General features: G+C 37.8%; 7 protein-coding genes and 2 pseudogenes across 13 annotated transcripts; 5 read left to right on the plus strand and 4 right to left on the minus strand.

Annotated features, from left to right (window-relative positions):
• Nucleotides 1–186,996: 186,996 nt before the first annotated feature.
• On the minus strand, nucleotides 186,997–188,034 carry LOC117032325 (olfactory receptor 2K2). The gene has a single exon (XM_033123751.1). The coding sequence runs from the start codon at nucleotides 187,945–187,947 to the stop codon at nucleotides 186,997–186,999; it is 951 nt and encodes a 316-aa protein (XP_032979642.1). The 5' UTR covers nucleotides 187,948–188,034.
• Nucleotides 188,035–192,478: 4,444 nt separating this feature from the next.
• LOC117032183 (ornithine aminotransferase, mitochondrial-like) lies at nucleotides 192,479–193,959 on the plus strand (annotated as a pseudogene).
• Nucleotides 193,960–194,506: 547 nt separating this feature from the next.
• LOC117031555 (tricarboxylate transport protein, mitochondrial-like) lies at nucleotides 194,507–195,630 on the plus strand (annotated as a pseudogene).
• A 6,163-nt stretch (nucleotides 195,631–201,793) lies between these two features.
• On the minus strand, nucleotides 201,794–303,639 carry ECPAS (Ecm29 proteasome adaptor and scaffold). 6 transcript variants are annotated; one of them, XM_033122599.1, is made up of 50 exons: nucleotides 302,437–302,700; nucleotides 293,884–293,987; nucleotides 276,911–277,041; nucleotides 272,236–272,352; nucleotides 270,625–270,743; nucleotides 269,331–269,480; nucleotides 266,615–266,783; nucleotides 263,687–263,826; nucleotides 260,465–260,546; nucleotides 258,226–258,345; nucleotides 255,218–255,303; nucleotides 254,905–254,983; nucleotides 253,022–253,071; nucleotides 251,962–252,028; nucleotides 251,748–251,870; nucleotides 248,886–248,989; nucleotides 248,358–248,481; nucleotides 247,205–247,285; nucleotides 245,624–245,846; nucleotides 245,100–245,191; nucleotides 243,294–243,428; nucleotides 241,109–241,271; nucleotides 240,509–240,681; nucleotides 238,074–238,175; nucleotides 234,801–234,924; nucleotides 229,640–229,785; nucleotides 229,170–229,224; nucleotides 228,365–228,479; nucleotides 227,617–227,685; nucleotides 226,118–226,235; nucleotides 225,657–225,824; nucleotides 223,481–223,560; nucleotides 222,822–222,927; nucleotides 222,019–222,066; nucleotides 221,303–221,424; nucleotides 219,704–219,854; nucleotides 217,494–217,559; nucleotides 216,248–216,337; nucleotides 215,142–215,208; nucleotides 214,474–214,565; nucleotides 214,315–214,381; nucleotides 213,891–214,082; nucleotides 213,096–213,304; nucleotides 212,222–212,265; nucleotides 211,933–212,125; nucleotides 210,509–210,647; nucleotides 208,225–208,330; nucleotides 207,927–208,015; nucleotides 205,486–205,557; nucleotides 201,794–202,080 (listed from the first exon to the last, which is right to left on the minus strand). In XM_033122599.1, exons 2-50 carry the CDS (start codon nucleotides 293,903–293,905, stop codon nucleotides 201,941–201,943), a joined length of 5,520 nt encoding a protein of 1,839 aa, XP_032978490.1. In that variant the 5' UTR covers nucleotides 293,906–293,987; nucleotides 302,437–302,700; the 3' UTR covers nucleotides 201,794–201,940. The 6 variants fall into 6 exon arrangements, with proteins under 6 accessions (XP_032978490.1, XP_032978489.1, XP_032978488.1 ...); XM_033122598.1 differs by lacking the exon at nucleotides 302,437–302,700 and adding an exon at nucleotides 301,798–302,297; XM_033122600.1 differs by having other exon boundaries at nucleotides 201,806–202,080; nucleotides 293,884–293,974; nucleotides 302,437–303,639.
• Nucleotides 303,640–315,748: 12,109 nt separating this feature from the next.
• On the plus strand, nucleotides 315,749–326,671 carry ZNF483 (zinc finger protein 483). Of its 2 annotated transcripts, none has more exons than XM_033122207.1 (6): nucleotides 315,749–315,869; nucleotides 317,513–318,054; nucleotides 319,719–319,807; nucleotides 321,409–321,535; nucleotides 321,924–322,019; nucleotides 324,867–326,671. In XM_033122207.1, exons 2-6 carry the CDS (start codon nucleotides 317,664–317,666, stop codon nucleotides 326,432–326,434), a joined length of 2,271 nt encoding a protein of 756 aa, XP_032978098.1. In that variant the 5' UTR covers nucleotides 315,749–315,869; nucleotides 317,513–317,663; the 3' UTR covers nucleotides 326,435–326,671. The 2 variants fall into 2 exon arrangements, with proteins under 2 accessions (XP_032978098.1, XP_032978099.1); XM_033122208.1 differs by lacking the exon at nucleotides 315,749–315,869 and adding an exon at nucleotides 316,015–316,074.
• A 15,183-nt stretch (nucleotides 326,672–341,854) lies between these two features.
• Nucleotides 341,855–367,697, minus strand: PTGR1 (prostaglandin reductase 1). Its single transcript, XM_033123126.1, has 10 exons — nucleotides 367,529–367,697; nucleotides 366,045–366,160; nucleotides 364,112–364,157; nucleotides 362,401–362,457; nucleotides 357,284–357,451; nucleotides 353,821–353,938; nucleotides 350,568–350,723; nucleotides 348,149–348,257; nucleotides 344,819–344,937; nucleotides 341,855–342,139 (listed from the first exon to the last, which is right to left on the minus strand). The coding sequence occupies exons 2-10, from the start codon at nucleotides 366,148–366,150 to the stop codon at nucleotides 342,029–342,031; spliced, it is 990 nt and encodes a 329-aa protein (XP_032979017.1). The 5' UTR covers nucleotides 366,151–366,160; nucleotides 367,529–367,697; the 3' UTR covers nucleotides 341,855–342,028.
• Nucleotides 367,698–388,942: 21,245 nt separating this feature from the next.
• On the plus strand, nucleotides 388,943–415,367 carry DNAJC25 (DnaJ heat shock protein family (Hsp40) member C25). The gene is made up of 4 exons (XM_033123258.1): nucleotides 388,943–389,355; nucleotides 408,923–409,075; nucleotides 410,658–411,128; nucleotides 414,927–415,367. The coding sequence occupies exons 1-4, from the start codon at nucleotides 389,023–389,025 to the stop codon at nucleotides 415,047–415,049; spliced, it is 1,080 nt and encodes a 359-aa protein (XP_032979149.1). The 5' UTR covers nucleotides 388,943–389,022; the 3' UTR covers nucleotides 415,050–415,367.
• Nucleotides 415,368–423,661: 8,294 nt separating this feature from the next.
• GNG10 (G protein subunit gamma 10) lies at nucleotides 423,662–430,297 on the plus strand. Its single transcript, XM_033123259.1, has 3 exons — nucleotides 423,662–423,803; nucleotides 428,211–428,342; nucleotides 429,332–430,297. The coding sequence occupies exons 1-2, from the start codon at nucleotides 423,723–423,725 to the stop codon at nucleotides 428,334–428,336; spliced, it is 207 nt and encodes a 68-aa protein (XP_032979150.1). The 5' UTR covers nucleotides 423,662–423,722; the 3' UTR covers nucleotides 428,337–428,342; nucleotides 429,332–430,297.
• A 7,434-nt stretch (nucleotides 430,298–437,731) lies between these two features.
• Nucleotides 437,732–495,579, minus strand: SHOC1 (shortage in chiasmata 1). The gene is made up of 27 exons (XM_033123740.1): nucleotides 495,535–495,579; nucleotides 493,097–493,220; nucleotides 489,059–489,146; nucleotides 485,430–485,614; nucleotides 479,691–479,838; nucleotides 479,375–479,486; nucleotides 477,411–477,558; nucleotides 476,326–476,436; nucleotides 475,164–475,275; nucleotides 473,348–473,430; nucleotides 472,382–472,624; nucleotides 468,508–468,924; nucleotides 466,561–466,680; nucleotides 465,426–465,602; nucleotides 462,491–462,595; nucleotides 458,745–458,923; nucleotides 457,612–457,684; nucleotides 453,753–453,822; nucleotides 452,469–452,647; nucleotides 451,685–451,802; nucleotides 450,539–450,650; nucleotides 449,124–449,245; nucleotides 448,348–448,441; nucleotides 443,723–443,854; nucleotides 441,913–442,062; nucleotides 440,292–441,252; nucleotides 437,732–437,832 (listed from the first exon to the last, which is right to left on the minus strand). The coding sequence occupies exons 1-27, from the start codon at nucleotides 495,577–495,579 to the stop codon at nucleotides 437,732–437,734; spliced, it is 4,509 nt and encodes a 1,502-aa protein (XP_032979631.1).
• Nucleotides 495,580–551,933: the final 56,354 nt, after the last annotated feature.

A 551,933-nucleotide genomic window follows, 5' to 3' on the forward strand; every position in this document is an offset into this window, starting at 1 on the left:
ACGGCAGGGAACCGGGCAGGGCTGATACAACTGCATCTAAGCAAGGCAGAACAGCGAGGGAGGGCTGCACTGGGGGAGGTCACTCGGTCAATTTGGGCTTCACAAAAAGGAAAGGTCGCTGTAAACTGCAGTGGGCAGGAGGGGAAACCTTGGAGGAGATGGAAACTTCAGGCTTCCGGGGAGAGGAGTATGCTTCATTCAGAGCGAACAGAATCGTCTCCTGCCGGTGACTACTGAGAACCTTGACTGAGGGCGCCTTGTGGTTTTCTCAGGATGATCATGGCTAAACCCTGGCGGCTAGTCAATTACTATCTGAAGCTGTTTCCTTTTGAAAACGACCAAATCCCCCTTTTTCCCCTTTTTAAAAAATTAACTTTAAACGACGCTGCTCTCTCTCCTTTCCTACCAACTTATAGTCTATTTTACAATAATCCACTTAAAATGTGAAAAAAATAGAAATTTTAATGTATGCACAGTACTAATATGGTCATATACAACATGCAGAGATGAGTATAAATACTCTTATCTCACAATAATGAGGTGATCTTACACTCTAAACAACGTTATATCAGGACTTATAGGAAAATGTCCACTATAAAATCTAAGTGTAATAAAAACTATACATTGGTAAGGAAAGAATATAAAAGGGGCTTTCATTTCAACAATAGCTCTACTCAGCTCAGAAAAATCACTTAGCTGATTTTCCTGTCTCTTTCTTCCTACACGCACTTTTTATTGACTATTAGGTTTCTCAATACCAAAACTGCTACATCAAGTGAAAAAAAATAGTTTAAATTTTTATTTTAAACAATTAAGTTATTATTATATGAATAATTATACAGTAAGTATTAGTAAATAACTATTCAATTAATTTAATAGTTGATTGTCTTAATGTTTAGTCCTTCCTCATAAATCAAAGGTAAAGTGAAAATGAGTTTCTTGCCTACCACACAGCTATTTTTCCAACATATTGATTTTATCTCTGATTGTCTTAAGGAATATGGCTGCTTCTGCTTTGACTGCATATTAATTGCCTTAATTACTCTGTGGTCCTCTCTAACATCAAAGTTCTGTCCACACAAGACATGTGTATTACCGTGTTTCCCAAAAAATAAGACCGGGTCTTATATTAATTTTTGTTCCATTAGGGCTTATTTTCAGGGGATGTTTTATTTTTTCATGCACAACAATTTACATTTATTCGATTACAGTCATGTCATCTTCTTCTGGAACATCGTCATAACGTACTAAATGCGTCCATCTGGCTGAGATCTTAACTGGGGCTTATTTTCAGGGTAGGTCTTATTTTCAGGGAAACGCAGCAAAGAGTTCTAAGATACTTGCTGTAAAACACTTTATTTCCTCTTTATTTGGTCTACTGTGGCCTAAAATGAAATGGAGAACAAAATACAAGGTCAGTCTAGACAGACTGTCTTCCTGACAGATATGCATCTGTCTGAATGCAAGTGCTCTATAGCCAGCTTTAGGTCAGTAACTTTAAAATCAAATCCTGTTCAGCACAAAGATTAATTCATCCAAATTAGTACTGTGTTCCAAATGGGACAGTTTTGTCATCTATGAAATGGGCTAATAATACTAGCACAGTCTATTTAATTGGGTTCCAAGTTGTCTTTATCAAAGTAACATAATATATTTGAACAGCCTTCTTAAAACACTGAAGTGGATGATGTTGTTTCAACAGAGATGGAGGATACCTTGATATACTTTCCTTAATGTTTTTATCTGTCTGTGGCCCTCTTGCCATTAAGACTATTCCCTTTCTTGGATAGTCATCTTAAAGCTCTGTCCTAACCTTCCTCTCTTATCCTCTGCCAAGCAATGTTTCTCTACATTTGTTTCTTCAAATGACTTCAGCAGAGCCAAATCCTTGGACAACTGGTGCCATCAAAAGTGAGAAAAAATACATTCTGCAAAACGAAGAGAATTTTAATGAGGGATATTTCAAGCAGAGTTTGCATTAATATCTTAAGGATACTGTAGACTTTGTCAGATTATTGACATTATCTAGTGGCCCAAGGACTACAATTTGCGAAGCATTTAGGATTGAAAACCTGGTTGTCACTGCTTTGGGCTGTTTGTTCAGAAGGGTTTGCAGGTCATGCCAGTTCTCCTTCTCCCCCCACTCCATGTTCCCTTCCGTCTGGCAAAAAGCCTTTGAAATTTTCTACTAGAGAGTAATCAAAACTATCAGCAAAAGGATCTGTTGGAAACTTTCCCTCCAGTCTATTTATGTAGAGACTGAATCAAAGAATATATTCTGGTGAAACAATACCCTGAGAGAATTCAGCCTGCTTGGGAAAGTTTTTCAGATGGCCCCAGGCATAGGTGTCTTCCTTTTTTAAATGTGGGTATTTGTGCCTGGCCAGTGTTTTCCCCTTGGCTAGAAAAAAAAACATTCTCCTTACAAAACCTTTCTATTTTAAAAGGCCAGTGGCAGAGGTGGGTGAGGCAGCCCAATTTAGTAAAAAAAAATAACACTCTTCAGGGTAGAAGTGGCTGAGGAGACTCCAGGAATGGGAACTGTGGGGATTGTATGTACAGCAGCCTTGTATGAGGACTAGACTACAATGAAAATGAAAACCCTAAAGACAGTGACTCTGCTCACTTTTTCCTTACCGCATATTTCTGCATGAATTATCTGGGTAATGTCTGAAGTAGATCAAGAACAAGTAAAACCTGTAGTCTCCCTCACCCAAATAAAAAGGCTTCCATCTAACACAAAGGGGCGGGGAGAACTGAAGAAGATGAAAAAAATTATGAAAATGAAGGGAAAAAAATGAAGAACAAAAAAAAATGTGCGTCATATATATAATTTTAGAGCTAAAAATAGGGCTAGAAACAAAGAAATCATAGAAAGAGTTACAAAACAAAAAATTCATTCTATAAAACAATAATAAAATAGGAAATTTCCTAGTAAGACTGATAGTGGAAAAAAAGAGAAAAGAAAAAAGATTATGAATGAGATTTTAATTATGATGGTTTCAGTAGAGTTTTTTAAATACTAAGAGAATATTGGAAACAATTAAAAACAGCTAAAAGAGATACTTTTTAGTAAGATGTAAATTAAGAACTTATTGATTCAAAACATTTAAAACATGAGTATATTTATAACCATTAAATAAACTGAATTTGTATTTCTAAATCTACCTACAAAAACAGTCAAAGATTTGATCAGAAAGACTTACCAAATCTTCATAGACAGATAAAATCTATTCAAATAATTTCAAAGAACAGAAAAAGAAGGAAAGCACCCTATTTTGTAAGCTAAGAAAATCTTGATACCAAATTCACACAAAAACATATAGGCCAATCTCAAAAAGACTGAAAATTTTATACATACAATATTATCAAACCAAGTTCAGCAATGTGTTTTTTAAAAAATACATCATAAGCACATTGGGCTGATACCATAATGTAAGAATGCTTTAATATTAGAAAATATAAAGTAATTTGCCACTCATTTATATATTTTTTTAATCATAGCAAACTACGAAAGGGAGGAATTTCCTGAACAACCTACAAGCATTATCCTTAATGTTAATTCATTAAACATTTTCCTTTAAAAGTTAGGAACAAAGCAAAGATAGTTTTTCCATTTCTATTTCGCATTGTACTGATGCCCCTTGCCAAGGTCACACACAAAGAAATTAGAAGACGTAAGGGTTAGAAAACAAGAAAATATAACATATATGATACAGTTGTCTACTAAGAAATCCAAGCAAATCTATTAAAGTATTAGCACAAATAAGAGTTTAGCAACATTGTAGAATAAAAGATCAATATTCAAAGAAGCCACAGCCCATTAGAGATAATAAATTGTGAAAGGTATCACTCATAATAGCAACCAATCTTTACTATAACTTGGATAAAAACTAATAGAAAGATATAGTACCTGTATAAAAAAACCCTATAAAACGTTATTGAAATACATAAAAAGGCCTAAATAAATGAATAGATAGATCATGTTCATGAAGGAGAAGATTCCATCAACACAATACAATCTACTCCAAATTGTATTAGGGGTTTTCCCAAACGTTGGCCATGTAATTCTGAAATTCACATGGAAGTGGAAGAAGCCAAGAATAACCAAGATAGTTCTGTTGAATCATAAGGAGGGAAAAAATTTCCCCTCCAGATGTCAAAACATCCTAAAGCTTTACCAACTGAAATAATGTGGTATTGGTGCAGTGGTGGGCAAATAATCTAATGAAAGAGAACAACAGGTTCAGAAATAGAACTACATATAAATGACAGATAAGTCAAATTAAATTAGTGCCTCAAAGATGTTCTCTTTAGTAAATGATGCTGAAATAACTAACACTCTCTCTATATACTGTATATTTAAAAAAAAAATCAACATGGGATTCCTCCCTACCCCATGCTGTAAACAAAAGTCAGTTCTTAATGCTGTGAAGATCTAAATTTGTAAAAAAAAAAAAAAAAAAAAAAACCCTAAATTTTCCATAAATCCTGACACCTAAGTGTCCATGTGAAAGGAGCCTTCCGACTGATGTGAACACCCACTCTGGACTTTTATGTGAAAACGAAATTTCTTGTTCTTTGAGCCACTAAATTTTGGGTATCTATCAGTTACTTTGGCTTAAACTAATATATATATTCACATACATTTTGACTGTAATCTTGGAGGTTCAATGACACCATGTAGCCTAGATTATGAATTCACATGAGAAAAGGAGATTCTGCTCTACTACCCTCTGGAGTGGGCACTCACCAAAAGTGAGCAAGGTAGAGATGTTACACCTTTGCACCAACTCTGCCTGATTAAGCACTGATTACATTTAACTGAATGGCTCTGCCACCCCTCAGCCCCCATCCCCCCACCCCACTTCTTTGCTAACATATACTCTGCCAGAAGGAGAGGCAGAGTAAATTCCAAAACTTAAAAAAAAAAAAAAATGGACATGAATGGAAGAGTAATCAGCAACATCAGGAACAAACTCCCGATATGTACAACAATATGGATGAATCACAAAAACATGCTGGACAAAAGACAGACACCAAACTGTGCATACTATATGATTTCATTTTTATCAAGTTCTAGAACAGGCAACATTAATCTTTGATGGTAGAAAAGAACAATGATTGCCTAGGGAGTAGGGACTGACTAAAAAGGCACTCAAGAAAACTTCCTGGGGTGAAGCAAGTGTCCTATATATTGCTTTGTGTGGTGGTAACACAGATGTATATAAGTGTTGAAACTCATTTGACTGAACATTTATGATTGGTGCAATTTATTGTTTGTAAATTACAACTAAATAATACATTTTAAGTGCAAGTGAAATTATTTGGATCTATCCACACAATAATATTTCTATTATGGAATAATGATCAGCCATCACATACATCCCTTCGGGGCTGCTGTTGTGATTAAACACATATAAACACTACAACACCTAAGAACAGAAAATGATTGTATTCTTATGCAAAACCAAGATACACTATAAACATGTCCTAAGAAAAATTAACTTTATAATAAACAAGTCAATAGTTTATTCCTATGTATAAAGCCTGTGATTTTCCACAGCTAGTATCCTAATTCTATATAATTATAAAATATATTTCTATCATCAATAGTGTATAGTTTCTTCTGTCTTTAGTGGAATGTAATAATTATATGACAGGATTATATTTTGAGATTATTCCACATTCTCTTCTCCCTGTATTTCCACTTGATTCTCATTGTTGAATAGTCATATGTTCTGTGCGCATTGCTTAGGAAAATATGTGGCAAAAATGAAGAACCAAAAATCTTTACAGAAAGCCCAAGCTCTTGGGAGAAGGGGATTTATAGGCATAGAGTGGTAGGTATACACCTGAAGGAAAAACAATGCTCTTGAAGTGGGAGAGCAAAAAAGAGAGGTCTGTGTATCCCAAGAACAGAGGGTACCTCTGCCCTGCTTCCTGTCAATGCTGTTGCAGAGACAGCAAGACCCTTGAGAAGAAAAGACTATAGGAGTGTTTAGGTAGATGGAACCTAGAATAGTTTAGTAACAGATGCTCATGTCCCATGGTGGCATAGTAGCAGTGAACTTGAACAAAGGAAGTCTCAGAGGCAACCTCTAAGGATCAATGTTAGATGGGCTTCTCCAACAGGTTGACATTATATAAAACTCTGAAATGGTGACTGATCCAGATAGGTGTGTGTAACTACTTCCCTAAGAACAGAAGAAGGAAAAAGAAAAAAAAAAACCTCGAAAATAAGTAAGCTCATGTTTCCCACCACCCTGAGGAATGGGAGATCCAGATAAAAATTTAATCTGAAATACAGAAAAAAACTTCTTGAATATCTAAGTTTATTGATTGAGATTCATACCCAATATCTAGGGCTGTCATAGCAAAGTATTACATACTGAGCAGTTTAAACAACAGAAATGTATTTGTCCACTGTTCTAGAGTCCAAGATCAAGGTGTTGGCATGGTTATTGCTTCTGAGGTCTTTCACCTTGGCTTGCACATGGTGGTTTTCTCCATGTGTCTTCACTTGTTCTTCCCTCAGGCTACGTATTTCTGTGTCCTAATCTCCTCCTCTTATAAAGACACTAGTCCTATTGGATTAGGGCCTGCCTATATTACCTCATTTTACCTTACTTACCTATTTAAAGGCCCTATCTTCAGATATAGTCACATTCTGATGTACTGGAGGTTAGTATATGAACACATGAATTTTGGAGAGAAACAATTCAGCCCAGCATATCCACTAAGTGTGGAGTTCTCATCCATGATTACTAACAACCCTTGGCCACCTCTTGTGTGTACCATGGAAATATTACAAATCCTAGAATAGGAACCAATTTGGTATGTGATATGGCCACAATGTCGGGAGAATTACTATGCAGACAAGAGGTGACCTCACAGAAGTCACTGCTAATTTACAGAATACAGATGGACTGTAAGGACTTTGAAACAGTAACACAGGACACTTGAAAACCACTAGGAAGATGCAGTATGATCAAAGGAATGAAATGATAGCAATTGCCTTAATAGAATTTGCCGATGAGGTTAATTTATCTCCAATTTCTGGGGAAATATCTCTAAAAGTTATCTTTAAAACACACTTCTGGGGCTTTAAGTTTCTGAAAGAGTAACAGCAATAACAATAACTGGACTTCTTCCCAGAGAGAGATCTGCACTGACTTGTAGAAATTTAGACTTAGAGAGCATGGATCTGACCCATTAGGTATAGGTTTTGGCAAGTGTAAATTACATTGAGTATCATAATCTATTCCAAGATGAACTTGAATGAACATGATCCTCCCCATTCCATAATTCTTCCAACTGGTAAAGGAGAGAGAAGAGATCTAGCATTCTTGCTCATCTCCACAGGCAGGAACACTGAGGCAGCCTTTGTAGGCAGTACAATGGATACATGGATGAAGTGGCCACCATGGCAGAGAGGGAGGCTATGCACGGGGCCGAAGAATATAGACTCCCACTTACCATAGCTGATACATCTAATGCTGTTTCCGAATGTCCAAACTGCAGTCAACAGAGACCAATTCAAAGCCAAAATTGTGGACATAAACATGGACCAACTCTGAACTCCTAGTATGGACTATTTCTTGAGGAGACCAACTGGCAACTTGGTGGCAAGTTGACTAGGTTGGGCATCTTCCATCCTAGAAGGACTTGTGGTTCATTTCCACAGGAATAGACACCTATTCTAGATATGGAGGGCATTGCCTTTCATGCCCTCAGGGTCTCAGCCAGCATCACTATCCAGGTCTGATGGAATGTCTGATCCATAGGCATGGAATCCCATACGACATTCCACCAAGGCATTTACTCATAGTTTACAGTGAAGAACATGCAAGAATAAATCATGTGGTCTCATCACATATTGCCTCATCCAGAAGCTTCCTGTGGAGGGATAGAATGTCTTGCTGAAGACACGTATGAAGCACCAACTTAGAGACAGTGCCCTGCAAGGATGGGGGACTATCTTTCAGGATGCAGCATATGCATTAGATCAGAGAAACCTTGATGTGGTACTTTGTCACCAATAGGAAAAATACATGGGTCCATGAAGTTAGAGGGTGGAAGCAGAAGTGACCTCACTTACCATCACTCTCGAAACTCACTGTGGGACTTAGTGCTTCTCTCTGCACAACTCTGGGATCTGCAATGTAGAGATTCTACACTCTTTCCAGGGTCAAAAGTCTTATAGCAGAAGTCCCATTAAACTACAAGCTATGATTGCTCCCTGGGCAGTTTGGGGTCCATGTGTCTAGAGACTGGCAGACAATAACTACAGTCCCCATCCTCTCAGAGATAATTCACCCTGACAATTAGCCGGAAGAGACAGGACTACTGTTATTAAATGGGGGCATGGAGGATTACGTGTGGAACCCACATGGCTCAAGTGCGTGCCTCTTGCTACTCCCCTGTCCAACTGTGACTGTGAATGGACAAATAAAGCAACTAAAGAAGAGTATGGTCACCAAGGACACAGACCCCTGAGGCATGAGTTTGGGTCACACCAAGACATAAGTTACCAAGACTGGTGAGGTGTGAGGGAAACTTAGAATGTATAATGGGGGGAAAGAGGTGAAGGGAGAAGGTAAGTACTAGTTGTGGACTTGAGACTAACTATAGTGATGAAGGCTGTAGTTAATCCTACCAAACTACCTTTTCTAAGATTTTCCTCAGGATGAGAGACCCACCAGATACCTGCGAGGTACTGCTACCTCAACAAGTTTGGAGAAATAGACCCATGTGGAGCAAGGAGTGGGCTATGGAAGACTATGGGGATGTGCCATTCAAATCCATTTCGAGAAAGAACTCACTGACCAGCTGCAAAGAGTGTGGTTAGCAGATTGTCCATGGCTTTTAGCACTTTTAGGGCCCTCTGTAGCTTTTGAGATGAGACCACATTCTTCTTAGGGTATCCTTTTAGCCAATGAATGAACAAAGTGAGAGATTCGAGGTGGACCATGGCCAATGACTGAGCCAGCATGTGGTACAAGGGCCTCGCCATTTCTGTCCAATGACAGACTTCTCTAATGGTTCATATTTACTCCCAAGATCCTATTGAGCAAGTAAAGATTTTATTGGGCCTGTATCATGGTCCGATGGCTCCCCCTGACCTATCCTGCTTCTCCACCCTTTCCTTTCATAGATTTTACTCCCCAAGAAACCCTGCTTCCCAGAGAACCCAACTTGTAACAAGTATCTTTCATGGTTACCATCCTATTTAAGTTATCTTACTACTTAACCTTTAAATAATTTTCATGTAAAAGTCATTTCATTGAGATTTTCAAATTATTTGAACTAGAATTGTACAGTGTTTACCCCTTTGTTTATCGTAGTACTGTATATTAAATTTTTTAATGGTTTTGCTAAAGATCTTTTTTTTACCCTTTACGAAAAAAAATAGATTTAGGATATATTTATCAATGCAGTCATTTTATGCTGTGTATCTCATTAATTGGTCTGTTTATAGTCAAATCCTTCCTACTGATTTCCCTGGGTTTCTTTTGTAATTCCCTTTAGTTTCTGGTGCTGAATGCTTAATTATTTTACTATTTTTTAATAATAATTTTTAAATGCCTTCAATCAGATACACAACTCGGTCACTTGGACTAATTTGTACGTTTCTCAACGATACTTTATGGATGGTATATATTGTAGTCTTTGCATATCTTTGAATATTTTCTATTCTCGTCACAAAAAGCTATGTTGTAACTTAGAAATCCCTTCAAATCTACAAAAGTAGGTCTTTATATAATAGGCTTATAAATAGAGTTTTTAAACTTCTATAAAATAGGTTCAGAAAAATTTTCTTATACTATATAGTTAGTTGTTGCCTTTGCTTCATTTGTTCTTTCTCCTTTAGGAAGAGCCTTAGCCATATATTGGCTCTTTGTTCTCTGTTCTTCACCCAGTTACTCTCTTGTCATTTTCACCTCTTCGCCTTTTCCCCCTGCATCCTAGGAGAGTTTATAAAGTGTGAAATCCACATTATTGATTCTGTTATCCATAGCATCTTTGTTTTTATTTATTCCAACGCAGATTTATTTACAATGAATTTTAAAATCTTGCATATCTCCTTTTGTCTTCCATCTTCTTTCTCATCTTATCCAATTATCTTTTTTAATCTCTCGTGCTGTTAACATTTTAGATCAATCTGCCCTTTTTATAACACTCCTGTTTCCACTTCTTAAAAATCTGTGTTTTTACGCTCTTATTAAATAGGTATGCCTAAGTCAGTATCTAGCATTTAGTAGAGGTTTAGTAAACACTTGTTGGTTTAATTAATTTTTAAGTGAATGAATGAACCTTTGACTGTAGGTCGAGTTCCACAGTAAAGGAAAAAGATAGTATGCTAACAAAATTGACAGTTCACTCAAAGAAAATGAAATCTATTACTTTCTGTGTTCCTAGTTTTATTCAAAATCAATTTTTAAGCCATAATAATTTAATTGTCCAATATTTAATTTAAATCTATTTAGAAGAAATAACTGATTATCATCAAGACTGTACCCAGCTAATGTAATAAGGCACTTCTTTTTTAAAAATTACCTTGAAGAAAAAATTTATTTCTGAGATATTGAAATCTGCCCACTCTCTTGCACTCTAAAAATGTATTTGAAGCTCCTTCTTTTTGTGTTCTCTTGAAAAACCTCTAATATTAACCAGCTACAAATGGCAGGGTAAACTTCCCTCATGAAGCTTCTTGCCTAGAGGTGGGATTGGGTCATTATGTCTGTACAATAACCGCCCCTGCAAACAACATATGAATGCCAGATGGTTGGAACTGTTCCATTAAGAAACTGATGTTTTCATTGTTTGGAATTTGATTTTGTAACTTTCTCCATATAGTGATTTGATTGCAGCATTTAGAAGCCTTAAGAGCTTTCCCATAAATTATTCCACCCCTTGAATGTGAAACTAGGGTAGGCTTATTAGCCTGTTTTTCCATTAGTATGTCATTCCCACTTTCTTACTCAGATGTGGATAATTTAGGCAGGATTCATAAAAAGAAAATACGGGTTTTGTGCTTTGGTTTTTCTTCAAGGAACTTGCTACTGAATAATACTTCTCTCACTTTGTTCATTCACTATTTATATATGAATATTCATGAAAAACTAAATAATAATAGCTAACAAAGTTCTTACTATGTAGTTATATGGCTCTTACATTACTTTCATAGTTCTTACACTATATTAAACATTCTACACACATTAACTCATATAAGCATCAATTCTGTAAGGTCAATACTATTATTTCCATTTTATAGATGAAGAAACTAAGAAAAAGTTAAGTCAAGCAGCTTACCTCACGTCAAAAAAACAATGAGTGGTAGAAGTAGTATTTCAACCCGGGGGGGACGGTTTCAGAGTTTGTGTTCTAACCACCTCACTCCACAGTTTGTTGTTTAAGTCCCAAATAATCTAGCTTGTTCCAAGACAACAATGATAAAACTAGATTCCCCGTTTAATCTCGTTAATGTAAAAAGGGTCTAGCTATTATTGTGTCAAATGTTTTACCTATTCCAAGCCTTAGCTAATACATCAGAGGTATCGATTGTAGGCGCTGAGTCCTCATCTATAACACTGAGCTGCTAATAACATTTATTATTATTAGCCAATTATTATAATATATTATATCCAATAATATATTATAATCCAATTATTATTGGATTTCCATGAGAATTAAATGAGGTAATTTATGCAAAACCTAAATGTCTGACACATAAAATACTTAAATGTTAGCTATTGTAATTAATACCAAGCAAAAAGCAAAGAGGTGAATTTTTTTAACAGAGAAGATAAAGAAGATGGAGGAGAGATATGAGAGGTCAAATTCTATATGTACCTAATAGGGTGTTGAGCAAAACGTTTCAAGATTTACAAAAATGGGTAACTAAGACTGGCAGTTGAAACTAAAGGGATTCCAAGTACATGTTTTCTAAAGACAGACACTAACAAGCCAGGATGGACTTGCGTGGCATAATGAGATTGCACATGTCCCTAGCCATTCACAGCGTCCTTTCCTAACCCCAGCCTGTAACAGGGGAAAGGAGGAAGGGGAAGATTTTCAGGAGGTGTACATAACTGACTATCTGTGATTCTCACCAATTACACATAGTGTCTAGTGAAACCACTGTTAAGCTATGTACGTAGCAGAAACTACGGGGACGGATAACCCGTTGCACGTGACTCAGTCCTGCATATTGATGAAGCCTGGGAAACATTAAATAAGTACGAGGGTACCGGTGAGGAATATGATTCATTGTCAACTCCAAGGGCCCTCTCCTGAAACTCAACTTGAGACAGTTTTAAGTGAGGGATTTGACTATAGGGTAGAGGAATAAGTAAAAGAACACAGAGTTAGAGGTGGAACTTTAGATGATAGGGAAATTAAGACACATACTGACCAATTGCAATGTATGAACATTAGTTGGATCCCTATTCAAACAAATAAATTACACTTTTAAAATGAGACAATGGGGAAATTTAAGTTTTGACTGGATATGTGATGATATTAAGGAACTATTATTAATTTTTAGGTGTGATAATAGTATTGTGGTTATATTTTAAAGAAGTTCGTTTCTTTTGGAGAAGTACATTGAAATATATAAATATAAAATGACATGTCTGAGAATTGTTTCTAAATAATCAAAGAATGTATGTGGGTACAAGTGTTGATGGAAAACATTTTAAAAGTTTTTTTAAAGGTTGAGTCTTTGACTAAAATAACAATGATATGCTGTTCAAAAGAAGCAGACCTAAAAGAAAAAGAAAATCAAAGTTTGAAAGTAAACAAAATAGGAAAATACTAGTTTAAAAATTCATGGATGGCCTTATTAAGATCACAATAACTGATATTCAAGGGAAAATTTAAATGAGATAAAGATACATAGTTCATATGAATAGATGGTATAATTTCTCAAAAAGATATAGTAACAAATCTTTGTGTATAAAATGATATTGCATTCACTATATAAAGTAAAAATTATCAAAAATGCAAGGAAATTTTAACACAGTAAAAGAAAGTACAAGTCAATTTGACATAAATATAGATTAAAATATTCTAAAAGCAACATAATAGAACAGGTGGCAATGTTTTAAGATATCAAAGTAACTACATAAAATTATTTCTAACTGTTCAAAAATGACTTGTCATTTCATTCACAAGTCATCCCAAAATGAAGTTAAAAGATAAAAAAAAAATTACACCTTAATAAATGTAGAAAAGTCCTGTTTACACTTAGGGAAACAACAGTTAACAAAATACAATACAGCTCTCCCTGAAGGAGCTGGCATTCCAGTGGAGGAGACAGAAAATCGACCAATAAGCAAATAATACATCAGGTAGCAGAAAGTGCTATGGAGAAGATTAGGGGAAAGTGAATGCAGAGTTTTTAGGGGAGCACTTATTTTAGATAGAATGGTCAGGAATGACCTTTTGTAAAGGTGGCATTTGAACAGAGACCTGAGGAAAGTAGATAAGGGGATAAGAAAGAGGTGGGGGTGAGCATTCGGGATAGAAGGGAATGTAAATGCAACACTCCTGAGATGACAGTTTGCTCCCCTTGTTCAGTAAGGGAATCCCATAACAATTCAAAATGTCTATAAATAAAAACAAGCAATATTTTAAAATGACAAACTGGGGAAATATTTGTGTAAGGTGGATAATATTTTTTGAAATATTTCACTGTGGTTTTCCTTTTTTGAGTATCTGTCTAACTTGGGTGATGTTCGGGGTAATTAAAACTGTCAACACCAGGAATGCAAGAGAAAGAAAGCGGTCAGTGTTCAGCTTCCGACTGTCAAATGGCTTTGCTCAGGAGAGAAAAGGATATTCTAAAATTTTTGAGCGCTCACTTATGTAATTGCGACCTTAATCATAGAATTCCTCTATAAGTATAAAGAAGAGAGAACCGAGTAAGCAAGGGCCCTGCCACACCTGAAAGGAACAAAAATCTGTCCTTTCTTTTTCTAGTGGAGTTTGGGGGGAAAAGAATAGATAGGATGAAGTCAGATCCCTTTCCTCCTCTCAGCATAGAGATTAATAAAAAACATCTAGAAAAGGTGTCAGGGAAACTGAAGACCCTGGAGCTAGTGGACTGCTTCCCTGGGTCTAGGGAAGTCCTCCTCCACTTGCTCAATGCGATGTTCCACAATGTGTGGTAAGTATAAAGCAGCACTGGCGGGGGAAGTGGCTGGAGAGCCTCCTGCATCTGTGTGTGCCATGCAGGGGAAGCAGACATTCCCACGTGCCTTCATGTGGATGACCCAAGGGCGCTGAGTGGATTGGCAGACCAGTGAGTGTCTGCCGTTGAAACAAAGAGGCTGCAGTGGTGGAGACTTCTGACCTCTGTGCTTCATTTCGGGAGGCTGGGAGTACGTAGGTTATTTCAAGGTCTTTGTAATCAGCCGAGTCCTTTCCAGGATGTAGGCAATAGTTTGTCAGTCTGTTTAAGACTTGTATGTGCATTTTCTCTGTGGTTTTATAGATAATTTAGTGAGACCTATGTGAGTCTGGTTCAGGGCGTTGTAGCCTCACTGTGGGCTCACCAAAAGAGGGACTGGGACGGCTTTAGTCACCCCTCCCCTTCCACCAATAATCTCCATCACCCCTTATTCTTTCAGATGAACAGCTGACTTCCTCAAATTTATGTAGAATGCTACGCAAACCCAACCTTGGGCTTCCTTCCAATCCTATTGCTGCCTCCAAGTCCCTCATACATAGAAATTTTATAATCAGTGGCTAACCAGATACCATTTTGAACTCTAAACTCTTAAAATGGGCATTTGAACTTTGAAGTTTTCTTTTCTGAGGTAGAGAATAACAGGCAGAGAATAATCTTTCTAACTGGCAATTTTAGATCTTATCTCTTCTGTATCTGATTTTCTTTCAGCTACTTTAAAATTCCATCTTGCTCTCTAACAAAAGGGAGGCACCTCAGTGGAACTTCTGGGATTGAGGGCAACGAATTCAATTAGTCATTTATTTCTGATAGTACTTTCTTATGATTTCCCTATTGTGCAATAAGAATCTCAAAGAGAAATGTTGGGACATACGACTGACGAAGTGAGCAAAGGATTGAGCCACAAGTTTTGACTAATTTAATTAATGCCTTAACAGCAACTCGGTTATCCTCTATTTCTTCTCCTTTTCCTGTCTTCTATTTCATCTCAACAGGCAAATCTGGGTACTGTAAGCTAAAAATAAATCTCTGTAACCAGTCACTTTCTCTTTTCAGCCCCTTTCTCCCACCTCTCATAGTGTCCCTTTTCTTTCGCTCATTATGCGTTTCTCTGACCATGTTCCCCTCAGTCCCCCCTGAAATGGTCATTCTTCTTTCTGCATGTGTGACTTCATTATGGCACATCACCCATCTACAGACAACTTCTACCCGCCCCAGGACCTGGGAGGAGCTGCCCTTCGACATGATCATGACTATTCAGTTGTTTCTTGTTAAAATGCAGATTCCTGGGCCCCAGACAAATCAAAAACTGTCAACATGTCTTGGGATTCTTCGTTTCACAAGATTTCCAGATGATTATGAGATGCAGACTTAAACTTAGGAGCTAAAATAAATAAATAAATAAATAAATAAATAAATAAGCCTTTAGTTCTCAATTCTTGATTCTTTGGTTCCTCCCTTCCTTTTATCCCCTCCTTTTCCCCCTCTTTTGGAACTTAATGGAATACTCTGGACTCACTTTCTAGTTTCTAGTCTTCCTTCCTTCCATTCTTTCTCCATTTCCCCCCTCTCTCTCTCTCTTCTCTCCCTTCCTCCCTCCCTCCCCCCTCCCTGCCTTGGCCTGGCATTTAAGTGCATCATGGCATTATGTGGAACATTACAAGTATCTGATGCTCTTTACTAAAAAAAAAAAAGCAAACTAACTTGGGCAAGAGCTGCTATGAAATCTCCCTTGAGCTTTGGACACGTAGACTACAAACTACAAAATAGTAAAGAGCCAGGAAACCCGAAAGTAAGCACAGCTGGGATCCATAAAGTCCCCTCCCTCTTTGATTCAGGGAGAAACATTAAAACAGCTGACCTATTGCTCCAGCATTTCTTTCCATCATCTGGAAAGTTTGATAAAGGGATATTTAAAAGTTGACATTGTCCTGCCTCCTTTATCCTTCACCACAATTTCACTAATTATTTTTCAAGAAAACTTCCATCCCATAGCCCTTATGTAAAAAGGCTTAATTCTTCCATGTGGTTTTAGAGTTCTGTGTTAGTAGAATATGAAGAAATCTCTTCGAAACCTGTTGGCTGCAGAAGTGGGTAATGCAGGCAAAGTCTGTGGTGGTTGTTTTACTAAAAAACAAAAAGCTAAAAGAAACTTTTTAGAAATGGAATGTTTTTTATTGCAGTTGATGTTACTGAGAAGTTGCATATCGATTAAATTATGGTTAATAAAAGTATCTTTAAACTGTATTCCTAGAGTCTGTAATTTAAACGAATTTTGTAGAATTTTTGGTCAAATAATAAATTCTTTTTGATGTGCAAATGTTCATCCTACTGTGTCTTATTTTGCAAATTAATATTGAACAAAAATCTATTTTGCCTAAAGTGGAGGCATTTCTGTTTCGTGGAGTGTTGTGCTTTAAATGTTGGGAGAAACACAAATTCTATAATCATTTTTACCTGTATAAGAAACAATGCTAATTATATGTAAGAATATCACAGTTTATTTTTTTAAAAAAAAAAAAACAACAACAACTGGAAAGTGGACTAAAAAAACTAGTTTGCTATATAACTCTTGGATGACTAGGCTTGTGTCCAGGAACTGGATAACTTCTTTCACTTGAAAGAAGATCTATTTTATCATCATTGGTAGGTTTTTAAAATAACAAATTCATTTTATTTGCAAAAGTTCAAAAAGAGACCTAATTTGATTGCTGAATTTAAATAATTTAGAGACAGCTAGCTTTCCTAGAGATAGGAAGGCGGGGGAGTAACAGCAGCACCCACTGAGAGTTATCTTCCAAATACCGCCTCTGAGTCTGGACTTCCCATCAAGACGTGGCAAACAGAACAGAAATAATCAGAGCCCGCTGTCAGTTAGAAGTTTTGCAATTGAATTAATGCACACTTCTCCTTTACACAGCAATCCCCCTTTAATTCTTATTCTTCTCACTTTCGTAATTACTTCATTAATTGCCACCTATACCTCCGTCAGATGTACAAACTCACAGCAGTAAATATAGTCAAGGCACCAAGGCTGGTAAGGGAAAAAAGGCGGGGGGGCGGGGCGGGTAATGAGAAAAAGAAGAGATGGGGAAAGAAAACTCAGATCCATGAATAGCTTCAATATGCCCATCCCAAGTCTGATAAACATCTCTTTCATATTAAATATTGGCTGGAAGTACTTTTACATAAAGGAAAAAGAAGACCTTTTTTATGGCTTTGAAAGGTGAGCACAAGATCAAAGCAGCCAGGATCGAAATTCCTTGACTGGAATTCCACCAACACAGATGGAAAACCCATTTTTTAAAAACTCTAATCTGTTCACAAATAAAAATAAGCCACTAAGTTTTAAGAGCTCTGGCCTGTGTTATGTGGAACATCAGGAACCAATTAAGTTGCTCTCCCCTTCTTGTTTATCCTAAATAATATGGTCTTTTCCCTCCTCTGATTATACCAGCTTCATGTCCCTGTGGCAAGGGTCTGTTATTTCACTCCCTATTAAAACTCTTTCTCCATAGCACGTAAGAGTTGGTAAAAGATTGAACGTCTGCATTTTGTCATGCTAAGGAAAAATAACTAAATATCTATTTTATATCATGTAGTGTTTTCTTTTGACCCCCAAAACAGTTGGCAGTTGGTTAATGGCTGGGTGCATTTGTATGTTGAACCACAATATCCAACAGTTGACAATGGTTCTGTTTTTCATTTGCTTAAACTTTTCACCTCCCTCCTGAGCTTATAATGGAACATATTCTTCATGTTCTGCTTTTAGTTTTCCTTTTTTAGGCTTGTGCACATGGTTCAGTTCTGAGAGGATAGAGAGCTAGGCCTCGCTCCTTATTGTGAAATATGGACTATGAAATGACATCAATCTTTCCAGTTACTATCTGAGAACACACGACTGAGCGTGTCTGTTTCCCGTCTGCCCATCAGGACCACAGCCTCAGTATAGGGTACTATGTCTCATGTCTGCACATCAGCAAATCTGCATATCTGCTCCTAGGGTGTATTCCTAGGAACAGGGTGGGTATTACACATTGGAAAGAGCTACCAGTTCAGTGCAGAAAACCACAAGTCACGTGGCTCTTGACTTGTATAATACACAGACGCGATCATCCTTGTAGATGTTGCCACAGAAAACAAATGGGGAAAGAGAAGGAGCTTGGGGCAATGCCCTTTTAAATATATCCAGAGTGACTAAGACAGCACTGGAGCCTCAGAATGCTTAGGTAAGAGCATACGCCCACCCCACGGACTTTTTGGAGCTTCTGCTCCCTGTGAATCTCAACCAGTGAGTTCAAAGTTCAGTCATGTGTCTTGTTAATGTCCAGATAACTATGCCCGGAAATGACAGAGGAAATTTTATCTCAAAGCTAAAATATAGCTTTCATCTTATATCTACAATAACCCAAAAGCTTAGCTTTATCATCCCAGTGGCTCATCAAGAAACACTTTTGCCTTAATAAATGCTTCCACTGTTCCACTCAGACCTGCTGAGTGCCTGCCATTGACTACTGTAGAGTCAATGGCACGATTCCTTGCTCTCTAACTAAGCCACTGGGTTAAATTATGTACCTTCAGGGACAGTTCATTGGCCATTTGCCTTGCTGTCTCCACAATAGCGCTACTTTTTGTGCTTTTCTAGGAAACAGAAAGGAGTAGTTGCCTTCCTAGAAACTGCCTAGTGACCTGGTGTCATCCAATGTGTCCAGGTTGCTTAGTAATGGTCATTCAAACTCAAGTGGTGACAAACTTTAATGGTGGAGAGCTAAAGATCAGACCAGGGCAAAGGAAACCTAAATTTGGCCAAATCTCTTTATCAAAGATGACATCTAACCTCCATACCTCAGTGTTGTAAACTGTTACAGGGATAGCAGAGAGTTAATATGCTCAGAGTAGCTACAATATCTATGCACTTCAGAGAACTTTCTTATTTGTATTCACACATTACCCTTACAAAGGAAGACTTTCTCTCCCCATGTTATACAAGAGGAAACTAGAGCTCAGAAAGGTTAATTAACTTGCTCAGGCTCACAGAACAAAAGAGTAGAAGAGCCAAGATTTGAATCAGTGTCTAAATAGCTTCAGAGCCATTGCCTCCCCTGAAAACACATGCATGAAAGCATTGTGCTTGGCACAGAATTGAGAAACATTTGATAAACATTCTTTACCTTCCAACGTCCCTTCTAGCTTCAAAATACAGATTCTATTATAAATTCTAAGCTTCAGACCTATTCATTTATGCAAATCACATAGATCACTGCACACATACAGCCCAGCACTATCTGCTGAATTTCCCACTTTTAATTCTTCCCAGGCCACACTCTCTCTCTTAAAACATCTTCATTTCTTTCAGTCTAAATTTCTTGCTACCCTTTTGTTTTAATGTTCCCACGTTCCCATCTTTGACATCTCCCAGGTTATGCCTTACCCTCCAATACCATTTGCCAGGTTCTGACCCTTTTTTGTATGCTAAGAACTCTTGAAAGAAATTTCAGCCTTCATTAGAGGCCTTTTGAGAAAAAATTAAAATAGGCTTAGTAATTCCCTGACCCCTCACTGGCCTAATTGACAACTGATTTTCACTAAATAAATTGGATTTATATATATATGTGTATATATAATGTATAACATATAGTCATATATAACAATATCTGTAACATATACTCTATATAAAACAATATATAAAATATATATTATAACATGCTATGCATATATAGCCTGTGGATAACTGTGAAAACGTACACACACATACCTCATAAGAATAACAAACATTTTTCAATAACGGCGTAGTCTAAGTCATATTTAGAAAAGCAGCATTTTCCTAAAGGAAATGAAATCTGCAAAGATCCAACTCTGCCCACAATGAAGTCAACCTTTTATAGGAATAGCAGAGGTCTTTGGTTCCTGGAAACCACACGATCTCCCTCCCTCCTCTCTGATCCAACATAAGGTCATTGTGGTGGTCTTCCCATAACAAAAGAATGTTCCCCCACCACACATACACAATACAAAGAACTGCTGAAAGCTTTGAACTAACAATGTTCCAGTTAGAACTCAAGCTTCAGAACTGTGGGATCCCCTTCCCTCAGCAGCCTTTCAGCGAGAAATACGTTTAGCTAAGCACTGTTTAGCTAAGCACTTGGCCTGGGAAGGGGAGCCAGACCCTGAGATGAAGACAGCAGATGACTTCCCTCTCCTTAGGTTGCAAATCCCAAAGGTCGTCACCTTTTTTCCCTATTAAATTTAGTCTCATACCAAGACATATAGTTCTCCACAGTTTTATATTCCTATTTTTTTAAAAACCCATAGAATATGTGAGAAAAGTAACTTTCTCAAATTTGACTTTGCCTATGCTGCTATGCTATTTTTGTTTTTGTATTTGAACAATTTTACTTTGAAGCTTGACACTTAATACAATGTGAGTTAAAGGAATTCGCAGGTGCCGGAGAAGGCAAAGAAAGAATACTTCATGTAGGATGGAAAAGAAATCTTACAATTACTGTGTTTCCCCGAAAATAAGACCTAGCCGGACAATCAGCTGTAATGTGTCTTTTGGAGCAAAAATTAATATTAGACCTGGTCTTATATTAATTTTTGCTCCAAAAGATGCATTCGAGCTGATTGTCCGGCTAGGTCTTATTTTCGCGGAAACATGGTATCTCTGAACTTCCCATGAACTGGAATTCCCCAAAAGGTGTCTACTGTAGGTATTTTTACTTATTTTTAAATATTCTATCTCTATTGCCCTAACATAATAACACTTGTAGACTTTTAAAATTATTATTATTATTATCTTCTTCCCACCCTGAGCTGAAGAAAGAAAAGGAAAGAAAAACAAATGAAATCTGGAAACTGTCACCATTTCTCTCTCCTCATCAGCTTTTTCTCCTCCTCACTTCCTCCTCTTGCTCACCAGGGATCGCAGTCCAAACTCTGCCCACAGGGACTAGTCACTAACTAAAAGAAACCACCTCAGCATGATTCACACTCACAATCTCAGTACTGGAGTCTCATTAAACTTTAAGAGCTAGTTACATAAGCTAAAAACTCTTCTTAATACAAAGGCATCTTATTTCCTGGAAAAAAAATGCTAACTCACACAGGAGAGTGAACATATTCTAAATATATCCTCAACATGCTTCCACAAGGCTCCTTTGCTGTAGGGAATAAGATCGATTCCAATGTTCTCCTCACCGATTCTATTCTCTTAGTTGCAGACCACAGGGAAATACAAAAGACACTACTTTGCTCAAGTGGAAAATCAGGACACCCCAAACCCTACTGGTGGGAGACTTTGGTGGGGTAAGCTGATTCTCTGGAAATTTTCCAGCTTCAGATGAGTTAAGTATGAGGGAAAAAGTTATTGAAGAATGTGATCAATAATATCCCAGTAGGAGGGAAAACTATAACACTCTTTCTACTCCATACTTCCCCTTGCACTAGCATTCTGAAATATTGTGATAATTAATAACCTCATGCAAGGAAGAAGAACTGCAGATCATTCCCAGTGCTACAAATAATGAGAAAACCCTATTTGGGGATGGCGGGTAGAAAAGGATAACTGAGAAAAGGATTGTCCATCCTGACATAAATGGTGTGGTGTGAAACCCATCTCTCTGAGGAAAATGTCTAAGAGAGCAGTTAGTTACCCACTGGTTTAAGCATTTATGGAGAGACATGGAAAAGCTAACAAAATATCTGATTTCATTAGAGAATGGTTGGGGAAACTGATCCAAGAAAAGGACAGATGCTATAGAAATGGAAAATCCGAATTTGGATGTAGGGGCAGGGTAGTTTTCAAAAGACAGCTGACAATACATTGCCTGTGGCTTCTAAGATATTAAAGAGGCAAAGTTGATCTCATTAATAAGAATTTTGTGAGATCAGATAAAAAATGCCTGCTTCAGGATTCTCCAGAAATACTCAGAAGGATCAGTGTGGCCTCTTTTCAGAGGGTGAGACTTACAGGGCTGAATCCTACTCTTGGGAGGATATTCTGCTGGCTCCAGGCCAATTCTGAGGTCACTTGGTCAGACCAACAACTATTTAGAGAAGAAACCTGTTAAAAGAAAAGTCTTATGTGTAAAGGATCTCCCCCAATCTTCTACAGCATATGGAGGCAGGGAACCTGAAAGCCTCATATCTCTCACTGGGCTGGATTTGTTGAGGCAGGACTTGAGTACAACATGAGCCAAATATCTGGATGGGTTTTTAAAATTGGTAAACACCTTTGGCCTACATTTGATTAAAATGAAGGGAAGAAATTAAGCTCAGAGTGGCCACCATATGTGATCAGCAGGAACTCCTTGGGGTTTGATGGGAAATTCTGGGAAGTGCTCCTTGAACCATATGGTTTCCTTAAGAGTTCTAGAAACAGCTCCTTAAGCCTAGATTCCTAAGAATCCAGATATGGCAGGGAGTACTCTCATGTTGGGGGGTAGGGAGTGGAGAAGGGTAAACTTTATATTAAAACTATTTCAATCTACGTATTCCTCATTCAAACAATCAAATAATTTTGGATTGTTTCCAAGTTTGCATTTACAATACATATGATTCCCAGCTTATCGATAATTCCTCTCATTATACCAAATTTACTTTCTCCATTTCTCTTCGTCAGCTGCATTTAGTCTCTAAGTGACCTAGTATTCAGTAATAATGCATATACCGAATTTGTGATTATATAAGTTTGTTGCCATTTTCACTGAAATTATTTCCCAATTTTAGAAGGCAAAGTTAACTACGCTGAACTGAATCATATCGGATGGCTACTTCTAACTTTTACTAGTCATGTGACCTTGAGAAAGTTACTGAACGTCTATTCAAAATGGATCTGATAATAGTACCTGCCCCACAGAGTTGCTGTGAGGATTCAAGGAGGTGACATATATGTGACGCTAACTAGCCTGTAAGAGCTGCTCAATGAATGGAGGTTCCTTCTGAGTTGGCTGGGTGGTGGACCCTTTGTGACTCTTCTGTTTCCCACTTGGCATCCCTTTGGGCTGCCACTAGCTGAGTGTATTATCTGACCTCCTAAAGTCCCTTTACCCATTTTACCATTCTCAGACCTAGAAATATGCTGTTGCTCGTCCCCTAAATCCCATGGTTACTCTCAGTTTTCTCAAACCTTTGCTCCCCACCGTTGCACTGAGCACCATTTCCCCAAGTTCCTCCTGGCCTTCACTCCATGCCTCTCAGCCTCCTCTGTGGGCAGTATGTATATATATATTTTGTTAAGATTTTACTGGTGAAGGGGAACAGGACTTTATGGGGGAATAGTGTGTATTTCCAGGACTTTTTATTGGGGAACAGTAGTGTGTTTTCATCAGGATTCATCTGCTCCATCCAAGTCAAGTTGTTGTCCTTTCAATCTTAGTTGTGGAGGGCGCAGCTCAGCTCCAGGTCTAATCGCCGTTGTTAGTTGCAGGGGGCACAGCCCACCATCCCTTGAGGGAGTCAAACCGGCAACCTTGTGGTTGAGAGGACGTGCTCCAACCAACTGAGCCATCTCGCCACCCGGGAGCTCAGCGGCAGCTCATTGACTTCATTCTAGTTGCAGAGGGCACAGCTGGCTGGCCTATGTGGGAATCAAACCGGCAGCTCTGCTGCCCAGAGCTTATGTTCTAACCAACTGAGCCACCCATCCGCCCCACCTGTGAGCAGCATCTTCTAACTCAGCAACTTTTCTCTTCCTCTTTTGGGGGAATCAGAGCCTCTGTCCAGAATCAATCTGCTCTACATAGCACTTACCTATTATGATTTCAGTGGCCTTCTCTATAGTTCAGTTTCCAGAGGGAGACAGTCCAGCTCTTGAGAGATTTTAAAAAATCAATAAAAAAAAGATAAAAAGGAAAGATGGTATAGGCATTCAAGGGAAGCTACTAAGTAGCTCACTGTGGTTGGGAAACCCTACATATTAGGAGTTACATGCAGAGTTCATAAAAAACCAAGAAGTTGTCTCCATCTTCCACTTCACTCCAGGTCCTTCTTCAACTTGAGCAATAGAAAACAACATTTTTGAGTTCTACTAGTTGTTAGTCACTGAGTGTTTTACATAGATTATCTTTCTTCGTTTTTAACTAATTCTGTAAGCACATACATTTATTATCACCACCCTCATTTTACAAATGTTGAAATTGAACGTTAGGAGATGTTCAAGGCCACGTCGCCAAGGAGTAAGTCACATTCTGTCTCTACTACCTGTCCCCTTAATCACTGCTCTACAGGCAAGGGTTCAAAGCTACTATGGTTTTCAAGCTAAGAGAAAGTAACCATCTCAGTTTAACCAGCTTTTCTAAGACTCTGGACCCCGAGTCTCTTCCTGATGCATTTTAATGAGTCTAAGAGAAAGGATCTGACAAAGAGAAAAATGTTAGAACGTTGCTCTTAGAGCATCAGAATTCTACATAGTATTAAAGTAATAATAATAATAAACTACGTGATGTTGCTACACTAGAACATTCTTTATGTTATTTCATTTAATTCTTAGAATGACCCAAGTATTTATTATCCCTATTTTATAAAAGAAAATACTGAGCCTAAAAATAATTAAGTGACTAAGTAACTGAGGTGGGATTTAGTTCAGGCCTCCCAGACTCCAAAGCCCTTGTTCTTTCCAAGAGACTGTCTTCTAATTTTTTTTCACTTTTAGAAAAAGCATTTATTGCAACCTTCTCGCCTAATGTCTCTAACCTATGACCATCTTTAATTCTGCATAAAGATTAAAATGATGAAGAGATTTAAATGATTTAAGTAATCAATTTCTGATGATCTCAAGTTGCCAAACAAAGCTAACTTATCCCATGAGCCAAGACCTTTCACCAAGAAAAGGAATAAAACAAACATTTTATTTTATCTTTGTTATGTGGTTTGCGATTCCTAGTGAAAGGAACTCAGCTGTAAAATTAAGAAATGAAAACCAAATGGTTCACAATAAAGTTCTAAAATCTATTGTCTTTAACAGGTAAGAGAAAGGAAAAAAACAAGTACCTGGGCTAAATAACTAAAGGAATATTGGAATAATCACGTTCCATGAAAAGAACACGAGGGTTTGGGTTCTAGTCCGAGTTCTACACAAGCCAGGTATTCCTTTTTCCTTTTCTTTTTTCTTTTTTTTTTTTTTTTAGTTTCAGATGTACGAAACAATGTAATAGTTAGATATTTATCATTTATATCCCTCACACGGTGATAACGGCCCTTCCCCCACCTACTATCCCTCTGACATCTCATACAGTCATTACATTTCCACTGTCTCTATTCCCAATACTGTACTTCACTTCTTGTAAATATATATAATTGTAGTTGACATTCATTATTGCTCAGCTTCAGCTTCAGGTGTACAGTGCAGTGATCAGGCATCTACATCATCCCTGAGGTGGTCTCCCTAATGAGACAAGTGTCCATCGGATACCCTACAAAGTCTTTACAACATTATTGATTACATTCCCCAAATTGACTTTCGTATCCCCGTAAGCCATGTATTCTTGAACCACTTTATTAACCTGAGATACAGTTTCCTCATCTGTAAAATGGGGCCAATATATATCTTGCTTAAACCTGTTGAATTGCTGAAAGAATTAAAATAAGAGAAGGTTTATGAAAATATTTTGTAATTTATAAAATCTATTTAAATATACTGGTCCATTATCATCCTTGCCTTTGGAGTCAAATGGATCAGGGTTTTTATTACTAACTTAGTCACAAATTATACTTCAGATATTGGTCAGGTCACCTAATCTCTCTGTCCATCCACTTATCATCTATAGGATGAATGGAGTAAATATTTGCTAGTTACCTACCCCAGAATCCAATCCCCCTTTCTGTCATCCTAATATTATCCATCATTTTTATTCAGGAAACCACCCCTCCCCCAGGAAGTTCAAACACTTTAGGTCACTTAACTCCACCTTTCAGTTTCAAGGGTGAGTCTTAACTGGTCTAAGCAAATCACAGACTACAACCCACCTTGCCATAGTAATTGATTTAAACTTAGCACAATGTGATAACCAAAGAGATTGGCTGAGAAATAAACAAATTCATTACCTGACTCTGACCAGAGAAAGGTATTGTAGTTTGCAGATGAACTGAATTTTGAAAAAGAAGTTTTCTAGCTTTTATGAGATAATACCTTTAAAATTTTTTATATTTCCAATTCTGGCCATGTTGAAATAACTGATCCCAAACTAATCTTTCAGCCATAAATAACTAGAAAACTGGACAAAATTTATAAAACAACTATTTCTAAACAGCATACACTTATCAGCACAAGATTCTGACCCCTAAAAGAAGGGAAACAAATGAATGGAGTCCAATAATTACCCAAGCTTTCTGCATGAAGGCATTTCCCAGGCACTGACACAAGGAGGAAGAATCCAAGAAGAACACAGCAGTCTTAATAAGCAGAGGATATAGACAGCAGAGTTCAGAGAGGCCAAAGTGGCTAGAATTCGTATGGAGTATCAGAAAAGAATACGGTGCCTAGATTAAATCGCTCCATAAATCTGCGTAGGGATCACCTTCAATGTTTGACCAAATAATAAACTGTGTATTTATAGGGTGAGAGTATACAAGAACAACTACTAGGGAAAGAAAACTTACGTGAAGCTGTAAGTTGAATTACTACCAGAAATGTTAAGAAACATGTCAGTTTAACCAACCAAAATGAAGGAACATCAGTGAACACTCAGGACATTCATTAGAATCTACAGAAGGCTACACTTTAGAAATAGGGCTTAGCCCTGGAGTAAAGGCTACCTTAAATACACTCTAACAGAGCTTTAGAAATTCCTTGAAAGGATCAAGAATATTTAGAAGTAAATTGACTTCCAGAATAAAATCCAACACTGATTTATGGAAGGCAACAAAATCCAGATACTCAACAAAGTAGTCATCTCAATGTCCAACATCCAACAGAAATTATTATACATGCTCAATGTCATTAGTCTTAAATAAATGCAAACCAAAACTGCAATGAGGTACCATTTCACACTCACTAGAGTGGCTACAATAAAAGATCTGGGAAAAAACAAGTGTTGGCAAGGATGTAGAGAAATTCCCACACTGCTGATGGAAATGTAAAATGGTGCAGACACTGTGAAAAACAGTTTGGTGGTTTTTCAATAAGTTAAACATAGAATTACTATATGACCCAGAAATTCCACTGCTAGACATATACACAAAATAACTGAAAACAGGTGTTCAAACAAAAACTTGCACATGAATGTTCATAGCAACACTATTCATAATAGCCAAAGAGTGGAAGTAACCCAAATGTCCATTAACTGATGAATGGATAAACAAATAAATGAACTATGCCCATACAATGGAATACTATTCAGCCATAAGGAATGAAGTACTGATATATGCTACAACTCGAAAACGTTGTGCTAAGTGTAGGAAGCCAGACACAAAAAATCACATATTGTATGATTCCATTTATATGAAATACTCAGAAAAGGCCGATCTATAGAAACAAAAAGCAAATTAATGGTGGCCAGGGAGTGGGGGAAGGAAATAATCAGGAATGACTACTTAATGGCTATTGGTTCCCTTTTGGGTGAAAAAATGTTCTGAAACTAGATAGAGGTGATGGTTGCACAACACTGTGAATATACTTAATGCCACTGAGTTGTATACTATAAAATGTTTAAAATGGTAAATTTCATGTTATGTATATTTCACCAGATTTTAAAAATTATTATTATATGTGTCAAGAAGTAGGAAAATTCTTGTGGTTATTTTTTTTTTCTTGTTCCAAATGTGTTATAAAACAAGGAGAAAAATCAGACAATAGAAACAGACCCAGGAATGAAAGAAATGGGATAAGCACACAAGGACTTTAAAACAGAGATTATAACTATGTTAAAATATTTTATTAGTTATCTGTTGTTGTGTAACAAATTAACCCACAATTTAGCAAAGTAAATAGCAAACATTTATTATTTCACATTTTCCAAGAATCAGAAGTTCAGATGTACATTAGCTGGTGGTTCTAGCTTAGAACCTAATAATTCCTTAAGCATTTAATGAGATAAATTTGGCAGTAAATACAAACAACAATAAAATATAAAGGGCAGTAGAAGTAAACGCGGTAAACTTAGCAGTAAAATAACAAATGTGGCAGACTTTTTTTTTATAATACTTTTTTTTTTTTTTAAGATTTTATTGGGGAAGGGACACAGGACTTTATTGGGGGGCAGTGTGTACTTCCAGGACTTTTTTCCAAGTCTAGTTGTTGTCCTTTCAATCTTAGTTGTGGAGGGTGCTGTTCAGCTTCAAGTTGGCCTTTCAGTCTTAGCTGTGGAGGGCACAGCTCAGCTCCAGGTCCAGTTGCCGTTGCTAGTTGCAGGGGGCCCAGCCCACCATCCCTTGGGGGAGTCGAACTGGCAACCTTGTGGTTGAGAGGACGCGCTCCAACCAACTGAGCCATCCGGGAGCTCAGCAGCAGCTCAGCTGAAGGTGCCATGTTCAATTTTAGTTGTAGGGGGTGCTGCCCACCATCCCTTGTGGGACTCGAAGAGTTGAACCGGCAATCTTGTGGTTGAGAGCCCACTGGCCCATGTGGGAATCGAACCGGCAGCCTTCGGAGTTAGGAGCAGGGAGCTCCCACCGCCTGAGCCACAGGGTCAGCCCCTGACTTTTTAATATCTTTAAATGATCATTGAAGGGATTTTTTCTGTTTGTAACAGACTAAGTCCCTATTGAATGACCCCTCCCATCTGCAAAAAAAAAAAAAAAAAAAAAGCAACCATAAAACTTAAATAAGAACATAGTGCTGAAAACTTTATCCCAAGACACAACCCAGGCAAAGAAGGAACAAGCTTGTGTGTCACATCCTACAGGTTACACAAAAATCACTAGGTAAGGCTTGTCTGATTGTATCATATGCTAAAATAACCTCAGGAGAAAAGCAATAGGGTTCACATAAAGAAAGAACTTAGATGAGAGCTATGTTAGCCCACACTGGGAAAAATTGAAAGTTAAACCAAATAGCAAGGGTATATGAATTTATTTTTAGGAACTTCTTATTTGCAAATCAAAATTCTCTATTAGATCACTGGAAAAAAGTGAAACATCTGTCCTTATGGAGTGAAACATGGAGTGAAATTCAAAAATTCTCCATCTAATAGTTTCTTACATGTCATCAAACTGATGTACTTCTAGCCAGTTGGGATGCTCCCAACAACTGATAACCAAGAGCCATTTGAGAGCTGTGGGAAGTCCTTGCAGACAGCTTTCTTAGACAATGTCATTAAGCTTCTTGTTTCCATGAGCACCAAATTATTTGTTTTAAAAATATTTCCTATGACCTCACATGTTTTTTAAATTTTGGACTGCATGTCTTATTTAGAAAGTCAGCACAGCCCATGTCTGAGAAAGGAACATGATATGACATAATAACTGGGCATAAAATTCACCCCAGTCAAGCTCAGGACCACAAAATTCCACAAGCACATGAGTACTGACCATGAGGGTTGTGACAAGGAAGGTGTGTGTGGCAGGAGAATCTTAAGGGAATGTAATTTTCCTCATCAACCAAGTGAAAAACCTTAAAATTTAAAAATTCAGTGATGCAAAAATGGAAACAAACAAAAACCTTGGGTAGTAATACTTACTTATACCAGATAAAATAGACTTTAAAACAAAGTCTATAACAAGAGACAAAGGACCCGGTAATCCCACTTCTGGGTCTGAAGAAACCCAAAACACTACTTCGAAGGGACATGTGCATCTATCTGTTCATTGCAGCATTGTTTACAATAGCCAAGATGTGGTGGCAACTTGGTGTCCATCAATGGATGAATGGATAAAGAAGAGGTGGTACATATATAGGGTGGAACATCACTCAGCCATAAAAAAGAATGAAATCTTATCATCTGCAACAACATGGATGGACCTAGAGGGTGTTGTGCTGAGTGGAGTAAGTCAGACAGAGAAAGACAAATGCCATATGATTTTTTACTTGTATGTGGAATCTAAAGAACAAAATAAACAAGCAAAACAAACTCATAGATACAGAGAACATTTTGATGGTTGCTAGATGGAAGAGGGGTTAGGGGGATGTGTGAAAAAGGGGAAGGGATTAAGAAGTATAAATTGGTAGTTACAAAATCATCATGAGGATATAAAGTACAGCATAGGAAATATGGTCAATAATATTGTAATAACTATGTATAGTGTCAGATGGGTACTAGATTTATCAGGGTGATCACTTCATAAGTTAAATAAATGTCTAATCACTGTGTTGTACACCTGAAACTAATATAATATTGTATGTCAACTGTGATTGAAAAATAAAAAATAATTTTAAAAAAATGAAAATAAAATAAAATAAAGTTTATATGGAGAAGAAAAAGACCCAGAATAGCCAACACGATATTGAAGAAGAATAAAGTTAGAGAACTGACACTATCCAGCCTCAAGATTTGCTATAAAGCTAGTCATCAAGACAGTCTAGTGTGGGAGAAAGACTAAACAAATAGATCAAATTATATTTTAAAAGAAGAAGGAGGAGGAGAAGAAGAGGAAGAAGAAGAAACAAAAATTCAGTGATACTAGATTTTGACATCATCAATTAAGGGATCAACCTCTTCTGCTCTTTGGAGTTTCAACATGGTTAAAAAAGCTCCTGTCCTCTTTGGGATTTAGAAGAATTCACTAACCATCTCCTGCACTGCCTCCTAACCCTTGCTGTACAATGGAATCACCAGGGAAGCTTAAAAAAACAACTCATACCTGGGTCCCATTCTGATTTAATTGGTTCAGAGTGCAGCCTGTGCATCAACTTATTGTAAAATCTCCCTGCTGATTCTAATGTGCAGTAGAATTAGAGAAAGAGGTCTTTATTGATTTATTATTCAAAGTGTGGTCTGAGACCTGGGAGCTTGTTAGAAATGCAAATCTCAGGCAGCATCCAGACCCACAGAACCAAAATCTCCACTTGAACAAAACACTCAGGTGACTCCTTGAGAAGCATTGCTCTACTTTCCTGTATCCTCCTTCCATTCTGTAGAGCAGTACATAAGAATCCATAAGAATCACCTGAGAGCCTTTAAAAACTTCTGACGTCTGAATCCTCCCTCCAGAAATTCTGATAGAGTGTGGCCCAGGCATAGTTTTTTTTCATGATTTTTAAAGCTCTCCAGGGGGTTTTAAAATAAACTCAGGGCTGAGAGACACTACTATTGAAAGGTATCTTTCTTCTTTTAATTTAATAGCCTTTGGTATAAAGTGACCATTCCTGTTAAAAATGTAGGTTTTGTCAAGAGATAACACTTTAGTCCATTTTTCTAAATTGGTTATCAAATGTCAATTTCCAAAGGCAACAAATGACTTGCTTATTAAAAATTCAGATTCCTAGTGTCTCACCTTCAGAGAGTTTCTTTTGGTCTGACATGGGGCCAAGAATCCACACTTTGCACAAGCTCCATTTGGAATTCTGCTGTGCATGGTCCTTGTATCACATTTTTAAAACCTCTGCTGTGACAGAAGAATCTGAGAGTAGACTTTAATGGAGATAATGAGAGAAAGGAGAGCACGCAAGGGCCAGGGTACAGGGTGAGGGGGCAGAAAGAAGTGATGTAGACAAAGCAAAAGGTGGAGCTGCAAAGGTCACTGAGAGAAAGATGAAACCATATGGCACAATTCTCAGAAGCAAGCCATGAGGATCAAGCTCTGTCTGTACCAGGCTACTTTCTGCCCGATCAACTCCAAGTCGCCCAAGGAAAAGCAGCATGCCTAACCTCAGTTAGCACCATCTTGAAAGTCCTGAGAAAGAGAAATTTAGGCTTTTTATGAAATCCATTCATAAAAAAAAAAAAAAAAGGAAATCCTATGTTTGCAACAACATAGATGAAGCTGGAGGACATTACGTAAGTGAAATAAATCAGACACAGAAAGACAAATACTGTATGATCTCACTTATATGTGGAATCTAAAAAAGTGGCACTCATAGGAGCAGAGACTAAAATGGTGGTTGCCCAGGGCTGAGGAGCGGGGGAAATGAGGAGATGTTGGTCAAAGGGTACAAACTTCCTTCCATATGGTACAGTTGAAATTTGCTCAGAGACTAGATCTTACATGTTCTCACCACAAGAAAAAAATGAAAACTATGCGAGGTGATGGATGTGTTCATTAGCTTGATTGTGGCAATCATTTCACAATGTGTATGTGTATCAAATCATTACATTGTACACCTTAAATATATACAATTTGTCAATTATAATTTGTCAATTAATTATAGCTCAATAAACCTGGAGGGAAATCACTACAGCAGGGGAAAGAGTTAAAAGAATCCCCTGATACTTTCTGCATATATGATTTTCTTTTTTTTTTTAAACCCCAATCTTTTTTTTTTATCATTGGGGAAGGAGAACATGACTTTATTGGGGAACAGTGTGTACTTCCAGGACTTTTTTTTTTCCAAGTCAAGTTGTTGTCCTTTCGATCTTAGTTGTGGAGGGTGCCATTCAGCTTCGAGTTGTTGTCCTTTCAGTCTTAGTTGTGGAGGGCGCAGCTCAGCTCCAGATCCAGTTGCCATTGCTAGTTGCAGGGGGGCACAGTCCACCATCCCTCGCAGGAGTCGAACCGGCAACTTTGTGGTTGAGAGGATGTGCTCCAACCAACTGAGCCATTCGGGAGTTCAGAGGCAGCTCAGCTCAAGGTGCTGTGTTCAATCTTAGTTGCAGGGGGCGCTGCCCACCATCCCTTGTGGGACTCGAGGAATTGAACTGGCAATGTTGTGGTTGAGAGCCCACTGGCCCATGTGGGAATCGAACCAGCAGCCTTCGGAGTTAGGAGCATGGAGCTCCAACCACCTGAGCCACCAGGCCAGCCCTCTGACTTTCTTGATGAAGGACATACTTACATTTACTATGACAGTTCATTAGGGTCATTATTGGGTTAAATGAGAAAATGCCTTTAACATTAGGACAGTCCCTAGCACATAGTAATATTCAAAAAGTTAGATATTTTGATGATGATGATGATGGAATCTGTGTAACCTATACTTCAGAAGACCTATCTATACCTTCCCAACTCAGGGGTCATAACTAGTCCTAGGATCCTTAAGGAGATCTGTTATACAAGGGTGTGCAGACAGGAACATTGCCCGGCAAAGTCAGAATCTGTCAATGCTTGACTGAATGACAATGCCCTAGAGAAGGTCAGAGTGATTAGAACAGGGAAATCCAGTCCCCAGTGTCCAGCAATGGTCAGGAGCAGCACTGATTCTTTCTTCCCTGACAAATCCATTCATAAACCATTTAGCTTCATTCAGTGAGGGTTTACAAGTCAAGACACAGGTTAAAATCTCATTTAATCCTCAGTTGTTATTAGTTCCATTTTACAGATGGGAGAAGGTCTAGAAAGTGACAAAGCAACTAAGATTTGAGTCTGTCTGTACCCCTATGCCAGGTTGTAACCACTCTATATGTTCCTCTTCCTCAGTAATTATTGTCCCAACAAATGTTCACTTTGCCACACTATCAAAATAAGCAAAGATTAGTCATTTGTAAGGTGACACTCAATCGTGCTAAAATGAGACCTCAACAGCTTGAAACAATCTCAAATCACAGGATGCTCAGCTCTTTGTCTTTAAAGGACGGGTTCCAAACAGGAAGTTGGGACGACATGGAGTATTTACTCAGGAACTCAGGAGACCTCTCAATTCACATGAGTCTGATTTAACTCTGTCCATGAGGTAACACTGTTATGATGATTTGGAATGTCAGGCAGAGCTAGAAGACAATCAGCCGCTGGAGGCCTCCATTAAGAGTCCGAGCCAGTCCTACCAGCTTGAACTCACACGTGAGCCCTGCCTGCCTCCATCCTTAGCACAGCAGGCCGGTCTGCAGAACCAAGTCCTAAGATTTTGTCCTAATGCTTCCTCTCGGAAGGGCACAAGTATGCATTAGAAAATGGTCACCATAATCAAGCTAATTAACACATTTATCATCTCACATAGTTACCATTTTATGTGTGTGCCTGTGCGAGTGTGCGTGTGTGTCTGGAGAGAACACTTCAGATCTAATCTCTTAGCAAATTTCAACTATACAATACAGTGGTACTAACTATGCCCAACATGTTGTGCATTAAATCCCCAGAATTTACGCATGTTTGTACCCTTTGATCAGCGTCCTCTCATTTCTCCCACTCCCCAGCTCCTGGAAACTGTCATTCTAGTCTCTGCTTACGTGAGTTGCCTTTTTCAGAACCCACATATAAGTGGGATCACAGGGTCCCTCCCTTCACTCTTAGTCCTGCTACTCTATTTCTGCGGTCTCAAGTCTCAGGCTGAAGGTCTCATTGCACTAGCTGTCCCATTGAGAGTTCTCAAGTGCCAGGGGCTGACATTAGGTGGGGATTCGCACTTAGAGTAGGACCACAAGATGACGTGAGCAGAGCCAGGTAAACCAGCCTTTGATTGTCTAGAGCACTTAAGGAAATGAAATCCCAGCAGGATTCTGATTTTCTTCCTTAATTAACTTCCTCCATTCCCTTAGGCATTTGTTCCCTTAGCAGGATCCTATCTCATAAACTTTCCTTTGTCCTGGCTCAAGGGTGTTAAGTAAATACCTGGGAGCAATTGCTCTTAGAGGGCTTTTTGCAGTCCACAGCAGGTCCCCGTCCTGACAGCTTCTGCGAATGCTAATTGGAGTGTTTGTGTCACTCTTTCTGTCTGGAGGAGAGGATTTCAACAGCCCTGCTCTGCCTGCCTAGACCTCTGCATGCCTAAGGAGTCCTACAGTTCCTGCTCAAAGAACTTTTATAAATGTCTATGTATTCCTAGCAAGTCTTGTGAGGGGTCACAGGTGTTTATTTTATACACGTTAAAGGACTTGTTTTTCCAAGATCTCTAGGTGTTCTAATATGGAGAGGTCAAAGGACAGACAGAATAAATCCGTAAGTATAATAATATGAATCCCAGTTTTGAAACTCAGATTAAGGCAATTCAAATTGCTGATCAAATGCAGCAAATGTTAATTCTGCAGATAAATGTTATAAATCTCATCACCAGGTTAAAGTTAAAAATCACACATGCTAAGAAAATACCACCGAAGCCTGCTGATTGGTGGGGTCTCTCTGCTTCTATCACAATAGCCTCTCCCTCTCCTTAACCTCGAGGGCTCCATCGACCTGCAGGCCTGGTCACCGTTCATTTTGTAAAGAAGAAGATTGGCAAAGTTAAGAGAAAGGAGAAGAGAACTGGGGACAGAAAAGGACTCTTTTTACTTCTTCTATGTTAGGAAACCTGAATCTTTATTTCTATGACTGAATGATGCTTCCAGGCCCAACCACTGCTGAAAAATGTCATGCAGAACAAATGCTACATTGAAACACTTACCTTAATTCCCTCCTGATAGTCACTCAATATGCACTGAGGCTGGGACGGACACACAATTTATCAGCCAAACAGGGATAGGTTAGAGAATGAAAGGGCTGCTTTATCAATTCCACCAGGCCAAAAGGACACACCAGAGCTGTTCCAAACAAAACGAGAGGGAAGGTCGCCCTAATTATTAAGCACTTTCTATATACCTTGTGTAAAAACAGAAAATGTCTGTGGGGGAAGGTAGAGTCGCTGTTCTTCATTTCTAGATCCAAAACGAGCGCTAACTCCCACCTGCTCCCAAAATACCAAGAGGCTCTGGTAAAACCTATTGGTTCTTTCAGGTAAAATAAAAATATGTGCTCAGGTCATTTAATCATTGATTTTTCTGGCTTGGAATAATTCTTTCTACCCAAATAGCATCCAGTTTTTTCCCTGTTTTTTGTTTTTTTTTTTTTTTTTTGAGAACTGGTTGAATTGGATAGACAATTGTATATTTAATTGTATTAATGTATGATGAGCAGGTCACTGAAATCTAATCTTACGAAAAAATACTGCTCTCTTTCAAAAATGAGGAAATCACTGTCCATCATTCAAGGGATTACACAGATAGTGAAGATCTATTTTAAATAGTCAAGCAAGATAAAGTACAAAAAAATCATGTGTAGATAGATGATATAAATATAAATATAGATATACATGTATACAAATAATGTATGTTTGTCCCTGGGTATAAGGAACTGGAAATCTAATGTATAAGACAGACAAGGAAACTGGTCCAGTTCAGTTGATCAGTGAAATGAAGGACGTGCACAATGTGCCGTATATTCAGTTTTAGAAAGATTGGAGCACAGCCGATGTTAACTCATGTTTTCACAGAACAATATTTATAGTTTAGAAATAAATTCTGCCCACATTGTTGCAGTTGATTCCCACAAGAACTGGTTTAGATATATCATTATCCCCATTTTATAGTCAAGGAAATTACTGTAGCTAGATGTAGACTGGCACCTGAAGTTTCTAACTCTGATTCCATTCTTCTTCTTACAATAAAACAATAGCTCATTTTAGATGTTTAAGGGATGACGTTTGTTAAAAAAAAAAAAAAAAAAAAAAAAAAAATTCCTTAGACTTCCATCAGATTTAAAACTTCTTAAAGCATTTTCACATTTATTTGTTCAATATACTTAAAGGGACTACTATGTGGTATGCACTGGCTAGATATGGGAGGCACAAAAGTGAAGAAAAGTGTCCCTGGGTATAAGGAACTGGAAATCTAATGTATAAGACAGAGAAGGAAACTGGTCCAGTTTAGCTGATTAGTGAATGAAGGACGTGTACAATATGCTACGAGAAAAGGGCACCACGTCCAGGCTGTGGGAACCAAAGAAGGCATCCCAAGGGTGTAATGCTTGCAAGAGAAGTAGGAAGTTTGCCAGAAAGACAAACTGTGAGTGAGCTCATGACCTTGAGTTCAGGGAACATCAGGCTGCACGAAAGCGACACTAGTTGTTTGTAAATATGTAGCAAAGGATGGTTTCAGGACAGGATGTTGGATAAGTGGCCAGGCCCAGGATGGGAGCCTGGAATGTTGGGCTAAGGAAGTTGAAATTTACCTATCGATTAAGGGTGCCAATGGAAGGAGAAGGAAGTGAGACAGGACAGACTTGGGGAATCAAAGGCAATAGGCTTGGTGAAAGATGATTGGGATCTAAATGTAAGAGAACGAAGAGGAAAGCATAGCCAGGACATGTATTTAAGATACAGAGTTAGTAGGATTTGGGGTCTAGACATGGAAGATGAGGGATGAGAAGAAAACAAGTACAACTCTAAGTTCCTTGTTTGAGGAACTGAGTGACGAAGTTTCATGAACCAAGACAGGGCGTGTAGCGGATGGAAGATGAACAGATTTCTGAGGGACGGTAAGAAGTTCAGTTTTGTACATATTGAGTGTAAGGGTCCTATAGAGCAGTCAAGTGGCAAGACCTGGTAATACGCAAGAGAAAATTCTAGGCAGTAGATACAGATTTGAGATACTTTACTGTGAGGCCATAGGTGAGGCAAAATATCAAGGCCACTCATTGAAGAGGGGAGCAGAAAAACATTTCCACTGGGGAGAGGGGGAAGAATTTTTAAACAATAGAAGGTGTTACAGTATTCTGTTTTATTAGAAAGCTAATTAGTGGGAAGTGTGTTTTAATCTACCAAAATGCAGCAAAAAAATTTCTCCCTCACTCTGTTTTTATTAGACATTATACATGTACTCCACAGTATTTTCCCCTAATGAATGGACTTTGAATCATATATAAGTATAAGGAAAAACAAGATTAGAGGAAACTTTTCTTCCATGATGTCAAATTGGTAAATGGGTGGTAGCCTTTCGTAGGCAGAGCTATTCCAAGGAAAAAGGGGTATAGTTCTAGAAGCCCAATAAGACTGACCTTCAATGTTTCCTGCCAGTTCAAATTACACCCTCTGAGATCACACCATTTCATTCATCCTCCCCATGCACTTGTAGCTAAACAAATAGTTTCAATTTCCACCCCACCCATGTTCTCATCCCTTTCAAATACGATATGTAGATGTCCCCGTGGCCAGCCATGAAGCCAAAGAATGACTGAAATTTCTCTTTAACCCTGGGAAACAGGCCACATAACAAGGAAGAAGGAGGTAACTGTTCTACGTGTCCAGCCGTGAAGTCACTTTTGGCTCTGTTTTAATTGTACAAATGGCTTGAGCAATTGGAGCTCTTCATCTCAAGAAATGGGCTACTACAGTGTGAATATGGTTCCGATCTTTGTGACCTTGGGCTACGTTGTAGGCTGAATTGCTCCCCCCGCCCCAATCCTTATGTTGAATTCCTAACCCCCAGTACTTCAGAATGTATCACAGTCGGAGATCAGGTCTTAGAGAGGTACTTAAGTTAAAATGAGGTCTTTAGGGTGGGCCCTAACCCAATAGGACTGGCGTCCTTACAAGAAGAGGAGATTTGGACACAGTCACACAGAGGAAGTACCGTGTAAGGCCACAACAGGAAGGTGGTCACCTGCAAGCCAAGGAGAGAGGCCTAAGAAGAAACCAAACCTGCTGACACCTTGATCTTGGATTTTCAGCCTCCAGAACTGTGAGTAAGTAGGTTTCTGTTGTTTAAGCCACCCAGTCTATGCAGCCCTAGCAAACCAATACAGGCAATTATTAAATGTGGCATAAAATATGTGCCAGGGATTTCCCAAAATGAAGTTAAATGGGGAAAAAAATCAGATTTGTTTTGCAATTAAGGGTATTGATAATGCTCAACTGTATTTGTGTAAAATGTGTTACTCTATAAGTTTTATAAAAGTCTAACCATCTAGAAGGGACACGAGCGTGTGGTTCCTCAAGTTTTTATCATCTTTGCTACATAATTCCTTGATGATTAGGGTTTCATAGAATGACATCCATTCTGTGGCTCAGATGGGATTTGGCCTTTCTTGTACCTCGAGAGATAAGTGAACTGCTTTAGGCAGATTGTATTGAATTGATTCTGCAAAACTCTTAATGTTGGAAACACAAAATTCTGAATAACGTGACATATGATATTCCAAAGAAGAGAGAGAAAATAATTTGAATGATGTCTCGGCTTCTTTCCCAAGTTATTTTTTCCCCTCTCCATTCCCCACTGAATTTGTCACCTATCGTTTTGAAATCCCCCTTCTGCAAACTGACAGCAACTGCCTTCATTCAAACCCTCATAATTTCTGGGCAATTCTGTTATACCCCTAACTAAACCTTTCAGAGGGAATGCAATATTGCGTAATAGTTGAGCACAGACATTTGAGTTAGAGTCTCAGCTCTGCCACTTACTAACTGTATGATCTCATCCAAATCTAAGCCTCACATTTTCACGATTAAAACAGCGGTAATAACAGTACTTTCCTCACAGGGCTGTTGGAGAATTAAGTGAAATAAGTAAAAAACATTTGGCATAGTACACAGTGAAATACTCCGAAAATATTAGGTGTACTATTATTAACCTTTTAAAATCCATCACCTTACAATGTTTTGTCATGCTCTCTTGCATAATTCCACCAGCCAAGATTTTCTCATGCTTAGATTTCTTGTAACTTATATTAAGAAAACAAAAGTCATGTTGAATTTTCTGTTTCAAACATCACGGGCTTCTCCTGCCCAAGTCTCCTCAACGAGGGGCCAGTGGTCCTAACTGACATTTCTCAAAACCCCACTACCCCGTGCTCTTGAGTTCTTTTTCTAAAGCACAGAATTCACCTTTGCAATATTTCACTGGCCTATTCAGGGTCATGAGAGGAAGCTCGCATGCTTTAACACAGCCCTCCGTGCCTTTGTCAAGCTGTCCCTACCTCCACTTTCTTATCTCCAGGGTAAGATGAGGGCGAGCACAGGGCCTCACAATTAGCAGGTGCTCAGCAAATGTTTGTTTGATGAGAAGAGTGCCTGAGAAACACCAGCTCTCCTTCTCCTCCATCAGTATCGGCACATTGTATCAGTTTCCTAGGGCCACCATAATAAATTACCACAAATCCTGAGGCTTCCAACAACAGTAGTTTATTCTCTCACATATCCGAAGCCCAGAAGTCTGAAATCAAGGTGTCAGCAGAGCCATGCTCCCCCTAAAAGGTCTAGGGGAGAATCTTCCTGGCCTCTTTCAGCTTCTGGTGGCACCTGGGGTTCCTTGGCTTGTGGCTGCATCACTCCAATCTTTGCCTCAGTCTTCATGTGGCTTTCTCCCTTGTGTCTCTTCTGTGTCTGTGTGTCTGAAATTTCCCTCCCTTTCCTCTTACAAGGACACCAGACATTGAAATTAGGACCCACTCTAAAACCAGGATGACCTCATCTTGAGATCCTTAACTTAATAAAATCTGCAAAGTTCCTATTTCTAAATAAAGTCACATTCACAAGTAACTGGGGTTAAGACTTGGACAGCTCTTTTTGGGAAACACAATTCAACCCACCACAACTGTCAAGAATAAGGGAGGTCATGGGGTGGGGAATAGTTAGAACACAGAGAGCTGTGGCCATGCTCTGGAAGGAAATGGGGTTTTTGTTTGCCAAAGGAAATGGGGTTTTTGTTTGCAGTTCAGAGATCAGACTTATGTGGGTACTGAGCACACCCTCTGACGAGAGCCCAGGGAAGCAAGGGAACTACATTTTCTGCCCCTCTCTTGTTTGAGATCCACTTGTTAATGGTTTTTGGTCCTGTCCTAGGAAAAATTCTTAAGAAGGCAAATTAGAGAAAGGAAATCATATAAATGCCACCATCCTTACATCTTTTTCCCCATATTTAGGTTTTAATTTGGGTTTTTTTAAATGGGTGATTCAAAATTAAACCTGCACATAACTTAAAGTTTATATGGTGTGTTACAAAATAAAAATAAAGCATAAAAAAGCCAAAAAAAAAAAAAAAAAAACCAAAGAGCAAACCTTTGCACTATAGCTCCCTCCCATTCCTGCTACCCAAAGACAACCACTTTCGAATCTTTTAGATGATTCTTTAAGTATTTACTTCCACATAACTAATACCATGTTTATAGTAATGTTTTTTGACTTGTCAGTTTTAGATGTTGTTTCTTAGCTGGTTGACACCTCTGTCTAGGCTGCTTTTTAACTCTCCCCCACTTCCACCATCGCCACAACCATTCCACACACACACACACACACACACACACACACTCACTCACACACATACGCATGCACACGCACACCACACATACACACACAATCACACACTTCCCACTTCCTATCCACTTGTACTCTCGCTATGTTTATACATTCATTTTAGTTAGATCAATAGTCAGTGTTCACACCATCCATAGTTGAGACAGGAAGTATGCCATTTATTGCTTTGTTTTCTATATATTTATCACTAAAACATTTAAAAATTTTTCTCCATTGCCTAAATCTCCTTTCCATATTCTGTTAATTTCTTTTTCTGGAGCCCCGTCTCCTTGAGCTAGCTGACCTGTTTTCACTGGTTCGGTTTCTCCCTATGCCTGCTATACAACTGCTGTCCTGGGATACTCCTGACCCTCACCTTGAGGATCCCCATATCACCTGTCTCCCATGAGATCTCTTCTTTCCCAGGTCCCATGTCTTTCTTTTTATTTGTTTACTCTTTCATTGTGGTGGAGCAGTTCCTCCAGTAGCCTCCATAAAAAGGTTGTGTGCATGGTAAATTCCTTCAGGCCCTGACTGTCTGAAAAAAGCTTCCATATTTAACTGATATTCTGACTGGGAATAGAATTTTAGTTTGCAAATAATTTTCTTTCATAATTTGTAAGAAATTGTTCCTTTGATTTCTATCCTCCTCTGCTGTTGTTGAAAAATCCAAAATCATTCTCTGCCAACATCTTCCCCCAACTGCCCCCCTTTATCTCCAGGCTTATAGGATTTTCTCTTTGTCCCCATGGTTCTGTAATTTCATGATGACATGAGTAACAGCCAAAGGCAGGAAACGGACTATACTCCCAGGTGGAATTTTTAAAGACTTTTTAATAAAAGAACTAGTTACACAGGCCATGATGAAAGGAACCCAGGGATTTGGTGGCACCTCAAGATTAGCAAGTGCAGAAAGCTAATCATAATACCCTTTGATGTGAGGGGCAGGGCGAAGGAAAGAGATATCTGTACTGGAGTCTGCAATCGTGCTGCCACTCTGAACGAAGGGGTTGCCCACCAGGTACTGTAGCAGCAGCAGCAGCAGCGGACCGCTAGGACTGTGCGTGACCTTGTCATAGCCAGGGCCGTCTGCTTGTGATGAGAGCAAAACCATATTTGTATCCTCACTCCCATGGTCGCCCCAGTAGGGCCTTGGTGCTTGCTGGCATGTATTGGTCTCTGGCTTATCAGATACTCATTCCTATATTCACACGGAACGAGGGCCTTCTTTTTTGCTGATGAAGAGGGCACGTGTTAGATGTGGATACAGGAAGAGGCTGAGTTGGTAGAAGAATATAGTCGTTTGTAACTTAGTTGACAGGAGGAGGATAGTCCAGCTGTCTAGCAGGAAGAAAGTAGAGCTCTTGGCCCACTCCTCTATGACCCTGCGTACGGACCAGTTTGGGCAAGAAGGAAACAGACACTTGGATTTGCACCTGGAAGGCCTTAAAGACAGCCCTTCTAAGGACACAAACGGGCAGACCATGCAAGAAAACATCAAGACATTATCCAAAGGACCCAGGATGGGCCAACAGAGGTCCTGCCAGCGTTTACAGAAGCAATTTTGTATAGCTAGAGAACGGTACACCATCTGTGGAGACAGAAAAAGATTCCTATTCTGGAAGCACAGTTTGGTGAGCAGAGCAGGACTGGGTGCCAGGACCCATTCACTGCCTGAGTCAGGCACCTTTGTCAAACAGACAAATTTTACAGGTATCTAAAGTGTCCCTGAGTCCTCTTTTAGGGATTAAATATGATAAATTTGTCAAGGTATGGACCATTGTGATGCCAGGGAAAAAGAGGTCTACTGTCATCATCCCAGAGCTAACTCAGAGTAAAATAATAACAAATTTTGGGAAGCTAAAACTGCAGGAAGATGAATGATAACCAACTTATCAGACTTAAGAAAGATGAATCCTAAACCAGCAACTGGGAAAGCCAAGATGCCATCAGAATTCCCCCCCAAAGCAGCTCAGACACAGCCTCTCCCATTTCCCTAGTATGTCCTTTACTTTGAAACAAGCTTCACTTACAATCATAAGAGTGTTGTTCTATAAGTGAGGCAAGCAGAAGCCTGGAAGGGACCCTGCTAACCCTCTGGAGTAGTCGCTGCAGAGCTGACTATAAAGATACAGGAAGAGCACCCTGCATTTAGCTCCCTGATACCTTGAGCAGAGATGAGATGAAGGAGTTATTTTGTAGGACTACCAGATAGAGGGATGGATTTGTAATCTCCAAATGGTGCTGCAGAAGCTACAAAGTTCTGGGTGGAAAACTTCCAAGGCAATGTAACCGCAGGCATCCCTTGTTATCCAACTCTTCAGAAACACTGGAACAGGGTCCATTATGCTTCCCAGGAAACTTGTGGTTGCAGGTACTTTGGCAAACCACCTGTACATGCCTCTTGCTGCTCCTACCCCATCCTCCTAGGCCCTGAAAAAATGTTTTACAAGGAGCTCACTTTTGCCTTCCTGACAATTGAGCTCAGCTAGGACTAAAGAATACCCAGAAAGGCAGATCATAAGCCTAGTTTCTGTGGGTAGCCCCCTCTGTGGCACTGCATTTAAGTTGTTGCAACTCCATATGGACACTGGAGAAATTTCCAAGAACATGAAGGCCTTTACCTTCCCCAATATTGCAGCATTGGAATCCCTCAGACCCTTTCAGGAGGTCCATAAGACAAAACTTTTTTTCATAATAATACTAAGATATCAAGACTTTTCCCCTGCATTGATAGATGGACTGCTGGTACAAAAGCGAGGGAAGGCAAAACTGCTGGCAGAGACGCCAAAATGTACTAGTAGACTCATAGTCGCTGTATTTTTTATTGCCACACATTCACATTCACAAGGAGAAAAGCCAGTTTAACTTCAAAATATCTTTGATAAAGCAGTAAAAGTATGAATTTCATTAACTCTTGATTCTTTGTAGTATTCTCTGGGATGAATTTGGCAGTAGGCATTAAGCTTGATGCTTACCAAGGTAACCCACGGTAACATAATGGTCTCAAAGAAAAGCACTTGTGCAGTTCTGAGTTCCAGGCGGAACTAGCTACTTTTTTTTTCACGGAATATGAATTTTATTTGAAAGACTAGCTGAAAGATAAATATTCTTATTTAGATTTGGGTATTTGACAGATATGTTTTTGAAAATCAAAAAGGCAAACCTGCCACTTCAAGAAAAACAACTGACAGTATTTGTTGCCAATTACAAAATTTGAACTTTCAAGCACAAATTACAAGTTTGGAAAATTTATACCTTTGCTATGAACTTGACAGCTTTCCAGTACTTGAAGACATTTCTGTCGTAAGTTACTTAAATTATTTTTCTGAGATTGGTGCTGATATGAACGGTTGGGATGTTTTCATGTGGTTTAATAAAATGTGTCAACATTTGTAAGATCTACATAACTCAGTGACTCAATATTGTAACATCGTGAATGGATAAAAGATCCATTCAAAGTGCAAAAGAGACAAATAGATTTTTCACATAATTGAGTGTGCAAGTTACTTGATATAGCTTCACATTTCACATTGCAACTAACCTTTAAGAAAGTATCGTTTGTTATTTAGTGTAGTATCAAAGAATAAAATTTTCTGAAATGGCTACTAAAACAATCCTCCCTTTTCCAATTCCTTATCTGTGCGAGGCTTTCCTCATGTACTTCAACAAAAGAACATACCACAACCAATTGAATGCAGAAGCATATGTGAGAATCCAGCTGTCTTCTATTAAGCCAGACATTAGGAGCTTTGCAAAAACATAAAACAATTTCCCTCTTCTCACTAAATTTTTTGGTGTTGGAAAATACAGTTATTTTTAATTAAAATGTTGCTTATATTAACATGTATGAGGTTTATTACAATTATTTTAAATGAATTAATGTATAATTTAGAATTTTTAATGGGGTGAGTTTTCATAAAAATGTACTATTTGTGTTAATATGTAATAGGTTTATTATAGTTTTTTAAAGTGATTTAATAAGTAATAAAATTCTCTTAGTTCCACCTTCTAAGTATGATACGTTTACCCACAGAAACAAAAGTTAGTTGAGGTCCTCAATAATTTTTTAAGAGTTTGAAGAGGTCTTGAGACCAAAAAATTTGAGAATCCCTGTGCTACAGTATGATCAAAGTTAGCTAGCAGGCCTAGGAAGACGGCATAGAACAAGCAGGGTAAAAGTGACTTTCTTAAACAAAGCCCATCCAGAAGGCGCATGCGCTATTCCTGCTAACACCCTATTGGCCAACACTGAGTCAAATGATGACGACCAGCTACCAGAAAAGCTGGGAAGCGCGGTCTCCACCTCTGCAGCCAAAAGGGAAGAATTAGAGGTCTCTGACATACTCCCAAATCTGCACTTTGTTGGCTTTGGAAGATAGACTTCTCTGAGTTGGCCAGCACTGTGCCTGAGGTTCACGTAGACGATGTTTTGGCAACAGGAGACTGTGAGCTAATAGTGTGCAATCCTGTGATCCGATAGGCGCAGCCGAGGCTGCCTTGAAAAGTGGCATTTATAATGTGCACTAGAGCATATGCTCACTCGGAGATCCCCTTATATAACAGCTGGACGTGAGGGCTCGAGGAGCAGACAAGGACAAATAGATACAAAAACTGACACTATACAGTCAAAGCACTCAACCTCCCATTATCCACCGTGGCCCACGTTACTTTCTTAAAAGCATCAAGGGAATATGAGTAGAGAATGGACCTTCACCACTGATTGCAACGCTCTACCATCAAATAGGAGACTAACTGCTTTAGAGGATGATGGCCCTGAGAGAGGACAGTTTTGCCATCCCTGAGAGAAAACTCTCTCTTCTGTTTGCTCCAAAATGAATCATGTTGGACCAGTCACCAGAGCCCCAGTGGGAAGTGAGTGCAGAGTGGCGTCCTCTGAGCCAAAAGGGTGGGACCAGTCACCATGAGATTGTGTGCCCGGTCACATGGTTCACACAGCACAGCTGAACACCAACCTCAGCAGCTCAGCCAGGGGATCCCCAGCTCAACTCACACAAACAAATCAGTTCACTTCTTTTCATCTTAGTCTCTTGGCCTTTACAATGGAGGGTTAAAAAATGTGTTAAGCCAGATATAATTTGCACCAAAAAGGAAAAGGACAAGTGTAAGCAACCAGTTGCCATGGCTGTTACCTCCACGTGGCACGGTTGAGGGATCTTTAGGTCACTTATGATTTCTTGTGTTCATATGTCCTCTTCCTTGGCCACTCAAATTTGATTTTATAATTTTTATTTTTAATTGTGGTGAAATACACAAAACATAAAATTTACCAACTTAACCATTTTTAAGTGTACAGTTTGGTAGCATTAAGTACATTCACATTGTTATGAAACCAATCTCCAGAACTTTTTCATCTTGCAAAACTGAAACTCTATACATTAAATAAGAACTCCCCATTCATCTCAAAATCAGTCCAGAAGTAACCCTTCCTCCCAAGCTTCCAGAGCCATGATCAGCTAAGCTGATGTGCCACATAGTGGTGTTCCCAGGACTTTTCTTCATCTTCCCATTATTTAGCCAGGAAAAATTGTTACGTTAAGCCTACCAGAAGACAGGCTCTTTGCAATGCTTTGAAGCCAAAAAAAAAAAAAATTAAGTTATTATTCTCAGTACATTTTACAAGTATGTCAGTAATCAAGTGTGATTCGATGGTCATAAGTGATATAGTTAAGCTCTGTGGAAGGTGTAGAGGTCGCACGAATGAAGAAGCCATCAATCTGGCAGGGAGAGGGCTACAAAGGAAACATGTGAAGGATGTTATTAAAGGTTTCATGGAGAAGAAGTTCCCCAAGTTGGGATTTTAAGAATGAGGAGGCAAGATCACTAGATAACATCATGCGGTAACAGTGAAAACGTTCCGAAATACAGTTCAGTCTAGTCTGAGGTATTTTTAGTTTAATGTTTTCTCATCAATTGTATAATTCACCAAAAAGCTTTTAAGAGATGATAATTTCAGGCAGGAAGTTTAACAGAGCTGGGGAGGGTGATTATGACAATGGCAGACCAATGAAGGAGATGATTTTTGCAGAGAGACATGGATATCCTATCTCTGTAGGGGACACTTATCCCTAAAATGCAAATAGTACCTCTAGGTAGGTACTAATATTCAGGATAAAAATTTAAATTATTTGCAAAATTTGAGTTTTTTAAATCACGTTTAAAATTTCTTCCTCTCATGATCTTTCCTTTCTTTGTTTCTCTCTCATGATATAGAATTTGAAAATCAGTAATTCTTGTTCTGATATAGTTTTAGTTTTCATGCTTGATTTCAAAGTTTGAGTTCTGTTTGTATTGCTAAAAAGCCAACCAAGTATGCAGGGAGAATTTTTTTTAAAAAAAAAAAACACACTATTCTTTCATTGTTCATTGTTTCATTGTGCCATTTTTAAAAATTAATCTTTTAGGAACAATTCCTAAAATCATATTTTACTGACAGTGCTTTCAAACATATCTGTTGGACATTTCCCAATTTAACTATTAAATTAACTAAGAATTTAACTTGATTTACTTTCCTTTTTTTGGATAAATATTCTAAAATGGCTATAGGATTGCTCTAAATTATTTCAAACACAAGATATTTGAAAGTCAGTACATTGTGGTTTACGTATAAGGGAGTTAGTTATTTCTAGTACAAATGTTATGGATTTTTTAAATGAAGAACCAAATTATTTACAGACTTGTAAATGTTAAGATCCCTTGTGTCTTGCAATTGTAATAGTTTCCATCTCACTTCAAAACAAGGGACCGACAAGGTAAAGAGAAGGATGGAAGGCATTCTGGGACCCATCTTGGTTTGAGAAGCACTCTCTCAGCTTCAGAAGGCTAACAGCTCAGAGATGTCTCAATTTCTGAGACAGAACTCACCTAAGTTTCATCCTTCTCTGTCCTGCCTCCCAGGAGTTATAATTCAGAGGCTGCCTTCCACAAAAGAATCCTCAACCTAAGTGAAATAACCCTGAAATGCCATGTACTTAGCATAGACCTGAGGCCAAAAAAAACATATAGCCCAGGGAAATATACAAGAATTGTAGGCAAGCTTAAACTATGTCTCCCTTCACCTTGACTAAATTTTGCTGTGTCTATAACATAATTGGGGCAACAAATTAAAATTCAACAAAATGTTGAATAAGGGAAAATTTGAAATCTACCTGGGAGACTAGAGGTATTTGCTTTTATGTGTATATACACTTTGGGGGGGGGGGCAAAGATGGAAATTTCCCAGATGTTGTGGACCAGGGGCAAACATCCAGTTGCTTTCAATTACTTTCAAAGTCTGTTTGGACAGCGCATCTCCACCTATAATTTAAATTCCATGATTCAGGAAGTTTAATTAGACAAAGGAGAAATGTCCTGTACTAATGTGTTTCATCAGCAATCTCTCGTATTATAGTCTTCAGTATGCCAGGAAATATTACAGTCCTCAGGATGCAAAGTGTATAAAAGTCTCATTGGGTTTCTTTTTATTCCATTTCCTCCTCGAGTATCAGTTTTTCCACACTTGATGAGTTTTAACAAAAGTACATATTTTAACATATCTCGCTCCTGCAATATAAAGCAACACAAATGTTTTTTAAAAGTGAGCATTTTTCCTGTTTCATTCTGTGATTTAAATTTTTGTTTTCTTTGAATCAGTGCAGATACTAGTGTATCTGTTATAAATATAATGCTTTTGGTATATTTTTCTCCTACATTTTTGTTAAGCGATACATCTGCTTATTGGTTCATCTTGAATTGGTCCATCTTGAAATAATGTCTAATTCTTTTAAATATGAAAACATATATGAGGAAATGGCTATATTATTCATATTTACAACACTACATTTATGGATATACACATTTGTGATAAAAGATTTAAAACATGCGTGAGAACATCAAAATACTGGCTAGTTCCCAGCAGGGAGGGAAAAGAGAAGATGGCTTTCCACTGTATCAGTAACATTTTATTTCTTTAATAGAAAAAATATCTGAAGCAACTAAGACATATTATTAACATCTATTAAATCTGGTATTGGGTGTAGAGGCAATTTGCAGCTGCCACAAGAACAGCCACAAAAACCTCGGGAATAAAGCTAATGCTGAATTTGCATGAACTATAAAGGTATAAAACATGAAAACGATGAGCAGCGTTAAGATAGAAGTATCACAGTATAATGGGAAAAGACGTGGCTTTGAATCGCAGCTCTGTCACTGTCTAGGTACAATCTAGGACAAACTACTGAGTTCCTCTGAGCTTCAATTTCTCCATTTGTAAAAGCAATACAATAATGTTTACTTTGTGGGTTATGAAGAACCTTGTAACTATACATGGAAAATGCAAAACTATTATCAGACCGTTGCATAATCTATATAGACTGATGATCAATTTATCAATAGATAGGTAAAGCCTTACATTGACTTCCAAATTGATTTCTAGATTTATTGAATTTTTTTAAAGTTTCCAACAAAACAAATTTCAGTATTCCTCATTGAAATACTTTATAAGGTGATCAAAGCAGTAAGGTGCTAGTGTGAAAATGGATTCTATAACAAGGGGTCTGAATACAGAGAAGAATTAAAATACAGAAAAGTCAAACAAATAATATATTGAAATGGTGTTCGTGAGCACAACTTTCGTTAAAATTTTGTTTTAATTTTGGGGGGAAAAGTTAGAGGAGATCGATGAAGCTATCTGACTACCCAAAGGGGAGAGAAAAAGGAAAATTAATTATTACTTTTACCGACGTTACTGCATTTAATACTCTTAATAAAGTTCAGAGAGAGGTTACTTTCTCAATGTTATACAGCTAATAAGTGGGAGAACAAGACATCAAAGCTCGGTATGACTTCATTCTCAATTCCATATATTTTCATTATTCTACAAAAGTATTCCCTTTCTGAACCTAATTCTGATCAACACAGAGGAATCTGTTGGCTAATATTAATTACATACCAAGCTACAGAGCGAATCTATTGATGAAATCTCTAAATCACTACATCTTTGAAATTTGGAAACTGTTAAGTTTGCAAAAAATGTAGTTCCAGTATTGAAAAAGATAGTTTCTGAGGGCCCTAGACTAAGGAATTTTATTATCAGCCCTTATTAAAAGGACAGCTTGTAACCACTGAAAAACAAATCAGCGATCATTAAAACCACTATGGTTACATAAAAAATTAGTTGTGGCAAACTATTCTCATTTCCTTTTAAGAGATTCATCAGACAGAATGATCAGAAAGGCGGTAGAAAATATTTATCTACATTTTAGCAGGGCACCTGACAAAATCTCTCATTCATTACTCAATAAACAATTACTGAACACTATATTTGGCAGATGCCCACCTTGACATTTAAACAGCCTTGGCCCATCCATGTTTCTCTCCCCAGGATCTATTCATATATTTCCAATAGTGCCCCTCAATGAGTTTCTTCTATTCACTTCTTTGGTTAACTGACTCCTGCTCATCCTTCAAGATTGAGGAGTCCCTGGCTCCAGGAAGCCTTCCCTGATGCCTCATCCCCTGAAACAGTCCCTTCTGTCTTCAACCAAAGCTTCTTGTGCACGTCTTTATTCAAGCACCTATCCAACTGATTTGCATTTTTTGGTTACTTGCTTGTCTCACTCTCTGGATTGTAATCATGTTACAGACAGGAACTCTGTTCTAGCTCTGTCCCTGCCAGGAAGTAAGTGTCTATAAACAATGCTTGAATGAAAAATGTATAAAGCAGTATTGGAAGTGGTGCCAGACATGACATGTTAAACATACATAAGCCTTCCTCCATTTCAGTGGTCACCTTCCACATTTATTCAAGAGTTCTTCTGTGCTCGTCTTGATGTGACCATCAGACAATTTCTCACTTTTGGGTGCTCCTTACCAGTTCCCCTTCAAGGTCGCCTTACTGACATTAGTTACAAACAGATGTCTTTCTTCTTCAGAATGCCCAATAATTAACAGATGAATCAGAACAAACACAGAGAGCAGCCACACACATTTCCATGAAAAAAAAAATAGTAAAGTTTCATCCATAGGAATCAATTTCCTAATTGCTCCCAGAATTAGCTAAGAGAATCCTCACCCCGAGTGTTTATCATGAGCTTGAAGTGAAGAAGGGGTTCTAATTACATTTATTGAGCACCTATTAGGCTAAGCATTGTATTTGCTTTACCCTTTACATTAATCTTTATAGCAATCACGCTCAGCCATTTTGTTTTAGAGATTAGGAAACAGGCAAAGAAAGAAGTGAATCAGTACACGCAGCTACTTGGACCCAGGTGTTCTGTCCAGGTGTTACCAGGACAGAGTACATTCCATAACTCATTGCCTTTGAGCCACAGTTCCTTTCCTAGGGCAGCATCCCAGCAGGGTTTGCAAGGGATTCTTATCTCCCCCAGGTTGTACCTTACTGTTTGACACTCAAACTATTTTCAAGTATGAAAGCTTTGTAGGAAGGCATAATAAAATGTAAATCCCTTCCCAACCACAATATGTTCCCCGGCCACCACTCAATGTGACTTGTTTACGAAAAGGTACACAGAGATGAGGTAGCCTAGAGGGCTGAGATAGTTTTTTTATTTGTTTTCTTGTTTTTGCTAGAAAGAGGTTGTTTTCTCCAAGTCCCTGATGATGAGTAGTATTTGCTGCAGCCAAATCACTGCAAACCAGGCTTACTGGTCAGAAGACACAGTTCCCATCCAATGAATAACACTTCAAATTCAGAAGAACACGACTGTTTCAAGAGATACTCAGAACCCCAGGCCCTGTGAAGGCTAAGACTTTTAAGACTGTTCACCTATGACTTGTATACCAAGCTGCCTTAAATACAAAATACTTCCGGCAACAGTTTGACCAAGATGCATAACACCAATTCAAGCTGGTATGTCCAAACTCATACGAGAATTAGGGAAATTACATAAAAAGCAGATTTTTTTTTTTCCATCCTCCTTGTTTATAGCGGATTGGTCAACACTGTAAATAGAGTTTGAGTCTCATCCAATTGGAGTTCACTGCCCTACACTATTAATTTCAATTTGGAATCTCTGTAATGAAACAAGTACAAGCCACAGGAGAGTTTGAGACAGCAAAAGGGCACCAACATCATTTGTTGGTCAGTAATGTCCAATTACAAGGAGTAATGGCCGTATCTTAGATAGTCAGTAGAGTTCAAAATAACTAAACCTGCCCTAGTTTTTAAAAATTTGGTAACACACTTCTGTATTATAATGGCATCTAGCTAGGAGTTCCCCATTTAGCTTGTCCACTTCTTACTAAAAAGACTATGAAGACACTGAGGAAAAGATTAAAACTGATCACAAATCAAAACTAAATCAGGTTAAGTACCTTCCAATTTAGATTGCTTCATTTATCTGCCTAGAAATATGCAGGACTTTTGTCTTTATCCTTATCATTAAAAAATGTTTCTAGGATGTGTTTGTGGATTTTTTAAAATTAGTTTTGCTCAGGAACATTTTTCGATCTTGCAATTTAATTGTTCCTACTTGTTCTGCATCCAGTTTCTCTGTGAGGAAGCTTTGAATCTGTCTTTCACAGCTATCATTTTCTTTTGCATCATCACCCTTTTCTCGTGCATTCTGAAGGAACATGTCCATTTTGTATTCTACTTTATTAGATTTTCCACGTTGCCAATTCTCCCCCTTTCACCTGATATCTAGAATTTAAGTACCATGTTTTTGATTCTTTGTAGTCATTCTTTATTTTATCTGATAACTTCATGTATGCCCACTGACCATTAAAATGCCAGAAGACAATCAGTGATTACATCCAAATTATTATAGCCAAACTCACTGTCAAGAGTGAAGGCAAGAAATTCACTTCCAACTATATTATGTATCATCTATATACACTTTTCAGAAAAATTCAAATTAATGCCTCCATATTATTTTTATATAAGCAGCTAACATGAGAAAGAAAAAACAAAATAATGAGAGGGGGGGACACTGCTTCATACTCAACTCTCTGATAGCCAGAGAAATAGAAGATAAAGGATGCCTTTGAAAAATGTCAAAGTTATCATTAATAAAAATTCCAAAGCATTGCAGAGATAAAAGCAAAGAAAACATAGTCCATAGAGGAAAAGACAGAAAACATAGAAAATGAAAAAAGATAAACAGGAAAGTATTGAAAATGCCAGAAATAAGAAAAAATAAATCAACTATAATAAATATAAATTGAAACACTTTCCCCTAGGATATGTCTCTCAGATGTTCATATATTTCATATATTTGTTTCAGAGAACAGAATCCAGCCATATTCCATCTATACGAAATAAATTCAAAGTAAAAACCATACAAAATAGCTACAATAAAGATATGGTCAAAGATATCAAGCTAATACTAGCAAGAATAAAGGAATGGTCACAATACTAATGTCAGATAAATTTGAATTAAAGACAAAAAAGCATCAATTGGGTCTAAGAAGGTAATTCACATTAATAAAAGTTCTATTTAAAAATGAATAAATAATATTCATGAGTGTTTATACACATTTCAGTGAAACATAAAAAGAAATAGACACTAACAATAGCACAACAGTATTGAGAAATGTTAGCATTGTTTTGGTCAAACTACTAAACACTGTTAACAAGTTTTTGCTATTGATTTTGACCAACATATGACATTTGAGGTACTTTAGACATATGATTTTTGTGTCTATATGAATGAGAGTTGCTGAAGAATGCTCAAATAAGCATAAGGGGTGGCCTAGAAAAAGCTAAGTCTTATAGTTCTGAGAGAAAGAGTGACCAAATGTTTTAAAAAGCCTAAAGAATCATGACACAAGATATTAATGCTGATTTAAAGCATATGCTGTATCCTGCAGGGTAATGTCCTAATTTGCAGGATTTTGTCTCCCAACTCCCTCAACGGGTCCTTCACCACTTTTAGAGATGAGATACATGGTAATACCAGTGAATTTCTTGGGAGCATATCCTTTGACATATTTCTTTCACCATTTTTTAGTCAGAAGAAATATTGTATGGTATACCATGACAATGGATAGGATAGTCTATAAACCCACAGGGTGCTATCAGGGGGAGGCACATCTGTGCCAGAACTTTGTATGTATTTCTTTGAAGATAAACTGCTAAAAATGGATCACTGTAATATGTACATGAAATTTTGTGTGGAAGGTAGATAATCTCTTGAAGATATTTTTTTTAATTAAAGTTTACTGGGGTGACAATTGTTAGTAAAGTTATATAGGTTTCAGCATTACAATTCTGTAAAGCATCATCTATATATCACATTGTGTGTTCACCACCCAGAGTCAGTTCTTCCATCACCACATATTTGATCCCTTTTACCCTCTTCTACCGCGCCCCCCCTTACCCTATGGTAACCACTAAACTATTGTCTGTGTCTATGAGTTTTTGTTTCTTCATTTGTTTGTCTTGTTCCTTTTATTGTTTTCAGTTTTATATACCGCATATCAGTGAAATCATATGGTTCTCCACTTTTTCTGTCTGACTTATTTCACTTAGCGTAATAATCTCAAGATTCATCCATGTTGTCGCAAAAAAGTGGCATTATTTCATCTTTTCTTATGCCAGAATAGTATTTCATTTTGTATATATACCACATCTTCTTTATCCAATCATCTATCGAAGGACACTTTGATTGTAGCTATCATTAACAAGACAAATAATAAGTGTTGGAGAGGCTATGGAGAAAAAGGAACCCACATACACTGTTGGTAGGAATGCAGTTTGGTGCAGCCTCTATGGAAGGCAGTATGGAGGTTCCTCAAAAAATTAAGAATAGAATTACCATGTGACCCAGCAATCCCTCTCCTGGGTATCTACCCAAAAAAATCTGAAAACATTTATCCATAAAGATATATGTGCTCCTATGTTCATTGCAGCTTTATTTACGGTGGCCAGGACATGGAAACAACCAAAGTGTCCTTTGATAGATGACTGGATAAAGAAGATATTTTTGTGGTAGGATGTTCAGCTCATAACCAGTTTGATTTCACTTTGCCAATATACTCACATTTCAGAAATTACCAGAGGCCTCTTCCCTTCTTAAAATCTCATGAAGACCAGTGATTTATGAAAGTCTCTGTACTCACCTCTGAGGGAACACAAATAAAACAGATATTCTCAGGAAAAAAAGGATTTTGAGAAAATGACTTTTCAAAGGAGTTTGAGTCCACAAGCTTCCCTAAAGTTCCCAATCTCAATTTCTATTCAAGATCTTAATTTAAAATGCATTTTTTAGAATAAATATCTTCAAGAAAATATCATTCTAATGTTCTCTCATAAATCCAAGCTTATCTCATGAAAGTAAATTTAATTTAATTGTTGGAATTGGTCAAAGAAATTCAGTTTGGGTATATGTTGGAAAACATTATTGTACTCCAATCTTGGTTAAAATAATTTTGTTTGGTTGGTTGTATTTAGTTAGTAGGGGAATGTTTGTTCTCCCTCTGTATTGCTATCATAAAACACATGATCATTGTCTGCAGTCATTTGGGTTTATTGTTTATATTTGAGATATGTTGCAATATTGAGCAGGGAAAATTATTTAGATCATAAATGGTTATTTACAAATAAAGCCAGCTTATTCATCTGTGTTTTGTTTATGTTACTAATTATCAGCACTAAATGAGTCTTTTCATTTAGGCGTCTCCTGATTCCCAAGAATCCTTCAGGCAGATTTTGAATACCAGAAGATTTTTTTTCAGCAGCTATCACAAGCAAATATTTAACTTAATTTCAAAACTACTGCATTGTGATTTCTGCCCCTTTATCTTTCCCTAAAATCATGGAATCAACATAAAAATAAGTACATTTTTAAACCCAATGGAATAAACACTGGATATGTTCATGTGCCAGCCATTTAGAGTGTAAAAAATGAATACAAATACAGTCTCTAGTGTATATGGAAATGAAGGAACTCAGGGGATCCGTAAATGTTGGCCTCTAAAAGTCAAAACAATTGTTAAGAGTAAAGGACAATGGGGAATGAAAGTAGATTTGAGGTAGAGGACATAAGGAGAGAAGCACAGTTTACGATTTGCCATCAAGAAAAAGGTTAGCATTAATTGAGTACTATGTGCCTGGCAGTATACAAATTGCTTTACATACAAATATTGCCTTTTAATCCTAAAACAATCTTTTGATGTAGGTGCTATTTTTCTTATTTTAGAGACTGAGTAACTGAGACTGAGGGAGGTTAAATTACTTGCCCGGGTCATACAATGTAGTGATTCGGGAACCAACCCACTATCTGTAAAAGAAATTTATCAGAAAGAAGCAAGAAACTTCTGTGAGACAGTAAGGACTGTTCAGTTTCACATCTATGGATTTACAATAATACAAACTTATAGAACTATGCCATTTTGTTTTCTCCATCAAGACTTGGCAGCTCAAGAAAAAGAATGAAGACAGCTAATTGTTGTAGGAATCTAGGATTGACCAAGGACTGGTCTGGTTTTTGTGGCTAAAGTACAATTATGGCAAAGGAATAAAATGTGCTGAAGAACCCCTGTGGGAACGAATGTTAGATTCAGAGGGGTGATGGCGCTGCCAGTTGACGGCTGATTTATTAGAAAAACTGAATTGACCATTTGCGACAACATGGATGGATCTTGAGATTATAATGCTAAGCGAAATAAGTCAGACGGAAAAAATAGAGAACCATATGATTTTACTGATATGTGGTATATAAAACTGAAAAACAACAAAAGAACAAGACAAACAAATGAGAAACAAAAATTCATAGACACAGACAATAGTCTAGTGGTTACCAGAGGGTAAGGGGGAAGGAGGTGGTAGATGAGGGTAAGGGGGATCAAATATATGGTGATGGAAAGAGAACTGACTCTGGGTGGCGAACACACAATGTGATATATACGGATGAAATCTAGGTAACTTTACTAACAATTGTCACTCCAATAAATTTTAATTAAAAAAAGAATGCAATATTATTAAGAAAACATGAGTAAAAGAAAAACTGAATTGTACTAATAGACTACGAGATTCAATAAAAACAAAGAAGAGGGTGAAGGGAGGTCAAAGAGTGAGAACGATGAAAGAATAGGAAGTGCAATCAGAATTGGAATTCCAAATTAGATTTTAAATACAGAGTAATGGAAATCAAAATGGTTGACTCCCTCAACTTCCAATCCATGCTAAATGATTACAGTAAGCTAAACATGGTAAACTCACTACTAAGAATTGGTTTGGGACTAGGCCTATAATCTCGTTTTAGTGTTATGAGGGCAAGTCTGCTGGTGAGCTTCTGGGAATGTTTTTCATCACTATAGAATAGAGACACAGGGGGAAAAAACCCAGCCCATCTTCTTCCTTTGTATGTTATCACACATCTTGATATTTTGTTACCTACCAGTTTAAGGATGAAGCCAATACCGAGAGGAGAACAGAGCCCAAGGGAATTACAGAAAAATAAAATCAACCCTGATGGATATGCCTGAAGCTGCCTATGTTTTATCTTTTATTATGTGGATTACAAACTCTCTTACCTTTTAGGACAAATTAAACTGGGGTTTTGTGTACATTTTAACCAAAAGCATCCTAAATGATTCAAGGGTGGTTTCAGATGATCACAGTATATTTTTACAATTGTAAATAACTAATATGGAGTGAAATCTGAAGCTGACAAGTAGAATATGAGAATGGCCTGATCCAAACAGCATGAGTCTTAGGGGAGGGAACATTTTAGGTTGATGAGGTAAGAGGGATATACTAAGAACAGCACTGGTCTAGGACGCTAAAAGACATTATTACGTATGTAATATAATATCAATTATTCAATCAACTACTGAATGCCTATAAAATGCGAGAATTGTGCTTTGTGCTGAGGCTACACAGTAAGCAAAAGCAGACATATTCTCTGCCGTAACAAAGCTTTGAGTCTAATGCAGGACACAGACATTAATCAAGTCAAATAATCATACAAACAAATATAAAATGACATCTGTTACAAATAAAGTACATCTGCTACAAAAGGGAGGTCTAGATTTCTAGATCAAGATGGGAAAATGTACACACTACAAATCATTCTCTCCCATTCCTAATGAATATAAATGTTACATTAAAATTATAAATAAAAATGTTAAAAATACAGAGTTAGAGAGTGAGAGTGAGAGCAAGAGAGAGAGAGAGAGAGAGAGAGAGAGAGAGAGGTGGCAGAGGGTCTTAGAAATGAGAAACAGAGAAGGAACCCAGTGTTTGGTGGAAACTGATGTTAGAAAGCACATAGAGGACCCAGATGAGATGCAGGCCTTTGGGGCTAGGATTTCAGTGACCTATGACAAAGGAAACTGACTCAGATACTGTGCTGAGCCAGAACTGTGTTCACTTTGTAAAACTGAGCACTGGAAACACATTGCTCATGTATGAACTGGGACTGGAGAATCTCCACACATTTGCCCACATTTATTAACAGAAGCTAGGCATCTGGCCCTCGCTTTGGACCAGAAGCCTCTGTCTAAACCTCCCAGAATGTAGAGCCCAGACTGCATCACTGTAGTCGAACCAAACTTCAGGGTAGGAGGAAGGCAAGTAGGAAGTTTGACATAGCCATTGTGGGGAACGGGTCTGTAAATTGCAATTTTGTAGCTGAATCATTGTGACCTATTGTGTGACTTCCTCCGCCTGCAGCACTTGGTGCAGACGTGGGAAGGAACAGATATGTGGATTCATCTAGGATCAGAAATTTGGCAGACCAAGGCGATGAACAAAACAGAGGTGAAAGAATTTTGGCTACGGGAAGAAGTGTTTTTGAACTCATAAGCCTTAGACTCAAAACTGGAGATAAAAAAGGAAATAACAAAAAAAGAAGCCAGATTCACTGGATTACACGTTTTGAAGAGTTTGAATAAAATTTTTGTAGGAGTGTTGAACAAGCAACTATAAGAAAAGGAGATGGTGGTTACAGACAGTGATGTACGCAGTGCTGATTTTGTAAATGGATCAATTACAAGTGCTAATAATTAACAGGAGAGCGCATGTCAGAATTGGAGGAGAAGAAGACATCATGATCAACTAGAAATTAAGGAGCTCAGAGTTAAGGGCATAGAATGGTCTATCTATGCCATCATCATCCACAGGAAATGTGAAAAGATGGGAGGAACTGAGATGGAAATTAGCCAGATGCCAATGTTTTAGATGAATGGCAGGAAATGATTGGGAAAGTTGGTGTATGATGACAATCAATAGGACAGAGGGTGATAAAGCTTAACGTAAAAAGCGTCAGTGGAGAGGGTTTTTAAAAGATGGTGGGAAAAAAAAATAAAAAAAATAAAAATAAAATAAAATAAAATAAAAGATGGTGGAGAAATAAAGGTGTCAATGGTAAGCTAGGAAGACACCGGCCCTACCTTCTGGTCCTATGGTATACATAAAGGGTTTATGAAAGTAAATGGCCACAGCCACTACTTATGAGAGCTTTAGGTCTTTTCAGGAAAGAGCCAGATTTCATTAAGGGCAAGGAAATAGATGGATACTCAGGCAATAGACTGAAAATATGAGGACAAGTGCCACAGGCTATGGAACAGCAGTTATAGAGAAAACTGAAAAAGAGTATGGAAGGTAAGGAAATACAGAGCACCTGGTTCAAGAAGAAGGAAGCAGCGAGCATGATGGGACTGCACTTATACTTTGACTGATTAAGAAGGAATGAGAAGCATGGAAGACCTGGGCTCAGTAGTCTCTTTGAGGATGGCAGTCACCAGCCCCAGCAGCCAGAAGACTTAACTCATGAGACTGAGATGATGATGGATCCATAACCTGTAGATAAAACTAGCTACTAGATGAGCTTCATTTATTAGATGAATACTATGTATCAAGTATTATTTGCATTTATTTCATTTAAACCTTACAACAACCTTGTGATTTAAGTGTCATTATTCTTGTTTTACAAATGAGAAAACTGAAGCTTAGAGAGACTAAAATGGCAAAGCCAGGATCCAAAGTTTAACAGAAATTGCTATCAGTGCCTCATGAACTGTAATAGGCCAAAAATATACTTTGATTGCTTTGTGTTTGACCTGCATGCTTTCAAAAGAAATACATACAGCTCAGTCTCTATAGGAGTTATATAGAGACCCCTTACTTGTTTCTAATGTTACTGGATTAGTCCTGTGGACATCTAAATTTGCTAGCTAAATGTGCCTGACTCAATACTTTGCATACTCCAAAGTATTTAACAGGAAAAGGTAGATTCCATTTCTGGCCATGACAGAGTAACCACCCTAACTAAGTCTAAAACTGGACAAAATATTTGTGACAACTACTTTGAGGTATTGGACCACAAGCAATGCAGGATCATGATCCTCAAGAGAAGGAAAATATATCAGACGAACTTGAGATTTTCCCTAGATTGCTACTTGGGGGCAATTTCCCCATGATTGAGTAGGGCGGCGAAGTCCAAGCAAAGGACAGCAGTCTCACCAAACTAATGAGTCAGGGATTCAAGTTTGGAGCTACTGAAGCAGCTAGAATTTGTGCATCATGGTTCAATAGAAAAAGCGACTACATAGAAGAGGGGTCCTAAAGTCTTATTGGAGTGCCCAGTGGGTTACTGGACAAAGGCAGGGCTATATATACACAGGATGAGAGTCCAGCCAGTATTGACAAGCCTTGTTGATAACCCTGGACATTAAGTTAAAACTCCAGAATTGTCATGTGTTAGGAACCAGGACAATGATCTTAAGTAAAAGCCACACCCTAAGAACAAGGAGAGCAATGGTCGGGACCAGCCCGGTGGCTCAGGCAGTTAGAGCTCCATGCTCCTAACTCCGAAGGCTGCCAGTTCGATTCCCACATGGGCCAGTGGGCTCTCAACCACAAGGTTGCCAGTTCAATTCCTCGAGTCCCACAAGGGATGGTGGGCAGCACCCCCTGCAACTAAGATTGAACACAGCACCTTGAGCTGAGCTGCCTCCCGGATGGCTCAGTTGGTTGGAGCGCATCCTCTCAACCACAAGGTTGCCAGTTCTACTCCGACAAGGAATGGGGGACTGCGCCTCCTGCAACTAGCAATGGTAACTGGACCTGGAGCTGAGCTGCGCCCTCCACAACTAAGACTGAAAAGGACAACAACTTGAAGCTGAATGGCACCCTCCACAACTAAGATTTGAAAGGACAACAACTTGACTTGGAAAAAAGGCCTGGAAGTACACACTGTTCCCCAATAAAAAGTCCTGTACCCCTCCCCCAATAAAAAAAAATCTTTAAAAAAAAAAAAAAGGGAGAGCAATAGTCAAAAATATTTGAGGATGTCATGGCTGAAAATTCCCAGCACTGGCATAAAACATAAGCCTAGGCACAAGAAGCCCAGCAAATCTCAAGTAGCATAAACTAAATGAAAATCAAACCTAGGTACATGACAGTCAAACTACGGAGAAAATTTTAAGAGAAACTATAGAAGAAAAAAATACTCTATTGGAAAACAAGGAGAAAAGTGATGTCTGATTTTCTGTCATAAACAATGGAGAATAGGAGACAAGAAAATGTCATCTTTAAAATGCTACGTACAAAAAACGTCCACTTAAAATTCTTTAACCAGTGAATATATCCTTTAAAAATGAGAATGATGAGAACGAAATAAAGACATTTTCAGATAAAGAAAAACTAAGAGAATTTCTATCCAGGAGACCTGCACTATAAGAAATGCTAAAGAAAGTTCTTTAGGTTGAAGGAAATGATATGTCCGAGGAAGAACTGTGTCAACACAGAAGAATAATAACACTAGAAATGGTAACTATTTGAGCAAATATAGATTGGCACTTTTTTCCTTTTTTTAATTTCTGTGAAAGACAACTGATAATTTAAATTAAGCAAAAATAATGGCATTGTTGTGGGTTTATACCATATGTAGACTATGATAAAATAGCACAAAGGATGAAGGTAAATGGAACTATTTTACAAAATACTATTCCATTTACAATAGTATCAAAAATAAACTACTGAGAAATAAATTTTTAAAAAGAAATTCAAGATTTGACCACTGAAAACTATAGCATATCATTGAAATAAGGTCTTTAAGACCTAAATAAATGTTCATGAATTGGAAGACAATATAGTTAAGAGGGAAATTCTCCAATACTTGATCCATAGATTCAACGAAACCCCTGTCAAAACCTCAGCTGCCTTTTATTTTTGCAGAAATTAACAAGCTGACCCTAAAATTCATATAAAAATTCAAAGAATCCATGATAGCCAAAACAATTCTTTAAAAAATACAAAATGAGAGGACCCACGCTTCCCAGTTTTAAAACTTACTACAAAGCTACAGTAAACAAGACTGTATGGCACTTGAATACAGATAGACATACAGATCAATGGAATACAACTGAGTCTAGAAATAAACACGTACATTTATGGTCAATTGATTTTTGATGAGTGCCATGATAATTCAATGTTAAAGAATAGACTTTTCAATAAATATTGCTAAGCCAACTATATATTCACATGAAAAGACTGAATCTGGACCCCTACTTCACACTATGTCAAAAATTAATTCAAAAATGGATCAAAAACCTAAATGTAAGCACTAAAACTACAAAACTCTTAGGAGAACACATAACATAAGTCTTCATGACTTATGAACTCATGGATTAGACGAAGCTTTCTTAGATATGACACCAAAAGCTAAAACACCAAAATAAAAACAAATAAACTAGATTTCATAAAAATTAAAAACTTATGTGCTTCAAAAGACACTAGCCAGAAAGTGAAAAGACAACCCACAGAATGGGAGAAAATATTTACACATCATTTATCTGATAATGAACTTGTTTGTATACAGGATACATAAAGAATTCTTACAATTCAATAATAAAATAAAAACGCTGTTTAAAAATGGGCAAAGGATTTGAACAGATATTTCTCCAAAGAAAATACACAAATGTGCCAATAAGCACGTGAAAATATACTTAACGTCATTAGCCATCAGGAAATGCAAACGAAAACCACAATAAGATGACACTTCACAACCGATAGAATGGCTATAATTTTTAAAAAATAGATAATAGCAAGACTTCACAACCGATAGAATGGCTATAATTTTAAAAAAATAGATAATAGCAAGTGTTGGTGAGGATATGGAAAAATTTGAACCCTTGTACATCGCTGGTGGGATTGTAAAATGGACTAGTCACCTTAGAAAATGTTTTGGCAGTCCTTCAAAAAGTTGAACACAGAGTAACCATATGACGCAGAAATTCAACTTCTGGCTATATTCCAAGAAAATTCAAAATATATGCTCACACAAAATCTTGTACACATGTTCACAGCAGAATTATTCATAATAGCCATAAAGTGGAAATCATCCAAAGTCCATTAACTGGTGAATGGATAAACAAAATGTGGTCTATCCACACAATGTAATATTCACCCTTAAAAAGAAATGAAGTATTGATACATGCTTCACACAGATGGACCTTGAAAACATTATTCTAAGAAGCCAGACACAAAAGGCCACATATTACCATGTTTCCCTGAAAATAAGACCTAGCTGGACCATCAGTTCTAATCCGTCTTTTGGAGCAAAAATTATTATAAGACCCAGTATTATATTATATTATTTCACATTATTTCATATTATTTCATATTATATTATATTATATTATATTATATTATATTATATTATATTATATTATATTATACCCGGTCTTATATTATAGTAAAATAAGATTGGGTCTTACGTTAATTTTTGCTCCAAAAGACACATTAGAGCTGATGGTCCAGCTAGGTCTTATTTTCAGGGAAACATGGTGTGTGTTTCCACTTATAGGAAATGTCCAGAATAGACAAAGCCATACAGACAAAAAGTAGATTAGTGTTTTAGGGGCTTGGAAGAAGGGCATTGGGGAGTGACTGCTAGTGGGTAGGGAGTTTCTTTTTAGGGAGATGAAAATGTTCTGGAATTAGACAGTGGTGATGATTGTACAACTCTCTGAATATATTAAAATCCACTCAATTATACACTTTAATGGGGACAAATTTGATGATATTTGAATTATATTTCAATTTTAAAACTTGAAGAACTCTGTAGAAAGACATAAGATATAGGCTGTCTTATTTGGGACACGAAAATTCAATAGTACAAAGATGTCAACCTTTCCTGAATTATTCCATAAATCCCATGTAAATACAATCAAAATCTTAGTAGGACTTTTTTTTTTCACTTGACAGACTGCAAATGTCATTTGGGAAAATAAACATGAATGAATCATTAAAAATCTGGAAAATATTACAAAACTTAAGATGCTTGAGGTATAGAATTAGTACTCCTGGATATGAAATTATGCGGGTTGAAATGTTACAATGTTCAAAAGCATATGCAGTGAAGCATTTTTAATTTTAAACTAATGCAAATTACTTTTACAATAACAAAACAATAAATCAAACAAAAAAGCAAATTAAAAACTAAATACTCTGCACACCCCCTTCTCTGATACTAGTTTATTCTATTTCAGGCTGAAAATCCCTTTTCTTTCAATATATTCTCATATGAATGATTTCAATTCACTTTTTCAGCTGTGCTGATTTTTCTCTGATCGTAGATAATTTTATGAATAGCTTCCTAAAGTTTGGCACCTAACCTGAATACATAGGATGTGGATTGTTTGGCACAAAATAAAGGTCTTTTTTTCTTGGTTATTCTAATTACTTTGTTTACATGAATGCATTCTAAAATCATATTAGTCCTTGGGGCACATAATTCACAACATTGACTCATACTGAGTCAAAGCTACAGACTAAAGCCCTGATGAACTATTCAGAATCAGTACTGCTAAGCCAAACTGTCTCTATCATATCTTGTGGCTTGTACAGTTCACACTGAAAATAAAGTATATAACTTTCCCTGTATATCCATCAAACTTCATCTCGATCTAGTTGTCCCATCCTTTGTAGTTGATACAATCATTCGAGGTACTCATTAACTGGCCAGCTCTGTGATATCTGAAAATTTGTAAGGAACAATCCTTAGATCATGATCCAAGTCACTCGTGAAAATTATTATCAGGACATCTAGGGGGACACAGACTGCGAATGATATGAACATCTCCTATGCATTCATCAGTTCCCTTCGTGTTTCTGGCCTCTAGGCTGAAGGTGCTCAGACCTTTGTGCGTTTAAAAGTCACCTGGGTAGCTTGAAAATTCCCTGGACTCACCTCTAGCAGTTCTGATTCAATAGTTTTTAGAATGAGGTCCAGAAATAACTAACATCCACATAATTGTTTTTTCGATTTACCTAAGACTGTGTTTCTCTTTGTCGGTTATAAGCATATTGGACAGGTAATGTCACAGTAATGTCACACACCTTGATGAAGGCAAGGACTGAACGTCTTTTGAATTCAATTCACTTCCCTGCCTGGCTCCCTGTTAAAGAAGAGAATGGGGTTCATCTGACACAAAACGCACGTTACCTTCTGATGAACAAGGTTGCCTATGTACTCACAAACCATCTTTAAATAATCAATCCTAGAAGCTTACTTTCATGTCTTTTTATTCAATTAATAAATATTCGAGGGTCTAGTATATGCCAAAAATCATGATCGTCTATGCACCCTTAGTGGTAAGAGTTTTTCCTTGTAACCATGTTCACATCGGGTCTTATAATTCTTCACTGTACTTAATTTAACAAGATAGAATAAATATATATTTTTTATTTTTTTACTTGAGACATAATGGACATATTACATTATACTGAATTTAATTCACTTACCAGCCTGGCTCTCTGTCAGAGAGGGGAACGTGGTTACATTACGTTAGTTTCAGGTATGCAACGTAATGATTTGATATTTGTGTATATTGTGAAAGGATATTGTGAAATATAACTAGACCACCACAATAAGTCTAGTTATATTTATGTTGTTTTAATTTGATTTTTTATATCTTTGTTAATGAAGTTGAAAACTTTTTCATATTTTTCTTGGCCATTGCAAATTCCCTACTGATCCCCATTTATCTGTTGCTGTATTTTTTATTTGTTCTAATAAACTTGTAAGTCATGGCTGTTATTTTTAATCTGTTGGATACGGGCGGCAAATTGTTTTCTCAGTTCCTTTGTTTCTGCTTGCTCTCAGTTTACTCTCTTTTAACCTTTTTATGATTTTTTTTCTTTTATAGTAAATATGTTCCTACTTCTTATGTAAACAAAGCTAAGAATCTTTTTATTGTAGTTTCTGCCATTATTTGAAACCGTGTTTTAAAAAAGTCTTCCTCCAATGACTTTTAACAGTCAATTAAAAACACAATTCTGGGATAAGAGTTTCAACAACGTGTAGATTTAGGTGACTCATGTGTCACACGTCCCCATGACAAACCCCAGGCTTGATCATTTGCTCGGGGGAGCATAAAACTCAGCATAAAGCCATACTCATGGTTATGATTTATTACAGCAGAAATATCAAAGCAAAGACCAAAAGAAATCATGCACAAGCTTCTAAGCGTTCTCTCCCAGTGGAATCACATAGAACACACTTAATTCCCCAGCAACAAAGTTGTGACATGTGTGAAATGCTATCTACCTGGGAAAGCTCATTAGAGACTCAAAGCCCGGGGTTTTTATTGGGGGTAGGTCACATAGGTACCCTCTCTGCCTAGCAAGTTCCAAAATTCCAGACCAGAGGGAAAGCAGGTATAAGCAGGTATTCAGCACAATCCACATTCATTGTGCAAACTCTCTAGGTACAGTGAGCCACTCCTATCAGTTCTGGGAATGGTAGAAAACTTCTAAACATCCACGATCCCAGACACCACAGGGCCACTGTGTAAGCAGGCATTTCCAAGGATAGCAGTCTCAGGCCTGCAATATTAACTCTTTTCTTCACACATGCATGCACTCTTAAGTAAAAGTTACCAAGTTACCAGTTGTGAGAATCACATACACGTATGTGTTAGGCTCATCCATATTCAAATAAAGTTAAACGAAGAAAAAGTAAAAGAATAAAGTCTTACCCTAAAGTGTATGTACTTTTATTGGGCCCACAAATAAATTATTTGCAAATTATTCTTCTATGTCACTAAAAATTCTGAATAAACATTTTTCAGAATGAAAGCATTTTATCTCTGGTTATGATTTCTAAAGCCTTCCCCTTTCTGTTGGGTATATAGGTATTTTCCTGTCATTATATTTTTTAAAACCCTCATAAATACTTTCAATGCCTTCCTAGTCCTCTTAGAATAAAGGTCAAAATCTTTAATATGGTCAACAAGGCCCCACATGGTCAGGGGTCTCCTTCCCTCTGCAATTCACTTTCCTCTTCCTTCTCTACACTCAGTCACCATGGCCTTCTTTGAGTTCCTCAAATGTGCCACTGTCTCCCATGGTTTTCACATGTGTAAGAAGCCTCTATCTTATATACTGCAATTTTCACAGTTTTAATTAGTCATGTAATTATTTAAGCATGCAAATTTTTTAAATGTATGTCTTCCTTAATAGGCGGTAATCTCCATGAAGCCAGAGACTACATCTGTCTTGTTCACTGATGTATTAGTCCCAGTGCTACATGTTGTACCTGGAATGTAGACATGCAAAGATAATTGTGGAAGTAAAGAAGAAAAGCATAAATAATAGGATTAATAACTTAGTATACTTTATTTGATAACTTAATTCATTAGATTACCGCATTTCTTAAATTACATTAAAGATTTTCTTTTTGTAAAACTTCCATTTCCACATTATACCTTTTAATTACTTATTATGGTAAATAGTTAAAAACGTTTAATCTGGACATATTTTTCTTTATTTCAGGCCTTTTACATAGCTATTTTATTAATTCAAATAATTTTAAAATTTATTCTTTGGAGTTTCCTCCAAATCACAATGACTGTGACTTAGGATACTTTGAATAACACTGTTATAGTTTATCATATATTACTCTCATATTCACTTTCAGTAGTTACATTTCAACTTTCAATCAATATTTATTTCATTAAGCTTTTTTTTTTAATTTCGCTGTGGATGGGTATTGTGCTTAAAATATTTTTTAAAATCAATCTCTATGTCTTTTAGTTTCTGCTCTTTAAAATTTATGAAGGCTTCATTAGAGATAAAGGTGTTTACCTACAGATTTTTGTTTGTTTTATAATTGGGATGTCAGACTACAACTAAGTGGTGGAGTGGGGGAGGGGAAAACTTTCCCTTTGCAGGGCTGTGGAGGAACTCAGAGGCCTGGTCTCTCTTGCAGGCCGCAAGGTCAAAGGCACCCCCTTTGGGGAATATGACACAATGGGGAAGTTCCTGCAACTTGGTAATAGGGTGGTGGTAAAGGAGAGATGCCCTGTAAGGTCCTGGGAATGGAGAACAGGTTTTAGTTTACACATCTTGGAAATACTCATATCTAATAATATCCAGTGTTTTCTTTTCTATATTCGATCTCCTTTTGTTATCTGGTACTGTTAGTAGAATTTGGTTAATTTTTACAGCCTGGGTATTAATCGACAGGCCTATGTGCTTATTTGAGTTGAAGCTGTACAGGGAGAGCTGAAGTAACTGAGGAAGCCATTTAAGAAATAATAAGAAGTTATTACCCAAAGATCAGAGATGCAGGCCAGAGGGAGGTCACTGGCCCAACTGTGCAGTGAAATCTACACATGATTTGGGAAACACTTGAGTATTCTATAGGGAGTCCCAGAGACCTTGGGGAGGAGAAAATGGGAAAAGCCTAACTTTCCTGTGGTCAAACATAATGAGGGCTCAGATCCTTTCGTTTAGAAATAAAGGGAAATGCTCCTTCTGACAACTGGAGAGGTCAGCAACCTCTGGGTTACAAACCAATAAATTCTTTTAATAGGCAGTCAATGAGACAGAAACGACTTTTCCAGATGCTTTTGTGCCTTCCTGCTCCATCATACTACGATTACTGTTCTAAAGCTCCATTTCAAAATATGTGATATTAATAAACTTTGTTTTAAACAAACACCGAGCATAGATGAAGGTACAACACATGTGGCATCTTCATATATGGTAACATGAATAAAGATAAGGCAAAATATATATATTTTTATACCATTAACATAGCATAAAAGTTTTGGAATCATTTATAAAGTTAGAGAAACAAGTAAAACAGGCAGCAGCATGAGTGAAAAAATAATATTTTAAGCAATTAAAAGTATTTAAACATTTAAAATGTTAAGTTGAAAAAGGACAGCAGTTATTTCCTGCAAAATAGGCTCCAAAGGCTTCGAGTTCCTGGTTGAATAGAGAGTAGCCAACCACAGCACAGGCAGTGGGCACTGACTGCTATGTTCACTATTTTCTTTCTTTATTTACGCTTCACTATCTATTCTTACTTATGTTGAGGGTAGGGCATACATCCTCCTCACCAAACAGTAATAGCCTTTGGTAGTAGCTCCCTTTCGAACTTGTACACAAGTGCCAAAGCATGGAAATAATATGTGCAAAAAAAAGTGTTATTTACACCACTAAAATATGGAGACAATCTAAACAACTAGGACTGGGAAAATAATTAAAACAACCCATCATAAGTTAGCTCAGCGACATACTTTGAAACCCTTAGAAAATAACTGTCTAATTCAATTTTAATTTAATGTTAAAAGATGCAACCTGGGACACTTCTTATGATTGAACATAAAGGTAAAAACAATATAAACTACATGATAAAATATAACAATGTTACTTAAAGTATCATAAGTCACTGTGATTTGGAGAAAGCGCCAAAGAATAAATCTAAAAATTACTAAAATTAAGAAAATAGTTAAGTAAAAGGCCTGAATTCAAGAAAAATATGTCCAGAAGTAAATGTTTATTGTCTCTTTTCTTTTTGATAATAAGCATCCTAACAGATGTGCAGTAATATCTCATTGAATCACATAACATTTTTATTTTCAGGTTAAGATACCCCTTTACAAGAACTAAGGAACCTGCATATCCCTGTAGACGCGAGCTTAAAATTGAATTACGCTATGTAGTCACATCACCCTTCTGTTAATGGCAGGAAATAGTAGCAGAGAAGTAGACAGAAGAGATCAGAACCCTGTTTCACCAATCCGCGACGACCACAGAGCGTCGTGGTGTCTTCTCTGAGAATAGGGAGGGTGTTCTGTTCTTCAGCAGACTCCAGCCCATTCCCTTCCATTGTCCAGGGCCTACCATCTGTGAATTTAAAATCCCACCCTCTGTGCCTGGCTCTTTTCAAACTTCTCAGTCAAGACTTCTGTAGCGAATGGACAAGAGTAAGACCTGGTATGTGTTTCCCTACTAGTAATCAAAGGGATAGACACAGAATTGCCGTACATTTATTCAGCACATGTTCTCCTTTGATCTCAGGCCCCAAGATAGCTGAGGACTCTTACAGATAATTGATACTACAGGAAGTTAATCATTTGTGTATCTTCATATTATTTAGCACGTGTGCAGCCTTTACTTACAGGAGAGCCTGAGCGAATGCTGGGTCAGGAGGACAGAGGTTACAGTCCTCTCTTGCACTCTTCCTGGACCCACTGGCTGTGACTGGAGAATGCTTCCTAGAAGCCAATTTCTCCCACCCCAAGCACTTATCTAGACAAAATACTCTTCAACCACCTACAGAATTCTCCCTGAGAGTAGTTGTGATAAATACAATTTTCTCCATATAATTACGTTTCCGGTAATGTATTAGTACCCCTACAACCCAGGCTGCTGTCTTCTTGGTTCACCTCTTTCCCAATTATAGGAAATCAGTTCCATGGTTCAAAAATCATAATGGTTGACTTTGGTGATAGGGGCGTGGGGTAGTAGGAGCATGGAGTGCCTAGGAAGAAACAGAGTGGAACTTTCTGGGGTGAAAGTAATGTATATTTTAATAGGGGTCTGGGCCCTACAAGTGTTTGCATTCGTTAAAACTCAGGAACTTAACACTCAAGACTCATGTACTTCATTGTATGTAAGTTTTATATCAAAAGAGAAGACTATAAACTAATATTCAACTCTTGTTAATGATACATGTATGCACGATGTATACGTGATACAGTATACTGATGTCAGTATATTGAGGTCTGCAATTTACTTTGAAATGCATCGTCAAAAATAAGATGGATTAATAGATGATTCGAGGTATGGATACATAAGTTACAAAGCAAGTATAGTGAAATGTTAATAATAGACGGTAGAAAGAAGTGTTCACTGTAAAATGTGTTGAACTTTGTTGTATGTTTGAAATTTTTTTTTCATAATAAAACACTGGAGGGAAAAAGAAATCAGCTCACTCAGGCCCAGCTCTAAATAAATTATGAAGTAAATATATTACTTATTTGTGTCTGCCTCCAATGACTTCCTCCACTCCTGATCATTTTAATTTTTTGGAGTTACAGCTTCATTCTCCTCTCAAAAACAGAATGGCCTGTATTGTTTCAGTATCCTGCTAGCACTGTGAGCATCACAAGTTCAACTTCAATTACTTTGCCTAACCTGGAGCATTGATGTATTAGTTAAGGTTCTTTGGTTGTGATCACCATATACTGACTAACTTGAGCAAACAGGGAATTTATTGGAAGGACATAGGGAAGCTCACAGGATTGAAGGAAGGCTTAAAAATGGAACATACAGAAACTAGACTGCTCACAGAGTTTAGGTAGCAGGAAATACAGCGTTGCCCCAGGGACTGACGCTGTAATGAGTCGACCTCAATAATTAACAGTCTTTCATCATTCTGCTCGTAATTCAAATTTTAGGGAGAGCGTTTCCAACTGGCCTTTCTTGACCATTAGAGTGCATTTATCGGGAGGAATATCATTTCCAAATGGAAATTCAGGTGCTGTTACCAAAAGAAATTGAAATGGATGCTGAATAGCCAAAAAACAAAACAAACACTACAGTGTACTTACGTTTTTCCGTCACCCTTAACAAGACACTAGATATTTGAAAAAACACGTTATTTTTCACTTCCCTCTCTCTCTTCTGTGACCACCTCTGACTGTAGCCATCTTAATATCTCCACCAAAAGTGCCTAGGTTGTAATTTTGCGCCCCTTGTGAGCCCAGAATTCAAACTCTCATAAAGAAGTATAATCTCCTTTTACCCACTACAAGTGCTAGCTAAGGGTTTAACACTTCCATGGTTCACCTCCTAGATCCTACACGAGTGTATCTCAGCCTAGATCATCTGGTGTATTTGGATCTGTTTTGTGATTGGGTAGCTCTTCTCTGGATACTGGTAAAGAAGGGACCCAGGTCCAACTGCTTGTCTGACACAATATAGGAGAACTTGAGAAAGCCCAAGGACTTACTAACCTGATTCCCCAGAGCCACTCCCTCGAGCAGAGGAGGGCTCTCGGATGACTACTTCTTAAGAGAGATGCTACCTAAACACGAGAGTAATGAAAGTCTGCAAAGCAGCGTAAGCCATTTTAAGCAACTGGATTTGAAGTAACTAACACTTTCAACAGAAATTTATGAGTAGGGAATGGAGCCTTGGCTCTGGAGCTGCACATTTGGGCCATGTTTGTATGAGTCAGGAGAAAGCCTGGCTCTGAAGCTGACACACTAGCACGGTTGTGGCTGGTGCCTCTTGGGGTAATTTGGAGCACAGCCAACAAGGGTTGGCCCTCCAGCGTGGGAGGCTGGAGGCCAGCTGGAATTGTTCTTTCCATAGGCACCACACCCCTGGATTTTCAGGGTGTCCTGAAAGCGCACTCCCATCGGCAGACAGCAAGCTAGGGGGTTTCCATCTCTACTTGATTTTCCAAGTTCTGACTTCATTTTCTCCAGGGTATTTTCTCCTCATTTTTCTGGTTAAAAGGGACTGCAGCTGCTTTATTTGGCTATGTCTGTCCTTTAAAATTGAATATTAATTGGTTTAGGAGTCTACAGCTGCCTATTCATGTGTTCAGAAAATTTTAATTCTAGCTCTGGCTTCATAAATTATTGTTTGAGTTTGGGAAAAATCATTCAAACTTCTCTAAATTGTAGTTCCTTTATCTTAAAAAAAAATCTGTCCTATCTACTGTAGATTATTATGAGGATCAAATGTCATAATTTTTTACCATTCCACTATAGGTTTCCTATGTGCTTCTGATAAAATTATATAGGTTCTTTATATATATTAAATACACTAACCATTTAAAAAATGTTTAAGTCTAGTGTTTGCCTTTAATTCTCTTTAAGTAGCTTTAAAAATATAAAAAAGATTATGGGCAACAATTACAAAAAGAACACATAAATATTATATTCTAAAATAGACACTCCAAAAAATTTAAAATTACATAAACACACCAGTGTGCATTTTGGAATATATGCTTATCTTTTGACTCTTCATATATTTGCATATATTTGTGAAGACACACGTATTTTTTAAACAACAAAAGTAGGATCAGAAATAAATGCTGTTTTGTAAACTCCATTTTTATTTCACAGTATATTGCAAATATGGATATGTGAAAACAGTTTGTAAACAATGAAGTATCTTGCAAATCGTCCCTATTACTGTCATTATAATAATTATTTTTGCTATTGACCCAGCAAAAAAGTATTAGTTTTCCTAGGAATAGTGATTAGTTTTAAGATTATGTTGCCATTCTTAAAAAGAAGTATTGTTTTTATAAGAAAACAAGCTAAAATTTACAGAATGTTGACAGCTGAACAAAGAGCATAATGCCTCTGAAAAGTACTTGCACATGTGAATGGGGTCAAGCACTCCTGTGCCAGAAGATAGAAGCCTGGGTTTTGGAGTCATAGATGTTGGGGGTGAATTCTAGCTCTGTTCCTTTAAGTCTCACTTTTCCTGTCTATTAACAAAACAAAGTATAGCTCTACTTTAAGACAATTTCTTTAATTTAATATTTAAAACACACATAGGGACCAAAATAATAAATAGTACCTGTCAATAATATTACTACAATTGTTAATATCCAATCATAGACATTTAGGTAATAAAAATAGGCCTTCAAAAATATTGAAGATTGGTGAACACATAATGTAATTTATAGATGATGTGATACAGAATTGTACACCTGAAATCTATGCAATTTTACTAACAATTGTCACCCCAATAAATTAAAAAAATAATTTAAAAAAAATATTGAAGATGTTATGGCTTTTATGGTTTAATTTAGGGATATAACCTATCATTCAACTGCCACAAAATAGTCTTCCCTGTTTACCTGGCTAGAAAATCGGACCTTTAAAATCTTTCCTATGAACATCTTAGTAGCAGAATAAATGGAATTGCATAACTTTTAATTACAGTAGAATCTTTATCACGGATTTGGTTGTCATACCTTAATTTATGTTAGTGAAAAATAATACAAATATCTAAGAACAGAATAACTAAGAAAATATTAGTACATCCATCTAGTGTAATCTATAGCCATTAAAATATGTTTAAAATAAGTTTATAATAACATTAAAAATGCTTATGTTACAACGGTACGAAAAGTGCAAATTTGAGAATATGTCATAGGCTTTATGTTATTTTGTTTTCTTTTCCATGCTTAAACAAGGAGACATCTATTCAGACATTACTTTTGCCTACAGGCAGAAGGGCAGATTATCTTCAGTCTTCTTCCATTTGTTTGCATCCTGACTGGATCTCTATCTCAAACACTCTGATGTACAGAGCTTTGTAGTGTAATGCAAGGCCCCTGACTGTAATAGGAGAGTGGATGCAGCCTGAGTTATTTTGTTCAGGTATACTACTCCAAAAGCCTTCCTTGTACATTCCACATTCTTTTTATTTCTTTCCTGACATATAACCTCTTAGTTGAAGCAAATACACATTTTGGGAAATAACACATTCCTGTACTCTTTTCCTTCCATCCATGCAACTGTCAGGTTGCTGTCATGAGTGAAAAAAGAGGGTATCTGATGGAGGCAAAGAATTTGAGCTTGAGAGGGAAGGATATCGGACACCCTTATATAAAAAAAAAAATCATACATACAAGGTGGGGAGGAAGGCTGACTTGCTTCTGGCCAATGAATCTTCTGTCTCTCAAAGCTAAGGCCAGAGATTTGCAGTGAGTCAAAATCTCTTTCTGCCTTATTTTCCTGCCTGCCATGCTCTATGGCGTTAGTTGGGGAGTGTGTATAAGTCATGATCTTTTAGTTTCAACCCAACTTCTGTATCATTGAAGCTAGTGGGATTGCCTTCCGTTCTCTAGAATATGGTCTCCTATTTTCCATAGTTTGTGGGTTCTTTATTGACTTAGTTTTATGTACCAGTAATACCCCAACAGAATAGTGGGAAAGGGCATGTCACACACTGAGTTCTTAAAGCAAATTTGGTAGCACCAAATTTAAGTAGGCATTATTAAAATAAAATTGCGATTACCTAAGTGTGTTTAAAACATCCTGATCACAGACTACTGTTTTAAATTAGTTGCTGAGAGTATCTAATTGTAAATAGATGTTTATATTTCTTTGGGAATTTTATGTATACAACTTTGTTTAATTACATAGTTTCTTTTAATAAAAACCTATTTGGGGTTCTGCTACTCTCATATCCATTTCTAAATTTGTTTTCCTTTCATTAGATAATGGTCCTAAGAACTTAATTGAGATGATTGGAGAAACAGGTACTGTAAAAGGAGAAAAATAATCCTGTTTTGCTTGTGGACGTTTCTCAAATGATGGCATCAGCGGAATCTGATTAAATTGCTTCAAGGACAAAAGTGTCTATTGAAAATATCAAAGACATCATCTTCTGGATGGAGAGAAGTGGAAGCGGCAGCCAACTATGCATTGATGAAATGTTAGGTTTACTTACTTACAGAAAGCCTGGAAGTTAGAACTCCATGCAAATCTGCAAGCCACAAAAACAATGTAGGAAGATGAAACAATGGTACTGGCATGCCAAGAGGTTTCAATTAAACGTGAAGCCATGAATGCAATTTAATTGGAACCTCCTTCCAGAAATGAGGCCTCTTGCTCTGTCAGGGCCGTGCCTTGCTGTGGTTTATGTGTGAACAGCTACATGCTGAGGGGTTCGCAGTCACTCTTTACATCAAAGCTGTAAGTCAAGCTTCTCCAGTGACTTTAAAGCAAGTTAAATAAACACCCATCAGGGAAAAGAGGAAAAGCTGTGGTTGAGAAAAACACAGAGAATTCAGAACAGCGAGAAGCGGCAGATACTATAGAGAACCACCACCTTGTCCACCCCCATTTGGTGGGCCGAGGACGTGATGTCCCCAAGTTTCTCAGAACCAGGCTGTGGTGAGCACAGCAATACACCACCCAGGTCCTCCTTCAAGGTTGAACTTGCTGCTCAGCTAAGAGGACTGGTCAACAATGAGCCACCAGCTGACAACAACTCAGGGTCAGCCTCCTCTGCCTGGAACTCAGAGCAGCCCGTCTCCAATGACCAAGCAAGCTGGGGTATAAAAGTCTGGTCATTAATGTACACAGTATGACTCCAGATGGCCCTCACACATCAGCACCACAATAAAATAAAAATAAACAGAAAAAGAGTGTTCAGCAGAGAATAAAATAATAGCAGGTGACAGAATTAATATTCAAAATACCTTCAATAAAGTTCTGTACACTTGCTGGCAGTGGGCTGCAAATTCAAGTTTAATGAGAAATGTGCCCTCTGAATTAGTAATGAACGAATGAGTGAATGAAGGATTAAGTAAAATATGTAAAGATGACAAAAGTCACTAAGGAATGTAAAAATATTTGAAGATATGAAAAGACGAATCGTGGTTTAGGTTGTAAAGATAAGCACGCAAATATTCTTCCCAAAATAATTCATAAATGTAATGCAATTCTAATGAAAATTCCAAAGGTTTTAGGTAATTGACAAAAATATTCTGAAATTCCCCTAAAAGAAAAAACAGAGAAGAATAGCTCCAATATTTTGAAAAACAAGAGTAAGAACGGGGAATTGCATTATGAGATTAAAGTATGTAATGAAACAATACTAAGAACAATGTGCGAGATGGGCAGAAAAGAAACCAGACGATATCACTCTAAGTAATAGAAACAGACCTAAGTACAACATTAAAATTTAGTACAAAAATCATGTATTGCTTTTCATGATTCTGAGATGTTGATAGAGCTCAGAATAGACAGCCGATTTCTAGTTCACACTGGGTCTACTACAGCAGCTCATCTGGGGCTGAAGGTTCCAAGATGGCTTTGATCATGTGTCTGGTGCTTCCTCTGGGATGCCAGGATTAGACTTAACACTAGCTGGATCTCTCTCTCTCTCTCTCTCTCTCTCTCTCTCTCTCTCTCTCTCTCTCTCTCTCTCTCTCCTCCTCTCCCTCTCTCTCTCTGGACTCTCATTTGTCAGTAACCTAGCATGAGTTTGTTTACATGGTGGATGATCTCAAAAGAACCAAAACAGAAGCTTCTCAGTCTTTTAAAGCCCACAACTATAGCTGCATTCTATTGGCCAAAGAAAGGCACACCAGCCCAGATTCAAAAACAGGTAAGTAGACTCTAACTCTTGATTGGAGGGCTTTTTTTCATGTGTTTACAGGGATGGGATCCTCTTGTCCCATTGCTCAGGCCCAGGTCTGCAGACAACCTCCCAGAATAAAGTTTGTTATTATTATGGTACACATACGTATGCACACACACCCAGGCCCAGTTAGTTTTGCAGACTAATGCTACCAAATATTCTTTTCCAGATAATAAGAAAATAAGAAATGTTTCCCAACTCATTTTATAATGCTTGTATAACCTTGATTCCAAAAGCAACTGAAGTACTGCAAGAAAGGAAAATAAGCCAGTCTTATTTAAAAATATAAATCAAAAAGTACCTAAATTAAATATTATCAAATTGAATCCAGCAGTGTATAAAATAAATAATACACAGGGTCCAATTTCAGATGGTTCACATCTGAAAACCTAATTAGTGTAATTCAATCACCTCTAACAAAATAAATGAGGAAAGAAATGAACATTTCAATGGAGGAGGGTGATTTTTTTATTCAGAAATAATTCATGATTTTAAAGAACTTTTAGCAAATAAAATAAAAGTGAACTTCCTTAACCGATAGACAGACTCTACTGGAAGCCGACAACAATCACCCCAAATGGCGAGAGGTCAGAGCATTCCTTGGGAAGACCGGAACATGATAAGGATACCCACAATCACTACAATTCAACGTTGTGCCAGATGCCCTAGCCAGAGGGGTAAGGAAAGAAGAAAAGATAACTGGTATGCAGATTGAAGAGGAAGAAATAAAACAATAATTATTTCCTGATGATACTTTTTGCCATTTAGAAACTCCAAGAAACTCTCCAGATAAACTATCAGAGCAAACACTATAGTATAGCTAAATTTTTGTATGAAAGGTGAATATATAAAATCAATTGCATTCTCAAACATTAATAATCCACTAAGGCTGGCATGGATTATTCAAAATAACATAAAAATTAGCTATTATAAATTTTACACAAACCATGTCTTAACCCCAAAATAAACTCTTGTGAATTAATGTTAATTGTTTTAAATGAAACATTGGGCTAGCAGGAATTATAGTGAATGTCTAAGTAAATGGAAAGAGGTTTTCCAAGTGCAAAAGCCATGGAAAGAGTCATAAAACAAATAATTGATACATTAGACATAAAACATGTTAAATGATATTTTTAAAAAATACCATAACATTTAAGTGACAAACTGGGGGGAAAAGCCACAAATAAGAAAAAGATCAATAACTTTAACGTACAAAGCACACTTAGAGGTCTTAAAATCCATTGAAAAAACACCAATAGAAATATTAACAAAGAAAATTCATTGAATAAAAGTCTAGCATCACCATAATAAAATAATTGCTTATTAAAATAACAGTGATGTGTTACCTTTCAACCAACAGATGGAAAATAACACCAAGAAAAGGTCATTTGTTAGGTTATGAGACAGGTCCTTTTCATACACTGTTGGGAGTTGAAGTTGCACAAACATTCTCTAGGCTATATTCATGTAGCACGACATAACAGTATCTACACGTGACCCAGTGTCTGGGGTATTTATATATCCCAGAGACATAATTATATATTTTATAAATCTAAAATATATATTAACTTATATATTTATATAATTTTATTTGCTACATTACATTTTCATTATATAATTATGTATGTATATGTAATGTATGTACAAAGTAATCCAGGATATTACTTACATTATAGAAAAACTGGATATGCCACAAATGCAAAATGGTTACATAAATTATGACTCACCACTATTTGATTTCCAATTTTGATATGCTTGGGAACCCTTTTTCAAGGAGGATTTTGTGCGGAAGCCCAATATATAAGTTAGTTACATATGAAGCTGCTCTGTTTGAAAAGTGCAAGAGAAGCCTAGATCCCAATCGACTCAAGGGCCTCCCTCCCAATTCCTGCTTCCCCAAGCCCTGTGGTGGCCACCGAGACACCTCTATGAATCCCCAAGACTACATAGAACACTGTAGAAAAAAATGCTGCTATAAAATATTCTAAGACTATTTTGAATTCATTCTTTGAAAAATTTGTAATGATGAGAGCAAAGTTCAGGATATAATAGAACATAAAAATTAATATACATTATCAACTCGATAAATATATGCATGTAAATATCCAGTGATCCCTTCTATTTTGTTCTTCATAGCTATCTGTAATTTTCAATTTTTCTACCAAGACCATGAATTCCTTTCATAATTAGGGGGGAAATGAAAAATTATTAACAAACGTGTAGTTTTCATTCAGCCCCTCTCCTTCATGCTAAAATTATTATACGCATCTGTAGAAAAAAAATACCTTGGAATTTTTTTTAATTTTATTAGAAACAGCTAAAGAGCTCTCCAATAATCTACCTCTGGGACGTTTATCTTCAGTGTTATTCAGAGCACATCTGAAATCAATTATAGCCCCCCAACTGCCTTCAGGAACCTCTGTGTGCCTGCAGCCATCTCCACAGCAAATTGCCTCAGCCGTAGTCAGAATCAAAATTTCTCAGTTGCCTTGGTTGACCTAGAAATGTTTTATATAATTTGCCATTATCTGGAAGGGAAACAGTTGTTAGAAAATAAATCTTCTTTGGCTTTGTCTTGTTAAAAGGGTGCCAAAAAATATTCTTCATCACTGAGATATACCAGGAAAAAAATAACAAATATTCAGTAAATAAATAGAATTCCCAAAATGAATCCTAAGAAAAAAATCACTATTAACCCATCTCTAGATAGACAAAGTAAAGGGTTATTTGTTTTTTAATCTTTGAATACCAGAAATAGGACATCTATAAGGACTGTAAATGTGGAAATAAGAGGCAGAACTTTCCTTTTCCCTTCCTTCCTCCATTCCGTAAACATTTACCTAAAAGTCTATAATATGAAGGTATTGTAACTAGACTCTGGGAATAGAAATTCATGCATAGCAGGGGTGAAGATGGAGGCAGAAAAGTGAAAAATGATTGCAGTTTATTGAAGAGTGCTATAATAAAGGTGTGTGTAAGCTGTTCTGAAAATTCGAAAGAGAAAACCACTGACTTACTTTCTCTAAGGTAGAGGAACAAGGGAAATAAATTATGAAGGGGGAATATGAAGAGGAGGATGGAGGCGGAAATATCCAATGCTCCTCAGAGACAATGACAGTATTACAACTATAAAAAGAAAAAAAAAAGTAGAAAAACAGGGAAAGTATGCTGCATAAAAAGAAAATAACTGATCTAGTTTTACGCTGATGGTCACTAATCTCAAACGGTTCCTTAGAGCCTCCAGGCAATTCAACTATATTTCTGTAGCTCACTCACTTGCCTATTCTCTAAGATGACTAGTTTGTACCCTTCTCTCTCTCCTCAAACTTCCAACGCTTCCTCTCCATCTTCCGCCCACCTTCTCTCTCAGATGATGAGCCTGCTTCGTTTTCGCTGAGAAAACAGAAGCCATGGAAAAGAAAGACTGGTCTGCATGCTGGGATTCTCCACCATTCCTCCTGTGGCTGCGGATAAACTCTTGGCCTCCTCACTGAAGCCAAGCTCTCCACTTGTGTGGGAGATCTCATCCCTCTTGCCAACTCAAAAACACTACTCCAACAATTGTTTCCTCTCTCCTCTGCATCTTCAATTTCCCTCTCTAACTCATTCACATTGGCATACAAAAATGCTAGATCTTAAAATAAAACCCTCACTTGACCCCACATTCCCTCTCACTACCATAACACATCTCTGCCTCCCGCTACTGCAAAACTTCTGTAAAAGGTGGCTACATGGTGTCTCAGATCCCACCCTTCCCGTTCTCTCTTGCATGCATTCCTATCAGGCTTTCCTCTCAACCACTCCACTGAAACAGCTTTCAGAATCATCCCTAACCTAGCTCCATCACTGACACTCTCTATCCTCCACACCCCTTGCACCACCGTCATTTGTCATACAGTGTGTTTCCATGCTTGTTTGTCGCCTATGTCCCTCAGCTAGGCTGTAGTCTCCATGAACTCTACCCCAAGGGCCCAGAACACTGCCTGGCACACAACAGGTATTCAATAATATTTGTTACGTATGGGTGAGATAAATTATTGTGCGTCAGATTATGCAATTATCAGGCTGGGGAGCTGAAAGTCAAACCCAGATGCACCTGACTTTAAAATCATGCACCCCAAAGCTTCATGCCACAACCTGGGCCTCTGATAGGGGTGATTGGAATAGATGGCAGTATCGTCAGTAAAGTAGGGTCTATAACAGAAGGAAGATTTGAGATGGAGAGTTGTGAAATCACTTAATAGTTTGAAAAATAAGCATAACATTAGAGAAATTGACTGCTTACTTAGAGGTCAGTAATCTAGCAGTCTCAGATATCTACTACTCAATCCAGACTGAGAAATGGAACAACCACGGCCTGTATATGACCTAAGCAGATGTCACAAAGCCCAAGCTCACACACAAGGGGTTTAGCAGGTTCCCTAAGAGCCACAATTTTAGGGTTAGGTGTTCCAGCCACAGAAGCGTAAAAGTAACCAACTACAAGGATGGCACTAGAGGGAGCACACCCCTCCCCCACACATACACACACAATCCCAGAAGCCTTTGCAAGAACTTAAATGACCTAGTGTGGTTTCATTCATCCTTAACATGGCCCTTCACACCTCAATAGCCCTTCTCACCTCAGCAGTGATTCTCTACAACACAGGTGAATACATGGCAGCACAAAACAATAATTGTTTAGTTCAATTATCTCAGATTGTGAAGCTAAGACTAAGTTGCATTCAGTATCTTCTTTTTAAGAAGGCAGACAGATAAATCATATTTTGGAAAGATATCTATAGAATCTGGTTGCAAGTTTTTAAAGGCTGTTTTTTATCGCAAGTTTTTGAAGTGGTAAAATTTCTGGGGAAAAATCTTTTTGGTGGAAGAGCTCAACCCCCAATCGTGCTAAATAAATTGGACATTTAGTGTACGTCTCCAAAAGCTATAAAAGAGAATCGATAAGTTTACTTGATTATTATTTTTAATTTGTGTTTAACTCACGCCAAAGGTATTTGAGAGATAATATATATATATATATATATATATATATCTCCCAACTCTGGCATCACGGAAGTAACATCTGATACCAACAGTCCAACACAAATTGGTATTCACTGTTCCAGGGAATGGGAGATTTCTTACTTTAGTAATTCTGAGATCTAAGAGAGAAATAGTCTGTGGGTAACTAAGTATGCTTTTTCCACGTAAGAGATTGGTTTTTCCAAGATTAGTAATATAGTATTCTTAAAACTGGAAATAAACTAGCAGTACGAAAGGAAATTCCAATATTCAGGCCGTTAACTCTGCAGACCAGAATGAGAGGGAAATCAGGACTTAATATCAAAATTTTCCAATTTTTTCCACCCTCATTAGCACTTCTGGTCTCAGATTTCACTGCTGGCATTAGCAGTACTGTATTGAAGCTTGTTTTTGTCACACAGTGAAGATTTATTTAACTTGAAAGTCCTTCCCAGTTCATGTGGATTGAAACCATAGCTAAATACCTTGTCACATGTTTCTTATTGTGGATAGGCATACATAGCTTTCCAAAGAATAATTATTATTCCACTGTGCAGATTTTGCCCAGACTTTCAAAGGTAGACTATAAATCTTGAAAAACTAAAAAACTTGTTTATGATTTTTAATCAACAAAAGACTGTTCAAAATTAATACATGGAAAACAGCTCATTCTCTGGAAAACAGGAAAATAAAGCATTTTTTTTCCAGTTTGCATTTTTTTTATTTAAATTTATTGGGGTGACAATTGTTATTAAAATTACATAGATTTCAGGTGTGCAATTCTATATCACATCATCTATAAATTACGCAGCCATAAAGAAGAAAGAAATCTTACCATTTGCAACAACATGGATGGACCTAGAGAACATTATGTTAAGTGAAATAAGTCAGACAGAGAAAGATAAATACCATATGATCTCACTTATTTGCGGAAAATAAAGCATTTGAAAACCAGTTTCCCCTTGAGCCAGCTTCTATGATCTATGGTAAAAAAAAAAAAAAAAAAAAAAAAAAAAACACACACACAAAACACAAAACAAAAAAAACACAAAACACAAAACAAAAAAAACACAAACAAATAAATGAAAAAAACACTCTTTTTTTTTCCTGTATTCAGTAGTCCAGATATCATATGAGATATTTTAAAGATAGAATATTTTGCTTTTGGAGGGAATGGAATGGTTTTCATTAGGACCATCACTCTATCTTCTAACCAAATCTGTTTAAAATCCCTACAATCTGATATCCAAACATATAAAATTCAAGGCAACATAATACAGGATTTAAGATTATAGGCTCTTGAATCAGACACACTTGAGTTTGAATTTTTCATTCTACTTACTATCTTAGTGACCTTGAGCTACTAACTTCTATAACCCTCAGTTTTCTCATCTGCAAAATGAGATAAAAGTATATGACCTGTTTCATACTTTAAGGGTTACTGAAAAAATTAATGAAATAATACACCAAGCCAGAGTAAATGCTCAAGTACTGGTAATAGTGATAACAATTGTGAATGTGATTGTCATCGTGGTAAGTAGAAGAGTTTGAGGTGAGTGAGTCTGATTTCTCTCCCTGGCGTCACTTGCCTGTCTGGCACACAAGTCATATAATATTTCCTTCTTAAATATTTAGTAATAGCCTGATGATAGGACGAGTTTTAACCGGGATCTGTGCTCTTGAAAGTCAAGAAATGTAATGGCTCCTCTCTATTCCATTTGATCTACCCTCATTGTTCCTTCAACTTTCTTCCCAACTTCCAGAAAGAAATAGAGAAAGAAAGCATGAGGAAACCCTGGTTACAAACTGAAGAAGATTTCTGAGGATTTGGAAACTGGCGAACACAATGTTTACTCTTGGGAGAGTTGAAATGGGTTAACATAAAAAGAAATATGAAGGACATTCAGCCCAAGTGAGAAGAAAACAAATCCTGATGTATAGGATATCTGACAATTAAGTTCGCAAATTTGTTGCAATGATATTGCTAACATTTTTTGATATCGGAGGGATTATTCATTATGAATTTGTACCAACTGGACAAACAGTTAACCAAGTTTACTATTTGAAAGTGATGAAAAGGCTACGTGAAAAACTTAGACGACTTGAACTTTTTGCCAACAATTCATAGCTCTTGCATCATGACAATGCACCAGTTCACACGACACTGTCTGTGAGGGAGTTTTTAGCCAGTAAACAAATAACTATTGGAATACCCTCCTTACTCACCTGATCTGGCCCCCAGTGACTTCTTTCTTTACCCAGATATAAAGGAAATATTGAAAGGAAGACATTTTAGTGCCATTCAGGACATCAATGGTAATATGATGACAGCTCTGATGGCCATTCCAGAAAAAGAGTTCCAAAATTGCTTTGAAGGGTGGAGTAGGCACTGGCATCGGTGGATAGCTTCCCAAGGGGAGTACTTCAAAGGTGACCATAGTGATATTCAGCAATGAGGTAGGTAGCACTTTTTCTAGGAAGTGTTCGCAAACTTAATTGTCACACCTTGTATGTCAGTCATTGGTATGACATGATAAAAAAACAGTCTGAGAGCTACTTTTCACCCCCGCATTCCATAATTGTGCTTTGAGCCTTTTCTTCTCTTAAGACAAACTCCCTTCATGCACTAGCTGTATTTAAAAAGTACCAGTGGGGGGAAAAAAAAAAGCACCAGTGAACAAAACATAAAATTAACCCAGTATATTATGAAATGATAACAATAAAGCAGGTAACATTATTGGAAGACCGAAAAGGGGCGTTCAGGTAAGTTCCTGAACTACTTTGTAGTCTTTACCCCAGTCCTATCCAGAAAGGAAACTTCAGTCCCTTGTTTTCATATTAGGCTTGACAAGCGTGTTTTGTCAATTATTATCAACGACTGACCTTGACATTATAAAATGTTATTTCTTCAAAATAAAAAGAACGTGCAATGGCCCTTCCCTTTTGTGCTTCCCCATCCCCCCATAATTGTGCCCTTTCACCTCTGTTTTTTTTCTTCTTTCTTCTTCTTCTTTTACTGCAGGATTTATAAAATCCTTTGAAACATGTTGTTTCCAGATGTAGGTCCCAAGTGCCCTGTCATTTACTTCCTGTCCAAGCACTGAGCAGATGAAATTACACAAATTCGGCTGTATGAGTCCAGCCTCCAATGCCTTCATTAAACTCCAGGATTTTTAAAGAGTCTGCCCAATTCCTGGCAGAGACCTTTCCATACTTCCACCCCCAAAGCTGTAAATTATTACCTCATTAAACTCAATTGTAAATGATTAGGTGTCTGGAATGTACTTTCCTTTCCCTGCAGCCTCCTTGGAGTAATTACTGCATCGCAGGCGTCCCTACTTAACTTAGCACATTATTCAAGCAGTGCAGTGTTTGAGTAGCTCACTGAAGGAGGAGGTTTTATTTTTGTTAGGGTATTATAACTCTATCTTTTGGTTCCAACAGCAGAAGATTTGTGATCTCCCATTTCCCATTGAGCAATCTCTCTTTTAACAAGAGAAAGCTGTAATCACCAGGCCTTTTTCAAAAATTCATTTTTCTTTCTACCACACAGGCAAGTAGAACTACAGAACTTTTGTTTTTTTTCTCAGTATCGGTGAGATAATTTAACATTTTAAACAGGCTGTTGTTACTGCCATTCATTTTCATAGGTAAAGATCATCTGATAAGAGAGTAAATCTTAAAAGTTCTCCTCATCACACAAAAAATAAAATGTGTAATTGTGAGTGCTGATGGATGTTAACTATACTCATGCAGTGGTCATTTTGCAGTACATACAAATATCAAATTGTTATACTATACACCTAAAACTAAGATAATGTTATATGTCAATTATATCTCAGTTAAAGAAAAAAAGATCATCTGAGAAATGTTTCGACTTTTTTCTGAGACAAAGAGAAACAAAGGTAGCTCAGGTAATCAGTGTCTATTTACTTAATTCTGATTCTTTGATGAAGTTCATTTAAAAAAACTTGAAGAGTATGGAAAGGTCATGGGTAAAGGGTTGGAAAGACAGAAAGAGGAGGAGGGCTGTCACCTTGAATAAATCATCTATCCAGTTCCCAGTCTGGTTGCCATCACTTTACCAGGACAGGTAAAACTAATATTCCCTCAGGGACAAAAGCTCAGAAGGTCAGTCCTCTTTCTTATGGAGGTTTTTGCCTCTTTAGTTGATTCATTGGTTTAGTTTTCAGATTTTCACTATGCATTTTAGGCTGCTCTGCCATTTGTTTCACTGTAGTCAATCACTTGTGCTTCACCATGTCCCTGTAATGTAGGTAAGGATATTGACTCATCATATGGAGAAAAAAATGAGGACCATCAAGACAAATGGGCTAGCTGACGTCAAACAACTGTTAGCAGTAGAGTCAGTGTGAACTCGAGTTTCTACCATTTCTGGAAGAAAAAGTCAAAAACAGATAAAAGAATGGAGCATCACTCATTCCCTCCTGACATCTCTAAAGGGAAAACTCAGAGGAGATACAGGAATGGAGCATCATTCATTTCCAACTCGGCCTATGAATGTAGTCTTGTGTATTGTAGATGACACTAAAAGAGATTCATTCATATCTGGACATGACAGAAAAAGGGTGGACTAGGTAGCTTAGGTGTCCATTTGTCTGCATTCATTTTTGTGTGGAGAAAGTCCAGATGAACTTTGCTTGGGAGACTACTCTCTAATTGGGATAGAATAAAAGGGTATAACTTGGTCTTGGTCCTGACCTGGCACCTTGGAATAGACAGAAGTATTGTAGGAATGAGGTAAAGGAGCTGTTTCTCTGAGGAAGGAAAAGGAGCATAGAGTCAAAAGGGTGTAGGGTCCTCCCTTCTACCCATATACAGCATAGCTTTGATTTGCTGAGGACTGAAGAAACTGCAGTGTCATCAGGGACCCCAACGGCCTGAGGATTTGGGAAACTATCTTTTGGCAATGTCATCAATGTTGTCATGGTGGACTCCATGACATGGTGGAGCAGTGATGATGCTGAGTCATGATTCTCATAAAGTTCCCTGAATGTCAGACACTCAAAAGGGTGCACATGGTGGAAGAATATGAGCTAAAGTAAGACACCAGAGAATTGACCAACTACGACTAGAAAGGGTTTGACATCCTTTGTCAGACTTGGGCAACTGCCAATGGAACTTATTACAGTAGTGACCCTAACCAGACCTCCAATCTGGTGAGTTCTCAGAAAATCAATTTACACAAAGAAACATATTAAAATTCGTACCACAAAATGGGCACAGAAAAAATTAACTAGTGAAGTAGACTGAATAGAAGCAAAGCAGGTTTCTAAATACTTCATGTTAACTGTTTTTTAAGCAATTCATTCCCTAATTTTTTATTCCCTTTTAAATGATAATTTAAAAGCCTATTAGAATATTAAGGTTATTTTTACCCCACAAGGGGAGGAAAAAAATGATACAAAAAATCTTCAACTACCAATGATGTATTTTCATATATTTGTAAGCCATTTGTATGTTTTTGTTTGTGAATTACCTGTTAAGACATTTTCCTATTTGCCATTTTCTTATTGATTTATGAGCGCTCTTGATATTTGAAGGATGATAACACTCTGTGACTTTTATTTCACAAATATATTTTACCTGTTTTAGTGCAGAACTTTTAAATTTGTTTACAACAATTTTGAGGTAGAAAATTTTTATTTTTTATTTTCCTTTATTATTTTTTATTTAATTTTATGCTTAGAAATATTTTACTAACCCTATAATCAGAATCTATTCTTCTATATTTTTTAGAATTTTTCTTCTGTGGTTTATTTTTTCAAATTAACTCTTATGCAATAATGTTTAGAGTAATGGGTAAAATAAAAAGGCTGTAACTTTACATTTTTACTAATAGGTATTTTTACTTTATATTGAATAAGATATTACCCTGCAAAATGTTGGTAAAACCCAATTTTTTCTTTATCACAAGCTAAAACCTTTTCTGTTTCTCGACTTTCTATTCTGTTTTACTAAATTGCATTGGTTTACTCTTGTGCCAAAACCACAATGTTTAATTATAGTATGTTCAAAAATTCTGTGAAGCAAATGTCACCTCACAATTCTTTGTTTTTCACAGTTTTATTGCAGAGTTTTACCTTAGTGTAGGATGTAGAAGTTTGTGATACACCGTTGTTCTCACAATTAGAAAAATATGGAAAAATTAAAATTTCCTATGTTTTAACACATTGAAGAACAAAGAATGAAAATAGTCTAAAGACTTCCAGAGAGGGCCAGGCCCTTTCCTGGGTGAGCAGAAATCCTGGACTGCTTTTCTCCAGGGAGCACTTGCTGAGTTTATGCAGAAAGAATCTGCTGGGGTAAGGAGAAACCAGTTAAACTTTTAACTGGCATAATGAATATGCCATGTGAATTGATGTAATGGAATAGAATCTTAGGAACCTCAAATACAGAGCTAGTCCTTCCTTCCAGTAGTTCTCCCCTCTGGACTTCTGCTCAGTGTCTGGCAGAAGCATCTGGGAATCTGGGAGTAAGGCTGGAAAGCAAATATAGATCCCAAAGTCCACTAAAAGGAAGAGGCTGTTATATACACAGATAAGATTTCACTCTCAAGAAATTTGAAAACAAATGCAACCTGAAACTAACTGAGGCTGAAAACCAGCCTGAATCCTGTTGAATTACTGATAGCATTAAAGCAAAAAGTCTTCCCAATCCCCTTCAAACTGTCTGATAAGAAGAAAAGATATGCCTCTTCCGGGGGGAAAAGTAATATTTACTTCAGTCTCTATGGTTTTTAAACAAAATAAAAGGTTACAATTCATGGAAGGAACAATGAAATGTGACTTTTGTTCAAAGAAAAATATAAGCAATAGAATAAGAAATACAGATGACGTAAATGTGGGACTAGATGAAAATGACCATAAAATCGCTATGAAAAATATTTTCAAAATTAGAATAAAAATAGTCCTAATGGATGAAAATACAGAGAATTTCAACAGAGGAATGAAACACTAATAGTAACAAAAAGGAAATTCTAAAATATTTATAATTAGGAATGCAATTGGATGGACTTAAAATCATCAGACTAGATATAGCAGAAGAAAGAATCAATGAACTTGAAGACAGATCAATAGAAACAAATTAAAACAGAGGAAAAAAGAACATTTTTAAAAAGCAGAGAATATAAGAGAGATGAGATAATATTTGTAATTAATAATTTTCACACACATACAGGCTAGTTTAAGGACCACTAATCTAGTCCCAGCTTGGGGAATCCAAGGAAGCTGAAATGACATGAACAAAGAATACTCCACATCAAATCAGACCTGCAGATAGAGGAATCAAGACATGAAAATAAAACCTTATGTCCTGGAGAAGATCAAGTAACAGGTCTGATCTTCTCCAGTTGAGAACCTGAGAGTGATATCTACTTGTCCAAGGTCAGACAGCAAACCATTGGCAGAGCTGAGACTTGGAGAGACCAAGTTCTTTATAAGGAATGGTGGGAGTGGGGATGAGGAACTGAATCTAAAAGAGTGAAAGGAATTTGCCAAAAATCATTCAGGAAGGGGGAGCAAAGCGAGAATTGGAAGCCAGGACTCCTGCCTCTTAGGTGGGTACACAGTCGCTAAACCCCTTTTCCATCCACCCTTGAGCTTCACACCCTCCATATTACAGAGCCCCTAGCCACGTTCGATAGCTGCTTGGTGCAGCTGCGTGAAGTATTAGGCACATCACTGTACTTAAATGTGTTTCCCAATGTCCCCAATCAATGAAAATGTGGGGATGAGAGTCCCATCAGGAGATTAAGAGCCTCTGAACTGACCGTTGGCACGCTGCAACAGTGACAGCCCTATCCATGTGCCAATCAACAGACTCTTACAAGGGTAAAGACTCAGTGGTGTTCAGAATTATTCTGAGGAATAGGGATCAAATGGAAAATTAGAAGAAAAAAGAGGCCTGGTTTTCTGTTCTATTCTTTTTGGTTCTGTTTTTTTCTTTTTCATTTCCTTCATTGAGAAGATACTCACCATAACATTCACCATTTAAACAGTGTACATCTGTATAGTTTAGTGTATTCATGAGGTCATGCAACCATCATCATTATCAAATTCCAAACCATTTTCATCACCTCAAAAAGAAACCTTGTACCCATCAGTAGTCACTGCCCATTCCACTTTTCCCCCAGCCCCTGGCAACTACTAAACTGCTTTCTGTCTGTATGGATTTGCCTCTCCCAAACATTTCATATAAATGGACCCATACAATTTAAAAAAAAAGAAAGAAAGAGCTTTTAAGTCATGCAATCTTTGGATATTTGTAATAGCAGCCTCATGGACTAATAAAATCAGGAAAATTAAAATTAAAACAACAGTGAGATACCATTTCATACCACCAGTATAGCTAAAGTTAAAAGACTGGAAATATCAAGTACTGATGAGAATGTGGAGCCACTGGGCTTCACATACAATGCTGACAGGAGTGAGATATGGTAAAAATTACTTAGGAACGACGTTTGTCAGCTTCTAATCAATTAAACATTCATCTATCTACCCTATGATCCAGCAATTCTATTTCTCTGTATATACCTAAGAGAAGTACACAAAAAGATTTGATCAAGAATGAGTATAGCAGCTTTACTTCTAATAGCCCCAAATTGAAAATAACCCAAATGTCCATCAACAGGAGAATGGATAAAAAAGTTGTGCTATAGTCATACAATTGACTATTATAGAGCAATAAGAAAGAACAAATGACTGATACAGATAACTACATAGATGAAGGTCAAAAAGAGACAAAAAAGGGTACCTTCTGTAGGATTCCATTTTTATGCAATTCAATACCAAGCAAAATTAATCTATGATGATAGAAATCATAAAGTAATTACCTCTGGGTTGGGGCTGTCAACTGGGAGGGAGCATGAAAAATCTTTCCAGGGATATGAAAATGTTCTATATGTTGTGTGGTAGTTACAAGGAGTATATACATTTGTAAATATTCATTAAGCTATAAAATCCAGATTTGCACACTTCACTGTATTAATTACACCTCAATAAAAATAATGTTAAAAAACTGTTGGTTGCATATGTATTGCATATACTTGACTTCAGATACTTACACACACACACACACACAAAAAAAAAATTTGATAGGCCCAGAATATCCATGTTGGAGTCTTGTTAGAAGTCACATTAAATATGTACATTAATTAACCTGAGGAGAACCGATAATATATTGGGTCATCCTATCAAAAACATGTTATGTCTCCATTTATTCATTTTTTCTGAATACTCTCTCTCTTATTCTTTTAAATTTTTCCTTGATTAATTTAAAAATTATCTTTGTTGAAATTTTAATTATGTTTCTCCATCATACTTAACAATGTGTTGTTTCCCATACATAGGAAAATAAAAGTATAGCTATTTTAACTGGACTTCTTTATTTCCATTATTTTTTTTCCTTTCTCAGATTTTGTACTGTTGTCATTTTTATTTGTTTGTTTTCCATGAGAATATCACTAAAAAATAATGATATTATTGCTTTGTTCTCGACTCAAACTGCCAAAAAACACTATTTTTGAAAAGTTATGGAAAAAACATATAGTGCTGTATGTCAATTATATCTGAATAAAACTAAAAGAAAAAGAAGTGATGAGAGACAGTATTCCTGTCTTCTTTGTAGTGTTGATGAAATGTCTTTAGCATTTACCATTAAGTCTGATGTTGGTGTTAGTTTGAGAGAGTTATTATCGCATTAAACTATAGTCCTTCTATCCTTAGTTATCCCTGAATTTTGTCATGAATGGCTATAGAATTTTGCATGTGAATGTACAGAAAATTAACCTCTAGAATTTATAAATGTTCAAATGGTTCCCCTCCTTTGATCTGATGATGCTGTTATGTTATGTGAATAGAGTTTCTAATGTTAAATTTTTCCATAGTCCTAGTACTCAGGTTTCTTTTAATGGAATTCTACATTTGGTTTCTAAAGAACTTCGGTAGTTTTTTTTTTCCTCTTCTATAATTGTAAATATATAGTTTTATTTTTGTCTTTCACAAGAATTTTAGGTAGGTTTTTTTTTTTTGCCTCTGTAATTGTAAATGTAAAAGGTTTTTTCCTGTGATAAGCATTTTAGCAAGTTTTGCCTCAGTGATCAAAAGTGTAGTTTTAATTTTGTCTATATATTTTGTCAGATTCTGGTATCAACGTTTAACTACCAATGTACAATGAATTGGAAAGTTCCCTTCCTTTTACATACTCTAGAATAATTCACGTATCGTGGCAATTACTAGTTATTGGAAGGTTTGAAAAAACCCACACATAAAAATGATCTAGGTCTCTATCCATCTCAGAGATAATTCTGTTTGCCAGTATTTTCAGTTAATTCAAAGGTTGACTTATTAAATTTTTCTCTATTCTGACTCAATTTGAGCAATATATATGTTTTCCTACAACACTGCCAATTTTCATATTTATTGTATTAAATAATATATTCTCTTGTAGATTTATAAAAGCTATTATTTAGAATTAGATTCCATTTTAATTCATAAGACTGTGTTTTGTACATGGTGAACTTTATTGGTCGTTTGTCTGTTGTATGTCTTAATTAGTTGATGCTTTTACCTTTAGTTCTTTTCTCTTGCTTTCCTTAGATTAATTTGATTACTTTCCAACTTTTTGATGATTGTTAGTTTATTTTCATTTTTTCTGATTTAATAGAAATGCATTGGAAGAGAGCATTCTGATTTAATAGAAATGCACTGAAAGACATACTTTTTACAATTCCAATATATAAGATCTTATATCCAGTGTTATTATCATTTTCAATAATTTCAGCTTCAAATTTTATCCTATTTAACTCAAGAAAAGAGACATATTAGTTAGAAATCAGGTTTGGCTGCTGTGAGAGGCCCTAATTGACAGCAGCTAAAATAAGGTAAATGCTGATGCAGGCAGTCTAGGGCTAAGGGTAGCTCAATCTTTTTCTATCTTGCTATACGGCCAGTTTCCACGGTAGGTAGTTTCTACATCATGATTCCAGGTCACTCTGGCAGTTCCCACAGAAGAAGCATGGGAAGCATTTCCTTAGGAAAGGAGCTGTAAAGTATGAGTTACACATATCACTGCCATCCACGTTAGAATTTAGTGGATGTAGAATTAAGGGATTATGAATTAAGGGATTATGAATTAAGGGATGTAGAATTAAGGGATTATGGGAAATATAGTCTTTTCCTGGTTGGACGTGTGCCCAATTAAAAATTCTATTACCATATAAAATGGAAAAAGAGATAAACAGGGAACAAGAATCTGCCACAGAGCTTTAAAAATATTTCCAGTGAGGTGATTTGTTCGTTTTCAATTTCTATTATTTTTTCAGTAGATCAAATAATGGGATTTGAATTATTGCTAGTTGTTTTAATTTAATGATAATTTTTATACCTTATTACATAACTATGAGGTGTGATCAAACAATGTGGTATGTTTAAATTTTAAAAATTATTACAGTAAAAGGCACTTTATCATTAATCCCCCTCAAAATACTCCCCCTAACTTCCAACACACTTATCCTATCATTGTTGCCACTTTCTGAAGCAGTACTGGAAGCCCTTTTTTGTGAGTGTCTTTAGTTGTGCTGTCATGGCTACCTCGATGTCCTGAATCATTTTGACTTTGGGGAAGAGCGAGACGGTGCACAGTGCCAGATCCAGTGAATAACGTGGATGAGGACACACCATCATGTTTTTATTTGACAGCAATTGCGGTATACCAGAAGGGATGTGTGACACAGAGCATTGTCATAATGGAGGAGGACTACGGCACACCTTAAAACACACCTTCTTTCAACCATAGCTCACACCTGACTAACTGCACCAAACAAGCTGAAACTTGTCACGCTCTGTCACTAAGGTTGGACACACCGCTTCCGGTATTGAAGATCTCTGTATTTCTGATGGCACACAGCAGCAGCATTCACCATATTTTTTTTATCATACATAATTTTAAAATACCCATAGATATTGAACAAGAATGTGTTTTCTTTATAGGGTACAAAGTTTTATACCCATTTATAAATAAGTTCTCCTGATTCTTCCTGTCTTCTTAGCTTTATCGGTTACGTTCCTCCCAGGATCAACACTTCTGCTAGTTTCCTTTTACTCGTTTTCCAGTTTTCTACAACTTTCCTTTTAATAGATGCTTAGAGACTACAGAGTGGTGGTAGATGACAGTTTCACATATCCCATTGATAAAATTCTGTAAAATGTACCATCTTAGAAATGGCTATTTGCTATTTTTCACTGACATTAGTAAGTACCTTGTACAAATGTTCCTCTTTAATAAAATATTAGGAGCTATAATTACTCAAATAATAATAAATAGCTGGACTATATTTCAAGTTGTAGTTTCACCATAAATTCTTGTTCCTAAAAAAATTTTAATTAAGTTTCAATAATATAAATTGGTTGTTTTTAGATTAAGACTTTAGAAACTACTCTATATTGCAGCCAAAAATTTTATACAGCCCTTCTATATTTTCCAGTGGAAAGAAAAGCTTCATTCCATTATTGTGGCATGTTTCCACTATTTTTTAAAATTATTTTAATTATATCACTATTCACTTTATAAATTTTTAAAATAAAATTGTATAAATTATTTTATAAATTGCTACAATTTCACATATGTCTCTAAGAAATTATATCATGCTTTTTAACAAATCCAAAGTTTTTCATTTTATAAAATATAATATTTTGTATGTAGGGCAAAACTGGAAATTTAATAAGATGTAGACCTGTAACTAGTGAAAAAAATACACTGAAAACTCTATAGAGTTAAAAAATTATAAAAGCTTAATTGTTAGTCATAAGATGTATTTTCCCACTGCCATGTTAATAATTTTGTGTGTCTGGCACTGTGGTTCAACTATAAAAACAATGGAACTCCATCAAGATGAGATTGTTGAGGGGGAGGGGAAGAAGAAAGCAAAGAGGAGTGAGGAGGATATGATTTTAACATCTGAAACTCAACTTTATAATGAGAAACAGAGGAGACATGATGTCATACTGTAGAAGGTAGCTCCACTGTATTTTTTTTTCAAGTTGGCTTGACCTAAGGTTTTCAACAAAGTCCAGATGGAAAGAAGAGAGAAATATATATTTATCCAAGTTTGAAACAAAGACTTAAAGCAGGGGATTTTTCACTCATGAATTTAACATGCTTGCATTTAACAGAGACCAAGTAAAGCTGCCTCATGATTCCTTCCTCCTTGCCTCCTTACCCCAAACCTTTTAACCTCCCTCTGACTCTGCAGGATGCCATCTGGCCTGATTAGTCTCCTAACCAGTAACTGAGAGAGGAGGTTCTTTAATTCCTACTAATGGGAAAGTCATCTACCATTTTTCATCAACTCTAAGACCCAGATTTGTTTTTTCTGTGTTTGGTTTGGTTTGGTTTGGCTTTCATATTTTAACAGCTCTGAAATTAAGATGGGTCTTAACAATCCATAATACCTCGTAGTTTAATTGATAAAGGATTTGTTTGTTTGTTTTTTTAATTTGCTTGCTTGCCTGCTTGCCTTTGTATTTTCCTTAGTGGAACATAAAATAATGCTGCATCCATTGTCAATGTTGTTTTAGAGTTTACAGAACATAGTAACTCTAATGGGGTGACTGATGAGACACAGGGACGTTATTTGCTTTGTTTTGTTTTTACTCTGGGGTGACATCTCAGTTTAAGAAGAGACCTAGAAAGAAGTCCCCAAGGAGCTGGTCTGTGTTCTGTTTGAAAGTTTACTTTGATGGCTGCGCTTGATTATGTAAATACAAAGCCAGCTTTTATATTTTCACCTATGGAAATGTTGTCCCTCCTCCCTGAAGGTTCTCGATAGAGAGCGTATCAACTTGCGTAAGAAGCCCAGCATCTTCAAAAAGGAAAAGATGGAAACTGCAATCTCTATTCCCCCAAATCCAAGGCCAGGAAAATATGGGATGAACCAGGGTGTCATTGAGCAAGAGATGCTGGAAGAAAGTGACAATGAGTACACCAAAAGAGAAATCATTGTTGGGGGGGGGGGGGGGTGGGAAAGGTTAGTTTTTCTTGAATGAATGGTACAACATCTAGACAAGCCTAGGTGTTAGAGCAGGTGGCTGAGATAGTAAGCCCTGCAGAGTTGGCCACTCTGACACAGTGTTGAGCTGACCATGGTCGCCCAGCCAGGAAGCACAGCAGTGCTGGCAAGCATCCAGACCTTCCAGAACATTTCCTATAGGGCAGACAGGCACCCATCCGGCTGAGCAGGACCAGCCTTAACACAGCAACGACAGGCAGAAGAAACCAAAGCAACAACTCCAAAGGACTGATTCAACTTTACGGTCCCCTCTCTCCACCTGGCATTTGGAGGTAAGATTGACACCCTGTGGACTGGGTATGCCCCTCCCTGCATTCATGAAAAATTCATTGAAAATTAAGACACTTGCTAACCCTTTTATCCCAGCTGCTAGAGCAGACTATTTGCCTAACAATTACAAAGTATCTGTTACAAATCTGGCACCACAGAAGAAACTTCAAAACTGTTCCAAATGATCAATAAGAAGTTGTGATAATTCTAAGGAAACAATCACAAGCATTTAAAAATAAAAGGTAGGGGGAGTTGTCCAAAGACACAAAGCTAGTAACTGGTGGATTAAAGATTCAAGCCCAGGTCAGCCTGACTTGGAGAGTCATGTTCTTTTCACAACATGATCTTGGGCTACATCTGAAGAGATGAGAATTCTCACCAGGATATTCTGGCAGGTCAAGTCCCTCAGAGATCATCCACAATGCTTCACTGATTTTTTTCTGTCTGGATTAGATAATACAACCTGTGTTTGGAGTATGAAGAGGAAAGATCAGATGGGTCTAGAACCAGCCATCCATTCCAGGGATGCACAAGCCCCCTTGGGTTCACTGAATAATTCAGGAGTTCCTGAATGCCTCTACTGAGAGGATTTCTAAATAACAAGGGAGACCTTGACTCTACTTTCTCTGGAAGAAACACTGAAATTGCAATAGAGGAGCTTTGAAAATCAGTCTCTTTTAAAATGTAAATAAGGAGGGCTTTGTCACTAATCTAAAATCCATCTATTAACGGGGTGATGGAGCATCTCTAGAACTTTCTGGACACTGACTCCTTAAAGCAAAAGGGAAAACTAACACTATTGCATTATTTTTACATTCCTTTTCTGATTATAAAATATTTATTTGACTTTGTATGAATTATGGAATAAAAACAACTTGTATGAATAAACAACAAAACATTTGATTCATAATCTTCTCGTGAAGTGATAAGAATCGTTACCAGTTCAAATTGCTATGTTTCCAGTCATAGCTATTTGAAAAATCATAATTAGTACCTCATATGGAAATAGTTTTATGTCCTTCTTCTTACTTAACATTACATCATGAGTTTTCCCCTAGCCATTACAAATTTCCACAATGTGCCAAGCTTATAATTTTGAGCATGGGCCACCAGGGATTCTAATCATGGAACAGAGAATAAAAGAACATAGTGCCTGCCTGCTAGTATGTTCATAGAGGAAAAGGTAACCAAAGCTAGCATCCCAGATGAGGCCGTACTTGAGAGACAAGGGGAAACCCAAAGTATTATTTCAAAAGGTCTGGATGAAAAACAAACAAACAAACAAATCAGATAACATCTGTCCCAAACATCAGGGACTATGTGTTAAACTAGCTAGGGATTTAAAAATCTACAGAGATTTACTGGGATAATGATACCCAGAGGGAGGGACACTTGTATAAACATGGTGGTTAAATATAATTTATCATTCAAACTACGACACTATTGGTAATTGCACTGGGACAACAACTGTAAACCAGAGCATTGCTAGTGAAATTGTGACAAATAGTTGCTTATTTACAGATCTTTTATAGCCAATTAAGAAGCTATGAAGGTGAAGAGTTCTTAAGGGCTCCCAGACTGCTTAAACATTAATGTGCTGGCAATAATTCCTCTACAATATTGTATGCTAGTGGTGGTATCAAAAGTTCTTGTTCTGATCCTGTTTCACTGTTGTCACTGTTAAATATTACACTACTCAAAGTCGGAAGCAATGTTTCAATGTCATTTAAAAAAAAATAAAACAAGAATGGTTCAGTGGGATTCATGAGGCAGAGACTAGAAAGTTCCCTAGGCAATGGTGCACAAGTGTCTATTGATTACTTAATGCAGTCAGGGGAGACTGTACATTACATAAGAAATACTAATTGTACAATATTCCTAAGGTCTCTGGACCGTTCTGTCAATCCCTGCATTCATACCAATGCATCGTGATTCCAGGATTTCTCTTATGTCCTTTTTCCATTCTCTGTCACAGGAATGTTAAATGGAGAACAAGGTTTTGGTGGAATGAATGAATAGTGAAAAATGGGGTAGAATTGCATGGAAAAAGGCACCTGGAGTCTACAGGTGGCAAGACTGGCAACGCCACCACGACTCCTTAGGGATGAGCAGGCAATGTGTCTGAGGCAGAGGGACACTGTTTCCTTACTGTACATGAACTTCCCAGGGCCCTAGCTGATTAGTGCACATTTCCTCACAGTCCTCTGCTCAGTGAAGGATACCCAGAAGATCCTCCTATTACTTCAACATTCTGAGCAATTTCAATAAAGTGTTTTTCTGTTTTAAGCAGCCAGAGTCCATTTCCGTTGCACACCACTAATCCCTGTAACCGCTAAAACCATTTAGAAGTAACATGCCCTTCATTCCTCTAATTCTTCTTATGGTCCAAAGGTTTAAGTCCCTAAAACCTACATTAAATCTTTATACCCAGAACATATAGAGTGGCATTTTATTTTCCATAATTTTTATTGTTTTTATATGTAGAAAAGAGTATCCAGAAAGTCACTTGAAACTTGAAATAATTTTATACATAAGAAGGTGTGGAGAGGAACGGGAATGGGAGTGGTGAAAGAGGACTTGTCTTTAATCTGCAATGTTCTGATTTTTAAGGCAAAAATAGTATAGTATTATACTATATAATACTATAGTATGTGTACAATAAAAATTAATTTAATAATACAACTCTAACACCCAACATAGATGTAGCACTGGTATTTATTCAATAAATAGTTGTTGGAAGAATGGGTGAAAGAAATATCAAACAATTCCAGACTGTTCTTTATAGGTGAAGTTGATGACACTGCATACACGGAACTGCTAGTTGGCATACAGCACCGCTGTGCAATGGCCTGGGATGTTAGGTGTCCAAGTTTGAACAGAATATCCAGGGGAGGGCAGCAAAAAATGTATACACATGACTTGTATCATCTTTTGTTATCGGTATATATTATTACAATTTTAATAGTTTTTTTCTTTCTTAAAATGTGTATACATGTTTTTGGCCCCCTCTGTATAAAAATAGTTAGGTAATGGGAGGGAACTCAAAGGTATGAAGACATGGTCAGGCTACTTTTAGATGGCTGTGTGCATTCGGAGTCATTAGTTGTAAGCAACAGAATAAATTATGGCTGAATTGATAAGAGCTTTGTTAAAACTGCTGGGAAGCTCGGAGAAACGGGATAGAGAAATGGCAGGAACTAGGGAAGGCGGAGCAGCCCAACTTCAGACAAGTTTACACAAGAGGATCAGTCTGGCAGACTTTGCTGCAACCACCAACAAAGGTTTAGCAACCTGCCCAAGATCACACAGTTAGGAAGTGGTAGAGCTGGGATTTGAACCTGGACAGTCTGATTCCAGACTCTTCACCACTATTGTTTACTACCTGAAACAGATATGTGAAATCTGTAAAATCTATTGTACTGAGAGGGATGGAAAGAATCTTTATGGTAATGTGAATGACTGCTTCATACTCTGTTGCTGGCATTTTTATGACCTCTTGTGTTTAATCTGAATGCTTTCTCTCTGATCTATTGGTTCTCTAAGGTCTCTTGTCACCCATAGGGCACAGTGAAGACACGGACCAGAACAATATTCTCTTAAGATGTATATAATGTTAAGATGTGTATAACGTCTACAATAATGCACTAATGGAAGGGAGAACATATGTGTGTAGCAACATTTACTGGGGCAGTAAAAATTGATGAGAAGTCTACAGCACAAGATGGGAAAATGGGTATATTTGGCACCAAAATAAAGGAGCCAAAATTTTTAAATGAATTGACAATCAGTTTAATTAGGCAGTTAGATAAGTTATTGTTTTAAATCAACCACACTCTAAAATTATCCTTCTCAAAGTAGCATTGTGTGTCAACATTATTTCTCTCTCTCTCTCTCTCTCTCTCTCCCCCCCCCCCATTATTTCAAAGTAAAATATACACATATGGTCCTTAGGCTCTATAAGGTATTCCCAGTTCCTCAATAACTCAGCTGTTTGGAAGAGGCTAAGTATCATTCAAATTCTATTTGGTCTTGTTAGAGTGAAATTCCAGTGATCTATCAATTTTTTCTGTTACAAAGCTTTCTGGCTGAGCATTAACAACATTCTTTATGAAAGACAGAGACCAGGCACATGAAGAAGACCCAGGCTAAACAGTGTACACATACTTATTAAGCATGATAGAATCCAAAATGTGCTTGACAGCCAAGTTTAACTCCATTTGCTACATACACTCTAGCAATATGTAAACCTAAAACATCAACTTCTTGAACAATTTTCACTGAGAGTTATAACAGACATGTCAACTTTCACCAACCTAATCTGTTATTTAGGGATGCCAACTATATGTTTATAAAAGTAGAAGAAATGATTCACTACCTTGTTTACTTTTTAGAATAGAGAGTGCCTAATGGTGTGTGGAGTACATATGCCTTAAGAAATAATCTATATCCTTTTCATATTCTTGAACAGTTTTGAGAAAATGAGATTATTTTACATAGAGAACTGTCTGGAAACCTCCCTCTTGAAATGTTCACTGGACATATATTATACTTTTGAGAATTTGGACAGAATAAAATTACATGAAACTATGAAAGCACCAAAAATGTTTGCAATTAAATGCAATTATTACAGTACAATGTGTCTCTGCTGATTGTAGTAGAGACAGATCATCCTTTTATTGGGACTGGAGTATTTGGTAATACTGAGCCAGAATGACACAGAGAAAAAGCAGAGAATTTGGGGCTCGATCTGGGCTGGAAAACATATAGTCAAGAATTCCTTCGTGTCTGTCTGTAAGCCCCCGACAACTCATTGTCTATAGAGATGGAAATACTTCCTTCCTTCCTCAGTGACTATTTCAAAATGAATGAAAAGTCTGTAAATGGCCAAGAGCTGCTTCAAAACAACAGTGCAGTGTAAACATAAAATTATTAATTCTTCTGTGGGTCACAGTACATTTATTCTTGGCAAACAGATAAATATGATAGTGTTTACCCAGTTTGCTGAGTGGACAATTAACTTTATAATATACATGAAGCATTAAGTGTTTGCAATCTGGCTTGGAAATTCTGAGGATTATTAATTTTTGAAGTTATATATTATTTTAATCTTAGTAATTTGGCTACTTTGTTAAAATAAAAAGTCATTTCATGTTTTTGTTTATTATTTATGTCCCTCCAAATTCCAAAAAAGATTTTAAGAGGAAAAGGAAGATTGAGACATTGGGAGGATGTGGTAGAATAAGTAACTATATGAGGAAACTATGTTGAGAAAAAATATTTCAATGGAACGGAAGACTTAGATATTTCTACCAAACAGAGGGAAATGTAAGGCTTTGGTATAAAATGGTATCTGCTTAGCAACTTCTGCAGCAACCTTTCTTGAAAACACACTAACACTCTGACGAAGATTCAGAAACCTATGAAGCCAGCAATAAGATTAATAGGTACTACAATGAAAATGTATGGAAGGAAAGGAATTTCCACTGAGTAAAATGTCAATGGAGCTGGGTTAAGAACAAAATAATTCAGGAATTCTCAAGCTTCATTATATGAAGAAAGAAAGGGCTAAACTAAGTTGGAAGACACCAGTAGAGACACTTCATATTTCTTCTGCTCTCTTTCTCGGGCTCCATAAGCGAGAGATCGATAGCAAAGGCAGAAATAGGAAGAGCCTGGATTAAGAATGTGCAATGCAGGCTGTGATGTTTCACATGCTCTTTGGTTCAGAGAGGGGAGCAAAGAGAAAAGCAGGCCTCGTGCCAGCAGAATACATTCTGTAAATGTATGGAACCCAGTGAAATTTTGCCGAAGAGGCACCCAAAGAGATAGTACAAAGACTCAAGGACAATCCACTCATCTTGGCTAATGACATAAACACCAGGTTCGAATAGGTCTTATTTTTTAAAAAGAAGAAACTAATTTTAATTGAATTTTTTTAATTTTTCAAAATATTTTAAAATTTTTCACTTAAACGTTTGTAAAAATTTAAATTTCAAAGTTAAAAAAAAGAAAAATGTAAATGGGACCTGTGAAAAAAAGTAATGCTTCACCAGGAAATGATACTCTCACTCTGACAACCTAAAAGAGACTTACCTACCTTTGAAAATAGCGAGAATCAAAGGAAAATTTTAGAAAACTTGGCATCCTTAATAGGGTGTGGAAGGACAGACCGAATATGAAAGAGGGAGAACAGGAACAAGTAAGTAGTGCAACAAAATGAGATGCAAAAGGCAATAATGGAGAAACAGCAGAACTTAAATCTGCAATGGAGACACGAAAGAGAAGCAATGATGGAAAATAACAGCAAATGTGCAATATAACTTGAAGAGCGGTCCTACAAGGTAGCTGCAAAGGACAAGGAGCTGAAAGTTATGTGAGATGTTATAAGTATAGAGGATTTAGATGAAAATCTAAGCAAAGAATTAGTGATGGTCACACCAATAAAATAAAAATAAATTTTTAAGTCACAACTTTTCCGAGTTTAAAAACATGAAGATTAGAATATTCATATCAAAAGCAATTGACATGTTCTAAGTAAAATTACCAAAAAGAGACCCATGCCAACATTTCTGAATTACACGAATAATGAAAATATCCTACAAATTTTCAGGGGCAGAGGGATGTTACCCACAAAGGAAATTTTAAAAATTAAAAAATTAAAAACAACCAACAACAACAAAAAGACATTGTACCACTCTCAAAATTCCCTCCAATAAAAAAAAAGAAAAAAAGAAAAAAGAAAAAAAATGCAAAAGAAAATAAGAGAAACGCCTATAGGATTTTCTGGGGGTAAAATCATAACACAAGAATATTATTTCCACAAGTACTTATTCTTGGGTGAAAGAAAAAAATAATCATTCCAGGTATGCAAAAACCCAGAAAATACAGAATCCAAGTGTCTTTTTTTCCTTAGAGTAAATTTTCCCTTTTTAATTACAAAATGTATAACAAGTTTATTTTTAAAAAATTCAAGTAAGCAACAAAATAGTTGAGATCATCCATTAATCTACCACCCAGAGATGGCCTCCCAGTTTCATTTATCAGTATGTCACAAATTGTTGTCCATCTCATTTAAAATTCTCCTACAGCATCATTTGTAACGTTGGGGTTAGGGGTGAAAGTTTATTCCAATATGGGAAATAATAAATTATAGATGTGTCATCATTTATTTTGCCAATCCCTGTGACTCAAATGTCAGATGGACTCACCCCTGAAAAGGCACTGGTGGGGTCCAAAACCCTCCCCCAAGATTTGCACTTTCCTAGGGGATTTCAATTCCTATGGTTACCTCTGGCTTTGAGCTCTAGCTGTCCACGGAGTTCATTGCGAATATGACTGCCTTGGCGTGCTGTATCTGATCTTGTCACATTCTCTGCTTAAAATGTTTTAATAAATAATTTTCCATTGCCCTTGTAATAAAGTATAAATTACTCAGCTTGAATTATAAGTCCTGTGTATGCCTCCAGCCTCATTTCCAGACATTGTCCCCTCCCATTACCTGCTGCCCTCCTTCCACCTATGCTCCAACAATATGAACAACTGATTTCAGTTTCCCAAATGAGTCAAATTCCATCTTATCTCCAAATCTTTAGAAAGTTCCAAAAATGTTTTTTGATCTCTATTTCTGGGACTTTGCTGGAGACTTTAAGGACCTGGTCCGGAACACATAAACAAATCAGTGGAACAGAATATGTAGCCAAAAAGCAGATTTTAGTATGCATAAAAATTTAATACATGATAAAGTGGTGTCACACGCCAGTGGGAACATAATGAACAACCTGACAAATACTGTTTGGGAACACTGGCTTCCATTGGGGAAATACAGTCAAGACTAATAAAGCAAAAGCCTCACCTACTACTATGTATACAAATTAATAAGCCAGATGAAGAAGTTAAATGGAGATATGAAACTATTAAAAACTAGAAGTAATTACAACTGGTTATTTAATTGACCTTAAGGTGTGAAAGGAATTTCTAAGCATATAAACAACGGAGGAATCCTTAAAGGAAAAACTTACAGATTTGATAACAAAAATTAGAAACGTTGGCAATTAGGGAAAACAAAAAGCAACTAACAAACTGGACAATATATTTTCAGTTGTAATGCATGTTTTATATTTTAGGAGGTTCCCAGCTCACTCAGAGGAAAGGTCCAAGTCCATATACCCACCCTCCAGTTCTCTGGTTCATCTCCTGCCACTCTTACACTCACTCCCCAACTCACTTGACACATGGCCATATGGACTTCTTTCTGCTCTTCAACCCATCTTACATGCTTCCACTTCGAGGCCTTAGCAATTGCTATGTTTTCCTGTATTCTCTTTCCCCAGTTACCTGCAAATCTTGTTTCTGCATTGCTATATTACTTTCCTATTGCTACTGTAACAAATTACCACAAACTTAGTGACTTAAAACAATACAGATTAATTATCTTACACTTTAGAGGCCAGAAGCCCTAAAATCAAGGTGCCAGCAGGGCTGCATTCCTTCTGAAGGCTCTATGAGACAATCCACTTCTATGCTGTTTTCAGCTTCTAGAGAGGCCGCCTGCATTCTTGGGTTCGTGGCCCCTCCCTCCATCTTCAAGCCAGCAGCATAGCATCTTCAAATCTCTGACTCTGCTTCTGATAACACACCTCTGACTCACCCTTCTGCGTCCCTCTTGTAAGGACCCTTGTGACCACACTGGGTCTATCTGGATTATCCAGGATAACCTCCCCATCTCAAGATCATTAAATTACTCACATCCGCAAAAGTCCCTTTTACACGTAAGGTAACATATGCACAGGTTTCAGAGATTCAGACATGGAAATCTTTGGCTGGGGCATTATTATGTCCACACAATTTCCTTCAGATCTTGGCTCAAATGTTATTTTATCAAAAAGACTATGACAAACCTAAATAAAATAAGAAGAGCTTCTGCTCCATCCCTATACCTATCCTTCTCACTGTACTTTATTCTCCTGGATAGTATTTTACGCCAACTAATTCATGCAGTCTCCGTTAGGCCAGGGACTTTGTATTGTTCATTCAAGTATTCCCATAGCTAGAACAGAAGGAAGCACATGGTAGGTGCTCAATAAACGTTGGTTGAATTAATAAATGAATAAGAAAAAAATGACTTTTGTTTCTAGGGAAAATAAATTAAAAAGGAAAGGAAAAATACCAGAGATGGTAAATTCTTTCTTTTGTCAAGAAAGAAATAACAAAAAGAAAGGATGACAGAAAGAAAGGAGGGAGGGAGCAGAGGAGGGAAGGAAGAAAGAAAAAGGGAAGGAGCCTTGCCTCTCCTCAGATAGCTATTGAATTGTGAAAGTTCTCTAGTATTGAGCCATAAAATTTTCACTAAGTCATGCATTAGATTTTCCTTAAATTTTGGTCAGAGCAATAATAGAGGCAAAATGTGAAAAGCCTATACATTTGTCAAGAAAAACATTACTTCTTACATGGTAACCTAAGGAAGGTGAAGTCTAAGCAAAATCAAAAAGTGAAGGAAAGAAGAAAGTTGAGACCACGTGGACAGTTAACAAAAGTCTGTTATGCCGTGATCTGTAGTCTGTTATTCAGCAGAAAAGAATCTTGCAAAAACAAGCATCTTGTTCTTGGAATGTCAGAGAGAATCAAAATAATTCAAAATCCAACCAGTGGCTTTGAGAAAAACACATATTCTTTTCTCCTGCTAGTTTTGGACAATAATTCCTCACACAGATTTTATAGTGCTGTAAACTACTGGAATAATGAACAAGTCTAGAAAAAACCTGAACCACACTGGCTTGCTAAGATATCGGGTTGGGGCAGGGCTGTCGGGTGTGACCAACAGAGAACATGGGTGGGGGAGTGATGTGTGAAATGGAAGATTGAATTCTGGCAAGGCAGTGCCTGTTCTGGGATTCTCTTAGCAGAATAATGACACTTGAAACCTTTGCTTTTACTTTTCTTTAAAATGTATGAGGCCACACGATTTTTCCAGTCGCTCTTGCTGTATAAAGATTATCCCACAATTTAGTGTTATAAACTACAATCCATTGATTTTGCTCACAATTTTGAGGGTCAGGAATTTGGGAAAGGCTTTGCTAAGTAGCTCTCACTTGGGGTCTCTCATGCAGTAACTTCAGATGTCCACTGAGGCTGCAGTGCCATCTGAAGGCTTGCCTGGTTGGACAGCCAAGATGGCTCAATCATGTAGCTGGCAAGTGCTACTACGCTTGTGCTAGGAGCTCATCTAACTATACACACTCTCTCCATCATGTGCTCTTAGGGTAGTCAAACGTCTTACAGAGCCTCTTCTATCCCAAGATAGAATGTGACTTCTTTATCCCCAGAGATAACCATAAAAGCCACGTGGCCTTTTCTGAGCTTGATATCACTTCTGCTATATTCTGTTAATTACGAGTCACTAAGGTAAGATCAGATTCAAGGAGAAGGAGATACTGACCCTACCTTTCAATGAGGTATGCCAAGCAACTGTCCCTTTAGATTATCATAATCAGTTTGTCTAACTGCTCCTTTCTTCCTGGGTATGTGATATGTCCCTTTTGGACATTGTTCCACTTGTTCTGTGCTGGGATGTTTTCTTCTTATTTCATGAAATACATTGCTAATTCTTAGTGGTTACCTCTGCAATTTATTTGGTGTTTATGGAAGGTTTGATTCCCTCCAAAATTCACAGTAGAATGCAGGTTGAGGCCAAGTGATGCTGCAGCTCCCTGTGTCTCCATCCTGAACTGAATGTCAGTAGCTTTTTTCATAGATAACTCTGTTCATTCTAAACCAATGATCATCCTTTGTGGCACTAGGAAAAATAAAGATGTTCCTTTGGGTTCCTCTATGTGCCTTTAAAATGTCAAAGCACTTCTTTTGTAATACCATTCATCATTTTCCTGGAGTAAGTATGCCACTGATATTACCATTTAATTGATTTTTTCATAGAAATTCCTTAGGTGCAATTACTATGTCAATATGAGCTGTTTGCATTTAATTCCATTACAAATTATCTCATGATATCAGAATAATATGAAGAATTACTCACCAAAAGAAAATAGATGTGAAAAAAAGGCTAAATGTATATTTGAACTGAGCCTGATTCATCTCCCAAACTTGTATGCTAAGTAGGGACCCTCTCCATACACCACTGAAATCATCAAAATTATTACAATGTCCTAGGATTAGAACTCCAATATCCTAAGTAATTAAAAGGCTATCAGCATAAAAAGGCTCTTAGACTCTGATGGAGGGAAGTCTGCCATATCATAAATAAATAGACTTATTTGCTTTACTTGATTATCTATTTCCTTCTTCAGTAATAACAAGAAAAAAAAGGATCTTTCTAAAAAAAAACCTTAAAGATTTAATTTTCCAGCAGCCTTAGTACTTAAAGGGGAAAAAATATTTGTTTTTATAATATATTGCATCACAAAGAGGTTTTTGATAATGTCTAAACTGTTTAGATTGCTTCTGGGCACATTTTAAGCCATCATTAAAAAAAAAAAAAAAACAGTTGAACCATGTATTACAGTAACTCTGTGATCCTCTGATTCTGTATACTGTGGGCTTACAATTCTTTTGGATTGCCACTGTGATATTTTTTCCAAGGCACTCTGTGCAAGATAATGAATATTCATATATAGGATATAACAGGCCAGCTTGGCCTCCAAACTCCCTATGTAAACAACCATTATTTCTTAAATATTTATTTACCATTCACAATGACAATATGCATGATTGTATGGCATGACAGACCACTGGCCTAAGATAGGAAGATCCACTGGATCTAGATAAATAAGCACAACCAAACCCAGTGTTCTATGTGTGTGACCTCATAAGACTAGTTGCTAAAGCCTCATTCCTGCTTCTTTCCACCTCATCTACCCCAGCTTTTTTGGTTTCCAACAAAATTCTTAGATGGCTCCAGAAGTGTCTCTGCCATAGCCAAGACACCTCCTTACAGGTCGTCTCATTCAGCCACAGCCAAATGCCTCTCCTAGCCCCTGCTACTCCCATCGGTCTGCAGCCCTGGGCAGCATAGGAGCAAAAGATAACAAGGCCTTCCCATCACAGAAATGGGTTGTACTGTTGTCAGAAGCACTGAGACCCCAGAAGCATCTGGGTATAACTGCACGTTCATTAACAGCTTTTTCTTATATGTTTCCTAGGACCTGGCATATCAGAAGTCTCAAATGAGGGAAAGAGAATTTTCCACATTGTCTCAAAGCTAAGAAATAACTGATCACACAAAAAGTGAAAAAATAAATTGAAGCAGAAATGGAAAAAAAAATTATTTGATCTGAGGACATGGATAAGCTATAAATGTTACAGTGGTTGATCTGCTAATTCCTCTTACTGCTCTGTCCATTCCACAAGATGAAAAGATTAGTAACACTAGAAACTTTCAAGGATGACGTTCAAATGCCTGGTAGTTTGGATTTTGTTTTGTTTTGTTTAGCGTAAATAATTTTAGGAAAAATTCGTCTCTGATCTAGAAATATTTTCCATGAAATAAAATAATGACTTTTACTGGTATTGGTTTTTAAAGATTACAAAGAGCAACAACATACATTCCATTTGATCCTCAAAACAACTCTCTGAAGCAGACAGGAAAGTTATACTGTGAATCCCATTTTAAAGATGAAGAAACTGAGGCTCAAAAATCATGAAGCTCCTAACCAAGATCTTATAAACAGTAAATGGTGATATTTGGCCTTGATCTCATTTCAATGTATGTACCATTACACCACAATGCCTCTTCATCTAACTCTTTCTTCTTCTGGAAAAATCAAGGTGCTCCTATTTTAAAAATTGAAAAGGTTGTTGGGTTTATAGAAAATATTTTTCTTCTTTTTAAAATTGTGTGGATAACAGATCCTTCATTGTCGAAAAACAAGAAAGAAAAAGACTTGAAAAGGAAAAAAGGGTTGGGGGAGGAATCTCTGGGCTATCATCCAGAGAAAATAACACCTAGAAATAATAACTTGTGTATTTCCTTCCAGACTACTTCCTATGCAAATTTGCCCATGCAAATACATATTTACTTATGAAACACATCATTTTACAGACTGCTTTGTCCCTTGCCTTTTGCTGTTAATATATTTAGAACAACTTTTTATGTTAATATTTAAATATCTATGCCATCATTTTGATGACTGCTCTCATAATATAGGTATATCTTAATTTATTTAAACAAACCCCTAAAATGCCAGATTTAAATTATTTCCAAATTTCCTCTATTATAAATAAGTAATGTGAATATTTCCTTAATAAACATCAGACAAACGCAAGTTGAAGGACATTCGAGAAAATGATTAAAAAAACAAGATCAAGAAACAAGGAAAAATGAAAAATTGCTTCATATTAGAGACTAAAGAGATCAGCCATAAAAGGCATAATTGGAACTATTAACGTAATTTGAATATGCAGTTTGTATTAGATAATATTATTGTAGCAATGTTAAATTCTGATTTTGATCATTATTCTATAAAAGAATGTCCTCACTCTTGGAAAATATATACTGAAGTATTTAGAGGTAAAAAAGCATGACATCTCCAACTTACTCTCAAGTGGCTCAGAAATATTTACATACACACACACACACACACACTTCACAGAGAAAATGCTAAGCAAACAGGGCAATATGTAAAATATTGGTGAATCTCGTAAAGAGAATAAGGGAGTTCTTTGTACTATTCTTGCAAGTTTTCTTTAAGTTTGAAATTATATCAAAATAAGTTAACCCTAACTAACCACTAAGAAAACTATAAAATGAGATACACAAACAGTTGATGATAGGGGCCGGCCCAGTCGGTGGCTCAGGCGGTTGGAGCTCCGTGCTCCTAACTCCGAAGGCTGCCAGTTCGATTCCCACATGGGCCAGTGGGCTCTCAACCACAAGGTTGCCGGTTCAACTCCTCGAGTCCCGCAAGGGATGGTGGGTTCCACCGCCTGCAACTAAGATTGAACACGGCACCTTGAGCTGAGCTGCCTCCCGGATGGCTCAGTTGGTTGGAGCGCGGGCTCTCAACCACAAGGTTGCCGGTTGGACTCCCACAAGGGATGATGGGCTGTGCCCCCTGCAACTAGCAACGGCAACTGGACCTGGAGCTGAGCTGCGCCCTCCACAACTAAGACTGAAAGGACAACAACTTGACTTGGAAAAAAGTCCTGTAAATACACACTGTTCCCCAATAAAGTCCTGTTCCCCTTCCCCAATAAAATCTTAAAAAAAAAAAAAAGGTTGATGATAAATAAATCAAGATGAAATCCTAAAAAATGTTCAAGTAACTCACAGGAAAGTGAAAAGGAAAAAAGATAGAGGAATGAGAAATAGAGAAAACAAACATAAAACAATAATAAAAATGCTCACTTAAGCCCTAACATATAAATAACTACCTTAAAATCTAAATATATCAACTGAAAGACTGGGATTGGCACAGATTAAAAAACATAATCCATTAATATTCTGTCTACAAGAAACTCACTACAAATATAAGAGTATAGGTATGTTTAAATTAAAAAGATGGAAAAAGATGTATCGTGCAAACATGAATCCAAAAGTTACCCCCCACCAAAGAAAAAGTCAACCGATGTTTAAAGCAGAACTAATAACATTTGTAGAGGTAAAATACATGACAACAATAGCAGAAAGAAAGGGAGAGGGTCACTTCACTCCTAAAGAACCTCCAGTGGCTCCCCATTTTACTAAAGCCAGTCCTTACAAGTCCCCATTACATCTGTACCTGTTACCTCTCTCTCCTCCTCTCCTACTATTCTCCCCCTTTCTCACTGCGCTCCAGTCACACTAACCTATTAAGCTGTTCCTAGAGAATCCTGGACAAACTCCCACCTTAGGGCTGAGCTCTGATGGCTGCCTCTGCCCAAAAGTTTCTCACACCCAGGTGACAAGGAGCTAACATTTGTAAATAAGACCCACCGGACAAATCTATTTACTGTTGTAACTCACACACTCATCCCCAACCCCCTTGCCCTATTCTATTTTTTTCCAAACACATCATCTTTTAACATACTATATAATTTCCTTGTTTATTGAGTTTATTATTTGTTTTCTGTTTCCCCTGCTAGACTGTAAGCTCCAATCAAGTATGGATTTTATCTGTTTTCTTGATAAATATATCCCAAGTCCACAGAATAGTGGCTGGTATATAATAATTGCTTAATATATGTTTGTTTGTTTGTTTGTTTGCAAGTGAATGAATGATTTGTTGAAGGGAGGGGGAAAAAGAGAAAGATGTTTGTGATCCACCACAGATATCACTCTGAGAACACAGAGCACCTAAAGAGAAGACATGGCTAAAGGAGGCAGTTTAGACTCATTTTAGCCTTTTGTATAGAGGACTATCCCGATGAAAATGATACTTTAAGAATATCAATATAGCAGTTTAACCTCAAACACAAGTCCATTTTCCACAAAGAGGAGGCCAAGTAAATGAGAAGGGACACACAGTTCTGTGTCAAACATATTCAAACTGCATATCATACGCTTAGAGTCACCTTGACAGAAGAATAACATTATGTTTGCACAAAGCACCTAGATGTGCGTGTCCATCATTTTCTATTCCTTTTATTCATTTTTTTAAAAAAATTCATTGCACACAAAATGCTAAAGCTAAGGGATTTGCAGAACATCCATTAGAGATAAGAAGTATCTAGCTGCTATTTGTTCATTTTCAACTCGCAGACATCTCTCGGCGTAGGTGTCACCCAGAGCAGTAATGTAAATGGTCGTTTAAACAAGGAATTCAAGTAGAAAATGGAAATCACTGAAGTACCATTAATGCCTATGCCAGCTTGTATCATCTGGAAACAAGGCGGAAATGTGCACCTTCCTATCTGAGCTGATGGTAAGAAGGCACACGGAGTTGTTCTGTCACTCTACAAGCCTGCTGGTACCCTTCCAAATGAAAAGGGAGTCAGTCTTCAAGAACTGGCTAAAACGCTATCTTCTTCATGAAGACTAAATGATTCCCATCAATGAACGAGATATTGGCTATTAACCCCCTATAACTTCATTGATATCAACTTGGCACTTCTCTTATCTCTCTGATATTATCATTATGAGTTGCCACCATGAGGTCAAAAATCCTGTGGTTTTAATCTTTTGTATCTCCTTTGGCTCCTCAAACATATAGCCAACAAATTCTTATTAAATTGAACAAAAGCACATGCTTCCAAAATAGTATCCCATTCCAGCAGGCCAGTAAAGACCTTTGTATAACGTACATATTCATTTGAATGGCATCTCGAGAAAATTTGTATTTCTGGCAACTATATGTGCTACTTTTCTATATGTGCTCAGGCAGACCACTAAGGTCAGCAGCTATCACTTATTCTTATTCTTTTATTTACTATCACTTATTCTTATTTTTTATTTACATTAACCGAACTTTTTCTCTTCAGCTAAATTTTATTGATTTTTAGTATGAAATAGCATTATGACCTGAAATATTGCCTGCATCATTCAAATGTAGGCTCCATGAGGACAGTAGTTTTTTGTCTCTTGGCTCACTGCTCTTAGAGTGGTTAAAAAGTCCCTGGAACACAGATATTCAATAATAATTGTTGAGTGAAGTTGTTCAAAGAACTGTGTAAAATCAGCTTGCTGCCAATAGACTATGAAAAACAGCATGTATATTACTGTCACAGTGGCAGGTCATTTCCTAACAGCCTCCAACAATTCCTCTCACCCTTGTAGGCACATGTCTCTTTGCACATTCAGAAGTGAAGTCTGTTTCCTTTCTCCTTGAGTCTGAGCTGTCCTTGTGACTCGCTTTGACCAATAGAATGCACGGGAGTGGTGTTCTGGGACTTATGCCCCCAGATCTTAGAAGACTTATAGCCTCTGCTTTCTCCTTCTTTGGATTCACGGAATGATAAGAACCCACAGCAAAAGAGAAGCCCATCCAGTAAGCCCCAAGCTTTCCCAGTTATCCCAGCAGAGGTTCAAACATGGAAGTGATGTTAGATGTGCCAGCCCCACCCAAGTTGCCAGCTGAATGCAACTGCATGAAGAACTCCAGCCAACATTTTGAATCAAGAGGCATCCCACCAAACTCTGCCCAGTTGCAGAATCATGAGTAAATAACTGCTTTTTCTTGGGATGATTTGTTATACACACTAGATGACTGGGTGATAAAATTTCTCAGCAAAGTGGAAATAAAAAGGACATACCTTAACACAATAAAGACTATATATGACAAACCCACAGCTAACATCATACTCAACAGCAAAAAACTGAAAGCTTTTTCTTTAAGATCAGGAATAAGACAAGGACGTCCACTTTCACCACTTTTCTTCAAAATAGTATTGGAAGTCCTAGCCACAGCAATCAGACAAGAAAAAGAAATAAAAGGTACCCGAAATGGAAAGCAAAAAGTAAAACAGTCATTATTTGCAGAGGACATGATACTGTATATAAAGAACCCTAAAGAATCCACCAAAAAACTACTAGAACTAATAAATGAATTCAGTAAAGTATCAGGACACAAAATTAAAGTTTAGAAATTGGTTGCATTTTTAGACACCAATAACAAACTATCAGACAGAGAAATTAAGAAAACCCACACAATTGCATCAAAAAGAATAAAATACTTAGAAATGAATTTAACCATGGAGGTTAAAGACCTGTACTCAGAAAACTGTAAGACACTGAAGAAAGAAATTGCAGAAGATACAAATAAGTAAAAGGATATATTGTGTTCAGGGATGGGAAGAAATGACATCATTAAAATGTCCATATTACCCAACGCAATCTACAGATTTAAAACAATCCCTATCAAAATATCAATGATATTTTTCATAGAACTAGAACAAAAAAATCCTAAAATTTATATGAAACTACAAAAGACCTCAAATAGCCAAACCAATCTTGAGAAAGAAGAACAAAGTTGGAGGTATCGTGCTACCTGATATAAAACTATATTACAAGGATACAGTAATAAAAACAGTATGGTACTGGTACAAAAACAGACACATAGCTCAATGGAACAGAATAGAGAACACAGAAATAAACCCACATCCATATGGTCAATTAATCTATGACAAAGGAGCCAAGAATATACAATTCAGTAAAAAGACAGTCTCTTCAATAAATGGTGTTGGGAAAACTGATGCAAGAAAACGAAACTGGATTACTTTTTTACACCATATATAAGAATAAACTCAAAATGGATTACAAACTTAAATGTAAGACCCAAAACCATAAAACTCCTAGAAGAAAACATAGGCAGTACACTCTTTTTAAAATTTGCTCTTACTAATATTTTTTTGGATATATCTCCTCAGGCTAGGAAAACAAAACAAAAAAATTAAACAAATAGGACTATATCAAACTAAAGAGTTTCTGCACAGTGTCTTTTCAACAAAATGAAAAGATAACTTACTGAATGGGAGAATATACTTGCCAATGATACATCCAATAAGGGGTTATTACCCAAAATATATGAGGAACTCACACAACTTAACATCAGAAAAACAATCAGATGAAAAATGGGCAGAGGATCTGACTATACATTTCTCCAAAAAGAACATACAAATGGCCAACAGACATGAAAAGATGCTCAACTCACTAATCATCAGAAAAATGCAAATTAAAACCACAATGAGATATCACCTCACATCTGTCAGAATGGCTATCATCAATAAATCAACAAACAACAAGTGTTGATGAAGATGTGAAGAAATGGGATCCCTCATGCACTTTTGGTGAGATTGTAAATTGGTACAGCCACTATAGAAAACAGCATGGAGGTTCCTCAAAAAATTAAAAATAGAACTATTAGGTTGGTGCAAAAGTAACTGCTGCTTAAAAAGTTAAAAATTATTGCAAAAACTGCAATTACTTTTGCACCAACCTTAATACCATATGACCCAGCAATTCCACTTTTGGGTATTTATCCAAAGAAATCCAAAACACTAACTCAAAAAGTCATATGCACCCCTGTGTTCATTGCAGCATTATTTACAATAGCCAAGATATGGAAGCAACCTAATCACCCATTGATAGACACTTATGGATAAAGAATATGTAGTACAGATATATAATGAAATATTACTCTGCTGTAAAAAGGAATGAAATCTTGCCATTTGCAAAAACATGGATGAACCTAGAGAGTATTGTGTTAAGTGACATAAGTAAGACAGAGAAAGACAAATATCATATGATTTCACTTACAGATGGAATCTAAAAAAAAAAAAACAAAGAAAACAGAAACAAACTCATAGATACAGAGAATAAATTGATGATTGCCAGATGGGAGGGGAGGTGGGAGGAGGAGGGTGAAAAAGGTGAAAGGATTAAGACATACAAATTGTCAGCTATAAAAACAGTCTCAGGGATGTATAGTATAGGGAATGTACAGTATAGGGAATGTAGTAAATAATATTGTAATAACTATATGGTGTCCGATGAGTACTAGACTTAATAGGCAATTACTTCCTAAGTTAAAGAAATGTCTAATCACTATGTTGTACACTGAAACTAATATAATATTGTATGTGAAGTGTAATTGAAATTATTTTTAATTTTTTAATTAGTTCCATGTGACTTGAAAACTAAATTGAAAGGTAAAACTATGAAGTTTTTTAAATATTGGAAAAATATCTTTATGAATCCAGGGTAGGTAGGAATCTCTTAAACAAGCAAAATTAACCCTAAAGGAAAACTCCAGCTATATCAAAATTAAGAATGTTTCTCATATTGCAACAATATAACTAAAAAAGTACAAAAATCCTAAATATATAAAGAACTGTATCAATCAACAAGGAAACGAAAGACAACTTATAGAAAAAAAAAAGGCAAAAGTTCCAAATAGGCACTTCACAAAAAAAGCAACTCTAAATAGATAATAAACACATAAAATGATTTTAGATTTCATTGGTAGTCAGAAGAATATAAATTAAAAACACCAAAAGTTATAATTTCAGCACCATTTCATTGGCAAATATTAAAGTCTGATACTACAATGTGTTGGTTAAAAAGTGAAGCAGTAAGAAATTTCAACAGCATAACTGCACTGTACACCTGAAGCTGAAGCTGAATAATAATGAATGTCAACTACAATTTAATATAGGAGTACAGCATAGGGAATAGTCAGTGGAATTGTAACAGCTATACACAATGTCAGAGGGGTAGCAGATGGGGGAGAGTGGTTATCATTGGTGAGGGCTATAAATGTCTAACTATTACATTCTTTTGTATACCTGAAACTAATTTTTTTTTAAAGAAATATCATACACTGCCAGTATTCAATTAGCATTACCTATTGATTTGAAAATAGGCATACACTGACCTGATAAGTCTTCTTCTAGAGAGTTTCATGTACATGTGCAACAAGAAACATGTTACCAATTGCCCCAAATTGAAATCAACCCAAATATGGATCATCAGTAAAATGAACAAATAAATTATGGTAGATTCATACCATGGAATACCATATCACAATGAACACGAAGCAACAGCAGATCACCATAACAACATGGAAGAATCTCGTAAGTATAACACTGAGCCAAAAAAAAAAAAAAAAAAGCCAGACACAAAATAATAATACATATCCTATGAATCGTTCCATACAATGTACAGAAACAGGCAGACCTTATCTATCTTGCTTAGAAAAGCATATATAAGTGGTAAAACATAAAGATAGACTAAAAATGAGTATCCAAAAGATGTAGGATTCTTCTAGGGAGAAAGGAGAAAGTTATAGTCAGGGAGGAGCACATAAGGAGTTTCTGAGATTTGAGCAATGTTCTATTTTGAAATTTGTGTGTGGTGTTTTTTTTTTTAAGATTTTATTGGGGAAGGGGAACAGGACTTTATGGGGGAACAGTGTGTACTTCCAGGACTTTTTTCCAAGTCAAGTTGTTGTCCTTTCAATCTTAGTTGTGAGGGTGCCGTTCAGCTTCAAGTTGTTGTCCTTTCAGTCTTAGTTGTGGGGGCGCAGCTCAGCTCCAGGTCCGGTTGCCATTGCTAGTTGCAGGGGGCACAGCCCACCATCCCCGCGGGAGTCGAGGAATCGAACTGGCAACCTTGTGGTTGAGAGCCCACTGGCCCACGTGGGAATCGAACTGGCAGCCATCAGAGCGTGGAGCTCTAACCACCTGACCTACCGGGCCGGCCCCCTTGTGTGGTTTTTATGTTGTGTGTTTTACTATCATTCATTAGCTCTACATATGTTTTATGTACTTTCCTACAGTATATAAAATATGAAAATAGAAATGTTAATTGTTTTTTGTGATTTTTAAACAAACCTTAAATACTCTGATAGGCAATATAGTTGAGAGGTTAAGGATGAAGCTCTGAAATCTAACAAACCTGGATTCCAGCGCCAACTCAATCAGCCCTGTGACTTTGCGCTAGTTGATTACCTGCTCTAAAAGTCAGGAGTTCTAAACCTTCACCTCTTAATCACCTGAGCAGCTTTAAAAAAATACAGAAGCCCAGGTCCCACTTTCTGGGGTTCTGATTTAATTGGTCCAGGTGGATTATAGCCTGGGCATTGGAGGTTTTCAAAATGCCTCCAATGTTTCTAATGGGCAACCACAGCGGAGAACCACGAGGCTTTAAGTCCTAGTTTCCTCATCTGTGAAACTGTGATGATGATGATGATCACAGCACCTTACTGGAGGTTGTTATAAGGATGAAATACGATATCGTGTGTACCATGCTTCCAACAGTACCTGGTATTCAATAAGTTCAACTCTTATTGTTAAAGTACTCAGCCTATTACTTACAAACACCTTTTGAAGTTTGATTGCGACTGATATTGAAGAATCATAAGAAATCGATGGTGTTTTGAAGAACTAGAATTCGACGACAACCTTGATTCAGATGAATATAAGGCAAGAACCCTGGCTGGTATGCTCTTGGGGCGGTGGGTGGGGAATGACATAGAAAAGGAAGCAGACTAGTCCTTTGACTTCAGCTATCTAGACACAAATCTCTCAGTTACTCTCTGTTGTAATTTTCCAAGTTTATCCGAATAATTCAAAATCCAGTGAAAGGCTTGGCTTTATGTTCACTGGCCTTACTGTGGCTGGAATCTTAGAAATGCTAGTACCTTATAGATACAATGTTCTCTTTGTTTGAAGATTTTTGTTTCTAACCGAGGAAATAATTAATTAAGCTTGAAGTCTCCCCTCCCCCTCTATGATGTTCTAAACAGCTGGCACTTATTTAGGACATATTAATTTTGCGTGGAATCCATGGTGATCGAGCATTTGTTTATTGTCATGAACATGTTATAAAGTGGATTTCTATTTTCTAAATCAATCAGTAATCATTGCATGAGGAATTTTCCTTCATGAGGATAAAATTAAAAGTTTTAATCTCAGCCATCAAAAAAAAAATCTTTTTGTAATTCAATTAATGAATTAGGTACCTCCAAACCCTAAAAAAAAAAAAGTGTTAAGTATCTGGAATTCATTATAGCATCAAGTTTTCTTTGATTAATTAAACTGATTTGTCATTTTCAAAAAGCACTTTAGTTGGACGGGTCATTATGCTTACTCGCTTAAATTGCCATTTAGCAAATAAACACTGAAGTAAAATGTCCACCGAAAGGGAAATCATGAAGAAGAGATGCCTTAGACAAGGGAAGACCTTATGGAAGCAGTAAAAACAGTTGAAGGAATCTATTCACTGGCCTGGCTCTCAGCTAGATTTCATCTCGTCCACCTGTCAAATACCAAGAAAAATAAGTGCATTTTGCAGAGTCTGATATCTCCAGCTCGCTTCTCTGACCTCCTTTCTTCCCAACCTCTTGACCTACCCTGCAGGAGCTGCTCTGAGCAACTGTGCCCAGCACCTGGGAGGGAAAACCCTCTGCAGAGGCCAACAAGTCAACATTCCACAAAGAACACTGTGGCTGGATAATTCAGCAAATTCAGCTGTTGTTCTTGACGCACCTTCATTCTAGGCTTCCACCCAAGCCTCCTCCTTCTTCACTATTGAAAATTATAAGCCAAGGCCCCCAGCTTCTCTTCTCGTCCCTCCTCAGCCAGTCCCCCTCTTCTTCCCACCTCTGTATCTCCTTGTCTGCAAGCCTGTCCACTGTGCCTTGTGAAACCCCAATTCCATAAGGAACAAAATTCCTTTGATCTACAAATACTTCCTTGAGCTTTCCCCCAACATTACTGACAAATGAATGTATTAGCTTCCTTCCCAAACCTGTCATTCCATTAGGCACAGTCACCTCCTTAGTCATCACTAACCCTCCAGGTGAACACGACCTTCTCCTCCCGTTGGCCTCGCATAGCCAATCTGCTGCTGTGTCTTGACAATTCTAACTCAAGTGACTTTGTGTGGGGGAGGGAGAACTAGATAGGCCTGCACTCGGTTATTAACCATCCTATTTTTAAAGATTCTTTTTATTATGGAAAGTTTCAAACGTACACTTAAATACAGAGAATAGGACAGCAAATATCCCATGTACCCACCCCCTAACTTCATCAGATTCTAACATTTTACAACACTGTATTTGATTCAATTTCCTTTCAACACCTTTTTTTTTCATAGATGAAACTCAAAAACATTGAGTGACTTTCTCCAGTCCCACATCACATACCCAGCACAATGTCTAAGACACGGTACAAGCAAAGAACCACTTGCTCGACAATACTTGCATATGTTTATGGGCTTCCTTGAGTCCCGATTCTTTCTTTCCCTATCTCCCTTTCCAACCTGCTTCCTTTGACTATGTATATTTCTATCTGCATTAGTTGTCTCAATATTTTTCTTGCAATATCTCAATGTTTTATGTGGATGTGCATCTTCCTGTTTCCTTTTATTTGTCTTTCTCTCCATGCCATTCATTCCATCTTTCATTTAATAATAATTATTTCATAAACACCTCCTATGTGCCGGTCACTATTCTAGGCCTTTAGTATACGTATCTGTCAACGTTTTTCTCTGCGTAGTTTTCTCTTTGCTGATACCTCTTGTTTTCTGACCATCTATTAATCTGAATTTCTTCTCTTTTCCTTTTATCATATTACCCTTATCACCTCTTCCCACACTTCCCTCACCTCACTTATTACAAAAGAAAATAGAAGCATTATTTCATTTATTGTTTTTACACTAGAATGTTTCTCCATATCTTAACTTTTTAATTGATTAAGAAATAATTTCCTATTGAGTAATGTTCATATTGTTTACAGTAGCACCAAGTCTTCAAAGAACCTTTTATTTCTCACTAAGCCCCCTGCATCCCAATCATACCTGAATATTCCCCATCCTACAAATGTATTTCCAGTCTCCTCATTATATGGGATGCTCTCAACCTGTATTTTGCAAGGTTGTTTAGAGACCTAGCTGCCACTATCTGCTTTTTCGCTTGTGTCTCCAGCATTGAGCACAATGCCTGGTGTACAGATTGAACTCAAGAAATGTTCGTTGCATTTCTTAAAAAAACGATAAAAATCAAGTTACTCATTATTTGGTACAGCATGTTTTCTTTTAGCTGACAGGCCACCACAGAAACAAATTCTTCTGCTTTATTGATCGGCCAAGGTGGAAAAAGAGAAGGTAAAAAAAATAGACAATGAAGAACTCATGACAATTGTCACTCTGAGAAAAAAATGAGAAACTCTGAGATTGTTCTTTCTCATAGTGTTAAAAAACTATTAGAGTTGGAGTAGAAGCAACTGCAAATAGTTTGCCTCCTTATTAATCCTTCATGGGAAGAAAACCTGTTCTAAGTAGAAGATGTAACAGCTGCAGTTCTATCAGCACATTCCACAGGTCACAAGATAACTGATGAGAATTCAAATACTCTCTGGTAACAGGAGGAAGAAGCTTCCAAAGGAAAAAACCAGGAAAAGGGACTTGCAGATTTTTCTCCCTTAGAAAAGTAAAGAATTAAGCCACATGTTTCTGGACGACCCCAGTGAATCAGAGGTTAAAGAAGATAGCACCAGATGCCCCTGTGAAGGTTTACAAAGAGGGTCACAGCATCGGTGTGAAATCAAACAACCAGGAAGTTAAAAAATCATAATCTCCTCTCTCTAGGCCCCACCCTGGTCCAAGCTGGTTTACAATACCGCCAGTGAGATCTTTACCTACATCATGAGATAAAGCCCTTTATGGTTTACTCCCTTAGGAGCTTAGCAATTAAGCGCATTTAGAAACTGAGTGCGAGCTGTTTGAGAAGATAAACACTCCTGGCATAGCAATGCTGCAGACTCTTGGAGCAGCTGGATCTTCATGGGGACTAAACAAACTATACCCTTACAAAGGACAATATATGGCAACACCTACTGCAGGGCAACAAAACCACCCCAGTGCTTGGTAAAAATTCAAATTTCTGGACTCCCACTCCTTTCTATTGAATCAAGATGTACACACAGAGAAGAAGCTCAGTGTTGAATAACCAGGAAGTTTGAAAAAAACAAACCAAAAGGCCTCACTCAAATCCAAACTGGTTTACGACACTTCTGTGATTATCTTTCTTCTCCACTTGCAAAGATACAGCTCATGAGAGTCAAATGAGGGTCAGCAAGTTTCCCCGGTGAAGAGTACTCAAGTTTGAGAAGCCGAGGCTCGGGGGTCTGAGTACATGAGCTGGCATAAGCTTTTCCTGTGAGCCAAAAAGCTACCTGCCCTGTGCTTCTGCTCTGGGATCCTCCCTTGACTTCAGGCCAGAGCAGCTGCAGGCAGGAAGCCCCCTCCTTATGGTTCAGAGCCTCTAACTCTTTGCTCTTGTGTAGAATTTTCACAGCGGACGTTGTGCTCCTAACACCTGCTTATATTCATCACATTATGCTATTTAATTTTCTCTTTCAGCAGATTCATTACGTACTTTTTGATTTTAGTGTTTCATTACCTGAAATACTAGTATTTCATTACATTCCTCTTACAAATTCTAATTTCTTACTAAATTGTAAAAATAATTCGTCATTCTGATTTTTTTTAATTTAGTGATCAAGAAATTATAGCAAATGTTAATTATGGCATCTAGATGGTGAGTTTATTAGTATCCATTGTACAGTTTTTTAAACTTTCTGTATGTTTGAAATTTTTCATAATAAAATATTGGGGAGGAGGGATTCCAAAGGTACAGAAAGGGAGAGAGTGAAAAGTAAACTCCTCCCCTCTCCTTTCACTCATTTCAGTTTAATTCCCAGAAGATAATCGCTGTTAACGATTTCTTATCTATTCTTCCAGAAATTGTCTATGCCTATCCAAGAACATTTTTTTTCTACCTGATAGCATACATCACAGACATAGTGCATGAAAGCATAAAAACAAGTCTGAAATTTGCTTTTTGCAGTTATCAACACAACAGGAATACCTTTTCAAATCAGTATGCAGAGATCAGTCTCTCATGTTTTAGTTGCTATATAAAATTCCATTTTATGAATATATATATAATTTGAGCAGCACCACGTTGAGAGATATATGGGCTGTACAGGTTGTTTACAGTTTGGTTCTTTGTGTTGCTGACACATACCTGACAGATGAGGTAGGAAGGTAGACATGAGCAGGAGGAGAAGGAACCAAGAGGCCCTCCGCAGGTAACATCCTGTTACAGACCCACTGAGGCCACTGGCCAGAACAAAGACTTGGGCTAATGCAAACACACTAGGATGAGGGAGCCGTGCTGAACGAGGAGAAAAGCAGGAAAAGGGGAGGAGGAGGATAACCCATCTATCCGATATAAGGGCAGGGACCCAGAGACATTGGGCTGCTACCCACCCTCTGGTCAGCTCGTCCTGCTGCATGCTGGGAGTGTACTTGCTTTGCAATAAACTTTGGGGTCTGCTGTTTGCTTGACTCCTGTCTCTTGACTGAATTCTTTCTTTCAAGAAGACAAGAACCAAGGAAAATTGTTGTTCCCATAACATACCTATGCACAAATGTCACAGTGAACATCCTTATATTGCTGTCTTTTTATATTCATCAAGTAATTTATAGGATAAAAGCCTAGAAGTGATAATGATGGGTAAAAATTTATATTGAAATATTTTAAGATATTGCAAAATTGACTCCTAAAAAAGTCACACCAATTTATAGGCCATAAAGAGTGTCTGTTTTCCTACATCCTTAAATGTGCTCAATATTTTGAAACTTTAATTTTTACTAATGTAATAAGCAAAAAAATGAATTCTGATTTCAATTTCATTTCTTTAATTAAAAGAAATGAGCATCTTTCTACATATTTGCCATTTTTTTGCATAAACTGCTAATTCATGTGCTTCACCTAAATTATATCAGGGTAGTCAACTTGTTCTTGTTGACTTATTTAGAAGCTCTTTGAGTTTTAAAAAAATTAATCCAATTTCTATGTATGCTGTAAAAAGATATGCCAATTGGTCTTTTACCTTCTTATTTTATTTGTAATACTTCTGGCATTGCAGAAGTTGAGTGTGAAGTTTTACCACAAAAACAGATTTTCATGATTATACAAACAAAAAGTAATCATTACAATGAATTGGAACAGTATAAAAAAATACAGTATGATCTCACTTATGTGTGGAATCTAAAAACAAACAAACAAAGCAAAAAACAAACAAACTCAAAGATACAGAGAGTAGAGAGGTGATTTCCAGACCAGAGGGGGCTGGGGAGGAAGTGAATGGGGAAACTGGGTGAAGGAGTCAAAAGGTATAAACTTCCAGTTATAAGGTAAATAGGTTCTGGGGATGTAATGTCCAGAATGGTGACTACAGTTAACACTACAGTCATGTGCTGCATGATGATGTTTCGGTCAATAACCGACCACATATATACAACGATGGTCCCATAACATTATAATGGAGCTGAAAACTTCCTATTGCCTGTGACATCATAGCCCTTGTAAGGCCATAGTGCAACGCATTACTCACATGTTAGTGGTGATGTGGTGTAAACAAACCTACTGTGCTGCCAGTCATATCAAAGTACAGCACATACAATTATGTACAGTACATAATGCTTGGTAATGATAGTAAACAACTGCGTTGCTGGTTTATGTATTTACTATATTATACTTTTTAATCATTATTTTAGAGCGTACTCTCTCCGCTTGTGAAACAAAAAGGTTACTGTGAAACAGCATGCCGTGTTGTGCTGGCAGCAGCCTCCTACCTCTCATTGTTTACCGGGTCTCTTGATTGCGTCACTTTCTCTTGTGCTGAACTTAATGTCGTGCTGTTTTGTACAGTAACACGCTGCCCAGGTTTCTATCCTAGGGTCAGTAGGCCCTACACACAGCCGAGGTGAGTCGTAAGCTATATCATCTAGGTTTGTGTCAGTGCACTCTGTGATGTTCACAAAATGACAAAATTGCCCAAGGACGCATTCTCAGAATGTATCCCTGTCATTAAGTGGTGCGTGACCATGCTGGATTGTTTATTTGAAAGTTGCTAAGCGAGTGTAGCTAGATACATAAACAGAGATAGATAAGGACACATATTTCTACCTATATGCTTGTATATATACCAAATTATATGTGTTTTATATGTATATATATACATATACCTATCAACCTAAATGTTTTTTTCAACCAAAATGTTTAGTTCATCCATATAATGGATATGATGCATCAATTTAAAAAGTGTGTTATAGCTTTGTTACATGAAAAAACAGTTTACAAAATAGCACATACATATATATGTATAATATATAATGCATTATAATATATAATATATAATGCATTATCTATAATATGTAATGCATTATATATTATAGATAATGAATTACATATAATGTATAAAGCATTATGTATATATAGCGCTTTGCGATTTACAAACTGCATCCTGCCGTGTGATACTTCCAACAACTCTGAGATACGTCACTATCACTATTCTGTACATGGTAAAACTGAGAGTCAGCAGTCAAGGGATTTCTCTAAATATTTCATCACACTGCCCTGTGAGTGGGGGTGGGGACGGGGGTGAGTGGTGGCAGGAGCAAGAATACAAAATACTATTTATAGGGATTGATGTTTCCATAGTTATGTGTATTAGAAGTCTTTTGAATTATAATTGTAGTAGCATACATCCCCAAATTATAATTTTATTCTCAAAATTCAAATTCCCAACATCATTCTAATGTACACATTTTATGCATATTTATTCCACACATTCAAAATCTAGCTTGTATGTTACAAAAGAAGTACTCAGTAGGGAATGTGTCTGGTGATGCACTCTGTAATTACCCACCACTCCCTCATTATCTCTTGTAAAATAATATCTGTAATTATATCTATCAGGGACTAATGAAACAGGTAGTCCTACCTTGGGATGGTTTCTACATTCAGTTAGAATTGCATTTTCTCCTTCCGTCAATTCAATTTTGTTTTCCACAGCGAGTCAAGCAGGAACACTTGCTGCTAAATGTCCCATTAGCATTCCCTGACCTTCTCCACAGGCTGCAACTGTGAAGCTGCTGCGGCCACAGAGACACACAAAAGAAATGGAAACAGCCACTTCATGTCCGGAGTGGTCCAAAATGCCAAGGAGCAGTCAGAACATCCCCGGAAAGGACAGGAAAGAAGGGAGAAGGTCTTGCTGGGCTACAATCAGGGAAGCAAGACCCTGCAGATCTGGAGCCACAGAATCCTCTGCATCCGAAAACCAGAGACACTTCTGAGAAAACTGGGGACATAAAGACACATTTACAAATCTCCGCTCCATAAAACAGACTATCAATATATTTATATATTTTTTTTTAGAAAAGGAAGCACAATTACTGAACAAAAATAATCCATGTAAAATCCAAGGAAAAGTCCCAACCTCATAGTGCGAACCTCAACAACTTTGAATCCACATATTGCTATTCTTGAAAGAATTGTACAGTGTAGTAGGATAAAGCGGAAGAAATTTAGGGGAAAACACTAATATCTCGAAATGTGGAGAAACAGAGGTTTGGAGCTAGTAGATCAGGAAAAAATAAACACCCAATTAGAGCCACTCCCATCCATCCACCTTTTCCCCCCTTGGCATAAAAGCAACATCCTGAGGGCAGGAGTATGGACAGGCAGGAGAGTTTCCTCTAGCCAACAGATCTTGGGAACAAAGCAGGTGGTAGACACCAGAATTTAGCTGACCCACCTCCATTTCCAACCTATTTCTTCCTTGCCTGCCTCTGCCATAGAGTCTGTAAAAGGTAAAAACTCAGTTTCCCCACTTCCCATCAGTGGGAGTGGCCATGGACATGTTCACAGCCAAAGAAATGTAGGCGGAAGTCTCTTGGTGCTGCCTCTTCCTCTCCCCACCTCTCCCTCCTGGAATATATGCACAGCCTGGAGGCACAGCAGACATCACTGAAAACGGTGGGGTGGGAAGGCAGAAGCAATCCGCACTTGGTGGCATCACTGAGGCACCCCACCAGTCCTGGACTGACCACCCCCAGACTTCTTGTTTTCTGCTTAAGCTATAGTGCAGGGACTTTGGGTTCCTTAAAATGGAACACAATTCTACTATAACGAAACACCTCCTAGGAGCCAAGCCACTATTCAACTGAGTGCCAACACCCGGACAGCAGTGCCAAAAAAGAGGCATGATGACCCAGTAGGGGACTCTTGCAAAAAAGACTTAGATGTGATCAGATATTAGATAAGGCAGTAACAATAGGGATGGAATAAAGGAGAAAGTCTTAAGAGATGCTTGGAAAAACTAGGCCAACTTTCTTCTTTTTCCACCCAAAACCCATCCACATGGGAAAAGAAACGTAAACGTGGGGGAACACCTGCATCCATGCTAAACATTGAGAAAGGATGCTTTTGTATGGCTTCTGGGTGGTTCTGATAAAGCTAGATGAAACGACAACACCTAGAGACAACACTTAGGATATTGTAATGAGAAAAAAAGTAAGTAGACAACATCTTGGCAGAACCCTACTAGCACTCACAAATATAGGGGAGCAAGGGCTGGGAGGAGGGCAGCAGTAAAAAAAAGAGAAGCACTCCTTAGAAATGTACTTGTAACTGTGGGCCACCACCACTCAAAAGCAGCTATTTCTGGAGGTCCCACACATCACGCTGTTGTTCTACCAAGCCGGGAGCAGGGAGCATGGCAAGACTTCTCTGAAACAGAGCACTTCCCCCCATAGAGGCAAGGCTTCTTTTGCAGGCACCAGGCAACAGAACAGACATAGGCATGCCACATAGAGAGCCATGCATAAATAGTTAGCATCCAGCACAAGTTTCAAAGAAAGAAGTTAAATGAACACTAAGCTGGTGCCCATGTGATAGTCTAGGCTCCTGCTCCATCTCCATCTCTATTTATCTTTACCTATATCATTCTATTTATCTATCTATCTTTTTATCCAGGAAGGCAGGTAGAGAGATAGAGATAGAAAGATAAATAGATGTGAGACAGAGAGACAGAGAGATGAGAGAGAGAGCTTCCAGTAACCCCAGATTCACATTACTAATTACCAAACGTAGCAGGAACAATATTTTCTCCCAACTCCTTAGATCAATTCCAGGGGAAGTCTGATTGGCCCTGGTTGAGTCAGGATCCCACCTGAGCAGCAATCACTATCTCCAGTGATGGTGACCCTGACTGATCAGCCTGTCCTGTGCAGAGTGGGGAATAGGATGGGGACCTGCAGGGCATCAACAGAACCATGCGGGTTTTCCCAAAGGAACCATAAGAACTGGAAGGGGACAGCACTAACTACCACAGCCCACTAGATGCAAAGAAAGAAAACTCAGTCTGGCCCCAGATACTCCTCTGCAACAGTAAGTGCTATGCAGCAAAATTTTTTTTCTTTTCTGAATTGGGTGGGGAGGGGAAAATACACAATAAAAAGAAATCTGTGTCTAGACGACATGACATATATTCAAGCTGATACTTCCCGAAATAAATTACTCAAAGAAAAACTATAAACAACTAAGAGATGAGAAAAATAATGACAGCTTATGAACAATAAATGTAGGTTTTAAACCCAGAAAAATGTAACCAAAGCCTCAGTTTTTCCCACTACTACCGTGTTTCCCCAAAAATAACACCAGATCTTATATTAATTTTTGCTCCAAAAGATGCATTAGGGCGTATGTTCAGGGAATGTCTTATTTTTTCATGTACAACAATCTACATTTATTCAAATACAGTCATGTCATCTTCTTCTGGAACATCGTCATAACGTACTAAATGCGTCCGTCTGGCTGATGATCTTAACTGGGGCTTATTTTCGGGGTAGGTCTTATTTTCGGGGAAACACGGTATGCATTTTAGTTGAGAGAAAGTAGATCCACAACGAGGCCAAAGAACAGGTGTAGAACAAGTAAGAGAAAGAGCAGACTGAATAGCAGACTAGGGCAAACAGTGAGATATTAGAAGGTAAGAGTTAAGAGATGTGTACGTTTGGTGTGATCATGAGGCTAAGGTGTAGCCCTGGAAGTGGGTGGCTGAGAGTCATTCGAGTTTAAAATGTCAAAGAATTGTAAGGATAAGGTCCTGGGACATTGTCTATGTGGGCATGGTATTTCCTCAGACAAGCAAGGACCAAGCCGAGGACCAGTCCACCGACATGGTCACAGGAACAGCCGTCATGGAGGACGCGAGTGAGCAGGAGTTAGGGGATGGCTTAGCTGGATAGGCTAAACTTCACAAGAGGGAAACTTCCCAGTGGAACCAGAAGAGGAACGGGTTCTCAGTGCACTGGGATCAGCTGAGTATCTGAGACCTGGGTGAATGAGCAGCCTTCTCTTGAGAGGGCGACAGGGAAAGGGGTGGGTCCTCAAGTGAGAGCCGCATTTCAGCTAAGGCAGAAGGTGGAAGGATCATTTAGAAAAACTACTGAAGCTAAGGGAGTTTATTTAGTAAGGAATGAATGTGCCAGAGGGCACACAGGAAAGGTGTGGGACGGCGAGAGGAGCAGTGTGGATGTGAGTCAAACAAGGGAACTATACAGCATTATCAGGATGCAAGAAACGTGGGGACGATTAAATAACAGGAGGGGCTTATATTAGGAGGCATGGCCACGGCTGGTAAGGATGGGAGGCCTGGTAGGTTGGGAATTCTGCTGTCACTGTGATTCTGGGCAGGCTGACAATATGCAGCTGCTGAGGTCAGCCGGTCTGTCTCCCGCTCCTTCCTCCAGATGTTACCTGCAGCACGAGACTGTCAGCCGAGGACTGACAGAGCATGCCCACTACATCCAACACTTGCAGTACAGAGCTCTCTTGTTCTCATGTCCTAAACCAGAGGTCATTATTCGGTCTCAGAATCAGGAGCCAGTTCTGCTCTCAGTCTTGGCGCTTATCCTCGCTCCTGCCAATCACATTTTTCATTTTTCAAGAGGAAGCCTTTAGTGAGGTTGTGTTGACTTCTTGTATTCTCCCATGGGGATCAGGCAAACAACCGCGAGGATCTGGCTCACGCTTCACCAAACAGCCCCAGTTCTCAGAACGCCGAGAGCTTGCTGTGCCAGAAGTTTCTCGTTCAGGCTCTAATTAATTTTCATTCATGAGTTCATTCAGAGTTGATATATCTCACACAGTCTGCTTTGTTTTGTTACAGTGATTCCCATACTGTATTTTATTCTATAAAGACTAAAACGTCATAAAACTTCCATTGAAAGAATCATTTCAAAGTAGACAATTTTCCGTACTGTTATTAGGCAAGCCCAATTATAAATACCCAAAGGACTGCAATCATCCTCCTTCTCATTTAAAGTAGCAAAATCTAGGATGTCTACAATCAAAACGACACGTAATCACAAGTGTTGGCAAGGAAGCAGAGAAGTTAGAACCTTCATCCATTGCTGGTGGGAATGGAAAGTGATACAGTCACTTTGGAAAACAGTTTGGTAGTTTCTCAATATAGAGTTAAACCAGAGTTAGCATATGAGCCAGCATTTCCACTCCTAGGAATATACCCAAGAGAAATCTGTACACAAATGTTCATAGCAATGTTATTCATAATAGCCAAAAAGTGGAAACAATCCAAATGCCCACCAACTAATGAACAGATAAATAAAATGTGATATGTCCATAAAATGGAATATTATTTGGCAATAAAAAGTGATGAAGTATTGACACATGCTACCACATTAATGAACCTTGAAATCATTATGCTAAGTGAAAGAAAGCAGACACAAAAGACCACTTATTGTGTGATTCCATTTATATAAAATTTCCAAATAGGCAAATTTCCAAAATAAGCAAATCATATATATTGTATACTTTAAGTGGGTGAATTTTATGGTGTATGAATTATATCTCAATAAAGATGTTTTTAAGTGGCAAAAATAAATTCTCTAAATTTGGTCTAACATATTGTAGGTACCCAAAAAATGTTTCCTGAATGAAGAAATCGAAAGACTTAAATTCATAAGGATCACAAACTATAGGCCTTAGTAAACACCACTCAAACATTATGTTCACTATATTATTTTGAAAACAGCTATAACTTGAGACAGAGACAAAACTGATGTTTGTCTAAGCAATATCAATACTTCTGGAGTACACCAAACTACGCAAACAAAATAGGCCCAGTAAAGTTTATTTTAGTGTCCATCACATCTCAGCCACTAGTAAATAATATTCCACTACGGAGATACTCACATGCTAGTGTGAAAAATTAGTTAGAATCACTGACTTCTATCTCCAGAATTCTTCAAAACTACTTCACATTCACTCATTCAGATCAGTGCTCCTCTCATTTTTCCTAGTTCATTGAACTCTGTTGGTCTCAGAGTTCGGCTCAACGTGGAACTTTTAAGTTTCTAAACCTAGCCTCATGCCAGCTTCTTGGTTTTATGGCCAATCTTGGACATGCTTCTCGGTATCAAATGAGGCACTGTTCCTCAGAATTCGGCACAACAGCAAGGAGGAAAAGATGCCATCGCCCAAACTAGCCTTCCCTACAGGACACTGTGAATCAAGCAATATCCCAGGAAGCTGCAAGCTCTAACTGGGCATGAAGATAGCAAGAGATGTTCCACCTTCAAATCCCTATATGTAGGGACTAGAGAAACAGAAAACAGAGAAACTATATCTCTCAGAATCGCTGGAGATCTAAAACTCATAGAAATTCCAGCTCTAAAATAAAAAGTAAAGTCAATCGGTCCTTCTCTGAATTAACAACGACAGATAGCCTTCCACCCCATAAAAGTCAACTTACAAGTAACTCATCAGAAGCCCAATTCTTAGAAGGCTCTCCTATACTAGTCCGGCTACCTACCAGCCTATATAATATTAAACATGAAATGCTTAAAGAACCATATTCATGAGCTACTGCTGCTAGGGAAATGTTTAATAGAATTACACAGGAAGTATCATTTACTATAGGATCAGATGATTAATTTACTTTGGGCATCCAACAAAGAAATGAATTCCTACCAAAAGAAACAGCATTTCCCTTTAACCCTAGAGTAATATGTCTAAAACCAGGTTACACATGAGAATCACTTGGGGAACTTAAAAAAATGTTAATGTTCAATTCTCATGCCTAGGGATTCTGATTAGTCTGGGGTGGGACCTGTTCATCTGTATGTTTTAAAAGTTCCCCTCAAGTGATTCAAGTGGGCACCTAGGGTTCAGAAACACTGCTGTAGAGTGTTGAAAAGCAAAATGCCAGCAGAGAGAATTTAAAACAGAACAGAGAAGACAGGTAGCAGAACTTTAGGTCCAACAAAAAGACTACCGTGTTTCCCCAAAAATAAGACTGGGTCTTATGTTAATTTTTGCTCCAAAAGAAGCATTAGGGTTTATGTTCAGGGGATGTCATCCTGAAAAATCATGCTAGGGCTTATTTTCCAGGTAGGTCTTATTTTTGAGGAAACACGGTAGCACCTACCCCAAAGTTAATATCAAGCATATGGTGAGCATATCACTGGACAAATCGAAGAGAATCAAAATTCTGTACCGAAAGTTAACTTTGAGCATTTGTAGATGCAAAAACTATGTGCAATCCTGGTAAGACAAGTGAAACAAGCAAAGCACATTCTAATGCAGACATGAAGTAACAAGGGATACCAGGCTGGATCTGAACCAAAATTATTCAACTTTTAAGGGATATCACCACATACTGAGCAAGGAAGAGTTTGAACTGATATGAGAATCACACTGAATAATGTACATGTAATTATGTGTGGATGTGCCCAATTTAGAGCACACAGTTATTTCAGAGTGTGGATTCCTGACAAATTATGTCATCATCCTCAATCAGTCCCATAAAATTATTATATATAGATACCTGGACTCTGCTTGACTCTTAGAACCAAGATGTTGAGCTCAAACGGACAAGACAAGCAAGAACTCTGTTTTAGTAAAGCTCTATTCTTTCTATGTCACTGTTAAATTACACACAAAGAAGGTATCTAGGAAGGTCCCTTTGAGTCTTGCTCTGTCCTTGAATGCGTTAGATTTTGAGCTTTGAAATCATCAAGTCTTTGGTTTCTCTGCTTTTTAAAAATGTTTTGGAAATTCTTCTTTAGCATGATTTCAGATACCAGGATAAAATACTGGTTTTATCTAAAAAGCTAGAAAGGCTCATCCTAAGCCAAAGGACAGCATAACCTCTCTGTCAAGAATTCCTCAAAGGTGGCTTGAGGTGGTTCAGTGAAACAAGGCTTTTGTTTTAATATTTTCCAGTCAAGGGGGTTTGAGAAATTGAGAAGATTCTGAGTACAGTCATTTTATTTTTAAATGCTTTGAGCTTCAGAGAGGAAGCGAGACCAACCTGGCACTCTGCAAGGCAAAAAAAAAAACACCTCTTGGTTCTGAAGGAGGGTGAGTCCAGTAAGAAAAGACAATTGCTCTCTTGTACTAACCTGCCGTACAGGAAGCGCACTCAGGGGTCACTTCTCACACTCTCCTGCCTGATCAACTTTCAAAGGAGAGAGAGAAAACAGAGAGGGTGCAGAAATTATGTACCAGAACTTGCTGGAAGCATTTACCCATCTGACAACAGCCTGCACGTTCCTGACTCTGTATGATAAAGATACTAGACTTTCTGCTATATTTGTGGCAACTTTCCCCACTCTACTGTTTGCCCTACCTGTATTTACTTATGAAGTTTTTATAATGAACTCTTAAAATGTTATAGTATTTACATAGTAAAAAACATGTTCCTTTGAGATAGCTTTACTTTTTTCTGAGCTTAGAAAATCATCTACAATTCTGAGTTTTGACACATAGTCACTCTGTTGTCTTGTGTGATTTATTAATACTCAGTGGTTTATTACTGCTAATACGTATTCGTCTCATTTTTAGTAGGCACCAATCTAATTTTTCTTTTTTTCTCTCATTTTTCAAGTTACCATTAGTAAACATCATATTTTCATTATTTTTATTACAAAAGAAATACTCATAAATAGTGAAACCATACAAAGTTTATGAAGAAAATATTACTAATATCTCTCCACCACTCTTTCATTACCATTATCTTGAGACAAACACTAATAACTACAAAGTATCATTTTTCCATATCTCTGTGAGAAACAAATATATAAATATGTTTATGCATATATATATGTGTGTGCATATATATATACACACACACACACATACATGTATGTTTTTGCTTTTGTAAAAGCAATACATATATACTCAAATCTGAGGGGAAAAAAAATGATTCCCCAAAATTCACAATAACAAGATCTAACTAGCTGTTTCCTCTCGGTGCCACTTGTTCAGTTCTTGGCCTAAGATCACTAGTGACCTCCCACCTGGCAAATCCACTGGCCCCTTTTCAATATTTCTCTCCTTTTAGCATCTTATCATTGACCTTTTTCCAACCTTAACCCCGCCTTCTTCTTGTAGCTCCTTTAACTCTTCCTGTATCATCTCCTTTCATTCTCATTATTCCTTCACTTTTTCCTTTGTTGCTCCTTCTTCCTTCACATATCCTTACTATCGTACGCTCTCAGGCCTCTTCTCTCTCACTCTATAAACTCACTGGCATGTCTGATCATTGCCCATGATTTTTAAGAAGACTCCAAATTTGTATTTCCATCATGATCACTGTTACCAGTGGCCAATTAGGTATCTGCTGGATATCTCATATGTCTCAAATTCCAGGTTTCTCCCACAAATCTCTCTCTAGTCGGTCATCCCCTATCTCAATTGACAGTCTCTCCATCCATGCTACTGCAATAACCAGAAACCTTCAGGTATCTTGGTCACTTCATATCCTCTCTTATGCATTCCATAACCTCAGTCCAACTTCAGGTCCTTTTATTTATTATCTGAATTATTGCAAATCATCCTGTTTCCAGTCTCTTCCCTCTCTAAATCATCCTCTATGACACCATAAGAATGAATTTTCTGAAACAGTAAATCTCATCACGTTAGTACTCTCGTCAAGAGATTCAGTGAGCTCCCTTGCCTATGGAATCATATGTAAACTTCGTTGTATAATACAATCTGGGTTCGATTAGCTCTTTAAACTAATCTCCAGCCACTACTCTTGTGTATACTGTTCTTGTGTAAATACCTGTTCCCAGTTCTCCAAAGTTACCGTATTCATCTTCCATATCTTTGTCTTGTTGTTCTACCCAGAAAACATAGTAGGAACAGCTAAGGTTTATTGAGCTACGATCTATGTGTCTGGCTTTTGTTACTCTTTCACTTCATAAAGTTCCTGTAAGGTAAGTACTATCATTATCCCCATGTTATAGTCCAGGACACTTGCCTTTTAAGGACACCATCCCAATGCGCTCATACAGTAATAATCTACTCATCCTTCATCGAGGTGCAGCTCAATTTTACCTCCATCCTCTCTAGCCCTCTAGTCAGAATTAAAAACATAATAGACAACTGTCACCCCAATAAACTTTAATTAAAAAAAAAACACATAATAGATGTATGACAAATGTTCGCTGAATGGAATAAAGACAGAGTAGCTAGACGGCAACTTGTCATTAATTTTTGCATGGAATTAAGAGTGAAATATTCACTAATGTTTTGGGCTATGTGGAGTTTCTCCCATGTATTTGCTATTTGAATTGTTTCTCATGTGCTTGCCATATTAGTCCATAGTGCTATTCGGAAACAGCTTGTCAAATCACTTACATAAGTACCTCAAGAACCAGAGCCAATGTGATTCCCTTCATGTTCATGGCCTTCTAAAAAATAGGTCAGAAACATCATATTTTATACTTCTTCCCCATCTTGAATATACAGATAACCATTATCACCTTGTTGCTCTAAATGTTTCCTCTGAAGATGAAGCGTACAGCTAAACTGGAATACACTGTCAGCGTTACAGGAGAGTGAGATTGTCTCAACCCTTTACTGTGACCCCCCTAAACTTGGGGAAGACAATGGCCTTCTCTGACTATTGCCTCTTCTCATGGAGCAAGCCTTTCCTAGAGTTAAGGATACACCCACAGCCTGCATTTCTCCCTCAAAACCATGTTTCTTGTAACTGGACCCCAGAATTCCCTGCCAAAATGGCCCTGAGCCCATTTCCAGAGCCAGATCACCTCTTCCTGGGCCCTGCCCTCCAAGACCAGACAACACCAATGAAGAGAACATCCCTATGTCCAAAGAGTGGCCAACAGAGGCCTGTTTGTAAGGACATGGATAGTTCTTATACATATAGGTTGGGGTATCCAGACACATGAGTGCCCGTGCTGTACTGGACAGAGCCAGAGTGAGACAAAATGAGGGAGCCAAAGTATGGACTGGCAAGCAGCATCCCCCGCACTGCCATGGCCAAGAGTAGAACTTGACCTCAGTTATTCCGAAGGTATATTAGTCAAGGTAGGTGAACAGAAGATATTTTATGTAACAGTGTGTTAGCTTCACATATAACTTATAAATATTTAGACATCATAATATGTGGGCACTCATTTGAATCTTTGCACTGAGCTCAGACAATTTGAGGGATGGGCCTACATTCACATTACAGAGAGCTGTTAAGTGGTAGAGCCAGTTTTTAGTGGTCTTCAGTAGAGAAAGCAAAGAGAGGCAGGATCCGGAGTCGGGCAGGCAAGGGATAGAGTAATGAAAGTCTCTGCACACACACACACAGCATATCCAGGAATTAGCTCTTGTGTAAAAGAGATGAGAAAAAGAAATCAAGAGGGTAGAGCGAAGTTCGGAGCCTGAAAGTCCTAGAGAAGGCATGAGGAAACAGCCAGAAGAGAGTCCTAAGAAAGAAGTCTGGGCCAGCATCCAGGAGTATATACACCAAGCAGGAAGAAATAGGCAAGACAGCAATTCTACAACAGAAATCAGGGACACTTCATTGTCTGGGAATGCCATTTGTGATGCTCACTGTGTGAGTGGTGCCTAGTGCTTGTACAGTGCTGCAGCCACGTGGGAGGCTAGGAGCAGCATTTCCCTGTTTCCACAAATGTAGGATGACCCCTACAAGTGACAGCAATGCCAGCCACTCCTCCTGTGCTCCTACTAACTGCTCAGCACTGACATCCAGGGCCAGCAATATAAGGCTGAAGCAATGTAAGTCTCCAGAGATACTGGGAACTGTGGACTTGGGCCCAAGGGTCTGGAACAATGTCACACCAAACACAAGTAATTGCCACAAGACCATGGCCAAAGCCTCAGAGTATTTCAGAGTAACAGGAGGGCCTGTTGATTTGGTATTCTATCTAGCCTATTCTGTATCCCAAGGGAAATGAAGTAGGGTTCATCTTTTCTAAGTCATGCTCAATATCAAGAAACACAGATGATTCAGTGTCCCAGCCTGTCTAGGTTCAGAAATTTTTCAAGTCAGAATATGTATGGTAACAAAAATCCCTGGAACAATCTCTCAGGAATTCCCATGTGTTTGGGAACATATGCTAGTGAAGCTTAGCGCAATTAAGGGATTAATTCCAGAATCAGACATATCAGGTTCCTCGATGGAAAGCAACAGAAACTAAGGCTAACGTAAGCAAAGATGATGATGATGACGACGATGAAGCAATATTAAGGGGGAGTTCTCAGAACTGAAGGGACGGTTGGCAAATCAGACTTACAAAAGACAAAAACCATAGCTACCTCAGGGGGATCTCGTTTCAAAAGTCTTCAGGAAACCAGGAGCATGGATGAGCTTCAATGAATCGCAGTACTTTTTTGCTCTTTATACAGGATTCAAATTTCATGAAAAAAAAAAAAAAGCATTCAATTGGCCTAGTCAATTAACCAGGCATATGACTAGTCTTGAGTAAGGAAAACAGGATACTTTGACTAACAGTCTTACAAAACTGTATCAAATAAAGTGACAAATTCTCCCCAAAAGATTACCAAAGTAAGGTGGAATGGACACAAGGCAGCCCAAAATTGGTAAAGGTCACTGTGGCTACTTAATATCTGTGTGAATTTAAGCAAATCACTTCTTACTTTAGACTGAACATTAGTGTGGCCCCCAAAATTCATATATTGAACCCCAATGCCCAATGCGATGATATTTGGAGCTGGGTCCTTTGGGAAGTAATTAGGTCATAAGGGTGGAGCCCTCACGAATGGGATTAATGCCCTGATAAAGGAGACCCCAGAGAGTTCATCCAAAGAAGCCCATGCCCACTTTTGCCATGTGAGGACCCAGTGAGAAGACATCTGTCTATGAACCAGGAAGTGGGCCCTACCCAGACACCAAATCTGCCAGCGCCTTAATCTTGGACTTCCAGCCTCCAAAACAGATATAAATTTCTGTTGTTTATAAGCCATCCAGTCTATGGTATTCTGTTATAGCAGCCTGAACTAAATAAGATACTTACCCACTTAGACTTTTGCTAAAATGTGACTTCACAGGTCAGGGATCTTTGTCTAGTTTACTCACTGATGTATCCCAATTGCCTCAAATGAAACCTGACAGATGGAGGATGCTTAATAAATATTTGTGGAAAGAACGAATCTCAAGACTCAGTTCCCATTTGAAACTGAGATGCTTTGTAGATAATGTAAAATGTCTACTACAGTACTATACCACAATGGGTGCTCAAGAAATTCTGATTATAGTTATTGTTTTTATCAGGATAAATATTGCTAGAATTATCTGCTACAAAGTAGAAAAACTCCATTGTTAATACAGCAGGTTACTTTGTGAAACCACTACACAAAACAAGTTATTCATATTAGTTCAACAAAATTGGTTACTGAATTCCAAAACAAAGTAAATAATTTGAAACGATGATGCAATAATATGAAAGGAAATGGAAAAGTGAATTTTACAAAGACAGCACATCCTCAGGGGAGTCTGGCAGCCTAGGAGTGGCACCAATGTATCATTAGCTCCAGACTCAAAATGTAACAGCCTGATGATCTCTACTATTCTTTTCTTTCATTCTCAGTTGATTTCATTTTTCTTACCCCACAGCATATACTCCAACAATATTTATCCGTCTGTGAGAGCTTCAATTACAATCCATTTCTGCTTCCCTCATTCTCAGAGGTTGATCTTTCTACGTCTTGTTAAAAATTGGAAGCCATTAAACATAGATGGGAAAGAAAAGAGGCAAATTGGGCAAATAGATCCATGACATTTACCCACACAGTCCCCCCTTTCTTCCTATTTCAGTGGAAAGAAATTTTTCTCTTCCTTTCCAAAGCTTTTCTACCTAGACTCTAAATGATATTTCCCTACTTTTGCCTGGGTAGTCAGTAACCATCTCTTCTTTATTGGGTCTTAATTCCTTCCCGCCTTGTCAGGTTTCCCTTTTCTCTGATTACAAACCCCCATACCATTCCCTTTCCTAAAACTGTTCTCATGACCTTTATGTCTTTCAATCGCTGAACTTTTCCTGCCTTCGCTTTCACTGCTTAAAGAGTGCTCTTTAAGCACTGCTTAAAGAGTTAAGCAGTTAAAAACCGCTTAAAGAGTTCTCTACACTCAATGTCTCCCCTTCCCACTCACACTTCAGCCCACGGAGACTGTCTACTGCCCCCACCACTCTACTGAAGCTTTCGAGACAGAAGTCTGCCGTGACTTGCCAACTGCCGGATCCAGAGTTCGCTGTTTAATCGCCCCCACCCCCACCCGACTTCAATTTTGTGCAGCAGATACCTCCATAGTTCCCACTCTGGATCCCCTCCTAAGTATCTGACCATGAAAGTCTAGTTGTTTTCTCCAGTTTGTTCTCTCAACAAACAAAAATTGAGCACCTATCAGGCACTATTCTGGGTAGCAGAAAATAAAAGTGAGTAAGAGCTAAATGCAACGCAGTAGCCTGGATTGAATTATGGAATAGTGAAAGGATGTTAGTGGAAAACTGATAAAGTCTGTAGTTTGGTTAATAGTATTATACTGGTGTTATTTTCTTAGTTTTAAAAAATGTACCATAGTATGTAAAATTATAACATTAGGGGAAGCTGGGTAAAGGCTTTATGAGAATTCTCTATAATATCTTTGCAACTTTTCCATAAATCTAAAACTATTCCAAAATAAGAAGTTTTTTTAAATGGAATAAAATAATGTTCCCTGCCCTCAGCATTCTTATAATGATCCACAGTCTTAGGATAAATGAGGTAGATGGTAGAAAAATCTATGAACCACAGAATCTTCCATCAGGGTTCAATACAGAAACCAATCTGCTTTTTCTCAGTATTTTTCCCCATCATAAGTAGTAGTATGATTTGGATGCATCCATGTACTATGCTATAAGCATTTTATGCGAATGGAATGGAGGCATATCCAAGAGTGAATTTTTACACATTCCTAGTAATAAATTTTGAGGCTTTGGGAGGCCTCAAATTGATAGACGCCAACTCTAGCTAAATCACTCCAACTTTCTAAGAAGCTGAATTTAAATATATTACCTACATACTTTCTTTGTTCTCCTCAAGGCAAATAGTTTAAAGTTGGAGAGAATAGCAGGCCAAACAGAGGTGATTTTTCAGCCTTCTTACTGTCTGGCTGCCAGGGTTCCTGGAAATGGCATTTTTAATGAGTGTTTTTTCTTCTGGAGGAGACTTTGATGTGGTTGAAAATTTATTTTCCTCTCAAGTGTAGGCAGGGCACCAATTAACCCACACAGAGCACCCTTGCTATCCTCCCAGCTTGGAGTTTATTATACTTACTATGCAGTGTATAAAACCCATTATCTCACCTCCTGTTATGCTTCCCTCCTGCAGACTCACAGCAATTTCTGAGGCAGCTTTCTGCTCTCTCTTGGTCTTTTAAGTATCTCCATTTTGCCTTTTAACACAAATGAACATATGATAGCAAGGGAGGTAAAAAGAGGGAAAAGGTGAGGTAGGAGAGCTGCTACCCCAACCGGCTGATTGAGTCAGCAGTAGTGTTGGTTTGATTCACTTAAGGATACATTTATACAAAACCTACAACATGAGAGACATAAAGGTACAAAGATGATTAAATTAGATACAGATTTAAGGACTCGCAGTTTAGCGGTGGAACCTGTCACATTCATAACTGCATAACAAGGCAGAAGGAAATGAAAGCTAGAATTATTTCCCTAAAATAATTAAATATAAATGACAGTTACATTAAAAATGTGTTTTCATACAAAAGGGCACTGCTTGTGGTTAAATGGGAATTCTGTAACCCTGTAAATTTAAGGCCTTCCCCATCTGGTGGTTGGGAAAAGAACTAATAAAGTTGAATAAAAGTAATTTAAACGTGAAAGTTGGAGGCAGCAGGCCAAACTGTGCAAGGCCAGGAATTGCCAACGCTCTCTCCGCCCCTCCCACTCCAGTGTATTGACTCAGGCTCTCTCTTCCTGTTCCACGTAGGGTCTCAGGAAACTCAAAAGGACAAAACTGATTTTCATTAAGATGTCCATTCCTTTATCACACGGCAACACCTATCTGCAAGAGAGGCTGGTAAGTAGAGGCTCTGGCTAAGCAGCCACTTGCCATCCTAAAACTCCTATGGCTAACAGGAAGATGAGGAAGGTGGGTACTTGGGGAGAATTAGCAGTCTCTGCCACAGGAGCAGGGTGAAGAGTTCATGCTCCCTAAATGTAAATTCTTCCCTTCAGCTCAGACCACATTTTTGATCACGGGCTATGCCATAGATATAGTAAACGCTGCTGGCTGCCCTCCACTGTCCATTCCTCCTCATTCGTCTAATAATAAAACAGAATTTAACCGGCACACAGCCACCCAAATTAAGACTCTTTGTAGCTTCCTTCACTCGTGATTAAGGTACAGCCTTGCGATTAACATTGGTCAAAGCATGTGAGCAGAACGGATGTAAACAGAAATTATGAGTTCAGCTCCTGAATCATGCCTTGAAGGGAAGGTGTGTGGATGGTATGTGTGCACCATTCGGCCTGGGCGGGCCCAGCCATCTTAGAGTTTAACATGAAAACCACAGGTTGAGAATGAAAGAACGACATGAGAGAAGGAGCCCAAAAGTTTAGAATTCGCTGGATTACCTGTCCTGACATTTAAAGGGGAGAAAAATAAACTTTATCCTTTTTTTTTAAGCAACTATGTTTTGAGGTCTCTATCATAGCAGCCTACACTGGAATCTTACTACAAGAGTCTAACCTCCCCATTGCTTCTCGGTCACTCGTATATGGCCACAAAATCACTGAGTTCCCCAAGCCTGAAGCAAGAAGCAACCCTTGCTTCTCAAGGGTTGTCCTCAACTTCTGTCCATTTTGCCTCCTACATATTTTTAAATCTGTCTTTGCTCTCCACCCCAACTGATAATACCTATATCCATCTTCTCGTGTTTGGACATCTTCATAGCTGCTCTCCAACCTCTAGCCTTGCCTAATGTCAATCCATCCTTCTAAAGAACAAAAAGGATCACCCCTCTCTCTCTGCTTAAAACCCTTCAATTACTCCCCAGTCTCAAAAATATTAAATCCAAGCTCTTTAGGAAAACACTCAAAGCTTTATGACTCCTATTCACCCAACTGATCTCTCCTTGTGACCCTCACATACCACACTCTTTTATATCTCTGAGCTTTTGGATATACTGTTTCTTATACCTGGAATTTGTCTGTACTCCCTTGTCTTCCTGGAAAAAAATATTATTTCTTCAAAACTTATTTCAGGTATCATCTTCTCTCTGAAGTCTTTCCTGAAATTAGTCTCTCCAATGTGCTGCCCTTTATTTTGTACATGATTATACTGTTATGTTTATTACATTAAACATCAAATTGTAAGAGAGACTCCAGACCATGATGGCAACATAGGATGCTCCAGGAATTTCCCTCTACCTACAGACACACCAAATATATGGCTGTACATGGAGCAATTCCCTCTGAGAGAAATACAAAACCAGCTGATTTTTGTATCAGGCAAATGAGAAAATACCCACAAAGAAACAGGTAGAAAAAGCTAAGACACACTCTCACCATAAACCCCACCACCAGTGCAGTGTCATATATCAGGAGGGAACCCCCAACTTCCAGCTTCTCCCTGAACTGCGAAGGGTTTGGACAATACATCTAGTGCCCCAACTTTTACTGCTCCAGGAGCAAGACAAGGATGCCCATTCTCTCCACTTTTATTCAACATAGTACTTGAAGTCCTAGCCATGGCAGTGAGGCAAAAAAAGAAAAAAAGAAATAAAAGGCATCTAATAAGAAAGGAATAAGTAAAACTGTCTCTATCTGCAGATGACATATTACATATAGGAAACCTAAATACTCCACAAAAAAACTGTTAGAACTAATAAACCAATTCAGGAAAGTTGTAAGATACAAAATCAATACACAAAAATTGGGGCGGGGGGGAGAGAAATCAGCATTTTTGTATACTAACAACAGACTATCGAAAGAGAAATTTAAAAAACAATGCTTTTTACAATACTATCAAAAGAATCAAATATTAGGAATAAATTGAACCAAGAAAGTAAAAGAGCTGCACACTGAAAATTGTAAAACATTGATGAACTAAATTAAAGACACAAATGAAGAGATGTTCCACATTCATAGATTACAAAAATTAATATTATTAAAATGTCCATACTACCCAAAATGACCTACAGATTCAATGCAATCCCTACCAAAATTCCAATGGCATTTCTCAAAGAAATAGAAAAACAATCCTAAAATTCATATGGAACCATGAAAGACTCCAAATAGCCAGCAATCCTGAGAGAAAACAACAAAATTGGAGGCATCATACTTCCTGATTTTAAACTACACTACAAATCTATGATAAAACAGCATGGTACTACCATAAAAATAAACATATGATCAATGGACCAGAACAGAGAACCCAGAAATAAACCTATGCTTTATGGTCAATTAATTTATGCCACAGCAACCAAGAATGTACAATGGGAAAAGGATAGCCTCTTCAATAAATGGTGCTGAAAAACTGGATATCCACATACAAAAGAATGACACTCAACCCCTCTCTTACATCATAAACAAAAATCAACTCAAAATGGATTAAAGATTTGAACATAAGACCTGAAACTAAATCTCCTAGAAGATAATATAGGGGGTAAACGCCTTGACATTGGTCTTGGCAATAAAATTTTAGATTTGATACCAAAAGCAAAGGCAACAAATGGAAAAATAAACAGGAGGGATGACAGACATCAAATGAAAAAGCTTTTGCAAAGGAAACCATCAAGAAAATGAAAAGGCATCCTAGGGAATGGGAGAAAATATTGCAAACCACATAACCAATAAAAGGTTAATATCCAAAATATACAAAAGATTCATACAACTCAATAGCAAAAAAAAAAAAAAAAAAAAAAAAAAAAACACAAACACCCAATTTAAAAATGGGCAATGGATCTCAAGAGACATTTTTCCAGACATCCAAATGGCCAATAGGTACATGAAAAGGTACTCAGCATTACCAACCATCAGGGAAATGCAAATCCAAACCACAATGAGATATCACCTTATACTTGTGAAGATGTCTTTCAAAAAAGACAAGAGATAACAAATGCTGGTAAGAATTCAGAGAAAAGGGAACCCTTATATACTGTTGGTGGGAATATAAACTGGCACAGCCATTGTGGAAAACAGTACAGAGGTGCCTCAAGAAATTCATAATAGAACTCTATATGACCCAGTAATTCCACTTCTGTGTATTTATCCAAAAAAAAAATGAAATCAATATCTTGAAGACATATCTCCATTCTCAAGTTCATTGCAGCATTATTCACAATAGTCAAAGCATGAAAACAACCTAAGTGTGTGTCAACAGATGAATGGATAAAGAAAATGTGATTGATGATAGATAGATGATAGATAGATAGATAGATAGATAGATAGATAGATAGATAGATAGATAGATAGATAGATAGAAGAAAGGAGGGAAGGAGGAAGGAGGGAGGGAGGAAGGAAGGAAGGAAGGAAGGAAGGAAGGAAGGAAGGAAGGAAGGAAGGAAGAAAGGAAGGAAGAGAAAAATATCATTCAGCCTTAAAAAAAAAGGAAATCCTGCCATATGCCACAACGTAGATGAACCTGGAGGGCATTATACTAAGTGAAATAAGCCACAGAAAGACAAATACTGTATGGTATCACTTACATGTGGAATCTAAAAAGAAAAAACAAAAGTCGAACTCATAGAAAGAGAGAGTGGAGAACGGTGGTTGCCAGAGAGTAGAATGGTGGGAGAAATAGGGAAAGGCTGGTAAAAGAGTACAAATTCTTAGTTATAAAATGAATCAGGTCTGAGGATCTAATGAATAACACAGTAACTATGGTTGCTAATACTGTAGTGGATAATTGAAATTTGCTAGGAGAGTAGAAATTAAGTGTCTCACAAAAAAAAAGGTTAAATATGTGATAAATGTGTTAATCAATGCATAGGTATAACAAATCATCACACTGTACATTTTAAATACATTATGATATTAGTTGTCAATTACACCTCAGTAAGGCTGGAAAAAAGAATCTAACAAACACGTTAAATTTACAAATGGATGGATGGACTGATGGAGGCAGAGATAGATGTAGACAATAAATGAAAATAATAAATGAAAAAAGATTAGAAAACCGATAGAAAATGCTACCAGACATGGCAATGGCAGTATCTCAGGCTCCCTTCTAAGTAGCTAACTCTGAAACTCAGTAATCTAAAAGCAATGTTTAGCACCAACTAAAAGATGTTTCTAGCTATCATGTTAAAAGAGAACTTGGGAAATGTAGATTAGGAACGTAACTCTGATGGTTTTTTAACTTGCTGTACCGTTACTTAGGTTGTACCCTGTCTTCTCACAACAGTAAAACTCAAAGACGTAAGTACATAACTGCTTCCTTTCAGTACACAAAAAAAGAAAATAGGACCTGAAAATACTAATGCCTATGCCAAGGAAGCTCTAAGTGTTATCTAACCCCAATAGAGAAGTAGGTAGTGGCAAGTAGGAATATAGGCTGAGTACCAGGGAACCTGAGAGAAGGGTAAAAGGCCTATCGGACGCTTACCTTGAACTTGACTGAGACGCCCAGAGTTTCCTGATGAGAGCCTTAAAAACACCAACATCTACCTGTTCTTTTCACAAATTCAGAATTCAAAGTTTAAAAGTTTCCCAAGTTTATACAACTATTCAGTAGTAGAACTAGAACTATACATATTGTATAAGAAATAAAAACAAATGTGTCCAGTGGAAATCATACTGTAAACTACCAAACCAATTCAGAAAAAAATCATGATTTTACATAATAATATAGTCTATTCAAAGCTCCCCATATGCCATATAGACATCCCACAAAACGGGTATTGATTTATACAGGCGGTATCGCTATAGAATGTGCTCATTGTAAATGTAGATGGGTTTGGGCATGACTGGATGTTTGGTGGAATGGCCCATCCAGGGCTATTTATTCTAAAAAGTGAGAAGCTTTTTTTGTTAAAAACCCATCCTAAGAAAAGGGAACATGTAGCATGTATGCTCAGGCCAAGCACACTGGGTAAGGACCAGCAGGAACAGGCATTGTGTATGCTGCACAGATTCTGCTCCAGCACCATCCATCTCCCCGACGGATCTGTGCTGGATAAAGGACCTGATTAACAGGAAAGGGCTCTTAGGAAACTGAGCCACCAGGTAGAGTCGCTCTTTAAAGAATTGAGTGTAATGTGTCATGACACTCAAAAAATGGGAGCGAGGGCAAACAGTGTTTTCTGTAAGCAGCAAGCTAACTTTACAAGTAGAGGATGAGGACTCGAGGGGGGCCATCACTCACCAGATCGGAGTATCAGTGACTTGAGAGAGAAGCTGGATCAGCTTCTTTCTAGAACAGAAAATAAGGGACATTTTCAAAACTTTGCACTCGTTATCATAGCCGGCATTTGAGGTTTATGTTTTTCTTTTCTACTTAAAAATTTATCATTAGCAATTTTTCGCATGCCTCATGGTCTTCATGATTTTTCACCGGCTTCATAATATCTGTTCCATATTTGTTGAACATAAAATTTGTTGAACTATCCCCAAGATTTAAACATTTAAGCTGCCTTTAATATTGTAAGGAATATGTTTAGTCAATAGCCTTTTCCTGATTCAAAGAATTCTAAATTCTCAGAAGGAGTTGGATATGGAGTCCAAGTGAAACAATTTTGATTCTTGATATATATAATAATCAGATTATCTTTTCAATTTGACTTTTTTCCCGTAAAATGTACTCTCACCAAAAACAAAAGCAAAATAATTATCATTTTCATTACTCCCTCCTTCAAATTTGGGGTATTATCATTTGAAAAATTTCAAATTCTAGTTGACCACTTTCCTTCTTTTGTTTGTTATTTCATTAAATGGGAAATGATATCTTCGAACAGTTTCCTTTTCTTTCATTTCCAACAGAGATTCTTTTCCACATTTATTTAAGTTCATTATCTTTCTAAATTACTTTTTCATTTCCTTTGCCTACTGAAATTCTATTTAACTGCCCTCTCTAGTAATTTTTCAATGAATTTAGATAACTCTGAATGCAATACTTAGACCTTGTGCCTAACTAGAAAAGGAATCATATGCAGGTTATAAATGAATGTAAAACAATTCATAAGTTACAGTTTTTACAATCATATACTCTTTAATTGGACAAAGAGGTTTTTGTTATTGATCTAATCAGTTGCCAGGGCTTACTAATATGATACGTACTATTTCTGAAAAGGATGGGAAAATATTTAAGAATCTTTTTAAAAATTACATAAGAACCTGAATGTATACACATAAAAGTACAATTCATGAACAAAAAATGCATATTAACAATGGTTACCATTAATTGAGCAACTAATAGGAACCAGGATATTTATTTAAAAGACTTATCCTTATAACAAAGTAGATTTTATGAATAAGGAAATTGTGGCTCAAGGTCACCCTGAGAAACAATTCAAATCTTGGTCAGTATGATTTCAAAGTCATGGTCTTTCCATAACGCTCTTCTTCACCACTGAGTTGCAGGGTAAGTTACACAAGATAAAAGGTCATAAAACTCCTACTTCCTCCTCAAGTCTTATATTCATAATTTATGTTCTCTGATGTATAATTGTATGTCTTTTTAAAAAATTGTATGTTAGTTTGAGAATACCTGCAGTTAAATGAGACTCTGATTAGACAAATATGTAAATATTAAGACCTGGAATTGTTTTTGCCTACCAAAGTATGCCCTAGATATATTTGCTTCATTCAAAACAAATAGAAATTCTCTTTTCAAATAAAGAGCACTGCCCAGAGATTGTTAGGATGAGCTTTCTCCCCACATGGAGAAAGAGGAACTGCCTAAAGTCTTCAAGGAGTCATCAGTTTTTGCACAACAGCATGAGCTCTCTTATCTGAATTTTGATATTTTTCCATTTTATGGTATTTTTATATATTCTGGATCAAATGTAATAATAAAAACATAAGTATTCTCTATAATTGGAAGTTGGTTTCTTGATTTTCCAGTTTTAAGGAAAATCCCATAGAATCAATGTTGTATTATATAATGTCAATTTCCCTTGCGTTAGCAGCTTAGGACAGAAAACAAAATGACATTTTTTGAATCCTTTATCTCTCTCCACACACCACCACCATATCCAAGCTAAGTCCACCAACCCCAGGAACTGACTACTCAGTTCAAGGCTTCATTCTTGTTTACAAGTCCCTTTTAGACGAAAATTTTGTCTACCAGATAACTAGATTCTCTACTACCACTGGGGCTAACCTTGTCACATGGTGTTCCTGTTGAAGCCCAGATGGTTCGTCACTTAGGCATGATCCTGCCAGATTTATGGCAAAATGGCACATGCCTCCACCAACATATTTCAACCCATCAGCTCTGTTACAACTGTGTCCACTACCAGACATACTCCCCTCCATACAGGTTTTTCTACCAGTAGGAATGGGACTCACCTGAAGTTTATTCAACTAACAAGCAGAGGACCCAAGACTAAAAGGTACGCAACACATAGGGAATCTTCCCTACATAGGGAATCTGGACACCATGAACCAAATAATTACCTGCTGTCCAGTCACTGACTTCATTAAAATAAAACTCCAGGGGCAAAAAGATAAAAGGGGAGAGAGCCACATGCTATACTGCCTTTGTCCAGGTCACTTGGCTCACAGGCTTCTGAACCTCTCAACCAATAACATCAAATCAACTCTGCTGGGCTGGCCCGGTGGCTCAGGCGGTTAGAGCTCCATGTTCCTAACTCCAAAGGTGGCTGGTCGGATTCCCACATGGGTCAGTGGGCTCTCAACCACAAGGTTGCCAGTTTGATTCCTCGACTCCCACAAGGGATGGTGGGCAGCGCCCCCGGCAACTAAAATTGAACACGGCACCTTGAGCTGAGCTGCCCCTGAGCTCCCGAATGGCTCAGTTGGTTGGAGTGCGTCCTCTCAAGCACAAGGTTGCCGGTTCTACTCCCACAAGAGATGGTGGGCTGTGCCCCCTGCAACTAGCAACGGCAACTGGACCTGGAGCTGAGCTGCGCCCTCCACAACTAAGACTGAAAAGACAACAACTTGAAGCTGAACGGCACCCTCCACAACTAAGATTGAAAGGACAACAACTTGACTTGGAAAAAAAGGCCTGGAAGTACACACTGTTCCCCAATAAAGTCCCGTTCCCCTTCCCCAATAAAATCTTAAAAAAAAAAAAAAAAAAGTATCTCGTCACAAAAAAAAAAAATCAACTCTGCTCTTTAGTTATTTTGCTTTTATAGGTACGTACCAGGATGACTACATCCAAGGAAATTCCAGATCTCAGCACCTGCTGTCTAAGATCTATATTCTCTCTCCCTCTCTCCCCCTCTCTCTCTCCCCCTCCCTTCTCCTCTTCCTCCTCCTTCTCCTCTCACTCTTTCACTCTATCTCCTTTGTGAGTGGCATTTTTTTCTTTCAGGAAAAATCCAACCATGTTAATATTATTGAAAAGGCCCCTTTCAGAGTCTGTTTTGTGTCAGATAAAATTAATTGTGCTGGGTTGTGCATCTAGCAATGAGCAGATAAATTCTTATTGCATTTAAGTCCATCCTGAGCACAGGTTCAAGAGTTTGGGATGTGAGGAGACAAAATATTCTTGGAAATATGAGAATTTCAAAATCGTACAAGAAGATGGTCTAAATTTTGACTATGTATTCAAGTTAGACACTTTAACCACAGCCATCCACTTACACTCATGGTAAGAACTTGAATGAGCTTTTTACTGTCACCTACTAAACACAGAGCTCACCAAGGAACTGTCTCTCACATTGGTCTCTCTATGACAAGAAAAAAGCATTAGTACCTCTAAACAGGGGCCTCATCACACATGCAAATTCTAGAAAGTTCACAAAGTAACTATTCAGGGGCCTTGATTTTTTTATTCTCTAAGTAAATAATGCACAATAGTTAGAAATGTATAGTAACATATTAACGAAAGTCAGTGTGCATAACTTTAATTGGGTACTGGAAATCATTCCTTGTGTTGCCAACAAAAACATACAGAGAGTATTATTTCAAAGAAAGAGGTAATGAAACTTCCCCTTGAAGAAAACTGCTTAAGAAAAATGGAAACACTTGATAACAGGATAAGCCTTAAGAACATACACCATGTGACATTTAAATGGGGGGAAAAACACAAAATAAAAGAAGAGTAAACGAGCTAACTTCATTCCTAACACATGCCAATCTGATGTCTAGAGCATGCCAGCTCCTTACCTAGCAACTATCTGGTCATCGGGCCTCTCGTGACATTGCCCAGTACAAGAGAGAACATTCTGGACATCTGCCTCATCAGAGATTTATTCACCCCAGCGGTGGAGAACCAAAGACTAAAAGATAAGCAACACATGCAGGCAGATTGTGAGAAACTGGACATCATGAACCAAATTACTTAACAATTGCTTAATCACTGGATTCATCAACATAAAACTCCAGTGGCAAGAAGATTCTCAAGACTCATTCTCATGGGTGAGGGAAATTTTCTCATTCCAGTAAATGAAGTTCTGACATATATCCACAGCTGTTATACAGCAATAATTAAGACTACGGAAGCAGGCAGTTCAACTTGAGTGGATAATCTATCATTAATCATTCAAAACAAGTAGATACTCCAAGAAAAACATATCTCTGTATAGCATTTTAGGACAGATAGAATAAGAAATGGGACTCTCTAAAGTGCCTGGTCACCCTCTTGTGATTACTCATCCCTCGTTCCTACACCGTTTCATATTGTTTTCCCTTGTCCACCACCAGCAATGTCTCTGAATCTGTTCTTCCCTTACATCTTTGATCTGCGACGTAGTATCATTTCCAGCACTGACAGCCAATTGATCAATGTGTGGTTGATTTATGGCTAAACAGTTGAAAAACTCATTCTAACTCTAGCCCCTAGTAACTGGGAACACTGGCTCTGACCTGATTTTGCTTCCACCTGTCTTGATAGCCGTGAGTGAGTGATGGCATTTTCTGGGTTTTGATTTCCTTATTGTTAAAGTGAAGGGTAGGGCTAGATAACTCTAAGACCCCCTCCAACTCTCACATTCTCTTTCTAAAACTCATAGCAGCATCAAAGTGGTTTCCAATCTTAAAGTACTTTCACTACATGCACCATTGAATTTGACCTTCAGACAGCCCTATGAAGTAGGTAAGTATTACCAGTTCCATATTAGAATGAGGAAAATGGGGCTCAGCACTAAATAAGCCACCACTTGTTGGTGGCAGAAGTCTTCTGAGTCCTAATTTAGTGGAGTTTTTTTTTTTCTTTCCACTGTGCTACTTATTACATGATAGACAGGTAAGACGAATGGAGGCTCTCAGTGGCCATGCTTGGGGGACAGGGATGATCAGGAGTGGGTTTCCATTTGTCCCGCTGCCAGCAGCTGGCCTTTTCCTTGATGAATGTCTGAAAGAGATATGCTGGTAGAATTCTGAGTAGGGATGAAAAAGGAGATGAAGAGCTTCAGGCAAAGGGTGAGGAAGAGAAAGAGAAAAGGGAGAAATATAGCAACTACTAGTATATTCACCATGGAGTGAAACTTTAGGGAAGATGCTTAAAGAGGACTTTTAAGTTTTGTGCTAAGGTCTGCATTAAAACCCCTTCTCCCACATCCACAAGAAAACAAGAGTAAAGATCAACATCATTTTTTTAATGTTTTTGAGTTCAACTTGTATTTTTTTTTTTAGATGTATGAATTTATCATATGGGTCCCAACACTTAGGTTAAAATGAAGAACACTTTTATATATCATCAGTCCCATTGAGCCAGAATTAGAAAAAGCAGTAAGACCCCCAACTCAACTCTCTCTCTCTCTCTCTCTCTCTCTCTCTCTCTCTCACACATACACACACACACACACACACACACACACACACAGAGATGTACAGAGAGAAAGAGAGAAATTATTGTAAGTCATTACTTTGATCTGACAATATATAATCCTCTACTCACTTTTTTACTGAAGGAAATAGCCCAGTAACTGTCCGATACTCTTGGGGGAAGTTGTTTGCCATAGATGGTGACAGATAAAATAGGAGGATGTAACAATGCCCTTCCATCTGACCCCAACTGAGTGCTGAACCTGACACCCATTATCCACATGTTGAGGATTCATCTGGAGTGGGGAAACAGTGTCCTGAAAAATAAATCAACATAAAGCTAAGGGAAGGATCTGAGTTCCCTGATCTAATAAGACGCTTGCGACCCCCTAATGTCTCCCAAAAGGCAATGTTTTCCAACCTGAGGGATTTGAAATTGTGGAGGGCTGCAAACTGTATGCAAGAAACCTACAAATCAATATGGTACATGCATTTTTTTTAAGATAGATACCTAAAATACAACTAACGTGGGGGAAAAATGACATTGTAAACTTAAAAAGTTTATAAGAGGAAACACAGCTAAATTCAACTTAATTTCAGATCAATTTAAAGGGACATTTTTGTACTTCATAGTTTTAATCTCTCTTCCAAATCCACTCATAAAATTTGCCATGCACAAAGGACAAAAATAGTATTTAGCTAATTTGTTTGGTACGTGAATTATCTTTTACTCCTTCACCTTGGGAAACCTTTAAAAAAAAAAATACATTCAAAGTAATAATTTCCATGAGATAATGGGAATAAAGCAGAATATCCAAAGCTTCTTACTAAACATGGTAGAAGATTATTTACAAAGTATTCAAATTCAGCACAACATAGTAGTTACAGTAAAATTCAGGATCTCTTTTCCTTTGTATCCATTCAAGAAGTGGGAACATACTTTCTGAGTTCCTTCTACTTGGCAAGTCTTTCAAGTATACGATCTAATGTTATTATGACAATCTTTTTTTATATATATAAATTTTATTTGGGAACAGTGTGTTTCTCCAGGGCCCATAAGCTCCAAGCCATTGTCCTTCAATGTAGTTGTGGAGGGCACAGCTCAACTCAAAGTCCAGTCACCGTTTTCAATCTTTAGTTGCAGGGGGCGCAGCTCACCATCCCATGTGGGAATTGAACCAGCAATCCTGTTGTTCAGAGCTCACGCTCTAACCAAATAAGCCATCCAGATGCCCCTCTTTTTTTTTAATTACAACAATCTTAATTTAAGAGCTAGGTATTATTTTTCTCATTTTAAGAAGAAATAAGTAAAGCTCTAAAGCTTAAGTAAAATATCTCAACTATTATGTGATGAAGTGTTATTTCACTGATTTAGGTTTCACTGATTATTAGTGCCCTATTATTTTTCACTATACATAATGCCACTACACCATAATGTCGCCTTTTCACTCTACCGTAACAATTCATTAGCAAAATGAGTTGTGTGTTCCACAAAGAACACATGCACACAATTTATGGCTTATGTTTAGCTCATATTCTTTTGCGTTAGAAAAAGCTCAGTAGGTGTAGGGAGGAAGATGTGGGTTTGTACTTCATCTGCATAACGCATTAGGATTTCAAATACTTTATTAGAAAAGCTTCCTTTGCATTTCATGAACTTGGGAAAGGTCGAGGTAACCCAAATAAATGGCACTCCTCTTTTCCTGCCTGAATTCTGAACCCACTGAGAGAGATCAAAATGGAAAACAGAGCAGATAAAACCCCAAACATCTCCTTTATTTCTGGTAAAGACTAGATGGAAGAACATGGCTTTCTATCAACCAGGTAGGCTTCCTCATGTAGTATGTATCCCCAGAATTAGGCAGACTTTTCTACCCACCACAGGCCAAAATGGGCAATCTCAGACCTGTCCACATTGCGACGTGTTCCTGTGGAGAGTACAGCACTGAGGAGCACACCAGTACGTGGGCTTCCTTCAGGCAATTTGCTCCTAAGAAAAGGGAGGAAATAAGGGGCTGAGCTACGCCTGCCTACTTGCTTTCTCAAAATCTTAAATCCGGCAAATGCACTCCACCCATGACCGTGTGAGAAGGGTCTCAAGAACGACTCTAGGAGGGGCATTTAGGAAAATAATGTTCCTTCTGAAAACCAGGAATAAGGAGGATGCATCACCACCCTGAAGAGTTTCCATATCTAAGAGCCATTGGCTGACTGAGCAGCTGAGCAGCGGAGATGCTAAGGGGCGAAAGCTGGATGAGCGCATCCCTTACCCAGAACTACAGTCAAGCAGCCAGACACAGAGATGGGCAGGAGAATAGGATCGGGAAACCAGAAAAAGGGGTCTGAATGGCTCATCAAAACAGGGGTGGCCAGAAGCCAATTATCAAGAGAAATGGGAACAGGAGTAAAGGGCCAAATAATGACCAGTAACAGGCAAACATCTGAGAAAGGAGCTATTGGCTGTGCCTGAGTTTTACAAGTTCACTGCGGCATGCTGGATAGGAAAGGTGCCTAAAATCATAAACATAAAAACGCGCTGAACCCTGCACATTCCTCACGGAGTGAGTTAAGGTTTCCTTGGGACTGCCTATTCAGAAGATTGAAGTACACAGGGAACATTCTGAGGGTTCTATGAGGGTCCCTCTCAGCGAGGGCCCCGGGTACCGATACTCCCCACAGCACTCGGGTGTAGAAGCTTACTGGTAAGAGGTAGGCTGGATATGTATAGACAGCTGGAAGCTGCAGTTGGAGCTGGAGGCCATGGAGTTGGTCATCTCTACTTTGGTTTTGAGCACAGACGTGTGACCTGTGCATGCCTTGGAGATATTTTTGAATGCCCTAAAGCTTCTCTAGAAATTAGGCAAATGTAAGTAGTATGAAGGTTTAATAATCAGGAATTAGTTTAGCAATTATTGATAGAAAACTGAAAACAGTGGGTTAATCAAATTAGAAGTTTATTTTTTTTCTGCTACATAACCAAAGTCCAGAGGTAAGCAAACAAAAGCTATTTTGGCAGTTTCACGAAGTCATGAGGGACCCAGTTTCCTTCTGGCTTTATACTCCACAAACCTTCGGGTGATACCCTCATACGCATGCCTTCAGCATGGCTACGACACTCCAGCCACCACGTCTATGACTATGTTTCAGGCATGGAACACAAAGAAGCATGCCCGATGAGTCTGCTCTTTTAAGTAACTTTTCTATAAGCCCCATGTGACAATTTCTGCCTAACTCTATCTCATTAGGTAGAATCGTGTCAAAGGTTAACGCACGATCAGGGAAGGCAGGGATGTGTAGTGTTTCAGGTGGGCATGTTACTACCGTATTTCCCCGAAAATAAGACCTAGCCGGGCCATCAGCTCTAATGCGTCTTTTGAAGCAAAAATTAATATAAGACCCAGTCTTATTTTAATATAAGACCAGGTATAATATAATATAATATAATATAATATAATATAATATAATATAATATAATATAATACCAGGTCTTATATAAGACCTAATATATAAGACCTAATATATATAAGGGTCTAATACAATATAATACAATATACTATAATATAATATAATATAATACTGGATCTCATATAAGACCGGGTCTATGATATAATATAATATAATATAATATAATGTAATATAATATAATATATAATACCGGGTCTCATATTTTTTGTTCCAAAAGACGCATTAGAGCTGATGGTCTGGCTAGGTCTTATTTTTGGGGAAACAGTAATATCAGTAAAATCAAGGTCAGTTGGTGAGGAAGAAGAGAAAAACTAGATACCTAGTAAGCAACCCACTGTCTGTAACCCAGAGGGCTAGGGAAGAGGGATGAGATGATCCAAAACCCATTATTGCTATGTGTATGAACATTCTGGGTAAAGGAGCAGAGTGACATACACACAAATTCTATGGAGGTGCTCCAAAGAAGCTCATGTTTCAGGAGTAGGTAAGGCTACTCCATAAACCTCTAAGCCCATCTTTTCTGCAGATGCAGTATCACAGTTGTCTGTGTGCTAAATCAGTGGTTCCAAACTACATCTTTTGAAAGAGTGCTGGTCTCTCTATATCGGAATCCCTAGAATACTTATTAAAAGTGCAGACTCCGAGATTTTGCTATATAGCCACAGTTTAGGCACCAAGTTCAAGGTGGCACCATACCAAAAAAAGCCACTAAATACCATCATCACAGGCTGTGGTGAGGTTTTGCTGAAGGGTGTAAACCACTCCAGCTGAACACGTCTCTCTGGGCACCCTGGGCCACCTTTGGAGACAGTGGCTGGGTTCTCACCTGAGACAGAGAGTTTCTCAAGATGGTACAGCTTCACTTTCCTCCGAACAGAGTAGCCCAAGGAACAAAGGGCCTGGCTAGCTTCATAGCCTTCCCAGCACTCTTTCAGTAGAGAAGTCAGATCTCTCAAAGAGAGAAGCCACACCTGCAGGCACTTTGCAGATCCCTGCCCCACCTCACACTACGCCCTCACCTCAAATGCCTCAGGATGGGAGCTTTGGAACGCATTCACACGTCAGCAAGGCTCCTCTTGGAAAAGGTTTTCCATGCCTCAGAGGCAACCTTGAGTCACAGTAATTCTCACTCCTTCAAGGTAGCTCTATCATTTCCTGCCACTTAGTCTCCACTTAGAGTTCATAAACTCTCTAGAGATAAATAATGTTCATATATATGTACAGGGTACATTTCCATTAATCTCTCCCAAAACACTCCCCCTAGCTTTGAACACACTTATCCCATCATTCTTGCCACTTTCTGAGGCAGTTCTGGAAGTCCTCTTTCATGAATGTCTTTAGTTGCGCTGTCATGGCTGCCTTGATGTACTGAATCAATTCAAAATGTTTACCTTTTATGGTCATTTTGATTTTGGGGAAGAGCCAGAAGTCGCACAGTGCCAGATCCAGTGTATAAGGTGGTTGAAGACACACTGTAATGTTTTTTGACAGAAATTGACATACCAGAAGTGATGTGTGACACGGAGTGTTGCCATGATGGAGGATGAAGTAAAGACATTCACAAAAGAAGACTTTTAAAACTGCTTCAGAAAGTGGCAAGAACAATGGGATAAGTGTGTTCAAAGTATGAGGGGAAGTATTTTGAGGGGGATTAATGATAATGTGTCTTTTACTATAATAAAAAAATTTTAATTTAAACATTCACCGTATTTTTTATCACACCTCATATGTGTGTGTGTGTGTGTGTGTGTATATATATATATACATATACACATATATACATATATATACACACATATATATACATATATACATATATATACACACACATATATGTATAGTCTAAAAGTTTTATGTTATTCATTCCTATGTTCACTGCAGCTTTATTTACGGTATCCAAGACATGGAAACAACCAAAGTGTCCTTCAGTAGGTGACTGGATAAAGAAGTAGTGGTATATATACACAACAGAATACTATTCGGCGGTAAGAAAAGATGAAATAGTACCATTTGTGACAACATGGATGGATCTTGAGATTATTATGCTGAGCGAAATCAGTCAGACAGAAAAAGTCGTGAACCATATGATTTCACTGATATGTGGTATATAAAACTGAAAACAACAAAAGAAGAAGACAAACAAATGAAGAAACAAAGACTCATAGGCACAGAAAATAGTTTAGTGGTTACCAGAGGGTAAGGGGGTTAGGGGATGGGAGAGGAGGATAAAGGGGATCCAATATATGGTGATGGAAAGAGAACTGACTCTGGGTGGTGAACACATAATGTGATATATAGATGATGTATTACAGAATTGTACACCTGAAATCTATGTAACTTTACTAACAATTGTCACCCCAATAAACTTTAATTTTTTAAAAAAACATTCCTTTCACTTTAAAAAAAATCAGTCATTTGCATTGAAAGAGAAGGTTTTTAAACAAAAACATGTGCTTATTCCTATAAGATAAAATCTGAGATGATAAGGAAGAAGAAAACAGAGAAGGGGAAGAACAATATGTAATTTTTAGTCCCACATATAATACTGATCCCAACAGAAGCTAATTACAAGAGCCAAACAGGAAATGATCAAGCTCCCCAAACTACTCTCGTCTACATCTTCAACCACATTTCCAAACCCTATGCTAATGTTCATTCTAGGCCCTTCCTCAACTTTAGCGTTGTATTTTCAATTCACTCAATCCCCATCACATAATGAGCACACTGGTATGAAAAATACCTTTCTTAGTGGTCCAGATGTTTCTTAAGTTTTCAATCTTCCATCCCGAGACTTCAATCCCTTTAATGTCCACTGATATCTCTACCACGGACATTCTTAAGTCATCAGCCCTCCTTGCAGCCAATCAGTACCTTGTGTGCCCTTAATAGAAATTATCGACATCTTTGTGCATTCAGCGGAGGAACAGTTGTATTTTAGATACAAAGGAAAGGAGCTGGCACGTTATCAACCCCTAAGCTGACCACTCATGATCTCAGAGTTCACATGCAAGTCATATTTCATTTTAGTTAAGCACTTCTTCATGATAGCTGGCTAATTTTTGTTAAAGTATTTTACATCCATTTCCTCTTATTAGGTCATTTGCCCCTCCCACAAGTCCTTTTAGGCAGTTGTTAATCCATTGTTTCCTCTTGGAACCTATTTCCTTCAGCTTTCATACTTTTGGTTATCTTAATATCCTGAAATAGTGAAGTTTCCAAAGAAGCTTGACTTAACCCTGGGAGTTACTCATACATCAAAAGAGTAGTTTTCAGAAATGTCTTAAACAGCTAGCTCCTTCCTTCAAATAAATTCTAATGCAGAAACTTGATGAATAAAACAGGTAAAAGTGGAAAGGCTCTGTTTTCAGGGGTGGGTTTATGCTTACTCCTGATCCCTGAGGCTGCCCAGAAGGAACTTTCCAGAAATCTAGGAATCTATAGACCATATTTTGAAAACACATATGCTAAAGGAATCTGAATTTTTTAGATACCATATATATATTGATAATTTCTACCCTGACTTATAGACAATGGCTTGCTTAAATAGATCTAAAAATTAGATGAACAACAAATAAAACAATATGGAATCAATGAAAAAATACTGCAAAAAAGAAGGGAGCCAACCATAAAGCATGAAAACTCAGAGGAAAAGTAGACTCTTAAAAATAATATAAAGAGACGGCAGGATGGCTCAGTTGGTTAGAGCGTGAGCTCTTAACAACAAGGTTGCAATTGAAAATGGTGACTGAACTTGGAGCTGAGTTGCGCCCTCCACAACAAAATTGAAGGACAACAACTTGGAGCTCATGGGTCCTGGAAAAACACACTGTTCCCCAATATTCCCCAATAAAAATTTTTTAAATAAAAAAGAAAATGATAACAACAATAAAATTATGGGGCAGCTGGTTAGCTCAGTTGGTTAGAGCGCGGTGCTCTTAACAACAAGGATGCCAGTTCGATCCCCACATGAGCCCCTGTGAGCTGCGCCTCCACAACTAGATTGAAACAACTACTTCACTTGGAGCTGATGGGTCCTGGAAAAACACACCTAAACAAATAAAAGTTTTAAAAAACTTTTTCTCTCTAAAAAAAAAAAATTTAATTAATAATAATAATAATAAAATAATTTTTTTAAGAATCAGAAGAAAATTCTCGCACTTAGTTGTGTGGTGCTCCCAAAGATACAAGAAGATATGACCTTTGTAAAACAGAAATAGCAAGATTTAACGAAGAATACAGTCAAATGAAGAAAGAGATGCCTAAAAAGCTGGGGAAAAGTACAAGAGAGTCCAATACTTCATAACAAAATCTCTTCATAACTTCAAAATTAAAATCTCCATTGAAGGAGGTAAAGAGTAGAAGTGACACTCAGTAAAACTGAAATGATAATATTGAAGACAAACTTGAGAAGTTATTGCTGCACAGAGAGGAAATGAAAACAAAAATTTTAATGATGGAAAAAAAATAATACTTTTTTAAGAACCTAAGAATTATAATGTTTTAAAGAAAGAAGTCAGAAATATTAGGACACCAAAACAAACAAAACAGGAGGAGGGAAGGAAGGAAGGAAGGAAGGAAGGAAAGAAGGGGAAGAAAGAAAGAGAGAAAGGAAGGAAGGAAGGAAGAAAAAGAAAGAATTGTTTTACTGGATTAGAAAAGAGTCCTGAGCCTGTAAAAAAACCACAGTTCATCATGTTGCAGAAAATATTATAGACATAGAAACCATTCCTAGACACAAAAGGGCAAATTGTTTTAATTATGTGGATAAAGAAAAATACTATAAGATGTAAAAATAAGTTTACCTAGAAAATAAAAATTTCAAGCTTGCCTCAGTCTTCATCACATGTATAAATTCCAGAAGAATATGGAGGCATCTGTAAGATTTTGAGGGGAAAAAAACATAGTAAACCAAAGTCCTAAACTTAGTCAACTTTTCTTTCACAAAAAAAGCAACAGAATGAACTTCTTATGCAAGAATATAGCAAAAATGCCACAAATGTATCCTTCATAGAAATGTCTTGAAGTACACTCTACAGCCAAAGAAGCTGAAAAGGGATTCAGGAAATCAAAAGTCAAAGCACTGGTGTCAGTGTAGAAAACAATTTAACATGAAAAATGACTATAAAACAAATATAATTTTAAAATTTCACTCAAAGCAAAAAAAAATTATAGGAAAGCTTTCATTGGTAAAAAAAAATATATAAAGCTAACTGTTTAGGAATAATTCTGCAAATAAATCATATCAAGAACAGAAGATGCAAGGCCTAGCTAATTTCCTCACCATGAATTAGAAGTTAAAAAATATTTTTAGAACTTTATCTTTATTTTTAAGAAACTATTAGACTGCCATTTTTGGTATTCTGATGGACTGAAACCATGACTGACCCTCCTGGTGAAAATAACTAAAAACACTGAATAAAATATATCTTTTTTACAATTTATTTTTAAATAGTCAGTAAACTGATAAGCAACAACCCTTAGAAAACAAAAAATAAATGAGAACAAAAACACCTAGAGGGATATATATGGAGAACTAAATCTGGTTTTGTTTTGAAGTATTTTCTGAACCCAGGTGAGCTTGACCTTCTGTTTTCACAGGCTCACAGATTGCAGTGGACAGAAGACGAAGCTCACCTAAGATGGACAATTACACAGAAGACTGCCAGAATAACAAATGGGGAGCCCATTTGCATATATAACTGTAAGATGAGCAGAAATAAACTTACTTCATGCATCAAGGGGATGGTAAAGAAAATTGCCTGTTTGAAACCTTGAAGATGAGTAAAAAAAGGTATGAATATTTATTCAACAAACAGATCCCAAGAGGTGTCTGAAATTTTCACTAACTGAATGGTCCAACAACCTGAAATAAAATTTAAAGTTTTCCCACTGTATTAGTAGTGACTGCAGGTTTCTGGATGAAGCAAATATAAATCCTTTTTGAATGAACCAACCCTCAACACAAGCCTCAAAGAATTCAGAGAGAGAGAGAGAGAGAGAGAGAGAGAGAGAGAGAGAGAGAGAATTCCAAGGAATATGAACAGCTTACAGTAAAAAATCACAAAATATACAAGGAAAACCTGTACCATAAGAAAAAGTCTGCAGTGATAATAGACAGCAAAATCATACCTGCAAATAGTTCAGATATTGGGATTATTATACAACAAATATGGAAAGGTATGTTGGATTAAAATATTTAAAGAAATAAAGAAAGTTTGAAATATGATTAAAGAGCAACGGACTAAAAAAAGAAAAAGAAAAAAAAAAAAAAGAAAGACCAAGAGACTGTAGAAATGCTATAAACTGAATGTCTATATCCCCCCAAAATGTGTATGTTGAAACCTAATCCCTAATGTGATGGTATTTGGAAGGGAGCCCTTTGGGAGGTGATTAGGTCATGAGGATGGAGCCCTCGTGAATGGGATTAGTGCCCTTATAAAAAACACTCAAGAGAGCTCCCTTGCCCCTTCCACCTTGTGAGGACACAGCAAGAAGATGACCCTCTATGAACCAGGAAAAATGACACTTATCAGACACTGAATCTACCAGTGCCTTGATCTTGAACTGCCAGCTTCCAGAACTGTGAGAAATAAATGTTTGTTGTTTAAGCCACCTAGTCTATGGTATTTTTGTTACAGCAGCCCAAACAGACTAAGGTAAAAATAAACAAATTTGAAAGGAACCAAACTGTGCTCCTAGAAACAAAAAATAATAATAAAGTCATTGAAATTATAAACAAATTCCATGGAGGAGCTGAACCAGAAGATTAGACACAGATGAAGGTATTAGCAAAATGTTAGGTAGTTATGAAAAGTTAATTCAGTATGTACTTACAGAGACAAAAATATGGAAAACATAAAAGGCAGGCTGAAAAAAAGAAGGCAAAGTAAAAGTCTAACATAGGTCTAATTAGAGTTTCAGAAGGAAGGGAGAAATAGAATGGGGAAGAGGCAATATCTGAAGAGATAATGACTGGTTGTTTCCCGGAACTGATAGAAAAAACCAATACACAGTTTCAGGAAATCCAGTGAATCCCAAGCAGAATAAATAATAAGTAGCCTATACCTAGATTCATCATAATGAAATATAAGAATATTAAAATCCAGGAGAAGATTTTTCAAACGGCAGCCAGAGAGGAAAGACAAATTAGTGCCAAAGGAGTGCCAATGTTAACTGATGTCCTAACAGCAAAAATAACATCCTTGACATGATGAGAAAATAACTCAATCTAGCATAATACATCCAGTAAAAAAAGGATTTTTAAGCACAAACATAAAAGAAACACATTTTCTTTCTTTTTTTTTTTTTTGAAGTCTTAGTGTACAGATTTTTTTTAATTAAAATCTTTTGGGGTGACAATGCTTAGTAAAATTACATAGGTTTCAAGGGTACAATTCTGTAATATATCATCTATATATCACATTGTGTGTTCGTTCACCACCAGAGTCAGTACGCCTTCCATCACCATGTATTTGATCCCTTTTACCCTCTCCTACTGTCTCTCCTCTCCCTTCCCCTCCAGTAACCATTAAACCATTGTCTGTGTCTACGAGTTTTTGAAGAAACACATTTTCTAACAAAACAAAAATTGAGAACTTGCCACCATGAGACCATCATTAAAGAAAATTCTAAAACAGAGTTGTCCAATAGAAATATGAGTGGTATGTAAATTTAAATGATCTAGCAACCACATTTTTAAAAACAAAAAGGTAAAACTAACTTTAATAAGTTTATTTAATCCAATATATCCAAAATATTATCATTTCAATGTGTAATCATTAATGAGATATTTTCCTCTTTTTTTTGTAGTAAGTCTCTGAAATCCATCACGCATTTTACACTAACAGCAAATCTCAATTCAGACTCGTAATAGTGCAAGTGCTTAATATCCACGTAACTAATGGCTGCCACAGTGGTCAGCGCAGTGCTAAAAGATACATTTCAGGTAGAAGGAAAATTATTCCCGGTGAAAGGGCTACAATACAATAAGAATGATGAACAAAACAAGTGGTATATGTGTGGGTAAGCCCGATGTTCCAAAAGAACACTGACTGTACAAAACAATAATGTTTATAAACCGAAAGTTAAGAAAAGGTTTGATCAGATTCTGTTTAAATAGTTTGGGGCAACAATACTTCATAAGGATGTCGTATACTTCATATTCCATCACATTAAGAGGTACACAACATCTAGTTAATGACGGCAAGACTGCATCAAGGTGAAACAGCCAAATCTATCACAAAGTCATACTTTCCCCACTTTTGACCAAAAAATAAATCCGTGGGGTGAGACCTTGGCGGAAGAAACAAGTACAAAGCACAAGTGTATAAGGTGTGTTTGAGAAATAGTAAGGAATAAGGTTTTCTGCCATGTAGTCCTTGACTCAGCTAACATCTGATCAGAATCATTTATCAATTAACACTTCTTTTAAAAAGAAAATGTATTGGAGTCACCAAATAAATTTTTTGAGACTGTCAATCATTTAATCAGAATTAATAAATAATCCCTGTAGCAAACAACTGTTGGTATTGGACCCAGATCCCCTTGAAACACTTCTACCACCTCTTTGTACCCACCCATCTCATCCCCATCTCCTCTGCGCGTTGGCTGCTGGGGACCCACTTCTGGGACTATTTCAGTAGACTGCTCTCAGCCAAAGGCCACTTTGCCTGCCTGTGCAGTGAGCTCAAAGTATCTGACAGTCTAGGCCCCCTTTAGTTTAGTTTGAGTAGCTCTTAGCCAACGGGTGACTTATGAAAGCCCAGCTCCCTTGCCTCAAGTTGGGACAAATTCTGAGCTATAATTTGCTTTCCAAAGCTCTCTTGTACAATCCAGCTGAGGCTAAAACTTTGCCAGAAATAGTACCTTTGCTTGCATTTCACTGGTCTGTTTCTCCTACTCCCTTACCTGTTTCTCCTAGGAGCAAGTCCCTAACAAATCATTTGCACGTAAATCCTTGATTCAGGGTTGGCTTCTAGAGAACCTGATACAAGGCAATCCCTAATTTTGAATGCCACATTACATCCATAATGTGTACGACAAATATAATCTAATTCTATACACTCATGCAAAACGAAACCTGAACAGGAATCCTTTCCACTTCCATTTGAAGTGATTGGGCTCTGTTAGTATATACATAGTAAATAATGTGCCGTGAGCAGTCCCAAGCTGATCCATGAATGGCGTACACCAGCCAGGGTACAGCACTGCAGCATCACAGTGTTAGGTCACATTCATACATACACTACTAGCATTATTCAAAACTCAGCTGTGCATCACTTTCCTAGATGTGTAAAACTTCTTTGGTTCTTGAATACAAGCAAATCACTCACCATTTCTAAAGACTGAATGTGGCACTTATTGTTTCAGAGACAATGGGTCCAGTGTTTGGCACTCAGACTACATGTTTCAAAGGGAATCTTTGTCTGCTTAACATGAAAAAAATCAGACTCTATATTTATTGGAAAAGAGCAATCCAGCAGCCTTCACTCAAAGAAACCAACCCTGACAGTCTTAAGTTACAACTGTTGAATAAAGCCATAGGTAGCCATTTAGTAATATAAGCCAGAGACTTCTGAAAAGGGCAGAGAAGAAACCAGTAAAGAGAACCAGCCCCTTGACTTTCTTTAACCATTTTTAATCACTGAGAAATTCTTTTACAGTTATATAAATTGTTTCCAAGCACATTTCTGCAATAACTTTTTATAAATCGAATTTTCTGTCAGTGACACCTGAAATATTTACAAATATAATACACAATGGTCTGTCTGAAGTTCAGCAAGTAATGTAGAGAAACCTCATCAGGCTGGGCTCTACTGGTTTATGAGAAATATTTTGGAAATTATATGCTGAGGTTCATCATTGTCCTTTAAGAGAAAAAAAATACATATACCTATATATACTTTTATGTACACACACACATACATATGTCAATAATATAAACAAGGTCATTAATAAAACACTTCTCTAACTTTATTATTAAAAGTGTAACTTTGTGCTGCTGGATAGGGCACAATACACCTGCCATATATGACAGACACGCCTAGGAACCAGAAAAAGTAATTGGCCATGCAAATAGAGTATTCCTAAAGCCAGGGCCAGAGTACCTCACAGAGGTTCAGGCTAAACTAAAGGTGTCTTTAAAAGCTAAAGGAAGGACTAGTTTCAGGTTATTCAGAAGCATCCATCTACGGGCATACAATTAATGTGCTAATAAAAACAATTCCTGTCTATTCACCAAGCAAGGTCTCTAAGAGTATCAAGCGAGCTAAGATGCCTTACTCTAGTCTTAGATATTGTGTGATCTTTAATACAGTCCATTTCTATAATCAATATTGGTCTCCTCCAACTCTTTTAGAAACATTTTATATTTCTTTAGAGAAAAAGAGAAAAAATTCTCTTGAAACGCAATGTTCTGAACACTAAAAACATCAAAATACACATAGGAATTCAGCATATGGCAAATTCTATGCTCTTGTAATCTTGGAGTGATACGATTACAAAAAATGTAAAATGCCTGCATATTGAAACTCACATTTAAAAAAGCCAAAACATAAATAGAAAACTGGAAGAAAATTCACAGCTCAGATTACAGAGGTCTATATTCCTAATATATTTTAGATATCTTAATTAAAAAACTAAGTCCAATTAAAAATGGGTTAAAAAAATGTGAAATCAGTTCACAGAAAAAACTGAAAATGGTTCCTAAAAAGTAACTAATATCATCACTCATAATAAAAGTACTGATCGACATTACACTGAAATATCATTTTTGCCTCTTAAATCATGATAGAAAATAAATAAGTGGTGTGCTGAAGGATATATAATAAGAGATAATATATATACATAAGAGAGAGGCTATATTTAGAGAGAGAATATGTAGAGAAAGAGGATAGATATATATCTATCCTCTGTAGAGAGCAATTTGGCAATATAAAAATTATAAACGCACAAGATCCATCAATTCTTTTTCTTATCCTAAAGATACATCCCACATGTGTGAAAAGATTATATCAACATCTGTATATATGTCCATATCCATCAATCTATCTATGTATCCATCTATCTACTCTCAGTAGAAAGATATTTCAGAAAATTACAGAGGCTGCCTTCAGGAAGTACGATAAGGAAGACAATTTCATTTATATCCATTTATATTCATCTGCACTTACTGGACTTTGAGGCCTACCATCTTTTCAAAATGTGTTCTTAATATAAATTTTTAAAAGCACCACATTCTAAACACGAACATGAGGCACTGAGGAAATATAGACTATTTCTGTTGATTAGTATTCATTTCTTTGATCCCAAGTCATTCACAAGACTTTGAATAAAATACTCTGGAGTGCAACACAAGTATTATAAATAACTCAAATTTGTTCTAGGTTTGGGATAGTAGATATGCTTTTCCTTTGACACCAGAGCGCAAGAAATGTGCATCATCCCCTTTGCAGTATTTTCTTTGCCTTTGTGAGACTTTTCCTGGGTGATGTGGGAACACACAACAATATCACAGTTTGGACTTTTACTGTTTCTATTACATCATTGCTGCTCTTAAGTGGATGCAAAAGGCAGCACACGAGATACCATTGAATACGTTGCCCACTTGACCACTTTACATTAGCGTATGATTTAATCCTTACAAAGTCATTATGATGAAAGTATTATTATCTTCATCGATCTGAGACTCAGAGAATCACACAAGTTGCCCAGGAGAGCTCTGGGACTAGCAACCCACCAGGCTGGGATATAAATCCGGCTATATCTGGTTCATCAGTGGAGGGTGGACACCAGATGAACAAGAATCACAAATAATTAGCTGTGCATAGTAACTACATAAACAAATGTGTGCGTTTTAATAAATGCTTTTTTTTTTAATTTATTGGGGTGACAATTGTTAGTAAAATTACATAGATTTCAGGTGTACATTTCTGTATCACATCATCTATAAATTACATTGTGTGTTCACCACCCAGAGTCAGTTCTCCTTCCATCACCATATATTTGATCCCCCTTACCCTCATCTCCCACCCCCCATAAATGCTTTTTAATGGAGATTAATGAGGGCATATCATTCCTAAAATATTTCTGAACTGATATTTTAACTGTAGTAAGTATAACTGATTTGTAACTGTATTAAGTGTAGATGGAAAAAAACAGATCTGATTCTATTATTACAAAAAAAAATCAAACAAATTTAAGAATCTTATGCAGTTCAGGTGGAATAATATTGAAAAAAGTTTAAATGCTCACACAACTACTATAGCTTTACCAATGAGAAAACTCAGATCAACCTAATAAATTTTTTTAAATTGTGCAATGGAATATCATGGTACTGGGCAAATATTTGTGGCTTATTTTATCCCAAATCTGCACACTGAATTCTCTGTTGAATGGATTTGGGTTTTTAGGTTTATTTTCAGTATCTAGTTTAAAAGGAAAAATGACTCAACATTACAGCAGGCACGAAACTTGAGAGACATAGCAGGAAGGATTTAGAACATGAATTCTTTCTCAGTCCCAAAAGAGACGCTGTTCCAGCAAGACTCAGGTCAGAGGGCTGGGTACTGCTGAGGCAGGTCACATGGCTGATCTGGGCAAATTTGCTTTGTGAGGAAACAGATGATTTCTAGCTACGAGGCTGTTGTTCCTGTAACTTTTTAGCAACGGTTAAATCCATTCCAAAATGACAAGCGAAAGAAAAGAACATTCTGAATAAACTGCAAATGAATGGAGTTTTCCCCTGCCTCCTTGGGAATATTATGAGCATCTTACAAAGGGGGTCATATCCTGTTTCTTTCTCTGGTTGCTACAACTGTGGTTTGTATATTGGCTGTATCACTAATGTGAATTTATAACCCAAAGAGCCAAAAGAAAAAAATCAGTTCTCCTTCACAAATATGTATTTTTCTTTCCCCAACTTTCAACAAACACTGTTTTAAGTCACATTATTTTTTCTGCACTGGAAGCAAATCTACACATCTTTTTCATATCCTACTGTTAGCACAGAAGGTGAAAGCACTGACATAAATGAAAGGAATTGCAAGTTCAGCATTAATAGAAACCAGGCAAATACTATTGGGACGTTTATAACTCAACAGTGCCCCCTAGTGCAACTATAAAAATTAGCATGGGCCCAAGATCCAAAATAAATCAGATTGGATAAAAGTAAATTAGAAAACTTTATTGAATTTATCCTTTTAAACTATCAAGAAATTTGTCTTTGGGGAATGAAACTATTTTACTTTAACAATATACATATATCACTTTCCACTAATAATAGGACATTAAGAAAGATTAGATTCGGGTGGTAGGAAATGGCATCAAGACATGTGGAAAGAGATAATGCAAAATACAAATATGCCACTTGAAAGAAAGAGAGAGGGGGAAGTGAAAGGGGGAGGAAGAGATGAAGGAAAAGGAGGAGGAAGAACAGGGACAAATAGATTCTTACTGCCTGCAAAGCATACCAGTTAGAAGGAATATCAAGACCTTGGGTAATGAAAATAGGGCATTTTGCTCTAAGCCAATACCCATCTTTGTTAGTTTCCTTATAAGAGAATTCATATTATCAATGTTCTCCTTGCCTACCCACTAGCTTCAGTAATCTCTGGCCACCACTGCTCTTCACACTTCCATGCAATTGTTGGTGCTTCTTCCACCAATGTCCCTAAAGTTGAAAAACAGTTTTCTCTGCTTAAGTGATCAAGTTCTTTCCAGAAGTCTAGCTTTCTGAGTGTTTACAACAACTTTGGATCATAAAAAAGTAGTGTTATGGATGAACCAGTCAAGAGGGCAAAATACGTAAATGCTGTGCTTACCTCCTCTCACGACTTTATCAAAATCACAACTAAACTACAAAACAACAATCACTGAGAATCACCTAAAATCTTGCTGAACTGAAGCCCTACAACTATGGACATACAGAAGAAGCCACTTCAAGACTGGCAGGAGGGGCAGAGAGGCAGAACAGGCTGGTCCCACACCCACATGTGACCATTAAAAACTGGGAGGAATATCTCGGCTGCGGAGTTCCCCACCAAAAGAGCAAGGGGTCCCATCACCACACCAGGCTCCCCAGCCCAGGGCTCCAGTGCCAGTGGGAGAAGTCCCCATATTTTCTGATTGCTTTGTGGCTCCTGTCAGGTGACCCTGGGTGGGACATGGGCTGCAGCTGTACTTGACCTGAAGCAGGTACCCTCCCAAGTGGCCCTGGGGCTGGCTCACCCAGTGGCCAACTTCTAAACAAGCTGGAATATCACCTAGCTGCTTCCAAGAAAGAGACATCCAAAGGGAGGATTGGGCAGGCATCAGAGCTCTGCTGAGGCAGATCCTGCTCTGCAGGGTCAGCCCTATATCACAACTCCTCCACATAGTCACAGCCTGTCTTCACAACCAATGAGCCTGAGGGTCAATCCCTCCCGCTGATGTGCAAAGAGAAACCAAGGCTCAATTACAAGAGGAGGGCACATACAACCCACACAAGGGACACACCTGGAGTGTGTAGTTCAGGTGACCAGAAAGACTGCACCACTGAGCCCCACAGCACACTTACTACATAAGGCCGTTCTACTAAGACCTGGAGGCATACATAGCAGCCCTACCTAATACATAGAAACAAACACAGGGCAGCAGCCAAAATGGGGAGACAAATGTGTCCAAAATAAAAAAAATTAAAAAACAGAACAAAGCTCTAGAAAAAGAACTAAACAAAATAGAAACAAGCAATCTACCAGATGCAGAACTGCAAACACTGGTTATAAGGATGCTCAATGATCTCAGGAAGAACTTCAACAAAGAGATAGGAAACATAAAGATGGAGATAGAAAACATTAAAAAGCACTAGTGAGAAATAAAGAATACAATAACAGAAATGAAGAATACATTACAGGGACTCAACAGGATTAGATGAAGCAGAGGATCCAATCAGCAATTTAAAGATAAGGTAGCAAAAAACACCCAGTCAGAACAGCAAAAAGAATTCAAAAACTGAGGAGAGTTAAGCTCCCAGGGCCTCTGGGACAACATCAACCATACCAACATTCACATTTTAGGGGTACCAGAAGGAGGAGAGAGCAAGGAATTGAAAACCTATTTGAACAAATAATGATGGAAAACTTCCCTAACCAACCTGGAGGACAGAGATATACAAGCCCAGGAAGCACAGAATCCCAAACAAGATTAACCCAAAAAGGCCAACACCAAGATACATCATAATTAAAATGCCAAAGATTAAAGGCACAGAGAGAATCTTAAAAGCAGCAAGAGAAAAGCAGTTAGTTACCTACAAGTGAGCTCCCATAAGACTATCAGCTGATTTCTCAATAGAAACTTTGCAGGCAAGAAGGGATTGGCGGGCAATATTCAAAGTGATGCAAAGCAAGGACCTACAACCAAGATTACTCTATTCAGCAAAGCTATCATTTAGAATCAAAGGACAGACCAGATAAAGAGCTTCCCAGACAAGCAAAAGCTAAAGGATTTCATCACTACCAAACCAGTATTACAGGAATCTTAGAGGGACTTCTTTAAGACCAAAACATGGTCTTATGTGTGTATGTGTGTGTGTGTGTGTGTGTGTGTGTGTGTGTGTGTGTGTAATAAAATGGCAATAACTACATATCTATCATAATTTCTTTAACTGTAAATGAATTAAATGTTCCAATCAAAATATAGGGGGGCTGAATGGATAAGAAAAAAAGACCCTTACATATGCTGCCTACAAGAGACTCACTTCAGATCAACAGACACACACAGACTGAAAGTAAAGGGATGGAAAATGATATTTCATGAAAATGGAAACGAACAAACAAACAAAAAGCTGGAATAGCAATACTTATACCAGACAAAACAGACTTTAAAACAAAGACTATAACAAGAGACAAAAAAGGACCTAGTAATCCCACTTCTGGGTATTTATTGAAGAAACCCAAAATGCTATTTCGAGGTGAAGTGCTCATCCATATATTCATTGCAGTAACCAAGATATGAAGGCAACCTGGGTGTCCCTGAATGGATGAATGGATAAAGAAGAGGTGGTACATATAAACAATGGAATATTACTCAGCTGTAAAAAAAAAGAATGAAATCTTGCTACCTGCAACAACATGGATGGACTCAGAGGGTATTGTATTGAGGGTATTTAAGTCAGCCAGCAAAAGACAAATGCCATATGATTTCACTTATAAGTGGAATCTAAAGAACAAAATAAATAAATTAATGAAACAGAAACAAATTCATAGACACAGAGAACATCTTGATGGTTGCCAGATGGGAGGGGGGTTGCAGGTGGGTGAAAAAGGGGACGGGTACAAAACCAAGAAGTACAAATTGGTTGCTACACAGGAGTCATGGGGATGTAGGATATAGCATAAGGAATATAGTGAATAATATTGTAATAACTGTGTATTGTGTCAGATCCATGTACTAGATCTATCAGGGTGATAGATGGGAGGGGGGTTGGGGGCACGATGAAAAAGGTGAAGGCATTAAGAAGTACAAATTAGTAGTTATAAAACAGTCATGGGGCTGTAAAGCAAAGCACAGGGAATATAATCAATAGCATGGTTAATAACTCTGTATAGTGCCAGGTGGGTACTGTTGAATAACTATGATGTACACCTGAAACTAATATAATATTGTATGTTAGCTATATTTTAATAAAAATCTTTTTTAAAAGAACAAACAAAAAAAAATAATGCTATAAAACCCAACAAGAAGGTACTAGGCTGAGCCAAAGGCACTTAGCTAACAACTCTAGAATGTCACGCTCAGAATTCCCCTTTGCTGGAACCGACTCATGTCCCAAAATGGAGCATCCATTGTGCATTTCTACTCTATCTTCATTCTCCCACTGTTTCACCAAGAATTTATGTATAGTTCTTATCCCTTATTTGTTTGAATCCTATTGTCCTCAATGTTCCCTTCACTTGGGAAATGAAGAGGACCTTGGCTGGCACTGTATCTCAAGGATCTCCAAATGTTAGGCAAATTAAGCTTCATGATGACTACTATATGGCACAACATCAACAGAACCTAAATTACTTGAGAAATCTAGGCCTGATAGAATAAGGAAAACTCTCATAGTTACAAACCAGTTATAAATTAATATCAGAACCCCACTGTATATGTTCATTGTATATAATTCTCCTTAACTATTTAATAGACTGTGTATACTTCTTTTCCCATTTTTGGTGTTTTCAAAAGGTTCAAAGTAAAGACTCCTTCCATGCACTGTTTTGGAAATACATTTTGATGAGGTCAATCACACTCTACTATTATATTCAACATTCCATTTTCCCAAATAGGGGAAAGGAGGGCAAGTAAGCAGACCCAGCTGTCTTAATAGAATTCTTACTGTGTGAATATATTTGGCATCATAAAACCACAAGGCACAATAGTGAAAGACCTTTAGCACTTTTCAGACCAACACAAAATTCTTATTAAAAGTGTCTGCGTGTTTTGAGTAAATAAGGCTTATTAAAAGCTGCTGTGTTTTAGGGCTGTCTTTAGTAAAAGCAACATCACTGAGAATTAACACTTTCTTTTTGTTCCACTAAAGCAAAAAGTTGTGTGGCAATTCTAAACAGAAAGGATTGAGTTGATAAAGAACAATGAATGTCATCCAAACTGAACCCAAACATTGCAAAAGTGAATAACAAAACTGTAGGACAAAGTTTGCTCCTTGACCAGTGGACAAAACGAAATTACTCATGAAAGGAGAGTAGTGTACATTCAGAGACAGACAAAGCAATGCCAAAATTATGACATATCCACATAATGGTACACCATCTAACAACTGAAAATGGAAATCTCTCTCTCTCTCTCTCTCTCTCTCTCTCTCTATATATATATATATATATATATATATATATATATATATATATATATATATTTTAACTTTTTAAATTTATTTTAAATGTGTTTTTCCAGGACCCATCAGCTCTGAGTCAAGTAATTGTTTCAATCTAGTTGTGGAGGGCGCAGCTCACACTGGCCCATGTGGGGATCGATCGGCAACCCTGGTGTTATGAGCATTGCGCTCTAACCAACTGAGATAACCTGCTGCCCCATAGAGGTCTATATTTATTCAACTGGATAAAAGGTATGTTACATGAAAAGGCAAAAATATTTATATGTGAAACATTTATGTGTATTTTTTCTTTTTTTACTTAAGTAATACATCATCTATATATCACATTTTGTGTTTACCAATCAGAGTCAGTTCTCCTTCCATCACCATATATTTGATCCCTTTTACCCTCATCTACCATTCCCCTCCCCCCTTACCCTCTGGTAATCACTAAACCATTGTCTATATCTATGAGTTTTTGTTTCTTTGTTTCTCTTGCCCCTTTGTTGCTTTCTTTCAGTTTTATATCGCACATTATCAGTGAAATCATGTGGTTCTTGAGATATATATTATTTTTATATATGCTGCTTCTGAGAGTGCGCTCTCAAATTGATCAACTCTCTCTTTTCCTCAACCTTGAATCCTGCTCCTCTCACCGTGATCAGGCCAGGCACTCTCAGGATCCAAACAGATGTTTCTCCCAGCTTTTGCTGGAACATGGCAGCTAAATCTTAGGGGGATTGTTCCTTTCCTGCTTTCCAGGCCCAGCCCATCTCCTGCTGGGTAATATTACAGCTTAACCCTAGTTATTAGCTTTGGGTCAGGAAGGGAGAGAGGGGCACATCCTGATGGGGAGGAGGGGAGGCAAGGGTGAGAAGCCCTTGTATCATCTCACGCAAGGAAGGAATTCTAACCCTTAACTAAAGTGGGCCACTTCTGCAAGCTCACAGGGTTCAGGGAAATCTAAGGATCCAAGATTTTTAGGAGGCATCAATATCACTGTCCCTAACCAAAGTGTCAGGTTCCCATTCTTTCCCAACTTTGGCATTGCAGACCCACCTTGGTTTATCGCTCAGCTACTCTTACAATGAACTGGTGACCCTGATCCTTTGCTTTCTCTGCCTTCCAGCTACAGATGAGAAACTCCAGATATGATACCAATGAGGAACTCCAGCTTTCACATTTAGCTTGTAATTTCTTATGACTCTTTCTTAACTTTTCATGATCTTTTTCCAAGTGTCAATTGAGTTTAGCAATAAACATTCCATTTTATTATCATTATAGTGGTATCTTTTTCTCTTATTTTTATTAAATGCTTGACACACTGCACCAGCTAATGCACTCCCATCCACTGACCAACAGTCCCAAATACCCAGCCATGGATGTTTTAACAATTATACTGCTAAATTTTGCCAAGGGCTGTCTGTGCTCCACCTACCACCTGTAACTGTCCTCTTTGCCACCCAGGTAATGGGTGATTCAGCTCCATAATCCTATCCCAGCATGTGATTTTTGTTTTGGTTTGGTTTGGGTTTTATTGGACCACCGGCACCAGCTTTCATGGATGGGTTCCCTGCCAAGTCACCTCTGAGACAGAGATTAGCACATAAAAAAAGTTTATTAGGGAGTGCTCTGAGGATCAACAGCTGGGGTAGGGAAGAGAGGGTAAGGGAGCAAGATTTGGCATAAGTTGAACAGTGATACAACAGCAACAGGAGCCTTAGCTAATTCTCTGAGGAATTCCAAAAGTTGGATTACCCTTCAGAACCATTCTAAACTGGAGTAAGAGGGCTAGATTTTTATACCATCATATTGCACAGTCACTGGACATGACCACCTGGGAAGAGGGCATGCATGACCTTGGCAAGGCAGCTGTCTCCAGTCAAGGCAATCCCTGATGGCATCTGAGAGCTGAGAACTGACTGTTGGCAGATTTTTCTACAGCTGAGTCTTTCATTCCTGTGGGGATTCTGACCAGCACATCATAGCATTCATCACAAAAACTGAGATGTATGCAGTGCCCCGTATGTCGTTGTCTCAATAAGTATAAATTTTTAAATTAAAAATCATAGCGATCTAAAACAAAAAACTCAAATATCAACATGAGAGATAATAGGAAGGAACATAAAGAGGGACTGTATAGATTTTTTTTAAATCATCTTGTTAAAGGAACAAATGTCCTGGTAGACTGGATCATTATTCTAACTGTCCTCTCTTCCCTTACTAATAAGATTAAACATCCACACTCTTTGTTAATGTAATTTTGCAATGCCCTCTTAATATTTTGGAGTATATGTATCTTCTCACCTCTTGGCTGTGTGCTAGGATACATGACTTGTTAGCAGCTATGAATCAACAGAGACTTGAAATGGGCTTTGACAGTTAAGCTTACTCTCTTGTGGTACCACCATCTCTATTCGAAGAACATGTCCCCACTAGTCTGCTGTGCCCAGGAGTGGGTGAGACACATGCAGCAAAGCCACCCAACCTCAACAGCCAGAAGCAGAGCTAGTTGGATCAGAGCTATAATGGGTAGCACAGCTGTGTTGCCAAGTCCAGCCTGCATCAATTGAACCTCAGCCATCGCACAGATGCATGAATGGTGAAAAAAATTGCTATTGAGTTTGAGTTTAGTTTGGGGATAATTTGTTACAAAACATCATTATAGCAATAGTCAACTGATACAGATATAGATATTAACTAATAGACATTGTTAGAAAATGTAAGCTTAAATTATATTTTAATGTCCACATGTTTGAAAGACTGTATATGTTATTTCTTTGTTAGAAATCTCTGATGTGCCATATTTATATTTATCTACATATGCATGTATATAGCTTGCTGATATATAAAGATACATAAAGCTGATTCTTTAAAACGAACAATAGATTAGGTATACCTGAACAACTCTAATAAGAGAAAGAGATTGAGAAAAAGAAGAAACAAACAGTTCCAATCAAAAATTAGTCCCACACTAAATTATGTGGATTAAATAAAAGTTTATGTATTGAATAAACCTCCTTCCATATAATCCTCCTGAGTTCATTGGATGCTGGCAATGAGTAATAAATCTTCCAGGCAGGAGACTGGAAGAGTTTTATCTGGGAAATCCGGAACAGCCTAAGAGAAAAGACCCAGAGCTACTGGGGTACTGATGTTACAAGCTTACCAAGGAAACAGCCCAACCAGATCATCCGTCACAAGAGACTATCAAAAAGCCCTGCCTTCATAAAAAGAGCTTCTAAATCTGCATCTTAATTATTACATCTTAAATGTGAGCAGATAGCTAAGGATCACCAGACATTTCACAAAAGCATTTAACATGAAAAACAGACCAAAGCAAACAAACAGAAAAAAAAGCAAATTAGAGGAATCAGAAAATATGCAGAGAGAAAACATATTTTCAGAGAAGAGAAGATATTGCACCCCTGAAACATGAACAGTGTGCTATGGCAAAGGAATACTCAAAGATTAAACACAGCACTTAGAAATTAAAAACATGATTAACAACAGGAAATCCTAACAGAAAAGTTGGAAGATAAAAAGTAAAAAACTCTCCCAGGGGGTAAAGCAAAATCACAGAAGAGACAAAAGAAAAGAAAATTAAAGTACTAGTCCAGAAGATCCAACATAACAAAGAAAGTTCCAGAAAAATAAAGAGAAAACTAAAAGGAAAAAAATCATCAAAGTATATTTGTTTTAAATGCCCCAGGACACGGGTTTTCAGATTGAAAGGTTACAAGTAGTACCCAGTGCAATGGGTGCAAAAAAATCCATACCAAGTAACATTGCCAAAAAATTTCAAAATATTCCGAATTCTATAGACAGTCAAACTATCAACAGAACAAAGATCTTTTCAGACACTCAAAGTCTCAAAAAAATTAGCACTTATGCACCTTTTTCCAGGAAGCTACTGAAGGATGGTCAACAAAATAACAAAGTAAACCAAGAAGGAGGAAGACCTCAAATCAGGATCCAGGGCAAAAGTAACCCCCAGGGCTAATGATAAAGAGAGACTCCCAAGATCATAGTTCTATACTGAGTCTAGAGAGTGGTCAGTAAAGACTGTAGCAAGTTTAAAGTATATGGAGAAATGTGTCTTCAAAACATGACATTAATACAATAATTAATGTGTGTCAATATATTAAGAGAAGACATACACCTGTTGGCTAGTGTTTGGGTTTAGGGTAATAAAAAGAATATTAAAAAACTAAGCATGCAAACAGTTATTAACTCTAGGGAATGTAAATTGTTGAGCAAGAAACGAAAAGTAATCCTAATAAGCTATGGTAAGTACTCAATAAATTAAAAGAAAATATACAATATTCTGCAGGAGCTTAAAAGAATATGATAGATCTGTATGTTTTGCCATGATGCTATTTCCAAGGCACATTCATAATTTTTAAAAGCAAATTATAGAGAAATGCAAACTGTATAACACTTGTATATATACATAGAACCACATGTACAGAAGGATACTAACTATTTTTATACCACTTCTATACCATACGCCAATAGTGCTATTCAAAATGTGGTTTGTGGGCCAACAGCATCAACAGTATCTGGGATCTTGTTAGAAAAACATATTCTCACTTCCCACCCCGAACCTACTGAACCAAAATTTCTGGGGTAGGGTTGAGGAGTCAAGCCATTTGCTCTCCACTTGCTCTCCAGGTGATTCTCAAGCACAGTACAGTTTGAGAAATCCCATCATAGTATTGCATAAGAAAGTTCTGATTAGAGGAATTAACTCCAGGAGTGGGACAGGGAGGGCACTGGGATGGGGTGCGAAGATGTTCAAAGGAAAATTCTGCTAAAGCATTTTGCTTTAATGGTTTTTCCAAGAATATATTTATTCACTGACTGTGCAATTTAAAAATATAACAGAAGGTAAAATAATTTTTTCAAGAATAATGTAGTTGAGAAATAATTTGCATAAAATATGACACAGCCCATTTATTAATGTCTTTTTACATTAATATGCTTTTTTATTAATGTCTCTTTTACATTAATTTGAATGCTTTTTCCAGATGTAAATTCCATCAGGTGCTAATTTTTGCCTGTGGCTGAAAGACAACAAATACAGGAGGAAATTAAAAAGCATTCTGATGAGCTGCTTAAGTTCTCCTTGGAGCACAGCTGGGAGGCAGTCTGATAGTGCAAGTAGCCTCCCATGGACCAGGAACGCTCAGAATAATTGCTAAGGTCAGCGATCCGTTCCATCTAAAATTAACACACATTGCAGACACAGCTCTGACCCATGTGGAGTAGAATGGGACTAGCCCTTGATTTTGTTCTGGACACTGGGCTACTATTAACACAATGTCAAGGAAACTTTCTGCCCTTAAGACAGGAGGATAAAGATATAGGGAGATGTTGTACTGATTAACCGGTAGGCCCATTTGTGATAGGAAAATGGAAGATGTGGAATGAGCCACACTGAAAATGTACTTCTTTGCTCAGGGAGTAGTAAAATACACTCACACCACTCCACCTAGTCCTTTTCTCATTCCAGATGCTCCACCAACCCTTCGAGAAGATCTTCCCAGGGCCCTTTGGGAGAAGCAGCCACTTGACTTAGCTTTCCAGATAGCACAAGAGCATGCCTTTGTTGACAAAATGTACCTAACCAAGGCAGTCACGATGCTTCTCTTTCTCCATAGCACCTCAGTTCTTCATTATGACACTATTCCCACTACACAAGAACAGGTCACAGAATAGTTCTCACTGCCCCAGAGGGAGCTGGTTTCACTGGGCTTCATTATAGTTTAGAACTCAAATGGCGCTGCTGCCTTGGAAGTGCACACAAGTTAAATAAGACCTGGTGGGACTCAGTCCCATAGGTTGGCAATAGATTATGAATGAGCTTGGGAAGACCCAACTGAGACTTATTAGGAAGAGAACTTTTCTTCTCAAAAAGTTTCCTAAGGGGAATTGGATGTGCCTTCAAAGTGAAATGATCTCTATTTATGAGTAACAATGAAACACTGAGAGGTGGGGTTGTTCCAAAGTACTCATAACAGGGTTCAAGGAGTAGTGTTACTCTCAAGTTTCATAAATTTGCTCTAAATACTGCAAATACCGTGAAGTTTCACACTTCTATATGATGTCATAATGATGGATACAGGTCATTATATGTTTGTCCAAACCTAAAGAATATACAACACCAAGAGCGAACCATAATGTAAACTATGAATTTGGGGTGATCATGACGTGTCAGTGTAGGTTCATCAATTGTAACAAATGAACCACTCTGGTGGGGGAAGTTGATAAAGGGGGAGGCGGTCGGGGCAAGAGCAGGGAGTTATATGTAAAATCTCCACACCTTTCCCTCAATTTTGCTATGAACTTAAAACTACTCTAAAAAAAAAAGTCAATAAAAAAAATTGAAAGAAAGCCAAGATACCTATGTTAAAGAATTTACTACTTAATCAAGGACATAGTAGAGACCATAAAATAAAATGGACAAAAAAACTTGGATCAACATTTCTGTAAAGATATGTAATGTTCAAAGAGTATACGAAAAGATGCTCAACAGCACTAATCACTAGAGAAATGCAAGTCAAAACCACAATGAGATCACCTCACACCCACTAGAATGGTTAATATTTTTACAAAAATAGAAAATAAGTGTTGGTGAGGATGTGGAGAAATTGGAACCCTTGTACACTGTTGGTAGGATTGTGAAATTGTGCAGCCACTATGGAAAACACTATGGAGGCTCCTCAAAAAATTAAAAACAGAGCTCCACTATGTTCCATTAATCTCACTTATGGGTACATATGCAAAAGAATTGAAAGCACGGTCTCAAAGAGATATCTGCATACCCATGTGTATTGTAACATTAGTCACAATAGCCAAGAGGTGGAAGCAACCCAAATGTCCACCAATGGATGAATGTAAGAAACAATGTGGTATATACATCAATGGAATATTATTCAGCTTTATAAAAAAGGAAATTCTAAAAATAAAAAATAAAAAAAGGGAAATTCCGTCGCATACTACAATATGGATGAATCTTGAGGACATTATGCTACATGAAATAAACCACTCACAAAAAGACAGTGTTTGATTCCACATATATAAGGCATCTAGTCAAAACTCATAGAAACAGAAATTAGAATGGTGGTTGCCAGGAGGTAGGGGAAGGAGAAATGGGGACTTGTTGTTCGATATGTGTAGAGTTTCAGTTTTGTAAGATGAAAAAGTCCTGGAGATGTGTTGCACAACTATGTGAATATACTTAACACTATGGTACGATACACTTAAAAATGGTTAAGATGATAAATTTTGCTATGTGGTTTTAACTACAATAAAATTTTAAATTTAATTAAAAATTAATAATAATATTAAGTCTTCCAACCCATAAACATGGGATCCCTTTCTGTTTATTTAGGTCTTCATTTTCTTTCAACAATTTTGTAGTTTTTAGTGTAAAAGTTTGGCAACTCTTAAGCCAAATTTATTCCTCTTTTATTCTTTTTATGCTATTTACATGGAATTGTTTTCTTAATTTTTCATTTGGATTAACCACTCTTATATAGAAATATCACTGGTTTTTGTGTATTCATCTTGTATCCTGAAAGTATGTTGAACTAGTTTATTAGCTCTAATAGCTGACTTTTTCATCAGTTGTTTAAGATTTTCTATACACAAAATTATGTCATCTACAAATAAAGGTAATTTACTTCTTCCTTTCAATTTGGAAACACACAAACTACCAAATCTGACTCAACAAGAAATAGAAAATTGGAACGACTTATAACTAGTAAGAATATTGAATCAGTAATCAAAAATCTCACAACAATAAAAAAAAGCGCAGGACCAGATAACTTTGCTGGTGAATTCTGCTAAACATTTAAAGGATTAATACCAATCCTCTCACTCTTCCAAAAAAAAATACAAGAGGAGGAAATACTTCCTAAGTCATTCTAGAAAGCCCCATTACCCTTCTGCAAAGTCAGACAAAGAAATCCCTTGAAAACTTATTATCATTATGATGTATGATAATATAAATGTATTATTTATAATGTGAAGTTGATTGTTCTACCTTGAGTTTTTAGATATTTTCATGCATGTCTTTTCTATTAGATTTTGGACTCTTTAAGGACAAAAATTCATGTTTTGCTAATGTCTACATCCCCTATGACACCCAAAAAAGTACCTCACAATCATTAGATATTGAGTAAATATCTAGTGAATCAATAAATTAATGAAAAACAAATAAATAACAATGTATTAGTATTTTAAAAAGAAATCACTTGAAAAGAACTACAGACAAATATTCCAATACCTATTTGTGAAAAAAAACTGCAGAACTGAGGAAGAAACCTGAGGTAATTTGGTGAAGGTGTACTGCTGACTCTGCCAAGTGAAAGCAGATGGTTTCTTATTTTATTAATAATATTGCTGCAATAAGAAAGCAGCTATTCACTGCTCTAGTCAGGAGACCATATCTACAAATGTGCTGCAATTAATACCACCATAAAAGTAAGTATATTTTAATTCATTCTCATTCCCCAAAACCTGCCAGCCTTCTGCATCTACCAATTCGAAAAGTTGAGAGGATGTGATAGAAATCAACACTCCTTGAATCTTTCAAGCCTTTGATGATGACTCTAATTTCTATGATTCCACAAGGAATGCCTTTTAATGTTATCATTTGGTAGGAAAGGGAAGTTCCAAGGGCTTCAGCTTGGATTTTCTGACTACAGTGTCCTTAACCTATAATTCATAGAGTCAATGTGGGGATGTGCCAGTTGATGTTATCGATTCCAAATACTACTTGCAAACTGAGGAAATAACCACAGGATGCTTTCATAGTCTCCATAAAGTGAACTTTGAAGTGAATCTCAATCACTCAAGATTCATAAGCAGACTCACTGATATACACAGTGCAGTGTTATTCTGGGTCTTTAGAAACTGGAGCAAGTTCAGCATCAATGTCCAGGAATCCAAAAGATCTGAGTGTTTCCATTTCTTAATACAACGATTTTGAAATCAAGGTGTGTTAGGGAAAATAATGGCCCCAAAGGCCCCTAAGATGTCCACATCCTAATCCACAGAACCTATGAATATGCTAGATTACATGGCAAAGGAGATTAAGGTTGCAGATGGAATTAAGGTTGTTAATCAGCTGACCTTAAAATAGAGAGATTATCTGTCTTGGCCCAATATAATCACAAGGGTCCTTAAACGTGGATGAAGGAGTCAGAAGAGAGAGTTAGAGAAAAAGATGTGACGACAGAGGCAGTCAGAGTGATGAATTGACTCATCTTTGCTGGCTTTGGAGATGGAAGACGGAGGCATGTATTAGTTTGTTTTAGGCTACCATAACAGAATACCAGACTGGGTGGTTTAAACAACAGAAATTGATTTCTCACAGTTCTGGAGGCTGGAAGACTTCCTCAGGTACCAAATGGTGAGAGGATACAGAGAGGGAAGAAAGCAATAGGGACTCTGCTCCTGCTCTTGGGACCACAGTTCCCCCAGGAAGAAGGGTTCTCTTTCCTAAGAATTGTAGGTGCCTGCTTAGCTACTATTGCTAGTGCTGCCACTGTCATCACAAGCATTGTCTAGGGGGTTGGGCAAGCGATAACAGAAAAAAATCAGGCATTTAATTCACTCTTCCTGATGCAGAGAGACCCAATTTCTCTCTTTTCAGATCACAAAATGAGCTTCTCTTAGAGCTCTTTTTGTCTATCTTTCTGTATGAACCTAAGTGTATAGGTTTGGGTTTCAGGTTGCCCTTGAGTCCAGGCCAAGAGATATTGGAGGGGAAAAAGAAAAGGAAAAAAAATTCACTAAGAGTTCTTTGGTACTTGCGTTCTAGTTTCCTTCCCAGGTCTGTCTGCTACCATTTATTTTTCAGAATCCACGGATAGCTGCTCCATGCATTCTGTCTATAGTTTTTCATTGCATTCAGTGGGAGAAACAGGATGGGGTGTGCTTATACTTCACCTTGACCAAAGCTGGAATCTGTCTCCCGGCTTTTGCCCTCTCGCTACTTTGAGGGTTGCTCCTTTTCACTATCCCTTTGTTGGCTTTTCCTATTTAATATGTAGCTTTAAATATTAGTGTTCCTCTAGCTTCATCTTAAGCAATTTTCTCACTCTAAACTCCCTATTTAATATCAACCACATTCATTACTTAAATTAGTACATATATGCAAATATGGACCAAGTTTATATCTCCAGGCTGATCTTTCTCATTAATTCCAAACTAGCATACCCAACTGACTCCTTGATATCTCTACTTTTATATCTCAAAATCATGACAATTTCAACATGTCTAAAATACAACTCAAAATTTACTCTTCCATCCCCAAACGTGGTCCTTTTCAAGTACTCCCTGTGTCAGTTAAGGACACTATCAGCCTTCTCTGACACCCAGAAATCACTCCCCTTTGACCGCCTCATCTCTCTCACCACAGGAATGGTCAAGTACCTAACTGAATAGTCATCAAAAGTTTATTACATGCATATTTTTATTCAACAGATGTTCAGTGAGCACTTGGTCATTCACAAAAGTATGCACTGAATGTCTTCTCTGTGCCAAACCCTGTGCTAAGCCATGGGTAAACTGATGTACATGAAACTGATACAGTCCTTGCCTCAATGAACCTACAGACTACTTGGTTTATTTAAACAAGTAAGCCAACAAATTACTATCAAATTACAAATTGTGACAAATGCTCTTAATAAAAGCAGCAGCAAGACAGAGCACAACATTTTTATGGAACAAAAAGGAATTTTGTGTCCCTAGAGTAAAGAAGGTAAACGGTGAGTAATCAGATTATGAAAGTCATGTCATCTTTAAGGACTTCCAGTTTCTGGGTAATAAAAAGCCACTAAGGCATTTAAGTGGGGAAGTGACATGATCAGATTTTCCTACAGCATAAATCTGGTCATGTAATCATTCATTCAGGAATTGGTTGTCTGTCAGAGGTGGTTTTACCTTCTCTGTCAAACATATTCCTCTTTTTAACAATACCTGAAAAGGATGCCAGACCTGAGACTCTATAAAAGTAATGACTGTAATTAACAGGTTGAGATGGAATCTAATCCAAATGGAGGAATGTACCATTTACCAATAACTAACATTAGTTTTGCCAATAATATATAAAACATTTATATTTGCTTGTTGTTTTTCATAGCAACTTTATGTAACACGTGGCTGTAACTACTGTAACTGCTATTCTGCTACTAGGGAGATATATGCCCAGGTTCCATCCTGGGTTCTTTTCTGATATCTGGATCATTTCTAATCTGTTTCAGTGTCCTGTTCTGGTCTATATCCCATTCTGAAACAATCTGCTCAGTTCTTTGTGTCAAAGCTGACATCCTAATTACAGAGTGTGTTCCGACTCTATGTCTTCAAGTTCTCATAGCTCACTCTTTGAAGTATTTCAGCTATTTCTCTAACTCTGGTTATTCCTGTTTACATTTGGTACCACATATATTATAGCTAATTCCAGGAGGTAGATAATTAGTTCTACTCCAATATAAAATCCAGTTCTACTCTAAGAAAAGCCTACTATAAAATGTCACTTCAAAATGACTCTGAAATTGCCAGGAAATAAATGTGGTATTTGGGTTGAGAAGGTTGAGATTATCTCAGCAGAAAAATAATTACTTCTAGCTTCTATGGAAGCTTCCTGGTCAACTCTCCCGTGCTACCCCCCAAATCAGGGTTTGTTTCCATCCCCAAACATCAAATATCTCTTGGCAGCAACATCTGGCATCAAATTTGTCCCCTTGCTCCATCACCAGAATTTTGTTGGTTATTGCAAGTCTCTTTAAATGTAGGTTACACATCTATACATCTATGAATGTGTAATGGAAGCCTAAGATCTAAGGGAATGGCCTAAGAGTTAAATAATCCAGAACTGGATTATTTGGGTCCAGAATTCAACATCCAATACTAGATCTTCTTAGGTCTTTCATATTTTGAAATTTGTCAGTTGGGTTAACCTTCCTCCACTCAAAACCCTCTCCTATTCCCTACTCTAGAAGTGGAGGTAGGCAAGGGAGAAGGTGCACATGGAGGAAGAAACAATGGAAGAAAAAATAAAACTAAAAGGAAAAAAGGAGAAATAAGAACTAATCCTACTTTTCTTTTGGAATGACAGATTTTGCTGGGAACAATGTCTCCCAAAGCATAGTCATCCAAAACCTGTATCAGAATTTCTTGGGGATCTATCATAAATGCAGATTATCAGGACCCCACCCCAGAGCTACTGAATCAGAAGATGTGGGAATAGAAGCCCAGTCTGCATTTTAAACAAGTAGTATTTTTGTACTAGTGAAAGGCTTAAAACAACCAATATAAATGGTCTCTGTAATTGTTAGGTATTTATAAAGCAATACACCTCATTGCTCATGTTGTTTCTTCATAATTTTCACAAGTGATACTTACTTCTCAAATAAATTGATTAGATTTAAAACTGATATATTTATTAGTTTACTGAATCACTGCTATAAACATAAAAAGGTACAAAATTATAGGAATCCTTGCCTTGAAAAGTCAATCATCCAATGAAGAAAAAAACACAAACACATAAAAAAGACTGAATTAGCATATGGAGGGTACACCAGAAAGAGATACAGTTTTCTCAAGTATCTATAAGCTTGGAAAAGCAAGGTTGGCAGGTGAACAAATCAAGTAGGCATTGGATGGCTTACTCAGGAAGTCAAGGAGTTTGAATCAGGAGTTTTGAAAAAGGAAGGGTAAGAAGACAGCCACCATGGTGTGGCAGGACAAGCTCTGGCAAAGATGTCGAAAGGATCAGGGTTGCAGTTCCAGTTCAGCAACTGTGTAATGTTGAGCAATTTAATTTTCCTTTGATTCTGTCTTCTCTCCTGCATAGTCAAGGTCAATCTTTGTTATTTGTTTCTTTGTTTCTTTATGCTGCCACCTCATCCTAGAAAGGATTTAAGGCAGAGAAGGTATCCAAGTTTCTTCAGAGGCACTCATATTCACTGGCTCTAAATTTGTCTGAGTTTGTTTCTGGAACAAATGTGTGATGATGCTATAGTCCAAAAACTTCTCACAACCATGAAACACAAAAGACAGAAAATATCACTAAATGCAAACTGGAATCACGTTGTGTACACATATCTTACAACTGTAAAATTATAGAGCTAAGGTACAAGTCAGTATTATAAGGGTGAGTGCATTACCTAGAATTTATCCGGTGAGTTCTGCCAGGGTTGCGCCCCTGGTTAAACCACAGGCATCCAGTCAGAGTTTTTCATGTGTTTGATGCAATGACATTTTGCCCAGCAGTTTTTTCATTGCATCTTTGACTTCCTTATTTCTTAAACTGTAAATTATGGGGTTCAGCATAGGAGTAAGCACGCCATAAAGCAAAGAGATGATTTTATCTACTTCTTCTGAGCTTGATGAAGAAGGCTTGAGGTACATGGAGAGCGCAGCCCCATAATACAAGATCACCACAGTCAAGTGGGCACCACAAGTAGAAAAGGCTTTGCTTCTTCCTTCTGCTGAGCTGATTCTCAGAATGGTGGCAAGGATGAAGATATAAGAGATGCAAATTAAGAGCATTGGAATGGGCAGGAGGAGCACACTGACCACCAGCATGGTCATGTCCATGAGCAGTGAACTTGTGCAAGCTAACTTCAGCACTGCCAGAATTTCACACGTGAAGTGATTGATGAGATTCCCACAGAGGGGTATCTGCAGAGCAAAACTGGTTTCCAGCAGGGCGGTCAGGCAGCCCGTCACCCAGGAGACAGTGGCCATCTGCACACAGACTTGCCTGTTCATGACAATGGGGTATCTCAGCGGGTTGCAAATGGCCACATAACGGTCATACGCCATCACAGCCAGGAGTACACACTCCGTGGAGCCCATAGCAAGGGACAGATACATCTGTACAGCACACCCAGAAAAGATAATGGTTTTCTGGGATGACAGCAAGTTTACCAGCAAAGTGGGAATAGAAGCAGATGTGTAACAGATATCCATGAAAGAGAGATTTCCGAGGAACAAGTACATGGGGGTTTGCAGGCGTGGATCTAGGATAGTGATTAAAATAAGAGTGCTGTTTCCCAAAATGGTTATCAGATACATTCCAAGGCTGAAGACAAAGAGAACAATCTCTAACTTTGGGTATCTAGAAAAACCCTCCAGGAAAAAAAAGCTCCAAATGGTAAGGTTTTCTCCTTGCATTTCCTTTCTTTCATCTGTAGTTACTCTAGTCTTATTCTGTTCATTTCATCTGAGGACATACAGAGATGGATAAAGTAAAATGTTCATTTACTTTAGGAAAACACTTTCAAACTTATTTCACTGCTATAAACACAATTTTACCACCAAAAAAAAAAAAATCACAGGATAGTGTATCTATTGATCTAAGAGGGAAAAAATAGGTTTGATCTACATAAAAAGTTGATTCTTCCACAACAAACTTAGAAAAGACTGAATTTGAAAACAAAAATAAACACATTTCATATTTGAATCTCGCCCGTAATCCTATGCTTCACACACAGGTTTCCAGTAAAGATTTGAAAGTACTGAATGATGGAAAATATAAGTGAACACAATAAATTATTAAGCACAAATTGGAAAAGCCAGATAAGTGAGGAAAAGAAAGCACATTTGTACAATAAAAACCAGTAATAACCTTCACCGGAAGAAGAAGAGGAATGCTGAAAGAAACAAACAAATGAATTTTAAACAAAAACCTATGAAGTTCTGGGTCTAAATGAACACTGTCCTTTCCAGCTAACAGCTTGGAGGTCCATATACTTGATTCAAAAATGATGACACTGTTTAAAGCATTGCAGATATCTGTTCTGATTATATTTATGAGCCAGTTTACTAGTCACACAAAATAACCCACCTCATTAAAATACTGATACATCCACTGTACAGGTTCAGGCATTATTGAGACCCTTACCTTTGTGAGTATGTAAATAGGTCTAAAAATTATACCCAGGCAATATTCTTGTTATACTTTAAAACTCATGAACATCCAGGAAATGCAGAAATTAAACTCCCTTTTTAAATTACCTTAAAATCTCTTTTCAATGATTATAGATCTAATTATAAACAAGACACTTAAGGTTTTATTTATTTTTTTTACATTTCACATTAACAAACAAATTACTAAAATTTACCTTGCTTCTGCACTGATACTGCTCTTTACCATTTTCAATCTTTTTCCTTTCCCCACTAGTTCTTGCCTTTCTATTTTCAAATACAATTGTTCTTAAAAATTCCCTTCATTGTCATTTTACACATGCAAAATGCCATCGTATTTTTGCTCTTTCTTTCATAGACTGATTCCTCAATTATATGGTTTACCTTACAATATTTCAGTCTTCACTTTCTCATCACTGATGTTTTCTCCAGTTTCTCAATTTCAGTCAATGTTATCATTTGTCTCCCAGTTCTCCATATTTAAAAAACAGCATAGATGGTGCAGATAAAAATAATGTGTGAGCAATATCTTATATCATGCCCCTATAACAGGAGTATATTTTTCAAATAGTTTTCATTATATTACGTTATTCTTTGACTTACATTACATTATTATCTCTGACTTCTCCACTGTATCTCAAAGCTAGCATATTAGCAAGTCCTTTCATTTTTTTCTGTTTTAGACATCAGTTCCGAGGCAGCTTACATCGTAGATCCAGACTTTTATCAGTAACGCTGAATACTCTTAGTATTCTAGGAAATACTTATCAGTACTACTCCCCTCCATGGTACTTGAGCATGCAGTTTTTGCTATTCTTCCTAAGAGCTCCATTTCTGCTACATCACAGTAGTTAGTTCTTATTCATTTGTTAGCTCACAGATTATTTCTTAGTGACTTATCAGCCAGATTTTATATTTAACAAATTCTCTACAAAAATCACATATTATTTTACAAGACTGTTTTAAAGAAACTTAAATTTTTTGTGCTACTCCTAAGACTCGCAAAGAAAACACAGCTTTTTGGAATGAGAAATCAGCCCAGTTGCCTGGGACTTGGTATGTCTATTGTTTAAAAATAGTAGCCAAGAAAAACTGGTTCCTCCCACCTGAATTCCCTGTCACTAATTCCAAATAAAATATTGTCTCATGGTGTACGTCATAAAGTTATCTAAGTGCAAGAAGGGATGAATGCATCCATGTTAAAACTGTATTACATAAAAAATCAACAGTGCAATTAATTTCTTTCAAAAGTATTAACTGTTACTTTCATAACTAAAAATGCCAAAGTATAGCAACTGAAATACTATCCAAATTTAAATCATCTGTTGTCTTGGGGAATACCTGTTGTCCCTGAACAATTTAAAGTTTAGTAGTTATATATTACAGAGGTTTGAAACTTCAGATCCTTCAGGGATAATGTCCCAAAGATCCAATTATATCAAACTTTTAAAAACTGGGACAGAGAGTGAACCACAGCTCCCAAAAAATAATTTCAAAGAATTTATCTTCTATTTCTCCCTGTCCATTCTAGCTATATCATTTTTTCTTGAATGATTACAGTGTAGAATACTTAACAGTATATAGAGAAAAGGCATCACTAGAATTCTAAGGTATATACTTGTATTTTTTTCATCTGTGAAACTACTCCCTAGTTTTCAAAGATTAAGGAAAGAAAGTTTACTCTTTAAACCACTTGTCCCAACAAGTGATCAGAAATTTTATTCAATATACACATACTGAGAGGTCCATAAAACAATGAACCCTCAGTAGCAATGGACATATCTAGCATCCAGATAATTGGTTTCTATATACAATTTTCAACTAAAAGAAAACGTAGCTCTTTGGAGAAATGCCTGATACCAAGGCTGGAGAAGGAAAAGGACAAAATTAGCTTGGGGTACCTTACTGCACTCAAATGAAAGGAAGTATGCAAAGGATGATATGGATATTTCAAAAGGCCATAAATGCCCACTTGATGAGGCTCCCATTGGCCAAATCTGGGACTGCTTATTTTGAGCATCAAAACAAATAATGGCAAAAATGGATTATAATCCACAGACTAAAAATAAGAATGCATGAATTCTTAGGAAGGAAGGACAAGGAGAGGGAGGGAGAGAAAGACAGAGGGAATGAGAGTTCTTCTTTACAGTAGGATGACAAAAAATAAATATATAAGATGATGTAGTTAGAAAATCATCAATCAAGGTTAAAGGTTGTTGTTAGTGACAGATTATCATAGGTAAATGTTATAGTAGGTAAATGTAAGTATCACCGTTGTCATCGGTAAAAGTTGGACGAGAAACATATTTATATGGTGTTCAAGTATCTCACAACAAACTCTTATTAATTTCAAAAACAAGATAATAGCTTTAAGCAGGGTGATCTGGAAGACAACCACCTTAAAATCACCAACAATGGCACAAATTGATTCCATGTGCCTTCTGATATGATGCAATGAGGGCACATCACTTCTGTAGTGTTCGTATCAAAAATGCAAAACCTAACTGTAATCAGAGGGAAAACCAGACAACATTAAATTGAGGAACATTCTGCAAACCAGCCTATACTTTTCAAAACAAAATGTGAAAATCAAGAAACAAACCGCAGCCATAAAGAAGAATGAAATCTTACCATTTGCAATGATATGGAAGGACCTAGAGAACATTATGCTAAATGAAATAAGTCAGACAGAGAAAGTCAAATACCATATGATCTCACTTATATGTGGAATCAAAAGAAAAGAATAAATGAACGAACTAATCAGAAACAGTCTCAGAGATACAGAGGAAAAACTGAGGGCTGCTAGATGAGAGGTGGGGTGGGGATGAGGGAGAAGGTGAGGGGATTAGAAAGCACAGTCGGTAACCACGAGATTGCCACAGGGATACGAAAGACAGTTGGGGGAATATAATCAATAATGTTGTAAAGATTTTGTAGGGCATCCTATGGACACTTGTCTTATTAGGGAGACCACCTCAGGGATGGTATAGATGCCTGATCAGTGTGCTGTACACCTGAAGATTAATAATGAATGTCAACTATAACTTTATATATATATATATATATGTGTGTGTGTGTGTGTGTGTGTGTGTGTGTGTGTGTATGTATATGTATGTGTATATATATACACACATATATATATGTATATACACACACACACACACACACACACACACATATATATAGTCACAGGATGTGGAGTACAGCATTAGGAATAGAGACAGTGGAAATGTAACGGCTGTATGCGATGTCAGAGGGGTAGTAGATGGAGGGAGGGGGGTTATCACTTTGTGAGGGGTATAAATGATAAATATCTAACTATTACAGTGTTTTGTACACACGAAACTAATTTAAAAAAAAAGAAACAAACAAAAAGGCTAAAGAAATGGTCAAGGAGATTAAAGGGACATGACAAGTAAACACAGTGTATGACCCAGCATTCAATATTAGACCAGGAAAAAATGAGCTCTAAAGGACAGTATTAGGACAATAGACAATAATTGAATATGTGATATTATTAGGACAAAAGACAAAAATTGAATATGGGCTGTGAATTAGACAATAGTACTGTATCAGAGTTCAATTCCCTGAGCTTCATAATTGCACTGTGGTTATTATGTAAGAGAATGTCCTTGTTCTTAAATACTGATGTATTTAGTGTTAACAGAGCAAAATATCTCCACCTTACCCTCAAATAGTTCATAAAAAATATGTTCTTTAAAAGTTCAGGGTTCCAGCTCAGCCGACGCCGCGTGTCCCAGGCCAGCCTTCCACGCGTAGACAGGTCGGTGGTATTCCTACTTGAAGGATACGATGTTTTCCAAACTAGCACGTTTCCAGACTGTTGCTGTGCTTTGTCGAGGAGTTCACTCTTCAGTGGCTCCTGCTACATCTGTTGCGACTAAAAAGACAGTCCAAGGCCCTCCATCCTCTGATTACATTTTTGAACAGGAATCTAAGTATGGGGCACACAACTACCATCCTTTACCTGTAGCCCTGGAGAGAGGAAAAGGTATTTACGTATGGGATGTAGAAGGCAGGAAATATTTTGACTTCCTGAGTGCTTACAGTGCTGTCAACCAGGGGCATTGTCATCCAAAGATTGTGAATGCTCTGAAAAGTCAAGCAGACAAACTGACCTTAACATCTAGGGCTTTCTATAATAACGTCCTTGGTGGATACGAAGAGTATATTACTAAACTTTTCAACTACCACAAAGTTCTTCCTATGAATACAGGAGTGGAGGCTGGAGAGACAGTTTGCAATCTTGCTCGTAAATGGGGATATACTGTTAAGGGTGTTCCGAAGGACAAAGCAAAGATTGTTTGCAGCTGGAAGCTTTTGGGGTAGAACTATGTCTGCTATCTCCAGCTCTACAGACCCAAGCAGTTATGATGGTATTGGACCATTTATGCCCGGTTTCGAAACTATTCCATATAATGATCTGCCTGCTCTGGAGTGTGCTCCACAGGATCCAAACGTTGCCGCGTTCATGGTAGAACCAATTCAGGGTGAAGCGGGCGTTATCGTTCCGGATCCAGGCTACATGATGGGCGTGCGAGAACTGTGCACCCAGCACCAGGTTCTGTTGATAGCTGATGAAATACAGACAGGATTGGCAAGAACTGGTAAATGGCTGGCTATTGACCACGAAAATATCAGACCCGACTTTGTCCTTCTTGGAAAGGCCCTTTCTGGTGGCTTATACCCCGTATCTGCGGTATCGTGTGATGATGACCTAATGCTGACCATTAAACCAGGGGAGCACGGGTCAATGTACGGTGGCAATCCGCTGGGCTGCGAGTGGCCATTGCAGCCCTTGAGGTTTTGGAAGAAGAAAACCTTGTTGAAAATGCGGATAAAATGGGGACCATCTTGAGAAATGAACTCATGAAGCTACCTTCTGATATTGTAATTGCTGTAAGAGGAAAAGGATTATTAATTGCTGTTATTAGAGAAACCAAAGATTATGATGCTTGGAAGGTGTGTCTGACTTCGAGATAATGGACTTCCGGCCAAGCCAACCCATGGTGACATCATCTGATCTGCACCTCCACTTGTGACCAAGGAGGACGAGGTTCGCGAGGCCGTGGAAATCATTAACAAGAGCATCTTGTCTTTCTGAGGGTGGTGACTGTTCGCAGCGGTGCCTGGGAGCCAGCTGGAGGCAGGCAGTTCCTTGATGTCCTGTAAAAAGCCTCTGCGTTGCTGCACTTAACGCAGGCACATTCCACCCCCTTGTGTCTTCAAGGACTTTTTTTTTTTTAAACATATGTATTTTTCAGTTCAGACATAATAGAATGACATTTATAATCGTGCATGCAAGTTCACTATGTAACATAACTGTAAGAATATAATGGCATCTATATGCGATTAAGTGTTTTGTGTGTGTGCCTTCTAAGGTGAAGGGCATCTATCAGCAGCCTTTGGATCAAGTTCCGTATAATTTATATATGTTTTATAATTTCCTTGCTTGTGTAAATGCTTCCTATTTGAAAAAGTTATATGGGGTTTACATAGAAGACTTGTTTAACTTTATGAAGTTGAATCATAATCATTGAATGTTAGGAAGGATTAATAGTTAAGCTTATATAAAATACCAGATTTAAACAAACTTCATATTGGCCAACACCAGGATGTATTCCATGAGTGTCATTATTTTGAATTAAGAATTAAGGTTGAACATTCCCAAACTATGTTTTAAGTGTTGATATAATTTGTAAAATATATTTATTTTCAGTTTTTCTTTAAATTTAAAATAAAACATATTTAAAATGTCAAAGAAAAAATTCACAAGGGTGGGGGGATGGGGGATCAGGGAATTAGCATTCCTGGTCCCCAGCGGGCACGGGCACGGGTGCTCGCCCTCCGTGTCATCGCCCCTCTGAGCCTCTTCAGGACAATGGGGGTGGGGCATTTGGACCCGGCCGGGACTCCCCGCAGCACCTGTGCCTGGCCAAGTCCGGGGTCGGAAAGGGGCCGGGAAGGGCCGGGGCGCCGGCAGGCGGGTCAGCCAGGAGGCCCTGCAGGGGGTCTCAGAACCGGGGTTCCAGGTCCCCGTAGGTGGCCTGGGGGGGGCGACATCGCAATTTACATCATCTTCCCCACCGAATACGTGAAGACGCAGCTGCAGCTGAACCTGGGCATCTGCACCTACGTGCGGGAGCCCGGCCGCAGCCCTGGCGTCCTGGGCCTGCACCCAGGCCTCGGCCTCCGGCTCTACCGCTCCACCCCGAGGCGGTGCTCGGGGTCCTCAGCAGCAACAAGCTGCACAACAGCTCACGCAGGCTGCTGGGCTGCCTGGGAGCTGGCGTGGCCCGAGGCCGCAGTGGTCGTGTGCCCCATGGAGACCATCCAGGTGAAATGCATCCAGGACCAGACCTCCCCCAACTCCAAGTACAGAGGCTTCTTCCACCCGGTGGGGGACATTGTGCGGGAACAGGACGTACCTGGGCCTCACGGCCACTGTGCTGAAGCAGGGAGCCAGCCAGGCCATTCACTTCTTCGTCGTGACGTCCCCATACAACTGGTGCGGAGGGAACAAGCCCAACACGACCCTGAAATGCTGGTCCCGGGGTTCTCGGAGCTCTCGCGGCACAGCCAGGTCTGCGGGAACACAACTCTGCACCTGATCGAGCCCGGGATGCAGGGCCTGGCGGCGGGCGCACAGATACTGAACACGTGTGGCTGGATTGCAAACCCTGAGGAATGAGGGCCTCGAAGCCTTCTGCTAGAGCTGTCCCCCGTCTGAGCCGGGTCCACCTGGATGTGATTGCCATGTCCCTCAGCTACGTTGAGGTGGTGAAGCTGCTCAGCAAAGTGGAAGACAGACGCCTCCAGACCATCCTTCAGCGCCCTCTTCTCGCCATTCCAGTGCCGTGTGCTAAAAGGCCCCATACCGGTCCCTCGCACTCCATGGCCTGGATCTGACCCCTGTGGCCATAGCGCCCATGTGTCCCATAGTTTTGTCCATGTATCCAGCTGATGTTGGGTGTCCCTCTGACCTGTGAATTTGTGTGCACTGCCTATGTGCTTACTCATGAGTCATGTGCTTGTATTTCATGTTGTCATGTGACCCTATGCCCGCTACCTGGCGTGCCCGTGTGGCCTGGGTCCGCGGCCCTGTAGCCAAGGCTGGGTCCCATCCCGGTGCCTTCCACCCTGGGCAGCAGGGGCATCCGCCATGCCCACCACAGCTGCCTCAGGGCCTCGATATGGCCTTAACCACGTTCCAGGGGCTGCATCCCCCCCTCTGCCTGGGACAGGGTGGCACCCACCATTCTCAGGACCACACTTCCAAGGTAGAATAAATCAGATCTTGTCAAAAAAAAAAAAAATTCACTCTAGATGTGTGGAGAGCAGGTATATTTATTACCACATTATTTTTTGCAAGGCATGCAGTTCCCATCTTTCCTGTGTCCTTATGACAGTTCACTTACTCTGGATCACAGAGGGTGAATGGAAGCTCCAGATAGAGGACCATCAGGACAACTTGATCATACCACATGAATAAGCAGTTTTCCTCCTTGGGAAAAGAAGTAACAACTAGATTGAATAATATAAGAATTAACAATCGAGCTAATTAAGTCATAGAACGATATATTGGGGACAATGGGCTAGAGTGGCCCATGCATGAACTTGAAATAGTTAAACCTGCTATACCCACTGGGCTTGACTATAAAACACAGGAAACATCAGAGTTAATGACTTCACCATTTTAAAACTAATCTTGAAACTTTATCTTCCTAAAGGTCAGTGCTCACAATAAATCTCTCCGGAGCATCACTAGGCAACAAGGAAACAAGACTTTTGCTAGAAAATTGACGATAAAATATTAGAAATAATAAGCATTGATATTGGAGAAAAGGAAATAAACTTATCATTTGCAAACTATGATTTTATATCTAAAAAGAAATCAATTAAAACTGTTCCCCAGCAAGAGTTGAGTCGCCTAATAAAAGATAAATAAAAATCAATATTTTTCTTGCAGCCAATTGAAAAATATAGTGAGCAGAAAAATATTCCATTATCAGTTATATTAAAATTTCGAGATATTAGAATGACTTTAAGAATGAAGCAGAATTTACATAAAGGGAACAATCAAATTTTAATAGCAATACCATGACCAATAAACTAAATGAATCCTGATGTAAAATCTAGAGTTCATCTCTAATCATGTGTCATTTTCACCAATAAACAAAAAATTTTAATTCTTTTCTCATAAAACAAAAAAAAAATTACTACATTAAAACCTCCAAAATTGAAGCAAGAGATATTCCCATAAAAGATGGTAGAGTTGAAGGTGGTTTTCAGACTCATTTCTCACAAAACCAAACAAAATAACCTAATTTCAGCCACTTCACCTTTCAGAAGAGCGGCATGATTATCTCATCTCCTGGTTATGTGGCTCTCTCCTTTAGAACAGCACCTCAAAGGGTCTGTTTGATTGTGAAAGCAGGGTCTGGGCTTGTTCAAATGGCAAAAAAGTATGATAAAGATAACTAAATTATTCTGTTTACTAATGAAGTTATAGGATTTTAAAGTTCAATCCTGGCTTCTTCAGGAGGGTTTGGAACCCTGGGAGAGAGAGTGGTGGAAAGGGTATTAGGAAGAGGAGAGAGAGCCCAGAAACCTTGAGGACTAAAAGAAATCCAGAGAAACTAACCAGTGAGAAATGTCTAATAGAAGGGAAAGCTAAGGATCTGCAAAAATAGTGATACCTCATATGAATTTTAGGTTGTTGGCTGGTCTTAGTTATTCTTTACTCCCACTATTACTCCCCAAAATTCAATTTAAATCATATAAACACAACAATCTTGAAGAATGAAGCTTTAAGTAATAGAGGAACAGGAGTAGCTCCAGAATGAAGAAGGCATTTAAGGAAATTTCTGTCATTAGCTGACCACTAAGCTAACTGAGCAGAGACTTCAGTGGTCACCTACAACAAAGAATTGAGACTTGACAGAATTAGTACAGGAAAGAAAACAATAGACTCTGGAATGGGAGGGAAATAGGATTTCCAGAGTTGCCACATAGTATTGTTTTAAATGTCCAGTTTTCAACAAAAAATTATGACATGCAAAGAAATGGGAAAGTGTGGCCCTTAATTTAATAATGATATAAGGGTTAATCCATCAAGAAGACATAACAATTATGCATATGTATCTAAAAAACAAAGCCCCAAAATACTTGATACAAACTGACAGAATTAGAGGGAGAAATAGATAATTCAACAATAGCTGAACACTTTAATACTGAACTCTCAATAATTGGTAGAACTACATTGTGTTAACAAGGAGACAGAAGGCTGAAACAACACTATAAACCAACTAGACTCAACACCATCTATAGAACACCCCTACCCATCAACATATACACATTCTTCTTAAGTGCACATAGAACATTACCTGCTGATTTTGTGCCATCATACAATATGCATTATGCTGTGTTTGGATTCCTTGCTTCCATTGTATGCTTACGTGATCCATGTAAATGTGTGACTGCAGTCTCTCCATTTTTATTAATGTATGATAGTCTACTTTATGATCATAACACCATATCCACTCTTCTGTTGTTAAACCTTTGAATTGTTTCCACTTTTTGGCTATTTCAACTAATGTTATAAACCTGCATGTGTGTCTTTTGGCATATGTGCACATTTCTCTTGGGTACATACAAGTGAAATCGGTGACAGAACATGTCTGAGCCACCTTTAGAATAGTGCTAAATAATTTCCCAACATTGTGTGAAAATTTGGCTACTATCGGGAGTATCCGCTTCCTATTGCTGCATAACCAAGTAATCAAAACTTCATGCCTTAAAACAATAGCCATTTTCTTATATCCCATGATGTCTGGGTCAGGAATTCAGACAATATTTAAGGGTAATGTTTGTGAAAGACTGTATAGTATGAGCTTGGAAAGAATTTTTGAATCAGAGACGTTTCTTTTTCCTGCCAGCAGGGGTTGGGTTAAGCTGGGGTCACAACAGAAGGGCTGATTCTCTCAGAATTAAAAGGCCTGGTAAAATTAAAAGGCAGGATACACTCTGTGAGTAAATATTCTCTAGGGACTCAAAGATAAACTTATTTATCATGGAATTTAGTCTAATATTGGTAGTTACATCTGAAAAGAATACTAAAACACCCTGATTTTATACATTCCATGATGCAATTAGTAGAAAGGGCTCATGGAGGCTTCTTCCCCAGACGACTCCAAGCACACACTGGATTTAAGTGTGAATAAGTAGAGGTAGCTCAGAACATGGCGGGCTGTTGGGCCTGCTTTTGGTTTTTAAAGTGTAACTAGTCAATGCCTCAGAAGCTGACCTAGTTTCCTAGAGAACTGGGAAAAATTAACACACTGCCTCAGACTTGGTCATGCAGCTTTTATTGACCACTTAGTATCTTCTTGGGGATGGGTAGGATTTTCCTTTCAGATAAGACTATCACATGCTTAGCTAGTGGAGCACATATTACAGAGGATCCTATGAGGACTTTGCATATAAAATACAGAGATCTGTGAAATATACATCCATTAATAACAATTTGTACATTACAATGAGTGCCAATGTCAAAATAACTCCCTGTACTTAACAAGCAGCATGAATATATTGTGGCAGCAGCTGGTAGTCCTGCCCCATAACGGGCAATATTCACAGTGTAGTTGCTACTACAGATCAACAGTCACATCTTCTTTTCTTTCCTTTTTCTTGTTAGTGCATACACAAGATGGAAGGAGAAAGCAGTGGGAATTTGAGGGCAGTTTTAGTGTGTAGGTAAACTATATCGCAGGCAAACACACTAGCAATTATAAATTGGTCACAAACATTGAAGAAATTGCCGCTCTTGATGACCAAAAAGACAATTTTATACTCCTTTCATTGTTTTATTTCCAGTTGCCAAATTTCAGGTGCCTCCTTTCCACGTTATCAATAAATCTGTGAAGATATCGCGTACTTATTACAGGAATAAGAAATTCACTAATTAATCAGTTGCTTGTATGACAAGTAGCACTGAGTATTCCTAGGGGGAAAAATGATAAAAATCTCTTCCAGATAGTTTTATTAAATGAATGCTGAAGAAATAAACATGCAGGGGTCCTCCTTCCATTTGTTCACCAGTATCAACATTGCACAATTACAAAGTCTCAGCTTTTAACCCCTTTAAATAGAATGTGCACTCATGCACACACTAGCTGCATTGGGAGACCATGATTTAGCATTACTTCTGCAAATGACTTGGCTGGTCAAGATGAAGGCATTACATGTAGAAATTAGAAAATGTGTGTAGAAAAGCTAAAATAAATAACACTAAGGACTAAGGTTCAAGTATCTTAGCACCTCTCTCAGCACCATGGGAGATTCCCAATATTAAATAACAAAAAGTTTTAAATGCATAAAATCTGATGAGGCTTTAACATTTGACATGGGCCAAGAGCACAGTTCTTGCTCTTCCACTCTTACTTTCCAACAATAACTGACCTACCCGGCATTCTTGCCTGGAAGAGCATCCCAGGTACTAAAAATGAAAGTCAGAGGGCACTTAGTGGATGGAGCAGGAAGTACTGATCTGGAAAACACCAACTCCTAATGAGGCCATAAGCTTTCGAAAAACCATCCAGAGTTGGTTTTTTCCCAAGTAAAAGCCATTCTCAAGTGGTAGTCCATGATAGGTTTCTTAAAATTCACGATGCTACTAAAACTCACTATTTAGTATCAGCGAAGAGGATGTTCCAGTAATAAACACTATATTTTCATTTGTAAACCCCTTTCCCAATCAGAAGCAACCCAGCATATGCAGCCAAATTTAGGTACTACCTATGGCAGTGTTTTTCAAACTGTGAATGGCAACCCATTTATGAGTCAGGAAATGAATTTAGTGAAATGAATTTAGTGGGTCTGAAGAGCATGTAAAATGGTGGGGGGTGTGGGAGGGATTAAAGTACATCACACATAGTATGTATTAGTTCACAAAACATTTATTTCAGTTAAAGATTTTATATTCATTCATACACACACACACACACACACACACACACACACACACTATTCTGGGTCAAGATGTAATTATTTTTACTATAGGTCACACTCAAGAAAGTTTGAAATACATTGGTCAATAGAGACCACCAAAAACAGCAATCAAAAAGTTTCCACCCTGGTGTTAATGTCAGTAAGGGGTCAATACTGAGTGTAAACCAATTTTGTGCTTCGAATGCAAAGTAAGGAGAGAGTTCTCAGTTTACCATAAACACATCAAACTTGTTTTTTCCCCTTATCCTTAGGCGGGGGCATGAGCAGTGTAAGGAAAGGGAGAAACTCTAGCTGCAATTATTTACTTTGAGTGGTATATCAAGTTTTTCCCAGATGTTGAATTAAAATGCTTTTCCTCTTATCCTAAAGTCATATTGCTGGCAGAAAAGTGGGTGGAAAATTTCAAGCTGTCTTTATGGTTTTGAGATTATAAAGTCTAAATCAAAGCAGAATGAGCGATCATGTCCTACTTTACTGCAACTGCCCGTAAAAAGGAGGACGATCAGAATTATCACATGGAGACTGAATTCTTCCCCTCAACCTGTAAAGATGCTCAACAATCACTTTCTAAAAACCAATCATCTAAACAAATGACAATGTTCAGCTTGTCAATTTCAAGAATCCAGTGACGTCAGTTCAGTTCTGGTTCAACGACTGCTGTCTGCACCTCACCTTGCGCGTTTCTCAGCTAGGCAGGGGTGAGCGCTGAGTGGCAGCAGTTTGTGAAAGAAAGTTTCCTAGGCAGGCAGGCCATCAAACCCCTGGGTTCCAGCCTGAGCACAGGCTTCAGAAAGGAAGCTATGTTATCTCATAGCTTATTTCCTCAGATGTGAAACAAGAGTCCCTTCCTGAAATAACTTTATTTAATTTCAGTGCAGTTCTAAGATTTTTATCCAGCTTGTTCTACAACTTTGTCTACTCCTTTAATAACAGCTTTAATCTTCTATTTACTATGTCCATCAGTTTCACCTACAACCACCTCTCAAACATCCAGATTCCATTAAGCTCACTCAGCCCAGACACTATTTTAAAATCATCAAAATAAAGCTAATAAGGAACAAAATTTAAGGCATTTTTTTTTTTTTTATTTCAGCCAAGGAATGATGCATGCTACAGATTAATCTTTACTTTTCCCAACTTGGTTTTGCAAAGAATACCAGCATTTCAACCCCAAAGAACATGGCACTTATTTGTTTCTTCCCCTTCTAATTTATTCCAGATTTTCAAGTGTTTTCTTCAGTAAGGATGCTTTTTCCTGCAGCTCAGGTCTGCTGTCTGTCTCCATAGTTGCTAACGATTCAATCAGGAGTGTTCTGCATTCAGATGTCAAACTTTCCCACTGTTTAGATTCTGAATGGAAAGAGAAAAAGAAAAAAAAGATTCCTCATGGAACACACAAGCAAAAAAACAAACTATTCTTCCTGCATTCCTCCATATATCCTATCCCCAACATAAATGCAAAGCCACTCCTTGGTAACAGTTCAGTATACAATGATCACAGGTTCACTAGTGGTCTCAAAACCTAATCATTGACAATCACCTGACAGCCTATCAGGGAGTCCCATCCTCTGTCCCCAAAGAGAATCTAGGGATGCTAAAGCCCAGTGGGAAGTCAGAAGTATCAAGGCAAGCCACATAGAAACAAAAAAGCCATTTCAACAACACAGAAAGCTTCTTTGTAAGATATGCTCAGTAAAAAAATCTTGAATACATTTCATAATTGCAAACTCACTTTGAACAGATGACACTTTATTATCCCTTTCTTTAAGGGAAGCATCAGAGAAACTCAGAAAGTGAAGATCCTAAATCTTATTTATGAGGTTCTGCCACTTTCTAGTGATGTGGTTTCAAGCAAGTTATTTCAACGTTTACCATCATTTTCCTCATCTAGAATATATTCGTACATACCTGGCAAACTGAGAATCCGGTGATATAATTAAGTGACTAGCTCTTTTATTTCAACAAGGAAAAAAGGGATTATGAGATATGTAGTGTTACTGAGTCTAAAACGCCTGTTTTACGGAGCCCAGGAGAGGTGCTTTAATTGCTAAGCCATTAGAAAAAATCAGCTTCTTGATAAGGTTAAAAAAAGAAAGCCCAATACACTAAAAACTACAAGACATTATTAAAAGAAATGGAAGAAGACAGAAAGAAATGGAAAGATATTCTGTATTCGTGCATTGGAAGAATCAATACAGTTAAAATGGCCATATTACCCAAAGCAATATACAAATTTAATGCAATCCCCATTAAATTCCCAATGGCATTTTTTTACAGAAATAGAACAAAAAAAATCATCAGAGTTGATGGAACCACAAAAGACCCTGAATAGCCAAAGCAATTCTCAGGGGGAAAAAAACAGGCCAGAATTATCATACTCCCTGACTTCAAATTATACTACAAAGCAACAGTAATCAAAACAGCAACAGTACTGGGGTGGCCGGATGGCTCAGTTGGTTAGAGCGTGGTGTTCTTAACCACAAGGTCGCCAGTTTGATCCCCACATGGGCTACTGTGAGCTGCGCCCTCCACAACTAGATTGAAACAACTACTTGACTTGGAGCTGATGGGTCCTAGAAAAACACACTTAAACAAAAGTTTAAAAAAGAAAAAAACAGCACAGTATTGGCAGCAAAACAGACAAACACCATGGAACTGAACTGAGAATGCAGAAATAAACCCACATATATATGGACAGGTAATTTTGGACCAAGGAGACAAAAACATACAATAGAAAAAAGAAAGAAAGCCTCTTCACTAGATGGTGCTGGGAAAATTGGAAAGCCATGTGCAAAAGAATAAAATTAGACTGTTATCTGTCACCAAACACCAAAATTAACTCAAAATGGATCAAAGATCTAAATAGAACACCTAAAACAATAAATTGCATAGAAGAAAACACAGGTACTAAATTTATGGATCTTGATCTTAGAGAAGATTTTTTATGAACTTGACCTCAAAGGGAAATAAAAAGCATAAATAAATAAATGAGACTACGTCAAACTAAAAAGCTCCTGCACAGCAAAAGAAAACCGTCAACAAAACAGAGGCAACCAACTTAATGGGAGAAGATATTGCAAACAACATCTCCGATAAGGTGCTAATATCCAAAATATATTAAAAAAACTCATACAGCTCAACAACAACAAAAACGATTCAATTTGGGCGGCCAATGGCTCAGTTGGTTAGAGCGCGAGCTCTCAAGGTTGCCAGTTCAATTCCCACAAGGGATGGTGGGCTGTGCCTCCTGCAACTAGATGAAGGATTGAAGGACAATGACTTGGAGCTGATAGGCCCTGGAGAAACACACTGTTCCCCAATATTCCTCCCCGTCAAAAAAATAAAAAATACAGTTAAGAAATGAGCAGAGGACCTGAACAGACATTTCTCCCAAGGAGACATACAAACGGCCAACAGTTTATGAAAAGATGCTCAACTTCATTAACTTCACTAGCTATTAGGGAAATGCAAATCAAAACCACAATGAGATACCACCTTATACCTGTTAGAATGACTATATTACCACCTTATATCCGTTAGAATGACTATATTATCAACAAGAAAAGTCATAGCAAGTATTGGAGAGGTTGTGGAGAAAAAGGAACCCTCATACAGTGTGGGTGAGAATGTACTAAATTGGTACAGCCACTATGGAAAACAGTATGGAGGTCCCTCAAAAAATTAAGAATAGAATTACTATATGACCCAGCAAGCCCTCTTCTGGGTATCTACCCAAAAAAATTGAAAACATTTATATATAAAGATATATGAGTATGTACCTCTATGTTCATGCAGCATTATTCATGGTGGCCAAGACATGGAAACAACTGAGTGTCCTTCGATAGATGATTGGATAAAGAAGATGTGGTATATATACACAATGGAATATTACTCGGCCATAAGAAAAGATGAAATACTGTCATTTGCAACAACATAGATGGATCTTGAGATTATCATGCTAAGTGAAATAAGTCTGATGGAAAAAGTCGAGAACCATATGATATCACTCATATGTGGCATATAAAACTGAAAGCAACAAACGAACAAGACAAACAAACAAGCACAAACTCATAGACACAGACAAGTTTAGTGGTTACCAGAGGGAAAGGGGGGAGTGAGGAGAAATAGAAAAGGGAAAGGGGTCAAATATATGGTGATGGAAGGACAACTGACTCTGGATGGTGAACACACAATGTAATGTATTACAGAACTGTACACTTGAAACTTATATATAATTTTAATAATCAATGCTATCCGAATATATTTAATTTTAAAAAAAAAAAGATTAGAAAAGAAAACCAGAAAAAATAGGATTAAGAAAATTGCTATCAAATTTGATGACATGGGTAAATAACTTTTAAAATGTTTTCCCAACTCCACTTTCCAGTGTGTCATTTTGTTTATTTACATTTGTACAATGAGCTCTACTGTGCCACTGTCTGCAATTAACCAAGATTAAGTCAGGATTTACGATGGAAACAAAAACTATTATTCTGAGAAACTAAAGCTTCAAAATACGTTAAAAGTATATAAAATAAAAGAGTACCAAATTTAAACACTTCATAAAATTTACAGGTTTTAGCTTTGTATAGCCCACTTAGATGTACATATATATTCATTTGCATTTCCGAGTATATGCTTATTGCTTATTAAAAACAAAATTAAAAAATTTCTAAAAAAAAAAAGTTTTCTAAAACATATGCCATAAATTATCCTGGCTTTCTGGTCCTCCAGTCAGAACTATCAAGAACTCACCTTCAAGTTTTTTAAGCAGTAATTCTATCACAGATAAAGCTTCTGTTCTCACAGATGAGTAGGTCTTATTTTCTAAGAAGAAAATCATATAGTGCACATTATTTGTTTTATATGCCTTATAACAAAATCTCCAAGATTAAGTTAGCATTACTGAAAAAAAGAAGTTCAGAAATTATAAATTCAGACATACACCTGTTCTTAAGTAAGCTTCCTTTTGCATATTATTTCTCATTAAACACTTGAAATGTGCTACATGTCCACATTCATTACTTTAAAAAAAAAAATGTTGGTCAAATGTATCAATCACCACAATAAATGGCAATATTTAAAAAACCCATTTTAGAAATGAAAAATCAAAAGACACTAGCTCAAACACACAGTCATCTTTATATGATACCTAAGAAAGGTCTTTAGGTTTGCTTGATCTCCTCATTTTAACAAAGATCATTACTCTACCCAGGGTTAAGGCCAAATCAGGGACACATGGCTGGGACCTTGCAAAGACTAGTTTCTGAGCTTCTAGTTCTTCATCCAAAAGCATGCTACCTCCAAGAATTCCAACTGAAATATGCTTCCTTGGTGTCTGCACTAGATACAGCATCTAGTTCATGGTGAAATTGTCTACCAAAAAAATTAACATACAACCAAACCTGAGGCAAGGAAAGCACCCGATGAGCTTCTAACACCCTGTTATGCTACCAAGTACAGAAGTGCTTAAGAGAATGATGGTGACCTATCAACAGGACACAGTAGTCAGCTTGAAGGGAGGGAAAGGCTGGGACAATTTGAGCATAAAATTAATTAAGGAAAATAATTAATTATAAACCAATTGGGGGGAAAGAAATCCATGAATCAGTATCTATAATAGATAAAGAGACAGGGAGAGGAAGGGATCTTGCTTCCAAGAGGATGCCTACTATCAAATGATAAATGTGGAGAAGTGCTAGGAGTTGGAAAATCATCTTAGTAGAAACTGGTTCAGGGAAAACCATCAATGCATGCTAGGTCAAGAAGCCATTCTGAAGAGGAGCAGCATATCTGCACGGTCTTAGAGTGTCTTCTCCCAGACTGCTTATTAGACGCAGCTTTGAAGAAGAGTAGGTTATCTGAATGGTCGTAAAGCATGTCGCCACAGGCTGCTTATTAGACACAAGGGGGAAAACATGGTAACTATCCAGCAGAGAAAACTGAGAAGTGCCCTGACCAGGAAGACCAGGTGATCAAAAGTAACATCGCCAGCGAGGGCCGATGGACACTGTGCGTCTCCTGACAGGAGGCACGTCACGCACCAAGTATCCCAACTGGGAATCATACATGGATCTAACCATGAGCAAACAGTAGACAAATGCCAATGACAAGCATACTAGTTAAAAGGGGGGTGGGGACTTATCTTCAAAATAGTCAATGTCAATAAGACAAAGAAAGGCTGAGGAAGTGTTCCAGATTAAAGGAGACTAAAAAGATATGACAACTGGGTGGGGGTGGGGGTAAGGGGGAAGGTGAGGGGATTATAAAACAATCAGTAACCACAAGATGGCCACGGGGTTTTGAAAATTAATCTGGGGAACGTAATTTAGTGGTTACCAGAGGGTAAGGGGGTTGGGGGGTGGGAGATGAGGGTAAGGGGGATCAAATATATGGTGATGGAAGGAGAACTGACTCTGGGTGGTGAACACACAATGTAATTTATAGATGATGTGATACAGAATTGTACACCTGAAATCTATGTAATTTTACTAACAATTGTCACCCCAATAAATTTTTAAAAAATAATAAATAAATAAATAAAAAATAAAAACTCTACTGAAAAAAATAAAAAAAAGATATGACAACTAATTCCACAAATGATCTGCACTGGATTCCTTAACAGAGGTGAGGGAAAAAATTCTATCAACAACACTGAGTGAATTGAAAACCCAGAATATAAATGGTACAAGTCTGATTAAAAATACTACATCACTGTTATACTACGTACAGTTAGTAACTGTACTGTGCTAATGTAAAAGAATGCAGTGGAAAATTTAGGAGTAAAGGGACATGATGTAAGAAATATACTTTCAAATGGTTCATAAAAAATACGTAAACATAAGTGCAAATGATAAAGTAAATGGGACAAAATGTTAACAAGTGACTTTGGGTAAAGGATATATAGCTATTATATGTACTATTATCACAACTTTTCAATAAATTTGAAATCACTTCCAAATAAAAGTTTTTAAAAAATACTTAACAGAAAGGTTTTTCCAATGTAGGTGTTAAAATCCTACGTTAAGTTCCAGATTAACATATTCTTGTTTGGGGATACATACTGAGTATATTAAATAGGACAGTTCAGTAGTTCCATAAATTGCATTGTTAGCACAAGGTAGGGAATACTTGAAGCTTAGCTCCTCGAGTTTTAAAATTAGGACACTTTATCAATGTCAGTTTATCAAACTCACCTAAAGAATATGTGATTGATTTACAAGTTTCAAGGAGAATTTCAGCCAAAGCCTCAGGATCTGCATGCTCTGCCTCCAGAAGCATTAATCTGTAAAAACCACAAAAGAAGATGCAAATGCCAATTCTAAGAGACATTCCAAAGCCTTTCTGTCACAAATAATTTCTATCTCTGTGCATCACTTTATGATGCCACTTTAGCTTTTAGTTTTAAAATTTAAAGAAGTCCACTAATTATACATAAAATGCTCAAGGGCAAAAGGCAAAATAAATGACTGAACTTCATATGAAGCAAATTACCCCTGAAAATAGGCATTCATTGACTGTAGGACTCCCAGCTGCACTTTCCAAGTGCTGAGTTTTAGCCGTTCACACATCAATTTGCATAGCTCCTGACGATAACAACCTGGGGAAAAAGACAGAATGGGACAGAGAGAGAAAAGAGTGTGAAGGAGAAAAAGACAGAGCGAGAGAAGGACAGAGAGACAGAGACAGGAACAAAGAGGGATAGAGGTACAAAGAAAGTGGAAGACAGGGAGGGAGGGAGGGAGACAGAGAGAGAGAGGGAGGAAAAAATAAAATAAATGCCTTTTAATCAAAGCCATGAAATTTCAAAAAAAAAACTTCAGCATGAGTTTGTAGCCAATTCCCAAACAAATTTCCCTGATCAGAACTCCCCCACCAAAGGTCCTATATAATTGTTCATAAATGTTTATTTTTAAGGCAAAATCCTTCTCCAAGGAACTGACACAGAATCATAACCACACTCCCCTTTCTCTGTACAACACCCGGAATGACAACCAAGGAAAGCAGAACTCTGGAGGCAGGGAGCTCCGCTGGACACTCTGAAGCTCCTGCATGTTGTAGGCTTATCACCAGGTAACAGTGCTTTATCCCAAACCCATTATGCCAACGGCACATGTAATTACATTAATTAATATACTAACTGATGAAACGGGAGTATAAATCTCAAAGCAGTTATTTTTTAAATGCTGTAAAATTTAATTCGGTTCACAAATGTAAAGACAAGTAGGGGTAGAAATCTACAAGAATTCTGCACTTGAATTGCTTCATAAGCCATTGAAACTTCTTTCTTCACTATAAAGAAAGAAAAAGCAGAAATTGCAGATACATTATGAGTAAGATGTACATGAAAAGCCAATGTGGAACAGTTAAATTCTGAAAGGCCTTGGACCTCCTCTAATAACTGGCAAGTGAATGTACATTTCTATGCCTTCCACTAAATAAACTGCTTTGAGTGTAAAACATCTTTTTCCTGTAATTCCCTACTCTAACTTTTTCTACCTCTCAAACAAAAGTTTGAAGTCCTAATGGTGTCAAATAAGTAGACTTTCACTGCAGTCCATAACATAATACCAAGATGTAAGACCACTTACAAATCGGTGTCTTTTGGAAAATCCGTCCTATACATACATAGCAAATATACTTTTTAAAGTTCACACAAAGGATAGCAAGGCTCAAAGACAATCTGAAGTCTGATTTTTAGACATGTCCAATCACAGATAATCACCATACTTTTTATAACAGTCAAGCATATCTTTAAGATGTGGAGTGGGTAGCAGTGTAGGAACTAACACCAGGCGAACGTCAGAGGAGCACGGTCCCAAGTTGAAGGTCCTGTCAAAGGACTAACTCACTGCAACCGAACCCAACAATAAAGGTTTACAGTTGGTTTACTTACGTATTAATCCTTTGAAATACACATCCAATTCTGAACCTTTCTCAAAAAGTCACGAGTTTTCTCAGTGAAATAAAAGATTTCACTCGCTTATTGAAGATTTGGTACTACCAAGGCCATTAATGTTGAGATGAAGAGACCCCACTAATGAATTCTATGGATTCCTCAGAATACAGCATCATAGAGAAGAGTTAACAGAATTTTTTTTATGGTTAAACTAGCTAAACATGATAAAATATATCATGGCAGTTAAGGGCTGAATCATGTCCCCCAAATTCATATGTTGAAGTCCTAATCCCGAAAACCCCAGAACATGACTATATTTGGAGACAGTCTTTAAAGAGGCCATCAGGGTGGGCCCTAATCCAGTAAGACCGGTGTCCTTCACGGAAGAGGAGAGGAGGACATACAGACCCAGATGGTCGTTTACAAGGAGAGAGGTCTCAGGAGAAGCCAACACTGCCGACACCCTGATCTCAGACAGAATTTTGAAAAAATGAATTTCTATTATTTAAGCCACCCAGTCTGTGGTACTTTGTTATACCGTGTTTCCCCAAAAATAAGACCTAAACGGAAAACAAGCCCTAGCATGATTTTTCAGGAGGACATCCCCTGAACATAAATCCTGATGCGTCTTTTGGAACAAAACTTAATACGAGACCCGGTCTTATTTTCAGGGAAACATGGTAGCAGCCCTAGCAAACTAATACAATAATCAAATGAAAATCATTTGCCGTTGTAGAAATAAAATGTATGTTGGCTAATTCTCACTATTAATCAGGCTGTACAAGAAAGAGTAACTCTAATTTGTCACACAGAACATTTCTGTTCTCGTTAAGTGATTCTAGTTACAGCACCCCTTCACATGCAGGTTCTGGTACTTACGTTGAGTCTCCACATTTCGGGGCCAGGCTTTGCCCAGGCTCTCAAAGGCTCTTAGCAGAGATTCCAGCTGGAGCTCCTTTTCCTTCTCATTCTCGTCTTCATTTTTGGTTGTCCGGACTCCAATGCTTTCAGGTGAGTTCTAGGACATACCCAAAAAAGCAAAGCAAAATTTAATTTTTTTTCAAAGTTATAGGTATACTATTAAAACAATCAGTACCAAAGTAGATGTTAACCAAGAATTAAATGGTAAATTCTCTAGCATGAGTTTTCCTATTTCTAAAAAGAATTTATAACAGGAATACTACACCTCTCTAATAAGTATGGAAAATCTTTAAAGAAATCTGTAAGCAAAGGTGAAAAAATACTGTATATGTAGTATTTTGAGCACAACATAATAAGACTTGCATAATGATCTTGGTAATGATCTAAACCCAAATTCTGTTGTAATAAGATACGAAAACAGGTTGAGAATGCCTCATCTAGCTAGCTGGTGATATCACCAATTTAAAATACAAGTCTCCCAAATCCATACGCTATCATTATGTATGTAACAGATTATTTAAGGAGCCTTTTTGCTCAAAGAAAACAAGTAAAAATTCACAGCAACACAGGAAATAAGAATGCTATTTAAACTATTTCATGTTTCACAAAAATATAAACCATACCCTTCTTTCTTTGAACAAGTGCTCCAACTTTAAAAACAAGTATTTCATTTTCCAAATGAAAGTCTTTTTTTCTTTAATCAAAATCCCCCAATATATGGCAGAGGCAATTAATAGAGACACACTGAGCTCCCTGCCTTCCCTCTACTGGGGTGCCTTCTGCATATGCACATAAGGAAAGCTGATTATAACTATGACACAGACCGTTCATCCACTCCAACACCCACTCTCAGAACTCACTGCTCCGGTCACCTTGTGATTCCTGGCTTGCAGGTTGAAACCCCTGCAAAAAAGTCAGCTTTCTGCTTTGTTTTAAAAGTAAATCCACTCTCCTGTTCTCCCACGGAAGGCTAATGGACACCTGGAATGAATCTGCAGCCAGGTGTGGCCACCTTGCTAACACTGGCCAACGGGACAGAGGTAAAAGTACCATGGAGCATTTCCATAACTCTCCTTAGGAAAGAACTGACATGCCTGCTCTGATCCTTTCTTCATCCCCTTTGCCATCACCTGCCTGGAATGCAGGACAGTAACCACACCCTATGGATGGCAGAGCTGAGAGCTACAAAGAGCCAGAACCCCTAAACTATTATGTGAGACACAAATGTCTATCTTGTTTGAGGCCATGACATTTTGGCATTTTCTCTTACTTGCAGCTACACTAATTCTAATAAAATATGCAAACAAAACACAGAAAAATCTTTTCCTTTTTTTTAACTTTTAAAGTATAATCAGACCTGAGAGGATATAGGCGGCCATTACCTTCTTAATGAGAGGTATGACAATGTCAGAAAACTCCTGGAATCTGTCTTCTTTAGTGGCCTTCAAGACATCTGCTGCACAGCTGATTGCTACAATCTTATATTTGAGATTCTCTTTGCAACACTCCTTCAGAACAGCCTGGAGAATCTCATTTGTGCTAGGCTGATTGGGCACAGGCTTTTCCAGCTCTGCACTGCAGGATCCATACAAAAGCATTACAACAGTTAATAAAGGCCACAGCTTTCAGGCTCATCTTAAGAAACGGCATCGCCATTGAAAGAACATTTACCTGCAAGCTGTCACCACACAGGCGATGGCTTTCAACAGTTCTTCCTACAGGGTTGAAACATGAGAGAATACTATTAAGCACGCATGTCATTTTCATTCTGTAGTGTGACTACAATTACCTCAGGAATATTTAAAAGCTATGACAACAAAAATTAATTAGAATCACTTTCTCTTCAATGTACTTTACTGTTTAACAAGTACATCCACAGAAGCAGGATCACTGACTATCTCTATTTCATAAAGCCTAGAGAACTGACTTGCCCAACGTCAACACAGGCAAGCGTGTCAACCATGGAATTAGAACTGCATGTGACTCCCAGCCCAGTACTTCTTCTGCAGTACTGCCCTGGCCACTACTGACTTTTTATCAACCAGATCATTATATGCTGCCACGATTTCACTTTCCCCACTGACTGTTCGTTATAAGTATCCTACTATGGCCCTTATATCAAAAAAAAAGACTGCTACTAATTCATAGGCCCCAGAGACAGGCATCCTCAGGTCCAGGTTCAGACAGCTCACCTTGCTACTCCATTTCACATATGCCCCATCCTGATCTCTTCATGAGATCAACAGGTACAGAACGGTAACCAAAATGGTTTGAGATTTATCTTGGTAAGCTGAACGTGATAAATAAAAATCAATCTCCAGCACAACTGTGCAGTATTCAACAACATGTGCATTGCACTTGGATGAAATATCATACTTAATCGGGCAAAGTTTACCCAAAGCTTCCCATTGGCTAGGAAATCTGGTTCACAAAAAGAATGTGATGCCCCACAAAACCAGATTCTAATTTTGATAGGAAATGAAAGATGAAGTCATAATCCTTTAAGGATACCTTAGACTTAACTGGGCACGAATGGTTCCTTTACCTTTCCTGCCCATGTTCTTCCAGCCAGGCCTTGCAGTAATGCGGTCAGAATCATTCCCAGATATGGAGGTACGAGTGAGCTGGTTTGCTTTGCAATTGATGCCATGGCAATTGCACCCTGGGCTTTCATTTTCCAGGACTGAGACTGTAAAGCTTTCTGGGTAATGGTAATCAACTCCTGCATGTATAACCGAATGCCACCAAAGGAACCTAGATTACGAAAAGCAAAATTAAAGCAACCTTTAAGTGAGACACACAAAAAATTAACTGAATTTTCTAAGTCTGAATAAAAGTCAGTGACCATCAGTCTAAAGCAGTGATTCTCAATGGTTACATTATACTACTTTCAGAGAAAGAAAGTCGGTGGTGTTGTGATGCATCTTTACAACAGCAGGGCTTTACAAACTTGGCTACGTCCACAGGAGGGTGTCATGCAAATGGTCGTCATCCACTGGTGTGTGTCAAGGTGAAATACAAGAGAAGCACTACTCTAAAATAATACTCTATGGCAACAGAAAAAATCACTATTCACTCTCAACTACAGTAAGTCAAGTTCTGCTCTGCTGGGGCAGAGTTTCCACCCTCTCACATGGGCAGCAACGGAGGAGGAAAGAGAAGAGCTCTGAGAGCCAACCTTGAGAGCTCAGCAATTTGGCAGGCTCAAAACCAAATGGGACACATGTCATTATGGTCCTGGGAAAGTAACCATAGGAGTTTACAAATACAAAATAGGATTAAAGAACTCCAGCTGTGGTTCTTAAAAAACAGGTTTAATTCATAGGTACGGATTACTAACCAGGTACATTCTCCTGCCACACTTCAGTCCATAAGTTACATTCTTCTTTTTCTGATTTCTCCTCATCAGCAATTTCATGCATGCCTAGAAATGCCAAAGGCAAAACTTCTTTGGCATGGTTCTTCAACACATCAGGACTGTATCGTCCAATAGCATGAATAGTCAAAGCACAAGAGGTCTTGTAGATGGGTTCTGAAGAGAAGCAGAAAAAAAAACAATCTATGATATTTGCTGTTTTTAAGGGTAACGGATCAAAACAGACTATTGTGCAACTTGCACCACAGCAAAACAAATCAGTAAAATCAATTCAAAATGTTCCTAGCAAAGCACATAAAATCATAGAGGGTAAAACCTGATTTGTATTGTTTTATTAGGTCATTAACATTTAAATTTAAAATAATACAAAGTAAGGTAGAAAAGGTACCTTCTTTCTCCATATACCAGCCATTGAGCTTCTGCAAGAGTTTCTCAGTGCTGCTATCCCGTGAAGTCTGAAAAAGAAACAATCCTATTCAGTTCTTTATAATTATCAAAGTATAATTACTTAACTTATAATCTCTTACTTATAAGAGATTCAACTCACCCGAACTAAGTGGCCCATGGCAAATGCACAGGATTTCTGAATTACACTGTTCCGATCTGCTAGACCACTAAGCAAAGCACTCATAAGTTTACCTATCAGAAATAAAGGAGAAAAATCTGATACTTGGTTAACCAAATGTTTTGCTCTGTTCCCAGAACCAAAACAAGCTTAACCCTATAATAATATCTGATTTTTTCCATGGTAGTTTAGAACCCTTGTATGTTACATTTGTACTACCCATTTGCTTCCTTTTGCCTGATACAAAATTAAAAATTAATCTGTGTCAAGAATATTGTGGGGAAAGTTGCAAAAATGAGAACTAGGTACATAAAATTTATTAGGCCCATCTGGGAGTCAATAAAAGAAGAGAAAAATGCTGATGTAAAATTAGCTATAAATGGTAAACAAATCCTACAAGGTGACAGATACTTTCACCTCTTTCCACCACTAAGAAATAATAATCAAACACAAAAAACAGTGAAAACTCACTAAACTTGATCATCCTTTACCTTTTGCAAACAAAATAGATAAAGGAGGAAGATTAAGAGGAGAAAAAGTACACAGTATCACAAGCATGTCTGAATGATAATTATTTTTTCTTTTAAAACCTTGTCACACAAGACATGGCCATACAAAAATATCACCACATATGGTTTTGACAAACTCACCTGAGTAAGGTGTTAGGTCCTGGGGACACTGAGTAGTTAATGACACAATGACACTGGCACAGCCTCCCTACAAGGTTACAAAGGCAAAGGTCTAAATTTGATGGTCATAATGCTCTATCAAACCCTCTGTTTCAGGTGTCAAAGATTTAAAGATATACTTGAAGCCTAACAGCCCCTCCAGGATTCAATCTAGAATGAGGAAATCTCTTAGTTAAAATTAGCAATGCAAGGGTTTTTTCAAAACCTCCACCTGGAAGATGTGCGCTCTCATACACTGCAAATAAGAAAGAACACTGGTTCACTCTTTCAGGAGGGCAACACGTCATCTTGTCCATCCTTGTTCTAACATTTCCAGTTCTAGAGATTTAACCAAAAGAAATAGCTTCAGATGTGTCCCAAGACATTCATCACAGTGCTTTGTTTAGTTTCAAAAAAGCTGAAAACAAATCAGATGCTCCTTGATGGATTAAAATAAATGACGTTGAGTCACACAACAAAGTATCATATAGCCATTAAAGAGGACACTGTAGAAGACACTTGCACAGAAAATACCAGAAGGAAACACTCTGAAATATTAAGAGTAATTATCTCCAGGACAAATTTTAACTTTCTCCTGATTTATAAATGCTAAGTTTTTAAATACTAGCAAGTGTTAATTTTGTCAGAAGGAAAAAATGTGAGTTGTTTGTTTTTAAGTGTGGGGGGGCTGGGTCTGATCCTTGAAAAATCTCAGAGAGAAAAACATTTTCCTATCCAAACACCTGCTAAGCGCTCCTTTGTGAAAAATGCTAAAACAGCCAAGCTTTGAAAACTGGATGAGCATTTCCACTAATAAATGATAATGAATGAGGACCCAGAGGCTATGCATAAGGCAACCTGGGGAGAGAAGTGATTCCATTAAAAAACTAAGACCATATTTACTAAATAAGGTACATGTTTCATTATTTCCTGAATGAGTTACATGTTATGAGTGCAACCATGAAAATGAAATGTATAACGTAAATATTAGATTTTATGAAAAAATATGAATTTCAAACATGATAGCTGTTATATTTCTGTAGCCCGAACTAATGAAAATTACCCTTGTGAAAAATACACTTACTTACCTTAGTTCCAAGGCCTACACCACTTCTGATCAGTTCACATAATCTAGGAACTAGCTCACCCAGCACCGACACATCAAGGTATTGCAGGCACTTTTAGAAAAGAATAAACATAAATTAACCTTAGCAAATAATTAGGTCCATACCACATCTTCAATTAAAAATTGCCCATGTCAAATATGTACCCACTGGATTTGACATGAAGTTGAAAAATAGCTGGTTTAATTTTGCTCTGATTTCAATGTTAAAACCACCACTGTACTACAAACAGAAAAACCATTCATTGGTGGTTCAACGTTAAGAATAAACCAAAAATGATGAAAAACACTGACTTACTAAGGGAGAAAATAACGATTACCCAATAAAAAAAGGACCTCTCTGGGCCTACCTCTTCTTTTTCAATCCATGTTTAATGTGAAAGACCCAGATTAAACCTGCCCTTCAATGGGCCTGCCCTACCAAACCATCTCATAAATTGACTTCTTAGCAGATTTTGTCATACTCTATTTTTTAAATGCAATGAAATATATTCTATAATTAATGAGTATATGGTGTTTGCTATCTATTCCTATTCGTATTTCTTTAAGCTTTCTTCCCTCCACCCCCAAATAACCCAACTAAGACATAACATCCTTAAACCAAATTTTGGTAAGTCTCCCAGTAAGCACTACAAAAACATCTACTTCTCTTGTCCCGCCTGTGATTTGCTCAGCAAAACCATTTCCAGTAGCTCCCAAACTCTCAGTTAACCACCCAAGGTGTGCACAGTAGTCAACTTCAGTGACTTTGGGGACTCCTAATCCAAGAGTCCAGGAGTTTAGAACCCCGGTGCCAAGCAGCTCTTTCCTGCTAATCCCTTCCTGTGACTGTGAAACAACGTATCAGCACTGTTTAATTCTCCTCCCCTGCCTTTATGCTGCTGCACACTTCATCCTAGGTCCTCCCAAAGACAAAAACCTGAACCTCGCTACGTGGGCAGGCCAAAGACAGAGACCTACACAGAGATCTCTGAGTATATTGTTCTCCTATGAACACAAATGTGGACTAACAGATTCTGACATGTAGAAAATTATTTATTCCATTTAGTAATACAGAAGAAAAAAGAAGTACACTAAGAAAAAGCTGTTGTCACAATAGGTGCTTCACTTATCCCTCAAATCTCTACTTCATTGAATGTAACCTGAAGACGTAGAACAATTACACTCTAAGGTAAGCAAACTTCGACTTTCTCATTACATTAGGCACTGACCATGTTGATTGTTTCCATCATGGGGGAGGATTTGGCAGCACTGAGTCGAGCACTATCCATCGCAGCCTGAGAACACAAACGGAAGACACTCAGCACATTCAATTTATACAAAAAGAAACTCCACACACTCCCATAAAAGGATTTTATGCCAAATTGAAGAATCTTTTTAAAAATAACATGTAGAAACAACAAAGTCAAACATAAGTCTAACTCCAATTTTTTTTGACCTACACTCAACCATTTTACCTGCAGAGGCAGAATCTCACTACAGGTGAGAAATTCAGTCAAGTTAGAAATTAACTGCAGTTAAAAATTAACATTAAATGGTTCTGAGCAAGTCATCCTTCTTGAGCCTCAGGTTCTCCTTCCACTAAATAAAGGAAAAGACTAAATAAATTTCTATCTAAGGGTTTTAAAAATTACCTCTAAGCAACAAAAAAATTCATACATTTATTGCACTAACTTTGTAAAGGGCCTTCACATCTACAGTGGTATTTTAGTCTAACTACACTGTAGGAGAAGAAAACACTATCCAGACAAAGAATGAGAAAAGTAAGGCATACAGAGTGACTAGCCTACAGCTGCAGAGTCTGGACTAGAATTTTTATTTCCTAATTCTCCGTCTTAGTAGGTGGGAACCTAGGAAGAGGCAAAATGACTGCGAAAAGAAGAATGATGAATGGAGAAAAACAGCAACATTAGAGGCAAAAGGAAAAGAAAGTTATTAGAACAGTGTAGGCAAGTTAAAAATCAAATAGTCGACTGACAAAACATTTACAATCTATATGATGGGGGTTGACAGTCCAATAAACAAATACAAATGTAAAAACATACACAAGTCAAGTACAAAAACTGGCATGGAATAGAAACACAATTCACAGGAGAAATAAAAATAGCTAATAGAATATGAAAAGACAATGGACAACACGAATAACAGGACAGTGTAAATTAGAACAATGACATTCTTGCTTATCAGGTTGATGTTATTCAAGGTTGGCAAAGATGTGGAGAAAACAGAACATTCATAACCTTTGGTACCACAAAATCTCTCCTACAAAAATTCAAAATCACTTCACTATAGAATATCAGGCACGCATTAAAAAGAATGAAATAGGTGCGGCCGGATTGCTCAGTAGGTTAGAGAATGAGCTCTAAACAACAGGGTTGCCAGTTCAATTCCCACATGGGCCAATGAGCTCCACCCTCCACAATTAGGTTGAAGACAAAGAGCTGCCGCTGAGCTGCCGGAGGGGCAGCCAGGCTCAGGCTCAGGTGGTTAGAGTGTGAGCTCTCAACAAGGTTGCCGGCTCAATATTTAGCTGCGCCCCCTGCAACTAAATATTGAAAACGGCAACTGTACTTGGAGCTGAGCTGCGCCCTCCACAACTGGACTGAAGGACAACGACTTGGGGCTGATGGGCCCTGGAGAAATATGCTATTCCCCAAATATTCCCCAATAAAATTTATAAAAAAATTTTTAAAAATGGAATTGATCTATATAGAGACATGATATATTATTGACAAAAAGCAAGTTGCAGAACAACATTCATAGTCTGAATCTATTTTAAGGTTAGTATGTTTGTTTGGTTTTGCTGTCTATGACTACAAAAGAATTTGAAAAAAGGACACAGGAAACTGTTTACAGTGGGTACTCATTAGAAATGATACTGTACTAATAGGGGAGAAAGGACTCCTAGGGAATTACTTTCTACTTTTTGTTGTTTTAATTTTTCACAATAAATGTTTCATCTGTACTTTTTTTAAAAAACAACTCTGATCAGAGACTAGGCAACTATAGTGTATGTTAAAAAGCAGAATAATTTTGGACTATGCCAAAGTCTAAATTCAAATCCTCTTTACTTGTCGGGCAGGAGTGGTCCATAGGACTCTGAGAGTATAGACCCAGCCCTGAAAAAAATAAACAAGTGTACAAAAAACTGTTAAATAAATGTTAATACATTTTTTGAATGGAAGTGTCATTTTCACGTGATTCAAAAAATAGTGTGTAAGCCTGCTCCCTGCCCACCCCTATAAAAAAAAAAACACTGCATGTGATTACAGTAATTGAGCTGTTTTGAGAGTGGTCAAAGTATCATTCAAGTCATGCCGTTTGTCTACAGACAATGGATGGACTGTTCAGCTGGATCGCAGCAGCTTAACAGGGCTCCTCATTCATGGTACTTAGCAAAATGCCTGTGTTGTCAACTCACCTTTTCTTGGTCTGTAGCCCGGAGGCTCAAATAATTGAGAACTTGGGGTTCCAATACACTTAAGGACTCCAGCAGAGCTGGGATGAGTTTTGGTGCATGTGGTTTCAACATGGCTCCTGCACTTTTGCTGATCTTCACAAGGGTGTTAATGCTACAGACACAAAGAACACAACTCCTTTGAACAAAAGAAGCCCTGCAAATCTAATCATGAGGACGTTTTGCAGTTTATTGCATACAGGAATATACTCACGGTGAAAGCCTGGTCTTAGCACGATTTTTTGTTAAATTTTTATTATAGAAATATTCACGCATATATGAAAGTACAGAGAATCACAAATAAAATTCTATGTATTCTTCACCCAGTACAACAATTAGCAGTCTTTGGCCAATTTAGTTTCATATATACACAGAGACACACTTTTTCCTCCTGCTACTGTATTATTTTAAAGAATAACCCCAAATTAAACTTCAGGACGTATCACTAAGAGGCAAGCACTCTTTATCATAAATATCTTTGTACACCTAAAAAGTATTAATAATTTTTTCATATGAGCTAATATCCAAATTTCCCAGACTGTTTCACAAATGTTTTTAAGTTTGTTAGAACCAGATGCAGAGTCCATCCACATGTTGCAATGTACTTCATTTCTTGAATCATTTTTAACAGTGCCCTCCATCCTTTTTTAAAATTTATTTGTCCTCACTGATTGTATCTTGATGATGTTACCTAATGTGTTCCTCTGTCACTGTACAAATCTGTAGGCTAAATCAAGTTCAGAGTGATCAGTGTGTTCAAGTTTGGTTAGCCTGAATCATCCATTATAAAGTTCACCATCAGCCTTTCTCACCAGTGGATTAAGAAGTCACTAATGATCATTACCTAAATTATTTTACAGAGGATAGCAAAATGGTGATGTCCTAATTTTATCATTCCTTTGCATCTGTTAGGTGAATCCTTCTGAAAGAACTTCCCCTCATCAACTATTTAGTTACAATGAAATACTGTTAGTAAAATTAATTTGATCTAATTTTAAGAGTGAAATAAAAATAACACATGAAGTTCCCAGATAGCATTCTAGCTTAAAAACAAAAAACACCACAAACTAGAATCCTTCACTGTTGATTTTAACTTAAAATAGCCACAAATACCTAAACACATGAGCGGTTTTTTTTTTAACATTTAATTATTGCAGGTGGTAAACTGTTTATTTTAAACTTAATAAGCTGTGAAATATTACAAAGTTGTACAGCGAACAAGCAAGCTCCCACGAACCTATGGCATAATGGGAAGATGTGCTTGCTGGGACAGAGGCCGACGACTATAAACATTTTACCGACGACTATAAACATTTTACTCAAGGTCGAGACAGAATGGCAGAAAACAAGGTTTCCTGGTTGAAAACAAGGTTTCCATGAGAATGTGCAAAAATGTTCTCACAACTTTTCTCATATGTTCTAGTCACCTCAGATTCTCCTCAAGGCACTTCTCCATACTTTTAAGAATCTCATACTCAAAGAAACTCAATCTCTACTGAATCTCTACTGAATGGCTAGGAACTAAGTAAATCTAGTACATTCCCATCGTCCACTGATTCACACCTGAGGGCTCGAACTTCTGTCACAGGACTCATCATTCCTTTGTCCAGAAGGCAAGGTAGAAGGACAGCAATGGTTCTCTGGCCAGCTGCTCCTTTGGCTGGGTCACACATTTTCACACAAACCTCACATACAAAGAGCATGGAAATTAGTGAAACTGAACTCTCACCCAATAAAGCATTCATCTGACAAAACACTTCCTACTTCCCATATCCACAGAAAAGAATGAGTGGATCTAGAGAACATTTATAAGAAAGCATTTAACCATGTGACCTATGGCGAGGTTTATACACCTACAACATAGAAGTCCCAGATATGTCACAAAATCAAGTTCAAGTGGGAAACTAATAAGCTTGCCAACCTCATAAATATGAAAGGCAGATTAACACATAAACATAGCAACAGCAAAAAGAAAAGAATGATGTCTCTTGATCTAAATGAGTAATGTGTTCTTCAGGGTCCAGTGAAAGCTGTACCTTACATAAAGGCCCACAGAAGCTCACAATTTAAAAAGACCAGAGACATACTTTGTTAAAAATACTAGAATTATAGTGTAACAGCACCCAGTTTCACATGCATTGTTAAGAACAATGAACTATAACCTGAAACCAATTACTCCGCAACTAAATGTCATTTTTTGACAAAAAAAATGACATTATTGTCATTGTCACTTAGAACCCTGCCCCACTTCACCCCCCAATGAAGTTAAGAGTTTTCACCTTGCTCAGAGTTTTCAGAGCTAGTTCTGCTGCTTTTCGCACAGATTCCTAAAAATAAGAAAAGTATGCCATTATACAAGTTAGAAAGTTTCCTTCTCATCTACCCCACAATGCATAAAAACTACCTTCAATTCTACACAGATTAGTAAAAAATCCTACTTTCAATACCAGGTAAAAAATTGGGCTTCATTAGGCTCTTTGCCCATCAAGGAACATATTACCATGGTATACTATTTTATTGAATTAGGTACGACCTATTTTGACCTTATAAAAATATGGCTATTTGGTATAACAGTTTAAAAACTAAATATATTATAAAAATAAATGTTTAAAGACTTGTGTGAGGATTCTGAAAGACTTAAAAAATCTCTAATGAACAAAGCAAAAGAAAGGTAAAACTGAAGGACCTAATTTTAATGGTAAGGTATCAAAATGATCTAAAATTTAGACCGCCCAGGAAAAATTAAGAGCAATTGTCACATTAGTTGGGAATGACCAATCTAATTTATGAAATTGATCAAAATAGTTATTCTGGATTATTTCCAAACTGTTATTTGTCCCTAATAAATAGCATCCTGAGATCTCTATTGAAAGAAAGTGAAGCAGTAGCAACTTTTAAAAAAAAAAAAGTAAAATTTAGATCTAAAGACTGAAGATTCAGATACATCAAGACTGAAATTTTGGAGGGAAATTGTGGTCCTTCAAAATTGTCTGGATAGCAAATTTCAAAATATATAACAAATATTTTAATAATTCTGGTTTAAGTTACTCTATGAATAAATGCAGATTTATTTCTATAATACCTTTATATCATCTTGTACTCTAAAAAGAGTTTCCCAAATTTCTGGAAGTTTATCAATGATGTCATCTAAGGGTCTTCCTCTCAATAAATCATTCAGAGCCAAACAGCTGCAAATAAACAGTTTGGTTTCAAATATATGACCAAGAAAGCCCAATATTTTACTATGAAACATTCTCATCAAATAAGAACATGGATTCTTAACCACCCCACTCCAAGACAACAATGACTATTCTCTCCGTGGTGCCTCAAATATACCACAGACGTATGGCATTTAGTCATCAAATGTCTGTTTCCCACAACTATAATACAATCTCTTTGAGATGATACACCATTTTTCACTTACCAGTGTACCCATCCCTAGGGCCTAGCATAGATTATATATGTGTAAATAAATCCCACCCTACAAAGTCATGACAGTATATAAATACATCTTGATGTCTACCAATTTAATAAGTGATCATCCACTATAATTTCATGCTTGTAAAAACCAAGACAACTAAGGAAAACTACTGTCCAGAGTTTAAAATGTTCAACAACGATAAATGTCTAACCCAACCATTAATGTGTTTTTAGTAGTTTGGTACAAAGTATAAAACCTGGAAATTTGAATGAAAAAAATTCAGTTGTATTTGACTAGTTTTATACTTCCAAAAATAGTACCTGGATTCTCGAACTCGCCACATGTTGCTGGTAAGGTTCTTAATCAAATCTTGAAGAATTTCTTTCAAATACTTATCCACCTAATGAAAACAAAGGAATAAAATTAAAAATGCAAAATTCATCAATAGTCAAATTATTCATCTTTCAACCACAATGACCATATTTCCATATGTAACCACCTAAGGGTCTCTCTAGGCCTCTTAGCCCTCCACTCTTTCACCCACTTTGGTTACTGAAAGCTGCCAGAGTGATCATTCTAAAATACAAATTTGATCCTTAATTCCACAGTGCATGAGGATAAAGTCCAGTCACCTGGACATGAATCCAAACCCTCTGTGACCCATCTAACGCTGAAGGTCTCATGCTCTATCTCATCTCCAGTCCTACCTCTACCTATAATCTCCTTCCAGGTTCTACTTGCCTGGCTAACGCCTCCTTGTCCCTCAAGATTCTAATCGGGCATCACTTCGGAGAGAGGACTGGCCTACGCTGCTCTGTGTTCCCACAGCACCCTCATAAGCACGTATCAGACCAGACAATAACTGTACTGCTCCATTACACTGACACCTCAAGCACAGGGACAGGATCTCACTCGTCTTTCCATCGCTGACACATTGCACAGTGTCTGGCACATAAAGGAGTATTATGATTGTTCAGAATGAAAGACGAGTTTAATCTTTCCAGCCTCTGTTTTGTTTTGATATACAAGTATCCATTTGTTAACACGAACTGATGATACACTCAGTTTTTATGGTAATCCAAAGAGCCTCCAAACTTACAGCTTTTCCACTTCTACTTCTGTGGTTAGGACAGGTTTTGTTTTCCTCACTTATATGTATAAGAGAACCAAGACAGAGAGGCAAATAACTCATCCTGAGATTTAGCCAACTGATGTCTTCCTATGTCCACTTCCCTAAATTTCTCCATAGTGATCTCATCCACACTGTGGCTTCACCTTTCACTCATACAGAGACGATACTCACATCTCACGAGCCTATGCCTGTGCCTGGAGCTGTAAAGTCAACTCGCCTATTAGAGCTTGGCTGACCCAGTGGTACTTAACACTCCCCTAAGCAAAGGAAACTCACCGAGCCTCCAAAGCTGAACCACCATGTGCCTACCATCATCAACAGGAACACACTCAACCTAGCATCACACTGAAGAGAGAGGAAAGGGCCACATTATGTGCAGGGACTGAAAAGACATGGTATGTGTCATGGAATTGAATTAAAATGAACTATGAAGCCACTAATAGATTTTAACCCCAAATGGCACAATCCAATTTGCTCTTTTTTTTTTTAAATCACTTTTACTGCTGATAATTAAATAAAGGAAAGCAAAGAGGAGAGAAAGATGACAACCTGTTCATCAGGGAAAAGATAAGGAAAAAAGAAGTGGATTCAAGGAACACTTTGGAAATAGAATCAACAGAATGTGCTAATGGATTCAATCGAGGACGAGGGTTAAGAAAGACAAAAATCAAGGACGACACAGAGTTTCCTGGCTTGGGTAAATGGATGAGAATAGAAAGAGAAGGTTGTTTATCCAAGTCCAATTCTAAACATGTTAAGTCTAGAAACAACATCCGAGTGACAATGTTGAGCAGCAGTTAGATACGCGAGTCAGGAGCATTAAGTCTCATCTGGGCCAAAAAACAGAAGATTGGGAACCATCAAAATAAAGATGACATTAACATGCCCTGGAGCTGCTGAACTCATCTAGAAAAATCAAGTTGAGAGAGTAAAAGGTACTCAGAGGCAAGCCCTAAGAAACCCTCCTATCTAACAGTGGAATGGAACATGAGAAGCAACCAGACAACAGAAAACCAAGAGAGAAAACCATACATGGTAATCGCCTGCTTCCCTGTCTATGTCTTCAACTAAGTGAACTTGTTGAATGCAGGAACCATGCCATTCTCCCTATCAACATACATGTAGTATTCCGTTTGTGTGAATATACTACCATTTCCTTACCAGTCACCCAATGGACACTTCGATTGTTTCCATTTTTCAGATTTCAATAAGTGCTGCCATGAGCATTATTTGATACTTTGAAAGAAGAAAGCAAGGAATGAAAGAAAGTTTATTTGTTTAAACAAAAAGTATACGAAGTAGAAAGGAAGACGGGCACTGGGTTGCAATTGAGGCAGTAATCGGACAAGCAGTCAGATACTTGCCGTTGATTTGTCAGTGACCAGTGCATTCCAAATACTCGTCATGGCCTGCCGAATACCAAGGTTGGGATCAAACTGATAACGATAGAGACGAGGAACCAGTTGAGGCAGAAAAGGAGCCAGCTGTTCTCCAGCTTTAGTAGCAATTACATTAAAACCAAAAGCAGCACCCTAAAATAAGAAGATGATGAAGTGGGTCAGATACACCTGTTGTAGTAAAATGTTAACATGTTAAATATATGAAGATCACAACATTCTCCTTCCCAAACTAGTCCCTGAATTGAACCTGATTTACTGAGTGTCCCTGCTTTCCCAATCAACAAAGCACCCATGTGGTGGTCTAGTTCTCTCTAGACACACTTTTACAAAACACAATGCACATCAACTGCCACTATCCACCAACGCAACACATTTGGTTTTGGAGGGAAGTGAAAAATAAAAACTGTCCAGTGATAGAAACTTACCTTCCTCGAGTTCCACATTGCATGATGATTGGCTAAATTCATAAATTTATACACCAGATCTGGTTGACTAAGATCACTTGCCAGAGAACAAAGCTCCTTGTAAGTAGAGAGGCCCTGGCTTGGAAACAAACAAACAAAAAGTATACAATAATGTGTTCTCTATATCCAGCCTAATAATAATTACATCACCGATATCACTAGGACATTTTAAAATTACATTTTCACTATTATTTCCAATATTGAGTTATCTCATTGCCATAAACACAGAGAACCACGTTGAGAAGAATATAAAAAGTCACTTAATTCAATTATCAACAATACCTGCTAAATGACCTAAAGTCGCCTGCAAGGCCCAGAGGTGGAGCCCTTACCACCTCGGGAGGCGGCTCAGTAGTTCCTCAGTACTATATATTGTACACGAATCTCTCCCACAATCATGAGACTTACTCGAAGACAACTTCTGTCTTCGTAAATCTTTTCTAAGCTAGAGCACTCCAATCTTGGTAATAGCATCTTTGAGTCCTGTTAACTTTCCTCAGAACAAATAATACTTGCTCAAGTACCTGATCATTTGTGTTAGTAATTTGGTGAAAAGGAAGCACTTTATAAAATCTCAGGAGTCTACAGGGAGAGTAAGTGAAATAAAAACAATGTTCGATGTGAAAATGGTGAGCTAGGGGAGAACGTCAAGGACAAAACAAGGTGCCGCTTTCTGATGTTGCAGACAACACTGAAGCTGCAGTTCTACCTGAGGATTTTTAGAGGAAAAGCAAGTGTGACCACAACGGAATAATGATAAGATAAAGGAAGTAAGGCTCTAGGAATTCATTGGAAATGCTAAATTGGTAGACTCCGAGATACCAAGCAGAGTTGCCACCTCATCCACTCATAAAAACTAGGTGCTCTGGATGCCAAGCTATGCTGCCAGACCACCAGCCGCCCCTTCCTCAGGATTCACTTAGTGGGAGCTGAGAATTCCCCTCAGTGAAGGTAAGGTCCTCCCTACAGCAGCCCACCACCAATGACTAGTCAAAGGCCCGATGAAGGGCCCAGCCCCTCAAAGCAGGACAGCTCCGAAGGGCCATCCAAGCGCAGCTCCAGAGCTCCCCGAGAGGTCAGGATTCACTTAAGTGTTAGAGCAGGTCAGCTCCTCCTTGGGACCATCGGCCATCTCCTGCTTCATTACCCCCAGGACGATTATTACAGGGCACTCTTTAATAAAGTTCCAACATACAAATCTCCATCTCAGAGTCTGTTTCCCAGGAACCCAATTTATTAGGTTGGTGAACAAGTAACTGCGGTTTTTGCAATTATTTCTAACCTTTTAAATCGCAATTACTTTTGCACCAACCTAATACAACACTAGGCTTTTTCCACACAAGTTTTCTTCTTCCACTAACACAACATTTCCTAGGAGGGTGGAAATCAGCTTTATGAGTGCTCTAGTCACGAGACTGAAGATGTCTACAATGACTGATCAATGGATTTGACACACTTACCCATCGGGTGTTTTGCCAAGGCCTCCACCTTGAAATACCACTGTCTCTCCAGAAACTTCATGTTTAGCTCTAAACCAAAACAACAATGAGAATTTAAATTAGCCCCAAATTTTTCATACCAGCCTTCAACTAATTAATAAATTTCATTTGAAAACCGGTAAAATCAAATTCTCTACCAAGTATCTACCAAGTACAAGATGTAAAAGTCAACTAATCCTTTCCATCAGCCTGAGAATGTTGTAAAATGAAGTCTAGAATAAACAAATTAATAGACCCCATATAAAAGACATCCTATATATAAAGTGAAATGTGGTCTCACATTAAAAACTATTCTTCCTACTAGAGAAGCAATATAAAACACCAACCAATTACAAGAATGATGGCCCCTCTCACACTCTCCACAGATCGACTATGAATGACATGCAAGATTCATGTCTTCACTTTCATTTAGCCAACAGTAATGACAGTATTTTTGTAATCCAATGCTTTAACTGTCCTGAGAGCATTCAACTTTCAAAGCTTGAACCTACTGGCATGTTTCTAAATGTAGTTTAGTTTACTTTCTAAACTGTATACACCAGATAATTAAACTGCTATCCAGAGCACAACAATCATTGACTTGCAATCTAGAAAAGACTTTATAAACAGGAAAATGAAAAGTTGAATTTTCCTTCTCCCATTGCATGTTCTCAGTATGTGCAAAACTTGCCCTCTGTGTTCAAATCTGAAGTTATCAAGTTTACTGTACCTTTTGCCAGTCATAAGTGTTTCTACAAGCGTAGAAACTAATTCCTGTTGATCTTGTTCATTGCCCAGTTCATACACCAACCCAAGGCCTTTTGAAGCAACATCTTGGCTAAGTTCTACGCAAAAGTCAAACAAAGTAATATTACGTTAAGAAAAATTTGTCTGCTGGTTATCAAGTTGAAACTTTTAAAAACTTATAATATTAACCCAAAATGATATAAAAGGAAAGATACGAAAACAGAATCAATCTATCTGTTTTGTTTAAAATGTACTAAATCCTCTCAGTGGACATGGCCCCGAAGAATCCCTGTAAATGCAGACTACATTCACAGAAGAGCCAATTCACAAACCAAGTGAACACTGCCGGGCTCAGTGTGCAGTGCATAGTGACAGAGGATGAATGGACCGCAAGTCATACACGTGACAGGCAGAACAGACTCATGGAATTTCAATACACCTATATCCAATTTTCTTTTTAATAAAAAGTCAACACAAGACCATATGTTTAAAACAATTTATAAAACAAAGCTACTGTTTAAATGTCTAACATATATACATTTGCTTTCTCTTGGCTCCAAACACAAAGGGGAAAGGAAGCAGAAGTAGAAGAACGCTATTCTTTAGTACAAACACTAATGTTAAAGGCCTTAGCTCCATTTTTAAATTCAAACTGAAGAACATGATTTATTGAAAAAATAAATAAGAATCGAGTTTCCTGTACCCTTTTATGTTCATTAATCCAGATTTTTAAAATCTGAGATACAAGTTTAATAAAATTGGAAATCAAATATTTACCAATAACCTACCATCATTTTCTGACAAAACGCACACAAATGCACTCTGAATTTCTTTAAGATGAGACTGAAAGAAGAAAAAGGGCATTTAGAAAACTGAAACTCTACCTCTTTGGGAGAATAAGAATCTTTGCTCAGGATACACAACACCTGTAAAATCTCAGGACCCAAGGCAGCCACAAACCCTGCAGCGCTCTCACCTTTGAAGGCCGCCAAACTACCTGAAGGCTGGGGAGGCACACAGTCTGAGCCTCCCCAGCCTTACCACTTCTGGCTGTCCACCTTCAAGTTCAGAATCATCTTCCAGCCAATATATACCAGGCTGCCATCCTTCGCTCCTTCATGTACAGCTTACTTCTAAGTATCTATTATTGGTTAATGGCCCCCACCTCAGCACTGGCTCTCGCCTTCATCACCTTTCAACTATTATTATTTCATAAGCGGTGTCTAATAGAGCTGATAACATATATAGCACAGCTTACCTTCACTTCTTTGTGGGTACTTAGTTTCCTCACGAGGGAAAGGAGCCAGATGCAGGCTGCTTGCCTCACATGTGGGTTGGGGCTAATGATATGTTTATTTAAAATCACATCCAACACCCAGGGAACCACATCATTCACTTTAGCTCCTGGGAAAAAGCAAAGAATGATAAACAATTAAAATACTTGAATAGAGTTTCTTGAAAAAAGTAATTTAAATCAACATTTACTCAATACAACAATCCAATAACACATTAAAATCTAAATGACTAAGATGTTTAAGTAAGTTGCCGAAGGATCCGATAATCATTCATGTCAGAACTTAGTATAAGCTAAACAACCTTTCAAAGGTACTCAGGTAACTTTACTTCCCTAGAATGAAAAATCATCCCCATAATGGAAGAAGCTATGCATGTATTAAAGGCAAAGGGCATATGAGAAACTTCTCTACTTTCCTCTTAATTTTGCTGTGAACGTAAAATTTCTCTTAAAAAAAATTAAGTATTTTAAAAAAAAATTATCTACACTCTCTAGTCTCAGCAATTTTTCTTTCTCTGTTGTATTTTTTCCATTTCTCATCGAAAAACTAATACACAAACCAACTTCTTTTACTTGACTTTCCTCTTCCACCTACGATGGCATTTTCCCCCTCTCCTTTATTACTTCAGCGTTCCTCAGCCTCAACACTGCTGACATTTTGGGCTGGATAGTTTTTATGGGGAGCTGTCCCGTTCAGAGCAGGATATTTAGCAGCTTCTCTGGCCTCCACCCAATAGAGACAGTCACACCCACTCTCTCCCGTGTCCAGACATTACCAAATGTCTTCTGTGGGATACAATCTCCCCTCCCTGTCAAGAACCACTGCTTTACATTAAGACCTTTCAAAATAGTTGTCTGTACTTATAGTCTACATTTTTGTCTCCTCTTCATTTTTCTTGAACCCACTCCACTCTCAGTCAGGCTTTTACTTTCTCTACTCCACAGAAATTACCCGTAAAAGTCAACAATTACCATTCAGTTGCTAAGTTCAATGATCAATACTCATCTTAATCGATCAAGCAACAGTGAATGACCCAGGTGACCCCCATCCCATCCTCACCATACACTTCTTTGTAGATTTTCTTCACTTCATTTCCAGGAGCCCTCTACTGGCTCTTCTTCCTCCACTCTCCTTCCGATCTGTGTTGGAATGTCCCCCAACTCACCCAGAGATGAGCTAGGGCCAATATCCCCATGGACATATCTGGAAGTCAGTTGGATGTATGAGTATGGAATTTTGAGGAGTTCCAGGTTGGAAACCGCTTCTTTTCAATGTCCTTCTCTGGTTTCTCCTCAACTACTAAAACTTGAAACAATGGGGAACCCCAGAGCTCAGTTGTTAGACCTCTTCTCTTTTCTACTCACTCCCTTGGTGATGACATCTATGTTCCTGGCTTTAAATACCATCTTTACATGATATTCCCAAACATTTTCCAACCTGGAACTCCTCAAAATTCCATACTCATACATCCCACTGACTTCCAGATATGTCCATGGGGATATTGGCCCTAGCTCATCTCTGGGTGAGTTGGGGGACATTCCAACACAGATCGGAAGGAGAATGGAGGAAGAAGAGCCAGTGAAGCCATTTTCCCTGTACCCTTCCCACCCCCACTCTACAAAAGTGTATCTCCCACAGCCTCCTCCACCGTAAGTGACAACTCGATTCTTCTAGCTGCTCACATCAAAAACTCTCAAGTCATCCCTAACTCTTCGGACACCCCACATCGAATCCAGTAGGAAATCCTACTGGCATTACTCCCAAAAGCCTTTCAGCATTCATTTCTCACCACCTGCGGGTTACCGCCCTGCAGAAGTCGCCATCACCTCTCACCTGGAATTCTGCAGTAGCCTAACTATTCTTCCTGTTCTGCCCTTGCCCAGTTCAGTCTACTTTCAACACGGTACCCTTTTAAAACGTCATTCCAATGATGGCTCTCCTCAGTTCACAATCCCGCGACTGCTTCTCCTGGAAGGCCTCATGATGGCCTGCAAGGCCCAACGTGATCTGGCTTCCCACTGCCTCTCTGACTTCGTCTCTTACTCCTGCTCTCCTCACACACTCTGTTCCGGCTGCACTGGCCTCAAACACATTCACGCTTCAAGGCCTTTGCAATTGCTACCGCTTCTGTCTCCAACGCTCTTCCCCAAGGAATCTACACAGCTCTGACCTGCTTCAGGGCTTCACTTTAAAGAGACCTTCCTGAGAACAGGCGCCCTATGCACTCGAAATTACTGTCCAAATTTCATCTACCTGCTCTTCTCCATTAACACTTATCACCATTTAGCACGCTGCATGTTTTCCCCTTATTTTGCTTCTTGCCAACTCCCCCAGTACAATGTAAGCTCCACGAGAGCAGAATTTTCGACTATTTTGATCATTCCTGCATCGCTGGCACCTAGAACTGTACCTGGCCCAAACTAAGCATTCAATAAATATTTGCTGAACTAATTTACGACTTAACCCTTTCTGGCTATGAAAAAAATTTCATATGTACACTACTTTGTTTCCAGAGGAAATAAAGTTAGCCGCCAAAAGGGTCTTAAGAAATCACTATTTTAAGGAAAACAAAATTGCAGATTTATCCTTATGTGAAATGGCAAAGGTGAGAAAAACACATTTTGATTATTTGTAAAATGAAAATAAAAACAACTACTACCTTGGAAACGGCCTACTCTGTCCTCCTCCTAATGATGACACCTTCATATCCAAAGCCTGAGCCCTCCTGCAAACGCTTCTGAGCCCTCCTTCTAGGTTCCTTCTCAGGCCCCACTTCTTTCAGTTTTCATTGACTCTGATCCCCTCTCTGGCCTCAGTCTAGGGTCTTTTCTCCTTTCTGCCTTCACTGCGTTTAGGAAACTGGGTAGAAATAGTGTTACCATTAATCAAGACAGGGAATAAAGAGGGACAATAGTTTTAAGGAATAAAGAAGGCAAACTCTTTAAGAGGATGAAAGGTGGAAGAGAAGATAATCTCAAATTTAGCCATATAGAAATGTTGGTGCCTGTGGAACCTCTGTGTGAAAATCCTAATAAACTGTTAGCAATACAGCTCTGGAGTACAACACAATGGTTCTAAGACAGAGATATACATTTCCAGGTCATAAACATATACTGGAGTAAGCAATGGGTATGGGTGATCTGGGGTATCCTAAAACCAGCGGGGAGTACGGAGGTAAAAGAGCTAGTAAAGGAGAAGGAGAAAAGGTCAAAGGAGGAAACCCAGGAAAACAGTCTTGCAAAAACTAAGTGAAAAATGTTCTAAGAAAGTGTTGGGATATGCTAAAGGCCTGGGTGAAATCAAAACGTAGTAAGTAAACCAAAAAAAAGGAGGATAAAATAAGATTTCAGAAAGCATGAAACAAGTACGAGAGGACCCTAAGAGAAAGAAGAGCTAGAACTGGACTCACAAAGGCAGAAAAACGTCTGAAGAAGGTAGAGCTGTATTAGTGCACATTCCCACTTACATGGAAACCCTGGATATATAAAGAGGTATCAGGTGCTATTAGCTCCTTACTAGTCACATTAATCTAGTTCTCAGAGTCAGATATATCCTTTATTTTACTTTCCCGTAACCACAATTCTATCCGGGCAACTACAACAAGTCCTTATTAGATTCCCACAATGTGCCAGGTACTGAGTTACATGCTTGAGATACTAAGATGACTAAGACCTAGGCCCTAACTGGCTCCTCAAATGCTGTTCCTTCTATTCAAAGCAAGGTAAGTGCATGGTAACAAAGAACATCCTGACAGTTGAGTAGCACTCATTTGAGAATGACAAACAACACAGGTGATCACAATTCAGGTCAAAACTCATCAGCACTTGCTTCACCACAATATTTAATGTTTTTCTTTCCCTGAACACAATATTTAATGTTTTTCTTTTCCTGAACACATAAAGACGGGAGAACCTCAACACTTGATGGACAATGTGAGACTCTTTTGGATGAGCAAAAAGCCCAGCAGGATCCAATCTTCCAAGAAAAGTCTGAGGCAACACAGAAGTTTGAAGACTGGCCTACGTACCCTGCTATTAGCTTTCATTTGCTTAAGGCACTATGTAGAAATCCATGCCTCGTAGCACGTCTGCTCTCCAGTGTGAGTGACCCCTCGCTTGTGTCAAGCCTCCGACTTCACCTCTCACACACAAACTGAGAATTTCTACTTCCAGTTTGGTCGCCTATTTATTAACAATGGCCACTTCCCTTCCTAGAGTATCTTCCTTCTGTACAAATTCCTCCTTACCTTGCTTCATATGCTTTCCAACAGAAATCTCAGAGAACTAACTCTACTTGGTTTCCATTAAGCCACAGTTCCCCTAATTAGAGTGTGAGGAAAAGTATGTTTTCTGTTTCCTATAAATCTCTTTATGGTAGCTAATGCAATAAGAGGTAAACAAGGACGTAAGTAATCACAGCAGGGTTAAATTTATAATAACACTAAGTATAATAACTAAATTACTGTATTCAAGGTAGAATGCAGTTCATAATGGACCTCATTACCATGAGAACACTCTTTTTAATTTAATTTCCTCAACTGAGAAAATAACATAAAAACTTGGTGATTTTCCTTTTGTTTTAAAGACAGAAAATAAATTCTAGTTCAAATACTGAAATATATTTTCATTTCCAAATTCAAATGAAACCACAAGACATATGAAATCATAGCATCTATTCCACGTAATCAGAAACTGCATGCTCCCACAACTCTGTAGTCACTAAAAGCCAAGGAACCTGTAGTCCAGAGGCACCTGCAGAGCAAGCAGAAGACACTGAAACTTCCTTGTGTGATAAAGGATCAGGGGATATGATTTGGAAACTGCTATGCCTTAACTTATGAGACTGGCTCAATATACCGATCCTCATGAAAAGAGCACAAATTTGAAGGTAACTCATAGCTAACTCCCCTGCTTGCTTGCCAAAGGACTAAAAACAAAGAAGGTCTCATTCATTACATGCTCACTCTCGTTTAACCAACTATTTTTCTTGACTGAACCAAACTGATAAGACAGATATAAATATTTCAAAAAGAGTTAAAATGGAATGTAAAAATTTTTTCTTTTGCTTCAAATGAGATAAAGAGAATAGAATGATTGAAAAATCGATAAGCTGAATATTTGGTACCAGGAGGAGGAGTATATTCTTCTTCAGTCACTAGCCAGGCATCTCGGGCAGCCACAGAACTAGTTCCTATCGCAGCACTGGTAATGGCTTCGCCAATAGTGAATTGAAGTTCTATCTGCTTGGCCTGCAATGAAGGAGACGAAAGCCATGAATCAGAGAGAACATTGCCCCAAAACATCCATTTTACGGAAAGCCTGCTTGATATATTGCTTCTCAGCATGCTTTGTTTTCACTCTTCACCTGGACTGCTTTCAGCTAAGTGGGTAGTTCAAAAGTGAGGTAGGGTGAGGGAATGTGGAAGGTAAGAAAGGCGTAAAGATCTTTTTCAAAGTACATGTTGCACTCCTCATCCTCAACAGAAAACCACTGCACAATGATTTTTAATCTATGGAAGCACAATTCCATTTACTTGGGGGGAAGGGCATGGACTTTGAAGCCAGCCAGACAGATCTCCATGCAAATTCTAGCTTTGTCTCCAACCAGCTGCATATCCTTATTTAAACTCTGAGTTTTAACTTCTTCATATGTAATATGAGCATGACACCATCACCCACTTCATCAGAAAGCTTCTAGTGGATACCAGATTTGTAGCAACTGCACAATAAATAGCAGCCATTATAATTTATTAACAACTCTTCTTTCAATCGTAAATTATGTGATACCTGCAAGTTATTCTCAAATGGTTCAGAAAAAATAGAGAATGACAAAACAAATGTGGTAAAATATTAACATTTGGTAACTCTGGATAAGGGGTACAAAGGAATTCTTTATACTATTGTTACAACTGCACTGTAAGTTTAAAATTGTTTCAAATATCAAATGTTAGAAAAAGTCTACACAGTATATTGTCAAATTTTTAACAATTTAATTCAGAAATTTTGACACTCTTCACAAGTATGAATCAGGGACTCAATACAGAATTGGACCTGTCTTAGTTCCCTATGAATTGGAAGAAATTTTAAGAATGGGGGAATTGGACGAGAATAAAAATCAGAAAGCATGAGGGATATGGGAATATCGACCTTTGGGAGAGCTCTACAAAGCATCCATACAGGAGTTTAGCAGCTCCTAACTCAATGCTCTAGTCTTGATAAGGTGTCAAATGCTGGTATCACATGCTTCCTGTTCTGAGGAAAAAGAATTTAAGGGCTTCAGTCCCACAGCTTCCCTCGTCAAAAGTTTCTTTGGCAACTCTAAGCTGAGGAAAAGGTATTTCAGAGAATTCTGTATTAGAGATTCGTTTTAGTGCTTGTTTTTTTACATTTCTTCTTGTTAATAACAACAAAGTTGGCATTACAAATACAAAACTCCCCTAACACCATTTTTGAATGACACAATATCTAGACTGCTTCAAAGGTATTCTAGAAATAAATAAAGAGGGAGTCAACAGAAAAAATAGAAATAGACACATGGGGATTCATTGTATTATCATCTCTCTACTTTTCGGTATGTTTGATATTTTCCATAATAAAAAAGTAAATTAAAAACAAATTTAGAACTTTGTCCTAGTTGACTACTTCTCTGATTCATGCTTTTCTTCATTCTTATTCTTTAATCTCTCCATCATGTATCTAGCTTTTCATGTATTTCTGTACTTGCAAACTCTTAAAATAATGGCTTCAATAGCAAGTTAAGAATCTAGACAAAACTTCATTTATTCAAACAAAACTGAAGAAACCCAACTCTCTCAGATTTAAAAAAAGGAAAAAAGGTAAAATCATAAGCTTTCCCCCAAGCAGTTACAATGTCAGTTGCATCCACAGAGAACCTGATATGAGCATAATTCACTATCAAAAAAATTCACCTTAAAATACTGAATGAACTAAGAATCCAGAGCCCTGAATTTTAATACCAGCTCTATCACTTAGCTGCCTTAGTCCTCAGCCCCAACTCTCCTCTCTCCTCCCTTCCATCCTTCAAGGCCCAGCGGCATCCTCACCTCCAAAAGTCTGCACCAATTCTCCCAGACAAGTATCCTCTTTTGTGACTCTACTGCTTTATATTATATACAAATGTAGGTTCAGGTTCAGTTACTCTACCAGTATTTTTGAGGTCCTACCATTAACAATCACACTGCTGGGCACTGGTTTTATAATGGCGAGCAAAACAGACTTTGCCTTCAGTCTAGTGCACAATCAGACACTGTGATAAATGCTATGAAGAAAAAGTACAGAAAGTCGTGACAGCACAAATAACTGAAGAATCTAGTTTAAAAGTACACAGAAGACTTTTCAAGGGGCCCAGCAACAACCCGAAAAAGAAGTTAGGTTTTTCAAAAGCTCAGAGCAGGGCCAGCCCAGTGGCTCAGGCGGTTAGAGCTCCGTGCTCCTAACGCCGAAGGCTGCCGATTCGATTCCCACATGGGCCAGTGGGCTCTCAACCATAAGGCTGCCTTTTCGATTCCTCGACTCCCACAAGGGATGGTGGGCTGTGCACCTGCAACTAACAACAGCAACTGGACCTGGAGCTAAGCTGCGCCCTCCACAACTAAGATTGAAAGGACAACAACTTGACTTGGAAAAAGTCCTGGAAGTACACACCATTTCCCAATAAAGTCCTGTTCCCCTTCCCCAGTAAAGTCTTAAAAAAAAAAAAAAGCTCAGAGCAAAGGAGAACAGAGTGGCTGGAGTACAAAAATGTGAGTAAGTGACAATCAAGGCTGGATCAGGGGCTAGATCAGGCTATATGCTAAGACACTTATCACACCAGGCAGCAGCTGACAAGTGGCAGGTCTCCTCCACTACACTGGGCATTTATCTAGACCAGGGGTGTCCAAACTTTTTTCAACGTTTTTCACCAACGGCCATATGCGGTAAAATACACAAATAGCCGGGCCACTCACTCGAGGTAAAGTACGTATTGCCTCACCTGGTTTATTTAAATATATTTTTGGAATTTGCTGCGGGCCAATTAACAATGGATCATGGGCCACAGTTTGGACACCCCTGGTCTAGACAGAAGCTAAGTCATCAGACACAAGAGTAACTAGAATACCAGCACCCACACCCCACATCCAGCTGACGGGGTAGGGTTCCCCTTCTACCCACACTGCACCGTGCATTACTCAAAGTGTATGAGAAAAAGACTTTACCACATAAGTGATTTAGTCAATGCTATGCCCACCACGGTGATGAGCCCAAGGCTGGCATAATAAGTTCTTGCTGAATAAATAAAAGTTAAATTTAAAATCTCACAGCATGCAATATTCCAACTTAAAAAAGAAAAAAAAGCCTTTTGTTTGAATGACTAACAATCTGATAACAATATAAATACCTCCACAGAATCCATCAGACCTTGAAGGAGGAGTTTCTGGTGAGGAAAATCTCCATCCCCAACTGGAAAATATCCCAGTGTTTGGATTGCTCGTTCTTTCATCTGGAAGGAGAGAGAATTTTTTTGTTAAACAAAGTATATCACAGCTTTATCCCAGAACAATGTTTCCAAAATGAGATGACAGGGAGGGCAGTCCATCTAACTAACACAGCAGTGCATAGTTTTGCTTTTTTTAAAGTATCCAACTTTACAGAATTATGTCTGTAAGACACTGAAGGGAGAAAGACATAAAACTGAGTCCAGTAAGGGTCCATAGCTGCAAAAGAAGAAAAAAGCCTTTAATTAATTAGGTATTATCCTTCAAACTGTAGGTTCTGGACCCACAGGACCTAAGATCAAATCACACAACCTGACCACTTTAGTAGCCTTTACAGGTATGTGACCTTAGGCAAGTTACCTCACCAGTGACACTATTTCTTCACCTGGAAAACACAGATGACAACTGCACCTACTTTACTAGACCTTCTGGAAGGTTCAATTAATCTATGTGACGCACCCAGCATGTGCCTGGCACATTACAAGTGCTCAACAATGGTTGGTAATGATTATTAACAATAATTAATGAAAACTACACTGTGTGATCCTCTCAGAAATCTTTAAACAGCTAGATCAAGAATAAGAATTACATGTTTATTAAGCTTGTAATAAAATAATTTTTCTGCTCATTAAATCATCTCATACTTCAACACTGAGGAGGTCTGACCACAAAGAAAACGTTTAAAAGTCTATAAAAATTTGTATGTAAAACTAAAAAACTATAAATGTCCTTTCCCTCACACTGATTACTAATGCCCAGACTTCTTAAAACCAAACTGGCTATAGAAGGTTAAAATTTAGATTTGATCTGAAGTAACAAAAATCATAAAATTATTTAACACTTTATTATCCACCTTTTGCATGACAAAAGAACTACCTGATGCATTTAACACTTTACCCAAATCTTAATAGTTATGAGCCTAAATTGGAGTAACTGGGTCAAATGGTACACACACAAAGGTCATGCACAAATCACCCCTAACTCAAAATTAAACAAATAGCAGGCTGGTGGCTCAGGCGGTTAGAGCTCCATGCTCCTAACTCCGAAGGCTGCTGGTTCGATTCCCACATGGACCAGTGGGCTCTCAACCACAAGGTTGCCAGTTCAATTCCTCAAGTCCCGCAAGGGATGGTGGGTTCCACCCCCTGCAACTAAGATTGAACACGGCACCTTGAGCTGAGCTGCCTCCCAAATGGCTCAGCTGGTTGGAGCGCATCCTTTCAACCACAAAGGTTGCCAGTTCGATTCCTCGACTCCTGCAAGGGATGGTGGGCAGCGCCCCCAGCAACTAAAATTGAACCAGACACCTTGAGCTGAGCTGCCGCTGAGCTCCTGGATGGCTCAGTTGGTTGGAGCGTGTCCATTTCGACTCCCACAAGGGATGGTGGGCTGTGCCCCCTGCAACTAGCAACTGGCAACTATACCTGGAACTGAGCTGCGCCCTCCACAACTAAGACGGGAAAGGACAACAACTTGAAGCTGAACGGCACCCTCCACAACTAAGACTGGAAGGACAACTTGACTTGGAAAAAAAAAAAGTCCTGGAAGTACACACTGTTCCCCAATAAAGTCCTGTTCCCCTTCCCCAATAAAATCTAAAAAAAAAAAAAAAAAAAAAGATTAAACAAATCACATGTTTCCCTGAAAATAAGACCTAGCCGGACAATCAGCTCTAATGTGTCTTTTCAAGCAAAAATTAATATAAGACCCAGTCTTGTTTTACTATAAGAACGGGTCTATATAACAAATTATGTAATATAATATAATGTAATATAATAAATATAATACCGGGTCTTACATTAATTTTTGCTCCAAAAGATGCAGTAGAGCTGACTGTCTGGCTAGATCTTATTTTCAGAGAAACATGGTAGTCACCTAGACTTTCCTCCTCTTTATTTTATCATTCCTTTCCTCGTTAAATCCTGCCTCCAGCTGCAATGCCATCTATTCACTACAATTGTCTTTGCTCATACGCTCAATCTCACTCTCAGTCTCACACACACAAGCACACACAAAGGGAGCCAAAAAATGTATAAACATTTTAAGAAAGGAAAAAACTGTATTAATTGTAATACTCAATATATACCAATAACAAAAGATGAATACAAGTCATTTTTGACTTCTGGAATTACAAGAGGTGCTCAAAGTGGTTACCAGCAGTGTCCAGACACTTCTGATTACAGCGAACTACTGTTTACTGATAGATAACATCGCTTAAAATGTGTATACATTTTTTTTGGCACCCCCGGTATATACACATATACATACACACATACATATATAGAGAGAGAAAAATAGAAAGAATTTCAGAAGGGACGGAAAAAAAGAAGAGACTTGCCTTATTTGTTTCTTTACTAGAGGGTATTCTATTTAGTAAGCTTTCCACAAGATGTAATTTGGTAAAGCCAGACCCCTCACTGGGAACTGGGAGGGGACCATTTCTGCCAATTTCACCCAGGGCTGTACAGGCAGCAATTGCCAGCAGAGGTGATGTGCTGTCCAGAAACGATCCTGTAAGCACATTTAGACAGAACTGAGAATAAAACACTATGACCACTGTAAGCCAAAGCAACCAGCAATGTCCTCAAGATTTTGTTAAAAACAGCAAAACAAAATCAAAGCCTACAGTATCTTCTGGTTGATAATTTGTTACCGTTTACTCAGCAATAAAAACCATGGAAACAGGGCATAGAGTAGTGTCCTTTTTTAATGTTTAAAGTTTTTCCCATAACAGAATCATGTTATATAGAAAAATACAGAAAAAAAATGTGCAGAAAAAGAGTACTTTTATTGTTCTTAAAAACACAGAATTTATTTAGCATTGAATAAAGTTTATTTAAAGTTCACTGCTGTAAAAAAAAAAAATTAAAATGCTATGTTGAATTTTAACCTAATTCAAAAATGGCAACATCCAAGTAAGCATGAACACACTAATTACCTATTGTTTCTGTGGCACTCTGAATGAGTTCCTCTTGTTCAGGCAGGAAATCAGCATTTGTCTCCAGGTCTTGTTGCTCTGCCATTCTCATTTTCTTTTTAGCCAGATATCTTCCTACTGTGAATCCCAATGCAAGCAAGGATCCGTGCTGTATCTCTGGGCTCTAAGTTTAACAACACAATGGCATATGTTTCTGTCTCTCTCTCCCATGTGCAATAATGCATTGAAATCACTGTGTGTTTATTAATCATCTCTCCAACAAAACGTAAGGCCACAGAATAACGTGACTGTTTGAAGTTCCCCTGGATGCTAGTGAATCAGGCTTAGGGATCAAGAGAAACTTTCACTTTCTGACACAGATAATTCCAAGAAGTTAAACTGAGTCGTGATTCACTTCAAGATTTAGATTCCCTAGTCCCACTCCCACTCCAACTCTGGATGAGGTGACTGTCTTGCATGTTCCTATAGCACCCAAACTTTCTTCTAGCTTACAGCACTTACGTAACTGCACTATCATAATTTTCAAGCTTCATTTCTCCCTACTGCCAACCAAACACAATAAACAGATCTTATTTCTAATTGCTAAAACCTCCAAGCCCGAGGTAGGTAATAAAATATTTGAAAGCACATGGTTCGGACAGTGTTTTCTGATAGGGCGCGCACAACAATAGGCAGACGTAGCTGGGGAATGAACGTTAAGAGTGCACACTTGGATCTGGATGAAGCCATTTCTAAACATAATGACATTAGAGCTCACTCATGTCCATCAGTTTTGAAAAACAAAAGGACTTGGGGCAGCATCTTTTCTCTGCTGATAATATCTTTTTTCCTGGGAGTAATTATACTTATGTTTCAATAATAGTTGAAGGATTTCACATATGATGTGCAGATTTGATTATTTTGTGGTACTCTGACCTTGGAATTTTAAAAAGGTCCTTTGTCAAGAAAACAAGATTCTCTGATGATATAAATTACATTTAAAAAATCTTACAGCTGTTGCTGTCCAGAAATTACATAATGAAACACAGAAAATTTTAATTTGAATTTTTTGCTACAAATGACATTTCTTCATTTTTACATTTGTAAAATGAAATTTTATCATCATAAATTAGTGTCTAAATATCTGTTTTTCTCAGGATGCAAGGAAGTAAACCTAAACAAAAGTTCATGTGACTAAAGTACTATTGATTATAGCAGATATTATTTTATGTGTTTTTGTTTCTTGCTAATGAAGGCAGAAGAAGACAGTAGCCTATTAATTTGAATTGAGCGTAAGGCCTTAAAGCTTTATTCCAAAACAATTCCTCAGGGGGACCAGCGTTGGCTTCATCTTTCTTTCCCCTGGCTTCACATTTGAAAAAATAGTTTTACTGAATTAAAAAACAAGTGGTACACATTTTTATGACAGCAGCACAGGAATCTTTCCAATTAGTAATTAGTAAACAAACTCTAAGAAGATGATACTAGATTGTGTTGGGATGTGTGTGGAAACCTGGGATGCGGACATTCCTTAAATTTGGCTATGTGGATCACACAAGCTCTAGATTGGAAAAGGCAGAACCTAATGATGAAAAGAATGAATAATGTGGAAGTTGATAGTTTTCCTTGAACTCAACTTTAATTACCAGAGTAAGATGGCAGAATGTGATTGTTGAAGGACAAAGGGAAGTAGAAAAAGTAGAACACACTTTAATCAAAGGACAACCAGAGGGACATAGTTAATATATTGTGTCTTTGAAGTAAGGAGGTTAAGATTGCCACATAATTGCTGGTAACGCATTTCAAGTGGCACTTTTTTCACTCCTCAACCTACCATTAGGCATGTATCAGATGTTTCACTGAGTTTTGGAAAATGAATTCTTTTCCCAATATAGGTATTTTACATCATGTAAAACAATAAATTGGTGTATATTTTAAAAATTAAAAAACAATAAAGAAAGCGATGGGGAAGAAAAAAGGAACTATTTCTGAGCATCTAACACCTAACACAGTGCCTATCAAACACAAGACACTCAAATTGGTTGCATGAACTCACTCAACGTATTATTACCTACCTCATTCAATCTTTACAATCATAAAAGTTCATTTTACAAATGAAAACACAAAAACTAAAAATGTATTAGATGCTTTTGTAAAATTCTAATATCTCCCACAAAAAAGAATGAAGATTAAACTGGTAACATACATGATTATCTTTTGTAGTCTTTATAAGCTGTTCTATCATTGACTTCAACTCATTTCCCGACACTGTAGAGACCACCACAGAATAAAACAACGCTGCCAGCTCACGCATCTCTTCTTTACTGCTATTCATCAGACTCTGGGCAATGTAGAAGGAGAAAAATATACATGATATGTAATCATCCTCCTGCTGATAACATCTAACATTTAAAATTAAAAGAATAAATGATACATTATATTGTTCAATCTATTGGTATCCATGAGAAAAGAACACAACAAGCTATAACTGCAAAATAAAAATTGAATTATATACCAAAATCTTCTGTGCATTTTCATCAAAAATACAAAGTATAAGACAAATGAAATTAATACACAGATGATCTAAAACAGAGGTCAACAAATGTTTTCTGCAAAGGGTCAAAAAGGCTCTCTGAGCCACGTGGTCTCTGTCACAATTCTACTCTGCCACTGATGTGCAAAAGCAGTCACAGACAATAGATAAACAAATGGATGTATCTGTGTTCCAGTGAAACTTTATGGACACTAATTCTCACATGTCAGGAAATGTTATTCGCCCTTTGATTTTTTTTCCAACCATTTAAAAAAGTAAAAACCATTCTTAGCTTACAGGCCGCTAATCCACAAGATCAAAAGTCAAAAGCTCTCACATCATTTTAAAATCAGCAAATATTCACAAAGAATTAAAACCCTTTTAAACTAGAAGCAATTTCATGACAGGTTTTCCAGAAAAGTGCAAAACTCACACCTCTTGGTAAGTTATTCATGTTTTCACACATAAAGAGATAATCTGGACATTTTATCATGATTCAAGCAGCATTTTCAAAAAAAAAAAACCTGCATTATGGAACACAAGAGATATATAAAACTATCTGGGACATACCTGTACTAAAAACATTATTCATTATTTAACTGAAATTCAAATTTAACTGAGCAGCCTGTATTTTTACTTGCTAAACCGAGCATCCTTTTGGTGTGACCACGGGACAAGAACACGCTCCCACTCTCCCACGTGGCTGGTGGGAGCGTAAATGGTACCACTCGATGGAGGATGTGCACTACTTATCAAAATTGGAAAAGCACGTGTCCTCAGTTACACTTCCAGGAAGTCCATCTAAAAAAATATACTTCCTCATATTCAAAATGATGAATTGCTCATTGCAGCAGACCAGTAGTACCCTAAATGACCATCAGTTAACTAAATTATGGCACATTCATACAATGGAAAACAATGAAACTGTTCAAACTAAGAGGATGCTCTCTCTGCAGTTATATAGGAATACCTCCACGTTCTTATAGTAACTGAAAGAAGGTATAAAACAGTGTGAAAACTGATACCTTTCGTGTAAAAGAAAAATAAAAAACTATTTTTTTCTTGCGTATGTATACATGCATAAGTAAACTCAAGAAGATACACCAGATATGAATAAGTAATGACCTAAATATATACGACAGGTGAGAGAGGAAGGTGCAAGAAGTTGGGGGATTTGCGTAAGTGGGAGACAGTTACGGAAAGGAGACATTTTACTTTTTTTTTAAAACTATACAAATCTATTAAACTTTTAAAACAGAAAAATAATTATATTTTTCTCATCTGACTCTCAATTCGTCTCCCTCTCACTAGATGGATCATTGCGATATACTGACCTACATGGGCTCAGTAAGCGTTTGATGATGAGCTCTCAAAATGACCTAAAGGCAGAACAGGTCATAGGAACACTGGTAGGAAGACAAAATCATAAGGCTGATGTTTAAATATACAGAATCAAAGAGCAATATGCACAGAATATACCTTTATCCATTCTGTTTTGTCTACAAATTTGGTAGCCAACTTTTCCGGATACACTGAGACAGCTTCCAAGAGACAGTACATGACTGGCAAACCTAAATAAGAAAGAATTCAGAACCATTTAATTTCAAGAGACGTTATACACTTACAGAGACCACTAAATTCCTTTAAAGTATAAGGCTACCATTTTAGGAAGCATTCCCCAGTTGTACAAAACAAAAACAAACCTAAATACAGTGTGTGCTTCACTACAGAAAATTTACAGACTACTCATCTATAAAAAGATGCCCTGTTCTTCACACCCACTTCCAAAGTAAAAATATATTATCTATTAATACCATTTCTTTCTGAAAAGATAAACAGTTTATCAAGGATGAATCAGATAAGTTTAGAAAAGAAACAAAGGCTAATGTGCAGTTACAGTAGCGAAGAGATAAAATAATTTTGCTTCAAATTCTCAACTGAGTTTAATGGTAGATTTTTGCTTAAGTGCTTTAGTATCTGTCCTCAGCATCACGACCTCCTACCTCCAACACCCGCTAGCAGCTGCTGCAGCAGGCCAATGTAGATCTGAACAGGGTTGGTTTCTCCACTCTTGGAAGAAGAGGAGGATGTCGCTTGGTTGCCTGACATTAAAGTCCGTATATAGCGTCCAATGGCAGGGGCGTGATCTTGCATATCAGCCAAACTCTGAGAGGTGGGCACCACTCCCGCACTGTGAGCTAGGCACATGCGTAAGTACAGAACTATCTAAAAACAGAAAGAACACCAGATACGTTTCTCAAAAATCAACGTGGGAGAATATTCTTTAAAGTGACAATTTCTGTAGCACAAGAATTTAAGAAAATGGGTTCAAATCATCTAAACAAGAGTAGATACAAAGACATAAAAACCCCTGATATAAACTGGTTACTAAGGAGTCCTCTGGAAGCACTTTCTGGATAGCTAACATAGGACAGGCAGTAATTACATTGTGAGTATTCTCACTCGCTCTGAACAAGATTCTCTCTTCTCATTTAAGTAATGCAAGTCAGTGACCTAAACAATAGAATTTCCCTTGGTAAATGTGATAAATGGATCTCTCGCCAACTTTCAAAAACTAGATGACCCAAACAACCTCAATATATTGTTTATAAGAGTGAAATTCAGTAAATTAATAACAGTTAAACTTAGCTAGTTTGCAGTTTGACTCACTGCATAGTTCTCTACTCAGCCACCTGTAATTAGACTTTGTTTGCAGTTTGATCCATCCTGATATTCATCTTTTTTCTCTTTGTTTCTCCCCTCACTGATTAACTGAAGAACCTGTTCCCTTTCTCAAGGATACCCGTACCTCGTTAATTAATAACATCCTAACCTGGGAAAGAGCAATTTCTTAATCCTCAGGCACCCGGACACTGGAATCCAATTTATAACTTCATGCAGTTTTTTACTGGTGATGCATTAAAGTCCCAGACCTCGATGGCCGAGTCCAAGTCCGGAGATAACATCGTCTTCAAACAGACCGGACCCCAGGAAGGATGTCAGCCCTCAAACCTGCCTGATCAACTCCCCTTTTCCGACACAAAAAAAAGGTAACCTGAAGTGAGGTGCAGCTGTCCACTCTCAGGCTCTGGACTCTGCCCAGGCGACTCCCCCACACCCCCCACAGCCCCACCAGTGTTTCTCTCCTTACCACCTGAGGCAGCCCTCATCTTTGGACACTGCCATGGGCATTCCCTCTCTGCCCTAATTTTAATAAAACCTTTCTTCACTCTCCCACTTTATAGAATCTGTGAATGCTTTCATCTTTTGCAAATGACCAGGGGTTAATTCCACGCCACGACATTGCTGGCTTGGAAATTCAAATCTAATTTGCTGCAAAATCCCAACAACAATCAATGCAGAGCATCTACTTCTTTTCAATCTCACTGAGATAAATTTAAAGACTCCACTATAAATTAAAATAATACCAAATACTGTTCTTGTAATAAATAACCTGGTAAAGAACAATGACACCACAACATGATTTATCTAGAACACAAAAAATTCACAGACATCTCTTTGGATGTGACACTGTAAATATTTTAGAATCTTTAGAGAAAGATAAAAATGTATGCCAGTCCTACCTCTCCAAAGGCTGCTGGGTTAAACGGAAGGACAGTGGTCCCAGTCATGTACTTGGCTGGAGTTTTCATTCGATGGGAAGCCTAACAGAAATAAGCCCCAAACAAACACAATTACTGAAAAATGGAGCACAGGTGCCCCTCCTCGATTCAAAATAACTGTACTTCTAGCTATGTTATTGTTTGCTACTATTTTTTCTAGTCAAAAAAATTTTTCCATTGATCATGCTGATTGTTTATGTTCCTCAAACCCTAAATGACAGATGTATTACCTTTTCTTCTGCATCGTTTTACTGGCTTGTTTAAAAAGAATAAACCTACTTGAGGCACCCACCGACACAGTCACCGCAGGCCACTGCGTGCCAGTTATTTTTATTAATAATGGAGGCAAGAGGAAAATATGAGCACAAAAGCATCCTCTGACCACAAATATAACTACGCTATAGAGAAGAGAATCACAGCTGCTTAGTACTGAACTCCTACCCAGTTAAGATGTTTATGAGCAGAAAGCTAGGAGCACCAGTACAGGTGGAAGGCAGTAAGGTATCTATCCCCCAGCGTACTCAAAGAAACACCGATGTAAAAAGTGAGACAGGATCCAGGCTGGGGGTCACAACTGCCAATACTCTGTCTGATCTACCAGCGCAGAACACTGTGCAAAAACAGGAGACTTGCAAAAGCAGATGACGAAGGTGGAAAAAAAGTGAACTGCTCCCTGAAGCATTCTTAAACTTATGGTGCCCTAAATAATGCCTTTAAAAATAAAAGGGAAATAAAAGTATTTTTAAGCATGTCCTACCAAAGGGGAAAATTTTAAACACAGCCAAACTGTTGAAGAACATAAAAGGAATTGTAAGCAATTCAGATTTGGGCAAAACAGATCAATTACATAAAGAATTATATTTTTCTCCTCATTTTGTACCTTCTGCTTATTGTAAATATTAACATTGTTAGAAACTTTACTATTAGGTTGGTGCAGAAGTAATTGAGGTTTAAAAAGTTAAAAATAACTGCAAAAACCGCAATTACTTTTGCAGCAACCTAATACTATTCAACATTTAGTGATAACATTTTAAATGTGTCACTTAAACATGTATGTTTATTTTCATCATCCATTATATAACTCAAACTAATCATCTGAAGTTAAATGCCATACCTTTTCTTGGATATAATATACCATTTCTGGGAAAGAAGGCATCTGCTTAGAAGCACTTTCTTTTCTGTTTTTACCAGGAAGACACCTTAGTACTCGTTGTGCTTCTCCATGAACTTCTTCCCGTCTTTCAGAAAGACAAACGAGAATAAAAAATGAATTTCACCAATTGGAGAACGATCATATGAAGTTTAAGAACAACCATTTTATTTGGCAGCTGGGGCTCTGAGAAAATGTCTTAAAAATATATCCGTGGCTATCTAAGCAAAGAGCCATAATATACATTGTAAGAAATTACTTCTTTGTGGAAATTTCATGAGATTTAAAGAGTCATGTGGCTTGCATCTTTGAATTTTACCCATAGGTTAAAAAAAGACAAGCTATGACTACAGGTCTATTCATATCAAGGGCCATACTTTTAACTCTTTAATAAATTGCTTCTAAATTCCATAGACCAACATTACAAACAACATAAATTTTAGTTAAATTTTAAATGAACTCAAATTCAAATTAACACCTTTTGAAACTTACGGATCTCCTGCAGCTAATAAGAGCAAATATCTGGAAGGTATATGATCTGAGGGAAACACGGTGCTGGCAAATTTCACAGCCACTTGTCGAACTTGAACTTCAGGCTATTTGACACATAAACACAGACACACACACACACAAAAAAAACACACAGATTTTTTTAAAAATTACCAACAACTCATTTCAGTCAAGATAAGACATCTTAATTGTAAACAATCAAAATTTAAGTTGCTATTTCAATAAATGTCTAAATAAAATTAAGACAAATCACTTGATCAAGATCTTTAATCATGTTGTTTAAAAGTCGTTGGACAGTGATATTAGTTAAAAAGTACTTTTATGATCTAAGAGGACCCTCCAAGTAAAGCAAGAAAACCCACAAAGACCACAGCCAGAGAAACTCTCTGTCCATGCACATCCTCTGCCCAACCTTGAGACCGAGATCACTGGGACAGTTTCTGGCGCCACCTCTGTTTCCCCAACTCTCAAACTCTCAGTCACGTGAGTGAAATTCAGATGTTTTGTAGAGAACACACAGATCTTACTTGGAATCCCTACAAATTTGAAGCAAAATACCCCCAACTTTTCCAGATTAGCTTTAAAATTAAAACTGACTTGAAAGCAAAGTTTCAACTACATAAATGTATTCAATTAACTTAACTAGACTAATAATCTGTGAACACAAAGTTCAACCAGAAAAGCAGAATCTATTTGATGCTGAAGCTTTATTCTCATGTATCATCCCCCTCGGTCATTGCTCCAGTCACAACATAAGTGAGATGAATGAAACTAAGAAATATACACTGCCCCTTTCATTCAGGTATTCTTGCTCTTTAGCATTCCTTGAGTTACTTTAAAGAGCAACGCTATTAAGGATAGTGTATATAATTTAGCTTAAGGTCTGGTTGCCTTAAATGTAGTCTGAGAAAAGAAATAAATGACCTTTGACTTGGTAATATTGTTACATGATTTGACCTACACAAATATAACTAGCACCTTCATGCATTATACAAGCATCACTCTTCCTTGTCAGGCTACCTAGAAAAGCTTTCAAGTATTCTATTCTAATGAGCTTCCAAATAAGCCTATACTTCTTTGTCCATGATATATGACCATGAACCATGTACACCAAGAGATTTGACAATGGGACTCTATGTATCATAAGCTTTCCGAGTGCACATAATTATCCTATCATATTTTAATAGAAATCAGATACCTTTCTGAACCTTCAATAATTCCTTCACTATAAATGTATGCCAGCCAAATCTCAGAAAACGCAATTTTTATATTAATCTCACCGATACTTACGACATTATTCCTTCTTTTTTTCCTTTAGAATTATTTTATTAAATCATAGATGTACAACAGTTTCTTAACTCTCCACATGCACTTAAATTTTTTTAAAGGAAAAACATTCACTATGATCCTGGCTAATAGCTTTTCAAAACTTTAAGAAAAAGGTTTCACCTGTCACCTGAAACTTACAAATGTAACATTACCAAAGAAGGAATGCTTCTCCATTCTTACAAAGACCACTAGAAAGAAACAATTAAAAAGCTAAAAATTGTCTCAAAGGCTTTTTTTTACAATCCTTCCTCCACAGTAAGGTAATGTTATTAAATAATCCAATCCATTCACAAAACAGCTCTCTGCATCTGATCTGCTGTCTTCTGCCACAGCACTGCATACGTATGCATGACTGAGATAAGAGTTATCTTACCATTGTTATTTAAATAACCTGAAGCTGTTCTGTCACCTCTGGGCTCTCATCCTCTCCTATTTATACAGTGAAGCCCCCTGGCATATAGGAAGAAGTTCAAAATGGGCTTCTCCCTCCATAACCCCACTTCCTCCAGGACCATAATTTCCTCTACGATATGGTCCCCCCATGTTCCTGCTACCATCGAAATTTCCTCTCCTGTTACCAGCTTCTCACCACTTCCAACGACCTCCTGAGATCCACTTTCATCTAATCCTGCCTGACTTTGCCCTCATCTCTCCCAACTGTGTCGACTCTTGTCTTGTGGCCCCTCCTGCCCCGGCAGGCTCAGCTGAGTGTTCATCTCTCTGTCCCCAACCCCCCAACGCCCCGCAGGTGCCTCTTCCAGTCCAGGTCCCCACCCGGGCTGGTTGCCACCATCGCCCCATCGCAGGGCACTCCCTCCCTCCAGCATCAGCCTGCCTGCCCATGCCCCCGGCCTGCACACCCCGGTGCGTTCCCCAAAGCCAAGCCGCTGCTTCTCATCTCCCTCTTTCTGATTCTAGAAATGGAGGACAAAACACTAACTGAAGCAAATACATACTGTATTATTTTATATTGTATATCATATGGTATGTATATATACATATGTGTATACATGTGTATATAGCTATAGATATTCAAAATTCACCTATAAATGTCCATGACAAGCAAATAAAGAGAACTAGAAAGAACAGTATGTTATGACGGTACTGGCTTACTTCCTCCAGACTCATTTTAATATATACAATTTGTCTTTCTTTCCCTCTGCTTTTCTCCCCCAATGTTACCTATAGCACTCTACCCCCAATGAACTGCATCACACAGCTACCAGTTAAGACAAAATACTTCCAACGTGGAAAGATAACATTAACAACAGTTTTCCAACATGAAAGGCTTTAAACATAAAGCCTCTGTGACTATCACTCCTCCTACCCCCCTAACATGAGATTTCTTTCTATCAGGAGGAATTAAACATAGGTAGATAATAAATCACAGTGCAAGTGAAAGCAAACAGTCGTCTTAATTGCCATACTAGTTAAGGAGAAAAGCATTTCAGATTTTGTTCTTAAAAACGTAAAATGCATATATTACCAGCCACTGCAGTTCACAGTTGGACCTACCTTTATTAGGTACGAAGCCACAAGTGCCTCCATGAGAGTTCTCTGTGCTCCTTCCAAAGTACTATAAGCTCCAACCATCATAGACAATGCTTCCTGAATAGCAAGTCGAGTCTCCGGCTCTTCCTGTAAAGCCAATAAAAAGTGTTTCCCTCCCAGTTGGGTTTCCAAGTGAGCATCCAAACAGAAAGCGTAGACTTGCCAGGTGTTTCCCTACCTTACACAGGGCTTCAAAAAGCTGCTGCACAAGAGCTATATCCTTAGTGAATAAATGGGGCATTCGACTGTAAGAGAATACAAGACCATCGTTACTATCATAAATCTCCAGGAGATGGAAGAAAACGAAATTAAACACAAATTTTCCTGAACCTGCATTTTCATCCTGAACACCATGTCAGCATCATTAAATTATCTACCCAAAGAGCCAAATATTTTTGTAAGTAGTTAACAGCTGTCTAATCCAAGTAACCTTTGATTAATACACTTTATTATACTCCATGCATTCAGTTAATATTTCTGATTTTAATATAAAGAAAATAAATAATTAAGACCAAATTGCTATTTAAACTAAAGGCTATCATGATAAGGGGCTTTGTTACTTCATGCCAACAGACAAGGGACAAGGTTTGCTGACAATCCTACGCTGTTTCAGTTGATCAGGGCTTTTTTTCTGAGCCCCAAAGCTCCTTTCCCTGCATAGCACAGAAAGACAAGACCTAGCCTACACAGGCTAGGACAGAACCTACATCCAGGGTGGAAGCAGCACCTGGTGGCTCCAAGGATGCTGCACCTTTATCTCCCTGCTTTGAAATACAGTGAAAGAAGAGGAAATAAAGACGTACTGGAAGGAAGAAATCATTTAATAAGCAGAAGAAAAGAAATCCATCTTTTGAAACAGGGCCACTCAGAATCATAATGTAACACTATCAGAAAAGAGAATTACTAACAAAACCTTGATTATGGGGATTATAAAGACTAGTAAGGAGCAACAAGAATGCGTCTCTAGGATACAAGAAAATGTAACCAATTATGACAATCCAGTTCAAAATCTCATTTCAAGACTACCATGTAATATGGTAACATTATCTTCAAATATAAGTTAAAATGTCTCCCATCATTTTCTTTCTACAAGGAAGACATTTCTAAACAACCTACAGCCATTAAATAAATTTCCTTTCAGAATCACAACAAACGTATTATCCATCTATTATTAAATGCCACATAATTTTTCTTAGTTTATCAACAGGATAGCTCTCACTGAAAAAGAGTTTACTCACCTGGAGAGTTTTCCAACAGCTGAATATGCCATTGACAGTAGCTTAGGGTCCTTGGAATTAAGAAGAAAAAAAAAAGAACAAAAACAGACAAAACAAAAAACACAGTAAACGGCAAAACCTTTTTGCTGCAGTTATATGCATTATTTCACTCCTTGGTGAACCTGGTCTCACTCTGCCTAACTACATGATATCAGCATCTGAACAAAACAAACAGAAAAAGTCCAAACCCAGAATTCATCACACGACTAAAGGAAAAACAAACAAAACCTTGCATCCCCAACTCACTCCGAAAAGAAACTGCAGTGGACATATATGAAAAGGTTCTCTTAGATGGTGCTACGTTCAGGAAATTTTCAACACTACGTAACCTGCAAACACCAAAATTCATCTTCCACACACTAGGAAAACACCTTATTAACATATTAGAAAATTTACCACTCATCCAACCGGCTAGGATTCCCCCCTCTTTCACCCAAAATGGCAGTAAGCTGGGGGGTGCGGGGGGGGCAGTTCTTTTAAAATCTGCACTATAATAAACAGCTTCTGCTCATATCTTCTACTATAAAAAATTAAAAGTGATCATAGTCATCAAGTGAATTAGTGAGATTGCCTCCTCAAACAGAATTTTACATGGCATTATGAAAACCAATAGTGACTGACTACTCAAAACAAAGTAACGCTTCTGTGAGTTGAAGTTTATACATTTAAGGTAGGATTCACTCTTCCACACCTAGATGGCCACTCTTATAGATTCATTTTTATGGGTTCATCACTGGGAAGACAAGGTGTCATCTGGAGGTAAAGGGATTAGGGCCCTGTAGTTTATCTGGCTTTTCTAACCTATTTTTAAATATACAGCTTCTCCCTAAAAGCCCCAAAGCATTTTTATTTCTACCAACCATCCAAAGCATCTGACAACTTATGTCATAAAAATAATCTAAAAGGTTCCCTAGGCCTCAAAAACCACGCAAGCACTATTCAATAGGAAAAGATAAGATAACCGGGCCTTAACACTGCCCCCAAAAGCACAACTGCACAATGAATGAACAGCTTTTCACTAACAGTAACATCTACTAGTGTGCCTCACTGTGCTAAGTAATTTATGTGTAGATCTCATTTAATCTTCACAATACCCAATTAAATGGCATTATTATTTTCATTTTTCTAATAAACAACAAAGGCCCAAAGAACTTAAGTAACTCACCAAAGAACAAAACTTAGATTCAAACTCAATTCTAACTCTACATGGCAAAATCTTAATCACTGTACTACTGCAAACATGCATTCATGTTTAGCTAAGACTTAGAAAAATAATGCTAACTAGAGTTCTTGAAACCTCACTTTTTAAGCAAATTCCCCTGAAATACTGGAGATGGTGAGAGTGGCAAGGACAAACAGGATTCAAAACTGTATAGTCCAAAGAAACCTCATCCCACTTAGCTTAAGGAATCAAAAATTTACTGAATGCATGTTTTGATAGAATTCTGAGTCAGTAAAATGCGATTAACGGTTTCTCAATATAAGCAAATCCAGGTAGACCCATATGTAAATAAATAATAAAATAAAATTTAACTAATTCTTTTCATTCCATTTTTTTACAGAGTGCCTAAAAGTAGAATGTACAAATATTTGCTTTTAAAATGTTATTTAAAGAAGGGATAAGACCCCTCAAGACCCTATCACCTTTTAACACTTATTTCCAAACAAAGCAAAAGATGGCAGTTATTTCTGAAATCTGCACCACTTCAAGTAAAAATATTAAGAAATGATGGAACGATGGCAAACCATAACTAACTAAACCAACATGTAGACCAAAAAAGCTTATAACAGAAAATACTTTCAAATATAAAATGTTAACAAAAGTTAAAAGACAATTCACTTACTTCTTTATATTCATTGATTAGCTTGGTGAGGCCATTCAAAAGCATTGGACCTAATGGCTTAATCTTGATTTCTGGACAACTTTGAAAAAAATAGCACACATACACAAAACAAGATAAGAATCTTGTAATGACATATCTTTTCAGATAATTACTTAAAATAATTAGAGACTAAGTAAAATAAGTTAAAATAATCTATTAAAATGTGAAAAATTTTAAAGGTGAACAATCATGATTTCTTTCTAGGCAAGATATACTTGAATCATTTGATCACTCCAACAGCTTGAAATTTTTACAAATAGTCCCAAAAACTTACGTTATACAAATGTGATGCACAAATTGCAGGGATAATGTTCTCAATTTTGAATTTGTATTTGTACCAAAAAGTCCATCATACACCACCTATGAGAAATGAACAATTAGTCAAGAACACCAATTAATGAAAACAGCAACTGACTATTCTCAAATATTAGGATACAACAGCACACCTTTTGCACTAACACCTTGTTCTTCAAAATTAATGCAGGTCTTTTAATACATACACACATTTGAGCTGACAGTCTTAGGAAGCCAATCAGTAGCTCCAATCAATAGTGTGTGGAGTAACAAATACAATGTTGATCGCACAAGTCTACAAACCTTGTGAGTCTCCCAGTAGGAAGTCACTTAGAATTCATGCTGCAGTGGGCCACCATTCTGCCACTCCGTATCATACAGAGGACACTGGCAAGTAAGACCATTGTGACGGAATCAGGTTTCTTAATTACAAAGTCATTCAAAACAAATTATAAGAAAGCTTCAGGGACAAATCAAATATCAACATGAAAGCATTCTACGAGTGTACAGTAGGGGTGGTAAGTGCTCCACATACTGTGTAGTCATGTCTAGATGGCAAAAAAAAAATTAAAAATCACATAGTAAATGAGGCCTGTGCAGCAGACATCAGTTTAGATACAGTTTAGATACATGAACATCAAAGAAATCTAAACTCAACTTCCTACTTTTTATGGGGAAGATAAAAAACAAAAATCTCCATCCTCTGCTAAAACTACTAACAGTATTCTGGTCTTACTTAACAATGACATGTGACCGGACATGGCATTGAGCATCTGCTGTAGAATCAATACCACGTAAGGCACTATGAGGTATAAAGAAGACAAGCATTGCTGTCAAGACACTCGATCTTTATGGGGAGTCAAGTGCACATTAAAAATGATGTAGGACAATATATAATCAAGTGCTACATTATTTGGAAAAGACTTTTTTAGAAAATTAATGTGACAATGCTACATTACATAGAATAATATAGTAAGATAATAGGAGCAAAGGATTCATTACAATACTAATGATTTGTGAGGAAAAAAATACAAGTCATAGCATACATATTAAACACGAAGAATTATGTCAGACGCTTTCATATGTTCAAAATCAAGGTGAGAATACACGTGACTCGTTAAAGTTATTGGTGTCTCGAAAGAAGAGGCTCATCTGAATGATACCAGAAAGGATTCTGTGACTGACAGGTGAAGAAGAAAGGGGTAGAGCCAAGTATGCAGGAGAACGGTAATAGCATCATTAGAAATGGGAATATCAAAAAAGGAAGAATGTTTACGGGTGATGAACAAATGAGTTTGTCTTTGAATGTACACAATTTTAGCTGGGCTCATTTTAAAAACATAAATAACTACAAATAAAAGTGTACACCTACACTTTTTCACTATAGAATGCCTATGAATTATTTTGTCACAAAACTCTAGCTGCTTATTACGTAATGTAATGTAGTATTACCACAACCAAATTTTCTGAACAAAAATTATCAAGACATTATCTGGGAAACAGTGCTTGGAAAGTGAAAGGGAAGAAGCTCTGTGATAATTTTACGGTTATGGAGACACAGAACAGAGTACTTGAAATTAGTCAAATATTAATGTATCAGATTCTGGGAACAAAAGTTTTATCATCTAGAAGGAAGAAGGAGCTGCTTAAACAAGCCTTAAGGAGAGATGCTAAGACAGAAGCCTACGTACATCATACAGTGTTCATCATACACAAAAGGAGCGTGTTCTTACTTTGGGACTTAAAGAGAAGAGGGGTAGGAAATGGGAACATTTCAGATAGAAGGGGGAGGGGAGCTGTGCCAGGCAGAGGGAGCATCGTAAGTGGAGACACGGAGCCAGGAAAACAGCGTATTTAAAGAGCAATAACCTTAGGCAAAGAGGCGGTGAGATGAGATCAGAAGGGAAATAATTGCTAACTTTTCACCATTTACCAAGAACTTTGTAACTGAATAAGCACTAGCCACTGAGCTCTAAACTTTCTGTTATCCCATTCAGTCTTTACAACATTGCTATGAGGTAGCTGCTACTACACCCATTTTACAGATTAAAAAAAGAAAGAAAAGTTTTAAAGCAAAGCAGAAAAACCCTGAGGCTTATTTAGGATCAAAAGCAAATGTGTGCAGTCGAAAATTCACTTAACTTTTGACTCCTCAAAAACTGAACAGCCTACTCCTGACCAGAAGCCTTACCCATAACATAGAAGTTAATTAACACATATTTTATATGCTGTATATATTATATGCTGTATTCTTATAAAGTATGCTGGAGAAAAGAAAATCATACGGAAAATACATTTACAGTATTTATTGAAAAAAATCCGCGTATAAGTGGACCCACGCAGTTCAAACCTATGTTGCTCAAGGGTCAAGTGCATACTCAAATCTATCTGCCTCCAGAGCTGAACTGGTTGTCACCTGGATAACAGGCAAGACCATTTGTGGAGGGGTTTGTACCCCACACCAACAAAGAGCAGAAGCATTTCCAATAGCAAAAATAATTCCAATGGCAACACAGGAAACAGACTGGCTATGGGCAACACTCGAGGCAGGGAAACAGGTAGAAAAGTACTGCATAACCAAAACAAGAAGGGACATTCTCAATTAGTATCAGCATTAGGTGTAGGGAGGATGAAGACATGAAGAAGTCAGAATCACGAGGATTTGGCTGTTGCCTTCCTGTGGGGTTTCCGTTAGGGATGACTCATTTTTCCATTTAAGTAACCAAATTTCTTGAGAAAACATTTTTGGAGAAAAGCCTCTCAGAAAAACACTAGTTTGAATGGGATTGTCACCATACCTTTAGGGTGAATGGTAACCACATATAGCATAGAATCTATAATACAAAAATTTTTAATCATTTCTGCAGCTAACCTTGAGAGAGAAAAAATACGAAATTTCATTAATCTTGTTACGTACATCAACCTACCCCTTGAATATACACTAATGCAGTTCTTTCTCTAATTAAACAGACATAAAATTTGTATTACCTGAATGTTAGCTGGGAACGTTTCCGCAGCTTGTCTAGAACGAAGGAGATGAGGGACAATCTTCAACTTGACTCTCGTACTGACTGGGTCCCTTTTCAGCTCTGGCTTCAGAACTGCTCCCTGTCAAAAACATGTATGATTATAATTCAGCATTTCAAAATTATTGTGAACCGAAAAAGTCATGGGAGAGCATCTAAATCAGTGGTCTCTCAAACTTTTATTTCAAGGTCCCTTTACCCTCTTAAAAATTACTAAAGACTCCAAAGAGCTTTTGTTTATATTGGAATACCTATCAATATTTACTATATTTGAACAAAAAACTGAGAAATTTTTAAATATTTATTCTCTTAAAAATATTAGTAAACCCATTTTTTCATAAACAACATCTTTTCAAGAAAAAGACCTATATTTTCCAAATCAAAAAACTACTGGGAGGGGCCGGCCCGGTGGCTCAGGCGATTGGAGTTCCATGCTCCTAACTCCGAAAGCTGCCGGTTCGATTCCCACATGGGCCAGTGGGCTCTCAACCACAAGGTTGCCAGTTCATTCAATTCCTCAAGTCCCGCAAGGGATGGTGGGCTGCGCCCCCTGCAACTAGCAATGGCAACTGGATCTGGAGCTGAGCTGCGCCCTCCACAACTAAGACTGAAAGGACAACAACTTGACTTCGAAAAAAAAAAGGCACTGTTCCCCAATAAAGTCCCGTTCCCCTTCCCCAATAAAATCTTTAAAAAAAATTTATAAAAAAAAAAAAAAAAAAACTACTGGGAGAGGAGCATTGTTTTACATTTTCTATAAATCTCTTCACTGTCCAACTCAATAGAAGAGCACTGGATTCTTTTATCTTCCTCTGCATTTAATCTGTTTTGATATGTTATTTTGGTTAAAATACATGAAAAGAAACAGCTTCACACAGATATGTGGACAGAAGAGTGGGGATGATTTTAGCCTTTTCAGGTACTTGTGGATATTCTTTGATACACCAAAACTTGTTAAACAATAGCTTGTCCAAGGTGAGTTGCCATTTGGATTTGAAACCCTGTCAATGAACTTCTGTATACTCTGTTATACGAAATCCCACTGATCTATCTAAGCACCCATATACGCTTCTGTAACATTATTTAGAAAATATTGGTTCACTGAGTTAAAGCAAATGTTTCATTATAAAAATCTCTCTGTGACCCAATAAGGGTCCATGGACCCCACTCTTGAGAACCACTGATCTAATTCAACCCCTTCATTTTTTTACATAAAGAACATGAGGCCCAGAGAAGTTCTGTGATTAGCCAAATCTCTCCTCCCGGGTATATTTATTACGGGCAGCCATTCAGGACAAGAATCCAGGGTGAGGTGCCAATTCCCAACTCATTCTTCTTTCTGCTATATCACACTCAATTTAATCTAACTGGAGCTAACACGATTTTTAAAACAGCTATTTATGGTTTAAAACTCAAGCAAGCAAGCAGGCAAACAAATAATCCCTGTGTGTCTGGTTTTGGACTTTTGAACACTTGGAAACACAGTAAACTAAATATTTAACTTATGTGAAAGTAAATATATATATATATATATATATATATACACACACACACACACATATATATAAACGTATAACTTATGTAATAATATAACTTATATTACTAAGCAAACATTTTACTTCAAGGCTAAGAAGAACCCACTTATTGTTCCAGATTTTAGACCAGGGGTCAACAAAGTATAGCCAATGTGCCAAATCTGGCCCACTATTTTAGGAAGGCCTCTGATTTAAATAGTTTTCATATTTTTAAATGATTTTTTTAAAAATCAAGAAGAACATTTCATAATACATAAAAATTATATGAAATGCAAATGTCAGTATCCATAAAGTCCTACTCGTACTCAGCCATGCTCATTAAGTTACAGGTTGCCTATGGCTGCTTTCATGTTACATTAGAGTTGAGTAGTTGCAGCCTCACAATGACACACCCAGGAAACCCTAAAATATTTACAGAAAAAGTTTGCTGATCCCTAATCTAGACAATCATCATTACTTAAGCACCTGAACTGAAAAAACCAGATCAGGTAAATTAAATTGCCAGGCGATTTTAATCCACCTAGACAACCATGGCTTACAACCAGTATTTCCTATAGCATGGGTTCAGCTTAGATCAAAATAACTAGGAAAAATGTTCAAATATACAGAGCACATGCCAACAAAGGGCTTTTCATGATGACGTGAGAATAAACCAAAACAACCTACCTCTTTTGTCTTCAGTGGTATATCTCCAAGGTACACCTTGTACATCTTATTAATGATGGCAGGATTATTCCAGTCAATCAAGCTACAGAAAGTTTCAACACAGCTTGTTACAATGGGGGACACTTCAATGATTTCAAAAAATCATAGCTTCAATATGTTACAAAAAAAAAAAGTTAAAAAAAAAATGAAACGGGCAACTGACACTATAGAAGAGAAGGAAAGGAAAAGGCTTAACTTGTATCAAAGCTAGTTTTTAAACAGGAAAAAAAAGCCACTTATCCCGCCTTGATTCAATAGATCATTGTATCCAACGGCCCAGTTTGGTGCCACACAAGAACACTGGCTGTACTCCATCCACTCTCAGGACCAATGCCATGGAGCAGTTCCAACAGAACAGAGCTATACTGCACTTGTTCAAAGAGCCCTGGGCATGAATCTTCTGTCTAACCACTTGGAAATTCAGAATCAATAAGGAGGGTAACAAAACTTTTTTACCCATTAAAGACACAACCCTAGGAAACTCATTAAATTTCTCTAAATATTGTGTCCCTATGATTCCCAGTATTCCCCACTTCCTTACCTACCAGCACACACTGGCAGTTTTAGGAGCTAATTCTCCAGAGCAGTCATGCTGCCATTAGTCACTAAGACTAATTCCTACTTGGGCCCCACAATAAGGTGAATAAGTATATCACATGACTGGTGACTGGCACCCACCCTCTGCTGCAGCCCCCACCCGGTCATTTTATAAACCTAGCAATACTGCAATCCTGCATTTCACTTGATTCACGACATTTAATCATACTGTGCCTTTCACACTGGTTCTGCTTTCAAGATGTGCTATATTTGTATAAAGGCAAATTATCCTGTTGCTTTGACTGTTTTTCTAATCCATCTCTTTTTTCACAGCTTACCAATCTGCCTCTTCTTTGGATATCTACAACCCCCTATCCTCAAGTTATTATACAATTGTAGCTTAGTTATTAGTCACCTACATTTTTCTGCAGCTGATTGCTACTAACTAATCGTCAAGCTCCTCCATTGTTTCCTTTCTATAAATACTACAGGTTTAGAGATTTTTCACAAAACACTTTAATAAAACAATGTAAAAACTTAATAGTGATTAACGATTACAGATCATTTTCATGGTTTCTTCTACGTTTCCTTTTGCTATCTTTCTAGTTTTTGTTTTGATTACATATTTGTTGTAAAAATTCAGAAACAAATAACACAGAAAATAAAATTCCCTACAATCTGCACCATATCCCTCTCTATTACTTCTCCACTAGCTTTGCTGTCTGTTTTTTTCTAGACTTCTTTCCTATGCATGTAAAACAGGTGAATGGGTATGGGAGGTAGGTGAATTAAAAAAATAAATCAACAGACACAGGACTCAAAGATACTCTGGAATTTTACTTTAACAAAATGGTAATATCTGCCTATTGTTCTCAACTCACTTTTTACCTCTTAACAATGTTATATTATTTTAATGAAATAAACAAAATACACAAAACTGAAACTAATTAGAATACTTAAGCACTACATTGTATTTCCAACTATCCAATCCACTACATGGTGTAAAGAATGGCGCCAGTTCACACACAATAAGAAGTTTTAAAGGAAAATCTTTTGGTATTTCAAAACCAAATAAACTCTGTGAAAGAGATACCAGGAAGATACAGTTATAAGTAGCATGAAGGAATGTTAGACTTGGGGGGAATGTTAAGTACAGTCTAGTTCAACTTTCTTATTTTACAGAGTCCAAGGCCTGGCAAGGTTAAAATGAGTCTTCCAAATTCAGACAATCAGCATGAGGCATGACCAGAAGTAATTCCATGACAAACCTGCTCCTTCTCTATGGCACTTCACATGCCCTTTAGTGGTAAGCCAATACCACCACCACCACCACCCACACACACACACCACACACACACACACACACCACACACACACACACACAGAGCTTATATTTCAACAAGCAACCAAGACACACTGAAGTTAATTTCCTTTTTCTGTTACACCTACTTGTATTGGTTTCTTAGGCGATGGAAAACTACAATAAATGGAACCTTTATAAAGCTTGGTTTATTACCCACATTTAGCTGTTCTGTAGCTTGTTATTACATTAAACGTTAAAATAAATTCAGAAAAGAACTATTCTATAAGTTGATTTTTTTCAACGAACTTCAATTTTTCATGTTATTCTTCAGTCTCTGAACATGTTTTTTTTAAAAAATAACATATCATTTTGTATTCTGCTTTATTCATTTGCCATTGACTGGGGGCAATTTACATGTTGCTTTATTGTTTTTTATAATTATTTTGTAATAATATGTAATAGTCAATAAGATGCACACAGTTAATTTACTTAACTATTTCCCTATTGTGGAAATGTGAATCTGTTTCCATTTTTAATTAAAGAAAATGGTATAGTGAGTAAATCTATACATTCTTTCTACATATAACCTTTTTCTTCTCTTGAATGATTCTCTTAGGATAAATTCCCAGAAGTAAGATCTAGAGAAAAGACTGTAAATATCTTTATGATTCATTACTTACTGCAAACTGCTTCCCAAAAATTATTTCAATTTATAATGTAAATCAACAGGGTATAAGAATAGCACTTCAACAGAAACTTAAACGGAGTTATCAACTGTTACACAATTTTATTTACTAATGGGTACGAACTGGTATACCATGATTTTACTTTGCATTGATTTGATTTCTTATACAGAATAATTTCTATGAGCCTATTTACTATTTGTATTTTCTCCTGTGTGAATTAAGATCTATTCAGCACCTGTTTTCATGGGATCTAGTCTTCACTGTATTAACCATTATACCTACATATCCTTTATTAAAAGCGATCTCAAATGGTTTGAGTTAGAGGAAGAATCAACAATTAGTAACTTTTGGGTTTTGACATTTTTCTTAACATCAGTTCTTTACGCTCATTTACCTAGCCAATGGTCTCATTTCTTACAGTAATATTCTTAACCTATTCCAGTTTTAAATTGCTTCGCCAAACAGCTTTTCTTCTTCGTCTTATACAGAATCCTACTCCTAAACAAACTGTCCTTATTACAAATTAGGCATATTTCATAATCTAATAAACTGAATATTTTATTACACAAAATCTTAAAAGAATACATATGTGCTGAGTAAGATTTTAGAAATCTAGCCTCTTTCCAATTTTGAAAATTTAAAAGAGATGTAGTTTACCTTTGCTTGCTTTTCAATTCTAGGTCTGCTGCCGTTGCCACACTGTGGCGTGTGTCACTAGAAGCAATCACCAGGTGGAGAATAGCTTCAAGTTCTGGAACCTGTTCAGCTTCTATGAATTTCACTATACCCAATTTGCACTGTAGATAATAAAGGGAATGAGAAACAGCGATCAGAGAAACAAAGATCACCAACCAAAATTACTATTTAACATATCAGTTATGTCCATAAACCAAAGATAAGTAGTAACAACAGTAGCAGCTCCTATTTAGGCTTACAATGTGCCAGGGACTGTACTAAACCATATGTAGTTATGATTTCATTTAACCCTCACAATCTGAGGTAAGTACTGTTATACCCATTTTTCAGATGAGGAAAGTGAGGAAAGGCTTAAGACATTAAGACACATAGTTAGCAAGTGATGATGGCGAGATTCAAACACAAGTCTCTCAGACTCCAAGACCATTATGATACACAGCCTTTCTACTTAGGTTACACAGCCTCTCTAGAATGATGAAACCTTGAATTGAAGTACAAATCTGGAGCCTCCAGGTAAGCATGGTGATATAATTAGAAATCAAGTGCTTCATGATTATGACACTTTGAAAGTAACTAAACAACTCATGCGCCACGGAGTTCCACTCTATTGTTAACATACTAATTCTTGTCCTCAATATTCTTACAAATTGAAAACAATATGATTTCAAATGTACTCTAGTCAATGCAAGTAAATTTCTAATCGAAGACTATTCAATTATTCAGTGTAATTAACTGGCGAAAATGAAACAATGCAATTAATGAAATGAAACACAGACTAAAGACAGATTCTGCTAAGAACTTCATGTAATGTAAAGTAGCTATGAATTTCACTAAAAACAACTATTTAAAATAAATATATATGAGAAGTAAAACTTTATCCTAAAAAATCAGTTACATAATAGTTCTTATATATGTGAATTAGGATTGACAAACTTTAAAATTATTAAATAACAAAGGATGCAAAATACAAACATCGCAAAAATGCCTGCCTTCCCTCCTCCTATTCATCACAACTTACTTGTAACAAGAGCTACAATAGAAAAGACTCAAACATTTACTTAAGCCATAGAAAGGACAGTTATGGAAGTCAAGTACACAAAGATACAGACCAAAAAAATGTTCAAAGAAAACTGAAAACAATACTAATGTCCATCAATAGGCTGATTAAAAAATATTATGTGGTATACATATAATTAAATTTTACACAGATATTATGGATATTTTTTTAAAACTTGAGATATTGTTAAATGAAAAAAGTGAACTACAAATAATGTATTATATGGTATGTGAAAATGTAGTGTATACAATTGTATTTGTGTACACACACACATACACAGAGAGCAGGGTGTAGATGAATGACAACTAGGTGGCAGGATTTCAGGTAATTTTTAAGTTCTCTTTATAATGTTCTATACTACTTGAATCTTTACATTATCATTAACTATATCAAAATAAAAGCTATTTATCTGGAAGGAGAAATGTAAAATAAGAGATTTAAACAGTTTTCATCCTCAAAACTAAACCCAATTTTTAAGTTCTCTTTATAATGTTCTATACTACTTGAATCTTTACATTATCATTAACTATATCAAAATAAAAGCTATTTATCTGGAAGGAGAAATGTAAAATAAGAGATTTAAACAGCTTTCATCCTCAAAACTAAACTGTTTGTTTCAGCACTAGATTATGAAATTGACAAAAGGTATACAGGGACCCTTTGAAATTAGCAAATAATGACCAACCTAAGATTACAATTTAATATAAGATAACAATTATTCTCCAGCCCTTACAGCTTTAGCCTTCAGACAGACCTAGATTCAAAGCCTAGTACTGGGAGTAAGACCGTGGCGAATCTCAGAACCTCAGTTACTTTTACAAAATGGAAGTAACAATTTCTACCTCCTTGTGTTGCTGTGAGGATTAAATGAGAGAATGCATTCAAAGAGCCTGTCACACTGATCACACTCAGTGAAAAGTAGCTTCTGTTCTATTTACCTTCTTTCTTACTTACATCATGGCTTAAGGAGGAAAAAAAAAGATGTCTAAAACATGAAACAGTAAATCTGATCGAATATAACCCTCACTGAACAAATCAATTTGTGAGTGGCAAGAATACCCCACTTGCCTTTTTCCCTCTCCTGGGAACAGTTTTGAGCAGTGGTCACTTACATCCCCAAAAAGAAAAAGATCAAATCATTTAGAGTGCCATGGAGAGATAAAGGAAGGATTGGAAGACTAACCCATGTTGCTTGAATTCCAAAATAATTACATACTGATCTCATCTGTTCTTCCCTGAGGTGCCTGATGATACAGACACAGTGAGGCACCTTCTCTGTAGAGCACCAGTCTTTTTTAAAAGCTGCTCAGAGAACGTCTGTGTCCTGTTTAAATCCAGAATAAAATTCTTAATGCCAATTTTTAAATTCCCAGGAAGAAATATAAAAGGGAGTCATGCTTTCCCCCATACTGTCAATTCTGAGTACAGGAGTTCCTCACTTGACACAAAATGTACAGCCCTAAAAAGCTGAATACTGTAGGATAAATTGTATTTTAACTGCCCCAAAGCATCTAGATAATTATTAAACCTCTAATTAAAAACTAAAATGAAAGAAGTTAAACATACTTAATTTATAAGTGGGCTGTATTTCATACTTGAAAGATGTAAGCAGTATTAGGGAAACTGAAGAGCATTTCCCACTCCTCCCTTCCCCTGGGGCTTTAACAGATAACTGACATGATGAAGAGAACACATCACATCAACTGATCCTTTCAAACATATATTTCATTAGCAAGCCTGAATACACTGGAATTACATTACAAGTGTTTTCCTGGACTTCGCAGGGGTGCATGTACAAGGTTAAGCTCCATGACGAATAAGCAGTGTCATACCTGCTCCAACTGTTCAGGTGTCCATGGGTTATCACCAATAACTCGTTTAGCTGCATAAAAGCTCATTCCCGGGGGAGGCTGTGGTATTCCAGAACCTCCCCCACTATTTGAAGAAGAACCCTGTGCTGAAGATGAATTTTGGCGACTCTGGGATTCATTTAACACGTATCTGGAAAGGAAACGGAAATGTAACCCCTCTCTATTAAAACACATACCTATCTATATATGCATATATAATCCATTAAATTATACACTTCGCTCATGCAGAACTTTTCTGGAAGAACAAACACGTAAAAGTAAAATTTCAACATAAAGAAAAATTTTAAAGGTATCTAAAAAAGGTATCTACGTCTTCAGAAAATTAACCGTAAGAGTACATCTGCTCACCTTGGTGACAAATGAATTATAATGGTTACCAGCAACAAATAGAAATATTTGGTTCACTCTCAATCTATAAACAATTGCTCTAAGAGCCACTATGGACTCACTGCATTTTGAGTATTTAGCTGACAAATACAGAGAAAAGGTTTGTTGATGATGGCGGGCAGTGGTATTGTTCTATACCCAAAGCAGTGAGTATTTCTAATCATTACTATTTCTGTTACATTGCAATTCACCTTCAATTCTGTTGAACTCCTTATATCCCTTCATTAGAATATCCACTAAAACTACTTACCACACAGGCACATAATGTCCCAAAAATGAAAAAATTCAAAAGGGCCCAAAGAGGGAAGAAGAATTAGCTTTTCCTATTGTATGTTCAAAGCCCTTTGTGGCTATTATTTATTAATTTATCAGCCTATTTCATTTTTAGCTTCTATAGATTAAAAATAAGATTTCTGGTAAATATTCCTTCAATCCAATCAAACTGGTATTCCTCATCCACAAAATGAAAATTTCTATATAAATATTAATTCAAGTCCCTTCAAACTCTAAAATTCTATGTTGACAAATTATTAGACTGGATAGTAAAATAAATTACCCATTGTAATAAAAATTAAAGAAAACACTTGGAACCTGATGGCACAGTAAATTATTCCACATTATTTATATGCCACATTCATTCAATTCCTAAATTCACCTTTAAAAAAAAAAAAAAAAAGCCTGTTAAGGAATCCCTTTATTTTTATATCAACAAGGCAAATTCTCACTGGTTAAGAAAAATGTGAGCAACCAGTGCCTTGGGTACATTACGTGCCTAAGTTAAATTTTGATTTCAAAATTTCTTTACCAAAACCATCATCACATGCCAATTATGGCTGCCTCCCGATTTAACAAGTAAAAAAGGAGATTTTCACTGATTTTTAAGTTATAGCAAGACCAGTGGCAGTAAGTAAATCAATCAGCAATTATTGAATAGCTAACACTGTGCCCAAAATCACCCTAAACACAGGACAGAGGAATACCAGGAGGGGTAAGAATGAGTCTCTGCCATCTGGAGCAAGGAGCAACACAATACATGTCACACACAGCATTTGACATGTTATCGGAAGATAAGGAAACCGCACAGAAGTAAGAAATGATATGACACAGGTAGTGGAGTGAATAGGTAGAGGTTAGTGGGAGTGTCTGAAGGTCCAGAAAATAAAACCACCACACTAGAGGGGTAGGAGAGCACATTAGAGGAAAGAAATCATACAGCAAGAACTCTCGAGTCTGGATTAAGAGACAGATGATATGGAGCCCCACATGTCAAGCTTGTAGTGGATATTGTATTTTTGACTAGGGAAGACACATAATGAAATCAGTATTGGAGGAAACTATCTCTGGCAGCAGGACAACCTAGAAAATAAGAAGGCTGGCAGCAGATCACAACCTGGGCACTATGCCAGAGACCAAAGCTAGATAATAGAACAGCTCTTGACATCAAGGAACTCCCAATGTGTTAAGGAAGATGAACATGTCAACAATGCAATGAAAACACAAAGCGGCAACATATATACATGGGTGTTTAGTGTTACACATAGCTGACATCTAAGCTACTTTGAGATGTTGTTTTCAAAGTGGATTTTTGGCTGTTGTTTCTTATTGTTTCCTTTCAGCATTTCCTTTTGTCCTTTTCTGATGGGGAAGCATTCTAAGTAGAAAGAACTGTATTTTCTTAAAACAGAAAGGCGTGGACACATAAGAACGCATGAAATGCATGAGTGCATGTAACGACTGGAAAACAATAGCACAGGGATTTTAAGGTGTGACTTGATACCATCTGTGTTTTAAAAATCAGGAAACTCTATGGCAGTGTAGAGAGTTGTGAAGAACAGCAGCTGGTAAGAAAGTCGTGACAAGAGTTGAAAAGAGCCAAAACTAGATGGCAGCAAGTGGGAATGATACATCAACGAGAGGGGAGGAGGTGTTATGGGAATGATATTGTAGCAACGAAAAAGAGAAAAGCTGGGGGCAATTTATAATGACACACCTACATAACTAAGAGAATCATCACAGCACTGATAAGTAAAACAGAGAAGCTGTTTTTATGGGGAAAGACTGATTTCAGCTTGGACAGATTGAGTCTGAAATCACAACAGCAACTCCACACCTATAAGGTCAATAAGCAGCGGGGCTGGAGTTCAGAAGACGACAGGGCTGCAGCAAAAACAATCTGAGACACATCCATTTTCAAGTGCAAGTTGAATCATTTAAAATCGTACTTAACTCCACACAATAAAAAGCAGTCAAGAACAAGGTTGCTTTGTTTTGTTTTCATTTTTTCACTTACCCATAAGGCATCAAAAGGACATCTAGCATGAAGTCCAAAAGCAGCTGCACAGTCTTTGGTTTCTCAGCAAGATTAAAGGGAGAAGCTGATTTTGATGATTCAACAGGGTATTTCATGTGAAAAAGGGTTGGTATTAAAAGATGCATTAAGCTGAAAAAACAATTACATTTATTGCAACTACTTAAAAAACAAGATTTTTATACATGCAAATAACAGACAAAACAAAAATCACATAACAAAAAGTGTCAATTGTAGCAAGGGCCACTCATATTCAACACATCATTTACAAAGTCCTAATCTAGGAAATGGCCTAGATTACTATCTTACTGAAAGCTCAGGATATTGAGTGATGATTGGCATTTAGCCAATCTGGCTCATTACCAGAAGCACCAGAAAAAAAAAAATGTACGTAATGTGGGTTCAGTGTTAATATCTGTTGCCACAAGGGATTTTATATTAAACCTTAGGCAAAGTTTAACTTATAACATGCCCTTTCAATAAATTTTTTTCCTTTCCACAGTTAATTAAAATAAAGTTATTCTACAGCTAAAGAAATTAAAAACCAATTGTGCCAATATTCGAGATATATTAAAATTTCCACTGTGTGAATTTAAGTAACACAGCTTCAGTAATTCCTTCTTTCATTATACCTTTTATTAGTCTTAAAACATATGAAAACAATTTCAAATGGTGCTTATGTTTATTCATTTTACTTGTAAATATCTGTATTAATCTCTTTTTAAAATGCATATGCTCTAAAACGGTGAGCTACAAACATTGTTTAACCCTATCTTTCCTCCACAACTTCTGTACTCTTCATGATTCTCACCACTACACGGCACAATCTAGAACGTTGATCTAAGCCAAGAAATGAAGGATGTTATCTAAATCTTTATTCCTCTCCAATTCCCATATTAATATAAACAAGTGATCTGTTCCTAAAGAAAACTGCTCTGAAACTTTATAACCTCCAAGATAAAAATATTTTGATGAAAAGCATTTTACAACCAATTTTCACAATCACAGATAATTTGTTGCTTCAAACTAATTTGAAGCAAACTAACAAAAAAATGCATTTAGATTAAGAAAAACTGCGCTGCACATTTTTCAATATGCTCACATTAAGAAATGTTACAATAGTATTAACAAAACAATAACGTTGAGTTGAGATAACACAGAAATTCAGTTATTTGTCAGCTGAATAAGCTTCAGTGAAACCAAATGTGCGGACCTATTTTGAATGGCAACTGTCGACTCTACTGGGTGGGAAATGAGGTCAATGAGGAAAGCATACCTATCCTGCTGAGGCTGAGGCTTCCCTTCCATTGCAGTAAGGAGCGTGGGGGCCAGTTCACATTGTTTTTCCACCGGTAAGCGAGGATAGCCCATCTTAACATAAATTATAGTAAAATTCTAAGGCAATAAGAGAAAAGCAAGTGAGTGTAAAGGAAATGCCCTAGGATTTCAACAAAAACATATGACTGATAACTCAGGGAGTCCTAACAAAGATACCACATCTTCCTTCCACATGTTTATCACGTTTATTCCAGCCCCACTTATTCAGAAAGCTTGCTTTAAGATGGGCTTCATGAGAGGGAGCAACACCTAATCTACAGCACTCGTGTGTATGTACATCAAATCATCAGGTTGTACACTTTAAATATACACAATTTTATTTGTCAGTGATGCCTCCATAAAGCTGGAGAAAAGCTAAGTACTCATATATGCAATTACTTTTCACTGAAAGGAACAAAGCAAGCATCTGACCTATCTAAACCTACACACTACACCTTAACATCGGATCTCCCAGTTCGTTGCACTAATCCTGTTAAGCTAAGAAGAGACCAAGTATTAACTCCCAGGCTGCCCTTTCCCCAACTGGTCTTTTACTTAAACAACCTTAGTATATTACAGCACTCTGGTTCCTCATTCCAATAAATGACCAGTGGATGATGATCAAAGGAAAGCTGAGTGCTGTCAGTCTGTTTGCACCACTGTAAACCATGTGAATGCCTCATTTTAAGCAAACCCATAAATGCATATCTGGATGTATGCATTCTATAAAGATTTGCTTTTCTGATGGATTCTTCATTTTAGAATAAACGTCATAAGGCAATCCCTTCCCTTTAAAGCCATTCTATTTGGCAATTTTATTGGCACACAACGTTCCTATGCGCTTAAAGAAATGAACATCTGTAATGAAGCTCTATGTCCAGAGCGAGCCGGACAAGACGACTGGACCAGTAGGTGGCTCCCAAGGTCTGGAATCCAGATATCAGAAAGACCCAATAGATTTTGCCTCAATGCTACAAACTTTAAGGGAAAAAAATATCACCTGTCTTCACACAACATTGTTTTACATTTAATTTTCATGAAGACAACAATTCAAGAGGAGTATTTCTTACCAGCCTCAGCTTACTCCAGTTTTTAAAAAGCATACCTTTCTGAATATATATATGTATACATATATATATATATTTAAAACACAGATGTTTTAAAATTCGGCCTCCTATCTCTTCTTGCCATTTTACACTTTTTTTTCTTCTATTCATGCCTATGTTATATAATCCTTGTTTTCTATCTATTCAGACTCATAATCTTTTACTAAGAATCAAAATCATTTTTTTATAGATCAAAATATCTGACAAGTCATTTCATCAACATTCCTTTGCCCAGTGTAAACACCCATGCATTATCCTGTTCCAACCATTTCCTTTATGGTAATATTTCCTCTGGATCAGGATTCAGTAGCAAAACAGAGTGTCATTTAAAGAAAAACCTCTCACGCTTCATTTAGAAATAGTCTGGGTAAAATTGTAAGTTGCCAATATGCTGATGACATCTAATAAATGTTATTAAATGAAAACTTACTATAAGTCAAAAAATATTCCAAGACAACACTCACTGTGACAAAGGAAACTGCAGCAGGGTCCTGGTATTGAACCAATAGTGTCTCTACTGGGAGTTGTATTTTGGGGCGGCTTTTTATACGCTTATTCAGATGGACCAACAGTTCCATTACCTAAAACACAGAGATATAAGCTGAAATTATGACCACATCTTAAAATCAAATTCATTTCTCAGGTATTACTTACTCTGACAAATAGTAGCTACTTTGTTCTCTTAAAAAATGTAAATTTTACATCCCAGAAAGAGAGTACACAATATCCCCCAAGAATTCATTCCCCAGAATTTTACTAGTGTATTTATTTTACGATGTCATTTAAGTTAATGAAAGTTGAGATCCCAAATGGGCCTATATTGGGCACAGTCCCCCAAAAGACCTGTAAACAAATGATTGAAACACAGCACGCTATGGGCTGAATGCTTGTGTCTCCCCAAAACTCGTTGAAGCCCTAATCCCCAGTGTGATGATTTGGGGAGGTAACTAGGTAGGTTGAATGAGATCATGAGGGTGAAAGCCCCATGATGGGGCTGGATGTCCTTGTAAGAGGATAAAGGAATCAGAATTTCTCTCTTCGCCACGTGAGGATACAGCAAGAAGGCCATCCTCTATAAACCATGAAGAGTGACTGAGGGGTGCACGGACGAAGAACGACACACCATGCTGGCACCCTGATCTCAGACTTCCAGCCTCCAGAATTGTGAGAAGTGTTTACTGTTTACGTCACCCCGTCTATGGTATGTTGTTACAGCAGCCCAAACTGACTGTGAGCACCACAAATATTACAAACGGAGAATTGTACAAAACGCAGGCATACCTCAGAGGTACTATGGTTCATTCAGTTCCATACCATCAAAATAATGCAAGTGGTAATCATTTTGCCAGTTGGGGGGGTCATGCGTCAATTTGTAAACAGTGCAACATCTGTGATGTGCAATAAAGCTAAGTGCAATAAAACAAGGTATGTCTATACTATGGGTTTCCAGAAGAGAAAGTATCTGCCAAATCAAGGACTTCAGAGAGGCAGTAAAAAAAACACTAAGTTGTGAAGACCAGAGGAATTTCCAAGCAGAGAATCAGTTGTAAGGAACAGAGGTCTAAAAGAACATGGCGCACTGCATTTTAATAAAAGCAGGGTCCAGATTATAAAAGGATTCAGGTGAAATGCTGAGGAATTTTTACTTTATTCTGAAGATCATCTGTTTCTACTAAAGAGTTTTAAGTAAGTAACAATAAGCTTTCTCTCCTTTAAATAGGAAGACAGCAGAAACAGAGGTCGACAAGTCAGTAATTCCTGTGGATGAAAAGGATGATACAGAGGCTTATGTCAAATGTCCCCAGATTTACTATAGAAGTGAGATAATCTTGCTACAAGTGGAGCACTGAAAAACACACTTGTGCACTGCATTTCGCATTCCTTATCTCATCTGATTCTCACAACAACCAGAGACGTGGGTAATTGTCATTCCCCTTTTGACAGGTGAGGAAGCAGAGGTTTAAGAAGTAAAGGAATTTGCCCAAGGATACTGAGCCAGCAAGTGGCACAATCAAGATTTGTGGACTCCAAGGTCCTTATTTTTAACCTTGTCAAACACCGAGGGTTGAGCTCAATTCACCTAAAGTGTAGGTCTGTGTGAGACGTCCTTGAGATTCCTGATACCTTAGAGACCTACAATTACTATACATACTTCATCCTACCTGGTCCAGACCCGTGATACAGCTGATGACGAAGAAAAGAATCAGGAGGGACAAGGCTAAAGGAAATAGCCCTCTTCTGACAATCTAATCTAGGTTGATTCCTAGAAGGACTCTACGGAAAATCATTATTGATGGTGACAGACAGTCATGCCTACAATTCCAAGCTTTCATTTTATGACATTTTTTTAAAATTTTAAATGGATTAACTCCTTAAGTTTCTTCTACTAATTTTATCACTTTAAATATTAATTTTCTAAATGTGTTTATCCACTGTCTAGAATCCTCTATAAACCCATAAAAATCAAGAAATCAGCTGAATGAGTCCTGGCTAAATAGGTTAACAGTTAATCCCTGTTAGAAAGCATATAAAATTACCAAACTCGGGTATGTATTATTTTGGCCACATCAGTTTTCATTACTATTCATTTAACAAGCTTTTTAATTGAAGTATAACATATAGCTAAAGTGCACAATTGAGAGTATACAGTATCTGGCTCAATAAATTTTTACAAAGGAAACACATCTGTGTAACCACCAGAACCACAAAAGCCCTGCACCCATCCCCGTTCCTACTCATTTACCCGTCTGCCCCAAAGGTAACCATTATCCTGATTTCTAACACCATTCTTAAATTTACTATACATAAATGGAACATACAGGATGAACTCATGTGTCAGTATTTTTCATTCTACACTATATTTGAAATTCTCCCATGTTGTTGCTTATAGCAGTAGTTCACTTTCATTGCTCTAGTAGGAAAAAAACCACAATTTATCCATTCTCTTATTGATTGACACTATATTATTTCCAGTTTGGGCTATTATGAATAACGCTGCTATGAACATTCTTAGATATGCCTTTTAGTGCACACATATACACATTTTTGTTGTATATAAACTCAGGATTGGAATGCTTCGTCATGGAATATGTATATGATAAGCGTTAGAATATTTCAGTTTTCCAAGTGGTTACAGAACTCATTTATACTCCTACCAGGAGAGCTTCAATTGCCCCACGTCCTTGTCAACACCTGAGATGGTCAGTCGTTAAATTTTAGCTATTCTATCGAGCCTGAATAAACAAAATTAACTGTAAAGTAGAAGTCTACATAACAAACTTAATTTTCCTCAGAATAGGGTATGCACGCCAATGACATGTCAGTAGAAAACCTAACACTTTTATTTCTCTTTCACTGTTTATCCACAAATTACCAGCTACCTTATAGGATATATCCTGGTTAAGTCTAACATGCATTATGAAATTGATAGTTAGAAACCCCAAAATTACATACCTGAAAGTCAGCACAAATTAATCCTTAGTTTCGTTGATTCCAAAATGTCACATACTGACATTATTTATACCTGAGCTTTTAAATCGCTGCCCACTGCGGCCCCTATTCCCTTTCCCCAATGCTAACCTCTTGATCACACCTCCTCTCACGCACGGGATGCATCACATGGCCTTCATCCCTGAAGGCTCCACACTGTTTCAGCTCAGAACCTCTGCACAGGGCCATCTGTCTTTAATGGTCTCCCTCATCTCTCTGCCTGGCTGCTTCCTACACACACACAGAGGTCTCTCTTATGCCCCAAATATATTCTTTCATATAATAGAATCCTATTACATTTTATAACTAGATGCTATTTGCCTGATTGTTTAACAGTACTCTCCCCAACTAGATGTCTCTTCCATTCACTAACATATCCCTAACACCTGGCATATAGAAGATACTCAGTAAATACCTGCCAAATAAACGACGAGACTGATGAGGCTAAATAAGTATGCAGAAACCAACTCATGTAGGGCCTTTTTTAACACCTTGCTATCCTAAGGGTAAGAGAAGGCCATAGAAGAGTTTTAAATATCATAGTGACAGGATCAACTATGTATTTATCTCAGCAAAGCAGTATTAACAACAGGCATGTCAAATATATGACAAGAACGCCCTATCCTTCCTGCAAGGAAGACATTCTTAAATATACTCTGTCTCCACTGAACTCAAATCAGGATGGGCCTCAGACTCTCTCTCAGGGCAGACCTCCAGGAAGCCACTGCCAATCCATTAGAATGGCCCAAAGGATGAAACCAAATGACAGACCAAAGGCCCAAAGGTATAGTATAACCAGAAGACTAATGAACTATTTAAAAATGAAGGGAACAAATGTTTCATGTAGAACATTAGGTTAAAATAGATGTGACAGTTACCCATCTATTGGTAACAGTAGTGTACAGTCTTAAAACTGGAACTATAGGGCCGGCCTGGTGGCTCTATAGGAACTATAGGAACTATAGGAACTATAGGAACTATAGGGCCGGCAGTTGGAGCTCCGTGCTCCTAACGCCAAAGGCTGCTGGTTCGATTCCCACATGAGCCAGTGGGCTCTCAACCACAAGGTTGCCGGTTCGACTCCTGCAAGGGATGGTGGGTTGCACCCCCTGCAATTAACAATGGCAACTAGACCTGGAGCTGAGCTGAGCCCTCCACAAGATTGAAAGGACAACAACTTGATTTGGAAAAAAGTCCTGGAAGTACACACTGTTCCACAATAAAATCTTTAAAAAAAAAAAAAACCTCTGGAGCTATACATCAACATACTGCTTTTAAAAATTTTATTTTGCTTATTTTTAATTAAGGTTATATTCACAGTCAATGATTAAAGAATATTTTTGCCCCACTGTCACCTGACTTTCATGTTGAAATCAAAGGCATGGGTTTTATCAAGCCTCCATACATTCCAAAATAATTATCTCAATTATATCATCTGGCACTAATGCCAAGTGCACAGTTGGTGCTAAATACAGCTGTGCTAAGCATACAAAAGCTACTTTTAAATCATGTAAGCTTGTCCTAGACTTACTCTGCATTTTGAAAGGCCATAATTAGGATCATGAACTTAGATTTCAATAATGGGAACAAAGATCTCACTTCATAATATATATTCATTTATTCACCATTTAATTCCCCCAACGTGCTTACCTTTTTGCGTACTCCTTCTTGGGTGCTAGACAGCTTGAGCAAAACAGGAGGAAGGAATTTAGATATAATATTCTGTAATTGTTCATCTGTTTCAGCATGGCCAAGTCGTAAAAAGACCCGTTCAAGCTGATCTATAATATAAAACAGAAAAAAAAGAACTTAGCAATCAAACACGACCAATACTTATTATTATTTTTAAGGCTTAATCCTTGTACTGCACTGCAGACCCTTCAGTCAGAACTTTAAACACAGCTAGCCCTATATGCAGGTGATTTTGACACAACTGTGGAACAACACTAAAAAGGTTTACTAGCTAATTATACTGTCTTACAACTGTCCCGGTCATTTAATCTCCAGAAGAGAGGAAAACAAAACCAAGAATAACAAAATTCTCTCCTGCATACAAAGTGATTCCATTTTCCTAAAGGATTTTGATAACTAGAAAGGACACAAAATTTTTGGAGAAATCTTCTAGACCTAGCTAACAGAGCGAGGCAGGAAAACTTTACTCAGACACCAGGGACAATACATATTTGATGAGAACATCTTACTGATGAATTTTCTCCAAAGAAAGAATTACTGCCCATCACTGTATTGGGGTTACCTAACCAGAATGTGAAAACGGGGTTTCCACCAAGAAAGCCAAGGTGAGAAAAACACGTCAAAATAACACCACAGGGATGCTTTCAGTAAAATCCAGACGGTGATAAACTACAGAACAAGAACCCGATGCACTGTTCTGTCTCTTCACCAGATACACTGCAGGGGCGGAGAGGAATGAGGGGTAAGAGGGGAACCTACCTACTCCAAGTGACTGGATATTTGATTCTAAGGAATTATTAATTTTTTAGGTGCTATAATGGTATTGTGCTTATGTATGCTTTTTAAAGGTTCTTACAAAAATTATCAGTGGTGATTAGGGAGACTTCTAGGAATCTGGAAATGTCCTGTATCTGGATCTGGATGATGGTTTTCACAGTTATATACATTTATAAAAATCCACCAAGCTCTACACTTTCATACTTTCTACTGTATCTATTACACTTCAATTTATATTTTTATTTAAGAGTACTTATTTTTCAGAGGCTGAAATATCTACAGGACAAACAACACAGTTACTGGGATTTCCACCGAATTATCAGGAATGTACAGGAAATTGTTATAAGAGCAAAGATATGTGAGAAGATATGTTAATTAGCTTGACTGCAGCAATTTCACTATATATGTATATCAGTATCATCATGTTGTACACCTTAAATACGTGCAATTTTTATTTTAAAAAATATAAATAAATAAAAGTAAAGCCATAGCCTCATTTAGGTCCTCATAAACAAACTGTTGCAGCCGAGTTATGGCAGGACTCGCATTTAGAAAGTTTCTGCCCCTCTCTGCCCCAGTATTAGTTGAAAGGAGTGCTGCAGAAATGGTAACCAAGGGAGGCATTATGCTTCCAGAAAAATCTCAAGGAAAAGTACTGCAAACAACAGTAATAGCTGTTGGATGGGGCGCTAAAGGAAAGGATGAAGAGATTCAACCAGTTAGCGTGAAAGATGGAGATAACGATCTTCTTCCAGAATATGGAGGCACCAAAGTAGTTCTAGACAATTATTTAGAGATGGTGACATTCTTGGAAAGTATGTAGACTGAAATAAATCAGCACTGAAATGGCATCACATGAAGCTGCCCATTCTACTGAAGCTGTGAAAGCTCATCACGTAAATAACTTCCATGTCTTGCTTTTGTAATAAATTAATGAATCCAAACTAATGACATCCAGTATCTCTTAAAATTTTGTTTCACTGTACTGATATGAACATTTTCAAATGATAATATATTAAAAAAAACAATAATGAAGGAGAAGGGGCCATATAAATAAAACCAAGATTGGCCACTAATTAACTATTGTTCAAGTTGTGTGACAGTGAGAATTTGCACTTTTGTATATGCTTGAAATTTTCCATATATTTTTAAAAGATATGTATACGTGTATGTGCATGCGTGTGTGCATGCATGTGTGCATGTGCATGCATACGTGTATATGTGTGTGTGTGTGTGTAAAATCTGAGGGAGCCTTGAAGCAATGACACCCTAGCAGCAACAAGCACACCCAACACCCACATTGTGGTTTTTTCACACTATTCTCCAACAAAAGGAACCAGACTTCTTGAGAAAAAAAAATGGCTGATTCTAGGGCTGGTGACAGTGGAAGAAAGATAAACCTGAAGCATCTTGTAGTACCAGAAAGAAAATGAGTCCTGGAACATATCAAAGGGATACAGGAATCATCCTGAAAGAGCTCCAATACAGCCGAAGTTGGAACAATTTGAGGAACAAAATAAATAACATTATATTGGTCTAAAACCCAAAGTATAAAATAAATCTACCTGAGTCCATACTGATATAAAGAAGTGTTAAAATACACTGGGGAAAAGAGACGAAACCTGTCGTATAGAATTCCAAATAATATATATTATTCTGTAAGAAATTCCAAATACAGGAAGTAAAGCTTAATTCCTGCCTCCACCCCCTCCTTCAGGTAGGCTAGATTTAGTGACTTGCTTCCAAAGAACAGAATAGTGAAGTGTTAACTTTACAGTGGAAAAACCTGATAAATACTATCTTAACCAAGTAATGAAAGTTAACAGCAGCGACGTCATGTGGATAACATGATCCCTGATGTGACAAGAAGGGCATTTCACCTCTGTGGTATTCTTTCCAAACCCATAACCCCCATCTAATAATGAGTAAACAACAAAAAAACCCAAACTGGAAGATAGTATGAGGATTTCTGGCCAGTACGACTCAAGATTTGCAAGATGATGAAAAATAATGAAAGACTAAGAAACTGTCAGACAGGAAACTGAGGAGACAAGACAACCAAATACAGTGTGGTGCCCTGGACTGCATCCTAGAACAGAAAGAGAACCCTAATGGGGGGAAAAACTGGTGAAATCCAAATACAGTCTCAAGTTTAGCTTTGAAAATTAATAACAAAGGAAGAAAAGAAGAAAGAAGAAAGGAAAGGAGGGCAGACTGACGGTGAGATTACCAGATCAAATCATTCTATTTGGTAATTGCTGGATGCTGCTGTGAAAAGAATTCTTAGGAACAGTGAATTCAATCCACATATTTGTGGAAGTTACAGGTAAGGAGGTTCTCTCTGCCTTATAGATTGTAGGCAATGAAAATTGCCTACAGATTTTAGCTACAGAAACTATAGAAGAATTGTTTTGTGGAAGAAGGCAGAAAGTTGAATTCTGCATAACAAACTGATCTCGAGAATCTGGGCCAAACGTTTAAAAAGCCCCGTGACATCTGGTCCCTTTATTTTTCATACAATCATTGGGGTGTTTCCTGTGTATCCTCAGTATAGTAACTAACACTTTCTACTCTCCTTCGTTAGAAACCAAACAGTTAACATCCTAAACACCATAAAATTATGTGACGGGAATGTGGGGTCCTTCTAAAGAGGCTGAGGGACCCAGTCAAAGTCTTCTACATCCTTTGAGGAGGGTTAATTTAACAGTGATGCATCATGTTTGGAAATCTATCTATTACTTTAAACAAAAGATAATCATGTTCAAACAATGAAAAGTAAATGAAGACATAATCTACTACTCAATTTTTCAGATTTCCAGAAGTCAGGAAAATAAAGAGCAGAGATTTAGCAGCAGTGTGGTCTCTGGATCCTGTTTATAGAGGCACAGAAAGAAACTGAACCTTGCGCGCCTTTACCCTCAACCCTGGAAACACAGCCTCTTAAAACTGACAATCCAAATTAGCCTAGGTCCCCAAAAGAATCTATTCAGAAATAAGAAATAAGGTCACCAAAAGTTCTGAAAACACAAAAGAAATCTAAAACAAAGCTCACCTTTCACAAAGAATCAGTTTTTAGTTGTAGGAACTGAGATTCTCAGAGTCATCACAGAAGTGTCTGATATGACAAATAGTACTTCAGGAATCAGAAGCAAGTGCCATCCTCTCCACAATTATGATGTTATTCGTCTTATTCAAACTCATACTGTGTTTCCCCGAAAATAAGACCTACTCTGAAAATAAGCCCCAGTTGAGATCGTCAGCCAGACGGACACATTTAGTAAGTTATGACGATGTTTCAGAAGAAGATGACAGGACTGACTGTATTTGAATAAATGTAGATTGTTGTACATGAAAAAATACGGCATCCCCTGAAAATACGCCCTATTGCATCTTTGGGAGCAAAAATTAATATAAGACCCGGTCTTATTTTCGGGGAAATACGGTATAAGACCCGGTCTTACTTTTAGGGAAACACGGTATGGACTTAATTTCACTTATGAGAAAATTAAAGACACTGCCATACCCTCAGATAATCACTGTTAAATATGGGGAATATATTCTGAACTATTGGTTTTTCCTATTCATACACTAACAATATTTTAACCTAAAAACTGGAATACGACACATACTATTTCAGAGTTTTGTTTTATCTTTTTAGTTAACACAAACCCTTTATTTAAAACCCTTGGAGATGGGCCGGCCCGGTGGCTCAGGTGGTTGGAGCGCCGAGCTCCTAATGCCAGGTCACCGGCTCGATTCCCACACGGGCCAGTGAGCTGCACCCTCTACAGCTAAGATTGTGAACAACAGCTCTCCCTGGAGCTGGGCTACCGTGAGCAGCCGGGGCTGCTGTGTGCTGCCATGAGCGGCCAGCAGCCAGTGAGAGCTGCCGTGAGCTGCCGTGAGCTGCCGAGAGCTGCCGAGAGCTGCCGAGAGCTGCCGTGAGCTGCCGAGAGCTGCCGAGAGCTGCCGTGAGCTGCCGAGAGCTGCCGTGAGCTGCCGAGAGCTGCCGTGAGCTGCCGTGAGCTGCTGTGACCTGGTGACCAACTGCCTCAGACGGGGTGGGGGGGGAACGCAAGGCTCGTAATACCAGCATGGGCCAGGGAGCTGTGTCCTACACAACTAGACTGAGAAACAACGGCTTGAACCGGAGGTGGGGGGAGAAGGCAGAAGAAAGGAGGAGAAAAAAACCCTTGAAGCAATCCATGTCTCAAATCTCTCCAAATCTTTCACCTCCAAATTTTTGAATAGAAGTGTGTATGTTGCTTATCTCAAATAACCCTATCCACCCACTGGCTGGTTCTAGAGCAGTACTTGTAATCAACTACACTCATATTTCTGCAATGAAACATATGGATCCTCACACTAAGTGGAATCATCAAAGATTATAAAGAATTTCATATCCATTCAGGTCAGGTTTCAATACTAAATTACAGTAAAAAATGTTTGCATATATTTAAAAAAATCTTAAATATCTTTCCATAGAACTACATAAAGATCTAACTGATCATGGCTACATGGCAACTTTGTCCATAGAAGCAGTATAATTCATTTAACTAACACTCTATTTGTGTTATTTCCAGTTTTACAGTACTACAAGCAACGCTCCAAAGAACTTCCAGCCATCTTTATCTGTGTATGGGTTTCCATAAGCTAAAACCCTAGAAATGGAACTGCTGAGTCAAAGGGTAGGCGTGCCAACAAGTTTAATAGTTTTTGGAAAAACATCCCTCAAAAGGGCTGTGCTAATTTATGCCACCAGCAGTATATGTAAGTACCAATTTCCCTATACACACTGCTACACAGAGTAATCAATCTTACAAAGACTGTAAGTAATCAATATTAGCTGAATATGATAAATGAAAAATGATCACATAATGTTTTACTTTATATCTATTTTATTACTGAGGTAAAGTATCGTTTCAAATATTTATCGGTCATTTGAAATATCTTCTTCAGCAAATTACTCATTACTCTTTTGAGTTGCTGATTTGTAAAAGCTTTTATACATTGGAAAAAAATCTCCCCCTTTTCTCCCATACATTACAAATACTTTTCTCCTAGTACACCTTGTGACTCTACACCACTTTCTTTCTTTTCATATCTAAGTATTTTTTAAATACGAACTTACCATTCCTTCCTTTTATGACTTCTGGGTTTCCAGTCATGCTTAGAAATGACTTTTTTACCGCAATATAATACAAAATATAATATTCTGAAGAAAAGAGTTAACATAGCAAGCCTGAGACTGGTACTCTTAGAAGTCTCTGCTGGCCAAGGCTGGCCACTGGCTGACACCTGGAAACTTGGATTTCAGGAGGGTTCCCACCATTCCTAGAACTTATGAGAGCAACTCACCGTGCCTAAACTGTACACGCAATATGGTCCATGCTGAACACCTGCTTTCCTTCTGGGAATCTGGGATGTGGGTACATGTTAGGCAGAAGGTGCCCACGTGACCAGCAGCAAATGAAATCCCTCAGCACTGAGTCTCTAATGAGCATCTCTGGTAGACAACATTTCACATGTGTTGTCACAACTCATTGCTAGAGGAATGAAGCATGTTCTGTGTGGCTCCACTGGGAGAGGACTCTTGAAAGCTTTCACCTGGTTTCCTCCAGATTTCACCCCATGTACCTTTCTCCTTTGCTGATTATGCTTTGTATCCTTTCACTGTAATGAGCCTTAGTGGTACAAACATATGCTGAGTTCTGTGAATCCTCCTCGCAAAACACTGAACCTGAGGGTGGTCCAACACATATTTATCTGTGTTTTCTTCTAGCTCTTATGATAATTGCTTTCTGCATTCAAGTATAATCCAGCTGGATTTTTTTTTTTTTTTTGGCACATGCAGAGATGTACGAAACCCAGTCTTCTGTGAGTTTTTACATCTTTTTCATTGTGAAATTAAACATTTAGAAAAATGTACAAAACATAAATATATAGTTTAATGAAATATTATTATAAACACCTATATAACAAACACCCAAGCCAAGAAAACAATTTTATTTTGAAACTTATACAAAGAAAAATTCCTACTGGACTCACAGTTGGAGAAGATTGAAAACGGTTTAACATAAAATGCACAAAATATTGTAAGGACTCACCTTAGGTCACAGAGGTTATTTGCAGCAGAGCAAGAAATAGAATGGGATCTAGGATCTTCTGACTTTCAGTCTAAAAATCCTTGCCTACACCAGGCAACTGTCTACAACAATGAATGACCCTATTTTCTACGGGGCACTATACTACGTATACTACAGGCAACCGTGTTCAAGAGAATCACCCAAAGGTCATAAGAATTTGTCTCATTCAGGTGGTATTTATGACAAAACAGAAAAAAACACAAATTCAAAGGTCAGAAAACACTCAACGGAGGCCGGTTAGCTCAGTGGGTTAGAGCATGGTGCTGCTGACACCAGGGTCGCCAGTTCTCGATCCACGCAAGGGCCTCTTTGAGCTGCACCCTCCTTAAAAAAAAAAAAAAAAGGAATTGTAGTTCACCCTACCTCCTCCCTGCTTTCTAAATTCTCCCTCCTTCAAGGCTCAGCACCTGCTTTTACTGTAAAGCAGTAACTCCACTATGTAGATCATTCACTCATTCAAGTATTTATTGAAATGCTACTACCGTGTTTCCCCAAAAGTAAGACCTAGAGGTACCATCAGCTCTAATCCGTCTTTTGGAGCAAATATAAGACCCGGCATTATATTATATATTATATTATACCCAGTATTGTGTTATATTATATTATATTATATTATACCCAGTCTTATACTGTATTATATTATATTATATTATATTATATTATATTATATTATATTATATTATATATGACCCGATCTTATATGTTATATTATACCCGGTATTCTATTATATATGGTTACCTTTATTATATAAAACCTGGTCTTATATTAAAATAAGACCAGATCTTATATTAATGTTTGCTCTAAAAGAAGCATTAGAGCTGATGGTCTGACTAGGTCTTATTTTTGGGGAAACACGGTATGTGTCAGACCTTGGTGATCATGGGTATAGTGAAGAAGGAAGAGGCAAAGATGCTGTGCAGCTTTACCACACATGTACACATATGTAGTAACTGCACACTGAAAGAACATAACAGAAGGCCTGAGACAGATTGCTGAAGACAACAGCATTCAAAAGTAGAGGAAGGAGCGTCCAAAAAAAAGGGAATAACAGGCAATAAACAAAACTAAAAAACTTGAGTACAGGGTCAGAAGAACTAAGGAAAGAAAACACAGACTAGTCAATGAGAACTAGAAAACATTTGTTAACTCATGCAGGGGGGGAAAAAAACTGAAAATCCCTTGCAGGTAGATTAATGACATACATGTAAAAAGCAAGATTTTCAAGCCTTTAAAAGAAAACTGAAAAGGGAAAATTAAAACTCAAGCACAAAACATAGACTAATAGGATACGATCTTTAAATATTGTAAACACACCATAAAGTAAAAAGATAAGCTATAGCTACAATCTTTTTAAATAATAAAAAAAGAATGCAGAATACTTTAAAAATTCTGGCAAATCAAGAAAAATCAAATTAATCCAAAATTTTAAATGAAAAAGGATACTATCTGAATAAGCAGTCAATTCAGAGATCAGACCCATAAACTAAATAACATAAAAAGATGCTCAATCAAGGAATATGCAAAATTAACACAACAATGAAATATAATTTCACACCCTTCACATTACAAAAACTTTTCAAATCTAATAGTATCAAATATTGGCAAAAACTGGAAATAAACCAAGATTTGACTTCACTGCTGATGGGTGTACCTGATACTGACTTCCGAAGAACAAATCTCTAGTGAGTTCATCTCTAGTAGAGTTAAAAAGGCACATACCCTTCAACCTGGCAATTCCACTCCAGGCAAACTTATTCTGGAACAGCGCTATTCAAAGTTACCCAGCAGTAAAATGTTTATCAACAGTCAGCAAAGAAATGAGGAACACTTTTTCCTTCACTAGGATAAGAAATGTTAAATATAATCATTAACAATGATACCTGATTTACATTCTGCTGCAAGCTCCCTACTTACAAGAAGTAATTCCTCAGTCCTCAGACCACATTTTGTGTATCACTGTCCTAGAGAAAAACTCTCCCAAGAGAGAGACAAACACAAGGACACTTGTAAGCAACTGTTCATAGCCACAGGGTCAGTAAAAGCAAAAAAATGGAAACAGTCTAAATGTCAGTCAACAGAAAAATGGATAAAGAAATTGAGGCAGGGTCATACAATATTGAAAATAAATAAGAATTACAAGTCACGCGGATCAACATGACAGTATCTAAAGAACGAAGATCAAACAAAGAAAGCAAGTTGCAGAAGGATATGTACAGTATGTAAAGTTTTCAAATGCAATATATGTGTATTGCATTTGATATATACATCACAGGAATGACAACCTCTGATCAAGAAGGGAAGAGAGGAGGAGGAGGAAAGGGAAGGGGAGAGAAAGGAGAAGGAAAAAAAATTATAAATGGTAACACAGGAGCTTGAATTGCATCTATGTTTATTTCTTAAAAAAATAAAATAAAATCGGGGTGGCTGGATGGCTCAGTTGGTTACAGCTCAAGCTCTCAACAAGGTTGCCAGTTCAATTCCCACATGGGATGGTGGGCTGCGCCCCCTGCAACTAAATATTGAAAACGGCAACTGGACTTGGAGCTGAGGTGCACCCTCCCCAACTAGACTGAAGGGCAACGACTTGGAGCAGATGGGCCCTGGAGAGAAACACACTATTCCCCAATAAAATAAATTTTTAAAAAATTAAAATAAAATGAAATGAAAGACTTGAAGCTAATAGCAAAAAACTATTATGTAAATATTTGACAAAGATGGGTTGGACATACGTAAGTGTTGCACTACTCTCTATACTTTTCTTCACACTTGAAATATTTCATTATTTTTAAAAGAATATATACACCATAATAGATACAACTATATAAAAAAGAAAATACATCAGTAATTTTTCTTCTTTATATTTTCATATATTCTTCAAATATTCTTCAGTAAAAAATACATTTCTTTTTTTAGAAAAAATAATGTACAGAGCACATATTTTAAAAGAAGCCATAATTCAAGGATAAGGAAAGAAATTTAAATCACAGAATTTTTTTTTTGATTTTTTTTTTTTATTGGGGAACAGTGTGTTTCTCCAGGGCCCAACAGCTCCAAGTCGTTGTCCTTCAATCTAGTTGTGGAGGGCGCAGCTCTCTGGCCCATGTGGAAATCGAACTGGCAACCCTATTGTTCAGAGCTCACGTTCTAACCAACTGAGCCATCAGGCCACCCCTAAATCACAGAATTTTAAAGCTTAAAAGGAACCTTACTGAATATGGAAAAACAAAAACAGAACATTTACTGGTGGGAATGGAAAATGGTACAGCCATTTTGGAAGACAGTCTTGGATTTTTACAAAACTAAACATCCTCTTACCATATGATCCAGCAATTGCACTCCTTGGTATTTGCCCAAAGGAGCTGAAAACATGTCCACACAAAGACCTGCACATGGGGGGGCCAGCACGGTGGCTCAGGCGGTCAGAGCTCCAGGCTCCTAACTCCAAAGGCTGCCGGTTTGATTCCCACATGGGCCAGTGGGCTCTCAACCACAAGGTTGCCAGTTCAACTCCTCAAGTCCTGCAAGGGATGGTGGGCAGCACCCCCTGCAACTAAGATTGAACACGGCACCTTGAGCTGAGTTGCCTCCCAGATGGCTCAGTTGGTTGCAGCGCATCCTCTCAACCACAAGGTTACCGGTTGGACTCCCACAAGGGATGGTGGGCTGTGCCCCCTGCAACTAGAAACGGCAACTGGACCTGGACCTGGAGCTGAGCTGCGCCCTCCACAACTAAGACTGAAAGGACAACAACTTGACTGGGAAAAAAGTTCCGGAAGTACACACTGTTCCCCAATAAAGTCCTGTTCTCCTTCCCCAATAAAATCTTTAAAAAAAAAAAAAAAAAAGACCTGCACATGGATATTTATAATTATTCATAATTGCCAACACTTGGGAGCAACCAAGATTCCTTCAGTAAGTGAATGGATAAATTGGTGCATACAGACAACGGAGTATTATTCAGCGCTAAAAAGAAATGAAATGACATGGAGGAACCTTGAAGACATTATCACTAAGTGAAAGAAGCCAATCTGAGAAAGCTACACACTGTATGATTCCAACTATATGACATTCTGGAAACAGCATAACTATTGGAGACAGTAAAAAAATCAGTGGTTGCCAGGGAGGAAAGAAGCGGGAAGGATGAACAGGCAGAGTACAGAGGATTTTTAGGACAGTGAGAAGACTCCATATGATATGACAATGGCGGGTGTATGTCATTACACATTCGTCCAAACAAATAGAATATAAAACACCTAGAGTGAACAGTAACATAAACTGTGAACTTTGGGTGATTATGACGTGTCAATGTACATTTATTCTTGGCTAAAAATTAAAAAGTACCATTCTGGTAAGAGATGTTGATAATGCACGAGACTAGGCAACTGTGGGGGGCAAGAGGTATGTGGGAAATCTCTGTGCCTTCCTCTCGATTTTGTCGTAAACTTAAAACTGCTCTAAGAAAATAAAGTCGTAAAACAAATTTTTAGTCTCAAAGGAATCATATCAAAAGCATTGAGGTTCTTAAATCCCTAAACAAAAACCAATTTCCAGATTAGATTATGTCAACTATTACATCCATGTAGGGAAAAAAAATCTACTGAAAAATAAATACATTCATTTACTTTCCATTAAATAATTCTCTAACTCAAATTACTTGCCTGTCTTAAGTTTCTCTATCTCTAAAAAGAAGTAAAAGACCTTCCCTCCTTCTCCCCTAAAGGAAGAAATGACCAACAAAGGTTTAAGGATTTCACTTTGGTGTTATCCACCATTAGCCACTCATTATTTCTGAAAATGTGTAATTATTCCTAAGAAATAAAACTGTCCACATAAATCACTCACTCTCCAGATCTCTCCAAAAAAATACAACTTTGACTTTGAGTTAAGGAGGAAAGGCTCTTTTCTCACAGGGTGAAAATAAGGCAAATACCAGTTTTTCACTCACATCATCACTTAAGGGGGGAAAAAACAAAGAAAAAAACAATAAATCAATTTCCTTCGATGTGTCAACTTTTCATGACAAACATGAACCATTCCTTTGAAAGTATGCAAGAAAAACATACACTGTCAAAAAGAATAGGGAAAGGACCATATTTAAGGTACTGAGTATCCCTGTGTGGCACAATTTCACAGGATTCTTTTTTGGCTTGTTTACTTCTATTATCATAATTTTCTCCATGAGCATGAATAACTTGAATTAAAAAGAGAAAAGGGTTTTATTTCAGGGTGGTAAGTTTCAGATTTTTTTAAGGCTGCGTAAATTTTCTACAAAGAACATTATTTTTCCTGAATATGAAAGTAAATTTTAAATTGTTAATCAAGTTAGAGTCCTAAACTGGAAGGTGAGATTGAAAGGGAAAGCTGAGAATACCTAGACCACTGCTCACTGTATCATAAATTAATTAATAATGCAAAGCTACAGGTTATTTTGAGAAAGATATGTCAAGTAACCAGAGAAGTATACCAGACTATAACAGAATAATAGGAAATATTCTCCCCAATGATAGTTACTTTCTTCTGATTCACACATACCATGTTTCCCCGAAAAAAAGACCTAGCCGGACCATCAGCTCTTATGCGTCTTTTGGAGCAAAAATTAATATAAGACCCGGTCTTCTAATATAGTAAAATAAGACCTGGTCTTATATTACTTTTTGCTCCAAAGATACATTAGAGCTCATTGTCCAAGCTAGGTCTTATTTTCAGGGAAGCAGTGTATGTAAATACATTGCAGTCACCAAGTAATTTCACATGGCCTTTTGAGCCTGAGAAAAATGTTGTGGGGTGGGCAGCTATTTGTCTGCATTTATGCGTGAAAAACTGCAGCTCCAGATCTGACTGACTTGTGAAAGGTCACGAAGCTAATAAGACTCAGACTTGTAAGTTAAACCTAGAAGTGTCTTTACCCTCCAAATACACACTAGAACACAGTACCTCCGTCTAAAGTATATTTTTTGAAGTAGGCAACATTAGCTCCAACTTACAGATGAGGAAACAGAGCTAGAATTCATTCCGAATGTTGACCAAGATTACAAAGGTAGTAAGGGGCAGGACTAGGATTCAAACTCCAGGCAATCCAAGTCCAAACCCAATGCTCCTTCTAGTATGCTAAATTACAGTAAGGTGGAAGCAGAGAAAGTGAGTGGAGAGGATTCTAAGCCTTACTAGACAACTATGTACAACATGACTTGGTACCCTGGCCACAGTCAATGTTGTCAGGAGGGGTCCCTTACTCAGTTCATCCCTTCAAGCCACGAGATATGACATGGGCATCTTCAGCCTATCCTACCGAGCACAAAATCACAAGAGGCTGGTCTGAAGAAAGAATAGCATAAAGGCGCAGAGAGAAGCTGGAAGAACTGGATGACTTCCAGTCCTTAGTTCCAAATCCCTCTTAAAGGCCCCTCTTGTTTCCATAAGACTCCCTGATTCCTTATAATAAGTGCCTCATTTTTGCTTAAGCCAGCTTACAGCTGGGTCCAAGTACAAATGGAAGGTCTTTGCCAAGATAAAAAAAAAAAAAGACGTACTTCTATAAAAATATATTAAAAAACACATTTTTTAAAAAGCAGCTAGCACATGCCTAGGGTGAGTGTCAGATCAAAGAGGATGTCTTTCCTAAGATTTTAGCCTCAAGGGACCTTCTCAACCATGCATACTGTCTGTCACTCCCCAACAGCCATCCAAATTGCAATAGCTTGTTAAGTGTACCATGTGTTCTCCAGGCCCAATTCTTTTTGTCAACCAAGTCCCTCACCTGGAAATACTCTCCCAACCATCTCTGACTCTCCACACATCCAAATCCTCCCTATTCAAGGTCCAGCCCAAATACTACATGCTCCTCAATTACACATCCCATCCTGGCCGTACAAACTCCCACAGACCTTTTCTACATCTCTCCTGCCACTAGTTACCTTTTGCTGTACATTATGTAACTGCCCAATCTTCCCTTCTCTAGACCTTAAGAGCTCTTTGAGGTGTGACTTGACTCTGACTCCATTTGACTGCCTACTCACTCATTTGCTCCATCAATCATCTCTAGAGCTCCCCCGGCTGAGAAACTGATATAATCTCTTCACATCCCAGCACTTAACTCAGTGCCTTGCATACAGTCGTTGCTCAATTACCTGTTGAATGCATGAAATATTATTATACTTCCTCTGCATTAGAAAAGATGTTTCGAAGTTTATACAGCTAACATCTATAGCAAGGAAAAGGAGAGGATTGGTGGCAATTTGTAACATCTGACATCAGAATCTCTTGGAAAAGGGACTGTTTGTTTTTCTAATATCATGACAAATGTATAGGATTTTTTTAGACGAAGGAGAGGAGAAAGAAGAAGATGAAAGAAATTCCAAAAGGTCTGATTGTGTGGCAGAACTGTTCTGCTCCAAATCAGGAGGGTTCAGTAGTTATTGCAGAGAGAAGGAAAGGAGGAAAAAAAGATAGGGAGGACAAACCAGCAAAAGGGAGGAAAATCAAGGCCCTACAGCAGGGCCTTTCTTTCCGCATGACTCACACATCTTCAATAGTTAACTAAATTCCTGAAATGCTTGGGGAAAGAGGATTGTGTTTATGTGCATACCAGTGAAACAGGTGGGTTTCATGTCCAAGCTAACCTAGATGGAACCAAAACACCATTTTCAGAAATGGGAGCCCAGAAGCTAAGAAACACGTAAGTAGACTAAATTATAGGAAATTCTCAAAAATTGGATGTGATGGAGGGGAGGATGAATACCTATGAACTTTGACAATCTGCAATTAGGAGTTTGAGGCTGAAACTGGTGAATAATGATGAATAAAGAAGCTCCTAGCTAACATCTAGGTTTTGTATATAATACTCATTTCTGGCAGATAAACCCTGTGAATTATAAATCTAACCAGGTACTACCAGGTAGTTCAAGTCCACGTATTTATTGATTCTTATATACCATTTCAATTCACTGAACACCACTCTAATACTTGGCAAAATCCAAATGAGGCCAACAGGATACTTCTTCAGGAATTAATGCTTAGAATTGTGATCTCTACTCCTTAGTTTTTAAATAATCTTACCCCCTCCCCCACCTTTTAAAAAGGAACTCCTTAAACACAAATGGACTTAAAAGCAGAATGTCAGGAACTCTACCAGTAAACACGTATATAGTAAGTCAGAGATGTGGAGAAGATCCATTCCCAGAAAGAGACAACCATCATGGTTCTTAAGGGAATTGCCTCCTTCCAGCCAGGGCAGCCCTAGGGGATGGCAAATAAGAACCTTTGCAGGAAATGAGATCCTAAGCCAGAGGTTCCTGCTAACACAGTCCCTAGCTGGTACCACCCAGAATTATGGCAGGCCATCTTTCTATCACCTAGCCCATCAGTCTTACCTCCAGGGCCCAGGCAGATAGTCCAATATGGAAACCTCTGCATCAGGATGCACTAGATTCTGAGCAGGGAAGGGGAGTCTTTCTTCTCCTGCCACTTCAGAAGTCCTACACATACGCATATGATGTCAGGCTACTTTAAGCCCCGCCCGTCCACCCCCCACCAACCAACCAACCCAGCACAGTCCATAGCAAGACTACTCCTCCCTGCTCACATACTCTATTCCCTATTGCCCCTCTTCCCCCCAACACACACACACACACACACACACGGAGGGAAGTCATAGGGTTAGTTTGGCAGGGTTGGGCCAAGTGAGGAGACAGCAGCCCTCATCTGTACCCTAGATTTAATGAAAAGACTCCAGATGTACTGAGGCCCACAGACACTCCCACCTCCCGAAGAGGCCCTTTCATCCAGAGACAGGAGCTGGCAGATACCCAGTTAGAAATCAGTGTTAGTAAACTGATGAGCAGAAAGATTAGCTTATGAAAGCAGGCTTAGAGGAGATAATATATACTATGCAAGAGTTCAGGCTGCATAAAAGTCAAGTGTATGACAGTTAAGATCCGCCATTTACTTCGGACAATGCTCATTTTGATGTGTAAACTCTAGAATGTTCTTAATTTAAGTCAGTATTTAAATCCCAGCATTTCTGGTTTGTCCTGCTTGCCTTCGGTACATCATAAGACATTAACACATCTGTCACGGGCCCATAAGCTCTAAGAAAGAATCTAAGAGCGAATAAACAATGTCCTCATTTCTCTTCTAAACAATTCTAAACAATTCCTCCAATCTCCCAATTTTCCATTTCTCTATGATGGAATGAATACATGTGAAATAGCAAAAGCTGTTCTAAAGTTGAACTTTGGTCTATAAAATATTCCATTCATCCCATCCCTCAAAATTCCACCTAAATGAATTAAAGCAACATACACAATATACATACTGAAAAACTATAGAATGCACTGGGGGGAAGGGTCCCAATAGTTAAATTAGAAAGACAGCAACAAAATTCACCTTCGAATTGAAGCTACAAAATCTCAGGTACTCACTGGATACCGAGCTCGTGATATCTGAGAATTACAATCTGAACTTACTGAGTTTCAATCAAAGGACCATCCAATATCATCCAAGAATAAAATTGACACCATACTCTTGTTCAGCCTCAGAATGAAGTGGAATTAAGTGGCTTTTCCATCACAGTGCATGTCAAAATGGCAGAATTAGGACTATCCAATTACCAGGATAATGCGTCTCTCGAAACCTCTTTCCACAAATAAAACAATGAACTTCATGACAACATTCCTGGAGCACATAAAAGCATCTTTTGTGGTTGCTGCAGACAACGCTACTTGTAAACCAACAGTCTTGTCCTTGAGAGCACTGCTAAGTAATGTCTTCAAGTTTTCTCTTTTTTCTCTCTTGCTAATTTTTTAAATTTATGTTTACGTAATGACAGGGAACAGAGGCTTCAGGCCTCTACAAACTTTAACATGAAATGAATTTCACTGATTCTCTCAGGATGGCTACAGAGAAAAATCCATGAAGATCTTGAGGGGAAAGTGCTGCTTTATAACCCAGGCATTTTAAATGCTACTACAAAAAAAATGTACACAGCCTGAGGAACTAAATCTACTAACCTCTACAATCAATGTGATACATGGTTTATCCAGTCGTGACAAAACTCCTCTGGACCACCAATGGTGTGTTCATCCACTCGTACATATGCAACTGTATAAAGAATCTATTGTTTAGAACACCAGGAAAAAAAAAACAATTAAAAGATTTATACTCATAGCTACCTTTTTTTTTTTTCAAAAGCACTTTTCATTTCTATGCTAAGATCCCCTAATTCGATGCCCCACTTTGCAAATTCAGAATGAGGGGAACAAATTATAGTGAAATTGGAGAAAGAGTAAGGAATGTGTTCATGAATAAAATTTACTGTGTAAAAGTAATATGCTAATACAGAAGAAAATACACTGGTAATTATTCACTAAAAACTAAAAAACTCTAATACCAATACAACATATGCTTTATCATATATGTACATATGTACATAAACATAAACATATAAAACCTTACATAAAATTGAAAGAAAGTATCAGAATTATATAATAGTTTTACAAGAAGTCTATCAGTAGATGAGTACACGTTTAGCACATTACAACTGAGAATGTACATGGTTAATAGTCATAACCCGGGGACGCTTCGCCCTTTTGCAGCACTCCTGATCCCTTTCCCTGAGTCTTCGTCTTCTCACGGCTGTCCTCTGGACAATCTGTCCATTCCCATGACTCCACCCTCATCCCCACACTCTCCCAAGCTTCAGAACCAAAGTTCTCACACACCTGTAATCCACATGCATAGCACCATGCCAAGTTCTTAACGTGCGTTCTTTTCCCATTCTTATAACAACCGTGTAGAACAGGTTTTGTTATTATTCCATTTTACAGATGAGAAAACCAAGGCCCAGAAGTTAGGTCCCTTGTTCAGGATATTAACTGAAAGGTGGCAGAGCCAGGATTCAAAACCAGCTCTGATTTCAATGCCAGAGGTTTTAGCCACTATTCAAAACAGACTCCCTAAACAACTCAACATGAGTGCTTCAATAATTCCATTCATTCATTCAACAAATTATTTATTTGTTGAACACAAACCTGTTCTCCCTTTTTTCCACCTCTATCTCCCTATATCCACACCCTCCATCCTCCCAGATTCTTGGAATCATCTCTAACTCCTCCCTCTCTTGAATAAGCCTCACCTATTCGGTCAATAATTTCTGCCTATTTTAGGGATTCTAGATTATATTACCTCCTTGCCTAATACACTTCCACTGTCCCAATTCAGACCCTAAACTTTTTTCCTAGCAACTGTAATACCCTCCTAATTAGTCTCGCTGCTGCTCTCCTTGTAATCAGTTACCCTACTGCCACCTATTATCCTTATAAAACAGATCTACTCATGTCACACTCCCGGCTGAAAAGCCTCTGACGGTTCTCTACCGTCTACAGAACAGAGTCCAAGTGAGGAGTGTTGGCACTCCTATACAAAACAAGCTGGTCACCACCTCCCTTCCAAGCTTCATCTACTGCCCACCCCCACTAAAAAATAATAATTTATGTAGAGCTTCATTGTTTATACAGTGCATTTTCACAGACATTAATCCTAACCACTCTATGAGCATTTCTTATTCCAACTTTATGATAAAGGAACTGAGACTTACAAAGATAAGATAATTTGCCCAAGATCCCAAATAGTAAAAGGCAGAAAGGGCCAAGTCTCAACTGTACCTGAAACTAATACAAAATAATGTTGAGTGTCAACTATAATTAAAAATATACATGTATAGTCATGGAATATAAAGCACAGCATAGGGATAGTCAGGGGTATTGGAATAGCCATGTACGGTGTCAGAGGGGTAGTGGGCTTGGTGGGATTGTCACTGTGTGTGGGGTGTAAACGTCTAATCATTATGTGGCTTTGTACACCTGAAGCTAACAAAAAAATAAAATAATAAAGTACATTTTATCCAAAGAAGAAAAGGAAAGAGCCAAGTCTCAAACTCCAAACCTTATCCTCTTCCCCAGTACTTCAAGCAGCCATAGCACCCCGACTCCAGCATATCAGACTTACTGACACTTTCTCTGAAAATACACATTTTTCAACCTCTGTCTTTGCTCGAGCCATTCCCTCAGCCTGGAATGCTTTCTCACTTTTTGACATTTTCAAAGAACTGTACTAGGCATTTTTCATATCAAACTTCATATTTGTTACTTATATTTATATATAAACCTGTCTTTACATTGAATTCTAAGCCCTGTGAGGACGGGAGCATACGTTAGTCACTCAATTTTTAAAGTCTGCTTATGGAATTGATAAATGTGTGGGGGAAACAAGCCATATAAGATGGCAAGTATCAAGGTAGAGACTAGCCAGGCCTGAAACCAGAGATGAGCAACTTGGATCAAACCATCTGAGCAGACTGGCAGTGCCTACAATTTTTAACATCTATCTTCTGAACAAGGTCGAATGCCCCGGTGCCAACTGTTCTCACGGACACTGGCCTTTAATAAATATTACAGTTTACTGAAAACATAATTCAAAACAGAATGGGATAGAAGTGAAAAATCAGAATAGAAGTTGATTTCTTAAAAAAACAGAAATATCGTTATTTTCCATTTTAACCTATTTGGTTAAGCAACCAAAATGTAAATGATACAAAGATCAACTCAGTTGCAGGTATGGCTGTCATTAAAGCAACCATCTCTCTTGGGCTATTTCAGTATGCCCACAGAATCATATTCGCCTACACAGCTACACAGCTTTCCATGTCTCATCCTCTAAAAAAGCCAGTAGGCTTCCTGGCACAGCAGACTCTCAGAATGGTATTTGACATGTTGATTATCTGGCCAACTTTTGCAAGCAAAGTTTCCCATGGCTATGTCCAATCGCCAAATTGAATAGTGTCAGTGTGCTTTAAGATTACAGGCTGTTACTCCTTCATGAGTTGTCTTTTTTTTTTTTTTTTTAATTGGGGCAGGGGAACAGGACTGGGGAACAGTGTGTACTTCCAGGACTTCTTTCCAAGTCAAGTTGTTGTCCTTTCAATCTTAGTTGTCAATCTTAGTTGTGGAGGGTGCCGTTCAGCTTCAAGTTGTTGTCCTTTCAGTCTTAGTTGTGGAGGGCGCAGCTCAGCTCCAGGTCCAGTTGCTGTTGCTAGTTGCAGGGGGCGGAGCCCACCATCCCTTGTGGGACTCAAGGAATTGAGCTGGCAACCTTGTGGTTGAGAGCCCACTGGCCCATGTGGGAATCGAACCATCAGCCTTTGGAGCTGCCTTCAGACTTAGGAGCATGGAGCTCTAACCGACTGGGCCACTGGACCGGCCCTTCATGAGTTGTCTTTATCCCAATGAAGATCAGATACTAAGGAGGCCTTACAATTATAAAGCCCAGAATATGAAACCACTAAACAGCTGACCAGATGAAAAGTTTCAAATGCTTTCTTCCCTCTGTCAGAAATCTCGCTACCCACTGCTAAAATATACTCATAATGTCAACTTTTCCATGAACTGGCAGAGGATAATATTAGAAGAAAAACTAACGCACATGCCCTGCATTGAATTTCATTTCACTCCAAACAATTATATCACCCTAAATATAAAGAAAAGAAAAAAAACAAAAAACAAAAAAATCTACAGACGATGACCTTAAGTAATTTACAGATTAGATTTCAAAACTGCCTTTAACAGTCAGAACTAACTGTTCTCTGTTTCGGCATCTTACCCAAAAATCTAATATGTTCTATTCATCTGAATATTGCCAAATTTTATACACTTACAGGACATTTCTTCTAGAAGCTAGCAAGACACAGTGGGCAAAAAGCCATGTTGACTTGTTATAAACAGTTTATTTTCCCTTTCAGAGAGAGTAAATAGAGTGGTAGAGCAGAATTATCAAACTTTGGAATCAGAGACCCTAACTATAATATGAGGGAAGCCCTAACACTGAGACAATAGTACCAAATTCACAGGGAACCCTGGTGCAAGGACTAAATCAGTTAATATGTACCTTTAAAGTGATTAGAACACATGGTTAAGCCTTCAACAAACATTAACTTTACTATTATTTTATTATAATTACTTGGCTTGATCAAAGTAACAATTACATGGTATTTGTGAAAACATTAGAACAAGTCCCAAATTCAAGATTATCCTGCTTACCTTTTGCCAACTCTCATACATCAATGCTACTATTCCAAAAATAAATTAATAAAATTAAAATAACTAAATAAAAATAAAATACAACCCTAATAGTCCATTCTGCTTCTCAGGAGCTCCTACGAAGTATGTTGGCAGATACAACTGAAAGCACCCATAGATTTAATTTAAATTTATGACGTTATCACTTCAATGTAAAGGTAAAAAAATGTTCATTTGAAATCTATGGAAACAGTGTTACCAGCTATACATCTCTAAATAAAGAACCTGGGAACCACAGATGATACTACTTTAGCATTATCTATATCATACAATCAAACATTTGGTTCCTTATATATCTGTTTACATGTATTCTTCCTCTTTTCTTCTCAAAAGTATTACAATTCATTGGTGTTTCTTTTGTACCCCACAGCAATGTTAAACACCAGTCAAATAGTTGGATTAAAGTAACATTTGGCAGAGAACTTAGCAGAGCATCTGACTTGATCTTATAATCAGCATGACCAACTGACTAGGGCACACAGGTAAATTGGCCTAACAGCTGGTTCTGAGTGCACATTGGAGCCTGAAGACACCGGGGATCCAACTCCAACTCTACCACTTGCTCGCTGCAGAACCTTGGGAATCTAAAACGCCTGTTTCCCATTCCAGAAAACAGGAATAATTTTACCTACCTGTTAGGATTGTTTTGACAAATAAAAGAATACATACAAAGCACTTAAAACAATGCTAGTGCTGAAATATTTAGGGGGAAGTGTACTGATGTTTTCAATTTACTTTGAAATGCATCAAAAAAATGGATTGAGTACATCCACTGAAATGTACATTTAAATATGGTTAAAATGATCCATTGTTACGTGTATTTTACCACAATCTTTTTTAAATAAAAAAATAATTAAAATAAAAATTATAAACGTGGATTGAAAGATGGACAAATATGTGATAAAGCTAGTGAAATGTCAAATGCAGAATCTAAGTAGTGGGTATATGAATGCTCATTTTCAACTTGTTTTTGAAGCTTTTTACAATAAAATATTAGAGAAAAAATGATGCTGTTATCTAGTAGTTTGCTTTTATTATCATCTATTAGTCAGAAATAATAGCCAGCTAATAGCCATCTATTAGTTAGAAATAATATTCAGATACTTAGCTCTTTTTATGGCAGAATTTTAAAAAGCACCTTTTTGCCAGCCATCTATCCTTTTATTATAGCCATTCTGAAACTAAAAGTGGTTTATTTGAAATTTCTTTGCATATGTAATATGTGTGTGTGTGTGTGTGTGTGTGTGTGTTTCAAGTTAAATTATTCTAAGGTACCAATTGCCAAGTACTTAATCTTTCCTGAAAAAATACAGAAACCAAGTCAACAGATTATCTGTGGTGGATGATTGATAATTTGACCAAACAAAACAATGGAAAAGCAAGGATTGGAACAATTTGTTCCTAACTTTTCCAGTAGCTGCTAAAGCCAGGAAATTCCTTAACAAGAAGTATTACCAGCACTTTCACAGGTAGCTAATGTACAGGAACACACTGCATATGAGTATATACAAATATGTCAGCCACTTTAAAATGATATTCACTTCTTCCTCTAATTTTTTTCACCATTCTAACTGGTGGTTCAGATTTAACATGTTTAGTGGTACAACAGGAACTCAGATGTCACACAGTATAAAAATTTAAATTTCAGACCACCTCACCCCCACTGGGATGGTACTATCAAAAATACAGAAAATAAAGTGTTGGTGAGGACGTGGAAAAACTGGAACCCTTGTGTACTGTTCGTGGGAACAGAAAATGGTATAGCCACTGTGGAAAACAGAATGGCAGTTCCTCAAAAAATTAAAATAGAATTTTGAGCTAACAATCCCACTTCTGGGTATATATCCAAAAGAACCGGAAGCAGGGTCTCAAAGAGCTATTTGTAAACCATGTTCACTGTGGCATTATTCACAATAGCTAAAATATACAACTAACACAAGTGTCCATCGACAGATGAAATGGATGAGAAAATGTGACATATACTTACAATGGAATATTATTCAGCCTCAAAAAGGAAGAAAATCCTCGTGTGTGCTACAATATGGATGAACCTTGAGGACTTTATGGTTAAGTGAAATAAGCCAGTCACAAAAAGACAAATCCTGTATGATTCCACTTACATGAGATACCCAGGACGGCCAAAATCATAGACACAGGTAGAATGGTGGTTGCCAGGGGCTGGGGGGAATAGGGAGTTAGGGTCTCATGGATACAGAGTTTCAATTTTGCAAGATGAAGAGTTCTGGAGATGGATGGTGGTGATGGCTGCACAACGATATGAATGTACTCAATACTCTGAACCGTACACTTAAAAATGGTTATGATGGTAAATTTTATGTCATATGTATTTTACCACAACAAAAAATAGAAAGAAAAAATTAAGGGAACTGATCTCCCCAGAAGGCCTGGTGGTGCTCCAGACAAACAATTAACACTGTGACTATCAACCCAAGCCTACCTCTTAACCACAGGGTGACACCTTGTCTGTCAGACTCTCCATCCTGCCCAGGGTCACACCAATCGTTTATTTCAGCTTCAAAATGAGCAAACATTATTCCTGCTACGCCAGATTAGTGTTAAAACAGCAAAGAATTGATTAATCTCTCCAATCCCTCCCTGCCTCCTCTTTAAAACAAGGCTAATTCCTCCCTACCTTTCTCATAAGGTTGTTTGTTATGAGGGCAAAAGTGAGATCATGCCCATTAAAGTACCTTTAAACTGCCAAGCACCAAAGAACTAGAAATTATGTGTATTACTATTTTCATATGGAAAATTCAAAAGGGACTGTAACAACAGCAACTTCAACAAAGCTTGGGACACCTCCCCCATGCTTCATTCCATTTAAAACTCAGATTATCCCTAAATAACACCTATCTTGTTTTTGCCATAAACTGAAGGCGGCATTAAGGAAACACACAACAACAACAAAAAGAAAAAAACCTCAACCTTAAGCATTTCATCTAACCCCCCCAAACACAATCAGAAATTGTCTTACACGTCCTAGGAAAACTGAATTTTTATGACCCCAACGAGGGCCGGCGACGCCCTGGGACTACACTTCCCACAAAGCATCGAGGCCAACCCAGGAGGCGGGCGGGGCGGCTTGGGATTCAGGGTGACCACCGATCTCCCCGAACGTGGGTCGCCGTTCCCTGGAAAATTGCAACGTTTAAGGTCCAGTGTGTACTGGCTCTCCTTTCCGAAAGCACTGTCACCCGATGGTTTCTGCTGCGACTAGCGACGCGACCCTCTGCCCTCCGTCCTTCCTGGTCCACCTAAGGGTCAACGCCTATTTTTGACCTTTCCACTAATTTTTGGTGGTGTCACAGAAAGGCACCTTCTCCCCCTCACCGAAACCTCCATTTCTATAACTCTCCCAACAGTTGGGACCCGGGGTCAGACGGGATGGGAAGACACTGCTCGCCACCCTAATGTTCGGGCCAGTCCACCAGCCCAGGCACTGCGGGCAGGGGGCTGGGCTCCCCCTACCCCTGAGCCCGGCGGATCGCGGGCAGAGGTGGCTCCGCCCGGGGCTCCGGTTTCAATTTCGCAACGTGACGGTGCAAACCTGAGGCCTACAAACGCCGGCGGTGGCGTCCGGCGCCCCGCCCGCCCGCCAGGCCCGAGCGCCCCAGCCCCCCGCACGCCGCGGCCACCGCCCGCCCACCCGGCCCGGCGCCCCGCGGGCGGCAGCGCGCCCCAGCCCTCCCGCCCCGCCGCCCCCGGCCGCCGCCCCCGGCCCTGCGCAGCGCCGGCTTCGGCTCGCGGCCGCAGGCTCGCCGTGGCACTTACTCAGCTCGTCCTGGGAGGCGGAGGCGGCGGCCGCAGCCATGTTGCGCCGGGTAGGGAGGGAGGGGCCGGAGGAGGGAGGGCGCGGACGGACGGCGCTGGGGGCTCGCTGCTCGCGGTGCGGCAGGGGCCCGGAGCCGCCTCTGGTCGCTCAGCGCGACCCGCGCTGCGCCCGCGAGGCCCGCCCGCCACTGCTGCCGCCGCCTGCGTCTCCTCGCTGCACGCCTCTCTCTCTCTCGCGGTCCCCCGCGCGGTCGCGACTTGGGCGCTCCCGCAGCCTCGCGCCTCTGCGGAGCCGCCGCCGTCTGTCGGCCGAGTTCGGGTGCGCCCGGCCCGCGCGGCGGCTCTGCGGCTCCGCGCCGCGCTCGCCCAACTCACGCCGGTTTTATATTTAGAAAGAGCTGAGCCATCCTCCCAGCGGCCCCCCCGCCGGGCCCCTCGCGCGCCCGCCCGCCCTCGCTCGCTCGCGGCTCGTCCTGCCCACCTGCCGCCGCCCGCCCAGCGAACGGGAGCCGGCCCGCGAGCGCTCCCCGCGCGGACCGGGCACGCGGCGGCCTGTACAGGAGGCCTGGCCTAGCCGCCCTGCCGCTCCGGCGCAGCCTGCAGCGACTCCTGCGCGGGGCGGACGCACGGGCCTCTGACCTGAGTCCGAGCCGTTCTCCATGCCGGGATGCTGCGCTCGGCACCGCGCGGTGGGCGCCCAGAAGGAAAGCGTTCGGCGGACTCGGCCCCGAGAAGCCACGCGCTGCAGTCCGCAAGGGGCTCGACCAAGCTAGCCCGGGCTGCCCCGGCTGGGGGAGATCCTCGAGGCGGGGCCGAATTTCCCTTTTGAAAGGAAGGTGGCTGTCACATTGGCTGGTCCCGACCTGAAGAAACACGCCTGTCCAAAGGAAGAGACGTGGACTCGGAAAAGTAGAGCCGGGTTCGGAGTCGGAGGGAGGAAGCCCCGCCCTGCGCCTCCCGCCGAACTTCTCGGCCCCAGCGCTGACTCAGTCCGGGGCGAGCCCGGGCGCCGCGGACCGCCCCGGACCAAGCTCCCTGGACTCTTACTTAAACGGGGTGATAAAGTATAGGTTTCTGATGCTCATAGAAACTAGGACTACCGAGTGAAGGAAAATCACTAAGCCCTACTAGTGATTTACTATGTTAAATGAACCAAGATTTTTAAAGCTCAAACTCAAGTATATATGCTTCTATGAGCTATGTTTTAATTGTTTTTATTCTAATACCTACTTCCTTTTGGTGACCCGAGTGATTTACTTTAAATATACCTATTTTCACTTTATTCCTTCAGTTTGTCCGTAAGGTCAAAACGTGAAAAACACTTGCAAAATGGAATTCAAATTAAGGTGTTGTGGAATTGCTGTGCTTTAAGTGATGATGGGGTCGTAAAAAAATTAAGTACAAGATCAGATACATTTTTCTTCTGTATAAAAGGAAATCAAGATCCTAAGTGGGTTAAAATTAAATTTGTTCCTAACAGTGGAAATCTATAAAGCCCTAGTTAATGTCTTGAAAACTGAATGTCATTCCAGATGTAACGTAGGCACGTACAAGGTAAAAACATCCTTATTTCCTTTATTGCTTTTATTACAGAATTATACGTGATCTTTGTAAAAAAAATTCAATGATTCGAATATCATAAAATTATAAATGAAAGACCTTCCCCCACTCCCCAGAGAAAACTACAGTTAACAGGTACAGTTGAGTGCACATTCTCCAAGGCTTGTCGCTGCAGCACACATACTCCTATGTGCAGTCCCAATATGACTAGGGTGGGGAGGGGATTTGCAATCACCGTGAAGTTAGGCATCAATGTTTATCCCCCATAAACATTCTTTCGTGTTAATTCAAAAAGCTCTACACAACACTTGTTGTTAATGACTTCATAGTACATTAAGTTAACCAATCCCTTTTCTGAAGACATTTTTTCCACTGAAGACAAAAATCAATGCACAATCAACTGTTTGCAAAGAATATACACTATACTGAAGTGTGTAAAAGAAAGGTTGTCCCCTACCTCCCTACCCACCATTCTCTCAACCCTAGAAATAATCCAGTAACAGTAGTGCATACAACCTTTTCTGACCATTTCTATGACTATATAAAGTGGCTGCACCACGGGCTGATTCCGGAAGACTTCGACTTCCCATAATCTCAGATCCTTCTAAAACCATCCCCAAAAAGTATGGAATCTAAATGTTAAACCAAAAAAACAAAAACGAGTTTTTTTAGACAATTTTAACTTCCAGACAAAACCAGTTAGCAACTCATAAGTTCCTCCTATACAGAAATTTGAGTCCACCTGTGTGCAAATCACAGATGTGTATACACAGATTTTTGTTTGTTTTAACAAAAATGGAATCATACTACATACATTATGTAACCTTATTTTTTCACCAAACAATATATCACAGGTGTCCTTCCATATCAGTGATGATAATAATACCTAATACTAATGCACCAGGCACTGTTTAAAGTGTTGTACATGGATGAATTCATTTAACCCTCACAACGATCTCACGAAGTAGGGATTTTTATGACATGGGGATGGTTGAGAAACATCTAAAATTCCACAAACTGGGAAGTGGTGGAGTGGGGATTTGAACCCAGGCAGTGTGGGTACAGAGTCTGCATTCTTAATCTCTATGATCTGTATGTAGAGAGTTAATCTTATTCTTTTAAATGACTACATGACAAAATTTATTTAATCATTCCCTACAAATGAGCATTATGGTTGTCTACAATTTTTTACTATTGCAAACAATGCTACTGTAAAGCATTCTTATATCTTTATGAAGTCACGTATTTCTATATGTAGACATGGAATTGTCAGGCATAAAAAGATGCTTTTAACATTTCATTATATATGCAGTAGTTAATAGCTTACAATGGTGCTTCTAATCACTTATAGTTGCTTTTTTTTTTTTCAATTTTATTGGGGAAGGGGAACAGTACTTTATTGGGGAACAGTGTGTACTTCCAGGCCTTTTTTCCAAGTCAAGTTGTTGTCCTTTCAATCTTACTTGTGGAGGGTGCCGTTCAGCTTCAAGTTGTTATCCTTTCAGTCTTAGTTGTGGAGGGCACAGCTCAGCTCCAGGTCCAGTTGCCGTTGCTAGTTGCAGGGGGCACAGCCCACCATCCCTTGCGGGAGTCGAACTGTCAACCTTGTGGTTGAGAGGACGCGCTCCAACCAACTGAGCCATCTGGGAGCTCAGTGGCAGCTCAGCTCAGCTCAAGATGCTGTGTTCAATCTTAGTTGCAGGGGGCGCTGCCCACCATCCCTTGAGGGACTCCAGGAGTTGAACTGGCAACCCCCACCATCCCTTGCGGGAGTCGAACTGTCAACCTTGTGGTTGAGAGGACGCGCTCCAACCAACTGAGCCATCTGGGAGCTCAGTGGCAGCTCAGCTCAGCTCAAGATGCTGTGTTCAATCTTAGTTGCAGGGGGCGCTGCCCACCATCCCTTGAGGGACTCCAGGAGTTGAACTGGCAACCTTATGGTTGAGAGCCCACTGGCCCATGTGGGAATCGAACCGGCAGCCTTCGGAGTTAGGAGAACAGAGCTCTAACCGCCTGAGCCACCGGGCCAGCCCCTATAGTTGCTTTTTTATAGTTGTTTCTCCCTTCAAACTACTTACAGTTTATTTTTCCTACTAAATAGGTTCGTATTCTACTAGACGCTTTGGTTTAGAATAATGGCCTTGAGATACTTCCTATTTAGAATATACTTCAACTTTCGAAAAGAGACAAGAAAGAATTGGGAGAGGAGGTGAACAGGGGACAGAAGAGACCACTGAGAAACCAAAATAAGATTTCACAAAATCGAGGAACTAAAAACGGATGTGTTTTACTCCTTAGAAGTCCCCTCTCCCCTTTTGTAAGCTCTAGTCACACTATATATGCACAGTTCTGATAAGGTAAATGATCTTATTTCCATAGTCAAAGCAGATTAGAAGCAGAATGTCAGAGAGCACTCTTCTGGGCAGGTGCATGGATGACAGAAGTGCTAATGGGCACCCTAAAAACAACAGAAAAAACAGGAAGTGTGAAAATAAGCTATGAGAACTCAAAAAGCAAAGCATGCTGGGATTTTTTATAAAGTACAAAAAGCACTACCCACCCCACAGGCCCTGAAATTAATTCACTTGAATAACTAGCGTTCATGGTGTTAATCCTGAGACCAAGAAATAGTAAAATCATGTCTAGTATCAAAAAACAAGTATGGAGTATACTTTACCAAATTTTTCTTCTAAAGTGATTATAATAAGCAATTTTAGGTGCCTAAAAAGATTAATTCTAAACTGTCTCAAAAATCCAGCTATCCCAAATGATTCAATTACCATCCCAAATTGCTCCAGACAAGCCAAAATTCTATATAAATAAGCCTCATCTGGTATTCATTTTGGTTGCTGAAGGAATGGGGGACTGGGTCCAATCTGCCAACGGAGTCCACAGCCCTAGTGATCTTCATCTCTGTTCTTTTTGGTCAGTTATTCACTAAACACATACTTCACTGCACATTAAATCATGTTATGACTCAAAACATTCTGCTTTCTAAAAATCAAACTCAGAAACATTGATCTCTAACCACCATACAGACTCCTTCCACTGTTTTACTCCTTCTTGTGGATTTAGAATACATTTTAGATTCTCACCATCACCTCAAACATTGCGCCTACTTTCTGGCCTGTGTGTCCTTCCCCTTCCATTCTTAGCCTAAACCCCAAAGATGGCAAAGCATTGTTACTGGTACCTTCTTCCCTTCGTTGCTATCTTACAGATGGTGCCAACCAATTCCCAACCTTGGGCACACCCCATCATTCACTTTGTTTTTCCCTCCCAAATATCACTGGGAAAAAGCAAACAACTGACCTGCTCCAACATATTACTACACATTGCATTTTAGAGATTGAGGCCACCTTCTCTCTAGGGATCCTCTAGGGAGAGGATTTACTGGAAGATCCTATCTCCTCTGATTTCCTTTAGACAGCAACTTCAAAGATTTTGGTTATGTCCCCCCCCAAAATTTTGGAAAAACAATGTAATCCATTCATACATTTTTAGGTTGGCATCCAAAATTTTCCCTCATGACTTACTTACATAATTGAAAAGAAGCAAGTTTGACAACAAATTCTATTGTAAAAATTGTATTTGAAAATGAAGACCCTTCTATCACTTTTTAAAAAATGTGTATTGAATCCAAATAAGATTTTTTCTAAATAAGATAGTGATTTGATGCCTACCATCATCTATTTTAAAAATAACATAAATAGGGGCCGGCCCAGTGGCTCAGGGGGTTAGAGCTCCGTGCTCCTAACTCCGAGGGATGCCGGTTCGATTCCCACATGGGCCAGTGGGCTCTTAGCCACAGGGCTGCCAGTTCAACTCCTCGAGTCCCTCAAGGGATGGTAGGCTCTACCCCCTGCAACTAAGATTGAACACGGCACCTTGAGCTGAGCTGCCTCCCGGATGGCTCAGTCGTTGTTTGGAGTGTGGGCTCTCAACCACAAGGTTGCCAGTTCGATTCCTCGATTCCCACAAGGGATGGTGGGCAGTGCCCCCAGCAACTAAAATTGAACACGGCACCTTGAGCTGAGCTGCCGCTGAGCTCCCAGATGGCTCAGTTGGTTGGAGCGCGTCCTCTCAACCAGAAGGTTGCCGGTTTGACTCCAGCAAGGGATGCTGGGCTGTGCCCCCTGCAACTAGCAACAGCAGCTGGACCTGGAGCTGAGCTGCGCCCTCCACAATTAAGACTGAAAGGACAATAACTTGAAGCTGAACGGCACCACAACTAGGATTGAAAGGACAGCAACTTGACTTGGAAAATAAAAAGTCCTGGAAGTGCACACTGTTCCCCAGTAAAGTCCTGTTCTCCTTCCCCCAATAAAAAATCTTAAAAATACATAAATAAGTCTTAATAGTCAGAAATTTTACATAATTGCATTTTCTCCTTGAACTAGTATTTCAGTTTTATCCCCACAGTAATTATACTAATGTAGTATAGTTTTCACCTTGAAAGTTCTACTATTCACTTTATCATCCTTTTCTTCAAAATATATGTATATAAATTAAAATAAAAATTTTTCTATGGTAATTAGAATTAATATCAGTACACAATTTAACAAAACAACATAAATATATTACAACTCTTTAAAGGCTTTAACTATTAGCATATTTTTTGTTATAACTTTTGAGAGTTATTAACATAAAAAGTAAAATTTTATTGGAAATGCATCTCTTAATGAAAAGGACAGCGCTTTTTGGAAAAAAAAAAGATAACCCGTCATTATCATTCACTTCCTTGTCACCTAATTTAATATATCAAATTGTCTTTTTGTCTTGGAGTTCTTCCTCTGGGACAATCAACCATAGTTAGACTGGAGATGGCTGAGAGGTATGGCTTGCTTTTGTAAAGTGAGAGAAAGGCCATTGTGAAATAGGACACCATGACTTGAGAGACAGTCTTAGCCAAGGCAATTTGAAAAATGAATATGTACGTCCAGAGATCGTATGATCCAGAGATTGATTCTCAATACTCTTCATGCCCATATATCCTAAGACAATCGTCATGTACTCCCAGAGGACCCTTGCTCCAGAACAGTGCATCCTAAGGGTTCTTTCTACTTTTCCTCTCCTGTCCCTAGTCTCTCCTTAAAAAAAAAAAAAATGACTTACACAGTTCTTTCATTCTCACATTTAAGCTGCACCTTAATTCTTTCCTCAACCCACTGACTTCCCTAAAACTGACTGTTTAAGGATCAACTAACTGCAAACTCTGATGGACACTTTTTCATCTCAATCTTATTTAAACTATTGATTCCACCCTTCCTTTCAAAACTCTCCTCTGTTGGTTTTCCTTACACCACTTTCTTCTAATTCTTTTCTACTTATCTGTAACCTTAACTGCCTTCTCTTTCTCTGCTACCCCTTTAAAACCCTTTTACATTTTAGGTTCAGACCATTTCTCATTCTACCTGTTCTTTCTTTGCAATCCCCACCCCCTCGTCTTCAATTACCAAAAGACTCTTTAATTTCTGTCTCCAGTGAAGTCTGTTGGACATCTCCACCTGGATGTCCTACATGTACTTGAAACTCAATGTATCCCCAGCTGAATTTTTCTTGTGATGAGAACTTTTAAGATCTACTCTCCAAACACAAAACAAAGTTTGATTTCTTCAACAGTAACAAGATTAAAATCCTGGGATGGAAGAGTTGAGTGCTTTAGCTTTAGCTTGGCTAATTTGTCTAGCCTGGAGTGGGGACTTGGGACTACATATTAATAGAAAACAGGGGATGGGCAAGTTGAACAATAAGACAAACAATAGCCACTACATCCCACTAGTCTAAGTAGAAAATGTTCGTTCGCCTTAAAATGGCTCCAATCTGTTGCTTTCTCTCTTGCCTTGCCTTTTTCTACTTTCTTTAAGGCATCTTTAGGTAAAAAGAAATCCTGTATCTAATCCTCTATCTAATCCTTTGCATTCTGACTTCTGGCTTCCTCTCTTTATCCTAATAAAGATCACCACTGTTACTCTCAAAGTTTACCAGTGATTTCTCATATTATATAGGGGTTTTCGTTGAGATATAATTGACATAAAACATTGTATTAGTTTTAGGTGTACAACATAATAATTTGGTATATGTATTTGTTATGAAATGATCACAACAGTAAGTTTAGCTAACATCCATTACCACACATAGTTACAATTTCTTTTCTTGTGATGAGAACTTTTAAGATCTACTCTCTTAGCAACTTTCAAATATACGTACAATACAGTATTGTTAACCATAGTCACCATGGTGTCTGCACATTATATCACCAAGACTTGATTATCATATAACTGCAAGTTTGTACCTATTGACCACCTTCAGTCATTTTGCCCACTCCCACCCTGTCATATTATGTTTAATGGTTTTTCAAGACTGCTTAGCCTTGGTTGACATCTCTCAAACATTAAACATTACTTACAACTCCATCCTCTCTTGTTATCCTTGACTCAATTTTATTCTCGTTTTTCTTCCATCTTTCTAAATTCTGCCTGGTTCCATCATCCTCTCCCCTTTCTGCTCCCTTATGCACCTTATTGGCAAAACTTTTCTGTAAAGGGGTAGATAGTAAATATTTTAGGCTTTGTGGGCTATACAAGTTCTGTCACAACTACTCAACTCTTCCATTATAACATGAGAGCAGTCATAAACACTACATAAACAAAGGAGCATGGCTGTGTTCCAATAAAACTTTATTTACAAAAAGAGGCAGTGAGCTGGATTTGGAGTAAGGGCTCTAGTTTGCTGATCTCTCATCTAGGAACTTCCTGAGAAAGGTAGACTGGCAGATGAATGCTGGGGACTTGTACATCTGAAAATGTCTCTAATCTACACTGAAATATCCAGGATGCTGGGATAGAATTCTACATTGGAAACAACTTCTCAAAATTTTGAAGGTACTGCTAAATTTTTTTCTACCTTCTGCAAAGCCTCATTTTCTTTAGCTCAGTAAATTCACTAGAGGTAGTGCCTTGCCTTAGGCTTTCATCCAGGCTCAGAGCTATTTCGCTTCATGAGTAACATTTTTAAATTTTCTTAAAAAGAAAATCCATTTGAAGAAATTGACCATTATGTTTTCTAATATCCTTTACCCAAGGAATAGCTTTTCCTAGAATCTCAGGGAAACTTCTATACTGTCTGTTATGAGACAATAGGAATTAAGAAATCTATTGTGATTCATTTTTATGTCTTGACTGTTAGTGTCCAATTGCATTATACTCTCATACCATATTCAATTCATTTGTATCCTCAGATGTGTAATAAATGTGCAGGAAAAGACAAAGGGAAGGCAACTGTTTTAGGAAAAGACAAAGGGTAGGCAACTCTTTTGGCAGCTATTGCAACATTTCAGATGAAAAATAATAGAAATGGATAGATGAATTTCAAATTGAAGAGGCAATTCAAACACAGATGGGATGTACGGATTCAGGGACAAGGGAGATCGTTCCTGAGATTGCCATTTTAGAGAAGTGACAAAGTAGATCATAACCAAGGTAGAAGAATAGATTTGGAGGCTAGCAGAAAGAAGACGGGTTCTGAATATATTGAGCTAAGCAAACACTAATTGTTTATTACTATATCTCCCCACCCACCAAATTACTTTCAAAAAGTAGTGGAAGTGTCATATAATAAGAGGAGTGATACAGAAGAATACAGACCAAAGCCAAGTTGTAAAGCAAATAGGAACAACCCAGCTGAGGTCAAAGCAAAGGTGAACATTTATAAGCCAGCAGGGACTTCTGCTGTGCCTGGATATGGTCCACACACTCAGAAAATCATTTGGCCACATTGCAGCCTGTCCTTGTCTCTTGTCCCCAAGAGCATCCGGGCCCAGACAATGGGGCCTTTCGGGGAGGACTGTCATCCAGTGTCAAGCGAGCAGCCACTTCCGAGGATGAGAACTAACTCCTGGGTCAAGAGCGCTCAGCACGTTTCATGGGAGTCCAGCTTTTGTATTCAGGGGCTCACAGACTTGTTTAAGTCCAAGCCCCACCCAGAGAAATAGATACCCTGTGCCTCCACCCAGATTACCTTTGGAACTGAATGGGGCCAATATCTAGGGAAGATTTGTAGGCAAACAATATTATCAGTACTATCAGACAGAGGGCAAATAACTGCTGAAACCCAATTTGAATTTACCCCAGGCTAAAAAATGCTTTGTCTCTCTTATAATCCTCAGTTCTGCCCTTCCACCCCCCAACCCCAACCAAAGGATCTTTTGATTACCGTGTTACAAACCCCAATGCTTTTGTGCGTTTCTCTCAGGCTGACCCAACCTCTTATAGGTAATCACCCCCCCAAAACCCCCTCTGGAACCTGTTTAGTGGTTACAAATACCCCTACATCCTCAACACCTTCACAGAATTCACTCTCACTTCCTACCTTATCTGATTATGCCTTTTCTTGTGCAGCCCTTTCCAATACCAACTGCTAAATCTCTTACACCTCACATTCTACTGGGTGAAGTGGTAGAATCAGTGTCCTAGTTCCTCACTGAGACTTCCAGACCAAAGTCCCTCCTAGCTTATGTCTTCCTCTCCATTCTAAATCGTGGAGCATCGTGGGCACCCGGATGGCTCAGTTGCTTAGAGCATGAGCTCTGAACAATAGGGTTGCCAGTTTGATTCCCACATGGGCCAGTGGGCTGCTCCCCCTGCAACTAAGATTGCAAATGGCGACTGGACTTGGAGCTGAGCTGCGCCCTCCACAACTAGATTGAAGGACAATGACTTGGAGCTGATGGGCCCTCGAGAAATACACTGTTCTCCAATATTCCCAAACAAACAAACAAACAAACAAATAAATAAATAAATAAATCCTGGAGCAGCGTGGATGTCACCGTCCATTGATGGAGCCATCTCACACTTTGGCCTTTCATTTCCTTCACTGTTTCTTCTCCACTCCTCTTTACCTTCACTCTACTGAAGTGACCCACCCTAGACTTGGTCACCACTTACAACTTTCCCTTTCAGTGTTTTCTTGGTCAGCTCAGATTCTCCCCAGAAGCTATCTCAAACCTGATCTAGTCTTGTCAAATGCCACTCGTACCTACTTCTCCAGCTGAGGTCTCAGTAGATTATCTCTCGCAGTCTCTATCAGAGGCCATCAGTCACAAACCTACTTGCATCTACACTCTTCCTTGCCTCCTTCCCTTCTATTATAATGAACAGGGGACCCTGGCAGTGGGTGTTTAAGGCTAATCTCTCCAACTGTGTTTCCTCCTCGTTTCTGAGTCTTCACTCTATAGAAGGCTCCTTTGCTCTGTATCTTTACCCTCATTCTCCCTAGTTTATCCATACTGTAGCTTGCTAGCTAGCCTGCTTGCTATTTCTTTCCTTCTTTCTTTCTGGAAGGTACTCCCCTGCTCTCCCATTATAGCTCTACAGAGACAGGTAGGGGAGTTTTTTGTTGTTTTCTTTTCAGGAGATGGTCAGCTCTCCCAGACAGGAAATCATGGCCTCTAACTGGCTCTGGGATCCTTGAAGTTGAGGACTTGGTGTCCTTGAAGCAGCTCAGATTGCAAGAGCTCAGGGGCCTTCAGGATCCTAAGGAGACATCTCAAAGGCTGCCTGAGGGGGAACGCAGGGCGTCAATCAGGAATGCTCCTCTTTCACCTGTAATATTTCTTTTGGATAGGGTTTGGCACTTAAACAACTTTTAAAAGTCCCATCCTGAACTCATAGGCTGCTCTCGTCCCTCCAGCTATAGGGGAGGATGTGCTTCCTGCTAAAAGGCTTCTGCTCAGAGTTAGTCAGCTGCCAATTTACTAGCTGAGTGACCTTTAGGCAAGCCCCTTCCCTGCCCTGGCCGTCATTTTCTGTATAACAGGGGTGGGGAGGAGCAAGAAGGACCTTGGCTCTTCAGTTTCTTTAAAGTAGGTGATTCTAGAAGGAAGGCAGGAAAACCAGACACACCCCTTCACAAACACATGCTTCCTCCCTACCTCTATGTAGGGAAACAGAGGCTGGGCAAGGCGCTGTGAAAACAGGAAATTTTAAAGTAAATAACAAGTCTTAGGGGAATACAATGCAGCAATGAAAATAAATGATTTTCATTCATTTATAACCATATGCAAAAATACTGATAACTCTCACAGACATAATGTGAATGAAAGAAGCCATATACAAAGAGTAGATATCATATGATTCTACTTATCTAGATTCTAGATTCTAGAATATAAAAACAAGTAAAACTGTTCTATTCTGTTGCAAATCAGAATAGTGATATGCTTGGGAAGGTGACTGAAAGGGAGGACAAAGGGAAGTGGGGCTTCTGGGATGCTGGGTGCCAATTACATCGATGTACCCTGTCTTAGAAGTCAGACAGCATCACTTCTGCTGCAAAGGTCAGCCCGGGTTCAAGGTGGGGGAGGAGAAACATCGATACTTCCTCTCAATGGAAGGGCATCAACATCACATTGTACAAATATATATCCAGATGAGAGAGATATATACAGCTATACATACAGCAATATACGTATATACATATATATGTGTGTGTGTGTGTGTGTGTGTATATATATATATATATACACAGCTGTCTTTACAAAATAGAATTTGCCACATAGTGCATCATTTTTGTCTGTAGACTTACCTCTTTCCAATCTATTCTCCATACTGAAGCAAAAACAACTAAAATCAAACAAGCAAAACGCCCATTTACTTAAAGAATTCCTAAGTCTGCTTATCCTGATTAGAGATCCCACTAGCTTTCTTACAAGTGAAACTAATTGATTTGTAATTTTCTCTTTGTTTACTGATGCACAATCCACCACTCTTTACCCTGATGGTTGCTTTTAATCAAAAGTTACAGTTTGGCCACCAGTTCCAAGAGGGGGTCATTCTTTCCTGGTAATGTATTCATATGTAGTATGTCATTTAATTACAGAATATTTCAAGTAGGGCAGTGTTTCTCAACACATAGTCCAAGATTCACCTGTAAGAGATTGTGGGGGGAGCAGAGTCCCCCAAGATTTGTATTCAAATGAAGAATACCATGTGATTCTAAGGTACAGTCAAGTTTGAGAACCATTTAGCTCAAGTTTCTCTGACTTGCTCAGTTAAACTAATGAGCCAATTTCATTCCATGTTCCTCTCCTTTCTCTAGCTTCTCCTTGTTGTCCCCTCCATTTTCAGCTAGCCAAGCAGAGGTGGGTAGAGAAGAATACGCATTCTTCTGGGGCTGGGATAGCTTCTTCTTGACTGCAGGCAGCCTTGTTTCCTCAGTTTGCTGCCTGTGAGATGAACCCAGTGGTTCATTTAGTTGAGCTTGCTCAGTTCTTTTAAAGGCTCAGTGCCTTGACCCTCCCTGCTCCTTCAGTCTAGAATATCTTTCTTTCCCAACTCCATCCCTGCAAAAGTTATCTAGTTATTACGTAGGACTCTCCAACCAATCCTTCTGGAGTTCCACAGCCATGTTTGCTATACCCCTAGTAATCCATGCAAGTGCCCATTCAGATATTTCAACAAATATCTATTCGGCATCTACGATGCGCCAGGTACTATTCCAGGGCTTGGGGATTGTATCTCTATAGAACAAAGCAGATAAAAATCCTTATCCTTGTGGAACCGGTATTCTAGCGAAAAATGCAGACAATAAGTACTAAACAGATAAGAAAATTAGATATATTAGAAGGGAAACAGGATCGAGGAGGGGTTGGGTTCCAACATAAGCATAGTGGTGGGAGAGCCTCACTAAGAAGATACAAGGATACTGCTATCTCTGGGAGGAGCATGTCAGATAGAAGTGTCAGACACGTTGGAGGGAGAGGGAGAGCAAGGAGGCCATTGTGACTGGAGCAGGGAAGTGGGGGAAGAGGTTTAGGAGGTTATGGGTGGCTAGATTCCACCCGGCCTTATAGTCGCTGTGAAAATTAGGTTTTTACTGTGAGTGAAATGGGAAGCCTTTGCAGGGTTTTAAGCAGGTGGGGGGTGGGGGTATACTGTTTATGTCTTTTTAAGTATCTCTCTGGCTGCAGTGTGAAAAGAAGTGAAATCAAGAAGCTATTGCAATAATTCAGGCGAAGCATGATGGTGGTTTGGACTACGGTGGCAGGTGTGAAAGTCATAATACTAATATTTGTTTAATTCAAGTTGCGGCATTAATTATGGTTTGTATCGTATGCATCACTAACATGCTTCTGCGGTGGGTTTTTGCACTCTCGATTTCAGCCACCGGGAAGGAGGGGAGGAGGGGAGGGATGGTCTGAGGTTACCAAGGAAACAGAACATCATAGATGGGAAAACTTAAGAAGGTTCTAGGCTTTTAGGCCTCTGGCGCAGCAATAATTCTCTGGCCGAGCCCACCAGCCGCTTCCCAAAGATCGTGCGCAACAGGCTAGGGTGGGAGCCTATGGAAAGCACAGGACTTTCGCAAAGCGAGACAAGCGAATTCCGGGAATCGTAGTTCTGTGCCCCTACGCAGGCGCAGTGGTCTCCAGTTGGCTTGCGCGCGCAGCTCCTGCAGGACCAGCTTCTAGAAGCTCATTGCGGTAGCGTTGGTCCTGACTGCTGGTCGTGTTGCAGGTAGTTGTTGACCCGGGCCCCTAGTTTGGGTGCCGCGGCCAGGTTGCCGGCCCCGAGGGTGCACTTGGGGCGGAGCGGGGCAGAGGGCATCCGACCGACCTCGCTGTGCGCTCCCAATGCTGCAGCTCCTGTGGGAGGTGGGCACTCTCCTGAATGACGGAGCTTTCCTCCATCCCCTCCCTGCGCCTGGGGTCTTGCAACTTCGGTACTTTTTACATTTTGCGCGGGAAAATTCCTTGTTCTGTGTGCGTGGGGTGGGGAGGAGGCTGTTCCTTGTATTGCAGAACGTTTAGCAGCTTTCCTGGCTCTGCCCACTAAGTACCAGTAGCACCGCTTCTCCCCAGTTGTGATAACCAAAATGTCTTCAGACATTGCCAATGTCCTCTGTGAGGCAAATCCCCACCAGCCCTGTTTGACACATTCTTTTTGCCTGCGTCACATTTTCGCGGTGCCTCTGTTGTAAGCTCCCTGGAGATCAAGACGAATGTCTTACCGCAGAGTCCCAGGTGCCCAGCACGGCGCCAGGTACCCGGTAGGTGCCATGTATTTGGCAGAGGAATAAAATGATGTCATGCATACGGTGGGCCAGGTTCCGTGCTCGGAGGTGGGTAATTATTGTTCCTATAGTTGCAGTCGGAGGAGAGTGTCCTGTTACTTGCCGCATGTAGCACATCTCAGGCTGTATTGTCATTTTCTGGGTGCTCTGTGAGGGTGGGGACCCTGCCTGACCTGTCCACGCCTACCTCCATAGTGCCTCGTTCCCAACTCGTAGGTGTTCAGTTTTTTGTAGAATGAGCGAATGCATGCAAGGTAGGACATGCTGTCTGCAAAAGAGCACTTGGGGATCAGAGAAAGCTTCACACAATAGGTGTCAGTTAAAAGGAGTCAAGGTTTAATGAATAAACATTTGGTGGGAGAGGGAAAGAAGCCCACATTCCAAGGAAAGGGAAGGCTCCACTGCAAAGGATGGAAGCAGATAGAGTGTCTGGGAATGGGGAGATACTTCTTTATGGCTGTAGTGTCCATCGGGCGGCTAGAACTCCAGGGATGAGGTCATCAGAGCAGGGTCTAGATCGCCATGCATAGCCTCTGCCTTTGAATTTTATCTTGAGCGTGGGAGGGATACGTATTAGGAAGAATCCTTAGGCTCCAGTGTGAGATTGGATTGGAGAAGCCTGTACTTAGGTAGTTTCAGTAGGATAGAATGGAGAGGTTCTTAGGAAATAAAATTGCCTTGGTTATTGATTATGTGAGAAATTTTAGAGGCAAATATGAAACCAGGCTTCTGAGTTGAGCAGCTGGTGGGAAATGCATGGCCATTGACTGAGAGAGAGCAGGACATATTAAATAGGTTTGTGACTGGATCCCCTTGTAGCAGTGAGCCTTTTCTGATCAGTTTTGCTTACGAGGAGTATTTAGTCTGAAGAAACTGTTTTCTTGGAGGGTACCTTTAATTAACCCTTAAGTAACTCCTCAACTTTTCACCTTCAGTAAAATTATTCTTTTAATATGGTAGTTGGGCAGGGCTGTTGCAGGCCTCTGAGAGTATGTGTATATAGTATACATATGTATCTGAACCAAACCAAGAGCAATGTTTTCAGGATTAACCATTTATTTCACTTACTTGATATATTTCTTGACAGTTTCTGCAAGACCATGAACTGAATCCTTGGAATTCTCGATACTTTGCTGTGTATAGAGCCTGTTGGTGGACTGTACAGATATTCAGCTAGAGTCTAAAGGGGACTGAAGTCCTGTTGGTGATACACATTGCAAGTCGTGGTACCCTGGAACATGATGACGGCCCTTGCCCCAGAGCCTCTAACTCTGGCCTCAAGTGAAGAAAACAAGGTCCAAAGAATGGATACTCCTGGGAATCAAGAAGCTATTCTAAGAGGAAACTCTACTGACCCAGAGTATTTCAGACAGAGGTTCAGGTGGTTTTGTTACTCGGAAGAGGCTGGACCCAGAAAAGCCCTGAATCAACTCTGGGAGCTCTGCATTCAGTGGCTGAGACCAGACATCCACACGAAAGAACAGATTTTAGAGCTTTTGGTGTTTGAGCAATTCCTGACCATTTTGCCTGGGGAGATTAGGATTTGGGTAAAGTCACAACATCCTGAGAATAGTGAGGAAGTGGTGACCTTAATAGAGGATTTGACCCAAATGCTTGAAAAAAAGGAAGGTGAGATTTATTGACGGAGGGAGGGGTTGGGAGAGATCTCCTCAGGGTATGAGAGTCAACTCAGAAGAAAGCAATTTGCAGAGAGACTGAGTTTGGAGGTGGGACGGGATTTTGAATAGGCCCTGCCCTTTATGTGTGATCTTGGGCATGCTATGCAACCTCTCAAAACTTTTGTCTGTAAAAAGGGGATCCCATCTTCTCTATAGTTCTGTTGTGAGGATTAAATAAGACAAAGTATAATGCAAAGTGCATGCTCAAGAAATACTAATTTCTTTCCCCTCACCCTTGAGCAAGAGGGGACCTTAGAACACAGGAAAGAAAGACATTAAAAATGTTTGCAGTCATAAGCATATCATCTAGCCCAAACCTCACTTCTAAGCGTTAGTGTGTACAGTAGCACATTTCCAGTATCTGCTAACGGAAATACATTCTGCACTGTTTTGCACTCCAAGTTAAACATATGAAATGCGGCTAGTGCAAATAAGGAATTGATTTTTTAATTAGACTCTAATAGCCATATGTGGCCAGCAACTACTCTGTTGGATAGTGCAGTTCCACAGCCTTCCAGAGGAACAGCTGGCTTACATTTTTATAATTACATTATTGTACATTATATACAAATGTCTAAAATATAAACTATGAATTCTAATATGATTATGTCATTGTAAAGTACTGATGAAAAGACTTCTAGGGTGGCTAGCCCTTTGAGAGCATGTGGTTCAACTTTTATAAAATCCCTCTCTATAGGCTACAAATATTCCAAGTATTCCCAATATTATTTACATAAGGTTCTCAGTACATATGTGTGACAGCTTGTATTCTACTAGGAGTTCTGAGATAAATGGGGAAATAGTTTCTACCACCACAGACTTAATTTGTGGTCATGCAGCTCCTTGGTATATCTAAAATTGGGGCTTCCTGACTCCTTTCTGACTGGTCTGTCACTGCAACACGGTACTTCTGCCAAATTAGGGCCTCTGTGTGGAGGCCCCTGCCGTAAAGAAGTTCATGAATTGATTGCTCTAGCTTTCAGTAAGATAGAACAGTTTCCTTAGAATAATCCCTCTTTTCTCTCTGCAAAATTCTGATGCTTCATTTCTATTGATTGCCTAAACAATAGGCTACCTAAAATTCTTTTCATAAGAAAGTATAATTTTAAAAAGTACTTTTCCCTTATCAGAAGAGTTGCTGTTAACATTTTGGGGTGCTTACTACATGTAGTTCATAGGTTCAGGTTCCTGATTTCCATATTTAGGAATCTTGGGCACTCCAGAGGTGGAGTCAGCTCATTTAATAAGTGACTCTTGTGCAAGACATTGTGGTAGGATTATGAAGAAAATAAATTAATACATAAATAGGCTGTTTTCCCTTACTACATCTTATAAAGATTTTAAAATAATTATGCAAATTAAGTACATTAAACTGTGGTGTATGGAATGAACGAAATCAGTTTTTTGTGAGCTTTGGAATTGATATTTTACAAGGTAGGGGGAAAAGGCTTGGGTTTTAATAGGAAACTACATGTGTCTGTTCTTTCTGTTTTAAAAAGTGGAGGAAACTTTTTTTCTGTTTCTTACGACCTTTCTCTCCAGAGACATATATAAGAACTTCTAGTCTGAGGAATCAATTTGAAAGACTGGACTGTTTTTTCCCCCTCTTCTTAGATCCAGTTTCTCAAGAGTCTGTTATTTCCCAAGAAAAGAGCCCTGAAGAAGATAAAATGGTTTCTGTCCTTCCTAGTCCTGAGTCCGGGGTAAGCTTTCCTCTCACTGGTTTTCATTCATTCGTAAGTGAATACTTGCTGAGCTCCTACTGAGTGGTATAACAATGATAGATGGAATAATTAAGACAATCTCCTTTTCTTCACATTCCTCACATTCTTTGGGGTCATTTTTCACATGCTCTTTTATCAGGAGAGTTTGTCACAAGTTTGACTCGAATAAAAACAAAAAAAGTTATTTACTAAAATTCAACAGTTGTTCCTGATAAAATTAGGTGAAAGTCAAATGATATTTCCTAACATGATAAAAAAAAAATCCCCAGCTGGATGGTGTTGGAAATAAAAAGCAGTCCTCAGAATGCCAGTAAAAAGATAAGGATGTTTAACTTTATTGCTGTTAATGAGGATTTTCTGAATATTCTAGCCATTGCTAAGTAAGATAAGAAAGAAGTGAGGTAAGTATTTGGTATGAAAGATAATATTGCCTACTTGGAACACCTCAGAGAATCAACTGAACAAGTACTGAAACTCATGTGATAGTTGAGAAAAGTAGCTGGTTACAAATCAATAAGTTTCCTATATATAATAATTTTACCAGTTAGGAAAAAAATTTCTTATCAAAATAGCAATAATGCTCTGGTAGGCTGATCATGGCTCCCCAAAATATGTTTACTTCCTAATCCCTAGAACCTGTGAATGCCACTTTGATTTGGAAGAAAGGTCTTTGCAAATGTGATTGAGTTAATGGTTTTGAAATGAGGACATTATCCTGGATTGTACAGGTGAACCTTAAATGCCATCACAAGTGTCCTTGTAAGAGAGAGACATAAGGTGCTTGAACACACAAGCAGAAGAAAGCCATGTGAAGGTTGGAGAGGTAAGGCTGCAAACCAAGGAATGCTGCAGCCACCAGAAGCTGGAAGAGGCAAGGAACAGATTCTCCCTCAGCCTCTGGAGGGAGTGAGCTCTGCCAGCACTTTAATTTCAGACTTCTGGCTGCCAGAATTGTGAGAGAATAAACGTCTTTTAAGCCACCAAAGTTGTGATTTGTTTTAGCACCCATGGGTAGCTAATACAAGTGCTTCTGGCCGCTCTATATACTGCCTCTCAAAATGCAATGCAGAGGATCATATAGAAAGTGTGTTTTAATGAGTCATGGTGCTTGTTTGTAATTTTGGAGTAATTGTGAGTATGTTATTGAATATAGATTCTGTTTGTCAATGGAAATTAAAATTTGGAATGTAGTCACTGATGTTGCTCATATATTTAATTATTGCCTGTAAGTTTACATGAATTCTGTGAATTGGGGTTTAGGAATGTAATTTGTATCCTTCATTTAACATTTTTCTGTGAATCCAAGAAATCAGTGTGGTGGGGTGAACTTGATCAATGTTAGATATTCCAGAGAATCCTTGTAAAGCATTTCACACCAGGGACTAAATGGAGAAGCAGGGATGTGTTATAATCTTGTTTTGGATCACTTGTAATAGTCATGTAATAGCTACCTCGTAACTTGCTTTAGAATCCTTAAAAATTTAAATAATATCAAAACTATTACTTTATATCCTGTTTCTCTGACCCCTAAGGATCTATTTGGGAATAATGTAATGCAAAAAGACTGTTTGGTGTTCTAGGAACCCATGACATTCAAGGATGTGGCTGTGAGCTTTTCTAGAGGAGAGTGGAGGAAGCTGGAGCCTTTTCAAAAGGAGCTATATAAGGAAGTGCTGATGGAGAACTTTAGGAACCTGGAATTTCTGGGTAAGAACATCTTCTCTTCATGATCTAGCGTCTACGCTTGGTATCTTTTTGTCCACTGTTACTGAAAGATAAATGCTATGAACTGTTTTGGGTGGGTATGTAGGGGTGATGTGATTAATCCTAAAAATGGGTCCTGAAAATGTACTTTTCTGTAGTGTTTTCTCCAAAAAGAGTCCATGCTTCATTGAATTGGAACTGTTTAGCATCATTGTGCTATCAATCAAGGCCATACCTTCCCCCATTTTCTCCTCAAATTCCAGTATTCATGTCTGTGTTTGATAGCATCGTCTCTTCCCTGGAGAACCAGAGGCTATGTGGGAATGTGGGAATGTCTTTCTTCTATGCAAAAAGAGCTATTTTTTTAAAATATTATTTTCTCTACGAGCAGGCTTTCCAGTTTCCAAATTAGATTTGATTTCCCAGCTAAAGTGGGTTGAACTGCCATGGCTGCTGGAAAAAGAAGTCTCAGAAGGCTCCAGACCAGGTGAGTTGGTGAAAAATAGACAAGGAAATTAAAACAGTTGCTTACCAAGTCATTTGGGAAGAGCTTTTGAAATGGGTGGTCTAGATGTTATCATTACATTAGAACGATGATTAGAATATATCCCTTGCCTTCTTGGAATGTTCATTTTAACAGGGGAGACTATTCGTTTGAGTTCTCTGAGAAGTAGATGCCAAGACGCAATTAGCCATGCCGTACACTTACTGGAGAGAATGCCAGTGAAGGAAAATGGGGAGGGAGCTGGAAGAAGCCAGGAGATTTGTTCAGAGCACACTGCAGGTCTGAAACCTGTGAATGAGAAAGGGAAAGAAGGAAGGAAGATTGGGTAGGAAGAATCTTAGACTGACGTGCAATTTAAGAAAGTTTTGGCAAGGCCAAAAAAAAAGTCCTCAAGCCAGAGTTGCCCCTCAGAGTCTTAAGTCTCATAGAAATGGGTCTGCCTAACTATCCCTGCTATCCTAGTTATTGACTGGGACCAGCTGTGGGAAAGTGGCCTTGGCGTGAATGCCACGGTGGATTCATAGAGCAGGTGCTCTCAGGTAAGCACCTTAGATGAGGAAATCCGAGAGGTGCATTTTTATGGATGCCATAGACACAAATACAGATACCGAAACAAAAAGTGTTAGTAATGGAATGTATTGCTATGTGTGCAATGGGAAAATATAGAGGCAAGAACTTAATTAATATGTGAGTTGAGTCTTAGGAATTCATCCCATCCCTATACTACTACAGCATAGTAGTATAATTCCATTTTTGTTAAAAGGAAAAAAATGTGCATGTACCTGTGTATATCTGAAAATATAGATGCGTATGGACTTTTAACATCTAGGGAGCATTCATGTTAACACTGGTTATTTTTGAAGGGTTATATTATTTTCTTTATCCTCCCCTTATTAAAATTTAACAATACATAATATATACATTAAAGAACAATTATATATCAGTACCTTGGCTTTTTTTTTTTTTAATTCACTTTGTTCTGTTCCATCTTCTTCACCATTCATTTTAGTCAACCTATTGGCTGTTTGCAGTATAGTTGCACAAATAAAGGACAGCAATTGTCTTATGTTTATAAGTAGTAGTATTTGGGAGAATAATTTCAAAGATGCATTCTTAAAAAAGTTTTGAGTAAAATCTAGCAGCATTGATATATACATGGCCCTCCCCTCTAAGATGCTTATGTAAAAGAAGCATCATTTAGATGTGCAGCTTGAAAAAGTCTTTTATAACAGACTGGAGAAAAAGTTTTTGACAGATAAAGTACAGTTAATAGCTGTAATTTATAAAAAACTCATGCAAATCAGTAAGGAACACTGAGTCTGTTAGAAAAATGGATGACGAACTTGAGCAGATAACTGACAAAATTAAAAATAACTGACAAATTTAAATAGCTGTGAAGGTGAAAAAAATGTTCCAAGTCACTGGTCAACAATGAAATGTATATTTAAAGCAACAATACTATTTAAAGAAAGATCATTTGACTAGAGATGAGTAGTCAGGTGCTTCTCATCATGCATCACGTGACGTTATAAATTTTCTCTCCCTGTTTCACTAATTCTACTTTTATGACTCTTCTGAGGAAATATTAATCATTTGATAAAAATTCAATAAGGGAATAACTAAATAAATGAATATATGATGTATTAATATTAATATATAATGGATTATTACATAACTAATTAAAATTATCTTTATGAAGAATTACCAATGAGATGGGAAAGAATTATGAATCAAAAAAGTAAAACTACATATTATGCATAGTTTTTTAGTTCTAAAATGAGCAATTTCTAGAAGAAAACAATTTTTAACAATAGTTAACTTCTGGGTGATAGGATTTTGTGTTTTACAGTTATCTGTTTAAAAAATAGTTTTACAAAAGTGACAGTATAATCTCATGATTAAGGGCTAGGCTGAGTGATGTGGTTAATGAATGAATTCAGAGTTCTGAGAAGGGCTTAAATAGCATAGTATTGGAGAAAGCTCTGTGGAAATTGTGAGACTCGAACCCTAGGCCCTGTCAAATTTATGTTTGTGATAGTGAAATGGTGTGAGACTGCTTTCTGGGTAGTATAAAATGTTAAGACTAAAAGAATCAGATTGAAAATGCTGTAGTATACTAGGGACAGTAAATGGATGCCTGGTGAGAGTATCCATAAGGGGCCAGACTGGTAACCGTTGAAAGTCTAACATAAGTGGTGGTGTATTAATATATCTGTGATGTGACTAATGTCTATAAACTTAGTGTTATTTGACTGTTTTGAGGAGAGGCAGTATGGTACAGGGATCAGAAGCCTGGGCTTTGGTGTCAGACTAGGTTAAAAATCTGGCACTGCCACTTGTAATACATGTGACCTTGGGCAAGCTACTTTCTATGTGCCTAGTTGTCACATCCATAAAACAGGGATAATAAATAGGATTATTGTGAAGAGTAAGTGAAATACAAGTAAAGTGCTTGATATGGGACCTGGCATTTGTTACGTGTTCAGTAAATATTGCACTATTATCGTCATACTATCATTACTGTTTGAAAAAAAGAATAGACTGGATAGAGGGAGAAGAAGTTTGAACCTCTTGCAGAAATTCGAATGAGAGCAAGAACTTGCATTTATAACTATAAAGCATAAACTTCATCATCCTCAATAGTTTTCCTAACCCCTATATTTACCTACGTTCCCTGTATCCCTTTTCCCGTCGCTGTTGTATCAGACTATTTGAGAACTGTCCAAGCCATATTCTTTATAGTCATTACTGTCTGTATTCCTGTTTCAATTCCAAATACAGTAGCTTCCTTTATTGTAAACAGCAAATATTCTGTGTTATTTCTTTTAGAGTGTGATCCTAGAGGTGAATTGAAGGAATCTGTTCAAAATCAAGATGTTCTTGTGGAAGAATCAACTTTAGATAAAATAATAGAAAGATACCTAACGGGTGGTGATTATGACTTGATGGGAGAATCCTGGAAACGTTATGGCAGATTAGAGGAGGATTGTAGTGACAAGGAATATTCGCAAGTAGCAGGCACACAAAAGAAAACTCCTGGGAGAGGCAGTAAGGGTGAGGAATTTGATCCTGCAAAAGGCCCCTTTGGAAATAATTTCAAAGAAACTTCGGATATAATTAAACATCTGAGAGTCTACTTGAGGAAGAAATCTCGGAGGTATAATGAATGCAAAAAACCCTTTAGTTTTCATTCAGACCTTATTCTGAACCGCAAAGAACACGCTGGAGAAAAGCCACGGAAATATAACGAAGGCAGGAAAGTTTTAAGTCACTCTTCATCTCTTGCTGAACATCAGAAACATCAGAAAATTCATTTGGGGGATAAATCCCAGAAGTGTAGTAACTGTGGGGTAACCTTTACTCAAAGCTCATCCCTTGCTAAGAGAAAAAACTCTATATGTGAGAAATGTCGGAAAAATGAATATCAGGATGCAACCTTGAATAAAGATGAGGGACTGGAGACTGGAGAAAAAACCCATAAATGTAGCAAATGTGGAAAAGCCTTTGGCTATAGTGCCTCACTAACCAAACACAGGAGAATTCATACTGGGGAAAAACCCTACATGTGCAATGAATGTGGAAAAGCTTTCAGTGACAGTTCATCCCTCACACCACATCACAGAACTCATAGTGGAGAGAAACCCTTCAAATGTGATGATTGTGGAAAAGCTTTCACCCTAACTGCCCACCTCATTAAACATCAGAGAGTTCACACTGGAGAGAAACCCTATAAATGTAAAGAATGTGGAAGACCCTTTAGTGACAGTTCATCTCTTATTCAACATCAGCGAATTCATACTGGAGAAAAACCCTATACATGTAACAATTGTGGAAAATCCTTTAGTCATAGCTCATCCCTTTCCAAGCATCAGAGAATTCATACTGGAGAGAAACCCTATAAATGTGGTGAATGTGGGAAAGCCTTTAGACAGAATTCTTGCCTCACCCGACATCAGAGGATTCACACTGGAGAGAAACCATACTTGTGTAATGATTGCGGGATGACTTTTAGCCATTTTACATCTGTAATTTATCATCAGAGACTTCATTCAGGAGAAAAACCCTACAAATGTAATCAGTGTGAGAAAGCCTTCCCTACCCATTCGCTCCTTAGTCGTCATCAGAGAATTCATACTGGTGTAAAACCTTATAAATGTAAAGAATGTGGAAAATCCTTCAGTCAGAGCTCATCTCTTAATGAACATCATCGAATTCATACTGGAGAGAAACCCTATGAATGTAACTATTGTGGAGCAACCTTTAGTCGAAGCTCAATCCTTGTAGAACACCTAAAAATTCATACCGGAAGAAGAGAATATGAATGTAATGAATGTGAGAAGACATTTAAAAGTAATTCAGGCCTCATCAGGCATAGGGGATTTCACTCTGGAGAGTAATTCTTGGGCTGTAGTAAGGTGGGGGGAAATTGAGTCAGAATTGTCCATTATTAGAAACCTGGGATGTAAATTACCACAGCATTGATCGGTAGCTGCAACTTTTGATGTTTTGGCAGCTAGGAAAAATTTACTTTTTCCCATTCACCCCTCTTTGCAAGGATGTCAACTTTTGGTAGATAGGGCTGGTAAAGTGATGCGAAAAGTGAAAGTAGTGTGAGATGTGAAATGATTCTAAAAGACCAAATGTGAATTTAAAAAGCGGGGGGGTGGGGTGGGGGTGGGAGTGGGTGGTGGGAGAGGTAGGGGGTTGGTGTCCAGGACCTACCTTTTTAACCACTTTTCTTCAGAAGATTTCCCTTCTAGCTTCGCTAGCTTCCCCTTCCACTACCATGTAGTGTAATAGAAAGAGAACTTGAGTGGAGTCAGATGACCTGGGTTCTGCCCCAGTTTGCTGACCAACTTGCGATATAACCTTGGGCAATTCATTTGACCTTTCTGAATGTCATTTTCTGAACTGGTAGAATGAAGGGGTGGGACTAATAATTTCTAACTTTTTTTTTTAAATACCTCATGTTTTCTGGAGCTGTGGAAATAAGTTAAACATTTTTGATCCATTAGAATTTTCAGGTTTAGTAGAAAATTACTCGTTTAGGATACTGAACTTTTGGTGTAGTGAGAATGCAGTATATTTTTTGAATACTTGATGCCTTGAATACTTGAATATTTGATGCTAAAAAGGGTATAAATAGGAACTAGTCAGTGAAGCTCAAACAAGTTTGCCTTCAGGGAATGTTTTAATTGGACAAAGCACCCCAACCTGTTTTTCCTTTGGGCATTGGCTAAGGGGATTGGGAATCTAGAGGGCAGACACCTGAGCCATCTCAGACATGAGAGTTATAGTCCTAGGAAAACAGCTTGGGGGATAGAGGAGTGGTGGGAGGAAATGGGTGCTGAAAACAGCTATCTGGACGGATTACCTTTTGCAAAATAGAGTTCTATTTAAAATTTTTTTTTCTATGCTAAGTACAGCTTCCTGCAATTGGAGTGTACACATTCTCTATGGTGAGGGTCACAAGCTAAAATTGGGCCCTTTGACATGTTGGTCTGTGTGGTAAGGTAGGGTGTGTGTGTGTGTGTGTGTGTGTGTGTGTAATTAGTTGCCACCATTTTAAAAATAGGAAATGTTATACCAAAAAAAAAAAAAAGCTTGTCTTGAAAAATGTAAGAGCTGACAACACTGGGCCCATATTTCAGTGGGGCAGTCAGCTGGTTTTAGGTAGCAGCTGCTACCTTTCGATAGGGAATCTACTCTTCTATTGCCAAGTTCTCTCAGTTATGTAACCTGATTTAACAACGGTAGGAATTGGATATTCTGATCCCCTGCCATCTGGAGAATCCATAGCCTAAAATCTATTAAAGAGATTACTAATATTAAGTAAAATTCAGGAAAAGAATGTGGAAATGATAACAGAATAAATCTTCAGTTAAGTTTTCTGTTGGGAGATTATAGACCTCAGAGGAGTAGCGTATACAGATATTAGTGAACTATTGCTTACTAATTTCATTGGTGGAGCCTGAAGAAGTTTCTAATTGTGAAAAAGGAACTGAAAACTCTTAAATCAGGTATGTTTGGGTCTGAGGTCATAGGGTTCTGGAGGAGCCCCACTGATTTAGCTGTGATACCAAGTTCCTAAAATTGAAATTTGAGGCAGTGTCTCTAAAAAGAGAACTAAACCAGAAAACTTGGCTTATTGAGGTGAAGAGGTCCTTAATGCTCATCTGAGACTCAGCAATATTTGCTGTGATTTGAGTGGGTTTAGGTTTGCATTGCTACCTCTGCGTGATATTTTTTGGTTTCTTGTGCCCTCACTGCCCCACAGCCTGTAGTTCAAATATTGCTGTGTGATAAATTGATCTGCAAACTTATTGCTAAATAGACCAACCAGAGTCATTTAGCCATGAAAGGAATATGGCTTATGAGAATCATTTACTATGATTTAAGTTTTTTTCTTGGAAAAGATATAAACCCTGGTTTGTTTTTTACTGGAAAGATGTAGAAAGAATTAAATGTGTAAGATTATTGAGAATAGGCTTTCCCGGACATTTACTTGAAAATGACTGTGCTTTTAAAAATGTTTTAATGAAGTGCTATTGAAGGAATTTCAAGTCACACAACAAGATAAGGCTTCTCCTGTCAACAAATTTACTTTTATTTACTTATTTTAGAATTCTTTTTTAATATGGAAAAATATACATAACATAAAATTGACCATTTTAACCCTTTTTGGGTTTACAATTTGGTGGCATTAAGTACATTCACATTGTTGTGCACTTGTCCCACTTTCATCTCCAGAACTTTTTCCATCAAACTGAAACTCAACTCATTAACCAATAACGCCTCAGTCTCCTCTCCCCCAAGCCTATGGTAACAACTATTCTTTCTTTCTCTTCGGAATTTGACTCTTCTAAGTACCTCATATAAATGGATTCATTCAATATTTGTCATTTTGTGTCATGCTTGTTTCACTTAACATAGTGTTTTTAAGGTTCATGCTGTAGCATGTGTCAAAATTTCATTCCTTTTCAAGGCTGAATAATATTCCATTGTATGTATATACCACATTTTGTTTATCCATACATTTAGGTTATTTTCACCATTTGGGCTATCGTTAACAATACTGCTATGAACAGTGGTGTACAAATATGTTTGAGCCCCTGCTTTCAGTTCTTTTAGGTAAATGTCTAGAAGTGGAATTGGCTGGAAGTCCTCAAGATTCATCCTTACAGTGTATAACAGGATCTCCTTTTTAAAGGCTGAATAGTATTCTATTGTATGTAGATGCCACATATTTTTTTATCCATTCATACATCGATACACATTTAGGTTGCTTGTACCTCTTGGCTATTGTGATTAATGCTGCAATGAACAGTGATGTGCAGATACTCTTTGAAATCTGTTTTCAGTGTTTTGGATATATACCCAGAAGCAGGATTGCTGAATTATATTAAAATTCAATTTTTAACTTTTTGAGGACCCTCCATGCTCTTTTTCCATAGCAGCTGTACCATTTTACATTTCTGCCAATGGTATACAGGGTTCCAGTTTCTTTACATCCTCACAATACTTACCATTTTCTGTATTTTTGATAGAGGCCATTCTAACATGTATGGTTTTGATTTGCATTTCCCTGATGATTAGTGATGTTGAAAATCTTTTCATGTGCTTGTTAACCATTTGTATTCTTCTTTAGGAAATTGTCTATTCAAGACCTTTGCCCCTTTTTAAATCGAGGATTTTTTTGTTTTTTTCTTCTTGAGTTTTAACTGTTTTTAATATATTCTAAATATTAACCCCTTATCAAATTTATGGTTTGCAAGTATATACTCCCATTCCATTGGTTCCATTGGTTGCCTTTTCACTGCACTGATTGTTTCCTTTGCTGCACAGAAGTTTTTAAGTTTGATGTAGTCCCACTTGCCTTTTTTTTTTTTTTTTTTTGCCTGTGCTGTTGGTGTCATGTCCAAGAAATAATTGCCAAATATAATGTCATGAATTTCCCCCCATATTTGCTTTTAGGAGTTTTATAGTTTCAGTTCTTACATTTAGGTCTTTAGTCCATTTTGAGTTCTTCATATGTGGTATAAGATATGATAGGGTCCATCTTCATTCTTTTGTCTTTGGATATCCAGTTTTCCCAACACCGTTTGTTGAAGAGTCTGTCCTTTCCACATTGTGTAGTCTTTGCACTCTTGTTGAAGATCTTTGGCCATATATACCTGGGTGCATTTCTGGGCTTATTATTCCATCAGTCTGTATGCCTGTATGCCAGTACCATACTGTTTTAATTACTGTAGCTTTATAACATGTTTTGAAATCAGGATGTATGAATTCTCTAGCATTTTTCATTTCTCTTGGGTGTTTTTTTTTTTGGGTGGGGGGCTGCTATTTAGGGTCCTTTATTTTAGGATCATTTTTTTCTAATTCTGCAAAAAATGTCATTGGCATCTTTGTAGGAATTGTGTTTGGGTAGTATGAACGTTTTAACAATATTGTTTTCCAATCCATGAACATGGGATGTCTTTCCATTTATTTGTATCATCATTTAATTTATTTAATCCATGTTTTGTACTTTCAATGTTCAAATCTTTCACCTACTTGGTTAGGTTTATTTCTAAGTATTTTATAATTTTTGATGATATTGTAAGTGGAACTGTTTTCTTAATTTCTCTTTTGGAGTGTTTGTTCTTATAACTTTGCCATATTGGTTTATTAATCCTAACAGTTTTCTTGTGGAATCTTAATGTGTTTTTTTTTTTTACATACATGCATACCTTGGAGATATTGTGAGTTCAGTTTCAGACCACTGCAGTTAACTAAATATCACAGTAAAGTGATTCACATGATTTTTTGGTTTCCAAGTACATATGAAAGCTGTGTTAAAGCTATATAGTGTAGTAAGTGTGCAATACCATTATGTCTAAAAAAAAATGGGCATACCTTAATTAAAAAATACTTTATTGCTAAAATATGTTAGCCATCATCTGAACCTTTGGTGAGTTGTACTCTTTTTGCTGGTGGAGGGTCTTGCATCAGTGTTGATGGCTGCTGACCTTTGCTGAAGGTTAGGGTGGCTGTGGTAGTTTCTTAAAATAAGGCAACAATGAAGTTTGCCACATGAGTACTCTTCCTTTCATGAATGATTTAGCATGTGATGCTGTTTGATAACATTTTACCCACAGCAGAACTTTCAAAAATCGGAGTCAATCCTCTCAAACCTTGCTGCTGCTATATCAACTAAGTTTATGTAATATTCTAAATTCTTTGTTGTCATTTCAACAGTCTTCGCAACATCTTCACCAGGAGTAGATTCCATCTCAAGAAACCACTTTCTTTGCTCATCCATAAGGAGTAGCTCCTCATCTGTTAAAAAGTTTTGTCATGAGATTGCAGCAGTTCAGTCACATCTTATATTTCTAGTTCTCTTGCTGTTTCGACCACATCTGCAGTTACTTCCTCCACCGAAGTCTTGAGCCCCTTAAAGTCCTTTGTGAGAATCGGAATCGTCTTCTTCCAAACTCCTGTTAATGTTGATATTTTGACCACAAATCACAAGTGTTCTGAATGACATCTTGAATGGCAGATCCTTTCTAAGTGGTTTTTGATTTACTTTGCCCAGATCCAGCAGAGAAATCACTATGACAGCTATAGCCTTACAAAATATATAAGACTTGAAAGTCAAAATTACTCCTTGATCCACGGGCTGCAGAATGGATGTGGTGTTAGAAAGCATGAAAACAACATTACTCGTTGTGTACCTCCATCATAGCTCTTGGGTGACTAGGTGCATTGTCAGCGAGCAGTGATATTTTGGAAGGAATCTTTTTCTGAGCAGTAGGTCTCAATAGTGAGCTTAAAATACTTAGTAAACCATGTTATAAACAGATGTGCTGTCATCCAGGCGTTGTTGTTCCATTTTTCGAGCTCACACAGAGTAGATTTAGTATAATTTTTAAAGGCTCTAGGATTTTCAGAATGATAAATGAGCATTGGCTTCAACTTAAAGTCATCAGCTGCATTAGCCCCAAGCAAGAGAGTCAGCCTATCCTTGTTTTCTCTCACTATGAAAGTTTAGATGGCATCTTCCAATATAAGGCTGTTTTTCATCTACAATTGAAAACCTGTTGTCTAGTATAGCCACCTTCCTGATGGGATGTGTAAAATTAGCTGCTATGAGTAGTAGGTGCGTAACAGTTTCCCTTAGGGCTTCCCTACTCGATTTTGAGTGAGGTTTGTTAAAATTCATATTCACAGAGTCAATTGCACTGCTTGTTGCCACAATTCAGGGCTTGTGTTATAAAGACCTTTTCAGCCCTTTTAAGGAGTTTGCGCTTTATTATCAGGGCAGTGGGGAACCATTGGAGGTTCTTTGTATGTGTATTGATAGAGACTTATTTTTGTTGTTGCTATTCGGTTCTGTGTTTCCCTCAGAATCATTTCTCAGGTGTGGAACTGCTTGATCAAAGGGAGAAGCATTTTAAGATTCTTAAAACACACTGTCAAATTGTTTGTAAAGTGGAGCACACTCATAGGGTCTCTCCCTGTATGGAAATGTTGATATCTATAAAGGTCTGACCTAAGGAAGCTTTTCCCAAATGAATGTCCTCACGCTCAGTAGGTTGCAACTTGCTAGCAAAATATTTCCACTCAGAGAACATTGGTGACATCTCTCTACTGGATTCTTAAGGGTTCTGAGGTTGAAAGATTCTTTCAGGTTGAAGTTCTCAGATGTCTCTCCCTGTAGCATGGTTCTGACAGTATACAAACTTTGCTAAATCTCTGTAACTCTTCTGGCTGTTTTCCCCATTGATATTCATGATGTTTATAGTCTTTCTGTAAAATGGGATTCAGGAAAGCATTCCTCTCTAAAGCAACAATTAATAGATACATATTCCCAAGCGTTTTCTGCTTTGAAGACTCTTTCATTTTTCTCTCTTCATCTGACAGCATTATCAGAGCCTTCCTTTGGCTCTGTGAGCATCTTTAGGACAGTTTTAAAGTCTTTGTTTACAAGTGTGACCTCTGGACTTCCTCAGGTACGTTTTCTGTTGATTTATTCCTTTGAATGGGCCATACTTTTCCTATTCCTTTATATGCTTTGTGATTTTTGTTGTTGTTGAAAACTGGACGTTTGAATATTATAATATGGTAGGTAGCTAGCTCTGGAAATTATATTCTCCCTTTCCCCAGAGTTTGTTGGGTTTTTATTAAAGTGTTTCTCTCTGCCAAGGATCAGTCTGTGGTGAATGCTTCAAGTTTTCTCAGGTGTTTTTCTGAGCCTGTCTTTGCCGGGGCAGAGGTAGTGGCTTTCTAAATACTCCGATATATGCATTTTTTTCAATGTCCAAAAAACAAACCCCAAACAGGTCCTGTCCCTGTTTTTTAAGTCCCCTGGAAGCTACTTTCGCTAGTGGGGGTTGGAAGAATGGCAGCTTGCCTCTGTGTCTGGTCTTCCTCCATGATCAGAAGCAGCCATCCAAAGTCAGAACCCAGAAAGCTGGTATTTGGAGGAAAAGGTCTTCATTGCATTCTGGCTCCAGCAAGCTGAACCAGAAGTGTGGGTTCCATCTCCACAGCCATCTGCCACAGGACTGGCTGGTGGGGGATGGATAGCTGCTACTGTGCTGAAGGCTATAAAATCCACCATTATCAATTACAGCTTTCTAGTCAAGATTTTCCCTTGACTGGAAAGCTACAAGACTTAAAGTAGACTCCTGTATTTCAAAATAATCACTTTAAATACTTTCTGCTAGAACAATTGTTATGTAGGTAGAGAGATGGATTCCTAGTGCTTCCTACTCTGCCATCTTCCCTGACGTCACTCCCCTCATGTCTTTGATTTCTATCCTTTCTGGAAGATTTCTTTATCTTTCAACTCTACTAAATGTTTTTGAATGTTTTATTTCTGTTGTCATACTTGTATTTCCCAGTGCATTTTCTGAGTCTATGTTCCTTTTTTGTAATATTCTGTTTTGGTTTTATGGGTGACTTTTTTCTCTGAGGATGCTAATATAGTGTCTTTCAGTGTTATTCTGCTCCCTGCATTATCTATCTTTCCTCTGAGTTGTTTTTACCTGTTTCCTACTTTTACATTGGATGTTTTCCTCAAACTGCTGGTAATCTTTATGTATTCATATTTAAGAAGAGGGCTCTAAAAAGCTGATTGGAAGGTGTTTTAGTTACAGCAGTGTTGTCCAACAGGAACATAAAGTGAGCCACATATGTAACTTCAAATTTTCTAGTAGCTACTTTCAAAAAGTAAAAACAGGCAAAGTTAATGATACATTTTATTTCACCCAATATGTTCATAACATTATTTCAATGTATAATCTGTAAAAACTTATTGGTGAGATATTATTTTTTGCACTTTCCAAAACCTAGTATTTTATATTGCAGCACATCTTGATTCAGACACTAAATTTTCATTTTAAATACTTGATCCATATTTAGATGTATAAAACTTAGAGTTGAAATGTAGATTGATATAATTCTTCCAAACATACTTTGTTGTTCCTCTAAATATACTTAGTTTTCCAATAACTGGATCAACTATCAAAAAATGATTTCCCTTTGAAATTTGCATGCACATTGACAAAGCTATTCATCTTTTTATTAGAAGAATTGATTTTGAAGCAAAAGCATGTCAGTTTTAAAACTATGTTTAAGTAAATTGACTGTGTCAACTCAGTATTGATATCAAATTTTGCAAGGTTGCATAAATGGAAACAAAACTAAATGTATCAACAAACCATTCTTCACATTTGTCTTTTTTTTGCAGCCAATTTATACAATACTATTGATTACATTTAAATTGTATTATAAAATGTTTCAGTTTTAACTAAAATTTTTGCAGTGAGTAAGTTACAGGTTTTTCCCCATTCTAATGACCTTCAGATTTTAGCTCGTTCATATGCAGTGTGATAGTAGGGAGAAACGTGAATTGCATTGCCCCTTTTTGTCTTTGATTATTGAATTTTTGGCCATCATTCCTTTTGTTTCAAGAAAATCCTGAATTCGAATTCCTAGTACAGGAAATCTTGTAAAATTCTTTTATAACTCAACCAAGAAACATCTTCAATAGTTCCATAAATTGGCAATGATTCTTTTATAGCATTTTTGCATATTTACTGAAGAATTGTAACATCTGTATCCATGACTCGTTTTTTGGAGTCTGCTTCAGAAAATGGAGCACAAGTATTTTCAGTATCAGACAGTGGAACAAAGCAATGAGGGAAACATTCTCTTGCTTTAAAATTCCAATACATCTGGTCTTTTGACTTAAGATAGCTGAAATCCCATTCTTATGATGGAAACAAGTTTTTCTATCTTGCTGAAATTTTTCTTTGACAGATGGAAAATTGTCAAAAATATCTATCATGAGTTTGAGTGTTTAGACAAAGAATTGACAATTCTTTGTAAATTTGGATATTCTTTGAGACAAAATATACCCAAAGTTTTCATTGGGTAGTGTTGTATTACACAACTCATTTAAAGATGAATACTTAAAATTTTTCAAATTTTTAATCAATTTATCTTTGATATGATTAGAAACTTCTTGTATTCTATAAGCAAAATTACTTAGAGGATTAATTGAAAATTTCACTATTTGTAAATGTCTTTTAAAGTTTTTTCCTTATAAATTTCTAACTGAATCACCAAAATGACTTATTTTTATCATCTCTTCATCTAAGATTCTTTTTATTTGTGTGTGTGCAAGAATTCAAACTGTTTCATAGCTGGCCAAGTTTACAAGCTCAAATCCTGTTAAAAATTGTTGAAGTTTTTTGTTGGAAACTTAGTTCTCATATGACTAATTTCATGGATTCTTTTTGACAATTAGGAGAAATTTATCAGACGCACTAGATCGTTGCTGAAAAATGACTAAATATTAGGTATTGTTTTCAATGTTGTCTAGTGTAATATCTTTAACACTTTGGTATACAACAAATAGCTTTTTCATTTTGCTGTGCCTGCAGTAAATTGCAATTGCCATTCATCATTGAATACGTACTATATGCCCTCTTCCACTCTTATTTTCTTTATTGTACTAGTCATAGCACCAGCTTCTGTATTGCACTGAATGAATTCTGCCTCAGTAATATGCCTTCATTTAAAATTTAAATATTTTTATGTATTTTTTTAACCTAGAAAATAATTATAATTGAAGTAGTATCTCAGTTTATGATTATGATTTATATAGGTATTGCTATAACTTGTGCTGTCTGCATAGGTATACTTTAACTTGTGCTGTGTACATTAAATATCCAAGTAAACACATTGTGATGTTACTTCAGTGCATAGAAAACAATCATCTGAAGTGAATCAATCTATTGATACTAGATTGGTGAAGTGTTTATGTGTAATACTAGAAATAATGCACGTTCCTGTACAAGTATTACAATACAACAACAATGTCCTATGCGATAAAACAGTTAAAGTGAATTGTAGTTTTACCAAAACAATAAAATTGTGCTTAATGGAAAAAAATATTTACTGTGGTGTTTGTTTGTTTTTTAAATCTTGAAACATTTCCAGTTCTCAGTAGTCTTAAATGGCTACCATGTTGGACAGTACAGAGTTGGAGTAAGCAGTGCTAGCCCCAGAGAACCCAAAAAATCAAAGTGGCTTAACTCAGAATTAGTTTATTTCCCAGGCATCCTTCCAACATTTTATTGCTTTCTAATATTTTGTAGCTGTGCCATCTGCAAAGTCCCAGAGGCAGACAAAACAGGAACTGGAGTGTTGTACATTGTTTTTAAAGCACTGGCCTGGCATAGAACCATGGGTCCCCACTGGGTCCTATAGCAAATTCATAGGGGCTTCCCAGGATATTTTGAATTTTAGGGAAACACACATATAACCATTGGACATAGCACCAACTGCTTCTAGGATGTTATTTGGACCAATTTAGCAAATGGAATTGTCAGGTATTTCTTTTGGCTTTCAGGCATTGTAAAAAAATGATTGTGGTACTAAGGATGCTATAACTAAGAAAATTTGTGAAACTCTGGCTTAGAAATCACCTCTACTCTCTTCCATTTGCCAGAAATCATTCGTAGGATGACCTTAACCTAACTGCAAGAGAGGCTGAGAAATACAGTGTTCCTTCATTGTTTGCACATACGTTGCTTCTGCCACAGTCTGTTCTCATCACACCCTTTCATTCACCCTATGCATAGTGCATACTTTATTTCCCTGAGGGAGACAATCCAAAGTCTGATTGGGTCAGTGTTTCCCACTCAAAGTCCAGGGTCTCTGTGTTAGAAGCTTTAGTACATGGGAACAGCAGGTCAATTTGTGGGCTTGTGATGGGTGACTGGGTGTTCACTTAGTTTTCGCCTTTCAGACCCTAAGTGTCAATGTCAAAATCATTCTTGGAGCAGTGTAATTTCTCCAGAAGGACCTCCGAATCAGGCAGGTCTATAAGCCTGGCTATTGTGGAGTAGGCAGAAGAAAGCTACGTGGTGGGATGGGAGTTGGAGTTCACCCTCCTTATACAGACTTTTCCTTAATCTGTTTTCAGCCTCACATCTTGTTTCCACCCTTCCAGGGCCAGGGTACACAAGTTAGAAGCCTTTCAAGTTGTATTTGGTGAAAGATGACACCTCAGTTTTGTGTGGGGGTTATGGAGGGATGGATAAGCACCTGGCCATACAAGGTAGGAGTGGCATCTTGGGCTTAATCTCATCTTTTGTATATTTTCAAGCACTCTTTTCGGCCCCTGATTTCCACCCGACCACGTCCAGAGTACCTAATACTTCCACGTCCTAAATTTTTCCAGATTTCATTAGTACCCTTCCAGGAGGCAGTTGGGCCTTTTTCTATGCTAATTCAATAAAAATTCTTCTACACAATATGTCTTTATATAGTATTGTTTGGGGTTACATGTGTCTCTTTTATATCAGCTTTATTGAGATATAATTCACATATAACATTTACCTCCTTTTCAGTTTCATTGAGGTATTGACAAAGTTGTAAGATTTAAAGTATACCTGATGATTTGATATACATTGTGAAATAATTCCCCCCACCGAGTTAACACATCCGTCACCTCACACACTCACCTTTTGGCGTGTGTGTAAGTGTGTAAGTGTATAAACATTTAGGCTCTGCTCTCAGCAAATTTTAGTTATATAATGCAGTGTTACTAACTACAGTCAACCATGTTTGTTTTACCAACCTCTCTCTATTTTCCCAACCCCAGTCCCTGTTTCTATGAGATTTACATATGAGTGATACCATGCAGTGTGATACCATGCACCATTTGTTTTTCTCCGTCTGGCTTATTTCACTTAGCATAATGCCTTCCAGGTTCAACCATATTGTCACAGATGACAGAATTTCCTTCTTTTTAAAGGCTGAATAATATTTTATATATATGTATATGTATATAAACATACCACTTTTTCTTTACCCATTCATATGTTAGCAGACACTTGGGTTGTTGTCATACTTTGACTATTGTGAACAATGCTGCAAAAAATCATCTCCTTAAAGTGTACAATTCAGTGGTTTTTAGTATAGTCACAAAGTTGTGCAACCATCACCACTATATAATTCAAGAATATTTCCCCCTCAAAATAAATTCCATACCTATTAGTCATCAGTCCTTACTTCTCCCTGCCCCCGTCCCTGGCAACCACTAATCTATTTTCTGTCTCTAAATTTGCCTCTTCTGGACATTTTATATAAATGGAATCATATAATGTGTGGCCTTTGTGTCTGGCTTTTTTCACTTAGCATAATGTTTTTGAGATGTATTCATGTTGTAGCATGGATCAGTGCTTCATTCCTTTTTATGTCTGAATATTCCTTTGTATAGCTAGACCACATTTTATCTAGTCAGCATATGGTGGACATTTGGGTTGTTTCTTTTGGCTATTATGAACAATACTGCTACGAACATTTGTGGACAGGTTTTCAGATGTCTTGAGTAGATACATACCTATGAATGAAATTGCTTGTTCATGTGGTAACTCTCTATGGTTAACATTTTGAGGAACTGCCAAATTTTACATTCCCACCGACAACGTATGAGTAAATTGGTAAAAACGATTTTTCACCTCTTTGCCATCACTTGTTATTGCCTGTCTTTTTTATTACAACCATCCTACCGGTCCCTTTAAATTTTTCTTAAAATGGAGTTTGTATATTTGTTTCTTATGCTCTGTGTTGTTTTGGACAATTTTTCAGAAAAAAAGAAGGCAGACTTCTTTAGCACCTTACAATCAGAAACCCTGTAGATTTGAACTGTTTCAGTTGAGTTGGTAATACGCCGTCAATCATATCCTGGGTGATTGTTCATCTGGGGATGTGTGTGGGATGTGATGTTGACTGTCCCTTTACTATCGAGATTTCAGTGAAAAATATTATATGCCAGAGATATACACAAGTTCATAGAACACAAGCTCGGAATGCCTGAATTGTAGAATATCACATGCTGGAAAAAAATATTTTTTGATAGAATGAGTTGTATCCTATCAAATCCAATGAGCTATCTGGCAGCAGTTCTGGACTAATCTGTCAGACTAAAACATTGTGGCAAGGTTTTTAAACGCGTTAATCTGAAATACTAAACAGAGCACTGTTTTCTTTAATACTTTATTTCAAAAATGCATAAATTAATTGTGCATAGATTGATACTCAAGTGTACTTAAAATTTTTCCAAAACTCTAGCAATAAGCAATCAAAAATGTAATAGGAAATAAGTCCTATTCACATCAGCGACAAAATAATAAAACACAAAGATCAGTTTAACAGGTGAGTTTAGATATGGAACCAAGTACCTATGAATATATTAAAGCTAAAAATGGATACCTATCTTACTATTGGGACTAAAATAAACTCCAGGAGATGTAGATGGGAATGGAGGAAACATGAAGATCTGTGTTCCTTCTGTCTTCTCTTAAGTTGAAAAATATATTAATGCTTATGTGAGAGGCTTTCCCACAAAGTACGAAAATTGTGGTTGTGGATCTTACAGATTTGACTTTATTTCACTTCCTCTTTCCACCCAAGCCAGGAGTTCCTAGTAATTTAGTAGCAAACAAGTTCTTGTCTTGTGACCTACATTTTATACTGGATGTGTTTTTCTTCTTTTCTAAAATTAACTTTAGTGAGGTGTAATTTACATATATGATGCACACTTTTGTTTCTAAAGATTATATTGGGGAACAGTGTGTTTCTCCAGGGCAGCTCAACTCCAAGTCCAATGGCTGTTTTCAATCTTTAGTTGCAGGGGGGCGCAGCCCACCATCCCATGCGGGAATTGAACCAGCAACCTTGTTGTTGAGAGCTCGCTCTCTAACCAACAGAGCCATCTGACCGCCCCATGATGCACACATTTAAGTGAACCATTTTATGAGTTTTGACAAATGTCTACCCTTATGTAATCCTTACCTCCAAAAGAACATTGAATTCACCCCCCAAAAATTCTCTCTTGCCCCTTTGCAGTCATTCCCAATCCCCTATTTCCCTGCTCCATCACAGATCTAACATAAATAAAACTGTAAAATTTAGAAATAATTTATGGGAGAAAAATTTCATGACCTTGAGCTAGGCAAAGATTTCTTAGGTGAAAAACTAAAAGCACTAATCATCAAAGAAAAAAGGATAAATATTACCAAAATTAAAAATATATGCCTCTGGTTTCTGGTCTGGCACTTACTGCATTTGGCAGTCGCCACTCTGTCCTAACAAGAAAAGAGTTTTAAAATCAACTTTTTAGATCCAGCAGAGAACTGAAGTCACAGGGCAAACCAATGTCCACAAAGCTGGTGAGTCAGACAGGCAGATAGAGAGAATCACTGGTTTTTGGAGTAGAAGCCTAAGAGCTGAAATCTCCATGGGAACCAGTACCACGGTAGGAAAACAAAATTGCGGGAGGCTCAGTGTGGAAAAGTTTGAGAGTTAACACCACCAGGGGGTGCCCAATCTTTGGAATGCCCACTCACTATCCTGAGTTTTGTCTCACGCGTTTTACTTCCCATATATGGGTAGGGGACACAAAAGGGTAGGGATTATTACTTTTTAATTGTATTTGTAATAGTGACTAATTTGTTCACACGATTCTGAATTCAAAAAGTTATACAGTGTAAACTTTTTCGTAGTCTTGTCCTTCAGTCACTCCTTAGTTCTCTTCCTTGGAAACAAACCATATTATCAGTAGTTGATTACATCTTTGAAGAAGTTCTATATATATAAACACACTTTCTTCTCCCATGTTTTCATTGTACTACAGTTTAATCCCCTCCTCTATTTGATGGCAGAATTGATCAACGGAATCAACATGTTTATGACACTGAATCTTCTACCGGGATATGGTAACTTTCCATATGCTGAAGTCTTTTGTGTTCCTCAGTAATGTTTTAAAGCTTTCTTCATGTAAATCTTGCCATTTCGGTAGACGTATATATATATTCCTGTGTGTTATCTTTTTTGTAGCTGTTGTGAACGACAGATTCCTTCCTTGGTCTGTCACGTTATTAGACTCACCTGCAGTGTGGGCTGCCCTGAGACCCCTATACATTAGCAGTAGTTATTTCTCGTGTAATCATAAGCAATAGGGGTGGTAATCTTGATTTTAAATTCACTAATTTCTACAGGGAGGTAGCTAACATTTATCAAGTACTTAATATAGGCCAGGCATCATGCTGCTGTTTTAAATAAATGTATAATACGTATACGAAGCAGACGTTACTATCCTTACTTTACAGATGAAATATCAGAAGTTCAAGGTCACAGAGGCAGTAAACTTTTGAACTCCAAAGCCATTATTTCCTACCATAACCCAGAAGGAGCTGGAGTAGGCAGTGAGGTGATTGGCTGTTCACTATGAAATTTTTATTCTATTGCTAATTACATACTACTTAAATGTACTTTATTAGGTAGATCAGACTCATTACAGTCACTATTTTTAAGATAATGGAGGAAGTATACATTTTTACTAAATGGTAAAATGTAGTAATTTTACCATTAAATTTACTTGAAATTAAGTAATCATTGAAATGATTTCTAGATTCCATGTGTCACTTTTTTCATGCTTTCACGATGGTTTTCCCCAAATTATCTCCTTTCAGCATTCCCATAAATGCAGCTGGCATGTTGTCAAATCCTTTAATGACGTATTCATTGTACTGGATTTTACCCTGTATCAAAACACATATAATAGATTGGTATCGTATTTTAAATTTATCAGGTATGACATGGGAAACTTGGAACTGTAAGATGGTGGCCTTGTGCTCTGTGAACCTACAGTTATTTTGGGGGCATGATCCACATAAACAGTGTACGTAACATTACAGAGTATACATAAGAATTTAATAGTAGGCGTCAGATCACAGTATAAAAGTAGTAGAAGTGATTAAGCAATTTCTTAGTAAATTATACAAAAAATAGTTTAATAATGTAATGGTATCAGAAGAGGTGGAATTAGATGGAGAAAGGAGCACACTTCTAGAATATTGTCTGCTTTTGTCCTTCCAGTGATGTGGCTTCCCTTGCCTCTGACCCCTGAAGAGGCAGAGCCTGTTCAGGAAATGTAAATACTACCATGGTGCTCTAATAATTTCTCTTCCCTAAAAGCCAAGAGTCTCTCAATACATTTAACATTCATTTAGGAGTGTGGGAAGGAAGGGTTCATTTAGTGGGGAAGGTTTTTCATTCTCTTTACTACAAGGCACAGTCTACTAAGTGGAACTAATACACATTTTCCATTTTTTTTAAGGGGTCTTATGTGGAGACCTGATACCATTTTTCCCCCTAATATATTCCAGTGATGTTTAACACCCTTTATGGATTTACGGAGGGACTGTTTGCTTGAAGTCACTCAATTAGTAAGTGAGGAAGCTGGGATTTGAACCTTTAATTAGAAAGCCCAAGCTCATTCCTGCACTTGAAGAGGCAAAGTACCTGGAAAGGGTTGAAAGCTGTAATCCAGTAAAAAGGTTAAACGTAGAGGATGAGTACTAATATTAAATGTTAATAATATGGGAAATTAGGGTATAGGATGGGGGTATATGCGAACACTCTACTATCTTTATGATTTTCTGTAAATCTATAACTACTCTAAAATAAAAAGTGTAGTTTTCAAAAGGGGAGGGATAAGAAAAAAATCAGTTGATGAGAGAGAAATTAGGCCAACTCACTAGTTACTTAAAACTATGATTAGTTTCACTTTGTTAGACGGAGGCGTTAGGGACAGCCGCACAGTGCTTTCTTGTTGTCAGCTGTGATCATGGAAGGGCTAGATTCAATTTCACCAACAGGGACGAAGAGGCTACACGTTGGGAACTTAAAAATAATTCAGCTCTTCCCAGTTTCCTGGAAAGAGCCCAGCCTGGCACTCTAAGTGTTAGACTGGGACAAATGCCAACCTCCATTGGTTGCCAGAGGAGCAGTCTATTTCTTTGAATTGGGAAATGATCATAAAGCCAGGAATTAGGAAGTGTGATTCTTTTCCCATAACGCACCTTAGTTATTCTGATTTCTGTTGACTAAAACTCTGCATGGTTTTGGTGGGGAAATGATCACAGCACAGGACGAAAGGATTGGCTTTCTCAAATCTAAAGGCATGGCTGTAAGAAGACTTTCTAATGTAGGAGCTGGAAGAGCCATGGCACAAATATATGCCCCTTTAACATTCATCCATTCATTGATTCAGACACTATTCTAGGTGCTGGGGATATATCAGAAAGCAAAATGCACGAATGTTGCTGCCCTTATGGAGGTTACAGGCTCGTGGGAGGGAGGTGAATTATAGTATATATTATGTTAATAGATGATAATTGCTATAGATAAAAGTAAGATACAGAAAGTCAAGAATGAAGGGGGATTGCAATTTAAAATAGGGTCATTTTAAAAGTTGCCTCATTCAGAAGGCAATTTTTTAGCAAAGATGTGAAGGAGGTGAGAGAATTAAGCAGTGACGGGTGGAGAAGTGAGGGGAGGGGTTGGGCAGAGTGAGCAAAGTAAGTCAACACTAAAAAATGAAAATAGGACGTAATAGGGGTCAGATCATGTGTAGCCTTATTGGTTTTATGCCAAGTGAAAAGGAGAGTTTTACAGGGTTTTGAGCATGAGAATGAAATAGCTTGATTTACGCTTTAAAAGGTCATTCTGGCTGCTGTGTTGGGAATTGTCTGTAGGGGCACAAAAGGTGGGAGACCAGGTAAAGGCTACTGCAACATCTGGGCTAGAAAAGATGGTGGCCTGGGCCAGGGTGGTAGCAATGGAGGTGGGAGGAGTGGTCAGACTCTGTGTATTCTGAAGGTGGAACCACAAGACTTCCCCGACAGATGAGACATGGGTAGGAAAGAAAGAAAGGAATCAAAGATGATTATAAGGTTTTTGGACTGAGCAACTAGAAGGGTAGCACTGCCATAACGAAGACGGAGAGGTCTGTATATGGAGCAGGTTTGGCAGGAAAGATCAAAACATTTAATTTTCGACATGTTAAGTTGAAGATGTGTATCACACACCCAAGTGCAGCTGTTGAGCAATCTAGAGCTCAGAGGAGAGATTCAGGCGGGAGACAGACATTTAGGAGCTGTCAGCATACCGATATTTAAATCCATGTGCCTGGATGACCTAACTAAGGGATAGATAGAGAAAAGAGGCCCAATGACCAGTGCAAAAGCCTGATGTGCATGTTTAAGAAAGAATGGAAAGAGAGGAACTGCAGACAGTGAGTATAGACAACACTTCCAGGTATTCTCTTATGAAATAGGGGGCAGTGAGATGTATTTCCAGTGGGAATGAAGTCTACAGCGTCAAAAAGGAAGGAGAGCTAGTGCACAATTGGAGGGACTGGCTCTGGAGCCCCTTACCTCGGAGACCCATTTCAGCAAGTCTTTCAGAGCCTTCTGGCGGACATCTCCTTGCCAGCGGATGACGATGAACCCTTCCATGCGGATTTGCTGATAGATGATAATCTCTGGGGATGGGCCTGTGAAGAGGAGGGCACATTTGGGCAACAGGGTCCAGGAGGTGGTCGTGGTGAAAACAAACACTATGACTCCCATCACTGTTCTAGTGCTTCCCCTTCTGTTCCCTCCACTCTTTTCTGATCCAAAGGGCTGCCCACAAATCAACATTCACCCTGTGATGGCCCCAAAAGATGTCCATATCCTAATTACCAGAACCTGTGACGACATTAACATTACATGGCAAAAGGGATTTTGCAGAGATGACTCACTTCAGAACCTTGAGATGAGGAGATCAGTGTGTATTACACCAGTGGACCCAATATAACCACAAGAGTTCTTGTAAGGAAAGAGGGAGGCAGAAAAGTCAGGGGGGAAAATATGTGATAATCAAAGCAGAGATCAGAGAGATTTGATGATCTTATGTGCTGGCTTTGAAGATGGAGGAAGGGGCCAAGAGCCAAGAAATGCAGCCTCTAGAAGCTGGAAAAGGCAAGGCAACAAATGCTCTTCTTGAGCCTTCAGAGGGAGCACAGCCCTGCTGACTCATTTTAGGCTTCTGACCTCCACAACTATAAGATAATCAATTTGTGTTGTTTTAAGCCACCAAGTTTGTGGTCATTTGCTACAGTAGCAATAGGACACTCACTTGCACAGGCCAGCCAGCCAGGCAGTGTTCATCCCTCATGTGCCAGAAGCAAGGCCCACCACAAACTTCCCAAAGAGTTCAACAGAAAGAGGTCCTGAAGATGCCGTATGAAAACATTTCTGCAGTACTAGAGAATGAAGACGCACACGGTCCCAATACTTAGCATGTTCTTCTTTATTCCATGGCATAAACCTATCTCGTCCTGTTCTCAGAGGAGATGCAGAACAACTAGTGTCCACCCTGGCCTAAGAGCCAACAAGAGTGAAGAGATCAAGAGGCTCGACAACTCCCACACCTGCCCCTGTCCTCGCCATTTCAGGGTACCAAGAGTTAGCCTGAACGGTGGGCCTCATGCTTAGTGTATCAGCATCACGTGGAGGGCTTCTGAAGAGAGATTGCTGGGCCCTTTCCCCCGATTTCTGTTGTGGAGTAGGACCCAAGATTTTGTATTTCTAACAGGTTCCCAGGAGATGGTGATGCTGCGAGTCCTGGGCTCACACTTTGAGAATCACAGGCCTAGAAAAAGCACTAGGCTACCCTGCAGCCTGGAAGGTAGTACTTTTCCATGTGAAGGAGAAAGGGTTGTATTGTATTCATTGCCTGGTTTATTTTCTCAAGGATCTTACAGGACTGGAAACTGAGAGAAGGACACCTGCACGTTGCCTTCCAAGTTCCAGGAAGTCAGGTCCAGTCAGGGCCAGAAGAGTCAAGGTCTCTTGAGTGGCACAATCTGTTTTTTTAGCATTTTTGATAACTGGAATCCCTCTCACTACTTTGAAGAAGTCAGAAAAATAGGGCTTTTTCCTGAACTAAAAGAAACTGATGCAAAGTGAGTGATACATGAAGGTGACATAAAAGGGTGACACATCCAAATGCTAGATTGGTCTTGCAGAAAAGGTGCTTCTTCAGAGGACCCACACCAATCATATTCTTTTTGGGTTAAGGGTTGGAATCCTCATTGACTCATCTTGGAAGAGGATGAAATACTGTTTCTGGGCTTGTCCACCCTGATGGGAATGTGGGTTTCTTTACTGATAACAACAACAACAAAAATGTGGCATTAAAGTTGGGGTGAATAATTACTAGCCTCTCAGCTGTCCTAACAAGGAAGTATGTTAGAATTTCTGGGAATCAAAGCAGGGTAGAATCCTATCTGATTTACATGGAATAAACAAGGCCAGCCGACATCTCAGAGACCTATCTGAGCAGCTGAACATCCAAAGAGTAATTGCTAAATACACTAGATCAAGTTACGGGATCCAAAATATTTGGCTATACCTAATTGAACTGTGGTCAAGAAAATGCATCCTGGAGCTTTGCTCAATTGGCAAGCAAAAGATTTCCCATGATTCTAGTGTAGCATCAATTAGAAAAACTCAAATTAGAGGTGAGAAATGTCCCTAAAAATAAGACTGCCGAATGAACCTAGAATTTCCTTTGAGAAGGTAGTGTCTTTTGTTTTTCACAGCCCAACAGGGAATCTACAGGTTGTCTTTCCTTAGCCCCTCCCACTCTTGCCCACCTGTCTCAGTGCAGTTGTTTGTTGTTAACTAACAGGGCTAAAAGTTTTCATTTCCATGAGTCAAACCCACCATAAAATGAACAACCAATTTATTTAGTTGCCTAGATCCTGGTGATAATCTGGAAGATTCCTGTTTGTTGTTCTTTCTCCTTTTATTAGACCACAGATACATCTGGAATCTCCCTAACAGTATAGAATTGTTGTAGCAGAAAAAGACTCCATGTGAGTTATTCAGAAGACCCATCTTTTTTTTGAGTCTGTCACTAGTAGGATTTAAAGAGTCTCTGGCCCTCTCCACCATTCATCTCCCCATCAGCAAAACATGAGGCCTGTACAACATCTCTCAGAGATGGGGAGCTAATGAATGTCGTTCTCTTGTTAATATTGCTTTCAGACCTTTGTGAGTATGGAGGTGGGACAGGGCGGTCTCAGCAGAAGAAAGTGGAGAAGTGGGGGAAGAAGGGCATGGGAAGGCACAGAAACAAAATAAGGATAATCAAGGAATGGAGGGGAAATGCATCCTCCTTTCCCTTTTAGTAGAAATTGTCAGTTTGATGACTCATGCCAGGGTGTCCTGCTGCATTAGGAAGCACTGTCCACAACTGACTAAAGGAAATGGCAGCCTGTTTTTCCCTCCACCTACCTCAAGTCCCTCTCTACCCATCCCTACACCTCCAGCAATATCTTGACTATTCTGAAGAACCCTAATATTTTACCAGCTAGACCAAGCAAGGTATTCTGTTTCTAAATCAAATCATGGCTGTCTTTTTACAGCTTTGCAGGAAACAATAGATAAAAAACTAACACTTTTAATAACTCTTAAGTGTTTCTTCCATATTTTCAGATCCTGTTATTTCTAACAAAATCTAATATAAGCTGACTTAACACAAATATATAAAATTATTTATTTTTATTTTAATAAATACTATTCATCAAGACTATCAGGAAATATTTTAGATATTTTATAGTCACTAAAATATTTTTAGTATTTTGATACCATATCTGTGAATTTTCTCCTTGTATAGTCTTTCTACATCTGTGACCACGTGCACGAGTTGATTACCTGGGGGAAGTGGGCGAGTTCTGTTATATGTAGAGATGGCCCCACATATAGCAACTCTTCCAAATTTCTTCATCTGGGTGATAACAGTGTTTGAAAATTCTCCACCTACCTAAGCAGGACAAAAACAAACAAACAAACAAATCCGAAGTAATGTAAACACTAGAAGATTCATTAAGTCACAATCATTTCATATCATTTGTTTTAGCCGCAACAAACTGATTGAATTAGTACAATAATGAAGAAAATTGCAGTTGGAAAAACACATTAGAAACTGGGCATTTCCATTTACTGTAGGGACATAACTTATACATTTTACTTTATTATATTGTGAGGTTCTCTGATCAGTTCAATAATCTCATTGCCCGACCTAAAAGTATGGGAATGTACTCAAATGGCACGTAAAGAACAAAGTTGGGGGACTCACATTTTCAGATTTCAAAACTTACTACAAAGTTATATTAATCAAGACAGTGTGAGAACAGACCAATAGAACTAAATTGAGAGTCCAAAAATAAAACTTTTATATTGTGGTCAATTGAATTTTAACAAGAGTGCCAAAACAATTCAATAGGAGAAAAAAAAATAGCCTTTTCAACAAATGGTGTAGAGCAATTGGATATAGATATCCATGGAAGAGAATGAAATTGGACTCCTTCCTTACACCATATACAAAAATTAACTTAAAAATGCATCATAGACCTAAATGTAAGAGCTAAAACTCTTAAAAGAAAACAAAGGAGTAAATCTTCATGACCTTGGGTAAGGTAGAGCATTAGGACATGACACCAAAAGCCCACAAATGACCAAAGAAAAATTAAGTTGGACTTCATCAAAATCGAAAACTTTTGTGCTTTGAAGGACATCATCAAGAAAGTGAGACATCTTACAGAATAGGAGAAAATATTTGCAAACCATATACAATCAATCCTCATTATTAGTGGGTTCCATATTTGTGATGTGGACTATTTGCTAAAATTTATTTATAACCCCCAAATCAATACTCACAGAGCTTTCTTTCCCTGGTCATTTGCAGACACGTGTAGAGCAGCGAAAGAGATGCAAAGTTCCCAGCTAAGGTCTAATAGGGCCCCAGCTCTGCCTTCTTTTTTAAGCTCTCACATGGAGATGACCAGAGGGTGAAGACAGCAGGGGGCAAACGCAGTGTAGTTCAAGAAGCTCTGGCTCTGCGGCCATTGGATAGGGTATGAATCCCAACTCTGGGAGGGTTGGTTAGTGGGGCAGCCTCAGGCAAGTTACTTAACTCTTCTCTGAATCTCATAGTCGCTTATAAAATAAAGAAAATGGAAGCTATAGGGAAAGTTGGTTTTGGAATTTAAGATAGTAATCTATGTGAGATACGTGCTTATATGTTCATATTAATACTTTTACTTAGGAGCAATTAATACTTAGGAGCAGTGAATGGTTCAGTGTTTGTGGTGATTTTATAGAATGTAACTACAAGGAATACCAAGAACTGACTGTATCCGATAAGGGCTTGTATCCAGAATGTATAAAGAAGCCTTACAACTGAATAAATAACCCAGTTGAAAAGTGGGCAAAGGATTTGAACAGACATTTGTCCAAAGAAGATATTCAAATGGCCAATAAGCACATGAAAAGAGGCTCAATATCATTAGCCATTAAGGAAATGCAAATCAAAACCACAGTGAAACCATCACTTCAAACCCACGAGGATAGCCATAATCACAATGAAAGATCATATGTTTTGGTGAGGATGTGGAAATATTGGAACCCTCATATATTGCTGGAGAGAATGTAAAATAGTGCAGGCATTTTGCACAGTAGTTTGGCAGTTCCTCAAAATGATCACATGGAGTTACCATGTGATCCAGCATTTGAACTTGAAGGTGTATACCCAAGAGAAATGGAAAACATTATCCACACAAAAACTTGTACATGAATATTCATAACAGCATAATACATAGTATCCAAAAAGTGTAAATAACTCAAATGCCCATCAACTGCTGAATGGATAAATAAAATGTGATGTATCAATACAATGGAATATTATTCGGCCATAAGAAGGAATGAAGTACTGATACATGCTACAACATGCATGCTATACGATGGATGAATCTTGAAAACATGCTGAGTGTAAGAAGCCTGTTACAAAAGACCACTTTTGGGGGGCAGTGGGTAGTGCTAATGAGTACAACATTTCATTTTGGGGTGATGAAAATGTTCTAAAACTGATTGTGGTGATGGTTGTACAGTTCTGTGAATGTACCAAAAACCAATGAATTATACACTTTAAATAGGTGAATTATATCTCAAAAAAGCTTTTTTTAAAAAAGGCACATGTACTTCTTTATATATTTTAGATGGAAACTCCAGAAGTATATTTGCTCTGTATAGTACTTTGTTAGTAAATCAAATATTAAATCTAATTGGTACTTACATTGTCAAAATAACAATCATAACCATCAGGAGAAGCTTTCTTCAAAGTTTCTTCCAAAGACTCTATTGTCTTGTAGTTAAAGGCAAAATCAAATCCAAGCTTTTTAAGGTAGGCAACCTTTTCATCAGACCCTGCTGCTCCGACAACTTTGCAGCCCTAAATGGGGAGAAAAAGGGAAGCCATGTACAAACCACAAGTATGGACTAACTCCACCCTCCTAGTCTAGTTTGGTCAGGTTTCCTAAGAACACCCTCCTAGGTGCTGAGCCACATACATGAGTATACCATGATGAGCTGAAAGGTCCCAGAAGTGAAATTCGTCCCTGAGCCAGCCTACAACCCAACCATAACTTCAGCTTGCCTCTGATGGCCCCACCGATCCTTTCTAGGTTTATGTGGTTTGCAGGTCACCTCAACCTGCTGGTTTGTCAACATTCATTTGACTCTCATTTCTTTATTTTGGGGCTTCTCTTCCCTTGCAGTGATTTGCATGCTATCGCTTGGTGCAGTGGTTCTTTAGACTATTATTTTTGGCTCAGCTCTGGGACTCCTACACAGCCCTCCTGGTAACTGCCCCCTTGTTTTTTGATATGGCCCAAAGCATTGGACTAGACACTGCTTAATCAGACAGGAAGTGGAGAGCACTCTGAAAAGCACTTGCAGGATGAGACTAGAGATTATATTGGTACATAGAAAGTAGCTCTTCAGAAAGCTCTCTTTTTTTTGTTTTTTAAAAGGAGCTTTTTTTTTTTTTTTTTTTAAGATTTTATTGGGGAAGGGGAACAGGACTTTATTGGGGAACAGTGTGTACTTCCAGGACTTTTTTCCAAGTCAAGTTGTTGTCCTTTCAGTCTTAGTTGTGGAGGGTGCAGCTCAGCTCCAGGTCCAGTTGCCAATACTAGTTGCAGGGGGCGCAGCCCACCATCCCTTGTGGGAGTCGAACTGGCAACCTTGTGGTTAAGAGGACGCGCTCCAACCAAGCTCCAACCAACTGAGCCATCCGGGAGGCAGCTCAGCTCAAGGTGCTGTGTGCAACCTTAGTTGCAGGGGGCGCTGCCCACCATCCCTTGCGGGACTCGAAGAGTTGAACCGGCAACCTTGTGGTTGAGAGCCCACTGGCTCATGTGGGAATTGAACCCGCAGCCTTCGGAGTTAGGAGCACGGAGCTCCAACTTCCTGAGCCACCGGGCCAGCCCCAGAAAGCTCTCTTATAATTTGAATGTATCGTGGGGACCAGAATATGAGCCACTGTGCACTTTCAATTGGGGAAAGACCTTTGGGGTCATATATGTATCTGTACAAACAGTGACTGACATACTTTTTCCATTCCTCATGATTCAAGAAAAAACTACTTTGCAAAAGCTCCATCCTTTGTCCTTTTTCCTGCTAACCTTATAATCTCTCACAGGATGATCTCATTTACTCTTATGCTCTCACTGCCTCCTTCATAGAGGTGATTTCCTTAGTGATGAACTCCAGTACATACATGCCTTTCTCCTGAGTGAGTTCCAAATCCGTATTTCCAATAACCTAGAAGAGTCTTCACTTGGATAGCCTGTAGTACTTCATAATCAATGTGTCTAAAATGGAGTGTATTCTTTTCCTTGTTGTTACTTGTTGCTCCTCTTCTATTCTCCATTGGAGTGGAGATAACCACTCAGTTATCCAAATCTGAAACGTGGGTCATAGGATATGCTTTTCTTTCCCTTATTACCCACATCCAATCACCAGCTTTTATTCATTTTTTTTTCTTTTTTTTACCAAATATCCTTCAAAGCTGGCTCTGACTTCCAATTGCCACTGTCAGTGCATCACAATTTTCATCTGAATTATTCTGAGTCTCCTGATCGGACTTCTTGTCTCTAGTACATTGTCCCTATGAACTATTCTCCTACTAAGGCCAAAGTGATTTCTCTAGAATGCAAAACTAACCATCTGCCTTTAAGGATTAAGCAAGTGCGCACGCGTGCGTGCGCACACACACACACACACACACACACACAATAGTAAAGAAAAAAGGATTAAGCACACATTTCTTAGCATGGCAGTTTCCAGCGGAATTTCTGAAACAACAGGTTTAAGGGTAAATCCTATCAAACTTTTGAAATAAAAATCCCTTATAGTTTTAGTAAAACATTTAAAATTTGAGTGTTGGAAATACTACTAATTCATTTTGTAACTCTAGTACAACCCAAAGCTAAACACTGGTAAGTTCAGAACAAAAATCTTTAAACCAAACTCATCTATGAATATAGATGCAAACATTCTATTTACAATGTTATCAAATCAAATCCAAAGGCATAAATCCATAATATACTAGAGGTAAATGAAGCATATTCCAGAAATGCTCGAATGGTTCAACATTGAAAATTTGATATAATTTATTAACTGCAAAGTTAACCTAATAAATGCTGAATTGGCATTTAATAAAATTCAACATCTATTCCTATTTACTCCTTTAAATAAATTTTTCCTGCAGCCTCTCTGGTAGCCTCGTCTCCTACTGGCATTCCAAGCTCCCATCTGTGCTGGAGATCAGCCCGAATTCTTGGCTGTTGTTGTAGCCCTGTACTCATCTGTATTCTACCTGACTCTCCCTAAGAAGTAGGTCCTGATTCGTGCATCCTAGCTTCTGGCAAAGGATCAGCCAAGACAGATGACTTTGGAACATTCCCACTATGGGACACATCCTGACTGGGTCTGAGATACCCGCTGCCTCATATCCCCACCATCAGATCAGATCTCTTGAGCACAGACACCTGCCCAAATCAGAGTCAACGTTTCCATGCCCTGGGTATCTCCCAGGAGTTCGTTCCCCGGCCATGACCCCACCGCTCTGGGCTGACTGCCATAGCCTTTGTAATGGGGCCATATGGGCAATGACTTTTGGTTGGCTGATCTCACATCCCTCCTTCTATTGTTGGGGGCAATCGTGAAGAGAGGAGATTAAGCTGTAACAAGCCATGTCCAATAAAAATTATGATAGTAATTACTGCTTACAAACTGACTATTCTAGGTAGAGGCCATTCATGACTTGATGCCTGCCATGTTGTCAAATAATGTTCAGGTCATCTCTGCTACACCATTTTCCTCATTCCCCCCATTTCTCAATCATTCCCAATCTCCAACTTCTAAACAGGATCCACCAGACTAAACTCCCCGAGACGAGGGAAGGTCTGCTGTGTTCACTGCTGTATTCCCAGTGCATGCTATGGGTTTTGAGTAAATGTTTGGTACTGGAGGAAGACACTCACCTTGAGCTTAGCTATCTGCCCCACGACAGAGCCCACTGCTCCTGCTGCTGCATTAACCAGCACTGTTTCTCCACTCTTTGCACCACAGATGTCAAGTAAGCCAAAGTAGGCTGTTAGGCTGAGGAAAGAAAATTAAGGATATGTGGATACATTTGTTCCTTTTCTCTTTAACTCATTCAGATATACCCCAGAGACCTCAGCAGCCCACTGCCACGCGTCTAGGTAAAAGAAAACAACAGGAAATGAATATTACCAGCCACTAATGGTCCACCTCCTCCTTACCTGCCCTCCAAATAGGAATAAAGATGATGAAAACTAGGGAGGGAATGTAGAGTTGGCTAGAGGGGGCTGCATCCTGTCCATCACCAGGCCACGTTTCAGGGGTGAAGGAAAGTAGGTCTCCCTTAAACTCTGGGGATCTAACAATTAAGAGAAAGCTTGTGCCTCATTCCCATGTAAGTTTCAGGGAGATGGTGTGCTTCATGGGGAAAGCCTACATGTTATCATGGTACCAGCTATCACAGAGCAGATATAATGGTAGGAGGTGTCTAGGCATGAGAGAGTGAGAGAGAACCACCTTGAGTTTTCCATGGCTCCAAAGGGGTATGGAAGAACTTCTAAAATTGCCCCATCTCACCCCAAGTGGGATGTCAAAGTTAGCTTGTAGGGATAGAACTACTAGGCCTGCAAAGATGCAGCTCAGACAGTACTGATGGGGATTGATTGGGTGCAGAAACCATCGCACCTCAGTGGATTGCCAGCTTAGAAAGAGACGTGGCCGAGGACACAATGGAAAAAGTTACACTTTGAGCAGGAGCGCAGCCTAAGACTAAGACAGATCAAGATCAAGAAGTTGTTGTCCCTGCTCTATTGATACTGAATTTGCATTATTAGCCCTTGGAGCTTTGTAGCAACTCTAGGGAGAAGACAAAGGAAAATCTGAGTTTGAAACCTGAAATGATGTGAGAAATCACTGAGTTTAACTGAGGTTTTATTTTACTACACCAGCCAAAATGAGCACTTGAAATAGAAATAAAGTACAGTAGTAAACAAATTTTAAGTTATATTTTTGCACCCCTGAGTCTGAGCCAAAGAAATCCATATCCATTATAGTGATTGTTAAGCCACTTGCAAAATTTCAAATTCATGTAAAGTTATTTCTATATAAAACAAACTACATGTTGGCATAACTTAAACTTACTTAGCCTCTGACTACATTTGGGGGGTCCGTGAGAGTTGAGCATTGAAAGGAAAGTAGTGAAAGGAATACGCAACACTTTTTCTAAGGACCCAAATATCAAATAATCTCTTAACCCAGTGTTTTTCAAAAGATGGTTGGAGCACCACCTACCTCAGAATCACCTGGAGTGTATATTAAAAATTTAGATTCCCAGGCCCCACCCCACACCCAATGATTCAGAAATGTTAGGATGTGGAAATCTGAATTTTAATAAGACTCCAGGTAATTCGTATGAATACTAGCAACTGAGAACCACCCCCTTAATAAATGCTGATACGAGAGCGTGCTTGGCAAGTTAGCCTCATGCCAGAAGAGAAGCAGAGGATACATTTTCTGGTTGTGTCATTCCACCCATGACAACCAGAATACCCCTTCTCCCAACCCACCTTCTAGGTATTTCCAGAGTCAGCTTTCAATTAGACATAGCGACCTAAGATACATAAGGCCTTTCCCAAACATCACCTCTTTTAAACAATAAGATGAAGATAAGATGGAAAAGCCAATAGCAAAGAAATTCTAGAGGGAAATTAAAGGCATACTTTGGACTAAGCAGCACTTAACAGAATCAACAGGCTGGAGAGCAAAACACATGAATTCTTCCAGCTCATCAGAGAAAAGAGAGAGGTCCTATTGAAGGAAATGGTGCTGTACTTTGGGCGAATGTTAAATCTGTGGAGCTTGGATAACTGAAAGACATCCCTAGGTCTCAAAGTTTTACTTCTTGTATAGTCCATAGCAGAAGTCCCAGCATTCTTAAAGGGTTGACTTACACCATTGACAAGTGCTCATAATGGCAGGAATTCTCAAAGAATGGGGGTTGTGTCGCTAGAGGAAGCCAGAAACAGGCATAGCATAACTCCTCTCCCTCAATCATTGAGAACAACTGGGATAAAGTTGACGGAAGTAAAAGTACACTCCTTAGGGGTTCGGAGCAGGTGAATAAGGGATATGTACAAGTGAATAAATTATCTTGTTTTAGGAGTCAAGATCTCCTAATATTTTGCAAATTACTTTCCCCCCAGCTCAGTCACAGGAGACTTGTTCTGAGGTTTCCTCATGTCTCGCTTCACCCCTGCGCTCCGACACCTGGTTCGGATGGGTGGGATAACAAGGTGGGAGGAAAAGCTCGCACTAGTAGAGGTACAGGGCAGGCAGGAAAGATGGGAAGTGCTGAAATTCTGTTTAGTGCCCACTCATTTAATGCAATAAGGTTATTAAGCATCCTTTAATTTCACAATGATGTCTCTTGGCTGTAGCAATTCCGAGGGGTTCAAATTCTGAGTGGAATATGAACTTGGGGTGTATGGGATAGGTTTTTGTTACAGGTTGATTGTTTGAGGATATATATTTCCATTTCATTCTTTAGAAATCCTTTGATGTGTGAAAATGAAAGGGGGAGAGAAGTTGGGAAAAGAAGGAAGGAAGGAAAGAAGAAAGGAAGGAAAAGATCACACAACTTAATGATAAGAAAGGAAATAAATGAATTCCAGGCTAGGAAAGTTTTGGGGCCTCCAAAAGGAATCCAATTTACCTTGTTTCTCCAGGGCATAAAAGGGAACTTGAGGTCCAAAGTGTAGCTGGGACCTGGAGAGTAGATACAGGATGGACTGACTAGGATAGGAAGAACTTCCTATCCTTCCTTCCTGAGGGATAGGAAGAACTTCCTGAGACCAAGAGGCACTTGAGGATTTGAAATCTGTGCCAAGCTGAGTGATTGACTGGACAACCATACTTTGGATTCATCTCAGTTATTTAAACTTTAGGTTTCCTTACCTCTCAGGAAACTCAGATGTGTATACGGAAAGGTGGAGAAGGATACAGATACAGAAAAGCCAACACAGATTGAACTGTCTTCCCCTTTTTTAAATTCTGAAATGGAGGCAGAGATGAGTGATGAGTGAAGCTAAGACCCTCCCAGGGACAGGAGGAGGTGGTGCCTTTGTGTCACCATTTGCCAGCTGCTTGAGAGGGATCACACCCCATGTTGCTTCTCATTGCTGCTTTCTCTTTGTACCTTAGGATCTCTGACCTGATTATCCCTCTTTCCTTCATTCCCAAGGTTAACTCTGGCCCATTCTTCTTCTCTTCTTCCCACCATCTTCTCTAATCAGCCCCTATAAGAAGAGCCTATAATGTCTTCTTATTGACCAAGTTCTGGACAAATCATTTTGGAAATCCAGAGTGTCAGGCATCAAACAAATGAAATACACCCACAAAACTCACCCTGTCATGCCAACAGTTCCCAGCATCAGAGACAGTGGTAATGTGTCTGGCCACTCTGCAGGCATCTTTTCCAGTTCTTTTCCATCAGAAATGGAGTGTGTTGTCCAGCCCGAATACGCCAATACAATGGTTCCTGTTGGGAAGGCTGAGTTTTTACTTTCCACAACTCTGAAAGATAAAGCACATGAAGATGTGTGAAGCCTCTTCCTTTTCAAGGGAGTCGGGACGCTCTGCACTAGATGTACACAAAGAGCACTGAGGTTGATATTCTATGACTGAATACCCTACCCACACCTTTCCATCTTAATTCTTAGCCACTGGTCTCTCCTCCTCCTTGAGGAAAAATATGGGCCATCAGAGAGGAACTCTTTCAACTGTTCTAACCCCACTTTTCTTCTCTCTAAGAGGTGTCCATCCTCTGTCTCAAAGTGTCCTGAACACCAGCCTTTTCTGTTCTTCAGGGGTCACCCTCCATCTCTTAGCTCCTCCTCTCTCCTGAATCTTTAACATTTTTCTCTCTACTGTCCCTTCCCCTCAGCATATGTATGGTCACCTCCACTATTTTATAATCCCATCTTCTCCCTACCTCCTCCATCTCTCGCCTTCCTTTTACAGCTGAACTTCTTCGCTTTCCTTTTACTTGGTAACCCAATGCAACCTACCTTCTACCCCCAGTACTCCATTAAAATCACAACACTCCCTGATTGCAAAATCCAGTGGACACTCTTCATTCATTACCTGAATGTACCTTTTTACTGTATTCCACACTCTGGGTCACCCAAAACTCTTTCTCATCAGTTTCCAGGGTACCGATTTCTCCACACTTTTTACCTCTCCCTCTAAACTGCTTCTTATTGGTCTCATTTGCTGATTCCCTTTCTTCCATCTTGTCCTATTCTTACCATTCTTTACTGTCTCCCTCCCATCATAAAATATAACATACATTTATTACAGAAAACTTGAAACATGTAAAATAAAAATATCAGTTCCAATCCCACAATACAAAGATAACTGATAATATTTTGATGGATTTTATGGCAACCTTAATGACATATTTTTATTTTTTATTATTTCTTGGAATGAAAGAAATAAAACTGTCTTTATTCACAGACCACATGATTACCTATATAGAAAATTCTTCAGAATCTACAAAAAAAAGCCTCTAGTGATTAAATTTAGCAAGATTGTAGCATGCAAGACTAATATACAAAAATGACTTGTATTTCTAAATACTAACAATAAACAATCAGAAATTCTCATTTAAAAAGCAGTACTTACAATAGTGTCAAACAGGGATAATTTGACTCCCCCCCCCAAAATGTGCAAACCCGCATGTTGAAAACTATAAAACATTGCTGACTGAAATTAAAGAAGACCTAAATAAGTAGTGTATATACTATGCTAATGGATCAGAAAACTCAATACTATTAAGATGTCAGTTATCCTATACATGGGCAGTATCCTAAAACATTAAATATACACCTACCGTATGACTCAGCCACTTCACTCCTAGTCCAGAGAAATGAAAGCATATGTCCACACAGAAACCTGCACATGAATGTTCCTAACAGCTTTCTTTGTAATAGCCCCAAACTGGAAGCAACCCAAATCCACCAAAAGATAAATAGCTAAACAAGGGAGTACAATGAAATACTAGTCTGCAATAAAAACAATGAGCTACTGATACTTTCTATCACATGAATCAATCTCAAAATGCATATGCTGAGTGGAAAAAAAAAAGACAGCAGACAAAAACAGGCATATACTGTATGATTCTACTTATATGAAATTCTAGAAATTGTAAACTAATCTGTAGTGACAGAAAGCAAATTAGTGGTTGCCAGGAGATGAGAGTGCATGTGGGGAAGTGTGGGAAGGATGGTTTACAAAGGGACAGGGGAACACTTTTGGGGTTGGTGAATATGTTATCTTCATTGTGATCATGATTTCACAGGTGTATTATTTATACCAATTTATGTCAATTATACCTTACATAACTTACAATTATGTAAAGGGTTTCATATCAAGGAGGAGAGAGAGATGACACTGAATTATAAGAGTCAGTAAATTAAGAATGATACTTGTGGTGGTATAAACAAAAAAAGAAACATTCTAGGCAGAGATGCAGCATAGACAAAGCTAGGAAGAGCATCGTGTATTTGAAGAACCAGAATGAGACCAGCTGGAGTTCAAGTTTAGTGAGCAAGATGTAGAGTGACAGAGTTTGATGCTATTGAGACATACAAGGGCCACATCATGATGGATAAATACTGAAGGACATAGGTAGTAAGGATATTGCGTGTTAGCTAAAGACAGTAAAACCCATTGAAGTTTAAGCGTAGGAGGGACATTATCCAACTTTACATTTTGAAAGGATTCCCTCTGGCTCCAGTATGAAAAATGGATTGGAAGGGGGAAAGCTTGGATGTAGCTTAATGACATATTTTTAAATATACATATATGTTTACATAATTGAAGTAATTTTATGTTTTGTAACCTAATTTTTCTCTCTCAAGATTATACTAGTCTATATCACTTGTACTTCTTCTCATGTTAGTAAGAATCCTTTAAAAACTATAATGAATTTAATTATTTCCCCATTATTAGACATGTAGACTATTTCCAGTATTTTTCTTAATATAAATTACACTTCAATTAATATTTATAAATATGATTTTATTATTTCCTTAGGCAATATTTCTATCAATGGAGTTACTAGGTCAAAGAGTTATTAAAACATTTGTGGGCCAGCCTGGTGGCTCAGGTGGTTGGAGCGCCGAGCTCCTAACGCCAAGTTCACCAGCTCGATTCCCACATGGGCCAGTGAGCTGCGCCCTCTACAGCTAAGATTGTGAACAACAGCTCTCCCTGGAGCTGGGCTGCCATGGGCTGCTGTGAGGTGCCGTGTGCAACTGGTGGCCAGCGTGTGCGACAGCCGGCAAGAGCTGCCATGAGCATGAGCAGCCGATAGCTGTGTCCTACACAATTACACTGAGAAACAATGGCTTGAACCGGAGTGGGGGGTGGGAGGCGGAAGAAAGGGGGAAAAATTTGTAATTGCTGCTGTATTGCCAAATTCCTTTCTAGAAGGTTATGCCAACTTTTGCTTTCACCCTCAATGTATGACAGTATCATAACAACATTTCCATCACTGGGTATTATCTAAACAAACAAACAAACAACTTCACCAATTCAGCAAACACAAATACATATTCATTTCTATGATTATTAGCAAGAAATGTGTAAGACCTACATGAAGAAAACTGTTAATAGTCCATAAGACAAAAATGGATAAATGGAAAGATATACCTTGTGCTTGGAGATATTGTAAAGATACCAGTTCTCTCTAAATGAATCTATAGTCATTGAAATCCCAATAAAAATCCAGATAAGATTTCAATAAATGATAAGCTTGACAGTCATTTGGATATAAACACTTCAACCCTTATTCCAAAATAAAAATTAAATGACTCAAAGATTTAAATGTGAAAAATTAAAGTATAAAATGCTAGAAGAAAACATGAATAAACATTTTAGCCATTTTGGAGGGGAGAATGCCTTTCTCATCATGCAGTGAAACCAAGAAGCCATAATTACAAATATCAATAATGTTATAACATAAACATTTTAAACTATAATTGAACACAGGAGAAAGATAAAGACCCAAGCAAACATTTGCAAAAGTAATATTCCTAACATATGAGAAGCTTTTACAAATCAATATAAAAGATGAAAAGACCTAAAGGAAATGGGCAAAGGACACAAACAGATAATTCCCAGAAGAAATTGATCATTAATTTACAAAAAGAACATCACTAACAATGAAAGAAATGCAAATTAAACTAAGCATGAAGTATCAACACATTCATCTTCGATTGCCAAGGCTGATGATAAGCAGTGGGCATAGAGGTACGTGGGACACAGGTTCTTTAATACGCTAGTTGTGGGAGTGGATACCCATACAACCGTTTGGAAGAGCAATTTATCATCATCTCTTCAAATTAAAACCATGCATCTCCTTTGACCTAGAATTTATACTTCTGGAAACTTAATGTAAAGCAGTATTCATCCAAGTGGGCAAAGAAAACCCAGACACACACACACACACACACACACACACACACACACACACATAAATGCATATATATTCCTTGCAGAACTATTTGTAGTAAAAAAATTGGAAACCGTCATCAGTACTAGATTAGTTAAAAGGCAGATAACAATGAAATAATTTACAGCCATTAAAAGATAGGTAGTATATTTATATACTATCAGCAAAAGATATCCATAACATTTTAAGTGAGAAAAAGCAATTTGCTGAAGGGCATTTGATCCAATTTTTTAAAAGTATGAATATTAGTATGTGTACTGAACAATTTTTGAAATGATACATTAACAACAGTCATCCCTAAGGCTCAGAAGATGCGGAAACTTTCAGTTTCCAAGATACAATTTTTTTTATTTGAATTTTTACAATAATCATGAACTGGATGAATACAATTTTTTTCTCCCTTGTTGTGCCCTCCTCCCTCAACCCTACTCTGGTTCAAGTCATTGTTTCTCAGTCTAGTTGTGTAGGACAGAGCTCCCTGGCCCATGCTGTATTATGAGCCTTGTACTCCCCCCAGGCTGAGGCTGCCGGCCACTCACACTGGTAGCACATGGTAGCCAGTGGCAGACACGGCAGCCCGTGGCAGACACGGCAGCCCACTGGCCGACCCCTGGGTGCTCACGGCAGCCCAGCTCCAGGGAGAGCTGTTGTTCACAATCTTAGCTGTAGAGGGTGCAGCTCACTGGCCCATGTGGGAATTGAACCTGTGACCTCAGCATTAGGAGCCCAGAGCTCCAACCACCTGAGCCACTGGGCTGGCCCGAATATAATTTTTTTACTAATTAAAAGTAAGGATAGCAAAGTGAAGTTGAAATGATGACAATTTCACAGCCTTTCCTCCCTCCCAATTAGGTGAGGAGAGGCAGATTTCCCAAGTTGCTTCCAACATCGATGAGGGAAACACACAGGCTGAAGAAATTGTAGGAGCAATGGACAGAGAGAGGACCTGACAAAAGGTAAAGGGGAGAACTATTTTCCAAACCCTGGGACAAATTGAAACAAATACCTGGCCACTTGCTGTCCCATCATCTTATCACCCTCCTTCAAACTTTTGGCCATCACTCTGGAAAAAAAAAAAATCATGCTTAATACATCAGTGTATCTGGAGAAAACTGTCTTGGGTTTCAAGCCAAATGGAAAACCGCTAGGGAAGTGTGTGCAGAAATGAAACTCAGACACATGAGGGCAGTACAACTGGGTGAAATGTAGGACACTGTTAGAGGTAGTTCTGCTCTGTGACCCCAAAGAAGCATTCTGATATTTTTCTAAGAAATGAACATGAGAAACTTACCACAATGCTCCATCGTGGATGAGTTTCTACCAACGACTTTCAAAACATAATCCAGGTTGTACTGGGTACTTGTTACCTCAAACACTAACTGTGATGTTGTAATTTATAAGAAGAAATACATATTTGGTCTATGTCCTCGTCTTTTTGGGGTGGGGGGAGAACAAACCTCCTAAAACTCTTGGAATTTCCTAAGTGGTGGAGCATTGAAGGTGTCTTTTGTTATGTTAAGAAGGTGACTTGGAAAGAATGTCTACCTAAGGATCATGGCTGGTTGCCAGGAGAACCAACCTTGTGAGTAGAGGATTGGAACTTTCAGTCCCATCCACACCCTTGGCATCCCAGAAAGGGACAGGAGCTAGAGGTTAAGTCAATTGCCAATGGCCAATGTTTTGATCAGACATGCTTATGTAATGAAGCCTCCATAAAAATCCAAAAGTACAGTGTTCAGAGAACTTCTGTGTTGGTGAACACATGGAGATACGGGGAGTGGTGCCCCTGGAGAAGGCATGGAAGCTCCGAGCTGTTTCCTTATATCTTGTCCTGTGCATCTCTTCCATCTGGCTGTCCTTAAGTTATATCCTTTTACAACAAACCAGTGACTTAGTGAGCAAACAAACTGGTTTTCTGAATTCTGAGTTGCTCTAGCTAATTAATTGAACACAAGGAGGGGGTTGTTAGAACCTCCCCCTCTATAGCTGGTTGATCAGAAGCACAGGTAACAACCTGGATTTGCAATTGGCGCCTGAAAGGGGGTGGACAGTCTTTAGGACTGAGCCTTTAGTCTGTGGGATCTCACATCATCTCCAGGTAGATAGTGTCAGAATTGGGTTGAATTGTAGGACACTCAGTTGGTGTCTTAGCTTTGAATCTCTATCAACCCGCTATGAAAAAAATTATTTTAAGAAATGATAACTATATTATTTACCTAGGTAAAAAATTACTGAGGAGTTAGTGGCCCATGAAGGCTTTTATTCTCTCCCCTTCCAGAGTTGTTTACTGAGTACACATGTTTGAATCAGCTGAAGATTACCTAAAATAAAAGTATACAGGTAAATAGAAGGCAAGAAAATCTAATTTTAGCCTTAGCATTTTCCTCTACTCAAATTATTTGCCAATAGTGAAATGGACAAATAGGAGTTTGGCTTCTTTTTTCTTTTAATTTTTCTGGAATCAATTCTGGAGAGCAATCAGAGGCAAACTGTGGACCTTAAGAGAGGAGATGATTGTAAAATAAAGGGGCCAGAGTAATCCCTCAGCAAGCTTCAGACCTTTGCCAGCAAGGGATGACCATCCACAAATTCCATCACTGATATTGTACTGGGAGATCAGGGGAAAACGACTATTTTAATCAGATATTTTAAAAGATGACCTGCTTCAAAATAGGGTCTAACATACAACGTAAGAATTTTTAGGAGGAAAACAGTACCTCATGTAAGGATCCACGGTAAGGAACAAAGCTTCCAGCAGGACCTCTACAAAACAAAGCATTCCGTAGGCAATTAGAAAGTCAAGGCCTGATGTCTTTGTTGACTTTGGCATTCTAAATAAACAGATAATCTTTATACTTCCAGGTTATCCTTTCATCTGTGCTTTCTACCATGTTTCCCCAAAAATAAGACCTAGCCGGACAACCAGCTCTAATGCGTCTTTTGGAGCAAAAATTAATATAAGACAAGGTTTATTTTACTATAAGACCTGGTCTTAAAGTATATATATATATATATATACTATATATATAATATAATATATAGTACATATATATATATACTATATATATACTATATATAGTATATATATACTATATATATACTATAATATATATATACTATATATATACTATATAGTATATATATACTATATATATACTATATAGTATATATATACTATATATATACTATATAGTATATATATATATAATATATATAACTATATATAATATTATATATAGTATACATAATATAAGACCAGGTCTTATATTAATTTTTGCTCCAAAAGACGCATTAGAGCTGATTGTCTGACTAGGTCTTATTTTTGGGGAAACACAGTACTGAGCAGACAAGAGGCCTCTCACATTGGGCCAGGCCAGTTGTTGTTGTTCTGCTTTTTCATCATCATCATCATCGTCATCATCATCATGTTATTTACTCAGGACTCCATGCTTTTCATGGATTATTTCATATGATATTCTCAACAATTATTGTTTCCATTTTATTTAAGCTTAGGTTAAGTAACCTGCCCCAGACCACATTTGTAACCACTATGTTACAGTGCCCACATAGAGTTTCATTACCAGGTCCAGTCTACAGTATTAAAGAATATGCATGTTGCTGGAGTGACCCTTATGCACACATTCTGTGGAATTTTGAAGCTGAGCCCTGGCTATCCCAGTTTAGACGGGATTGATAACTTTGCCATGCTACTTGATTGCATGCCCTCTTCGCAAAGCGTACCTACCTGTAAACACCCCTTTATAGACACTCCTTATAGTCTGCTCTACAAAGCTAATCTCCAAACATGTCATGAAGTGTGTTTCCGTTTCTCTCCCTTAGATTTCTTAAGGTTTGCCTTGCCACTTCCCTTCCCCCAAGTAGATGGGAGGCTCCTCAGGGAAGGATGAGGGTTTTTCCCTCCTGGTCTGTTCACAGGGATAGTCTGAGCTCTGCACACAGCTGTTAGGGCAGTGCTACTCCACTGTCATCATCGAGCTCACCAGGACAGAGAGGAAATCCTTCCCATGGTCTGGTCAAAGTCATGAAGAATAATGTACCCAAGAATGAGTTTCAATTACCAACATGACATTAAGGCTTCATATAGAGAACTTTGAAAACGTCTCTGTGGCAGATTACGCAATGGCCACAGATACCTCCCATCTCTGAGTGTGGGCCTCTTGGCCACTCCTCCCATCAAGAAGTCTATTTCCCTCTTCTTGATCTGGGCTTGGCTCTGTGACTTGCTTCGACACGTTTACTGGCAAATAGGATACAAGTAGAGGTTTGAAAAGTACTTGCACAATGGAGCTTGCCAATTCCCGCTGCTCTAGGTCCAGCAGACCACTGTGAAAATAAAGAGCTCAAACTAGCCTGCTAGAAAGACCACCCAGAAGAGAACTGAGGCACACACCTCAGCAGAAAGCCTGCTAACCACCAGACATGTCAGTGAGGCCCATTCTAGATTAACCATTTAGCCCAGATGAAACCTACAGAAGAACCAACTTAACCCAGTCCAAATTGCCAACCCACAGAATTGTGTACTAACAAATGATTGTTATTCGAAGTCACTAAATTTGGGTGTAGTCTGTTATGCAACAAAGGTGAACTGATACAGTCTCTAGCAACTCAAATTTTATGAGTATGACTTACCTCCATTTTTTAAGGGTGGGAGTTCAACTGTCTTCAACTCAAAATTACTATTTGTAGGGTTGCCTTCAAAGTGCTTCTTCAGGGTCCAGATCTTAGCATGAACCATCCTGAAGCTCCTAGAACATAGTAAACGTGGCCAACTGCCATGAAGTGACTGGATTGTTATGGCTCCCTAACCACTGCACTAAGGCCAGACAGTAGGGTCTATTCATAATCTACTTCTCATCATTATCATTTAGCATCCATCACATTTATTTAGTATTTACCATATTTCTGTTTCTGTGCTAAGCACTTTATATGCATCACCTCATTTTATCCTCATACCGTCCCTATAAGATAGGCATTATTATCATTGCCAGTGTACAGGAGAAAATTGAGGCTTCTTTAGAAATCTTCAAGACCATGGAAAATGTAAACCAACACAGAAATTCTTCCCAGGCATCGCTAGGGTTTCTCTAGGGCACTGAACAGCTATCTGGCATGCAAATACTCCGTTTCTCACCGCACATGAAGCGAATCCTAAGAAATAGCGTCAAACACAGAATCAACCAGGAATCCCTGCACATCTTTCAGATGGATAGAACAACGCGTTCTAAGATAGTCTCAAAAACACCTGAGCACCACCGGGTGGCGTTGCTGCTCCGCCCCATTTTCAGGACAAGTTTTCCTTGGCACCAAAGAGGAACTCCAGGATTTGTGTTTAAACTTGTCTCCACACAAAACCCTAGGAAGATGATTCAGCTACTCTGAATACTTCTGCATCACGTGGGTACCGCGCCGTCCCCTTGAGTGAATTGGCTGCTGCCCTCAGCCGCTGGCGATTTCATTCTGTCCCCGACCAATGCTGTGCCCTCAGGAGAGAGGACACTTGTGGCCTGGAGGGGGACACTTCCACAAGTGGAGAGGTAGAGGCGGTAGGATCCGCAGCCCTGCTGTTCCTTCTTGTTTCTTTTCCCCAAAAGGCAGCCGCTGTGAATTCTGAACAGGCCATATGTCCAGAAGCCCCTGGGAACAGCCTGGCCTCAGAGGCAGGAGTGGTTCAGGGAGAGTCCCACGGACCGGAAAAAGGGGCCAGATGCAGTGTTCAGTCCAGACACCTTCGTCTCAGGCTCCCACCTCCTCGCCCCGCGCACGCCCGTGCCCATTAACGGAATTCCGACCTCTGTCTTCCTTTCCCTCTTGTCCCTCTTTTGCAGTCCCTCAAGTTCCTTGGCCAGTCCCTTTCCTGGAGCAGGCACCTATGGGGTGCAGCCGAAATGCATCCAGGCCATGCCCTTCCCTTCCAGCACCCGTCTCCGAACTCTCCAAGAACCAGCAGGGACCGGAGGCATCAGGTCATCTGCTTTCAGTTTCCTCCCAGTGCAAGACCCAGAGGTTATTCAGCATAAGGAGAGGGAGAACAACGCGTAAACGCTCCGCAAAGGCGTGTGTAGGAACTCAGCAGGGGAAAAAAAAGTGGGACCAGGGTGAGGATGCGTACTTACAAGAGTCTGCGGGTTCCACTCCCTAGAGAAGGAGTTTGGGATTACGCCCTGGAGCACCCAAGATTTATGGACGGTCCCAGAGAGGGTGGGGCTTCCCCAGGGCGGAGCTGCTCCTGGAAGTGTGGGAGGTTCACAGGAGCTTTAAGTCACGGAATGTGTGTGCGTGTGCGTGTGCGTGTGCGTGTGTGTGTGTGTGTGTGTGTGTAAGGGCTGCTTCCAATAGTAAAAGCCCCCTATCAGAGCCCTGCCCGGATGTTTCTGTACCTGCACCAGTATCCTAACTGGGAACCGGGCAGAATGATACAGCGTTGGGGGCGGGGGGGAGCGGGCAGGACGGGTTGTCGGGCCCCGACTCCGCCCTCAGGCAGGGAGGTGCAAAGGCAGGGTCTCCCAGGAGCCACAGCCTGGGGCTTAGTCCAGTGCTGGCTCTGGTGCCTCGCTGGCGTTAGCCCCAGCAGCTTGTCTGGCACCCACACCTCCACCCTGGTGCCTGCGCACTGGCCCTCTGTCCACTGGACCACAGTTTGCCTGATAAACACCTGTTTACTTGTCAGGAGCCAATTCAAGGGTCACCTCCTCTATGAGCCTTTCATAGACTCACCCACATAGTGAGACAGGTTAGTTAGTATGTTGCTATGTAGAAAGGGAGGTCCCCGGTGGAATAAACAAAAGACAGACATATTCTGAGACTTCAAGTTTTGAAATCACTCCTTCGCTCCTGGACAAAATGCAACAGTGCCTTGAGGTTAATCATAAAATTCCTTTTGGCCTGACAAATGGAACAGATCTGACAGATAGCAATAGGTTATTTTGCTAATCCCTTTAGGATGGGCTAACACAATAAATCTGGTAGTCGAATTCCATTAAAAGGGGCCAGCTCCCCTTCTCCAAACAGGCAAGGGAAGGTATAAAAGTAAGAACTTCTGCCTCAGTCACAGGGCACCCACATTTGGGACCCCTACCTCTCAGGAGCTCTGATCCTTTGCTTTCAATAAACTATCCTCTTTTTAAAACTTTTTGCCTCTCCTGGGTCCGTGTTTCCATTCTTTGGTCTCACGAGACATGATCCCGTGAGACCCAAAATTCCCCTACATCGTGTGGGGACTCTCAGAGAAATATTCCTACAACATTCCTGCCTGGAATGTGGAGGTGCTGCCTGGTGGTGCACCAAATATTATGTGCCCATGGAGAAGAAAGCCACTGACTACAGATGGCAGTAGAAGAAGAGAAAAGCCTGTGGGGTGAGAATTTCCACTTGGTACATGTGGAGTGGATTTAAGGGGAACATCTGCAATTAATCATAACAATCCAGGGAAACACATATTATTATTATCTTCCTCAAAGCCTCAGGAAACTGAAGTTCTAAGAGGTAAAAACAAAAAAAAAAAAAAGCAAAAAACGTAGACAAGATCACATAGCTACTTAGAAGCAGTGTTGAGATTTGAATCTGAATTAACATGCTCTAGAGCCCTGTACTTTTCATTGTTCCATTTTACCTACCAATACAGGTGCGATGGATTCCTCTTATAGAGAAAAACAAATTTAGGAAAGGTCATATTTATGGGATATCTGTAAACTACTTATCAGTCATGTTATTTCTGACACACAAATATGCTGAATGTCTTGGAATGTTCCCTTCTCATCCTGGCTTCCCCTCTCAGTCTATCCCCCCACCCTCCTATCCACTTTGCTAGTGTCTGATGTAGTTCTATGGCAGGACATTTTTCTACCTCATGATGGCTGGAGCTGAGACTGGAACAGAGAAAATACAAGATGAACCTGAAACATCTTTTAGTATGTAAGAAAGTTTATAAAGTATGATGGGGCACAAAAAAAGATAGGGGAATGTCAAAAGGACACAGGCAAGCCATCTTAAAGGAGTTTCCGTTGACCAAATCTAAGACAATTTGAACACCAAAATGAGTAATAAAATTAACATATTAGCATCCATACATTAACAACAATTAGTATGTTAATGGAGTCAACAAATTTTATCACCCATAAAATAAGTTACCGTGAGTTCACAAGTGTAGAGAGAAGGAAAAGATCTTCCTTAATTAGAATGTCAACTAATAAATGTAGATGGAATGATAGAATTAGAATGTCACCATTTTGCACCCATCAGATTAATAATTGATTCAGGCAAAAATCATGGAAGCTAAAATAAGTAGGTGAAAGTTTGATGAGGAACAGAATAACTCTAAAAGTATCTCCTCACAAATTATTTATTAAAGGGGAAAAAAAAGGTAACTTTACAGTGGAAAAACCTGACTAACGAATGGTTAAAGTCAACATCATCAGTAATGAAACAGATATTATCTTGTGTTTTCTGATATTATGCATTGAAAAGGACACAACATCAATTATGTGTTATCCTGACAGAAATGCATAACCTGGATTTAATCACAAGGATATATCAGAAAAACTCAAATTGAAGGACCTTCTAGAAAATAAGTAGCTTGTAATCTTCAAAAGCATCATGTAAGTCAAGGAAAGACTGAGGAACTGTTCTAGATTAGAGACTACAGAGACATGAAAACTAAAGGCAGTGCATGAGCCTGGAATGAACTGGGGTAGAGAGGATAGTTACAAAGGGTATGATTGAAACATGTGGTGAAATTTGAATGTGGACTATAGATTACATGAGGAGTTGGCAAACTATTTGTGACCCTCTGGTCAAATCCAGCCTACTATCTGTTTTTGTATAGCCTGAAAACTAAGAATGGTTTTTACATTTTAAAAAAGTTGTGGTGAAAAACACATAACATAAAATTCACCATTTTAAGTGTACAACTCAAGTATTCACATTATTGTGCAACAGATCTCTTGAACTTTTTCATCTTGCAAAACTGAAACTCCATATCCAGTGAACAACTTCCCATTCTCTTCTCTCAACCCCTGGCAACCCAATTTTACTTCTATTTCTGTGAGTAAGGGGAATCATTCAGTATTTGTCTTTTTTGTGACTAGTTTATTTCGCTTAGCATAATGTTCTCAAGTTTCATCCGTGTTGTAGCATGTGACCGGATTTCCTTCTTTTTTATTTTATTTTTTATTTTATTTTATTTTTATTAGTTTCAGGTGTACAAAACAATGTAATAGACATTTATCATTTATATCCCTCACACAGTGATAATCCCCCTCCCCCCATCTACTACTCCTCTGACATCGCATACAGACATTACATTTCCACTGTCTCTATTCCTAATGCTGTAGTCCGCTTCTTGAAACCATATATATATATGTGGTTCTTGAAACCATATATATATATGGCTTCTTGAAACCATATATATATATGTATATATATATATATATAATTGTAGTTGACATTCATTATTGTTCAGCTTCAGCTTCAGGTGTACAGTGCAGTGATCAGGCATCTACATCATCCCTGAGGTGGTCTCCCTAATGGGACACGTGTCCATCGGATACCCTACAAAATCTTTACAACATTATTGACTACATTCCCCAAATTGACTTTCGTATCCCCATGGCAATCTCGTGGTTACCGACTGTGCTTTCTAATCCCCTCACCTTCCCCCTTATCCCCACTCCCCTCCCATCTAGCAAGCCTCAGTTTTTCCTCTATATCTCTGAGACTGCTTCTGATTGGTTCATTCACTTATTCTTTTCTTTAGATTCCACATATAAGTGAGATCATATGGTATTTGTCTTTCTCTGACTTATTTCACTTAACATAATATTCTCTAGGTCCATCTATATTGTTGCAAATGGTAAGATTTCATTCTTCTTTATGGCTGTGTAATACTCCATTGTATAAATGTACCACATTTTCTTAATCTAGTCATCTCCCAATGGGCATTTCAGTTGTTTCCATGTCTTGGCTATTGTGTATAGTGCTGCAATAAACATTGGGGTGCATAAATTTTTTCTAATTAGAGTTTTGGATTTCTCTGGATAGATACCTAGGAATGGAACTGCTGGGTCGTAAGGTAGTTCTATTTTCATTTTTTTGAGATACTGCCATACTGTTTTCCATAGTGGCTGCACCAATCTGCAATCCCACCAACAGTGCACAAGGGTTCCCTTTTCTCCACATCCTCACCAGCACTTGTTGTTTATTGATTTATTGATGATAGCCATTTTGACTGAGGTGAGGTGGTATCTCATTGTGGTTTTTATTTGCATTTCTCTAATGATTAGTAAGGTTGAGCATATTTTCATATGTTTGCCATCTGTATGTCCTCTTTAGAAAAATGTCTCTTCATGTTCTCTGCCCATTTTTTAACTGGGTTGTTTGCTTTTTTGGAGTTGAGTTGAGTGAGTTTTTTTTAATAAATTTTTTATATTAACCCCTTATCGGATATATCATTGTCAAATATGTTTTCCCATTCAGTAGGATCCCTTTTTGTTTTATTGATGGTTTCCTTTGCTGTGAAAAAGCTTTTTAGTTTGATGTAATCCCACATGTTTATTTTTTTCTCTTACTTCCCTTGCCTGAGAGAATATATCAATAAAAATCTTACTCCAGGTAATGTCTGTAAAGTTTCTTCCTATATTTTCTTCCAGGAGTTTTATGGTTTCAGATCTTACATTTAAGTCTTTAACCCATTTTGAATGTATTCTTGTATATGGTGTAAGGAGGTGGTCCAGCTTCATTTTTTTGCATGTGTCTGTCCAGGTTTTCCATTACCATTTATTGAATAGACTGTCTTTACCCCACCGTAAATTCTTGCTTCCATTGTTGTAGATTAATTGGCCATATAGGCATGGATTTATTTCTGGGATCTCTATTCTGTTCCATTGATATATGTGTCTGTTTTTATGCCAGTACTGTGCTGTTTTGATTACTATAACCTTGTAGTATAATTTGGTGTCAGGTATCGTTATACCTCCCACTTTGTTCTTATTTCTCAAGATTGCCGAGGCTATCCGGGGTCTTTTATGGTTCCGTATAAATTTAAGGTTCCTTCTTTTTTTTAAGGCTGCATAATATTCTGTTGTTTTGTCCATTCAAATAACTAGAATATAGCGATTATACTCATAGATTATTACTATTATATAGTTTGATGTGTGCACCTGGTTCATAGGAAAACTGGTCACCAGAGAAAGTATAAGAAAAGAAAGGAAAGAAGAAAAGAAGGAAGGAAGGAAGGAAGGAAGGAAGGAAGGAAGGAAGGAAGGAAGGAAGGAAGGAAGGAAGGAAAAAAGGAAGGGAGAGAGAAGGAGTCAAAAAGAGGAAGGAAAAAATAAAGTTACCCCAAATTTTGGAAGATGAGAAGACAGGATACAGAGACATGTCAGTCTGCCCTAGCTTCTCATTATCACAGAATAAAAACTGTCCCAAAGCTTCTTTAGTTTGTTTCAAATCAAAAGAATTTTGGGTGCAGGCAAATTATTTTTAGAATGCTCATGTTATTCAGATTAAAGTTACTAGTGATATAGAATTAGTAAATTGTACAATAGCAATTTGTTGTTTTCGTATTATAACATTAAAAATAAGATAAGTAGGTGCAGTATTTTCATGATTAAGCATTTGCTGAAATAAAGGAAGGTGAATTTAAATTGGGAGACTACAGTTCTAGCAAGCTCAGGCAAGATCTCTGAAGCAACCTATGACTTGGCAATTTTCTAAGAAAGAAAATCAGTTAGGGAGTGAATCAGGCAAACATTAACCAAAACTTTTATTTTGTAAACCACCCACGCCTTCTTAATTTGCTTATTTTAAATTGTGAGTATGTGAAAATAATGTTTACTTTTCTCATTAACGACTGCAGAAAGACCAATAGGTATTTGTATATGTGGTAGGAAGACCAGAACTGGATTCGAATGCTGACTTGGCCTCTTACCTGCTTTGTACCTTTGGGTAAGTCACATCCTTTTACAGGGTCACTTGCTTCAATGAACAGTACATTGTGTCACAACTCTGTCAGGTACCTGACAGAGTTGTGACACAATGTATGTGAAAACAATTTCTAACCTCAAAGGGCTATACAAATAAAGGTTTATCGGGATTAATAGAGGGAACAACGCCCTCTGTGAGAAGCATGAGTAATTGAAAATATTAACTTTCAAGGAGAGACAGAAACTGCTGACATGTTTGATTTTCTCCATTTGCCCTCTAGTTCCACTTTCCACACTGCTTTTCACAAATCCACCCCCTTCCCTCAAGCTTCTGCTAGGTTTTGGTGGGTCTAGTGGTGATTCTCCCTGTAGGTTACTTGGGGTTGGTGGATGTCCCTCTAAGAAAAGCCACAGCTCCTTCAGGCAGTTCCCTGGGCACACCTCCCTTTTCTAACCAATTCGGGCCGAAGTGGGGTGAGGATGAGGGTATCTACTCTTTTACCATTCTTTGTTATGACAAGTTCAATGAGGGCACAGAATGGATAAGAAGAAAATGTTATTCAGGAGAAGTTGGACTCATGGCAAGTCCCAGTACACAGAGGAATGGTTGTGTTGTGGGAATGGATCACCCTTAAGTGCTTTAAAGCTTTACTCCTCCAAGTGTGGTACCTGGACAAGCAGCATCTGCGCCAGCTGTGAGCTTGTTAGACATGCAGAACCTCAGGTCCCACTTCATACCTACTGGTTAAACAAGATCCCTAGGTGATTCAGATGCAGTTTGAGAAGTATTGTGTTAAAGTTTTCTATGTGGGGAACCCAGAAAAATACTAGTTCTGCTTTGTTAATGGTCATCTGGGTATGAAGATGCTGTATGTTTGTGTACATGTATGTCATCTAAATGACCTGGTGGCCACTAACACTTTCCTCTTCACACATCATTGTGGGCTATACTCCATCATCTCAGGAAATGTCTCCCAGCTCCTGCCTGGCATTCTGAAGCCATGGAATCTGTTCTGGAGTCTCTCCTTGCTATCTCATTACCTTGTACCAGGTTATCATCTCCCTGATGCTAAATTGTCTGCTCCACGCAATTCCAAACCTTTGCATCTCCTCACCTCCACACAGCCATGAGACCCTCTCATTCTACCAGTATCCCACAACCTCATGTTGGCCCTCCAAATTCTGTTTGTTTAGAAGTGGGGTTTAATAATAAGTCCCATTCCCACTGCTAGAGTACTACAAGCCCAGCTAGATGCTTTTGGCCAGGAAAAAGTGAGTCAGTAAGAAAGTGGTCTATATTCTTTGAGCTTTCTGGAAGGCTTGGGAGAGGACACACCTCTTGGTTGGGTTTCCATGGCAGAAATTGAGGCTTCTGCCTTGACACTTTGGAGCATGCTTGTTTTGGGTGAGGCCAAAATACAATGCTGGTGCTTGCTAATGCTCTCACTGCATTTCTCAGGCTTCACGAAAAGCCTCTTGTCGTGAAAGGAACTAAGTATGAGGGATTGGCAGAGTTGGCAGAGCACAAATCTCAATTTTAATAATCTATGGGTCTTTTATTTATGCGCACTTTTTTCTCTGGGTTTGACTGTCTGGACTTTCATTATCATTATCATAGTATGCGTTTTAGTCCAATAGTATGCATTTTAGTCCAATTTAATTTCTGATAAGATTCCAAGCTGCTTCATTATTATCACTCCCTGGCAAATGCCTTCAGCTTCCTTGCTTTTGTCTTCTTCCATCGGTTACCTTGGTAGAATCCTAACACTAAATAAAACCAACTCATGCTTTTCCCATGTCTTCCCATGAGCAGCTGAGCATTGCTGGAGAAAAATCACACAACCAGACTGGCTGGTTTTATTTTAATCATCATAAACAAATATAGGCATACTCAACAGGGCCTAGCTTCCCAGTAATTTTCCAATATATTTGCCTTCTCACACAATGTGATAACAATTTTATACTCTCACTTCTGTTCTCAAACCTAGGCCCTCAAGAGATAATCTTATCTTATTGAGAATAAAAGTCCATAGACCAGAGACCTTATCTTTTCATGGTCAAAGTTACAAACTTATTTGCATCTGATCCAGCTTCTCTTACCTCCCTGCGATGATGGAGGAAGCATCTCTCCTCCCACCAAAGGTTAATGTATTCAGATCACATCTCTTCTAACCTTCTTAGGCTACTTGGATTATTTCTTTTCTTCTGAATAATCAACCTCTTCTTTGTCAATTAGAATGCTTTCCACTGCAAATAAAAAGACCAAAACAATTTGTGGACTAAACACTCCCAAATTTATATCTCTTTCCCATGCTCTGGATCATGACACTCGAGTGGGTACTATGTTAATTAGTAGAGTTGTAACAGTGACCTCTGATGTAATTTGATTTGACAGTGGTTTGGCTTGGGACTTTTTGAAAGTTTTTTTCCTTTCTTTTCTTTACTTCCCTCTTCTCCCCACAAACCTAGATGACTCTGTTTACTGTGCATTAACTATACAAACCAGTTCCAATGGGTCTGTTTACTTCAACCAGTGTGTACACCTGGCCCAGTAACTTGGGAGGGCCTTTTGCATCTGTATGGAGTCCACTCCTGACCCTGGGGCAGAATAGCCTCTAGGAAGTAACTTTTCCTGAAGTTGCCTAGCTAACTTCTCCTTTCTTTGTTTTGCTCCTCCTCCTTGTGTGTCTATAAAACCTTTTGGAAATATTGAGAGAGGAAGGCAGTCTTGTGAGAGGGAGTCCACTGTTTTCCCTTACTGCTGGCATTTTGGAATAAAACCTACTTTTATTTCCACCAACCTCGCCTCTCAAGTGTTGGCTTTCTTGCAGCAAGCAGCAGACAGTAACTGTGCAAAATTATGAATAATAAAATGGTAATGGATACATATCTAACAACAATTACTTTCAATGTAAATGAATTAAATGCTCCACTCAAAAGATAATAGGAGGGTTGAATGGATAAGAAAATAAGACCTTACATATGCTGCCTACCAGAGACTCACTTCAGATTAAAAGACGCACACGGACAGAAAGTAAAGGGATGGAAAAAGATATTTCATGAAAAATAGAAAAGAAAAAAACAAAAAAGTGAGGGTATCAATACTTAAACCAGACAAAATAGACTTTAAAGCAAAGGCTATAAGAAGAGATAATGAAGGACCCAGTAATCCCACTTCAAGGTATTTATCCGAAGAAATCCAAAATGCTACTTCAAGGTGATGTGTGTATCCATGTGTTCATTGCAGCATCATTTACAATGGCCAAGATGTGGAGGCAGCCGGGGTGTCTGGTGACGGAAGAACGAATAAAGAGGAGGTGGTACATATATACAATGGAATATTGCTTGGCCAGGGAAGGGAATGGGTTCTTGCCATCTGCGGCAGCATTGGGTGAATCTGGAGGGTTTGTGCTGAGTGGAGTGTATCAGACAGAGAAAGACAGATGCAATGAGATTTCACTTACATCTGGAATCTAAAGAACAAAATAAACAAATACAACAGAAACAGACTCTTCAATACAGAGAACATTTTGATGGTTGCCAGATGGGAGGAAGTTTGTGGGTGTGGGTGAAAAAAGGGGAAGGGATTAAGAAGTACAAATTGGTTGTTACAAAGTAGTTATGGGAATGTAGAGTATAGCATAAAGAATACGAGATCTGACAATTAAGTTTGCGAACTCATCCTAGAAAAAGTGCTACACACCTCATTGCTGAATATCACTGCAGTCACCTTTTGAAGTACTCCCCTTGGGAAGCTATGCACCGATGCCAGCACCTAGTCCACCCTGCAAAGCAATTTTGGAACTCTTTTCCTGGAATGGCCCTCAGAGCTGACATCGTATTACCCTTGATGTCCTGAATGTCATCAAAATGTCTTCCTTTCAGTATTTCCTTTATCGTCAGGTGCTGTCTTACAGCTGGGAAACCGTTTGTTCCCCCGTGCTTTTCCCAGGATTTCACAAGGGAGTGCGTCAGCAAACTGAGGCTCGATGGAAAGATATCGATAAAGCTCCCTTGAGGGGATGTCTCAGCAAACTGAGACATCCAATGGAATAATATCAGTCCCTCCCCTTTAATGGATCCCCTGGAGTTAAGTGTGTGTGTGAAGGCACAGTACATGCTAGAGCACAATGGGGACTTTCGATAAGACAGCAAGCAGGCACATAATCACAGATCTTGAGATTAACAAGCTTTACTTCCTCATCTGTTAACCAATAAAAGCTATACATTGGCCCGATTTGGGGCTCAGTCCTTAAGGCTTGAGTCCCTTGGCCCCGCTTGCACTCTATTCTTGGCTACTGTCTTTCTTAACCCTGCGCTGCTCTTCTCGCTTTCCCCAGCTCATGTGGTGCAGGACTCGACAGTCGAAAGAAGTCACTGTGGGCCAGATCAGGTTGAGAAGGGAGGGTGTTCCAATACAGTTATTTGTTTACTAGCTAAAAACTCCCTCACAGACAGTGCTATGTGAGCTGGTGCATTGTCATGATGCAAGAGCCATGAATTGTTGGCGAAAAGTTCAGGTTGTTTTCTCTTTTTCACTCAGTCTTTTCAGCATGTCCAAATAGTAAACTTGGTTAACTGTTTGTTCAGTTGGTACAAATTCATAATGAATAATCCCTCTGATACCAAAAAAGGTTAGCAACATCGTTTTGACAGTTTATTTGGACTTATGGAACTTTTTTGGTTGTGGAGAATTGGCTGACTTCCATTGTGCACTTTGACGCTTTGTGTCACGGTCATATTGGTACAGCCATGTTTCATCACCAGTGGTAACATGGCCCAAAACATCGTCTTGCCTCTCCAAAAGGTCTTGGCAAACTTCGACTCTCCTCTGTTTTTGTTCATTGGTGAGCTCCTTCAGAACCATTTTTGCACACACCTTTCTCATGCCAAGATTTTCAGTTAAGATTTCCCTAATTGTTTCTCTATTGATGTTTACCTGATCTGCTATGCTTCTCACAGTCAGCCAATGATTTTGATGCACAATTCGATGAATTTTTGCAATGTTTTTGTCAGTTCTGCTGGTTACTATCCGCCCTGACCTCTCTTGATCAGTGATGTGTTCTCTACCCTCAAAAAAATGTTTAATCCATTTGTACACTGCCATTTTCTTCATAGCATTATCCCCATAAACTTGGACTAACATGTTCCTGATTTCGCTTCCACTCTTGCCAAGCTTAACAAGAAATTTAATGTATGTTCCTTGCTCTAATTCAAGCTCAGACATTCTTGTAATGGCACATAAAAACATGCAACAACAATAGTGAATGCCACTCAGCAAGACACCGCCACACGTTGACATGAACACAGCTGATATACCAAGGTTATGAAACCTTACTGAGATGATTGTACAGTGCTGCCAATGTAAGTGCACAGTGGGAAGTTTGTGAACATAATTGTCAGCCTCACATAGTCAGTAATATTGTGATAACTATGTATGGTATCAGATGGGGACTAGATTTGTTGGGGTGATAGACGAGGTGGTTGGGGGGCAGGTTGAAAAAGGTAACGGGATTAAGAAATACAAATTGGTAGTTACAAAATAGTCATGGGGATGTAACGTAAAGCATAGGGAATATAGTCAATGATACAGTAATAACAATGCCTGGTGCGAATTGAACACTAGACTAGTCAGGGGGATCACTTCTGAAATTATATAAATGTCTAACCATTATGCTTTATACCTGAAATTGATATAAAATAATATTGAATGTCAATTGTAATTGAAAAATTAAAATAAGGGAGGGAAGCTGAAGGGAAATAGGTCCAAATTTCCATATATAAAACAAATAAGTCATGGGGATGTAATGTGCAGCATGGGGAATATAGTCAATAATATTGTGATAGCGTGGTACAGTGTCAGATGGTGGCTGGACTTATCATGGTGATCACTTCTTTAGGTATATAAATGTTGAATAAACTATGATGTACCCCTGATGCTAATATAATATTGTATGTTAGTTATATTTTTAATAAAAATCTTAAAATAAAAAAAGAAAAGAAACGGAGCCAAACACCAGTGTTTAAATTGTATGTTTGGCTCAAAATCCTCTTAATCACCATCTTGTTATGAAGCATGCCAGGGGAGTGGGCATTGGAGCTATGTTTAGCTTTCCCCTTTTGTGTATGAAACCAACCAGATAGGTTTATTTTCTCTTCTTTAGTGCTTGGCTTTGAAAAAGTGCTTTATTCATTAATTCAGAGGAAAGGCAAAGAAAAATTGAAATCATCGTAAATTGTGGAATTTAGCCACAGACATTGATTAACAGACTGTGCAGGAGTGGGTAGCACCTTCTGGAGGACAATTTTGGAACTGGCATAGTCTTTGCTCCCTCTGTTGGAACCAGTTGCAAAGATACAGGAGCCAGGATGAGTTCTCTCCAGAACCTCTGCTAAACAAGACTTAATCTGTATCTCTTTGGTGGTGAGCAAGTAAGCAGCTGGCTTCTGTGTCCCTGATGACCTAGCAGGTCTAGGATATTCCCTGATAACCTAGGAAGTCCAGAATATAAACCCAGTAGGAGTGGCTGTGTGAATTGTGTGATTTTTCTGCTTCCCCTAAATAAGAATGCCAGAGGAGTGGGAGAATTGTGAAATGGGTTTCTCCACAGAAGTGACAGAGTGGGCTGAACGGTGAAGGGTAAGTGGATATAAAAAAAAACAAAACAAAACTGGAGCTAATACATTAGAACTCCCCAGCCCCCATTCTTCAAGTGGATGCTGATAGAGGAGGTAAGGAATAAACATTTTAACTCTTAAAAGAAAGTAGCTAAATATTGTCGCAACCAGCGCAACACGGGCAGTGAGAGAAGGAGAAGGGTGGCGAAGGCTTAAGAAAGAAACAGAAATCAGGAAAGTTGTGAAACAGGGGGACAAAGGTCTCCCAGCCTCAAAGGACTGTGAGCCCCGAATTGGGCCACCTTATGGCTTTTATTGATGTACATACAAGGAAGTAGTATTGTTTTTTCTACAGTCTGTGAGTCTCATACACCATACCAGAAAACTGGTTCAAACTAATCACCCTTGCCTGCAAACAGCCGGAATAGAAAGTCCCAGGATGTCTTAACAATTATGGTATGTGCCTCCCCAGGGACAAATCCTTTATACTGAAACTTATTGATAAGAATGGAAGGAGAACTGATGTTATCACATCATTGACTCACTTCCCAAGCAGGTTGTGGGAAGGAATATAGCCACATAGGCAGAAGCTCTCCTTAGCCGGGGGAGAGTGGGGGGCTGTGCCCACATCTATTGACCCTGTGAGTTCTCCTGGTGGTCCCCGTGTGGTTGCGCCTGGCTTGGGTTGTTCCTTCCTTCCGTGAGGAATCTTACCCGTCATTGGCTGACCAACCATCTTTTGGGGGCCAAACAGAGAGACATGAGTATAAGCCCAAAGGTGAAGCAAAGTCCCTGAAAGGATCAGTATCACAGACTCTTCTTTCTTTAGAGAGAGGCACGAGTGGACAGACGGTTAGGCTGCTGCGTGACAACAATATATCATAAGAAAGCAGAAGAGAGGTTAAATTCACACAAGTCTGACAAAATTGAAAAATTGGGTTGGCAATGAAATTTGTGGTGTTTAAGTTGCATAAACCGCTTCACTCATGCTTGCAGACCTCTGGGCTAACAGATACTACCAAAAGGAAGTTTTGAGAAATGATGGTTTTGAGTTAGCTTTCTGCCCCCCAGTTTTATAATATCCTTTAATTTTTAAAAGGATCTTGTGTACCAATTCCTTGCCATATAGGTATAGATAACTTTAAAATACTACAATATCCCAAGATCAGATATAGAATGATTGTTTTTCAATTATTGATTTGTGGGTGGGTAGGTATAAATTTTGCTCATTTAATACAAATCAATTTTGAGGCCAAGGAAGTCAGTAAAAGTATGAAGAAAGTATACTGAATTTGAATGGAAAGACCTTTTAAAAAGTCTTGTACCCAGAAATTATAATAAGAGGTCTTGTCTCATTTTAGGTAAATGGAGGGTATAGATACATCTACACTGGTTTATGACTTTTGGTCAGACCCATCAGTAGTCATCTAGCATAGTAGTACAAATGTCAGTTATCAGGGAGCATGGATTATGACAACCTTACTGTTTTAGTTGGACAGTGTGTATGCATTAGGCTAAAATTTATGGTTAGAGCAGTTTCTTATCTTTATGGTTTTGCCAATGGATAGGTGGACAAATCCAATCAACTTCAAATTATTTTAGTATATTCACTTGGCAGATTAGTCAATTTATTCATCAATCAAAAATATTTATTAAATGCTAATTATGTACAAGGCATTATGGGAACACAAAGAATTACAAAGCATGGCCTTAGTGGTTTTTTTTTTTTTAAAAACTTTTTTTAGAGCAGTTTTAAGTTCAAAGCAAAATCGAGGGGAAGCTACAGAGGTTCCCCATATGCCCCTTACCTCCACACATGCATAGCCTCCCCATTGTTAATATCCCCAACAGAGTGGTACATGTGTTACAGTTTATGAATCTGTTTTGACGCATCACAATCACCGAAGTCCATAGTTTACATCATTCTTGGTGTAATGATGGTTCATTCACCATCATTCAACTTGGTTCATTCACCTTGGTTCATTCTTGGTGTTTCACATTCTATTTGTTTGGGCAAATGAATGACATGTATCCATCATTATAGTATCATATGGAATATTTTTACTGCCCTAAAAATTCTCTGTGCTCCGCCTATTCACCCCTCTCTCCCCCCAATCCCTGGCAACCACTTATCTTTTTACTGTCCCCATAGTTTTGCCTTTTCCACAATGTCATATAGTTGGAGTTGTACAGTATGTAGACTTTTCAGATTGGCTTCTTTCATTTCGTAACATCCTTTAATGTTCCTCCATATCTTTTCATGGCTTGATAATTCATTGCTTTTTAGCATTGAATAATATTCCGTTGTCTGTATGTACCACAGTTTATCCATTCACTTACTGAAGGACAACTTGGTGCTTCCAAGATTTGGCAATTATGAGTAAAGCTGCTATAACCTATGTAGGTTTGAGTGTGGACATAAAGTTTCTGCTTCTTTGGGTAAATACCAGAGTGTGATTGCTGGATCATATGATAAGTGTATGTTTAGTTTTATTAGAAAACGCCAAAATATTCCAAAGTGATTGTACCACTTTGCATTCCCACCAGCAATGAATGAGAATTCCTGTTACTCCATATCCTTACCAGCATTTGGTGTTGTCAGGGTTCCAGATTTTGGCCATTTTAATAGGTCATGTGTCATTGTTGTTTTAATTTGCATTTCCCTGATGATATATGATCTGGAGCATCTTTTTATATGTTTATTTGCCATCTATATACCTTCTTTGGTGAGGTGTCGGTTAAAGTCTTTGACCCACTTTTATTCAGGTTTTTTTCCTCATTGTTGAGTTTTAGGAGTTCTTTGTATATTTTAAATAACTGTCCTTTATCAGATGTGTCTTTTGCAAATATTTTCTTCCAGTTTATGGCTTGTCTTCCTAATTTCTTGGCATTGTCTCTTGCAAAGCAGAAGTTTTTAAATTTTAGTGAAGTACAGCTTATCAATTATTTCTTTCATGGATCGTACTTTTGGTGTTGTATCTTTAAAGTCACTACCATACTCAAGTTGACTTAGCTTTTCATTTTTATTTATTTTTTTAAATTTTTATTTATTGGGGAATATTGGGGAACAGTGTGTTTCTCCAGGGCCCATCAGCTCCAAGTGGTTGTCCTTCAATCTAGTTGTGGAGGGCACAGCTCAGCTCCAAGTCCAGTTGCCGTTTTCGATCTTTAGTTGCAGGGGGCGCAGCCCACCATCCCATGCAGGAATCGAACTGGCAACCTTGTTGTTGAGAGCTTGCGCTCTAACCAACTGAGCCATCCGGCTGCCCTGAGTTAGCTTTTGAAACTGTAATTTTATTTTTTTAAATACATATGCATTCAAGCATTTCTTTCTCCACTTTGAAGGGAAAGATTTTAATTTTGAGACTTCCTGCAATTGTGTGTAAATTAATTGAGAGTGTCCTTACAATCTTGCAACGTTACATTTAATAGAGACTTCTATTTTGGAATAAGTATGTGTGCTTGGTTTGTGACAAGTGAACATCAAATGAAATAAAGTTAAATTTATGAAAGTTTCAAGTCCATGTTGATCCTAGAAAATTAATTGTATTCCATGTGACTTTCTAACACTGTTTATCCAAACTTAGAAATGCTGTGGAGATGAGTCCCAATGACGAGAATCCCAAATACAGTTGTGATCAAGTTGCTAATCACTAAACTCTGTTAGCCTAAAAATCTTCTAACTCATTGAAGTCATTCAACTAAAGGTTATCTGTGAAGAAATCACTGTTTATTATGCTTATTATTTCTTTTCTACACCTTCTGAAAAAATTCAAAGTACAAATAGATAATTAAGGAGTGGAATGTAGAGGCTACATCTTAAAATTCCATCTGTGATCATCTCATCTCGAACTTTGGACTAAAAGAAATAGAGGCAGGGACCAGCCTGGTGCCTCAGGCGGTTGGAACTCCGTGCTCCTACTCCAAAGGCTGCTGGTTCGATTCCCACATGGGCCAGTGGCCTCTCAACCACAAGGTTGCCAGTTCGACTCCCACAAGGGATGGTGGGCTGCGCCCCCTGCAACTAGCAACGGCAAATGGACCTGGAGCTGAGCTGCGCCCTCCACAACTAAGATTGAAAGGACTTGACTTGGAAAAAAGTCCTGGAAGTACACACTGTTCCCCAATAAAGTCCTGTACCCCTTCCCCAATAAAAATCTTTAAAAAAAAAAAAAAAGAAATAGAGGCAGAGACCAGAGTTTAGGCAACAAGGATGTTTTGGCTTGAGATATTATTATACTCAGATGATATATACTGGTCAACACAACCCACCCCGAAGATTATTCTCATTTATTGAAATGTTTTTACCATGTTGAGCCACATGTTGTAATAGCCCTCAATGCCATTCCTTGCAGGGTTCTAGTATGAAATAGACCAATGAATGATAAGCCTCCACGCTTCTATTACAGCCTTGGGAAAGTAAGCTGGGAAGAAAGAATTTCTGCTCTGCGGGCAGAGACTGTGGGGAAAACTGTGAGTGGTATAGCCCTGCGGCTGCAGATAGTAGTACATCCATTCCCACTGGATCAAAGTGTAGGAGTTTTTACAAACACTGTTGGATTTAGTTAGCTCTTATCATTTTCTTGTATTGCCCTCATCTGGTTTTGGAATCAATATTACACTAACCGCATAAAATGAATAGACAGGTTTTAAAAGTCTTCTATTTTTTGTAACAGCTTGTTCTTTTCGGAAGAGACAATTTGATGACTTTTCAGTTTCCTTAATATTTATTTATACAAGCACCAATTTTGGCATTTTATATATCTCTAGGAACTTTTGTATCTCATCCAAATTTTTGAATTTGCTATCCATATGGTGGTTTTCCTAATATTTTATTCCAAGTGCTGTTTCATGGAGTTTTCTACAATGAGAGTGATGAAGTGAGATCTGGGCGGGTCAATACTTTTCAAGCACATTGTCCCCCTCTCTGAGTAGGGTAATTCGTACAGGATGTACTGTCCCGTGGCCAGTCTAGCATCCTACCCTTGCCTGGCCTGGTCCTTTTGTGGTCCTCCCTGGCTGCTCTCTAGTTTGCCTTATCTCTCCTCACAGCTCTAGCCCCAGGTTAGACGTACTCCTTGATGGCGCTGCCCATGATTAATGACTGAAAGGGTAAAAGAGAACTCTAAAGGGTACAGAGCAAATGAAGTATCAATTGCCTTTTTAATAGGCCCAGTATTTCCATTTGGGGTGAAGAAAGATCTGAAACTAGATTGTAGCTATGGCTGTACATCATTGTGAAGGCACTTAATACCACTGCATTGTACACTTTAAAATGGTTCAGATGGTAAATTTTGTTATGTGTATTTTATCACTATAAAAAAAAATTAATCTCACAACTGGGGCAAGAGCCTCCTCTGAGTTTCCAAGGTCTTTCTCTGTTTACTTTTTCCTCAGCTCCAGGGCTAGTCATGCCCTTTGCATGTATTATTTCTTGAAAATTTTTATAGTGATAAACGTAACATAAAATTTACCATCTTAGCCATCTTAAAGTGTACAATTCAGTGGCATTAAGTACTTTCATAATGTTGTATAACCATCACCATGACCTAGTTCTAGAACTTTTCATCACCCAAAAGGAAATCCCATACCCATGAAGCATCCATTTACTACTTCTTTTGCTCTGAGGAGAGAGTGGGGTTGTCACAGGAGCATGATACCTGCTTCTGTGGTGAAGAAACTGGCCTCTGGTGAGAACTAACAGCTGCCACCAATGTGACGACAAAGACCCTGGCTGGAGCTGTATTAGATTCCTAAGGCTGCCATAACAAATTACCACAAACCAGGTGGCTTAAAACAACAGAAGTTTATTCTCTCACAGTTCTGGAGGTTATCTGTCTGAAATCAAGGTGTTGGCAGGGTTGGTTCACTCTGGGGCATCTGACAAAGCATCTGTTCCACGCCTCTCTCTTAACGTCTGGTGGTCGCCGTCCTCAGGGTTCTCTAGTTTGTGGCAGTTTATGTAACTCCCATTTTTGCCACTGTCTTCCCTGTGCGTATGTCTCTGCTTTCTCTTCTTATAAGAACAGGAGTCATTGGGTTAGGGCCCACCCTTCTCTAGTGTGACTTCCTTTTAACTAATTACATCTGCAAAGACCCTATTTCCCAATAAGGTCATAGTCACAGGTCCAGGAGGATAGGACATGAACATATCTTTTTGGGGAGACACAGTTCAACGCACAACAGGAGCCATCACCAATGTGTTGGCAAAGAAACTGGCATTGAACAGGGAACTCGGCACATTGATCTGTTTACTTGGAGAAAAAATATCTTTCCCTTTTCCAGCCTTGCGGTGTGCCTCAAGCACCCTCTGTTGGCAGAGTTTAACATCTAGCCAGGCAATGGGGAAATTCAGACTGTAGAGTACAGCTCCCCAGGGCAAGGAATGGTGAGTTTGCAGCTCAGAGGCAATGCATTAGTAACAGCCACAGACCAAAGTTCTGTCTGCTTTTAAGTGAGCCTTCCCTCCACTAGTTTGATCTTCACTATGAAGGTCTAAATCAGCTGTGGGACTTTGACTTAGAAAGGGAAGAGTCCAAATAGAGGAGACACTTAGGCTAAGTCCTGCAGGATATAGAGGGGCATCACAGCAGGACAGAGATGACAATTTAGGTAGAGGGACCAGTATGAGCCAAAGCAGAGTATGTGAGACACTAGAATGTCACAGAATCCTGACAGCCATGCTAAGGTATGAGTACTTGAACTCTCTACTCTGAGGGTGAAGCTGGGTAAGAATAACAGGACCAAATTTGTCATGTAGAAAATTTCTTTTCTCTCAAGGCAGCATGGGCACGTCTTCCACGTGTGAAGGAGAACGCTGAACAGGTTGCAAGGAGCGTCTATAAGAGGAGCTTGCATGGAAGAAGTATAATAGACTGGGAAACCTGCATAATTGAAAAAGCTTCATGAGAGGCAAGGTTCAATGAGAATCATCAAATGTTTCATATATGGAAACAACATGATCCAATGTGGAGATGGCTGGCATCCCAAGCATAACATGTCTCAAATGACTGCATCATCCTACATCGTAAGTCTACTTTACCTCCGTGTTCCTTATTGCAGGGATGGCTTGGGTTGTCCAATGCAGAAACCTGGGCACTATCATGACTCATTCTTCTCCTTCACTCCTTCAGAATCAATGACTAAACACTGCCCATTTTGCTTTATAAATGTGTCTCAACATTTCTCCAGTCTAAGTCCTCCATTGAAACAGGCCTGTTGCATCTCTTGCTTGAATTCTTGTAACTGTCTCAAAATGGACTTGATATCTCCTATCATGTTCTCAGAGTTAATTGTTCAGAAATGCAAATCTGAAGGTGTCACTTTAATGCATAAAAATTCTTTTTCCAGCCTTGCAGTGTGCCTCAAGCACACACTGCCTTTCCATTGCTCTTAGGATAAAGAGCGACTTCTTCAACATGGAATAAAATGACCCCTCACACCTGGCTTTTTCCAGTTTTATCTCCTCCACGCCTCATCCCTATCCTGTCAGATGGGCTGTCTTTTCTTTCTTGAAAAGCTTCATGTTTTTTCCTTGCCTATGTCTCTTTTCTCTTCTTGAGACTTACTTCACAATTCCCTTATCCCAAAACACCTCCCTTCCCACCTCTCAAGTCATCCTCTATTTGTCCTTCAAAGTCAGTTTAGATCTTAATTCCTCCTGGAACTGACGGTAAGGACTGACCCTGATTCTAATAATTTCAGGTTAGACTACTCTCCTGTGTGTTTCCATTAATTCTATATCGCTTTCTTTCATATATACCAGGGGTGCAAAAAAATGCACACATTTTAAGAGATGTTATCTATGTATTACTTTTCAAAGTTGAATTATGGTACCAACGTGTAGTGTGAGTTTTGCTCAAAAGATGGCATTAATCAAATGAATGCTAGCATTATTCATTGTATTACAATTTTAATAGTTTTTTCCTTTCTTAAAATGTGTGTATTTTTTTTTTGGCACCCTCCGTATGTATATAGTACGTAGTGTATGGTAGTATATATGCTATATAATGTTATATATATCTTTACCTTGTTTCATTTTCTTAAAATAATTTATCGTATCTTAAAGTTTATTTGCTTATTTATTGTCTGTCATCCTCCACTAGAATATATGCTGCCTGAGATCAAGAACCTTGCCTACCTCGCTCACCACTATGTCCCCAGTGCCTACAAGAGTACCTAGCTCTTAGTACAGACTCAATAAATGTTTGCTGAAACAAGGATAGAAACAAATTTTCTGAGACAAAGATCTTCATGTTGCTGTATAGTTCCATGCAATATTTGGGACATAATTGTACTAAACATTATTTGTTGTTTATCGGAAATTCAAATTGAACTGAAGCGACCTGTATTGTTCCTGGCGACCCTCCCCCCAGAACACATTCGGCAATATCTGGAGACCTTTTTAATTGTCACTACTGGGGTGGTAGTGTAGAGGGCAGGCATGCTGCTAAACATCTTACAATGCGTAGGACAGTCCCTACAAAGCAAGGACTTATACCGTCCAAAATGTCAATAGCGTGGATGCAGAGAAACCCTGACCTAGATGGCCGTAACTTTAAGGGTCCCCAGCAGGTAAACAGAGCCTAGAATCTCTAAATTCACATTCCTTTTGGAGAGGCAGCATGGGGTTAGAGAGAGGAAGGCGTCTAGGGTTGGAGACCCGGCTTGAAAACCCTGTGCACCCATCTTGACGCTGATAACCTGAGGGCAAGAGAGCCAGACTATCAACTACAGCAGGTGAAACCATGATGTCGAAAAAATAGCGTGTGAAGGGGCTTGTGGACCGTAAAGCGCTCTGCACACACCGGTTAAGTGCGCCTTTAGGTCCGACTAAGAACAAATCCTCTGGCCACTGGGATTAACGCGTTCAGTGACGTACTCTTAGCGGCCGGGTTAAGGCGTCCTCCTCCTTAGCAACGGTCGTGAAGGAAGTGGTTGCCGCAGCCGCGCCCCGTGCGCCTGCGCAAAGGCGCCTCCTGCTGACGTGGACCTGGGCCCCACGGCTGAGCCCGGCACGCTGCGGCGTGCGGGAGAGCTGCTGGGGTGGCGGAGCCGCGGCCAAGGCCGGGATGGTGTCGCTGCTCGCTCCGCGCCGGGGAGCTGGGGCTGCGGGCCGGCGCTGGCTTGTGCTGCTACCGCCCGTGCTGCTGGCGCTGCTGCTGGCGCGGCCCGCGGGGGCCTTGGTGGAGGGGCTCTACTGCGGCACGCGAGACTGCTACGAGGTGCTGGGCGTGAGCCGCACGGCCGGCAAGGCAGAGATCGCCCGTGCCTACCGCCAGCTGGCCCGGCGCTACCACCCGGACCGCTACCGTCCAGAGCCCGGAGATGAGGACCCCGAGCGGACGCCGCAGAGCGCGGAGGAGGCCTTCCTGTTGGTGGCAACCGCTTACGAGACTCTCAAGGTGAGGCCTGGGGGCGCAGGTAGGCACTGAGGACCCGCCGGGGAAGCGCGCGGCGCGGCGCCCTCCGCTCCCACACCCGCGGAGCGAGGTTCTCTGTGACACCCCGCGCCGGCCACGGCCACCACCACAACCCTTATTAGGATGATCGCACTTTGTCACGTAGCTCAGTGTAAGAGCCCACATGGCCCATTGACAGAGATCTCCCCCTGCGGTTTTGGGAGACAGCCAGCCCTTCCTTTTTGTGACAGCCCTTGTTATGCAAGGCATGACGTGTGTTGGGCATCTTACGATTTAGTTAAAACGTTTTAATAACGTGCAGGTCACATTCGAAAAATATGGTGATAATTATTACCAGGAGCTGTGATAGAACACAGGAAAGGTCTTCAATATTGAGTAACTGTGACAGCGCCGGTTTTGCATTACAGAAAATTGGTTTCTGGGCATAGTATTAACTGTGACTTTTACCTTGGGTTCGAGGATGTAGAAAAACACTAAGAAGAACAATGAACAACCAGTCAGAAGACCAGATGTTTGACTCTTGGCCCTGACATCCCTGTATGACCTTGGACAGTGACTTAATATGTTGGAGTAGCTTTCTTCATATGCAAAATTAAGGCCATGAAACCTCCTCATAGGGTTTTTATGAGGATTAAATAAGTGTGAGAAAAACCCTATGTAGGACCTCTAAATAGTTGCTTAATGACTTGGGATTCAAGACTAATTTCTAGTAGGAAATTTTTGTGAATATGTGTTGTAGTCATTTGGTAAATGTTTTATTGAGTCCTATGGGGATGGGAAGATTTAGCCTGATCCTGTTTTCTTCTACTGTTGTAAAAATAAAACTATATAAGAAATCACAAAGTATAAATCATATTTGATGGAAGTGTTATTGCTTCAAGTGCCCCTTCATGCTAATATAACAGCAACTGCAGTTGTTTGGTATTTCTTTCTAGCCTTTTTTTTTTTTTTTTTAGGCCAAGTTTTTCATGTTGCTGTATAGTCTGCTTTTAATGACTACTTTGAGTGGGTGTACTATAATTTAACCATGGATTATTTTTCCAGATTAGCTTTCCAGAGCTGAAAATACTGAGTTAAGGAGTTAAAGGCTCTAAATTCATGCTTCCCAGACCAGTTTGGATAATGTGGAGTTATAAAATGAGCGTGCCTGGTTCATTAAATTTTCACTAGCATTTGTGGGATTCTAATTTTTATTGACAATTAACTAAGGAATGGGTGGAAGGGACTGAGAAAGTGCTGAGGCTAGACAGCTTGGTTGCCTATTGTTTAGGATAAAGAGTAATTGAGGAAAGACTTCAGAAAATTGGGAAAAAACGTCTCCATCCAGGGCAGCCCAGCATCTGACGCCCCAATCTGTTTTCCTGCAGTGAGTGGAGATAGTGGTCCAAACAGGCAACCGGAAGGCCTGCTGCTGGTCGTCCAAAGCCCTGGTGGCATATAAGGAAGTGTAGTCGGTGGTCACGTAGGGTAGTCACGCAACCAGAACATCCCCCAGCCAGTAAGCAACGAGTGGATAGAACCATAATCGTAGGAGAGATAAGCAGGCCCAGGGAAGGTTCCTAAAGTCACGTATGCACATTAATTAAAAGATCTGTCCAATAGATAACTTTTCCTCATTTTCATACTGTGTTTCCCCGAAAATAAGACCTACCTGGATAATCAGCTCTAATGCGTCTTTTGGAGCAAAAATTAATATATGACCCGGTCTTACATTACATTATATAAAACCAGGTCTTATTGTATAATAAAACCAAATCTTACATTAATTTTTGCTCCAAAAGACACATTAGAGCTGATTGTCCAGCTAGGTCTTATATTCAGGGAAATACGGTAGTAAAAAATACTCACCTAGATGGAGATTTAAGATGCTAATGAGACATGTGCAGCATGAAGTAGTATATAGGTACACTGCACATGCGTGGTGTAGGACCCACCTCAACCTACTTTGGGGAGGGCAAAGAGAAAGGAAGGAGTGGTCCCCAACCCCAAGAGCCTATAAACCTGCTGTACCTGTAAACCTCAGGAAGCCACATCCATTCTCTTTTGGAGTGTGCTCCCTTGGTGCATCAAGCTTTCTCTTTAATAAACCTTTTTTCTCTGTGAAACTGTTTTCGCCCACTCTTGAATTCTATCCTGAGAGGGGCAAGGACCCCTACATTGGTAACATCTCTGGTGATGCACATGGGACCCCTTTTCTGGACTTAAGGGGACAACCATGCCGGATGTCTTGCTCTCCGGACTTGGTGAGTCATTTTACCCCAGCCTCTTTGAACTTGATTTCTCCTCCCTTAGTTTTTTACATGTCTCCAACTCTTCTTCCTTGCCCTCTTCAGGTGGCCAGATCTTGGTTTCTGTGCCTTGAAGTCCTGGTTCCTCTTCCCTTTTTCTCTGACAATCCGGACGTCCTGGTTGACTTCTGAGGCCCTGTTGTTAGGGTGCACCCTCTTTGCCTAGGCAAGAAGAGGTGTCCCTCTCAGAGTCACCCAGGCTTGTTTTCTATAGCGGTGGGGAACTTCTCACCGCCCCTGGTCTGGTTTTGATCTGGCCATCTATATTCCCCAACTCTTTCATCCCCTCCCTCTGTCAGCTTTCAAGTTGTCTGATTATTTTCTGTGTTTACTGACTTCTTTCTGGGGTCGAGATTTTTGCAGTCTGTGTATTCGGCTTTCACATCGACACTGGTCACCTGTGTTACATCCATTATCCCTGGAATTCTGAAGTCCTGATAGAAAGCCTTTCTTGTTGATCCGACTCCCCATGTGGGTTCTTTCCGTCTTTCCCTTGCCTCATCAGACATCTTTTGACTTTTCATGACTTTATCCAGAACAACGGTTTCAGGAAACATTTTTGGGGTCCCTATTGTCACCTCGTCTTTCTCTGTCAAAGTGCTATGGGCCAGTGTCACTTAGGTGTCCTGCCCCTTTCTGATCCTGCTCTCCACAGATGTCATCTGCCTGTTTGGGAATGAACTCTTCGTGACCAGGGACAATTGAGCAACTTTTTAAGTGCTAAGAGTAGGGAAGTCCACCCGTCTCCTGGTCCACTTATAATTGGACACCAACTCTATGTTCAGAAACTTGGCAAAATTAAAAGTCCTATAAGATTTTTCTAACTCTCAGTAACTTTCAACGTCTTAACAGATAATCAGAAATATAAACACAGCTACTACTGCCTGAGGCTGAAATATTGAAGAAAAAAAGAAGGGGCACTTTCAAAAACAAGTGGCTCATCTCACAAGCCAGACATCCCTCTTTTCCCAGCCTCCTTAGAACTGCCAAAGGCAAATGAAAAATCTTAAGTCCTCTCTCTATAGTTATCGGTAATTCTGTTTATGTGTATGATTTTTGATATTTGTGTTTGTCTGTGTTTTATATATGATATATGGTGTTTTTGCCTCCAGATAGTATTACCAGTTTATAATGTTGAATTGGCTTAAAAAATATTAAGTGCTTATATAAATAAAAAAATTAATAGCAAAAATTGAGTCAAGTACTTTTCAGGATCATGTGAGCTCAGAAAATATTTGATACTAAGGCTGGTTTAAGTTTTAAGTTTTGTTTCATCTGATTTAAAAAAATGAGCTCATGTTATACTTGTTACAAAATTTGTCAAAAAAAATATCTTGGGTAATAATTGACTTTGAAATCTCTTATAGTTGTTAAAAATAATAAATAGATACAGCTAAAATAAAAGGTTGTTAATAAAACTTTTCATTAATAATTATGTTACATGATATATAGTATGTATACATACTTAAACATGGTTTCCCAAATTCTTCTGGTAACTTGAAACCTTAGAGTTTTGCTAAGTTAAATGATAAAAATTATTGAATATCTATTTTTAAAATTTTTTTATTTTGGTTTCAGGTGTACAAAACAATGTAATAGTTAGATATTTACAACCCCCCACCCCCAATCTACTACCCCCCGCTGACATTGAATATAGCTGTTATCTAGATATTTCAAAATAATAAAATGCTGAAATATTAATTTTTAAATAAGGTTGAGTTCACTTTTGGCTTATTGCAGAGAAGCTAAAAGATAAATTAGGATTTGTTGATGGATATATCTTGTATTTTATTAAAAATATGTTTCTAAAAAAATTGTAAATATATTGCCATCAAAAAAGCCTATGCTTCTAAACATTACAAAATGTATTCATAAATTTGCCAATCTGAAGAGTACTAATTATTTTTTAGCAATTAAGGTTTCTAAGAGTTAAAAATTCTAATTGAACAAAAACTCATAGACACAGACAATAGTTTAATGGTTACCAGAGGGTGAGAGAGGAGGAGGGTGGTAGACGAGGGTAAAAGGGATCAAATACACGGTGATGGAAACAGAACTGACTCCGGGTGGTGAACACACAATGTGATATATAGATGGTGTAATACAGAATTGTACACCTGAATCCTATGTAATTTAGCTAACAGTTGTCACCCCAGTTAACTTTAATAATAAAAAAAAGAAAGAAAGAAAAAGTTCACATGCACTTGGGGGAAAAAGTTCTAATTAAGATGGAAAGAACTATATATTTTTGGTAATAGAAGGAAGAAGGTATCGAGATACATTTTTGGAAGAAATCAGAAGGAAAGTGTCCTACAGTTGGTTATTTTTGACTAAACAGAGGTAAACTAAAAGGGACTAGGAAAGTCATAGAATGTTCGAGAAGAGAAATCTTGAAAGGGGAAATTTTATATATGGTTAAGCTAAATAAGATTAATTAAGTAAATAAATTTGAATATGAAGAGTAAGCTGGTGCAAAGTTAGAGTTTTCTTTCTCTGCTAAATAGGACAAAGTTTCTTGGACTGTTGGTCTGCTGCTAATATTATGAAAAAGTTTTCTGCCTAAAAAGCAAAGCTTTCATCAGAATAATTTTCTGTTTTATATTGTCTCAATCAGATCCTTGGTTACTTAAGAAAACTAAATCTCCAGAATAGTAAGAACTAAGTTTTGCTAATAATTATGTAAACTTCTGTTTTATAGTTAAAGTTTTCTGTTGTCACTATGGGTAAATGAATAATTTAATATTTTCCATAATAGTGATAATGGTCTTTTTGATCAAGTATGTTTGACAAACTTCCCAAGATTCAAAATCTAAAGAAAATCATTTTTTTGACTTTTGAGATTTTTAAAGAACTTTGGAGTTCTTAAAATTCTTTTCAGAATGATCCCTGAAACACCTCAAAGACTTGTCTTCTTTCTTTATAAAAAAGAAAAATGAAAATACTTAGGCCTGTTTAATATGTTAAATGTCACGGGAAGCATTGTCAAATAAATGATTATATGTCAGATATTATTAATATAAATATTAGAACACTTACATTTTTTCTCTTGTCTCTGAAAGCTGTGTCTCTTATCATATTCTTGAAATGTAAACACTCAGGAACTAACCAAAATATTGCCCACAGAGACTGAAGAAAAAAGTGGATTTTTTAAAATTCAAACGACTGTATAAGTTTACTTGCCCAAATTGATTTGTAAAGGAGCTATACATTATGTAAAACTACTAAATGGAATGTAAATGGAAATGACTATAAGTGGAAAATAAGATACGTGTCTTTGGTAAAGAAAGTTATGAGACAGAGATACACTTTTGTGGGAAAAATTTTTCATATATGGTCAAACATACTAAGATTCGAATGAATAACTGAGTCAGTTACATTATTTATATGAGTATATATGTGTAAACTCTCACTAGATCTTTACCATGTCATTTTTAGGTCTTTTGTCATTTGTAGACAATTACTGTTTTTCTCTGATACTTATATAAAAATGTTTTTACCAAGATGTTTCATCCTCAGAAAAGTTCATGCCCGTCCCCCGCCCCACAAAAAAAAAAAAAAAAATCCCTGACACTAACATACAGAACTTCAGGTACTCAACAAATCCATATGCGACTGAATTTAAAGGTATTCACTCTTGGATATTTAATGCCTGGTGATATCAGTCAGCCCCAACAAAAGTACCGAATTTAAAAGAACACTTTTTCCTTGGACAGGTATTGCAATGATCACTACAGCAATGATAGATGATACAACTTGCCCATATCCTAGCTAAGGAAGATGGCGATTGCTCTGTTGTTAATACCTCTTGGGCTTAGATAAAGTACCTCTGGTAAACTAGAGTTGAAAGTAGATGAAATCTGGGCACAAGCCAAATGATGAAATACAGTGCCCACTGACATCTCATAGTTCTTTAATATCTTCACCTGACTGCCCTCAAGTATTGCATCTTGGTTCAGATCTATTCTTTAAGTTGGACTTAGCGTTTTGTTATTATAAAAATTTTTGCCATTATAAATCTGTTTTGCATAATCCCATGTTATAAAGACACCACTCTAATAATGGTTGCTCAATGTTTTGAGATGATCACTAATACCTGTTGAGACTTGATATAAAAACCCTCTAACTGCAGGAGATATTTGCCCTTAAAAAAGCATGACAATCAAGCCTTCCTCTCTTTTGGCACTCTTGTTGCCCAAATGTGGCTTAAGGCTCCTAGAAGACTGCTTTTCCTCCTATGTGGGACATGACATACCAAGAATGAACCTTCCTGATGACAAGGGACCGACATTAGCCTGACATACCCAAAACGAGCCATCCTGACAATAAAGGACCAATGATACCTTTGATAACTGATCAGTGCTGCTCTTTGAAGATGAATCAGCAGTGCTTTCAAGGAAAGATCTTGATCAAAAGGGGGAAAATGTAAACAATAATATAAATAGAGCCTTTAAAATGGAGCTGAAGCATCCATGTTAGAGGAACTGCCTTGCACGTCTTATGCCTCAAACCTTAGAGTGTTGCAACAGGACAAAAAACAAGGGCCCAGACAACCTTGTTTTCTTAAAAAAAAAAAAAAAAAAAAAGCACAAAAAACAAAAAAACTGTTTGGAAGGATGAAAATCTGGCTATATATCTTAACCGGGTCTCTAAGGAAGGCCTTTAGAAAATATACTAGCATAGACCTGAAGTTTGAGGGCCAGACACTCCTGGCTATACATTTCATAACTCAGGCTGTGCCAGATATTCAGAATGGGCTCCAGAAGTTAGAAGCTGGACCCTGAGCCCCACAGCCTGCCTTGGTGTCAGAGGCCATCCAGGGTTTTAATAGTCAGACTGGACAGAGGAGGCTAGAAAGGACAACAGAGCAGACAAAAAGGCACTAATTTTGGCTGCCATTCAGGACCACCTCAGGGTGACCCCAGACAACAGAACTTTCGGGCCAGGAGGGCCCCGACCCCAAGAGATGGTGCCATCAGAACTGGGGCACAATCAGGGCGTATCCTGCAAAAAGGAGGGGCACTAGAAAAATGAGTGTCCATCTGGCCCTGGGAAGCCGGGAAGGGGTGGACCTCTTAAATCTTTCCCCCTCGTGGCTAGCCCCTTGGATGAGAGAGCCACTTCCTCTAACCGAGGAGGCCCGAGTGCGCCTCCGGCCCCAGTCCTAGAGATAGGTCCATCATGACAGCAGAGCCTCGCGTCACCCGCGAGATGGCAGGAAGAAAACTAAATTTTTGTTAGATCCTGTGTTCCCTTTATGTACACAAAAGACTAGGCCAAGCCCTGGGAGTTCTAACCCAAAGATTGGAACCTGTACAGAGACCAATGGCCTATTTTTCAAAACAACTGGACCTGGTAGCCCATGGATGGCCCAGCTGTCCCAGAGCAGTACCGACCACAGCCCTCCTAGTCAGGGAGGCCCCCAAACTGACTTTGGGGGACAACCTCATAAAGTCCTTACACCTCATCAGGTCCAGGACATATTGGAAGTAAAAGGACAACACTAGCTAGCTTACGTATTACCAGGCTACCTATGCCAGACCTTACCTTAAAGGTGGGTCAGATTTTAAACCCTGCTACTTTGCTTCCTCAGCTACAACGGAAGGCTTAGAACACACGTAAAAACCTTAGAGCAAGTCTGTTCCAGCCAAATGGACCTACAAGATACCCTTTGGAAAACCCAGATGAGGAATGGTTCACAGATGGCAGCAATTTTGTAAAAAAATGAAACTCAAAAAAGCAAGATATGTTATTGTCAGTCTAAATGGCATAACAAACGCACTTCCTCCAAGCACAAGAAGCCAGCCTTTCAGGGCCTTCAAACTTCCTGAGATTCAACTGACAATAGATGAGCTATAGATCATCTGCTGGCTGAGGGGGTGGGAGGATCTGCGCTGTCTTTGATAAAGGCTGCTGCCCTTACATCCACAACTCAGGGAGGGTTGAAACAATGGTACAGACCGCCTACAAGAAGCATCTTGGCTGCCTCGCTGAAACCCAGAGGCGGATCCTAACAGAATCTGGTCGATGACTACGAGTGCCATCCCCAGCCTTGTTTTTACCCATTTTAGGTCCTTTCATAACTATACTACTACTGCTGCTCTTGGTCTTTGTCTATTTAAACTTCTTGTTAAGTTTGTGTCTTCTAGGCTTCAACAGTTTCATGAAAAGCTAATGCAAGGATTCCAGCCGACCACCACCACTCAGATACCAGGCTCAGCACCATATCGATCCCTGCATCTGGTTATGACTTATTTCCACTCCTCCCGAGTGTAGGGTCCTGATAACATCCCTGTGTCCGCAGGGAGTCATTTGGAAGTCATTTCAGAAGAGACCTTCAGGCCCAACCCCCTTAAAATTAAAGAGGATCAGATCTCTCCGGGGAATGTAGTCTGTGGCCATGTAGGGTGGTCACACAGCCAGAACCCGCAGCTGGGGAAAACCTTGAGCCACATGCACCGGCCAGAAAGCAAAATGAGTGGACAGAACCATAATCGCAGGAGAGAGAAGCAGGCGCAGGGAAAGTTGCTAAAGTCGCACATGCACATTAAAAGAGCTGTCCCATAGATAAGTTTTCCTCATTTTCATAGTAAAAAACACTCCTCTAGGCGGAGATTTAAGATGCTAATGAGACATGCCATGCATGAAGTACTATGTTAGGTACACAGCACAGGTGCAGTGTAGGACCCGCTTCGACATACTTTGGGGAGGGCAAAGAGAAAGAGGAGTGAGTGGCCCCCAACCCCAAGGGCCTATAAACCCGCTGTACCTGTAAAGCTCAGGAAGCCACATCCATTCTCTTTTGGAGTGTGCTCCCTTGGTGCATCAAGCTTTCTCTTGAATAAACCTTTTCTCTCTGCGAAACTGTTTTCGCCCACTCTCTTGATTTCGATCCCGAGAGGGGCAAGGGGCCCTGTGCCGGTGACAAGCACTGGGCACATGGAGAACTTCCGGAAGCGAGGGCAGCAGAAGCACTAGCTCCTGTACCTGCTGTGGTTTGAGATGGGCAGGTTTAGCGTGAGAATGGTGAGCATGTTCGTAAAACAAGTGCCAACAAATACAGCAGAGACGTGCTTGCTGGGAGGAACGTCAAGACTGTTCTTGCCGTTTTCTTGAAGAGACACATTTCAGAGGTTGATCTGGTGGGATCTGTAATAATTGCCTCTAAAGGTTTCTACCCCTAACGTTTAAGCACTGATTTGTCAGCTAATAAAAAGCGCAATAAAATAATTTGTCTACTCAAGAACACGGAAGTTTGGGGCAGTAAAAAGTGGTATGTCTGGAGGAAGTAACACTTGAGTCCCACAGGAGGTTTGTTGTAGCTACAAGTGCCTCCAAACAGGAAACTAATTGGAGTTGTGCTGCTGGGGGAGGGAGTGTGGCCGTGTTCCTTAGTGTCCCCGCTCCATCAGCATCCCTGCAAGACAGTGGGAATTAATTACCTGGGAGAGAAAGCAATGTCTGGCGATAGCGTGAACCCTAGAAAATCTGACTCAGTTGAGCTCTATGAAAACTCCCATTTTAAATGTATAGAAATAAACGTGGGTTCCACTTCCAATTGAAACACTTCAGGCAACTTTTTAAAAAAACTGCGTTGCAGATGCCCTCTCCTGGAATTGAGGAAAGATGCCCTCTCCTTGCTGTGTGTGGAAGAAGTTATTAAACACAAACAGCGTGGCCTGGTTTTATTTCTGTCATAATGGGAAGTTGTGAGCAAGTTGCCAGAGAACATCATTTCTGGGTAGTGCAACGCTCATGACCTGGGGGCATTCATTTGGGATGGCCTCAGCCTTCTGAAGTCCACCTTTGAGGCAATGGGGATATAATGATTTTGCTTGGATTAAACCTGCAGGTTGGAAAGAGCTTGTGAGGGAGAAGAGGTCCCCGTAGCCTTTGCTAAGAGCAGGGCAGGTAGAATATGGGAGAAGCTGATGAGTCCTAACGGCTCTGGGATAAAGACGAGGTGCAGAAACCTAGAATTCCACATGTCATCTTCCGAAGGCAGCCACTGCAGACCCGGGGTCACATTTCATTTCTGTTTGTTGTTTTGGTTATATTCTGTGTCTTTCTCTGTAGAGAATAACAGTAAACCCTGTGAGAGGGGTCCTTATCTACAGAACCAGCTTAAAAGAAGGGGGATAGTTTGGGAGACTGTCTTTCACAGCCACGTTCAGTTAGTGCTGGCAGATGGAGAAAAGGCTGATTGTGTATTTGCTTTGTAGAATGCACAGGTAGAGTCCATCTCTGCAACACTGTATCTAACAGAAATGGTTTTCTTCTTGAAATCTGAAATAATTTAGTTGTAAATTTATTGGAGCCAGGAGCCTTTTTTTCCCCAGAATTTTTTTTATAACCTTAATTTCTCTTACTATTGGTCTGTTCGAGTCTCTTAATACTTTTAATATATATGACATAAGAAGCTATATTATATGCTCATAACCTTGCAGTGGTGTTCCACCAAAACTTCTAATAACCAAGGATCTCTCTGAATGTAGATAATATGTACATCATCAAAATGGGAATATATTTGTGTAAGATTTAGTGGATTTATGCGTCTGAGGTTTTCTTGGTCAAATAAATTCCTCTTTGAGAGAGATTTTTTTTTTTATATAGTGGTTGAAAAATAAGTACACTAATGTGATTTAAATACGTTTGGTAAGACAGGAGATATTATCACACTTGGTCATTGTTATTTTGGCAACAAAGATTCTCTCTGTGCATAGAGAGGTTGAGGAGAACCAGAAAAAGAAGGATGGGTAATAATGGAAAGCAAGGGCACTGACTGGGGAGGGGCTTCCACCAGGTCATTCCTTGTTCATAGTCTCAAATAACCTAAAATTCCAGATCTCAGCAGGACTTCAAACCATCATGATTTCACACACTGCTTTATATTTGCTTCATGGGTGAAGACAGTGAAATAGTATTTAGTGTATTTGACTAGTGGGGGTTCACGGACTTCATGGACTTTGGAAGTTAAGTAAAGGGACTCTCACTTGCTGTGTCAACATTGGGTCTGTTTATATGGATATAGCACTTATCACACTGCACTGTAAATACTGAGTCGCCCTCCCCTCTCCACTAAACCACACTCCGCATGTTTTTGTATGTATATCCGTGGCGCCTAGCACTCTGTCTGGCACATCAGATAATGAATGTTTGTTAAGTGAAAACTCGTATCTGGAGATAGATTCAGATAGAATGGAAATCGAATGCGCATATCTGGGGTTTTGACATTGTAAGTGAAGACTACTTTGGCATTTTTTCCCAAATTAATTGTGGTTTTTAAAGAGTGGTACAGCTCAAGTAGATTGGATGGGTATTAATGAAAAATTCCTGCATGAGAAAAAAATTACAAATTTAAGGAGACAATTGTGTCCTGAGGGGTTGTGAGACCATTAATCACTTTTGAATATAGATAAGAATTGGATAAAATAGATAGAAGGATAGCATGAAACTAAGCAGATGAGGGAATATGTGGAAAAGCTGCACTTAGAAAAACTATGGTTGGTAGAAATTGGGGAAATAGTGTTTGACTGCATTTTGCAAGACCACCGGAGAAGAACATAGAAAAGGTTTAGGAAGTATTACTGGCATGAAGGTTACCTGGTCAGGGACATGTAGAGACAGCCTTCTACTACTCCAGCCTTGCCTTAGCACGCAAGTCACAAGAACACTTCAGTTTCTTTTTATCAGTCTGATTGATGAGGCAGGGCTTTGGCACTTAGGGAGAGTTTGGCAGAATGGCGGATCCTGAACTCTGCCCTTTCATGTTACTGTTTGTTGTTCTTCCTTCACAATTTTCTCACGCACCCCTTTCTCTGCCTGTACTGATGTAGGTGCTAGGGGAGGAGACCATAACGGTGGAAAGGACGCAGTTTCTGCCCTTAAGCTTTTAATATAACAGGAACAGATAATTAGTGATTGGTTATTATTTAAGTCACATGATAAAAATGTGTAAATTATATCGCAGCAATGAGAGGGCACAATTATTTCTCCTTGGGGAGCGGAGAAGAATGTACTCTTTTGAACAGTCACTAAGGTTGATGGTGAAGGGACATTTCTGGCAAAGGGAAAAGTTGGTCAACAAAAACATGGAGTCGTGAGTGTGCTTGGCTTGTTCCAGGAATGAGAGGTATTGTAGGAGTATTTTCTCCACCAAGGATCACTTTTATTATGTGTCTCCAAGGGACTCTGTTCTGAGGGGAAAAAATTAACTGCACTTATTAGAATAACTATGTTTCTTTCCCAGCATTGATCCAGATTTTAATCTGTTGTTCATAATAATTGGGTATTCATAAAAATAGTAGAGGTGATGTAAATTTCTATAACAGTTGTGATGCTGATAAACAGCCAAATTAAGTAAACTTGATATCAGATAGTTTTCATTTCACACGCCAACTCTGATTGGGCGCTACTCCCTGGAACACTTGTACAGGTTTGGAGGCCTTGTCTGGGGTTAGTGGGGAAGGTGACATGTCTGACAGTGATTTCTCCCCTGGGCCCACAAGAGGAGTGTGGTACCTTATGTATCACATTTACAATTTCTGCTCTGAACTCCTGAGTGGTGGTGCTTTTTTTTATCGATCCCTTAATTTCAGCTGTTATTCCTACTATGGCCAAGGTTGATTAGACAGACGTGCGTAAGTCTAGTGCTGTGATTACTCAACACATGATATCAACAGCCAATCACAGCTTTTGATTAATACAAAAACGCCTGAGCTGATAGACTTCTAGCCAGAAACTGAGCTCTTGACATTTTAATTTAGCTTGTACAGATTTATCATGGGCCAATGGAACGTTCTGAGATATTCACAGCACAAAGACCCTTACTGCATTTTTTCAAGGACCTTAGGGGATCTCCTGCTTCTAGGTAAGAAGCCTGTCTGGCGCATTGTAGGGAGAATGTTTCAGGAGACTGGAACATAGTTCGGTGTCACGTGATGAACAGCCCTTTCAGCTGCGTTCAGGAATTTGAACTTTATGTGTTGAATAGTGACCAGAGGTTTGAAAGTGGAGAAATAACACAATCTGATGTTTGTTTCAGAAACAAAATTCTGGGAACAATATTGAGGCTGGTTGGGGAAGGCAGGAAGATATTGGAGACTGAACCAATTTTATTTCCATCATCTGGAATCTCATCATTCCTCTTTGGTAATTTAAGAATCTCTTAGTTGATTCATTTCAAATTCCTTTCACTTAATATTGTTTCTGTTAAAGCTGTGGTCACAGCTTTCTTCTTTCTTCGCTGTTGACTCTCTTTACTTCCTCATCTTTCTTTCATTCAAGTCTCCTTAGCCGGACATGTACCTCAGCACACATACTGGGACTGCTCTAAGGTGAAGAGTGACGCTCTAAGCATCAGAGTCCAGGGCTGCTCTTCATTTCTGTTTCCTGGAACTATTTGTGGCATTTGATGTTGACCATGTAGTTCTTGAAATGTTCTCCCTGTTCACTCCCTGAATGTAATTCTTTCCCGTTTCTATATTTCTAACCATTCCTTCTCAGTCTTTATAGTCTTTTCCTCTGCCTACACCTTAAACATTTCTTTTCCTTACACAGTTCTGTCTTTTGGGTACTTTTTTCTTTTCTAAGCTCTTCCTGAGGAAACTCAACTAAATACTTGACAACTCTAAAATCTGTGTGTTTTCTAGGTTCATACTTTCAATTGTCTCTCATCTGTAGCACAGGTACCCCAAATTAAACATGTCTGAAATGAGTTTTGTTATCTTTGGTAAAGCAGAAACTTTGAAAGAGGATATAATCGTGACTCTCATACAAATACAAAATGAACATGTATCAGAAATTTTATTTAACTCATTAATTAATGAGGGAACCATTAAAATTTAATTAAAACTGGTTCAAAAGAGAAAAAGTGCCACACATTTATAGTCAAAGAGTGCTGACCTCACTAAAACTGGCCAGTATCAATTGCGTTACACCAGCCACCATTTCTCTTTGTGCACAAGAATTATTTGCATTACTTCCAGTGTTCTACAAGCTCCTTCTGTCTCTACAAAGTTGTAACAGACTTTTCAAAGACAGGTGCATCCTTCCTACAGGAATAGATAATCCCTGGAGTCTCCAGCGATGAAAAAGATACCCAGTAATTGTTTTTTTCTCCTCGTTTCACAATCTTCCACAGCTTTCCCATACATCTGCTCCAAACTTGTTGTCTTGGTCCTCTGTTCTTTATCTTAGAGTCACATGGTCCACACAGTAACTATAATTAAAAACATCACTATCATGCTCAACATGATTGATTCTTGTACTTCTTTAATCAGTAAGTCCTATTTATTCTACTTCTTAAGACTCTAAAATCTGTTTCTTCCCTCATTCCATTCTTTACAATGCTATCAGTTATCTTTCACAAACATATACTTCTACTCAAAGCTATTAGTCTCATACTTTAAAGCATTTCATTTTTGAATAGCACAGTGACACCTTAACCGTTTAGTGTGGCACATAAGATCCTCTGTTCTCATCCAAACCTATCTTCCTGACCACACTTACTACCCCTTTTCCCTAAATTTCCCCAGGACTCAACCTTTACTGAATCCACTATGTTCAAGGATTCTTCTGTACCTTAACACTTGCTGTTTCCTTTGCCTGGAACAGTTTCAGCATCTCTTACTTGCTTTTCAGAATCCAGCACTCATTTCATCTCTTCTGTCAATCCCAGGACCAGTGGTCTCAGGCAGAGCGAGGCCGTCCTTTATTCCCTAGCTCATCAAATTGTGCTTTTCTTGCTTGCTAGATTCTTCTAGATGGGAGAGTTCTTAAGGCCTGATGTTATTTGTCTATCCTTTTGAGTTCAACACGAGGCTTACTGCCCTGCATAATTATTCACTGAATTGAAAATAACGAAGGTTTTTAAAAGCTCAGGTAACCAAGTTGATGGTGATGTTATACTATTAACTGACACACAGAGGAACAGATTTGGGTTTTGAGCATGTTGAATTTGAGATTTTTGTAACATTTAGTAAATGTTCAGGAGATATTTGAAAATAGGAGGACACAGGAAAAACCGGTCTAAAAAACATGTCACTAGTACATACGTGATACTACAAATCATGGAAGTTGTTGAGATCTCATGTAGACAAGAGAAGACATTTGAGAAGATAGTTGCAGGGAACAAAAGCAGTGAAATTGATAGCAGTTAATTTTCTTCCTCTTTAGTAGGATGTAATGGCCTGGAAAGAAATTTAGGGGAGCAGATGCTATTTTTTTTTAAAAGGATCATTTGTATGTGTGTATTTCTTTAAAAAATAGGATTAATACATATTTTTAAGGATGAAAAAAATCTGACCATGTTTTTATATAGTATTGTTTCCTGGCCTTTACCATCCTAAAATGGTTTCTACTATCTGTGTGAAAGAAAAATTTTAATGTAAAACTCGCTGCAATATCAAATTACTGTAATTTATGTTAATTGAGATTAAGCCAATCATATTTCTTTCAAGGGCAAGAATGTAATATTTTTGCCTCTGGGGAGGGGGGAATGACCATTTTCCTAAGAGAAGGAAGGATTCAGTGCTTGCTTTGCTTGTGGGTTTCCTCTTGTTCACTTTTGATCTAGATATTGGTGGTTATGTTCCAGTCCTCCTGCATATGCCCAAGAGGATTGGGAGTGGCGTGGACACCAGCAGAAGCACCATTTTGTCCTGTAGAAATTAGAAACAAGGAGCTTATTGCCCTGCTTATCGAGGCTCAGGACAGAGAGGAGGAAGAAACAAGTATAAAGGTTTTGGTTTTGGAAAGAAGTTGGAATCTTCCTGACCCTGGGACCTTAAGATCCACAAAATTGCTGAGAGAAAAAGTACTACCTTATTGAAAGGTAAGATATTAAACTGTTTTAAGGTGTAAGCTATGTAAGCCACAGTAGCATACTTTTCATAAGCTATGAAATTAAGCGATCATTTCTGCTAAGCTGAAAGTGTTTGTGACATAATCACCCAGCCAGCCTTCCTGGTGAGATGGAGACCTGTGTGGCTGGAGAGATGGTTAGAGTAAGGGAGAGCCTTTACAAAATATCACTCGTTTTTGAAATGCTATTTACTGAATGCCAGGCATTGTGCTAGGCGTTGGATATACAGAGATTAATGAGTCACCCTATTTATCTTCTAGAAGTTCTCATTAAAGGAAAAGAAAAAAACTGATTACAATGTGATAAGTGCTATAATAAACAGGTAATATGTGTAATAAGGGTGGTCTAACTCTATCTGAAGCAGTAACATTTGTGTCCTAAAGGATTAATAGGAGCTCATGAAGTTGGAAGAAAGGGATGGGCATTTGAGTTAGAAAGAATCCTGTGTTCAAAGACAGGTACGAGAGGGCATGCTGTATTAGAAGATGACACTGGATGCCAGAAAGTATCTGACTTTGCTGTAGACAAAAGGGGGAGAGTGACGACATGTTGCGAGGTAAGATAGGGCCAGTAATGGAGGCCTTGTTGGTTGCCAAGGAAGTTTTCACTTACCTTGTTGGCCCTGGGGAAGCACTGGAGATTAAAAAGAAAAAAGTTGTGGGACTGCCTTACTTCCAAGATGGGTAGGAGAAAAAAATAAATACATGGTGTTTAAGTATGTATCTGTAGCTTTCTAATTGGGTCCCAGTCTCTGCCTTTTCTTTTTTTGCTAATATTCCTGGTATCCTTGTGTTCTTACTAGGTTGATGCTAAACTTTGTAGGTTATTAACGAGTAGGATTTTGACTTGGACTGTTGAGAGCTCCTAACTCTTCAATTTGTGCCAACCTTCAACACCTTCTAAAGTGTATTATGCATGCCTGAGCCTAAAATCATTTTCTTCATTCTGGAGGGAAAGCTATACACCCGAGTAAGGATCTGGCTGATTAAATGCTATGAAAAGGAGGTGGCCAACCTTCTGGTCTTTAATCATGACCAAACAAGGTCATAAATTTATGGGGACCCCAAGGAAAAGAAAACCATCCTAATTGAAGGCAGACTTGACCCTGAAGCCTTTTGCAGGAATTAGGTAGGTTGAGGACTCATCAGTGGGCTCTGATTACAGTCTGTAGGCGCTGGTTGCAGTAGAGAGGCCAGACACAAGGTGTAGATTTTGGAGTTGCTGGTTGCTGAGCATTAGTTGTCCTGTTAGAGGAACTCAGGACTTGATGAAGTCACAAATCTAGGGACCAGTGAGAAGACGGTGACCCTGGGGGAAGACCTGGGTGAAATGTTTGAGAAGGGATATCTGCATTCTGTGTTCTGTGACCTTCACTAAGGTAAGAGAACAAAGAAGGCAGGACTGACGCTCAGAGATCCTGCTCTGTGCTTCAACCGGGAGTAGAGTCAGGCTGGGGAAAGGGTTCTGAATAGACAGCGATGCTGGAGGAATCTGATCTCAGTGTGGCAGGCAGTTTCAAAACTACCTGGAATCCAGTTGGAGCAAGGAGAAGAGTAATGTTTGAAAAAATGCATTTTAAAAGGTATCTGCCAAGATTGAGAGGCTGAGTTAAAAGTCAAGATTTCAGGCCAAAAGCAGAGTGTTTCTATAAAATTAACCCCCAAAGCAAAATCTGGAAGGGGAATGGAAAAATTCTCAAAGGACATCTTGAAGTATTCAAAATGAGGTACATCAAGAAACATGGGCTTTAGTGTTCAGAGCTATCATGACCTATCAAGTTTTACCCTCTTTAGGTTAGAAGCTCTAGAGTATAATAGCTTATAGAAGGAATAATAGATTAACAGTTTAGGTGTGTGGCAGTTGCCAAAAGAACATCTTTTTTGACAGAAATGAACATAAAAGGCATGGATTTAAAAATTCTGAGCTCACCTCTTGTATAAGAGACAGTTCTCATAGTGCCACGGAATGGACTTTAAATATATTTATAGCTAACTATACTAGATAATAGTATATCTAGTTTCAAATTCTAGTCAGAGGTAAAAATATTTTGAATGTAATGAATGTAAGAGAATTGTCACTGAGAATGCGCTCATTCAAATTCAGAATTCTTAATAGGAAATACATAATGGTTTAGTGGGGAAGATTTTTGTCATTAACAAACTTCTTAGTTTAAATCTGTGGAACTGAACTGCATATTGGAGGACTCAGGAGGAGGCCCTGCGGAGACCCCAGAACCTCTGTCTATGGTAGCAGACCACTAGATGTAGATTTTGAAATGCCTTTGGCTGAGAATCTGCACCTTTATGGATGATGAATAATTCACCCTAAAAAAGAAATCCTCTAGGTGAAAAAAGATTTTTATTTCTATAATGGTTTCTGTATACTCACTTATAGAGAGTAAAGAATTTGTTGTGGTTTTAATCTTTTAACACTTTTTGGACACAAGACAAAATAGGTTTCCTGTGTGATGAAAAGCAAACCATCACCCAGTTTAGTAGTTCTTCAACCTGTGTAGCTCAATAAAAGACTGGCATTTGTCCTGGTTAGAAATTGATTACAGTTAGAGAAGGTTTTAAGAAATGTTTTATATGTGACTATTCAGAGCAGCATTTCAGAATGCTGTAATTTTTTCAACATGTTTGTATGATGGAGATTTATATGTTACCTTATTTATGAACTGGGCTGTGACAATGTGTTATAATAGTAAAGTACTATGTATTTGTAATGTTTTTGTGTAATGTATGTCATTGGACATTCAAAACAACTCTGTAAAATGAATACAGCAGGCATTATTCCTGTATTTTACAAATGAACGTGGGGCTCAGAGAGCCTAAAATTTTCACTCAAAGTCACAAAGCTACACTGATTACCTCGATGTTTCTTTGAGATGAGCGTAATTCAGTTTTGTAGGCACAGACTGGCTTCGTCTGCTTTTTGTTGTCTTAATCATTGCTTTCAAGAGAAAACCTTCTATATAAGGCTGGAAAATGATTGTGAATATGTACACTAGAGATAAACATTTTTTCCTATCAACAGTTACTAAGAGTAGGTGTCAACACGCTCTTCAGTGATAAGAACATGATGACATCCTTACCAGCACAACACTGGCTAAAAAGGCACCATTAATTGTTATTAAAGTGTTTTTGATTTTTCCAGGAGGACTAACAATACTCAGTAATTTAGGGAGATATTTTTATTATGCTTTATAGCTAACATGAAAGTTCTGGAAACAAGTTTATGTGTGCCTTTGCAGAGTGATGGGAAATGTTTTGGTTTTGACGGTTTTAGTTCTTTTACTTCGATTCACCTTACATAATTATAAAATTCTAGATTTGATTTCATATAAACCACGGCCATTTTATGAAATGTCTATGACATTGGCTATCTTGTTATCTTACAGGATGAAGAAACACGAAAAGATTATGACTACATGCTGGACCACCCAGAAGAATACTACAGCCATTACTATCACTACTACAGCAGGCGCTTAGCCCCGAAAGTGGATGTTAGAATCGTGATTTTGGTCAGCGTGTGTGCTGTTTCACTGTTTCAGGTGTGTACTGATGGATATGCATGTCCACATGTGTGTGCTTGAGTGCACATTGCCTGGGGCTAGTCATTAAAACTGAACTAGAAGTACCTTTTTGTAAAATTTTACTTCCAGTTCAGATTAATTTTTTTTACATTAGAAAAATATTCCTTTATTTGATAAAATTGGAAACTTTATCAGTGGGAATTCCAAGAAATTGGTGATGAACGTCATTATATAACTACCGGAAATGTTGTTTTCTCATTGCCTCCTTTGGAACATGTATTTTCTGTATAACAGCCAGAGTGAATGTCAACCTGATCATTTACTTTTGTAGAACTTTTCAATAATTTCCCATTAAACGTGGGAAAAATCTGAACTTCTTAATATGACCTAACAAATCTTGACACATATCCACCAAATGCTAGTTGTGCCTGCTGGCACTATAATAACCAAAGATATCCCTACATTTCCACATGCCTGCTCAGGGTGCTTTTGCTCGGGTTGAACGCTACTGAAATGCATTAAAAGGGCGACAACTTTTTATGTGTTTTAACATATCACAAAAATTTAACTTCAGCCTGAAATGAGTTTTTCCTACTATTATTCTTAAATTAACCACACCGATCATGTACTCCGTTAGAGGAAAAGAACATATCAGGTGACTAGAATGAAGCAATTTGCTCGTTTGAAATTGCTTCTCCAGTTTAATTTCCAGAAATGAGATTCAATTTATATGACAAGAAGAATTTCTATTGAAAAACTAAGATTGTATATTTTTAATGTATTAGCTTATGTAGAAGTACTGTCCTTTCAAAGGGGAGAGCAAGGACAATTTTACTTTCCTGTTTTTGATAACATAATATCCTAGTAACTTTTTTGTGTGTGGCTATTTCTAATAGATTGCTACTATAAAATTTCAGGATATTATTGGTGTAACTGCTATATTTATTCAGTAAAACAGCAAATGAAATGTGTGGAAATGTGAGGAATAGGACTTTTTCTGACATTAAAACTCTTGGTGGTTGAACGTATTTATGGAATAAGTTAGATGTTTTCCTGTCCAAATAAGTAAAGAGTTCAAACATTTAAATCTTTCAGTTCAGAATATGATGAGCATTAACTGTGGTATATGTAGATGGTTTAGGAAGGAGATAGGAATGAAGATAGTTGCCTGAGTCTATATCCTGTGATTTCTTAAAACAAGTCCCTTACCAGCTAAGTTTTACCACTTACCTCTTCCTCCAGTAAGTAGACTGGAGAGACAGAGAGAGAGAAAGAGAGAGAGAGAGAATTTCTTAATGGTGATCTAGGGAGGAGACAAAGGGTAACGATGTGAAATCACAGGTATATGATTCCATCAATCTGTCCTCTGAGCCTGGGTATCTCCTATCTGATTTAATGGCTTGTTGGCCCAGCTCAGAGCTTACCTACTTATGCAGCTTTGTACGCAGGGGCGTTATTCAATTGCATCTCTTACTTAGACAGTAAGATGATTGAGGTTCCTGTTTTTAATCAGAATGGGTTCCTAGGGCGTGGGGGTGGTGGTCACTAAGATGAATTTTGGTAATAAAAATGACTCATTTTTCTTTGTTAAATATTCTAGTTTTTCAGCTGGTGGAATAGCTACGACAAGGCCATCAGCTACCTGGCCACAGTGCCCAAGTACCGCATCCAAGCCATGGAGATTGCCAAGCAGCAGGGGCTGCTCAGAAAAGCCAAAGAGAAGGGCAGAAACAAAAAGTCCAAAGAGGAAATTCGTGATGAGGAGGAGAACATTATAAAGAACATTATAAAAAGTAAAGTAGATATAAAGGGAGGCTACCAGAAACCCCAGATCCGTGATCTCCTCCTGTTTCAAATTCTCTTAGCTCCTTTTCACCTGTGTTCATATATAGTGTGGTATTGCCGGTGGATCTATAATTTTAATATCAAAGGCAAAGAATATGGAGAAGAAGAAAGACTATATATCATACGTAAGTCTATGAAGATGTCAAAGTCTCAGTTTGATAGTCTAGAAGATCATCAGAAAGAAACTTTTCTTAAACGGGAGCTCTGGATAAAGGAGAATTACGAGGTGAGTAATTATCTGCTGCAACTTTGATGTCATCTTCCTTACCAAGGGAAAATTAAGTGTATGACAAGGGATCCCAGAAGTACGTCAAATCTCTGAAATCCAAGAGGTAAATAATGAATAAAGATCTTTTATTGATAGTATGACTGTATTTGGTAGTGGGACAGTGGGTTTTTAATCTGTAATTTGTCTTTTTAAAGATGAGCCTCAAATACTTTGACTGATATGGAACATTTTAAGAATGGCCTAATTTGTTTTTTTAAACTGCATGTAGAATGATAATGTATGTTTGCAAAGGAGTGACAACAACTTTCTGTTAATTGTACTAACTAAAATTTGGTCTTCCCCAAATTTCCTTCCACTCATGTAAACTTAGCCACAGAGATTAAATAAACAAAACAGAGAAAGAGAAGGAATAAGAGATGGAAATTTTGTTGAAATAATTTCATTGCAAAATAAAATGAGCACAGACTCTTCCTCATAATAACTAATGTGTATGAAAAGTTACTTTTATCTTATTTTTAAATTAAATTGACTTACTGTAATGCCGCTAAACTTTTAATAAATGCTATATTCTATAGTTGTCAGCTATAACAATTACTTTGACGTGATCCGCTGCCTAGCTAATGGCCCTTAAAGGAGCTAGTAATCTCACCATAACAGCTTACGTTTTGAGTAAAGTTAATTGGTTAATATATTAAATGTAAAAACAAAGAACAGTGAAACCTTGAGACATCTGAGATATATGAGATGTGATAAAAAAATACGGTCAATGTTTAAATTTAAAAAAATTTATTACAGTGAAAGACACATTGCCATCAATCCCTCTCAAAATACTCCCTCCTCATTTTGAACACATTTATCCCATTGTTCTTGACACTTTCTGAAGCAGTTCTGGAAGTCCTCTTTCGTGAGTGTCTTTAATTGTGCCATCATAGCTGCCTCGATGTCCTAAATTGATTCAAAATGTTTACCTTTCTTGGTCATTTTGACTTTGGGGAAGAGCCAGAAGTCACACGGTGCCAGATCCGGTGAATAAGGTGGATGAGGACACACCGTAATGTTTTTATTTGACAGAAATTGCCGTATACCAGAAGTGATGTGTGACACGGAGCCTTTCCATTGTGATCACAAAATATGGTGAATCCTGCTGCCAAGTGCCATCCAACAGAAAGGCAGGGATCTTCAATACAGGAAGCATCACGTCGAACCTTAGTAACAGTGTGTGACAAGTTTCAACTTATTCGGTGCAGTCAGTCTACGTGTGAGCTACTTGAAAAGAAGGTGTGTTTTAAAGTGTGCACTAAATCATCCTCCATCAAGACAACACTCTATGTCCCACATCGCCCCTGGAATGGCAATTTCTGTCAAATAAAAACATTATGGTGTGTCCTCATCCACCTTATTCACCGGATCTGGCACCATGAGACTTCTGGCTCTTTCCCAAAGTCAAAATGACCATGAAAGGGAAACATTTTGAATTGCTTCAGGACATCAAGGCAGCCATGACAGTGCAACTAAAGATACTCATGAAAGAGGACTTCCAGAACTGCTTCAGAAAGTGGCAAGAACAATGGGATAAGTGTGTTTGAAACAAGGGGAGTATTTTGAGGGGGATTAATGGCAATGTGTCTTTTACTGTAATAATTTTTTAAAATTTAAACATTCACCGTGTTGTTTGATCGCACCTCGTATTTTTTTTAAAGTTTCATAGACATTCCTTTTCCATATGTAGTATCATAAATAGATTTTACTAAAAGAAGTTTCCATCTGAATTATATGTAAGTAAATTACTATGAATTGCCAGAATGTTTTGGCAAGTAATTATATTCAGCCTGCTTATAAATAACATAAAAATAGAAGGTAACATACTATTTTGCTCCTAAATCATTTGAAAAGTTTTCTTTTTTAAGTAGGTTAAGCAGCCTAATCCACAAAACTCTGTCTTCTTCTTCTTATTATTTTTTAATTAGTTTCAGGTGTACAAAACAATGTAATAGACATTTATCATTTATATCCCTCACACAGTGATAACCTCCCTCCCCCCTCTGACATCGCACACAGCCATTACATTTCTACTGTCTCTGTTCCTAATGCTGTACTCCACTTCTTGTAACTATATACATATATAAAATTGTAGTTGAGATTCATTATTGTTCAGCTTCAGGTTCAGGTGTACAGTGAAGTGATCAGGCATCTACATCATCCCTGAGGTGGTCTCCCTAATGAGACAAGTTTCTGTCGGACACCCTACAAAATCTTTACAACATTATCGATTATGTTCCCCAAATTGATTTTCGTGTCCCCATGGAAATCTTGTGGTTACCGATTGTGCTTTCTAATCCCCTCACCTTCCCCCTTATCCCCACCGCCCCACCCCTATCTAGCAACCCTCAGTTTTTCCTCTATGTCTCTAAGTCTGTTTCTGATTGGTTCATTTATTTATTCTTTTCTTTAGATTCCACATATAAGTGAGATCATGTGGTATTTGTCTTTCTCTGTCTGACTTATTTCACTTAGCATAATGTTCTCTAGGTCCATCCATATTGTTGCAAATGGTAAGATTTCATTCTTCTTTATGGCTGCGTAATACTCCTTTGTATAAATGTACCACAGTTTCTTAATCCAGTTGTCTACCGATGGGCATTTCAGTTGTTTCCATGTCTTGGCTATTGTGTATAGTGCTGCAGTAAACATAGGGGTGCATAAATTTTTTCACATTAGACACAAAACTCTTTCTTTCATAGAATACTATTCTGGGCTGAATTGTATGTTATTAAATGAGGTTAAGTGAGTGATTAGTTCCTGAAATTTAGAAGTAAAAACATTTCTTTCTAAAATTTGATGTAGCTGAAACTGGTTATGAAAACTTGTCTATTTAGCTTCAGTCTGACATCCACTATAAGTTACAGAAATGCAGCTGTTCTTTGTTTTTAACCTGTGTGGTTTATTTAACCTTCTTTAGGAACTTTAATAAAATATTTTGAAAAACCATTAATTGTCTTTGAAAATAAAAGTAGATGTATAATAAATTCAATTTGGAGACAAATATATAACTAATGTCATTTTGATCCTTGGTGAGGATCAACAAATACTGAATGTCATAGGTTAAATTTATATAGAATACCATGTTGAAAAAATAAAGTGTATTTCTTGGGCTGGGGCCGGTGGCTCAGGTGGTTGGAGTGCCGTGCTCTTGATGCCGAGGTCGGCAGCCATTGTGAACGACCGTGGGCTGTTGTGTGCTGCCGTGGGCTGCAGTGGGTTATGTGTGCTGCCATGAGTGGCCGGTGGCCAGCCTGAGCAGCCGTGAGCTACCACGTGCTGCCATGAGCGGCCAGTGGCCAGCGTGAGAGGCCGGTGGCCAGCGTGAGCGGCTGGCCTCTGGTGAGAGCTGCCGTGAGCTGCTGTGAGCAGCCGACCAACGACCGCGACTGACTGCCTCAACCAGGTGGTGCACAAGGCTGATAACACCAGCATGGGCCAGGGAGCTGTGTCCTACACAACTAGACTGAGAAACAACAACGGCTTGAGTGGAGTGGGGGGGCGGGAGGAGCGGGCAGAAGAAGGGGGGGAAAATTACTCATCCTTGTACAAATTGTTCTTTTTTATTTAACACTGAATGTTAAAGTGCTTAATTGCTTAGTATTTTTAGGTGCATGGTCTTCAGAAGACAAACCAATACATTCATTGGAAACTTTTACCTTAACTTATATTTGAGAAATGTAAATATGACATAAAGCTAATGACAAATGTTTCCCTTTGGATTATAAAGTCAGTTGGTGTTATTTATACTTATAGGTCTACAAACAAGAACAAGAAGAAGAACTAAAGAAAAAATTGGCCAATGATCCTAGATGGAAGAGATACAGGAGGTGGATGAAGAATGAAGGGCCCAGACGGTTAACATTTGTGGATGACTAAAGATTGCTGGAATGCTACTATGCCAAACCTTAATGGTGATATTATTTTCATAACTGAGTTATTTTAGAAATGTTATCAGCTGTTCCTCAGCGGTAACTAAAATTCCTCAAGTATTTGATTAAACAGAATAATGAACAAATCTAAACTTTACCTTAAAACTTTATACATAAGACATTTATGATTGTTCAATTTTTATAATCTGTTTGTGGATTTTGTTAAAAGATTTGACATGAAGATTTATTAGTTGCCATTTAAAAATTTTATATGTTTAGTTAAAAGATTTGACATGAAAATTTATTAGATGCCATTTAAAATTTTTACGTGTTAAGTGTTTATTCTTCAAGTGTTTCCTTATTCTTTGTTATAGTGCTACATTTTTCTGCTTTCATGGCCTCTAATATTTTCACAAAACATAAAAAATTATAACAGCATTGAATTACATTATTCTGAGTGTCTTTCTAGACACAGACTTCTTCAGCAAAATGATTTCAACTGTCATGTCATCTTCATCATAGTCATTCTAGGATTGAAATATGTCCAAAACATCTCTCTAGGAGAGTCTTCTGCTAGAATGTCTGTTTATCTCTCTCCCCAGTCATAATATTCTTAATAAGATCAGAAACTCTCCAGGAGAGTGAATCTACCTCATGTCCTTGTAGGATGAACTTGATTACAGTCATTATAGGACTATAACTATTTTCAAACATTTTTCCAGAAGAGACTTTGTAAAAAGGTCTTTTGTGCCACAGTATTGCTTTCCCCCCCAACTTCAATTGGGAAAAAAAACACAAAAAAACGACGGAGCAGAAATAGTGTACTGGAAAGTTGTTCATATATTATGATGTCTGTGAATGGCGAAAAACCCATTGTATGTGAGTTCATTTACATGCATTTAAAGCAGAAAGAAGAGGAGCCTGGCTGTGTGCTGTTCTTTCAGACAATGCAATATAAATGTTTTATACGTGTGCAAGTGAAAGTAATTCACACATAATTTGAAGAAAATAAGATACTGCACCAAAGTATCGATACACATTCATGGTAGTGAATCAATACTCCTGTTAAAGGTTTATCCCATTGCTTCATATTAATAAAATGGTTGCAATATATCACAAGTTTGTTGGTATGACATTTTAAATCAAAGAGTAACATATTGCTTTTATATTATGTAATTTAAAAAGACTAGTGTAGATAGTAGATATGTGGAATCTGTTTCTAGGTAAAGTTAACCAGTGCTTTCAGGAGCTCAGCCCAAATATGTGACATGTACAAAGAGGCAAGCAGGAAGATTTCCGGCCTTGCTAATATAGACAAAGACCTGAGGTGAGTTATTTAACCTGTTATGTAATAAGTTGCCTCATTAGAACGTGGTGGGACGAGTTTAACCAGATTATCACTAGGGACCTTTTGTAGCTCTAAAATTCTGAAATGATATTTATATTTTTATAAACTTTAGATGAAATTGTTTTGTGCATCCATTCATTTTTAGAAGAATGGAAAAATTACAGAACTAAATTATCAGAAGCTATGTTTCAAATCTCAAATGCCCAACTTCTAACCATAGATAAATGCCTTTCAAAGTTGCTATGGTTGTCTGTAGACTCAGCAACCCCTGTCTTAGAATTCACTATCTATTTAATACACAATAGTATTTAAGAACAGAAGTATGTGCCAACATGTTATAAGGACCAAAAAGAAATGTAGGCACTGGCCCCTCTGTCAAAATTTAAAAGAAATTTCTGGTATCCTAGGTATTTTTTACCTAGTGGTAATGAAAAATAAGAGGACTGGATATGTTAACATTCATAAAGGTAGCTGATAAAAACTGTGTCTTTGGACCTTATTTTGCTGTATTTTGCTAGATTGCTGTATTTCTTCCAGACTTTCTAGAAATTTCATTTTTGGAATTGTCCCCAGCAGCCTGCTCACTTGGTAAAAAGTTTGGGTGGTCTTTTGGAATGATGGTCATGGCATGAGTCAGGATGAGTTGAGTTTCCTTAATGGAAGGACTCTGATTCTTTCTTCCCTACCCTCAACAAAATAACTATGCTTCAGTATCCTAGAGTGAAGGAAGGGCCATTAATTGTCACAAGTGTTATTTAAGTACTCTCTGGGTATCTTATACTGTCTCCATACTCTGACCACCCTCCACCCATTTTAGAAAATCTGGAGAAGAATCCTGGGTAGAGAGGATCCTGCGACCCCACTAGTTGGACATTTTTTCTTGTGCTTCATTTTAGTGTTATCATCATTTCCATTTTGCTTGGCATTCAGGAGTTTATAGTGCATCCTGTTCCTTGCTCTTATCACTTCGTATAATTGAGATTGTGCTAAAATTACTCTTAGGGTTATATTCACGTCTACTATCTTTATAACAGATTCCACTACTAACCCTTTCTCATTGGTCTTATTTCTTTATGAATTCTCCAAATTCTACAAATCGTAGGTTGCTGTTTCATAACACATCTATTAGGTGAGTACCAACTCTGAATCTTAAACACTACAATTGGCATACAGATTTTAAAACGTTACATGGAAAAATTGTTGAGAGTAGAGAATTAACAAGTATTTTAGTACTATTGAATTTATGTTTAGAAAATCATAGTTCATTTCCTTTGAGTTTTGTTCAGCAGGTGGGGTGGGGTGGGGTGGGGTGGGATGGGGTGGCCTGAAATGGCAGTAAACTTTTTTTTTTTAATTTTTTAACTTCTAAGTGTTGTTTTTATTTTATTTTATTATTATTATTATTATTTTTATTATTATTATTTTTTTTAACAGGACTTTATTCCAAGTCAAGTTGTTGTTCTTTCAATCTTAGTTGTGGAGGGTGCCGTTCAGCTTCAAGTTGTTGTCCTTTTAGTCTTAGTTGTGGAGGGCGCAGCTCAGCTCCAGGTCCAGTTGCCGTTGCTAGTTGCAGGGGGCACAGCCCACCATCCCTTGTGGAAGTCGAACCGGCAACATTGTGGTTGAGAGCCCACTGGCCCATGTGGGAATCGAACCGGTAGCCTTCGGAGTTACGAGCATGGAGTTCTAACCGCCTGAGCCACCAGGCTGGCCCAGCAATAAACTTTTAATACCCAAACCTTGGAGATAATTTTGCTTGAGTGGAAGCCATTGCTAAGCTAACATTCTGCTAGTGTTACGAACCAGTCTGCAGGCCCCAAACTGAAAGTTCTGTGGAAATTAAAGAGAAATGGTTTTGTTAGACATTAGTATAAACAGATCTAGCTGCTTTAAGACTTTAAATCAGACATGGTCTCAGTTGAGTTATAATTGTGTATTTGAGGCAGATAAATGTTGGTATTGATACAAACTAGTTGTGTATGGATGAAACATAATTAATCTTATTTGCAAAATGTGATACTCTTCACATGTAAGTATGGGCTAAAGCCAAATCTAGAACCTAATAACTAAATAAAATTTGCTAAACAAGTTATTTAACCTTTCTGGTTTTCTTGTCTGTGAAATGAGATCTTTTTAAGATAATTAGGAGTTTAAATTCTATAAGCCTGCAAATTCACATAGGTATAGGGTTTAAGTAGATTAGATTGCCTACAACTGAGAAATGTTATGGATATTTAATTAAAAAGCCTACATAATTAGTTGTAAACTTTAATCAGCTCCTTAGTACTTCAAGGATCCAGGATATCCTTGACAATTGTGTATGGGATGGATCACATAGTCTTGTGACCTAAGGTTTCTTACAGACTCCTCCCGCTTTCATTAGAGGTTGGAGAAACTTCTCATTCAATAGTCTCTCCATTTATAACCTCAAGAAAAGTGAGCAGGATGCAGTGGAATGGCTCAGGCTTTGCAGGCAGGTAGACCAGGTCTGGTTTCTGGCTCTGCACCTGACGGTAGCTTGACTTTGGGCAGGTAAAGCGCTCAACCTTGGTTTTTCAATTTTAATAGCAGGGATACTAAGTACTTCATAGAATTATTATGAGAATTAAATAAGACGGGAGAAAGTGCTGGCATATATTAAGTGCTCAGTAAATGAGTTTCCTTGCCTTCAGAGGGAATAGGAAAGATCATTCTCATTTGTTAAAATCCATGGTAATAGAGTGTTTACTGATGACTATAAATCCATTGTTTCCATTGTTTATTCTTTTAGTAGGTGTTTGAATTCCTTACCTTGGTCAAGGTACTGTGCTAGCGTGAAGAAAGTAATGCTCCTTAGGGCTGGAATTGTGTGTTTTAAAAGCAGCTGCCTATGCTTTGTTGCTTCTGGGGTACAGGTAAAGCAGCTGAGATGACAAATCAGAAAAGAAACTTGCAGAGACAACAGAATAATCAGCTCCTCACTAATTTAAGGCCTACATTTACCGAAGGGACACTTCTAATAAGATAAAGAGGCATGCTTGGAATGGTTGCTCAAAATGACATAAAGTAGCCCTAAATTTCACTGCCTCCAGAAGTCTCAAATGCTGGTGAAAATCTCCCGGGAGAAGCTGAATCTACAAGCCTGAAGGGGAATCTTTAGTTCCTGGTCCTTTACTCTGAGTTCTAAAAATAATTCAATGGGTATAAGGAAGTGAAATAATTTTTTATGGTACATTATACTATGCACATTAAATATAGTTGTTAATGTGTTTTCTGTTTCTTTTAAATATGTTGCCATTTTGATATAACATTGGCAGAAAGAAACACCTTCTCATTATTTCATTATTTTTCTGGAGAAGAGTGATTTAAAGCCTATTTTCTGGAAAAATTACCCCCGTTAGTGAAAAGGTAACCATAATACATATCAGAGGAATGAAGAATTATAGATCATAACAGGGAAATTAAATGTTTGCAAGGACACTGACTTTTTAGAAAGTGCTGAAATTCAAAGAAACAGTAGAAATGTATGTTTTAATCTTAACCAAGAAATAAATGTGTAACATATTCTTTAAAATAATATACTGGTGATCTGTGCATTTCAGCGGTGGTGAGAAGGAAAGGATACTTTGTCCCCATGCCTCACCTCCTTTTAGAGCTCTCAAAAGAGCTGCATCTGTGGTAACAGATTCTAGTCCTCCAGGTGAGCAGTGATTTCTCTTGAAAGCTAAAAGGAAAGTCCTTTCCCCACTGCCACTTTGTGTGATATTAGGCAAGTCACTTTCCTTAGTGGGTCTTGTTTCCTCATTTCTAAAACTGGGGATGGATGACATTATCTGAAGGTCTCTTTCTACTCTGAAGTTCCATGATGCAAAACTAATGGATGAGAAGACATGTTGGTAAAGTATAAAGCAAAACCCAGATGGGCAGCCCTCATCAATGACCAGTGGCACTCAGCCTGCTGGCCTGTGGATCACTGTAGGAGGCTATATGCTAAAACCTCCTTCAAAGCCCGACCACTCCTCTCCAAGAATAGCACAATCGATCATCCAGAGGTGAGCAGGAGTTGGGGCGGGGGGCGGTGTGCACGGGCATGAAGTAGGGAGATGGGGCAAACCCCTAGACCTTTCCTGCTACGTCATGGCTGACACACAAGTATTACCCTATGCGCAACCCTCACTGTGGGCAACCCCAAAGCTGCCTTTTCTAATTAGAGATAGTATTCTCATTTCTTGAGCTGTAATTGTGCGGTGCAGATGCCTCCCACACCAACAATCTTGCCTTTAAACATTTTCACCAGCCGAGAGGCATGTAGCAGTCCAGTTGAAGACTTTCTCCTAAGCGAAACGCATCTGGTTCTTTACTCCTCCCCTCAAACCTAGTCTTGTTTCCTAATTTCTGTTCTAGGTATCAGTTCTAGCTCACTCTCTGCTTCAGAACCCTTTGTCCCCCTTCCTGTGCATTTCATAACCACCATGAACCACTATTGAACTAGTTTTTTGAGATTGTTCCCTTCCATTCCTACCTTTACAGTCCCACCTTGGGCCTCTTGCCAGCTACACTTTCCATCAAAAAAGACAAAACATTTTGTAGGGTATCCGATGGATACGTGTCCCACTTGGGAGACCACCTCAGGGATGATGTAGATGCCTGATCACTGCACTGTACACCTGAAGCTGAACAATAATGGATGCCAATTATATATATATGTGTGTATGTGTGTGTGTGTATATATATAAATATATATATATATATGTATATACTTACAAGAAGCGGAGTACAGCATTAGGAATAGAGACAGTGGAAATGTAATGGCTGTGTGCGATGTCAGAGGGGTAGTGGATGGGGGGAAGGGGGTTCACACAGTGCGAGGGATATAAATGATAAACGTCTAAGTATTACTTTGTCTTGTGCACCTGAAACTAATAATAATTTAAAAAAAAAAGACAAAACAAAACCTATTATTGAAGTCATCGCCCCAACTTCAGTTCATTTTGTATCCTTATCCCAGGTCAGTATTTCTAAAGTCTCTTAACCATGTGGTTATCCTACTGCTTGCCACAAACTTTTCTGTTTTTTTTTTTAAGTTTTCTGCAACTTCTAGTCTTAATAGCTTTGCATCTTCCATGATCACCAGTGCCTTCTCTATTCATTAATTCATTCATAACATGTGTACATGGTCTGCTCTCCCCCTTGTTGGAATGCTCTCCTCCTCCCTCTGCCATCTGCAGGACACATGTTTTTAGGTTCTAGGTCTCACCATCTATGGGTTTTTCCTAATCCTTCCAGTCCATATCTTTGCTCTGAGTTTTTGCCATATCTTTTTGACACACACCATTCTGTCTTACTAATCTAGTAATGTTTCTAGCCTGTACTTTCATCTTTTTTTTAAAATTTTTTTTTAAAGATTTTATTGGGGAAAGGGAACAGGACTTTATTGGGGAACAGTGTGTACTTCCAGGCCTTTTTTCCAAGTCAAGTTGTTGTCCTTTCAATCTTAGTTGTGGAGGGTGCAGCTCAGCTCCAGGTCCAGTTGCCATTTTCTAGTTGCAGGGGGCGCTGCCCACCATCCCTTGCGGGACTCGAGGAATTGAACTGGCAACCTTGTGGTTGAGAGCCCACTGGCCCATGTGGGAATCGAACCGGCCGCCTCCCGAGTTAGGAGCATGGAGCTCTAACTGCCTGAGCCACCGGCCTGGCCTGAGCCTGTACTTTCATCTTTTGACTAGAATATGTGTTAAGTTCTTTCTGGTGAGGGAACTTGCCACTACACAGGGCTTTAAAATTTGCAAGTCTGCTCTTGTTACTAGATAAAAATTTAACACCCCCAAGACTGAACATATAGCTCACAAAATGAATGGAAGAAATGTTCAACAACAGTTAACGGCACTTAAAAGGCATGAAATACTATTTTTCATCTATTAGATTAGTAAAGACAAAGAACCACCATATAGAATGGGCCGCCTCCTGCAGAGAATACCAATTGCTATCACCTTCTGGAGGTCCAAGTAGGGAAAAGTTTTAAAAACCGTTTATATTATTTGACCCATTAATTCCACTTTTAGGAACGCGTCCTGAGGAAATAAAACAGACATGCACAAAGCTGTATGATGGTGGTCATCAGTGTTAAATAGGGCTGTAGGTAAATTATGGTCCAGCTTACAATGGAATATCATGCAGTCATTAAAAATAATAGTTGTAGGGCATCTTTTTTTGACTGCCTTTTCCCCCCTTCTGGTATCAGCATGCTGCTTTTCCTTTGGGGAACCATTCTTCCCTCCCTCTCAGTCTCTATAGTTGGGGTAGGTGTCCAGGAAGTCGGGATTGGACAGAGGGAGGAGTTGAGCTGTGATGCAGGTGCCATAAAAAAGCCTCAGATGACCCCAGTGGGGAGCTCTGGAGCTGGATTCATCCTTCAGTGTTGTCCCATCTTGAGGCAAAGGGGTTGGGGTTCAGCCCTTATACACCCTACGTCAATCACTGGATGGGAGCTGACACTGGGAGGGATGTGACCTTGGTCTGAATGGCTCTCTAAGGGCAGTTCCCAGAGAGGGACTTAGCTGACAGGCTTCAGCTGCTACCAAAAGCTGGGAGAATAAGTGCCTCAGCCCTCTGGGGAAGTTGGGTTGTGCACTACAGCGCCCACTGGGGGGTGCGCGTGTGTGTGTGTATGTGTGTCAGTGCCTGTAACCCCACCCCTTTGTTCAAGGGTCAACTATTACCTTTTTGCATCACTCAGTTTAAGTGGGGTTCTGACAAACAGTGGTGTACAAGAACAAGGAAATATTCATGATACTTTAAGTGAAAAAAAATTATATATTTTACATATACCGTAGTAGAGATGCCAGTTTTGTAAAACAAACTCATGCGCACATTAAAAACAAAATCCAGCACAACAAAAACAATGACTATAGTTAAATGGTGAGATGGGAGTGAGGGGGCCGAATTTAATTTTCTTCTATATGTTCTGCAAAGATGTCAGGGTCTGGGATTTTAACACTGCTTACCTTACCCAACCCCTCATCCTAGAAGCCCTAGAAGCTTCGAGGTGCAGAGGTGCGCCCCTGTGCGCGTCCCACGACGCGGCTCCGGTTACAGGTGTAGATGCAGTTCTTATCTATGTTCAGAATAAAGAAAGGGTTGAGATTAGTGTCAGCTCCGGACCTCAAACTGTCGCTTCCCGGCGGCACCTGTCACCGTGGGGAGCGGCCGTCGGGGCGAGGCCGGGCAGTGGGCCGGCGGGCTCGGGCGGCGGGGCGGGCGCAGCTGCTTCCCCGCCCCGGGGCGGTGCCCGCGCTCGGGCCTCGCTGCTCCGCCAGCCCAGCTCATCCGCCCTCGGAGCCCAGCGCCGCCGCCATGTCTTCCGGGGCCAGCGTGAACGCTCTGCAGCGCCTGGTGGAGCAGCTCAAGCTGGAGGCCGGCGTGGAGAGGATCAAGGTGAGGCGGGCGGGAACGCCCTTTCTCGGGGCGCGGAGGCCGCCCGCTCCCGCCCCGCCTGCTGTCCCAGAGCCGCAAGGGGGGAGGCCGGCGGCCGCGGGCGGGTGGCTGCTGAGCGGAGCCGGCGGAGCGCAGCGCGATCGGGGCGCCAGGCCCCTGGAGAGGCCGCGCGGGGTGGGACGGCGCTGCGGCTCGGACGCGGTAGGCGGCGGGGAGGACGGTGCGCCCGGCCCTGGCTCTTTGCTCGGCCTCGCGGGACCGAGGCGCCCCCTGGGGTGGAGACGTGGCCTGAGGGGAAGCAGGCCTGGCCTGGTGGCTCGCGAAGACAGGCCTGTCCCCGCGAGGGTGGTCCGGGACCGAGTGCCCCTGGGGGCGTTTCATTTTCAGTGGTTTGGACGGTGACTCGGGGGTGGAGGGAAGCAGGACGGACGCTAGCAGAACAATCGTGCAAGAGACGCGCCGGTGGCCTGGACCCCGCTGGTGCGCGAAGATGGAGTCCAGAGATGCGGAGGCGGCTGAATGAATGGACAGGCCTTGGTGGACTGAGAGGAAGGAGAAGGACGAAGCTTAGGTTTCTGGCGTGGTGACAGGATGGATGGCCATGCCACTCGCGATGGCATAGAGGAGGGAGAGCGGGTTCAGGGGGAATGAGTTCAGTTTTGTGTACGTGGACTTGGAGGAGATGTCCAGAAGCTATTTAGCTACATGGGCTGCAGCTCAGGGAACAAGGCTAAGAGAGGTAATTAGAATATACAGAGATGGAAAAAGTATATAGTGAAGAGACCAGTGCATGAACCCAGGGATCAGCCAAATGAGATGGCTGAGAGAACAGAAGAACCAAGACAAAGCAAGATTACTAAATCGAGAAAGGGGTTTTCCAAAATTTGGGACTTAGTCCACATGTCCAGTGTTTAGTCAGTTGATTAAAAAGCACCTGTTGTTTAATTGTGTCTAGCAACTAGTATAGCATTATTTGTAGTATGTACCGTATGTGTGTATGTATGAACGCTGCTGTGATATTCCATGTACCTCAGTAGTGCCTTTTCTCTGTGTCTGGCATTATCCTAGGGACTGAGAATGCTCAGTATTCTAGTGACGATGTTAAACAATAAACACATTAACCAATAAATACAATAATTGCAGATGATAAGTGATGTGAAGATTATAAAACAAGGTAAAGAGTGTTATGAAATGCAGAAGAGATTTCAGTGACGTATATATTAATAGTACTAGAAGTAGAATCTAGATTGTAGCAAGTAGGCAGACATTTTAAAAAAAGAAATCTGGTTTTCAAAAGGAAACAATTTTTTTTTTTAATTTAGGAAATGAAAAGCCATGTTTTGAGGTTGAGGGGAAGGAACAAATGAGGAGATTTGGAGGAGAGGAGACGGGTCTGTCTTGGGGCATGGGATTGGATGGGCACCTGAGACGGGAAGAAATGAGGTAAGGATATGTATAAAGATAGATGTTTCTAGGTTTGGGCTTAAGGACTTGTGTGATGACAGTTTTCTATGTGAAGTAGGAGGCCAGGTTTTCTTCTAGGGCAGAGAAAAGGGAGCTAACGGAGTCACAAAAGTGAGAGTGGGGGAGAAAGTGCTGTTGGCAGTGGGGGAGGGCCCCATAAGAGCACATCCATAGACACCTGTGATTCTGAAGACCCAGCTACTAAGAGATTGGAGACTGTCCTACTTGTGATTTCCGCGCTCCAGCAGCAGTTGGCCACCCAGAAACCCGAGTGCCCAAAGTGAATGGTAGTTGATCCATGTAGTGGATTAGAGGGGAGATCCATGTAGTGGATTAGAGGGGAGGTATGCCAGAAAGATGGAAGTTGGGGATGGAGGGCAAGGAGTTTGAGGGTCTGCCAGAAAGAGGCTGAGCTTCGGCTGGGTAGAGGAGGGACAGAGCCAGCCTCCTGATGATGGGCTGGACTAAAGGGAGGAGGTGTTCTCCCTGAGATCAAAGAGCAGGTGTAGTGAGAATCAGAAGTGAAACCCTGGATGAGTAGGAGAGATTGTGATCTGAGTGTAAAATTTCCGATGTGGAGCAGTGACAGGCATTGGCTGTGACTGTTGGCATCAGGGAGAAGGTTGTTTGAGGAGAAGAGGTCAGGGTTGTCGAAAGCATTCAAGATGTTGGGACCTGAGGTGGAAGAAAACTGAGCCAGATGTCACAAGTAGCCCATGTGGGGATTGAACCGGCAACCTTGGTGTACTGAGACCTAGAGAATTTGAATGAATTGTTCAAGGTCACACAGATTATAAACTTACTTGAGGGGTATCCTTGTGGTCGCATGGTCTGGGGGTGGTTGGCAGGGCCTTTCCCAGGCAGCACCTGAGGAGTCACCACAATCCAAGGTCTGGTCTCATCTCAGGGCTCAATGACAGATGTTCTCAGCACACCCAGAGATACTGTCTCTAGCAGACTTGCTAGCTGGTAAGCCACGACACTAGTTTTCAAGCATATACTGGAGGGCGTCGCTTCCCACTGATTGGAACGCTCAGTGTTCTGTCAAGGACCCCTTCTTTGCTTTGGGGAAGCCTCTCAGCAGTTGCTGGGTGAGCATGGACTCAAACCAAGGAAAGGCATAGAATTTGGGTGGGCATTATCCCACCTCTAATAGCAGGCAACAGCTTTCAAGTGTTAGGGCGTGTATTCTACAACGTGCTAGTGAAATGCTTACCACTTTTGCTCTTATTTTCTCTGCACATCCCCTCACTTTAACTTTTTGACCATGTTCTGTAGGCTAGGGTGCAGTTAGTCCCATTTCCCAAGGGGTCCTGGGAGATAGTCTCCTTCCACTTGTGTGGAGTTCACCTGTTTCCGCCGGTGCAGGGTGCTTGAGCATAATTGGTTCCAAATTCCTTTTGACTTAATAACTGGTCTGTATAACTATTAGTTCCAAGTAGTATTCATGTGAAAATGTCAGAACTTCTGTTGAGGGAAAAGTAAGCTTAAACCTTACTCTGACAATATTATATGGTGTTTATATTATATAACATAAGCTGTTACTACACTAACCAAATCAAAATTCCTAAAGCATTCTAGAAACTACATAGTAACTGTAACACAAGTAGTTTATTTTCCAGTAATTTGGAAGCTAGGAAAACTAACACAAAGTGGTAGTAGTACTTGAATCATTTTTATGCAATATAGGTGAGTTTTTACATAAAACACCTTTTCAATGCAAGAAAAATGGAAAGTGAGGAAAGCTTCCGAGTACAAATGCATCAAATGGAGATTAAGAATAAAGGCAGAATAATACTGTATCAGTGCTGCTTAATTAACTTCTCCAAAAGTTAGTGGCTTAAAACAACATTAATTCATTCTTAGGTCAGCAATTTGAGCTGGGTTCAACTGTGTAGTTAGTTCTGCATCTTTGCTGGGTTCTCCTGTGCGTGTGCAATCAAATGGAGGGTGGACTAGTGGCTGGGTGGCCTCACTCACGTGTCTGGAGGGTGGTCGGGAGGTGGCTGGGGGCTGGCTGACTGGCTCTCTTCCACAAGACCTCCATTTGGTTAGCTGGGGCTCATTAGATGGTGGTTTTAGGGTCCAATCACAGCAAGAAAGGTAACTGCAAGGCTCTTAAAGCGTGGGTTTGGAACGTGCCCATTGTTTCTACTACATCCTCCTGGTCAAAGCAAGTCACAAGACAAGCCCAGATTCAACAAGTGGGTAAATAGACTCCTCCTTTTGGTGGGAGGAACTACAAAATACCGTGACTGTTGCTGCAGTCTGCCACAAATGTATTGCTAAATGGCAGCGCTAGTCTAAGTGCTTTACACGAGTTAACTCAATTGTCACATCAACCCAATGAGGTAAATACTATTTATTACTAAATACAAATACATTTTACAGATGAGAAAAACAGGTACTGAGAAGTTAAGACACTTGCCCAAGGTTATCAGGTAGTGATGGAGCTGCATTTGAGGCAGGGCAGTCTGGTTCAAGACCTTGTATTCTCCACTGATAAGCAATCCTGGCGCACAAGCAGGGTGGAAGAACTGTCACTTGTTTTGAGGAGACTGGATAAGGCTCCAGCCTTGTCAGCATTAAAACAGTTTTCCCACATGGCACACCTGGATATATCAGTGCATCCTTTCTAAGTGAAAATTTGTAAAGGGAACACTCGAATGAACTGTTTCTTTAGCAGTTCGGTCTCAAAACTAGGAGTCTACATGTATCGAAGATAATGGCTTTTTCTTTCCTTTATTGAATAAGCAACCAAACCAAAAATATCCTAACTCAAAAGTTCATAGAAATTGTAACCTTTCCTCTTTGGAGTTATTAAGAGACTTGGAGTTCACATAACGGGTGGTCAGGCTGTACGATCATTTTCCAGAGCATCCAGTGGCTGCTGGGTGGAGCTGGCTGTGAACAGCACGTCAAGCTGTAGTCCTTTTGTTTCAGGTCTCTCAGGCGGCGGCAGAGCTTCAACAGTACTGCATGCAGAATGCTTGCAAGGATGCCCTGCTGGTCGGTGTTCCAGCCGGGAGCAACCCCTTCCGGGAGCCCAGATCCTGTGCGTTACTCTGAAGACTGGTGAGTAATGATACACCATGGTGTTATCGCAGGGCTTCCCAAAGGATTTGGGCAACTGTGCTTTGAATATCTACTATTCTTAGGGGAATTTAAAAAAAAAGGCAGCAAAAGGCACAACTATCCCTGAAGGGTGACTCGTCTATATTTACCATGCCTGTGGGATACATCTCATTAGGAGTCTCAATCCTCTATGGCACTAACTCATGAGATGTTAATATCCTCACGGACTTGAGCTCTTTCACTGAGTTGGCTGGTGGTAATTCCCTGAACTTAATCCTACTTTCTCTGTTCTTATACCATCCCAGAATTGTCATTTGCTGCTTGGTGCTATCAGCTGACTTGCTATTCTGGGGACTCAGGACTCCCCAGAGAAGGAGACTTGTTCCTATCACCAGCTGTGATTTCTTTCCTAAAGGCTTTCAGAAATGTCTCTGTTTTAATGGAGGAAGCTTTGATGGGGGAAAGTCTGAATCCAGTTAAAAAAGAGCTTTAAAAGTTGAATATTGAAATTAAAACATCTCTTTGGTGGCGTATTAGAAATTTCATGGGTTCTAATGCATTTTACAGGATCTCATTCACATTTTCACTTTTTTATCTTTTTTGGAAGAGTTCAGAGCATAAATTATTGGAGTCTTTTGGGGCCAGCATATTTCAAATTATGTGTTCTAAACGGTTTTCCCACAGTAAGTAATCATCTTAGGTTCTTGTTCACATTAAAAAGAAGGAAGTAATCATACTATCAAGTACTTGTGTACCTTTTAATGGAAAACACCCACATTAATGGTAGTAAATGTTTTATACTAGTGTAGCATTTTTCTTTTTATAAAGCACTTTCATGGGTCCTACTCCTTATTAGTGTGGTTTGAATTTTTTTTTTAATTATTACTCTCTACTTTGAGAATACTAACGTGCCTTGTGAAATGATGACTAGTTAATTTTATGTATAAATCTTACTAAAGTGAGAATCTACCACATTCTCTTTCCTGTAGGAAAGAAGTTCATCGAGGAATGCCTTCAGGTGCAAAGTGATGAATGATTGCCTCCAAGTCTCAAGAAAACATTTTTCTTTAACCAAATAACTTTTAGATATTTCAGACCTTTCGTGTGGCCTGGTCCTATCGCCAAAATTCTACAGAAATTGATGACTTTCGACTCAAATAAGGAAACTGGGTAAAGGAGTAGACTTTTAAATAATAGTGGCCTGGTTTATTTGGTGAAGTGCTTTATACTTAAGACAAACAAAAACTTTACCACCAAATATACCAAAATGCACCTCTTTCCTATGTGATGAATAACTAGTGTTTCTATACCTGGAATATTATGTATGTTTTATTTACTGGGTGTTTACATTTTGGGAAGGAAAACATTTTTGTTTATTAAAAAATTTAATATTTGTAATTTGTTGTTTCTAAGATTTTTACACCATAACAAAATTTGTCCTTTTCTCATGAATTTACAATTTCTAAACGAAGATAAGCCAGTGTAAGATTGGGGGAAGAGTAGGCTTTATTAATCGAATGATGTCTTGATTTTTCTAAATGAGAAGATTGTTTTATTTTTAACACTAAATGTGGGAGCTGTCTCTTAGCAAACTTGTTTGGAAAGATTAATGTTGTGTTGTGTATTAGATTGCCCCATTCTGTGTACGAAGCAGATTTGATCTTTACTTTCTTAAGTTCCTCTACTTTATAGTTGTGGTTGTATTTTAAAAATACACATTATTTCACATCTTTAAAAAAAATGTTTAAAATGTGACTTATAGAACATTGCAAATGATTAAAAACAAAGTAATGTGAAAATCTTAACAAATTAAATGAATTCTTAATGTCATTAGGGTATTACTTTGACGATGTGCCTTTGATTTAATTTGGGATATTTTTCAAAGGATACTTTATTTGTGTTTGTAATAATCTTTGAGGAGCTTGGAAATAAAATTTGCTTAATTCTTCCTTTTCTATGACAGCAACATTTTGTGTCTGATTTTGTTTTAAGGTTTCATGGATTTCTGTTTGCTTGTGAGATTGAGTGCTGGAAGTGGGAGGTGAAATCTTTGTATGTACTTGTAGAATTTTGTAAAAAAATAGATATAGGTATAGCATACAGAAATATCTCAATGACTGACAATATTTGCTCTTACATAGCTCTGTATAAACCCATAAATAAGTGAAAATATCTTTGAGTATGAGTCGTGTTACAATAGAGAAAATAGAAGCCATTAGATGGGAACTCCCTTAACTTCTGGCTGCGAAATTTCCAGGTCTAAGTAGTCCCCTTTCATTCGATTCTAATTCAGGTATCCCTTATGTAACCCCTCTTTGTTCTCTGGATCTGTTTCACCTTCTCTGAAAGGTCACATTATCAATTATGTTTTCTCTCCTTTATCTTCAACTTCTCTATTGGACTCTTTCTATCAGCATTTAAACGTGTTCCATTTTCCATCTTAACAACAATACGCATTTTTTAAAAAATGTCCATTAAAAAACAAATTTCGGCTTACGAGATGGATAAGTCCTAGAGATCTGCTATATGGCATAGTGCCTATCATTAATACTGTATTATACACTTAAAATTTTGTATATTTAAAAATTTGCTAAGATTTAATGTTAGGTGTTCTTATCTCTCTCTCACACGCACGCACACACACACACACACACACACACAAAGAGGGCAAGAGGGAACTTTTGGAGGTGATGGACAGGTTCATGGCATAGACTGTGATGGTGGTTTCATACTTGTATACTTCTCTCCAAACTCAAGTTGTACACATTAATCGTGTATTTTGGCTTTTTGTATGCCAAAAAACTACAAAAACAACTCTTTATTTTACTTTCCCTTTTCCAAAACTCTTGTTAAGGTATTACAAGAAAACTAGACATCTCATTATGAACACAGATATAAATGCTAAATATAAGAAATCAAATTCACTAGTATATCACGAGATGATACAACCTGACAAAGCTAGAGTAATTCAATATAAGGAAATCTATCAATGTAATGCATTACATGAATGGTTTAAAGAAGAGAATCTATGCCAGCAAGTCATTTGATAAAATTCAATAGCTATTCTGAATAAAAGCTTAATGGATTAGTGAAATAGGAATAGAAAGAAATTAAAGATGGTAAAGACAGTTTGTCAAAACCAACAGCAAGTTTTATACAACATGGTGAAAAGTGGAACCATTCAGCATGTTAGGAACAAAACAAGAATTCCTTTATCACCACTATTCTGCATTTGCTTTGGAATTCTTAGCTAATGCAGTAAGATGAAAAAAATGAAATGTGTAAACATTTTAGGAGAAATATCTGTATTTATGGATCATATAATTTTACCTTTCTACCTTGAAAACTCAAGAGAGTCTAGTAAAAAAAATACTTGAATTTGTAATAGAATTTGGGAGACTGGCTAGATACAAAGTATACATAGAAAAGTAAGCACTTTCTATACTGGCAAAGCTGGTTGGAAATGTAAATAATGACAAAATGATAAAAAAATACTTGGGAATAAATTTAACAAAAGTGTAAGTCATAAAAGGTTTTACTGATGTTTATAGAATGGTCTACATAAATTACAGGATGTGAACACAGATTTCATTAAAATGCAGCCTTACCAAAACTACTAAATTTTATATAAATTTAGTGGAATTCCTATCTTACTACTTTTTTTTAAACTTCTATTTATTGTAAGTGTGTTTTTCCAGGACCCATCAGCTCCAAATCAGGTAGCTGTTCAATCTAGTTGTGGAGGGGGCAGCTCACAGTGGCCCATGTGGGGATCGAACTGGCAACCTTGTTAAGAGCACCGCGCTCTAACCAACTGAGCTAACGGGCCATCCCCCATCTTAGTTTTTTGAGGAAAATTGATTAAAATATCTAAAAGTTCATATGGAAAAAATCAAGTGTTCAAGAATAGTTTTTAAAACTGTGTAAAACAAAGGAGGGTGAAACTTGCCTCTTTAGTTATTAAAACTTACTTTAAAGCTACTGAATCAAAAGTATGATTTAAAAATAACACAAAAATAGGAAACCCAAAATAAACAATATTATTGTGGTACAGGAATAGACAAATAGATGGTTGGATCATAATAGTTCAGAAATAGACGACTTTTTTCCTATTCATTGGGAAAGTATAGTTTACTTAATAAACGGTGCTGGCATTATCGGCAATCTATTTGGAAGAAAATAAAATTGGGCCTATATTATACTACGTAAAAAAATCCACATAGGTTAAAGAAAGGTAATTAAGAAAGCATTAGAAGAAAAATTAGAATAATTGAACAACTTTAGGGTAAAAGAGGTCTTCCTAAGCAAGGTAGAAAACCCAGAAATCAAAAAAAGAAAAGATGTGTATACTTGACTACTGTGTTTCCCCGAAAATAAGACCTAACTGGAAAATAAGCACTAGCATGATTTTTCAGGAGGACATCCCCTGAACATAAGTCCTAATGCGTCTTTTGGAGCAAAATTTAATATAAGACCCGGTCTTATTTTCGGGGAAACATGGTATATCAAATTAAATAACTAAGGAATTTAAATAACTAAATTAAGTAGTAACTGTTGTATGGTAAAAAATCATAACCAAATAAAAGCAAAAGAGAAAAATATGTATTTTTTTCAGCCCTCATTTTGGATTGCTACTTTGCACTCTCCACAACCCTCAACCCAGGGTACTCCATTTGTTGGATCTCTTGTTTTAGGATGGGGCTCCTGATATGGGGAGAATATCCAGGATCCTATTACGTATGAGGAGGTTAGGGGTGGGACACCCCCCTGGTGTTGGCCCCAGTTGTACGCTGAGTCTCAGAAAGGGAGGGAGTAACTTACGTACATCCACCATCGGAAGAGACAGCTGATATTCCGGTGAGGCCCACAAGTTTGAGTGGGGCCTAGGAACTTGGGGCGAGGCCTCTCAAAAGCCCTCAAAGGTGAGCATCGCTATCATCAGCAATGAATCTAAGTGCAAGTAACTCCCCTTAGAACATCAAAAATCTCACAGGGACATACTAGCAAAGAAAAAAAAAATCGATGTTTCCATTGCAAAAGCCAATCTGGAGAGTTGGGGCTGTTCCCAACAATTCCATGTGATGGGGTTTTGGGAGAGGACTTGGAGGCTGAACTGACACTTTGGTCCCCTAAGAAGGGCCGATCCAGACCCTTCGGGCTTCTCCTATGGACCTGCTACCTCAACCTGTTGTGACAGTTGCTCCCTGGGCATGTTCTGCTGGAGCTGAGCTCACTTTATCAGCAGGAGAGATGCAGCAGGAGCCCTAAGATGCTTCCACTCCGCTTGCTGAGGAAGCAGGGAGGCAGGTGTTGATAGCTCAGCTAAGGACTTGCCCTAATCCGTGGCCTGTGAAGAAACTCCCCTCCTCCGGAAGCTGATTAAAGATGGAATAAAGGAGATCGGTAGGCTGAGCAGCCTTAGCCTTACCTTAGGAGCAGTCCTGCCCAAACTTTAAGAAAGTAGAACAGAAATTCCAATTAGAGTTCCATAAAGTTTCTCTTTAAAGTCTGCACCCCCTACATAGCCAAGCAAAAACAAACATCCTATAGATGAAAGTGTAGTAGAAAGAGAAAAGAAAGTAGGAGAGGTGGTTCAAAGTCAAGTCAAGCCTGTTTCAAAAAGGAAGCCGTGGTTAACAGGATCAAACGTTGAGAGGTCGAGTAAGGTAATGTCTGAATGTCCTTTGGGCATTTTGAATTTTCAAAAATGTTACTGATCTGATAGGTGAAAAAACAGTAACCTATTGTTTTTATTTGCCTTTGCCTAATAAGTAATGAAGCTTTATATTGTTTCAAATGTTTATTGGCTATTTTTGTTTCTTCTGTGAAATACATATCTATTCATATATTTTGCACATTCTTCTTTTAGCTTGTCTTTTTCCTATCAATTTGTAGGGAATTCTTTGTATATTAGAAATGTAAACCTTTTTTCTTTTATGTGGGTTTTTCATGCAGGGAGTCACACAGGGTCTCTGAACGCAGGATATGGTGAAGCCAAAAAGGAACACCCACGGAGCCATAGATGGGGGAGTCATACCACTATATTCTCACTGCGCCATCCGCCTCTCTGCAATCCACTCTTGCTAGCTCAGCCAGCATCTTCTTGCTAGCCCCCATTTTTCTGCTAGCGTAGCCACGGCAGTTATATTAGTGGCCAATGGCTCAATGGTTACAGCTGACGGCCAACTAGCTACAGCTGATGGCCATCTACTACCCGAGCCAGCACCCCTCCATGTGAGGCCGAGAGCCTGGAAACTGCTCTCTGGGGCTCTGTCGCCACACTCCACCCCTACAGTGTCTCGCCTCACAATCTACACGACAAGCAGCTTCCGCGAGGGTCCCTGTGCCATATTAGCCTATCGGCACCTACGGACGAAAAGAAAGAGTAGTCTTAGGAACCAACAATGGCAAATCCCTTCCATCTGGGAGAATACACGCTAGCTTTTTGTCCTGGGAAAGGAGGGTTGCTGCCACTGGCACCTTTCCCGGTTTGTGGCACCAGACCTTTATCGCAGTGCTTGGGGTCCCTTGCATAGTTTCAATATGTAACAGAACAGGGGACCCCATAATAGGCCATAGTGAGAGCACATAGGTTCCCCACAAAATCATCCCGGTATTGGGACCTCCGCATATATACTACAGTCAGTTGCAGTGGCCACTCAGCCACCACGCCTGGCGTCACTTGCAAATCATGAGTCAAACCGGCACCCCATGGGGCTATCAGGCCCAACCATCGACAGTGGGGGCTTTTGACCTGCCAGGGCCAAGTCCATTGCTGCCGTTCCCCTGCTTTCAAGCATGTAGGTGCTGCCAGCAAAATGTTTCCATTTCTGCCATAGCCTCGCTTTAACAGTCTCACTTGTGGTAACTTGTAATTGAATGGGAGCAGCCGTTCGATGTAGCAGAGCTTCTACTGGTGCGGGCCCTCCCTTCCGTGGTCTCTCATTCAGGACTCATAGGACGTCCCATAGACGTGAGGCCCAGTCACGTATCGTGGGAGGGTGTTTTGACACCCGGAGACCTTGCTTCAAAAGGCCATTATAGCGTTCAATCATGCCAGCTGCTTGTGGGTTATATGGAACATGAAACAACCACTGCACATCCATCCTGGCAGCCCAGCGCTGCACTTCTTGCCCTGTAAAATGGGTACCCCTGTCACTTTCAATGACTTGGGGGCGCCCATAGAGGGCGCACAGCTGTGTAAGAGCGACCACTGTATGCCGCTGATCCGCAGCCGGACACAGCCAAGCAAACATCAATCCCGTAGCAGTGTCCACTGCTGTAAATGCATATATCGCATTGCGGGCCTTAGGCAGGGGTCCAATGTAATCCACTTGCCAGCAAGTGAGGGGCACCCTCCCTCGCGTAATCTGCTGTGTCTTCTAGGGGAGCCCCCACCTTTGGGGGCTGTCCTGGGCACAGACGGCACAGTCATAGCAGGCATCTGCTATCTCCTGCTATTTCAAAGGCCCACCCCAGCATCTGCTCACCTGCCACATGGTTCGGCTTCCGGCGTGCTGCAATTTCCTACGCAGCCAATGGGCCACATCAGTGGCAGGAGCCCGTTCTAACCATCGGACCCGTGCTAGGGCATCTGCTTCATCATTACCTGGGGACACTGAGGGGGAGTGACCTGTGATATGCATTAGGGTCACCTCCTTTCTCTGCCCTAGGTCCCAGAGGTCCTGCCACATGGCTTGACCCCACAGTGGACGGTGTCCTACCAACCAGTTTTGGTGTTTCCATGTAGGGAGCCACAACATTAGGCTCCGGAACACCGCCCAGCTGTCAGTACAAATAACTAGGAGCCCAGGCTCGTGGCTGATTACCATCCACACAGCCCGTAATTCAGCCCACTGGCTACTTTGGCCAGTCCCAGTATCAAACCAAATGGTGTCTGTTTTGGGCTGCACACCAATAGCCGTCCAAACAGCTGCAGCCCCTCAGCTAGAACCATCGGTAAACCAGGCATCCTCAGGTACTGGGGACTGTTCTTCTTTGTAGGGAGAGGGCTCCAAGTCCTCCCCTCTAGGCAGAGCACTTGGCTCAGCCTGGGCTACAAGCTCCACAGGCCCCGGACCTGTTGTAGCTCTGTGCTCAAAGGGCTTGAACTAAGGGTGCTACGTTGCTCCAAGTAGGCACCCCACTTGGCGAGGGTGGTGGTCTGTGCCACCCCCGTTTTGGGTCCCTGGGTCCACATACGGACCCACCCCTGGACAGGATAGGTTGTTCGAACCAACACCCGTGCCATTCCTGTGATGGCTTCTGTGGCCACTAGGGCTGCATACACAGTGGCCAGCTGTTTCTCTATTAGAGAGTAGCGGACCTCCGCTCCTTTCCATAATTGGGACCAAAATCCCACTGGCAACCGGAGATGCTCCTGCAATTGCCAGAGGCCCCATCCGTACCCCTCTTGGGTTACATGAACATCAAGTTCAAATGGGCAGCCGGGGTCCACTACTTGCAGAGCCTGTGCCTGCTGCACTGCCTGTTTTGTGGCAACGAAGGCTTGTTCTATAGCCTCTGTCCAATCCCATGAGGCCCCCTTTTTTATCATATTGTACAAGGGCCTTGCCATTTGTGCCAAATGGGGTACAAACGCCTGCCAATATCCTAGCAGTCCCAAATACGTCTGCAATCTGCGCTTGCCAGCCACCATCTTCTTGTTAGCCCCCATTTTCTGCTAGCATAGCCACAGCAGTTATATTAGTGGCCAATGGCTCACTGGTTACAGCTGACGGCCAACTAGCCACAGCTGATGGCCATCCAATCACAGTTGATGGCCATTTACTACCTGAGCCAGCACCTTTTAGCATGAGGCTGAGAGCCTGGAAACTGCTCTCTGGGGCTCTGTCACCACAGGGTTGCAAATGTTTTCACTTAGTAAGTTGTTTTAAAATTTTGTTTATGAAGATACTTAAAATTGGAAGTTTTCTAACTTAAATTTTGCCCTAAGGTTTAAATTTTTTGGTGGTGGAGGGTTGACTGTCGTGATCTTTACTTCTTGACTCAAAGGGTCAGATTAGGATGGAAACTCATTTAAAAGTCTTGCTGGGGGAAAGGTGGGAGGCAGCGGGCCCTTCAGAAGACAGCTAAATAGCCCTTTTATATATATACAATAAGGTTTTATGTATTTTTTTTTAAAAGGCTTGCAATGTTCAGGTGAATCTGGAGATATTTAAATCTTATGACAATTATGCTAATTAGAATATTTTACTTACAAGGATGCAAACTATAGGACAGAATATGTATTATGAAAATTATTATAGAAAACTGAGAACATCTCAGAACAATTGCATTCTTTAATGTATAACCAAATCTAAATCATTTTGTTACTGGGTAATCATCAAAAACAATGGAATGTGGCATGTAGCACTATTCGTTCTCTTTCAAAAAAACCTCAGACGAGTTTGTCCATCAACTCTACCAGGGATTTTTTCATACACTAGACGTCGTTTTTTGCATTGTGGTAGTTGTGCGCACATGAAATCTGTTAAAAAGAGAAAAAGGAAAACCATTTATTACTGATAATAGTAATCTGAGCTATTTTTCCCCCCAGCTGTTTAAGTGAATCCTATCTTTTCATCATCTATCTACAAAGCTTTAAAATTTCCAAACTGGGATAAAATAATTATTAAAAATTGCATTTTTAGTATATACACACCTGTACCCAATGGCCTAGTATTAATTAGTGTTATCTACAGATATTTGCTCATGCCTTGTGCAAATAATTAAATCTCCCTGTATTGAAGACTTTGCCTTTAAGTTTTCCCTCATTAAGCCTGTTCCTTACCCTGTATCTGTACTCTGCTACAGAATTGATCCTGAGGTCTGTTATATGGTATGTGGTAATCATGTATGAACAGTCCTTACATGACTGTATTATATATGATATACTTTAGCCTGAAATATCCTAGATTTGAATACTCAATTGATTAAATCAGTAAAAGAGGGAGGCTAAAATTTTAGTATTCCTGGGGATATAATCTCATTATTGCAAGAAATGGATGCCATTATAAGCAAATTTAAAAAGCAATGTAGTAGATAATTTTATCATAGACATCACAAATATACACCTACAGGACAAATGGAAATTATCTTGAGGTACGCCAAAGCTTTGGATTAATGTTTTAGGGCTGCATCAATATGAATTTAAAGCATGTTATATTGTAAACAACATATTTGGAGGTAACGATGTGCTACGGAAAACCACAGTAAAGTCAAAAGTTGCCATAATCATAATGAAGATACTAACATTAAAGATTTACAAATATATGGTGATGGAAGGAGAACTGACTCTGGGTGGTGAACACACAGTGGGATTTATAGATGATGTAATACAGAATTGTACACCTGAAATCTATGGAACTTTACTAACAATTGTCACCTCAATAAATTTTAATTAAAAAAAAAAGATTTATGTGAACTGTGTGAATGAAAATATTTTATGGAAATAATTGGAAAGTGGAAAAATTTTTTCTATAAATTTAAAAAATATATTTTTCAATATTTCTAACCAACATTATATATGATTTAAAATATTTATATATACCTAAATTGATGAAATACAATGTGGGTATATATTTGACTATTCTAGCTGTATCCCGAAAAGCTTAAATATTAAAATTTATTAAAAAATATTTTCTGAAATTTTCTCATTGAGAAAATGGGAAGATTATCTTCCACATTGGGGGCCCTATATTCAAGAATATACAATAACTAGCATGCTTAGTTTGTTCCAGAGTGGGAAAACTATGGAATTTTTCCAGTTCATTTATGAAGCTGGAATATTGATTATGAACCTTCATGTCAAAATGTGACAGAGCATAAATAATACAATAAATTAACTTTATTATAAATGTAGATGTGAAAATCATAAATATTATTAACCATGTTTAACAGCATATTAAAAGAATCACTCCTTAAAAGTCAATTAGGTTTACCACAGAAATGGCAAAAATGTGTTAATATTAGTAAATTTTTAAATATAATTCTTGACATTAGTAGGCAATGAAGAAAATATGTTTGATTTTCCCCTATAGGTGCCAAAAAGAGTTTGGATAAAATCAGCAGCTATTCTATTCCTAACAAAACTTACAAAACTACGGGTAGAGTACTTCCCATTAAAATCAGGAACAAAACAAATTATGACTATTAAATAGGACCAAATCCAAATTTTGTAAGTCCTGGGGCTTATACCATTTGAGAGGTCCTCTTTTAATAAAACAAAGAATACAATATTTTTCTGGGTCCCTCTCAGGCCTCACAAAAGGGCCTGTGGAAAACAGAGCTTTGAAGCTTAAGCTTCTCCCTTATCTTTCTTTTTTCCCCCGTCATGACAAAGCCACTTTTGTATGACCATTAGAACAATATTGTGTTCTCGGTGCTCAGGCCACTGCCATAAGAAATGACAGAGAAAGGAAAGATATAATTACCAAAAATGAGAAAATAAAATTGTCCTTTAAAAAAAATGATATGGTTAAATGTTCAGAAACATCAATTGTACTATAGAGCTAATAGTAATATCTGCTTAATATGATTGTCAGAATTAAGTAATCCACATCAGTGGCCTAGAATGACACCTTAATACATTTTAGCCCATTAAATGTCCTGGCCTGACAAATAAGTTAATTTTCTAATACACTGATTTCTCTGTTTAATCTTTGTTAATTTTATCTTTCTGCCTGTTTAGATTTGTTCTGTGTTTTTATTTTTAACTTCTTGAGTTGAATGCTCATTCATCTAAAGCTGTAAGAATTTGATATATTTTCTTTGCATTTATTTTCCTAGAAGTCTATAATTAGAATTTAGTTTTCTCTTTGACCCAAAAGTTATTGAAGATTCTTTAAGTGTAGTAATTAAAACAAAAAAGGTTTTTTGAATTTGGAAGTGGTTACATCTTTTTAAGTTACATTTGAGAGTAGTTTATCAATTATTGACTGGTGTTACCTGTTAATGATTTCTTGTCTTCTGAGTTAGATGAAGATTCAGAGTGCCTTTTTGGTCCTAAACATTTTCCAGCTCTTTGGTAGAAATAAAGACTGTTGAATTCTTTTTGATTTACATTAGAATCAGAAGCACAAAATAAATCCAAACTGGGGACAGATGGTAATTCTTTCCAGACAGTCTCTTTACTTCCAGCATTTGAACTTGCATATATGAAGCCTTCTAACTCATTTGATAGATATTTTTGCTGATTAGTGCATAAATTATCTTTCTGAGAGTACCACTTGTCACATGTAGTCTGCTCTGCACCATATTGTAAGTTGAAGGAGTGATTCTGTTGTTTCCATAAATTTTTCTTCAAGTTCCAATGAAGAGGAAATTGAGAGCCTTCTAATGAGAAGATAGGGGCAGATACTTCTTCATTGGTAGGTCTTTTTGCTTCATGTGTTCCCTTTTTCTGATAATTTACAAAATTAGGAGGAACTCTCTTCTGAGTGTCAACTGGTGATATTCTGGTTTCACATTTCATTTGTGTTAGGCCCAAAGAAAAGACATCTGACTGTGAATCATTCTGGTGTAGAAAGGAGTTACCAGCTGAGTTCCTTGATTCTATGTTAATCAGAAAAGGATTATTCTGCACTATGTTAGCGTTACAACAGGAGTCTTTCCAGTAGCTAGTCTGACTGTAAGAAGTCCCAGGTGGTAAAACACATGGCATTTCTCTTAGTTCCATGAGGGAAGAGTTATAATTTGAAGTGGTGCTTGTGTATTCCTGCACTGTCTCTCCTAAGTCTGAATATTGGTAATATTCATTATGTTCTTGAATGACAGACTCTGAAGAGCCAAAAGCTGAACTCTGAGAAGTAAAGGTCTGATACCTGTTTTCCTGAGGTGATGAAATTTGAGGTGATTTTGTTGTGGAAGGAGAACTAATCTTGAATAAAGAAGTGGTGCTACAAAAATGCTAAAAAAATTTTAAAATTAATTAATACAATACAAATGCAATATGAACTTCAGTCTAGTAAATATAAATAATAATGCTTATCTATATGGAAAAGAGGCAAAATATAAATAAGTAGTTCACTCATCGGTATTCTGTTAACCCATGTAATAAAAACATTACATAATTAGGCCCTGTTAAAAGAAAAACATTGTAATTTGCATCTATTTTCTAGTCACTTATAATAGATTTTTTCAGTTACACAAGTTATACATGAATACCATTTCCTTGATAAAAATTTAAAAAATGTTACCAATAAGGCTAAAGTTCAGTTTACTACTATAATGAAAGGCATCGGGATTTTTAGAAGAGTTAATTTAAACCCATATGGATACAGTGTATAATTGAATATTTGTAGGCACACCAACATTCAAAACGATTTAAAGTCTGATAAACTGACTGTACTGAATTATCTATGCAAGATAGCTTTAAAATGTATAATGTGGTTGACAGCCTATGAGAATTCTATATAAAATTTAGTTCAAGGAAATAATTTCTTTACTATGCGAAGTCCCAAGCAAGTATAGTTGGATACCTTCATTTTGACAATCTTTATGGTGAAAATAAATATTCAACTGGAAAGGAAATAAACTCATATAAGAATATAGATCTCAAATAACTAACCTTTAACACTTTTTCTGGAACTTCAGGTAGGAGTTCCTGAAGTTGACAAAGAGTTGCTAATAATATCCACTGCAGCGAAGGTCCTTTATTTAACATGAGCTGAGCCACCAATGGATTAATACATGGAAAATCAAGTAAGTAAGTTTCTTCCTAGAAAAGAGTTTAAGGAATAATCAGCCAGTGTCTTTTGAAAGTGACGCATTTTATTCTACTCATTCTATCAGATTAAGATTTTTGTTATTGCACATACACTTAAATAGAGATGTCTGGAAAAAAAGTATGGCCAGGAGGGAAAGTTCTTTGGGAGTAAAGATTCGTACACTCTCACTGGGAAGGATCTTCAAGTTTATTTAGTCTAATCTCACTCATCCAAAAAAATTTGTCACAGTTCATCTTCTTCAAATGACAATTGTTTTATCTAATGGTAGATTTTCTAAAGAGAAAGCTTTTAGAGGGCTTAGTTTAGGACTAAGTTTAAGACCTCTAAACTAAGATTTCTTTAGCCCTCCCTTTGTAGACAATATATTATCACTGTTTGATTAAGATGAACTATGTTTGTGATATTTAAGAGATGTTATAATTTCAGGAAAGCCTTGTTTAAAGAGTATAGGAAGAATTTCTGTTGACAGGAACTGACCCTGACAATCTAAAAAGGTGCGTTTTCATAGAAATCTTATAAAAATCTAGAAATACGCGTATAACAACCATCTCTACTATTGTCATATTCTCTTTTTTCGTGGGTTACACTGGTTTTTTTGCACCGTCTTTGATTTTTATCAAATGACAGACATGTGAGCAGATTGGATATGGTAAGAAGGAAATTGAACAAGCATACACACGTCATAGTTAATTATACCCATATTTGCTGTTAGTACTATGTTCTGGTTAGGCATGTAGAAGTTCTGTGATTTAATACATATGAATATTTTATTTTATTTGTTTTATAATTTTAATTTTTGAATAGGTAAAATAGTCACATGGTTTAAAATTCTAAAAGTATTAAAAGTATTAAAAGGTAAACAGTCTCATTCCCACCCCATTAGCCCAGTTCTCCTCTCTGGAGATAACCAATGTTATCATATCTTGGTATGAAATATTCCAGAGATATTTTATTAATTTACAAAAAAATACATACAAATATTAATTTCTCCTTGTGTTACACAAATGGTAGTATACTGCATACTCTGTACTGCAACTTTCAGTTTTCACTTAACAATCCATCTTGGAGATTATTCCATATTTGTACATAAAGAGCCTTGTAATTCTTTTTTTATAGCTTCATGATTTGAAAGTATTTTAAAAATAAAGGTAACAGAAACATTGGGTTGGTATGAGAACTTGGAAATATTTATACTCAAATAAAAGAAATTTCTAAAAATTGACTATTTAATCTTAAAAGTATTATACAACTCTACTTTGAGTTTCAATTATATACTTGAATTACTGACAAACCATGGAATGATAAAATTTTGCTATTCTCTTAATAAATTTATTATTCTTAAATGTTTATATTTAGGAATGAGAAAAACAATTGTTTTTAAAAATATTAAGCATCAAAGTCATTAGATCACCTTGTAATAACTTAGATTTGAAAGTTCATTATAAAAGATCCCATTAAAATAATTCTGTGAAATTGAAAAATAAAAATGATTCTAGAAAATGATCTAAATAAATGTTGCGCATTATGGTTATTGTTATATATGCTCATGCAAGCATAAGAGGACAAAAATATGCTACCAGAAAGAGAATTCAAATACACGTATTTATATTTGCTTTGCAGATGCCCAATTTATTTATTTAGGAAATAAACCTTAGATGGTGAAACTTCAAGCCAGGATTTATCCAACCATTCATGAGGATCTCTCTTCGAGGTCATTAAATTGTGGTCAGCAATTTGTCGAATTATCAGTGCAGTCTCTTCTACTCCTGGGGCAATTATAAGCTAAAATATATATATATTTAATGTTAGACTATCAAAAATATTTGGAAGCAAAACATATCATTCAAAAATTATTTATAATTAGAAGAAAAATAAAAAACAGCACTCATCTTTGAGCACTATTTTAAATATAGTTTATTAATTTGTTTATGTGAAACCCAGGACATTTTACTTGTGAAGATAAGCAATTTTCTTCTTTAAGTATGATATCCTTATAATTTCCAATTTTGGGAACTAAATTGTTTTTCTTCACTTCCATTTGACATTTATTAATAAAATCTTTTAAATATATTTGGTGTTATATTTCACCTATATTAGAAAAAAAGCAATTTGGTTATCACTAGTAATTTTTAATATTTTGCTTTTTCTAGGTTAAATCTAATAGTGCTCAACTAAAACCAGAACTTTAAAAATATAGTGTAAGATTTTTCAGACACAAAGTTAAAAATAAAGGATATTTATAGATGAATTTAAAGCTATATTCAAAAAGAAAAAATAAGGTTTTGATTTAGAGTAGCCATCCCCATCATTTTTGGAATTGCTCATCCAATCTTAGCTTATTTAATACTAAGATACACCCATTCCAAAAATGTGTGTGTGTGTGTGTGTGTGTATTAAACTAAACTCCAAAAGAGAATTGTTTTCCTTTTAAAAATTCTACAATCACAGTTGACAGTCAATATTATTTTATATTAGTTGCAGGTGTACATCATAGTGGTTAGACATTTATATAATTTACAAAGTGATTCCCCCAATTAGTCTAATACCCATCTGGCACTATACATAGTTATTACCATATTATTGACTATATTCCCTATGCTGTACTTTACATCCCATGACTATTTTGTGACTACTTATTTGTTCTTCTTAATTCCTTCCTCTTTTTTACTCAGTTCCCCAATCCCCTCTCCTCTGGCAACCATAGTTTGTTCTCTGTATCTATAAGTCTGTTTCTGTTTTGTTTGTTCATTTATTTTGTTCTTTAGACTCCATATATAAGTGAGATAATATGGTATTTGTCTTTTTTTGTCTGACTTATTTCACTTAGCATAATAGCCTCCAGATCCATCCGTCCATGTTGTCGCATAAAACAGAATTTCTTAATTTCCCCTATTTCCTGTCTGTTACTTGTGTTTCCCTCCATGTCTTCTCTCTTCTGAAATGCCAGCCTTTCTTTTCCTCTTCCATTTCTATCTATATCTTCTTTTAGAGTTGGTTGAAGGAAAGACAGTTCATGGGTTAGCAGTTTAATGTGGACAGAACTATACTAGCCTAAACCATCATATCTTAGAAGTATAAATATCCTGTCCTGTAGTAGAAATTTAAAAACAAGGACTGTACAAACCTCACAAAATAGTTATGACAGTTTTTTCTTTCACAAGAATTTCAAATATAAAACTATTAGTACATACCTGGGGAGTACACGCATTCTAAAGAATGATTTCCTTTAAATTATATTAAATATGTATAAAGTGCACAGAAATACACTGTTTGAATCCAAATTTATTTTATTGCTAAGTTTTAGATATTTTGAGAACATTTGACACTTTTATTTGAATATAAAATTTATTTTAAAAGGCATAATTTTCTGACGGTGTTAATAAATATTATTTTAATTTATTAGAGCAGAGCTCATGTCTAGACTTTGGCAGATTCAAGAATCCCCTAACATTGTTTTCAAAATTTTGCATATGTGTGTTGTATTTATGCATTTTTTTGCAAACAGAGTTCCTAAGAAATTTATAGAACATTTTTTGAAATTAGAATAAAATACACCTGAAACGAATAAAAAAAATTCAAAAAAAAAGAAATTAGAATAAAATACATCATAACACTACTAGCAGTATTTTCTTTTAGTTTAAGAAAATGTACTTAATACTTCCTTTAAGGCGAGGCTCTTCAGATACCTGAAAATAAAATAAAATAAAAAATCCATACTGACGTGCTCTAAAAGACTGAAAGCCATATTACTAAGTTAAGTAAAGTAAAACAACAATATATTCTAAATTAACATGAATCTAGGGAATCCCCTTTAATGTAATGTCATCAGTCACGAGAATTGGAGGCTTGAGTATTGGTGACATATTGATAGACTAAGGTAAATTTATTATAGCTGTTTCTCAAAGTCCATGGAAAAACTGACCAATTTTTTAAGATTATTATGTAAAACTTGAAATGCTTTTGGACTAGTTGATCCAGGTGGAAGTATACTTTTGTTTGGAATGGATTGTGACTGGGCAGTACCTCCTATTTCATCCTGAAATGGCTTCCTTGGAACATGTCCTCTATGAGACGGGTCACTGTACCTGAATACAACATCACTCATTGGTGTCATGTACTCAGTGTATTCTCTAAAGCATATTTTGCATAAAACTGCTTACCATGAGCTGGGAAGAGGCCAATTAAGGGTGAAACTTCAGTTGAATGGGTAAATGAGACAAATTTACATTTGCCATTCTTTAGATAACTTTTCTAAGAATTTTATTTACATATCACAGGATCAAAACTATCTAGATTCAATTTCAAATAGATCATTTGTTGCTTTTCTTAATAGGTTGTGCTTTGGTTTAATTCTGTTTAGTAGATGTCTGTTGAACATTATTGCTGTGTACAAAGCACTGTGCTAGATGGCTATAGGTTTTACAAAGAAAAATGGCCTAGTTCTTACCCTTCGGGGTGGAGGATGTATGAATAAATAGCTCATACTATAAATAAAGGTACAAAGTTATTGGGAAAATGGGAGAAGGAGCGATTTATCCCACCAGGGTAAAATTGGGGGACATTTCTTGAAGGAGGTAGTGTCTGAATTGGGCAGAAAAAGACAGAACTCTGAAGGCAGGCAGTCAAAGGAGGTAGAATAGTATTCTGGGGGAAGACAGGAATGACACGTTTGTGCAATGGCTGCGAGGTGAGTGTGTGGGCACATTCAGAAGACGGCGAGTAGAACCATATTAAAGGAAGGATCATTAGGGGCCAAACTGTCGAGGAGTTCGAATTCAGCTGAGTTTGAACTCTGTTTTAAATGAAGTAGGAAGCTGTGGAAGGTCTTTTGAGCCAGAAAATTCAACTCAACAACAAATATGTATCAAGAGCCTAGTATCTTCTTGGGACTTGCCCTGTGCCTACTTGCTCTGTGCTGGGTGCCAGAAATACAAAAATGAACGAATATCTTCCTTATCCTTCAGAAGTTTACAATCTAGGGAGTGAATATTCATAGCTGTATTTCAGAAATGTAATTGGTATCAATATATATCATACACGGGACTGGGAAAAGAATAGAAATGAGATTAGAAAGGAAGCTACACTTTTGCTGCGACATTCGGATATGTTTTCCTGTGGCTTGCACTATCAACAACAAAGATGTTTTGTATGCCATACTGTGTAACATTTTGTAATAAACTTTTTGTGTCATCAAAGCCATTAGATTCTAATTTATCTATACTTAAGTCTAATTGATGCTACTTAGTATGTTTTGAGTATTTTTTTGCTAAAATTCAATATAATGGTAAATTTATCACCACATAACAAAGGCTTAAAACTAAAAATAATGTCTTTTAGTATGTACAAAGCAGCTCAAAATGTTATTATTAAATGCATAAAATAGTCAAAATATCAACTTTTTATTTTTTGTGGATTTTTGACACGTTTTGAAAAAAACCTTGAAATCAATTAATGCAGTGAAAGAGTTCAAACTCCAAGTGAGAGGTGATGAAGGCCTAAATTTAGGGAAAAAGCAGTAGGACAGAAAGAAGAGACATATTTTAGAGATACTGCAGAGTTAAAAAGAAAATTTAGCTACTGATTAGATCAGAAGAGTAATGCCATAAACTAAGTTTAGGGGAGGATGAGAAGTTGTGTTTTAGATATGCAGAGTCTGTGGATATTCATGTGGAGATTTCCAATAGAAAGCTAGAAAATAGGTGCAAACCCAAAGGAAAATCAGGGAACATTTTAAGGATTATACTCAGAAATGGAAGTTAAATTTGTGGGAATGGCTGACTTTATCAAGGAAGAATACAAAGTGAAAACAGAAGAGTACTGAGCCCCCAGTTGGAGGAATGTCTAAATTTCAGAGCAAGGGCATTGAAAAACAGAGCTAAGAAAGGTAACTAATTAGAGATTACAAAAATATTACTCCATTCATATGTCATAAGATTTTCATTTTACAGCAGATAAAAACTTAGTATATCTTTCATAAGTGAGTATTTTTGATCAAGGGATTATTTATTTTTATTAATATCCTGCCATGTTTCGAAAAAAATCTAAGTAGTAATTAAGAGATAAAATATGATTTTGAATTCATTAAACTAAAGACTTTTAGAACAGAGGTTTAGGTGGAAAGAATATTCATTAATTTGAAAACAGTTCTTCAGTTGGCTTTTAAGCAGTTTTTAATTTACCCATTTAGTGTTTTTTTCTCACTGGGCACACATGAGTTTGAGTATAACTTTGGTTTATGAAAAATGCTTATGAACAAACATATATGAAAAGAATACCTTTACATCCAGTTCTTCCGATTTTAGCCCAAATGAAACCAAAGCTGCATAAATCAGTGCTAGGTGATGAAGTGTCTTTTCTGTAAGATGATATCTAAAAAAGAATTATATTACTATACTTAGACTCATTTGACATCTGGTTATACTTATTAAAAATTCATTTTGTTTTTCACATTTCTAATATTATTAGAATAATCTGACCAAGACAACACTAGTGACAGACTCATGGGTTTTTTTGTCTACTTAGCACTCTTGGAAAAATGTTTCCATCTCTATTTACTAATATTGTTAAATCTAGGGAATGCTGAGAGGGGTTTAAGGTAAGGAAGGGGAGAAATTTAACCTATCCCCTTATAGGCCATTGTCTTGGCATGGAATTTTTGGTAATTCTTCAGTAACTCACATCAAGGAAAGTATAGCAAGATGCTACTTAGTTGGTGTATTTAAAAAGATTTTAGAGAGAAGGGATTTAAGAATGACATATCTTTTAACCGAGAAGTCCAGAATTTTAAAGTAAAAAGAAGTGAAACACTTAAAGTAGCAATTCTTAGTGAGGTAGAGAAGGGAGGATGATTTGCACAGAAAGTCCGGGGAAACGTATCATCTCCAAAATTCCGATTTGTTTTCCTGTGGGCATGCCTCCACCTTGAGGATCCCTGACTTAAAGCAAACTAGATGAACAGGGAAAAATTTGCATAGCTACTTCTATTCACAGAAGAGGACTGAGTAACTTAAAAAACAGGAGCGTGACTTTGAATGAAGAAATATTTACTTACTCTGAGTTTAGTGGTTTTTTGGTATACAAAATTAACCAACAATAGCTGTACTGGAATGATAATGCCATCAGTCTCATAATGATATTGTCTGATGCCTTCTCACAATTCAACTCTTCTAGGTCCTACCAGAAAATACATAAAATAAAAAGATTCACTAAGTGGAAGAGTTGTTAATGGAATTATTGCTACCGTACTTCAAGAATCTATGATATATAAATGATAACTTGAGAAGAAGCATGGGTATGGGCTTCCATTTTATGAAAAAGTTAAAACCACACTGGAAGTAGTAGGGGGAAAGCTACAGTAGATGTGAAAACAGCTAATGACAGTTTCAGCAAGAAAGACTCATAAGTCTCCCAGTCCTAGATACGAAGAAAGCAGCTTACAGAGTGCCCCTATTAGGGCAAAGTCAAATGTAGACAGGGATCTGGCTACTTTTAAAGGCAATATAAAATACATTTAAAATCACATGGGATAATTTGCTCTGAATGCTTATTTAAGGAAGACGAAAAAGCAGCAGTCAATGGACTTCTAGGAATTTCTAGCCAATATCTAGAATTCTCTTTTTCCTTTAACACAATTAATTTTTGATAGAGTGAATAAATTCAGGAAGTATCTTACTGTACCAGTAACTTATGTAACGATGAATTAAAAGTTTCCCCAAACAATATTTCCCCCCAAATAATGCTTTTTTTAAAAACAAATATTCAAGACACAATATCTCTTAAGAACCCTTCTAACAGAGCTTTGTGTTTCCATCACAAAATTCTTACATTGTTAATTTTGCTCATCAATTGGACTTGTACCTTACCATAATATTTGCCATTAATTTATACTCTACACCATCAAACTGGGTTCTACCCCCCACTCTCAATCTATTAAAATAATTTCTTGGTAATTTGTACTCCAATCAAGCAAACATATCAGGGAGACTCAGTCAAGAATTTATACACCTTAATTCTAAACTATATGGACTTTTAAAGAGAATTTCTCTCTCTGTTTAGAAACCAGCTTATTTATAGGCAATCCCTACTTACCTTAGAGGAAATCCCATATTACCAGTCATGGCTTCATATACCACCCCTTTTCAGGAAACACAATGGCTAGAATTTAGTTTTTAAATTTTTCAACACTATAATTACTCTATGAATATATTTAAAATAGGTAAATATACAATATTAAAGATTCTATATTTTGTTTCTCTTCTTAAAGTATGTTAAAAATTTTAAGGTATCAAAGAAACTAGGTAATAGTTGTTTTCCTCAGTGATAATTTTGGTACTTGTTACCCATTTGCAAAGTTTTGGAAGAAATCACTAGATTATAGTTAAGCTCTTAGAGTAAAACTAGTAATAAATTTCATGGTTATATATATTTTAATATATTTGATTTATATTTTTTACTGTATAGTTTTACCTGCAAAATTACAGCAGTGCATTCATCAATTGTCACCACTACATAACACTCTGTACTGCCAAAGAGTTTCAATGACTCACTGCAACATCTCTCCACTAATGTGATATTATAGCTGAAAAATACAATAATTTGGGATGACATAATGAAATGGCTAAGAAGAATTAAGAAAAGTTGTATTGTCCTCCTGCATATTAAATTTGAACTACTGTGCTTTTTCTTTCATATATCAATTTACTCTATAAATTTGAAGAATGAAAGTATGATTTATTCCGTATATAAGACAAATTAGTTGAGATATGTATTGCCTTAGGTATTTTGCTAAATATTACCATACATAATACTATTACAAATGTCTTGACCAATTCATTCTAGCTCTTTAAATAATAATTCATGAAACAAAAACATTGTGCTATGACACTAAGACATTCTGCATTTATCAGAATGTTGTTTTCTTTCTCCTTAAAACTGGCCTAGATTTTAACTACCTTTTATTAGTTCATAGTTTTCTGTGAATGCCCCACAGCCTTAAGATATAAAAACAAAAGTATGGAAAATAGATATGCATTTTAACTAAAGTCACAGCACAGTTATCCTTCCTTGAGATACAGCCCAATGTCTAACATTCCTATGACAACTTGTGTGCTATGATAAAGTGTTTTCTATGATTTAAAAGTGCCCAGTATTGGTATGACCTTAGAACTAAAGGTTTAAAAACTTGGAAATTCATTTAGGCCTTTTAAGTCCTGTTTCCCAGGCATTATTTAAAGTCCTCTAAATAAGAATGCTCTTTCTTAATATTATCAATGACTCAAAGATATGACCATATAATTCACAGAAAAAAACCACATAAAATGGTCTTATTGGCTAGTAACAAAAGAAATGCAATTAAAACATTAATTTAAACAATACTGAAAAATTTTTTTGCACAAAATTGATATACATTACCAAAAAAGACAATATTCAATAATTACAATGATTTACTAGAAGGAGAGAAATGTATAGTGACATAAACTGTCTAGAAAACTGTTCCTATGTAATGTAATTCCAGGCATGAATCAGAGAGAAATAGTGCCACATATATAGCATATATTTAGCCAATTACGATATATATATACCTTTGCTAAAGTTATGAAATCAATAACTTACTTGGATTCTAGCAACTGAAGTATTTGTGGAGTATTAAGAAGTCCTTCAGATGCAAAAAACACATAAGGAATCTGAATTTCCAAAAGAAAACCACTAAAACTATCCAGCAAGGTGCTTCCTAAATAAGAGAAAATTTATAAATATTTCTTTTTTTCTCATTCCCCCGCTCTTTCTATTTCTTAATTAAACATGAGAATAACAGGTGTATGTTCAAGGAGTAGTATAAAAATAAAACACATTCATTGTAAAATATCAGAAATTAGAATAAAGAAAGGTCTGAAGAATAAAATAAAAACCATGTTATCCTACTACCTAGAAATAAAACTGAGTTAACAGATTTTACCAAAACTACTACATACTAAAAACAAAATTTAATACTTCCACACTTTTCTACATATTTGCTTGTTTATACTTACACAAATACACTCAATTTAAAAAAAAAGGAAAGGAAAAAGTTTTCTGAATCAATCAACATACTATTACATAATTTTTCTCTAAAATTCAGTAAAATACTATTGAATAAAAGTATCGGATTAATATTAGATATAATTGTAATAAAATTGTGCTATTATAAGTAATTTAGAAGTTAAAGGGATGAAGATAAATCAGTAAGGCTTACGTTACAAATGAGGAATATAAGGTAAGAGATAGTTAAAGGACTTGCTCAAGGTCACACAGTGGTAAGGTTAGAGCTTGAACTCAAGCTTACTGTCTTTCCATAGATCAGAAACAGAAAATTTTCATTCTAATAGAACAAAAAAAGGATTTTAATTTATATTCTTACTCTTTAAAACTGTGTCTGGAAGAATCACTTTAAAGGCCGTGTATGGAATATTCAATTTTTCGCAGTGTTTGGTCCAACAAGAGTTTTCTAAATAGTTGTATTCCACCACAAATGAGAAATTACTCCAGGGGAAATCTGGTCCAATATACCGATTATGTACAACTACACAGGAACTTTCTCTGAAGACAAAAGAAAGCCAAGAAAATAGAATTATATTTGTATCATTATTTACTTAGAATGCTAAAAGAAGTGTTTTTGGCTTCTTTTATTCTTCTCTAATCCATGCCTACTTATCTTGGAAAAACACTGGTGTATTTACTGTTGATTTGTTCTCCGATAGTGTTAATCTCTTTTTATCTTTCTTTTTGATGGTCATACTGTGGACAATTTCACATTCTCAAATGCATGGGACCCTAATCTTATTACCTGAGTCCTATCAATAAGAGACAAATCACCATGAGAAATCAATCTCATTTTCTTACAAATGTGACATTTTAATCTTTGAGAATCTATGTAATAGATTATTTCCTGACAATTGTGAAATGGGGTTCTTTTTTTTACTCAATGGGCTTCATAAGTGATTTAACAACAAAAAAAGATGGATACTTAAATACCACAAATTTATCTTTACCCTCTTCAAATTTCGTGTAACATAGCATTGACTATAATCAAAACACTCTGCTGCTTTCTACCCAGAGCAATCTAGATAGACAGAAGTTAAAAGATATCTACGTCTAGCTTTTATGGACTTCTATTTGATTTACATCTTCTCATTTTATTGTTTAGATCCCAATATCAGAAATAAATGATTTCTACATAAAATAAGGCAATCTGAAAATATGTTTAGACAAATCAACACTAAATTTATTATTAGTAGGCCCTCACTGAAATGATTTATCAAAGACATACTTCCCAAGACAAAGGAAGGAGATACAAGAAACAATGCTGAGAAAAAAACAAAAAACAAAACAAAACAAAAACTGGTAAGTCTAAATAAGCACTTCCTGTATTAACAGTAGCAATAATAATGATAATTTGGGGATAATAAAGCAAGATTGGACTAAAATTCTGCACAACAATATGTAACACAAGGCAATGAACTGAATCAAAGTGCCCTATGTAAAAAATTTTCAGAAAGAGGGTAGATACATTGATTAATTTCAGATTTTTTTTTAATTTCAGATTTTATTAAACCTTCTTTGAAAGTTAAGTTCTAGGAGAAATTGTGCTTTTCCTGTGCAACTAGTATGTTTGCTCCCCATAGATGAAGAAATACATTTTTACCCATTTAAAACACCTTCAGATTCCAGAAAATCTTTTCTTTTGTTTGAATGTAAGACAGTCAACTTTAAACCTGTTGGAAAAGAGTAATACAAGAAAGGGTTTTTACTGTTTTGTTCATATGTATTTTTTTAGGTGTGTCATGTATTTCACTACCACAAAAATGAATTAAAGATCTTTGAACAAGGAACTCAAGAAAACTGCTTAAAATACAATTTGGGGGGATTATTTTTCTAAGTCTAGGGTATCAGTTTAAACCATGGGCAATATTTTTGGTGTATGTGTATGTTGTGGGTATATAAGCATGGAAATTCTGAATTTATTATGTAAAGTAATAAAGTGGATCAAAAACTTAATTTTAAAGTAACCAAATTAAACACCAATTCTGTGCAGTTAATTTTATCTTGCTAAAAATCATGGTAGATTTTACCTTTTTTCTCTAGTCAAAAATTTAAGTACATAACTAAACATCAAGAGACTGCATTTCAATTTAAATTTCATGTTATTAATTTTTTAACAAACTATAATAAACTTCCAAAAATTCTGTACCCACGTGTACAGTTTCATTTTGGTAGACATAATTGATTTAAGAATAGCTAATTCTAGTTAAAATAAATTCTACATTCTATTAGCATACTTTGTCAACTATAAGGTTTACAGTGGTGTGATGTAATAATGACAAAGTAATCCTTAATAATTTCACGTTTACTTGAATTCGTATGACAATAGTTTTGGTAGCAATAAGAAGGGAGGGAGTATGATTTCTCTTTTATAATTTATAAGGTCATATTATTTAAAACCTAATCTCCTTAAATGATTTGTATTAGCTATGATTCCAAAGCAGATTGCTTGCTGAGTGCATTACTAGGATCTTGCAAGCACACAGGATGATGGAACCACATATTTTACTTTCTAACCCAAGACAGAAAAAACAGGCCTAGCTCCTAGATACAGAGGATAGTTGCCAGTTAGAAGAGAAAGTAAAAACATTTTTCAGTGTATAAAGTCCATATTTTTGTGTCAGTATACCTTGTTGAAATAAAATAGAGTAGTGATGTTATAATCCCAAATGCTGAAAGAAATAGGGATGTTCTGCATGAAGCCTATGTAAAAAGCTAAATATATACAGTAATAATTGGTCACTACATCTTAAGTGACATCAAAGGAAAAGGTGCCCCAGTAGGTAGGTTTAAGGGTTCTTTGTGGGGCAGTAATATTTTCTCAGCTTCTTCACAAAAATGTTCGTTTGGTTACCCAAATCCCTTTGTTTTATAATGTTAACTTTGCTCAGCATTTTAAAAAATGTTTCCAATTACCCTGATTCCAGACAACTGTGGCAGGTTCAGCCCCACAACTGTTAACTATTGCTCTGACTTTTTGGTACTAGTAAGGATCTTGTGAAGTTGGTGAATATGAACTCGTCTCCCCAGTTGTGGAAAACTAAGTGAAATAATAAGATACTGCCTTGCAAATTTGGACTTGAGGCACATGACAATGTCATCAAGAAACAGCGTCTTTTAAGGCTCTGCGTGAAAGAGTTTTCTATTCTTACATTACTATAATGTAATAGTTTACTAACTACACTGATAAACAGATATTTATTGTAATATCTGCATATACTTCAGTTCAATGTTTTTTGTTAGTCTCAGTCTATACTAGGTATACAGGGAGGCATTCATTATTAGCTCATTCATTCAGTAAATCTTTATTAAGTGACTTCCATGTTCCAGGCATTTTTGTGAGTGCTGGGAATACAAATTAGGGCATGGCCCTTATCCTCCAGAAACTGACATTTTAGTGAGGAAAAGAGTTAACAGAATCGGTTATTACAGCCCAGGATGGTAAGTATGCACATAATACCCTGAGTGCACAGAGGAAAATCATTCAAATCGATGCTTTTCAAACAAATGTTTTAACTAATTTTTAAAGGATGTATAGGAGTTAGTTTCCTAAGGCAGGGAGAAGAGTATTATGATAGCAGAAACAGGATGTGTAAAGGCATGGAGATACTAAACAACACGATAAGTAGTTTGGTATGGTTAAAGCAAAGAAATATTTTGGGAGATGGCAATAGATGCAGTTTATAGAGGGTAGAGAAATAGTAAACAAAGGGTGGCATAGATTGAGGGTGGTATTTTATTTTTAAGACTGGAGGGCTTAAAGAGTAAGGGAAAGAGTCATTAGAAAGGAAGGTTGGGCTAGGAAATAACTGATGGAAAAGTGTTTGAGACTGTAGGAAGAAAGGGGATCCAACGCACAAGTGAAAGATTGGTTTTTGAAGGAAGGACAATAATTTTCTCTATAGAGAAAGGAGGAAAAGAAAGATAAAAAAATAGAATAAATGAAGGTACGTTTGGTAAGTACAGTAGAGAGGGAAACTGATTAATGAGCATAAGAAGGCATAATTCTCTTCTAAAAACAAGGGAATGAGTGGCATTGTAGGAATTTGTGTTATAGCCATTAGGAGGAAAGAAACGGGAACTAAGAACATATAGAAAGACTAGTAAGAGGCATTAAAATCCCACGTAAGTTCAGAGAACATGAGTTTGTAGTGGTACCAATCTATTTAACTTTCTTCAATAATGCTCAGCAGCTCAGGTATAGGAATAGAGAGGTCAAATGTCCCGAGTGATTCAGAGTTGAGGTTTAAATGAAAGGTGGTATAGGACAAGACTGATTAAAGTGACAGTCACATCACCAAATCTAGAAAAAGAAAAAAAAATGAAACAAAAAGGAGTTGACATATTAGAGATCTCTAAGATGCCAAAGATCATGAAAGAGCTAGAGGTAGCTATAGACAGAGAGCAATGTACCAGAATTTAAAATTCAGAGGTAAGATAGTTTTGCATTATCACAAGGTCAATGGCATGGCCAAGACATGAGTAGCATTTTTGTTGTGGAGCCCAGTGAAACTATAAGGTCAGGGTGTTGAATGAATCAGTCCCATTAAAGACACCAAGGATAATGGCAGGACTAGGAGTGGAAGAGAAAACCATGAGCTAGGTGCACAATAGTCCATGGATGATGGTGAATGTTCAGGTGGTTACTACATTATGGCAATATGGAGTGGTAGAGAATGGTATGACAATATGGCACAGTCTCAAAGGATAGAGGAATAATGTTTTGGAAAAGATAATGGAAGGCAAGAAATGGCCTTCTCATCCCTATAAGATGTATCTATCCATCTGTTTGTATCTATCTATCTATCATCTATCAATCATCTATATCTATCTATCTAGTGAAAATTATCAGTTTCTATATGAGAGAAATATAGGGGAAGCAGTATCATCTGGGGAAAATTGGGGTTCACTTAAGACAAGGAAGTGAATAAGTTTTCAAATTAGCAATGGGTTCCACAACGAAGGTAGAAAGAGCTGGCAGAGGGGGCAGTAGTGGGTAGAAGAATGAACTGAACTGAAGAATGACAGTGGAACAAGAGAGACCTAGTTTCAAATTCTGATTCCCTCACTTACTACCAGTGAGGTCTGGCATGCTAGATCACTTTTATGAACTTTAATTTCTTTATTTGTAAAACAGTTAATAAAACCTGTTCATAGAGCTGTTGTAAGTAGTCAGTATTATTTAGCAACTAGTAGACATTCAATGGAAAGTGTCAATTGATAATAATAATGTACATATAAGTACATTTAATGTACATTTAAGTACATTATAATATATTTATATTGCAGACTCATAGCCTAGGTTGATTAAAAAACTGGTTAGATCCCACTGAGTTATTTACTTTTAATGGGTGAATTTTATGGTATGTTAATGATATCTTAATTTTAAAACTTGATTAAATCAATACATTTTTATATGTTCAAACACGTTATCAAATGAAGACTAATTTAAAACTCCCTACCTTCCATTTTGTTAAGGATTTCAATGAGCAAATGTGTTTCACCATCCGAGTCCATTCTTATTATAATCAGCACCTGATCAAAAATAAGAATTTCACATATATGTATATCTGAATGACTATTCTTTTTCAGTTTTGTTATAGTGACAAAACAACAAACTTAATTGGTTAACATGAAACTAATGACAATAAGATTACAAAGTAAATATTTGTGTTGTAAAAGATGTCATGCTTAAAAACAAAGGAATAAATTCTGGTAAGACCAAGTATTAATGAGGAAAATAATTTGCAGTAGGGCATTTTTAGTATTCTTTAAGTATTCCCGTACAGGTGATCTCTATTTAAACATAAGTAATCTCTGCCTGTATTGTTAGTGTTAAATTCAACCCAGACAAGTGTGAATTTGTTGGAGAAAACCAATGATTTGCTGCTATACTTTCCTAATGACATTACAGTTTTATTGGGGAGGTGGAGGTAGGGACAATTTCAACTTTAAGTTTCTTACTGATTGTTTTAATTTATTTTAATGACTTAAGCAAGTTACCAATACCATAAAGTTGGGGATAAAAAAATAGGAGGGACAGAGAGGAAAAAGAAGAAAAAGGCTGATTTTTAATCTTATTTAGTGTAAAGCATTTGAAGTGCTATTCTGCTTGAAAAGATTTTTAAAAGTATTTTCTCTTAAATGCTTATTGCAACTTTCATATACTTGAGGTAAGGTGGGCAAAAATTTCCAGTATAATCCAAGGCATAAACTAAGTGCTTTTCTGGTAAAATCATGTAACATGAGATTCTGGCTCAATTATATACAAATAAAATATTGTAGTTCTATTATTGTGTATATGTTCATGAACTTACAAGTGCCAGACAAAATTTTTGAGATTTGGAGAAGCAATCCATAGAAAATTGTGTATAATAAAAGTTGAAGTGTAATATTTTAAAATTCAAGACATGTGGCTAATGATACAAATCATAGTTTCTCTGGGTCTGATTTTGTTTTGCTAATTTACTTAAGAAGAAAACTGTCAAGGGACCAAATAGTATAGACTATTAGACTAAGTTAAATGCAAAAATGTATCTTACATCCAATTCTTATTTAAGCTAATTACTGTTATCTGCTTTATTCCAGCACTTACCTTAATTTGCTGTTCACTTTGCATCCAATTTAATATCTGACATTGCAATTCTTGTATTCTGTAGTTGGTTTCGGGCTTTTTTTCCCTAATAAACTGTACAATCTTCAGCTGTCTCCAAATGTCATCCAAATAGGAGCCTAAAATACTTTTGTAGACATCTTTTGCATTTGACAAATATCCTGTTAAAAATGAAAGTAGAAAAACAAAGCATGACTTTCTGTTCTTTGAGAAGCTCCATGGTAAAAACCTGAAAGGAAATAAGAGTCATAATAGAGACGGGTTAAAGTTTCCTTTAATCCTTTTCTGATTTTGATCAAAGTTATTGACTGATGGAAACCTTAAAATTGAATGAAGCTGAAAAATATGTACCAAGTATCTCTTTTTAAGCTACATAACACCAATATAACATAGATATACTCTCCATATCTGAATATATCCCATCGTTTCCTGCCTCATGGCTTGCTGAATGCTATTGTGTTCTTCCTAAACCCAGGATCTACACTTACATGCAAGTCCTGTGGAAATGCCACTTTACTGGCACTTTCTTGGTATTTTATCTATACGGCTTTTGTACTTGATTTCTGGTTATCTGTATATACGACTTAACAACCTCATTAGTTTATAAGCACTCGGGATATAATCCATGATATTTATGCATAATTAATTTGTATAGTTGCCAACACAGTAGTGTTTAAATTCTGACTCACTAAGAGCAATTTTTATGCACAGAATCCTGAGACCTATTCTTGACGGTCCACATTCAGTAAATCTAGATTGTGTCCCAGGGATTTCTATGTTTAAAATGCTCTCCCAGTGAGTCTACTGCACAGTGAGTTTTGTGAATTATTGAAGTAGAGCACCTGGCATAGTATCTTACGTAGATCAGGAGTTAAATGAATGTTTGGGCAATAAATGAAATAATAAATAGAAAATTTTAAATGTCTATTTCAGATTTATATACATCTTAATTCTAATATATTATTATTGCTAAACTGATGGGCAATTTAGAGATTGACTTATGTTCTTTCGGTCTCCTAATCGCCAAACCTCCCTCTGATTCTCCTCACTGTCATTAGACTTAACCTTCTGAAAGACAAACCTAATCTATTCGCATCTCAGTTTCAATGGGTCTCTGTCATCTACAGAAGAAGATCTAAACTCTTCTGTGTAGCTGAAGAGGCTCTTCATGATTTGGCTCTTTCTTATTTCTTCAGGCTTAGCTCTTACTGCGTTCTACCTTGGACTCTTCAATTTAGCCCACGGAAGTGTTCGCAGCCCACCATTAGGTCATTTTTCTGGGCTCTTAATTCTGCCAATAATATCCTTTCATACTTTACTTACTTGGCAAACTCCTTATTTTTAAAAAAATATTCAGCTCAAGGGTAGCAGTCTCTATCCTTTGTGCCATTACTATGTATCTATTACAGCACCCATTCATTATACAATACTGAATTTATTTTTGATTGAGCCCAGAAGTGAAACTCTATACCTGTAATCTGGAAAATTCCAGTTTGCTAGCTTGGAAGGGGTAGCAAACTGAAAGCTGGGAGAAAATACAAAATTCTGCAAAGGAACAAAGCAAGCAGGTAGATCCACATGAATCTTTCTTCATCTGCCACTATACAGAGAGAAAGAAAGGAGGACAACCTAACTTGCTCTTTGATTTCGAGAGATTCAGAGGAGTGAGAAAGCCCTCCACTGAAAATGTCCAAGGTAGCTAGGTTATTCATTATGGTTGGTACATAGAGCTTAAGAATTTAGTTTTCCAACAAGGATTTTACTTTTATAGTCTTTTTCAAGGTAGCCAAATAGTAATGCCAAAGTTTGATTTAGTAAATGCATTTCTTTGAGAAGCAAAACAATTCAGTCCCCTCAATGGTCTCACTTAATCTAGGGTAAATTGTACGGTACTTAAAGGTGAATATGCTTCAAGTGATTCTCCATAAATATTGTTTCTCTAATTCAAAGTTTTGATAAGTACTGAGCAGTACTGAGCCACAATTATACTCTCTCTGCAGCTCTCGAAGTTCAGATATTCTAGATTCTAATATTCTGCCTTATTATTATGCTTTAATAGTCAGCCTAGCTATTGGTAGGACTGACCATGTTTAATGGAAGTTTGAGAGTCTAATGAAGACAGGTGACTAAATAGAAGGGCATGTGACACTGTACCCTTATACTAGTTCCAGGTACTGTAAACTGAAGGCTAGAGCTCCTAATGCTTATTTGTCTGAAGATGGAGATAAGACAACCTGATTCAGCATCAACATCCAAATGGTTCAATTGGAGAAGAAAGGAAAAACACCATGCTGGGCTTTCTAAGAGTAGCTGTAACTTAGTTATAATACGTACTGGGACAGATAATCTAATATAATACTTAGCCAAGTATTACAACTCCCATGCATCAGAGGGAGTAAAATTGTAACTCACTGCTGCTCAATACTTATCAAAAACTTGGATTAAATAATATTTGTGTATGTCATAGATAAGAGAAAATGTGTGGGTGATAGATCGGAGAAAAATTATTTTCGCTTTATATTTTATATCCTTCTAGAAACTCTAAATTATAAAACATAATCCTATAAGCATACCATTTCTAAACAAGTTTAAATAATCCTGCAATAGGGGCCTAAAGCACTAATGTAATAAGACATAATTTAATGATTTTCATAGGTTAGAAAAAAGTTCCAAAATCTTACAAATTTCCAATACATTCAAAAGGGTTTTATTTTTATTACTAAGTACTGTATTTTGCCATGTATAATGGACTCCCATGTATAATGCGCACTTATGTTTTTGACCCAAACTTTCAGGAAAAAAAAATCTTTTATTTTTTTAATTCAAATTTTTATTTGTTTACATTTATGTACTTATTTTTTGTATTATAAAGGAATTTTAACATTTATTTTTTAACATATTATGGTACAAGAAATTTTATGGAACAAGTAATTACAAAACACAAGAACAGATACAAGGTACAAGAAATTTTATGTGCCAGTAACAAATTTACGATATTCATGCATCATAGAAGGCCAAGAATTCTTCGTCGTTGCAAGTTTGTTGTAAGTTCAACAAAACTGATTATTATTGTTTTCCAGGGTATTATTTTGCATCTGGATATCGTTATTGATTTCTAGAGTTACACTTTTAACTCATAAGCATAAATAAAATAATTTAAAAAATTTATATAGATGTGGAATTAGTACAACCCATGTATAACGCGCATCCTTATTTTTCCCTCATAAATTTGGGCAAAAAACTGCATTATACACAGCAAAACACGGTAGTTCATATCCTAACTTACACACACAACTCAAAAAGAAATTGCAAAAAATCTTACTACTAATAATTGAGTTATATTTTATCTAGCAAAGATTCAAAGCCACAACATTCAATGAGGACCTAAAATACATATGGGGAAATGTCATCTTACAGTAAAAATTAGTGCATGGAATGATTATGCAATCAAATCTGCTTAAGTTCATCAGGACTCTGTAATTCAGGCCTAGATTAGAAAATCCTAAACCTATTTTTCTAGGTGATAGTAGTTGTTACAGTTAATTTCTTTTAATGAATATCAGCAGAATAAAATATATGTATTCCACTATAATTATGTCAAAATGGATATAATGTTTAATATGGAAGTAAAACAAGTTACAGGTGCATCTTTTTCAGAAAAGTAAAAATTATTTCAGATGACATATTTCATAGGAAGAAAAGGAAAATTAAAAATTTTCCCCACCGACCCAGTGCTGTGTCCAAGCTACATGTTAAAAGGACATCTCTACTTGTTACCAGAAGGTGTAAGAGAGCGGCATGCTTGAACGTCATTTCTTTTTCATCATTCGTACCTAAGTAAGCAAAAACATATTTAAAGACATAGGATATACATTAGAATTTTAGACTATGTATCTGAATGTTTAACAATAATAGCTAACATTTATAGAGTGCTTACTATACGCCAGGCTGTATATAAGCTGGTTATTTCATTGAATCTATAACAATAACCCTATTAGGAGAGTTTAATTGTGATCCTTTTATGGATGAGGAAATAGTCTTAATGAGGTTAAGTAACTGTCGCAGGTCAATTTGTGAATAAACGGTGGAGCTGACATTCAATCCCAGACAGCTGACCTTAGAGCTCACACTCTTGTTGCTCCCAAAGAATATTCAATTATTTCTACTCTTCATGGGAAAAAAGGTCAGTGACTCCCAGTTATGAAACAAGAAGAAAATTAAACTCATGACTTGCCAATTGGTTAAAATAAAGGTGGAGGATCATAACATAAAGCAATAGCTTAAAATGGAGGTGGACACCTGGAAATATTTTGTCCAAAGATATGACTCAAGCAAGACTGTATTCACAGAGACAGGCCTATTGTCCAATTAATGTGTCCGTGTAGTTCCAGAGCTTTTTGACAATGATAGATTGGATTTTAATGTGTGCAAAAGTGAGACCAAGAAGACAGGACCCACGGCCCCAGTTTAACAAGAGAAGCTCGACTTTTCTCTGCTTTATATGGTGGGATCCCATGAAATATTTATTTGAACAGAGTTCTGCTAAAACGTTTGAAAATTGCTGACCTAATTAGTAAAGATAAGGCAAAGGTTTAGTAGTTATTGGGAATCAAGAGGCAACAGGAGAATCAATTATGGGTGGAAAGAAGTCAATCATGACCTGGAAGGGATGAGAACAGAACAGAGAAACCAGATTTGATATCATTTTTCTTATGTCCTTAGGAGAACATTTCTTACAGTGTAGATCTGCAGCTGATGAATTCTTTCAGCTTTTGTATGTCTGAAAACATCTTTATTTCACCTTTGTTTTTATATTTTTGTGTAGTATAGAAAACTAGGTCTATGGAGTTTTTTCTTCAATTTTTGAAGATGTTACTCCACTATCTTTTCTCTTGCATTGTTTCTGACAAGAAATCTGATGTCATACTTATTTTCCTCTTATGCAACATTTCCCCCCCCCCCCACTCTGGCTGCTCCTATAATTCTCTGTTTACTACTGGTTTAGAGCAACTTGATTATGATATGCCTTGATGCAGCTTTATTATGCTTCTTGTGCTTAGGGTTCATTGAGTTTCTTGGATTTGTGTGGGTTTGCAGTTTTCACTAAATTTGGAAAGCTTTCAGTCATTATTTCTTCAAATATTTTTTCTGTTTATCCCCTTTTTGCCTCTTCTTTGAGAACTCTACTAGTACTCTGAGCTATTTGAAGTTGTTTCACAGCCTACTTTTCTTTTTTTTTTAAAAGTTCTTTTATCTACCTGGATTTTATTTTGGATAGTTTTTGTTGCTATGCCTTCAAGTTAACTAATCTTTTCTTCTGCAATATTTAATCTGCCATTAACCCCATGAGTGCATTTTTCATCTCATACATTGTAGTGTAGACTCTAGAAGTTTGATTTGTGTCTTTTTTATGTCTCTAACTTATTGAACCTATGGGATACGATGATAAGTTTCAGTGTCCTCTGGTGATGCTAACATCTTTGTCAGTTCTGCGTTCGTTTTGATTGATTATTCTCATTATGGATCGTATTTTCCTGTCTCTTATTATGCCTCATAATCTTTGACAGACATTGTGAATTTTACCTTTTTGGGTACTAGATATTTTTGTGTTCATATAAATTCTATTAAGTTTTTTTCTGAGATGCGGTTAAGCTCCTTGGAAATAGTTTGATCTTTTGGGTCTTGCTTTTATGGTTTGGTAGCGAGGTCCAGAGCACTGCTAAGTCTCTGGGATAATCATTCCCCACTAATGAGGCAAAACTTTCCTAAGTACTGTACTCAATACCCCACAAATTCCGAGTTTTTCTAGTCTAGCTGGCGGGGACAGGAATTCTTCTCTGCCCTGTATGAAGGCAGAGTACTATTCCCTCAACCCTTTGAGATGGTTTGTCTCCCAAACCTCAGGTAGTTCTCCAAACTCACATACACTCTATGATCAGCACTCTGGTGGATACTTGAGAAAGACTGTCGTTCTCCAGGACTCTCTGTGGGAAGCTCTCTGATGTCGAATACGCTACCCTTTGAACTCTAGCTGCTTTGGTCTCCCTGGCTTTTCAGTTCTGTTTCCTTAACGCAAATTGTCCACCAGGCTGTGCCTGTGCCATAGCCTGGCAACTCTTTCAAGGCAGTGAGCTAGAGAAATGGTGGGGCTCACCTCACTTGTTCCCCATTTCTCAGGAATCACTGTCTTGCATTGCTTAACGTCTAGGCTCTTAAAAACTGGTTTCATGTGTTTTGCCTTTGTCATTTTTTCCCCCTCTATATTTCTGGTAGGAAGGTAAATCTAATATCTGTTACTCCATCTTGACCAGAACCAAAGTCAAAAAATGATTTTATCTGTTTTTTGACCATCCCCCCCCGCCACCACCCCTTTTGGGAGGAAACTAGGTAGTGCAGATGTTAACGTTATTAGGATTAATTTGGTTTCTGTAATAGAAATCTGTCATATAATATATGTCAGTGGAGCTTCACTAAGAAGCAATGCCAGATGATATTTTTTACCTTTTCCTCCTTAGCTGATCCTCCAGTATTTGTTTGTGGGTGCCATATGCTGAGTTACAGTTTTGCCTTCATCCATGATTGATTTCTGCATCTTCTATATTAAATTTTTACTAATTTGATAAATTTATACCCTTTTCAATAATGACTTTTATTTGCACTCACCTTGGTGAAGAGCATCACTTATTACTTTTTCTTGTTCCTTTAAGAGGAACCTTGTTTGGTCAAAAATAACAGTGGCAAATTTCCAATTAGCAACAGGAAGAGTACAGAGGCGTCCAAGTTTTGCTAAGATAGGAGTAGCTGCTGCTTCTAAGAGACAGTATGCTTGGCACTGGCTATCTGCAAAAATAAAGGCATTAAAGGCAGTTAAAAAACAGTGTGCTCTTTTTGACAAACCAATTAAACATGCTGCTTTGTGGAAACCTGAACTCCATCTAAATTCTTTACTGAGTAAAAAATCATGAGATTGTATACAGGCTTATTTTAGGATATTTATTCTACATAAACAAGTACAAGTGAACTCTCCCCCCCATGAAAAAGTGTAATTTTATGGCTATCTTGTTTATTAGAAAGGATTTATTCAGTAACTAATTCAACATGGCAACTATGAAGAGCCATATAAAGAGAATCACATAATTTTTTTGCTTTTCCTTTGACTATTAGCTTACAACCTTAATTTAAGCCAAACAAATTTGAACAATGACAAATTATTTCTAGATTTCACTAGAATATCAGTATTTAAAGATGTGCATATTCATCTAAAGGTCATAAATAGAACTGAACCAAAAGAATGAAAAGCTATTCAAGAACTACTATCATATTTCTTTGTTGATTTTAGTAATGAGCACGATGTTCTTACGCAGGCTATTCTTTAGGAGTCAAAGAATATTCTTCTTTATAGCAGAACGAAAAATTTAATCTTTAGAAATCAATAATAACTTATTTACATCACCCTGATAGTGGGTAAGGGAACAGAGAGAGCAACGCTTAACAGATCATCTTCTAGATTGGGCACAAGAGTCTGAGTTATTTGTTTTTCTCTGATGAATGTAGGGAAGCAGCAATTCAAATGAAGGATGAAATAACACTTAGTCGACTGCAATAGGGCAACAGGGAGGGGCAGAGGCAGTGAATAGGGCATTCCTGGTTTGGAAATAACTTGAAAGTAGAAGTGGAACAAGGAAATATCTGAAGCAAGTGAAGAAAATTACATGGAAAATGAGGTATATCCTAGATACCCAGGAAAGAGTTTTCCAATTTACTTAATTTGAATGTATCTTAAAAGCATATAGCATACCTGATGCTTGAATTTCAATGACATCATCTGCTCGCCTTTCCTGATTTATTTTCTCTGGAGTTTTATTAGTACAAACAATAGGGCTTTCTTCTTGAAGAGTTAAAGAATGGTCTTCTTTATCTTGAAATTCTAATAAAAATATTAATTTGCATTGTTCAGAAGAAACTTAATGTTGCTCTGCTTAAGTGCTTTTTCTATTATGATCACCATTGCTAAACTTCTTTGGAACACCGTCAGTATTAAGTTGAACGATTCAGGGCAATGGACCTAACACTGTGTTAGGTAGGAAGCTGAATGGTAGTAATGGAAAAAACTTTGATCAGATCAGTGTTTCAATCTTAGTTCTGACATTAGCCTTAGTTTCCTCATATCTAAATATGAATGCACCTACTTTGAATATTATTATAAGGATTAAACACCAAGTACAGTTTCTGATACCTAATAGAACACGTGCTGTTCTACGTTACTTCATTTCTCTGTGACTTTCCACATACCCTTATTTCTCTATGTCATGACTCCTTCCCAGTCAGCTCCCCCTGACACCTGGGAGGAGCTGGGACTGGGTAGTAACTCTGCCCAGTTCTGGTGTTTAGTTAGCAAGCCATTTGACCCTCAAACTAAGCTCCTTTCTCCAATTTAGCCTTTATTAGTACTAAAGGTAATATTTTTGTATATATTTTATTTCTTATTTTATAATTGATTCAGGGTCAAGATCTTGTGTACACTAATAGTATATAGAACAGTAAAACTGAAGTATGCTCAACTCTCACACATAAATATTTTTGTATTTATTTCATCTGCATAAACTATGTCAAACATATTCTATGAGTGTAACACTGACTTTTTACCAGAAGTGAAATGATGTGACATTATACTATCTTTGATATTGTTAAAAGCAGTTAATGTGAAACAGTTACAACTTGAACAGAAACTCTTTGGTAAAGTTAAATAGGGTAATAAGTAATCAACTGGGCAAAATGTTCTTAAGTTTACATTAAGATATAAGTTAAAATACTGAGATAGAAATGTCAGTTAAAAGAGAAAAAAGACTGGCAGAATGATCAACAAAAGTTAGAAATATTATGAATCTATGTGGTCAAGTTGTAGAAAACAAGTTTTACAAATAGTGACTTTTCTTGTAAGTTCAAATGCACTTTTTCATTTTCTTGAAAAATACATATCTACATCTATATCTATATACAAGGTCGGACAATTAAGTTCGTGAACTCATCCTAAAAAAACTGCTACTTATTGCTGAATATCACTACAGTCACCTTCGAAGTACTCCCCTTGACAAGCTATGCACACATGCCAGTGCCTAGTCCACCCTTCAAAACAATTTTGGAACTCTTCTTCTGGAATGGCCTTCAGAGCTGTCGTCGTATTACCCTTGATGTCCTGAATGTTATCAAAATGTCTTCCTTTTAATATTTCCTTTATCTTTGGGTAAAGAAAGAAGTCATTGGGGGCCAGATCAGGTGAGTAGGGAGGGTGTTCCAATACAGTTATCTGTTTACTGGCTAAAAACTCCCTCAGAGACAGTGCTGTGTGAGCTGGTGCATTGTTGTGATGCAAGAGCCATGAATTGTTGGCGAAAAGTTCAGGTTGTTTTCATCTAACTTTTTCATGCAGTTTTTACAGCACTTCCAAATAGTAAACTTGGTTAACTGTTTGTCCAGTTGGTATAAATTCATAATGAATAATCCCTTTGATATTAAAAAAAGGTTAGCAACATCATTGCAACAAGTTTGCGAACTTAATTGTTAGACCTTGTACACATCTATCTTGTACATAGAAAGTATCATGAATCAATGGCACTTTCTTTGACTTTGAAAACTAATATATTCTATCCAGAAGAGCTTTATTTCTTTACTTTCTATAACAAATTACACACTTAGTCCTTGAAGCCATCATATATCTATGCCAAAATATTACTAAATTACCCACCATCTTTTTCATCAATGTCTATGACTTCAGTCTTTGAGGTGCAAGTTTTATGTTTATTTCGCAGCATAATAAAGTTGCTCAAAGGGTCCAAATCATTCTCCCATTTTTTACCATGTTTAAAAGATGCTTTTTCAATGTTTGAAGAGGGAGATGATTCAGTAGATATTACTGTGCAGTCAAGTTCCAAGTAATCTTTATTTTCTTTAGTTTGGACTAATCTACAAGCTAGTTCTTGATCATTCTTTGTTTTTTCTTCTCTTGTTGGACTTTTAACAGAGATATTTTCATCAGAAAGACACAGGTCTGGTACTTCTTTTGCCAGAGGTGGACTTTTTTGTGGAGGTGATAAATTATCATTTGTAGATTCCTCATTAATAAGTGCAATAGGTGAGGAACAACTTTTGTGGTCTAGCCATTCTGAAAACAGAAAATAAAAATATCCAAGTGACTTCCATGCCTAAATGAGTGTTCTACTAGGGTGTTAGATAACTTTTAGTTGTGGGTTCTTATTAATATAACTTGATCCTTAGGAGTACTTTGTTTACTGCTCTGAAAATCAATTTTTGGTCTGAATAAAATAATTTTTTTTAAGAGTAAAAATCCAGTACCTCTTTTTCTCACTACTGAAGCTAGGTTACCATGTGAAAAAGAATTTGAGAAAGCCTTATTGCCACTAGGCTTATAATAACTCATAGCCTTGGAGGTAACGCTTATTCTAAGGATCAAAAACAGACTGAGAGTAAATACTTGCAATACATATACTTGGAAAAGGACTGTATCCAAAATATATAAAGAACTCTTATAACTTAATATTTACAAATAAAGCCAATTAACAATTTGACAAAATATTTAAATGATACTTCATATAAGATATACACAAGCTGCAACATGGATGAATCTTGAAAACATGCTAAATGAAAGAAGCCAGTTATGAAAGACCACATATTGTATGATTTCAGTTATATGAAATGTCCAAAATAGGCAAACCTATAAAGACAGAGAAAAGATTAGTGGTTCCATAGCTGGGGAAAATGGGGAGTGACTGCTAATGGGTGCAAGATTTCTTTTTGGGGATGGTATAAATGTTCTAAAATTGATTGTGGTGATGATTACATAATTCTGTGAATACACAAAAACATTTAATGCTATACTTTTAATAGGTGCATTGTATGGCATGTGAATTATATTTCAATAAATCTGTTTTATACATACATATATACTGGGTGTGCTAAAAAAATGTATACACATGACTTGTATTCATCTTGTGTTATTGGTATACATTGAGTATTACAATTTTAATATAGTTTTTTCCTTTCTCAAAATATGTATACATTTTTTGCCACCCTCTGTATATATTTAAAAAGATATACAAATGGCCAATGAGCATGTAAAGAGATGCTTATTATCATTAGCCATCAGGAAAATACAAATTAAAACCACAAGGAGATATCACAACAGATCCATTAGCATGGCTAAAATTTAAGACTGTCATTATTAAGTTCTGGCAAGGATATAGAATAACAGGAACTCTCAAACATTGCTGGTATGAATGTACAATGGTGCAACCACTTTGGAAAACAATTTAGTCATTTCTTATAAAGTTAAACATACGCCTACCATAAGACCCAGTAATTCTACTCCTAGATATTCACTCAAGAGAAATGATAACATACATCTACAAAAAGATTTGTACAAGAGTATTCATAGTAGTTTTATTCATAACAGTAAAAAGTGGAAAAAATCTAGGACAGTTGAAAAACAAACAGTGGTACATCCATGTAATGAAAAATTCCACAGTAATAAAAAGAAATGAACTAGTGATACACACATCATGAGTGAATCTCAAAATGTTATGCTGAGTGGACGAAGCCACACACAAAAGAGTTCATATTGTATGATTCCATAAATGAAATTCCATAACAAGAACGGTTACCTGGGGTTAGCAGTGAAGGTTCGTAGGGAAGAGGGGAGAGATGGAAAGAGAATCACTGCTGAATGAAAAGGGACACAAGAGAACTTCTGATGATAAAAATGTTCTGTATCTTAATTGTGGTGGTAGTTTCACAAGTATATACATTTGACAAAATGCATCAAACTGTACAGTCAGAATGGATGCGTTTTATTATATGTAAATACAAAATTAATTTAAAAAATGCTTATAGGGCTAGCTAAATGGAAATTAGTGAAGCATATGGCCAGTACTTAAATCATAATCTTTGGGAAGATACATTTTATATTTTTTCCTTCCAAAATGTGGTCTAGAAATTTTTTTGTTTTGTTTTTGCTTTTGTTAGGGATATTGGTATAAGGAACATTTTACTTTCCTCTGAACTATACTAAATGTAAGATAAAAGTGCAAGAGTAATGATGAATGCCTACTAACACCTGGTCTCAATTTGTGAGTGCTGATAACTATGGCGACCTGGAGCATGTGTGGTCTAAAATGGTGAGATGTTATTGGCCTCAGTCAATTGTTGTCATGAAAATTTGAGTCTGATTTTTGGAATCTTAAAGACAATTTCAAAATACAGATCATTTATGTGTAATCCTGCAAATTTTAAATGTTGGTAACTAAAACACCATATGGGTTAATATTATGTGGGCTGAATAGGAAAATGAGTACTACCAATTTGCAACCTCTGACATATTTTCTAGAGATATCTTGGTATGTTGAGCAGGTAAATAGGAAGTATTTATTATTTCAGTTTTTCTGATTATTTTCCTTTACTACTTTCTCCTTAACCACCCCTACCCTGACAACTTGGCCATGGGCTCCTAATACAGTTATTACTTTTTAAACTTCAGAATTAAACTATCATCATAATTTTATTGGATATCAAGGTAAATTGTGTGTTTTACTTTAATTTGAAATAGTTACGTATCATAATAAAACTATACATAATTTTATAGATTTAATACATTATTCTAGATATTTGAAGACCCCATAAAATCTTCCTCTCCCTTTTCTTTGTGTAGCAATCTAACCTAATCTCTTTGAAAATTCCTCTTCTGCCATGGGGAACCATCTAAGCCTTGGATAGACTGTGTGTATGTGTGCCTTTGCTTGATATAGCCTGTTTATCTATCTATCCTTTTTGCTACCACATCCAAAGCCTTGTCTTCTGTCTTTGAAACATCCCTTGCTGATAACAATTCCTCTCTTTAGAGCAGTCTCCCAACATACACAGTACTTTCTAAAATTCACTATACTTATTTACTCTATAATAAATTAAAGTAAACTTTCCAACTCCTTTAAGATCTAAATTTAGTAACTATTGCACAAACTGATTTTGAAACTATATATATACTTCAAAAAGATATAATTCAGGCTAAGTATATTCCATTTACTATAATGGCATACATAGCAACCAAAATAACTCAAAAGACTTTTTTGTCTTTTTAAATTGTGTAAGTGAAAAATGCTAAATGAGTAAACTTTTTAATAACAAAGGAAGATTTTCTATTGTTGAGGAAAGATTACTAGATATTATCAAACAAAGTTCAGCTGTCAAGTCGAAAAATAACAGTGCTGGTTTGTGTCTAGGCTGATGTACACAGAAACTGAGATAGCAATTAATCATTTATAAAAGGAAACAAGTCACTTTAATTGAAAATGGCTAAAATTTTAAAACTGAAACTGCTGAATTTTAGGACAGAAAAAGATTTTAGGATTAGCTAGTCAAACTTCCTCATTTTTTCAAGGAAGAAAATGGGGCTTATAAAGCTTAAAGTTATAAATTCTGGCAGAACCAGAGCTAATATTGAATGCTGAAATTTAGTTATATTTTTCCAATCACCTAGTGTAAAGCCAGTATTTAACATCATCTCATCCTGAAAATATTCACACAAATGATGTTTACTATCAAGTACTTACCTTCTAAATGAAGCACTTTTGTAGGCAAAAATATCTCCTCTTTAGTATCATTAGAGGATAGATCATGATGACACAGACGTGTAGTCAGAGGTTCCAAAGATTCTGTCACTGTCAGATTTAATCCTGCTTCTTTCCACCACTCTGGGTTTACGGGATTAACCACAAAGCATTCTTCTTCAACAGAAAGTATCTTTTTCAAATCTGTAACTGAGTATTGACTGTTGGGCTCTTCAGTTCTTGGCACTTAAAAAACAATAACAACCCACAAAACAAATAGTCTGAAACAGTCAACAGGGCAAAATAGATGAAAAATATACTAGACAGAACCACTGAAATTTTCTTATGAAATAGATTTTCACATATTACAAAAAAGCAAAACTTGAAGTTATATCTGGTTGTTCATCTTCAAGATGCTAATATTTGTAAAAGTCCAAAATATTATAGCAATAGTAGTCACATAAAAAATTTATTTCCGTCTGTGGAAATATCATGAAGCTAAAATTATTGTAATATTTAGTAGGTGATGAACCATTTTTTTTGTTTGATATTTAGTATTTACTACATTCATGCGTCTGATAATATTTAGAAGAATTAATGTAAGATTTATTAAATCAGAAATTCTAATTCATTATAATGAGTCTAAACAAGAAAATATATTTAATCAGATTTTATGGTAACTATCTTCTTAGATATTGTGGCACAGAGCTTTCCACGTCATTACTTTTAGCCTAAATAGGGACAAATCATAATGTACTGAGGAATTGAAGTAGCACAATTACTTCACATTATTATCTGCATTATAACCATCAACCCCAAATTAGGAGTATAAATTTTGAAATTCTCATTTTGGAACTGTGCTTTTTACAATGACAGTAATAATAATAAAAATAATAAAACTGACAATTATATTTCTGATTGTTTTTGTCTGTATATTTTACTTAGCATTCAAAATCAATTAAGCTTTACCTGGAAGCAAAAAGCTTCTGCAGCTTTCTAATTGCCCTGCCCTATAGCATTCGTTAGCTGATTCTTCAGCAGTAAGCAAATTACTGAAAAAAGAAGAGTTAAATCTTAATACAATAATAATATTGAGTCATTTTGCATAATAAAATTTTGCTTTAAGAGAAGTATTTTTTGTAAGTTTTTTTTTTTTACACTCAAAAGTAAGTGAAAAATTAACTATTTTATAAATGTGTAACCTGAGACCATAGACCAAATTTCAAATTCTTATGTTCTCCTACCCCGGGAAGGTTTGGCAATTTGTCAGCTCCTTACTTGCTCCTGCTTGCCTATAATTTACTCCGACCTCTATGGCCCTCAATGACACTGGAGCCTGAGGAGGCTGACTTGGGAGGGTTTTAGCACTTCTTTCCATAAACTGTGCCAGCACCAACCCTATAAGTCACCCAAAATAAAAATATAATTTAAGTAAAATTACTGTATTTACCATACAAAATAGTAGCTTCAACACAAAGTTTTATAAAATTGCTTTCTAAACCAAAATTCTAAACATAATTTCTAAACAGAAATTCTGGAGACTCTTATTGGCTGAGGATCAGAACTATGAAAAAGTTCTGTCTTCTCTACCTTCCTGGGAGGTGACAGGTCCTAAAGTTTAGTTCAGGTCCTTCAATCTTGGTGCGTGTGTGAATGAGTGATGTGTGTGTGTTTGTGCCTCGGGGGCGCTGGGGGGAGGAGAGAAGAGAGGAAGCGTGCGTGACAGTGCACGTAAATTACAGCACATCAATAGCTGTGAGGTTCTTAGCCCTGGTGGGGAAGGGGTGCTAATTCACAAGCCCCTGAGTCTGTGCCGCCAAACCTCCCAGCGCCTCCTAAGTGCGGGTTCATTGCATTCTATTTCTCTGTTCATATGAGACACATATGAGCGTGCTAATTATATGAACCAGGAAATCTGGTTCTACTTAAGGGCTCTTAACTTATTATGGCTGAATTGTGGCCCAAAATTCATATATGGAAGACCTAACTCTCAGTACTTCAGAATGTGACAATTTGCAAATAGTGCCTTTAAAGAAGTAATTCAGTTAAGATACGATGCTTAGGATGGGCCCTAATCCAATAGGACTAGTGTCCTTACAAAAAGAGGGGATTAGAACACAGACATGCATGGAGGAAAAACCATAGGAAGACAAAGGGCAAAGACAGCTTTCTACAAGCCAAGGGCTGGGGGTGGTCTCAGAATACATCCAACTCTGCCAATATCTTCATCTTGGACTTCTAGATTCAACTGTGAAGAAACAAAATTAAGCCACCCAGTCTATGATATTTATTACAGCAGTCCTAGCAAACTAAACCCCACTACAGTCTTTAACGGCAGTGAGTGCCAAATAGAGGCAGTGCCACAGGCAAGCATCCAGTGGCAAAATCCTAAGCAGATTGTTCCAGGGCCAGAATCTTTAAAATTTTTCGAGTTTTTATTTTATTTTTAATGGTAATATATGCACATTCAAAATACTAAACGTATAAAGGAATCTGGCTCTGTCACTTACCAGCTCCCATATTTCCAGGTTACCCAGTTCCCTTACTAGACACAACCAACATTACCTGATTCTTTTGTGTCCTGAAGGTATTCTATGCATACAAAAACACGTATGTACATGGATACTCATATATTCCCTCCAGTTGCTTACTATACACACTGTTCTATCTCTTAAGATTTTTTTTCCACAGAGGTATCTTGAAAATTGCCTTTACGTGGAGAGATTTAATTAAAGACAGCTTGATATGAATTGCAATTTGAGTTCTAGATATAATCTTTACTTACAGTGTACAAGCAGGAGAACATGGAAATGTCTGAAGTCCTGTACATAATGAATTGACAGAAAAATGTTGGGTTTCTTTTAGGTGTAGATAAGTTAATGGTATTTCTAACTCTTCTAGCATACATAAACATTTTAAAAATCATAATATTACATGAACATTGAATAAAATTAAGTATAATTTAGAACTTTTTGTTAGTAATTATTATGCTTGATCATTATGTTGCAACAAAAAATTTTCAATAAAAAACTTGGGTTACCTGAAATACAAAATAACAGTTTAAAATTTCCATCTATAAAAGGAATTACATATATATCACAAAGTGTCTCAATTATGATGATGGTGATTTTTAAAAAGTACATTAACAACTAAATTTTATTGCTTTTAATCCTGACAACTTGTGTAGTCCGTATTTAGGAGATAATACTGTTTTTATGTCCATACTAAGTATTGGTGATGCTAAGTAACTGGTATTAATAGCAAGTAAACGTGCACCTAAATAAGTCTGGAGACTAAGTGGCCTAGCACAGAGTTATATATTTATAGGGTGGACTTGACAAACTGATCTTCATTTATTCGTAAGTAGTCAGTATGTTTCTATCACTTTCATAAAGAAATAAACTTCCAAATAGATGACCAATGTGATCCAATTATAAATGTAATTAATAACCATATCATCAGCATAATTAAGAAGCAATACAATTTGGCATTACACTGGAACAAAAGATGATTCTAAGATTCCAAATTTGACAGAATTATAATACTGATAATAATAATAGGATTGCTTTGGGGAATTAAAAAGTTAAATTTATAAAAATGTAATAAGGATTAGCAAGATTGCTAATACCGAGATAAAACATAAAATTTTATTTACTGAGTTGTAAGATTTCTACTTTTCATATCAATGCTATATCTTCCATTTTTCTTCTTCAATCTTTGTAACTCTCTGTATATTATCTAGTTTTGATGCTCAAAGAATAATGAGTTAATGATAATAAAAAATGTAAAGGGACAGATAAGAGAAAAAAATCATAACTGGGATTGCAATAATAAAATTTGAAACATGAAAACTGTCTCCTAGTAGACTTTCTATGTGAATGCATTGTACTTTAACATTATATGTAGGTAACCTCTGATGAACTCAATGATTTATTCAACATGTCCACCTGGTTCACTGTACTCTGGTTCACTGCGTTCTGGTTGATATTGGCTTTGAATGGCCAAAATCTCTGTGGAGCTGCATTTTATATCCTCAATTCCATGCTTGGTAGTAAGATCTGAAAAGAAAAGGAAGAAAGCCTACTATCAGGCAGTGTGCTATTAAATTAGATTTTTGGAATCCTTTTCACTCGTCTATGGCAATGACTCTGTTTTACTTAGTACACCGTTGGAGCCAAGTGAAGGCTGGGAATGTAATAACACAGTCATGCAGTAAAGTCACTTGTCTTTCGAGTTAGCATTCATAAATTTGCATCTGCTGCTAACAAGCCCCTTGGCCACCCTGCAATTTTGAGCTCTGGTATACTTTCAAGTTCTGGTATGAATTTGATTAACTTAACTCTGGTTGGCTTTTCATTCCCTTGCTTTCATGTGTAGGCTGATTAGTAATTCTCTTGATTTAGTCTTGTCAACAAGAATTCTTTCAAATCTGTGGTCTATTGATAGCTAGCATCTCTGTTCTCAATGGATATCACAAATCCCCCTTCACTTCTCCCTAATATTACATGTCTTTAATCATTTCAAATGAAAATTATGAGAGAGTAGTTAAATACTTGAGTTCAAATTGTCACTAAAAAGAATTAAACAATATTTACTAAATCTAACTGGGATGAAACCATCTAAATTTTAGGGCATGACTCTCCCATCTGATTCCATGAATCATAAACTTACCCTGAGTTTCTCCATACCTAACTAAAGTCGGTATAGGAGATGTTAGTGCTTTGTCATTGTATATAAGAAAACAACCTAAAAATTTTCATATAGTCATAAGTGTTTTAGCTTTATTTGTGTAATTATTTTGAAACAGATAAATTTCAGAGATGTTTTAAGCTTGCAAGCATATAAAGAGTAAGACAATGAGAAAAGAGTCTCATCAGTAGAAATCTCATGAAATCCTGAGATTTCATCATATAACATGCAGAACACTTTTAAAAAACATGGAGGCTCAGAAAAAGTTTAATGACCAAGAATTTTTATAACAAACATTATTAAGTAGTTTATACAAGTAATAGATCTTTAAATTAATTCCCACCTCTTTCGAGAAGCTCTTCACTTTCATCAACATAATTTATTATTTCTGGCATTAAGTTTAATGACTCCTTTGGCTCTGAAAGTGATGGAATATCAACTTGTTTGAAGCTTGTAGATATTAAGAATTCACACTCAGGCAAAATTGACGGCTGAAGTAATATATAAGCAAAACAAGCTTTTAGTGAGGTTTTCCAAATAAAAATTCTTGAATTCACAAACAGATATATTTGTTTAATTGGTGTACCAAATTTTAAACTAAGTCTATGCTCAAAATTTTTAATGCTATGCATACATTTGAAAAAAGAGAAGTGTAGCAGCCAAAAATATATTATATTACAAGCAGTGTTCTGAGTAATGTCCTTTATGGCCACTGATTACATTCATGATGTACAATATCCCTAGGTGCAGGAATATCTTCTGCTGGGCTAATAATAAATTTTAAAAATTCTTAATTATAAACAATCACTGCAGCAGATAAGAGATGGTGAATGGGGAGAGGTAACAAGGGGTAGATTGAATGGAATGGATCTTCACTGTACTCCATGGAATGTTTCTCTTTCATTCCTACAGAATTGGATTTCTCAACAAGTGAGACTGTACTTACTATGTGTACAACTCTCAAGAGTTAACTGGAGAGGAAAAGGGAGAATGGAGAAAAGGCGTTAAAAGGTGAATTAATACTTTTTACCACATGTGGTAAAATATTTAATTGTAAGGAAATCCTTTGAATGCCTTAGGACATCTATATCTATATAATCTCCTTTGAATTTTTAAAAACAGCCCCAAATATAAAACATTTCCCGTTGTTTTCAAAAAATGCTTATATTAATAGTAACTGTAAATGCATCTAACCTATGTGGGTCTAGTTTTTTGTACTTGTTAAATTGCAAAAAGTCGTTTTCACTCTCAACTGCTAGAATTTTTTACCTACTAACATCATAAAACAATTTTGTGTGCTATTGGAACTGTATGCTAAAAAACAGGGGCTACCTTTAATATATGTATCTTCCTTAATCACTGGCAGCACCTAAAATGCAGTCTCAGACCATTCTTGTTTTTACTCTTCCAATGAGATCATTTCTGTTATAGTTCAAGTATTATCTGTTTTGTGTATAACTCGCAAATTGACATTTCTAGCTCTAGTGTCCAGTTTTTATATTAGAACATGGTCATTTAATGTCCTATACCAGGTGTAATGATTAAAATCATTGGGAGAGGTTTTAAAACTCCCTATACCATTTTGTCACAAATGGCACTATTTCATCTTCTATGCAGTTTATTATTTCAGGTCTTATGTTTAGGTCTTTGATCCATTTTAAGTTAGTTTTGGTACATACATGGTGACAGATAGCAGCCTATGAGATTATTATGCTAAGTGAAATAAGTCACACAGAAAAAGTTAAGAACCACATGATTTCACTGCTATGTGGGATAATATAAAACTGAAAGCAACAAAGGAACAAGACAAACAAAGAAACAAAAACTCACAGACACAGACAATAGTTTAGTCGTTACCAGAGGGTAAACGGGGTCAAATATATGGTGATGGAAGGAGAACTGACTCTGGGTGGTGAATACACAATGTGATATATAGATGATACATTACGGAATTGTACACTTGAAAACTATGTCATTTTATACTAACCATTATCACCCCAATAAATTTTAATTAAAAAAACCAAAACAATAACTCCATATACCTGGGTTTCATACCAGACCAATTAAATCAGAATATATCTTGGTAGGACACAGACTTTAATATTTTATTAAAACTCCCCAAGTTTAATAACTTGCCAAGGTTTAGAACCACTTTCTTAGAAGTAAATTCGGTTTCTTAACCGATACACGTGCAATCCATTATCAAGTCTTTAATTTGACAATAGTCAATGTATATTGACTGCTAAAATTTTTTAAAGTGTTCTTTACTACTTTTATAAAAATCTTACTGAAAGCAAGTATTATAACTTCATTTAAACCTACTGTATCTTCTAGCTTCTCCTGACAAAAGTTCTCTTTATCCACGTAAAAAGCTTCTTTCACAAGACCTTTCCGACCTCCTTGGAAAGGGAAACGTTCACTTAACAAAAAATAAAACATTAAATCAGTGTTTACTAACAGCAAGTTACATACCAAATGTAGCCAATCAAAATACGTAATGATTAAAATTAGAGTTGAGGTAGAGCAATGATAAAATATTATTATTGATGAGATCTAGACTTGTGAGCATACAAAGAATATTTTCTCTTCTTAAAAATATTTATAATATTGGGCAATTAAGTACCTGAAAAAATTAGCTTCTGTGAAGGCCTGTTCTTTGAAATCTAAAAGGGGGTCCTTCAGCAAAAACAGTTTGAGCCTACTCAACAGAGTATGCAAGGTTGGTAGGTAACTTTTATAGGCAAAAATTATTTCTTCATCAATAAACAAATCTGAAAGAGATAAGAATTATAAAGGAATAAGAAAACATCTGAAAGTTATACAAAAGGATCTACATAGTTACTGTAGTCAGCCATTAGATAAAGTTTGGGTTTTCTAACACATTTTTAATTCTTTAGTTCTTTGCTGTACTGTGCATATAAAGCATGTAGCATAGTACTGGTACATAGGTAAAAGCTCAATACTTTTTAATATTACTTAGTACACTGAGTACTAACCAAATAACCTGAAAGATTTATAACAGCTCATATTTTTTCAACATAAATTAGTATAATCAATGGAGGAAAATCTCTTGTGGCCATCTGCTTCAAAATAGCCAGGGGTAGCTTAAGCAAAACTGTAAAGAAATAAAAGCACTTGACTTTTGATGACTCTGATCTTTTCTTCTCTGTATCATTTTGCCTCTTCAGCTCTCCAATTCATCCCGAAGACTCTGACATGTAGGGAATGGAGATGGTCTGCAAAGCCTACAAGTGAGACCAACTCGGATGCTAGCATTCTAAGGTTATTCAAACATGTTTGTTATAAAATTAATTACAATGAAAGTTATATAGCAAAGTATCTTGACAAGTGTGATATATCTTACCTATTAGGAAACACTACTGCTGACAGTTAATTGCTGGAATAACATTCTCCTCTCTATCCCTACCCTATCATGTTTGGGTTACTTTAGAATCTTAGCTAACTGCGTCAGGGCTTTAACAGTTTCTGAGCCAAGGAAAGAAACAAAACCTGGCTCCAGTTTTCAAAAAGCTCTTCAGTGGAAAGAGAATAAGGAAAATATAAGCTCACATGAGGAACTACTCAGAAAGCCAAGCTCCCCAAAGCAAAAGCCACCTTGAAGGGGAGCAATGGTATCTTGTGCTGGGCAGTGGTATTTCAGCTAAGTAATTTTAGAATGACACGAGAGAAGGACAGCATGGAATGATGTCTCCCGTGGCCACCTACACCACTGGTGTGCATGTGCTTAATAAATATGTGATACAAAGCAGCCAGCCAGGGACCATCCCTGTGCCTGGTGCTAACTTGAAATGTCAAAGGAGAACTTGTTATATAAACTAGCCTCCTAAGAGGTTGTTTGTCCGAACCTGTTAAGTTCTTGACAATCTTGTGACCCAAAGCTTCCCATGAGACACCAAAGAAAGCTAGCTATCAGTTCCATGTCTAAGCAGGGCTTATCTGAAAAAATTTAAAGATGGTACATCCATTTTGTAAGTATTAATTAAGTTATATTAATAGTAAAAATGCAAACAGCATTTGTTTAGATTCCCACTTACACATTCCACTTCCAAACACAGACTTTCTAGCCATCTTCCCGTCCTATAGGTTCATCCTGGTATTTCTGGGAGTCTGTAGAGATATTATTTTCTAACTACCCTTTTTCGATGAAGCCACTAGATGGCAGCATCACATCACAATTCATGCTGTTTATAACCATATAAAGGGGTTTGTTTGTTTGTTTGTTTAACCAAGGGTGCTACTTCCTTATATTGTTATGGCTATAAACCATTCCCTGGAGTTCTTATCTCTATTATATGTACCAACACAGATGTGAGGAGACTGTTTTCCTCAACTGTAGAGAAGTGTTAAATTGTCAAGAGAAAACAATTTTGGTTAGTTAAATAGGAAAGGAGCAGGAAAAAAGAGGTATACTGATAGGAAAGAAGACAGGTTTATTAATTGCAGAAGGTACTTCTGTCTTCTAGAAAACCCAAGATAACTAAATGAAAACAAATAAAGGAGTTCCTAAGGTATCTGGTAAAAAAATTATAAAATCAATGGTTTTCAAATGTACAGAGGATGCCAAAAAAAAAAAAATGCATTCACATTTTAAGAAAGGAAAAAGCTGTATTAAAATTGTAATACTCAACATATACCGATAACAAAAGATGAATACAAGTCATGTTTGACTTCTGCAATTATAAGAGGTGCTCAAAGTGGTTACATCAGCGTAATTTTAATACAGTTTTTTCCTTTCTTAAAATGTGTATACACTTTTTTGGAACCCTCTCTGTATAAAATCTGAGTCAAAAATTAATGGAAAAACTCATTCATGATGGCTACAAATATACAAACACTGGGGAATAAATATAACAAAAATGGGCAGAAAGTATACAGAAGAAATCGTAAAACTTTAATGAGGATCATTAAAAAAAAAACTTAAAGAAAAGGCAAGTTCAAAGCTTACCTGGCTAAAAAGACTATAGTAAAAATACTAAAAGTTCCCAATAACATTAAATTTCTCAAAAGATCTGTTTTGAAACTTGGAAAACATTGTAAAGTAAATCTGGAAGACTATAGATATAAGAGTAGGAAAAAAATAACAAAAAGGGAGACTATTAATACAGGTTATAATTACATTAAACAGTTAATAATTATATTAAAACTGTATGATAATGACACAATAATAAGCAAATCAAAGAACATAATAGAAAATCCAGAAAAAAACTCTAATGTGGATAAGGATTTGGCATATGATGTAAATGGCGTTTCTCTAATCAGTAGGGAAAGAAAAGACTACTCCCTAAATGATATTGGGACAATTGCTAAAACATTTGGAAAAAAGTATTTTTTCCCAATATTCTTATTTTTAACCATATACCAAAATCTTAAAGAAAATCTTAAGGAAAATATGGATAAATATTTATCTAATTCAAGGAAGAATTTTATCTGTATAAAAGAAAGAAACCATAAAGGAAAACATTGACAGGTCTGGTTAAGTTTAAATTAAATATATTTGGGGTTACTGATATCCTTGATATATAAAGGTAAAACATAAAATAGAAAACTAGACAAAAGACAATCATTTCACAAAACAAAAATATGCAAATGAACACTAAGCACGAGTAACTCTTAACATGCAAGTAAAAACATAGTAATTTTTTGCCCATCATATTGGATAAATATATTACTACAACATCAATAAATATACCCTGGTGTGAACAGGGTATTTTCACACCATATAGCTAAAAAAACAAAAAAAAACTTCTATCTAATAATTCCATTTCCAGAGATTCACTTTAAGGAAATAATTGGAAATAGAAACATACATTTATGTGCACATTTGAAATTAAAAACAACAAATTGGGAAATGTATGATACATAAGATTAAAAACTGCAGTCATTAAAAGCCATGCTTTTGAAGAAAACTTAAGAATATGGTGAAATGTTCCCAAGTTAATGTTAATATTTAAAAAGAATGTAATGCATATATAGTATTATCACAATATAAAAAAAAATTATATTTAGATTATAGGGTTATACATTTTAGTAAAGGGACATTCTATATACTTAAGATGTAGATATCTTCATAGTTGTAGAAAAACATTAATAAAATTCAATCCTTATTCATGATCAAAAGCTCTTAGCAAACTCAGAACAAAAGGAAGCTGCCTCAACCCAATAAAGTAAATTCTTCTAATATTTCACCATTGAGAATGATGCAAACACTGAAATGATATTTATATCATTTTTAATGGGGAAACATTAACGATTTCCTTTACTGTCAGAAACAAGACAAGGATGGCAGCTATCACTTCTTCTATCGAACAATGTACTGGAGGTCCCAGTCAGCATGGTGAGAAAAAATAGATATAAAGGAAGAAAGAGATGGCCAATGAAATCACCATCTCAAAGAGGTATCTGTACTCCCATGTTCTCTGCAGCATTATTCACAATAGCCAAGATAGGGGAACAACCTAAGTGTCTGTTGACAAATGAATAAAGAAAATATGGATATATATATATATATATATATCTCCATATATATTATATATATATTATATATTATATATTATATATTATATATTATATATTATATATATATAATTATATATATAATTCAGGCTCTATATATTCAGGAGATATATATATATATCTCCATATTTTCTTTATTCATATATATATATTTTATATATATATCTCTCCATATTTTCTTTATTCATATATATTCATATATATGAATATTGTTCAGCCTTAAAAAGGAAGGAAATCTAATGATACAGAACCGCTAAGAAAATGTAGGATATGAACAATTCATATGTATTTCTTTCTTAATTATTTATTTTTATTTTTCAATTACAGTTGACATATATTAGGTTTCAGGTGTACAGTATAGTGATTAGATAGTTATATAATTTACAAAGTAATCCCCCTACCCAATAAGTCCAGTACCCACCTGGCACCATACATAGTTATTGACTATACATACAATATTATTGACTATATTCCCTATGCTGTACTTTACATCCCCGTGACTTTTTTGTATAATTGCCAATTTGTTCTTAATCCTTTCATCTTTTTCACCCAGCCCCCCAATCTCTTTCCTATCTGGCAACTATCAGTTTGTTCTCTATGTCTATAAGGGTGTTTCTTTGGGAAATTCAAGCCTATTTTCATTCAGTGAATTGTAAAGCAGCTTCTGATTCTAGCTGACGATAGGTATTATGAAATTTACCACTAGTAGCTTCTAGTCTGCCATATTAATAATAATAGCTACGTTTGGGTAGCCTGTTAATTTTTACAAACCATCTCTTTACATGTACATATATATATTTGATCCCAAGAAAATTTTTATAAGAAATTAGAAGAATAAATTAAAAGAAAGTACAGAAGACAACTAAAAACCATGAAATTTTAAATAACTGTCTCAAATTTGTACCACTTTTTAAGAGTAGATTTGGACTATGATCAAATCTTCTGATTCCAAATTCAGGCTCTTCCTACTATAACAGGCTCTCAAGTTTAGTCTTTAATGCAATCACTCTCTCTTTCTTCTGAAACTATAAGAGGGATTTAACTCTCTATATAGCATCACACACCTATTTGCCAACACTAAAAATTATATACGCAATTTATGTATCTACATAAAAACAGCAGTAAAAGAACCAGTTTATTTTTCATGCTCAAGCTATAGCTTATTTGAATAATAATAGCAATGATATAATAGAGCCTTAAGTTTTTTAATTTGAAAAGGGAATAGGCTGTTATACATACAAGAAAGGTAGTCCTCAGCAAGTTTTTATATGGTTGGAAGAATTCAGCACCCTCTAATAACATGAGAGATTTGGAATATATTACGGATAAAAATACTTTTAGTTATTACTTATGGTAAATTTGTAAAAACTAGGTGAATTTCTTGACCTAATACTGAAATTATTCCATCTTTCCCTTGATTTATGGTTTCACATACATGACATGAAGTTGAAAATCTTTAGGATATTTTGGAAAATAAGATATAAGCATTGTTTAGTTATCTACTAATTTAACGTTATACCAGATTGCTGAGTCGTCAGATCTGTACACAGATGCTAATATTATTACAGCAATATGCTGTAAGCACACTATGATCAAATCTCTGAGGCTATTTGAGGCCCAGCAGTCTTAAACTCCAAAAAAACTTAATTTACAGAAGTGGGATTAATATGAAAGAGAAAATATTTCCCTAATGTGGCAAAGCTTAGAACTATAATTTTGCAGATGGATATATGTAATAAAATTTTAAAAATTAATAAAACAAACTCACTGGAATGAAAATCTGTATATTAGTAAGAAATGTTTTATAACAAAGGAAATAAATATTTACCTTGGTTCTTTGCTTGAAGTAATGGACATTTTTCTAAACAGCTGATGGGTGTGAAGACTTCACTGTAGTCCTTGTAAGTGTGTAAGAGGGCTTCCTCAACTTCATTTTGGGAGTTTGCGTTGGAACTTGGAACAACATCCTCAAATTCACAGTTAATCTGGGTCACCATTCCTCTAACTGTTTTTCTAAGACATTATAAAATTACTGATTTTATGTATACCTATTTTAAAACATCTTTATTAACAGATATTATATATTCACTGTAGAAAAATTACCAAATTCCAACAGATTCAGAGAAAAATTACCCATAGCCCTACCACTCAAGAAATAAATTCAAAAACTGTGTGTTTTTGCAATTATTTTGAGTATTTTTAAACAAAAGTGGATTCCTGTACATAGTATTCTGTAACCTATTCTTCTCTGCTAAACAGTAAAGCATGAATACATTTATATGTTAATCAATGTACGTTCATTTCATTTTAAATGGATGAACAAGATCTCATTGTATTGGTAAATCATAATTTATTCAATTACCATGTTTCCCCGAAAATAAGACCTAGCTGGACAATCAGCTCTAATGCGTTTTTCGAAGCAAAAGTTAACATATTAACTTATTTTATAAGACCGGGTCTTTATAATATAATAATAATAATAATATAATATGATATAATATAATATAAAACCGTGTCTTAATTTTTGCTCCAAAAGACGCATTAGAACTGATTGTCCGGCTAGGTCTAATTTTCAGGGAAACACAGTAGTTCCCTATTGTTGAAAATTTAAATTTGTTGTAATTGTTTGCTATTATAATGCAAAGGATATCTTTGTGCACTTGTCTAATTGTTTTCTCAAAATACTTTTCCTAAAAATGGAAATGATGAGTTAAAGGTACACATATTTTTGGACTTTGCCATGTATCGCCAAATTGTCCCTTGTGCTGGATATTCAATGTCTGCTTTTCCATATCATTATCCAACCTTTTTTTTTTTTTCAATACACAGAAATCTGTTTTATTTGTATACACTAGCAAGGAATAATCTAAAAAAGAATTTAAGAAAACAATTCCATTTTAAATAACATCAACATTGATAAAATACTTAAGAATAGCACAAGACTTCTACACTGAAAAATTACAAAACACAATGTCTTTGTTTGCTGAAAGAAATGAAAGAAAACTACCCAAATAAACGTGAGGCCATCCCATGGTGATGGAAATTGTTAGGATGGCAACAGAACAGATGTGATGTAAGGATTCAGTGTCATTCCTGTGAAAAGGCCCTAAGGCCTTTGTGGAAAAACGCACAAGTTGATCCTAATATTCATAGCAAATTTCCAGGAAAGAAAAGAGCCATAAGGATCTTCAAAAACCAAATCAAGTTGTAGGCTCACCTTTCCCAAACGTAATTCGTAATTAGTACAAAGCCACAGTAAGGAAAACATGGTGACACTGGCATAGAGATATACATAGAGATCAATGGAATTGTATTGAGAACCCAGTCATTATCCAACCTTTTATATTCTGTTCTTCAACCCGGGAGGCTGGTCTCTAAGAACCAAGAGCTCCCTTGCCCTCTGGCTTCTGGTCGGGTTTAGCCAACGGGAAGCACAGGCAGAAAATCATAGGTGGGAAGAGAGACAAGATATTATTCTGCCCAAATCCTTCCCTCCTGAGCCACAGTTTGGAAGTGGCTGCATTCTTCTACTATCTTTCAGCAGACAGCCCCTCTCCTATAGCTGCAGTTCTTAAATGGGTTGGTTTCTGCTCAGTCCCTTTGCTCCTTCAGGTGTCGGGTGGTAAGTTCCTGCTGTTGCTAGTCCTGGGCACTTTTTTTTGCCTCCCTTGATCTTGCCCATCCTTGTCTGTTTCCTAATCAATCCAGGTGTATCTGCCATTGTCTATACTATTGGGATATTGGGACTTAGAAGAGATCTTTCTAATTAATTTTCCAACAGATAAATATATTATTGGCAATTTAGCACCACACCCTAATACCACATACCTTTTTACTGATATCCTAAAATATTTTAGCCTTGTTAATTCCCTATACAGATTTAAAGAACCAAAATCAATATAATTCCCCAATGTAATTGGAGAAAAAAATGAATATGCCATATCTTAAAAATCAGATATAGAAAAAACTCTAAAGTTTCTCCTTTAGTCTTGAAGAAAATACAAAGTACAAGACAAAATATTTCAACTCATCCAGCTCCACATTACTCATAAGAACACTGATTCTTTTTGTGTTGATGAAAGTGCTCTAAAATTGATTGTAGTGATGGTTGTGAATATGCTAAAAACTACTGAACTGGTCATTTTAAATGGGTTAATTATACGGATATAAATTATATCTCTATAAAGCATAAACCAAACCAAACAAAAGAGTGTAGAGTTTGAAGTCATTCAGACTGGGGATTGAGGGTTTGAATGGTAGGTCCAACTATTGACTAGTTGCATGACCATGGGCAAGTTACTGAATCTGAATCTTAGTTTTTCATATATAATATTGGGACAGTAATATTGAGCTCACATAGTTGTTATGCGGCATACAGGAATAAACATATGTGCAACATCCTGCAGTCAACTGTGCTCATCTGAATGCAGCAAGCCACAGGAGAATAGAAACTATAAACATATATGTTTTTCCTCTTGCTCTGTTTGGCTATATGCTCTGTCCTGGAAGCGAGGAAGCTTATGGTTCTCCCCGATTTTTTTGCATTTTGTCTCCATAATACAATAGCCTCAACCCTTCCTTTAGCCTGTCCATCAAGCTATCATCATTTTTTCCAAAATCTTATATGTATTTACTCTAACGTGTACTTATTTGTTAGGAATTTAACGTCTTTTAACGTAGCTGATGGTTTTTTAAAAATTAGAACAGTGTGAGGGATATAAATGATAAACGTCTAAGTATCACTTTGTCTTGTACACCTGAAACTAATAAAAAATAAAATAAAATAAAATGTACAACTTGAAAAAAAAATTAGAATAGTAATTATTTGTGTTAGTGCTCTGTTGCAAATTGCATAGCTTGGACTACAGAAGCTAATTTTCCTGTGTGCCCTGTTATTTTTAGTGTGCAATTTTATAGAACACAAGGCTTTTTAGGAACACACGACAGAAAATTCCCATATATGTTAACACATAGTATATCAACAAATAAGTAAAAGAATTGAAGCCTTAAAAATCAATATTAAGAAGTAACAAAAATAGAAACAAGAAAAAAAAAGAGGTGAGATGGAGAGGAAAAGCAAGATTTAGGAAATCTAGGTAGTGCTAATGATCACAATGTTTATTAAATTCTATTAGGTAACAAAACTGTAGTAGCTCCTCCATCATTTAAAATTAAATTTTAATATGAGAAATCTCTGTACCTTCTGCTCAATTTTGCTGTGAACCGAAACCTGCTATAAAAAATAAAGTCTATTAAAAATTAAATTTTACTGCATGAGACTATTAATTTGAAATTAATAGTGGCTTAAATACACAAAAAGTCTGGAGATTAGAAGTTCATGGCTAGTAAGGCAGTTCCACAATTTTCAGGGATATAAAGGAAAGGATATTCTCTCTTTAGTTGTCTGGAGAACTTACTGTTTATCTTCTAAATGTAAAGGGAAAATTTGACACATACTTCTCAAGGAACTCCTCCACAAAGAGACTTGCTTTCCAGTGATCCAAGATTGAGCTATCTGTCATTCCTCGAACTAAAAGAGCTGAGACTAGAAAGGAGAATGGTAAACATTAGCTTCTAGAATTTTCTTTTACACTTAATACAATGAAGCCAAATATTCACTTTTTACATTATGGTGTTATCTTTATTTGTTCACAATGTAACTTTTCTGAAGTTTCCAAATATTTAAATAATCACTTTCATTATTACAACCCCCGAAATCCCTCAACTACAGTTAGAACAATATCACCTGAACATACCATCCTCATTTTTACAGCCTCTCTTTTACTTATACAGCACTACCATCCCAGATAGTCTTGTTCAACAGTTCATATTATTCCTCATAAAGCCTTTATTAACCATTCCAGTTTACTCTGATATATTCCCCTTGAAGGGCCATAATATTGTCAGTAGCACTCACTCTGGTACTTAATCATATACAGTTATATTTAAAAATTTTATGTAGTTTGTCTCCCAAATTAGACCATTGGTTCCTTAAGGAGAGGGACCATGTTATATACTAGTGTCAGAAGAAGCAACTGAGTGAAGAGTCAAAGGACCTGTATTCTACCACCACTGTTACTTCTTACGAGTTTTGTTCCCTGAACAAATCACTTAACATCTGAGTCTGTGCCTCACTGAAAAAAACATGAAAGTTTAGTGGTTAAGAAGACAGGTTCTGGAATCACCCTGCCTAGATTTTAACATTTGTACTGCTACTTATTAACTGTATCATCTTAATCTCTTTGTACCTCTGTTTCACAGTGTTGTTGTAAAGATTAAATGCAATGAGACATGTAAATTGCTTAGAACAGTGCCTGACATATTATAAGAACCTAATAAACTTTGGTTGTTATTATTATTACTTTTAAAAAGAAGAAAAAATAAGTAGGAAGAAATTATAATCTCATTTTTCCCTTCTGTACTCTTAGAGAAGCAGTTTGATGAAAGCTATTCTTTATCTATTTCCAACCTGACTGAGACCTTCAATCCATTGACTCTTCCATTTTGACGGTATTCATTCTCCCTCACGTCCTCACTTTCTTTCTCATACAGTTTAGATTCTGTGGCCAGTCCCATAGCCATTTCCTTAAAAGACTCTTGATTCCCTTGCCTCTCTTTCCCTTGTACTAACTTAGGAAAACCCCTACTCTGCACTTTGTGTAAGTACACTAGAACAGCTGAAAATTATTGAAAAAAAATTCAATAAGCTATGCTGAATGAACTCATTTCAAATTATGACTATACGTTTCAAAAGGGCGTCCAACACTGACAGATGATAATAGTATACCTTCCTAATAAAACTGCCTTTCTCATTCTTGAAGACAACTATTTAATACTCTCCCCCCTCAAATTTTCAATACTCATCCTCTACCCACTCTCAGTCTATGACCTTGCTGCCACATAGAAAACTGATATAAATAGAGAAAAACTACCTCATCTTCCACCATCAATTCTACCATCTCACTGGGATAAGTACCTACAAACCCTGCCTTCTTATCACAATGGAAGAACTATCCTGGCTCCTATCTAATATCAGTTCCTCTAATTGTGACCTTGATACTATCCCCTTTTACTAAGTTATCCTTTTTCTTTTCTTTCCTGCATCATCATTTTCTTTTTACCCAAATCATTTCCATTGGCTAACAAACATTTCAAAGTCTCTTTCTTTATCACACATATTTTTCAAAACATCATACATCTGAAAAAACTCTCTCTACCCCACTTCTCCCTTCAGCTAGAGCCTCATTTTTCTATTTTCTTTCATAGCAAAATTCCTCAAAAGAGTTGTCTATATTCACCATTTCACATCCCACTTCTCATTCTCTTCTCAACATACTCTAATCAAGCTTGCTTACCCAATAGTCTCATGAAACTACTCTTACCAACGTCATCAGTGACCTACATTTAGTCACACTAATGGTCAACTCACTATCCTCATATTACTTGACCTTTTACTTGACCTCATATTACTTGACTTAACAGAGACAAATTACTTGACCTCGGATTACTGGACTTAACAGGGACAAATACTTTTGACTAATTCTTCCTTCTTGAAACACTTTCTTCCTTAGAATTCTACAGCACCACCCTCATCTGGGTTTCCTATCTCACTTGTCTTCTTAGGTGGTTCCTCCTTCTATATCAGCCTTTTAACGGTTGGAGCATTCCAAGGTTCTGTCCTAGGCTCTCTCTTTATCTACACTCATGCTCTCAGTAACTTCATCCAGTTCCATGTGTTTATGTTCAATCTACGTATTGTTGACTCCAGTTTGAAAGTGCAGCGGTGCTCAAGATTAATATTACCAGTTGTCTTGTTGATGTGTCCATTCAGACGCCTAACAGGCATTTTAACCTGATCAAAGCAGAGATATTGACTCCAGCTACAAATTGGCTTCCCATGAGCTATTCCCTGTCTTAGGAAATAGCACTGCCATCCACCCAGCTATTCAGGTCAAAAACCTTTAAAATATAAAGAAGAAATAACAATAAAGAAGAAAATCTTTATTCTCCTATTTTTTTTAACCTTTCCACTGTTGGCTAGACATCTGAAATAATCCCAATTTCAACCACTTCTCACATCTCCATTATTATAAGCCTAGTCCAAGCCACCATCATCCTTTTTTTTCTTTTAGCAATTAAAAAAACCTTTTATTGGAGAATATTGGGGAACAGTGTGTTTTTCCAGGGCCCATCAGCTCCAAGTCATTGTCCTTCAATTTAGTTGTGGAGGGTACAGCTCAGCCCGAAGTCCAGTTGTCGTTTTCAATCTTTAGTTGCAGGATGCGCAGCCCACCATCCCATGCAGGAATTGAACTCGCAAACTTATATTTGAGAGCTCATGCTCTAACCAACTGAGCCATGCAGCCACCCCTGCCACCATCATCTTTTATGCAGAGTGTAGATTCACCCAGTAGTGCAGATTCTGAACCACTACAATACCTTCCTGATTGACTTTCCTGTCTCTACTCTTGCCTCCTAATCCCTACGCCTCCCATTCTCCAAACAACCAGAATGATTTTTTTTAAAGCATAAATCAGGTAATGTCACTCCCCCTCTTAAAACTGCCCAGTGACTTACCACATTAGCCATAATATAAACAAACAAACAAACAAACTCCATGTTATGACCTGCAAAGCCTTATATCGTTCAGAAACTGCCTACTTTTCAGATCTCCCTTTTTTCATCAATCAGTCACAATGGCCTAATTTTCTGGCCTTACACACATCACTTTTATTCCTGAGTCAGGAACTTTGCATTTGTTTGGAAGACTTCCCCCATACCTTCTTATGGTTGTTGCCTTCTCATCATTCAGATCTCAATTCAAATGTCCACCTCTTCATAGATGCCTTTCCCTAATCATCTTAGGAAAAAGCACTCCCTAGTCCTGAAGTTTCATATCACATTATACTATTGTGTCCTCTCTATACATTTATCAGTACCACATATCAGTTTGTTTATTTAATGGTTTTATTGCTGCATCCTCCTTACCAGACTGAAAACCCATTGAGGGCAGGGACTATTTCTATGTCTTATTAGTAACTCTGTCCTTAGTACCTCTAACAATGCCTACTACATAATGCATGCTAAATAAATGTTAACTTACTTGACTTGTCTGTCCATGCAGGTTTCTTAAGTCCATGACATGGCAAAAGCAAAAGATGATATTTTGTATATATACATTTTTAAATAGTTTTATAATCAGTGTATCATTACAACTTAAATTAGCTCTTCTATAGTTCAGCAACATCGTATTATAATAGAACAAATATTTATAATGTTAGAATATTTTAAGACTTCACCACCTACATATCTTTTATTCTATTCATATCTAGTATAAGCTTTCTAATTCCTTCGTTTGTCACCTAAATTCTGTCATAAAAATGAATAAATGCAATGTGTTTAATAAGTAAAGCACTGCATTTTCTTAATAATTTACTGTGCTTAGCTCTGAAATCATTTTTAAAATAGATTTTTGAGAAATAAAAGAAAACATACCTCTCATCCATGGCACCCTAAATTTATTATCAATAACTCCTGCATGATAATTTCCATCTTGATATAAACATGAAGGGATTCGAAGCAAAAAAGCATCTCTGCAGAACTTCTTTCTAACTACAGTCTATGTAAAAAAGTAACATTATAAAATCTTTTAATATATTTAATAGATTTAACATATTTATTTATCAATATTCAGAATATTAAAATTCTCTATTCTTTTAAATTTATAATATTTTTATTTAAAGGTAATATATGCTCCTTATAAAATATCAAATAACACAGAACTACGTACTGAGAAAGTCAAGGTCTCTAGTGATACCAGTAATTGTTTGGCGTATTTTCCTATAGACTTGTTTTCTAGGTTAGGCTAAAATGTGCATGTGCGTGTGTGTGTGTGTGTGTGTGTGTGTGTGTGTGTGTGTGTGTTTGACCAAAAATGGGATCACATCATTTCTATACCAATTAACAATGTGCTTTTCTTTTCACTTAGTATTATATAGTTGTCTTAACTTTCGTTTTCTGTCTTTGCATTATTTCACTTCTGACAACCATAAAATGTATTTCTAATTTTAAAAACCTAACATAAAACTGTTTAAGAGGATGTTAAATCAGTTAAGTAAACTTATAAATCAAAGTTCGCAGTTTGATTCTGTCTTTACTTTTCAGCTTTATCTCCCATTATTCTCTAATACTAACTGTTCTCTTTAAATAGACCTCACTACCCCCTTAACATTTAGCAGTCACTTCCTTATCAACACCATGGTCTGCAGTGTGCATCTGAAAAATGCCCCACTGCTATTTTCTAGCTATGAAAATCCTATTCATCTTCCAAGGCTTGTCTTAAGCGATAGGTCCTCTATGAAGTTTTCTCTCAGTGATTCTCAATTTCCCACAGAATTCATTATTTTTATGTACTTGGACAAATGATAGTTTCTTGCATTATTTCCCAAGAGTTTTATGTTTGCTAAAGGTGTTAAAACACATTATCAAAGAGGTCCTCATTATCCAAAAATATGTGGTACAAAGAAAAGGTCCATTAAAGTAATTTATATAAAATGAGGATCAAAGATTCATAGTAAGAAGGAAAAACAGTTTGATTGGTGTTTCATCTGAAACAATGAAATAAAGTTATAAAAATTAAATTTTATACCTAACAAAATTTTGCTTATCATTAGCTTATCATAGCTTTTTTTGTCATATTTTTCCCACAAATTGTATTATATGATGATATACATGGTATTAGTCATTACTTCACTTTTGATCATAAAGAAGATATTTTTAGAAAATATTTGAGGATTTAATCGAATTTTCCCAAGGCATCTCCCACCCCTTTGATATTCAAAGCATTCTCTCCTCTTGTTTGTTAACTGATCTAATTTTGCAAAATCCTCATTTGATAATAGCTTTACCTGTTACTTGAGTGGTTCTTCAATATTGTTTTCATGAATTTTTTAAAAACCCTGCATTGTTGCAAGATTTGCCATTGATTAGTATCATATTTGTACTATCTCATGAGGTGTGGTACATGAGCAAGAAACTAAGATACCATGCACAAGGATAAAAGTTTGAGGATGTTCGAGTATTGATTAATTTTGCAAGTGGCCAATATATTCATAAATATATTTGTGTAAAAATGACTTCTGATTCTCTACCATATACATGTTATATTGACACATTTGCTTCCCTCACTTATGAGGGAATAATAAAACCTGAAGATGCCTATATTTCTTGTTTTCTGTAAAATGTAATAGTTTTAGTTACAATGGAGTAATTTTTTTCCCCTGGTAGATAGGGTTAAGGTTATATAAAAAACTAAAATTTAACTTGTCAATTAAAATCATAAGAACAATGAACTATTGTATGACAAGCACTCCAATTATTTAACAATGTTCCTGGATTGAGTCTCAGCTTTGCACAAGCTATTTAACTTCTCTGGACATCAGTTTCCTAACTGTAAAGTTGTAAAACTTGTGTAATAATAGTATCTACCTCAAGGAGTAGTTATGATAATCAAATGACATAATCCATCAAAAGAGCAAATGATCAAATGATCTAATCCATCAAAAGAGCAAAGTATCTGGCCCACAGTAAGTGGTCAATACACGCTGTTATTGTTATTTTATTGCTTTCCCCCACCTCCTTTCAATAAAGATCACTCAAGATTGTTCATAAAAGTAGCGCAAACTTGCCAAGAGTTTCCATTTTTTTCCTTGACCCCTTTAACTTCATGTTAAATTGCCCATAATTTCCTTCCAAAAGTGGCATTTTTAAGGTATGTTAAAAGTAGGAAGTAATTTTAAATGAACCTCAAAGCAGTTAGAGTAAGGATTAACCTAAGGACAACAGTAAAATTATCATAATCCCATAGGGAATGCAGATAACACTTTTTATGTCATAATTCTTAGTAAATAGGTAGTGATCCAGTAATACCCTACCTCATATACGTAGTCTATTGCACAATATTTGAACGTTGAAAACATATCTTCTTTCTTTGAAAGCAGTACAAATTTCAACATCTGGAAATATAAAAATTAAAATTAAATGTTGGTAAAATAGTAAGCCAGGAGCAGAAAATCATTCTTAATCACAGAACTTTGGTTCATTCATTTTAAAAAAGGCTCTGACAGAGAGAAGATTAATGTTTTCCAGGGTCCAGGAGGAGTGTAGAATGGGAAGTGACCGCTTAACAGGGTTTCCTTTTGGAGCAATGAACATGTTATAGAACTATATAACGGTATATGGTTGCACAACAGTGTAAATGTATTAAATGCCACTGAATTGTACACTTTAAAATAGTTAAAGTGATAAATTATATGTTATGTATATTTTACTACAATAAAAATGAAACTGAAAAAATAAAAGGCTTTGAATGATAAAAAATTAACTATAAACCTAACACTTATTACTGATTTACATCTAAAATGAAAATAATATGTTGATATAAAATGATTCATATATTTTTCATACTGTTTAATTCATACAATGTCTAATAGGTAAATTGATATATATTTAATGTGATCATTTTGTTGCAAAAGAGGCTGGAGTTCACAAGACTGATAGAGTGGTTTTCTCAGGATAATCATATTTCTTAAGTGCCTTTGAAATCAAATAACCAAGAGCAAAACTGCTAAAGCAGTGGAGTGGGATTTGGGAAATTCCACTCTCTTACTTAGAAAATAAAAAGCCTGACGTTAGAATTCCCTAATGGCTAGCTCATTTGGAATAAAGCAACTATGGCATATTATTACTAACTCAGTGGGTCATTATTAGTAAATCAAGAAATTCATCTAAAGAAACAATAAGTGAAATTTAGAATGCTGAATGAGTCCAAAATGGTGCTCATTTATGTGAGAACCAGAGGAATTATAGTTTAGATAAGGTATTCTAGGACAGGGTCCAGTTTATCATAGAGTTCTTAGCACTTTGATTAGTCATTTAAAATGTTTCGGGGTAAGCTAGAAGTTTTCATATAGTAGTTTGTCAATAAGTATTTAGCAAATGAAATATACATTGTAATTCAAATGGCCTTGCCTTAGTTTCATTATCACTTTAAATTTGTTTGAGATTTACCTATTTCCTTATCCATCGTGAAGGTACTGCACCAGAAGACCTGAAGAGCTCATATACATTAATTGGCTATGAATCTATTTCTATTTTCACTTATCATCAAAGTGAACATTCTTAACTACTCAACTACGGGATTAAAAAAAATCAGAGCAAACTTCTTAATACAAAACACAAGTCTTTCGTTTGATTAATGAATCAGAAGACATTTTGGATATTACAATAAGCTTTCCAATGAAAACAAATCCAGTAAGTTGTCTGAATTATTTTTAATATTGTTAAATTCTGTGGTATCAACAAATGCAGGGAATACCTAATATTGGCGCCCTCTTTCATTCTTACTTAAACAATGCCTACATAGCATTTTCTTACTGGTGATTACTTCTCTGGAAATAATTTCAATCATTGTGCTTTCATACCTTTTCCATATAGTGTATCACTGATCTTTGCAGCAAATATTTCTTCTACAATTCCCATTTCTTGATATTGTGCTCTCAGAAAATATTATCTGATTGTGCCTCATTTTAGAAGTCATTTCAAAAAGTTAAAAACCAATTCTACCTAATTTATCCATTCAGTTTATTGTAAGCATTTATCTTAAATTTTCCTTTCTTGTGAAGCCTAATATTTCTACTAGCTGCGGATTCATCATGCTCATCGACTACTTTAAACAGCAATTACTGTTGTATTGAAGTTAACCACTTAAATTCATCTAAATAGACAGTACTTACATAACATATTATGTTATATACCTAGAATTTCTTTCATCTGTCAACTTAATTTCATTGCATTATATAATAGATATCTCAATCTATCTTATAATGGTGGATGGATAGGGAGAGAAATAAACTAGCCTTAATTCTAAAAATCAAAGACAAGGGAAAAAACAAGCAGAATCATGGTTAGAGAAAAGGTATTTAAAAATATACAATTTTACATTGCAGCAATTCCTGAAATATTTTCCCTTACCTGTTTTTAAAGATTTTATTTCTCTGGTTCTACCTGCTGACTGGTATCTATTGGGCCAAAGTGGAAATGCATACAAATAATTAGGTCAGGCGCTTATGCACAGGACGGAAAGGTAAGGTTTCCCAAGATTGTTTCCTCCCAGGTTTATTGAGGTATAATTGACCAAAAAAAAATTATATTTTAATGGTGTACATATATACAATGGCATATAATTCCCAAGATTATTTAAGACCACACACAGGTGTGTGTGTGAATCTTCAGGTTGGCTTCCCGTCTCTTCCCGCCAGCCTAAGGCCTCGGTTTTCTTCCCTTCTTCACTCCCTCACATAAAAATGACATTTTAACCATGTAAACTCGCAGAGGGAGCGCGGTACATGTGTTTTCTCTTATTGTTTAAGTTGTACAACTTCTACTTAGTGGACTCAAGTTCCATTGGCCTTTCTGTGTCCTTCACTTCCTCTACTGTCGCTTAATTAGGTGAGGTGGACACTGCTTCTGGGGTCTTACCCCACAGGGCCACACAAATCTAGAGATTTCAGACCTGCCATACTCTAGCCCACCCTCATCTTTTCTTACCCTCACCTCAAGAACACTTTCCCTCCCGCCTAACCCTCAGAGCTTTTATCCGAGGTAAAATCACCTCCCACCCATTCTTGGCGGGAGAAAACTCCGGTCCACTGGACCTGTGACCTCTGACCCGGATCTCAGCATTTCCATTGGCCAGCCATGCCAGGCCCCGCCCCTGCCCCACCTCTCGGGCTCCGGGCACTTCCGGCTGCAGTTGCCCACTGCCTGGGGAACCCACTTTTGTGAGGGCCAGAAGGCAGGGCCCGGTCAGCCCTTAGGTCCTCGTGGGTCAGCAAAACCTTGATCACACAGGGCAAGGAGCATGAGAGTGGAGAAGGTGGCGGGAAGCCAGAAGGAGGCGGATGGGAAAGGTTGGGAAGACCAGGTAACGGAGCCTGAGCTTCTTTGGTAGTAGCAGCTCCAATGTTATTAACTAATCCCGGCCAAACATGACAGGGCCAGAAACAGGGCAAGGGCAGAAGCGTTCCATAGGTAAAATTCAGAGGCTTTAGCAACCAAACAGATTCAGGGAAAGAGGAAAGCAAATGCGAAGAGACAAACATGACTCAAGTGTTGGCCATTCATTGATGGCGGAAGAACATGTGAAGAGCGGGTCGGAAGATAAATTAGAATTGGGACGTGAGGATGGTATACCTTGATTGATAGCCACCCGCTCACACACACACACACACACACACACACACACTCATTTGGGAATCTAGACCCACCTGACAAGGAAGAAGAAGTGTCCTTTTCTCTGTATTTCTTAACTCCTATCTTCCTTTCCCTAACATTGCTTGGCATTAAATTCCTTCCTAGAAGATTGCAAAAGGTAACATGCGTTTATTTATCTTACTAATAGCTATCTTTCAAATTAATTATTAATGAAATACTAATTATGAAACATCAGTAGATAAGCCACATTATTCTCTTAAATTACCTACTTTATTCTGTTTTGTACAGGTTTGTGCAGTTTGCTTCAGTGATATGGATTTAATGATTGGCAATAATCAGTTACAAAGGTGTTCACCTGGCATTGAGTTACATTAATGATTCTGCATTCTTGGATATATACTTTTAATGAAAACCAATTTTAAATTACGTAAAACAAAAGTAACCCATAGTTATACTCATTGTAACAAGTAAAACCATCCCAAGATGAATATAGAAAATGTAATCTCCATTACCACCCTGAGTCCCAGGTAACCAATGTTAATCTGCAGTGTGCTTTTTCACACCTTCTTGCATGTTCATACAAATTTATACAGACATGCATACACAAAATAGGTTGGCCAATTAAATGAAAATGGGTAAGTTATTTTCCTCACAAAACAATACGTCATAAACAGACTTCTAGATCAAGATATATAAATTTAACTAATTTTTAATAGCTATGTAATATTTCATAGTAAGAATGTGCCATATTTATCCAAACATTCTACTACTGTTGGATTAAATAGATTGTTTCCAGTTTTTTGTTTTTTTTTACCTTGACAAATAATGCCACAATGAGAATTCTTGGACAAGTGGTCTTGAATATTATTGCTTTTATTTCTATGGCATAGATTTGTGTTGCTTTACTGGCTCAAGGGTTAAAAGCATTTCAAGTTTAATAGATATTTCCAATTTACCTTTCAAAAATGTATAGCATTTTATGTTAACAGTGCCTGAGAGGCACCATTATCCTGAATACTCAACAGAAATTAATATATTGCTTTTAAAAATGTTTGCTTACCTGCTGCATGAAAAATACTATCTCGTTATTTTAATTTGCATTTCTCTGATTACTGCTGTGGTTATATACTTTTTAGAGGTTTATGAGCCCTTTGGATTTCTTCTTCCATGAATTAATTGCTTAATTGTGTGTGTGTGTGTGTGTGTGTGTGTGTGTATGTTGGTATGTGTATGAGATCACACAATTTTTCTATTGAGTAGATTGTCTTTTGGAAGTTCTTGGATATAGGTATATGAGTTCATATCAGATTTGGCTATATAAATAACAGAAAATTCAAAATAATATACAATTTATTTCTCTTTCATGTCAATGAAGTACAGAGGTAAAAAGTTCAGAACTGATATGGCAGCTGTGCCCCACCGTCTTCAGGTGAGCTCAATTACCTTCCAGCTCATTACTCTGATATTTCTATGTTGTGTTTCTTGTTCTCATGGTCTTAGGTGGTGGTATCTATGTTTCAGGCAGTAAGTGGAGGAAGGAATGAAAAAGAGGAGAGGATAAGGACACAATGTTTCTTTATATATCTGTAATTAAAATTGTGAAATGTAATATTCATATAGAAAAGTACATAAGACAATATATAGTTTAAAAAAGTACTTTAAAGAAACATCCATGCAACCTCCGCTCAAGTGAGGAAACAGAGCATTGCAAGAATTTCAGAAGCTCTCTATTTACTTTTCTAATCACAGCTCTCCCTAGAGCAAGTCTCCCCCTAGACCTAGAGATTACTATAATCCTGACTTTATGGTAATCATTGTGTTGCTTTTCTTTAAAGTTTCACCCAAATTTGCATTTCTAAATGATATAGTTTTGCCTATTTTTGAATCTTGCTGTTTGTGTTAGTTTGGTTCTTGCTTGTATTCAATGGATGTTGTTGTAGGTATATATGTTAATTCAATTTCTTGCTGAATAGTATATCATCGTGTAAATATACCTCAATTATCCATTCTACTGTTGATAGACCTTTGGATTATTACAGTTTTTGGCAATTACAAATAATGCTGTTAATATCCTTTTATACGTATCCTAGTACACATATATGTTTCTCTAGAATATAAATTTAGTGATGAATTTCTGGATTATTACGTATGCATATATTCACATTTATTTAATTATGTCAAACTGTTTCTCAAAGTCATTGTACAAATTTATACTCCTACCAGCATTGTTTGAGAGTTCTTGTTGCTTTGTATCCTCACCAATCCTTAGCAATTTCACACTGTTTAATTTTGAGAATTTGGTAAGTATGCAGTTGTCTCTTTAGGAAGGTTCCCATAAGCTGCCACATGACACTTCTGCTTACATCTGATTGGACAGGACTTGGTCTGCAATAAAGTCTAGAAGATTTCAGTGTTTATTCTGGAGGGTCATGTGCATAGTTACAACTTGGAGAGCCTATTATTAAAATAAGGAGACAACAAATTCTGGGAAATATATAGTAGTCTCTGCCATATTAAGAACAATAATTTAAAAATAATTAACTTTTATTGAGCACTTACTATGTGTCGAGCACTAGTCTAAACAAGTTGCTACTTAAAAATTAGACACTATAGTACAAACCCCAGTTTACAGATAAGAAAACTGGGACATGGAGAATTTAAGTATCTTGCCCAAGATTAAACAGCTAAGAAGCATGAGGCAAAATTGCAAACCCAGCCAGTCTGGTTCAGAGTCTATGCTTTTAACTAGCCCACACCCTTTTTAAAAGGAATATTTGCTCTTGGTCTGCCATATGTTTTGAAATATTTTCTCCCTGCTTATCTTTAATATTCTTTAGGTAATTTTCTTTATATATCTATAGTGAATTTTACCATATCCAAATCATCTGTGTATTTTTTTCTCAGTAGCTAATGTTTCTACATCATTTCTAAAATTACACCTATGAAGAGAATGATAAAACAATTACTTTTCTGTATAACTTCGAATTTTCCATTATTTTCACCATTATTTTGAATCTAGGTGGAAATAAAACAAATTTAGACATACTTGAATATTAACTAAGCTGAGGAGTCATCAAGGAGAGTGGGGGAAAAACCCTCTACTATCCAGATCAATTACACAATTATTTGTGGAAATTTCTTGTAATGTTATCAAGCTTCATTGTTGTATTCACATCCTGTGCTGTTGAGGCCATAGTAATATTGTTTAATGTTTACTGAGAACATACTTTGTGCCAGGCACAATACAAGGCACTAAAGATGCAAATATAAGGAAACAAATCTGTGCCTTTAAGAAGGTCACAAATCCTTATCTGAAGTTGCTCTTGTTTTTATCTCTTCAGACAATTCTATATACTGCTGCCAGGATGATATTTCTAAAACAACTGAGAATTAGCATTCCACTGCTCAAATTCTATCATCATTCTATGACATACAGGAGAAAATCTGAAGTCCTTAGCATGGAACAACTACTCACTCAACTCTATTTACTTTGAAACTCTGAACAACTGGCCATTCTCTGAACATCTCCCAAATCATTCCACTCCCAAATCTTTGTTCCTGCTGTTTTATTTTGTGTTCTGATCACATGTTGAAACCCTATTTATTCAATAAGGTCCAGTTCAACTGTTCCCTCCTCCCACCAATACTCTTAGAATTAGTTGTTACCATTTTGGCACTCTTACTATTTTTGTCAGTATTCCACTTAGGGTTGTTTTCATGCTTTGGATTATAATTATTTTGTTCATGTCTGCCTCCCCTACAGACTGTAATTTTCTTGAGATTGGGGATCATGAACCATGTCTTAATTATCTTTACATACTTTGTAACTAACACAATGCATTATTTAGAGTAACCTCTGAAATCAATATTTAATTCACTTCTTAGGATCTGGCATTAGGTTGTTTTAAAATAATGGCTATCACATTTTTTTTTTTTTTTTGCATTTCCTAATACATGTCAGTTTTCAGTGATTTTGCAGGGGCACCAATGTTTGTAAAATATCACACACACACACACACACACACACACACACACACACTCTGACACATCTGCCAAAGTGAGTATGGCATGAATATGGCAGATAATCAGCTTGAGACAGAATTGCAGGTTTGTATGAACCAGATCATGCAGAAAATCTGGATATATGGAATGAAACAATATTGCACAAATATGTTACATAAGTAACTTGTTGTCTTCTGGTTGCTAATTTATGGGTGTAGCCTCACATACTATCTTTTGATCAGTAAGGGACTATTTTACATTAATAGATTGAGAGCAAACATTTCAGCTCAACATATTTAATCTAATTAAACTAGACAATACTAGAAAAGAGCTGTGGAAGCATCAGCATTTAAGGAAATTTTCACAAGTATAGAAGAGAAACCTAGCATGTCATATTCACATAGTTTATCTTTTTCTTCAAATAAAGAAGCCAGATGTTGTTGCAGCCTGTTTTTGCAACATTTGTCTCGCTATAGTTTTTCTCTGTTCCACATGTTCGACCCCTCAACATTTTTTGATTATGAGCCATTTCATACCTCACATGTTTACTGGATCTTTTACACACTTTGAAAATTTCACTTAAGCTAAGCTTCTAGCCAGGATGAAAAACTTTACCCATGCTTACACTTGACTCTGTACCCCCAAAGAAGCCAGAGGCTGGAATAAACAGTTATACTCTACTGTCCATTTCCTTGGGAAAAATGGAAGGGCTAACTCTACACTTTAATATTTCCCTGGATCACACCTCTCATATTTTGTGGTCCAGTGAGGTTAAGCAACTTGCCCAAATTTACATAGGTGTATCTAGAACCCAGGTCTCCTGACTTCAACCCCATGAGATGTAGTTGTTCGCTCAGTGATTTATCTGTTAATAATTCTTAAGCACATTTTATGTGCAAGGAACTATGCTAGTTGGGAAGAACAAATGATTCTACTCTATCAGGGTGGCAGGGAAAAGTAAGGTGTGTACATAAATAACTACTTATTCCCTGAGGAAATTAATATCATGAGTTACTGGAGTATAAAGAGGAAATACAATCAAGTACCAGACAACAACTTTTTGGTCAACAATGGTCTGCATATATGATGGTGGTCCCATAAGATTATATGGAGCTAAAAAATTCCTATCTCCTAGTGATGTAGCCATGACAGCGTTGTAGTGCAATGCATTACTCGCATATTTGTGGTGATGCTGGTGTGAACAAACCTGCGCTGCCAGTCATATAAAAGTATAGCACGTATAATTATGTACAGTACATAGTACTTGATAATATATGACTATGTTAATGATTTATGTATTTACTATACTATACTTTTTATCATTTATTTAGAGTGTGTTCTTTCTACTTACTAAAAAAATGTTTGCTGTAAAACAGTATTAAGCTGGCAACAACCTCATACATCTTGATTGCATCGTTTTCTCTAGTGCTGTTTTGTACAGTAATATGTTGTGCAGGCTTGTAGCCAAGGAGCAATAGGCCTAGGTGTGTGTGTACCACCTAGGGTTGTGTAAGTATACTCTGTGATGTTTGCAGGAAGAAATTACCTAACGACACGTTTCTCAGAATGTGTTCCTGTACTTAAGCAGTGCATGACTGTAATGCTTTATTATTTTAACAGATGAGTTGTAAAGATACAGCAAATTAATTGATTAAAAAACTCACTTTGATCGTTCTCCAGTGCAGCCATACCTATAGGAAATCTAGCTGTTTAACACAAAAACTGTAATACCACCACTATGTACCTAATGGAAAATGAACCAACTTACAAAATATAAAACTTCCTGGGGTCTAAACTTGCAAATTCAAACTATAATAATTTATAACATATGTCACCAATATCCAGGGTAGTCAACATCATCCTTACAAAAGGTGGAAAAACTATTCTCTTTTTCTCTTCAAAAAAGTCTTAATGTTGTTTGAGGCATCCTTGATGGCATTTATGCTTTATATTTTTAAAATGGAGATAACACATTGAGCTAAATTTGGGAAGAAGGATATTACATTTATAATAATTTTATATGCAGGAAAAATTATTTTATGAAAAGCTGACCATAATCAAAAGATTTGTAAACAGCAGTTCTTGCCATTTTATGTTTTAAACTTAGACCTAATCTTGTACCTCAGAATATAAATTAATTTAACAAATAATTTTGAATGCCTATTATGAGCTTGATATGTACAGTAGGAGGTTAGATAATTTGTATTGTCTCTTATAGGAAAAAAACAAAATAGCTAGAAGCGATAACATGTAACACTAGTAGCCACATTCTCCTTTAAATATTCTCCTCTTTTGGCTTCTAGCTTCCTGGTTTCTCTCACCTGTTCTGCAACTACCTGAACTCTCCATAATTTTGGAGAAAATAATAAAACCCTAAACTCAGGCTCATTGTTTTCACTATGAATACATACTATGCAACTTCAGCTAGGCCTTCAATGCCAATTGTCAATCATTTCTTTTCATTCTATACACATATATATAACTATATATATAACTATATATATGTGTATATATATATATATATATATTTAGAGAGACAGTCAATATGAGGTGTGATCAAAAAGTACAGTAAATGTTTAAATTAAAAAATATTTATTACAGTAAAAGACACATTTCTGTTAATCCCCCTCAAAATACTCTCTCTCACTTTGAACACACTTATCCCATCATTCTTGCCACTTTCTGAAGCAGTTCTGGAAGTCCTCTTTTGTGAGTATCTTTAGTTGCATTGTCTTGGCTGCCTCCGTGTCCTGAATCAACTCCAAATGTTTGCCTTTTATGGTCATTTTGACTTTGGAGAAGAGCCAGAAGTCAGACGGTGCCAGATTCAGTGAATAAGGTGGATGAGGACACATCGTAATGTTTGCATTTGACAGAAATTGTCGTACCAGAAGCGATGTGTGATACGGAGCCTTTCTGTTTTGATCAACAAATATGGTGAATGCTGCTGCCAAGTGCCATCCAACAGGAAGGGAGGGATGTTCAATACTGGAAGGGGCACATCAAACCATAGTAACAGTGTGTGACAAGTTTCAACTTGTTGGGTGCAGTCAGTCGTGTGTGAGCTACAGTAGAGAAAAGATGTGTTTTAAAGTGTCCACTAAATCATCCTCCATCATAACAACGCTCCATGTCACACATTCTTCTTGAATGGGAAATTGTGTTTCTTTACATTTCTCTTTTCATCTCAAAATATCTATGTAACATCATTTGGTATTTTCTTCTCTCTTCTTTCTGTGGATAAGCATTCCTCTTTCTTTCCAAGACTGTCCTCTTTCAATATTTATGCCCTCCCTTATTCCCCAAATCATTTATGCTGCCTACAAAAATGCATTTTGTATCACAGAATAAAAACAAAAAATCAGGCAGAGTATTATTCCCCTTGGATTCTTCATTTCTGCTCACCTCCAGAGTTTAGTTCACAGGATATTTCTTCTGATGTATGTCTTCATTCTCTCCCCAATAAAGTGTTTTCTCTCAGTCTAAAAAGTGCTTAATTATACTCTATCCTAAAATATTCTCTAAAACTCTTATTTTGGTCCTTCTGATTTTTAACTTTTCTGTATCTCCTAGGATTCCTAGACTACTGTAATTTTCTCCTAACTGTTCTCTCAGCTTCTAATCTAATCTGCATAGTGCTGTAGAATTTAAATTATGTCCACTGTGCTCATCAAAGTCCTTTAGTAGTTAGCCAGTGCCTATGCATAAAAACTATGCTGAATCAAGCATCAATTGTTTACAAGGCACTATGCTTGTAACTTGACTTAAATTAGTATTAGTATCTCCATCATATAGATGAGAAATGAAGCTTAGAGAGGTTAATTGACTTGCTTGAAACTATGTAGCTAGGAAGTGAGGAGCTAGGATTCAAACCCAAGTCAGTCTGATGTCCAAGTCTATACATTTTACCCGACTCTTTATTCCCCCAAGGAATCAAGTCCAAACTTCTTAGTTTGGCCTTCAGGACGCTTTGTGATCTGACTCCAAACTTTTTACAGTTGCTGCTGACTTTCATCCACCCCACATTTTTGTTAGAGTGTTGTTCTCTGCATACTCTCTTTGCTTTTTGTTCTTCTGTTTGCTCCCACTCATATCATGCCCTCTGTCTATGTTATCCTTCTCACACATCTCTAGAGTCCAAATACCTACCACTTTTCAAGCCCAATTTAAGCTTCCCAGCTGAATTCCTTAATCTTCTCTGATCCTTTCCTTTTTTGGGGGGGGAAGTTGGGCGGAGCTTTTCTCACTTTCACACTTTGTTATTAATTTATATATAATGTATGTATATATAATGTATATAATATTTCTAGATTTGTAAAAAGCATGTGTGCTTTTTTTGTCCTCCTACACTTACCTCCTTTAGAGCAGAGAACTTGCTATGTGATAGTAACTTATTTTTGTGTAGAATTTTACAAACACTCTTTCCTATATGTTAAGAACCTGGCAAAGAATAGGAGCTCAATAAATGTGCATTTACTTGTTTGGTTTTAATCTTCATAGTAATTCTCCAGGGTATTATTATACTTTACTAACAGATAAGGCATCTGAGGCTCAGAGAGATCAAGGGACCTGCCAAAAGGCAGAAGTGTTCTAGGATGATCCAAGCTCTGAGCCAAGAGTTTTGTGAGGATTCTTTCTACTACACGACCTACTTGTCTGACTTCAGTTTTGTTCCCCCCCTATATCCTAGCTCTATACCTTGGACTTGGTAGCTATTGAATACATGCTGAATGAATGAGTGAATGTTAAGAACATACTCTTTCAGGTTGAGAGTCATGAGAGATTTTTTTGGCCACCAAGAATAAGAGCACTTTAGGATGTGACTCATCTTCACACATACTATTTATTGTTCATGTAGACAGAAGGAAAACAAACCCTCCCATTCTGATAAAATATCTTAGGCAACATTATGTTGAAGTCTGTATTATCCACGTAAGGACACCAGGGCCACACACCTTTAACAAACAAGTTTTTATATGTTATTTAAAGTCAGTAGGAAGGAAGAAAATTGAGAGAATAAGTTTTCAGGTTTTCTTCTTACGTAGTAAAATTTATTATTCTCTTTCTTATTGTTTCTGCTTTTAGGGTCATGTTTAAAAATCCACCTCCATCCAAAAGATTGTACAGATATTCAAATATATTTTCTTCTATTGTTTTTATCATGTCATTCTTTACATTTAGAATCTCTGGGATTTTGTGTGTGTTTGTGTTTATGTGTAGGTGTGTAAGCCATGAAATAGGTTTATAATTTAATATTTTTCTTAGTTTAGTAAGTTATTTATTGACATTCCCTTCTGATTTTCATTTTCATCTTTATTATATACTCCCATATGCTAAATTCTTGTATAGATATAAATATATATACTTTCTAGATTTGTAATTTGTTCTACTGATGGTTTACTCCTGAGCTGTCTTCATTTATTTACTTCCACTGTTTTAATTATTAAAGTTTGAATTTCTGGGTGGCACATTCATTTACCACTCTGCTTTAAAACATAAAAGTTTCCTGGCTACCCTCTAAGGTTTATTTTTTAAAATAAACATAAGAAATATTTTGTCAAGATCTCACATTTTTTAAAAAACTAGAATTCTGATTGAGATGGAATAAAAGTTATAATTTGAGAATTGACTTATTTTAACTTAAGTTTTCAAAATCAGTGAACCCGATTTGGTTTTCCATTTCCTCAAGTCTTCTAGTCTTGAGGAAACACTTCCTCAAGACTTTCCTCTCATTCCACTAGTTTTATAATTTTACAATTTCTGTGTGGTTGTTTGGAGATGCATGCATGCTTTAATAGAGTGTAGTGCTTTAGAATCTGGCCGTCTGGTTTCCAAACTCAGCTCTGCCAGTTACTAGCCATGTAACTTGTTCTTTCACCTTTATGTACTTCATTTTTCCCTCTTGTAATATATGGGATGATAGTGCCTCCAAGACTTATTGTGAAGATTACATGGGTTTATATATATAAAGACCTTAAAACAGTATGTGGCATGCAGTAAATACCATATGAGTACTACCTATTTTTATATATATGTATATACTAGATGCATTTCATGTTTCTTATTCAACTATGTGTTTTATACGTTGTTACTACAAATGAGATCTTTTTCCCAATATCTTATTATTGGTTGTTATTTTTATTAATTTTGATTATGGAGTACAATCTCAATATTGAAATTTCAGCCTACAGAGGGCTCCTCTTTCTTGAGAATTACTGTCGTTTCCCATAGCTTCTTTTTAAAGAATTTTGTGTCACTTAGAGCCAAGTGACGAAACAGAAAATGCATGTCTGATGCTTTTGAAAGGTCAAGTAAAATAAATAATATGAACAGCTGGTCCCTTGAAAATACTAACAGAAGAAACAATCCTCTCGCAAAACTGATGAAAAAGAAAACAACTGAAAATACAAAAAAAAAAGAAAGAAAAAAGGTTTTTAATAGAAAAATGTAAATATCCAAGAAGTTTAAAAGTTATAATACTCTAAGTTTAACCTGTCAATAAAGTGAAAACTTTGACAAAATAAGATATTATCTAAGAAATATTAAAACTGATACAAAAAAAAGGCAGAAAACATGAACCGATCAACAACAGTAGAAGAAATGGGAAATGATACCGAAGTTCTACCTCTGAAAAAGACACCAGGTTAAGATGCTTTTAAACATGGGTTCTTTCAAAACTTTTAGGAATAATGCTATTTACAGAACATTGGAAAAGATGGAAAACATTATCACTCTTTCTACAAGGCTGACATAACTATGACACCAAATTAGTGAGGAATAGCAGAAGAAAAGAAAAAACTATAGGCCAATCTTAATAATGAATAAACACAGAAATTCTAAATAACATTGGCAACTGAATACAACAGCATTTTAATAGTTAAATGTACCATGACCAACTAGATTTTATTCCAGGAATGCAAAGATATTTCAGTGTATTAAGACATGAATCTCTTGTGATTGATAGCTAAATAATGAGTAAATCATTAAATATTTTATATAACTTTCCTCCTGATATTATCCTACTTTGCTACTTTGTTTGATCATTCCTGCCTAGAACCTTTTCTTACTTTTCTTCTCCATCCAGCAAACTCCTACTTCTCTTTAAAGACACAACTTGTGTAACTCTGGGTGTCCTTCTCCGACCCCCCTCTACCTGAGGCTAAGAAGCTGCTATTCTTGTGTACATCCACAATACCCTGTATTTACCTCTATTACAACACTTACCATAGTGTTTAGTAACTTGTTTGTCTCCCCTACCAAACTGAAAGCTCTTGAGATAGAGTCAATTTATTTGTTTTCTAGAAGCCTGGCATGTAAAATCTGGCAGAATCAATTGAGAAATAGACACAGAACTAGACTAAAAGTAAAAATGTTAGCTTATTATGTACTGTAAAAGTATTGGAGGACATGGTTTTGACGTATGTCTAGACTAGACTTACTCATACGTCACCTTGAAATTAAACTTTTCTATCCTGTTACAGGCAAATTTGGCAAAATTGGGCCTCCTGGAAGACACACCTTCTTACCACATGGTAGAGAACAGGCTAGTGTTAAATCTTCTCTGTGAAGAGCCTAGATGATGCTGAACCATGCATATCCCATTTCTTCTCCAAAATGTACTAATCAATTAAGTCACTTCTCCCATGCGTGAGGGGTGAAGAGAAAAGCCAGGAATGTTCTAGCTGAAGTTCTGTGTGGAACATGTAGGGAGTGCCTCCCAGTAATGGCTGCCTAACTTACAATATTTTCATTTAGGACTTTGCTGCCTAACGTTTCAGAGAGAAATTTCAATTGCAACAACTATATTTAGCCTAAGTACTCTAATTTAATTAGCAAGTCTTTCTTCTTTAATTTATTATTTTATTTGTGTGCTTCTTCCAGTTTCTGTTGGAATAGGGAGTGTAAAATAGTAACCGAAACACATAAAATTTTCCCACAAATTTATTTGCATTCTGTTCTCTGTACTTTTTCCTAGTAGCCGAGGTACTGAAGATTGCTTTCAAGGCACTCTTCCTTGTGTAGCCTCATGAGATTGAAGAAGAAGGAATTGTCATCTCCATGTGTCCTGGATCTATTCAACTTAGCAACACACTCTGCTGACACTGACAGACAAGGGGAGGGCCAGCAAAAGGAAGAGAATGAGGGAGTTCTAGACATATGAGTACATTCACTTTGCATTTGCTACAATCGCTTTTTTCTCTACTAACCCATACAACTCGTAGATAAATAAATTCTGGAGATCCAATGCATAGCCTGGTGATTATAGTCAACAATACTGTGTTATGTATTTCAAAATTGTTAAGAGACTAGATCTTAAATGTTCTCACCATAAAAAAACAAATGATAATTATGGGATATGATCAGAGTTGTTAGTTAAAACTACGGTGGTAATCATGTTGCAATATATAATTGTTTCAAATCAACACATTATACACCTTAAGGTTACACAATGTTATAAAAGATACAATAATTTGTTTTCACCTGTTGATGGACATTTAAGTTATTTTCAGTTTTGGGCTATTCCAAATGTAGTTGCTATGATCATTTGCATAGAAGTGTTTGTGTGGATGTATTTTCATTTCTCTTGGGTAAATACATAGGAGTGAATGGCTGGGTCTTATGGTTTGTGTATGTATACTTTTTTAAAACTGAGATATGATTGACATATAACATTATATTAGTTTCAGATGTACAACATAATGATTCAATACTTGTATATATTGAGAAATATTCATAATACCCTCAATAAGTCTAGTTAACATCCATCACCACACAGAGTTACAATTTTTTTTCTTGTGATGAGAACTTTTAAGATCTATTCTTAGCGATTTTCAAATATAAAATACAGTATTATTACTCATTATAATCATCATGCTGTGCATTATATCCCATGACTTATTTATTTTATAACTAGAAGTTTGTGCCTTTTGATCCCTTTTGCCCATTTCACCCACAACTCCAACCCTTGCCTCTGACAACCACCAATCTGTTCTCTATATCTGTGAGTTTGTTTTGTTTGTTTGTTTTGCTTTTTGATTCCACTTATGAGATCATACGTATTGTCTTTCTCTGTCTGACTTAATTCATTTAGCATAATGCCCCTGAAGTTTACCCAGTTTGTTGCAAATGTCAAGATGTCCTTCTATTTTATAGCTGAGTGACATTATATTGTGTATATACTTACACGAGGTCAGAGAATTAACTTCGCGAACTTGTTGCAACGATATTGCTAACCTTTTTTGGTATCAAAGGGATTATTCATTAGGAATTTATACCAACTGGACAAATAGTTAATCAGATTTACTATTTGGAAGTACTGAAAAGGCTGTGTGAAAAAGTTAGACGCCCTGAACTTTTGGCCAGCAATTCATGGCTCTTGCATCATGACAATGTACCAGCTCACACGTCCTGTCTGTGAGGGAGTTTTTAGCCAGTAAACAAACAACTATATTGGAACACCCTCCCTGCTCACCTGATCTGGCCCCCAATGACTTCTTTCTTCACCCAAAGATAAAAGAAATATTGAAAGGAAGATATTTTGATGACATTCAGGACATTCAAGGGTAATACATTGACAGCTCTGATGGCCATTCCAGAAAAAGTTCCAAAATTGCTTTGAAGGGTGGACAAGGCTCTGGTGTTGGTGCATAGCTTCCCAAGGGGAGAACTTCGAAGGTGACCCTAGTGATATTCAACAGTGAGGTATGTAGCACTTTTTCTAGGATGAGTTCACGAAGTTAATTGTCAGACCTGGTATACTATGTTTTCTTTATCCATTCATTTACTGATGGACATTTAGGCTGTTTCCATGTCTCAGCTGTTGTAAATAATACCTGCAATGAACAATGGGGCTGCATATATCTTTTCGCGAGGGAGGTTAGACATGAAAAAGAATTTTGACTTGCTGAACTATAATCTTCTATAGTTAAAAAAAATACTACATTGATGTGATACTAAACTTCGGAGATTAGATTACAAATAAAGTAACCATATGATTTATTGTCCAAATCTGAGACTTTTGAGAATGAAAGAAGCAAATGAATCATCATTCTAGGGCAGCAGGAAAAAACTGAGGCTGTTTCAGACAAACAACAGTCACCCCAATTATAAAACCACATTTTGTGTAAATATATTCAGGCTTTTACAAGTGGAGGAAACAGGAGAGTTTCTCTCTGTGTGTCTGCCTTCTCATTCTCCTTCTTCATTTCCCTAGCATTTCCTAATGTCTCCTTCAATATCCCCAGTCACTTTTTCTCATCCTTGTATACAGGAATTTGAGCTGAATTCAAAATAAAAATAAGACATTAAAACTAGTTTCACACATGCTTGAACTTCAGTGGCCATCAATATACTTAGCAGCAAAACAGGAGTAGTTTGGGGGGATCTCCAGAGCAGCTATCATTATGGCTGCTGGGGAGATACAGCATTTATGTGTAAAATAAGTCTGTGTTTCCTATTTTTTTTCGGAGAAGCAACTTTATGCCCCCTTTCTGGTATGTAAAAAGTCTACTGTGTTAGGATTTTAATTAGAAAGTGAATAGTTTTATACAGAGTAGCTTGTAGATCAATAAAGTACTTTTGATTCTTTTTAAAAATTAAAATATAATTGACATATAACATTGTGTATGTTTAAGGTATACACATGTTGATTTGATACATTTATATATTACAATATGTCTGTCACTGTAGTGTTAGCAAACACCTCTATCACGTCACATAATTATCATTTCTTTTTTGTGGTTCTGGAGGAAAGACTATTATATGAAGTGACCACTGCCTGAGAGCCGCTGGACTGGCCAGCTAGTTCTGTGGCAGAACAGAGATTGCTCCCCCTATGTCCCCTCAGAGACTGTCTAGTTGACCCCACCGCTGTGCCCCACATGAGCTGGTTTGTGCTGGTTCCTAGAACAGGCTGTTGCCCAGCCCCGGGCAAAGCATGATAGGCGTTTTCCCCTTATCTGGGCGGGTCAAGCACCAGTACCCCTGTCAGTTCTGCCCTGTCCTGTATAAACCCTTAGTGCCTGCATGGAGGATATCCTTGGTGTCTTGCTGCCGCCCAGGACGCGCCTCTTATGTAGGTTCCCTTAATAAACTGTTAATGTAATGGTAGAATTGTTGGTCTCTTCCTCTGGTCGCTCAGCCCCAGGAAATTTTCCCAGCAGTGGTGAAAGTAGTCTTGAGTCTATCCTATGGGGCACTCACATGGCTTTTCATATCTGCCCCAAGCAAAGAGCAAACAAGTCTTCATTATTCATAAATGTTTGTATCTGTGTTGAATGGTTTAGATGTATAAGTCATGCATTCACAAGACATAATCATGTCTTCATAAGGTTAAAGGAAGAGGTAAACCTGTGATGGCCGGTCCAGTGCCCTCTGGGGACTTCAAGAAAATGTCAGTAGCTTCACATCAGACAGAAAAATTAGAGGGAGGGCAAAATATAGGGGGAAGATGTACTTTCAAACAACTTTTGAAAAGTGGCTTTTAAAGTGGGAAACAGAGTGTCTTTACCCATAAATTGGACAGTTACTTTGTCTCAAGTTCCTGGTAGGAATGGGATCTGGGAATGAAGTCATCTTCAAGTAGTTTCTCCATATGTGTCCCAGGCACCTGGGAATTACTGTCAGAAGAAATAAGGGGAACTTTCAAGAAACACTGTAATTATTATATATTTTTTAAATTAAAATTTTTTTTTTATTGGGGAATATTGCGGAACAGTGTGTTTTTCCAGGACCCATCAACTCCAAGTCAAGTCGCTGTTTTTCAGTTTAGTTGTGGAGGGTGCAGCTCACTGGCTCATGTGGGGATCGAACCAGCGATGTTGGTGTTATGAGCACTGTGCTCTAACCAACTGAGCCACCCTGCTGCCTGTAATTATAATAGTGACTTAAAGGAGAGCTAGCATAGGACTTACTGTGAATCAGGTACCGTTCCGAATACTTTTCATGTCTTATCTCAGGAAAAACCTGGGCTTGGAGTCATACAGGTCTGCGTCTGAGTCCTGGTTCTGTCACGTTGTAGCTGTGTGGTCATGGGAAAAAGGTTCTTAAGCTCTAATAGTAACTTTCTTCAAATGTGAAATACTCTTAGGGTTGTTGTGGAAATAGATGAGCTCAGGTATGCACAAACACCAGTAGGGTGCTGGCACAGAATGGTGCTTTTTCTGTGTCGGATACCCTATGAACACAAATTGGTGCTAGGTGAACATTGTCTGAAGGTCAGTGAGTAGTTCTGATATCACACAATGTGGGACACCCACATGAGTGCCCATTAACTTTAAGAAGATTGTGTACCTCTTTCTGCTTGGGAAAAATAGTCCCTGTTTCTATGACCTGTTTTCTACAAACATGGAGAAGTTTGGAAGCAAAGAGGCTGGTAGGGTTCACCAAAGCCAAACGAGAAATTATAAGAATGCCAAAGACGAAATACGATGATGATGATGATGAAGTTAATTCTCATTTCCTTTCAGGGCCCCGAGATTAACAATTATATGTTCCCAGGAGGACATTTATGGAGAGGTAGCTAAATGTCCGTACTACACCAGAAACATTTATTTCTTGTGAACTGTTGAAAGAGAGTGACCCTTACCTGGTTTCCTTTTGTTGGAAACATCTGACATGTCATATTTGCATTCCCTCCCCTATGGTTACCAGTAAAGAGTGTGCATGGATGATGTTGATAACTCTTAGTACTGAGAGACCTGCTACTTACAATAGTCAACAACCACAAGCCACTTTGGAAGTGAGGTTAGTCCTTATAATTAAACTCATTTTGCAAGTGAAGGAAGGAACATGAGCACAGAAAGAGTCAACATGACATAGCCAAAGCCACAGCTAGTTAAGGGCAAGAATAAAGACTAGAATTCAATGAACCCTGAATCTCAAATCACAATGCCTTGTTCAGTCAACCTTGGTTAACCTTTGTAGGGGTTCAGAATGAGTCACCCCAAGACTTGCCTCTGTAGTATGCAGATTGTTTTGAGCTAAGGGCAACCAAGAGAAACTTCTCCCCTCCTCCTTAACTACCTAGAAGAATTTGAATTAGAGGCCTTGCCCGTAATAAGAAATGATCAGAGATAATCTCTTGTGACCTATCTACAGGGCACACTTCTAATTACTGAACATCTGCTCTTCTTATTATCCAGCAATAACCTTCCTCCCCTTTGAAACCCCAAAGCATCATACCTCATCCTTAGCTCAAATGTCATATAGACCTCATTTTCTCTTTCTGTCTTAAAACCTCTCATGTACGTGGAGTCTCTGACTCTCTCATGTATGTGGGGTTCCCATGCACATGTATGTAATTAAATTTGGTTATTTTCTCTTGCTAATCTGTCTCATGTCCATTTGATTATTAGACCAGCCAAAGAATCGTGAGGGTAGAGGAAAGTTTCTTCCTCCCCCAAACCTTCAACAATTTTGTGGTTCTTTTCCATAGTTGTGCTTGTGCGATTCAGAGTGGGCTTGGTTGTTGTTCCTTGGTATATATAATAAACAAGCAAAACAAATTAATATATATTAAGACAAATATATATTTGTTTAAGAATATATTAAAATATATTTGTTTAAAATATATATTTGTTTAATGATATATTAAAACAAATAAATATATATTTTAATATATAATAGACAAGCAAAAAATTGTACTTAAAACTCTCTCTCATATATATCTTACACACATGTACACACACACACAAACACACACACAAAGTCTATTGAGAAAATGTCTTCCTAAGCAATGCCTTTTCTGTCATAAGTACTTTTAGTTAATAAAAGGATAAAATTCATCAAAAGTACATGGTTCTGCTGAGTCCCTTTGGCGGGACTTATAGGCTAAAATGCTGTACATCAGCGTATTAGGAACACTTTAGGATGTAAGGTGGTTCACTACCATGCTATGTGTGTTACCCTGTTCCTGGCCCTTTCAATTTCGCCAACCCCTAGAGAGTATGTCAGAATCAGTCACCAGCACCAAATCTCAATGCTGGTTATTTGCCCAGGGCCATGCATTTGCCTAGTGAGGATCCCCAACGTGGGATGTGTGAGTATCCTGTTCTTTCGAGTTCTCAGCTCCATGAACTCTCTCTGTTCTATTATACTCTGGTTTTGAGAAACTATCTCAGGTCTTCTCTTGGCTGACTGGTTTTATACCCCTCAGAATTTTTTAAGGAACAGACTTTGCATCCATGATCTGTGTTACAGCCAAGTTAACAGCTGTAAAAGATTTTGAGATATTGAAGATTATTTTCCTTTTGACTCTTGTGCTTTCTTGAACAAGCTACTCTCTTATCAGCTTTCTTGCACAAGATATTGGGTGGCAGCAATCGCTTCTACAGGTACTGCCCTGGTGGGAAGGGCTTATATAGCCAAGAACAAAAAGTCAAATTCTTGGCTTTGAATTCTAAAGTAGGCTCTTGAAATTGATAGCAGAGATAGTAGGCTTGCAAACAGAGACTTTTAAATTGCAACAGTTGGGCTGTTAGAAGGTGAAAGTATTTTTAAGTTCAGAAGCTTGGCTTTGAAAACGAAGAGCCAAAATCCAAATATAAAGTTTATACCATAATTATCAGACTTTAGAACAATGTAGCATGATGTAAAAGCAGTTTTCCCAGCCAAAAGGAAGTAAAATTCACAGGACTTGGCAGGAGAAAGAGAATTGGAGAGGAGATGAAAGGCACTCGGTTCCGTGGGTGTAGTTCCAATCCTTTACACTTTTCAGGCAGAGTTCCAAGGGGGATATTGAAGAAATACATCAGCTATTCCACTGAGGTTTAGGGGGCTCTCAGAGCAGGAGAACCATCGTCAAATTCCCCAGAGTGTTGCCTGATAGGATGGCACACCCTGTGCTCAAGACTTAGTCTCTCAGAGAGAGCATCTGAGTGGAGCAGGAGTGATGGCTAAATGAGGTGACCAGGTAGATAGGCCTGAGGCGGCTTCTTGGAGTCCTGCACATCCCAGCATGGGGTCGGAGAACTTTCCATGGTTCCTCTGCCACAGTATGACAGGTCCTCACAAAATTAAACCTAGAATTACCATATGATCCAGCAATTTCACTTCCAGCTATATACCCAAAAGAATTGAAAGCAGGAACTAGTCGACATAAGAAATGTCCAAACATGCAGAGAATTTTTATAAGAGTTTATTTGAGTCAAACAGAGGATATCCCTGGAAGCAAGATCTCAACAGACTGAGAAAAATGCTTCCAAGAAATGACAATTTTGCAGCTTCTTTTATGCATTTGGAATTGAGCGAATGTAAGGAAGATTACATGGAGGTGGGGAACAGATTACAGGATAGTTAATAAGAGTATGTGCTCCCTTGAGGATAGTCACCCTTTAGAAAGGGGTCCCAAAGGAAGCATTTCAAAGAAGCATTAACCTAGATGCAGAGAAACAGTGGACAGAGCTTGCTTAATGCAAAGATTAACCTTTTACTAAAGAAGCTATATACCTGGGGCATGACTACCCACCATGACTTGCCCAGTTAGGAATTTATGGTCAGATCATCCTATGAGGTTACTTTCCATAGAACCCCTTTTTTTTGTCCACAAACTCAAACATATATTTTTATAACCATGTTCATGGCAGCGTTATTAACAATAGCCAAAGGTGGAAACAACATAAATGCCCATTGACAGAAGAATATATAAATAAAATGTGGTATACATGCAATGGAATATTATTCAGCCTTAAAAAGGAATGAACTTGTGATACATGCTGCAATAGGAATGAACCTATAAAACAATATGCTAAACGAGATAGCCAGATGCAAAAGGACAAATACTGTATGATTCCACTTATGTGAGATATTTAGAATAGTAGAATTCTTGGACAGAAAATAGGGGCTTGGGAGCGGGAACAATAGGGAGTTATTGTTTAATAAGTATTGGGTTTCAGTTGGGGATGATGAAAAAGTTGTGGAGATAGACAGTGATGATAGTTGCACCCCAATGTGAATATAAACAATAATGCCACTGAATTGTACACTTAAAATGAAAATTTTAATGTGATGTATATTTGGCCACAATTTTTGTAGATCAAGGGGGAAAAAGTTCCAATGCCCATAGTAGGAATACAAAAATGGCTGAAAGTGAGGCCAGTGGACCTGGAGAGGTCAGGACAAAGAGGTTATAGAGAGACTTGTGAAGTTTTGGTGACCGGTGAGCCAGGGGACACAGACATTTCAGCCTGGTTCTAGGAAATCCACACAAGAGAAATGGGCTGCTCCTCTCAGCAGAAGCCACCTGGGTGGTTTGCTGGTGATGGTGAACCATACATACTCCTCTGCTGCAGAGTCAGGGTGATAGACCACCCAGGACTTAAATCATTCCAGAACTTAGGTGACTACTAAGAAGGGACAGAAAGAGGTAAAGGAAGAAAATACTAACTTGACTCTACATAAAAAGAGATTGAATTTAAATTGGAAATTACCAAGATTACTTTGGATTACAGGGTTAGGTTTTCCATCATCAGTGAAATAAGGACTCCAGAGTTAAAGTAAGTTGAGTATAAGCAAAACCTTTCCATTTTGCATGTATGAATGTGTCTGACTGTGAAATGTATGAGGTCTGACAATTAAGTTCACGAACTCATCCTAGACAATGTGCCACATACCTCATTGCTGAATATCACTATGGTCACCTTCGAAGTACTCCCCTTGGGAAGCTATGCACACATGCCAGTGCCTAGTCCACCCTTCAAAGCAAGTTTGGAACTCTTTTTCTGGAATGGCCTTCAGAGCTGTCGACGTATTACCCTTGATGTCCTGAATATCATCAAAATGTCTTTCTTTCAATATTCCCTTTATCTTCAGGTAAAGAAAGAAGTCACTGGGGGCCAGATCAGATGAGTAGGGAGGGTGTTCCAATACAGTTACTTGTTTACTGGCTAAAAACTCCCTCACAGACCGTGCCATGTGAGCTGGTGCATTGTCATGATGCAAGAGCCATGAATTGTTGGCGAAAAGTTCAGGTCATCTAACTTTTTCACGCAGCCTTTTCAGCACTTACAAATAGTAAACGTGGTTAACTGTCCAGTTGATACAAATTCATAATGAGTAATCCCTGTGATATCAAGAAAGGTTAGCAACTTCATTGCAACAAGTTCACGAACTTAATTGTCAGACCGCGTCGTCCTATTACATTGCTATATGCTTTTTCCAACCCTAAAACTAAGGTGCTGCTCACATCTGTGGCAACCTTGGGGTTCCTCTGAGAGGATCGGGTGGTTCTGCCTGGCTCACGATTACTGCAGCCTCTTTGGGCTCACACTCTGAGATGGCCACACAGTTTCACCGATGGCCAACCTCTGGATCAACCCCAGGACACAGGTGTTCACGGAGCTCAGTCTTTGGGGGACCTAAAGTTAAAGCAATGAACAAACATGGCTCTCCAGATCTTGTGTTATACCTCAGCCTTTGAGAACACCTTTATACTATTTGGACTATTGAAGAACTGTCCCACGGTCATCTTCCCGTGGTTAATGATAAGGATCCAGAAGGGCCTCCTGAACTAATAGCTATTAATCATTGCTAATCTGTATCACATGCTTATTCTATGCTGGCGCTGTGCTGAGTACTTTACGTGACTACCTCACTTAGGCATCGCAACAAATCTATGATCTAAGTACTACTCTTCATTGCATTTTGCTGACAAGGAAACTGAAGTTTCGTAAAGGCAGATGACTTGCTCCAGATCACATTGTTAGTATGTAACAGAGCAAGGAAGAACCCCAAAACCTGACTTCACAGCTCAAGTGTTAATCATGACACTACACTGCTTGTTGTTATTGGGGCACCCTCCTTATCTCCTCTGAAACTCTAACTTCGCACTGCTCAGCGACACGTATATTCTTGGATGCAGGACATGTAGTTAAGAACTGGCTTACCATTGGGTCTGTGTTTGAGGACTCACATGTTGATTACTGGTCTACATAAACAAACAAGGCTTCTACATGATACTTAATAAGTTAACAATGGTTTTGAAATAGAGCTTTCTCAAAGTTAGGGAAAGCATTCAGCATATCTTGGGGTTTACTAGTCTTACGGGCAACTCATCCCCCCGATTCTGTCCAAACCACCTCATAAAAGAGAACATATCATGTAATGCCATCTTCAAGCCATGGATTTTCTTTTGTATTCAAAGAGTATATGGAAACCCACCTGCTTTAATCTCTAGATCTTAAATTGATAATATTACTAATGTTGAAGTCTCCTTTTAAGGGTTTTTCAAAAAAGCAGGGCTTTCAGAACCTAAGCGCAAAGATCCTGTTGACAATTTTACAGCGAAAGCACCCAATAACTATTTGCTGACATTGATGGTGTTATTGTTGATAATGATTATGGCCAATGATGAGATGAGCAAGAGCTCATTTTGTCACCACACGAGCCAAAGAACGGGAGCTTTGTGAAGAGTCAACATTCTGATTTCCCCAGAATGGCATGTCAACAAAGCCATTGCCCATTTCTCTCAGGGCTGGGCACTACCCTTGATATGACTTCTTGTTATAAAGAGTCTCTCTTCTGTACTCTCTCAGCATATTATTCTGTCCCTGAAATGGGTTTTCCAGATAGCTCATTATCAGGAGATATGACTCCAGGTCACACAGCTAGAATTCCCTCCACTCGGAAGTTGCTGGAATGGTTGAGAGTGACCCCAGCTCTCAAGAAGCCATAAGTGCTCACTAGTCAAGCAAAGCATCATGCATAGAAAGCATATTGTTAAGTGATGTGTTATCTCTTAGGTGCCAAACACAATTGTCTGGCAATTACATACCTGCAGACCGGGGGTGGAGGGGAGACACACAGGGATCATTGCCACCTAGACGTAACTTTTAGCCCAATTAATCATGGATCAGCTGTCTGAATACAGTGTGGCCCAAGGCTGATCCTGGAATTCTATATTGTTCATTACATAGACCTAATCTTTGTCACAGAGGATTCCCCATCCCTACTCCTCCCTCGCGTCCTCTTTTCTTTCTTCACTTGTCCTTCATTCACTCACCAAACATCCTTGAACTATGTGTACCAGACACTGTTCCAATAAAAAGGTGCTGAGAATCGTGTGCCAACTTTAAATTTAGGAAAATCTGAAAGACCCCAACATCAGGAGGTGAAGTGGGTTTTTGTCAGATTCTGACTCAGGAACAAGTGGAACAAACTCCAATGAAAACTCAGCCATTCCCATCAGAGTTGCATCTGCTTGAGTAACACCCTTTCCTACACCCACACCTGATTTAGTTGGTAGGATTCTGTGAGCAATTGTAAGTAGGATGAATTTAAGTGTCTGGGCACTTTGAAGGAGGAACAGAAAGGACCACCGAACAGTATGGTGTGCAAGCTGGGCTATGCGAAGGGGTACCTGGGGGACGGGAGCAGGCACTCTGCTCACCAAGCCAGGAGGCTAGGGATGCAGAGGACGGGCACCTTTCTCTCCTTCCCACACAGGTACTGTCTGTTGTAGGAAGCAGATCTGTGTTCTCTTATTGGAGTCCTCTGATGGGAAGGTCAGGGACTTAGAAACTAGAGTGGGAACATAGGCTGTGTGGAGAGGCACAGGCTTTACAAAGTAAGTTGCAGAGTGGAGGTCACCGTCCACATCAGGGCCCCTGTTCGAAACAGCCCAGGGCCAGGGTTTTTTGTTTGTGTTTTGTTTTTTTGGAAGATCCTGATACATTTCTAACTTGAGATTCAGACTTTGTAATCGGTCTTCTGGTTTCTACCCAGTCACTTCTCAAATCAGCCCTATTGATGTGTATCTCCCAAATAAATCTCTCCTGAACATGAATATATTCTCTTCATCCTCACTGACAATTTCATATGGGAAACTTCTAGAGACTCTCCAAAAGAGGCAACTGGACTTGAACACTAAGGACTTAAGGAAACGCAGCAAAGAACTGCTGATTTCCTAGGGCCAACCTTGTTGTCACCTAAAAAACCTTCCTGGGGTAAAGATCCAGGTTTCAATTGTGGCTTTGATCCTAACTCAGTAAGTCCTTACCTCTCTTTGGGCTTTAGTCTCTCGGTCTGTACAATAAGAGGATGAGGTCTTTCTTGTTGTGTCAGGCTATGGTTGTACCCAGCTTGGCTTTCAGAGGTTAGAAGCATAAAAGCAACTGGGCAGCCAGCTGTGGTAAGTGTGTAGCCTTGTGGAGCCCTCATCTAGGATGGGAGGGAAGACATGGTTGGAAGGCACTGAGCCCTGCACTTCTCTCCCTTGGCATCCAGTTCGTGCCAAGTGAAGCAAGGACATAATTGCCTTAGCATAATAAACAGTGCTGTACTTCTCTTTCAGGTTCTCCTTTTGTTCTTTGAGCCCTTGTGGAAGTTGCAACACCTCCCACGAGTACGTGCACGTGCAGGATGCTGCTGTAAAAAAACCGGGAGCTTTGAAGTCCCCGTTCCACCCCTTATTAGTTATGTGACTGATTCCTGGTTTCCTAATCGGTAAAGTGGAGATAATGTTTACGAAATGGAGTTGCTGTGAGGATTAAATGAGGTTTTGTCTAAAAAGCACGAAGCACGGGCCCTGGCTGACACATGATGACTTCCTTTCCTCTTCTTCCCCGCTACCCTTCTTGCCCCCCACCAGTGTACACATGTCAGTAAAGACTTATAGTTTTGCCCCCTGGAGGAATGGATCAATTGGCTGATCACATAAGTCCAGGCCAATGACACAAGTTCAGGCACTTGACTATTTGTAGCTTGAAATCGCCCCCTTGCCAGTTCTTCATTGAGTTTCATCTGGAGAGAAGTCTCATTAGAATGATAAAAACATACATTTTTCTTTCTGAAGCGATGGGTGCCTCCAGTTATGCTGGATGTGTTAATCCTATGTGTGTGTGTGTGTGTGTGTGTGTGTGGAGGTTAGCATCCAATGGATCCACTCAAGTGGCATTGGGAAGTCCCCTTAAGTTTCAGCCTCAGCACTCTCTAAGTTGACTGTCTTCCACCATACATCTGTGATTTGAATCCCCATCGTGTTGTCCCTGATACCCAGCCACAGCTTGAGTAATTTTACCCCCTCACTTAGGCAGCCTTTACTATCTGTACAACCTGGAACAAACACACACTGTCCCTATCTGTATAAAACAAGCAAATTAGTACACTGTACTGGTTAAGAGCAAGTCCATATTCAGACTGTTTGATTTTGAAGACTGACTGCTACTTATTAGCTTTGTGACCTTGGGTATAGTTAACTTCCTACTTTCTTTATCTAAAAACGGGGGCCAATGGGGCCAACCGGATAAGATTGTTGAGATGATTAAATGAGTCAATATATATAAAGTATCTGGTACAGAAGTTCTCATAAATGTCTGTTATTATTAACAATGATAATGATCTCCACGTAAGTTGTCAGATCCTTGAACAACGCTGAGAATGGCCCAGTGAACTGCAGCAGAACAGGATAGGTAGGGAGGAGCTGTACCTAGAACTTGAAGCATTTCTTTCAGAGATATACTCAGTGGCTTGTCCTAGAAACTTTATCTTGAGGCTGACCATTCTAACTGGAAGGGAAGACCACAAACAGCCGGTGGAAGATATTCAAGTTGAAGGGCAGCTTTCTGCCTGTTGGGCTTTTGCTTGATCACATAAGAGAACTCAATTCCCTCTCTCTGCCCGGTGGATACCTAAGCCCATTAAGGTAGGAATGGCTGTGAACTCCTGATCACCAGCCACCTTTGCATTTTTGTTTCGATGGTCATGACCCCACCATCCCCTGGAACTTCTTGACCATGGCCTTTACTTCAGTTGCTGTTGTGAACAGTATATGCAATTTGTGCCAGTGACCAAATGGCTCCACCAGGACTTGGAGTACCTGACTGATAGGATTTCTTGGAAGAAAAGGCAAAAGAGCAGCCCTTGGCTCTGACCTCATGTCTAAATTTTAAGAGTATGTTTGCTTGTGGTGCTGAAGGCCTGAGTCCTTAAAAAACGACACAGCAGAGAATTTGTTGGTAAGGGTGCCCCTGGCTTTTGCTTTACCCTGTCATCCAGAATGTATTAGGATTACTAAGGCTTCTTGGCAGTCAGAGCATGTAATGACTACCCACTCCTGATCATTCTCAACTTGCTGGACCAGCTGAGGAAAGCTGGGATAGTCACACTGTCTGAACCCAGGGAAGTATGTAACCTCATTAGAACCTAGGAGGGTACCTGGAAGGCAGCACTCCACAATGACTCAGACAATCTGAATACTGAGGGATGGCCTTCTGTTTCTGTATTCGAAGGTATTAATTTTTAGAAGTGCCGAGAATGAGGGATAAATACAAACTTTACTGGTGGGGAGAAGTTCCCTGGAGGAAGTGGTCCACACTTCCAAGACCACCTTCCCACTTTCCCCTCACTCCCACCCCTGGACCATGACAATGAAAGTCCTCTACACCATGGACCTCTTCCTCCTGACATAATTAAGGACACCACTTGCTTTATTGACCTTTCCATACTCCTTCTACCACAAGGCCCACAAGACAGAGCAGCATTCTTATATCCCAATGTCATTTATAGACTATTACTCAAGTACCCTCAAGTAAAAATTTTTTCTTCGTTGAATTTCAGGTCACTAGGTTATATACAACACAGCTCCCTTCCTTGACTCAAATTACTATCTTCCTGTTCCCTCCCCCACATTTACCTCTGGCCTCTGATCCACCTCCAGTCCCAGAGTCACCATGGATGACCCCGATATCCATGTGGATGACCTATCCAACAGCTTCCTGACCATTCAACTCATGACCTCCATGAAACTTTAGTCAGCCCCATTTATTGACAAATCTTGGCTCTTGTCAACTGCTCCAAACTACTCCACTTCCAGAATCTTAAACTCTAGTGTCCTGCCCTCTGGCTTCAATTTTCCATTTCTCTCACTCCTTGCTCTTTCTAGACCATTTTATTCCAGTCTATTTGTCTCTCCCCTATCCAACCTAAATTCTTATCTTTCCAGGTCAATTACAGTTTTGACAAAACTGTCTGTTCTTTTGTCCTCTTAACCTTTTTTAAAAATCTAACCCACCTGGAAAAACAGCTGGACCTTCCATGACACCTCACTGGTCAGCTCTCTCTCCTATTCCCCAGAGCAGTTATTTCAAACTTCTTCATTCTCTCCAAATTCTCAACGCCTTCTTTGTCCCCCCTTACCTCTTCACTCTTACAAGATGACCTCATTTAATACCTCAGAGAGAAAATAAAAAGTTGTAAAGAGTACCTTAAACTTCTGTTCCTCATCTCCATTATGTAAAATTACCATCATCTCTCCAGATCCTTTCCTCTGGTCTAAAGCAAATCCTCTGATCCAAAGCTAATCCTTTGATCTAAAGCTAATCTAAAGCCAAAGCTACTTGTGCTCTGAATTTTATCCCTCTCTACTTCCTCATGCACCTCACTCCGTCAGTTAACTCTCCGATATCATGAATGTCTCCCTCTCTATCTGCATCTCAGAAGCTTCTACACCGGATAGGTCCCTGTTCATTAGGCTTTTTTTTTTTTTTTTGACTTATCCTCTTTGAGCATTTATTCAGGAGCACCATTGATAGAAGTAAAAAATTCAGAAAAGGGGAAATATTTTTAGGAACAAGAATTAGGAATTGGGACTTTAGTTTTTAAAATACAGAGTTGGATGGGCCATTCCAGTAGAAATGTAAAGTAGGAGGTTTGGAGATACACACAAGAGAGATCGATCTTTGACATCCAACTTTCTTCCTTACTCTGACACATCAAAGGCATATAACTACACATTAACTTTGAGGGTGTCTCTGGGCATTTCTTTTCCTAGTGTTTTTCTCCAAAGGGCCTTTGGGTTTGGGCATATTAACACATTTATTTTAAATGTATTTCAGTGGTGTTGAAAACCCAGATGTTATGATTGAGTTTCATCTCAATCTCCAGATTTGGAATCCAGAAAAATTTCCCAGTTATTATGACTGAATAGAAAATGAATGTCACTCTGGGTCTTTATTAGGAATTCTTACATTTTTTTGTATAGAGAAACCACTTAGGGATAATGTGTAGCCACATTCATTAAAAGAAAGGCTCCCAAAACTCTTATTAGGAAAGGACTTTACTATTTATCTGGGAGTCAGAATGCACTATTCTGCAGATGTTTCACACCCCCCCCCACGCCCCCTTTTGGTGCCACCTCCTGAGTATATGCTGCATTTAAAGTAGAAAGAGTCAGAAGCTGAGAAATGTTGATGAATTCTTGGGTAGTCTGCCTTCGGCCTTTGATTGAAACTACTCAGAAGTTTATCATATTCCAAATTCCCTCTGATAAAGTTGAACTTTATTTCTCTGATGAATAATTGCTTTGTTAGTTCCAGTTACCTCATTACATATTTAAAAATTATCTTCTGTTGCTTTTAACTACCACAATCATCACACTCTTTTTTTCATGATAACATGTTGGTTATAAATACCACAAAACACATTTGAACATTCACCAGAAATTTGAAGATTTCATTGAACAAATATTGGTGCCGTTCATCAATGTACTTGAATATCTGCAGTGCAGCTCTGATAAATGGTCATCTGACTTCTCTTTGAAGCATGGGTCATTATTCAGAGTTCACATAGATGGAAACCTGTAAATAGGAAGACAGACTAGAATGACAAGACTAGAAGAGTCTTTTAAACGTCGCTTACTCTTTTCAGACACTATACTGTAAAAGCCATCCCATAGAATGAGATTTTATCATCCATTTCTATCTTCTTCCCTTTCTTCCTTACTCTCTTCTTCCTTACTCTCTTCTTTACACAAACATTTACTGAGCACTCACAATGTTCCAGGTCCTCTGTTAGGTACTGAGGATTTAGTGATGAACAACAATCAGTTCCTGACTGTAATACTCTGTCTAGTAGAGGAAAGAGAGACTATGTTCCTGCATCCAGGAGATCAGGTGGGACATCTATATTCCTTAACTGAGTGATCAGGAAATATTTCTAGGGTGGTGAGGCTTGAACTCATCCTTTAAAGGATTAGTAGCAATTAGCCAAGCAGACAAGGGGGAGAGGGCATTCCAAACAGAAGAAACAGCACGAGCAGTAGCATGGAAGAGTGAGAGCACATGGGAATTATAATTGTAAATGGGTGGCTTGGCTGAGTTGTGTAAATGTGGATAAAGGAGAGCCCTGGTCACCTATTCTGATGATGGCATTTCAGTAAAAATAAAATTAGCCCTTAATTTTAACCCGTTGTTTAGTAGAATTCTGAAAATTCTGACAAGAATAAAATCTGATTCTATGTCAATTAATCAGAAGTGACTTAGTATCAAGTATAGGGAGAGGAAACGCAAAGAAAGTTTTTTTTGTCTCTTCTACTTTGTTTTAAGAGTTACTATTTGCCAAGGGCAATGGTTATGAATAGAAGTCAAGGAAATAATTTCTCAATTATTCTCAGCTGATTTTCCTGGCAGTATTTTATTCAAATCAGAAGGATTAATTCTATTTTTTGTAAGATAGAGAAGCATGACTGGTTGTGTGAAATACAGTCCAAACTATAAAGAGTTCCAAGTCAGTTTGGATTAGCCTCAGGAAATCCTGATTTTTATCTGATGTGGCCCTAGGTCCAATTATTGTACTCACAAGAGAGGTTCTTTAAGGACTGGTGATTGGCCCCATTTTGCATTCAGAGGCAGGAAGTAATAACCCTTAAGACGCGATCACATGACTTTTTGAACTGATGTCATTGAGGTCTCTCTCTTTGTCTCTCCCTCTTGATCTCTCATGTGTCCTTCCTTTTGATCCCCATCCTTTCTCTTTGCCCATTTCTTTTTCTTTTGTCTCCTTAATTTTTTTCCGTCATAATTTATGTCTTATGCCTACCAGTATCTCTTAAAATTTTCTTCTAGTGATACTTGGGTTTCTAACAGTTTTTTAAAAACAATATTGGAAATAATTCTTCAGACTGATCACCCCTCAAGGAATGTTAAATAAGTGTCTCTTATGATTTCTCCCATGCTCCCATGCTTGACAGAACCACACCTACAAGAACAGGATTATCATCTCAGTGTCACTCACAAGATTCTTGTGGAGGGTCCTGTCTGTCCTTGTCCCTGCCCTGTTTCTCATTTTTAACAGGGATGTGTATGAAGACATAGATGGCAGAATTACCAAATCTGCAGGTGAATCACAGCCAGGAAGGATAGCTAAGACCATAGAGGACAGAATTTCCACACTGATCTCAATTGGCTGGAATGTTCATACGAAACCAACAATCTGAAATTTAAATCAGGCAGTTGTAAAGTCCTAAGTGTTAAGTTTAAAGAGAATCTGTAGAGACTCAAGTCTTGATTTAGATGAGCTCATGTGGACTAGATTTGAGGGTTTTAATAGAATATTAGCTTAATATAAGCCAAAGCATGAAGCGGCTATTAAAAAGGCTAACATATTATTAGACTGTGAATTAAAAGAGGGTTCCAGATCAAAGGAAGGAATTATTATACTGTACTGTGTGTTGTCGTACTATATCTGAAACATGATTTTCAATGGAGAGGTAGAACAGGTGAGGTACATGGAGAGGGAAGGACAATGAAAGGTAACAAAACAAGAAGAGGGGTGAAAAAACTTGGAAAGAAACAATAAGGAGGAGACCTGCTAGATGAATCCACCTATATTCCAAGGTCAGTGTGAACTACTTAAGAGGAGGTGGGGATGGCTTCCGTTGGCCCTGATCTCTGCCCTACCTGTGTCCCCTGACTCTGCCCACTTCCTTTTTCCTCCATGAGTTCTAAAATGAGTCTAAACCTCTTCCATCACTGTTTCTAGCTCTACGTATACAGATTTCTCTCTGTATTATGACTAAGGTAGGGACAGGGTTGGCTTCATGGATGTACAATCTGTGCTATTGCACAGGGCCCTGTGCTTGGAAGGACCCATGCTCGCTTTAATGTCTCCTTAAAATCCGAAACAATTTTTGAACAAGGGGCCTGGCATTTTTATTTTATACTGAGCCTCACGAATTGTGTAACCAGTCCTGGGTGTAGAAAATATCATCTTCTTAGACCAATTGGAGTTTTCTGAAAAGAAGTTTTGACATGAAAATGAGCTAGAAAAGAAAAACAAAAAACCAATGTCAGCTACACCACTCACTTGCAAAGAATAAAATTTCAGAGTACAGGTTAATCCCAAAGTGAACTAGAACTCAGCCAAAAAATGCAATTAGTCAGTACAGTTAAGAGAACCTATGCCTTCTGGCTCTTTTTCACCTGCCCAAAATGTTAAATGAAGATGTATGTGCACATGATCTGAAATGGATTTTGGTTTGGCAACGAAACCAAGCTGTAGGGTCTGTAGCACAGTCTCCATGCCAGGTCATTGGCTCTAGCTTCGTCATCACTTGCCAATCCCGTGTCTGACCTTCTCCTTCTGCCTCTTTCTACCCATTGGAGATCTCTGGCACCTGGCTTCTTCAGTTTGACTCCATTCACTTTCTTTCTGCTTACCACTCAACTGAAAAGGCCAGTTTACACAAATTGGAGAACCTTGTCTTCATCAACTATTATTGGCAGCATGTGTGGTTGCCAGAATTTGCCAATAAAAATATGGGACACTCAGTTAAATTTGAATTTTAGATAAATAATGGATATTTTTAGTTTATGTTCTAAATATTGTATATCATAGACTTATGTAAATTTTTTTGTTTTCTAGCTGAAATTCAAATTTATTTGAATGTCCTATATTTTATCTTGGAACCCTAGAATCATGGAGACCCACGCATCCTGGGCTACCCCTGATATCTGGGAGATGTCTACCGTCTAACCTGCTTGGAGTCCATTTGCATCTCTTCAGTTTTCTCTGGAACCAAAATTTTCTCCTGGCCTATCTAATGTCAAATTTTGTGCTCCTGCAATTTTTGCCTCCTCTCTAGTTCCCATTTCAAGAGGAGAGTAGAAATGACTAACAGATTCTGAATTATTGAACAATTATGTATCTTTCCCAATTTACATTACCAATTCTTCCGATTTACTCACGTTCTCTTTCACAATTCCATTTCCATATCCCTAAAGAGTCATTGTTAGTAAATTTTGCAACAGAGATTGTGACTGGCGTTCTTCTCGCCATTGTTTCCCCAGTAGTTACTATAGTGTATGGCACCCAAGGGAGTTCCATAAATATTTGTTGAGTGAGTTGATTAAAGAATAAATTCTTTACAGAACATTTGTTGCAACAGAGTCTTTTATTTTATTTCAGAGGTAGCTTTGGGACACCTATGCCTGTTTATGGATAGGATATCTTTTTGAAAAAGTTGTTTTCATATGGATAGGTTATATGTTTATGTTTGGATAAGGTATAAGAGAATGTGTGTGTGTGTGTGTGTGTATGTGTGTGTGTGAGGCGAGGTTTGGGGGTCTGTCCCCACAGAGTATATGTGTACTGGATGGAGCCTCAGTGTGTTAGTGGGTGGTAGACCAATGCTCACATTTATGAAAAGTACGCATGTTTGGTTAGTATATAAGTGGTGTTGGACCTATGGTGACAATAAGGCCCTACAAGAAAGAAAATCAAATTCCCATTGCATAGTATTTCTGTCTGACCTGCTTATCCTGTTTCTATTGTCTCCAGGTACCCGGAAGATACACTAAGTACTGGCTCAGAGCAGGCTGATTGTGAATGAAAGAACTTTAGTCCCCTCCCTTTGGGTTAGTCATACCTACGAGACAAGTGGGTAGTGAGATTCCAACACAGTGCTTCCTCAGTTTGCCCTGGGCATGGCCTCTCCTAGATGTGCTCTCCTAGAACCCAGGGAAAATATTTACACCAAAGATGTGTTCACCCTGAGGATTTTGTGCGGTCACACTCTTAGCATTCCTGAGTCTGAGCCACATCCCTGAGGCTACCATACCAGCCTCTTTTTTTATATACAGTATTAATACTTTATTCACCTCTGTCCTGGAAATTTGTAGACCCATAGAATGTTAGATCAGAGATACTCTAGCTAGTGGTTCTCATTCAAGCTAATGGAGAAAGGGGCAGTAACTCTAACAAAACCTTCAACTTTGAGTATGGGGATGGGAGAGTGGGTCAGTGCTTCTTAGGTAACTCGGATGCCACTCTTTTCTCCTATACTTGAGACATACTGCTCTGATCCAGTCCCTTCTTGCTTTAGAGAAGAGGAATCTAAGACCAAGAAAGTGTAAAAATCCTGCTCTAGGTGAAATGGCATTATGACCAGCATGCATTTTGCCAGCTTGAGGTTCTCTAAACCACCCAATTCAGACGTTGACCTTTTGTAGGTGAGTCTATATGTATTTAGCTCTATCTGTACAAGTCTGAACACAGCATCTAAACTAAATAAGCATTCTTTGTGAAATTAATTTTAAAAAGACAAAGATCTACTATAACATAATATGGGACATGAGGGAAGTAATAAATATACTACCTGAGTTTCAATAAAAACTGGAAGATGAGTGATCATGATCTTTATGAGACAGATGAAATACACATTCATAATAGATAATGGACTAAAAGTATCAGGTGGTGTAGAAAGTATTTTTATGCATTCATGTTTCTCCTAGGAAGAGACTCTGGTCTTCTCGAATTATGAAGCTGTGTGCCTAGGAAACCTATTTCTTAGAAGAAATAGGAAATCTCTCATGCTTTTTGCCTTCCCAATTTGCCTTCGCCCCTTACACTGACCTTCAGATGTAGCTAAGGAACTTAGAGAAAATAATTTTCTGAACCCCTTAAATTTATCTTTCATTTCCTTTCTGCTTTCTTTGATCCCAAGTTTATTTTTCTTACTGTTCAAAAAGAACGATGGGAAAGAATTCATAATTTAGAATCAAATCTTTCTGTACATAGTGGCTCCATCTCTCACTCTGTGGACCTGGAAAAGTTTCTTAATTCTGAGTCTTAGCTTCCCCATCTGTAAAATAGTATAATAATGACTACTGTATATAGTTATAGAAATTAAATACGCGTATATGACCAGAGCAGGCAGGCAATGAATATGAGTCGTGTTTCCTTCAACCTTTACCTTTACCTTTGCCTGCTGTGCTGACAGGTACCTTTGTCCAGTAGAGTCACCAAAGGCAGGAAGTAGCTCAAGCTTCATCAGCCAGTGGAGCCCAGCTGGGCCAAGACTAGGGTGAGATGAGGGAGGTGCTTCCTTGGACACAGAATTTAAGGAGGAGTCAAAAAACTCAGTAATCGAGATAAATAATGTTTAAAGTAATATTTTGAAAATAAAAATTAATGCTTTGGGTGATGAGTGTGTTCTAAAATTAGATAGTGGTGATGGTCGCACAACTGTTGATCTACTGAAAAACCACTGAATTGTAGACTTTAAAAGGATGAATTTTATGGCATGTGACTTATGTCTCATTAAAGCCGTTATTAAAAAATTAATGCAAGAAACCCACAATGAACTAAATAATGACATTTTCATCAAAGTAATGATCAGGCCAGAACCTACCCAAACCCAAGGTTCCAGGTTTCAGAACCACAAATACTATTTTGAGAAGGGAGTGAGAGGGAAAGAGGGGGGCCATATTCAGCAAAGAGGAGGAACGTACTTTCTGTCTCCTTTTGCAGTTTAGATTTTTCTTTCCAAGGCCACAAGCACTAACTTCCCCTGAGTGCCTCTCTTAACAGTCCTCTCACATCTGCTCCTTCCCTTTCCTCTTTCTTCTCCGTGGTTCACAATGGATGGAGCACGTGTGAGGGGAGAGAAGCAGTCTGGTAGCTAAGCTTGGATGGGGTGAGGAAAGCAAGGCTATCCTGTTTGTTTCAGGCCCACCTTTAACCCTGGCAAAGGTTTGTAATAAAATGGAGAAAATATTCAATTAACAACTGACTCCCAAATTTCTAAGGGGAACCTTGTGGAGGGGAACATATCTCAAAACTGTGGTAGAAGATGGGACCTAAGAGCATGTGTGTCAGCTGATGGCCAGGCTAAAAGGACCAACCTTGTACCTTAGTCAGAGAGAGGAATTCGTTTTATCTGGAGAAGATGGGGTGGCAGTATGATATGAGAGAACAGATGATTGTGATAGAGGAGGAAAAAGAGGGGAGCTGAGGAAGATATGAGTCTGGGGTCTGCATAGGCAGAACGTCCAGGAAAGGAATCTCCTGAATCGGGGAGAGGGGAAGGGCACCCAAAACATTTTTTAAAAGTAGGAATATCTAAAGTGGCTTTTAAAAGTTATCTAACGTGCTCTATATGGTGTAATCTCTTCCCTATAAATCCCTGCTCTTCAATAAAATCTACATGTATGAGTGAGGGTTTGTGTGGAAACCAGTGGAGGGACTGAATTTCATGTACAGATTGACCTACTTACTCAAAATAGAAAATGGGACAGAAGAGGCAGAAGCCCAGATGTCAGCCCCCTGGACTGTGCAGAAACCTACAAAGGACTCTGAACTCTTGCTGGCCACGGAATTAGGACAGTTGAGTCAGTTTTAGCTAGCTCTCAAAGATCAGGGAGGCCACATCTGAGATCCAAGTTCAGATCAGATCTATTCGGTTGGTGCAAATGTAATTGTGGTTTTTGTGATTATTTTTAACCTTTTAAACCACAATTACTTTTGCACCAACCTAATATTAAACAGGGTTCAATCCTGTGGCCCCTTTATATTTAAAAGGGCCACTTGGGGAAAGAAGAATAGACTGGATTGATACCAACCATTGCTTTAACAGACTCACTCCAAATTCTTAGGGCCCAACTCTCTAAGGCCTGAACATAGGGTTAGTACATAACACATTCAAGGGGTTATTCACAGTCAAGATATTAGAATCTATATCAAGCTCAAGACCTCAATTAGATAGCCCTGGATCTTGTTTTGCTAACGGATGTTCCAATTTAAGAGCAGATATTTGTAGTATTACCTGTATATGTGATTCTCCTCTTTCCACCTGATTCTCTTCTTTCTACATTAAAGGAGGTTTCCCATTGAAAATGACGGTTTAGTATGAAACATGACACACCCCATAATTTCACAGCACGCAAGAAGCATGAAGATAATTGTCTACTGGCTTTTCTATACTTGTTTCTTTTCAATATATAATTTTCTTTCCCAGAACTTTCTGACTATAGCTCTATTCTGTTTAACAGTGGGTAAGCCTCAAAAAGACTTGAGTGGCCCAAATCAGAAAACTCCAGAGTTGAGTCTCTGGGCACCAGTATTTTATTTTTTAAGCTCTACAGATTATTCTAATGTTCCACCTTAGTTGCAAATAATGGGAACTGAGTTTTTGGAGGCACGTGTATTTTGTAAAGTCCTCATGCCTGTCTACCAGTTGAGACATTTAATAAGATGAAATTTAAAACTATCTAATTCTATGGGTTGAATTATTAACTATGTAGTACTTACTGTGTTTTTGTCCTCACTACCACTTGTCGAAAGCACAACCTAAGGGATGAAAATTTAGAAATCAATATATTAGTCTTGAAATATCCTGATGTTTAATTCCTAATAATAATTTGAGTTACTCCACTGATACTCAGGTATTTCATTCATTAATTTGTTCATAAACTACAAATTATTAAGCACTTATTATGTGCCCATACTCATTTAATTGCTGGGGATACAAACATGAACAGGCTCTGCCCTCAGGAAAACTTGACAACAGGTAATTGCAAGACAGTGCGATGATTATTAAGAAAAGCAAATATTTACAAAAGACATATTTGATAAAGGACTGTTATCCAAAATATAGGCAGAACTCCTAAAACTCAACAATAAGGATGAATAATAAAATGAACAACTTCATTTTTTTTTTAGTTTTTTAATTGGTATTTTAATTTTTATATATTCAGGAAAGAACAGAAGCGATTGAATATTGTTAATTATACCACTGTGTGTTTAGAAAAGTAAGAAGCAGTCAGTTTTCATATCAATAACAGCTTCTAACAGATTTGTTATGTCAGATAAAACATATGTTCTGAAATTCTTTTTAGTAGTATTTCAGTATTATTAACTATATTTTCCTGCTTGTTCAGTTTATTTCTGGAGAACCTTTGTTAACAGTTCCTTTTAAATGCCGTTCAATAAATTCCAAAAAATTTTACCACTTTTTGAATTCTTCAATGTAAAAATCCTTAGAATAAAGGCTGTCTCTTTAAAAGAAAAAAAAAAAAAAAAAGAAAAGCAATCCCATGGCATTCTGGGTGAATACTGAAAGGCATTTGAGTGAATCACGGAAGTTGGGAAAGTTTAGAAAGTATTGTCTCAGTTGAGACTCAGTGGATGAGAAGGATTTATCCAAATGAAGACACAAGGGAAGAGTACTGCAAAGGCCAGGAGAAAAACCAAACACTCCAGGATCCACAAGTAGTTTAGTATGACTACAGCTTAAAGTTCAAGGTAGGTAGTGATTAAAGACGAAGCTGAACAGATAAAAGTCAGATTATGAAGGACTCTGTCCATTATGTCCAGATTATGTCCATTATGTTTTGGAGTTTGAACTTTAGGTGGGGTGTCCTAGAAAGATGTTTAAAGCCACCAGAATGGTTAGAATTAAAAATATTGACACCACCAAGAGTTGATGAGGATGTGGAGTAACTGGAATCCTTCTACTCTATGCACACTAATGCTCTGTGACCCAGTAATCCCACTCTGATACTTACCATCAGAAATGAGTGTTTGTGTTAACCAACAGATCTGTACAAAAACGTTCATAACAGCTTCATTTGTAATACCTAAACCCTACAAATAACCCAAACAGCCATCAATAGTAAAAAGGGTAACTAAATTGGGATTTCATAGACTGAAGTATTTAAACATGCCACACACTGGGTGAATATCACAGACATTGAATGAAAAGGTCACACACACACACACACACACACACACACACACACACACCCATTGTATAATTCTACTTATAATTTTTAAAGTGGGAAAACTAATCTGTGGTGGCCAAAGTCAGAATAGTAGTTACCTTGGAGTAGGAGTATGACTAAAATTGGGGCATGAAGGAGCCTTCTAGAGTGCCAAAATATTCTATATCTTAATCAGGTATACATATTTAAAAATATATCAAATCATGTATTTAAGATTTGAGCATTTTACTAAATTATGCCTCACTTTGGACACTTTACAAGTTAATAATACCTTTATTAAGTTACACGTCAATAAAAATTTTTTAATTGAATTTAAAAATTTAAAATTTAAATTAAAAAAAGAGAGGAGTGACAACAAGATTTGCATTTTGGAGTGACCACTCTAGTTGTAGAATGGGCTGGAGGCAAAGAGAAAAATTAGCAATAGTATCAATAAGAGAGTAGTGGCCTGAAATAGGGAGTGAATTAATTTTACACATAAAAGGCAAGGAAAGGGGGCCTTGTTTCCTGTATGTGGTGTTTCCTATATGTGGCGATGAGGGAAAGGGAAGTATAAAGAATGATTCAGGAGATTTGGCTTAGGCAACAGGATAGACAGTGATGACATTCGCTGAGATAGGGAGCACAGAAGGCGGAACAGACTTGAGGAAATGTTTAACAAATGAGAAAAACTCTGGGGAGGAGAACTGGGTGTAGCCAAGGCAGGTCATCCCCTCTCTCCAGCTGATCTGATGAGAGGTTCATAATCTCAGTTGAGTCACCCGCAGTTTGTTTGCACAGGAAGGACAGGGTCTAGCCATTCAGAGAAGTTGAAGGAGGTAGTTAAGGAGCCACGGTCACCTGGTGAATTGGAATCTTGGTTTGAAAACAAGGCCTGTGCAAAATAAAGATGGATTTAAAGCCTCAAGTTTTCAGAATGCTGGAAGATGAGAAAATAAAGGCAGATTATGCCAAAGGAAATAAATATGCTGACCATCTTTAGCCACATGATGAGGAACACAGATCTTGGGCTTTTGAGAATGAGTTTATGTGGTTTGATATATGGGATGAGGGGTGAAGGGGGGGGCAAGGACTCGGGGGCCACACAGACACACATTCAAATCCCATCTCTACAACTTACATCATGACTGAGGGCAAGCCAACTAAACATCTACAGCCTCGGTTTCTTTATTTGGAAATGTAGCAAATAATACCCACTGTCCCAGGTGTGATGTTTAAAACAATTCATGTATGTGGAAGAACTTAGTTCATGATGAGTATTCAATATACTGTATATGGGTTTTCTTTTCCTTTTATTATGGGCAAAGTGTGTCCTCTGTTACATTCACATAAAAAGTCCTAAAGGATAAAATGGCCTCCTCAAACCACTTCACCAAATTCCACTGTTCCTTCTACAAATTGGTTTTCAAAATCGTATTCTGCACACTTTCCTAATTGTGTGAAGTAATCATCTTCTCCCTGTAATATACAGTATTAAAAAAGTAACACTTAGGGTGGCTGGTTGGCTCAGTTGGTTAGAATGTGGTGCTGATAGCACTAAGGTTGCCGGTTTGCTCCCCGTATGAGCCACTGTGAGCTGTGCCCTCCTTAAAAAAAAAAAAAAAAAAAAAAAACAGAGAAAAAATAAAAAGTAACCCTTAAGTGCTATGGGAAGTATCTTTATTCTTGACCATTCCATTTCAGGTCTCCCATCTTTCTTTTACTATAATACTGTTAAAAGATTGTTGTACAAGACTCAGTTTGAATAATTGGCTTTATTACTGTAATTTAAAACCATCAATTTGACAAATGTATTAAGTAGGATTAGTTTGGCAGCATTGAACCAAAAGCCCTAAAACAACAATGGTTCAAAAATACAGAAATGTATTTCTCATGTAGAAGAAGTCTGGAGGTAGGCATTACTGGGTTGGCTCAGCAGTGCGCTGATAAGGGCCTCGAGCTACTATTATATTTCTATCCACCATCTTAGCACATGGCTTCCATCCTCAAGGACCCTCGTGGTTCAGGATGGCAGCTGTAGCTTCAGGTATTTTGTCTTAATTGCAAGCCAGAAGGAGAAGAATAGGCATAAGAGCAATAAAGGGGCAGGTTTCTTTATGTGGCCTTTATGAAAGTGCTACAAAACATTTCAGTTTACATTTCATTGACCAAAACTAGCTGCAAAGGAAGCTGGAAAACATAATTCCAGTGGGTAATATGCCCAAACAAAAATCCAGATTCTGTTACTAGGGAGGGAGAGAAGAATACATGTTGAAATAGCAACTAGTACTCTCTTCTCAGGGATTTCATTCATCCAACAAATGTTTATTGTATGAATCTATTTATTAGGTACCAGCCCCCTATTCCAGACACTGGGGCTTCATCAGAACAAAAACAACAAAAAAAGACAAACTTCTATCTTTACAGAACTTATATTCTAGTGGAATATAATTGATAACGTTTATTAAGTGATTACTATATGCCCAGCATTTTTAACACAAGTAAGCATTTTACTTGTGTTAATTTATTTGATGTTTGCAACAATTATGCAATAGAAAGCAGGAAGTGTCCTCCTCTTTTTTTTTAAATTTAACTTTATTTTACTATTATTCAGGTGTACAAAACAACATAATGATTAAACATCATTATGTTGTTTTGTGTTGTGTCTAATGATTATATTGTGTCACATAACATGTCACATAACATTATTATGTTGTGTCTAATGATTAGACATCATTAGACACCCCTCACAAAGTGATAACCTCACCAAGTCTGCTACCCCTCTGACATCGTACAGAGGTATTACAATGCCATTGGCTATATTCCCTACGCTGTACTGTACATCCCTGTCCTCCTTTTTTAAGAGCTATGACTTGAATTGGGGTTAGTGATGGTATCACTAGTTGCTCAATCCAGAAACCAGGACATAAGTTCTGACTCTTCCCACTCTTTCACTTCCACTACATATAATCAATTAGTCCTTTTGCTTAAACCTCTTAAATATTTCTAGAATTTGTCAGTTTATCTCCATCTCTATTGTCACATCTCCAAATTCATGGCATTATCATCTTGTGTCTGTGTAATTCAGTAACTACATATATGGTGTCCCTGCCTCCAGTCAAGCCCTCTTGGGTCCACTCTCCACACTGTAGCCTGGGGATCTAATACCCACAGCTGATCAAATCACACCTTTCTTAAAACCCTTCCATGACTCCATCTTGTCCTCAGAAAACGTGCAAACTCTTCACCTGATTTGCAAAGTCTTTCATTCCCAAAGCAGGCTCCAAGACTGTTGCAGGTTAGTTTCCCCAGGAAGCAGACTCTGATGGAGATTAGCATGCAGGAAATTTATTAGGGAGTCCTCTTGATGCCACATCTATGAAAGGGAAAGGAAGGAAGGAGGATTGAACAGAGGAAGAAGTAAAACTGTGATGTAGTCTTAATGATGGCTTCAGTTGCCAATATGTCCCCATGTGAAGCTGGGATGACCCATCAGAATTGTCCCAAGTTGGACTGAGAGGGCTGGTATTTTATCCCATATTAATCAGCCATTGTATATAGGTTGATCTGGGTAGAGGACATGACCTTGAATGAGGTCATCCACACATTCTACAGCCTCTTATAGTAACTCCAAGCCCTTTTTAGAACATTGACCCAGACTCAGCACTTCCATGTGCCACACCCTTGAGTATTCAGGACCTCTCACCTAATTTTCCCAGTAAGATCAAAATGAAGCTGGCTGCCCTCAAGCCCATCCTCCCATTCACCATCCTCCCTCTTAAGCCCTACACTAGATTCTTGGCTTCTTTATGAGGCTGCGTCTTCTGAGTTCTGGAATCTCTTAACTCCGTCAGTGGTTTCTTTCCCTGAGCCTCATCTTATCCCACCACCAACAGGTATTGTTTTAGGAACTATCCCAAGGACTCAGGCAGTATCAAAGGCCTAGCCATATCCCCTCCCTCCTCTGCTGGTCAACCAAATTTTATTCTCTTTGGGTGGAAAAGCAGTTGTTATGTTAACTCGCATTGATCCCAAATTAACTGAAAAGTTTTATGGTGAAATTTTATGCTCTGAGCCTTCCAGCTTTGCTCTTGTTTTTTAAAGCCAACTTTTTATTCTTTTTTCTCTTAAGCATCAGGCTCATGAAGTTGAAAACCATGACTCTCAAAATTATTATCTCTGCTCCAGATTTACAAAAGTCTACTCAAAAGCTCTAAATCCAAATAATTCCTCTCTCTCTCTCTGTCTCTTTCTCTCTCTCAAAATCCATTCCTGCTCCTTAAATAGTGGAGGAGAATGATCTGGGCAAAAGGATAAGAAAAAAACCCACATTGTTTAAAATCAAATTTTACCCTGCTATACACATAAGCCTGCTCTGTCTCACTCTACCTGCTCTCTCCCTGTTTTCCCTGGGATCATCTCCCAAATAAATACCTGTATCCAAGTCTCTGTCTCAAGCTCTGCTTCCAGAGGCACTTAGTGAAGGGAAGTGTATTCCTCATCAACTTCGGAGCATTCACCAGGGTTTTGGCTCAGGCATGTTCAGGACCGGGCGCCTCCCTGGGGACTCTGCTACCTATAACTCTCAGATAGCTGAGTCAGTGGCTACAGAATTCTTTCTTGGGGATCACACCTGCTACCACCAATAGACCCTCAAGGTAAGGGCCACTTTTCTGAAGTATGGAACACACTTTGGAAATCGTGTAATTTACCACAGTCAGAGATCAGTCTGTAACTTTTCATGGGATTTGACTAATGGTTCAAAGATCATGCAAAGGTAGTGCAATAATGAGAACCCTTCACACAAGCCCAGATCTATCCTGAAGTTTCTTCTTGACACAGCCAACTCCTTGCTTTGCTCAGGTACTGCCTCTGTGGCTGGAGGGTCATTTCACAATTCTACTACTGGAATCACTACTGATATTTCCACACCTCAGAGTTCAAGCCAAACTGGCCCCTTAGCCTCAGAAAGAAGGGCTGGTCCCTCCTCTCCTTCATTCTAAAACCTCTTTTTTTTTTTCTTTTTTTGGCCTCAAAAATACAAAATACATCTTTTTTCTAAGGTAATTATTAGTGGGGTATGTATTCCCTTCAGGGAAACTAAACAATAGGCAGGTGATCTGGTTTCTATGGAATCAGCAAGACGTAAGTACACAATGTCTTTTTTTTTTTTTTTTTTAGTTTATTGGGGTGACAATTGTTAGTGAAATTACATAGATTTCAGGTGTACAATTCTGTATTACATCATCTATAAATCCCATTGTGTGTTCACCATCCAGAGTCAGTTCTCCTTCCATCACCATATATTTGATAAATACACAATGTCTTTAATCAATAATTTTCTAAATCTTAAAAAGAAAATCAGAGTTGGGAAATCAATGCCCAATTTAGATTAAGTCTAGCAGTCTGATAGTTTCAACATCTGGTCACCTCAAGTCTATGTAAAACTTAGCTTAGTTCTTTTTCAGTCTTTCTATTTAATATTCAAAAATTGGGGTGGGGGTTCCAATCTTACCTAGGGTACCTATTACAAACATAAATCAAAAAGGATGGCAAGTTAGATAATCCAATTCATGGTACCTCAAGCAGATTATAAAATCATGGTAAAGACAGAAATGGCGTCTGTTTTAGGAGTCACCAGAACAAAGGATTTGAATGCAGTTAGTACACTCTCCCTTCCCATCTCTCACTCAGCTTCTTTACTCTTTATTGACTTTATTCTTTCAAGCTTCTCTAATGAAACTAAATAGCAGTTGTGGTCTTATGGTTGTATAGCTTCTTATTTAAAAGATTAGAATTAAGAAAAAAAAGTATTTATATTTACCATAATTTTTCTCACTTCCGATGCTCTTCATTTCTTCATGTAGATCCCAATTTCCATCTGGTATCATATTTCTGCCTAAAGAACTTCCTTCATCGCTCCTAGAGGCTTAAGGCTTTTGTTTCCTTTGAGAGATGGGCCTGGAATGTTGGGTGAGATTCTGTAGCAGCCAATCACCTTCTTCATGCCTGCATCACCCGGTGGGGGGCTCTCACAAGTTTCCTGCCCTGCCCCCACTCTTCCTTGTGAGCACCCAGTGAAGACCATGGAATAGTTTGACAGTGAGTGCAAACTTTTCTTGTGTCTGGGGCTCCTAGCCATTTCAAAATGATACTGGATCATACTTGGCCTTTAAGAATTTGTTAACATTTTAGTCAATTTCTTCTTACCTGTTTTTATTTTGGTAACCTTTATTTTCCATGATCTGCCACAAGTGAAAAGAGTTTGGGTGTTTCATCTCTCATCGGAGTAGCTTGTTAATTCTTTGGAATCCAGTTTACTTGGTTGTCTTATGACCGCAGCTGTGTGATGGGTTTAAGAAAAGTTAAGATTTTGTAGATTGTATGAGTTTTTTGTGTTGTTAGGGTAGTGGTAATAGTCTCTTGTGGCTTTCTGCATCTTAAATGGAAACAGAACTCTCTTCTTATAACTTCTTCACCAGAAAGATGCTTCAGTTGGCGGGGGGGTGGGGGGTGGGGGTGGGAAACACCAGGAAAAACCTGATTGACCTAGTCATAATTTGCTTTGATCATGTGCTCTTCTTTCCACCAATCACTGTCCACAAGGAATGGTACTATGATTAGCCTCATCTGGGACAGGGGCAAGGGATTCAGGATCTCTTACCAGAAAATGTAGAAGGAATGTCTAACAAGCAAAAACAGTAGCCTGAAATGTGATAAATACAGATAATTTCTAAAACTGTTTTTAATGAAAAAAGTAATATATGCACATAGCAAAAAATTCAAACAGCACAATGAGATGTCATTCTCTTTCCCAAATTATATTCCAGTCATCTTTCGCAGAGGCAACTATTGTTAGCAATTTCTTGACTATGCAACCAGGAATTTCTCTGTGTATGCTAATATATACACACATAAACACATACCTCCACTTGAAATAGATGCTTTCTTAACCAAACCTCCACTTAACTGACTCATAAGATTAAACAACACTCTTCACTCTCTCTGTAAAACACAAAATAAATATTTATGGCATCTACATGTCTGCTTCTATCAGTTGTATCTCATGCTTACCAAAAGTTAGTTGTGTTTATTTTAAGGCTTTTTATGCCAATTGTGGTTATCATTATATTTCAGTAATTAAATTAAATGCTATGTAAGCTGATTAAAAACTGAGTGCAAAAGAAGCCATCATTTATATGAAATGCTTTGGAAAGACTTGATAAAAGTGAGTTCTTTTTTAAAAAAGATCTATCAAATTAGCTGTGGGAGAAACAACTGAAAATCATTGGGGGAAATCTGAAAAATCAAGCAGGATTTTGTGCTGAAATTGCTTCAAAGTTGTTTTGTGTCTTCATTCTACTTAGAGAGACATAAATGATGTTTTAAAAATTAGTCTTATTTTAGATGGAAAGCTTAGACAATGCACTTTGTGTGTATTTATGCAAAAAGGACAATTTGAAATATGAATCAACTCATACACAAAGAAAAGTTTTTAAGTTAAAATTAAATAAAATACATTCAGACATATATCATTTTTAATAATTTCCTGTTTTATTACTAACTTTTTTGATTAAACAACTAATTGATAATGTTGACTTCATTGGATAAATGGGTTTCTACTGTGTGTATGTTTGTATGTATGAAAAAGGAACTAAAGAATCCTAATTTGTGTGTGAGCAAGTGTGTTCACACACGTGTGCGCATGCACACTATCTTCGTGGTCAGCAGTCAGGAAATGCATCTCTAATAAAATGGCAGAAATCTGAAGAAAGTGAGTCAACTATGCAGATATCTAAGGGAAGAACATTTCAGGCAAAGAGAACAGCAAGTGCAAAGGTATGATATGTGCCCTAGATTGGTGGGTGACCAATGGGTCCTCATGCACTAGAATACTATGTAGCTAATTAAAAATTGAAGTAAATGACACAAACTTATCCCCAAGATACAGTGTTAAATAATAAAAGCAAGGCATATATTATTTTTGTATTCAAATGGGATCATTAAAACTTCACATTCTATGTCACTGGACAAAATATATAAATAAAAAGCCATTAGAAATACGAAATGAAGTGGAAAGACACAAAAAGCACAATTGGAATTTTAACTCAGCGTTATCAACTGGTAACATAGTTAGACAGAAAATAAATAAAGTTAGAAGATTTAGATAAAATAAATATGATTGAACTCTTAAATATTTGATTTGTACCCTAACATGTATTTTTAACAAGTAATTTCAAATTTGTCTGACCGTTTTTCCAGAGTTATACCTTTTCTCTCTATTTTGCATCTTGTAATATTTACTAGAACTTTCAGATCTATTTTGAAATTTAGAATAAAAATTATTTGTGCCATAACAATCTGACCACTCTCACTCTAATTTTGTGTTGTACGAATCCTCCCTTCTGCCACAGAGCACAGAAGTATTATGATAAATGAAGGGGGTAAAATGGTATTAACCTTGGCAATGCCAATGTATTTGGCCGAAGTTGGGAGATGGAAGGGTAAGGGACACGGAGGAAATACAGAAAGTGGAACAAGATTTAGGAGTAAGAATTAGTAAAGTTATGTTTTAATTTTCTGTGCTTTTGCCCTATTTTGAAAAATTTTAAATCACATGTCTGTATTACTCAGATAATTTTTTAAAAAAGTAAAAAATGTACCAAAACCTTGAGAGAAACCCAATTTGGTCATGGTAGGTCATTCTATTATTTTGTGGTTGTATTTGTTATTCTAGTGTTTTATTTAGAATTTTCCAATCTATAATACATTTGTTCTGGCCAGTATTCTTTTTCGTATGTGCTAACTTTAGTTGTGGTCTAAGGATTATGTTAGGTTTATATAATAAACTGGGAAGTTTACCAGTTTTTTTCAATGCTCATTTATCAATTCATTCATTTATTCAGTCAATAAATATCTATTTAATGTTGGGCATAATTTTAGGTGTGGGTGCTACAGCAGTAGACAAGACACACAAGGTTCCCACATTCATGGAACAGAGCATCCATTCTGAGGTGGGGAAGGCCGAAAATAAAGGGATAAATCGACAAGTTAAGCAAAAATCAGATCTAATAAATACTTGGAAGAAAATAAAAGCCTAGTGACTTTGGACTTGGTAGTGTGAGCAGGCCTCTCTGAGGAGGTGATGTTTAAGCTGAGACCTAAACAATAAAATCTGAAGCAAAAAGAGGAAAATGTAACTTTAGGAGTCATGCCACAGCTATAATCAAAAAAAATAATTTCACTGACTTAAAGATCATGTATTTTGTGTATGATCAGATGATGTAATTCTTACCTCACTCCCAAAGTAAGCCCCTCACACGTACACACATGATCCTCTTCGGGTGGGAATATAGTTAAGTTCTGTTTTCTGTTAACTTAGTGTCTAAGCAATATTCCCTGTCTTTCCTTTTTAAGTGTAAGTGAAAACCAGGTGGCATAAATATATACATAACCAGATTTAATGTGTGTAAACGGGGTGGCCGCTGTGTCACTCTGTTCCCCTTTCAGAGGAGCACATCCTCTTATATTCTAGATGTTCTCTGTCTTTCATTTCCCCTCTCCAGAGCATAGCCTGCCACTGAGAATATGTTAGATAGACTTGCTCCAGTGAGAAGTAACTTAATTTCAAATCATCACTTATAACTTTGGAATTCCTTTGTTACTTACACACTGCCAGAATGAAACAAAAGTTGGCTGGGAAAGTTGAAACCAAAGGATCTAGTACCAGAGAATCAGTGATACCCTGGTGATAAATACTGATTCCCTTTTACTGTACTTCTTGGAAATACACTGTTTGGGCCCCTACGGTTGTCATTATTATTAAAATTTGTATTAGTTTTAGTGTGGATTCTGAACACTGCTTACATGATAAAAATAGCAGCAACTCTGGTGACGTGGTAATAAGCTCCAATGGGAATAGCACATTTCTTCAGGCTTTTCCATTTCAGGGCTCAAAAGTGATCACAGAGTTAACACTGAACCAACATAACCATTCTTTAGTGCAATTGAGTTGGAGCTCATTTTAAAAATCACTATTTGTTTTCACTGTCCATGGAGTATTAATATTAATGACATTAATTCTGGGCCACCTTGAGCATAATTATATGTGGAGCCCTTTAAAAAGATTATATGCTTTAGAATGACTGTTAGACACCGTCAAGAAGACTTTTTTGGCGGGGGTGGAGGGGTGGGGAGGCTCTTCTGCTTATAAGGAACTGAGATGTGTTTATATTTGAGATCATGTTTTGTCTGGTATAGTTTCTGATATGTGTTCCCAAAAGAACTCTATTCACTAGACTTTAATATTTTATTATTTAAAAAAAATCCAAATCAATTATTTCAAAATATAAATAAATATCTTGAGCCCTCCAGCCGGCCCGGTGGCTCAGGTGGTTAGAGCTCCATGCTCCTAACTCCAGAGGCTGCCGGTTCGATTCCCACATGGGCCAGTGGGCTCTCAACCACAAGGTTGCCAGTTCAACTCCTCGAGTCCCGCAAGGGATGGTGGGCTCCGCCCCCTGCAACTAAGATTGAACACGGCACCTTGAGCTGAGCTGCCTCCCGGATGGCTCAGTTGGTTGGAGCGCGTCCTCTCAACCACAAGGTTGCCGGTTTGACTCCCACAAGGGATGGTGGGCTGCGCCCCCTGCAACTAGCAATGGCAACTGGACCTGGAGCTGAGCTTCACCCTCCACAACTAAGATTGAAAGGACAACAACTTGACTTGAAAAAAAGTCCTGGAAGTACACACTGTTCCCCAATAAAGTCCTGCTCCTCTTCCCCAATAAAAAATCTTTAAAAAAAAAAAAAATATATATATATATATATATCTTGAGCCCTCTTTACCTGGCCACACATTCAAACGTAAAATTATGGTAAAATTTTAAAACTTTCCCTCTTTGAACTCTATTCACTAGACTTTAATTTTTTATTATTTACCAAAAGCCCCCTTCACACTAAGAGACAAGATGAGAAATATTCTATTTGTTGTTTCTTTGATATGGGTCAGTCAAGGTATAGCTAGAAAGTTAAACAGGAGGAAGCTGCTTCCAATGCAATAAAATGAAGTTCTATTATATTTCCATTTTCAATAGATGGACATGAAGCTGAAAGATGCTTGTTCCACTTTAGCTTCCTAATGTCCACATCTCACCATTCCCATTGTGTACTTGGTTAAAATGGATCTTCCATGTCACAGGTATTCTAAGAATTTCTGGTGGACAATATAGCTTGTCCCAGATTTGGGAAGCACCCAAATTTTATGAAGACATTTGGAAACCCTTAACAGTAGAACGATAAATCCCGTTCTTACCAAATGAAATTCTAAATAAGAGACAATACCAAGCCCTGAGCTATATTTAAGGAAGTTCAACAAATTGCATGTTTCCCCTATGATGACAACATTGAGTCTTCAAAGAAATATTAAACATGAAATATTTCAAAATTAATTGTTCTTATTTTGGAACCCCATTTTTCCGGAGCCCTAAACATTGTTTAGGGTCAATCCTGCCATTTGCTACCTGGATTCCATACACTCACCTCTAATTTAGTACTTTCTCTGTTCCCCCTTACGGCACTCAAAATATCGTCTACTATATCCATTCCAGAAAAGATGAAACCACTCTGTTCCAGGTCATCAATGACCTTCTTATTGCGAACTCCAATGCTTAATTCTCAAGATTTATTTTATTGGACCTCTCTGCAAAAATTGATATAATTAAGCATGTTCTTCTCTTTTACCCCTTTCTTTATTTGGCTTCTATGACACTGAAGTCTTTTGATTAGTAACATATCCCAAGTTAACATAAAAATATTAAATTCTATCTTTTTGAAACACTAAAAGCAATGTGAACACTAGCAAAAACTGTCAAAATTACCTTTTTCGTAACTCTGGAAATTAACCAATGATGTATCATCTGAAGAGCCTTTATTTAAGAAAAAATGGCTGAATCTAGGTAAGAACAATTAGCTTACTGACATTTTTGTGGGCCTTATTTGCATACTTTGAGGTGAATGGAAACAAAACACACGGAAACTTACGGGATACAGCTAACGCAATGCAGAAAGAAATTTATAGTTGCAAACACCTATATTAAAAAATAAGAAAGCTCTCAAATCAATAATCTAAACTTCCACCTTAAGAAACTGAAGAAAAAGAACAAACTACACCTAATGTAAGCAGAAGTAGGAAAATTATAAAAATTAAAGTAGAAATAAATGAAACGGAAAGTAAAAAAGAGAAAAGTCAATGAAACCAGAAGTTGGTGCTTTGAAAAGATCAACAAAATTGACAACATTTAGGTAGACTGACCAAGAGAAGACTCAAATTACTAAAATCAGCTATGACAAAGAGGACATTACTACCAAGTTTACAACAAAAAAAAGGATTGCAAGGGTATATATAATACGAACAGATTAGATAATATTTGTCAACAGATTAGATAACCTAGATGAAATGGAAAACTTCCTGGAAACATACAAACAACTGAAACTGATTCAAGAAGAAATACAATATGTGAATAGACCTATAACAAGACAATAAGATAATTATTAAAAACAAAACAAAACAAACTTACCCAAAAGGAAAGCCCAGATGACTTCAGTGGTGAAGTCCACCAAACATTTAAAGAAAAATTAACAAAATCCCTCAAAAACTCTCCAAAACTTAGAAGAGGGAATGTCCCACCTATTATTCTATGATGTCAGTATTGCCAATACCAAAACCAAAGACATTGAAAGAAAATAAAAAAACACAGACAAACATCCCTCACAAACATATAGGCATAAATATCGTTAACAATACATTAGTGAACTGAATCCAGCAATATATAAAGAGGATTATACAACATGATCAAGAGGGATTTATTCCAGAAATACAAGGTTGGTTTAACATCTGAAAATCAAACAATACAATACACCATATTAATAGAATAACGGGCGGAAACCACATGATCATCTCATTAGATGCCGAAAAAGTATATGACAACCAATTCTCTTTTATATTGATAAAATAACCTTTTATGATAAAAATATTCAACAATCTGGAAATATAAAGGAACTTCCTCATCCTGATAAAATCCACAGCTAACATCATAATGGTGATGAACTGAAAGCTTCCCCTCTATAATCAGGAACAAGACAATGGTGTCTGATCTTGCCATTTCTATTCACATTATGCTGGAGGTCCGAGCTGGGGCATTTAGGCAAGGAAATAAAAGGCACCCAGACTGAAAACAAAGAACTAAAACTATCTCTATTAAAAGATTATAATCTTACATATAGAAAATCTTAATGAATGCAAAGAAGCTATTAGAACTAATAAATTCAGTAAGGCTTTAGTATACTAGATCAATATACAAAAATCAATTTTGTTTCTATACACTAGCAATGAGCAATTCATAAATGAAACTAAGAAAATAATTCTATTTATAATACCATCAAAAAGAATGAAATACTTGGGAATAAATTTGAGGAAACTAAATGTAACACCTGTACATTGAAAACTAGAAAGCATTGTTGAATGATATTAAAGAAGACAATATTATTAAGATGGCAAATTGATCTATAGATCCAGTGCAACCCCTATCAAAATCTCAGCTGTCTTTTTTGCAGAAATTAACAACCTGATTCTAAAATTCATAGAGACCCACAAGAACCAAAATAATCTTTAGAAAAGAACAAAGTTGGGGAACTCATACTTCTCAATTTCAAACTTAGTACAAATCTACGGTAACCAAGACTATATGGTTCTGGAAAATGGATAAACATATAGATAAATGAAATAGAATTGAGAGTCTAAAAATAGATCCATACATTTATGGTCAAGTGATTTTTGACAAGGGTGCCAAGACCATTCAATGAAGATAGAATAGTCTTTTGAACAAATGGTGCCAGGACAACTGGATATCCACATGAAAAAAAATAAAGTTGGACCCCTGTCTCACACCATATATAAACATTAATTCAAATTGGATCAAAGACCTACATATAGGAGCTAAAACTATAAAACTCTTAGAAGAAAACATAGGAGTGAACCTTGTGACCTTGAATCAGGCAGTGGTTTCTTTGATATGACACTAAAGCACAAGTGACAAAAAAAAATAAAAATAAAAATTGGACCATTAAATTGAAAAACTTTGTGTTTCAAAGGCCAGTGTCAAGAAAAGGGAAAAGACAACCTACAAAATGGGAGAAAATATTTGCAAATCATGTATCTGATAAGGGACTTGTAGCTAGAATATATAAAGAACTCTTACAACTCAGTCATAAAAAGATTAAAACCCAAAAGGGGATGCGGATGGGGGTAGAATGTAAAGAGATTAGGAAGCACAAATTAGTTACAATATAGCCAAGGGGATGTGAAATACAGTATGGGGAATATAATCAATAATGTTGTGAAGATTATGTGGAGTGCCAAATGGGCACTGGACTTATTAGGGAGACCTTTTCATAAACTGTGTAGATGCCTGACCACTGCGCTGTACACCTGAAGCTGCAGTTGAATAATATTGAATATTGACTATAACTAAATACACACACACACACACACACACACACACACACACACACACACTCGGGGTGCCAAAAAAATGTATACACATGACTTGTATTCCTCATTTGTTATTGGTATATATTGAGTATTACACTTTTAATACAATTTTTTCCTTTCTTAAAATGTGTATACATTTTTTGGCTCTCTCTCTCTGTCTCTGTCTCTCTGTCTCTGTCTGTCTGTCTGTCTGTCTGTCTCTCTCTATATATATATACACGTATATACATATGGATGTATATATATATATTCACAGGATGTGGAGTACAGCATAGGGAATATAGTCAATGGAATTGTAACAGCTATATATGACATCAGAGGGGTAGTAGATTGGGGGGTTATCACTTTGTGAGGGGTGTAAATGTATAACTATTACATTGCTTTGTATACCTGAAACTAATAAAAAAAATTTTTTTAAACCAACAAGAGATTTTAATAGACATTTCTCCAAAGAACATGTACAAATAAATGGCCTCTAAGCACATGAAAATATGCTCAACATGTGCCTTAGTGCATTCAGGCTGCTAAAACAAAATGCCACAGACTAGGTGGCTTATAAACAATAGAAATTTATTTCTCACAGTTCTAGAGGCTGGGAAGTTCAAGATCAAGGTGCCAGCATGGTTGTGTTCTAGTGAGAACCTTCTTCAGGCTTCATCACTGGTACTCTGACTGTGACCTCACATGGTAGAAGGGGCCAGGGAGCACTGTGGGATTTCCTTTATAAGAACACTAATCCCTGTTTACCTCCCAAAGA

Source organism: Rhinolophus ferrumequinum, chromosome 12 (assembly GCF_004115265.2).
Source record: "Rhinolophus ferrumequinum isolate MPI-CBG mRhiFer1 chromosome 12, mRhiFer1_v1.p, whole genome shotgun sequence".
NCBI lineage: Eukaryota > Metazoa > Chordata > Mammalia > Chiroptera > Rhinolophidae > Rhinolophus > Rhinolophus ferrumequinum.

What these genes read in the sequence shown, in the direction of transcription:
- DNAJC25 (XM_033123258.1), top strand. Translation starts at nt 389,023, where the DNA reads ATGGTGTCGCTGCTCGCTCCGCGCCGGGGAGCTGGGGCTGCGGGCCGG. An exon ending in GTGCTGTTTCACTGTTTCAG is followed by an intron (nt 409,076 to 410,657) that starts GTGTGTACTGAT and finishes TAAATATTCTAG; the next exon opens with TTTTTCAGCTGGTGGAATAG. An exon ending in GGATAAAGGAGAATTACGAG is followed by an intron (nt 411,129 to 414,926) that starts GTGAGTAATTAT and finishes TTATACTTATAG; the next exon opens with GTCTACAAACAAGAACAAGA.
- SHOC1 (XM_033123740.1), bottom strand. Translation starts at nt 495,579, where the DNA reads ATGTTTTCAACGTTCAAATATTGTGCAATAGACTACGTATATGAG. An exon ending in TGAAGAGCTTCTCGAAAGAG is followed by an intron (nt 476,437 to 477,410) that starts GTGGGAATTAAT and finishes TTTTCTTTTCAG; the next exon opens with ATCTTACTACCAAGCATGGA. An exon ending in AAAAGTGCTTCATTTAGAAG is followed by an intron (nt 468,925 to 472,381) that starts GTAAGTACTTGA and finishes TTCTGTTTTCAG; the next exon opens with AATGGCTAGACCACAAAAGT.
- GNG10 (XM_033123259.1), top strand. Translation starts at nt 423,723, where the DNA reads ATGTCTTCCGGGGCCAGCGTGAACGCTCTGCAGCGCCTGGTGGAGCAG. An exon ending in CCGGCGTGGAGAGGATCAAG is followed by an intron (nt 423,804 to 428,210) that starts GTGAGGCGGGCG and finishes CTTTTGTTTCAG; the next exon opens with GTCTCTCAGGCGGCGGCAGA.
- ECPAS (XM_033122595.1), bottom strand. Translation starts at nt 292,288, where the DNA reads ATGCAGAGGTTTCCATATTGGACTATCTGCCTGGGCCCTGGAG. An exon ending in CGTTCCCAGCTAACATTCAG is followed by an intron (nt 255,304 to 258,225) that starts GTAATACAAATT and finishes CATTTCTCATAG; the next exon opens with GTGGTGTATGATGGACTTTT. An exon ending in CGTTTTGTCAGAAAATGATG is followed by an intron (nt 228,480 to 229,169) that starts GTAGGTTATTGG and finishes ACTTTTGCGTAG; the next exon opens with AACTTAGCCAAGATGTTGCT.
- ZNF483 (XM_033122207.1), top strand. Translation starts at nt 317,664, where the DNA reads ATGATGACGGCCCTTGCCCCAGAGCCTCTAACTCTGGCCTCAAGTGAA. An exon ending in AATGCTTGAAAAAAAGGAAG is followed by an intron (nt 318,055 to 319,718) that starts GTGAGATTTATT and finishes CCCTCTTCTTAG; the next exon opens with ATCCAGTTTCTCAAGAGTCT. An exon ending in TAGGAACCTGGAATTTCTGG is followed by an intron (nt 321,536 to 321,923) that starts GTAAGAACATCT and finishes CTCTACGAGCAG; the next exon opens with GCTTTCCAGTTTCCAAATTA.
- LOC117032325 (XM_033123751.1), bottom strand. Translation starts at nt 187,947, where the DNA reads ATGCAAGGAGAAAACCTTACCATTTGGAGCTTTTTTTTCCTGGAGGGT.
- PTGR1 (XM_033123126.1), bottom strand. Translation starts at nt 366,150, where the DNA reads ATGGTTCATGCTAAGATCTGGACCCTGAAGAAGCACTTTGAAGGCAAC. An exon ending in CCCACCCTTAAAAAATGGAG is followed by an intron (nt 364,158 to 366,044) that starts GTAAGTCATACT and finishes TTTGTTTTGTAG; the next exon opens with AGGTCCTGCTGGAAGCTTTG. An exon ending in TGCTGAAATGGGTCTCCGAG is followed by an intron (nt 342,140 to 344,818) that starts GTAAGGGGCTCC and finishes GTTTTGATACAG; the next exon opens with GGTAAAATCCAGTACAATGA.